This window comes from Colossoma macropomum, unplaced genomic scaffold (assembly GCF_904425465.1).
Source record: "Colossoma macropomum unplaced genomic scaffold, Colossoma_macropomum, whole genome shotgun sequence".
NCBI classification, from domain to species: Eukaryota; Metazoa; Chordata; class Actinopteri; order Characiformes; family Serrasalmidae; genus Colossoma; species Colossoma macropomum.
In genome coordinates this window covers 29,823,560-30,400,275 of record NW_023494802.1, presented here as the reverse complement: position 1 = coordinate 30,400,275, position 576,716 = coordinate 29,823,560, and the positions used below count along the sequence as shown (strand labels likewise).

General features: G+C 39.7%; 6 protein-coding genes and 1 non-coding gene across 16 annotated transcripts in view; 2 read left to right on the top strand and 5 right to left on the bottom strand.

Annotated features, from left to right (window-relative positions):
• epm2a (EPM2A glucan phosphatase, laforin) overlaps positions 1 to 6,690 on the top strand; it is a 32,531-nt gene extending 25,841 nt beyond the window's left edge. For all 3 annotated transcript variants that reach the window (XM_036592475.1, XM_036592473.1, XM_036592474.1), the window contains exon 5: positions 5,607 to 6,690. In XM_036592475.1, the coding sequence (XP_036448368.1) occupies positions 5,607 to 5,890 (284 nt within the window). In that variant the 3' untranslated portion in view covers positions 5,891 to 6,690. The remainder of the gene's footprint in view (positions 1 to 5,606) is intronic.
• A 148,345-nt stretch (positions 6,691 to 155,035) lies between these two features.
• On the bottom strand, positions 155,036 to 457,021 carry LOC118821931 (utrophin-like). Of its 7 annotated transcripts, XM_036590622.1 has the most exons (77): positions 456,532 to 457,021; positions 451,132 to 451,282; positions 422,278 to 422,339; positions 417,937 to 418,029; positions 416,088 to 416,165; positions 411,838 to 411,930; positions 410,537 to 410,709; positions 408,767 to 408,882; positions 406,463 to 406,620; positions 397,419 to 397,643; positions 394,082 to 394,263; positions 393,780 to 393,930; positions 390,538 to 390,657; positions 388,514 to 388,615; positions 387,364 to 387,471; positions 386,585 to 386,764; positions 384,904 to 385,082; positions 384,108 to 384,213; positions 383,741 to 383,828; positions 382,779 to 383,026; positions 381,454 to 381,634; positions 378,437 to 378,564; positions 376,321 to 376,461; positions 374,972 to 375,085; positions 373,849 to 374,004; positions 373,365 to 373,535; positions 371,762 to 371,941; positions 371,300 to 371,434; positions 370,396 to 370,545; positions 369,512 to 369,673; positions 367,995 to 368,126; positions 365,969 to 366,142; positions 365,638 to 365,793; positions 364,102 to 364,272; positions 363,596 to 363,775; positions 363,168 to 363,296; positions 362,805 to 362,975; positions 361,833 to 362,003; positions 361,381 to 361,506; positions 360,515 to 360,745; positions 359,571 to 359,743; positions 357,943 to 358,093; positions 356,423 to 356,598; positions 355,784 to 355,919; positions 355,012 to 355,161; positions 353,545 to 353,709; positions 352,110 to 352,211; positions 351,102 to 351,231; positions 350,167 to 350,345; positions 349,678 to 349,795; positions 348,831 to 349,036; positions 347,344 to 347,498; positions 345,633 to 345,822; positions 276,526 to 276,698; positions 273,430 to 273,586; positions 258,012 to 258,141; positions 248,823 to 249,091; positions 246,018 to 246,164; positions 243,899 to 243,977; positions 236,679 to 236,739; positions 221,949 to 222,010; positions 218,994 to 219,068; positions 216,143 to 216,344; positions 215,694 to 215,779; positions 210,368 to 210,525; positions 203,960 to 204,126; positions 200,755 to 200,866; positions 194,982 to 195,118; positions 182,111 to 182,149; positions 181,751 to 181,816; positions 180,049 to 180,114; positions 170,130 to 170,351; positions 166,517 to 166,730; positions 164,224 to 164,305; positions 162,379 to 162,465; positions 159,883 to 159,908; positions 155,036 to 156,654 (listed from the first exon to the last, which is right to left on the bottom strand). In XM_036590622.1, the coding sequence occupies exons 2-77, from the start codon at positions 451,211 to 451,213 to the stop codon at positions 156,646 to 156,648; spliced, it is 10,560 nt and encodes a 3,519-aa protein (XP_036446515.1). In that variant the 5' UTR covers positions 451,214 to 451,282; positions 456,532 to 457,021; the 3' UTR covers positions 155,036 to 156,645. The 7 variants fall into 7 exon arrangements, with proteins under 7 accessions (XP_036446515.1, XP_036446516.1, XP_036446514.1 ...); XM_036590623.1 differs by lacking the exons at positions 451,132 to 451,282; positions 456,532 to 457,021 and adding an exon at positions 436,302 to 436,535 and having other exon boundaries at positions 382,779 to 383,023; XM_036590621.1 differs by lacking the exons at positions 451,132 to 451,282; positions 456,532 to 457,021 and adding an exon at positions 436,302 to 436,534.
• Positions 457,022 to 460,362: 3,341 nt separating this feature from the next.
• On the bottom strand, positions 460,363 to 460,445 carry trnal-uaa. Its single transcript has one exon. It is a non-coding gene; the product is annotated as a tRNA-Leu (tRNA).
• Positions 460,446 to 468,378: 7,933 nt separating this feature from the next.
• psmb11b (proteasome 20S subunit beta 11b) lies at positions 468,379 to 470,462 on the bottom strand. The gene has a single exon (XM_036590620.1). The coding sequence runs from the start codon at positions 469,685 to 469,687 to the stop codon at positions 468,470 to 468,472; it is 1,218 nt and encodes a 405-aa protein (XP_036446513.1). The 5' UTR covers positions 469,688 to 470,462; the 3' UTR covers positions 468,379 to 468,469.
• Positions 470,463 to 470,593: 131 nt separating this feature from the next.
• Positions 470,594 to 495,616, top strand: LOC118821929 (protein sel-1 homolog 3). Of its 2 annotated transcripts, XM_036590617.1 has the most exons (24): positions 470,594 to 470,704; positions 472,180 to 472,324; positions 473,345 to 473,906; positions 474,996 to 475,122; positions 476,178 to 476,299; positions 477,622 to 477,737; positions 478,297 to 478,361; positions 479,517 to 479,640; positions 480,749 to 480,881; positions 481,029 to 481,169; positions 481,777 to 481,997; positions 482,625 to 482,804; positions 484,640 to 484,762; positions 485,441 to 485,581; positions 485,710 to 485,772; positions 486,014 to 486,190; positions 487,960 to 488,087; positions 488,779 to 488,862; positions 489,104 to 489,185; positions 489,990 to 490,065; positions 490,158 to 490,252; positions 491,457 to 491,584; positions 491,803 to 491,984; positions 493,364 to 495,616. In XM_036590617.1, exons 2-24 carry the CDS (start codon positions 472,259 to 472,261, stop codon positions 493,630 to 493,632), a joined length of 3,405 nt encoding a protein of 1,134 aa, XP_036446510.1. In that variant the 5' UTR covers positions 470,594 to 470,704; positions 472,180 to 472,258; the 3' UTR covers positions 493,633 to 495,616. The 2 variants fall into 2 exon arrangements, with proteins under 2 accessions (XP_036446510.1, XP_036446509.1); XM_036590616.1 differs by lacking the exon at positions 470,594 to 470,704 and having other exon boundaries at positions 471,497 to 472,324.
• Positions 495,617 to 506,444: 10,828 nt separating this feature from the next.
• Positions 506,445 to 518,202, bottom strand: slc34a2b (solute carrier family 34 member 2b). The gene is given in 14 exon segments (XM_036591291.1): positions 506,445 to 507,127; positions 507,129 to 507,191; positions 508,179 to 508,303; positions 508,586 to 508,702; positions 509,656 to 509,823; positions 511,406 to 511,526; positions 512,232 to 512,327; positions 513,592 to 513,787; positions 513,963 to 514,074; positions 514,527 to 514,670; positions 515,103 to 515,231; positions 515,318 to 515,464; positions 516,098 to 516,155; positions 518,107 to 518,202. Coding segments are annotated over 13 exon segments (1,962 nt in total). The 5' UTR covers positions 516,153 to 516,155; positions 518,107 to 518,202; the 3' UTR covers positions 506,445 to 506,638.
• A 33,333-nt stretch (positions 518,203 to 551,535) lies between these two features.
• On the bottom strand, positions 551,536 to 559,343 carry LOC118822365 (chymotrypsin-like elastase family member 3B). The gene is made up of 8 exons (XM_036591379.1): positions 559,173 to 559,343; positions 558,868 to 558,956; positions 557,962 to 558,059; positions 556,821 to 556,949; positions 555,613 to 555,749; positions 554,609 to 554,751; positions 552,565 to 552,717; positions 551,536 to 551,647 (listed from the first exon to the last, which is right to left on the bottom strand). The coding sequence occupies exons 1-8, from the start codon at positions 559,213 to 559,215 to the stop codon at positions 551,630 to 551,632; spliced, it is 810 nt and encodes a 269-aa protein (XP_036447272.1). The 5' UTR covers positions 559,216 to 559,343; the 3' UTR covers positions 551,536 to 551,629.
• Between the last annotated feature and the right edge of the window lie 17,373 nt (positions 559,344 to 576,716).

The window sequence follows — 576,716 nt, the reverse complement described above, 5'->3', positions numbered from 1 at the left end:
AATCCGCTTTTCCTCCTGGGACGCCAGAGGTGTTGGAGCTTATCATAGCAGTCATTGGGCGGAAGGCAGGAAACATCCTGGACAGGTCACCAGTCCATCACAGGGCAGACTCCTCTAGGAATTGGCGACCTGTCCAGGGCCTAATTAGCCTGGCTGCATGTCCCCTAAATTTGGACTATGGGAGGAAACCCACGCAGACACGGAGAGAACATTAAAAGTCCACCCAGGCCTACTGGTCTGTTACGTTAGCTACCTTAGCCTCGTATCTCCAGTGTTAGACTAAGAAAACTAACTTTAGTACACTAAACGTCTTGGTTAACTGTCTACTGGCTGATTTGGGCTGATTTTTTTTTGCCAAACTATCACTTTCAACCTCCAGCCTTAATTTGTATTTTGTCAGCAGCGTAGTGCAAAGAACCAGTTGATCGTAAATGAGAAAAGAAAATAGGAAAAACATTAATAATTATAATAATAATAAGATTAATAATACAGGGGAATATAACACATTACATTTCCTCTATGATCAAGAACTCTCTATAACGTCTGCAGCTTATTTTCCTCCAGTTAGCTGAGGCTTTCAGAAGGAACAGTGCTATTTATGGGATTTATTCCACTCTGTGATAGAGGATTTATCTGATACACAGTTAACCAAAATACATTTCCCTGCAGCCGATAAAGAACCTCAGATCAGTTTGGCTGAATCAGATAAGACTTTATCGGTAGATGAACCAAGGACCACAACAAGAAGGTCCCACGGAATTAATATATCAATGAGAGTGTTTTATGTCAGCAGAGATCTTTTTCCAAAATAATTTTATTAGACACACAGTGCTATGCAAAAGTCAGAGACCACCCTTCATTTATTTTGTTCCCAGTCATAACAGCCATCAAGTACAAGCTATTTATTTACAACCTCAGGACATGTCCAGCAGAAAGTGAAACAGAAGTCCCAACAACTATTAATATTGTATAGAGTATGGAGTATTTAGTGTGTCCACTCTTTGTCTTTATTTCAGCTTCCACTCTTTTCAGGAGACTTGCTTTATTTTTCCACACCTCCAAAGTTCAGTCTTAGAAGTTGGTTGCATTTTCTGCTTCTCACAATCCAAGAAATCCCAGTGACAGTTTCAGACCCATAAGGTTGAGCTATGTGGAAGGATGGAAAGAAACACCTGTGGATTTTTTTCAGATCTGAAGCAACAGTGGAGCTCAGTTTTCTCCTCTCTCTCATAGATGAAGTGCTGTTTATCCTTTTAACTGTTGCCCCATTCGCATGCCCAAAGTAAAAGGAGCACTGTTCCCACATACTTTGGGCTACAGTCATGATCTTGGTCTCATTTGAAAGGTAACACTCCCAGGTTTTCAGAATAATCAGAATAATTGTATGCATTACTGAAACAGAGTAACAGAGACTAGAATGGAGGAGTGTATTTTTACCTGACTCATAGATCTCTAGATTGATCTCTGACTCTTGCCATGTTATCAGGACCACATGTTTTGGGTTATGATGTCTCTGTAGATAGCAGCGAGGCTTTGAAGGTAAGAATCCACAGATTTGCTTGCGTTTGCTTATTCAGTGCTTATGTTGCAAATGAGACGATCATTACTGCTGTGAATAACGGATCATGAAATGTTTTCAGCGAAACAAATCCTGAGATTTCAAGCTTTCTAACAATGTATTGCATCACTGTATTGCTGTACGATTTGATGCATAAAAATGATGTTTAAAAAATCATAAGTGATCGCTTTGACAGAAGTGTGCCGGTACAGCGATCTAGAAAAAGTTATTTGATGGAGGCAGTTTTGGTGTCTACCCAGGTCTTTCAGGTGGTTGTTAGGAGTCCCATTTTCTCAGTATCTTTTAATAACATTTTTCAAGGATTGGAAACCCCTGTTTTTCACTCATTTTCAATTCTTCTTCCTATGCAAGTGGATTATGTTATTATCTCTCCTCAGAAACATCTCCTGAAAAGGAATAACTTAATGGCTGTTTTGACCAGAAATTAAATACATGAAGGGTGGTCTCTGACTTAGACTTTTTAACTTTATAATCTGTGATCTATGTGTATTGAAAATGTCTGTTGTCCTGTACATTATGTGTAAATTTCATGATGAATGGACCAAAAAAGTGGCACAAAATGACTTGGAAAAAAGTCTGGTTCCATTGACTTACATTAAAAGTCAGGCATGTTTTTTCCTTCTCCTGTAAAGTTATCATTTTGGAGATACAAGGTTTTGTTCCGACAACAGCGATATGTTTATATATGTAAATGTACAAATTTTTGCTGTTGGAACTAAACACCTCTTAAGAAGAAGGAAAAATGTTCTTGACCGTTTATGTAAGTTAATATAACAAGATTTAATTCCCAGTTTCTTTTGGTCTACTCTTCATGAAATGTACACACAATGTAAAGGGCAGCTGGTGTTTTCAAATAATGGAAAAAAAGATCCAATTGGGCTGCATGATGTGGACAAAATCTGTCAAAATGTATTGTGATTATATTGCAACTATTTTAATGAACTAATGTGACATGATTTTAAATTGGTCTGCTTTATTTTGACCAAAATAACTGAATTTTATTGGCTTGCATGCGTACCATGATTCATCAAGGCATCCGCTGGTACTCATCTGAAACTGTGATTGAAGCACACAGTAAAAAAGGCATTGCGATTGGTTAGAAAGTTCATTTGCAGACTGCAGCCTTTTGTGATATCAGTATTGCAGAAGCTGATATCAACAAATGATACATCATGCAGTCGTGGCTTGCACTATGTAGGTGGAGCTGAATTGCTTTGAGCTGAAATACTGAGGCATGGCCTGCTACCGATTTCAAACTCGTCCCACGTGTGTTGACCCCAGTCTGACCCCGCTGCTGTCGGTGGCTGAGGATGGCACTGTTTACACTCTGGAACTGATAACTGAATGTTAGGGACAGCTGGAAACACAGTGTGATAGTTTTTACTTCAGAGACAGCATGAGAGAGAAAGATAAGCCCGAATACGCTTAGAGATAAACACGTCTCTTACTCCACTAATGCAGGATAATCGCTTCGCATAGTTCGATTATTTTCCTGGCCCATGCACAGGAAATGCATTAGATGCAGCTCTTACTTTGTGTCTCTCTGTTCTGCTTCGCTGTGGTCACAATTATGATCCTTCATCCACAGAGACGGAAAATTGGCTGGCCGTATTAGTTATAGTCTCTGCTGCAGCATTTCCTTTTATTTCTCGTATGGTCAGTGGTTGCTACATGCATCATGTAAATTAGAAAACAATGAACAGCGGGAGAGCTCAGAACACAGCATATATCCTCCATCTACTAATGAAAGAACCTCCAATGGAGGATCTCCATGTAGAGTGTTTTACATACACTGCTGTGCGGATCACATCATATCAGTGATTGCTGAGATTGTACTCATATGTATAATATATTGTTATATTAATATATATATGTATAATATATGTGTTCACATTCACATGTTATAAAGTCAGTGGGGAACCCTTGGGTCTTAGTATGCTTTATGAAGGCCTAATGGATTCTGTGAATAGAAAAATACATCCTGTAACAATTTTGGTTTATTTTTCTTTAATATAATCATCATGATTGTTTAAACCCTTGCAAGTACTGTAGTAGCCCTACTAAAAACATGAATTCTGAGATGGTCTAAGCTGGTTTATGTAGGTCTGGTGTTGGTTTACCAGCATCCAAAACACAATGTATCTTCACTGTCAGAATAAAACATTTTTACATAATTTGAAAATACCAGCTGCCCTTTACATTGTGTGAAAATGTCATGGTGAACTGACCAACAGAAATGCTCCAAAATTCCTTTGAATAACATCTTTACATTGACTTCTATTAAAAGTTACAATTATTTTTCCTTCTCCTGCAAAGTTACCATTTTGAAGATACAAGATATCCACTGTTGACAATATACTGGATTTGCTGGTGACCGTGCCTTTTTTTCTAGCAAGGAGTACTCTAATTTCACTGTTAAAACAAAAGGGTTACATTCTTGAAGCACTCAATGGAAAACTGACCAATCAATGTTCTTGTCTCTATAGTATCTAATTAGACACAGCCAAGCGAGCTCTTCCATTGGTTAGGAGCTGAACTGAAGGCCTAACATGTCAGATTAACCATTAATGTTAACCAATCACCCAATCGGCTTCTGATTTCCAAAGTGGGTTCAATGTTGTGAGACAAATCATCATTCTAGGTCTTCTGGAAGTCCTAGACACATCACTGACTGCGAGTATGAGTGGTAGCCTGACCAATAGTTTCAGTCCGAAATTAAACAGTAAAGATTTTAGCTCTTTACTGCAGGTAAAACTGCTACTGCTAGAAGGTCAAATATATGTCTTTTTACATGCTTCAAATGACTGCTTTAATTAAGAACAGCCAAAACTGTTCATGTGCACCAGTGTTAGCATAGCGCTAACATATTTGGCATTATTGTAGAGGTGTATTTTTCTCGTTTTTGACCGAGGTTTGACATTTATATCATACAATTGAGATCACCACTTTTGAAATATAATGAATTCTGGATATTAATTGTATTAATTAACTTTATTCTCAGTGTTGAGCAGCTTTCTCAGTTGTAGAATGTTCTACAGCCTCTGCATCATTCTGGACACATCTAACATTTCTTCATTTTCTACAGATTCCTAAAAATCACACTTCAAAACTTTCTAATTATGTGCTATATGTAATATTTTCTTTATTAATTTATACACAATGTCTCATTTAATTTAGAACATATATAGAAAATATAACAAACTGTTCCCCAAAAGGTGATTTTTCAAAGTTTTATTTAATATTGCAAGAAAAGTGTGAATACAATGGTAAAAATAATACTGTAATTATCTGTGTATCAGGCTCCAGTCCTCGCGGGCCAAAACACTGCAGACTTCAGCACACTGACTCATTAAACACATCTGACTCAGCTCATCAGCTAATTAACAAGGCCTTCATGAACTGAATTCAGAGCGTTAGCTGAAGGTAAACACAAATCTCCACAGCCCGAAAGGTCCCCAGTTTGACATGCCTGGTTTAAAGTAATGTTTTGTCAAGTTATCTGCCTTGAGATTTGATTCTTGAGACTAATTCTGCATATTCATTTCATTCTCACTGCTGTAAAGCTTTCTCTGTCATTTTAGACTTTTCTACAGCTCAGTTCATCATTCTAACCTTCCTTTTTTATTTACAGCTTCCTCGTTCATTATCAGAAACCTGTGAAATTACACAGGAATAGCATATTAAAATTGAACTGCATTTATTTTTAATTATTGAGAGCAGTGATTCCAAACACTTATGTATTTAATACCTATTTAAAAGTTATATAGTAGCAGAACAGAATAGAATAATTTTTTTTACATGAATTCCTGTATGAAAATGAAATGTTTTTATTTGTTGTCAACATTTCAACATTTCCAGAACATAAATGAAATATGTTGTAATATGATCAGTGCATTTCTTAAGCCAATACATAAATGAAATTTGTTGTAATATATACATTATATCCCCTTTTCGTTTGCCTGCAAAAGTAGAACATTCTAGTTACATTAACATCCTTATGATTTGTGGTTTACGTTACGCCCTGCAGGTCGTGTGCGGATGCTGCCTCAGGCTGTGTTCCTGCTATACGGCCTGTTAGAGAACGGTCACACGGTGTATGTGCACTGTAACGCCGGTGTTGGGCGCTCCACAGCCGCCGTGTGTGGTCTGCTGATGTACGTGCTGGGCTGGAGCCTCAGGAAGGTGCAGTACTACCTCACAGCCAGGAGGGCGGCGGTGTACATAGATGAGGAGGCTTTGGTACGGGCGCAGGAGGACTTCCTGTTAAAGTTTGGACGCTTACGCTCCTCAGTGTGTGATGCTCAGATATAAATACAGCAGCCTCTGGAGGACTGGAGCACTAATACAAGAGTGGACACAACAAGTCAGCATTGATGCTAAACATGATCTATTATCTATTAAAAATGGCATGAAGAATTGGTCCAGCAACAGCTGTAGAGTAGACTAAAGTTTTCACCCTGTACCTCGACAGTGTGGCATTTCTACACACAAAATAAAGCAATTCTTGATCCATGATCAGCTCCTCCTACCTATTTGATAGGGACTACTGCTGCATTTGAGTGGGAGGTTGAATATACCAGATGGCTAAGTAGTAAACACGACTACACTCTGTTCAGGTGCTTGTTCATAGATACGCCCACCACAAGGAAAAAGAAAGCATGGAGGTCCAGAGAATACAATCCAGCCTTTTCCTTTGTTGTTTTAAAAAAGCACATAGATCTAAAAGAAGCGATTATATTTTTTGAAGTCACTAGAAGTTTTTCACTCTTATTAAAGATGAAAAGTTGTGTATCGTCTAGAATCCTGAGTTTACCAGGTGTGTAAATACAACTTTGTTGGCGGTTCAAGGGCAATTTACAATTTACATGTTAACATATTGGAAAAAAATAAAATATAAAATCTGCCACTTTCGCTATCTGCTAACGTAGGTACGGCACCGTAAGTGAATAGCTGCGACATTATTGATATATTGTAATTGTTTTAGCCCTAATTCTAAACTTTTCAATGGTGTTTCTAAATGTACTTTAGTTTATAAGCATATTAGTTAATTGCAGAAACTAGTAGCCAAAGTTAATCGCAATTGACTTAGATTACTTCTCCAAAAGCTACAAAGACGGTTCTTCAAGGGTTCTTTAGTAAAAACAATGGATCTATATAGAGCCATGCTTAAATGGTTCTTTGCATGGTGAAATGGTTCTTCAGATTGATGGAGAATGTGTTGTATATGGTTGTATATAGAACCATCGTTACAAACTTGACATCCTAACAATAGCAGAGCCCGTTTTGGTGCTATATAGAACATATAGAACACATTCTCCTTCAATCTGAAGAACAACTTCACCATGCAAAGAACCGTTTAAGCATGCAAATGGTTCTTTGAGTGTTCCTGGTCCTATATAGAACCATTGTTTTTACTAAAGAACCCTTAAAGAACCATCTTTTTTAAGAGTGTAGCTAGCTAACAAACTTTATCCAGACCCCCTTTAGCAGGGACCACCAGTCTTACTCACAAAGGGCCAGTATTTCATACTTCTGTTAAGAATTACAAAGCAATCACACCAGCATTAGCCACATAATGTTTTTATTATGTACAGTTAATACTGGTGTTGTATTGATCGTAGCTCAGTTTTAGATCCCCTGAACTCCTCAGTCTGTAGATGGTCATTAAGAGGAGGCAGCTCTGCAGAAGGCCAGTCAGGTGGGATGATTTGTGCCAGGTCAAACCTGAAAAATGGACTGATTGATCCTTGAGTTCATATAAATCTGAGTTTAATGACAATAACATTACTAAGCACAGAGAGGATGACAAAGAAGCTGAAGGATACTGAGCTAAAGAAGCAGGTCTGATAAAGGTCAGTGATCAAGAAGAAAGCAAGTGAGTGGTAAGGTTTCAGTTACATTTACAGCATTTGGCAGGCGCTCTTATCCAGAGCAACTTACAATTTGATCATTTTACACAGGTAGGCGAAGGTAGTGTTAGGAGTCTTGCCCAAGGACTCTCATTGGTATAGTGTAGGGTGCTTACCCAGGCAGGGATTGAACCCCAGGCAGTGTAGAAGGCAGAGGTGTTACCCACTACACTACACCAACCACTCCAGTTAAAAAACAATACTGAATTTTTAGATGTTATTCCTTTAATATATCCTTATTTGTGAGACGAAATAAAAAAAAATGAGAAAATGTTATTTTTGTCCTGTGAAATGTCACTTAAACCATTAAACATGTACGCACAGCTACAAAACAAAATCACACTCTGAACAATCTGGTTGCACAAACTGAGACTGTACCAATCTACACTGTTAGAAATAAAGACACTGTGCAGGTACATTTTTCATTCATCAAGGTATAAACAATGTAAATGTTCCCTCAAAGGTACAACAATGGTTTTAGGGTCCAGTTGTGAACCTTAAATAAGTTTTTCCAGGTGAAAAATACATATTTGTACCTTTCATAACTGAATGTTTTAAAACAGAACAATAAAATAAAAGCCTGGAGGCGAGACGGGGTGTGTGGAGTCAATACAACCTAGAAAATATAATTTCAATGGATTATGGTACAATTATGTTCTCTGACTAAAGGTACTGAGATGTACCCTTGAGGGTCCCACCCCAGTGACAAGAGACAGTTTACTACCTTTATTTCCGAGAGTGTGTAATCTGTTTGTTTGAAGAACACATTTAGAAGCTGCAGCTTATCTAAGAGAGAGGAGATAGCATTGACTTTAATACCTTTGTTTGATCTGTGAACTGTGTAAGTGGTGTTTAAGCCGTAAAAGATCTGTGCTTAATACACTATGAGGAGTGCCAGCTTGACCAAACACCCATTTTTTTCATCAATTTTCAATGACACTTTATTTTAAGTAGTCCTTTGAAATAAACACTCAGCAGACTCTCAGTAACATTTCAACAACATACCAAAGACGTAGCGGCAGTGAAACATTTGAATACATTCAGTAGATTATGAAGAGACTACTGAAGATGTTTCAGATGTTTTTTACTTTATTTGGTGCCCAAATTCATTTCTATAGATGTTTAACCTGAGAGGTCACTGAACATGTAACAGGTTTAATACAGACATACATCTCAACATCCTCAACAAGATGTTATAGACACACTGCTGACATCATTCTGTCAGTGGAGATTAACTCTATTAGGTTTGGATTAGGTTAGGATTAGGATTAGGGCCAGGGTGAGGGTTAGGATTAGGTTTTGGGTTGAGGTTAAGGTTAAGATTAGGGTTAGAATTAGGTTTTAGGTTGGGAAAGGTCAGGTTTTGTGTAATGGAAGTAAAATATTAAGTCTACTTCATGCAACATATCAACCATCTATTTACTTAATGTAAGTAATGTATCAACAGTACATCTTTAAGATATTTACTTCACTGTATTCAGATGCTTCTTCACTGATGTGTTGTTGATGCATTACTGATAATCTGTTAAGAGTTTACTAATCATCTACAAAGGACCACTCCAAATAAAGTTACCCAATTTTCTACCTATTGCTACTCTAAAAGTCTGACATTTTGGAGCCATTAAAAACATCCACTTGCGGGGAGCATGGCCCAAGACCCCTTTAGCCCCCTTTCCAAAAACCTCGAGTGACACTCCTATTAGTAAACATGAATGTCCAAACCGTCTGCTCTGCCTTCCAGTTTTAGAATGGGGGCAGCCAGGTGAGACCCAGAGATTTAATTGAGGTGGCAGAAGAATAAGAGAATGCTAAGAACTGCTAAGAGAATAAAAATAAATAAATAAAATAGTTACTGTATTAAAATGTCATTAAACGTGAAGCTGTTTTTCCATCATTTCCACATAAATAAAATATTAAATCAGTGCAACAACTGCCAAAAGTAAACTGAAAGACAAAACTGTGTTGATGTAACATATTTTACTCATTTATTAGGAAATAAATGAGTAAAATATGTTTTCACCACACAACATTAAGAAAAACATTTAATATAGACGGGTCATAGAAGTGATTCATTTAGATTGCATTCATTACAGAATATATGTGAGTCTAATGTTTGGAGAGCCAGCCAGACAGCACTGTATAAGCTAACCTACAACACATGCATGCATATGACTAAAAAAGTAATTAGTCAGCATGATTAACAATTATAGCTGACATCTTACCACTGAGTATCCTACTACATAATGTGGCTGACTGATGATAGCTCACTGTCTCACTTTCCATAACTGGGGTGGTCAGAAGGGCGGCCATGCTTCTTTGCAGGATGGCACTGGCCACCCCGGTCACCCCTTGGCTACGCCTCTGCCTCCATCACGCTAGAGTTGTAGCTTAAGGCTTTGATTTGATGTCCCTACTGGCATTCAAATCCAAATCCCAGATCAGCACCCTTTGAAAAGTTTGATAAATTCAGACATTCAGTTGAAAAAAACCAAAGTAAATTATGCCACCTATTGCTGCCTGAATAAAAATACATAATAGTTAAGGCCTGAAAAACAGACTGAAAAAGCAATAGTGTGTGCCGTTTATATCTGTCCCTCATCTCCTGTTCATGTATTACTCAGCTCTCACATTTATTACTCCATCATTTTTCTTGGAAAGGCCCTCACCCACTTGCACTTTCGCCTTTATTATTGTTCCTTCATTCTTCCCGACAGGACGTCCATTTTCTAAAGGCACCTTGAAGCTGTCGCCGGCTCGACTGCTAATGTGGCAGTTATCGTTATGCCGTCCACCACTTTCTAGATTTAATATCCCCTTAACTCATTTGTGAATATTCAACGTGGCAGCTATATTTAGCTCATTTATGTCCCCTCCGCCTCAGCGCAGCCTGCTCTCAGAGAGCCGCAGCTAAGCACTAGCTATGAAAACACCTTGACCTTCGAGTAAATGGTTGGAAACTCAGTGCTGAAATGCTTCAAGAAATCGTGTAGTCGAGGAAAGAAAACGTGGGGGGTATATCATGTTAGCGAGTAAGAAGGAGCTCAAAACTGGTGAGCTGGATACAAAGTGAGGGGATAAGAACCCAAATTGGTCAGTTTTATTGGCCAGATAAGACCTTGGTTACAATACATTGAGTAAGTAATAATGTTAGAGTAACACATATGGTAACACACGTCTTCTCCTGTGCTAAGTAACTTTGCCTCGATGCAGTTTTACACACTCCTAGTATTCTGTCCTGCAGCTTTATGAGGAACCACCTGAGATGTTTCTCCAACTTGACTGAAGAACATACAAATATGCAGAGCACTACTGCCCAACTACTTGTTGGGGGACATTTCAGAAATATAAATTTTTACATTTTTGTTTTTGGGAATAAATGAACACATCTACACTGTAAAGAATTTCCATTGGCTCCACCGGAATGGAAATTAGTTTTTCAGTTTTTTTTTTATTTTATTTTAAAGAGCTCGCCAGGCTGCATTAATGTCTGTAATATGGCTAATTAGTACACTACAGCTTACATAGCTGAGGACGAGTGTGCTCTGCTTGAATAATCTGGTCCTTGTCTCATCCTCTCTTTGTGCTGCGAGTGGCCACTTGCATGACATAGGTGCAGGGGTGCTGTAAAGAGGTGGACAATTGGGACGATTCCAAGGGCCCTGAAAAGACAGAGGCCCATTTGACTTTTAGGCTTCCTGAAAGTTTGTAATCAAACTGCTTCATTTATTAATCATACTTAAAGACTAATTTTACATAACCACTTCATTACAAGTAAAGAACAAGAGTTTCTTTTCTAATTCAAAGATAGATGGTGCCTAAAAAATGCAAATCAGGTTTCAAAAAAAGGCAGCAAAAACCTTTTCCAGTTTTTCCAAGGTAAGGCTGGGTTATGAAGATATACTGGAGCTGTTCAGAAAAAGGAAGCTTATGCAACAGTAGCTGCAGTTGTCAAACGGAAATGAGATGACAGAGCTGTCTGAAACAAAACCCCATCGTCTACTGCAAATTCACAGTGTTTTTGAGTTTTTCCCTCATAAATCAATAGAGCAACACACTTTGTTTTTGTGTTACAATGTCATGTCCTCTTGACAACTGAAATGTAAAAGTGTAACTTGAAAGCAAAGGTGCAGTAGACTTCTGTGATCCAGTCTGAGTAAAGCACAAATTAAAACCGATGTCCAAAATTTCTCAACTGAATATCATGATCTATGGCTGGATGAAGGAGTGTGTTTGTGGAGATGAGAGTGTCCTATATTAGTTGAGAACAGTTCATTATAGAGTTTTGCTTTGACAGCAAGTGTTTTGAGAAGCAGATTGTATCTACACTCATCATCCATTTTATCAGCTACAATTACAGACTGTAGTCCATCTGCTTCTCTGTATCCTTTGTTAGCCCCCTTAGTCCTTTTCTTTAGTGGTAAGGACACCCACAGGACCACCACAGAGCAGGTATTATTTGGGTGGTGGATCATTCCTAGCACTGCAGTGATTCTGACGTGGTGGTGGCATGTTAGTGTGTGTTGCAGCAATATGAGTGGATCGGCACAGACACAGCTACACGTAAAGGGAAAGGCTGAAATCCACAACTGAAAATGTGTGACCTTCGATATCAGACAGTAGGGCATTAAAAACCAGAAGGCTTCTGCGATGGATATCACTACATGGATTCAGGAATAATTTGACAAACTATTATCAATGAACGCAGTATGTCACTGCATCCACAAATGCAAGTGAAGACTGTGCTATGCACAATGGAAGCCGTATGTCAACAAGAAACACCGCTGATTTCTCTGGGCTTGAGCTCATCTGAACTGAAGAAATGTGTGCCGTGGTCTGACAAGTCCACTTTCCAGGTTGTTTATGGAAATAACTGACATTGTGTTCTCTAGGCCAAAGAAGAAAAGGACTGTCCAGATTGTTACCAGCATAAAATTCATAAGTCAGCATGGTCTGTCATGGTATGGGGGGTATTAGTTGTTAACTTGCACATCTGTGAAAGCACCATTAACACTATACACATTTTGGGGTAACATGCTGCCTTCTACATGATGTCTTTTCTGACTTTCATGCTTTTTTCAACATGACAACACCAAACCACAGTATGCACATTGCACAGGTGCTAGACCGGCTGGCCTGCAGTTCAGAACTGTCTCTTAAATAAAAACGTGTATTATTAAGCTCAGAATATGACAATGAAGGCCCTGTATGGTTGCACAGCTGAAGACTTTCATGGGAAAAAAAATCTGCTTTCAAGACTGGATCAATTTGTGTCTTCAGTCCCCAAACAATTATTAAGTGCTGTTAAAAGGAAAGGTGATGTAACACGGTGTTCAACATGCTCCTGTCTCAAGATTTTCAGAATGTGTTGCTGGCATCAAATTTGAAATGAGTGTATATTCACAAAAATCAATTATGTTCATAAGGTAAAACACCAGATATTATATTATTATTACAGGTCAAACAGAATTTACTAATCACTGCTTTCTGTTTTTGTTTGCATTTCTCATACCGTCCCAACTTTTTTTGGAATTATGGTTGTACAAACAGACTGCTACTGTGTTTCTTTCTGCCCTCAGCTGCCACTAAATCACTTCAAACTAAATCACTTATTGGTGCTGCTTAACTTGGTTGTCTCTCCTCTTTTACTTAGAGTGAAATACGTCTGCTTCTTTTTATCCCGCCTCCTGTCCTCCTATCAGGAGCGTGCTGTGAAGAACTCCTCCTCTGCAGTAAACATAAACAACATTTAAAATCCAGAAAGGAGAAGCCGCTTCTTTTGTGAGTGTGTAAACACTCGCCGTCCTTTTTCCCTTCTCCCTCTCCGTGTTTCAGCCAACAAAGCGCTAAGCCATCATTTCCCTCTCTCTGTCCGTCCTCACTAGCCGGATTGGACTGTTTTTAAAGGCCTGATTCATTTCAACTCTGTTTACTTTTTGTCCTGCTGCCATTTTTATCCCGCTTCCTTTGTTGCTTCGAGCCGAGCACGTCTTTATTTTCTTTATCTGGAGCGGCTGAGGCTGTACGACTGTAAAGCAACGCTGTACTTTTCTTAAAGGCAAAGTTTCCTGCCAAGGCTCAGGGTTCATTTCTCGGCGCTGTTCTTCAAAGGCCTCTCTGCTCAATGGGATAGAAAAGGAAAGCTCTTAACTGCATGAGGCCTTGTGGAGTAGATTGTGGGTGGATGTGGAGAGAGAGAGAGAGAGAGAGAGAGAGAGAGAGAGAGAGAGAGAGAGAAGTGCGCTGAATAAGAAAGAGACGTTATTTGGAATAAGTGACCTGTCACAGGTGTTGATGCCTGAAACAGCTCAGAGAATGAGCTTTTCGTGTGTGTGTGTGTGTGTGTGTGTGTGTGTGTGTGTGTGATAGACAGGGAAAAATAAGCTCTTTGTTGCATTTCTTTGAGAAAAAAGGAAGTTATTGAGAGGTCATGAACAGAAAATGAACTGCAGAGTCATTTAAAATGCTAGACAGTTTGGAGGAGCAGCCTCTGTTCACCTTTGATTATCTCTGTTTTGCCCCTCCCCTACTGGTTTTATACAATTTCAGGACATTAAGTCAAACATACAGTATATTCCATATGCATTACATGTACAGTATGTAAAGACCTAGACCTATAGATATTTATAATACACATACATAGATACATTTTCAAAGCCGCTTATCGTTCTGCGTCATGGGGGATGCTGGAACTTATTCCAGCGGTCATTGTGTGGAAGGCAGGAAACACCCTGGACAGGTCACCAGTCCATCACAGACACACACGTTCACACCTAGGGGCAATTTTGCATCTCCAGTTGACAGCATGTCTTTAGACTGTGGTAATAAACCCACACAGACCATGCAAACTCCACACAGAGAGGACCCTGGTCACCCAGCCAGGGAACTGAACACAGGCCTTTTTTGCGATGGGGCGACAGCGCGACCCACTGTGTCACTGTGCCGCCCTTGTAGTTTTGACGTACAAAACGTTTTAGGCATCTTAAAAAATTAGGACCGTTTATTTATCTTGTTTTTTCCAGAGTGTCCGAATGTTTTTGTCCTGAAAATGTATGAAAACAAACACACACACTCACGGACACACACACACACACACAAAATAGCACCTGACAGCTTCTTCTGACTAGTGAAAGTGACTAGTGGAAAGCGTGGCTGTGGATTGATGGCAGTATTTCTTTTTAGTGCTCTATTTTGGAGAAATCTCCTATATCATGCACTCCGGGGTTATGGTCAGTTTAGCCATTTAAGTGACAGGACGTCAATTCTAATCCACAAATCTGCCTTTTCTTCTCATCTTCCCTTCTGTCTTTGCCCTCTCTCTGCACTCTGTCAACAAGTCTGGTCAGTCTGTGGTCATTGAGGAATTACACCCACCAATTTCAACCATAAAACAAAGCTGGGGACAACATACATCTCTCTCTCTCTTTTCTCTCTCTTTCCTTATCTGGGAACAGCTTTAAGAATATAATGTACTTGAATGCAGCCACTAAATTTTAAGGCCCTTATTCTAAATGTTTTATTGTGTTCTTATAAAAAACAGTCATAGTTAAAAACAGTCTCTTACAATTAAAAAGGCTGTATTTGTCACTGTATGCAGTGCAGTAACAACACTCTTTATCACTTCAACATAAGTGTGGGTGCTGTAGGCTGAATGGGTGGTCATCTGTAAATGTGTTCATGGTTGTGACATCACAGCCATTATGAAATAAAAATGTGTTTTTGGACTGTATGGACTGGGGAGTGAACGGTATTTCTAACCTTAACCATGTTCACAAGCTACATCAAACTCTTGTATATATATATATATATATATATATATATATATATATATATATATATATATATGTATGTACCACTATTACATAATCTGAGACAGTAAGTTTCTCTACAATGAACCATTTTACATCAGACCACTCTGAATGACTTTGTTTAAACCTCAACCATGCAATTAAACAGAAATTTAGAAAAATTGCTGGTATTCTCTTTTAAATGAGCCCCTTTGATACTTCCTGCTGAGATCCTCTCTATCACTCTCCACTCCTCTCCTCTCTCTCACTGAAAAGTCATTTTTAACACTTATTTCCCTCTCCCTGTGCAAGTGCATTATGTTATATCTAATCTGCCCAAAAATACCTCATAAAAATGAAGAACTATTACTTAATGGCCCTTTTAAATAGAAATTAAGTAAATGAAGGGTTTCTGACATTTGCACACTACTAGAGTACAGTATCCCAGATAGCAAGCATATATTAGTCTGCTGGCTTGATAAGCTCAGCGCTCTGCTGACTGTATGTCACTGCTGGTCCACCCTTGGACCACCTAGATTACTGTCTTGAAAAAAAAGTTCTAACCAGTTTTTAATTTCCCCCAAACAGATTTTAAATGCAAAGACAAATAGATTAAATGCAAAAAAATTCCTATGCCTAATATAAAATGATTTGGTTGAAAATGCTGTTGCCGACACTGTGCTAGACTGGTTACAGCTGCATAACTGGCTTTATTTATGATGTTGCTAGTAAAATGATTTACTAAACTTACTAAACAAAGGATAATGAAAGAAAGAAATGAAGAGAAAATGAGTAAACTGGACTGTGAGTGGAGAACGTGCGCTGAATAGTGGTAGTTCGTCTAATACTTTGCTGACCCGCCAGTGGGCCGCCAGGAAAACGCTGAGCAAGAAACCAGTGGGCTAACAGTGGCCCGCTGTCCTCCTGCTATCTGGGATCCTGTAGTCAACTATGATATGGGAAGATTCTTTTAGGAAACCTGTAGAAATTCCTATAGTAACTGAAAAATGAGTGTCATTACTGAGTGAATATAAATGCCTTAGTTTCTGTGGTTCAGTTGGCATAATTAGCTAGCTAGCTAGCATAGCTATCCAACCATGTTAACTTAAGGCTAGGTTGCTTTTTTATCAAACAGCAAAAACTGTGCTTTGACGAGTGACCAGACGTGCCCAGTCATCATCCGATTTGATCACAAATCTCAATCACTCTTTTATTGGACCACTAGTTACACATTTTTACCAGTGACTTATGGGTAGCTATGATATACCAAGTAAATAAGCTACATTATCATTCATTGGTAATTCTAATATGAGGAGCCCATTAATTTCTTTGCACTGAAGCCCATAAGAATCTAGCTATGCCACTCTGTGCATATGTAAAGCAATAACTGTCATAGAGATGAGCCAATGCAGTCATCATTAAGCGCTGATTACTGTGCTGTGTAAAACTGAGTTAAATCGGAGCAGAGCCGAGCGCTACGGGCGAATGTCCCGCACCCACAATGGAGAGTCAATTTAACATTACATTAAGCCTGTAATTCTCCCTGTATGGCCTCAATATCATCTTGTAAAACATGACCCATTTCAAATATGATTATTCACACAGTGAGTTGAGGATTAGCCGTAAAAAGAAAGAAAAAAGCGAGAGAGGAAAGTGAGAGAGAGAGCTGTGTGATCTCAGGCTCTGTTTTATGGTTAATACTGGCAGATGTAATCCCTCAATGACCACAGACTTACTGGATTTAAAGGCCAGTTACAGTAATATGAGTTATTAATACTGATTTATTAAAGCAAAGCCATGTCACTATGGCCTGTGTGAGCCAACCTGCCAGAGACGAGGCAACGCAGACATAGTTTGGCTGAATTTTCCTGTGTTTTTGTCCCTCTCCAGTCTGATAGTTGCTATTTTGGGCCGCTCGTTCTGCTTCATTCGTTCTGTTGTGGTGAAATTTCCCATAAATCTCGGACGGGGTCTATTAGCCCACGGGCCGCTGAGCAGAACGGCCATTCGTCAGGAAGACAAAGTGCTGCTCTACTTGGGCTATTGCATCAGGCTGTCAAATCTCTCTCTTTCTCTCAAACACTCGCACACACATACACATTACCGCTGTACAATATCAAACTGAGATGATCTCTCTATTTTGCGCTTTTGCTTATTCCTCTGGTCATTCTCGCGCTCCCTCTCTCTCCTGAGTCTTTCTCACTCTTATTGATGCATCAAATTTTTGAAGCCCAGTGGGCCTTATGGGCTGCAGTCCAGGCCCTGTGAGCAGATTGCTAATGCAATAATAGCAAAATCTACTGGAAAATGGGAGTCATTAGAGATATTACTGTTTCTTTTCTGATACCACTGTTGAAACCCTGAATATCAGCCAATACAAAAGTATCGTCTGATATTTTTCCTTAAAAACCACTGTGCTTTAATGAGCTATTTTCATGTTTAAAACACTTTTCACAGTAGCCATAGAATGCTATTTCCACCTGTTGCACATATTTTGATGGAAATGCGTGTGATACAATAACAGAAGGATTCTCATCTCCAGGTGAGTAAGCATGTATATATAACGCATTTATAAAACAGTTGTTTGATATGAATAAATCTGAAGTCATGTCCAATTTATCTCATGACGGCTGTCTTTGTGAAGAGGCGTGAACTGTTTTCGCAGCAGGAGGCCCCTCGTTGCTCACTAGCAGCTCAACATTTCTCACACAGACACAACGTTTTCCTATGCAGACAGTCAACGGTGTCCTGATAACAGAGTTACAGGGAAAAAATATTGGATTTCTTAATCAGATTTCTAAGAAATCAGATTATGATTGGATTTTTAAGTGCGTGTAAACACACTCACTGTTGAAATACAGTATATGTATGGTTTATTTACATGCATTTGGCCTTTTTTGCCAAAAATGGGTATTGGCCATTAAATTTTACATACTTTGACAGTAAAAATACTTTTTTTTTTACAGTGTAATGTAAATGCCTTTTAACAGCCTAAAGAACATAAACTAAATAACTTAGCAAAGCAATTGATATCACTGAGTGTGTTTACATGCACTTAATAATCCAATAACGGCAGAAAATCAGATTTCGTCAGAAATCTGTTCAAAGCATTTACATGGCAGTAATCAGATTTCTGCTTTGCAACCAGACAATAAACTCACAGAAAAAGATGTGATGTAAACATATGTAAAACTCATTGTCATGCCGCAGCTTTTTTTCTTCAAACATCAAGTCACATTACCTGAAAATACGAACGTCTTGCGGGTGTTATGTTAAACACTGCTTGCTTATTTCCGGTATCATGGTCATGCGCAGACTGAGAAAAATGAAAGAAATCAGAGTAAGGGTTTGCCCTGTGAAATCCCAATCATTAAGCTAAAATCCAGTTCCCTTTATGAGATTTCTTAGTCAGATTTCTAGTCCTTACTCCAGTCTGAGAAATCGGAGTGTGCTGTTTACATGACCATTTAAACAATCAGATAACTGCAGAAATCTGATGAATCTGATTATTAAGTGCATGTAAACGTAACAATGGTGTAAATCACATATGTGCCGCTAACAATCTCAGCATCCTCAACCTGAAATGCCTCCCTGCTCTCTGGCTTATCTGCATGCCGAAACACTGGCCATCTCTCCATTTGTGAATGAGTGCTAAATCACACTGCGTCCTCAGTCTGAACCCTGAGTGCTTGCAGGATTGCACTGTTTCCACCACTGTTGTCGTTCTTTTCTCTTAAACGCACCGCAGAACTGAAAAAGGAATTTCCAAGCCCATCTTCTGCCCTTGGGGACGTTAACGGAGGCAATTTCTCAGTTTGTCTTCCCAAACTATTTCTTATTCTCCAAGCAAAACACGCTCCGTGCAGACGTACACACACCTGCGGCACTGTGCTTCAATTTGCACGCTTCGCTTGAAACGGAATGGAACAAATCTCCCAGAATCTCCTCCGTTTAGCACAAACGAATCTGGGCAACGCAGATCTTGCTGTGTGCAATTATGAGAACTTCACATTCAAATCAAGTTGCCCACAGGCACAACAGAGGCTGTGTCTGAGTGCAGACTACATATGTTTTCAGCAGAGTTGGGCAAATATCCTCTCAGGGTACAATAGTCCGCAAAAACCCACATTAAGCTTCGGAACAGCGTTCGCCGGTCACAGTCAAAACTCCAAATCTACCAGATCTCCCACAGGCAGACGTTTGCAGTCTGTTCAGGAGGATGCTACACTGTATTATCAGCGCTAGCTCTGGGGCTGAATAATCACCACTGTTTTATCTGTTGAATTAAAGCCGTGAAGTGAATGCTGGTGAGTATGAAAACTGGTTCCGAGTTGGCGGAGAGGAAGTGACCTTTTTGTGCCAGAGCCCTGCTGGGCGTAGTGAGTCAGACTGTGGCACTACACACTAAACCGTTAGTCTGAACCCAACGTTTGGTCCTGTGCTAGTTGGTCTCCAGGGATGAGGATGCATGAGGTGAAAACTTTGCATGAGGCCAATTAGGCTACATTCACACAGCAGGTAAAAGTGGCCCAAATCTGATTTTCTCACCAAATCCAATTTTTTTTGTGGATGTTGTTCATTCATCCTTCATGTTGCTTCACGTGTCTCATCCAGATGTATACAACCATAACTGCCAATGAACGGTAGTCGCTCCCTGAGCTTTCAGTTTCATCTCCGCCAGTATCACAGAAGCGGTCATGAAGCTTCACTGACTGACAGCTGGGCTCATCACCCAGAATGTGTTTGAACTCGCTGTAAAAAGGGCACTCCTTTGGTTTGTGTCCTCGGATTCTTTAAACTTTGCTTTCAGTCTTTTAACTGTTTAACTGACATCATAGCCTTGTTCTCCTACAGCTGCGTTTGGTCATTTCTTTCAAAACTCTTTGAACATGGAGGTGTTTTGGATAAGTCTCTTCTAATGGACAGAAACATCAGCCTAAATGTTCATGAGGTCTCAGCAGCGCAAAATTATGATGAATGTCGAGTTGGATTGACATAAAAGTTGCATGAATTCCAATCTGGCTGTTCAGACTGAGTTGCATTGCCGCAGATCGGATACGTATCGGATTTCAGCACCACATATGAAAGCATCTCAAATCGGAATTGAAAATGTCACATTCAGTGTGTTTTTGCTGTTCACACTGACACACAGATAACACATCTGTGAATACAGCTTTATAGGGGCTTTACAGAAAAAACTAGGATTTAATATTATCTGGTGTGTTTTATGTAACATGTACTGTATGTAATATTCTGTAGTGCAGAATTGCTTCCATTCGACTGAATCCACAATTTTATTTGCTTTTTGAATCACTGTCCGTCAGTGTTCCCTAACTACACTGACCAGCATGCATTGCATCTCCTCCATGGTGATAAAGAAACAATGAAAGAAACTAATAAATGATATTTGGCTTTCTAGAATTACATCTGCTTATTTGGCTTCCTTCTGAATTAGCCAGATAATGGGGAAAAAACCTTCAAGAAACAATCTAAAATAAAAGTGCAGTAATTTTAATTTAATTCATTTAATATAATCATTACCTTGTTGTATTTAAAAACGGCAAGCACTGTACTACTACTCTAATTTTTAAGATGTGTTTGAAAAGGGTTCAGTGTATGCCCAACAGAAAATTGTCCAATCAGGACTTGTTTTCTGCCATGGTATGTAAGTAGATACAGCCAAGCTAGTTCTCCCATTGGTTAGGACTTCAGGAGCTGGACAAAAGGCCTCAACATAAAATAATTAGGAATTGATTGTGTATCAACTAATCATGACTAATTTTATGTGAAAAAAACATCACTCAAGCCCTTCCGAAGTTCAAGATACACCACCGACTGTCAATACAAGCTGCAGCCTAACAAGGTTTCAGTCAGATATTAGAAATGAAAAACAGTGGCAGTTTTGTTCCCCAACTTTGTACTGAAAGACTGTAAAACTGCATACAAGATGAAATGTGTTGCTATGTCGGTTAAAAGCTTCAAACAAAACATTACAAATATGCTTTTACAGGCTTCAAATGTTTATGTTTAGAACAGACAAAAAACATTCATTGAACTGATGTAGCTTAGTGCTCACTAGAATCCCATAGGGGCACTAGCAGAGATGAACATTATCATGTTTTGTTCTTCGTTTTTGACTGAATTTTGACATATATGGCCTGAACTGAAGGCCCAGCACTGATAGTCACAGTTCACCACTGCTATCTACAGACAGTCCACATTAGCCTACTTAGCCTAACTGTACCTTTGGGTGATATCAAACAGAAATAAAAAAGTGAGTGTAATGAGCAAAAAGTTTGAAAAGCAGACAGGAACAGGAGAAATGTCTGTTCAGTTGAAGCTGTGAAATGAACTTGGTGTTGTGTGTGAAATCTGGTTCAGAACTGGCAGAGAGGAAGTGGCCTTTTTGTGCCGGACCCCCACTGGGCACATTGAGTCACACCGTGGCTCTGCACGCCAGTTGGCCAGAGCTCAGTGTTCGGTGTGTGTTCTGGTCTCTGAGGATGAGTGTGTGGGGGAGAATGTTTAGCAGATATTCTGCATGAGGCCACTTAATTTGCAAGCTCTCGCGTGTGACAGGATCTCGCAGGACGAGGAGCGGAATGCTTAGCAGCAATTCTCCACAGTGACGGTCACTGTGCTGACCGCTGTGTCGAAGAGCAGCAGGCTGTGATGAGCTCACTGCTAAAACTGAACTGAGGAGATGAAAAGTAAATGAATGAGTGAATGACAGGACATGAATGAATGAAAGAGGGAGGACATGAGAGAGAAAATGAATTAATGACTGAATGAAGGAATGAAGGTGAGTGAATGGATGAGGGAGTGAATGAAATAAATGTGAATGAATAGATGAACAGGAGAATTAATAAATGAGTGAGTGAATGAATAAGTGAGTGGATGAACAAATAAATGAGTCTCAGTGAATGGGTGAGTGAGTAGTGAATGTATGAGGAAGTAAGTAAATGAAAGAATGGATAAGTGGATGAGGGTGTGAATACGTGAGTGAATGGGTGAATGAGTGTACAAATCAATAAATGACCAAATGAGTGAGTAAAGGATCAGTGTGTGAATGAGTGAGTGAGTGAATGGGTGAAGGAATGATTGTAAAGGTGAGTAGTTGTGCAAGTTGAGTGAATGAATAAACAGGTAGTCAAGGGAGTGAATAAATGAAACGAGTGAATGTGTGAGCGAATAGGTAACAAGTGAATGAGTGAGTAAATAGTTAGAGTGAAAGAATAAGTGAATGGGTGAGTGAGAAAGAATAAATGTGTGAAAGGGTGGGCAGGTGAATGTTTGAATGAATAAATGAGTGAACGAATAGATAGCTGGGTGTTAAAGTGAATGAATGAGTGAAAGAGAGTGAATGGGTGGGTGAGTGAGAGAAGGAATAAATGAGGTAGTGTGAGGAAGTGAGTAAGTGAATGAATAAGTGAGCAAGTGAATAGGTGGATGAAATGAATGTGTTGGTGAGTGAGTGAATAAATGAATGAGTTTGTGAATGGGTGAGTGAGTGATTGGGTGAGAGTGGATTAATGACTTAGTAAATGAATGAATGAATGAATGAATGAGTGAATAGTTAACTGAGTAACTGAGGGCGAGAAAAAAATGAATGAGTGAATGAGTGAGTAACTAATGAAGGTGAAAGAATGAGTGAATGGGTGAGTGAGAAAGAATAAATAAATGAATAAGTGTGATGAATAAGGATGAAAGAATAAAGAAATAAAAGAGTGAATGAACTAGTGTATATGTTGGCAAGTGAGTGAACAAATAGTGGAGAGTGAGTCATTGGATGAATGAGTGAATGAACCAGTAAGCAAATGAATGAGTGAGTGAATGAGATAACAGTCTGATTGCTGCTCACATTTACCTCCACTCTGCGCTCTGCAGACTCCACATTAACATTCTGCTTCACATTAAACCTGTATACATTTCCACTGCTGACAGCGTGGAGGAGCAGGGCTGATCACAGATCACAGCTCAGCGATAAAACCAGCTCACTGTAGACAGAGAGAGAAACAAAAAGCCAAAGAGATAAAGACAGAGAGACAAAAAGAGAAAGATAGGAAGAGTGCAGTGAGTTTCTGTTTCATTAGGTATAACTCACTGAGTTGGTATCCATGCACAGTCGAGTAGCAGAGCTTGATGCATGTCTGAGATCAACACTGGACAAGTGCCGGGGGGAGTTAGGCGTAAACAGATGCTGGACTGTGCCGGGCAAGTGAATAAATGCTGTAATAAATGAAAAAAATTGGGAAGCAGCGTATGGCAGGGCCTCCCAGCAATAAACAGAGAAATCCGTCAGCACATTTTCACTGCTTAGATGTATCTGACTCATCAAAATACATTTACATTTCAAATCTAAATCCGCTTTCACAGTTTCACAGCTTGATTTCCACGCTGTAAAATGCTCCTACACAAAGCTAGAGGGCAGGCACACCAAGCAATTGTTGGGACCCCCAGCCTTAGGGGCCAACAAAGTTCAGTCCAAATATAGAAGAATACTGTCCAAGCTCACGCAGGCTTTTTTAGTGGACGAAGTGTCACTGATGTTGACATAGGGTCTCTACCTTTAGCAGCCGGTGAAGATGAACAATTACAGCCCAAGTTCCCAGAGATCTCCTCTCCCTATGGTCGCAGAGTTTCCTCCGTGCTGTAAACACATGTTGGAAAGACTCCTTAATGGAAGCCATCGTGCTAAGCTGGTTAAACATTTCAAACATCTTGCATCCATCAATAGAGTTATGTAATGTTTACAAACTGAAAAGGCTAATTTACACTCTAAATTCTAATTTTCTTCATGCATTGTCATTGGCTAGTTTAATTTTTCTTTTTGCAATCTGATTGGCTAATTCAATTTACTTCCTGCAAACTTTTTCCTCTTTAAATCTGGTTGGCTTGTTGAATTTTCCTTTCTACACTCTAACTGGCTGGTTGAAATTTCTCTCCTGTAATCTGATTGGCTAGCTGAATTTTTTGCTCCTGCAATCTGAATGCCTGGTTAAACTTTCCCTACTGTGATCTGATTGACTTGGCTCTGGTCAAACCAGAAATCTTTCCTACTACAAGCTGATTGTTTTTAGAGACCCCACCAAAATTTTGGAACACCACTACCTATACATCAAATCAAAGTCAGATGTGCCCAAGTACCTTAGTTAGGTTAGTAAGTTTCCCCATTGCCAATTCAAAAGTATTCAAAAGCCAGTGGCACAGCGGTGAGTAGTATTAATCCCATTAAGTGAAAATGAATGCACGGGCCTTTAGCTTGGCGCTAACATAGGCACAACAGAATAAGGCAAAGAACACAGGTAATTTATAAAACAGAGGTTCCTTTATTAAACTCTGCAATCAAATGTGTCTAGTGCATGTCTGTGATTATAGGTTATGCATAATGCATTACGAAGACCTGATTAATTTTCTATGAATCAGGACTCCATAATGCATTATGCATACCTCAGATGATAAGTTCATAAAAAGAGGGTAATGGCCAATTTGGACCATAACAGCTTTAAAAGTACATACACTTGCTAATGTCAACAACATGTGGAGCACTTAGTTTGTCAAGCTGTGGATATTAGAGGGAGACACTATGTGAGAATTCTGAGAAATCTAATCATAGATCACCGAAAGCTTTCTGTTCCAGGATCTTGGTTAAATAACTCTCAGGATTAGAGCAAAATCCTGTTGTGCCAATGCAGCGCTACCAGCGTTATCCACCTGGAGGCAAGTTCTTTGCTGTTGTAATGTAAAGCTGTTTTCTACAATAGACCACTGAAGTCTTGCCCATATTAGAAACTCTAGGCCTAAGCTGGATTTCTCAATGACAGTAATTAATAGGATTCAACCCTCTGGGATCTGAGGGCATTTTCTCGATTTTTGTATAACTTCTTAAATTGGCCTTTAAAGGCACTTGCATATAACACAATACCCACATGTTTCATATCGAAATGCTCCATCATCTTCATCATTTCATTTTAAAACTGCTGCAGCAACTTCAGCAGCTGTAAACTCTTTGCATGCAATTCATGTGTCTCCGTTGTCGACTGATGTGGCCAATTTGGACCATAAAAGCTTTAGTAGCACATACACTTCCTAATGTCAACAACATTTGGAGCACCTAGAAATAAGAATGAAGGGTTTCCGAAATGATGGGTAAGTGATTTCCTGAGTGTTCATTGGTCAGTTTCACACAAAATGTAGACAGACACATAAATCCACCATTTTCACACGATAATTTACGGATGACATATATCTCAACACTTCTTCACAGCCTCATAACTCTGGATATAAGTCATGAACGTTCTCACAATAAGATGGAATGGAAAGGGCGACTCTACAGATTCAGGGAATGTTTAAACCGTATTTCTGTGCCGTATTATAACAAAGATAAAGAAACATACAAAGACACATCAAATTTGACGTTTGGTTGAGTTCATGGACCCCAGAGGGTTAAAAAAAGTAGCTATCATGCTGTGTGTTTAACATAAGGGTTCCAAACTCAATACATTTTATCCTACATACATTTTCCACCGAATATCACTGGATCCTCTAAATTATGAGGTTGTTAAGGATATGAATAAAGACTATGAATTTTGCTACCAGGCTAACACTGCTGCGCAGTGAATTGACATCATAAAACTGATGAAAAACAGCCAAATAAAGCAAGTTGCTGTAGTAGAAATTAGTAGAGTACATAATGAGTGGCTGTTTTTATTATATAATAGTGTTGTTTAATAGTATAATTACTTTAGTTTGTCGTCATTTCAGTGTGCAGGACTGTTAGCTCGCTATTAGCATGGATGTAGCAATTTTCATGTTTCCATTTCTTAAGAGCTTTGTAACTCAGAAGATCCACTGACAGTGGAAAAATGTAGGCAGGGCCAAATGTGTCCCGTTTGGAACCACTTTTTGTAAAAAGAGTGGCAATTTTTGAAAATCCCATTCATTTGTCATAGAGAAGCCCGGCTTGAACCCAGAGTTGCTAATATGGCCATGATGCTAATTACAGAATGATGTAACTTCAGAGGTCTAAACTGCTGTACATACTACAAGTTTACTTGTACAAGTAGTACTACTACAGTTTGCTCAGCAGTGTTACTCATCAGTTCTGACCTTAAGGCCGAAACAAAAAGGGGGCTCCTGGACTTGTGTTTCCAGCTGCTCTCACTATGCCATTTGCTGTTGACCAATGACTCCTCCAGGTCTGATTTAAACACTCTTTTTATTGTCCAGACTCCTGCAGACTTACATGGCCACATGCTGCTACTGTTCAGGCCACGTTTAGCAGCGGATCTTTAACCTTGGAAGACCTGCGGAGAAATCTTCACTCGCACGCCGTTTTGTTGACAGTTTTAAAATGCAGAAAGCGGGGGTTGGAATAGATTGAGAAAAAATAAAAAAATAAGGCGCGCTGTTGATTTGTTTGTTTGTCAACACAGGGCTGGAATTAAACATGACACGTAATCTACCTTCCATTTTAGCCGGCCTCCTCCATCTCCCATTAACACATCCACTCATATTTCACCATGATTCACAGACATCAAGCTCTTTTATCCTCTCTCTCTCTCTCTCGCTCTCTTTCTATCTCTCCCTCGCTTGGCTGCCGACTCAGTGGGAGCGTGAGTAATTATCGTTAAGGCTTAATGAAATAATATTAAAACGCTGAGAGTCAATTTCCCCTTCGTTTGATCGGGTCTGTTGCGACATCCTCACACAAGCTAAGGGAGCGATAAAAGAAAGACTGCTCAAATGACTTTCCTTTTCTGTGCCCTGTTTATGATATGCCCCGGGGGCACACGCTGACGGAGAAACTGCCATCAAATACTGACGGCCCACCGTCCACTAAGTTTGTTTTGCTATATTGTTATTTTATTCTGGATAACAGGGACCCACTTTAAAAGACTGTTCAGCCTTGAGTGGATTATCCCTTTAAGCGTTAAATTAAAATTAAAAACGTTTCATTTAAAGTTTGACCCCATTTATATAAATTTGCAATGATGAGATGTTCCAGGGAGCGCACTAAGCGTCTGAATGGAGTGTTTCTGTCAGACCCTTATTTTGAAATAACATGATTTCAAACACAAACTCAGTTCCAAAAAAGTTGGGACAGAAGGTAGAATGAAAATAAATCCTGAAAACGATGCTTTGCAAATCCTTTTCACCCACTGATGTACATTATGCTTTATGATGCAGCAGGTTTTCAATGGGAGACAGATCTGGACTGCAGGCAGGCCAGTCTAGCACTTGCACCCTTACTGCAAAGCCACATATGTAGAATGTGGCTTCACATTGTTTGGCTAAAACAAGCAGGGACGTCCCTGAAAAAGACGTCATCTGGATGGCAGCATCAGTTGCTCCAAAATGCCTATGTACCCTGCAGTATTTAAGGTGCCTTACACATCTCCCATTACAGACGCTGGCTTTTAAACTTTATGCTGGTAACAATCATGGTAATTTTGTCGTTGGAGAACACAATGTACATTTCCAAAAACAGTTTGAAGGGTGGACTAGTCAGGCCACTGCACATGTTTCCACATTTTGTGTCAGTCCATCAGACGAGCTTTAGCGCAGAGAAGCAGGCAATTCTGGATGTTGATATAAGCTTCTGCTTTGTGTAGAAAAGTCTCAACTTGTGTTGATCTTAAACTGTTGACTGTTTTTTTACAAAATAGTGAGTCTTGTCTCATCCTCACTCACTAGGCCTTTCATAGATGCTCATTTTATAAGTCTCAACTGTTTTGGTGGAAGGTGGAAGTTTCAGAATGTGCGTATATGTACAAAAATAATACAGTTCTAAAGGTAAAACATTAATGATCTTGTTTCTATACCATTTTAATTTAAATAAAGGTCAAAGTAAATTTAAAAATCACTGCTTTCTTTTTTATTTGTATTATAAGTAGTGTCTCCACTTTTTTGGGATTGGATTTGTATTTTCTTATGACCTCCAACAAAAATCACATTAGGCCTTGCATGCTTGCACTCTAGAGGAGGGTTCCCAAACTTTTTAATGTGAGAACCTGCATGTTGAGGTATTGTTTGTCCTGAGACCCACCAAAGTACTTTTTAAAAAGGCCTGGGCAATATCTAAATATAATTGTCACAATATTTTCATGTTATTGAACATTGCCCCATAACCCAGTTGCTATCTTTAGCTTACGTGCATTTCAGCATGATGTGATTTTATGAAATCTTTAATAATCACACTCTAAACAACAATACTACTACTCCCACTAAAATAAATAGTAATTCACATCTTTTGGTCACAAACTCTTTTACTTCTTGTTTAAAAAGTTGTTACTGCATTTGTAAGCTCCTGATGGTGTGGGTTCAATGCTGGAAAACCAGTTGGGAACCCTTCAGAGAATGCCTAATGATTTCTGGGAATAAAAAAATGCATGCCTTTAATCTTAATTTCATTTAAATTTTAATTTATATTTTCATTTAATATACTCATTGGGCTTGGTGTATTCAATTCCTTACATATTAAGGCTTATTATTCAGTAACTACAGGGACTTCAATGCAAACTGGCTGAGCTATTCTTAGGTTATAGTATGTAATAAATCCTTGGGCCTGCTGGGGGCCCTGGTCATTTAAAGACTTAAACTCTACAAGTATCTCAGTAATACGCATATTTCATTTTTTAAGTTTTGGTTGGAGACAAAAAGTCTTGAAACGCTCAGTGAAACCTATTCAAACAGGATTCTTTTCAGCAGCTCTGGTTCCTGAAATAAAAGTCTATAAAACTATGTATGTTTTCTGTTGACATTTTGGAAATTTCTTGTGTAAAGAGTTTTAAGCAGTCAGATGATCCAACCAGCTATGAGATCAACAGTGATATTATAAATGTTTATTTTGAGCACAAAAGATTTTGAAAAATAGACAGAGGTAAAAGTACAAGTAACATTTTTAAGGTAGGAATAAACTAAAAGCTTAAATCTAGTTGATATAGCTAATATTTCATGTGTTAGGATTGTAATACATTTTTAATTAAGATTACTTAAGTTATTTCCAGACCTCTTTTACATGTGTTAAATAACTTATCAAGTAAAAAAAAAGCATATTTCTAAAAACAAGAAAACTATCTGACAATATAGTGGGACAATGTCACATGTTATAAGCTTAAAATCTCAAAATGAGAAATATTAAATATATCAACAAAACTTTCTGGTTTCATGGTTCTTCTTTTACCTTATCTATAAAGAACGATTAAAAGAATGAGTCTTCGTATTGTCCTATGATGATCGTTATTATTTTACTTATTAACATGGACTCATAGACAAATACAATTGCCAAAAAGAAACTAGGGGTGTGTTGAAGCTATGTTGATGTGAGGGGAAAGGGGATATTTATATTTGAGAATACATTCATTATCTGTGTTTAGACTCTATTAGGGATGCCATTGTAGGATAGAATGTAGAAGGTTTTAAAAAAAAACAACCTGTTTATTTCTTTTAATTTCCAAATTTTCTATTATAATTTCTGTTTTAAGATCCCAGTGAAATATTTCTGTCTTTTTTGTGTGAGGTGATTGACATCATGGCAAATCTGGGAAAGAAAACTTGCTTTTTACTCCTTCTACTGTAAAAAAAAGTAGAAGATTTGTTTGCAAAAACCCATCAAAATCCCATACGTCCTGTCCTTTACTCTGCTCCTGACAGAACTGAGAACTTGGCCCTCAAACTCCACTCCACTCCACAACCCCTCCGATCACCCTTCTCCTCATCCCTAAATAAACACATCATATCTGACAGCACAACTGTGGTGCAGTGTGCAGCTATCTGACAGAGACTGCTTCATGATTTTATTTTCCCAATATGGTTCACACTATAATATAATATAATATAATATAATATAATATAAAAGCATGATTATTTTATTTGATAAAAATTAAAGAGAAAAAATTGTCATTGACATCCTGCAAAGCTAGAATGAAAAATATGAAGTGTAAATATAATAAAACACAGCTTAAAAAAACACTGATCAGATCTATCTGAGAACTGTGTGGGCGTGGCTAATGAGCAGCTTGATTGACAGCTCTGTTTACGTCCTGTTTATCTCACTGGACCATGATGTGTCGAGCCATTCAGTAATGCACCTGTATGACATCATAGAACTAATGACCTCACAATGTGATCTCCATGGTGACGGAACATTCTAATTGTAATGAGAGCTGCAGGAGCTGCAGCAGCGTTTTCACACTCAAAGTTCAGCAGTTCTTCATATCAACACGGACGAAAACGCCTCACAGGTGAGTCTCACTGGCATTTTAGTCAGAACTGTATTATTTTTTAAAATGTAAAAACTGGGGAGAGAGCAGCTTCGTGAGGTACAGCGCTTTAACCCTTTACTGCACAGTGCTCACACATGAAACAAACACTTTCTGTTACACAAAATTCACTTTTTTTTTGCTTTGGGAAACTGAGGGCCTTACATGTAAAATTGCTTTTAATAGTTTTCTATTTTTTAATATTTCCATTAGTTATGCCTTTTCAAAACATTTCTTTCATTTAGTATTAGCTCGTGTTACAGGGGGCGCTTTTGTGTTAACATTGAATCCTTCATGGAGTGAAATAATTGCATAATTGTTTTTAGTTAATGTAGGTAAAAAGTAGTGGACGTCCACGTCACTTAAAACGTCTGAGTGACGTTTTAGTGACACAGAGCCAGAGAAAAACAGAAGAAACCTCAGACACATAATTCGGCCTGTTGACAGTGTTCATTATGTAAATTGTATTTTCAGTCAAATATTTCTTTAAGTTTACAGCCAGAGCCTCACTTTTCCAGGCGAGTACAAAGTTACGAGAGAGAGAGAGAGAGAGAAAGAGAGAGAGAGAGAGAAATGGAGGGGCGAGAGAGAGCGACAGAAAGAGGGACGAAGAGCGAGAGAGAGAAAAAGAGAAGGGGAGGCAGAGAGAAAAAGAGGGAGGGATACTGAGAGAGAGAGAGAGAGAGAGAGAGAGAGAGAGAGAGAGAGAGAGAGAGAAAGGGGGGACGAGAGAAAAAGGGAGGAAGAGAGAGAGCGGGAAAGAAAAAGGGTGAGAGAGTTAGAGGGCAAGAGACAGACAGAGTGGGACAGAAATTGAAGAGAGAGAGAGAGAAATTGAGAGAGAGAAGTGAGAGAGTGAGAGAGAGAGAAACTGAGAGAGAAAGAGAGAGGGAGAGAGAAATTAAGAGAGACAGAAATTGAGAGGGAGAGAGAAAGTGAAGGAGTGAGAGAGAGTGTGAGGGAGGGGGAGTGAGTGAGAGACAGAGAGGCCAAAAGAACGAAAGAGAGAGAGAGAGAGAGAGAGACAGAGAGTAAAAGAGAGAGAGAGAGAGACAGAACATCCAAACCAGATCAGACCAGATGTTTTGTATTCCAGCCTTATACGGCCGTATTTAGCTCTAAAGCTCTGGGAGAAGAGATACTCTGTGCAGGTCAACTGTATGAGTTGAGATCTGTGTGACCAGTGCAGTATTTCATATATCAACAGACCTCAATCTATCTAATCTAATAAGCAAGCTAAGCTAGTTTAGCTGCAGCTACTGGCCAAGTGCTGGACGTTAAGAGTATAACATGTTATTCACAAAAATGATGTACATACACAAACTGCAAAAGCACAACCACGAGTCTCAGTTTTCACCACTTGTAGCACTGTTCAAAGGAGGACCGCTATTACTCCCTTACAGATGATGGGGCCAGCTCCAGTCCTGGAGACCCCGTTTCCTGCACATTTTAGGCCAAATTACAGTCTGTAAAAGTTTGAACAGATCCTGGTCATGGAAAATGAACAAAACATTTAATAAGTGACAAATAAGGTAACACATCCTCTACAGAGAACACACTGAATATAGCTCTTTACTGTAAATGTTTGTGCACAATCTTTTTTATTTATTTGCTGAGTTTGATGTACTGGAAATAAAAAATAATACATAAAATATAAAATGTGCTACAGGCCACATTTATATGTTTCCCCCCAATATGTTAAATTCAGCAAATAAACAGTAATAGTGCACTAAAATTAGCAGAAAACTGTATAATTAGTGGGTTCTCTGCAGCAGATGTGTTAACCTATTTTTACTTAGAAAATCAATACAGATAAAATATGAAACAATATATCAATGATAACAAAAATCAATAAAACATCATTTGATCAGGGGCACCCAAACTTTTGCATACAGCTGTATCTTTACTATAAATTGCAATTTTCAAGTATTACTTATGGGTGTTTTGGAGTAGGGACTAAATGAAACTGCGTTCACATTATATTACATAGAATTGTACTTCATATTAAAAATGTAAATATTATATATATATATATATTTCTCATAAGACTGCACAGTAAGATTAGGCCAGTTTAGGTTGAAATCCCTGCATTTGGCTCTGTTAAAGCTTTCCTAGTAGTCAGCTAGAGAGTTAAACATGTTTTGCTGGCTTAAACATTGTATCTGACACTGAACTAGTTCATGTATTCTCCGATAAATTAAGCTTAAGCCGACTCAGCAGTTTCCATCTTTCATGACTGTTTATCAAGCTGGACAATTTAAATGTCTGCAACTTCAAGAAGCACAAAAGTAATGAAATCTGTTACCTTAAATGTGTGACATCAGTCCATGTCTGAAATCAGCCACACTGGAGGCTTGTTTTTTGGCCCAAGTTATCACCCAAACTGAATATCTTTCTTTTGTCCCACTGCAAGGTATATCTTTACTTTCCCACTCATAGTCATGCTTGGTAAACTGATAAAACCATGCTGCAGTTTTCCACACCTTCACCAAACATGAAGCTTTTTTTGAGCTTTAGCCACTGTGTTGTTTCAGTGATTTATAGACTGTAAGTGATTTAAACCTTTAGCAAAGACAACCAAACCATAGCAAGAAAGAAAGTTAGCTATAATTAGCAGAAAGCATGTTTATCTTCACCGAATTAAGCAGACATAGGAGGTAATGCAGTGTTAACCAGCCGTGTTGAAACTCCTGCAGTCTGTATTTACAGCTCCTTTTTCTCTGCACGCTGAACACAGTGTAGTTTTATACACAGTGTCTGCAGGGATCAACGTTGAACATGATGTATTAGTGCAAATTTTCATATACACATATTATTTATTTTTTGGCGTTAACAGATTTTAAAAATAAATACTGTTGTGAAAGTTTGGGCACCCTTCCAGTTGATCGATTGGTATTAATTTTGTCCGATCTCAAAAATTAATGGACTGATCAAGCCTTAAAGGAATGGTGTGGTGAAAAAAATCTAACTTAATAGCAATTTTATTCCTATTTAATGGATCAGCCAAAACATTTTAGCAGTCTGAAGATTACTTCTTCAGTTCTGCAGTGGAGCCACAAAACTCAGTTTCTCAAAAACAACCATGAACTGCTATAAGAAGCAGAAGATTAAGGTTTTGGAATTAGTCATTTTCAGTCACTGCTTTTCATTGGTTGATCTGAATTCTGCCTAATGACACTGCTCACCTTGTTTCTTTATTCATCATTTTCATTTTCATTTTCGAGTCTCGACCAGAGGACAGCGGGTTCCTCTTGTGAGTCTTGGTCCCTCTCAAGGTTTCTCCCTCTTGCTTTTAAGAAGCCTTTTTTCCTAATTTTTGCATTGTCGACCTTGGCTCATGCACTAGGGGCTCCGACATGGATTTCTGTAAAGCTGCTTTGTGACAGTGGCTGTTGTGAAAAGCACTTTTCAAATGAAGTTGAATTTCATTTAATTGGAATAAACTGGAATGTCTCCAAAGTCCCCAAGGAAAGTATGCAGTGCATGAAAGAAAATCTAGGAATGCTTAAGAACCAGGCTTATCACCATACCATACAAAATTTTTGAGGTCAACAAAAGTGGAATGATCTCAAGATAACAATCCAGAAAATTATAGTTGAGGGCCTCTCTGGATTTCCATACCAAATAAACCTATCTTGAGATCATGACTAATTTTTCTTGTGATCTCAAGATAACGACGTTACTTATCTTATGATCTTAAGATAACAATTTTGTTATCTTGAGATCACAAGAAAATCAAGTCAAGATCTCAGGGTAGCAATCCAGAAAATTATAGCAACAGCTCATGGCCTCTCTGGACATCTTTACCAAACAAACCTATCTTGAGATCATGGCTTAATTATCTTGTGATCTTAAGATAACAAAATGAATTTATATTGAGATCTCAGGATAATTAAGTCACAATATCAAGATAACAGTCCAAAAAATTATAGCAACAGCTTATGGTTTCTCTGGACTTCCGACAAAACAAAATTATCTTGAGGTCATGACTTAATTATCTTGTGATCTCAAGATAACAACATTGCTATCTTAAAATATGAACTCTGGGTATAAGGTATCCTAAAACAACACAAGGACAAACTGTAAAATGGCTACAAGAAATGTTTGAATGGTCCGATTTCTACTAAAAAAGGTAAAAGTACATAATAACTGACATGGACATGAAATTTGTAGGATTTAAATTGTGTCCTAGATGTTGAATTCAGCAAATACACAGTATTTGTGTGTTAAACCATGCAGGGACATACTGGGACAGCTGCATTATTGTTAGCTTAGCTGAGTTTAAAATGTTTAGGGCTCAATACCTTTAAACCTGAAAGAGATATGTAGTTTCTCAAATTCGTTGTACTGTGTAGGAATTACACAACACTGTAACTGATGTTTCTTCTTTATTTTGTTCCAAATTTCAGTTAAAGACTTCACATCGCCATAATCTGCAAAAGTTCAGGAACAGGCCTGCCTGCAAGTAGTAATCCCTTGAGGACTGGTGAGACAAAAGAAGTTCATGAGATATCTGCTGTGAAAGTCACAAGATCACAAGATTCACAAGCAAGTGGTCCCTGGCAGATGGCAAAGAGTAAAATACTGAAAAAAACTAAGGGACTAGCCTCCCAGTAAAAGAAAAGTAAAATCTGAGAGAGAAAAAGGCAGGATATGGTAAGCCTCAAGCCGAAAAGGTTCTGGAATAGTTTAGGAACAGGCCTCCCAGCAAAAAGGGCAGAATAATCCCTTGAGGCCTGGTGAGACAAAGGCAGTCTACCCTTTGTTCTCTAGATAGTGGATAATATTTCTGAATCTTACAACATCTGGAAAAGCAACATTCTAGATTGTAGATATTAGTTTGACTGTAACAACATCTGGGAGAAGAACAAGCAGGATACAGGACACATCACGCCATGATGTTCTGGAATAGTTTAGGAACAGGCCTCCCATGAAAAAGGGCAGAATAATCCCTTGAGACCTGGTGAGGCAACAGCAATCTACCCTTTGTTCTCCAGATAGTGGATGATTGCTCTGAATGTTACAACATTTGGAAAAGCAACAAGTAGGATACAGGAGACATCATGCCATCATGTTCTGGAATAGTTTAGGAACAAGCCTCCCAGCAAAAAGGGCAGAATAATCCCTTGAGGCCTGGTGAGACAAAGGCAGAAAAAAACCGGCTGGGCTCAGCCCAAAAAGGCAACGTGGTTGGACCACGTGGGCCCACCACCCACAAGGTCCAGCATGGGGGACTGGTGCAGTGCCGTATAGGCAGTGGGAGATGGCAGGGAGGCCCTTAGAGGCATAGACCCCTGCAGCAGACACTGGCTCTTGGTACGTGGAATGTAACGTCACTGGGGGAAGGAGCCAGAGCATGTGTGGGAGGTGGAGAGGTACCAACTAGATATAGTTGGGCTTTCCTCCATCCACAATGTCGGCTCTGGAACCAAACTCCTTGATAAGGGTTGGTCCCTCTCCTACTTAGGGGTTGCACAGGGTGAGAGGTGCCAGGCGGGTGTGGGGATACTCACGAGTCTGCCGTGCAGTTGGAGTTTGTCCTGGTGGACGAGAGGGTCGCCTCAATGCGAATTAAAATCGCACAGAGGAAAACTCTGACTGTTGTGTGTGCTTATGCACCAAACAACGGGTCAGAGTATTCGGCCTTCTTGGAGCGAGTGGGCAGGGTTCTGGAAAGGGCCCTGCCTACAGACTCCATAGTCTTACTGGGAGACTTCAATGCTCATGTCGGCAATGACTGGGAGACCTGGAGAGGTGTAAATGGGAAGAACGACCTGCACAATCTAAACTCGAATGGTGAATTGTTATTGGACTTCTATGCTAGGCATGGATTGTCCATAACGAACACCAAGTTCAAACACAAGGATGTTCATAAGTGTACATGGTACCAGAGCTCCTTGGGTCAAAGGTCAATGATCGACTTTATTGTCATTTCATCTGACTTAGGACCATATGTTCTGGACACTCGAGTGAAGAAAGGTGTTGAGCTGTTAACCAATCACCATCTGGTGGTGAGTTGGATCAGATGGCAGGGAAGACTGATGGTCAGACCCAGTAGGCCCAAGCAAACAGTGAGGGTGTGCTGGGAATGACTGTCAGAGGCCCCTGTTCAGACTGATTTTAACTCCCACCATGTCCATGGTCGTAGCCCGGAAAAGAATGGCATACCCACTCCAGGTAAGGAGAAAGGACTTGCCCCAGGTGGAGGAGTTTAAGTATATCGGGGTCTTGTTCACGAGTTATGGGAAGAGGGATTGTGAGATCGGCCGCAGGCTGGGACAGGCGGCTATAGTATTATGGTCACTGTACCGAACTGTAGTGGTGAAGAGGGAGCTGAGCCATAAGGCGAAACTCTCTGTTTACTGGTCAGTCTACATCCCGACTCTCACCAATGGTCATGAGCTGTGGGTAATGACCGAAAGAATGAGATCGCGAATACAAGTGGCGGAAATGAGCTTTCTTCGCAGGGTGGTGGGCTACACTCTACTTGATAGGGTGAGGAGCTCCCTATCCGGGAGGACCTCGGAGTAGAGCCGCTACTCCTCCGCATTGAGAGGAGCCAGTTGAGGTGGTTCGGGCATCTGATCCAGATGCCCCCTGGACACCTCCCGGTGGGGGTGTGCCAGGCACGGCCTACTGGGACAAGACCTCTGGGTCGTCCTAGGACCTGCTGGAGGGATTATATCTCCAAGTTGGCCTGGGAGCGGCTTGGGGTCCCCAGGAATGAGCTGGAGGAAGTTGCGGGGGACAGGTCGTCTGGGATTCTCTGCTCTCCCAAATGCTACTGCAACCCAATCTGGATTAAGCAGTCAATGATGATGACGATAATAATCCCTTGAGGACTGGTGAGACAAAGGAAGTCTACCCTTCGTTCTCTGGATAGTGCATAATTTTTTTGAATTTTACAACATCTGGAAAACGAACGATCTAGATTTGGATATTTGTTTGAATGTAACAACATCTGGGAGAGGAACAAGCAGGATACAGGAGACGTCACACCATCGTGTTCTGGAATAGTTTAGGAACAGGCCTCCCAGCAAAAAGGGCAGAATAATCCCTTGAGGCCTGGTGAGACAAAGGCAGTCTACCCTTTGTTCTCTAGATAGTGGATAATTGTTCTGAATCTTTCAACATCTGGAAAAGCAACCATCTGGATTATACATATTAGTTCTGAATGTAACAACATCTGGGAAAGGAACAAGCAGGATACAGGAGATGTCATGCCATGATGTTCTGGAATAGTTTAGGAACAGGCCTCCCATCAAAAAGGGCAGAATAATCCCTTGAGGCCTGGTGAGACAAAGGCAGTCTACCCTTTGTTCTCTAGATAGTGGATAATTGTTCTGAATCTTACAATATTTGGAAAAGCAACAATCTGGATTATACATATTAGTTTGAATTTAAGAACATCTCGGGAGAGGAACAAGCAGGATACAGGAGACATCACGCCGTCATGTTCTGGAATAGTTTAGGAACAGGCCTCCCAGCAAAAAGGGCAGAATAATCCCTTGAGGCCTGGTGAGACAAAGGCAGTCTACCCTTTGTTCTCCAGATGGTGGATAATTGTTCTGAATCTTTCAACATCTGGAAAAGCAACCATCTGGATTGTAGATATTAGTTTGAATGTAACGACATCTGGGAGAAGAACAAGCAGGATACAGGAGACGTCATGCCATCGTTTTCTGGAATAGTTTAGGAACAGACCTCCCAGCAAAAAGGGCAGAATAATCCCTTGAGGCCTGGTGAGACAAAGGCAGAAAAAAACCGGCTGGGCTCAGCCCAAAAAGGCAACGTGGTTGGACCACGTGGGCCCACCACCCACAAGGTCCAGCATGGGGGACTGGTGCAGTGCCGTATAGGCAGTGGGAGATGGCAGGGAGGCCCTTAGAGGCATAGACCCCTGCAGCAGACACTGGCTCTTGGTACGTGGAATGTAACGTCACTGGGGGAAGGAGCCAGAGCATGTGTGGGAGGTGGAGAGGTACCAACTAGATATAGTTGGGCTTTCCTCCATCCACAATGTCGGCTCTGGAACCAAACTCCTTGATAAGGGTTGGTCCCTCTCCTACTTAGGGGTTGCACAGGGTGAGAGGTGCCAGGCGGGTGTGGGGATACTCACGAGTCTGCCGTGCAGTTGGAGTTTGTCCTGGTGGACGAGAGGGTCGCCTCAATGCGAATTAAAATCGCACAGAGGAAAACTCTGACTGTTGTGTGTGCTTATGCACCAAACAACGGGTCAGAGTATTCGGCCTTCTTGGAGCGAGTGGGCAGGGTTCTGGAAAGGGCCCTGCCTACAGACTCCATAGTCTTACTGGGAGACTTCAATGCTCATGTCGGCAATGACTGGGAGAACTGGAGAGGTGTAAATGGGAAGAACGACCTGCACAATCTAAACTCGAATGGTGAATTGTTATTGGACTTCTATGCTAGGCATGGATTGTCCATAACGAACACCAAGTTCAAACACAAGGATGTTCATAAGTGTACATGGTACCAGAGCTCCTTGGGTCAAAGGTCAATGATCGACTTTATTGTCATTTCATCTGACTTAGGACCATATGTTCTGGACACTCGAGTGAAGAAAGGTGTTGAGCTGTTAACCAATCACCATCTGGTGGTGAGTTGGATCAGATGGCAGGGAAGACTGATGGTCAGACCCAGTAGGCCCAAGCAAACAGTGAGGGTGTGCTGGGAATGACTGTCAGAGGCCCCTGTTCAGACTGATTTTAACTCCCACCATGTCCATGGTCGTAGCCCGGAAAAGAATGGCATACCCACTCCAGGTAAGGAGAAAGGACTTGCCCCAGGTGGAGGAGTTTAAGTATATCGGGGTCTTGTTCACGAGTTATGGGAAGAGGGATTGTGAGATTGGCCGCAGGCTGGGACAGGCGGCTATAGTATTATGGTCACTGTACCGAACTGTAGTGGTGAAGAGGGAGCTGAGCCATAAGGCGAAACTCTCTGTTTACTGGTCAGTCTACATCCCGACTCTCACCAATGGTCATGAGCTGTGGGTAATGACCGAAAGAATGAGATCGCGAATACAAGTGGCGGAAATGAGCTTTCTTCGCAGGGTGGTGGGCTACACTCTACTTGATAGGGTGAGGAGCTCCCTATCCGGGAGGACCTCGGAGTAGAGCCGCTACTCCTCCGCATTGAGAGGAGCCAGTTGAGGTGGTTCGGGCATCTGATCCAGATGCCCCCTGGACACCTCCCGGTGGGGGTGTGCCAGGCACGGCCTACTGGGACAAGACCTCTGGGTCGTCCTAGGACCTGCTGGAGGGATTATATCTCCAAGTTGGCCTGGGAGCGGCTTGGGGTCCCCAGGAATGAGCTGGAGGAAGTTGCGGGGGACAGGTCGTCTGGGATTCTCTGCTCTCCCAAATGCTACTGCAACCCAATCTGGATTAAGCAGTTAATGATGATGACGATAATAATCCCTTGAGGACTGGTGAGACAAAGGAAGTCTACCCTTCGTTCTCTGGATAGTGCATAATTTTTTTGAATTTTACAACATCTGGAAAACGAACGATCTAGATTTGGATATTTGTTTGAATGTAACAACATCTGGGAGAGGAACAAGCAGGATACAGGAGACGTCACACCATCGTGTTCTGGAATAGTTTAGGAACAGGCCTCCCAGCAAAAAGGGCAGAATAATCCCTTGAGGCCTGGTGAGACAAAGGCAGTCTACCCTTTGTTCTCTAGATAGTGGATAATTGTTCTGAATCTTCAACATCTGGAAAAGCAACCATCTGGATTATACATATTAGTTCTGAATGTAACAACATCTGGGAAAGGAACAAGCAGGATACAGGAGATGTCATGCCATGATGTTCTGGAATAGTTTAGGAACAGGCCTCCCAGCAAAAAGGGCAGAATAATCCCTTAAGGCCTGGTGAGACAAAGGCAGTCTACCCTTTGTTCTCTAGATAGTGGATAATTGTTCTGAATCTTACAATATCTGGAAAAGCAACAATCTGGATTATACATATTAGTTTGAATTTAAGAACATCTCGGAGAGGAACAAGCAGGATACAGGAGACATCACGCCGTCATGTTCTGGAATAGTTTAGGAACAGGCCTCCCAGCAAAAAGGGCAGAATAATCCCTTGAGGCCTGGTGAGACAAAGGCGCTCTACCCTTTGTTCTCCAGATGGTGGATAATTGTTCTGAATCTTTCAACATCTGGAAAAGCAACCATCTGGATTGTAGATATTAGTTTGAATGTAACGACATCTGGGAGAAGAACAAGCAGGATACAGGAGACGTCATGCCATCGTTTTCTGGAATAGTTTAGGAACAGACCTCCCAGCAAAAAGGGCAGAATAATCCCTTGAGGCCTGGTGAGACAAAGGCAGAAAAAAACCGGCTGGGCTCAGCCCAAAAAGGCAACGTGGTTGGACCACGTGGGCCCACCACCCACAAGGTCCAGCATGGGGGACTGGTGCAGTGCCGTATAGGCAGTGGGAGATGGCAGGGAGGCCCTTAGAGGCATAGACCCCTGCAGCAGACACTGGCTCTTGGTACGTGGAATGTAACGTCACTGGGGGAAGGAGCCAGAGCATGTGTGGGAGGTGGAGAGGTACCAACTAGATATAGTTGGGCTTTCCTCCATCCACAATGTCGGCTCTGGAACCAAACTCCTTGATAAGGGTTGGTCCCTCTCCTACTTAGGGGTTGCACAGGGTGAGAGGTGCCAGGCGGGTGTGGGGATACTCACGAGTCTGCCGTGCAGTTGGAGTTTGTCCTGGTGGACGAGAGGGTCGCCTCAATGCGAATTAAAATCGCACAGAGGAAAACTCTGACTGTTGTGTGTGCTTATGCACCAAACAACGGGTCAGAGTATTCGGCCTTCTTGGAGCGAGTGGGCAGGGTTCTGGAAAGGGCCCTGCCTACAGACTCCATAGTCTTACTGGGAGACTTCAATGCTCATGTCGGCAATGACTGGGAGACCTGGAGAGGTGTAAATGGGAAGAACGACCTGCACAATCTAAACTCGAATGGTGAATTGTTATTGGACTTCTATGCTAGGCATGGATTGTCCATAACGAACACCAAGTTCAAACACAAGGATGTTCATAAGTGTACATGGTACCAGAGCTCCTTGGGTCAAAGGTCAATGATCGACTTTATTGTCATTTCATCTGACTTAGGACCATATGTTCTGGACACTCGAGTGAAGAAAGGTGTTGAGCTGTTAACCAATCACCATCTGGTGGTGAGTTGGATCAGATGGCAGGGAAGACTGATGGTCAGACCCAGTAGGCCCAAGCAAACAGTGAGGGTGTGCTGGGAATGACTGTCAGAGGCCCCTGTTCAGACTGATTTTAACTCCCACCATGTCCATGGTCGTAGCCCGGAAAAGAATGGCATACCCACTCCAGGTAAGGAGAAAGGACTTGCCCCAGGTGGAGGAGTTTAAGTATATCGGGGTCTTGTTCACGAGTTATGGGAAGAGGGATTGTGAGATCGGCCGCAGGCTGGGACAGGCGGCTATAGTATTATGGTCACTGTACCGAACTGTAGTGGTGAAGAGGGAGCTGAGCCATAAGGCGAAACTCTCTGTTTACTGGTCAGTCTACATCCCGACTCTCACCAATGGTCATGAGCTGTGGGTAATGACCGAAAGAATGAGATCGCGAATACAAGTGGCGGAAATGAGCTTTCTTCGCAGGGTGGTGGGCTACACTCTACTTGATAGGGTGAGGAGCTCCCTATCCGGGAGGACCTCGGAGTAGAGCCGCTACTCCTCCGCATTGAGAGGAGCCAGTTGAGGTGGTTCGGGCATCTGATCCAGATGCCCCCTGGACACCTCCCGGTGGGGGTGTGCCAGGCACGGCCTACTGGGACAAGACCTCTGGGTCGTCCTAGGACCTGCTGGAGGGATTATATCTCCAAGTTGGCCTGGGAGCGGCTTGGGGTCCCCAGGAATGAGCTGGAGGAAGTTGCGGGGGACAGGTCGTCTGGGATTCTCTGCTCTCCCAAATGCTACTGCAACCCAATCTGGATTAAGCAGTCAATGATGATGACGATAATAATCCCTTGAGGACTGGTGAGACAAAGGAAGTCTACCCTTCGTTCTCTGGATAGTGCATAATTTTTTTGAATTTTACAACATCTGGAAAACGAACGATCTAGATTTGGATATTTGTTTGAATGTAACAACATCTGGGAGAGGAACAAGCAGGATACAGGAGACGTCACACCATCGTGTTCTGGAATAGTTTAGGAACAGGCCTCCCAGCAAAAAGGGCAGAATAATCCCTTGAGGCCTGGTGAGACAAAGGCAGTCTACCCTTTGTTCTCTAGATAGTGGATAATTGTTCTGAATCTTTCAACATCTGGAAAAGCAACCATCTGGATTATACATATTAGTTCTGAATGTAACAACATCTGGGAAAGGAACAAGCAGGATACAGGAGATGTCATGCCATGATGTTCTGGAATAGTTTAGGAACAGGCCTCCCATCAAAAAGGGCAGAATAATCCCTTGAGGCCTGGTGAGACAAAGGCAGTCTACCCTTTGTTCTCTAGATAGTGGATAATTGTTCTGAATCTTTCAACATCTGGAAAAGCAACCATCTGGATTATACATATTAGTTCTGAATGTAACAACATCTGGGAAAGGAACAAGCAGGATACAGGAGATGTCATGCCATGATGTTCTGGAATAGTTTAGGAACAGGCCTCCCATCAAAAAGGGCAGAATAATCCCTTGAGGCCTGGTGAGACAAAGGCAGTCTACCCTTTGTTCTCTAGATAGTGGATAATTGTTCTGAATCTTACAATATTTGGAAAAGCAACAATCTGGATTATACATATTAGTTTGAATTTAAGAACATCTCGGAGAGGAACAAGCAGGATACAGGAGACATCACGCCGTCATGTTCTGAAATAGTTTAGGAACAGGCCTCCCAGCAAAAAGGGCAGAATAATACCTTGAGGCCTGGTGAGACAAAGGCAGTCTACCCTTTGTTCTCCAGATGGTGGATAATTGTTCTGAATCTTTCAACATCTGGAAAAGCAACCATCTGGATTGTAGATATTAGTTTGAATGTAACGACATCTGGGAGAAGAACAAGCAGGATACAGGAGACGTCATGCCATCGTTTTCTGGAATAGTTTAGGAACAGACCTCCCAGCAAAAAGGGCAGAATAATCCCTTGAGGCCTGGTGAGACAAAGGCAGTCTACCCTTTGTTCTCTAGATAGTGGATAATTGTTCTGAATCTTTCAACATCTGGAAAAGCAACAATCTGGATTATACATATTAGTTTGAATTTAAGAAGATCTGGGAGAGGAAGAAGCAGGATACAGGAGACATCATGCCATCATGTTCTGGAATAGTTTAGGAACAGGCCTCCCATCAAAAAGGGCAGAATAATCCCTTGAGGCCTGGTGAGACAAAGGCAGTCTACCCTTTGTTCTCTAGATAGTGGATAATTGTTCTGAATCTTACAACATCTGGAAAAGCAACAATCTAGATTTGGATATATGTTTGAATGTAACAACATCTGGGAGAGGAACAAGCAGGATACAGGAGACATCATGCCGTCATGTTCTGGAATAGTTTAGGAACAGGCCTCCCAGCAAAAAGGGCAGAATAATCCCTTTAGGCCTGGTGAGACAAAGGCAGTCTACCCTTTGTTCTCCAGATGGTGGATAATTGTTCTGAATCTTTCAACATCTGGAAAAGCAACCATCTGGATTATACATATTAGTTCTGAATGTAACAACATCTGGGAGAGGAACAAGCAGGATACAGGAGATGTCATGCCATGATGTTCTGGAATAGTTTTAGGAACAAGCCTCCCAGCAAAAAGGGCAGAATAATCCCTTGAGGCCTGGTGAGACAAAGGCAGTCTACCCTTTGTTCTTTGGATAGTGGATAATTGTTCTGAATCTTACAACATCTGGAAAAGCAACCATCTGGATTGTAGATATTAGTTTGAATGTAACGACATCTGGGAGAAGAACAAGCAGGATACAGGAGACGTCATGCCGTCATTTTCTGGAATAGTTTAGGAACAGGCCTCCCATCAAAAAGGGCAGAATAATCCCTTGAGGCCTGGTGAGACAAAGGAAGTCTACCCTTTGTTCTCTAGATAGTGGATAATTGTTCTGAATCTTTCAACATCTGGAAAAGCAACCATCTGGATTATACATATTAGTTCTGAATGTAACAACATCTGGGAGAGGAACAAGCAGGATACAGGAGATGTCATGCCATGATGTTCTGGAATATTTTAGGAACAGGCCTCCCAGCAAAAAGGGCAGAATAATCCCTTGAGGCCTGGTGAGACAAAGGCAGTCTACCCTTTGTTCTTTGGATAGTGGATAATTGTTCTGAATCTTACAACATCTGGAAAAGCAACCATCTGGATTGTAGATATTAGTTTGAATGTAACGACATCTGGGAGAAGAACAAGCAGGATACAGGAGACGTCATGCCATCATGTTCTGGAATAGTTTAGGAACAGGCCTCCCAGCAAAAAGGGCAGAATAATCCCTTTAGGCCTGGTGAGACAAAGGCAGTCTACCCTTTGTTCTCTAGATAGTGGATAATTAGTTTAATACTTCCAACATCTGGAAGAGTAATAATTAATCATAAGTTGGCTGATATAATTCTGAAAATTCTAGAAACAGGCCCACATGGCCCACTCCAACAGTAGTCAGTAATTTGTTTAATCTAACTTCTTAATTTTCCTTTAATATTGGTAGTTTTGTGTTATTCTTTTTTCATCCGGTGTCAACCAGAGGAGGATGGGTTCCCCTTTTGAGTCTTGGTTCCTCTCAAGGTTTCTTCCTCTTGCTCTTAGGGAGTTTTTCCTTGCCACTGTCGCCACTGGCTTGCTCACTTGGGGCTTTGACCCGGATTTCAGTAAAGTTAATTGTTGATAATGTTCATTAGAAAAAACACTACACTAATAAATTTGCATTGAATTTACTCTAGACTATGGTGTTTAATTTTAACATTACAACATCTGGGAGAGTAATTATCAAGCAGGAACTGAATGACTTCATGTCAAATTATTCTGGAAAAGCTCAGAAACAAGCCTCCCAACAAATGGGCAGCATAATTCCTTGAAGCCTGGTGAGACAAAGATTGTCGTCCCTTTTTCTCTAGATTGTGGATGTTAGTTTGAATGGTATAACATGTGGGAGAGTATCAATCATGACAGTAATGCAGAAGATAGGGGACTTCCTGTCAACACATGCTAGGATAGCCCAGGAACAGGCCTCACAAAGACAACCTAATCTTTGATTTCTACATAACTGCTACTTGTTTTGAATGCAACATCTGGAACCATAACAAGAATACTGGAGACTTTGCATCATAATATTGTGGAATAGCTCAGAAAGCGGCCTCCCAGCAAAACGGCAGAATAATCCCTAATATGTTGAATTTCGCTGTGACAAAAATTGTTTATCAGTGATGTTTTTCCATTACCTTATAATATTTCAATTAAGTTTTATTATGATATATAAATAAAAAGAAAAAAATAGATATAAAATAAAGGAAATTAAAAGACTACAGCAATCTTCCAATATTAATTATATTTTTTTGTTTTAATAAAAGTAAAAGTAATAATAATAAATAACAGTAAGAATAAAATATCTTTTTCAATATTTTATTCAATTATCACACCAAACATGTCTTGAGCTTTTCTTATTCTTATAAAATATCCAAACAGACAATATTCGACTAAATATTTCAAAAGATGCAGAATCAAGATAAACCTATTGGAATTATTCTTTTTTCCTGTGAAAGTAAATTAGTATTACAGGTTTCAGGCATTTCCAAGATTCCAAGATTCTTTGGTATCTTTATTTAATTATGTTACTGATGTAATGTTTGTTACATCTGAATTCACAAACATGAATCTAATTGTGTGAATATGTGGTTTGTTGTAAGATTCATGTTTGTGAATTCAGACCCTGAACAGCTAAACGTGCTGTATTTTAATGACTCACCCAAACAATGGGCTAGAAGTGGTTATAATGAAAAGTTAATCACTTTACAGAACTGTGCTTTCAGACAGCAGAGCTTTCATTCTGAAAGGCTGCAGTTTTTCATATAATTTACTCCATTGAACACGGCATAAATTAAAATCGACCGCCGAGATGTACATCACAAAGATGAATAAAACAAAAACGAGTATCCTCGACTCTGTCATACAAACTCCCACACGATGAAGAAGTGATCTGGATATGCTAATGTTACCTCGTCTTTCATTCACAGACTTCTTTCTAGCTGGTGTGCGGCTTAAATGCCTATTCATTTGAGTAATTCTGAATTTTCAAGTCACTGAAATCCCATGTACAGTTTACAAAGGGTTGCTCTGCTCAGTCACGTCATTCAGCTGTTCTTAACCAGCCTAGAATGACTAACCCTGCCACAATGGTGGATCACCAATAAGACACTATGTCATGAAATCAGCAGTAACTTTACAAAACTAATCAAATTATGAAGAAAATCCACAGAGAAATGAGAAATATCCAGTATTTTTTGTCAGGGCTGTCAGACCACACTTAATGGATCTGACTAACCAGGGACGTCCGTGAATGGGGGGCCCTCCAAATGCCTTGGAAATGAATAGATTTTAGTTTCTAATTTTATGCTCTGTTATAAAAAGAAAAATAATAAAAGATTATATTTTCCATGATCATCTTTCAATTTATGCTTATCTGCCCGTTGTTGCCATGCCCCACTCACCACAACCCAGGAGGATAAGCAGCTTAGATGATGATGATGTGTGTGTGTGTGTCTGTGTGTGTGTGAGAGAGAGAGAGAGAGAGAGAGAGAGAGAGAGAGAGAATTTCCCTCTAAACACATTGATTGTTGTGAACAGAGGCCAAGTTTAGGCCTAATCCTCACTCAACTACAGCAAGATTGATGATTCAAAGCACATCTCCTTATTATCAGCTGTGTAACCCTTAAATGCACATCAACCAACCTCAAAGAGAAATACTGCAAATCAAATATATTATACTTGTTCCTTTCCTTTATTTTCTTGGGGGTGGTTTGGGCATGGGCACACTACTGTGCCCTGGACCCAAAATGTGGCGCTGTACGCCGCTGAGAATTGCTGCATAGCAACTAGAACTACACCATGGCTGCCAGTTGACATCAAGTGTGACATTTCAAAGCAAAAAAAAAAAATTGAGCACTGGTTTCAGCTCATATACTATGTTTTGCTCGACTCCCGAATAGTAGTGATGGCTGATTTATGAACAAATCATACCAACCAGTGCATACCAACCAACCTCATAAAGAAAAATGTTATATATTTTGCCTTTCCTTTATTTTCTTGGGAGGGAGGAGGGGGGACCTGGACACATTTGGCGCTACACCCCTGTCCTGTGCAGACGATGGCAGGACAGCATAGTGCAAGCAGAAAGAATAACAAAGTTTTCATTCTCTGTTTGGCATGAACAGAGACATGATAGTTCCTGGGGACGCTGGGGATAGTTTATTTTCTTTGTGTTTGATAAGCTATATATACCGATCAGGCATAACATTATGACCATCTCCTTGTTTCTACACTCTTTGTCCATTTTAACAGCTCCACTTACTATATAGGTGCACTTTGTAGTTCTACAGTTACAGACTGTAGTCCATCTGTTTCTCTGTTCAGTTCTCTGTTTCAGTAACACTGATGTGGTGGTGGCATGTTAGTGTGTGTTGCGCTGGTCTGAGTGGATCAGACACAGCAGTGCTGCTGGAGTTTTTAAACACCTCAGTGTCACTGCTGGACTGAAAATAGTCCACCAACCAAAAATATCCAGCCAACAGCGTCCTGTAGGCAGCGTCCTGTGACCACTGATGAAGGACTAGAGATGACCAACACAAACTGTGCAGCAGCAGATGAGCTATCGTCTCTGACTTTACATCTACAAGGTGGACTGACAAGGTAGGAGTGTCTAATAGAGCACACAGTGAGTGGACACAGTGTTTAAAAACTCCAGCAGCACTGCTGTGTCTGATGCACTCAGACCAGCACAACACACACTAACACACCACCACCACGTCAGTGATACTGCAGTGCTGAGAATGATCAACCACCCAAACAATACCTGCTCTGTGAGGGTCCATGGGGGTCCTGACCATTGAAGAACAGGGTAAAAGGGGGCTAACAAAGTATGCAGAAACAGATGGACTCCAGTCTGTAACTGTAGAACTACAAAGTGCACCTATACAGTAAATGGAGCTGATAAAATGGACAATGAGGCAAGGAACAAGGAGAAGCAAGGAGGTGGTCATAATGTTATGCCTCATCGGTAAATATATATATATATATATATCCTGTTGCAATGCTCTCACGACACCCCTGGGAGCACATCGCGACTCCCATAAGAACCCCTGCTTTATACTTTTACAAAGGCCTATTTTACTGGATTACCTGAAAAGACTACTGACTGTTTACAGCTTGTGGCAGTAGAAGTGAAAATATCACATATGTTCCTGCATCATTACAGTCACTTTCCGCTAAAATAGACTTTTTGTTCTATTCGATTTTTCTATTAGTTATATCAGCTATAAATACGTTGGCATCGTCTCATGCAATACAGTGTCTGACAGGCTTTATTCCAATTTGGATCTTAAACTCATCAAAGCCTGCCTTGTTGGAAAGTAAAAGATAAGATAGTAGCAAAAAATAACTTCCTGTGTTTGTGTTGAATAGACGCTACTGAGATCCATTAGACACCTTGAGCTGACAGTTCTAAAACAACAACTCAAAACTTATTCACTTCAGCTCTCAAACAGTTTTATCTTTTTTATCATTGTTCTTTCCTGCTTGTTCCACACTTACTTGTGAAGCACATCTTGTGATGTGCTATACAAATAATAATAAGAAGAATTATAATAATGTTCTCTTGCTCTTACTGACACTACACGACCCTGATCTGACCTCATAGATAAAGTGTGGCCTACATAGTCCCGCAGGACAACGCGAAGGTAAACAGGCAGAGAACAAGGTCAGTGAGGAAAAAAGATGAGAAAAAATGTAAAAAACCCCAAGAGACTGGGGTGAAGACCTCTGGCACGGACAGAACATCCGTGTACCACACGTGTGTGAATAGAAGCGGAGAAGGCCTGGCACACCAGCGTTTTCGGGTTAAAAGCATTGACCTTCCACTCGATTTTCATAAGCTCGGACTCGCCACAGAATGTCATGACGCTTTCTTTTTATGCTCCGCACAAAAGAAAACATCTTGCATAATCGTTTTATAACATCAAAAAGCATGACGCACAATGACACACATGAAGCCGCCGCCTGAGCCAGTGTGACAGAGCGCATTAATGCTGCATTAAAACGCACAAAAGGAGGCCTGAGCTGAAGCTGTCCTTCAGGCTTTCAGGATGGGGAGACTAAAAGCACTCCAGCCTTTCTCCAGTGATGGGGGTTAGAGAGGAGAGCGGTGCTGTGATGATCGCCGCAGGTGAAAGATACACTGTATTCCTACACTGTACAGCCAGGGTCACCAACCCTGGTCTTCATGCACCTTGCTGTGGAGTCTAGTTCCAACTACTCAATACAAGCTTGAGGGGAAACAAGCATTCAGACACACATTGTACATTTTTTGGCACTTTGTAGTTCTACAATTACAGACTGTAGTCCATCTGTTTCTCTGCATACTTTGTTCTTCAATGGTCAGGAACCCCACAGGACCACCACAGAGCAGGTATTATTTGGGTGGTGGGTCCTTCTCAGCACTGCAGTGACACTGACATGGTGGTAGTGTGTTACTGTGTGTTGTGCTGGTCTGAATGGATCAGACACAGCAGAGTTTTTAAACCCCTCAGTGTCACTGCTGGACTGAGTATCGTCCACCAACCAAAAATATCCAGCCAACAGTGTCCTGTGACCACTGATGAAGGACTAGAGGATGACCAATACAAACTGGGCAGCAGCAGATGAGCTACTGTCTCTGAATTTACATCTACAAGGTGGACCAACAAGGAAACAGTGTCTAATAGAGTGGACAGCGAGTGGACGCAGTGTTTAAAAATTCCAAGATACATAATCAGAAGGGGGTTTACTGGTCTTTAAGCCAAAAAACCTCACTCTAGAGACTACTGTGGCACCACTGTAGCAATGCAAGTAAGCATTTCTAACCACTTATTACAGTAATATCAGTATCATATTGGCTGTAATTATATCAATAAATCTGTGTGTCCTTTATATCAGCCAGTATTATCAGCCAACTGATAAATCAGGCCCCACTCTTTGGTTCTTTGCCTGCTTGTGCTAACCTGAGTGCCGCAAAAGCTACTTTTGTACTCAACATAACTACATCCACTTGCTCAAAACATTTGCCACCCAGGGGCCTCATTATTGCCTACATTTAGATTTCCTTTTCAATTTACTTTCCTGAAGAAATAGCATTGTTTAATAGCATGTAAACTCCAAACAGCCATTTCAAGTGTGTTGCTCAGAAGATAAACTTATGAAGCATGTGAGAGATTATTTTCCATGTTGGTAATACAAGCTGCATGTGTTTGCATGCTATTGCAACATGCTCGCTTAATTATTCCTAAGTTAATTTCTAATCAAGAAGAAAACAGCAGAGGAACAGCAGCATAATTTAATCTCTGTAAAGTAAATGTTTGGCTTGTGTAACACTTTGGGGTTTAATTATTGCATGCTGAAAATGGAAGGGAGAAAATGGGGCTTTGTTTGGGAACAATGCTGAAACCGCTTTACGGCGAGCTAATCAGTCTAAAAACAAGAAAACACTGTTTGACTCTTTGCAGCTCAGGCTAATATGTCTTTCTTTGATGGGCGACTGGGTGAGGCTGCACCTGAATCCCTTCCTTTTCGTGTATTTTTAATCAAAGTAAGAGCTTTACTTGAACTCACGGCAGAATTAATCAAAGCGAGACTTCTTAAAGACGTTTGGCTGTATTAGCGGCCTACGCTCAGATCCCGGAGCCACGGCTGCGCTAATGCAGATTTACGAGCAAATAAATCCAAGTCCCCAAACGTAGCATAAGCCTGTATCATCAAAGCGTTATTGCCATTCATATCCCAAACCGATAGGCCTATTTCACTGTGAACCAGGCAACGACACGGCAGAGACAGAAGTGATGGCTTTATCAAAACACATCACTCACTCTCCTCTCCAATTAGCTCCATATTGGATCATTCGTCATTGTTCGGTGGCTAATATGTCGGACAAATTGACCTCCAGACAACTAGGAAGATGAGGAGACACATATACAAAGGCTTTAATAACTATAACTTCTTATTGATAGTCATTTCTAACAGTTACTTTGTCAGCCCTGCTGCAATAAAAATGAGTGAGTACACTGTTATACTAGCTGTCTGATAAACAGCCCAGTGTATTGTTATTGCTGCAGTGCATTGTTATCACAGTGTGAATCAACGTCACTTGTTTTTCTTGCACCTCAGAAAATGAATGTGTCTGTGCGCACCTGTAACCTCTAACAGGCACACAGCAGCTGTAACACTTATTGTACTCTGGCTATGCGAGGCTGATGGTGGCCCTGCTGAGAATAGTCAATATCCCTAGCTGACTAACCAATTGACTCACTGACTGAATCATTTACCGAATCTCTCACTTATTTTCTGATTCACTGACTGATTCAGAGGTGGACCTACTTATTTTCTGCCTAAACTCACTAACTGACTCTCTCATTTTCTGACTGATTCACTGACTGACTAACTCACTTATTTTCTGAATCAGTCAGTCAGTCAGTCAGTCAGTCAACCAGTTAGCAAAAATGATTAGTCAGAGAGTGAGTCAGACAAATTAGTGAGTCAGTCAGTGAGTGAGTGAATCAATGTGTCAGTCAGTCAACCAGTGAATCAGTGAGTCAGTCAATCACTCACTGATTCACTGACCTATTTTCTGACTCACAGTCAGTCGGTATCTCGGTCTGTAGATAAAGGGGCACATTACCCTGTTATGCTAAATCCTAATCAGTTTTGGGTCCATAATTCTACAATGTTTTTATTTAACATATTCCAGAATTTAATAATTAGATAAAAATGTAAGCTAATAAATATTAATATAACACATGATTGCATGTATTTGTGAACCACTGCTTCAAGCTCTGTGGTCCGGCTAAACTAGGCTCCTGTAGATCCATTTTCTACAGTAAGTTAATCTTCTTGTCGTCGTTGGAGGCCGGTCCCTTGTCTTTTCCCTCATGGACATGCGTGGAATTATAATGGCCACTTTTCCTGTGTTTTGTGGGTAATTACTCTGGCTGCAGCATGGGGAGCCGAGGCACGGCGTGAGGAAAATGATTAACACCTCTCCCCTTGCTATATTTTTATCCCCCACTGCTCAAAATAACAACTGGCACATGCAAGGGCTGACAGGATTCTTAACATGGCAATTAAGGGACGGGGAAGTGTTAAATGATTCGCTGAATGAGCCGTCAATCAACCGAGCACCTCAGGGACCCGCTAAGTCTACAGCCATCAGTCTTTCTCTCTCTTTCTCACTAAAGCTAGCAGCTTAAGAACTCTTCCCCACTGAGCCTCCAAAACAAACAGGACTTATGAATTTATGACTGCTGATCTGTTCCCTTAGATTAAATGGATTACTCTGGATCCGTAAGCTTTTAAACTAAATTGGAATTGGATCTGCAGACGCAACACGATACAATCTGTAACACAGAGAGACGTTTTAATTCTCCTTCTGGCACGAATCTGGAGGAACAAGGTTTCCCAGGTGCACCTATGTATCTTCTTTGTACCAAATTAAAGATGTTCAGGAAGCCCCTGGGTGCTCTATGGAAGAGGAACACCTTGCATATTGATCGAACCCTCAGCGAAGGTGAAATCTCTTTTGCTGTAGGTCCTGCTTAGCGTAACAAATCCTATCATGTCTAAACAGCTGAAGTAAACAGCAAATGTATTTGCAGGAACATGAGCTGTTTGGGCATAAATAGTCTAAAATGGCTTAATGGTACTAAAGATTGCTGCTTTACAGAACATTAACTGTCTGTCTACAGTTTGGAGACACTTTGTCTTCTTTTGAAAGTTTCTGAGTAACAAGACCAAGTACCTCAGGCCCGGCATCAGGGGGGTAGTGCCCCACTTACTAATCATCATGCTCCACTAACATGGGTGGATCTAGAGGCAGGGCCACAAGGGCACTGGCCCTAATTACTACTTACAGCACTCACAACACTAACTGGCACTCACTACTTACAGGCACGCCATTGTTTAACATGCAAACTTGGGTGAAATCTGTTGTTTTGAATGACGAAGTTTGCCATCGGAAGCAGATTATAAGGTCAACATATTGCCTCATTCTGAATGACTGCTAAAATGCTATTGGATGTTTGCAAATAACCCCCCTGGGTATGCGGAACCCGATACAGTTCTTATCAGGGATGCTTCGATACCGGCACTGGTATCGGATATCGGGCCGATACTGGCTCATCTAGTCATACTCATATTAAACATATTTTAAAAAAAATATGTTACATATTAAAATCCACCGACACCAACATCTGATAATACCTGATACCACTTGACGCGAACCGAGTGTACACTGCCGTGCTAATGAACAAATGACTTAAGCTGGCAGTGAATGAGGGTCTGCTTGCAGTCAGACACAAAGCTGTTGGTCACTTTAAACATTCTACCTTGGAATATTCCTGACAGTCATACAGTGTGAAAATTTAACCCGTTTTTAAACATAAACACAATCACAGCCACTTCCCCGATATGGCTGGAGACACATAGGCTAACAAAATGGAGGCAAAAAAGTCAACATTTGCCGAACCAAAGTGCATCTATGCCAACTTTACTCTGTTTGACTGAATAGAACGGAAGGTAATGTTAATAAGGTGACTTTTTAAAATTGTCTCTGTAGAGAGACCATATTGTCCTACTGTGTACATCACCTCCTGGTTTTAGTTTCAGTGTATAGTCTGGCACAAGTTAGCTGAGCTGCTGTAGCTCAGTTTCTCAGCGTTTCCACTCGGTACCGCGCAGCATGTTATTTTGAATGAAGCAGCTTGTCTGTAGACAGAGCTGTCTCAACTAACCAAGCAAAAAATGAAAAACTCCACTAAGCTCTTCTAATGCGTTAGCCTCAAATGTGATTCCTGCTGTCACTGTGCTATAGAGACTGCTGTTGCAAGTGACAGATAAGGAGTGGAGATCAAAACTATGAAACATACTTTATTTACAGCAAATTTACAGTGGTGTTATGGTACTGACACTCTAGAGATCCACCCCCGATGCTGCACTGTCATAAGAATCTGCAAATCCAAGCTTTCAAAAAAGTCAGCCAGTGGATATAAGGTCAGGGTTAGTGGTCATTGCTTCCATCCTCGCTCTTCTAACTTCGTTCATAGAACAACTAGGAAATCTGTGATGTCAAGTTCATTTATACTAATTTCTACAAATTCTTTTCATGAAAGCAGCTTTGGAACCTCACACATAGACACATATCATCTCACAAGAACACAAAGCAAGGCCTAAAATAGCGTCTCTCTTTGCCTGTCAGTCTAACCCTAGAAAGAATAAAAAGAAGTCACAAATTATTTGATGCATGCTGGATCTTTTTTTATCCATGCCTCCTATTGTCTTTGCTAATAAGCCAAAAGAAACACTGTTCCTCCACTTCTGTTAGCAGCTTTTCTCTCCTCCCTCCTGTTGTCTCTTTTTGTCTTTTTCTGTCTCTATCCCTCTCCATCCATCTTCCTCTCTCTCCCTCTCTCTCTGTCTCTCTCTCTGCAGCATCTCGCTCTGTCTTGAGTGACTAACGGCTCTTAGCATGAGCGAAGCTTAACAGGCGGCGAGTGTCTCTGTGTAATACAGGAAACGCAACTACTGCCTTCTACCAGAGAGAAGCCAAACGAGTTCCACTGAGGAGAGAGAGAGATAGAGAGACAGAGAGACAGAGAGAGAGAGAGAGAGACATATAGAGGAGGCTAATTTTGGAAATTTTGGAAATTAAACAAGAAAACTGGCAATGCAATTCACACTGTAAAGCATTTAAATATATATAAGTATCTTTAAAGTTTATTATTATTATTGCTGAATAAAGATTCAGTTCTTGGTGAGCTCATCTCACTGAAAGGAGCCGGAATGCCCATCACTAGCTGTGCGTGTGTGCAGCTGCTTTCCCTACATTTCAAACAGTCCTTACACCGTGATCTTTACAGCACACCTACAAACTGTAAATCTCCCCTTGTTTTAACTACTCAAAGCAACCAATTTAAACACTCCATTTGGGAGATTTTTCATGTTCAGCTGCTGCTCGTTTTACTTAGTATACATTTTTATAGCCTGTTTAAATGCCAGCAGGCAAAATCAACACTCTTGGCTTTAATTTGATGGGGCCACGTTGGCTAATAGCACTGACCAGTGCTCTGCATCCCAAGCCCAACCTCACATCCTCATCCTGATTTCACTTCCCAAAGATCCTCAGCCAGAGTTAGCAAGTTAACACATTTTCATTATCATGCAGGCCAATATAGTTAACTGTAAAACTATCACAGATCTAATTCAGTTGTATGGTAGCTTTATTGCACTTACTGACGAATATACTCAAGTTCACAAGAAGTCAGAAACATCTTAATAAAAGAGCACTCATTTGAAGATCTACGCTTCCCAAGTGTTGTTCTTCTACACCGACGCCACAACATCTACCTGTACCGTTTCAGGTTCCTCCCAGCGTTACTGATTGATAGCTCTGTTATGTATGACTCATTCAAGAACATCTGAGAATCATGACCTGAAACCAGATTAGACTCCACAACTTGATTGGCTGTTCATGCAATGACACTTTAGCACGCAGTAAAAAAAAAACTTCTTTACCCCTGAGATTTTCATTCTCTGCCGTGAGACAAACAGCAAAGACAAAAGACAGGAGTCTTACAGTAAAACAGCAGCTTCAAACTAAACTGTGAGACTTGACAGCTATGCAGGTTAGTTATTTAGCATTTTAGTCATTTAGCAGGTTATTTAATGTTTTAGTGATTTAGCAGGTCAGGTTTTTAGCAGGTTATTTAGCATTTTAGTCATTTAGCAGGTCAGGTTTTTAGCAGGTTATTTAGCATTTTAGTCATTTAGCAGGTCAGGTTTTTAGCAGGTTATTTAGCATTTTAGTCATTTAGCAGGTCAGGTTTTTAGTAGGTTATTTAGCATTTTAGTTATCTTACAGGTCAAGTTTTTAGCAGGTTATTTAGCGTTTTAGTTATTTTACAGGTCAAGTTTTTAGCAGGTGACTTAGCATTTTAGTCATTTAGCAGGTCAGGTTTTAGCAGGTTATTTAGCAGGTTAATTAGGCTTCTTGTGATGTGCAGTGAGCCAATAGGCTAATTTTCTCACCACACCTTGAAAATGTAGTAGCGTTCAGGTGGCTACTAGGGTAAAAATCTGTCCTCGCACAGCTGCTCCTATCACCATTCTCATAGCATTTTTATTACAGGAGGAAATATAGAATCCTGTTCTACTGTAAATGTGTTTTGGGGCAACAGGTTTTTCAAGTACAGGGAAACGACAAAATTTATGTTTGTGGAAATCAACTTCACAGTACTGAAGAACAGACAGACATTAGGTTGAAAAATGCAGGAGAATTCCTTTAAGGTGAGATTTAAAGGCTGAAATAGATAAATAGAGAAGGAGAGGAGGTGTGTGTGTCTGTGTGTGAGTAGCTCTCCACTCCTCCTGATGGGTTCATCCTCTCTCTGCTTCAGGTTGTTTAACTGGACCAGCTTTATTTACAGCCAATCTAAAGCTCATTTGTTCCCCCAGTGCTGCAGTGACTCAATATCCTCAGAAAGGAGCGTCATCCATATTCCTTCATTCTGTAGGTTATGTAAATATGTGTCATCTACAAAATATTAATGTTCGCTGAGGGTGTGCTAGCAGAAAGTTTAGAGCGCATTCTACAGCATAATGGAGGTTTCATTGAGCCTTAAAGTGACATTTATTTATGAACCCATTTCAATGTTTCGTATGCCCGTGTGTCTGAGAGCAGCCTGGTGCATGTCGGTGTAAAGTCCAGGTGGATTTTATAGTAAGTACCGTTATGAGCTAAGTTTAGCACCATGATGGACAGATCAGGATCACCAAGCTATAAATTTAATAGAAGTGCCGAGAAGTACAGGGACACCGAAGTCCCCAAGTACTCAAAGTAACCTTCCTACAATTGAATTGCCATTGAATTCCAAGTGGCCTCACAAGTCCAAGAATAAACAATTTTGATTGGTTTGTTTTATCCATTTCTATGGATACCATTGGATACTGTGAGTCTTCAGTTGTCAGTTATATTCATATGATTTCAGGTCAAGATTTTAAGCTTTCAATTTAAACCACATTTGTGTTCGCAAGTGGCCATTAGCAAGTAGCCTCTTTCTGCAGGCCCCCTAGTAGCCATTTCCCCAGCCATCTGGAAATCAACCTGCAATGCCAGTGTGGTTAACTGTGGGAGTCGGGAGAGCTGATGTTTAAACTAACACACAAGAACATTCAAACAAACAATAAATAATGAATCCAAGTGTGTATGTAGTAATTTAAGCATTAAGCCAGTGGCCCTCACCTCAAGTGGTACAGCCCCGTGTTTGCTGATTATAACTCATAGAGTTGACAGAGATTTGTCGAAACTGAGTTAGCATATTATTCTTATTTCCCGTTGTGCCTTAAATGATGTAGCACTTACATTCAGATGCCTGTTCAGATGCTAGCATGTGCTATTTAAGATGGAATGGAAATTCCAAAAGGAAGTTAACACCAGCCTCAAGAGATTAAAAAATAAGTGTGCTGGCTAACACAACAGACAGTTTATTACTGTTTTACTGCAATTTTCATAAATTAATTATGTGAAGATGGACAGCAGCAGCAAGCACTGCTGGTCTGAAAAAGCTAGTAAAGGAGGAGGACATATCCGAGCAGGTGGGCAGTGAGAAACGTTGACAGGACGTTAATTTAAGTTACTTAGCTAACGTTAGCATTGTTTGTAGCATATTGACTGTTATGATTATTATGTCACATTTAAGAAAAACTTTCTTCTGTTATCATTTTATCACTATTTAGCTACTTTATTCATCTCAGTATATAATATATATATATATATATATATATATATATATATATATATATATATATATATACTCAGAAGACACATGTAGGCTCACTGGTCAATTTGGATAGTGAATAAAATGGTTATAATTCATTATAGATCTAATGACCTCTGGTTCCCATCACCACCACTGTGAAGAAATCTGAGCTGGTAAATATCTCCACTACACATCAAACCACTCTGGATGATTTTGTTGACATCTAAATGAGTGAATTATCCAGAAATGTTACAAAAATATGTGGAATTCCCCTTTAAAATGACCATCTTCACTGTGAAGTGTTTCCAGCCAATCAAGTTTTACAAAAATCAAGTTGATTCAAGGTGAATGAAATCAGGCTCCATGCTATGAAGAGCTGACTTGTCTTGTTTGTTTTGGTAGAGGCTGATGGATATAAACATCAGTGCGGCAGGAGTTTCCCTGTGTGCCTTCAGACATACGCTCTCCAGCCCCACTGAGAGTCCAATCCATAAATCACTCGTGACAACGGCTAATTAACGGCGCTCCTGCAGGGAGATGAATCTGTCCATCTGAAAAAGTCCCTCAATAAAACAATCTCTCACCATGATGCCCCAATATGCCCAGCTCAAATGCCATGTTCAAACATTATTCAGACCAGTGACAGGGCAGGAGAGCTACTTCTGGTTTTCTTCCGTTTTTCTATGTGTTGTTCTTTATTTGATTTGCACCTGGACTTGGACTTCAGTCTGACTAGAGTCATGATATTAACCCCATCGATCAAGCATCTGGTGTTAAAATTTGCTGCCAGAGGAGTCATGGATACAATTAGAGGAATCATGAACAAACCACTCAGAAGCCTAAAGACCCCAACACAAGACAGGATATCCTGGAGGAACACTATCTATATGGTCATCAGGAGCGGGACACGACTTGACGGCACGTAATGATAATGATAATTCGATTTCTTGACATCATAAAAGTGGGGAATTCAAAACAAGCCATTTTGTTTTTGCCAGAGTTGCAGATCCTCAGCCTCTGGGCTGTGTTCACCCTCAACAAAACAAAGTAAAACATTGATTTAAATAAAAACGGTGGTGCGTTCAACACTCTGTATCGTGCAGCTAAGAAGGCCACACCTCTGACACCAATCAAACAAGAAAAAACATACATTAACGGAAACATTGCTCAACCTGGAAACCATAGCAAAGCAGTGTACAACGTTTTGAGATCGAACGTGCCCCTGGTGTTAGCTGCAGTGTAGCCTCACAAACCATGCCTCTGCTCGTCAGAGAGTCTAGTGGGTTTCATTGCTCAATGAGGCCTATGGCCACGTCTTTTGACAGGAAACTGCCATCTGTCCAACCCTGCATTCACACTGGCAGCGACTTTTCACCTCTTGTTGCACAAACCACCCATCGCTCATCGTCCATGGGCGTTTCTGAACTCAAACTGATGTTGTTTGCCAAGGTTTCACTGACGCCAAGCACAAATCTCTCTAAAAATAAATATCCTATTTAATCCCTGTGTCTGTGCAGTCAGTATTTGGTCTTTGCAATTACTGTCCATTTGCGACGAAAGCGCCACAGCCATTATTCCATTTCTTGTAGGAACAGTTATCTAGGAACCAAAAAAGGAGCGTACCATTTCACAGTGGTGGAGATAAAGCATGTACTACGCTGCTCAATGCTCATTCGCTATTGATAGTTGCCACATATCTTCGCTCCTTATTTGCATGAAGTTAAACTTCGCTCAACTTTGTCGCGTCGCTGACTCCTCCCACTTTGCATCACCAACGTTCACGCTGCCCCCTGTCACCTGAAATCCCCAGCTTTCATTGAAAACGAATGACCTCTGGCTGCTTCGTCATGTCGCGTCGCATTGCTGCCAGTGTGAATGCAGGGTAATGTAACATGACCTTCCACAGACTGTTCTTTTAGTGTAACATGTGGGGGCATGAGATTTTCAGAAACAGGGCTACAACAAAACAACAGGAAACAACAGGCCCTTTTCACAGTTTGGACTAATGCACTGTTGTGTGTTTGGTAATCTCCAACAATTCTGGACATATATTTGCATTTCTATCCTAGCAAAGATAAAGTGGCACACTTTCCATGGTAAGTTAAGTGATATGAATGCCAGTATTTATAACTGTCTGGAAGGCAATAGCGGAATTTGTTTTACCCAGTGTTTGTGCACTTCTGTTTTCTTGTGAAAAGGGCCTATTTGACATGCAAATAGGCAAACACTTCTGGTGGCACAGAGCTTCTGAAAGCCTCTAAGAAAACTCTTAAAGTGGTTTTTTGAAGACATACTGCCAGAAACTTTCACACTTTTTTCAGTCTAACAACTATAATGAACTCTGAAAGGTTTCCTGTCACCATGGCAGAGTGAGATATTTCTTACAACGGTGTGTTTATCATATGACTGATCAAAGACACTGCACTAAAGTACATTCACATTCACACAAACATGGACATGGGGAGAGCCAATCAGAACAGACAAAATCCACATAGTTGTGACCAGCTTAGCCTATTATAGATATCAGATGCACCACGTACATGTAGGTGGAGTATCTGTGACTGAGACTACCTGCAATGCAGGAGATTCTGAATCACCTGTTTAGTTAAAATGTTGGGAACATTTATTGAATTAGAGGAGCAGTAAGAGGTCACTGAAGTCTGATGTTTATTCTAAAGTCTTTTGCTTCTATGAGTTGTTTGGCTGTTAAGTGAAATGGCAGCAGAAGGTCTTACTTAATAAGAACAGTAAATTGAAAGGCAGAACTATTCATTGTTTGTGTGTAAAAGAGTTAAATAACTCAAAAGTAGTGAGACAGCAGTTCTTTTTTATATCAGTGGATAAATAATCCTGTTTCGGTATTTACTGTGAACACCACCTATCAGATGCACCCCATCCCATTACACAGTGAAATGTGGTCATGTTGGTTTTCCAATACTATCATCATCATCATTATCGTTGTATATGAATACGGCTGGGATTGAGTAGTGCTCACCCTGGAGATAATCTTTATCATAATGGAGAGACATGCTGTGTTTGAAATTGCTTGTGATTTCAAAAACATGCTAAAATGTGGTGTGTGTGCTACTGCGAGTCACTGTGTAAAGCCTGAAATAATCATTTATGAGTTAGAAGCTCAGAAAGAAGGCCTGGCTCGATGTTTAGGTCTTAAATGCAAAAAATGACTTCTTTTTTAATTCTCTTTCAACACACTTGCAAACATCAGATTCATCCACTCGGGGAATGGGTCCAAAGCACAACCCACATTATAAAATATTCTTTCACACTTTGCACGCAATTGCACGTTTCCACCAGAGAGGTCTCCAAATCCCCAAAACTTACACAGTGCAGCTTTAATAATAGACACACTCACTGGCACGTCATTAGAAACCCCTCCATTGTAGCTCTACCTTGCTGTTGCAGTTAGAGACTGTAGTAGAGGTCTGCGCGAGTTTTCTCAGTCCCGCCCCCCACAAGATTTCATCCCACTCCAGCCTGCTACTGCAGAAAATTGGAATCATTTGGCCTGCTGCCACCCATGCAGTTCTGTCAAGGCAAACTGACGGCCACTGTCTGACACAGTCTATTCACAAATACATGTCCTCTGCTGAAATAACACAGCAGTCACGGTCATCAGGCTCACTGTGAAGTACCTTCAACAAATGCCATTTACTTCCAGTAAACACAAAGCAGGAGTTAAACCACAGAGCGGTTATTTTTGGTGTTTTGCTGGACTGCTGTGGCCGTTGGACTGAAGGCTCTGCCGTCTCTGTAAACTACAAGAATGTGTGTGTTGTTCACGTAGTCAGTTGCTTCGCAACTCTTTAGAACACACACATACATTTTCTAAGCCGCTTATCCTTCAGGGTTGCGGGGACTTTTTAGAATGACTTCATTTATTTGAATTGTTTTACTGTTATCATTTGCATTGTTTATATATATGATTTAGTGATTGTTCTGTTTTATTTTGTTTACGGCTCCTATGACTCTGCCTCACCGCTCTTCTGAAAGATCCATTTCATTCCGTAAGATTCAGTCTGTCGACCCCCTTACTCTCAGCCAGTCCATTTCTACTGCGTTTCCTACTGATTTTGCTCCTTCTTCTCCTGACGACTATGCTACTATGCTTAATGCTGCACTATCTGACTCTCTAAATGCACTAGCACCTTGGAAATCTAAAACTGTTAACTCTGTCACCTTCTCTCCCTGGTATACCAATGGGACTCCGCTCCATGAAGCAAAGTGGTCGCTGGTTGGAAAGGCTTTTCAGGAAAACAAAGCTCTCTGTTCATGCGGAGGCTTACAAACACCACCTCTTAGCTTATAGAGATGCCCTGCATTCAGCTAAACCAGCCTATCTCTCTGGTCTCATTAATAATTCAAACACAAACTCCTGTCATCTGTTTTCAACAGTTACCAAATTATTTAAACCCCCTGAAACCAAAGTGGCTGCCTCCCCTGCACTCTGCAACTTATTTTTATATTTCTTTGAATCAAAAATTGCACGAATCAATATCTCTTCCCTTTCCTCTCTGACTGTCCATTCTATAAGCCCCAGCCCCCCCTCCTCTAATCTCTCTACCTTTAACACTGTTGATTCTTCTTCCATTATAAACACCATAACTACTTCTAAAAACTGCAACTTGTTCTCTTGATCCCCAACCTTAACTAAAGCTTGTCTTTCTGCCCTGGTCCCTCATCTCACAATTCTTGTCAATAACTCGCTTCTCTGTGGACGGGTACCCTCTGCTTACAAGATTGCTGCTATCACACCCATAATTAAAAAACCTGGCCTTGATCCACTAGAACTCAGTAATTACCGCCCCATTTCTAACCTCCCTTTCCTGTCCAAAGTATTTGAACGAACTGTGGCTAGCCAACTTCAGTATTACTTATCAGCTAACTGCCTCTTTGAACCATTCCAGTCCGGATTTCGTCCCTCTCATAGCACAGAAACTGCCTTAATAAAGGTCACTAATGACCTCCTGGTGTCTGCTGATATTAGTGCCCTTAGCATCCTTCTACTACTTGACTTGAGTGCAGCCTTTGATACGGTGAGCCACTCAATCCTCCTATCAAGGCTGCATGATCTGGGCATTAGGGGCACTGTCCTGGAGTGGTTTAAGTCATATCTGACTGGCAGAAAACCTCACCCTCAATGGCCATTCTTCTCACATGTCTGTGGTTACTCAGGGGGTCCCTCAAGGCTCAGTCCTTGCACCTCTTTTGTTTATTGTGTACATGCTTTCTCTTGGCCACATAATATGTAGTTTCAAGCTGAACTTTCACTGTTATGCGGATGACACACAGATTTACATTAGCACTCAATCTATTAAAGATCCACCCCTCACCCAGCTTGAAAACTGCATAACAGAAATTAAAACATGGATGAAGCACAACTTTCTCATGTTAAATAGTGATAAAACAGAACTTATTCTTATAGGATGCAAATCAACTCTCTCTAAAACTTCTCCTTTCTCTCTTTCCATTGACAATGTAACTCTGTCCCCTTCCCCTGTGGTACGAAATCTGGGTGTTCTCTTTGACTCAACTCTCTCATTCAGTGCACACATCAACTCTGTAGTTCAAACCTCTTTTTTCCATCTCCGTAACATTGCAAAAATCGATCGTCACTCTCTCAGTCTGCTGCAGAAACCCTTATTCATGCATTCATTTCTAGTGGCCTGGACTATTGTAACTCTCTACTTGCTGGTATTAACTCATTAACTCATTTTAACTCAAAATTCTTCTCCTCACATACAAAGCTCTACATAACCTTGCTCCTTCTTACCTCTCTGATCTACTTATCCCCTACAAACCAACTCGCACTCTCAGGTCTTCCTCTGCTGGTTTACTCACTGTCCCACCTTCCAAACTACATGGGTACGGTGATCGTGCTTTCTCTAGGCTGGCTCCCCGACTCTGGAACTCTCTTCCCTCACATATTCAACAGGCCAGCTCTGTCCCCACCTTTAAAATCTAAACTTAAAACCTATCTCTTTTCTATTGCTTATAACTGTTCTCAATCCTAAACCAGCCCTTTGCCAAGTCCTGCTATGTTTTGCTTGTGATGTTATGACTGTGCTTCATGTTCTCATGTTTGTCTTTACTGTTCTGTATTTCGAAAACCTGTAAGTGTCTTTGAGTTCTTGAAAAGCGCTATATAAGTATAATGTATTATTATTATTATTGTTATTATCATTATTATTATTATTATTATTATTTAAGCTGTTCATTAATTTGCAGCATTTCTCTTCATGAATGCTTTGGCAGGCTTTGGCCTGCTCCTGCCCACAGTTGGCTGGTTTCCCCACCTGTCCCTGTGTGCACCACTGAATTAGTCCCCCACTGCGAGATATTTTGGCAGGTTCCGTGGGTCCAGCAGGAATGCTCAGGAGCTCAGACTCCAGCGAATGTAGGTACAAGGCAGGTGTTTCTAGTAAAGTGGCCAGTGAGTGGATGTACAAGGGGGGGGTGTTTCTAATAAAGTGGCCAGTGAGTGGAAGTACAAGGCAGGTGTTTCCAATAAAGTGGCCAATGTGTTAACATACAAGGAGAAAAACTGGAAAACATTTTCTAGCTTTGTTTTAGAAGAGTGTTGATGTGCTTTGTGTATGTGAGTTTGAGAGGGAATTAAGCCCTACTGCACAAATAATAGATGCAGGTTGTGTAGGTTTGTGTGTTTATTCTGTTCTGTTTTTCTGACTGGTTGCCAATTTCCTAACAGAGAAACCAAATCTCAGTGGGTATTAAAATGATGTCGAAATGCTTTCCCATTTTCTAACAGTCATTTCAGGCCCCATAACAAACAGCATCCCATTTATGTGTTTGCAATGCGAGTACGAATTTGCATTCATGAACACAAATGACTGGCTGCCTTTGTAGCTCTGCTGGCTGTTTCTGGGAGTGAGATGGTTTTGAAAAAAACTGGAATTGAATAGAGATTTAGTTACATTATGTTAGCGCTGTTGGTGGAATGGCTCTTTAAACATTAAAGTCTTTGGTGTGGTTCCCGTATGAATTTTTGACAATTACACAGAATGCAATATCATAATTGTAAACAGAGCAGGAATTGTTTCTCCCTCACTGGATGTGAAATTAATTTCCAGTTTGTTACATGCATAATGAAGATGACTGTTGCATGGTGGCTTGTCTAGAATCTAAAGACCCAGCTCTGTTACAGTAGCCCATTTTAACTGGTGCTCTGGGTGTGGATTAGACTGGAGACAAGCAAAAGTTTGAACACTCCCCATCAAATTACATATTTTGTTTATGTTCTAAGTAACAAATTCTCTACAAGGAACAGACTGAAATGCACACGTGCATAATTCTGTTGGTTTGCAGAGTTTTATATAAAAATAGAACATAAAACATAAAATGTGCCATAACTTTTTGCACAGTTTTATTTTTTCCCCAATATGTTAAGAGAAGTGTGTGATCTGTTCAGATAAGCTCATCATTTTCTCCACAAGAAGGAGAGTGCATGTGGAACATAGACCAATAGAACAGTACAGGCCTTGATGTTTGACCCTTACAGTGAGGGGGTCCCGTGTCTCTCATATGCTGTTGGGGCATTTTGCTGGCATGGTTTGAGCCCCTTAGAGCAGGGGTCTCAAAATCTAACAGGGGCCCAGTTGAAATAAATGTAGAGAAAAACCATTTATTTCACATGTGAATTTTAACATACATATATACTCATTCAAGTGCATCTTAGTCAATGTTTATTAGTATCTCTTGTGTCAACACAAACCACAAGAGCAACTACTACTACCACCACCACCACCCCCACCTCTACTACTACTACTACTAATAATAATAATAATTAATATTTATTATTAATAGTATTGTGATAGCATATGTTCCTGCTGAATGTGAGAAAAGTGAGGGTAAAGCAGTTCAATTTTCTTTATCATTGATTAGTTTGCATTCGTTTCTTAATTCTGTCAAGCTGCATCTACCTGTATACATCGAGAATGAATCCACAAAGGCAGGTTTAACTAACTATCAGGCTGATTTAGAATAATGTCTAAGTTAGTTCCCAGTAGATTAGTCATGCTCGCTCAGTGTGCAGCATTCACGCTGCGGCAGGGTCAGCGGATCCTCTCGCATGTAGTACTCTAGTTTTGTTTTAACCATTGTAATCATCAGTCTAAACTGATGTCTAACAGTCTAAATCTACCAATAAGCTGTATATATTGAGGAATAAAATTATTTACAGGCCAGATTTAATGATAAATGGTGAATATATGACGGGATGTATTAAGCTGTCTTGACGGCCAGATGAGCTAATTATCTGCTAATCTGCTAAATATCATTTGCTGTGTTTACATGCAAAGATTTTCACCGATCCGATTGAATTTATTCTGATTCTAAATTGAGACTAAGGTGTTTATATGCTCACTCTGCTCACAAATCTCATGGAAAATCTCCGTTTACATGCACACTACAAGTAATCAGATCCAAAATTACACACATGCGTAGAGTACCACTCAGTGTAGATGTTACCATGACAACAAGCATCACGTGAGTCCAGTTAGAGTGAGACGAGCAACGATATGTTGCAGTTAGCTTTCAGATACTGTACTTGTGTTTTTAATTACTTTAAAATGAGGTCAGACTCTGGAAAGCGTACTTCACATGCCCTTATTAAAGAAGGCTGAGAGGAAGACGTCGTGTTCTGAGACACATAAGCTGGACGTCCGTCCCACCGCCGTCTTTTAAAGATCAGAGCATAAACTTCGTCTCCTCTGCAGACCAGTTTCTGCTCCGCCATGATGAACGTTAAAAACTTTCACTATGACATGACGCACAAGCGCAGAACAGACTTAAACTTTCCGATTGGGAATGTAATCAGATACAGGCGTTTACATGGTTATTATTCTTCTATTTAACGGATTATTTACAGGATTACCCACCTCATTCAATCGGATAGAAATTGTATCCCAAATGGCCATTAAATGGTCTATCTATTCCGATTGAGGTGTTTACATGGACGTATTCTATTCTGATTGAGCTATTAGTCGGATTATTAAAGGATTATCAGGCTGCATGTAAACATGGCTGGTGTTATAGTTACTTTATACTGTACACTTGTACATTTATGTATTATCAGAACAAAACTGAGGTTTTCTCTATGACTAAATATGACTTTACTCAGCTGCTTGTCGCTCTTCGCTACCAGCAAGGTCTTCTCTCATACTGCCGTCTTTTGTCTTCCTTTCTTTTTCTGTTTCTTACCCATTTCCATTGACATCATCTCTAAACCACTGATGTGTGACAGTCACTCATATCTCTCACACAATCACCGATTCAATCTCTCTCCATCGCTCTCTCTCTCAGCCTCTCGTTCTCTCTGCCAATCTCACATTTGTCCTTGTTGTTCTTGTTCTTTTTCTCTCCTCTCTCGCTCACTGCCTGTTATTCTCAATCCTTCCCCCTTAATCTTTCTTCTTTACCCTGCTCACTCTCTCGTTCTCTTTCATTCTCTCCCCGTCTTTCTGTTTATTTGTACTGTCTCTGTTAATTGCTAAAGCTAATGTGGTTTCCAATACTTTGGCCAAAGGCCACTCACCTTCAGCCACAATTGAGTGGGAAATCTTGAGTGCCATTTTTGCTTTGGTTCATTGGAGAAGCTCCTTGATGCTCTGCAATCCTGACATGCAAGAGCAAAATAAATGAATACATAAACAAAACTTGAAAGCGTCTTGACTCATTGGACATGTCACATCATGTGGGTTTGTGTTCTCTCAACATTTAAACAAGTCTGGTGTCAGGGGATCATTTACTGGGGCAATGCCCCACCATGTCTATCGTCTTGTCCTATTGCAAAAAATGTATTCTATATACAAAGAATGTATGTGCAGTCAGTGAATACATGCTGTAACCAGAAGAAATGAAACATTTCAACCAAATTTGCATGGTTTTAGCCAGTTCTTCAGATATCAGCTTTAATGTAAACAGTTCTTGGCTTTAACATACAGGTCTAGGAAATCCTTTCATTGATATAGGAACTTTACATTGTGTGGAGGTTGTTTAAACTTTATAAAAGTTTTTCACACTCATATTTCATTTAAAAAAATGGTTCCGGAAAAAAAAAACGTCCACTGCATGGAAAGCTTTTTCAGGGAATCTAAAGTGCTTCTTCTATGGCATTTTTTTTAGGAATTTATTGTTTTGTCCGCTAGCAGACCACTTTGAATAGTTTTTTTTCGTCACAAAGACCTTGAAATTTCAGTTGTCAGCAATCCAGTTCAGTCAAACACTTTAGACACCCAGCCTTTATCAGACTTTTGGTTGTATGCCTGGCTTTGCATTGCTGCCATAGTGATATACTGTAGATACACTGGCACAGTTTCAGAGGGGGGCATGGGGGTCATGTTCTCTCCACTTTTTGAAACTATGTCAATTTTGGATAGAAGGAAAGTTGGTGAAAAAAGTACATAGCTTATTTTACTGCTAGCACACTTTTGTGAAGGCCTTTTCTATAAAATCTTACATAGCAATGACATGTTTTGATTGTAATCTAAAAACAAGATGGCAATTAAATGAATATGTGTGCCGTGGACCCAGTAAATTCAGGCTAAAAAAGTCAGTGGTAGTGTGAATCAGAGCTTAGCCAAGCAGCTAGCCTAACAGACTTCACTAGCTTTTATTTACATCATCATTATGTACATTTTCTGTCTACACTAAAAAGCATCTACATATGAAGTGTTAGCTTCTCAGCAAAGGCGCCATCTGAAGTTTTTTTTTGTTACCTCACACAAGAATGTAATATTTTTAATTACTGATATTAATTTTTTAATTACCAATATTAACCAATTAACAATATATGATAGAAAACATTCATATAGGAATAGCATATATTATTCATATATGCTAGCTTCAGGTCCTATAAGCTTTTTATTCATCTTCTTTGCTTCTTCATCATACCTCCTAATGAAGTGAAAAGAAATATAATAGCTTCACTCTTAAAAATTATAATTCTTCAAGGGGTCTTTAGTAAAGAAAATAGTTCTATATAGAACCACAAACAGGGTTCTTTGCATCATGAAAGGGTTGTTCATATTGATGGAAAATGAGCATGAATGTGTTATAGATGGTTCTATATAGAACCTTTCTGAACAGGGTTCACCCAAAAAGCTTCTTCTATTGTTACAAGCTTGACATCATAACAATTTGGGTGACATATGGAACCATTTTCAAAAAAATTCTATATAGAACCACCTATAGCACATTTTCCACCAATCTGAAGAATCCGTTCATGATGCAAAGAACGCTTTTATCATGCAGAGGGTTCTTTGGTTGTTCATGGTTCTATTTAGAACCAGTTCCTTTAGTGAAGAACCCTTGAAGAACCATCTTTTTTTAACTAAATCAATAACTGTATAAATATATATGAATAAATAACTATATAAATATATACATAAATATAACTTAGTTCCTCAGCTTTGTTCCCCATCTGGACATGCTGCCCCCTCTATGGTTTTTGGATGCCCCACTCACGGTTTAGTTCGATCTTAGGTCTGAAGATGAAAACACAAAACACACAACATTGAGCAAAACTTTATTATATAATTGATCTTAGAAATAAGAAATGAGAGACCAAGTCACACTAGAATCCCTGCAGACCTGCAGCTTTTAGATTAAAACACCAAAATACGACTCACTGATCATGTGGCAGACAGCGCATGAACTTAAAGAGTGAATGGAGATTAAGGAACACAAACCTGAGGCAACCAAATAGATTTATAATTGGTTTTTATGATCACTACTGCTGGCCTGTACCATCCATAATAATCACAGTGAAGTCTGCATTTGTTACAATATTCTGTATGGTTTCTTCTATGCTTCCAAAATGTAATTTAGTCTTTTCTATGCATCGTAATTAATAATTTGTGCATCTATTACTTCTTTCTGGGGGGAAACCTATAACCCATTACTTTCCTGGGGACACAGCACCAGGCCAAAAATAAGACCTTCACAAGAAAATTCTGCTCGGAAAACTTTCCAGAAAGCGTTGTGCTTCTCTACTGGATATGATTTCAGTGTGGAGTGTAAGCAAATTGATTCTTCCTCCACACACAGCTCAGATTATCTCAGTAGGCAGCGTGTGTAGGAGTGTGTGAGAAAATCCATATTTATCTTACACAATACACAGATGCTGGGTGTGTGGGAGGTGTGTGTGTCGTGCTGGCCAATATTGCCTCATTTCTCTCTGCGCCGAGATTAGGAGACATTCAAAAATCTGATTAAATTGATCCAAACGGAATAATCAACTTTAATGACATAGCAGGCGTTCCAATCTAGGACTACAATCAAGTGGAGGAGATCAGTGAAGAAGGGGAAATGAGAAAAAAAGGGCACGTTCACATTCCGAAACACTTTTATCGCTCCTGTTCTCATGTTTACCTGTTCAGCGTATTCAGTGAGGAAAGTTTAAAAACTCACTACTGTCTAAACTTTCCAGTGAGGTCAAAGTGAAGAGCTGGTGGTAGTGGACACTCGAGTGAAGGTCAGGACTTCGGTGGGGGGGTCAGACTCTCTATTTCTGTTCTCTATCCCCATCTCTCTTCTTCCCCTCCTTCTCTTTAAGTGGTTACAGTGTTCAAAAACTCTTGTAACACTTCTATATTTGCAGCTTTTAAATGATCATTCCATTTATCGACGATAAAGATTTATTCAAAACCTATATCACCCGTAGGGCGGCACGGTGGCGCAGTGGGTAGCGCTGTCACCTCACAGCAAGAATGGCCTGGGTTCGACTGTGTGGAGTTTGCCTGTTCTCCCCGTGTCTGCGTGGGTTTCCTCCGGGTACTCCGGTTTCCTCCCACAGTCCAAAAAAACATGCAGTCAGGCTGATTGGACATGCTGAATTGCCCCTAGGTGTGAGTGAGTGTGACTGTGTATGTCTGTCTGTCTGTCTGCCCTGCGATGGACTGGCGACCTGTCCAGGGTGTATCCTGCCTTCCGCCCAATGACAGCTGGGATAGGCTCCAGCACCCCACCGCGACCCAGAAGGATAAGCGGTTTAGATGATGTATGTATGTATGTATATCACCCGTGTGAAAAAGTAATTGCCCCCCAAGCCTAATAACTGGTTGTGCCACCCTTATCGGTCACAACTGCAATCAAACGTTTGTGATCACTGGTGATGAGTCTTCTACATGGCAGTGGAGGAATTTTGGCCCACTCTTCTTTGTAGAATTGTTTTATTTCAGCTACATTATAGGATTTTCAAGCATGAACTGCCTGTCTAAGGTCTCACCACAGCATTTCAACGGGATTCAAGTCAGGACTTTGACTCGACCTCTCCAAAACCTTAATTTAGTTTCTTTTGAGCCATTCAGAGATGGACTTGCTTGTGACCTTCGGATCATTGTCCTGCTGCATGATCCAACTGCACTTGAGCTTTAGGTCACAAACTCACGGGCAGACATACTCTTTTAGGGTTTTTCTGATAGAGAGCAGAATTCATGGTTCCATCAATTACGACAAGTCATCCAGTTCCTGCAGAAGCAAAGCAGCCCAGACCAGACCATCACACTACCACCACCATGTTTCACTGTTGGTAGGATGTTCTTATGGTGGAATGCAGTGTTAGCTTTAAACCAGATGTAACGGGACCCATGTCTTCCAAAAAGTTCCACCTTCAACTCATCAGCCCACAGAATATTATCCCAAAAGCACTGGGGGTCATCTAGATGTTTTTATGGAAAATGCGAGACGAGCCTTTGTGCTCTTTTCGTCAGCAGTGGTTTGTGCCTTGCAGCTCTCCCATGGATGCCATTTTTGCCCAGTGTCTTTGTTATTGTGGAATCTTGTACACTGACCTTAACTGAGGCAAGTGAGGCCTGCAGTTCTATAGATGTTTGTCTGGGTTCTTTTGTGACCTCCTGGATGAGTCGTTGGTGAAATTTTGGTAGGCTGGCCACTCGTGTGAATGTTCACCACTGTATATATGTATAAACACCTCAGTGTCACTGCTGGACTGAGAATAGTCCACCAACCAAAAATGTCCAACCAACAGCATCCTGATTATTAGTGATTATAAATGCAAAAACACAAAGTCCATTTGTCTCCAAATTATCGATGTACGTCTTAAATCTTTCTCTTTGCCTTTTTGTTAGCTACTAGCTAGGCAAGACTGTTGCCTGTGTTGCTATGACTGGCTGTCTTCATGCAAATTGTCAGGGTTGAAGTGTGAATTAGCAGTTCTACATTAACTCCAGTGTTTAAGGCCATTTATTGTTAAAACTGTGTTGAACGATCAGCAGAGCTTTATTTTACTGCAAAGGAGGATTATTTTAACCTACAAATCTAATTCTGCTGTGGAGCCACAACAGGGCAGTAAAAGAGCCACAAGTGGCTCCAGAGCCGTATGTTGCTGACCCCTGACCTATGACATGACACAAAGAACATTTTGTGGCAATTTTTTTATTTTTTAAAGAGTGTATGATTCTCCCTCTATCTCTCTTCTTATTAGAATATCTCCCTTTTTCTGTTGAGCTGTGATGTATGAATCTTGCCTTATAACAAAATCCTGACACAATAGCACCTAGCTTAGACATACGATTCTAGGAAAAACCTTTCATTGGTATAGAAATGTGTAGATTGTTCTAACTCTGCACATCTCATTTACAAAATGTTTCTTTATAATCATACACTGAAAGGTTCTTTAGTGATTAAAAAAGTTTAAAAAGCCCTCAGGCAGCTTTATTTTGAAGAGATTTGGAGTAATGAATAGTTATAGCCGAGAAGTTTGGATTGATGAGATTGATATTCATTGCAGTACCTGTGGGTCGACTGCTGAATATAGAGAATAAACACACACACACACACACACACACACACACACACACACACGGGTGAGGTGAAAAGTGGTAATTTCAGTCAAACACCTATGGGAAATGCGTAAGCCAACAGTGTGAGGTAGCACTGATGTGCCCCTGTCAGAATACAAGATAGAGTTATATTACTGAACAAGTACACACACACACACACACACACACACACACACACACACATACACCCACACACACACACACACACTCAAAATATGCACCCCAGAGACGACTAGCTGCAGGGTCTTAATTCAGCTCTCTGAATGGAGACTACCAAGGTCAAAAACTTAGACAAGTCCACAGTTCCTAAAACTTTAGAGCTGCACTATGCAAAATTTTTGGTAAAACCGAAACAAATATAATTACGGAGTAAATGGAGTAAAATATGGTGTATGTGCGCTGCTAATTAAAGTCACAGGCATCGGGTTGGGATTTTTTTCGGACCACGTCATACTTCTTTATGTATTGTATGTCTCACTCACAGAATCAAGTTTCGGTTTTAACAAAAATCTTACATACATTCTTTGAACACTGTTTCAGTCATCAGATTTTATCCGCTTGAAGAAAGGGTCCGAAGCACAATCCATGTTAAAAACGATCTGTTGCATGCAGTTATACATTTCCAAATTCCCAAAACAAGTATATATATATATATATATACAAGTATATATATATATATATATATATATATATTATATATATATATATATATATATATATAAAAAACACTGTTGTCAGAAGAAAACGGTAACTTTACAGGAGAAGGAAAAAATCTACTTTACCCTGAAAATGGGTCGTTTCTCTTGGTCCATTCATCATAAAATTTACACACAATGTGAAGGTCAACAGGCATTTTCAAATTATGTCAAAAACTGAAAAATGAAAAATGGAGATATGAGGTTTGATTGACTGAATTTAGTGGCCACTTTTGCAACATTCTCAATAATCTTTACGGCTTTCTTAGTCATTTTAAAATCATGTACAACTCTGTTCATCATTCTGAATCTAACATTTTAATTAATAACATTTAAATTTTTATTTACAGCTTCCCAATTTCCTACTAATTATTTGAAACGTGTAGTGGCAAAGGACTAACGTATCCGAATCATTTTATACATTCATCTAAAACTAATTCTGCTTTATATAATTTTAACTAGCGATACCAAACTTTTGAACAGTAGTGCAGGTATATATTTAATCTAGTAAAAATAGTATTAGTCATAGACATTGTGCCAGTTTATCATTGTTATGAGCATATTTGATTCAATTCAGTCAATAAAGTTCTACATCATATTAATGTGTGCAGAAGTAAACCAATAGAACCGTAGAAGGATTAGAACCCTCAGGCCTTTCTAGGCCTTCAGTGAAGGGGGAGGGGCCCAGGCACTTTAGTGTGCCTTGGGCCTAAATTTTGGTGCTACAGCCCTGGCCTGAGCTGAGGGACTCAGCTCTAACAGACACAGTTCACCAGAGCTAAAACTGCATTATGTAACCCAACGTCTATAGGAAAGTTAGTGATATTTCCAGGCAGAACTATATGCACTGTCCATATTTTAGTAAGTGGTTGCTTCATATCAACTTTATCACAGACTCCAGCACATTATACTTTCAAATGATAAGCCTTTAAAAGCCGGCATATGTTAGAATCCCAAAGCAAAAGCTGTGTTTGGAGATACCACAGTAAAGCTTAAAGGACTACTTCACTCAGAATTGCTAACATACAGTTGTGAAGGTTTGTTAGTGCTTTGGAATTATCTGGATTTCTGCACGAATGACTCCTAAAATGTGATTTAATTAGTACAGGCGTCTTAACAAACAGCACACACATTAAATATTCGCCTATCTTTACTGAACAATTGGTTTAAAAACAGTCATAGTATTGAAATGATGAAGTATTTGAACCATTATTTAGTCACTAGTGGAACTTAATAACATCAAATATTTTCTGTAATGATCAATGCGTTGATTAGAAGTTATTTAGGCCAATTCCTCTAGACACAGGCTTCTTGAATAGCCTGATTCAGATCGGTTAGCCAGCCTAAATTACAGAATTGCCTCGGTTTCATTTATGGTGCGACTCTGTTGTTTCCTGATACAACTTTGTTGGTCTTCAGTGGAGAATTCATTGGTTCCTGAATGTCTGCGGGCCATTGTGACCCTTAAAGGTGCAATGTGTAAGATTTAGTAGCATCTGGTGGTAAAGTTGCAGATTGCAAAAAACTGAATACCCCTCCCTCACCGCCCTCTTTCCAAGCATGTAGTAGAACCTACAGTGGCCATCATGTTTTTGCATCTTTGATGATGTGGATTCACCCTCCTTTGCTTTTCCTTGTGCTAAATAATAAGTATAAACTTCTCACAACAAAAAATGGTTGACCAGCACCAGCAGCAACCACTGATGCTTCTTCTTTCTGTGTTTTCCAACCAGCGCTATAGTGCCACCAATTTCAAGCTGCCTCTTCAACATAAAAATGCCAAAGACGCTGTCTAGAGCCAGTGTTTGGTTTGTCTGTTCTGGGCTACTGTAGAAACATGGTGGCACAACATGGCGACCCTTGGAAAAGGACCCGCTCCCTGTGTAGATATGAAGGGATCATTCTAAACTAACGAAAACACAATGATTCGTAGTTACAGGTGATTAATAAAAACATGGTTTTATGTACGATATTCCTTTTCTGCTAATAGTTCCCCATAAATCTTACACACTGCACCTTTAAGCATCAAAGAATCCACCACTCCTACCACCATGCTTCACAGCTGGGATGAGGTTTTGCTGGTTTGCTGTGTTTTGTTTCCTCATTCATGTTTTACCAAGAAAATCAACCACTGTCTCATCTGTCCACAATAGCCAACAGTTTCCATTCAGCTACTAAGTTTCATTGAAGTGACCAAATAAAACATTGCCAAAAAAGTAATTAAGGCTGCATTTCCATCAGTTCTGCACAAGAGAATAAAGCTCTCTACTTGAGATCCATAAAAACACTTCTTTCTGAGAAATATGGAGTGAATCTGTAGAGAAATATTTAATGTTGAGCTGTTTTGCTGTTTTGGTTGTATTTCTGACTATATATTTTTTTATTGACTCAAGAAACATCCATTAATTGCATATGCATCTTATATCTGCTTACAGTCTAATATCTTTGTTATATTTTTTTATTGATTAGTAATTTCTTTGTCAGTTAACTGGTGCCTCCTGCAGCACATTTAAGAATTATTTTATTCCATTATCTTTACATTATATATTTGATACATGTTTTTATATTTACATTTTGTCGCATCATTTTTTATTCTTCATAAAGCAAAATAAACCACCTCAAGCAGGCATGCAAACTTTTATGCATATTGTTATTTGACACTTGCTATTTCCATCAAGGCTTTTTGATCTGATCCGTCAAAATTTGCATAATAAAGTGTCAATGGGAGTCTAGCTACAGTTCCAACCGTGCTGTGAAATATCCTGTGGGTCTTTAGAAAATGTATGATTAATGAACACAGATGTTATGATGTTCAAGAGATGCATGCAGATCCTTAGCTGTCTTGGGTTCTTTGTCACTGGTAAAGGGATTCTGCCTTTGTACTGATCTTTGTAAGGCTCTGACTCACAGGAAGAGTAGCAGATTGGCAACAGTGCTAAACTTCTAACATTTGTATTTGTTAACTTGGCCACATTGTGGCCTGATGGAGCCCCACGTCTTTAGAAATCCTTTTGAAACCCTTTCCAATCTTATGAGCCTCAAGAACTTTTCTTCTGAGGTTTGTCTGAAATCTCTTCTGATTGGGTCACATTGCACTTGATCTAAATTCTCTTGTGAAAAGCAGGCGACCCAAACTCTGACCATTTTATATGTCAGTGAAAGTCAAACCTACACTTGGATTAACTGGAATACCTCACTCCAGTCAAGCCAACACTAGAAATTTGCAGTTTGTGTTGCCTTATGAAATACGTGTGACCAATGCTGGGCCAGAAGATTGCAGACAGCAAGCTAGCAAAAATGCCATCCATAAACAAAAAAACACAAAATTGAACATAATTATTACAGATAATTATATGGACCATTCTACTGAATTAGTTCAAACTGCAGTCCCACAGTAAAACAATTTTTTTGATATTTACAAGGATAATGTTATGATCTATTTAAACTCAACACATTAATGGAGATAGTAATTTCTTAGTGATAGTCGTTTCTTACAAAGTGAAGTTGAAAGATTTAGATTCATCATTAGTTTCATTTTTAAATAAAAAACAACTTTTTTAAAAAATGTACAAAGAGGTTTTAGTCTGTGGGCGGAGCCTTGTTTTGGCCCCTTCATGTTAGAGCATGAAGTGAGACTGCATCCCTGTCCCTCATGGCTACATGGTGAGCAGTTAGACCCCATTGTTTTAAAGTAAATGTGTCCCAAACTCTGAAAATCAGTTAGTAATAATCAGAATTGTCTCAAATGAAACACACATTTTCTGCAATTAAGTTCACTTATTTATGTTTTAATGAAAAATATTATGATTTTATGTGTGTACAACGAAAGCTAGCAGTTTTGAGTTATGCTTATTAGCTAAAATTGTCACTACTGAAACTGTCACTGCCAAAACATTTGTTTTGGTTTGTTAGTGACAAAACTGAATACTCATTTACTTATTTGAATTTGTTAAACATATAGGTATAGGTTCACTCAAAACAAACGGATTTTAGTCTAAAGATCAAGTCAGTTAAAAGTCTGAAATGTGTTTTCAACTCAGCAGCAATTTGCAAGAATGATCCGTTTACTCATGAGAGCATAGTTCTTCACACTTAGCAAAAGTGTGTCGATGACTGGCGTGGTTTGCAGCAGAGTCATGATGTGTGCGTAGCAGCACTTAGCCAAGCAGCTAACCTAGCAGTTAGCAACCTGGCTGACTTGTCTACCATAAAAACACAAAAGTAAAGAGTTTTACTATCTTTTGCTATTATTAGCTATGTCTCATTTAATTATCAATGCTGCTAGACTGATGATCTAAATTAGGGGTCAATGCAGCCAAAGTAGCCATAGTAGTACACCAAAGCTGACTTTGATGCAAAGTTTAGCTTATGAATAAATATTTAATAGCAAAAAAAGTTTATAGTTTAAGTTAAAAGTGCAAACAAAATTAGTTTCTTTAAGAAATCTGCAGTGCAGCAACCGCTCTTCAATGTAAATTCCAGATTTCGAATGAAACTAATGCACTGTCACTCACAAAATTTCTCTGACAAAAAGTTAGTGTAACTGGATCTTGTATGCTAGTAGTTATCAGTGGGGGAACGCTAGTAGTTATCAGTGGGGGAACGCTAGTAGTTATCAGTGGGGGAACGCTAGTAGTTATCAGTGGGGGAATACTAGTAGTTATTAGTGGGGGAACGCTAGTAGTTATCAGTGGAGGAATGCTAGTAGTTATCAGTGGAGGAACGCTAGTAGTTATCAGTGGGGGAATACTAGTAGTTATCAGTGGGGGAACGCTAGTAGTTATCAGTGGGGGAATACTAGTAGTTATTAGTGGGGGAACACTAGTAGTTATCAGTGGGGGAATACTAGTAGTTATCAGTGGGGGAACGCTAGTAGTTATCAGTGGGGGAATACTAGTAGTTATTAGTGGGGGAACACTAGTAGTTATCAGTGGGGGAATACTAGTAGTTATTAGTGGGGGAACACTAGTAGTTATCAGTGGGGGAATACTAGTAGTTATCAGTGGGGGAACGCTAGTAGTTATCAGTGGGGGAATACTAGTAGTTATTAGTGGGGGAACGCTAGTAGTTATCAGTGGGGGAACGCTAGTAGTTATCAGTGGGGGAACGCTAGTAGTTATCAGTGGGGGAATACTAGTAGTTATTAGTGGGGGAACGCTAGTAGTTATCAGTGGGGGAATACTAGTAGTTATCAGTGGGGGAACGCTAGTAGTTATGAGTGGGGGAACGCTAGTAGTTATCAGTGGGGGAATACTAGTAGTTATGAGTGGGGGAACGCTAGTAGTTATCAGTGGGGGAATACTAGTAGTTATCAGTGGGGGAACGCTAGTAGTTATCAGTGGGGGAATACTAGTAGTTATGAGTGGGGGAACGCTAGTAGTTATCAGTGGGGGAATACTAGTAGTTATCAGTGGGGGAATACTAGTAGTTATCAGTGGGGGAACGCTAGTAGTTATCAGTGGGGGAATACTAGTAGTTATCAGTGGAGGAACGCTAGTAGTTATCAGTGGGGGAACGCTAGTAGTTATCAGTGGGGGAATACTAGTAGTTATTAGTGGGGGAACACTAGTAGTTATTTGAGGAATGCGAGTAGGGATAAGTTAGCAAGTTAACTTTTTGGGAGAATATTTGAGAGAGTATTGCGTTAATGACTGACAGGTCTATTTTGGGTGGTAAAGTGTGAGGTGTCGCATTGCAGGAGAGTTAATTAGCGCAGTCAGTAAGCCATATTTTCTAGTTTCACTCGCTCGGTCCCTTAAAGCAGCAGCTTAGCTCAAATAGGATTCTCCTTATTAGCCAAAAACACCCTGTAACTCCCCTCGCCTGAGATTTATAATTAAATGTAACTGAGCATTAATTAACTAAAAATGTACAAAGTACATCAAAATAGAATACAGCATATTCATTTCACAGCAAATTACAGGCTGTGCTGGAAAAAAAGCAAATAATTACTGCCTGCTTTCCCAAGGATTAAAAATAAGTGGGACTGAAGCAGGAAGCAGGAAGTCAAGAAAAAAAGTGTGAAGTACATAACTCATGCTCTTTTTCTCTTCCAGCACATGCAGTAATCATTCCCCAGCGAAAGAGTGGGAAAGCTCTCTCCATGTTGTTAGAGGCAAAGGGGCAAAAATCCATTTAAAGGCTTTTTATCTGCTTTGAGTGAGGTCACCTGGGCCGGACGGCCTCGAGCTGTGCAATAGCTTTAGGTGGGCGAGAGAGAGAGACAGTGTGTGTGTGTGTGAGAGAGAGAGAGAGAGAGAGAGATTAATAGCACCTGAATTTCAAAATGGAAAAGTGTTCCACTTAGCTGCTCTTTGCTAAAGCCCCTTAATTACGACCAGCCACTGGCCGCAGGAGAGAAAAAGGGCTTTCCTCAGCAGAAAAAGGGAACAAACGACCCAATGCTGCAACACCCACCACCACCACACCAATTTCAGCCAAGCGCACAGAAACACAACGCTACTACACAGCCCCATCAACACAAGGGGAATTCCACCAATGTTTCAAAATTCTTCAGATGTCACAGTCAGAGTGGTCTGATGTGAAATGGTTTATTGTAGAGAAATTTACCAACTCGGATTTCTTTAAAGTGGGAGTGAGTAGAACCAGGGGTCACAGCGTCCAGACATTTTATTTACTATCCAAAACCAGCAGTGAAACTATACATGTGCTCTGAGTAGCGATATGTATTGCAGATGATAGTAAATAGTGGCAAATCCAAACAAAATTTCTTTGGTACTATTTTGTTTTACAGTGGCCCGTATGTACCTCTTTGCCACAAATGGATTTTTAAAAACACTGTTGTATGCAAAAGTTTGCACACCCTCACTCTAAGGGTGAATAATCCTCACATCCTCTACAGAGAACAAACCTTATTGTGGTATTTTTCTGTGCATTGTTTATTTGCTGTGTTTAACATATTTTAAACATCATTTAAAATGTGCCATAACTTTTCCACAGTTATGGCCAAAGTGCAACCTGGGAATCCTGCATATATTCCATTCTAGACTGGTCCTTTCCTGCTCTGGCTTTTGGTACTATCTAGACCCGCTCATTATCAGCCACACCTGTATGTTTTTTTGTCAGCTCATTAAGAAACTCTTTGGGCTTGACTGGTTGACACAGTTTGGATGCATTGTGTCTGCATGTTACATACAAACCACCTAAATGTGCAGTTTAGGGGCCATGTGTAAAAGGCATCATTAGGCCAGTTTTTGGGAGGCTTTAGCCCCCACTAAATATTATTTAGTCCCCCCCAAATCAATGTACATTGTTAGTTCAAACGATCAACAGTGGCCTTGGATTACTTTGTCTGCCTGTGTTTCAAACCTTTTTAGCAGTGTGAACTACATTCCTCATGAAAAAGCCTTATTAAAGATTACCTGCTTTAGCAGCCTGCTGTCTAAGACTCCAGCACATTACAGGAACGAGGGACAATGAGAGTGGCTACTTACTGGAGTACTTATAAAGCTTCATCTTTTAAAAAATCCACTAGAGCTAATGGCACTGTAACTGAATTAGTATAAAAAACTGAGGAGAAAGATAAAACACTGCCCTCCAATCAAGGCAGAAAAAGCCACTCTGCACTCTTTCTTTCTCCCAAAACAAGGTATCACAGAGCCCCAAGCCTGTCCATCAGAACTTTTCCACAAAAAAAACAAAAAAATAAATGTATAAAACATCCAAAACATCATCTTATGTGGCATGCACAAAGGCACCTCTGCCAAAACTTTCTTAATACACAGTGTATCAAAAGTCCCACTTTGTTGGGAACACAGTACTGATAAAACACGACACAAAAAAACATTTAAAAAAGGTTGATAGCTGTTTTTTTTTCTTCACTTTTTTACCCCTTTGTTTCACCAGCAAATATTTCAAGCACCGGCTGCTGAGACCTGCATTGAATAGATCCGTCTCATGCTCGTCAAAAGAGCGCGGAATGGGGAGACTTCCATTGTGTGGTAAATGTCATCAAAAGCCGCCAATCTGTCACGGTGACTGACAGAGCAATGGAAATTCGCAGAACAGAGGAGAATGGTAAAACAAAGCCTCGCGAAACCATGTCGCTCAAAGGCACGACCCTGAGCGGAGCGCGGTGACTGAGGACATCACAGAGTGGCTTATTCATGAGTTCCGAAAACATGAAAGAAGTTTCAAGGTGACTGACAATGGAGGGGGAGCTATTTTGACAAACTATCCAAAACGGTCAGTGTACTGTACTCGACAATGGGGAGCAAGTGGCAGAGGCTAAGTGTATGAATAAATGAATGGGTTTTGCTATATTTGGACTGTGTCTGAATAAGAGGTTGCCAACACTGCGCTTGTTACCAAGCTGAATATATCGTTAGGGATGCTCTCCAGAAACTGGCACACAGCATCTATTTAAATCCAACTTGGGTCTGCAGAATTTGACAAGTTTAGAATCACGATAAGCAGTGGAGATGCTGTGGTGGGTGGCCAAGTGTTTTTTTTTTTGCGCACAGGTTGCCAACTGATATGAAATGCAGCATATTGGTATGCAGTGCATGCATGGAGTCTTGGGCTTGCTGACAGAAGAAATCACGCATGGCTTGGTGTGAGCAGGCCTCAAAATGCACTTGAAGATTCCCATTGGTGGGTTGGTAAGTGGCAGATGCTAAAGAGCTCATAACAACACACATCAGTAGAGAGGTAACTCCTTGTAATCTCTGATCTGTCTATTGTTTGTGATTAGATTAACTTCCTCTTGCGTAGGCCTACCATGGGGGAATGACTCATAAAGCAATGTAAATAATAGCAGCACTGATCTTCTGAGTGGTGCTCGCTGTCATGTTGTATCCCAGACGTTCTTGTGATTGTGGGGGATTTGCTGATTAGATCTTGTGTAGTTCTCATTAGCGAGGGTCTTCTGAGCCTTCACCTCGTGCATGACCTTCCAATTCCCCCCTCCCCTCTGAATTACTGCCCTGTCTTTCTGCTCGTAGCTCAACTGGAGAGTTGGAAAGTCTTCATCATATCCTGCTGTAAGTGAGAGATTTCACTTATTAAAAAGGTAAGAATAAGAAAAAATATTTCACGGCACTTGTCTTTGGGGACGTGGCTGATTCCCACTTGTTGTTGTACGCCCGCGGTGCAGGCAGACTGGCATCGGCGTCTGGCAAGCGCCGCACTCCATCATTCTTGTTGGAGACAATCGCCGTTTAATGGAGCGGGATTCTGCTTTACGAGCCCATTCTGCTGGAGACAACAACTCAAAAGACAGGTTGCCAGGCATCAGCCTGTAATGATCCCCAGCTTTGGAAAGAAAGTGTTGCATTTGACACAGTTGCAATCACATTCTTAAAAAAGATGGTTCTTCAAGAGTTCTTTAGTAAAGAGAAGGGTTCTATATAGAAGGATAAACACTAAAAGAACCATTTAAGCATGCAAATGGTTCTTTGGGTGTTCATGGTTCTATATAGAACCACTGCCTTTACTTATCTTTTTTAAGAGTGATACCAGTGAATTGTACTCTATACTTATACTTTGTCAGTACATTCTGTTAACCCTGGGTAGTTTGAACCTACCCGTTCTTTATTACTCAATACAGTTAAAACAGCTCTGGATGTTGGTACACTATCTACTCTACTGTAGTAAGAACATTATCTAGAGTAAACCTACCAGTCTTCAGTTTTTCCAGTACAGTTAACGCTATTCTGTATACTCGTATGCTGGCTGGTACATTCTAGCAAGAACACTGGCTAGAGAAAACCCACCAATTTTTTTTTTTATTCAAGACAGTTAAAATTGTTCTTTGTACTGGTACATTCTAATAAAAACACTGGCTGAGTAGATCTACCAGTTTGCTAACACTTAAAGTGTTAAAAACATTCTGTACACTGGTACTTTAGCTAGACTGTTGTAGGAAGAATGCTGGCTAGACCTAGCAGTTCACTAATATTCAAGACAAAACTGTTCTGAATACTGGTGCACTACCTAGTGCATTGAAGTAAGAACACTGGCTAGCGTAAACATACCAGACTGCTAATACTCAAGACAGTTTACTTGTACTTTAGCTAGACCATCTAGTAGGAATTCCTGCTACAGAAACTTAGCAGTTTGCTAAAATTCATGACAGTTAAAACTGTTCTGTATACTGTTATCCTAGATAGACAGTTCTATTAAGAAAGCTAGGATGTGTAAACATACCCGTTTGCTAATACTCACGACAGTTAAAACTGTTCTGTATACTGATACATGAAGCAGTAGGCTACATTCAGGTATGAAAACTGGCTAGTGTAAAGTTTGCTAATACTCAAAACAGTTTAAACTGTTCTGCATACCGAGACGCAAGCTAAACTGTTCTAGTAAGAACGCTGGACAGTTCAAACTGGTCTGTATACTGGTAGCTAGTATATTCTTGTAAGAACACTGGCTAGAGTACACCTACCAGTTTGCTAACACTCATGTGTGTTAAAAACATTCTGTATACTGGTACTTTAGCTAGACCGTTCTAGTAAGAATGCTGGTTAGACTTAACAGTTCACTAATATTCAAGACAATTAAAACTGTTCTGAATTCTGAAGCACTAGCTAGTACATTAAAGTAACAACACTGGCTAGCGTAAACATACCAGACTGCTAATACTCAAGACAGTTCACTTGTCTTTTAGCTAGACCATCTAGTAGCAATTCCAGCTATGGAAACTAGCAGTTTGCTAAAATTCATAACAGTTAAAAACAGTCTGTATACTGATACACTTGCCAAACTTTTCTAGGAAGAAAGCTGGGATATGTAAACCTACCTAGTTAAAACTGTTCTGTATACTGATACATGAGGTAGTAGCCTACATTCAAGTATGAAAACTGGCTCGTTTTAGTAAGAAAGCTGGGCAGTTCAAACTGGTCTGTATACTGGTATGCTAGCTAGTATGTTCTAGTAAGAACCTTGGCTGGTGTAATTAACCTACCAGGATGCTAATGCTCAAGAAAGTTAAAACTAATCTGTACGCTAGCTAGCCCAGTCTACTACACTGGCTATAGTGTAAATCTACCAGTTCGCTAACACTCAAGACAGCCAAAACCATTCTGTATACTGGTAGGCTAACTAGACCATTCTAGTTAGAATGCTAGTTCAAACCTACCAGTTCACTAAGGCTCAAGATAAAACTGTTCTGAGTACTGTACACTGATTAGGCCGTTCTCAAAAGAATACTGGTTACTAAAAAAGGTCCCACTGAACTAGAATTCTTTCACTCAAGGGCTTGCGATGGACATTGCTGGCAAGTTTGGCTATTAGCTACGCCTGAGTAACTAGAGCCAAAAGTGCATTCCAGAGTTCTAGGTTCTAGCTAAGCATCCCACTATGCAAGCATACATAAAAACGGTGATGTGGGATACAGATTGGAAGATGACAGAAGAATCTATCTGTTTTTGTGTTGTGCACTTTAACACACGATTACTGCCACAGCAACATGACTTTAATTTATGCGGCATCTTCTTTGCCATTGATCATCCGAGCCGAGGGGAGCTTATCATTAGACACAAACCATTGGCTTCTGAGCGCATTCTCATTCGCCCACAAAATAAAGCAGCTCCTTTGTGTGTGTTATCAAAAAAGAACAAAATTATCATTTCCCGTTCTTTTTTGGGGGGTAATCAGAATTCATTTTGTGCTTTAGGACAATGAATGACATTTTTCCTGTTGTAAGGCAGTACTCATACACCAGTTCTAAGAAATCCTCTTTCTTTTGTGATAGAAAATACACACTTGTAACATTTGAGGATAAAATTAATCTTATCATCAGCCTGTTAAGTGTTTTGCCGCTGTCCAAAACGTCTTTATTTCTGTCCTTTTTTATTGTTTCTACATAATTTGAACACAGCAGCTGTCCTTTACAGTGTGTGAAAGTTTCTTGGTGAATGTACCAATAAAAATGCTCCAAAATCACTTAGAATAAAATCTCTTTACATTAACTTACATTCAAAGTTAAGGTTTTTTTGATGCCACAAAAACCAACATATTTACATTTATCCACCTATTCAATTTACAGCAGTTTAGCTCCATCCATTCTCACTGAAGTTATAAGGAGTGTTTCAGACTAGAGATTTTTTCTATATGGCATAATACAGGGCAGCCAATCAAGTGTTCCTTATTGCCTAGTTAAACATTATTAAATGGTAAATACATACTTTTTAAACACTACTCGTCATTAACTGGTCCCCTATCATAAAGTTGTGATTGAACAGTTATACTATATTTATGAACATAAATCACAAGCAAAGTGATAATTAGCAAGATAACAATAAACCTCAACATCACTGAATGTGTTTGGGATTAATTGGTTCGTGAGAAGCAGGAAGTGCAACTAACTTCTAAGACTGAACTTTGGAGGTGTGGAAAAATATCCCTGCAGATTTCTTTGAAAAACTGAAAGTAAGTCTCCTGAATGGAAGCTGTAATAAAGGTGAAGAGTGAACACATTAAATACTTAAAATGTGGTTTTATATTTGGTTGTTACGGCTGTGTAATTTTCTGTTAAATATATCGCTACTGTCAAGACAAAACCTTGTATCTAAATTTTTGACATTTTTGGAAACACCAATTTGAAAATACCAACTGCCCTTTACACTGTGTCACAATTTCTAATGAATGGACCAACATAAATGATCCGAAATGACTTGGAACAAATAATTTCTGCATTAACTGCTAATAAAGTTAAGAATGTTTCCTTCTCCCGTAAAATGACCATTTTGGAGATATGAATTTTTTGTCGCTGCTTAAAAAAATCTGTTATACAATTGGAAAAGCTTTACAGAACATTAGTAAGTCCCATTCAACATTATTATAGACAACTTTTAATAGTAATTAAAAAACATTATTGGTGACACTTTATTTTGAGTCGTCCTTTTAGATGAAACAGACACTCAACGGACTCTCATTAACATGTCAAAAACAAATGAGGGTTAGGATTAGGTTTTGGGATGAGGTTAAGGTTAGGGTTAGGAGTAGGGTCAGGGTTAGGGTTAGGTTTTGGTAAGGTTGGGTAGGGTTAGGTTTTTGGTAAGGTTAGGTAAAGTTAGGTTTTGGTAAGGTTTGGTTTTGGTAAGGTTGGGTAAAGTTAGATTTTGGTAAGGTTAGGTACAGTTAGGTTTTGGTAAGGTTCAGTTTTGGTAAGGTTGGGTAAAGTTAGATTTTGGTAAGGTTAGGTAAAGTTAGGTTTTGGTAAGGTTCGGTAAGGTTAGGTTTTGGTAAGGTTGGGTAAAGTTAGATTTTGGTAAGGTTGGGTAAAGTTAGGTTTTGGTAAGGTTGGGTAAAGTTAGATTTTGGTAAGGTTGGGTAAGTTAGGTTTTGGTAAGGTTGGGTAGGGTTAGGTTTTGGTAAGGTTGGGTAAGGTTAGGTTTTGGTAAGGTTGGGTAAGGTTAGGTTTTGGTAAGGTTGGGTAAAGTTAGGTTTTGGTAAGGTTGGGTAAGGTTAGGTTTTTGGTAAGGTTAGGTTTTGGTAAGGTTGGGTGAGGTTAGGTTTTGGTAAGGTTGGGTAAGGTTAGGTTTTGGTAAGGTTGGGTGATGGTTAGGTTTTGCATAATGGAACACCCTTTTTGGTGTTATATAGATCCATATACAACACATTCTCCATCAATCTGTAGAACCACTTCACCATACAAAGAATGATTCAACTGCCATTAAAAGCTAAGAATATTGGTTCCTACTTCTGCAAAGTTGCCATTTTGGAGATACAAGGTTTTCATTGCTGTCCAAAACATCCAAAATGGCAACTTTACAGGAGCAGGCAAAAACATTGTGTATGTTAATGTGAAAAGATTGTATTACAAGCCATTTTGGAGCATTTCTATTGGTCCATTCATCATTCGTTATGTGTTCAAATGATGTAGGAAAAAAAAGTTATTTCTGATAGTTACTTTTTTCCTAATGCTGTAAATGACATGTACTTAATGGTCATTTATTTTATTAGAAATATATGAAGAGTGGTCTCTGACCTTTGGGCAGCACTGTAGTGTATCTGAATCTTTACACTATTACTGAATTATTTTTAGTGTAGTTCTTTAGAGGGTCAGTATGACAGAGAAGATTTATCTCTAAAAGTGTTGGCCAGAAAACACATTCTGAGGGCATATTTGCTCTTTTAGTTCATGTCTCATCACGGAATGCTTTTAAGTGTAAATGTAGCCCTGTGGTGCTACTGCTGAAATAGAATCCACTGTTCATGTTTCTTTTAACGCCAACAATAATGACCCTGGGTTCAGCTCGAATCATCTGAATCTTACTCATGTTTCTATTTACAGCCCACTTGTTGTGATGCACAGACACGTTGGATAACAGCAAAGCTTATGATCCTTGTTAACATCACAGCGATCCAGTGGTGTTTATTGTCTTTGTAATGAAATAAAGCTACGCCTACGTATTTATAGCCCTTTCCTGCTGTTGTAAGAGCTCTCCCACGGGAGTTTTAGATCACTTTCTGTTCAAGCAGTCCGGTTCCCTGTGCGAATAAGCCTCCATGCCCCCTCCTCCGCCCCCAGGCTGGATCCAGCATTCTGAGCGGCCTCTGATTGCCATCTTGGCTCGAGCCTCTCGCAGTTTCATCTGCTGGTGTTATGTGAGAGGCAGCAGTGGTAACTGGGTGAGCAATAGAGCTTTGATTACACGCTGAAAAAAGCCTTGGTGGGGTCAAGACACATGCGGAAAGGCTGCTGTTTGAGACTGGGGCACGCTTGCTATGTCTGAAGGTCCTGGAGAGCCTTTCTGCATCAGAAGGGGATTTTTCCACTGATTGGAAGGGTACTTGGCTTTGATGTACAGTTCTAGGAAAAACCTTTAACTGACCTATCCACGCTGCAAATGTGTTCTTTTGTGGCTGCTGTTGCACAGTTGGAAAAGCTTTACAGAACAATAGTTAAAATCCCATTCAACATTAAAACAAACAAATTGAAATGTAATTAAAAGTAATAAATCACTGTTGTCGGAATAAAACCTCATATCTCCAAAATGGTAACTTTACAGGAAACAGAAAAACCCTACTTTAGTTTTAATGTGGGTCAATGGAACCAGACTTTTTTCCAAGTCATGTTGGGCTGTTTCTTCTGGACCATTCTTCATGAAATTTACACACAATGCAAAGAGCAACAGGTATTTTCAAATTATGTCAAAAACTGAAAAATTACAAAAATGGAGATACAAGGTTTTCTTCCGACAGCAGCGAAAAGTTGGTAACGTCATAAGCAAAAGTCCCCAAATGATGCCCCCGCAAAACTACATTTTGCTGAATTTCTAAGAGAAAATAAGTTAACACATCATTTACAGAGAACAAATCTTTTCTGTACAGATTTGATTTATTTGCCAAGTTTAACATATTGCAAAAAATACAAGATACATGTGCCCAGGCCACATTTTATGTTTTTTTTTCAATCTGTTCAGTTCAGCAAAGAAATAGTAAGTGTGTACTAAAATGTGCAGAAGTGTGTTCTCTTTAGAGGATGTATTCACTTACTCTCACTTACTAAATCAACAAAACGTCATTTGAACCGGGGCGCCCAAACTTTTGCATATGATTGTACACACAAACATGGAAATGATAAGCTGCAAAAAAGAGAAAAAACATAAATAGCTCACACTTACAATGTTGTTACAAAAATCATGGAATCATAGATGTACAAAAATGAATGTTTTACTTCAGTTATATGAGCATGTAAAGAATCAGGAAAATGTGACCAATTTGAGAGACCTGAACATATTTTGGATAAAATGGCATTGAAAATTTTAATAGCGATATCATATAAGGAGGGGTAAATATCTATACCCAGATATTTTAAAGACTTAACAACAGGGACAGCATCAGAGAGACATAAAGAGGCTAGCATCAAATTTAAGAGGGAGAGAGTAAAATTTACTCTGAATAATCATTATTCATGGTAGAGAAGATGCTTCAATATGTCATATATATGTCATACCTATGTCAAAGGATGTCTGAATGTAAGGAATCGAGAGAGCTGGTTTGATAAAAAATCCTCTCCATACAAATAGATGTTATGAGCTTTTTGTCTAATGATGATGGAGGAAATCAATTCTGACTGAAGGACAGCCTAAGCTAGGGGTTTGAGAGAGAGAGTGCAAACAACAAGGGAGAAAGGGGGCAACTTTGACGAGGCCCCCTTCCTAAACAGAAAGGTTGTGAACAAATTTGGCCTGTTATTGGATTAGAATACAGGACTTCAGCATAATACTAAATGATTATTTAAGTATATTAATAAAATTCAAACTGAGACCCATGCATTCTAAGACTAACCACAGAAACCTCCACACCAGAGGCTGCCTTCGCATCCAAAGGTAAGACAGCATAGGGAGGCTGAGTCTGATCAGAGGAGTATGTGATGTGGAAGAGAAAACAGAGGCAGCACTTGACCTAATAAAGCCAGTTTGGTCTTGATGGGTGAGTTTGGTCATGAATACCTTCAACTAGATCTCTTACATTTTAAGTTAAAACACTGAGTGTTTATTAATGTTTTACATTCTATCAAGCCAGACTGTGTTGTTGTAGCTCATCAAAACTAGGCAGATAGGAATGCAACCAGCCTAACATTAGCTTGAGTACATGATAGATAAAAAATAAAATAGACCCTTTATACCTTAAATATGTGAACAATCTTAACTTGGTTGTGTGGTACTATTTCTCCTTATGAAAACTGGGATTTTTGCCATTTTGTATAGCTTGTCCAACCTAGCAAAAGTAGGACGCATTTGTGGTCAGAGCATAATAGGTTTGACATCCCAATTACAAACATGCTTCTTGAAAGAACCACCCATTAAAAGGTTCTTTAGGGAACCAAAATGGGGCTCTTCTTTGACATTGCTCCAAGAAAAACCTTTTGGCACCCTTATTAGAGGTGAAGGACTTTGCTTATAGCTCATTCACATACTCACTCACATTTAGCAGACTGAAGGTTCTCCACAAGAGGGAGCAGTGTGCTTCATAAAAGTAGTGCTATGCATCAATGACACTGTGTGTCCTTGTTTATAACAGTGTATCACTATAATTGTTGCTGCCATCTTAGATAATCTCTTGTTCATATTGTGCCCATCACCCTACAATCATAACAAATTGTCTATTTTTTAATTTCTGGACGGAGTATACAAAAACAACAGACAGCAAATGTCATATAGCAAATTAATGGAAGGAAAAGATGGTTTATGCGTTTCATCTCACTTATTACCGCAGCCTGGACTTCTGCAATATGACCACTTACAAAAGGTAGCAGTTGCTACATTCTATTCAGCTCAGTGCTTCAGATTTAAGCAATGCTAATTGTAATAGCAACCCAGGAAATGAAGGCTTGAAAGCTCTATTTAGGAATGACTGCAACTTACCAGCCCGTTTTCAGTACAGCAAAACCAGGGGCTCTCAAATAACATCAGCCCTTTTAAAATCATCTAAAAATTCATGTTTACCTGGATGGCAGTGGTGCAGGTTTGGCCTGATTGAGCTTTAACAAAGCCAAGGATTTTGCTGTGAATTTGCCGTGAGCACATTGACCAATTACATTTGTCCCCAAAGAGTGATCCATGAGCGCTCTGCTCAATTACAAGCATCAGCCAGCCAAATATACAATCAACCTGTCAAAATTGTAGAGCCCTGTCTTCATCCTGGACAGAGTTACTCCGTGTTCTGTCACACCACAATTGGTTTCACAGTACAGATACGATTGCTAAACAAAGTCTTCCATGAAAATCTTGTTTCGTAATTGAACCCTTGTTCCATCCAGCTCTTTCAGAATCTACAGGTGCTCTTCTAGTATCCAACACGCACACAGTTTCCTCAGCAGTGTCATTTAGCCATTCTTCCTGAGTAATCATGGCCACAAGACCACTTTATAAAAATTACAGAGCAATGTGTTCTATTGTACAATACCAGGTGTGTCTGAATTTACAACAAAGAGATGTTAGACGTGGTCACACCAGAGATGTTCACAAGCGAGTCCGAGACAAGTGAGTCGCGAGTCAATTAAGCATGAGTGTGAGTCAAGTTGTGAGTCTGTTAAGCATGAGTTCGAGTTGAGAGTCAGTTAAGCGCGAGTCAGAGTCAAGTCTCAAATTGAATCAAAGTCCAAGTCTTGAGTCTCTGTGGTGCAAGTCCGAGTCCAGTCTTGTGTCTCTTTGTTCTCAAATTCATTCTCTCTTTCCCTTCTCTCTCTCTCACACTCTCATGATGGGATAGGGGATCCTGTTTGTCAGGTCTGAACTACAGTTGAGCAGTTTAATAATGCTGGTGTGCAGTGCAGTGCAGTACATTCTGTCTGTGTCTCTCTCTCTCTTTCTCTCTCTCTCTCTCTCTCTCTCTCTCTCTCTCTCTCTCTCTCTCTCTCTCTCTCTCTCTAAAGCTATAAAATACTTGCCAACAAAGTAGAGAGTTGAATTTTCTGTTACCACCTATTTCCTAGAGCACACTTTTTAATGCCATTTCTCTTTCACTCCTCTCTCTCTCTCTCTCTCTCTCTCTCTCTCTCTGTACCTTGTAAATATTTGTGATGTGTTTATTGTCTCTCTCTCTCTCTCTCTCTCTCTCTCTCTCTCTCTCTCTCAGTGTCTGAGCAGCTCTGAAAGGGCTTCGGACACCTAAACACCAAAAGAGAGCACTGAATGAACACTCCACAGCAGAGCTGTATCAGTGAATCTGAGAATAGATAGAAAGAGGGAAATGAAAGACAATGACACAGAAAGAAAGAAAGAAAGAAAGAAAGAAAGAAAGAAAGAAAGAAAGAAAGAAAGAAAGAAAGAAAATAAGAAAAACAGCTAGAAAGAAAAACAGCAAGACAAAAGAAATAGAAATAAAAAGGAAAAAAGAAGGAAAAATTAAAGCAGGAAAAATAAAAGAAAGGTAGAAAGATAAAGGAGGAATACAAATGAAAGAAAGAAAGAAAACAAAGAAAAAAGAAAGAATGAAAGAAAAAAACATAAAGAAAGAAAGAAGGAAAGAAAGAAAAACAAAGAAAGAAAAGAAGAAAAGGAAAAATAAACAAAGGAAAGCAAAAGAAAGAAAGAAAGAAGAGTCAAAGAATAGAAGGAAGAAAAGAAGAAGGAATTAAAGAAAAAAAATACTAATGAAAGAAAAGAGGCATGGAAGAAAGACAGAACTAAATTAAGAGAAAGGAAGTGAAGAGTCACTGTGCTTTAGTACAATACAGTTCACTTTTGATGCAAATAAAGGTGCCAACAAAGGTTCTTTAGAGCGATGTTACGGAAGAGCTACCTTTGGTTTGAAAGAACCTTCAAGGTTCTACAGCAGTGAAAGGTGTTTCCTAGAACCGTACAGCCAAGCCAAGGAGCCTTTGTTTCATTGTGTGGGGAGATTCACACATCATAGCTAACTAATGCCCTTTAGAGAGAGAGAGAGAGAGAGAGAGAATGAATCTGACCCCCACACTGAAGTCCTGACCTTCACCCGTGCGTCCTCTCCCACCACCTCCACTCTGACCTCTTGGGGAAGTTTAGATGTTGGTGGGAGTTTAACCTCCTCACTCCTCACTGAATATGTAAGCGAGACTCCGTTTATGCTCCAGTGGAGAACGACGTGCGGTTCTTAGTGGAGCTGCTGCAGCTCTCTGACTGCATAATTTATATGGGCTCTATCACGGGAACAGCAAACAAAACAACCTGAGAAACCACTAATCCTCCCTCTGAGGCAGAGGAAATATCAAATTCTCCCTTCTGTAAATATCACAGGCTACCGCAACTTATGTTTAAAACATAAGAACAAGACCACTCTATAAGAACAAGACCACTAGAAGGACTAAGCAGATCCCTCCTGCTCCATTGTCAAGGGTCTGCAGAAGAATACAAGTGTTTTATTCATCAAAGTAAACATGCTTCTTCATCATCACCACTGCAGGTAATGCACAGTGAGAGTGATGGATGCTACACCGGTTTCTTAAAGGGGGAAATAAGATGTAAACAAGGAGGTTTGGTGTGAAATGCTCCATTCTAGAGAACCTGAGATCAGAGTTGTTCACAGTGGTGCTGATGGGAACCAGACGTCTGAAAAGTTGAATGAGTCTAAAAGCTCATGCTGCCTGATGTCTGAGACACTGATTTGTGATAGGTTTAAGATAAGATTTTGGGCTAAAATGTATTTTTTAATTCATTTATGGTGGAGAGGTACGGGCAGGGTTGTTGTGAGGCAAAATGGTCCCCAGAGAAATATATTTTTTTCAGATTTATCACTATTTTACCATCATCAACATTACATATTAAAACCTAGAAGGCATGTAGGTTCACTGGTGGTTTTGGATGGTAAATAATATGACTACATTTCACGACTCGGTGTCTATCCTCACCACTGTAAAGGAAATTGGTTTAAAACTGAATTAAGCAGATGGTTTGGAAAATATCAATGTAATCATACCTTTAAATGAACTTAACACATCAGAAAATCATATCTGTGATGATTATGCATGTACTTGGCTTACAGTGGTCAAGGCAGAAGAGGTGTATTTTTAATTCAGTAGAAGTTTGCTCTGTTTGTTAGGTGACCTTTACAGGGAGTAAACTAAATTAAGTTCATTGCAGACTGATTGTTTTATAATCATTAATTGTCCTATAAGTCCCTGTCCGGTAGAGATTGGGTCTGTTGATGTACAGTTTGTGTTGTCCGTCCTCTGTCCCTTCATCTGTGATCAGTTTCTGACCACAGAGCCACTCTTGCCCGGTTATTTTTGGGTGGTGGTCCACTCTCAACATAACAGTAACACTGATCTGTCTAAAAACTCCAGCAACACTCGCTCTGCATTGCTGAGAATGATTCTCTACCAAATAATATCTGGATAACAGCGGTGCCGTGGCCAAAACTGACCAGTGGCACAGAGGGGGCTGATAAGTTATACAGCCACAGATAGACTACAGCCTGTAATTGTACACCTATATAGTGTCACAGTCAAGTCATAGTTTATTTATATAGTGCTTTTTACAACAGGTGTTGTCACAAAGCAGCTTTACAGAAAAAAACGTTTTTTCCAATTGGAGGAACTGTCAGCAGGCCGTTCATATGACTGAATTAATTCACTAAGTTACTGTGGGGCCAGGCAATTTAATGATTTATACGTTAGGAGAAGGATTTTATACTCTACACGAAATTTAACAGGCAGCCAGTGTAATGATGACAGGACTGGGGATATATGGTCAAATTTTTTGGTCCTTGTAATGACTCTAGCAGCTGCATTCTGGGCCAGTTGGAGCTTATTTAGTAAAGTGTTTGAGCATCCAGCTAAGATGGTGTTACAGTAGTCCTAGTGAACCTATACGTTTCCAGTTATGAGTAGAAGTACAAGAGAGATGTTTCTAATAAAGTGGCCAGTGAGTAAAAGCACAAGGTGGGTGTTTCTAATAAAGTGGGCCAGTGAGTAGAAGCACAAGGTAGGTGTTTCTAATAAAGTGGCCAGTGAGTGGAAGTACAAAGTGGGTGTTTCTGATAAAGTGGCCAATGAATAAAAGTACAAGAGGGGAGGGGTTATAAAACACTGGCCAGTGAGTGGAAAGTACAAAGCTGGAGTTTCTAATTAAGTGGGCAGTGGGTGGAAGCACAAGGAGGGGTGGTTCTAATAGTGAAGTGGCCACTGAGTGTCGTTGGTCTGAATAGGGCAGGAACGTTTTGAAGTGGTCATGAGAAACAGAAATTAGAAGTTTAAGGTGGTTTATATCCTTCACTCTTCTGAGTTGTGTTTGTGAATATTCCTCTGGGTGTGTGTGTGTGTGAGTGTGTGCGTTTGTGTGTGTGTGTGTGTGTGTGTGTGTGTGTGTGTGAGTGTGAGACTGGAAGCATCTGCTGCATTAGCCCTTCTGTCTCTGCCTCTCTTATCTAATTCAGACAGGCTAATGGTCCTGAGCCCCTCACATATTACATACAATGATTTCATTACTTCACCGCACAGAGAGAGAGAGAGAGAGAGAGAGAGAGAGAGAGAGAGAGAGAGAGAGAGGGGAAAGATAACAAGAGGAAGAGGAAAGAGTTACAGAGAGAGAGAAGAGGAGAGAAAAGAAAAGAGAGGAGGAGGAAAGCGAGAGAAAAGGTGAGTCAGAGACAGATATGCGGTTAAAGAAGGGCAAGATAAAGAGAGGAAGAAGAAAGAGAGACAGAAAGACAGACAGTGAGCAAAAAAGAGAGTGTGACAGAAAGAGAGAGGCAGGGAGAGAAAGAAAAGACAGAGAGGAAGAGAGATACAAAGAGAGAGAAAAAAATAGAGGAGAAGGAAGAGAGAGAAAAGAGAGTATGTAAAAGAGTGAAAAAGAGGGACAGAGCGAGAGAAAAAGAAAGAAGAGAGAGGGGAGGGAGAGAAGGGAAAGATAAAGAGAGGAAACAGAAAGGGAGAGAGACAGACAGTGAGCAACAAAGAGTGAGAGAAAGAGTAGGAAGAGAGAAAAGAATGTGAGAGAAAAAGAGGGACAGGGAGCGAGAGAAAAAAGAAAGAGAAGAGAGAGAAAGAAAGAGCAAGGAGAAGGGAGATAAAGAAAAGAGTGTGAGAGAGAGAAAAGGAGAAACAGAGAGCGAAAGAAACAAGAAAGAAAACAAACAGTAATACAGAAAGAAAGAAAGAAAGGGAGGGAGGGAGAGAGAGAGAGAGAGAGAGAGAAATGAGCAGCACAGTTGCCTGCAGGCTGCTGGCTGTGGTGTTCTTGTCTGGATCGAAGCGTTAGTGGTTTGATATTTACATGGCTGGCCTGCTTCTGCCTGCTAATGTGACCGAGAGCCGGCGGCAGCTCTAACAGGAACCTCACGGGGGAGCAAGGTGGCAGAGGGGGGGCAGCAGGGGGCAGCAGGGGAGGCAGCAGTGGGGCAGCAGGGTGGCATTTAAGGACAGGCTGGTTAAACATGGCGTAGAGCCCAGAAAGGGCTCATGTCTGTCCTCTTCTGGACATTATCACATTATCCGTGTGCCTGAGGCTGCACCGCTCCAAACAACACATTAGCCCATCAGCATTCTGCTGCTCCACTGCCCTGCACTGATCAGCACCATAATCGCTCCATCAACACAATCACAGGAGGAGCGTAGAGTTTTCTGAGCCTTTTAACCCCTTAAACTACAGATTTATCATTCAGTTATTAATGTTAAGACTCATTATTCGATAGCTACTATGAATTATTCAGTATCTGCTATGACGTTTATGTGTAAGTTATGTAGTTGTGAAAGTGAGGAACTGACACTTTGCCTCCACTGAACGGAGCTTGTAAACAAACACAACAAACAAAGCCACCTCAGCACGGCAGAAGGAGGAGCAGACAGAAAACTTTTGCTCCCACAAAAAAAGTGAAAGTTCACCTCTCAGCCAGCTTGGAGAAGGAAAAGTAGCTCAGCCTTGCGAATGTCTGTTACAGGCTTTGTTTGTCACAAATCGGTGATTTAGTATTGAACCCAATTTGGGTGAAAAAACCCACCACTGTTAGCTTGGTGCTAAAACATTATGGAAAATGTCATATACACGCTAGCAGAAATGAGCTTTATCATTGTGGGTGATTTTGTTCTAAGACTACTAATATGGTAAAAGGTTTTTACATTAAGCACTGTTATATATTCACATGTGTGGCATGTTTATGATGATTATATGATAAGGCATAGGATATGTCATTTTTTATGGTGGTACGTTACTGGTGTTCACGTTCTTGGTAAAGGTCAGTGCTCGGTGTCAGAGATCTCATGTCCAGTCCTAACTAAAAGTAGTCCAATATGATAATGATACACAGTATCCAAAAATATGTGGATGTTTTTTAATTTTTATTTTTAATGACTAATTTATAGTAAATATTGCATAGGTATACTGCTGTTTTAAAAAATGACATTCAAAACAGCTTCATAACATCTTTTTTACATTTTTGTTGAATATAATATTGTGATAATATTGTAACTCATGACAAAACTAGGAAATTATCATTATTTTTTTCTAAAAAACATTAAAAATGTAAAATTGTAGAGATTTTTTGTGAAATAAGATCGTCTAAATACAAAAATGACTTCTCATGAGCTTCCAGAGGACATAAAATGAGACAGCAAAACTGCTTTAAGAATCTATAATATAGCACTAATGTGATAACAGTATTTACCACCTCTTTCTACAAGAAAACTAAATAAAAAACAGAACATCGCTGCTGTCGGAACAAAACCTTTTCAATTTTTGGCATTATTTGAAAATGCCTACTGCCCTTTACATTGTTTGTAAATTTCATGATGAATGACCAAAAGAAATGGCCCAAAGTGACTTAGAAAAACGTCTGGTTCCATAGACTTACATTAAAAGTAAAGTATGTCTTTTCCTTGTCCTGTAAAGTTAAAAGTTTGGAGATACGAAGTTTTGTTCCGACAACAGCGATATATGTAATCTTATAAGTTGCCTGGGACTATTTTACAACTCAGGTGGAGGAACACAGTAAGCCTTGATGCAGCGTTTGACACAAAGAGTCGACTCAGTCACAAGAATCACTAGAACACGAGAATTAGCTATCAAGCTAGTAGGTAAATAATGGCTTAATGCTAATAATTCAAATTGAAAACTGCTAAGAACAAAATAAGAAACAAGCTGACATAACAAGCAGCAGGTGTTGGGGATAATGAGGGGGCGGAACCAGAATGTTCCAAGGAGATCAAGGAAGGGAATCCTGTGATTTTCAGCTTAGCATCATAAGGTCTTTCTGATCTGTTTTGTCCTAATTTGGGGGGGAAAAAAAGACAAAAATCAAAACGACAACAAAAAAATGACCTCTTCAATGTGAATCAGCTCAAAGAACAGACTCGTTTGTTAACAACACCTCTCCACAACACAGGTAACTAAAGTAAAAAGCAAGCTATCAAGCTAATAGGTAAATAATGGCTTAATGCTAAAAGGTTGAGGTGAATATGTTACCATGCTCTTTCACAATTCAATTTTATAATTAACTTGAACAGAATTGTATTTTGTTTGTTCACAGTTTACAAGAACATATTCAACCCAAAGCTGGAAGCACTTCTTGTGCCATATGTGACTTTAAGAACACAAATTTTGGAGGAGAAAAAATACCAAAACTAGTTTAAACAACTAGAAATTTATAAAAATTGTTCTGTAAAGATTAGCATCATCACATTGCCCCTAGCTCACAAAACCTAATTTGTCTAATAGCTAGCAAAAAATGGTGGCCTTAGTAAATTATTTGAGTAAACGCAATAAATCAGTTTTTATTCTGTACAGTATTATTTTCATGTTTATATTTTCATGTTCATCCAGCACTGAACTCACACTTCCACCCCGCATTTGAACAGGTTAATCTGTACCCACTCTCAAGACTCAGTGCCTGTCCAATTACAGTTAGCAAAGTGGGGTTGTAACATTTAAAGAGTGGACTTCAATTCAACTCCTAAATTATTACCAATATACAGTTGGTTGTAATGTTTACAGTTTTTATGTATATTCTTGTTTTTATATGTGTGAGTTCATACAGTAACTGGCCTAAAACAATACTGGCCTACCAGGAACCCAATTTACTCTCCTGATTAACCACTCCAGCATTTCAAGTACTGTATTCTTTACTTTACAAGTTGCAGCTTCACAGTGAATCCTTCAGTAAATATTGTAGCTTAAAGCCTACCTGTAATGAAGGAGCCAGTTTCCTCCCTTTCAGTGGTGCACACAAAACCTACCACACAAAATAGCTAATAGCCCCCTTGTGGAGAGCTGTAGGTATAGTCATGTGATGTAATTTAGTCATTAAAATATAAACAAGATAATTCAGTGTTAAATTCACTGCTGTAGAGAAACCAAGTCAGAATTGTTAACAGTGGTGGTGAGAGGAACCAGACATGTGAAGAGTTTAATGTCTTTAAAAGCTCCCTCACAGAAAGTTATTACCCCAAAATAGTTAGAAACACAGTGATTAGTGCCTAAAACATTGTTTTACCATCAAATAAGCAAAAAACATATTTAAAATCATCATGCTATGATTAAAGTGTGTTTACATGGACTTAATAATCTGATAACTGCAGAAAATCATATTTTGTCAGTAATTCGTTCAATGCATTTACATGCACTATGGTAATCAGACGGAAAAAAATCAGTGGAAAACTCCAGGTCTACATGAGTCAGACAGTAATTGGATTTCTGCTTTGCAACTAGCCATAAACTCACAGAAGAAGACGTGATGTAGATGTAACGTAAAACTCGAAATGTCATGCTGCACGTTTTTTTAAAAACATTGAGTCACTTTAACCGTCAAGTGCTATTTCTGGTATAGTCTGTTTTTGCACATCTGCAGACTGAGAAAAATGAAAGAAATCAGAGTAAGAGTATACATGCAAAGAGAAACCCCATTACCGAGCTCAAATTCAGCTCTCTTTACTGAATTTCTTGTTAGGATTTCTAGGCCTTAATCCAATCTAAGAGAATTGGACTGTGTTGTTTATGTGATCACTTGAATATTCAGATAACTGTCAAAATCAGATTACGATTGCATTAGGTAGTGCATGGAAACGCACCCATTAACTCATTATTCACATCTCAACTATTAAATTATGCAATAGTTTTCCATTAATATATATATATCACTGGGTTTTTTCCTTCTCCTGTGAAGTTACTATTTTGGAGATATATATATTCATTCTACAAGTTGGCCTACAGAGTAATAACGTCTATGTACAAATTCATAATTTTTATGTTTGAAGCATAATGTCTGAATGAAATTGGATTATGTGTACTGCAGTTTGACAGCAGTAGTATTGTAAAAGTCTAAACCAAGGCCTAATCCCAATTCACCCCTTGCCCCTACCACTTAGCCTTACCCCTCCGTTTTGTGCGTTCACATCTAAAGGTAGGGTGTCCCTATTCTTATTGAGATAGAGGGGTAGGGCGAAGTGTTAGGACTCCATGGCCCTCCAAACAGAGGTTTTTCAGAGTCACACTCCAAACAGTGTTATGAGAATTCAACACACAAATTAATAAAGTAAACACTTAATCTGTGTGTCACAAACAGGTTCCTCAAAAGCTGTTAGAATCCAAAGTTGCTAACATTATACACTCTAGCTGGCATATTCTGTATCAAGGCTAACTACAACAAAACTTGTTTGCAGTCTGTCCCACATACCACAAACCAATCCACCAGCTTTCCTAGGCATTGAAGACGTCTTTGTGTTCTGATATTTCTCTGATTTGCTAAAGACAACCATATAAGGATGCCTAGTGGCGTATTGGAAAGTGTCTGGCAAAACTCATGACGACTGTTTACATCGACAACTAGCCATCGACGACTACTGATGACATGTCGACTTCTTGAAGGGCTGTCCCATTTTGTAGGTGAAGATTTCAACTGCTAACTGTTCCAAGAGGCAAGGTGACATTCAAAAACAAGGGGTAAAAATAAAAAATGGGACTGGGCCCAACTATAATGCTTAAGAAACAATGGAATAGCAAGAAAACATCTAAGTAAGCTTTTAAATGATGACCATAAATGATCCATGGCAGAGTGATTTCAGCTCTGCTCTGAATTCATGACATTGTTCTCAGGCTGCACGATTTTTCTTCCAAATTATCCATTACAGGTTGTATAATGTGAAAAGTGTTGTTCAGCAATCTGTTTGCATTTCTGGAACTCATTTGCAGGCAAAGCTAATGTTTCCAAAGTTTTCTGTCTTTTGATGACAGGCAGCATATTATAACCCATCAGGGGGAAATGTCAGTGGCCTAGTAAACAAAGGCAGCGGCCGTGGCAACAGCGGTCATAACTCAAGACTGACGAGGCGTACAGGTGATTTATACTTTTTCGCCGTGCGCCCTTGCCCGCTCTGCTCCTTTACGAGACTTTGTTGGGACGAAACAACGTGCTAACATTGGAAACATACTCCTCTCCTGCCTGAAAAGCGGGATTGGGTAATTCCACTGAGGCAGCAGAGCGAGCACATGAAGCGCAATCAGCCAGAAAGCTGCTAGGCCGCAGCTTTATAAACCCATCCGTTTACTCCGTCCAGCAAATCTGTGTCTCCTAAAGCGTCCCGTGGAGATGGAGGAGACTGCAGGCCGTAGGTGCAAATCGGAGGAATTTCGCTCCAATGTGGCAAAATGCAGCAGGCCAGCAAATTACCCCACCTGTTTCAGATTCGTGTCTGAGCTACTATAGCATTCTGAGAGAGCTAACTAACGTAGCACACATTTACAGAATAAAGACAACTCATACAAACAGACTTCTCTGAACTGAAGTTGTGTTAGTTAGCAACACAAACTTGAGATTGTTTGTAAACGGTTGATTTACCCCTTAAACTACACACTTAAAAAAGATGGTTCTTCACAGGTTCTTTAGCAAAGGCAACGGTTCTGTTCAGACCCATGAACATTCAACCATTTACATGCTTAAAGTGTTCTTTGCATGGAGAAGATGTTCTTCAGGATGATAGAAAATGTGTTATGAACTCTTAAAAAGATGTTTCTTCAAGGATTCTTCAGTTAAGACAATGGTTCTATATAGAACCATGTACACTCAGAACCATTCTTGCAAGTGTTCTGCTATTGTTATGATGTCAAGCTTGTAACAATAGTAGAGCCCTTTTTGGCGCTATATAGAACCATTTTCAAAAAGGTTCTATATAGAATCATATACAACACATTCTCTATCAGTCTGAACAACCACAATTTAAGCATGCAAATGGTTCTTTGAGTGTTCATAGTTTGATATAGAACAGTTGTTTACTAAAGGACCCTTGAAGAAATATCTTTTTCAAGAGTGTATATGGTTCTATATAGAACCTTTTTGAAAATGGTTTTTGTATATCACCAAAAAGGGTTCTATTATTGTTAAAATGTCCAGCTTGTAACAATAGCAGAACCCTTTTAGGAGCTATATAGAGCCATTTTTAAAAAGGTTCTATATAAACCATCTACAACATTTTCTCCTTCAGTCTGAAGAGCCATTCCACCATGCAAAGAAGCATTTAAGCATGTAAAAGGTCCTTTTCATGTTCATAGTTCTATATAAAGCAATTGGCTTTACTAAAGAATACTTGAAGAACCTTCTTTTTCGAGAGTATATATCATTCTATATAGAACCTTTTTGAAAATTATTCTGTATAGCACCAAAACAGGCTCTGTTATTGTTGTCTTTGTAACAACAGCAGACCCTTTTTGATGTTATTTATAACCATTTTCAAAAAAAGGTCTGTATAGAACCATATACAACACATTCTCCATCATTTTGAAGAACCATCTCACCATGCAAAGAACCATTTAAGGTATGTTACTTAATGGCTGATTCTTAATGTATTGTTTTACAATATTTTTGCAATAGGGTTTTGGCCTAAACCATATTTTCTAAAATGCATGCACCAAGCAAATTACACTACATGGACAAAAGTAATGGGACACCTACACATCACACCTACAGGAGCTTTTATGATGTCCCATTCTAAATCCATAGGCATTAATATGGAGTTGGTCGCCCTTTTGCAGCTATAACAGCTTCCACTCTTCTGGGAAGCTTTCTACAAGATTTTGAATGCGTCTGAGGGAATTTTCGCCCATTCATCCAGTAGAGCATTTGTGAGGTCAGACACTGATGTTGGACGAGAGGACCTGGCTCGCAGTCTTTGTTTTAGTTCATCCCAAAGGTGTTTGATGGGGTTGAGGTCAGGGCTCTGTGAGGGCCAGTCAAGTTCTTCCACACCAAGCTCACCCAGCCAGGCCTTTATGGACCTTGCTTTGTGCACTGGGGCTCAGTGATGCTGGAACAGAAAAGGGTCTTTTCCAAACTGTTCCCACAAAGTTGGAAGCATAGAATTGTCCAAAATATCTTGGTTTGCTGAAGCATTAAGATTTCCCCTCACTGGAACTGAGGGGCTGACGCCAACCCCTGAAAAACAACCCCATAGTTGGCACAATGCTCCACTGCTCCAGTGAGTCCAGTGGCAGTGTGTTTTATACCACTCCCCCTGACACTTTGATCTTAGGCTTGTGTGTAGTAGCTCAGCCATGGAAACTCATTTCATGAAGCTCCTGGTACACAGTTCTTTTGCTGATGTTGCTTCCACAGGCAATTTGGAACTCGTTAGTGAGTGAAGCTGTTGTTGGTCCTAAAAAGTAAAAGTATCTCCCAAATAATAACTTTCTAGGAGAATGCAAGTTGGTGTAATTAGATTTTATTTCAAGTAATTTTGGACTACTTCTATTAGTCCAGTCATTATTAAATGATCACACGATGCACAGTTCAAATGAACACAGCAACCATTAGATGATGGGTTTTTTTGGACAGCGACAATATAAAAACTTAGAAGATGTGGGCAGGTTCACTGGTCATTTTCGATAGTAAATAAATATACATTTTTGCTATATTTGCATTGTAGACATCATGACCCCTGGTTCCTGTCACCACCACTGTAAAGAAATCTGAGTTGATGGGCTTCTCTACAATGAACCACTTCACATCCAACTACTCTAAATGACTTTATTTACACGCAACGGCTGATTTATGAAGACATTCTGAATAATCTGTGGAAAAATGGTCTAATGCTTGATAGTATTGGCAGTCCACCAGATTTAATCTCAATCTGTAATTTTTAGATAACCTCTGGCAGGCTCCTCACATTAGTCATTAGTTTTCATTGATTGGCCTGAGTGCTTCTGTATAATGCGTGGGCTCTCTAAATTACTTTCATAATTCATAATTCTCATCACTCTCATTGTTATTCTATTTTTGCTGTCCAGTGTCAACAAGAGGAGAGTGGGTTCTCGTTTGGTAACTCTCAGTGGTTCTTCCTCATGTTCTTAGAGAGTTTCTCCTTTAAGTCTTGGTTCCTCTCAGTGGTTCTTCCTCATGCTCTTAGGACATTTCTCCTTTTGAGTCTTGGTTCCTCTCAGTGGTTCTTCCTCATGTTCTTAGAGAGTTTCTCCTTTAAGTCTTGGTTCCTCTCAGTGGTTCTTCCTCATGCTCTTAGGACATTTCTCCTTTTGAGTCTTGGTTCCTCTCAGCGGTTCTTCCTCATGTTCTTAGAGAGTTTCTCCTTTTGAGTCTTGGTTCCTCTCAGTGGTTCTTCCTCATGTTCTTAGAGAGTTTCTCCTTTAAGTCTTGGTTCCTCTCAGTGGTTCTTCCTCATGCTCTTAGGACATTTCTCCTTTTGAGTCTTGGTTCCTCTCAGTGGTTCTTCCTCATGCTCTTAGGACATTTCTCCTTTTGAGTCTTGGTTCCTCTCAGTGGTTCTTCCTCATGCTCTTAGGACATTTCTCCTTTTGAGTCTTGGTTCCTCTCAGTGGTTCTTCTTCATGCTTCTAGAGATTTTCCCCTTTTGAGCTTTGGTTCTTCTCAGTAGTTCTTTCTCATGTTCTTAGACAGGTTCTCCTTTTGAGTCTTGGTTCCTCTCAGTGGTTCTTCCTCTAGTTTTTGGGGAGTTTTTCTTGCCACTGTTGCCCTTGTCTTGCTCAGAAGGGGCCTGAACCTAGATTTCTGAAAAGCTGCTTTTTCAGAGTGTCCATTGTAAAAAGCTCTGCATAAATGAATATGAATTGAATTGAATTGGATCCTGAAGGTGAACAGCTGAATAATAATCACGCAGTTTAAAAGGTTTGCAGTTCGTGGACCATCATTACTTTCTGCACAACTTTAGATTCACTCTTTACGAAAGTTGGCAAAAGATGACAAAAGTACTCTGCATACCTAAAAACAGCAGTAGCAGCCATGGTTTGAACTGAGGTCTAGCCAGATTCCCTAGAGGGTGTGCCTAGGATTTGCCATAAGCGTAGTACATATAACCCAACACAAACAACAGGCATAGAAAACAGGGTACATTTATGAAATATTTGTAGCTCATGTTGCTGAGAGATCTAGCTAATAAGCCTGTTAACCAAAAAGTCTAGCTAGTTAGCTACCTTAATGTTCTACAAACAGTACATTTTATCTTTGTTATGAGGGATCCCTTTGATCTTACCCTCCTCGCTCCCTCTCACTTCATATTCTGGCAGCAGTCAGTGTGAAACTTGAATTTTCAGCTATGATTGAAATGGATATCTATTTGCATTTTAGAGAAATATAACAAGGCAATTTTTTTCTTAATGTCTGAATCATAAAATGTAATTCAAGAGTGATTTTAATGCACTTGTAATTTGTAGTGAACCCTAGAGATCACAGCCAGATCATTCCTAATAATTTCTACTCCATAATTGTTTGTCAGACACTAGAGGGCGTTCTCGAGCAAGTTAAAAATGAATAGGTTCCTATGAAGCTTTTGTGCAAAATTGTCATATTAGTAAATGCTTTAGCACTTTAATATGGAAAAGTGAATTCATTTTCTCAACATAGAACAGCCTAAGATATTTCAACACTACTGTCGTCATATTTCTGACTGGTTATGGGACTTTCTAACAGTGTCTTATGTATATTCATGACACCAGTGAATGCAAACTGTTTTACTCACCAACCAATAAGCACTCAGTAGCAGTGATGCTACTATCATACAGTCCCAAACCTGCTTGCTGTAGAAAATGGAGCTGTACTGGTACCGGCACTGGTAAGTTTTCTTTGTTGTTTTATAATGTAGCAGATTCTTCTCCTTCTCCAAATTAAAGAAAGTTCCTGCATTAATGGCTAAAAATGTTTAATTTTTAGTTTTTAGCCATTTAGCTCCATTCACTCTCATTTATTGAGGATATGCTCGCAGGTACCCTCTAGCATTTTGAAGTAATGATGTAATAGGAGAAATAGGAAGCGGCCAGGTTCCCCTTAAAATCGCTGTCACTACACACTTAAAATTGAATTCAGAACCATTAGCCAACTTTGCTTGCACACAGAGGAATTAGACCTCCGCATTTAACCCATCCGTGCAGTGAAACACCCACATAGGGGGCAGTGAGCACACTTGCCCGGGGTGGTGGGCAGCCCTATCCACGGCGCCTGGGAGCAGTTGGGGGTTGGGTGCCTTGCTCAAGGGCACTTCAGTCACATACTGTCAGCCAAGGGGATCGAACTGGTGACCTTCCGGTCACAAGGCTGGTTCCCTAGCCTCCAGCCCACGACTGCCCCCCAAGGTGGTTCTTTAGTTATTTAGTAAAGTGAATGGTTCTTTTTATAACCATGACTTTCATGCAAAATCATTTCATGTTTGCATTTAAGATTGATGAAGAATGTGTTGTAAATGGTTCCATAAGGGTTCTGCTATAGTTACAATGTCAAGCTTGTAACAGTACAAGAACGATTTTTGGTGTCATACAGAACCATTTTTAAGGTTCTATATAGAACCATATACAACACAGTGTCCATCAATCTGAAGAACGATTTCACTATGCAAAGAGCCACTAAAGCGTGAAATGGTTCTACGTAGAACTCAAGGTTCTAAATACAACTATTGCCTTTACTAAAGAAGCCTTTAAGAAATATCCTTTTTTTTAAATGTGCACATCTTTTGAATGTATACCTAAATACAGCACCACATAAGTGGTGGATGCTGAGCCACTGAAAATGAAAGCAGCTCTGTACAGTTAAAAACCCAGACCCAAACACATTTACTGCCTGCTGCTCATCATACCACAAAAACACTGACTTGTTACTGTAGGTTACTGCAGGCATGGACAGAGAACTGAATATGTAGCCCAGTCAAGTTTTGTGCTTTTTTCCCTCAGTCTCTCCTGCACTTTTTAAAAGTGTCTTAGACCATAACTAAAGCTCTATTGGAGCAGGATTAGTTCAGGTCCAGTAATGTAATCTGTGCGTGATCTAACTGGCCGATTCATACGGGATGAAAAATCTGTGTAATTTTCCCAAATTACCCCAAATAGCCTGGAGCGAAACATCATTGCACCGATGTTTACCAGAATTATGCAACAGGGGCCACACTTCCAAACAATGACAACACATTGTGTGGGTAAATGTCATATAGATTAGCATTAGGCTAGTGAAATGGGTTCATTGAACTCAGCAAACGCTGCTCAACGAGATAGAAAATGCACTGCCTTGCAAGAGGTGCTTTCTTGTAATTTGGCCATCACCAAAAGTGTTGTGGTCTCAGTAGTCTGGTCAGAAGCCAGGGTAAGGGTCAATTCGAGCTCCATTTTAGCTGTTAAAGGGAGGCACTGTTTTCTACGAAGCTGAAATCAGCTTCTTATTTGCCAGCTTCCTGTTTGAATTTGGTGGAATGGGAAAACTGAGGCACCAGAATGTAACTGCAGCATCATTTAAGGTGGAATGGGAAAATGTGCACAAGAATAGGTAACCAACTTCAGGTTCGTAGAAAGCTGAGGTCGAAGTAGAAAGCTGAATTTTCTCATTCCACCTTAAATGGTGCAGCAGTTACATTCTGGCACCTCAGTAACTGCTGCATCATTTAAGGTGGAACGGAAAAAGTGAGGTGTCAGAATGAAACTGCTGCACCATTTAAAGTGGAACAGGAAAATTGAGGGGCCAGAATGAAACTGCTGCACCATTTAAGGTGGAACGGGAAAATTGAGGGGCCAGAATGAAACTGCTGCACCCATTTAAGGTGGAACGGGAAAATTGAGGTGCCAGAATGTAACTGCTGCACCGTTTAAGGTGTAATGGGAAGATTGAGGCATCAGAATGTAACATTTAAACAATTAAACATTTAAGATGGTACAGGAAAACTCAAACAAGAAGCTGGCCAGTAGGAAGCCAACTTCAGTTTTGTCCATTTTCTCTTACCTGGTTTTAGATTACTGAGATGTCGATTCAAGCAGAACTGCTATTACTGAGGAGCTCTTAGCTTAGTGAATTATACGAGATAATTCATTCTGGAATTTTTACTCAGCAGATTTGTAAAACTACAGAAATGGCAGATCCGTACTGGATCAAAAACACAGATCCCATCAGTAATCACTCAAATTACAGCACATCCTCAGCCTCAGCCTTTCTCAAGCAACCTGTTTTGGACAGTTTTATTTGACCGGTGAATACTGACGCAGGCTGAGGAAGTGAGAAAATCTGAAGTCTTACTTCTTTATTTTCCTGAGTTTTTACTGTGGTTTGGTAAAGTAATTAGTTTCTCCCTATACAGTGTGATATTAATGAGAGAGCAGGGATCCATTTCAGTCACAGTCTTCCATTACCTGTTAGACATATTAGTCTCAAAGGACCAGCGCATCAATTTTGTCTAGTCACACAGAGCTCAGAAAAAAACACTGATTACCCCCCAGCACAGTCACACTTTCTCTCTCTCACACACACACACACACACACACACACAAACGTCAGCCCTCAGAGGATTTCCCCCCCACTGCAGGGTGTTCAGTGGACAACTGATATAAACAGAGAGAGAGACAGCATCCATTAATACCAGTCTGATCATTTAATAAAATTATGGAATCTGTCATATATGAGAGAAAGAGAGAGAGAGAGAGAGAGAGAGAGAGAGAGAGAGAGAGAGAGAGAGAGAGAAAGCGATAGAGAGAGAGATAGAGAGAGAGAGAGAGAGAGAGAGAGAGAGAGAGAGAGAGGAGATAGAAAGACAGAAAAAAGAGAGAGAAAGAAGAAAAAAGGAGAGAGACAAGAAAGAAAAAAGGATAGAGGAGAAAATAAGAGTACAGAGAGAGGAGAAAGAAAGAAATGCAGAAAAAGGAAAAGAAAGAGAGAGAGGAGTGAACGAAAGGGAGAAAGAATGATAGATGAAAGAAAAGGAAGAAAGACAGAAAGAAGCAGAGAGAGAGAGAGAGAGAGAGAGACATACAGAGAAAGGTGGGTACACTGCAAAAAACAAAGTGTAAAGTGTAAGCAGAAATCTCTCATATCTAAACCTGATTTCTCTGATAAGGTCACTCATCTTATATAAGATTATTAGGTTTATTTTGATGGTTAATTGGAGTGTGAAGTGTAACAGTGTGAGTCTCAGATTGCTAGAAATTTAGCAGCAGACTAATATTAAAACAGTTACTGTGACACCCATATCCTGTTTAATAATATATATATATATATATATATATATATATATATATATATGTGTGTGTGTGTGTGTGTGTGTGTGTGTGTGTGTGTGTAAGAAACAGGTATTGCTCATTTTTCAGCATCAGGAAAAAAGCAGAACTTTTTTTTTAACAGAACATTACAAAAGAACCTCAATATTTCAGTATTTACTGTGTCCACTCTTTACCTTTGTTACAGTATTACAGCTTCCATTCTTTTCAGAAGACTCACTTTCAGTTTTCAAAGAAATCTGCAGGGATATTTTTCCAGAAGTTGGTTGAATTTTTTGGTTCTCAGCATCCAAATAATCCCAACACATTCAGTGATATTGAGGTCTGGACTCCATTGTTCTGAGAACACCAGCAGCTTGATTTTCTCCTCTCTTTCAAAGATGAAAGCTTTAAGTGCTGTTTATCTGACAGTTTTGATGTCTACCAGGTCTTGCAGGTGGTTGATAGAAGTCACATTTTCTCTGTAGCTTTTAATCATTTTTGAACTCCAGGTTTCCTCACTTCTTTTTCTCTGACTTTCTCCTTCCTTATGCACATGGATTATATCTAATCTCCTCAGAAATATCTCCTGAAAAATAAATCATTTGTGGTATTTTAATGAGAAATTCAATAAATGAAGGCTGGTCTCTGACTTCTGCACAGTATAGTAAATCTGATTGTGACTGGCTTTGTTTGCAGTGTTATTATGGTTACCGTGTTTTGTTTGCTGTTTATTGATTGTTTGTATGTGTATGAGAGATATATACACAGAGAAATACAAAGAGACTGACTTTTAAAAGTCCGTTTATCAATTATGAAGGAAAAGGTCATTTCATAAAGACTGAAATGGTCAAAGCGGCTCCCGCCAACAAGAACACTAAACAACAGAGCACCTGTTCCATTAATGGATACAAGACTTTCAATCAGACCCCATTTATTTATTCAAACACAGACGTCTGAGAGGTGTGTCCTGTCAGTGCCAAGGCTTTCAAAGGGCAAACCGTGCTTGTTCAATCAAGTCTGAAGTGCATCATTCCAGCTGGATCTGAGAATTTATACAAGAAAATATCAATAAGCATCCGTCTAACTTTCTGAGTCTGAGTTTAAAATGAGGAGCTGCTTAGAAACAGTCAGAAAAACCACGAAACTAAAAAAGCCCTGTAACTTTAGAGACTTGTGTGGCTTATCAGTTTTCACTGGAATCTAAAAGTCACTGTTCTTCGCTCTATCACTGTCAAGTAACTTGATTTTATTGATGTATCTCAAACCAACAACTCGCTTTCTATAAAAATGTCAGCAAATATCTCAGAGTAACTTCAGCCAAGCTGCTTTAGAGCTGAGCAGAGCTGAACACAACCACAGACCCTCCATTCATTCAGTGTCCAGCCAGAATGAACTTTGATAATTGAAGCTGTTGATTTTCAGTAGATGTTTCTGAGAAGAGAAGAGAAAAGAGGAGAAAAGAAAAAAGAAGAGAAGACAAGAGAATTTAAAGGAAGATGAGAATGAAAATAAAGAGAAGAATAAAAAAGAAGAGAGAAGAGAAGAAGAGAATGAAAAAGAAGAGAAGAGAAGAGAACGATGAAAGATAAGAAAACAAGCTCTAAGGAAAGAAAGAAAGAAAGAAAGACTAGAGGGAACAAGAAAATAAGTAAAGAAAAAGCACAAAAGAACAAAGAAAAAAGAAAGAGAACTTTGAAAAAAGGAAGGGAACTATAGAAAAAAGAAGGAAGATACAGAAAGCAGTAAAGAAATAAATCATGAAATAAAAGAAAAACAGAAAGAAAGAAAGACTAGAGGAAGGAGAAGGGACAAAAAAAAAGTAACTGAAGAAAGAAGGAAGAAAACAAAAGAAAGAGAGAAAATACATAATTAAAGAAAGAAAAATGGAAGAAACAATGAACAAACAAGAAAAAGTAAAACTCTCTTTAAATTTTACAGTAACTACCACTGTACCACTGCACCTGTACATAATGAGAGAGGGAGGGAGAGAGAGAGAGAGTGGTTACTGGAGCGTGTAAAACAAGATGATGCCTCCACAGAGCAACATCACAGAGAAGCAGAGGAAAGGAAGGGAGTGAAATGAATGCTCATTATCGCAGGACAAGCGAGAGAGATGGAGAGAGAGAGAGAGAGAGAGAGAGAGGGATACATTGGGAGATGTACTGTGTGGAATCGTTCTGCAACAGTAAAATTACACTGTAATGGTTGAAGCAGAAGCGTCTCCACACTCAGAGCCCCAAACCACAGCTCCCATCTCCCGTTCTCACTGTGCTGATGGGTAATGATAGAGCAGTCAGGACAAAACACCAACAGCAGAACACATTACATTACATACTCATCACTGTTGCAACACCTGTTTTATATGTTATTTTATTTACGCACTGCTGACGTCTGTGTGGTCCTGTGTAGCAAAAACCTTGGACTGAATTTGTATGTGATCATTTTCCACCCTTTCTTTATCCCTTAGAAATAAACAGGCTGTTTATGTTAGTGTGGCTTTAAAACAGAGGTATGTAAATGAGCTCTGTTCTGAATGGCTGTGCTGAGCCTCATTAATAAAGCAGTCCATGCTGAAACACTCCTTATAACTTCAGTGTGAAAGAGGCGGGGCTAAACTGCTGTAGGCTGAATAGGAGGATATATGTAAATGTGTTGGGGTTTTTGCAACATCACAAAAACAATTCATTTGTCACGCCTCCCTCCGGCCCGGCTGAGACTACAGCCAACATGGCCACCTCAGACTACAGTTCCCAGAACTCCCAGCTCCGTCTTGTGACTCAGGACCCTAACCAATCCACCTATCATCGCTCAGCTTCTGCAGACCACTGAGCATTCACACCTGTTCCTCGTTTCACCTGTTTGTTAGTTTAGTATATAAGCCCAGGCTTTGGGTTAGGTTTCTTGCGAAGTGTCATCACACTATGTGCATACTGAGTGTTTCTCCCAAGTTTCTGACTGGTTTCCCGTGTATGACCTGTTTTCTGTTTATGACTTTGATTCTCTCTGTACTCTTTACTTCTGTGTTGGTTTTCTGGTTTTCAACTTTCTGCTTTAGTTTATCGACTGTGATTTTGGACAACCCCTTTGGCATTAAAGATCTTAACCCAAGCCTATGCTGCGAGCATCTGGTTCTGTCTGGCACCGCTACAGAATTTGAAACAGGCCGTTTCTGCAGATTTATTTACAAATCAGAAGTGAACATACTAAACTACCAAACTCTTTTATATAAAAAGGGACAAAATTCTGTTTTTCATTCTATATTCATTCCATATACACTATATGGACAAAAGTATTGGGACACACCTCCTAATTACTGAATTCAGGTGTTTCAGCCATACTCATTGCTAACAGGTGGATAAAATTAAGCACATAACCTTGCAGTCTTGATAGACAAACACTGGTAGTAGAATGAGTCGTGCTGAAGAGCTCAGTGACTTTAAACGGCACTGTCATAGGATGCCACCTCTGCCGCAAGTCAGTTTGTGAAGTTTCTGTCCTGCTAGATCTGCCCCAGACAACTGTAAGTGCTATTATTGTGAAATGTAAGCATCTAAGAGCAACAACAGCTTAGCCACAAAGCACAAAGCGGTAGACCACGTAAACTCACAGAGTGGGGCTGTCGAGTGCTGAAGCGCACAGTGCCTATCCTCTGTTGAATCACTCACTAATAAGTTCCAAATTGCCTCTGGAAGCAACATCAGCAAAAGAACTGCGAAACCACTGGACTCTGGAGCAGTGGAAACGCATTCTGTGGAGTGACGAATCACGCTTCTTCATCTGGCAGTCTGATGGATGAGTCTGGTTTTGGGGAGCACCAGGAGAACGTTACCTGCCTGACTGCATTGTGCCAACTGTAAAGTTTGGTGGAAGAGCATTAATGCTATGGCGTTGTTTTTCAGGGGTTGGCCTAGAACCCTTAGTTCCAACGAAGGGAAATCTTAATGCTTCAGCAGACCAAAACATTCTGGACAATTGTACGCTTTGGGGAAGAACCTTTTCTGTTCCAGCATCACTGAGCCTCAGTGCACAAAGCAAGGTCTATAAAGGCCTGGCTGGGTGAGTTTGGTGTGGAAGACCTTGACTGGCCCACAGAGCCCTGACCTCAACCCTGTCAAACACCTTTGGGATGAACTAGAACAGAGATTGCGAGCCAGACCCTCTCGTCCAACATCAGTGTCTGACCTCACAGATGCTCTTCTGGATGAATGGGCACAAATTCCCACAGACGCACTCAAAATCTTGTAAAAAGATTTACTGAAGAAAAATAAATAAAATAAATAAAATGTGGCTTGTGCAAAAGTAATGGCACTATTTTTTAAAAGTGTCATTCAACTATGCATTTTAATGTATATTGTTTATATAATAAGTAGTAAACTTTTCTTGTAACACCAGCAAAATGCAAAACAGGCCCAGTGAAGCACAGCACAGAGAACGAGTAGGAGGAAAAGCAGTGACTCAGTTTTGATGCTGTTTTTTTCTCCTTCTTGGATCAGACACTAATTACAAGTGTTACATGTTCGGTTCTCAGAGCTCATGGAGAAAACGGAGCCATCGCAGCACACCTGCAAAGTTCTGATCATTAAAATCGGCCGATTGCACTCGAGCTACTCCATTTCTTCTGTCATACTCACTGAAACGACAGCAATTACAGAGAGAGAGAGCCAGAGCGAGAGAAAGAAGGAAAGAGAGAGAGATAAAGCACCACAGACAGTAATATATTCATTGTTTTCCACATGAAAGGTTCGCCATCAGTAGTAAATGAACAATAGGAGACAACCTGAATTGCCAAAAGCTGAGAAATAACGTCTGAGTTCAGCAGGATGCTTTCAGAAAGTCACTGCTGCTGCTGTCTTCTCCAGCTGGCCTTGCATAACACTCTGCTCTTCCGTCCACACGCATTCCTGGGACTTCATTTCGGAGGCCTTTCTGTGTTCTTGACTGCTCAGTGTCTGGAATGTGCTATTTGTGCTCGTAGCTGCAGCAGCTCAGTCAAAAAGATTAGAAATGTAACCTCTGATTTCTTTGGACAACAAAGGCCTTTTTCCTGGCAAAGATCCCTGAATGGACGCTAACTGGATTTGAGGATCGATTGGACTGAAAATAGCCCTCATGATCAGACGTTTGCAGCCTTTTCTCAGTTTCTGTAGGTTACAGTTTTTGTTCTGAGCTGCTTTTTGAGAGTTCATCCTTTAAAATTAAGTAAGATTTGTTCAGCTACATTTAACCTTTCATTTACAGCCTTCATCAGTTCACACAGCCAGGCAGGGGGAGACGTCCCTCACACTGCTGTAGGAGTAGACCATGCTTTATTCTGAAGATCAGTCATCAGCTTCTCTGAGGAAATAATGCCATAAGTGGCATAAGTGGAGTAAATGGCTTTATCAGTTTGGCTTGATGAGGTTAAACTGGAGAAAATCAATGGATTTCTAACTAGTACAACATGGTTATGATTTCCAAAATGCATACAAATACTGTAATTATTTAGACACGTCCATCCATCCATCCATCATCTAAACCGCTTATCCTTCTGGGTCGCGGTGGGGTGCTGGAGCCTATCCCAGCTGTCATTGGGCGGAAGGCAGGATACACCCTGGACAGGTCGCCAGTCCATCGCAGGGCAGACAGACAGACATACACATTCACACACACACTCACACCTAGGGGCAATTTTAGCATGTCCAATTGGCCTGACTGCATGTCTTTGGACTGTGGGAGGAAACCGGAGTACCCGGAGGAAACCCACGCAGACACGGGGAGAACATGCAAACTCCACACAGAAATGACCCTGGTCACCCAGCCGGGAATCGAACCCAGGCCATTCTTGCTGTGAGGCGACAGCGCTACCAACTGTGCCACCGTGCCGCCCTATTTAGACACGTAGGAGGCTTAAACTAATTTTAAACAGTAATTCTGACTCATAATGCTAAGATTCGCAGAAACCTTTTTTCATATTATGGATTAATTAAAAAACACAAAACAAAATGGTTTGAAATGTTTTGTGTTTGTCGTGAGATAAATTGTTAAAGACAGAGTTTATTTGGAGTTTATTCAGAGTTAATTTAATGTAATCAAAGTTTTCTTAGAGTTTATTCAGAGTTGATTCAGTTGTTTCAGAGTTAGAGTTGATTCAGAGTTTATTTAGAGTTGATTCAGAGTTGATTCAGAATTCATTCAGAGTTAATTCAGAGTCCATTCAGAATTGATTCAGAATTCATTTAGTGTTTATTCAGAGTTGATTCAGAGTTTACTCAGAGTTTATTCAGAGTTAGTTCAGAGTTTAATTCTAATGATTTTCATTTATAATCTCTAATCAAACAAACTGCTCAGTAAAAATCTTTAATCGTGATGTCAGATGTGTAGATAGCTGTAACACAGACATACATATAAACACACCACCCACCTACCCAGTCACCCACAGCGTCCTCCAAAATAAACCCACCTACACATACACACTTTTCACTTGTAAATTTGACAGCATTTGTATTTGGACAGTTTAATAAAAGCAGATACATTTTATATACACAGTACTGTGGGAAGGTCAGAGACCACATTCATTTATTTAATATCCACTCAAAACGGCCATACATTATTCATTTTTGAGCTTCAAGAACAAAAGCCACATACTTAACAGCACATCTTCAACAGACCATTACACAGAAGTCTGGACTACTATTGTGTCCAGATTTTACCCTTTATGTTTTTCATAGAAATATGCAGTGATATTTTTCCACACCTCCAAAGTTCAGTCGATGTTGGTTGTACTTCCTGCTTCTCACCATCCAAGTAATCTCAAACACATTCAGTGTTGTGGAGGTCTGGACTCTGGGGTGGTCAGTCCATTATTCTGAGAACACCAGCAGCATCTTTGTTTGATTTCTTTTTTGTTGTTTGTTTCCTTTTCTCAGTAATGTCTTCTTAACAGCTACACATCCTTTCAGACTCATAGCACTGAGTTGTCTTCTCTCAGTGGAAGGATGGACAGAAACACCTGTGGATGTTTTCAGATCTGAAGCAGCTTGATTTTCTCCTCTCTGAAAGGTTTAAGTGCTGTTTATCTGAGGGTGGCAGTTTTGGTGTCTACCAGGTCTTGCAGTTGGTTGTTAGGAGTCCCATTTTCTCTGTAGCATTTAAACATTTTTGAACTCCACACACTCAAACACACACAAACACCAATTTAACAGAAGTTACATGACAAGCAGGGCTTGACTCTGCTTTTGATAAACAGCCTCTAATGCAGGACGGTCAACAACATTTCCCCATGATGACATGTTTGTGTTTGAAATGTGAGCATTTGTTTGGCCTTGTGTCTGTAATTATGGCTCAGTGCAGATAAACGTGTGTTGGGGGGTTGCTGGGAGGCAGGATTATTGTTTAGAACAGGATGTTCATGCACTTGTATTTAAATTGTGAAAACATTAAAAGCATTAGACAAACACATGGAGCTCACATGGGCTCTCGACAGCTTACCTGACTAACACTGACATTACAACACTATTAATGATAATAACACTTCAATTACACTGCTATTACAATCTGATTCCTCACATTACTAATTCAGAACTGATTTTTGCCTCAATGTCTGCACATCCATCCAACCAGAGCTGTTTAATTCCATTCAGACTCAGTTTCACACACTGGTTTCTAAACAGAGAGACAGAGAGAGAGAGAAAGAGAGAGAGACTAAAGAATTTAAGAAAAAATATAAAAGGAAGAAAGGAAAAATATAAGAAGAAGAAAACAGGGAAAAATAGAGAGAATGAATGACAAGACAGAAATAAGTAATGAAAGCAGAAAGAATAAAGCAGATGAACAAATGAAATAAAAGAAATAGAAAAGAAAGAAAGGATGGATAGGACAACTGAAAAAAGAGATACAGAGAGAAAGATAAAAGATAAAATCAGAGATAGAGAGAGAAAAAGAGAGAGAAGAGAACCAGTGTAAGAAGAAATGAACAACAGAAGCACTGAACTAATGAAAAAATTAAAAGAGAGAAGAAGCAGAACAAAGAACAAGAGAGAGAGAAAGAGAGATAGAGATAGAGGGAGGGAGAGAGGGAGAGTTAGAAAGGATGAGAGAAATTAAAGAAATAGGGTAAAGAAAAAGAGAGAAATTAAGAAAGAAGGAGGAAGAAGGAGAAAAAGAAGAAGAAGAAGAAGAAGAAGAAGAAGAAGAAGAAGAAGAATTACTCATTAAATAAAAGGAAGAAAAAATCAAAGAAGAAAGAAAGAAAAAATGATAAACCTAAAAAATCAAAAGAAAATAATAAAAGAATAAATGAAAGAAAGGAGACAAATTAAACAAAGACACAAAAAGAAAGAATGAAAAGAAAGAAAGAAAGAAAGAAAGAAAGAAGAACATTAAAAGGAGGAAATGAACTAACAAAAAAATGAAAACAAAGAACTATTGCAAGAACAAAAACATAAGAAAGAAACAACCAAACAAAAAATGCAACAAATATGGGAGAGGTAGAGTGAAGGAGTGAGAGAAACAAAGGAGAGAGGGAGAGGAAGAGAGAAAGAATGAGAAATTAAAGAGAGTAAAGAGAACAATAGAGACAGGAGGAGCAAAAAAAGAGAAAAAAGTATAGCAAGAGTAAAAAATGAAAATGCAAAGAGAGACAGAGAGAAGAGACAAAGACAGAGAACAAGAGAGGAGAAAGAGAGATAGAAATAGAGAAGAAAGAGAAAATCTGACCCCCACACTAAAGTCCTGACCTTCACCCGAGCGTTGATGCCCACAGTCCCGTCACTCTGATCTTTTGAGAGAAGTTATTGAGTTTTAAACTTTCCTCTGAGTTTAAAGAACAGAGATCAGATTCCACACCTTCTCTCACACAGACCAGCCTCATTAACTCCACTCCTCAAATGACCCTCATACTTTAATCCAAACCATCATTAAACCTTCATTACCAGTTAACAACACTTAATTAGGGGGAATGGTCGGTTGTGTAACTTAGGAGATTCTCTGAAATGATGGTAGCGCTATCAACAAGAAAACCTGCAAAGGTTCTGTAACCATGTTAATCTTTACCCCCCAAAATGGCCAGGGCCCACCAACTGCTTCACAAAGTTTCATTACACACTTCTGCAACCTACGAATAGCTCAACCAGTTTGTACTGAATTGAATATTATCAAATATATTATTGAACAATAAGCCTTAATATGTAAAAGCCTGGGATTTTAAGGGGTTAACTAGGTAACTTTAGGAATACTCCAGCAACCTAATCAACCTAATCTCTGTCTGTTGCATCTGTAACAAACGGTCAGTTACTATGGATAATCATTTTGGAAACACCACCGAGTTCTTTGGGCACAAGCTCATCTCAGATGGTCCAAAAGACAGTGGAAATGTGTGCTGTGGTCAGACAAAAGGGACCATCTAGACTTTTATGAGAGAAAGGTGCAAAACCCAGCATCTGTGAGGGTTGCATCTGTACCCATGGCGTTTGTGTGAAGGTAACACTGACACGGAGGCATATGGTTATTTCAGCAAGACAAAGCAAGGCCTAATTCTGCACGTGCTACAATAGCATGGCTTCATATATATATATAGAGTGTGCGTGCTCGGATGGCCTGCCTGCAGTCCAGACCTGTGTCCTACTGAAAATATATGGTGCATCATGAAAAAGAGAATCAGATGTCGACAACCACGGGCTGGTATCTCATATCAAGCAAGAATGGGCAAAAATTCCACTTGCAAAATGTCAACAATTAGTATCCTCAGTTCCCAAATGATTGAAAAGCATAATTAAATGGAAAGGTGATGTAACACTGTTCCAGCTTTTTTTTGAGTATGTTGCATGTTCAGATTCTTGTTTTTATTGCATTTTACAAAATATCCCAATTTTTTCTGAAATGTATCTTGAAGGTGAGAGGAACTACAAGCACTTTGGGGTTGACATTTGAGAGTGGGCTGTGCAAAATGTTTTTTCTGTTCCAGAAGCTGGCTGATGCAGAAGGACACCAAAATATCACTTCTGTACTTATTATCCTCAGTGGATTCTCTTGCAGTCAGGATTTCTTTATTGGCACACAGCAAATTACCAATAGTTTTAAAAGTATTAAGTACTTACATAATGCATGCTGAGTATTGTAGTAACAGAATATTGATGGACAAAAACACAAAAATGACAATATCATTAATTCTGTCAAAGCGATAACCTGATGAATGCAAATGCCATGCTACAGAATCTTACATAACTCAATAAATACCATATTTATGTTAGATGTTAAGCTGGATTTACACAGTAAAACTTTCACGCAACTAGTTGCATGCTGTGAGTTGCCTGCGACATAATTTCTGTGCAACTTGACAGTTACATGAGGCAATTTAAAAGCAATCAAGGTTGCATTAAACACAGCTACACCACTACTTAGCCACGTTTTTGATACACTATATTGCTCTTGCTGTAAAGTCATCCGTGAGTTGCCATTGCTGTCCTTTTTTCTGCATCTATATGTCTGTGTTTTCGCTACTTATCTTCAGTTCTGTACTATATATTAGAATTTTAAATCTGTTGTGTGGATGTAAAGCCTTTGAAAATTAATGTTTAGATAGAGATAATGGTGATAAACTATTTGATGTCTCACTGATTCTGTCCTTAAAGCACAACAAGCAATCAAGGAGCACATCTCAGTCTCCTTTACTGCAATAACCTTTGTCCTCATCATCATCATCTTTAACCGCTTAGTCCAGATAGGGTCATGGTAGCAGTTGGGAGAACTGCAACTTCCTCCAGCTCATTCCGGGGGACCCCAAGCCACTCCCAGGCCAACTCGGAGATATAATCCCTTCCAATGGGTCCTAGGATGACCCTGGGCCTCGTCCTAGTAGGCCGTGCCTGGTAAACCTCCACCAGCAGGTGGCCAGGGGGCATCCTGATCAGATGCCCAAACCAACTCAACTGGCTCTTCTCAGTGTGGAGGAGTAGCGGCTCTACTTTAAGCTCCTCCCGAATGACCAAGCTCCTCACCCTCTCAAGTAGAGTGTAGCTCACTGCCCTGCGAAGAAAGCTAATTTCCGCCGCTTGTATCTGTGATCTCATTCTTATGGTCATTACCCAAAGCTCATGACCATACGTGAGGGTGAGGATGTAGACTGACCGGTAAACAGAGACCTTTGTCTTATGGCTCAGCTCCCTCTTCATCACTACAGTACACCGGTACAGTGACTGCATGAAAGTAGATCTCCAGGTGCAAAGCTGGTGACCACTGCTTTACATTATGCAACTCAAATGCAATTCAGCTTCATGTAGGTTGCAGTCAACTAAGGTTTCATCAGATTTGCATTGTGTAAAGCCAGTTTAAAGCCTGAATGCCCCTGACTCTTTGGAAGGCCAGATTCTCTTCATGTGACGGAAACTTTCCTCCAGAACAACAGCCTTCAATCAGACATACAGAAAATAGTGCTTCCACAGTCTGGAGAGCCAGCAGGCCGCATCCCTGCTCTTCTTACACTAACTGGAGTTTTCAAAGGACATTATAAACTATTGGAAAAAATAAAAAATCTGCCTCCAGTCTGAGTGGATTTATGACTTTGCCAGATAAGTGCAACATGAGATTATCTGTGGAAATGTCACAGCAGTTTAATAAAGGAAGCTGCTACTGCTCGCCTCATCACCTTGCTGTGTGTGGGCGTATGTTATTTGTCATTATGAGCATTAACCTTCTTCACAATGCTCAAGATCAGCTCACCCCAAATACCTGCTTCATTAGTCCTCATACACATATAATACTTGCAATCTTCATTAAATGGAAAAATACAGACCTTTTGCGAGAAAACGTGGTGAGTTTTTCATACAGGTAAAGGAGAATACCACCCATTTTACAACAGGTCTGCATAACTCAGTCATTAAGATGTAAACAAAGTCATTCAGAGTGGTTTGATGTGAAATCGTTCACTGTAGAGGAACTGACACTGGTGGTGATAGGAGCCAGGGGTCTGAAACACAAATATAGCCATTTTATGTGATCTATCCAAATCACCAGTGAACGTACATGTGTCTTTTGATTTGTAAAACAGTTTTCTCTTGGAACTATATTGCCTTACAAACCCTTACTTTTACCTCTGTATCATGCATGGATTTTGAAATATGCATAAAACTATGTCTGAGGAATCAGGCAGCGTTTTTGTAACTATTTCATGTCAAATATTTTTAAGGAAGCTTTCAGAGGCACTGAACTTTTCTGGATATTATTACACTCAAATAACCGATATGTTGGATTTACTTAAGAACATTAAGTGGTTCCACACAACCACTTATGTTAAGTAGCTTCTAAGACACTCAGCTGAGCAATATGTGCTTGAGAAATTCAAGTAAATCACATTAATGCGATTTGAATACATTTGAATGAGGTTCACTGATAATTATTATGAATTACCCTTAAATTAAATGTTAGATTTGCTTCTAAATGTTATGTCAAGTAGTTCCAAGCAACTGTGTTATGCAGTTTTTAGCATGATCGAGAAATGTGTCACGTTAATTCCATGTTAATGTGTTATAGTGTGTAATAGAAGGGCAGTCGAAGCTGGAAGCAAGGCGTGAGCTGAGTGTAGAGCTAGCTGTTAGCCAAAAGTCTTGTAGCTATTTAACACCTTAACAGGCCAAGGGCTCACCAGCAAGTGCAAAGTTTTATTACACACTGCTATAACTTAAGAATAGCTCAGGCAGTTTGCATTAAAGTCCCTGTAGTTACTCAGTAATAAGCCTTAGTATGTAATAATACTGAGATTTTAAGGGGTTAATAAAGCACAATGACTTGTGCATAAGCATTGTCCTCTGTAATAGAAGTGAATGCTACAATGTTAATAAAACATTATTATTATTATTATTATTATTATTATTATTATTACTAAGTCAATTCAAGTAAATCTCCGTACAAAAAGAATAGCCAACAAGAATATGGCTAGGCAGTTAAATAGCTGTATTCTAGGCTTTTGGCTAACAGCTAGCTCTACACTCAGCTCACGTCTGAACTCTCTCGTTCCAGCTTCGACTGCCCTTCTGCTTTCTGAACAATGTGTAAACACAACTTACAGAAGTTATAGAAGTGTGTAATTAAACTTCGGGCCTACTGGTGGACCCCGGCCATTTAGGGGGGTTAACTGTGGAGTATAAGAAAGATGCACACACAGTGGAAAGCAGGTTCCGCACAACTGCGTTAAGCAGCTTCTAAGAGGAAAGACAACACAAAGAGGGCAAGGAAAACAAGTAAAACAATATGCAAACAGGATGAGGATGTCAGGAGCCAATGGGAAAGATGTTTTTCAACAAGATTACATTGTCCATAGAAACACTCATTAAGTAAATCTGACCACTAAATTAAAGTCAATTTCATTTTTTAAGTAATCCACCATTGTGCACAATCCTGACTAGAACAGAGCATTTCACATCACCACTCTGAATGACTTATTTCACATTCACAGTTTCAGTACCACGGACAGCGCACATATTCACTTCTTCTCAGGACCCTGGTCAGCAATAGAGGATGGCACCATGCAAAAAAGACAGAGGTCAGGGCTGAGTCTTGGTCATTAGATTTCGCATTCAGTCATAGTTCTAACTAGTGATAGTGAAAGCAAGTGTAATTCACCATGAATTATTTCTCAAGCTTAACTCATTAAAACAAGTGGAGGAAATCTGTTGAAAGGGCAGCATTTAATACTTTATTTTATTAAGACTTTCAAATCAAATGTAAAGATGTGAGAAAGTGCAGACTTAAATGCTGACCTTTCAATACTGAATGTAAACTGAAAGTAAGGTGGAATAACTATGTAATTAACTGTGTCTTCATATCAATACACTAATAATACACTGATAATAAATGCATTTTAAAAGAAAAGTTATCACTGTATCATTACGATATATATATGTGCTTTTGCTGTGTTGCACCATCTTTGCCAGCCTTCCTTCAGTCTGTTATTAGTTACTATACCAATTATACATTAGCTTTCAGACAGATATCCAGCAGCAGCACTTTAGCTCCTTAATTAGCCCGGAAATGTAGCGGAGATTATGCAGAGCGCATGAACTCCATGAGCTCAGTCTCTAACTTTGACAATTTAGCTTAGCAGTCATGCGGGACAGCTTAAAGTTAGACGGAGAGGAGTGAAGTTATAGACAGATCACTGACCTGAGACCTGCAGTTTCTCCTACTTTTATGACTAACGAATATGAGACGCGGCTCAGATTGGCAGCAGAGTTATTCGGCTTGGCGATGTACGTCTAAAAAGATAATCTTCTGAAAAAAACGCAGCGCCCCTGACTGAAGTTGGGTGTAATGTAATGAGTTTCTCAGCGTACCGCCCACAGCTCCGTGTTAAATAAAAGCGCTGCAGTCAGCCCAGCCAACGCCGCATCAACTTCAATTCACCCTGCCATGTTTCTACTGTACTTCAGCATCCACCGCAGTTTATTCCTACTTTCTCTCCCTCAGAAATGACTGTGCCGCTTAAATAAATCATCACTTTTCCTCGGTCACGCGCTCTCTTGTACTTGCTTATATTGTTTCAGCCGCATCGTGATCCAGCAGGCCTGAACTTCTCTAACTTTTCTCTGTTACTTTTGCATTAACCTCAAACTGAGCTGCAGAACATTCAACCACACTCTACAGAGAGAGAGTGAGGGGGGGGGGAGTGGAAAAGAAAGAGAGAGACGGAAAGAGAATAGAAGAGAGGGAGAGACAGAGAAGAAGAGAGAAAGAGAGATGGTAAGAGAGAAAGGATAGGAGAGAGTGAGAGAGATGGAATGTGAGAAAGAAGAGGAGAATGAGAGAGAGAGAGAAAGTGAGAAAGAGAGATGTAATGAAAAAGAGAATATGAGAAAGAAAGAGAAATAAAGAAGAGAAAGAGAGATGAAAAGAAAGAGACAGAGAAATGAAAAGAGAGATGGAAAGAGAGAGAGAGAGAATAGGACAAAGAGACACAGAAAGAAGAGAGCTGGAGAAAGAGAGGTGGAAAGAGAATAGAAGAGAGAAAGAGAGGGAGTGAGAAAGAAAGATGGAATGTGAGAAAGAATAGGAGAATGAGAGCAAAAGAGAGACATGTAATGAAAGAGAGAATAGTAGAGAAAGAAAGAAGAGAAAGAGAAATGAGAGATGAAAAGAGAAAGATGGAAAGAGAGAAAGACAGGCGAGAGAAAGAAAAAGAAAGGAGATGCAATGAAAAAGAGAATATGAGAAAGAGAGAGAAACAAAGAAGAGAAAAAGAAAGATGAAAAGGGAGAGAGAAAGAAAGAGAGGGAAATAAAAAGAGAGATGGAAACGAAGAGAAATAAAAAGAGAGACTGAAAGAGGAAGAGAAAGAAAGAGAGAGAACATTAGAGAATAGAATAAAAAAAGAAAGGGAGAGAAATAAAGAGAATAAAAATAAAGTAAGAAACAGAGATAAAGAGAGTGTGACAGAGAGAGAGAGAGAGAGAGAGAGAGAGGAGAGAGAGAGAGTGAGAGAGAGACAGTGAGAGAGAGAGAGAGAGAGAGAGAGAGAGAGCTCTAAGTCTCCTAAGCAGATGGCATGTTTTTAATAGTCAGTCCCAAAGGCTGAAGCCAAAATATCCAATGCAGCACTAACACACATCCATAAACACACCCTCCCAAACACCCCACCCACCCACACGGTGCAGACGGCCATATCATGCTGCTCATGCTGCTTCCATTAAGGCATTACAGTGTTAAGACACACCAAGGAGACATTGTTCAGTTTCACTCTAAGCAACTTTGAATAGCCTTCATTAGTGAACACTCTTCATCACTTCATCTGTCCATAAATACAAGTTAACACTGCACTAAACCAAGTAGAAGCCATTTGTCAACAACATACAGAAACACTGCCGACTCTGGGCTCAAGCTCATCTGAAATGGACAGACACAGTGGAAACATAACATGTATTGTGGTCTGGTGAGTCCACCTTTCAGACAGTTAATGGAAATAATGGACACTGTGATCTACAAGCCACATAAGGAAAGGACCATCCAGATTGTTACCAGTGTAAAGTTAAAAATCACAGTGCTGAACATGCTCAATTTTCAATTTTTTTGGAACATATTACAGGCATCCAATTTGGAATGAGCATGTATTTACAAAAAACAAACAAAAAAAAACAAATAAAGTTCATGATGTAACATATCAAATATTGTGATTTTGTGCTGTTTTCATTTTCATGCAATCTAAACAGAATTTACTTATCATTGCTTTTAGTTTTTATAGACCCAGAAATCTAATATGGGACTTGACGCACCACTTCAGAAGTCTTTGTTATGATGGCTTTGAACGTGGCCCAACCAAACAGAGTTTAGAGCTAAAACTATTTGTTTTGTAATGTAAATTTTCTCATATGTGCTTTCAGGAAAGCCCACGGGAGCAGGACTTAAAAGCAGCAATCTCAGAATACGCAGGTTTTAGACATGCCCAAAAAGCCTGAAGATGTGAAGATTTGGAATAAGATTTCACAGTCAGATCAGACAACAAAACAGCTTTTAGACCCCAATTCAAAGCTCAGTGTGGGATACAAGCCCACCGCCACCTACGGCCCACGCAGCCGCGTGTTCAGTGCAGTGTGACGCCTCTCCTCAGCATTATCTATTCAGGATTAAAGACAGAAAGCAGAGTGAGAACTGCAGGCTGACACAGCTGGAAAGCATCACTCAGGCTGATCTAACAGCACAGCCTGGGCCGAGCGTTCATCTTTCAGCAGCGCAGCGTGTTCAACCACAGGGCAAACACTTCAGCACACATTTAAAAGGTAATTTCAGCGAGCGGCCTGGTCATTATCCTGACCAGAAGCTGTTGTTCCACCTGAGATCCTGAATAAGGGTAAAAATCTGTGCTGAGCCGTGCAGCGTGCAAAAGTGGCCGACAATTATCCAGAAAACGCCAAAGCTGTCAGTATTTCAAACAGCCATTTAACCCCTTAAAATCTTAAAAAAGCTTGTTATTGAGTAACTACAGGAACTACAGTGCAAACTGGCTGAGCTATTCTTAGGTTATAGAGGTGTAATAAAACTTTTGGCCTGCCAGTGGGTCCTGGCCATGTAAGGGGCTAAGTGATATCTGCATCTAATTCACACATTTTCTGCCCTAAACCAAAATGCAGCTGACCAGCTGAGACGTGCTTTGTTTTGTCTGAAGTTTGCTTCTTTAGTTTTGCACTGGAGGCTAATGTAGCTAACAAGTAACGTATAAAAGTACATCACAGAGCAAAAAAGAGTAGTAGCAGCCATAAGCCTGAATTTTGTCCTTGAAGAGTAGAAGGAGGTGATCTTATGCTACACTGTAAAATAGAACAAATGCACTTAAAACTTTATTTATTCTGGCAGATTAACTGAACCAGATTGCTACAGCGCCACCCTGAGGCACTGCTGCATTTATAGTTAGGCATCTCTAGTTAAGAATACTAAAGACAGAAGCTCACAGAATGTGGGTGAAGCAGATAAACGACATTTCTATGAATTTGTCTAGTTTACTATAACGGTCAGCATAATGTCATAGTAAGTTCACTTTCAGGGACCCTCAAGAATTGAATTAGGGTCCCCTAAGGCCGCCTGTCCTTCACACCTTGACTATAAACACAGCTCTTATTTGGTGCTTCTATGCTGCTAAGAACCCATTCTGAATGGACCAGGCCCACCGTGCTATTCTACACTTGCAAATATTGTGCTTTTGTAATGTTAATTTGAGTTTATCCAGTTATTTTCAGATTGTTTTACTCTTTATTGCTCAAAAATACAAAATTACCGCCATCAAAACAAATAAACAAGCAAACAAACAAGCTCAGCAAAATTTGACCCAGCACTTTCTCCTTTCTCCTGAGCGAACTCTGCTGTGTGTGGGAAGACAGTGAGACTTGCAGGAGATTAATTGGATTAAATCAGAGAGGAGGAGTGATACGTTAAAGTAAAATAACCTCCTCTGAGAGATTATTTATGAGTATGTATGAAAATCACATCTGCTCTGATCACGATTCAAATTAAACTCTGGCTTATTTTCATTACGCGAGGAACGCACTGATTAAACAGTGGCACACACTTGAGCGTGTTTGCTGAGAGACGCAGAGAAACACACATAAGCCTCGCAAATGAACTCAAAACTGGATTTAATCAAGTGCCATATTTAAATGAATGACTCACATCTGTGTTCCACTTTAATTTTAGTGTTAATTGGCCCAAAATGAGGAAAACCAAACTTTGCTCTTTTTTCAAATAATAGTTCGCTGCAGTATGTAAACATTAAAGTTTCAAAGTGTGCCATTCACTCCCCAGTCTATACAGCCCGTACACTGAGAGTAAGCAGCAGAAACAGACTGTTCTGAATTCAGTGATTTTGTGATTGCACATGCATGGATGAGCCACCTCATTAAGTTCACCTCCTTGTTTCTACACTCACTGTCCATTTTATCAACTCCACTTACTATATAGGTGCACTTTGTAGTTCTACAATTACAGACTGTAGTCCATCTGTTTCTCTGTGTACTTTGCTAGCCCCCTTTTACCCTGTTCTTCAGGGGTCAGGACCCCCACAGGACCACCAAAGAGCAGGTATTATTTGGGTGGTGGATCATTGTCAGCACTGCAGTGACATTGGTGGTGGTGTGTTAGTGTGTTAGTGTGGGTTGGGCTGGTCCGAGTGGATCAGACACAGCACCACCTCAGTATCACTGCTGGACTGACAATCGTCCACCAACCAAAAATATCTGGCCAACAGCAAGTAAGATGTAGGATTTCTTAACTAGAAAGTGATTTTGCTGCCACCTTTACAAACAAGGCAGTGTTTTATTTGAGCATTTTTACCAGAAGACTATACTTGCATAAAAACTTTCTTCATCAGCTTCTTTTCATTTCAGACCAACTTCTCTTCAATCCATCTCACTGTCTTTTACCTTCACCTTATGCTGCGTGTCTCCTCTGTTATAAAGTAGTGGGGTGCGGTTCTCTCTTCTTTTTATTTAGTGGAGTGTGTGTTTGGGAGTGTGTTGCTGCTGAAAGTGTAGCAGTTATGAGTGTGTGTGTGTGTGTGTGTGTGTGTGTGTGTGTGTGGTGTGTACTCCCTTGAGGTTTCGCTATTTCAGAAAACACCAACAAACAGGAACACACAGTACTGCCAGCACAGTCAGCTGGATCACACCCACTCAACATAGTATTCTTTATACACAGAGAACACACAAATGCAAACAATGGTCTGAAACTAAAGCCAGACATCAACCGATGCCCACCACTTTGGGACCAAACCCAATCCAGCCGCACTGGTACTGCTAAATTTGCTAAAATCTTGGGTCTCACTTTATCTGGATAGTCCACTATAGTCCCACTATAGATCATCTACAGATGTTCAAATTGTTAACAAACTATCTGTTGATTCTTAACAGTGGTGGGGTTCGGGTTAGGATTTGGACCAGGGTTAGGGCTAGAACCAGTGTGAGGGCTGAGTTTAGGTTTTGGGTTGAGGTTAATGTTAGGGTTAGGATTAGAGCTGCTTTAGTGTTAATGGTCAATTTAGTAGATATTTAGTTGATTGTAACTTGAAAGCAAATGAAGCATCTACAAAGCACCTAAAGTGGACTATACAAATCAAGTGTTACCGAACCCGACTTGAACCCACTCATACACACTCAGACAGATTGATCATCTCAGACATGGGTCACAGTGCTTTACTTTGTTACTCAGCTCTTGAGTTGAGCGACAAAACATGCCATTCTGGGATGAACTGCTATTTTTCTTTTGATTAACTGTTATCCCCACTGCTTGGAAGTTCCTCTGTCCACTGCAGCAATGCTCAACATACTTCGGGTGAGCTTAACAAACAAGGAGGAAGATCTGCCGTGACCTTTCACCAAACCAGCACAGGCCTCCCTAGATTTCACTCAGGGGCACGTTCACCCAGTCCTTAAACTTTGGAGCTATTCTCAACACAGCAGAAGCAAAAGAGAGAGAGAGAGAGAGAGAGAAATGGAAGACAAATTTGTGAGAATGTGTGAGAGAGCATATAAAAAAATCACAAACCCGAGCCTGACCTGAGCCCAGTATTGCATGTGAAAAATCGTCCTGAACCATTAGTCAGGCAGTAGACCTCTATCACAGACCCAGAGTGTGATCCAGGGTCCTCCCTGTCTTTCTGTAGAGCAGGCATGTCAAACTGGGGACATTGGCCTTGCTAATTAGCTGACGAGCTGAATCAGGTGTGTTTAATGAGGTAGCGTGCTGACTGGAGCCTGACACATATGCTGTACAGTAAGAGGTAAACAAGAAATGAGACAATTATGCTGGTTTATTTCATATATCATACCACCAACTCACTTCATTACTGCTCAAATAAACAAGTCTACTCCATGCCAAGATGACTAACAGCTCTCCATGAGCATTATGACAAAACATATGGATTATAGCTGAACTATCTGCTTTCTCTTCTTTGTCCGTGTGGAACATCACATTAGTGTAAACATACACTCCCACTTGTAAATGAGCAATTAAAAATTACATAGACAACATCTGAGCATAGCTATAAACTGTTTGAATGAGGGCACACAGGCTAACTTGCTCCGGTTAATACTAGCCTAGCAACTGGCTAATAAAAAAATTACGGTTGAAAAAAATTACATTTTCACAGTTTTTTATACGGAATTGTGGAAATAAATGTAGCATTTTCAGAAAATGACAAGGAGACAAACAGGACAGCAGCAGGTTAAGCGAACTTGAGCAGCTCCATCTTCGGTTCCAGACAGCATTCCAGGCACTTTCTTCTCCATATGCACGACAGCAGGCTGACGAATCACAACAGGATTTTATTCGTTTAAAATGTAAATGCTCTTTGAGTCAAATTTCTTACTGTGTGTGTTGGGATTTGAGGAGTTTTTACTGGTCAAATACCGCTATTTATCAGCTAACAGAAACCCCTGACCACTAGCTTTTGCGTATTATTAGCCACATTAGCGTTCTGGTGGAATACTTAAACCAGCATACCAGCATCCAAAACACCTGTGCTGGTTTTGCTGCTGACCAGCCATGCTGGTCTATGCTGGTTTTACTAGCAAGGTAGATCAGTAAGTCTTAATAGCAACATGAAAATACATACTGGAAGGCAAAACTCTTAGTCATGTTAGCATTCGAAAAATCTGATCCATGCCAAAATGGATCAGAATGGGCTTGAAGGAACAGGATGATCTACGCTAATGCTACGATGGTCCTCCTTTAGCATTGTTGGAATACATACTGGTAGCTATAGCTGCTTGTTATTAGCCATGTTAGCATCCTGATGAAACTGCTAAAAGTTACAGCCTAAGATGGCTGGTAGTTCTCCATTGACTTTATAAGAATGCATCGTGATAACTGATAGCTTTTGCTGCTCATTAGCCACGTTAACATTCTGGAGGAAGTGCTGAGGCCTTGCTGGTAGAAGACGGCCTCTCAGCATGTGCTTGTCACTCGTTGTCTCACACATTTTCCCTCAGAACAGCAGTTCCTGCTGCTTTCAGGCGTCTTCTCTACTCCCTGCTCCTGCATCTGACGGGTTTATTTTTGCACTGCTGAGTTGGCCTTATTAGCACTAGGAATGTCAGGAGTAATTTGTCTCCTAAGGTGTTTCCTCACTACACAAAAGATGCTGTCTCTCTCTTACACACACGCTATCTCTTTCAGCCTCTTTTACACACTCTGACGACGGAACACTCCACAGATGATCTGCCAGTCACGTCTGCCCCTGTGGGCATGAGCACTGTGAAGGTGCTGAACACAGCGCGGCCTTTCAGCTCTATAATGATCACCAGCCGCTCTCATGCTGGAAAAAGATCTCTGCCCTGATTCTCCATACGCTTCTCAGCTCTTCTACGTTTGCCCCATTTGACTGCTACTCCAGACCTTCGCTACTGTTCAACAGTTTGGTATCACTTAATATTGATAACTGTTGTTATTTTGTATAACTGTAAAATCTTAGGTTATACAGTGTAGAATTACATACCGTTAATAAGATATCAAATGGCATTTTTAAATGTTTTATTTGAATTTTTAATTTGAATGTTTTTTTTGAGAAATTATTATATCATTAATTTTTTATAGTAATGTTTTAAAGGGTGCATATCATGGAAAACTTAACTGTCCTCACATTTTTAAAATAAAGTCTCTGATTTGGTGTGAAAACAAATTATTATTAAAGTTGCAACCCATACTGGTCACTCCCTAGTCCATATATGGAAGTTTTTAATTTATCGTTGTGATGTCATTAAAAACGACTCATTTACATATATTCAAGCTATGGCAGTTTAGCCCAACCCGTGAACACTGAAGTTATAAAGAGTGTTTCAGCTCAGACTGCTTTTTAATTGAGGCACAGTACTGGGTGGCCAATCAGTACCAGAGGTTATTTACATATTTCAGTCTTAAAGGCACAGTAACAAAAAGTTCTAATTCTAAGAGATAAAAAGAAGTTGGAAAATGGTTGTGCAAAAATTAATTATAGCTGTTTCTGGTACATAAAACACAAATATTATAAGTGGATTTCAAATATTATAAAGGGACTAAAATGCAAGCAAAATGTGGGATATGGACTCTTTAATTCAACTTATGTGCCTCGAGATCTCAATCACCACTTTTAAAATACGAGGCATCCTAGATTATAATTATACACAACTTAATTCTTAGTGATATCCCTGCAAAAAGACTATTAGAGGCGTTAAGATTGCTTTTTAATGGGAATTGACTTCATTCTTATAATCAGACCATTAGTTTCCTGTAGCACACATTTAGATTGCATTAGGAAATCATCAAATGCATTTGGAATCAGTCTGTTAAACCGTCAGGACTGGGTTGCACCAGGTTTGCGTAAGTTTATACTTAAATTTGTAGTATAAAGTCTTTACTCTGTCCTTAGTTACACTAGTTAGTTTCAAACTTTTACTCAACCTTTTACAAAATTTGGTTGCAGCACAAATCCGTAAGTCGTGTCTTAACTAGTAACAACTAACTAATGCCTACATTGCTTTAACACGATGATAACATGTTCAGGACCAATCAGTAAACCTGCTGCCATGGAAACACAGCAGCAGCTGCTCTGACTTTTTCAGTAGAAAAAAATATTCAGCATAGAAGAGAGCGATGTGTACAGGTTACGCTGAATAAACCTAATTATCTACAGTCACTGTCTGCTTATTCTTTAAAATTCTCTAAGACAACCAAATACACAGCTTTTTAAATGATGGTTTCAGGCTGACCAACAGCTGCTGAGTCTCAATTACTGGAGCTGTAAGTAAAATCATAGCATATAGCGTTTAGAGTTTTTAGCTTGGTTAACGAAAAAAATGTCATGTTTTTGGTCTTTTTTGTGCTTTCTACATGGCTTCAGATGGTTACCACAAAACCTACACCTGCTCAGGAGTCCCTATAGTTACTGAACAATAAGCCTTAGTATATAACAAGCCTGGGATTGTAAGGGGTTAAACAGGTTCAATGTTAGGTTCAAAGGTAGAACGTTCTTTTAGTCATCTTCTCGTATTCCCAAACCAACGTCAGCTGCAAATTTTTTGTTTTCCATTTACTGAGTTGTAAGTCACATAATTCACACTTATATTCTTTCAATCAGCCTCTTGTAGACTCATATAGCACCATTTTGAAGCAAATAACTCACAGTGAGAGCCGACCAGAGATGCATGTGCAAGTTGAGTCTCAATAGAGAGTTTGAGTTTAGTCTTGTTATTAGCTGAAGGTACCGCACTGTACAAAAACAGGACCTGTCAAGTTAAACATAGCTTCAAATAAGAGAGGCTTTCATTAGAGAAATCCCTGCGGAAGGACAGAACTGACGCACTACACGAGTAAATGCAGTGTTTAAAGGAAAGAGGAAAAACAGCTTGAAATGGTTGTTTACCCTGCCATAAAAACCAGCGTATGTTGCATTTTGGATGCTGGTATGCTCGTCAGCAACGTGACCGTGCTGGGTGACACTAGACCAAAATAAACCAGCTTGGACCAGCATGGAATTTGTGCTGTTTTTTCAGCAGGGTAGCCAGTAATTTATGCAGCATCTACGCTAGCTAGTGCGATTGATAATCCAGCTGTAGTTTTAATGAGATTTTTTAAGGTATGTGATCTGTAGGTCACCAAAACTTCAGCTAGTTTAGCTGCCAACTTCAGCTACAACAGCTTCTAGTTAGCATACTTGCTATCCAAACTACATGTTAGCCAATAGTTTCAAGTTGTTTTGTCTCTTTCCCTTAGACACTGCACTGTCTGTGTGTAGTACTTCATTTAGTCCATCGAACTAAATGCTTCTCTATAGCGAAAGGCTCATTATGTAAAGCTGTGACGACACTTCAAATTGTTGGAGAATGCTCTTTTTAGCATTTAGCTAATAAATAACATGGGTTGTGCCCTATTCTCTCTATCTTTATCAGTCATTATAGAACCACCTACAGCTCTGTTGTATTGGAAACAGTGATGCCAAACTTCTGAATGCTAATGAATTATGGTCAAGTTTAATTAGAGATTCCTGCATAAAGAAACACTACAAGCTGGTGAAAAGTTTCAGCTGCAGTCTAAGTTAGTCTCACCTTGCCAGTTAGAAAGATTGAACGCTGTTCATAAGCAAGCTTTTATTTAGCCTAGAAGATAGCAGCCATAATATTCTGAGGGTCTATAAAGCTTTAAGATTGGGATGATTAGGAGTGTGTGTGGTGTGTGCGTGTGTGCGTGTGTGTGTGTGTGTGACAGAGCGTTCAGCGTATGCCGAGATACGACTCACTCTGCCCAGATGATGAATGCGGAGATGATTTCGAGTCATTAACCAGCTCTAACTCACACTGCAGAGAGGAAAAAAGTGAGAACGCAGCAGAAAGATCCCATTGCATTGTGATGGAGGGATGAATTGTGCAGGAGAAAGAAGAAAAAGGAGATTGAGAAAAGGGGAGAAGAAAAGGGAGGGAAAAGAAAAGATCTGTCTGAGGAATTTGCTCTGAAGCGGTCTTGCTTGCTGGATGGTATTTCTAACGTGCAAAGTCATAATGTCTTAAAAGTGCTTTGTATACAGAAACATGAGTGAGCAGTAATTAGATTAGTAATAAGATTAACCGTCTGGGGAACACTTCTTACAAGTTTTAGGTGCTGGATTGTGGGTATGCCCACTTTGAAACATGAACCCCAATATCCTCTAGTCTGTGCTCTTCTAATGTCTGGAGTACAATCAAGAAGACAAGCGAAAAAGCTAGTCAACGCTATTAGATACTTGAGCTGTTCAAGAGCTGTAGTCTTTCAGGACGTAAGACTTATTTTTACCACATGTTTTCTGAATACATGACACACTCTACATGCTTGTTTGGAGGGTTTTTTTAGTGGGGGGGGGGGCAACCATGCTAACACATTACATTTATGTGCTAACAACACCTAACAACACCTAAGAATGGCTTCTTGTCCATTGACCATTACTATCAGCTTCCCACATTTAGCTGTCTATGTGTTCTATATATGATCTAGATTGTCGGGGATTGTGATTAGGGGACCATTGTGAACATGGCATACACTGTTATGAATAAATGTTCTGTGTAGGTACATTTTTCGTTCTTCAAGGTACAAACAATGTAAAAGTTATACCCTCTAAGGTATAACAGTAGTTTTAAGGTCCAGTTGTGCACCTTCAATAATTTTTCCCAGGTGAAAAGTACATATTTGTATCTTTTCATAACCCAATGTTTTAAAACAGAACAATAAAATAAAAAGCCTGGAGACGAGACGGGGTGTGGAGTCAATACAACATAGAAAATATCATTTCAATGGATTATGGTACAATTATGTTCCCTGACTAAAGGGACTGAGATGTACCCTGTAGGTACCACCCCAGTGACAGTGTTGTACCATCTGAGAATGTAGGGCAGAAATCTAGCTAGACTGACTATTTTTGAATCTTCATTACATTTCCCTCCATTGTTATAATGTATCCTATGCCAGCAACCAGTGGTAGGTAGAAAATGGAATATACTATGATACTAATGTGCTATTACTACTATAATGATATTTGACACTATTGAACTTTGATACTATTTGAACTCACAGATGTTTTAAATGTACTAATATTAGTGTTGAAAGAATGTAAGCTCCCATATGGAAAAAAAATTATATATAATTATATAAATAAAAATATATTTATCAAATAAATTTTTGCAATGTATGAAAATGCCAAAATGTATTTGTTATTATATTTTTTTGTGTGTGGTTATCTGTAAGGTTACAGATAGAACTAAATGTTACTGACTTCTGTACTTTTGTAACTGTGGTACGTATAAGGAAATACAGCATTCACACAAAATGTATTCAAATAAACAGGATTTCAATCCACTGAACTGCATTTTTACAGTGTATCAATACCGTCAGCACTACTTTTTGCCATGTTAAAGATTAATTTGCTATTATTTAAAATGAAGATAGTGGAATACAAATTCATGTCAAAAGGTATTCCAAACAGAAAAGTGCATTATGAAAGTGTTTTGGTTATTTTCTTATATTTTCAAATGCATTTAATAAATACATTTACATACATTTCTTTTTGTATAGTACATTTCTAGGTGGAATATTTCCCCTCATACATTTTAAAATAAATGTATTTTAAAATATCAATTGGCAATACATTCTGAAATACATTTTAGTGTTTGGAAGCCAAAATGGCTTGCAATGTATTTGATATGCATTTTAAATGTACAAGAATGTATGTTCATATGCCTTTTACATATGGGTTTCCCAAGTGTTAATTCAGCCAAAATCAATGAAGTCAAATTTAAACAGAATGAATTGTGTCTCATGGGATTTCCACCTGGTGTCCCACCTGGAACCCAAATATTGTACTTAAACTAGGATATCACATTACTCAACTATTTTGAGTTAAGGGAACTTTTTGGATTATTTCATGTGTTCACAAATGGGATCTTTGTGTTTCACTATAGCGCTGTTTAATCTGTTGCCATTAGCAGCTGGAGAGATTGGCACAGGAGACAAGATTTTATTGGCTCTTGGCTCCATCTATTTGCCTAGTGGGTGTGTCTTTCCACTCGTTTTACTTACCTCTGTGTTGTCTTTCCACCTAGCCTGTCTTCCCAGAATGTCTGTTTATATTCTATATTTTGTTTAACCGTCTAGCCTTGTTATTGTTGGATGTATGAGTCTAAACTGGCCTGGGCACTACAGTGACCACTTCTAAACCAGCTCTAGTATGATAATTTGGACCAACACAACCACTCCAATTATGTTGAGCTGTGACGCAGCAGTTTGAAAAGATGCTGTGACTCTTCATGTGTCTTGGAGGAAGCACATGCTCGTCTTCACCCTCCCAGCCGGGTAGCGACAGAAAACAGAGAAACAAGAGTTTCTGACTTGTTACTACTTTTTCATCATAGCAAAGCAAAGGATGGTTTCTGGGACCTTTCAGTTGGATTATGTACATTTTTACAACCATGTTTCTGACTCCAAACATTCAAATGCCAAGACTTCATAATTACATCTTCACAACTGGGAAATAGGACCATCCAATATGTAAAGGCAGCATGTAAAGTCAGAAACTCGGGTATCAATATTGTTTCTGAGGTTTTTGCATTCTGATTCTGACTTCTGACATTAAGCCTGCGTAAGCTTAGCCCAAATTCCCAGCTTAGTCACCATCTGGAATATAAGACCTGGCCGAGGCACCGATGAGACACTGGAGTGTGGGCGCTAATGAAGCACTTTCAGCAGGCGGGATAAAACCGGCGTCCTTCAACCTCTCCCCCTCTCTGCCCACAAAACCGCTGAGTCATGCCAAAACAAATACTAAAGTCCGGGCAGAATGAGCTGAAAGCCAGCCCAGGAGCTCCATAAAGACAACACATTAGCGCAGATACACCTTAAAGGAAGAAAGCCAGTGACTATTAAAGAGAACAGAGAGTACATTGCCAAATTTTTAAGTTTTAGGCATATTTCATAATCAAGAGCAGATTGGACAGGTGCATCATTATCACACGGCTTCTGAGCGTTATGAGAATAGCATTCCTAATGAGCAATAAAACCCACACAGAAGTGTAGAACAATGGAAAAGCAGAACTAACTTCTCTAACCTTTTTATGTCACTGGGTTGAGGCATAAGACCATGCAGAGCTTCAATATAATCACATGCGTTATTGTATATTGGAGTTTGAGTAAATAAATGTAGCAAGTTCTGCTAAAAAAAAAAATAAAATAGAAAAGCCAATCACAGTGCATCTCTCTCATCATTACAGATTCTGAGAGTAAAGCATGGTTTGTGTGTGTGTTTTTATGTGCACTATGAGAGCACCGTGGAATCAAATTTTAGGTAAAATAGCCATAAAGTTCTGCTCCACTCCCGGCTCTCCAGAGTTATAATGAGATAGTATTGAGTCCTCAAAGCAAGAGCAGTTTATGGATAATCAATGAGCTTTCAAATGGAAGAAAAATGCTTTTGGAATGAATACAGAGGTGCTCCAAGTACTGACAACTCCAACCAACAGACTAATCTATACATGCGCCTACTACAGCTACCAGAATGAAACAAAGCACAATGTTGCACTATTACTATGTAATACATGTGTAATAAATTGTAACAAATGCTTACATATCATCATGATAGGCTTCTAAAAGTAGTCACTGATGTTAATGGATGTTACTCTCATTTTCACAAGCTCTTAACAATAGTCAGTGGTTTTCACTGGTAATCGTGACCGATTTCCATAGATTTCTCATTGTCACTCTGACAGTGGACCAGGGCAGATCTAGCAGGACAGAAATGTCAATGGTGGCATCGTATGACAGTTACTTAACTCTTCAGCATGACCCAGTCTACTGTCAACGTGTCTATGGAGACTTCAAGGATATATGCTTGATTCAATACACCTGTTAGCAATGGGTGTGGCTGAAACCCTTGAATTAAATAGTTAGGAGGGGTGTCCACATACTTTTGACCATATAGTGTATATTAATGTTAATATGTTAATGTTATCACCATCTGCAAAGCGCACGCATGTGCACTCGGGAAATAACTACATATATTTTCAGGTTTAATGTGATTTTCAACTCGGGGTCAAGATTGAATTCTATTTTTGGCATTTTGTATGCTAAAAATGATTGGACAGAGCTGTAATCGTATACTACATAGATTAATGGCTCAGATAAGTTGTTGTCAAACAGAACTTTTTAATGTCTTTTCAATGTCTGCCACATCACCCTCTAACAAAATAAAGTCTTTATAAGTGACTTCAGCAAAAAGCCCTGTCGTTTGAGTGTTGGTGCATGCAAAATATAAGCCCCACCCACTTTACTCTGATAGGATGCATGCAGATGTCTAGGTTCAATCACTGACAGTGGTTTCCATGGAAGATGAGACTGTCGGACTGGACAGAAGGGTGTATTAGTGATGCAGGTTTAAATTTCAACACATTGTTTCGACCAAATTGTTTGAATCCAAACAATTGTTTGAGTCCAAATCAATTCTAATTTATAATATAGAACAATTATTATCACCCACTTCTTCAGACTGATACTGTCCAATACAGTCATTTGCAAAAGTTTGGGCACCCCTGGTAAAACTTTGTTTTGTTGATTTTCTAGAATGAGTTAAAAGTTCGCATATCCTCCACAAACAAATGTGTACATGTTAATGCACAGTTACTGTTTATTTTATGACTTTTTCACATTGGGAAGGAAAAAAATCTATAAAATGTGGCCTGTACAAATGTTATGACACATTTTGTATGATTTTCTTTTGTTCCGATATGTTAAACTCTAAAAATGTTTGTTCTCTATTTTCACTTAGAAAATCAACACAACATGCACAATGTACTGGGGGTGTTCAACTGTGTACATACAGCCTACACACACACAGTACCATACAACAAATATGCAACCGTAATTTTCAGTTTGTGGTGGAAATGGAAATAACGGCTGATAAAACAACCGAGCATTAAGTGAGAAATAAAACTACCAGAGCCGTACGGTCACACAGCCGAGAAGCTCTTTCTTACACCTCTCGCAGTTGTGAAGGACAGAAATCAGTCGTAAATCAGGTTGCTTTCTCTGTGGTAAAATGATAGAGTGACCCTCAGAGACACTGCAGCTCTCTCTCTCTCTCTCTCTCTCTCTCTCTGCTCTTTTATCTCTCCTGCTTACAGTAAGTAGTCTTTATCTGTCTTTCATCTCCAGTATCTCAGCCTATTAGAGGCTGGGTGAGTATCCTGTGAGTGTGTGTGTGTGTGTGTGTGTGAGCTGAAGTCTTGCCTCCAGCAGTCTGACTCACCTCCACGCTCTCTCCTCTTCAACAGCAAAGCCCACAGGCACTTTTCCACCAGTCTAACCCTGTTCCACTCCCCATTGCTGATAGTACCACCTTAAGTAAGAGTACTGATACTGTATAGCACTTCAATATCATATTAAGTTTAGTCTTTTGGTCACATGGGTTCACAAAAACTGCATTCCCTCATGGTCGATCCTGGAGATCAACCACCCTGCAGCGTTTAGCTCCAACCCTAATCTCCACACCTGGTCCAGATAATGAAGGTCTTCAGGGACATTTGAACATTACAGCCAGGTGTGTTGGATCTGAACTCTCCAGGGTGGTAGATCTCCCGGGCCAGGATCGGGCAGCCCTGCTCTACGGTCTCTCATGTTGAAGTCAGAGAAATTTACCTCGAGAAAGCTAAGGATGAACAAAAGCTAACCTAGCATGCATAACTGAGACAGCAAGAACGTCCATTTGTCAGTTTTGTTTGGTCAATCGGCCACTAGCGTTCCCTGGGACATGAACCTGGATAATATAGTGTTATCATTCATTTATCACTCATTTCTTGTGCTATGTTTAGTTCAGCTGCATTGGTGTAGCATTGGTGCTGGGAGTGTTGGACTGAAGGCTGTCAATCATGTGTGCTCATCAGAATATTAGGCCACGCCCACACTGTTCAAAGAAAGGTCTGATAACTGATTTTAAGCTGTGTTTTATTCTATTTCTATCATGTTTTCTCATTAAAACTTTGCCAGGTGTTTAATATAGCACTCAAATTTAGTCTCATACAGCCAACTGTGTTCGCTGGAAGTGTAATGACCCTTCTGATTGTAAATTAAATAAATGAAAGGGTGGTCTCTAACTGTTGCACAATACTTCAAGTTAATATAATGTAAGTTTTTACTCCAACAAATGTTGGCCCTTTTTTATCTAAATGGTCACACATTGTAAGAGGAAGCTGGCAGTTTTCAAACGGAAAACTGGGATGAAAACCCTACAAAGTTTCCTTATGATGACACTGACTCCCTGCATTTCAATCACTGACCCTCCCCCAAGCTCCCCTGCAGCTAAGCAAGGTTCTTCTTTCCTCCTGCCATCCTTCACCGCCTTCCTGCCTAACATCAAAGAAGAAAGGAGTGAGGGTTTGGAGAGAGAATCAGACTGCCCACCGTGCCCAGTGCCCACTCACGTCCCTGTCCAGCTCTCAGAGAAGCCCCTGCAGCTCCAATTCAATCCCACTCACATTCATCCTGCCACCTCTCACCATGGCACGCTCACAAAGCACTTAGAGACAGAGAGCAGCGCCAAAGCTGCCATGAAACCGAAACAGCATGAGGGTCAATAGACTGAGTAGAGAGGCCCCAACAATATGCAGGACAATATGGAGGCCGTTCTTTCCATCTGGAGTGCGAGGGCTGTAAACTGAAAATGATCATGCAGGACTTTGAACTAATTACTAGTGTTATTGTGTACTGAATTTGGCTTTTTAAGTCTAGCTACGTACATGTGGCCATTTTTGTGCCTCCACCTTGGTTGCAGAATCAAACAGGAATTTTTAATTGAATAATTATGTGAATATTTATTTTAACGACATATGTTGAAAGTTTATTAAGGTCTTGTTTGTTCTTGTTAAGCTCAACTTAGACATTTCCAAATGGTTTATTCACATTGCCTTGAGCTTTATTTATTATGACCTGCGTTGGTAAATAACTAGAGGTCTGTTGTGTAAAAATTGTTGTAAGTAATTGTACTACTTCTTGTTATGCACAATAAACACTTTGTTAAAATCTTGATCATTGTTAGTGGGTCGTATACCAGTTCTGGTTCCACCTTAAAAAGTGCAGCAGTTACATTCAGGTCCATGTACAGGTGCCAAAATGTAAATGCTGCTCCATTTAAGGTGGAATGGAAATTTTGAAGAAAAAGCTGCTGAATAAGAAGCCGACTTCAGCCTTGCAAAAATTCAGACATAAAATATTTCTCATAGTCTTTGCTGGACCCATGGGATTTGTATTGGAAAGCAACATTGATGTAGGCTGTTCTGTTTTTTATTAATATTATTACTATTTTTCACAACAAAAATATTTCATGTTTACTTTGGTTCTTAATGTTTCTTATTAAAAAGTGAAAAGATGTCCCAGAATAATAAGCCGCTGTTGACCAACAAAATTACGCTTATTTAAGCATCTAAAATGGTTTTATTTAAAAACAAAACAATTATATATTTATGGTGACAGTCAGATATTACTATTTGTTGTGCAAATTACTGAGCATAAATTATTACCTAAACTCACACTGCATTTGATTCCTATAGGTTCTATAGGTGATTTTTGGAGTTTATCACTTTTAATAGGATTTTGATGTCACTAACACTTCAAGATCAGTTTCATATTCTGAAGAGTAGTTTTAATCATCAGTTAATAGAGGCTGAACTGACCTAATATAATAGGTCCCAATATTTATTTCTAACAATAAAATGTTAACAATTATTAAATTCAGTTAACATTTTATATTAAAACAAATAATAGAACTTGTGGTGGGCATTACGGCATAAATGTGATGTACTCTCTAAACTTTCAGAAGTCTTCATGATATGATGTATATTTTTACAGACATTTAGTAAGTTGGAACAGACAAAGTAGAGCCACATTAACAAAAACTATGAATACAAATCATTGTGTACATATACACACATATTGTGACATTGTGTATCGTGAAAAAGTATAGAGATTACATGTTACATTACATTCATATCGTCTGCCTCAGGTTCTGTAATTTTACACACTGTGCTGCTGTAAATCCAATTAAGCAGGACTATTTATGCTCTCTTTGTAATTAAACATGCAGTTGGAAAGTGTTTTAAGTAAGAAAGTTGTCAACTTTAAAGCTTTAGGATCAACAGAAGAATGCCAAATGTCCGTTTTCACTTAAGCTAACATAACTAGCCTAATTACATGATAACTCCATGATAACTCAATGACATTGTAAGTTTTATTCTATTACATCTACACAAGCACAGTGTAAAATGGCTTGAGCTTCTTGTTTATCACCGTCTTTCTGTAATGCTTCCTGTGAACTACAGCTGAGCTCTGTACCTTCTGCTACCTGGCACTGAGCTTGTCCTTCAGTGTGCGGTTGCCTTTAGCCGGCTGCAGTAGTCTTTCTTTGCTTCCTTCTTTAGACTAAGCAGATGATGAACTCTGACCAAAACGTAAGACGCAGGCTCTTCACTGCCCTCTGCTGGAGAATAGACCGCAGACATCTCATGGTTCTTCTGGTTTGCATGTAACATTAAAGATGTGCTAATTTGCATATCCAAAGATTCCCATTCCGACTAAATAAAAGCAACATGTCATTAGATCAGCCATTATACAGAAACTTTTTTCTGTTAGTAGATATAAATCATCAACAATGTTCAACAATACTGTTTGAAAACCCCCGGCAAATTGTGGCAGATGAACATTCAAAATGTAATGTTTCCGAATCATAAAAAAGCCATTGGCTTGCAAGGCGAGGACAAGGCCAAGCCTGCAGGAAAAACACACTGTGAGCCACTGCTGCTGAGGAAGTAAACAGTGCTGTTGCTGTTGAACCAACTGATTTTAACACATCCCTCCAGCTTCAGTGCAAAGCTTAAATTACACTTCAGAAGAAAATTACTGCAGCATTTACAGCTTGCCGACAGGTCAAGCTGCTTGTTTACGTCTTGGTGGAGATGGCGTGTAATGGAAGGGTTGTCTTGCTTGTTGAGATAGTGAATTAAAAAAAATAAATAAATAAAAGCGTGAAGTCCTCTCAGCCTCTTCAGACAGTCTTCCATTTCAAATGAACAGCAGCTGAAAAACAAAAAGGTTCAACCTCACCTCTTTCACAGCTGGCAGAATTTAGCTGACTGACACCTGTGGGACCTTTCAAAAAGTGTCAAAATGACACCACATCTGTCGAATTTGCATCCATTTTACTGGAAAACACCAGATGTTATGTTTTCCCCCAAAACACCACAAGCCTGCAAGGCAGCAGTGTTTCCACACTCCACACAACAGACTTTACCAAGGCTTCCAATGATGGTCAACTTCATTTACAGGAAAATTTCCAGTTAATTTATATTTTAAGTGCTCATCTTAATTCAACAAACAAAAGTGTAAAAATGTTTAACACTTAGTTTTCCCATCCACCTCACTTTAAGGCCACTGCACACCAGTGAAACACTTGTATTCTGCTGGCAGTTGTTTTAAACGGGCAAATAAAATGAACAAGCATGAAGGGAGGGGGGCATTCCCTAACAGTGTGAATGGGTGAGAACCTTCTAGAATGGTGGAGAACATCCCAGAACAGCTTGAATCGGAGACAATATTCTAGAATGTTGGAAAAAATTCAGAATAGTGGGAAAGGAGAGAGAAGATTCCAAAACAGTGGAAAACATTCCATGTTAGTAGAAAGGGGAGAGAAGATTCTAGAATGATGGAAAAAATTCCAGATTAGTAAAAAGAAGAGAGAAGATTCTAGAGTGGTGGAAAAGAAATCCAGATTAGTGGGAAAGTTAGCGAAGATTCTAGAACAGTGGAAAACATTCCAGTTCAGTAGAAAGGAGAGAGAAGATTTTAGAACAATGGAACACATTCCAGATTAGTAGAACGGGGAGAGAGGATTCTAGAATAGTGGAAAAAATCCAGATAAGTGGGAAGAGAAGATTCTAAAACAGTGAAAACCTTCAGATTAGTGGGAAGAGAAGATTCTAGAATGTTAGAAAACATTCCAGATTAGTACTCTGTACAGTTGTGGTGAGCAGAAAAGCATCTGAGAATGAACAACACATTGAACATTGAGGTGGATGGGCTACAACAGCACTTCTATCAGCCAGGAACAGAAAGCTGAGGCTGCAGTGGGCACAAGCTCACTGAAACTTGGCAGATGAAGACTGGAAAAAACTTTAGTAGTTTGGTCTGATGAATCTCAATTTTGGCTGAGCCACAGCATTTGGTGCCAACAGCCTGAACAACAGTCCAGGCTGGTGGAGGTGGCGTAATGGTGTGGGGAATGTTTTCTCGGCACAATTTGGGACAGTTGATACCAATTAATCATCGCTTGAATGCCACAGCCTATTTCACTATCGTTGCTGACCATGTGCATTTCTTCATTGCCATCTTCTAAAGGCTACTTTCAGCACAATAACGCACCAAGTCACACAGCAGAATTCATCAAACTGATTTTATAAGCATGAAAATGATTTCAGTGTTTTTCATTGGCCTTCCCAGTCACCAGATCTGAATCCAATAGAAGAGCTTTGGGATGTGGCAGAACAGGAAATTCGCTGCATAAAAGTGTATCTGAAAAATCTGGGGATTGCATGATGCAATCATGTCAACATGGACCAGAATGTTTCCAGCATCTTGTAGAATCCATGCCATGAAGAATTGAGCAGAGAGTAGAAGAAGAAACTGAGCGGTGTTCCTAATAAGGTGCTCATAAGTGTATATTGTGTGTCTAAAAAAGAAAGATTGTTTTCTTTCTTTGAAAGAAAACACGGATTTAGGTTCCCTGAGGTTTTAAATGTCAACAAGTCTAAACCTGTTAACCTCAAGAACATTTACCACCTGCCCTTGTACTGATGATGTCTTTATACTGAATCCTCCCCATGACTCTTCAGTCTGAGCTCTGTTGAGGCTCCATTTGTTTTTCAAACTTTCTACATCTATCTTTACTGCCAAGCGCAGTACATGCCTAGCAAGAAGCACCATTTGGCTCCGTCAAACCCTTAAGAGCTGTATCCGCTATCTAAAGCTTAATCTCCCTTGATGCTACAAATGTCTCTCTCCCGCTCTCGCACATTATGCACATCTGATCTTCTCGGCCTGCTTTATTCCTGCCTGGGGCTCTTTCTTCATCGCTGATTTATCTCCATGTACGAGGTTGTGGTTTGGACACGCAGAGGGGGGTGTTAGGACTAATTGTGCGCCTCGTGAGGATAAAGCGCCTGGTGCGCGTGTGTGATCATATTAACCCAGGCCCTCTGGAACTCTGGAAAAGGAAGAGGAAGAGTAGGAGGAGAAGAAGCAGAGGCAGAAGGAAGGCTGTGTTTAAAATAAGCCCAGTGTATGCATTATTGAAGAGCTTAGAGAGAGAGGAGCTACTGCAGTACACGGGCATGCTGCCAAAGTGTGTCCAGCAGGCCACGATTTAGTAGCAGTGCTGAAATGAATCAGTCTCCACAGAGAGCGGTCCACCAGTGCAGCAATACCAGCCGAAAGGATGGTTCATAAACCTCCCCTCCAAACCGAGAGCTGTTTACCTCTAAGAGATGCACAGCCCTAAAAACCACCGGTGAGTTAATCACTTAATGGTCTATTGAAATTGCTAATTAGGTCTCAGATTTATGCTACATATTCCGGCCCGACCCTCATGGGCTTGAATCCACAGGTGGGTATCTGTATAATCATTTGAGGAGTCTTGAAAATCGGGATCTAGGGCCTTCAATACTTTTTTAAACACACTCCCACCAACTCTGAAGTATATAACACCTACAGTACTGCTCAAAAGTCAGAGACCTCCCTTCATTTATGTAGTTTCCAGTCAAAATCTGCCATTAACTCCAAATTATGAATTTTTCAGGGGATATTACTGAGGGGATTAGATATAGGATAATCCACTTGTGCAAGGAAGATAAGATAATCCGCTTGAGAAGTCAAAGGAAAAAAACAAAAAAAACCAAAAAAAAACCAGGAGTTTCCAAAACTGCAATTCAAACTTAAACTTACACTGAGAGAAGACAACTCAGCACTATGAGTCTGAAGGGATGTGTAGCTGTAAAGAAGCCATTACGGAGAAAAGAAAATAGACAAAAAAAAAGAACGTTTGCCGATCAAACAAAGAAGCTGCAGGTGTTCTCAGAACAATGGACTGTCCATCAAGGAGTCCAGACTTCAATATCACTGAATGTGTTTGGGATTACTGACATTGTGAGAAGCAGAAAATGCAACCAAATTTTAAGGCCCAATCCCATTTCTTATTTTTGCCTCTACTCCTGTTTTGAGTGTGATCTTGCCTCTTGGAACGGAGTTGCAAGGGGTAGTGGTTAAAATCTTCCCCTATGAAATGGGACAACTTTCAAATAAAGAAGAACATTATTTCATTTACAGGCTCCTAGTGGTGCTCTGTAGGTGACTCTGCCAGTCTGCAGTGACAGCAGAGGAGGGTAAAGTTTAGTAACCTCACTGCTGGACTTACATACATTTAGCTTGTTTTGAAGAAATGGACCATAATACACTGAAACGACATGAAACTAAGACAACACAATGGTTACTATATTTCTTTAACAGAGAAAAGACACATATTTGTGGGTTTCTTTGGTTGCTTGCGAAGAATCTTGGTGTTTTTTTTTCTCATAACACTCCATTTGGAGTGTGACTCTGAAATACCTCCGTTTGGCCATGTAGCCCGAACACTTCACCCCACCCCTCTATCTCAACCACAATAGGGACGCCCTACCCCCACACGTGAACGCGCAAAACGGAGGCGGTAAGTGGTAGGGGCAAGGGATGAAATGAGATTGGGCCTAAGACTGAACTTTGAACTTAATCCCTGCAAATTACCTGAAAAGAATGGAAGCTGTAATAAAAGCAAAAAGTGGATACAGTAAATACTCAAAAATGTATTTTAAATGTATAAAATGTATTATATTTAGTTGTGTGTGTGTGGGGGGGGTTAGTTCTATGGTATGGTATTATCTGTTTTATAACTATGTATTTAAAATACCCTAAACTGATATTAATAAAGTGTGCTGTAGCTCTGCACCAGCGGGCTGGTGGATATGACTAAGATGAATGTGTTTTACACTCCCACCAGCTGCTAATGAGACCACCCACCACTAAGTATTTAAGGAGACGCGCTACCAGGTGGGAGAAACAGTCTTCTGCTGCCACCTCCTCTTTCACTTCTGGCCAGGTGCATTTCTCCTGAGATTCACTACAGTACAGAGGACATTATTTATGTGTGGGCAACGCTGTAACTGAAAGCTGGTTACCCTGCAGGGAAAATGATTCTCTCAGCCGCGCTGATAAACAGCTCTTTATTCCAAAGACTCACAGATCACATGACTGACTGGTCGTCCTCTTTCTTTAGCAGGGTGAACAGGTGAATGGCCTTCAGGGACACACAGTGGGACAGAGCTTACAATGAATGTAAAATAAGCTTATAATGACAGGGGAGTTGTTTGTGTGCACTCAGTTCCATGTAGTTGAGTGATTTTGATGGATTTTTTACTCTCTTGAATATTTTCAAATAATAAAAATCAAATGAAATTTAAGCACATTTAAATTCAATTTTAAGGCCTTTGTACAAAAAGGTCAGTTTTTTGTATTTATTCAGTACTTAAATAACCTTTTTAACCTCAAGTATTACTTAGTACTTTTTTACTTTAAGTGGTACTTACTCAGTACCAAAGTGGCTTTTTTAAGTAGTACTTTTGCAGTGCTTATATTTTTTTACTGTAGGTACAGGCTTTTTTATCTTAAGCAAGTACCTCGTTTGTACTGCTTTCTTTAACTTTAGGTATTACTTACTCAGTACTTCAGTGGCCTTTTTACCTTAAGTAGTGCTTACTTAGTATTTTTGCTTTTTTCTTTAAGTAGTACATACTCAGTACCTGTGGCTTTTTCTTTTTTACCAGTTGTACTTATATAGTGCTTATATTATATCTTTAAGTAGGTTTTCTTTACATTAAGTACTTGTGTTTTTTTAACTTTAGGTAGTACTTACTCAACATCTAAGTGGCTTTTTAAAGTAGTACTTACTTATTACGTATTTTTTTATTTTTTTTACTTTAAGTAATACTTATGTGGTTTGTTTTACCCATAAGTAGTACTTGGTTACTGTGTTTTTTTTTACTTTAGGTAGTACTTACTCAGTACTTAAGTGGTCTTTTTTACCCTAATTAGTATTTACTCAGCAGTTAAGTATTTTTTAACCTTAAGTAATACTTATTCTTAATAATTAAGTACCATAAAGCTGTTTCTGACTCCTGGTGACCATATGGATAGTGATTCTCCAGAACATCCTGTCTTCTGTTTGGGTCTTCAGGCTTCTGAATGGCTGGTTCATGACTCCTTCGATTCCATCCATCTTGTAGCTGGTCATCCTCTTCCTCTTTTACCTTTGACTCTGCTAAGCATATTGGTCTTTTCCACTGAATTGGTTCTTCTCAGAATGTGTCCAAAATGGGAGCTTCAGTTTGGTTATCAGGGCTTCCATTCCACGATTTACAAGTCTTCTTTTGTAAGTCTTCCAGATTTTGTGCAGAGCGTTGTATCATGCACATATCGAAGGTTACTGAAGTTTCTTCCACCAATCCTGAATCCTTGATCATTTTCCTCCAGTCCAGCTTGTCTCATTAGATGTTCTGCTATAGGTTGAAGAGGTATGGTTATAGTGGTCAGCCTTGTCTAACTCCTTTTCCAATGTGGAACCAGTTTGTTTGTCCATATTCTGTCCTGGTCGTGGCTTGTTGACGTGTAGAGATTCCTCCTTAGAAAGACATCCTCAATATTTTAACCAAATCTTCTTCTGTATCTTTAAATATTTCCACTGCAATGTTATCAATTCCAGTGGTTTTCTTCTTTGGCCCATCAGACATCATCCTCTAGCAATAAAGGTTCTTCTATGTAGCCAACATCAACCACGTGTCTTGGCAACTGACATCTCTTTTGTAGATGTCGTCTGGGTATTTCTTTCATCTTTTTTTATTCTTGTTTCATCAGTTATGATTTGTCTATGGTCATCTCTCAGAGTACCGACTTGTGGCTGAAATTTATTTTTGATCTTCCATATCTAATGAAAAACAATCCCTTTTCAATGTTTGTTCCCCTTTTCAATATCCACACATAGGTTGTTGCAGTATTGGTCCTTGTCCTTCCTGGCAGCTCTCTGGAGTTCACGGTTTAGTTTACTTAAAAGATCTTTGTCCTTCTTCATTTTGGCTTCTCTTCTGTTTCGCAATCTCCACTGTATCATCACTCATCCACTTTGATTTCTTTCTTCTTTTCAAACTTCCCAGATTTTTCTCTGATTCTCTTTGATGACCTCTTTAAGTTCCATCCATAGCTCCTCTGGTTCTCGGTCAATTATGTCCAGCATTTGAAATCGATTCCTGATGTTTTCTTTGAAGACAGGTGGTACGTTCTGCAGGTCATATTTTTGAAGTCTGACTGTTTCTTCTCGACTTCAACTGGAGCTTGCACATTAGAAGTTCACGATCTGCTCCACGATCAGCCCCAGGTCATCTCTTTGCAATCAAATGGAGATCTTCCATCCTCTTGGTGCAAAGAATGTAGTCTATGTGGTTTGGGTGAAATCACCAGGTGTACAGACGTCATTTTAGTTGCTCGAAGAATGTATTAGTAATGAAAAAGTCATTCTGCTCGCAAAAGTTGATTAGTCGTTCTCCTGTTTCATTCCTGTTTCCATGGCCATGCTGTCCACCAGTATTTCCTTCCCTTGTGTTTCCGACCTTGGCATTCCAGGCTCCAGCATCACCAGCAGTACATCTTGTTTACAGGTCTTGTTAATTTTAGCCTGAGTTTCACTATAAAACTTTCTGAATTCTTCATCACTTGCATCCGTTGTTGGGACACAAACCTGGATGATGGCAGTGTTGACTGGTTGTGCATGAAATCGGACTGAGATCAGTCGATCATTCCCAGTATTTTATCCATACCAGTCTGGTTGATGATGAAAGCCAGTTCCCCTGACTGAAAGTCTCATAATCCAGTCCATTTTAGCTCAGTGATCCTGAGGATGTTGATGTGTAGGCAATCCACTTCCAACTTGCCATGATTCATACTTCGTACAATCGAAGATCCGACTGTGATTGTGTCTTTGCAGCTTTGAATTCTCTTCTCTTGTTCGCCAACTTCAGCAGCTAGACATCCCAAAGGCTTTGATCCAGCCACATCATACGCATAAGCCGTATTTGGAGAAATCCCCAGCTCTTCCTCAGTAACAACTTGAGTGCCTTCCAACCTGAGGGTCCCGTCTTCTGGCACCATCTCATTGATCATTCTGTTGGGTCTGTCCATGTGGTTTTCATGGTAAAGTACAGAAGGGTTTTATCATTGTCTTTTTTTCCTTAAGTAGTACTTACTCAGTACTTTAAAAAACTTTGTCTTAAGTAATTACTCAGTGCTTAAGTAGCTTTATCTTTAGTACTTACTCTACACTTAAGTAGCTTTTTTACCTTAAATAGTACTTACTCAATACTTAAGTATTTTTTCCTTAAGTACCTTTTTACCTTAAATAGTACTTACTCAATACTTAAGTATTTTTACCTTTAGTACTTGCTCAATACTTAAGTATTTTTTTCCTTAAATAGCACTTACTCAATACTTAATTTTTTTCTCAAGTTGTACTTTTTCTGTACTTAAGTAGCTTTATTACTTTAAGTACTATTTACTCAATACTTAAGTTTTTTTTATCTTTAGTAGTACTTACTCAGTACTTAAGCTTTTTTTTTTACTTTAAGTAGTAAGTACTTTTTAGACCTTAAGTAGTACTTACTCTGGACTTCAGTTTTTGAGCTACTATTGTACTTATACTTAAGTAATTTTAGGAAAGGTACTTTTAAATTTGTTATTATTTCACCTAAGTAACACTATTTTTTCCTGAGTATGGGTTAAGTTACTGCTAATAATGCAAATGAATGTTTTCAGACATTTTCACCAAACCACACAAACAAAAGGCCGGATACTAACACACACATAATACTAATAAACAAGAGTTAGGTGTTCTGTGCCTGTTCCCTTTGAAACTTTACAATGGGACAAAGAAGTTTTCAGACCCCTCATAACCACATTCTGACAGATTCTGCCTCCTGAACTACTTCAGGGTATGACCTACTAGCCAATCATAGCACAGGAGAGGAACTATGGCTGCTGGTCTCCTGCCAGATGCTAATGGATGCTTGACTTTTCTGCCATGCTGGTTGAGGCCAACCGGGGGGACTTTAAGTGCTGTTTACATCTGTTTACACATTGCAGATAGTCCACTGATCCAAAACATCAGGTTGAAATTAATATGATAATGATTCTGTTAATTGGAGCTGGTTTAATGTGTTGCATTTACACAATGTGAATACTAATAAGTTGAACATAATTGCTTTTGACATGATTACACAGTCTGTTTTTTTCCTCACAGTTTCTCCTTTCTTTTTTGTGAAGGGAGAGCTTTTAAAGCAAGATACGGTGCAAAAATGACTTCAGAGTGGAGCACAGAACAGCAGACTGCTTTTAGAAAATACACAAATGCAGCGACACAAGGTCCACCAACAGCTAGAATACTAGCAATCAAGATAAATAAAGGTAAATAAAAACAGGTAAAAAAAGATTTTATTTAAGAATTTTAGGTGAACATGTTGAAATACTTCTTAATTTGCATTCTAAGCCAAGGACATGTGCTTCTTGAAGTGGGGTGAGTAGGACCCAAACTAACATGTTCTGTTTTTTGCTAAAACATTTTAAAAGTCTTTGAGCAAGACTAATCATACATACATACATACATCATCTAAACTGCTTATCCTTCTGGGTCGCGGTGAGGTGCTGGAGCCTATCCCAGCCGTCACTGGGCGGAAGGCAGGACACACCCTGGACAGGTCGCCAGTCCATCGCAGGGCAGACAGACAGACAGACACATTCACACACTCACTCACAACTAGGGGCAATTTAGTATGTCCAATCAGCCTGACTGCATGTTTTTGGACTGTGGGAGGAAACCGGAGTACCCGGAGGAAACCCACGCAGAGACGGGGAGAACATGCAAACTCCACACAGAAATGACCCCGGTCGCCTGGCCGGGAATCGAACCCAGGAAGACTAATCATGTTTATAAATAAGCAACTTACACAGCTCTGCTACAAAGGAAACATAAACTTTGTTATGAGCTCACAATATTTACAAAAAATTCAACCAAAAGAGGCATGAGTGGAAATGTTACTTCTCATGGATTAAAATTTACTTCAGCATCTGCCAAGTGACTTATATCATAAGCATATTTGAAATGAGAAAGGGCTTGACAAAGCTGTTGCTATGGTATCCCGGGTGGTTGCTAATGTGTGAAAGGATGTGTAACTGTCAAGAAGCCCTCGCTGAGGAAAAAAAATGAAGAACATTCGTCCATGAGTAGCAGAAAATACAAGCAGCTTTTAAGACTGAACTTTGGAGGTGTGAAAAAACATCCCTGCAGAAGCTGTAAGAAAGGCAAAAAGGGGAAAAATGTTGTTGAGGCTTCTACTATGTAATTTCCTGTTAAATATGTTTACAGAAAAATGAATAAACTGTACTTAATGTCAGCTTTGACTGAAAATGGAATAAATAAAGTTTTGCTCAGTACTGTATGTGTGGACTGTTCCTATAAGCACTGACAGGCTGAAAAATGCTATTAAACTCTCAGTGCTTCTCTTTAAAGATCCATACACGTACAGCGATTTTCTGATCAGTACAAATTGTGTTCACTGTAGCTCATCAGATAAATTACTCTGGGGGCGAACGTACAAGCCAGCAGAAACAAAGAGAGGCACACACCAAATGCTCGTTATAAAAATTTTATTTTGAATAAAACATGGAACCATATTACATGTAGTGTGGTCAGTCTACACTATCTACCTCTGGTAAGAACAACACAGCTCAGAGGACGTGAAACATCACAAAATCAGCATCGGGGCCTGTATGTACTAAACACTGCCCTAAGATCAGCTCCTCCTGCTATATCACCACCACTGTGAGGATATGCGAGGCTAAGTCTGATCGCAGCTCAGCTGCAGGAGACTGGTCTGATAACATACAACCTCAGGTCTAGGACAACATATCTGAGCGGTTTATAGTAGTGTTAAAAACGCTTCACTGGAGATAGCATAGCACAAAAACACCACATAGAAAAGTGAGCGACTGGACAGGCTGACCGATGGAAAAGTAAAGGGTATGGGATAGTTGTCAGGGCAGACCCATCAAACCACAACTGCACTTTTTCCGGCGTATGGAGCGACTCGTTTTGGTGCTGAATTTTTTGGATTTTCGACGCTTGAAGGTTTCTCTCAATCTCACCATCCCTGATTGGGCTTAAAGAAATACTTCAGTGTTTTTCAACCTAATGTCCATCTGCTGTGTCTGTAGTGCGTGTGTGATTACCACAAATAATAATTTCAACACATTTACTCATGTTTAATAAAATAACAGAAAACCGATTGATTCCAAACTCTCTTATAATAAAAGTCAATGGTCACTTACTTCAGCATTATATGCTTCTATTGTAAGCATAACTGAAACTGGAAGTGGCTTGACAAAGCCATTGCTATGCTATTCTGGATGGTTGCTAAGGTGATGTTAGGCCGTTGCCAAGGTATCCCAGGTAGTAGCTAAGGTTTTGGTAGGTTCCTGCTATGTTATCCCAGGTGGTTGCTAAGTTAGGCAGCTGCTATGGTATCCCAGGCAGTTGTGTGTTGTGAGGTCACTGCTACAATATCTTACACTTTTCAAAAAGATGGGGCTCTTCAGGAAAAACAATGGTTCTATACAGAACCGTGAACACTCAAAGAACCATCTGCATGCTTAAAGCGTTATTTCCATCATGAAACGGTTCTTCAGATTGATAGAGGATGTGTTTTACATAAAACCTTTTTGAAAAGAGTTCTATATAGCATCAAAAAGGGTTCTTCTATTGTTACAAGCTTGACATCGTGACAATAGCAGAACCCTTTTTGGTGCTATCCATACAACACATTCTTCATCAATCTGAAGAACCATTTCACAATGCAAACAACACTTTAAGCATGCAAAGGGTTCTTTGAGTGATCGTGGCTCTATATAGAACCACTATCTTTACTGAAGAACCCTTGAAGAACCATCTTTTTTTAAGAGTGTAGGTTGCTAAGGTATTGCCAGGTCACTGCTATGGCATCTCGGGTGGTACCTAAGGTGTTGCTAAGCAGTTGCTGTGGTACCTCGGGTGGTACCTAAGGTGTTGCCGGGCCATTGCTATGGTATCCCAGCTGGTTGCCTAAGTGTTGCAAGTCCATTGCTATGGTATCCTGGGTGGTTGCTAAGGTGTTGCTAAGCCACTGCTATGGTCTCCCAGGCGGTTGCTAAGGTGTTGCTAGGCCATTGCTATGGTCTCCCAGGTGGTTGCTAAGGGGTAGCTAGGCCATTGCTATGCCATCCCAGACGACCGCCAAGGCGTTGCTAGGCCGCTTTGTCAAGCCAACTTAATGAACAGGGTTTCTTCTCTTTCAAAGGAAAACGTGTTGGGATTATCATCTGTACTACAGACGCAGACAGAGATTAGGTTATTCCTGTCGGTGGCCTCGAGAAAGATGTGAAGATTCTGACAGACATTCCATTGTGGCTTAGCTTTTATTATGCGACTGTGATATGATTGAAAAAACAACAACAGTACAGATTGCGGCAAATGAGTGCTGTTGAGTCTGAGGTAGCAAGGCAATCATGGCTTTCTTCTGATTTTTTTCGTTTTAAAACACGGATTTATAAAACTATTCTATTCAAAGTTAAATCATCTTAGGGCCCATTAATCTTAATTTAGACCTCTCTCTGCTTTAATGTCTCTATTTTAATATCTTACAGGTAATTTCCCATCATGTTATCTCCTCTTTCTGGAATGGATGCTGTATAGGCACACAGGGCTGTTTTGATGCTTTACAACGTCTCAGCATTCTCGACACAGGTACAGTAGATCTACGAGGTGTAACGGACTCTAGAACACCAGCACGGCTTCTAATGCGGAAATGCGTGCAGCGTGAACTGCACCGCAACTTTGAATACTTTACCAGGCTGTTTACGGCAAACGGACGCTGTAAACACGGACGCGAAACGGACCGGAGGAGCGCATTCTGGGAGCAACATGCACTTATCATCACGAGGCAATTCATCAAGGGTGGGGCAGTCAAAACACTATTCGCCTGCATACCCACTTAAGTGTAGAGATTTAAGCATTAACGAATCCACTGTATGGAGTTTTCTGGAGCAGTTAACCAGCACAGGGCAAGATAATAAGGGGTTAATAATCTGAGAAATGTAACAGGGTTGGTTCCTGGAGAGCGCACAAAAATAGAAGCTTAACAGGTTATACAGTACAAAGCCCCAGTTACCCTAAATTATATCTGCATATTCATACAAATCACTGGTGAACCCAACCTCAGGTACAATCTACAAGTTCATCAAATTTACAGTTGCATAGTACAGACAGATGGAGTAATAGAAGTAGTAGAAGGGAATTGTGTGGTGCTGCTCTTTGGGCGGAGGGCTAACCATCTCTATCCGAGGAACACTGGAATCTCCGTGTCTGAAACTGGAGGTTTCACCACACAGCCATGATGGAGAATGTTCCTTGTCGTCTCAGAAGCTTCCCTCTTCGTCAAGGGCATCCTCCAAGAGATCGTCAACAGCCCTCACATTACCTGAAGGAATAAACAGACACAAATACACATAAATATGACTGTCCAACGCATGCTGTTATCCATTTTAAAGCTCCCATATCATGGGAAAACAAATTTTCTTTGTTTTGTTTTGGTTTATTTAAAGGCTACATATATAGGGACTTTATAACACATGTATAAGCACTTAATAACATTTATAAAGCATTACTTAAATATTTATAAATAGCTGATGCCAGTTTTATGAAGTAAATGACACTGTAATGGCATATGGGGCCTTAAACTACAGTGATGGACATTTCTTCTGTTTATAACACTGTTATGAAGCATGATTCTGAAGAAATGGAACTTATGAAAGATTAAGAGAATTATCAATCTATGTCTTATAAAAGATTTTGATGCTCTAATTTTTCCCATTTTTATCTTGTCATATTTTCCAGTACGTATCAATATACATATGCCTACTTTACTGTTAAAATTTTTTTAGTAAATTTTAAAATTTACTCTGTCGATATTTCTACTTTTATCACTTTAGTTTGACATATTGTCAATATTTTAACTTCATAAAACATAACATCTTCCAATCAACGGAGAAAGCTGTTTATAAATATTTAATGCATTACTTTACAAAATGTTTTTCAGTACTTACGCATGTGCTATAAATCGCTACAAAGTCAAGCATTACCATTTCTTTGAAGTAAAAGAGCTTGATGTACTTGATGCCATTTCAAAACGTAGCCTTCACTCCCATAAATGGAAACTGATCAACCCATTTTTTAATGTACCATAGTTGTGATGTCACAACCACAAACACATTCATATATTAACTTTCATTCATGTTGAAGTAATAAGGTGTGTTGGCTGGTGTATTTTTGACTTGAAGGGAAGGGAAGGGGTCAGCCAATCAGAACTGGCATCATTTACATTTGAAAGTCATTTACATATATCAGTCTTAAAGGCACAGTAACAAAAACAGCATGTTTTTAATTCTAAGAGATTAAGAAAGGCCATGTAAAAATGAATTATGCTATTTTTGGTATTTAAAATTACACAAACATACAAAGGAAAAAAGGGGAGAAAAGTGTAAAACACGTCCTGTTTAAATTGCAATTCCACCATTTTTTCTAAATATTTGCATAATTAAATCATTACAGTGTAAACAAAATCATCCAGAGTGATTTGAAGTGAGATGCTCCATTCTAGAGAAACTTTCAGTCAGAACTGTTCACGGTGGTGGTGACAGGAACCAGATGTCTGAAGAGTTCAATGCCTTTAAAGTCCAGCTCACAGACTGTTATTACATGAAATGGTTATGAATATGTTGCTCAGAAGACATGTAGGTTCACTGGTGGTTTTGGATAGTAAATAAATTACTATATTTGTGTCATTAGGCTTCTCTACAATGAACCCTTTCAATCAAACCACTTTGAACAACTTCACATCTTTTATTTTTTTAAAGATAAAAGATTTGCATTTACTATATTCTTGGTTTAACAAACATTAAGACCCTTATAAAGAAGCCAGCACTTTCACAAAAGCAGTAAAACAAAGAGCTCTTATGCTTTTGTGGAGCTAAATTATTTAAAAAAACCTCCTTAATTCGCCATTTCAAACGACAGGTCAATAGAGTTAATGAGGCCATTCCACCATTCCTCATCTTCCTCATCAAGACCGAAAACTAAGATGCTCTTAAAATGCAATCAAGCAAACGAGCCAAAAGGTGATAAAAAAGCCGAACGCTTCCCTGGCTCTTCACAAGCTCATTTACATGGGGATTAGAAGCAGGTGGGCTCAAAGGCTTATGGGAAAAGGCGATTTAACTGGTGCCATTTGGCTTCATTTTCCTCTTTGAACTACGGCGCGCTGAAAGGGACATTTTTCTCGCTCTGTTCACCGTCCTCCAGTTTTAAAACCCTTAAGGAACGACGCTGAATGGAGAGAAGATAAGAGAGAAGGGGAATGAATAAAAGAGGAAAAGGCACCGAGGCCCATTTCCCTCGCAGTCGTACACTTATCTCACATTAAAGGCTGTTTTAGGAGAACATAAATACCACACTGGACGGAGTTTAATTAAATATCCACTCAGCGGTGAGAAACTGCAGGCTTTGGGTACTCCAGCATTACACAATTATTAACAGCAGGAGAGAGAGAGAAACCTGAGGCTCCGTCACAATTACTACATAAAAAGAGAGCAGATAGGCAAACCTAAGACAGACGTCAGCGTTTTAAAAGGCTTTAAAGAAGAAGAGCCTTAATGGCATTATTATACACATTAGTGATGGAGGAACAAAAGCGAAAGAAAGAAGAGGAATGGTGTGTACGTGTGTAAAGAGTGATACAAAGTTAAAAAGAAGGGGAGTTTTACAGCTGGCAGGGAACACTGGGGTTTCTCTTGGCCTCCTGCTGGGCCTCACGGCAAGAAAGTAGAATGATTCGACGCTCCAAGCGCACACGCCCAGGCCACGAGCCCACGCTGGGAGGATATGTAACAGGCTAATGCAGGAGGTGGGAGTGCTTACAGATGCAGAGTGAAGCAGGAAAAGCGCACAGCCTGTGAAATGGCCAACTAATTGATACCTAGCACAGTGGAAAAGCCTCTAGCTCTTCTTGCCTGATAGGGCAGCACATTTAAAGCAGGATCCATTTTACATCCATCTAGTCTACAGTCATGGGTAAAAGCTTGTATTACCGAACACTTACAGTGAGCTGCGGAGTGTTCAGGCTGGTCTGACTGCAGTGCTACTAGAGTCAGTGTTCAATAAAACTCAATAATTAAAATATTTTAAAATGTGATGTCATTCAAATAACTAATACTTTTACTACTTTTATGAAAATACACAGTCCTGTGTGCTGGCTTTTATAGATATATACAGTCGTATGCAATCATTTGGGCGTCAGTGGTCAAATTCCATGTTTTGTTGACACTTTCTCAATTACAGTACAATTACTGTTTATTTACTGAATTTAACATATTGGGAAAAAATTTGGCCTGTGAAATTCTTTTTTTTCTTTTGTTAAACTTAGTAAATTAACAGAAATTTTGCACTAAAATTAGCCTAAAATACAATATTTAAGTTTGTTCTCTGTAGAGGATGTTTAACATATTTTAACTTAGAATATCAATATGTAATTTGACCAGGGGAGTTCAAACTGTCGCATGCAACTGTATATCCTCTAATATAGCTGGAGGGTTTTTGGGGGATGCAGATCTTTTCACATGATGCTAGTGTAGTGACTTTAGTCAGGACTTACTTGTGGTCTTGAGGACAGGCTTGATGCTTTAGAGAGAGAGAGAGAGAGAGAGAGACAGAGAAAGGGCATTACGTTATTATATAAGCCTTTCCAATTGTGACATTTATGAGCTGACATTATTGTGATGCAGCTAAGGACACAACCAAACTTTTCATTTGGACAGAAAGTCCACCTAGAGGCTCATGGGAAACAGAGTCCTTCAGATAAAGGGGCACTAATGAACTCTAGAGGGAGACAAGTGCAGTCAGCCTGACTGATTTTACGTTCAGCGGTGCTCACACTCTCCTAAACTCACTGAAATTGGTCCCTTCCTCTCAGCGCTCACCTTCAATCAAAAACTTCACGTAAACCGCCAACATTAGCAGAGAACTATGCTGCTACAGTCAACTTAACTAAAGGAACATGTGGTGTCGGTCACTGATTTCAATGAGAACAAACCGCTGATGCACACCAACGCATGGCAATGTGTGAAAATGATGCTTCGTTATTAAATGAGAGTTTAACTTCTGACAGAATGCACTAGTCAGCCAACAGGAGATAGTGAGGGGCGGGGCTTTAGTCAAGTCAATGCTGACCATGAGGAAGAAATGAATCACTGCTGTACAATCTGGCTCTAAAAGATCTATAACAGCTAATGGTGAGACTGGTCTTAAGAAGAAAAACAGCAGTTTTCACACATGAGCATTCATGTTTGAATGAGTTTCCCAACTCAAAACAGATCTCCGCCCACAAACACGGCTACAACAAACCAGCAATGTAAATGCGATACCAAAATGTCTTTGTAAAAATTTGCTAAAGCCATAATGTGAGCTTTGACCTGTCCTAGGTCAGTCCTGGTTATATGTGGTCAGTGGTGTTCTGTGACCATGTATACATTCAAAGTGTTTAACCTCAAATCAGAACTACTGTGAAACAGTCTGTGACTGTATTCAAACTGTAGGTTATAAAGGTTAAACAGTATATATTTACAGGCTAATGTAATGTAAACAGTGGTTGAATGTAAGAGGGCCCACTACTGTATATGAAACTACTGTCTCTAATATCATTTTTAAGTAGTTACTGATAACATCAGCTGATATATTTTTATGTACAAATACAATTCCTGACATTATGGTGAGATTACTGTCAAATATGATGGTCAGCTCTCAACCAGCAAATACAAAACTCAAATAACCAGGAAAAAGTCTGAAATAACACATACTGTAGCTACACATAATTCTTAGTGGTTTCATAGTTCTCTTTTAGTTTCATGTTAAAACATTTTATCTTAATGCTATAATATTAGACTGCATGTTAACCATGACAATGTTTTGTGTTCAATTCTGTTTGTAAACTCTATTTGAATCATTCAGATCATTAGGAAGTACACTGTAAACAATGATTCAGTGTTTTAACTTATAAAAGTAAGTAACCTGGTTGTCTTAAAGGTTTTGAGCTCATTAAACTTCAAGTAATACGTTAACAAAACATAAAACACATTATTGTTTTGTAAACTTACTATTAGAAGTTCATTATAAGTTCAACTGAACTCAAAATTTGAAGGTAACCACTTTTTAAGTTAAAACACTGAATCATCCTTACAGTGCAGTGATTTTTCTCACACTAGATGTGTTTGATGATACATTTTTTCCATGTAGTATGGAAATATTTAGCATTCTTGAGAGGACAGTTTAATACATTTCTCTCAACTGTGAAAGATGACATTTCTGAAACTACCTCATACAAAAGCTTACTGCACTCAAGCTCGATCCAGCACAGCATCCCTGAAACAATTCTAAAGTTCAGTCATCTACAACATCTGTCCTCAGGGTATCAGAAACAAACTGGATTACCTTAAAAAGTATTCAGTTTTAGAGGAGACAAAAAGTCTCAGCAGTGCTGGTGCCATGTCATATTCATCACTGCGCCCATATCAGTCGCTGGCAATGCTGAGTCATTTTCTAAGCCCAAAAAGAAGAAACAAACAGCTGCTTCTCTGAGGAATCTACTCTCTCACGAAACACACATTATTAATTAATGCTAGAAAACTTGGCTTTTAAGCGGAAACTGAATCTCTAAAGAGAGTAACAGCAGTTATTTAAGTGTAAAAGAACACTGCTTTATGAAGCACTGCTCTTTTCTGTTAGGTTCGGTTTTGATGTGTTAAAACACAGTGAATGAGCAGACGCAGGCGCTCAAATTAGAATGGATTTTTAACTAAATCTCCTGATGGACTTTCAACCCTGATTACTCACCTTAATTTAGACTATTCAGTTCTAATTTGATACTCAAACGATCGTTTTGTCGGTCAGGAAAAATGCTCTTTTGCTGCTACTAGCTAGAAGGAAACCAAACGCACCTTTGAAAATAAGGACGTTAGTGGTAAAATGTTAAGAAATGCAGATGGTATGAAGTATTTTTAGACCAGCAGGGACAGAGCAAGAGCGAGAAAGTGCAAGAGAGTGAGTGAGTGGGAAAGAAGGAAGAGAAAGAGAGAGAGAGGGGCATTAGACTTACGAGCACATGCAGGAAAGCTGTTATTAATCTGCTCCATAAGGTCAGTCATATCAGAGCTGGGGTTAATAGACTGATCCAGTAACTCATCTGAGAAAACAACCACACAAACAGATGTTACCAACAACATCTGTCCTCAGGGTATCAGAAACAAACTGAATTACCTTAAAAACAACCCAGCTGCACCCACACAGCCCTCAGTATGAGGCAGAAATAAGAGAAAGCCAGTCAGATGAGCCGGTGTTTGTTTTTGGTTTTATACAAAGCAGAGAAGAGTAGGACTAACCTACAGAACAAAATAATGCTGTAGAGTGTAAAAGCTCCATATTTCATTTTTGAAACGATTTCTTTTTGTTACTGAGGTGAAGGTTAGGGTTAGCTTTAGAGCCAAGGCCAGTTTATTCAGCTGTCAACAGATCGATTTGGACACACATATAATTGATGATATCATGCACATCAAATGTGATTTTTCAGACAGCAAAATAATGTGATTTTATTCACCCTGTTAGATTTTGATGCAAGTATCTATATGTAATAAGTTAGTTTTTTTGTGTTTTTTTCTTTTTTTTCATAAAAAAGGAGCTCACTCCACCAATCACTGTTGTCTGGCGATGACAGATCAGCTGTGTCCCTGCACCTAGATGAGCCTGTCTTCTGCTTTATCATGTGCAGTGGTAGCACCTCACAGACATCCAAACTATATGCAATATGTAAAAGCACTCAAAGCAGTGAAACTCTATTCTATTGCTTTTCCAAAGTAGGAAGCTGCCCACCCAGCGTCACTATTTAGGCTACTCATTTTGTAATGAGTACAAGATATCTTAGTTACTTTTAGATATTTTTCCTGTTTTTTTCCTGTGGAGCAAATATAACAATATTTCCCAAAAAATCACATTACCTCTTTTGATGCAAAAACAAACAAACAAAAAAAAAACATTCAAATATTTCACTTTTACCTGTCATATGTTCAAACTGCATTTGGTGTGTAATGGCCTTAAGACTTATCACTGTCACAACAAAACCTCACATCTCTAAAACGGTAACATTAGAGGAGAAGGATAAAGATCATCCTTAATTTTGAATGTAAATTTCATGGAACAATATTTCTCAAGCAATTGTGGACAATTTCTTTTGGTCCACTCATCGTACAATTTTAACATAGTGTCAAGGACATACAGTGTTTCCAAATTCTGTTAAAAAAGGATGAGAAAAATGGAAATGTTCTGACAGCAACAATACAATATGGGGCATTTTACTGTTATTACTGTTACATATAGATACATGTGGGACATATCATATGTACATATTTACATATGATACATAAGGGTCAGGTTATTCATATTTTTATTATTATTCATACTGTCATTCATATTATTATCATCATACATAGATACTCACATTTATTTTTGTCAGAACAAAGCCTAGTATCTAATTTTTTAAAAAATATACTCTATTTTAGTATTTTGTGTCAAAACGTCATGAGGAATCAACCAAAAGTATATTTATATAGGACTGTGTCCTATATAATTATTACATATTGCTGCTGTCAGAACAAAACCTTGTATCTCCATTTTTTTTGCCAGTTTTTGACATAATTTGAAAGTACCCGTGGTCCTATATATTATATATTGTAAAGTTCATGATGAATGGACCAACAAAAATGACCCAAAATTACTTGGAAAAAAATCTGGTTCTACTGACTTACATTAAAAGTAAAGTAGATTTTTTTCTTCTTCTGTAAAGTTGTAATTTTGGAGATACGAGGTTTTGATCCGACAACAGTGATATATATACATACATATGTATGACACCACATCTTGTACAAAAACAAGTGTGTGTGTGTTTTACCTGTGTGTTCTGGATGGCCTCCGGGTTCCTGGTTTAGAGAACCAGAGGAGGAAACACCATTAACTCTGGAATCCAGTTCAGGCTGGAGAGGGAGAGAGGAAAGAGAGAGAGAGACAAACAGAGAGAGAGAGAGAGAGAGTGTTACTAAATCATGGAAACACTGTGCTCTTTATTATTGATGCTGACACACTTTACAATTCCAAAAAACTTCAGCTAATAAACAGAATCCACAAAAAGCATCAATAAAACAACAAGTGACAGGAGCTGCTGAGGGATGTGTTAAAAACAGACACAAAAAATGCTCAGACAACACACGAAACGCTAGAAGTCCAATCTGAGTTGGTTTCTTCTTGAGCAGACGAGTTTGGAATTTGGATATTTGGCCATAAAAAGAGAAAAATACATGTTTATTTGGAGACGGCCTTGTCAAGCTGTGTGTCGATCCGGCAGTAAATCAGATTTTGCCACGAAGGACTGAGATGAGGAGGTTATGATCATCCCCCTCAACCTTCAGCAGCACAGGGTAAAGCTGTGTGGGGCTTTGGGGCAGAATTTAATTAACGGTCATGGGCCGCTGTGGCAGGAGGACATTTGTGTTTTTATATGCTGGTTTATTAATCTCTGTAAGAAAATCACAAACATGCATGGACAAAAACACAAACTATACAATGGCTAGGCCTTTAAATTTGCAGTGTGCAGACCTGTTGCTTAAGGTTTTTGGTACTTTGATTAGCTTAAAGAAAGTCAATAAAAACACAGTAATGTTCTACTTATTATTACGGAGTAGTGCTCTTTAAAAAGGAGAAGTTGTCTACTGAAAGTGCAATTTTAATCCATACCACATTTGTGTGTACAGCCTTATTGACAGCAAGAAATTACAAAAATTGGACAAAAAATATGATTACACAACTACATTTGTATAGTATAAAAACACAAAAGTAAAAACTGGACATCAAAGGGTTAAAAGCATTTTTCACAGAAAACAGTCTGGACAAATACAGGCTAAATCCTTACTCACACATGAATACCAGTGCAGGAAGGATGTGGTGGGATTACGGAGGGATTTTGTCATTTTGTAATGATCACACACACAAATATACACACAAACACAGGTAGCGTCTGATTAGGCTCAGGTAAACAGACAGCGTGTGCCTTTTCAGTGCGTTTTGTTGGCAGAGCAACAGCACAACACAAATCATCCAGATGATCCGAAAAGACCACAAATCCCACAATGCATCAGCATTAGCAGATTTAGTGAGCAGAATACCTGAGCAGATGCAGTTATGTACAGTAACAGGAAGAGTACACTGAATAAACCATGGATTTATCTCCAGTGTGGCAGTGATCGTATCTCTGTGTTTGTGTGGTAGAGAGAAGATTATGAGAAGTTACAATGGAGGAATTAGCAGTGTAAAACCCTGACCATAATGTATGAGAGAGAATGAGGGCAGGACAGTGAAGAGAGGGAAATTAGGGTCAGAGTCAACAGGAATATAAAAGAGAACCACCATATGACCATTACACAAGTTAAAGTAAATAGGTTTCATTGCAAGTGATTTTAGAAAATTTCTATTGGTCCATTCATCAAGAAATTTTCACACAACTTAAAGGACAGCTGGTGTGTTAAAATGACTTAGAAAAAAAATAGATAAAAATGAGATACATGATTTTCTTTGGACAGCGGCACTATATATATACACACACACAGATGTTACAAATTCTTTACAAAAAGCACTGTTATATACAGAGAAATTTCTGAGGAAATCAGATGACATAACAATCAGTGAAAGAAAAATAAGGGAAACACCACACGTTTCCAAAACTGGACTTTGAAAAGAGCTCAAGTGTTCAACGTGTGTGCGATTAATCAGGAGGATGAAGTGCAACCAACTTCCAGTACTGAACTTAGGAGGTGTAGGTGCAGATTTCTTTGAAAATCTAAAAGCAGGTCTCCAGAAAAGAATGGAAGCTGTAATAAAAGACACACTAAATACTGGAAAAAAGATACTATATGTAGTTGTTGAAGCTTCTGTGTAAATTCAGGTTCAATTTCTGTCTTTTTTCCTGATGCTGACTGAACTGCTGAACAAACAAAATGAATAAATTACACTAACACTAATATGAGAGAGAGAGAGACAGAGAAAGAAAGAGAGAGAGAGACTTTAGAGAGAGAAGGTTAGGGAGAGACAGAGAAAGAGAGAGAGAGACTTTAGAGAGAGAAGGTTAGGGAGAGATCAGGAGAAAGTTAAGAGGGTTCGGTCTTTGAGGACCTGAACCAAGGTGTGCATATTACCTGGTGCAATAGCTGTCTGAGTCTGTACAGCTGTGACTCCAGCTGTTTGTTATGGTCCTCCAGGATCTGCATCCGAGCCTCCAGTCGTCCTTTGTGCTGCCGCAGGAGTTTCGCTTCAGCCAGCAGGTCGGCCTCTTCCGGCCCCGCACACAACCCCTCCACGCTGCGCTGCCTGTGCTGCTCCCGCAGAGCCTCATACTCCCTCTGCAGAGAACTACACGCACACAGAGCAGTCAGGAGGTTACTGAGGGGAAGCTCTCTCACAGCTTGTGTTTGTGTGAGAGAGTGTGCAGGTAATCGTAATTAGACTTTCTTCAGTGCAGAGGAGAACAGCCTTCAAATTAACACCATTTTCCCCTTACCCCTAATACAGTCGCATCCCTTTTCCCTTTGTGTTCACACTCCACAGAAATATCTGCTGAAAAATAAATTAATGCACCACTGGTGACATTATATATTCTATTTACTTAACCTACTGGCAAAAAAGTAAAAATAAAATGTGCCATAATTTGATGTTCTATTCATCAACCTAACTCTAAAACAAAGTTGGGATGGTAGGTAAAATAATAAAACAGAATAAAATCAGATAAATAAAAACAGAAAACAGTGATCTACAGTGGTCTACTTGGACCTGTATTTGAATATAAACAGTACAATGATGAGACATTTAATGTTTAATCTCATTAACTTCATTGTTTTGTTTGTGAATATATGTTCATTCTGATATTAATGCCTCCAAAACAACAGAGAGAAAATGCATATAAGTGGTCTAAATTCATGTAGTCGCATTTTGTCAGGCCCCGTTGGGCTCTGGCCAGGTAGCAGACCTCTAGTTTGTATGCAGTGAGGGTATTTTGAGCCAGCCTTATTGTTTCATGTCACTATATGCCCATTGTTCAGTGGGAGAGAGTTATAGCTGCTGAAAGCTTTTGTATTGTTTTATGACTGACTCCTAGGAGTTTGAGTATGCGAACCCGCCGGGACGTGTGCCATAACCCGCCAACAACACAGCAGTCAGCTACACAGAGCCAGCCTGCAGCTACACAATCCACAGCGTCTGATCTCTCCCTGCACTACAGCAGCCCCGGCACAGCGACGGAAATGAGGGGGGGGGTGAAGAAGCAGAATGAAACGCACTGTGAGAGCAACAAATCAGCAGTGTCACCACTGTCATGTACGTGCCTCACGCATACACAGTGTCAGACATGCAGTAGATGTGATATTTGAATTTCCACGCCGCTGCTAACAGCGTCACACCCCAACGTCAGCTGGAATTGTTGTGCTGACGGCACACTCATGAGGAAACATTTGCTAGAGAGGACTTATTTACACCTACCATCACGAGGAGCAACTCACTTTGTTCAGCTTTTAGCTAATTAAAAAGCTTTGAACCCAAACAACACGGCAGATGCTGCAGAAAATGCATTAGTGTTTCTAGCGGATGCAAAAACAATAGAAACAGTACGTCATCATTTTATGCTAAAACCGAATGCTTTTTGGGACAAAGTGATACCAAATGAAACAGTATTTACCACAGAATGCTTTTAAGTATTATGGAAGCGGCTTTTTAGCGACAGAGATGGGTCGCCCCTATGTTCCCACAAGACCTTTACTTTCTCACTGTCTAGGAAACAATCCTCATTGTTGACATTTTATAGGAAACCCCTATGGCCCCGTATTTCAGCCCCAAGTTGCCTCAATCATGTTTCCTCAAGTTCTTCAAGAACTTGCCGAGTTATCACTGTGATTGCAACATTCATTGCATCTATGACTTAATATTTAAAAACTGATGATTTGCCACTTTCAAGCTGGGCTTAATGAAGTAAACTACGTCTTTTATACATTCCTGCTGATATAAGTTTAATTACTCTGCTAACTCGCTAGCTTGCTAGCGAAAAGGATGGGCAGTGAACCACGCTTAAACCAGACAAAGCAATTATTTAAAAAGTACGTTATCCACACTGTAACATCTAAAAAAAGATATGCGTTACAAAGTTTGTTTAACTACCTAATTAGCTGGCTGGTCAAGCCAAAATGTGGTCCTTACCCTGATCAGCACAGATCAGCAAGCATTTCATGCTGGTCTAAGCTGGTCTATGTTGGTCTAGTGCTGGTCTGGTTCTGGTTTAGCATGGTCAAACTGGTTGACCAGCATATTAGTATCAAGGCACAACATATGCTAGTTTTGGTGGTGATCAGCATATCAGCTTCCATTGCTGCTGACCACCAAACCAGCAACCAAAACACAACATATCCTGGTTTTGCTGGTGACCAGCCATGTTGGTCTATGATGGTTTTTCCTAGCAGGGCACTGTCCCCTGTATTACTCTTGGTGATCCCAAGACCCTAACCATGACCTTAGTGACCCTTACATCAGTTTCCTTAATGTATCATATAGAGGTATGAGGTATTGTACAATGAGCTGAGGGAACATAGATGCTGCAAACAGGTACACTCCCACAGAGACACTACAGGATCTGTAGTCAGGGCCACACATGGATAAAGGTCAAAATTTGCCTCAGTAAAGCTTTGTAAGTTACAGAGGGAATAGTACTAAGCCTTAGCTCATGTCTAGTTGCAGCCCTACAGATCTAGCCCCAGGTTGGGCAAAGCCTCAGCTTGGGCAGAAGAAGCCCCAGTTTGGGAGAAAGTTAGCAAACTAGCAAGTAATCTACTTAAGCTGGTAAGTAGATAGGTAGCTCACATTAACAGTAGGAAACTGTCAGTGCAAAGATGGTATTTACATAATTACATAAATAAAAAACAAAAATAAAAATCACTCTTTTGTTGTGTGTTTGCTACTAGATAACTGTGTGGAAGTGCAGCTAATCTTATCTCTAACCATAACTCTTATTTTAAAAGAATTATTGGCTAACGTCTCAGTTTTACCTAAAGCTAATGTGAGCTATCTCACTGATACATTAGTTAGATAGCTAGTTGGCTAACATTTACCCAGGCTGGGGCTTCTTCTGTTCAAGCTCAGGATCTGCCAAAGCTGGGTCCTGGTCTCCAGTCTTGAAGCTGGACACTACAGCCCAGTTCTGCCTAATAATGGAAAACTGGCTAAGGACCTAACGTCCGTGTCAGGAAAAAAAAAAGAGGGCCAAAGGACAAAAATGATGAACATAGGGGTGTTTTTGACATCAGGTCTTTAGCCAATAAATGTTTCAAACCAATTTTAATAAACGTGTCAATGTAATAAATCGTCACTATCACACTAATTAAACAGCTGGCACTCTGCACTTCACTTTACCTGACGATTCTGACCTGATTGTGTTAATATGTCTGTATGGGTCGGTAGATAAAATAGACCCTCATGCCAAAAAAGAAGCCGCTGTGAAAAACGTCTTAATCTAAAAGCATTTACCATAAATAATTCTGTATTTTCCCATTAAACAGAAAGAATCTATAAATTTGTAAAATGTTCTGCTGCTGTCAGTAATCTGATTAAGTGAAAATCTACCTCACTTTTTGCAAAGTTCCGTTTGTGCATCAAAAGCCCTGCATCAAAACTGCCCATTTAAAAAGGATGATTAATTGATACTAAGTTGACCTGTGTTATGAAGGCTGCTACTGGCCACAGTGTAGTGGGCGGTGTTTGTGTTTTGCTTACCGCTGTTCCTCCTCCAGCCGAGCGATCACTCTCTCCAGCTCTCCTCTCTCCTCTCTCTCCACGGCCTGCAGGATCTGGGCGGGGCTCTGCAGGAGCTGCCCCGGGCTAGGCAGGTTTACAACAGGGGAGCGGGGCAGGTGGGCGGGGCTTTGGGGCTGACTGTACGCTCCCTCATTTCCCAGAGTCTGACAATACTGCAAAATCAGAGCATGCTCCTCGTCCCTACAGAGAGAGAGAGAGAGAGAGAGAGAGAGAGAGAGAGAGAGAGAGAGAGAGAGAGAGAGAGATTAATTATGACTGAGTAAAGCTGTAACCGTTTTTTCTATTTGACAATGTGCATTTTTAAATATGCATGCGTATCTTCACAACAAGGCAGGCAAAGATTTGCCACCATCAGCCTTCTTTACAGCTGTTTCCACGGTTTCTCCTGTCATCATTTCCTTGATAAAAGGACTTTGGTAACATTAGTCAAAAGCCAGGACTGCTAATTCTATGCCTGCGTATCAAATAGTGAATGTGACTGTCTGACTGTCTCTGACTGTAAACGCATGGCTCTGGGATTAAATCCCATCTGAGCGTGTGCACTGCAGGCTGGATCAGACCACATCACGTCCCTGATCCATCAGTAATCATCCAGATTACCTGAGCTTTACACATCAAACAGCTCAGCAATCAGCCTCTCCAATACAACACAAACCTCACACTGAAACACTACAGGCAGGCTGAGTCAGGCTGCATATGAAGAGGAGCATAAGAAGGAAAAGAGATAGAGAGAAAGAGGCTGAAAGGGTATATGAGAGAGAGAGAGAGAGAGAGAGAGAGGAGAGAAATACAGAGAATATGAAAGATATGAGTGAGAGAAAAAAGAGAAAGAGAGAAAAGAATGAGACATACATAGAGAGAGAGTGAGATATGAGAGAGAAAAGAGAGACAAAGAGAAAGAGAAATAGAGGGCGTGAACAAACTGTAAGGCGGCTTAACAAAGCAGGTGCTATGGAATCTCAGGTAGTTGCTAAGGTGTTGCTAGGCCATGGCTGTGAAATTTCAGATAGTTGCTAAGGTGTTGCTAGGCCATGGCTGTGAAATCTCAGGTAGTTGCTAAGGTGTTACTAGGCTACTGCTATGAAGTCTCAGTAGTTTAGTGGTTAAAGCTTGAAAACTGTGACCTGAGAAAATGATTTACAAAAAAGCATAGAATAATAAAACAAACAGGTTTGTCAAGCCAACTTAATGCGAGTGAGCGAGTGAGAGAGAGAGAGAGAGACAGAGAATACACCAAGATAAGAGAGAAGACAACGAACAAGAGATGGGAGACAGAGAGAGAATAAGAGAGGAGAGGATGAGAGAGAGACAGAGAGAATAAGAGAGGAGAGGATGAGAGAGAGAGAGAGAGAGAGACAGAGAGAATAAGAGACGAGTCCAGCTGTATAGTGTATTTCTTAGCGCAGTAGCAGTCAGGTGTCTGTGTCTCTGCTGTCAGCTTCAATCTAAAACGCCATCACCGACTCAACTCCCCCGACTCTACCTGTCTGCTTCTCTCTTCCTCTCACTCTCTCCTCTCCTGCTTTTTCTCTTTTTTTCTCCTGCCTCCATTTTTATCTGTCTCTGATTTCCCAGACACAACAGCATTTAGCCTCTGGAAAGTGGAAAATCTGTGAAATGTGAAACTTTCTCTAGAACAGCGCCTCACAGAATGTTCCACTTTCCTCTTTCCATGCTGCGGTTTCAAAAACACACAAAATACCTTTGTGTAGCAGCTCTATCTGAGCACAGAGCACTATCTGCAAATACGTGCAGGAGTGCTGTGTGATATCGTACACACCAGTGTAACGGTACTGCTATCACACAAGGTAAATAAATCCATTTGATTATGTGATACTGTGGTGTCTTGATGCAAAACATTTTTTAATACAGCTAAAATAAGAAGTGGCAAAAAATGTGCCTTAGTATGTTAATGTTTCCCTACAGTGCAATCAAATCAAGCTATGTCAGGTTTGTAAGAGACACTTTTAGCATAGAAGAGCAGCACTCAGGACGTGTAGGTTCAATAGCTTTGTTAATGCAAATATGAACACCACCTGGTAGTGTGACCCTGTGATATTTATTAGGAAAATAAATATGTGATCAGGGCTGCTCTCACGCTTTCACACCACGCTCCACATTCCTCATGCATTTTTACAAAAAAACTGCTTAGTTTACACTGATTAAACAATCTAGACCAGCAACGGTGGTTTAACTGAAAACAAGACAAAGTGATCCGACCCCAGTGTTGCCAACTACTTTCAATGGAAGCAGCAAAGTCTACTCAAAAAAGTTGCTAAAGGTGGCTACTGTCATACTGTCATACTGTCAGGTTTGTATTCAGCCTAGTGTCAGATGATGCCCTATGCATTTGGTTGCTTGTCTCCTACTCTCCGCTCACATATACTGTATTTTAACAGCTGAATTCCCAGTAAAGCTGTTTTCATTTACATAATTTTCTCTTTGTGCTGTCATACAAAGCAACGCGTATGAAACAGTGACTGAAACGTGGCCCATCAAGATGACATGTTAACCAGCAGTCACTTCCAAGCTGCTCTGCTAAAATTCTGATTTTGCAACCGTGGCATCTGACAACATTACATCATTTAAAGAAAACAGCTGTGCTGTGATTTTGGCTACATTTACGTGAAAAATGATCACTCAGAGAGGAAGTTAGAGGCAAGAGAATATCCTTCTTATTTTTCTCTCACACAGCCTCCGTCTGGGTAACAACCCACAAGAAGGATGTCTCATTTTATTGGTCAAAACACTGGCAACACTGTGAGCTGTGAGCTTATAGAGGCATTTAACGCTTCGGATGTCTGGTTCCTTTCATCAAAACCACTGTGAACAAATCTAACTAGACAAGCTCCTCTAGAATGGAGCATTTTACCTCAAACGGCTCTGAATGACCGTTTACATCGCAGTAAATTAATTATGCAGCTATTTTGAAAATTTGGTGGAATTCTCCTTTGATCCAAATTTCCCTTACGTGGACAATTCCCTTACCTGTTCTCATAATTAAACATCTTAAACAGTGTACATTTGACCTTGTGACAGGATCGGCCATCTGGCCTTAGTAAGTGTTTGCGGATTGTTAGCCTTAGCATGCTGGTCTGAGGTGCTAATCAGCGCTGCGTCTGAGGGGAAGTGGCTCCAGAGACGCTCGCTACTGCGCTAATTAGCCTTGGCTGAGTGGTGAAGGTCACAAGGCAGCACACACACCCTACACGGAGCAGAGCAGCGGCTGATTTCTGAAACACACTCATGCGAAATCACACAGCCACGCTAACCGCTAACACGCTGTCAGGTTCAGAGCTAGCGAGAGCTCTTAAAACCGCCTGACCTGGACGTCTAGAACAGCACTTGACCTTTAGCTAACAAGCTGCCGAACCGCTCCTGCTCTTCATCCTCCTCCTCCTCCTCTTCTGCCTCACTCTTTCTCACATTCACTCATTCCTGCTTTTGCACTCTTATATTATTCTTCATAGTCTGTTGCAGATTCAGAAGGTTTTACTTGAAATTTTCAATTACAATTAACCATTAATTAGCTGTTGAAACACAAGGAATGCTTAATGCTAATAGTGGTAGGAAAACAATAATAAAAAAAAATAAATAAAGACATGATACTGTTTGGTTTGGACATCATTCTTTTCTGTAAGGATATAACAGTGAATGTATTTTACTGATAATTTAAAGGGCCCATATCATAGAAAATCATTTTTCTGCTTTATTAAAACAAAATAGTATGTGAACATTGTTTCAAAACATATTATCAACTCCGCAGTCCATATAGTCCTTTCATGGAAACTCAGCTGCAAAAACTAAATTGAAATCAGTGACTTCGTGATGTCACAAAAACCAACATATTTACATTTATCCGCCTCGCCAGCCTACAGCAGTTCAGCCCCACATTCCTGCTGAAGCTGTAATGAATGTTTTCACCCAGACTGCTTTCAGACACAATACAAAGCAGCCAATCAGAACAGAGATTATTTGCATATGTTAGTCTAAAAGGCACAGAAACAAAATTATTTCTTTAATTCTACTGTTTAATTTAATTCAAAGGCATCAGAAAACAGCCATGGACAAAATTAATGATTACTATTTGCTACACAAAACCATGTAAGTGGACCTCAGGGGGAAAAGTAAAATACGAGAAAAAAAGCAGGATATGGCCTTTTTGTCCCTCTCTCTGATCCTCTTCTGCAGATTCATACCTACACTCATCTCTCTTTCTCTGTGATGTGCTGAGTGATCAATGAAGACTCTCTGGGCTGCTCAAGCTGGACGTCACAGTGGAGGAGATCAGCTGCACAGCCTAAAGATTTGCTCCTAAACCTTCTGCCACTACAAAGCCATGTCCTCTAACTATTATCTATTACAGCCCTGACTCTAATCTCTCTCTCTCTCTCTCTCTCTCTCACTATCAAGATGAAATGCAGCAAACAAATGAGAGATGGAGAGAGAGAGATAGATAGAATGAGACTGAAAGATAGAGAGAAACTGAGAGAATGATAGAGAAAAAAGAAAGATGGAGAGAATGTGAGCAAGATAAAGAGAAAGAGAGAAAGAAAGAAAAACAGAATGAGAGAGGGGAAAAAAAAGAGAAAGTGTGAGGGAAAAACCTAAAGAGAGATGGAATGTGAGCGATTGAGAGAAAGAAACAAAGAAAGAAAAGAGTGACGAAAGGAGAGGAGCATGCTGATGAATAACAGAAGATGGGTGTCTCGCTGTCTTTCTCTCTGCCTTGCAGTCTGTCTCTCTGTCTTTCTCTCTGTCCCACAGTCTGTCTCTCTCTGTCCCTTTCCCACTGTCTTTCTCTCTTTGTCTCGCAGTCTCTGTCCCGCTGTTTTTCTCTCTCCGTCCTGCAGTCTCTCTCTGTCCTGCTGTCTCTCTTTGTCCCTCTCAGTCTCTATCTCACAGCCTCCGTTCCATTGTCTCTCTGTCTTGCAGTCTCTGTCCCACTGTCTCTCTCTCTCTCTTCCCTCCCTCTTTCGCTCAGTCTCTATCCTGTTTTCTCTCTCTGTTTCACTCTCTCACTGTCTCTCTCTTTCTCTTCAGCACTACTTTGAGGGTTCAGAATGTCCTCACTCTTAATGAACACTGTTCCTACTCCCAACTATAAACACACAACTGGTTTATTGTTAAAGCAGTTTTATGGAACACAGCTCAATATTTTGAAGAACAAGATTTTTTTTCCTTTATTGATTACTAATCACCCATATAATACATTTTAGTCTCTTTTTATATATCTACTACACCTTTGATCAATTGGTTTTTATTATTAATTGCTTTGAACTGAGAGGGAGAGAGAGAGTGTGCGTGTAGGTGAGCGGGAGAGTAAGAGAGAGAGCTGCAATAATAATCTGATTTGTGTGTGTTATTGCTAAGATCAGCTTAAGATTTATACGAGTTGAAGACGTTGGCCATATGTGTGCACCCTACTTGGCTCAGCTTGGGTGAGTTACTAAAAGCCTCTCTCTCTCATTCACACACGCACGCACAGACACTCACTTTCACGGTTTGTCTCAATGTGTCTCGTATCGGGCTTAAAGTATCTAATAATTCAATAACACATTTTTTTGGAGCTGCTCTTGTCAGTTTTACAACACAAGAACAAAAACCTCATTTAACCTCATTTTGAGAAACTGTAGCATGTAACTTTGTAAAATAATCACTGCTGTGTCTGATCCACTCTTACCAGCACAACACACACTAACACGGCACCACCACTGTAGTGCTGAGAATGATCCACCACCCAAATCATACCTGCTCTGTGGTGGTCCTGTTGGGGTTCTTTGCACGCTGAAACCTCTATGTAACTTCAGCTGCTTGAAACCGACATGAAACTAAATTTCACGTGAGTTGCATAATGTAAAGTTTTGGGCAACTCATTTGAAACTCAGCAGCAACAGTTGCAAGTGTCATGAAAAGTTTCATGAAACAGCCAATCAAAATGGCAGTAATGCATCACGTGATCACACCAGACACTACACTTTCAAACCACAGATTTCATCAGATTGGTTACTGGGTGACTGAAAAGAGGAGTAACTGAATGTGTTGCATGTGACTTCATTTTGGTAATACTTTGTGACACTCAAGTTGCATGATACTTATGTTGCAGGCAACTCACAACATGCAACTAAGTTGCATGAAAGTTTCACAGGGTAAAGCCAGTCAGCCATGCTGCAGTAGCTAACAGTGCACGCTACAACATTAACATACAACGTTATCTAGCTAGCAGCATTAAAACAACTAAAGCCAGTGAGCTTTCTGCTGAGCCTGTTAGATCTTTTTAAAAAACAATCAATCCTTTCATGTATAAAATAATCACGTGAAAACAATACATATTATATGACATATTATATAAGAACAACACACTTAAAAAACACTTATTTTGACAAAAAATTTGGCTCCATGAAATCATTGTAAATGACTGTAAACTGGAATGTAAAGCTTGCCTAAACTAGTAGCGACAGCTGTTGAAGCTAAGAATACATTTGTGGGCGAAGCACAGGTAGATCCAGTGCTGGTGACTAGAGCTACACCACAGGCCTACGTCTACCTCCACTTCACCTGCTAATACTACAGATTTATTCACATACACACCAAAAACAGAAATGTTCTCTAAATCTTAGTTGTTGGCTTTTACAGATTCTCCACTCAGCCTCCTGTGACCTGGTGATTTGCCACAGCACCGCTCCCGTATACGTGATAGGGCTTCAAGACAGACTCAGCTACCTGAACCAGGCACTGTGTGTCTACACACATCTTTTCTGTGGCTCACATACACACTTTTGAGGGCCGAGGTGAGCCCCTTAGGGGAAGACACACTTCCGTGTACAAATCGATAAGTGGAGGGGGGTCAACACTTCAGCCAGTACTGCTGCTAAACTGCACCAGTACACACCTACTGCCTTCATTAAGAGTGTGTGTGTGTGTACTCTCTTACTCAGGGCTGTGATAGAGGAGATAAGATTCTAATAAAGGTCCCGATGGTAAATATCCTACAGGGCACAGGAGGACTGCACTAAAGCAGTACATCTTTTAAAGGGCCCATATCAAGGAAAGATGAATTTCCTTGCTTTTAAATAAAACAGTTTGATGCAGTTTGTAAACACGGCTAAACTTTCAAAATGGACTGTTCACTTCTCAGTACATATGGTCCATTTCTGGAAACCAAACTGCAAAAACGGCACATTCTGACTTCATGTATTTGTGATGACATTAAAATGAACTCATTTACATATATCCACTTACACTTATTCAGTCTACAACAGTCTACAACAGTTTACCTCTGTCCATTCACACTACAGCTTTAAGAAGCATTTCAGCCAGGACTGCTTTTAGAATGAGACACAATACAGGGCAGCCAATCATAACAGAGCTTATTTACATATATCAGTCTTAAAGGCACTGTAACTAAAACAGCCTGTATAAATCTAAGGGATAAAAAGATGGAGGAAACTGCAGAATTAATACTATGTCCAATACAGATGGCAGCAGGTACCAGCTTACCAATGCAGAAATGAAACTGGTCAACCATGATTTTCCTGAACTGTAACCTTTCCCAAGGCCAGATTTTGGTTTCTGGTTATAGTGTTACATTCTGAACGAAAATGGTTAAAAATATTACGTGGTTGCTTAGCAACGACATTTTAAAAAGCTGTGGTGACCACGTTTTGACAGTGCCCCATATCTCTACACTTCCAGAGTGTGTAGATAAAATGAACTGTGGGCTGAAGTCAGCTATACTGTTATATATGCTATACTATTTGAACTGGTTCTTCATATCGCTGATGTTGGAATAAAATCTCGTATCTCCATTTTTGTCTTTTTTCAGTTTTTGACATAATGTGAAAATACCTATTGCCTTTTACATTGTGTGTAAATTTCATGATGAATGGACCAAAAGAAATGGCCCAAAATTACTTGGGAAAAAGTCTGGTTCCATTAACTTACATTAAAAGTAAAGTAGGTTTTTTTCCTTTTCTTGTAAAGTTACCATTTTGGAGATTTTCTTCTGACAACAGCGATATATTATGTGAACTATTTCTCCTTTTCTCCTGAGACGCAGACAGTGGAGAGCTACAGAACTATAAAAGCATGGAGGCATACAATTACATGTAAAGCAACAAAATAGGAAAGGTTTTGTATAGCAAACTCTTTGAGTTGGTAGAGCCAAGGTGAACATCAGGTGACTAATGCTAGGGGAATGTTTAGTGTTCGAGCTCGTGGGTTGCTTGTGCACTGCAGGGTTAAAAAGTCCTGGAATGGAACGCAGAGGGCACGGACAGTGTTTATGGATTTTGCACATTCCAAGAACAATTTAATTTTTTGTTCCTGCGGTACCCGACAGCGGCACACGTCAAGCCAGAGCTCATGTTTATATGCAGTCCGTACCAGAGACAACTTCATTTTTCTCACTACAAATAACGGAAAGAGAAAACTGGACAGTGAACATTGTTAAGGGTCATGGCATCCCTCGGTAGGTTTTCAGGAAAATAGTGGATGGAAAGATTCTTCAGATATATAAAAGTGGTTCTTCTAAAGCACTACTCCAAAGAACTCTTTGTGACACCTTAAATGGCAGGAACGCAATGGTTACTGGATTTAATTATACACTGTGTGTTACTGGCAATTTGTTGGTTTGTAGATTTTACATGTGTTTAAATGAGAGACAAGAAGTTCAATGAAACATCTATCAATATAATACATATGGTGACATTTTCATTAGAGCTTCATCAGAGCTTTATTTTCAGGGCATCAGTGTTTGAACTGTGATGGCACTGATATCATGACAGGATATTTTCATCCTGTCCAAACTAATCTAACCAGCTCTTGCTATATTCCTCTATTCCTCCATTTGTCTCATTCTCTGTTCTTTTCAGCCCTTCACTATTTCTCTTCTGAAAGGAATGAAGCCTGAAAGAGGAAAAAGGAGCACCGGATGAGCCAATAACTCACCTCAGACTGCAAGGGGAAATACAGGAAATACTATTCACCAGACCTAGACTCTTCATTTCATGGTCAACAGCACAAAAAGTCATCTTACATTTGGTCTTGCTTTTGTCTGGGTACAGTCCAAACTCCACAGTGCTTCTAGTGCTTCTAGGGAGCGACAAGTCCAGCACTAGTGCCAGTCTGGACTTTGAGGGTAAGGGTGAGTAACTTGGCAACAATATAACAATACAAATCATGATATATATATGTATGTAAAGATCATATAGATGAAAATACTGTTATATACCACTGAAAAGTCTGGAGGCACTATTCATATTAAAAATGTGTTATTTTGTGTACAATAACTTTGATAATGTGAAGTTTCAGGTGTTTCATTCAGTATTTCAAACTACTTTGAGAAAAACAAGAAGCTATTAAACGATAAATAATATATGCAATTATCTATGTACTGTATTTTTGGTAATAACCTGCCACAAGATTTGATCAGTACTTACGAGGCAAAGTTCAAATACAATGATCAATACAATATGAGGCAATCTGGTTATTCGTTTTATACTCCAACTGTTTTCTGAGGCTGACATCCAATCAGCTACTTTGCAGTTTATGCAGTTACTGTATGTTGGTTGCTGTTGTAATTGGGCTTTATCCGCATTATATACGCATTAATCTTTAATTACATATATATATATTAATAATCAATGCAGGTTTTCATTTTAGGAAGTACAGATAAAAGCCATAATATATACTGACAAAAAAGCTTGAGATGTCATTTATCACAATATTGTCATATGGCCCACGCCTGCTTGTGGGCCATGTGTGTGTTATAAAGAGACAAGGCACACCCCTCGTTATGAGATACAGATTTTTTTTTGCCTCAGCAAATGCAGGAGAAAGATGCACTATGAGTAATGTGTCTTTTTTTTGTACTTACATGCTACCGGTAGCTGAGCTACTGTCTGTAGGCAGAGATCCATTAGAACGCTCCATCTGAGCCAACCTGAGAGAGTGAGAGAGAGAGAGAGAAAGAGAGAGAGAGAGAGAAAAGGCAAGTGAGAGATGTCACAGTTGGCAATAATGCAATAATGAAGCTGTATAAGTCGAGAAAGTTTGAATAATTTGTGCATTTTCCAGAAACACACAGTGAAACGTCAGTATAAATGACTTATCGCTTTATTTATGTGGATGCATACATAATGAAAGAGCATCGGTGTGGATGCATGAATAATGACAGAATGAAAACAGCCACTCAGATAAATAAACAAACAAACAAATAAATAAAAACAAAGTACACGTATCCTGCTGTGCCTGGCAGGGTGCGACATGGCCACTTTGTGTTCAATATCAAATGACTCCATATTAACATGACCCCATTTAGTAGAGTACTTGTGCATTGTGAAAGGCAATAATCTTTATTCCCACCACACACCCCCACCCCGGAATATTTCCCAGCCTCAGTGGATTACCGCCTCACCCAGCCAAAGAGCACACATAATGGGATTGCAGCTTCAGAAGCAGTGTACATTTACAGCCAATAATAACTCGGACTGTGAGTGTATATGAAACGCTGACGCTGCTGATGAGCCCACTGCTGATAAAAGAACCCACTTTCAATACATCTGCTTATTCGTAGAAGGCCTTCAGTGATGTTGCATGCATTTGCTGGTTATTGCATTGTATAAATAATAAATGGCTCTGAATGGAGGACCTATTATACATATTTTAGCCCCAAATTGTTCTTTGTTATTTTATGAACTGTGAATTTTGCAAGGCCACTATGCAATTTGCTATTATTGCTTCAAATGAACATATATTTTGTTAGCGCCTGGTGTATATGTGTTAGCCTTCTAACACTGATCCTGGACCAGTTCTGTGGTCAACCTTGTTAGATTTAGTAGATCAAGATACTGTTAAACACCACTGGAAAGTTTGGAGGCACTTTTCATATTAAAAGTTGTTATTTTGTGTACAATAACTTTGGTAATGTAGATTTGATCAGTACTTTGGAAATACGAGGCAATCTGGTTATTCATTTTATACTCCAACAGTTTTCTCAGTCATTTTAGAATCATCTACAATTCTGCGCACTAAAATTTCTCATTTAACTGCAGTTTCCTACAGAATGTTTGAATTTGTAGAGTACTACAATGATTTTCAAATCAACTGTGATATATTAAAGGACAGACTTAAACACGATCGGTTTAGATCTCACTTGGCAGCTGCGTCTAATTTGTTAGAGTAAATGTAAAAGCAACAAGAGAGCAACATGGTGTCCCACAAGGGTCTGTTTCAGGGCCCTTAATGTTCTTACTTTCACGGCCCCTAGAATACATTTCAAACCTAAGTTGATTTTTAATTTTAATTTTTTTTAATGTAGGATAGCTCATGCTTGGTGTACTGGGGCACACCCCCCTTCCAGTGTTTGTAATATGCTGTTATTTCATTCAGACCATGGTATTTTATTCTTTCCAAAGGTTTACTTAGATTCCTGATTAATGCACTTTGAGATTTTGTAATTAAAATGAAAATTACCATATAAACGTAAAATGTATATTATTATCTGTTTGCATTATCAAAAACAGCCAACATGTTTAATGAAAACACTGACAGAGCGCAAGAGTGGGTGCAATGGCTACCTGCTGGCGTACTGCTCTATCCGTGAGTGTGTGTCATCATGGGGAAGCTGAGGGGAGTGGACCAGCCTGTAAAATAAAGAAACAAACATACATAAATAAACAAGCACTTCACATAAACCACTCCAATAAAAATGAAAAAGTCGACCGGTGATCTACTGGACTGGCTGTGAGTGCTATCAGGGTGGGTGGACAGAACATGGAAGGTTAAGAGGAGGAGAGAGAAAGAGGGGGAGTGGACGTGCGGGTGGTTCTGTCGCTGAAAACATGCGTCGGTGCAGGCAGCATGCTCTACGGATGACGAGGTGGAGGTGCTGAGGATGATGAACAAGCGGACGATGCAGTAGTCATGCTTATACTCACTCATACTGCTCCGGACACATGCTGATCAGAGTGACCGGGCTGTGGAAAAAAAAACACAAGTGGGGGAGGACGAGAGGAGAGAGGGAGGGATAGAATCTTTAGGGTCAAAGGTCACACAACGTAAGGTCACATCCACACATGAGGAACAGGAGGTGTGGAGGAGGATCACAGATCACATGACTACACGCTGTAGAGTGTGAACTGTGCAGCTTTACAGCAGTCAGAGCACACAGGGCATGTTAAAGTGATGGTTCATCAAAAAGATACTCAAATTAACACTTTCCATTGCAGCAAAAGGGTAGTGGATCAGCCAAGACGTTTTTGGTGTCTGCTTGCTTCTTTACTTTTGCACTGGAGCTAATGTTGTTAATAAGTTATAGAAGCGTATTATCCCTGTGATCACACATTTGTTTTTATTACATTTATTTATTTACTCATTCATTTATGTAATTTTTTCCCTCCAGTGTAGCCCTATTAGAGACAGTTTAGGAGCCTGGACACTTCCCATTTGTCTTGTTACATCAAAAACATGAAGGTAAAATGCTAGAGGGAGCCCTCCATGGGGTGTATGGGACTAAACGGCTTAAAAACAAAAACAAAAACAAAAAAAAAACGTTTCTAACCATTTGTGCAGGTAGCAAAAAGTATTTCATTAAAAAAAAAAAATCAAAGAAATTTACGGTATCTTTACTTTAATTATGTACTGTGTTGCTATTTTATCTCCATTTCTTGTTTCAGCTTTTATATATTTTCTTTATTATTTTTCCTTTGTTTATTTAGTTTGTTAGTTCTCATTTGTCTTATTTCTATTACACTTGACTGAATTATGCTTTTGAGCTGTGGACACACTGGACTGTTGCCTTGCTAATTTCTGTTAAGGGGGTGGAGGAAAATTCAGGCAGTACTAATGAGATGTGGTTTTGAAGGGAACATATAGCTTTGTTTTGCTTTTTTATCTGCTTTTTTTTGCAACTGTGAGTCACAAGTGACATCATTTTGACTGAGGAACGTTTCTCTGTTTAGTCTTTTTCAGAAAGAAGACGCCGCAACTCACCCTCTTGTTTTCTATTTGTTGACGCTTCTAAAGTTTGCAAGTTCAAGTAGTTAAAGTTCACCTAGATGAGCTACAGGATGAAAATTTATTTTTCACGCTCTCGCGTCCTTTCCCATGTCAGAGAGCTGGCTTTTTGACCAGGAAGATTTTACTCACATTCGGTCTGACCACAGCTTATAGCAGCAGATGGTGCACATATTTAACTGCTTTCAATGGAGCAGCTACCGGCAGCGGTGATGGCAGTGTACTGGACTGGTCAGCGGAACATTCGGTTGAGATCAACCCTGGCGGTGGAATAAACCAGAGGATTAATTTTTTTTTTTTTTTACTCTGACACTGTTGTCTAAAAATGAACAAAAGTATGTTGTATTGCTAAACTGTGGCAGCAGCAGCATGATGCTAACAGCTGGGCTGTAAGCTTCCATTATCTGTTACAGTAGTTTTGTAGCTCAAGTGCAAAGAAGTAAACTTCAGACATCAAATAAGTCTTAGCTGATCTAGCAACTGAATCTATACTCCAGGTAACTCCAAGCAATCCTTTTTCTTAAGGGCGGTCTTTGCACCAAACGTAGGCAGCTGTCTAGGGCCCCTATGAGCCAAGGGCCCCAATGAGAATATAGATTTGATATACTATGTGTATTGAGGTAAACCAACCCTGTCTAAAATATATATGTACACGTTATAAAAAACTGTCATTTGCGATTGTAGCAATTATTTTCAGGAGCACCTGCAGACGCATCCCCACCCCCCCTTTTTATATACTGGACTTTATGTTGTTGTGTCATCTCACAACTCATTACTACTTTATGTTACTGTGTACCAAATTATACCACTATATGGCACCTAATTTTGCTTTGCTTTGCATATTTCCTAAAAGTACTGGCCAATTTTTGTGCATTAATGTCCCCCAATACAATAATTTACATAAAAAAAATTGAAATTAGTTAAATAACCTAATAATATTTTTACAACATTCTTAATATGACACAAATTAGATATACCCACTAGATTTTAGATGATTTCACATGCCAAGATGTCATTTTTCACAAGAAAAAGTTGTGTTATTTGGGACCCCACAGCCTCAACTAATTTTAAACATGCAGCCACAGGGCCCCATTCCTCTCTTTTGCCTACAGCCCCATAATCACTAAATCCACCCTGCTTAGACATAGTTTTAGCTCTGTATGGGCAACTGCATGTCCACTGATATAAAACACACCGCTCTCGTTCTCCTTTCCCATCCCTCGTGGATTGATGGAGCACTTCGAAAGCTGTATCTCTTTTACAAACACAGAAAGTAATATCCATGAATTAGCATTTCAGAGGGATAATCACATTACCTCCATTCCCTTTCTCTCCAGGGACTGTCATTGTGATATTATCTATAATCAGCGCTGGGTAAAAATGAAGCTTCTGAACACCTGAGTCAATAAAGCGCTGAAGCACCCACGTGCATACGGAGAACACAGAGCCGTGGGTGGAGCGTGGAACGTTACAAAGTGGATGAAAGTGAGTAAACGCCATGGTGCTTCTGCCGTATACCAGGCTCAGGAGGATCGCAGCCTAAATCCCATCTGCACGCCCTCATTCACCAGCATTTCACCCTACAATCACACACAGTCAAACGGCTCGAGGACAGAACGACCTCGTCCGGCTGGGGCTGTGATCGAGCGCAGAACGCTAACGAAGGAGTCTAAATTTAGAGCTGATGAAAGGAGTTATCTTGTTATTTCTGAAAGGGCTGATATCAGAGACTGGAAGATAATTGCTGGATAAGACCTCCAAGGTTAACCGCCAGTTTCTCTCCGTTTCTTCAAAATGTTTTGATGTTTTCTGTGCACAAAAACATGAGTGTGGAGGCGGACAGTAAGCCGGATTCGTTTCACAGCGGGATGGCCAAGTTCATGTTCCCTCCTTCAGAGAGGAGGCCAGATTTAGCAGATGATTCACAGAGAGAGAGAGAGAGAGAGAGAGAGAGAGAGAGAGAGAGAGAGAGAGAGAGAGAGAGAGAGAGAAAACAGTGAGAAAGAGTGAGAAAGAAAGGGGGAACCAAGAGGGAGAGACAGAAATAAAAGAGAGAAGAGAGAAAGCGTGCAAGAGCAAGACAGATGGAGATTAAGTAAGGAAAAACGAGAGCAAGAAAATGTATTGATTTACTTTATTTCTATTATTATTGTTTTTTCACTATGATTATCATTATTAATATTAATTCTATAATTTCTATTAGTTCTACAAAGGTTTTTCAGCTCTTAAGTTTATATAACTGACAAACATTGTATTTAAGACTACTTTACAAAGCTACTTTGATTTGAACTGAAAAAGAGAGAGGGAGAGAGAGAGAGAAAAGAAGAGAGCGAGAAAAAAAGAAAGAAAAACAGAGGCGGAGACAGAGAGACGGAAAAGAGAGCAAGAGAAAAAACAAGAAAGAAAAACAGAGGCAGAGACAAAGAAAGACAGAAAAGAGCGAGAGAAAGAACAAGAAAAATGGAGGCAGAGTGAGAGAGAGACAGAAAAGAGAGCGAGAGAAAGAACAAGAAAAATGGAGGCAGAGTGAGAGAGAGACAGAAAAGAGTGAGAGAAAGAACAATAAGGAGAAAAACAGAGGCAGAGAGAGATAGACGGAAAAGAGAGACAAAAAAACAGAACAGGAAAGAGAAAAAGGGAGGCAGAGAGAAAGAGAGAGAAGGACAAGAGAGCGAGAGAGAACAAGAAAGAAAAGCAGAGGCAGAGTTGAGAGAGAGACAGAAAAGAGAGTGAGACAAAGAACAAGAAAAAAAACAGAGGTGTTTTCTAGTTTTACAGTTACAGAGTGCAGTTCAGCTGTAATCTTTCAAAACCGACCACCCCCGCCCCCCCCAAGCCCCCACCCCACGAGTGCAGCGAAGGCAATCTCAGCGCGGTCTGGCTCGCCCTCTCTCCCTACAGAAGAGCGCAGAACAGGAAGCTGCACGTGTGTGTGTGTGTGTGTGTGTGTGTGTATGTGGTTGTATTGAGGTCTGCTGTAATGACTCCTGACAGCCTAATGAATCCTGACAGTGTCAACAACCCCGAGCGGCGGAATAAAAACTTGGTCAATATCCCGTGGCACTCCGCCGGTCTGAAAAATGCAAACACGGCACGCTTTCATTTGGCTCTTGGAAAGAAGAATGAATAGATTCAGAGCCGCTGCGTGACACCAGCGCGGGCGAGCCAGATTTCCCTTATGCAATAATATAATACAGCACACATCTCATTTGAAGGCGTGAAGCGGTTTACTGCTCTGAAAAAGCGTGTGATTTAAAGTCGGCTTGCGAGGAAAAGTTGGAGCAAAGATTAGAATCTACGTTGTGGGAGATTACGAGAAGTGTTTAAAAACCTTAAAGGTCTGGAGTTATTACTGTCACAGTACTTGCTTAAAATTTTATTTTTTTATTTTTTTACTACTTTACACATAATAATAGTGAAGACACTGAAACTGTGAGAAAACTATCCAGTGACCAAATCGTACTAACCTTTAGAGGAGTTATTACTGTCATGCTGCAATACCATTTTAATGTAATTGCATAATCATACAGTGAGTTTTACAAATTACCCTTGATTTACATTCTCTTTTGACAAGTTCCCATTCTCTTCCTGTTTATTTCTTTGTGCAAAACGTGCACAGAACGATAACTTTTCATCAAATTCAAATCATAGTAAAATATCTTCTACTCTACTTACAAACACAACAGTCATTTCCATTAGAAGTTATGCACACTTTCCACATAACTTCACTGCTTGTTTTAATAAGAGAGGAGTAATTAATATCACATTACCCCACGCTTTTCTCATCGCTGGTGATAACTGTGTATCTAAGGATGGACTGATTCCACACAGCGGCACAGCAGAAGGCGAGAGAGAGAGAAACTGTAAAAGGTGCGTATGAGCACGAGATGTGAGGCTATTTTAAAATAACTGCTGAAAGAGCGACGAGCGGAGATGCAGCAGTGAATCAGCAGAGAGATATTTTAACATCAATGAGGGACGGGGGTGTAATCTCTGAGAGTGATGAATCTGCGCCAGGATATTTTAACTGCAGCGCTGAAACCATGATGGGGGCACAGGAGGGTACTTTATACCTCTATATGAGATCTGCGCAACAGCAATTTAACATCATACTGAACCAGAGAAAAGTTTAGACACACCTGAAACATCTTGGAGACACTGATCTAAAGGCATATGCCTAAATTATTGAAAAATGATTCTTAAATATGACAATGTAGGTAACTACTGACTAAAGTCAGAGTCAGTGTGAATCTACAGTGTGTGGTTTTTACAGTAGTTTTACAGTAATAATAGTGGAGTGATTTTAATACAGTGTGAATCTGCAGTGTGTGGTTTTTACAGTCTGACAGTAATAATTGTGAAGTGATTTTAATACAGTATGAATCTGCAGTGTGTGTATTTTATAGTCTGACAGTAATAATTGTGAAGTGATTTTAATACAGTATGAATCTGCAGTGTGTGGTTTTTACAGTAGTTTTACAGTAATAATTGTGAAGTGATTTTAATACAGTATGAATCTGCAGTGTGTGTAGTTTTTACAGTCTGATAATAATTGTGTAGAGATTTTAATGCAGCATGAATCTGTAATCTGTTCACAATAACTGCGTAGAGATTAGCGTCCATTACGAACCTGTAGTGTGTAGTTTTTACAGTCCGACAGTAATAATTGTGTAGAGACTTTAATCCAGTATGCATCTGCAGTGTTTAGGTTTTGAAGTCTGACAGTAATAACTGTTAGGCGAATTGTCTTCTGTAATTGGCTGAACCTGGAGCTCCCTCAGTAATAGCGGCCCTGTTCCAATCCACCTCACGCTAACGGAATATATAAACCTGCTAACAAACACAGCCATGCACTGTGCATTTACTGCTACTGAGTATGGCACCTGTTGCATTATGCTTACATGAATATATAAGCTATTACCTTTCAATCTGGCATATCTGAGGGAATTTGGGGAAATTATGCAGACACTTTATCCAGTACAGTCAGTGAGTCAAATCCTGTACAGATTACATTTTACAACTTCTAATTCATTTTCAATTTTTTTTAAACAAGTCTTTTTCAGCAGTCAACAAGTTTCCATGTTGCTCCTCATGAAGCTGCTTACAAGAACGCCAAGGAACCACCAAGAAAAAGCAGGGATATTTAGAAGACAAAGCAGGGGTACTCTGGGAATGTTTACCACTACACAATTCCATATGTGCTATTTCATAGTTGTCAGATCTTTACCATTAGTCTAAATGGAAAACAGCAAAAATACACTTCAAAAACCCTTTCTATGAGTAGGCGTGTCCACAATTCGAGACGCATTTTCTGAGAGAGGTGTGAAATGCTCCTAGGATGCAGAAGGACAGGTTTCACTCATGCTGATGATCAGAGACATGGGCTCCAGCTGCCAAGCTGAGAGGAAGGACGTTTCAATTTGGACAGCTTGATCAAATCACGGGGAGCAGACACAGCACCCAGCACGTTTAATACAAGCTCCTGTCTTCAAAGGGAGGAGAGTGGGGTGGAGAGAACACAAAACCTCAAACAGAAAAGTCAATGTCAATTCAGCCTCTTGTCGCAGCAGGGGCGTCTCGAAAAGCCTCATCTCCGAGGACCAAAAGATTCGGTGCATCTGCTGGGAATGTCCCGCTGGAGTCTAAACATCCGCTCGGGAACAGGAACACTTTTACCTGCCGGCTGCCACGGCAACGGAAGCAGCGACACGCTGTTAGTCCAGCCATATGCTCAGCAGGAACTCATTAGCCTATTGCCATGGAGAAAAAAAAATCGAGTACCATTCTCATCTCTCTGATAGATTATTTGGCTCCTTTCAAGTGCATCTTGAAGGAGGTCAAATAAACTGTCAGATGAATGAGAACTGCACTTGCTATGCTTTTTTTTTTAAAATAAAGAAATCTAAGAAAAGATTTATGGCCTCGATGAGAGATATTTTCAGCCATTTTCCCCTTTGTTGTATTTTGCTTTTATAAGCTAGAGGCTGACAGAAGAAAGGAATGGTCCAAGACGACCTTGTACATTCTAGTGCAGAACAATAGATGGCTGTATTTGTCTTCTGCTTATGAACATGTCCATGTGAAATAAACAGAACTTCTAATTAATGTCTCTAACATCGAATTTCCAGCTTCTCCCCATTAACTCAAATGTAGTCAGTGTAGTCAAGACGTGTGGTGTCTTAACTTAGTTTCCTTAGTTTTGCAACTGATATCCTACACTGTTAGAAAAAGGTTCTGTGCAGGTACATTTATCGGTCATCAAGGTACAAGCAATGTAAATGTACCTCAAAGTAGGGCTGGGCGATGAAACGATAACGATAATTATCGCGATATAACTTTTCCTTGATAGAGCGATACAACATGTTCGATAAATGTTCGATATAATACACCATTCTCCACTCCCACTTTCTAGCGAAAGCCTTGGTGGCGTTTTCTACTGCAGGGAAAGCGACACTACTCTGCTGTCGCCAGGAGAGGGCGCACTTCCGAGTTTTTCTACATGATTAGAGAGGGAGGGGGCCACGAGTAAGATGAGTCTTTAGCAATGGCTGAAACATGCAGTTATATATTCCCTGTTTGAGCGGAGCGACAGGCGATCTGTTCTCCTGTGACCGAGTGTGAGTGACGAGGTCAGTGGTGTAACTATACTGTCCTACAGCGAACTCACCTCTTTCCGTACATCCTAACCAGCTTTAGCAGCGTTAAATCACGTCTGCTCCACACAACTACAGCACTGTTACAGTGCTCAGTCATATTTTAGTATTAGTGCATTCCAGAGCAACGAAAGTGAAAGAAAGAAGTGGGTTAATGTGAGTTACAGCCCTGATTTAATTAAGAATTAAGAATTGATGACACTGTAGATCAAACAAGACACAAAAACACCGCTTTCAGTTTAAACGTGCCTAAAAGAAGTACTCTGTTTGTCTGGTGTTGATATACTGTGGTTCACCCCTTAAACTACTACGATAGTATAGAGAAATCCAGTCGCCGCTAGCTGGTGTTTGAATACTGTGATGTCGGGTAGCAGAGCGCTTGTCACCAGCTAAAAATAATCTGTTTTCTTTCTTAAATTATGACTATTACAAAAAATTTTCCAGCTGGTAAAAACAGCTCAGCAGATACTTTCTCCCACTCTCCCATGACAGATCTGTGAAATGTTCCACTGTTTGGTGAGTGTTTGTCGTGTTCTGACCATAAAGGATAGTTTAAAACAGCAATTAACCACCCAGGAGCAAAAATCAGCCTTCAACCTTGAAAGAAATAATGATTTGACATTTATCACGGTATGTATCGAAATCAAATGATATGAAATTTGTTTATCGTGATAACATTTTTGGCCATATCGCCCAGCTCTACCTCAAAGGTATAACAGTGGTTTTAAGATCCAGTTGTGTACCTTAAATAAGTTTTTCCAGTTGAAAAGTATATATTTGTAACTTTTTATAACGGAATGTTTTAAAACAGAACAATAAAATAAAAAGCCTGGAGACGAGACGGGGTGTATGGAGTCAACACAACTTAGAAAATATAATTTCAGGGGATTATGGTTCAGTTATGTTCCCTGACTAAAGGTACTGAGATGTACTCTTGAGGGTACCACCCCAGTGATAGGAGAGGCACCACCCCAGTGACAGTTTCATACCATAATTTCTGAGAGTCTACACAAAACACGTCTTGGCTGATGAATTGTATTCGGAGAAAGGGTGACATTACATTTTGGCCAAGCCATGGCTTTAAGATTTCAATGCAGACACGTTTAAGTATGTATTCATGAGTCGAGGAACATCTGAAAGTGTATGAGGAAGATGAATTCTGTCTTTCTCATGGTGAGGCATATTGATTTGTGCGAAGCTGCGATAGGATTTGCATCAACAAAAATCCATATCAGAAAGGTCAGGTACTTCCTGCTGCAGCTCTGACAAGCAAGTGACACTTTTCAGATCATTTTCACCTGAGACAAAAGTCCTCCACTTCCCCCTTCCAACACTCTCTCATTTGTCAATGTAAAACGAACAGAACGGTTGTATTTGTGGCAGTGCGACGCTGACATTTCTCTCTGGAGGAGGACCGAGGCCAGACACAGTGCCAGATGCTGCATTCTTGGTTTTAAAAGCAGGTTTTGAGGTTTTGTTTGAAATGTGGTAGAAGGGCGTGTAGATCTTACACAATCACCTTCTGTCAAAAGACTGATCTTTGGAACTGAGCATCTCATATTTCATTACTGAGATATAAAATAAACAAAATAAATCTATAAAATAGAGCTGAAAAAAAGCAAAAATCTGAAGAGGGTGATTCAAGTTCAACTAAACTAATGTTAGAACTAATTATGATTGACTATCATAATATTCAGTAAGTAAGATATGTAACGTTTGAGGTATTAACAGGGAGTTTGTCCCTCCTTTACTGCAGTAACAGCCTCTACTCTTCTGGGAAGACTTTTATACTAGATGCAGGAACATTGCTGTGAGGGTCTGATTGTATTCAGCCATTAGTGAGATCAGCTACTGATGCTGGATGACACAAATGCCAATCCAACTCATCCTAAATGTACTGGATGGAGCTCCATCGCTCCAGAGAACACAGTTTCAGTGCTCCTCAGCCCAAGGCTGGAGGGCATTACACCCCTCTTGGCATTGAGCATGGTGATCACAGGCTCATGTATGGCTGTTCCAGAGTGCCCCAATCTATTGTTAACGCTTTATTATGTAGATTAGACAGGCCTTGTGGGCGCAACTGAGCCTCGGAAGGAGCGTCCACAAACTTTTGGACAGACTTGTTGTGGAATGGAATCAAATTGAATCGTGGTGAAATTTGACATTTTGTGACTCACTGAATTATTTCCAAAAGAATCATAATTGAATCGAATCATTTTGAGGTCAGAGATTTACACCCCTAGTATGCAAGGCTGAAGAAAAGAAAACAAAGAAATTTAAAGCAGACTCCGTGAGCGAGATAATAAACAGGGAGAGGGAGCGGAAGAGCAGGAGAGAGAGAGAGAGAGAACATGACAGAATGCCATAACTCATAAACTCAGAGGAGCTCTTCTCCTCCTCTATGGAACTGACTAATCAGGCACATCTTAACCACCATTACAGTGACTTACACTCCGCTCTGACAGCACATATAAATCCTAGAGAAACACACACATACAAGCTATATAAAGCTGTGAAGACGCATCACCCAGGTTGTCCTGTGGGCTAAACTGGAAAAAAGTAAAGGCTGCTCAGCTTCAGCTAGATTCATACAACACAGCATGCTGGCTGAAATTTCAAAGTCAATGGTCATTAATAAACATATTAATTGGCTGAATTCAAATCTCAGGGCTCAGTGTCCCAAGGTCATCTTAACCTGTAGAGACACTGTTTAGTGTAACTCTCGCTCTACCATTTAAGAATCATCCATGCGCTAAGATGCTTTCAGGAAACCCAGTCCATTTATTAGATCACGCGAAATAAATGCTCATATATATTCAAATGAACAGACTGAATTAATCATCAATCAACGCTGATTCACACAGCATTTATATATATATACTGTTTTTTTTATGTTTGTATGAGGCCCTGTGGGACCAACAACATTTGAGGTTTAACTCTGGATCATCAGGGAAAGGCCTAACTCTGGTCCTAGAGGTCCTCAGTCCAGCACAGTTTAGTCATGTTCCTGTTCAAACACAACTGATTCAACTCAGCTGTGAATCGCTTAAATGGTCGGGAGGTGCTGGCAGGTCAAGGCTTCCACTCCTTTACCTCACCAGCTCAGTCGCTTTGTACTGCTGAATAAAAAGCCTTTAGATGCAATATGCCACAGTTACCAGATTTAGTATGCATGAGAGCAGAAATCATCAGACTGTGCTGGACTTCAACCATACAGGGCCAGAACTGCTGACCCCTGTGGTAGAACACTGTGGACAGTGGAGATTTTGACTGGGACAGACCGATATATTGTTTGGCCAAAAAAATCGGCCAATATTACATTTCCACAGATTCACTGTCCTCAGAGGAAACTCGATCTGTCTCTTTGTATGTTATGTAGAAAAACTAGATTCAGGACTGTTATGCTACTGTGAATAACAATCAAAAATTACTGTTAAATGCTAAGGAGTGCAAACAGCTCGCAACTTTAGAAATAAGAGTCTTGCTTTAAACCTGCACTGTTTAAGACCAGGGGCCATATTACAGACACTTAAGTCTGAAATCTTATCTCTTCTGCTTAGTTACCATGACAACTTTAGTTAGGACTGAATTTAGGACAGAAGCCCCTATAGAACAACGGTTCATACGTTCATAATCTTATCCATTAACTCCAGATAGGAAAACAGTATTACATTTTACATTTCAGTATTATTTCGCGAAACATCTTAGCTAGACAGAATTTCCTCAATTCTGTCCTGACTTTAAGATAAACCCCAGATCTGTCTCAACTTCTGTTTTAACTGTCTGTTTCTACTGTTTTGTGCAGTGCCAGGCAGCATAGTTCACCTTAAGAGAATATCATTACATTTATCTACAGTAAAAATGGTGCTTTGACTGTGTTTTTTTTACATTGTTTTAAAACCTTAGACACTGCAGACATGATCTCCACCCTGCCCTCTTATTACCTTTGTGTGTTAATGTTAATGAAAATATTACAGTGATGGTGGTGAATAATGAGGAGACTGAATTTGTCTGTTTATTAGGAGGAATAACATTAGCACAGTCTGCTGAAGTGTTTGGGAAACTGAAACTGGAGAGCAGCAATGCTGTGATAAACAACACGAAGCGCTGTCACAACATTATCAACCAAGTTGATCGCGCTTCAGTTTGACTTTTTAAATCAGTAACGGTCGCTAATGTTAGCTGTCTGGCTAACTAGCTTGATTAGTTTGATTACGTGTTTGCGTTTCAGCTGTGCGCGTATGGTTGGTTGCTAGGTAACAGACATGACAGTTGATTGCTGTAACATTAGATTCCTAAATGAAGATAAGATTTGCTTCTGTAATATGAATTTGTGAAAAATCATATCTTGACCTGTCAGATCGTAAGTTTCCGTAATGCGGCCCCTGGACTGTTTCTGAACTTTTGCAAGCACTAAGAGCCATCTGACTTTGGGCACCAATCACAGTCTTTTCTTTGGACGCAAGAATATAAAAAGAACTGCGATCAGGAAAAATGATCAAAGCTCTATGCTCACTGTGCTATTTCTAGAAAGGATCTTAAATAAATTTGACATAATTTCTGGGTACATTTTTTGGAGGGGGGTGTTACTTTCGCCTTTAATTAAACACTGATTTATTTGTCTTATATATTTCTATTATTTATATTCTCCTGTATTTTACCTTATACTGATTTATTTTGGCCTTTTTAAATATTTCATGGTTTTAATTACTTTATGTTCATATTGATATATTATGCTTTAAATTATTCTGATATGTGCTGCTGTTTTAATTTTTATTGTCTTGTTCAGCACTTTCAGCTGCTCTTGAGTATGACAGGTGCTATCTAATAGTTTATTAATATATAATAATATTATTACAACTAGAAACAGCCCTGTTAAAGACAGAGCTCTTTGGGCTATTTTAAATCTGAGGCCTGACCGTTGTATTTGACCACCGACAATCATATCCGTCAGCAAAGTACAATTTAACTAAATCAATGGGGTTGTTTCATTTTTGTGATGTAAAATAACATCGGCTGATATTATCAGTTATCAGAATGTTTAGCAGTATCAGTGACAAACTTTCATATCGGTCAAGTCTGGTTTTGACCGCAGTAATGTTAGTGGAGTGCTTGAGGTGTGAATGAAGTGAACACTTACGTCTCCATGTTGTCTCCCTCCAGGACGGTCTGGACGGGCAGGTAGCCCAGCCGCGGGTGCTTCGCAAAGTACTTCTTTGAGCGGAACTTGTTCTTCAGCACTTTGGTGAAGTCGCGCATGTCTTCACCCGAGGTGGTCTGCGTCAGAGAGAACACACACACAAACGCGGGTCAAAGGAAGCACGCAGGAGCAGCTGGTCACTTTGGCTCTTAATGAGTGTGCTGTAATGTGTGTGTGTTGATTCATTACTGCTTCACACACATTAAAATGAACTAGTGCGCTCTCTCCTGTCCCAGCAGTGGCTCTGCTAGCATATGGTCTACAGCTAAAAGACTGCAACTGAAGCTTGGCCTGAAGTTTCCACTGAAATATTTTTAGGAGGAAGCAAAATGAGGCACAGACCAGGGAATTAGTTATACACACACACACACCACTCGCATATGTGCCAGATTGCAGCAAATGAACTGAGTTTAATGGGAGAGTGTAACGCTTACTGAGAAATCAGGCAAATCACAGAAAGAAGAAATAACTTAATTCCCAACTCTCGCACAATCTGCTGCTGCATTATCTTGGCCATAAGGGTTCATCTCTTAGGCAACTACTACGGAGCTCACTGGCTCACATACCTTCTCCCCATCTCCCCTCAATAATACAGCAGGTACTAGAAAGTATGGCTACATTTAATGACTTTTTCAATAGCTGAATTATCTATCAGTTAAGGGCGCAGAGCTCGAAATGTCTGAACCCGATGGGACCAACTGCTCATGTCAGATTTGGCTGTCATTTCTCAAATATTTGTGGGTTTGAAAATGACTCTTTAAACAACCAGCCACTGAGAGGTTCTGTAGGGAGCCAAAAGTGGTTCTTTGAAAGTTCTCCAAAAAACTGAACTCGGCTCTTATACCAGGCAGAGCTAAACGCCTTGCTGTTAAGGGCAAAAAGCATCTCCTTATTGTGGAGACACAGCAGCAACCAGAGCAACCTGAAAATTCCCTTTTTCGTGTTATTTGAGATAAAGAACTCAAACAGTTTATGTTAGTTTTGTCAGATATTACCAATAACTTCAAATAGGTTTGTGCCACGTTAGCTTGGCTATCAGTTTCGGGTTTATAGGTCTCTCGCTATTCAGCTAACTGCTCGGGGGCATTGCCAATACAGCCGTTGAGTAGACCCAAACCTAAAGGCCTCAAACAAAACATGCTCACATTACCTATTTACGCAAAGGGAGGGGTGAGCGAACCGCTGTACAGCCTCCGAACTCATAAAAAAACACTATCGCTAAAATGAAAAAGCAATATTGCTGAAATGAAAAAGCAATATCGCAACAGCAGCCGTGTGGAGCTCTCATTCGCTCTCCTATCGATCTCTGAGTGCAAAGCCCAACATCCAGTCCATCTGCAGAAATTTCAACTAAATGTGCTTTGTCTATGACTGTCATAACATAAATATATGAAAGCGGAGGGCCTAAATAAAATGACGGGCATATTTTCTCTGTCTGAGAGGCTGCACTGGACTGCACTGAACTGTGGCAAGGAATCCACTACGACTAATATAGCATGTGAAGATGCTCTGTATACAGTACCCAGCATGCATTAGGTGCTGTTGATATGCTCTTCATGCTCATGCAATCTTGTCTGACATTAAAGGGGAATCACTCAGCCTCATCGGTTTGACAGAAATCACGATTTTGTATTCTTTAAGGGGTTTTGGTACATCAGTGTTCTCTCACTACAATACCCAGCATGCAACACAAACATGTCACACAACCAGTGGGAATCCCTCCATGGTTATAATCCACTGATGTAGAGGCTAATAAATACAGATGTGGATTAGCTGGATAGCTAAAAAATGAACAGCCCACATGTTTAAAGTGCTTGTAGTTTTTCAAAAGTCATCCCACCTTCAAAATACATCATCAGAAGGGGAGTTTCTCATCTTTAAACTAGAAAATCTCTCTCTCCAGATGATTGATGTGTGACAGAAGGGGGTGAGTAGGCATATAACAAATGTAGCAACGGTTACAGTTTTATTGCAACCAGAGTGCTCCTTTAATAAGCAAGTAAATTAAATTAATACAAAAATGTACAATTTTTAAATAAGAAAAAAAAAATGACTGAACACAAAACAATCAGATTTTCCCTGACAAATTCATAAGTCCCTTTACATACAGTGTCCCTGAGAGCCTCAAGAGCATTAGATGAACAGGAGCTAAAATTAGCAACGCAGGCTCATAAAAAGGCTTTGTTCAGTGACGGAAACACCTGGCTTATTCAAAAAGTGTGAAAGTGAGATCACAGGCAGTTAAAGACAATATTAACTAATGCCTATTCACGCAGACCAAAATATCACACAGACCAGTGCTTGAAGACGTTGGTGCTGAATTCGAGGAACTTCAAGCATTTAGGAATAAAAACGAATGTTGAAAAAGGTGCCCCAAGACTTCTTCCTAACTCCAGCACATGTACATATGCTGTCTAGGCAGTGGATCAGTAGTAATATATCTCCATTTCAAACGCTCTGCACACCTCGGCAGGGCCTTAACTACTTTTAAACTCACCGGTGTGTCCTGAGCAGCAGCCGCTAAGGCAGAGGAGCCGAAGCAAAATGCAACAATTACTGTTCCACGCAGTCAATATACATTACCCTGGCAGCCCTGGGAAATCGACATTACATAACAGTGCAGCGCTAACAATGAAATGAACATGGCTCAATTTCCCGCTGCCCACAGGAACATCTCCGTATCCCTCTTTGCCTTATAATCACGGCAGAATGAAGAGAGGGAGCCTGACGAGGCAAAAGGGAGACCTTAAAGTTTAGCTGATAGATGCTGATGGAGAATACTGTCTCTGTTATAACAAAACTTTATTACGTCGAAAAGGTAACTTTGTATGAGAATAAAAAAAAAAGTTCTTAACAAAATTTTAGAGTTTTAAATGACACAGTTGTAAAACAGTTTTCACAATGTATCTCTCACTCTCCAGTCCATACAGACCATATGTGGAAACTAAGCTGCATAAACAGATTGTTTTCAATTCACTGTTTCTGTGATGCCACCAAAACCACCACATTTACATATATTCGCCTATTCAGTCTGTAGCAGTTTAGCTCCACCAACTCATGCTGAGGTTATAAGCAGTGTTTCAGCCTGGACTGCTTTGAATGAGGCACAATACAGAACAGCCAAACAGAATAGAGCTACATGTATCAGTCACAAAAACAGCCTGTTTAAAGGACAAACAGAGGTTAGAAAATGGCCATACGCAATAAACGAGAACTGTTTCTGGTATAAAAATCCACACAAATGTTGTAAGAGAACGTCAGGGGAAAAGATAAATGAGAAGTAAAATGTAGGATATGGCCATTTAAAAAACCTGAAAGCAAAACTGACCTTTTTAAATATAACTCTGTGGTTATTTTAAGCACATTCATCACACCATACCATTTTAAAGAAAGGTACTATTTTCCTGTAATCTTGATCGAAGTGTAATGTCTGTCTGTCTGTACAATATCTTCTCATTTTTGACTGTCACCATGCACCAGTAGTAATATTAACCAATAATATCATATTTCGCCTCCTATTATCAAAAGAGTAGTTCAGCTATCTCAGAGACCCTCCCTGATTAGGAAGGAAAATGTGCTATGATTTCAAATTTGCGCTGGATATTAAAGTAAAATGAGGTTTTACTCTAAGCAGCACCATCATGTCTGTTGGTACAGTGGACATGAAGTGTTAAGAAAGGGTGGCTGGCTTTTTCAAAATGAAAAAAGGCCTTATGCCTGATTTGGTAAGCCTCAGAACTGAAGTGCAGCCAATTGGAGTGTGTGGTGTAACACAGAAAGCTATGATTTAGGACAAAGAGGCTGGAACAGGCCATTTGGTGGACACTGACAAAACAGGACATTGCAGATGACTTTTCAGCAAAGTGCAAACTTCAGTTTCAGGTTCATTTATACTCCTGTACGCCAGTGGTGCTGGCAGAAATACATTTTTGAATAGGCTTGTGAAAAGTGGGTAGGCAAATTTGGTAGATACAATTTCCAAATGTGCTACTGTCCCACATGTCATTACATCAGCCTATTCCTGTCCTTCAGTCATCAACCTACCTAATCCTACCCTCCCCCCAACTACAGTGACAAAAAACAAGGGCAAACAGAGTACTGGGTATAAAACGACATACTCTACAGGATGGAATCTCACTTTTTTAGGCCCTCAGTTGCATCTTTTAACCACAACAAGAGCTTCAAATTCAAACACTGGCATGCTGATAATGAACTGGATGCCTGAGGTAAAGGCGGACAGCAACTAAGTAATGATTGGAAGGCTGAGAAAGGAAAGTGGAGCTTGGCGGAGAGTGTAAAGATTTGACCGGCCATAACACAATGACAACACTCACAGAAAACAAATAAAATTTCAATATTTTTAACAATTTGGCTTAATAAATATTGTTTCACCATTCGATTGGACAGTTATGTGATTAAATCTGAGCAGGCTCATGCCCACCCAGGTGTACCTGTGGCTATGCCCCACTGTATGCAGGTATTTAAGGCTAAATTTCCCATTCCATAGTCCAGCAGTACTGATGCCTGAAGCACGAGAATGCAACTACTGTTCCATTTAAGGAAAACGGGAAAATTTGAACAAGAAGCTGGTGAATAGCTGACTTCAGCTTCATACTGCCAAAGAATAAGTGGCGAGTGATAAATAATTTTCCCACCCACCTCTTTGAAAGCATATGATTCCTTAAATGTAACTAAAGCCCAGCAGTGAGGTTGCTGAACTTTACCCTCCTCTGCCAAACACTGCAGACTGGCAGGGCCGCCTACAGAGCAGCGCTAGTAGCCTGTCAAGGAAATAATGTTCTTCTTTATTTGAGAGTTCCCCATTTCATAGTGGATGATTTCAACCACTACCCCTTGTAACTCAGTTCCAAGGGTCAAGGGGAAGGGGTAAAAATAAGAAATGGGATTGGGCCTAGGCGTTATCTAGTGGAGCATGAGCTCATGTGGTGTGGAGCTGCTTTTACAGACAGCTCAGGTAAACTGAAAACAGGACATATATCGATTAAGCCTAGTTTCAGAGCTGCTTTCAAACTTTCATCAATGTTGCTTCCCCATGCAATTTCATGAAAATCCCATACCAATCAAATGAAAAGAACATGTAATAGCTGTAAAGAGTGCTGGTTACATATCAGACTGCGCTTTCCAAATTTCATACTCACTCTTAAAAACAAACCTTCCTAAAGGGTTCTAAGCTTTGATGCACAGTTCTAGAGAAAGGTCTCAGTTAGTATAGAACTTCTACAATTACGCTCACATTTCTTTAAACTTTAAAAATGTTCTTTAAACTCATCTCATTTCCAAAAATGGTTCTTTCAAGAACGGTTCTTTAGAGAAACAAAAGTAGTTCTTCTATGGCATCACAACAAAGAACCCATCTTGTACCTTCATTGTAAAGACTGTGGGTTATGACTATGCTACATAAAATGTGTTGATGTGACTCTCAGCACTGACAAGTGCAGCCAATGGAATGTAAGGGCTGATGGAGAAAACTCCACTACAGAAATCTTGTTCAGAGCAAATTAGTTCAGACTAAAATGGTGAATGTGATATCAACTTCTCCACTGCTGATCGTGAGGAACAGAGTTACACACACTGCAAATGACTGCAAAGGCAGGCTGGGGCTTTTGGCAGTTACAAGAGAAAGCAAAATGTGTTGAGGTCACTGGACCAGGCAGGCTGTACAGTACACGTGTGTTTGTTTTGTGAGACTCACCGGGGTGCAGTACTCCACCATGGGGTAGTTGAGCTTGTGACCTTTTGCCGTCCGACCGGAGAAAAAACAACTCTGGCACACGTCATAGTTAAAGTGCTTCAGACTACGATACCTGCAGAGAGAGAGAGAGAGAGAGAGAGAGAGAGAGAGAGATTATTGTACTCTACAGTGAGAGTGACAGCGCTATTACACGTTCTCTCTCTCACTCTTACTGAGCTAATGAGTTAGGAGCTGCGAGTGCGCCTGACTGACAGCACACAGAAGCAAAAAAAAATCAAATTTTTCAATGTAAAAAAACGGCAAAAAAAAAAAAAAACACACAAAGGCGACAAAAAAGGACACAAGGATGTTCCGCCAGTGCTGATGTGGTGGATCATTCTCCGCATACCGATGTGGTGGTGGTGTGCTAGTGTGTGTTGTGCTGATCTGAGTGGATCAGACACAGCAGTACTGCTGGAGTTTTTAAACACCTCAGTGTCACTGCTGGACTGAGAATCATCCACCAACCAAAAATATCCAGCCAACAGCGTCCTGTGACCACTGATGAAGGACTAGAGGATGACCAACAGATGAGCTATTGTCTCTGACTTTACATCTACAACGTGGACCAACAAGGTAGGAAAGTCTAACAGAGTGGACAGTGAGTGGACACAGTGTTTAAAAACTCCAGTAGCACTGCTGTGTCTGATCCACTCAGACCAGCACAACACACACTAACACACCACCACCATGTCAGTGTCAATGCAGTGCTGAGAATGACCCACCACCCAAATAATACCTGCTCTATGGGGGTCCTGTGGGGGTCCTGATCATTGAAGAACAGGGTAAGAAAGTATGCAGAGAAACAGATGGACTACAGTTTGTAACTGTACTGCAAAGTGCACCTACATGGTAAGTGGAGCTGATAAAATGGACAATAAGTGTATAAACAAAGATGGCTGACCGGTGTATTTACAATATACATTTTATGCATTATTTTTTCAAATAAAGCTCTCTGTTCTTATTTTAATCTCAGTCTCAAACCAGTGCACCATCCTCTCACACTCTCTTTCACTTTCTCTCTCTCTCTCTGTGCTATCCGTCACTGTCAGCTCAGAGTGGACGTCTGTCAACTGCCACCTGAACCCGTTCCACAGCTCCACCTCACACCACGCATGACAGAGCGGTCAGCTTCAGTTTAGTCTACATGCCAACAGGAGACACTGTGGGATGGATGGTTGTGGTTGAGGGGTTGAAGAGGTTTGTGAGTGAATGAGAAAGACTGAGGCATCTTCTCAATACTAGATATACTGTTTGCAGTTTTTAATCAGTCTGAACGCCGATCTACCATCAGTTTCTGCCCCTCACTTCTGACTAATCCTCTTTCACAGACACAGCTGTAGAGCTGATACTGCCACTGCTGCTCTCAGCTCATAGATACGAGGGCTATTCAGCTAAGCACTAAGGATGGGTGTTGATCTCTGAACTGATCTTAGTATCTGTTTACTTAGTCAGGCTTTTGAATAATGCATTAGTAGCTTGGGAAACAAATGAAACAAGTACTTGTAAAAATCTTCTAATTTCAACAAAAGAATATAAGTGGCCCAACATGGATTTTTTTTATTAAAAAAACAACACATTTGCAGATTCTGACAGCTGAAGGTGAGCTTGTAGTGTGTTAAATCTCATACACCTAAAACACAAAACAAACTACTAAACCAGCCAACCGCGCGCGGCTCGCCTCTTATTTTAGCTGCACAGAGCAAAGGAACGATAAAGCTTCTGGGATGTTGCTTTAATTCACAGTATAAAAAATATTGTAATATATTATAATTTTGTTTGCTTAAAATGTGCATTTAAATAGCAAGACTGGTTGAAATGGCCTTATGTACTGATGACAGTAACACATTCTTTCCTGAGAAATAAACTGGATAATCATTTGCTTTTAAACACATTTTTCAGACTCAACAAGTAATGCTTTCAAAAGAGCAGCGTTCAGGACAAAAATGTGAAAAGTGCAATTTTTTCCACCATAAAAAGTCACAGTGAATGTATATTTGCTTGAATGGCTGTGACTATTCGGTAGTTTAACAACCGTGTGTTAAAACATCCTTTAAAGCAGGAGCTCTCAGGAGCCCTGCTGACACTGAATACAATCACAGAGCTCCACCCACTCCCAGCATTCTCGCTCACTCATCCTGTCTCTAATGTCTCTCTCTCTCTGGTCTTTAGTGCTGTGGATCAGATACTGACATTTAGATGAATACTGAGTCTCAGTGGAGATCATTCAGCTCAGAGAGAGAGAGAGAGAGAGAGAGAGAGAGAGAGAGAGAGACAGAGAGAGAGAGAGAGAGAGGGAGAGACAGAGAGTGAGGAAGAGAGAATGGAGGGACAAACAGAAAGGGGCAGAGAGAAAATGAAAGAGAGAGACAGAAAGGGTGAGATAGAGAGAAAGAGAAAGAATGGCGAGAGAGAGAGGGAGAGAGACAGACAGGACAGGAGGGAATGATGAGAGTAAATGAGAGAGAAAGCAAGAGAGAGAAAATGGGGTGACAGAAAATGGGGAGAAACAGAGAAAGAGGGAAGGAGAGAGAACGGAAAAAGAGACAAAAGAGATAAGGAGAGAGAATGAAAGGGAAAGAGGTAGAGAGTCAGAGAGAGTCAGAGAGAGAACGGAGAGAGAGGGAGAGAGGGAAGATGGAGAGAGGGAGGGAGAGAGAGAAAGAAAGAAGGTGAGAGAATGGTGAGAGGGAGGGAGAGAGACAGGGACAGAGAGAGGGAGAGAGAACGAGAGAGTCAGAAAGAGAAAGAATGGAGAGAGAGGAAGGGAGAGGGAAAATGGAGAGGGAGGAAGAGAGATAAAGAAAGAAGGTGAGAGAATAGAGAGAGGGATGGAGAGAGACAGGGACAGAGAGAGAGAGAGAGAGAGAGAGAGAGAGGAGAGAGAGGGAGAGAGAGAAAAAATGGAGAGAGGGAGGGAGAGAGGGAGAAAATGGAAAGGGAGAGAGAGAAAATAGAGAGAGAATGGAGGGAAAGGGAGGGAGACAGAGAAAATGGAGGGAGAGCGAAAAAGAGAAAGAAAGAGAAAGAATGGGGAGAGGGAGGGAGGGAGAGAGAGAGAGAGAGAGAGAGAGAGAGAGAGACAGAGAGCGTGTGAGAGTGAGACAGAGTGAGTGAGAGATAGAAAGAGAGAGAAAATCGTATGTATTGTATTGAGTTTATGTACCTGAAGCCTACAATAGGACACTCTTTACAGATGTTGCACTTGGCCTGGTGCTTTGCCGTCTCTGCGGCCGCCACTCTGTGCAGGACAGGAAGCCACACCATGGACTGCGGCTCCAGCCTCATCCAGTCAATGAACTGTCTCGGCTCCAGCTCCACCTTATTGGTCACCTGAGGGGAGAGGGGAGGAGCCACCGATCAGGGAGCGAGTTCAGAGAAAGTGACAGCCTGAAGTTTACAACAGCGGCCAGCTAAGCAGCAGGAGATGATCAGTTTTCCCTTCAGGTCACCACACATGCAGCTGCTGAGATCATGACGCAGTTCCTTTGAGCCAACCATCTTTTCTACTGTTTATGTCAGTCGTTTAGCCTGGCCAGGAACTGACCTATCCAGGCTTCACAAATATGTCCGTCAGTAGGAACTGTTGAATTCCAATGAATTCCAATAAAGCTGGAAAGAAATGTCGTAATCTTTGCGTAGTGGTGTTATATAATGTTTCCAGATTAAAATGCAATGCTTTTGTGCTGAAATACACTGATGTAGCTAATCAAAACTGGGCACATGGAAACGACACTGATGACTGTCTCCATTAGCTTGCCTACAAAGCAATCTATCCTAACCATCTAAGCTTTCGCACACATACAAAAAATGTATTATTTGAAACAAATAACTTTAAACACAGTTTTTCTGAAAAATACCTTAAGTTTCTCAATAGGTTTAATAAAGCAATCAGCCACTTGAGGCTGTACATGACTGTGATTTTATCATGGGGAAGGGTGTTCTTAGGCACGACATGAAGCAAAGTGTCTAAAACTCCCTTCGCTGTGATAAAATCGCAGTAATGTAAATGTAGTTGTTTTAGCATACGGTATCATTGTCAAGCAACCATGGACGCTGAATTAGAAAAACGTTTGGTCACACATTGCTGTATATTGTGGTCATTTCATTCATTTTTAATCTTTTTGTTGTATAACAATGAACACATGATAACACAGGACTGTTTAATGCAAACACTCTCACTTTTTGGTCACCAAATTACCACAGAGTCTTATTTAGAACCAATCCAGTGGCTCCCCTCTTCTCACACTGGGGCTGAATTTCAAATGGCTCCCTACTCCCTACATAGTGCACTACGTAGGAATTTAAATACTGAGTCCTGCAGCCCAATGGTGCAAAATACAGCTAAGAAATAGTGATTTGGGACTCAGACACATCCATACTTAATAAATGATGCATTATTTGGCTGTTGAGGCTAAAATTTCTAAACTTTCATAGCTAGCACACTATTTAGGGAGTATGGAGCTGTTTGGGATTCAGCCTGGGTTTGACGCTTCTTCTGACTGAAACACGAACATTTGAAGCAGGTAAGACATTCAAGTGACATTTTTAGACTTTTATGCTGTCGTTTTACAGTTAATCATACCGTAACTACTTTAATTCAAACCTGTGATATTAATGATAGAGTTGTTTGGGCTGTTGGCTAACACTTAGCCTGTTAGCTAGCTGACCAGCCTAGTTCTAGTTAAGAACATAAGTTGCCAGCCCTTCAGTTTAAACCAAAAAAGTCTTCAAACTTCATCAATATACTCAGTGGTCTGTGTTTTTTAGCAGATTTAAACCTTCTGTCCACAGTGTCAGTTTCCACAGTCTTCTTCATATATTTATAGGTTAAGTTTGAACAAAAACAATTAAGTCACATTAACACTGACACGTACGCCATCAAAATCTGGCCCACAGTCAGTGCTCTGGGTTTGTTGACTGCGTCTGCTTTATACAGTGACATTTATAGAGATGTAAACACATTATGCGGTTAATATTTTATATGCCTCCTGAACGCTCTGGCTGCTCTATGAGCTCTGATGGATTCAGAGACTTATTTTGCAGATATCAACATAAACGGCCATAATAAAGAGGTCAGTGTCATTCAGAGAGGCTCTCTGAGTAATGGAGCTAATATGAGAAGCAGAACATCCACATCAAAACAGTGAGCATACAGAACCGTAAACAACAGACAGAACATCAGCGCTGAAGGTACATCAGCAACTTGAGCCTTGTTGGCATGGAAACTCCATCTGTAACCGATAGCAACAATCGCTAGGAGGTGAGGTCATTGTTTAGTGTAACAGGAGGCGGCTAAATGTCAGTTGGCATTGAGGGTCCGACCGGGGGGGATATAGCACACACACACACACACACACACACCATTCTCTCAATCTGTCTATCTCTCACTCCGTCTCTAACTCTAGCTCTTTCTCACTCTACTTTCTTTCTCGCTTACTCTCTTTCTCCACCTCTCTTTCACTCACCTTATTGATCTCTCTCTTTCCTCTCACTGTGACTTTCTCTGTCTCTCTCTCTATCTCTCTCACTCTCTCTCTCTTCCATTCTTCCCTGCTCTCTCTGCTTCTCATTCTCTCTGCTTTTCTCTACTATGTCTGTTACTCTTCCTGCTTCTCTCTGTGGCGGTGGCTCTGAGTTGTGTGTGTGGGCTCTTGGCTGTTTCTTGCTGACCCTCAGCTGTGGTCTCTTGCTCAGTCTAAGGTCAGCAGGATAAAATGTCAACCAGCCTGCGGTCACTCAGCTGAGGAGAGAAAGACACGATGGAGAGAGAAGGAGGATGGAAGGAGAAGGAAGGATACACAGTAGTGTGCAAAAGTCAGAGACTCTGCATTTATTTAATTTAAGCAAAAACATAAATTAAGTACAAGTTATTCATTTTTAAGGAGATATTTCCGAAGAGATCAGATATAAGACAATCCATTTACATACGGAATGAGAATGTGAAGGGAAAATAAGTAAAAAAAAAAGGGAATTACCAAAACTGGAATTCCTAACACTTCCTAATATGTTGGCCTTCTAGTTTATTTTCATAAAGGTGGAGGTGGGCATTACTGTTCTGCTTTGTGATTGGTCACATCTCTCACTTTTAGGGTTTACTGTAATTTTTTTTAGACTGGGAGCCCTTAAAAAAGAAAAGAATGGCAAGCATCAGTTCCTGCACTGATAGATGCTGGCAGACTAAGTTCCACCACAGTTCTCTGAGTTACTCAGTACTTAAGTAGCTTTTCACCTGCTACCTCTGCATTTCTACTCTAGCTGCTCCTGAAAGGCACTTTTTCTGTTATCTAAGCTCAACACATTCCAGCTGAACTCAGATTGTCCACACTGCTCACTCTGAGTAAGACATGGTTCACCGTCCGCTGTCCAAGCAGCCGTAGTCCGGCGACTCGCCACAGAGCCGACCGCACTAATCTCAGAAAGATCACAAACACATCTCTCCTTCTCTTCTTCAGGGGGAGAGAGAGAGAGGGAGACAGAGAGAGAGAGAGAGAGAGAGAGAGAGAGAGAGAGAGAGAGAGAGAGAGAGAGAGAGAGAAAGAGAGAAAGAGAGAAAGAGAGAGAGATGAGCCAGAGGCAGCTCAGTTTACATCTCCCTTTGATCCAGGTACTGAGGTGCCTCGTGTTTTAAGGCAGGTTATTGCAACAGGAAGATGACTTGATATCTTTGTGCTCAGCTAGCTGAGAGCCATGATAGGTCCACAGAGGAAAGCAAGGTTTTGTTTTAGTGTTTTTTAACACTGAAAAAAACGCTGCAACATTATATTTATTTTTATAAAAGAAAAAAGACAATACCAATTTTCATTAAATTTTTTTTTAGTTTATTTTCAAACTCATTTTGAACTTAATTTTTTACTTAATTTTATTGTCCTTTTTAAATGGTTTAAAAGGTATTTTTTTATATTTTAGCTGCATTATTTTTTCCTGTAAACTCGTTTTAAGTGTTTAAAAAGTGTTTTATACACATATTCCTCTTTATAATATTAGTAGGATTATTATTTTTATTATTACTATTATTATTCTTATTACTATTATTATTCCCTCACACAACAGCACAAGACATTATGTGATGGTGTTGAGGGAAGCAGAGGAGAAAGGTGCGTTTCCCTGCAATAAGAGGGTGTGATTAGTGTGTTTTTATGGACTGTCCAGTTACAGCCGCCAGAGAGGACACGGACGATCCATCACAGGATATTTTGGGATTTTCTCTCTCTCTCTTTCACCTCTCTCTCTCTCTCTCTCTCTCTCTCTCTGTGTGTGTGTGGATGAAACGTTGCAGTTGGATTTATGGCTGATGAGGAATGACTGCAGGCTGTGAGTGAGTGAACCTGCCGGATTGGAGCTTTATTACAGTGGAAGACTGAGGGGTGAATTAAGGACAGACACAGAGACAGACAACAGGCTTCACACATTACCCACTGCAGAATACACAGCAGTCACTCACTCACCACCCACACTCATCAGAGCCTCAAACTGACATCCAAACACACACAGTAGTTTATTCAGCGGGTTTTAGTTTATGCTGTGAGTTATGAACAGGGTTCGAATTGAGAGGGGCCGGAGAGGGGGTCCCGGACCTCCCAAAAGAGTAAAGTGACCCCCCTAAGAGAGATAAAACTGAGCTTAGGGGGGTCCAGTGTTATTTCCCTGAATAAGATATGCATTTCGGGACAAACTGAAGCCCTCAAAGTGATCAGCTTCTTTCTCTGTTTTTTTTTTTAATCATGTTCAACAACTTGAGCGCATCTCAAACTGCTGAGAAACTTTAGATGTTTTTAGACTTTAAGTCAGCAGCAGCCATAAAAACAGAGAAAATAAATGCTGTAAGCAGACATGCTGAATGGCAAAAAAATATGTTTTTGTTTACAAAATGTTTGCATTTCAGGGAAATTGAGAACATACTATGAGTAGTGTTTACATGCATCATGATTTTGCACAACAATCAACATATGGCTAGAATTTCACCCATTTGTCCAGCAAGCTGAATCATAATCTGGTTTTACTTCACATGGGACTCACCAAACCTGCCTGCTGACGACTAAATCAAATACTTTACTACCTAAATAACAGATTTTAAATAATTAGCTGAGAAAAGGTAGACTATTAAATCTACTTGCTGTGTCTTCTAAATAATCATTAATATATCGAAACAGATATGAAGTTAAATGACTCCTGTCTAGTAATACTTGTGACAAAACTAGAGGATTAAACCTCACAAAAACGTTGTACAAACATAATCTATACATATTATACATAAATATACAACATTGAGGTCACCTCTTAGTCAGACTTTCCACCAGTGGACCCTGCAAGACCTCTGCCACAATTCAAACCCTGGTTATTGTGAACTTTAAGCACTCACGGCTGCAGGGACGACTATAGCAAGGAGCAATAAACACATTTACACTGTAGAAATTAAAGTCACTGATAAACAAGGATATTTGGCAGTGTTTGCTCACCAGGATGACGTCTTCAGAAAAATGGAAATTAACTTTATTCGCCAATAACTTTGCTAAGAACTGACTGAGGGAATAGCGCTGTTTTCTAGTGCAAAATCCTTATTCAACATGCAATAAAACGTTGCTTTAACCCTATGTTTTAGTCACCAGTTCAAACTTGTTTTTACCGTAGGAGAACAACACGCTACAGCAGCACGGAGCCGAATTCATGCATAAAATAAAAGTTTACGAGTTTTGAAAGTTTGGAACACCTTTACTTCTTTTATAATCTGAATTTTCAAACAAAATTAGAAAAATTACCGTAAAAGAAACAATTATCTACCATTTCTTTGCGCTTATCTGACGGACAGATGATGCTGAATGCTGATTCTTTGTATAAAGAGCAGGTTTTACATAACTAATGATCTGACAGGTTTGTTCCAAAGTGTTGTTAAAAGCACACATTAAGCTCTTCTGCTCCAAAGGTGGTCTAAACACCTGAAAGCTTTGAGTGCTGATAACACAACAAGGGGATAAATAGCACGGGCTCTGGGACTAACCCCAAGGTAGAGCTTTTGTGCAGTTGCTTCTTCAGTTTTACTGCAGTTTTGGAAAAGAAAAATGGCACAGTCAAAACAGCTGTTTAATACGATAATTAAAACATACTGAAAAGCCATACGTTCTGCTGAGCACTGTACGCCTGTACAGTAGCATGCAAAAGTTTGAACACTCCCAGTCAAAAACATTCTGCTGACACCTCCATTACAGCAAACAAACTTAAATATGCCATTTTTCTGCTAATTTTAGTGCACAACTTCTATTTATTTGCTGAATTCATATCTTAAAAAAAACAAAATACAAAATGTGCTATAAATGTTGCACAGGTCACATTTTATGTTTACAGTATGTTAAATCGAGCAAATAAAGTGACTGTGCATTAAAATGCGCAGAAGTGTGTTCTATTCAGAGGATGTGTTCACTTATTTTCACTTATAATTTGACCAGGGGCACCTAAACTTTTGCATATGGCTGCCTGTGCATGTGTTTTTCTATGTTATATGCACTTGGAAGATGATGCAGGGTGCATATTGCTGTGTGTGTGTGTGTGTGTGTGTGTGTGTGTGTGTGTTACATACATGCTGGAAGCAGCTCCTGACGCTGGGTTCAATGTTGCTGCCACCGAAGGCCGCCACTTCTCCGAGTTGCCGTGGAATCTGGATGGCATCATGCAGTAACAGCCCCAACTGCCTCTGATCACATGTTTCCCCCGCAGAGGCAACCTGGTTAAACAAACCTGCACACAAACACATCTCAGTTACTCCCCATGAAAACAAAACCCCTCCTGTCAGTGGCTAAAGAGGATTTGCCATGGTGTCAAATGGTCTTGATCAATTTTTCAGGCCTCTAAATAAATGTTTGAAACAAAATTGATGACACTTTGCAGTACAGAACTGTTTAAGTTCAGAGCCTTTAAACCTTTATTCATTTATTCCACAGTCATGCAGACTGTTTCAGTCAATGGGGCTGTGGCTGTATCGCTACTGCACGGATACTGCATTATAACTTCGTTTTCCGTGGAATTAATAAACATTTTTACTCCAAATCAGTCAGCATGCCAACATGTGCAAGAAGATAAACCAGACTTTTTCTCAAGTATCAGTCTGAATGACTGCGAAAGAGGTTACCATTAAAAAATTGCTGCAACAAAACACATCATTTCTCCAGAGAAGAATTTGTGTGTTTTCCAAACACTTCAAACCAGATGATTACAAGAAGGATTTAAGGTTTGGGCTTTCAAACCAGCATCAAATCCAGACTAGAACTAAGTATTCCTTTGGACACTCGGCAGAAACAGAAAACCCGAGCTGAGCTAGGCTGTCGATATCAGCGGAGCTAACACTGCTTTAGCTGCTAGAAAGTAGGCTTGCTTGACAACTCTAATTTTTTTTGTTTCAGCTCTGTGAAGCTGTAATATAGTGGGGTAAATTTGTTTTGTATTTATAAGCTGCCTTCACAGATTTAATGCATACTTTTCTCTCGCACTGCATCTGCCAACATCTGTCGTCTATTGCTTCCAATGTGAACTTCGGCTAACATTTGTATGGTATTATGGTCATTTTAGAAATAAATCTGAAAATATGAACACATCACTAGACTGATAGAGTGAGAGTTGGTAAGGAGTGTATAGACTGTGCATGTCATGTCACTGAGGTGAGAATTAAGGGCTGAATCCTCTCTCTGTTGTGACCGGTCCCCCTTAAAGCAACAGTTTTCCAAAAATCAAATTTACACAAATTACCCCAAATGTATTCAATTAATGAAGACATGTCTGGTGTCTGAAGCTTTTCTTAGGCTTTGCACTGGAGAGCTATGAGGCTAAAGTAGGAAATAAATAATTGACGCTTATACATTTCCAACTCGTACTGCGTGAGCTGCATACCTAAATACCTTTACCTCAAACTGTTTTGAGCTGTTAAGTAACTTCAAATAGCGCAAAACATGTCTTGGCTGATTTAGGGTAAGGGGAGGGGAGAACTGCGTAAATCTGTTGCTTAACTACTGCTCTGGTTTGTAAGTGTACTATACACTATAAATACACCCCTATGCCCTGGAATCAAGAACTCTCACCTTTCTCCTCTTATCCCCTTATCCCCCAACCCCCCACAAGGGCCATTTAAGGAGTGTGAAAAAAACAGAATTACAGCAACATCTGTCACTGAAACACCGAGAGCCGAAACATTAACGCTCACATACTCAGCATAAACAAGCACAGAACAATTAAAGACTCATTTACGGGTCTTACAGAGGTTAATGTTTAAACTGTAAGAATACAGCACGTCAGCACTGTAGAGAACACACACACACACACACACAGACACAAGCATGTGGGATTTTAAGCCACAGGCAAAGTTTAGATCAATAATGAAAACAACCAGGAAACTTTCACATCATGTTTATCATTCAGACACCAGATCAGATCCCTGTGTGTGAGAGAGTGTGTGGTGTGAGAGAGAGGGTGGTATTGTGCCCTGGGCCTCAATGTGAGGGTGGTCTGGGTGCACGCTGTGACACTTTCAAATTCACTCCAGTCTGAGTCTCAAATACACACCAGGACGATCAGAGCTCATTTAAATTTTAGCCTCATAAATTTGTTTACAGTTTCTGATAAGCAAAAAAATAGACTGAAATGGATAGAATATGCAGGGGGGGGGAGCAGAGAGAGAGAAAAAGAGAGAAGGGGGGGAGGTGAGAGATGGTAGAGAAAGATGGAGAGAGAGAAGGAGAGAGAGGGGGAGAAAGAAAAGAGTGGAGAGAGATGAGGGGGAGGAGAGGAGAGGGGAAGAGAGAGAGAGAGAAAGAGAGGCAGAGAGAGGGAGAGAGATGGAGTGAGAGGGTAGAGAGAGATGGAGTGAGAGAGATAAAGAGAGAGCGAGGAAGAAATGGGGGAGATATAGAGATAGGAGAGAGAGGGAGAGAGAGGGGAGAGGAGAGAAAGAGAGGAGAGAGGGAGAGGAGAGAGAGCGGGGGAGAGAAAGAAAGAGAGGGGGAGAAAGGGGGGAGGGGGAAAGAGGGGAGAAATGGGGGGAGGAAGAGAGAGGAGAAAAAGGGGAAGAGAGGAAGGAGAGAGTGAAAGGAGATAGAGAGGGAGAGAGAGGGAGGAGAGAGAGAAACAGAAGAGAACAATAAGAAAAAAGTGAGAAAAAAAAGGAGAGAGGGAGAGAGAAAAGAAAGAGAAAAAACAACGACAGATAGAGAAAGGGCAAAAAAGACAGACAGTGAAAAGATAAAGGAGTAGAGCATGAGAGAAAAAGAGAAGAAAGAGAAGAGAAAGAAAATAGAATGAAAAAAGAGCAAGAAAGAAAGAGAGTGAAAAAGAAAGGAGAGAATAAGAAAAAGGAGAGAGAAAAGAGACAGAATAAAAAGAAGAGACACAGAAAGCACAAGAAACAGACATAGTGAGAAGAGGCAAGAATAGGATGAGAAAAAGAGAGAGAAAGAAAAGAGAGAAGAGAAAGAATGGACAAAAAAGGAGACAGGAGCAAGAGAGACAGCGAGAAGAGAAAGGAGAGAGAGAGAGAGAGAAAAGGGGGCAGAAAGAGAGGAGCGAGGGAGAGAGAAAAGAGAGATGGAGAGAGAGACAGGGAAGAGAGAGGAGAGAGAGGGAGGAGAACAAAAAGAAAAAAGAATGAGAAAAAGAAAGAAAGAAGACAGAGACAGAGAGAGAGAGAAAGAGGAAGAGAGAAAAAGAGACAGACAAGAAGAAATATAGGAGAAAGATAAAAAAGAGACAGTAAAAAGATAAAGAAAGGAGAGAGTAAAGAGTGAGGGAAAAGAGAGAAAGAAAGAAGAAAAAAGGATGAGAAAGAGTGAAAGAGAAAGAAAGGAGAGAATAGAATAGAAAGTGAGAAAAAGAAGAGAGAGAGAAAAGGGACAGAGAATGAAAAGAAGAGAGTGAGAAAGCGCAAGAAACAGAGAGACAGTGAGAAGAGAAAACCAAGAGTAAAGAAAAAGAGAGAAGACAAAGAATAGAGGAAGAGGACAAAAGAAAAAAGGACACAGTGAGAAAGAGTAAGAGAGACAGTGAGAAGAGAAAGGAAGGAGAGAGAGACTGAGAAGAGAAAGGAAGGAGAGAGAGAGAGACAGTGAGAAGAGAAAGGAGGAGAGAGAGAGAGACAGTGAGAAGAGAAAGGAAGGAGAGAGAGACTGAGAAGAGAAAGGAAGGAGAGAGAGAGAGACAGTGAGAAGAGAAAGGAAGGAGAGAGAGAGACAGTGAGAAGAGAAAGGAGGAGAGAGAGAGAGACAATGAGAAGAGAAAGGAAGGAGAGAGAGAGAGACAGTGAGAAGAGAAAGGAAGGAGAGAGAGAGAGACAGTGAGAAGAGAAAGGAAGGAGAGAGAGAGACAGTGAGAAGAGAAAGGAGGAGAGAGAGACAGTGAGAAGAGAAAGAAGGAGAGAGAGAGATAGAAAGAGAGAGGGCTGATTTACATGTAAAAGGCGGAGGAGGTGAATCAGTGCACACTGAAGAGCATTTAAAGCTGTACTGTGCTGTGACTGAATAAACCCTGAGATCACTCTGCGGAACCGTCGTCCACTCAGCACCATCACCACCGCAAACAGGACGTCATGGGCTTTAATCAGAAACACGCTGCGCCGCCATTTGTAGTTTACGTGCTCTCAGCTCATTTGCATACTCAGCGCATGAGACCAGAGGCTGAGGGATTCAGGAGTGAGGAGGTATATGAGGGATTTGTGGTCTGATTGGGTTTATGATGATTCACTACTCACACAGCATAGCAAACAGTCATCACTGGAGGAAATGGGTGGGGGGTGAAGGAGGAGGATTTGTGTTTTTTTTTAACATTAATCAGCAAAATATCACTCTGAAAGAGGGTGAGATGTAAAAGGGATTTGTAATTCTAACTGCTACACTTACCGCTCATCCTAAAACCTCCCAAAAATTCACCCCTTCCCCTGTCAGCACAATGAAAAAATGAAGCCTTTAGTGTCCATGTAGATCACTGTCAGCACCGCAAACGCTGCGTAGGACGACTCTTACCTACATTATGTCTAGTCTGAAGTGCACTGACATTTTCCCCTTTTTACATGTAATCTGTCAGTGAATGACCTCGTCTGCCACCTGTATTGTCCTATCGCTGCCGTCGGAATAAAACCTTGCATCTCCAAAATGATAACTTTACAGGAGAAGGAAAAAACCTACCTTACTTTTAATGTAAGTCAATGGAACTAGACTTTCTTCCAAGTAATTCTGGGCCGTTTCTTTTGGTCCACTCACCATGAAATTTACACACAACGTAAAGGGCAACAGACATTTTCAAATTATGCCAAAAACTGAAAAACAGCAAAAATGGAGATACCTACAGCAGTGATATATAAGAGAGAGAATGTGCACTGGGTTCTGTAATATGTGCAGTAATTGTTTTCTCTTGCACTAAAACAAGTCTAAAAGAAAACTGTATTTCATCCCTTTATATATTCTGTATGAGGTTGAAATGACACTAATGTAGAGCTGTTGAAGGGCTTAGTGATCATAGCAACGCTTTATCACAATATAGTTCATATATCATACTATATCAATAATTGTCTATAAACATTCTGCACATTTCATAAGGTGCAATTTTAAGTAGTATTTTAAACAAATAGCTTATTCTGGTTGTTTTTCCCCACATTGTTCCAAATTCCTTCATCCAAATTCACAGCTTTTTTACTCTACACTGAAAACAGCTTGCAAGCTATCCTTTCTAACTGCACTGCTGGTTTGTGCTGTTGTAAGTGAATGGCTAGACTTCTCCATCTCTGTACAGTGAGTAAAAGGTCTGGTCAACTAAAGCAGCAGTTCAAATTTCAAGCCTCTCAATATTGAAAAACTGCCCAATTTCACTGATCATCATCGTTATTTTATCACCCAGGCCTACGCTGACGCACAGACAGAGCAATTACTTACATTTGTACTTTTCCTCCAGATGTCCTTTACACAGCGAGAGGAGCCCAATCTTCAAGGACAGCACACGGATCTTCCCACTGCGACCCCTGCACAATCAACACAAACCACAGAAAAGAGGTTTTGTAACATCATTATTAGACTCATTATTCAGAAACTGCTCTAAGGCTAACATGTACTATTATCATTACTAATATGTAATATTACATAGTTATGATCTGCAAATTTATTTTACTGAAAACAGTGATCCCAAACTTTTGAACTGTGAGGCTAAATTTGAATGCTGTTGTACATTATGTATTTCTGAGAGTGAGGAACCGAAATGTGGACCTTCTACACACCCTCAGGTGTTTAATGCAGTTACTGGGTTACATGTAGAGCGTCTGAGGTGAAGGTAAAGACAACTGACTACTATTTTCTGTAATGTTTGCATGTTTGTGTTTTTGTCTTACGTGTCGTAGACGTTGAGGAGCCAGTTGAGACACATGTCCACACACAGGGGAACGTTCACCAGGTCTTTATGCTCCTGCTCCAGGTCATCATACACAGAGGTCAGACAGTTAATGACCTCAGGGACTGAGAGTGAACCGGAGTTATTATTCAGCTTATGTTGCTGAAACATCGCCTGAGCTACATTCAGATCCAACAGGTCCACTGAAAGAGAGAGAGAGAGAGAGAGAGATTATTGCATATATTTTTATGTTATTAACTGATAATGAACACTTTCTCTTTGTAATTGTTGCATTTTCTTATTAATCTTGGTTTTGTATTTTGTTTTTTTGTTTTTGTTTAACATATAGATAATATCTGTAGTGCTTCGACAATACAAATGTAAATATGTCAATAAATTGCTTTGACAATGTAAATTAAAATTAAACTGAACAAGAGAGGAGAGACAAGAAAGAGACAGAAAGAGAGAGAGAAAACAGACCAAGCAAAAAGAAGAGAGTAAAAGAGAGAGAGAGAGAGAGAGAGAGAGTAAAATAAAAGGAGGAGAAAAGCAAAAAGGGAGAGTGAAAGGGAAAACAGGGAGAGAAAGAAAAAGAGGGGGACTGAGTGAGTAAAGAAGAAGGGAGAAAGAGAGAAGCTAATAGTTATATTAATAATAAGGAGGATCTTGGGGGGAAAGAGAGAGAGAGAGAGAGAGAGATAGATCGAGAGAGAGAAAGATAGATCGAGAGAGAGAGAGAGAGAGAGAGAGAGAGAGAGAGAGAGAGAGCGAGAGAGAGGAGTGAATGTACTGTGTCAGTTCTCGTTGTGTTAAAGATGTTCTGGTTTCACTGTATCTAAACACAAACATGGCAATAAAGACCACTGAAACAGCCAGAGATGAAAAAAAGAAAACAGTGAGAGGAAAAACAAAGAGAAAGAGAGAGAGAAATAAGCCTGCGTGAGTGAGTGTGTGAATAGGGTGTGATGAAGTGAGAGCAGGCAGATGGAGAGAGGAAAAGATAACCCCAGCCTGCGTTTCCTGTTTACTCGTTTAATTAGACTGATTAACTATTCTCAAACGAGCAGACATGCAAATGAGAGGGGAAGAATGAGAGACAGGCGAAAAATAAATAATAAAAAAGAAGAAAGGGGGATGGAGAAAGACGAACGCCGTGAGCGGACAATGACGCATCCAAGACTTCTCTTCCATTTCACACTCACATGTGCACGGAGAGAGAGAGAGAGTGAGAGAGAGAGAGAGAGAATGATTGTTTTTGTGATGGTAATTGGGCCTCTCAGAGTTAATTGGGCTGACAGTGGAAGGAAAAGCGGTGATGCAGCTCTAATCAAACACTTCAACCCATAGACACACAACAAAAACCTGTATACGAACAGATTCAGTACACAGACACACACAAAAAAAGACAAATATATAAAGCACAAAAATACAGAAAGACAAAGATACGTTTCGTCATGAAAATGTTACTGATACTGATTTTAAGGAAATAAAAATTCCCATAACCAATAATACAGGACAATATAACTTAATATGACCTAATAATTAAACAGACATCAAGTTTTGGTTAAACAGTGACTCTCTAAAGTGAACAGATAAAGTAAACAGCGTCTGTCTGTTACAATGTGTGCATTTACATGCCCGCAATTATCCGATCATAATCTTCCTATAATCTGTTAATCTGATTATTCAAATGGCCACGAAACAGCACACTCTGATCTCTTAGATCTTAGATAGGCCTAGAATTCTGATTAAGAAATCTGATCAAGAGAGCTGGATTTTAGCTCAGTAATCAGATTTCCCAGTGCATGTAAACTCTTACTCTGATTTCTTTCGGATTTCTCAGTCTCCGTATGTGTGAAAACAGAAGGTGGTACTGGAAATAAGTGAACAGCGTTGCCGCGAAATGCAGCAAAACACATTTGGATTTACATGTTCTTCATCTTCTAGATGATGTATGTTCATATTTTCAGCTAAAGCCGCAGCATGAAGTTTGAGTTAACGTTATTGTTTATGTCGCATCTTCTTCTGTGAGTTTATTGGCTCGTTGCAAAGCAGAAATCTGATTACTGTCTGACTCCTGTAGACTCGGAGTTTCCCATTATCTGATTATGCAAGTGCATGTGAACGCGTTGATTGGATCACTGACAAAATCTGATTTTCTGCAGTTACTGGATTATTAAGTGCATGTAAACGCACTCACTGTAAAATAAACAGCTAAACATGTAAACTAGGCCTGTTGCAATTACTACCAAATCACCTGATCACAACTATTTGAGCTGACTGCAGTTATTTTCTACAGGTGCTGGCTCTTACAATCAGACCTTTACATTGCAACGAACAATGTCTTCTAGAGGGCAGCAGTGAGTAATGTTTGTTTATTTGACATTTGCTAATAACACCTTTAGAGGGTGGCGGAGAGTAAGGTTTGTTTGTTTGATCGTTAATAACACCTTTGGAGGGCAGAAGGGGCAGTATTTGTTTATTTGATGTATAACACTTCTAGAGGGCCACAGGGAGCAAAGTTTATTTGACATTTGTTATCATCCAGTTAATGAGATAAGCCTGTAAATTAATTTACATTAATTACATAACCCTGCTTTACATGAACTGTAGTGTCTCTCTGTTGCTGTATTGATGTATTTGTCTTTTAGCATGTGTGTATCTGTCTTGATATAGACTGAAGTATGTATGTGTGGGCAAAGCTGAATATATATAACTGCTGATCATTGTTATTATCATAGACGTCAATAAATCTGCAGGACCTCAATATTGTTAAACAGTCAGTCCCTAAAACACATGAGGGTCCATTTACCAATTCAAAGACAGACAGACAGACAGACAGACAGACTTACAGCAGAGTGCCTTCTGGAGACGGCGGATCTTCATGGCTGTTCTGTATGCAGAGAAGCGCACGTGGTTCAGGTCAGCTGGAGAGACACACAGGGAGAGCCAGTCAGTCAGGTGTGTAAGCACTTCTCTTATCTTTTAATGCATACACAATCACACACTCTCTCTCCCTCCCTTTCTCTCTCTCTCTCTCTCTCTCTCTCTCTCTCACACACACACACACACACCTGGGCAGAAATACATGCAGTGTGTTTTATAGCAGTGGTTCCCAAAGTCAGTCCTGTGGACCCCATGCTCTGCCCACTCCTGACCCAGCACACCAGAAGCTTGTTAATTAGTTAATGAGCTAAATAAGGTGTGTTACATAAAAACCCTAGTGTGGAGACCCCAGGACTGGGATTGGCAACCCCTGTTTATTAGAGATCATAAGCCAGGGGTCACCAGTCTTCTTCTGAAAGGGCCTGAAAGGATAAAACTGGTGACCCATGCCTTAAGGCACATGTGTCAGGCTCCAGTCCTCACGGGCCAAAACACTGCAGACCTTAGAACGCTGCCTCATTAAACACACCTGATTCAGCTCATCAGCTAATTAGCACGGCCTTCGTGACCTGAGTTCAGAGTGGCAGCTGAGGGTAAACGCTAATCTCTGCAGCACTTTGGCCCAGAAGGTCCCCAGTGTGACATGCCTGCCTTAAGGCTACGTTTAAACTGAAAATCTAATATACAAAATTACCTCAAAAATTTAGTCAGTCAGCCGAGGCATGTTTGGTGTCTGCTTCTTTAGTTCTGTACTGAAAGATAATGTAGCTAACAAGTAATGGAACTATGCTTGAACACATTTTGTCTATTTTTATAGATATCATTTGCTACATTTCCATCGACTTTCTGCACAAACTGCACAAACCAATAAAATGAAAATGTTATCAATTTTTGCTGCCCAGTAGCTTGTTTCCTCCAAACTGATTTTAAGTGATAAAAATGCTTTAATGAAGTTGTTTCGCACAAAACATACTGTTGTGTTTGATCTTTCATGCATGTTGCAACTTGTGTAGCCTTCTCTGATTTTCTCACAATCTACCAATGAAGACTTTTTTTTTATTATTATTATTATTGGTGATTTTTCTATCCGAACTGTTGCGAATGTATGTTTGTGCAACATTTCAGATAAAGCTGAATAGAAAAATCATTTTGCTGATGTTCATAAAATATTACAGGCACCACAGCCTTTCCACAGCCTACATCGACATCCTTTCTGATGCATTCAAACTTTTTTTTTGGAAAAAATCTTTTGGATGGAAACTTAACTAGTATACATTCACACTACTACATAAGCAAGTCTGTTTTTGATTACGGTATGCAGTTTACACAGAACTAATGAGCACACTGTCAAACTACATCATTTGTCAGCCGCATTAGCCTCGTAGCTTCAGTGCAAAACTAAATAAACAAACTTCAGACACCAAACCTATCTTGGCTGATCACCTACATTTAGAGGGCAGGTTTGGATAAACACAATTTGTGGCCAAAACTTCATTTCAGCAACGAAAGAGTGTGTGTTGTATGAGTGCAGGCTGCCCTCAGCTGAGAGTGTGTGTCCACAGATAAAAGTGGAAGCTTCAGGACAGAGGTTGGCACAGCCTTCATTAGCATTTCTGCTACAGGTCACTGCTCCTCAAACAGCATTTGTGTGTATGAATGTAAGACAGGAGTCAGAGAAGGAATGCGATGGTTACTGGTTTGAATAATTTACAATGGAATAAAACTCAATGATAATCATACCTCCTCAAATTAATAATTCCAATAAGCACATATGATTATTACCTTTTAAAAAGTCAAAGCAGATGTAAATACAGACATGACTGTATTTACATCTGCCTTGGAATAAGTGAAACTTGAAAGAAGTGAAAAAGAGAATAAGTCCCATGTGGGGTCCAGCAGGATTGATCTAATACGAAAAGTTCAGGGATTTTAAGATGAAAATGCTGATGCAGTCTGAAACTACAATACAGGGTAATTACTGTGGAATTATTTAGTTAACTGTGCTCAACAACTATGTAAATACAGGTAATATTCAAAAATATTGTTTTGACTTCTGATCTATATGGTATACAAACTTTGGCAGACATGCTCTTTTGAGACCCCATGTTGATCATAAATAGGCCATTCTAAAAACGTTTGCCCATCTTTTGTGTTCTACTAGTTCCATAACGAGTAGGTGCTTGGACCCCGATTATTGCCACTTGCCATGTAATTTATAGACGGTCAGAATAGAAGCCCATTGTCTTGGCTGCTAACAATGCTAATTATGCAAAAAATATGTATATTATGTATGCATAATTATGCATGTACATACAAAAATGTATATACATTATGAAACAAAAGACTATGTTCAGCAAAATTAAACATTAAAAGAGCGAAAATGGTATAAAAATCAGGGTTTATTGGCACCTATTGAGAAGTTTGGGTAAAGTTAGGATCTGTTTTGGTTCTAGGTATCAGTAGATACTTACAGATTTAGAAATTTTGAAACACTGGTAAGATTCCCCTTTGGACATATTCAGTTCATTTTAACAAGACTGTGATAAAACTGAAAACTGTGATAATAACAGTCGGGAATACCATCCATCCCTAAGTGAGTACATGTGTGTACGCGTCTGTGTTTTCTCTTTTCTCTTGTGCTTTATAACACTAGACAGCAGCTGTCAGAGACAGAAAGAGAGAGATGAAAGAGTGAGGCTGGACTACAGGGACACGCACCTCCACTCACAGCTCTCACTGAGAGGGAGATCCGTGTCCGTGTGCTGTGCAGGTGTTTGTGGTCAGACGCAGCCTCTGTGTGGTAAATGGCTGTCAGCTGTGCTCTCAGGGGACTGAGATGTTTATGTAGCGCAGGCAGAAAGTGAGAGGCAGCGTTAGGATCAGTGTGAGCTGCGGTGGTGTGTAAATAGTGTTAAACTCACAGAGGGATTGGTACAGCTCCGTCATTTTGGGATGATCCCAGCATGTCGTCTGAGTCTGGTGGCTGAAGAGAGAAAAAGATTAAAATGAGTACATCCGAGGACATCAAACTCCTCCCTGCTAAGATTCACGTCAAACTGTTTACCTGTATTCTTTCACTCAATAAACTGGACTGAACTTGGAATATAAGTTTTATTACTTGTTTTAACCATTTTTCATGCTTGTTTGTAAAATTTGTCGTCTGATGTGACATCATTTGTAATAATAACATTGATTTAGAACTTGCTGAGTCAGAATTGTTCACAGTGGTGGTGAATGGAACCAGATGTCTGAAGACTTTAATGCTTCTAAAAGCCTCATAGAAAGTTATTACATGAAATTCGCTGCCTGATGTCCGAGACATTGTTTACAATAGTTGTGAGATAAACGTTTGACCTAAAACATATTTTATATAGTATAGAAGTAGTACACAAAATGCTTTTTTAGATTTATACTTATTTTACCATAATCAGCATTACATACAAAAACATATAAAATACATGTAGGCTCACTGCTGCTTTTAGACAGCAAATAAAACAGCTATATTTATGTTTACATCTCAACCAGTAAATTATGCAGAAATTTTGAAGAATCGATAGATTCTTCTTCTCTACTCTAGACTATTCTTCTCTTGTTAAAAGATACTTAATTGTAGACATTTTAATGCACAGTTACTGTTTGTTTGCTGAACCTAATACATTGAGGGAAAAAAAAACACAAATGGGCCCTGTGAAGAAAAAAGTAGGACTGTTTTGAATGAATGTTTTTTTCCCTAATATGTTAAATTCATCAAAAAAATTCAGCACTTTAAAATAAGCATTAAAATGTGTATAAGCTCGCTCTCTGTAGAGGATGTGTTACTTTTTTCACCTAGAAAATCAACAAAACATGACATTTGACCAAAGGTGTTAAAACATCGCACATGACTGTAGACAGAGACTTTTCAGAAATGTTCAGGTAATATTTGAAAACAAAAATCAAAAATCATGTTTTTTACTTTCTATTACTTTAATTAGTTTTAAAATGAAGCATTTTCACATATAGCATATTTAACAGAAAAACGCATATATACACACACACACACATATATATATATATATATATATATATACAAATTCTCAACCCACTGTTTGAAAGCCACTGTTCCACACCAGAGACTCCTCAAAACTTTGTTTTGATGTGTTTAGTGATGTTTGAGTTTTAGTTTTGATCTTTGAGAGACTTTAAACAGATATGCCTCTGCTCTGAGTCGTGACTGATCTCTGGTCTCAGAGCAGCCTGTGTTGTGTGTTTAGTGTGAGCTCAGTCTGAGAGGGGTTAACACCGCTGGAGCTGAGACACCGAACTCCGACAGGTGCAGCGATTCAGCTCATCACCCACAGGAACAAAAATATCAAACAAAGTGCATTCTGCTCAAGTTTCTTTGTTTATTCCGGTGCTGTGCCCCCACAGACAGGGGTCTCAGATACACACACCTGCTGCAGCACAGAAACAGAGAGACTGACAGAGAGAGTGAGGGAGAGAACTAATGTCAGTGAGACAAATCAAACTGTAATGACGCCCTGAGCGTGCCTGATACGCAGAGAGAGACGCAGAGATAAGCACGCTCTTCTCTCCAACAGCCAGAGATCACTCACTGATATCAACTCAGACTGACAGAAAGATACACTTCAGCTACCAGACAGACAGACTTATGATTTCAGAGAGAGGGAGAGGGAGAGAGAGAGAGAGAGAGAGAGAGAGAGAGAGAGAGAGAGAGAGAGAGAGATAGAGGTCGGAAAAAACAGTCCTGCTCTCTATGATTTCAGAGAGAGGGAGAGAGAGAGGAGAGAGAGAGAGAGAGAAAGAGAGAGAGGGGGAGAGAGAAAGAGAGAGAGACACCCACAAATGAAACGTTCTGTCCCGCCCCGCCTACAACTGAAACATTTGGTCCCGCTCCCTCCCACAACCGAAACGTTCTGTCCCGCTTCCTCCTACATCCAAAATGTTTTGTGCCACTCCCACCCACGCAGTTCCCCAAAAACGAGCTGACATCTAATATCTGACGCAGTCTATTCACAAATACATGACCCTCTGCTGAAATAACATGGCAGTCATGGTCATCAGGCTCACTGTGAAGTACCTTCAACAGATGCCATTTATTCCCAATAAACACAAAGCAGGAATTAAACCACAGAGCGTTATTTGTGGTGTTTTGCAGGGCAGCTGTGGCCATCGGACTGAAGGCTCTGTAAGCTAAGAGAATCTGCGTGTTGTTCGTGTAGTCAGCAGCTCTGCAACTCTTTATAACGACTTCATTCATTTTAACTGTTTTACTGTTATCATTTACATTGTTTATATATATGATTTATTAATTCGCTGGATTTCTCTTTATGTGTACTTCTATATTGTGGTAGGTCCTGAGGGAATGCAGACCTCTAAGAGACAGAGAGACAGAGAGACAGAGAGAGAGAGAGAGAGAGAGAGAGAGAGGGGAGAGAGAGAGGGAGAGAGAGAGAGCGGGAGAGAGCGGGAGGGGGGGGGAGAGAGAGAGAGGAGAGAGAGAGAGAGAGAGAAGAGAAAGAGAAAGAGAGAGAGAGAGAGAGAGAGAGAGAGAGAGAGAGAGTGGCAGGGAGAGAGAGAGAGAGAGTGCAGAGAGAGAGAGAGAGGGAGAGAGAGAGAGAGAGAGAGAGAGAGGAGAGGGAGGGAGAGAGAGAGCGGGAGAGAGAGAGAGCGGGAGAGAGCGGGAGGGGGGGGAGAGAGAGAGAGCGGGAGAGAGAGAGAGAGAGAGAGAGAGAGAGAAAGAGAAAGAGAGAGAGGGAGAGATGGCAGGGAGAGAGAGAGAGCGAGCGGGAGAGAGAGAGAGAGAGAGAGAGAGAGAAGAGAGAGAGAGAGCAGGAGAGAGAGAGGAGAGAGAGAGAGAGAGAGTGGCAGGGAGAGAGAGAGAGGGGAGAGAGTGGCAGGGAGAGAGAGAGAGATGACAGTTCTCCTGATGTTCTCCGAGGAGAAAGAGAACAGAAGTCGTCAGCAGGTGTTCATCATTATTCATCATTTCCTCAAAATGTCTGACAGCCCCATTCTGGAGGGGTCCTCTTTCTCTGCAGTCGCCTGAGACGCTGCCCGACTCAATCAGCCTCAAGATCACAGCTGACACAAACAGCCAAGTGCTCAAGCGCCTCTCGCCCAATCACACGCGAGTGGACACACACACTTCTGCAGGAACTTCTCAGGCCACAACTGGCTTTACGTGACGAAACATTCACAGCAAACAGCTGTTCTGTTGATGTTCGTTAGCTAGCTGATTGAGCTAAAAGTTACTATGAAACCAGCAAGGTTATTCATTAAGCTTGAAGCTGGGATGGTAACTTTACTGGCTAGCTAGTTAAAATACTTGGCTACGTGCAAATAACCAAGGTTATTCAATAGAAATCACAAAACTGTGATGTAACAATATCTGTCAAGTTAGCTAGCGCTAGCTGGTTACAAACAAATGAGCACAAATATTCATTAAGCTTCAGAAAGCTGTTCAATTTAGCTGCCTGGCTAGTTGAGCCTTGTTTTTACCTGCATATAAACTATAAGCAAGACTGTCTGTTAAGCTTCAAGAAGCTCCCAGGTTAGCTGGCTAGCTAGCTAAGCTAACCAGCTAGCAGTAAATAAGAAAGGTTATAAGCTTCACACAACTGTGATGTTAACTTTATTTGACTAGTTAGCTAACTAACTGATAATAAGCAAGTAAGCAAGGTTGTTTGTTAAACTTTGCAAAGCTAAGGTGTTAACCACCTGGCAAGTTAGCAAGCTAACTAAGTTAACTGGTTACCAGCAAATAAGCAAGGTTATCCATTAAGCTTCACAAGGCTGTGATGGTGACATTATATTTCGAGTTAGTTAGCTAACTAGTTACCAAGTAAGGCTATTAGTTAAGCTTTGGACGCAGTGAAGTTAACATGTGGCTAGTTAAGCCTGCTAGTCATACCATCTGGTTATCAGCAAATTAGCTAAATTTATTTATTAAGCTTTGCAAAGCTGTCATGTTCAGGTTAGCTAACTAGTTAGCTAAACTAATGGTTACCAGCAAATAAGCAACATTCTTTGTTCAGCTTCAAAGCTCACGTTTGTTGTCAAAATGAAAAACGATCGATCTTCCATAAACCCTGCATTCCCTTCTGGAGGAACCAAAAGAGTTTTATTTTCAGTTTTATTTTCGTCCATAACCTTTCGTTTAAATTTATCACTTTAAATGATGTTTGACATCATCACATGGTGTGTTTTCATGCATTTTGATTGGCTGATTTCAAAGTTTCACTATGTAAAAACCCAGCTGAAGACTGGAATGGAAAAGCACAGACGCCGAAGGTCAGCTCCTGGTGGCCCCGTTTCAGCCGGACCTTGGTCTTCGGCCATGGGCACTGAGCGTTTCTGGGCTCATTAAAGACAGCTTGCTGCTTCCTGTTTGATAATCTGTGGCTGCTGTGATAGCAAGCTGGGAGATTGGAAATGATGCCCTGTAGACGGTGGTGTGCTGGAGTGCCATGGCCAGTTCCAGTCTCTGATCTGTGCTGTAATTACACTCGTTAGTGCAATTAGCACAAACAAAGCACCTCCTCTGGCATTTCCTGTTTAGTTGGCTGATCCCTTCAGACTGCAGATACACATCACAACGTACGGAAAAAAAACCTTCCACAGAAACATCGCAAAATTGCGGCTACAGTATAAGAAGAGCAAAGGCGGATGAATGAAGAACAGATGGGCGTGGTTATCTGAGTATATATGTCTGAAATCATCTTAGTAATCATTTACTTACCCTATTTGAATGAATTATGAGCAGTTATGGACAAAAACAATGTGTTTTGAAATTTTTAAATACGTTTTTGTTTTATAGTTATACAGTGTGTGTGGTGTACAACCATAGAGAATGTCAGGACAAAAACAGGTGATACTGTGTCTCGTGCTAAACCACCTCTAAGCGGAGCTACACAGAGAAATATTTCAAATAAAAACATAAATATACTGTATAAAGGTAAATTATTACTCTGATAGTTAGTTAAATCACCAAAATTGCCAAAAATATGAAGAAAAATCATTTAGATATGCATCATCTTTCATGCTCGCTGCACTCAAATCAAATGTTAAAGCTTCTGTGTTTTCATTTTTTTCAGAACAAAAACAAGCTTTTCTTGCAGGGATACTGGAACACTATTCAAATGTGAATATGGGGCTCAAGCAGTGCAACTGTATAGCATCTTGTCCTGATAGCAAGTGACGTGAGTGAGCGACAACAACAAATCCAAAAAGCTCCCATTATAATAAATGAAGTTATCTACACCAGCTGCGAGTGGAAGAGTGCGATGCTGTGCGATGCGCCATTTTTTGATTGACACCCCATTTCTATTTTTGACGCATCATATCGCTCTGCAATTCCGTCTGCAGAATGGGTGAGGAGAAACTGATCCATGAAGAGGAGAAAAGGAGTGATCTCTATGACTTTCAAATGCTTACTTAAGGCCTGTATGGACAGAACGAGTTTTACATTAGGAGGTGGGGTTATGTCATTTTTACCTGCGTCCTGCCTGAATGAGCCCCGTCAGTCATTTACACGGACTGCGTGCTCCCGCATCAGTAAAGATTCTAATGCCTTTTACCTTCTATAAACAAGCAATATAAATAAATCTCAGGTTATCTTCAATCGACAGGTTGATGAAAACACTATCATATCCTGTGGAAAGGAGTTTGTGAAGTATGAAGCGTTTATTTGTGTTCTCTGTGACTAAAATCAGGCCGATATGTAACGTTACGACCCTATCTCACATGTACAACTCAGACCATGTAAACACTACAGAAAAAGAAAAAGAATAGAAAGTTTGATTTTAACCAAACTTTATATTAAATGCTATGCACTGACTTAGGACAGCAAGGTAAATGGTTACGGTAAACAGAATAATGGTTACATTAAATGTTTTAACATGGTTTTTACTCTTGTCTGGTGTGTAAATCGAGTAGCCACTCACAGTAACCTGTGCGAATCGGTCATAAACACTACAGATGCAATGTGTTAAACTAGCATTACTCCACCTTCCCTTTAAACTAATCCTGTCTAATAGGGCTTTAAAAAGAAAAACATTACCACCGATGATTTGTAGGGACAGGCGATACCACAAATTTTCTTTTCAATCCGATACCAAGCAAATATCCCAAAAATAATAATGATAATTCTTTGTGATTATTACAGTGAAAAGCAGTAAAATGTAGACATTAAAAATGATACTTATTTAATACTTATAAAAATGATGTTATTGCGTTAGTCCGTTTAAGAAAATAACTCCAAATGATCTGCCATTATAAAGTATTCACTCCGTCTCATGTGGCCATCTGTGCGAGTGAGTGTGATGAGCAGAGAGAGAGAGTGAAAGAAAAGTATTTCCTAATGATACAGATGTATATTAAGTTTAATGCTTAAAGAAAACACCTAGAATCAATACTGTGAGGATCAATTCTCGAAAAGAAACATCAGGATCAGAAGCATGTTGATCCATCCATCTTTAATTATCAGTATCTGCCAATAATACCGGCCAACTGATATATCGGTCGGGCCCATATCCCTACTATGAAGCAATCAGCCTTTATACAGAGCTCATTACACAGGTACAGGTAACAGGATCAAAGCTGAGCTGGAACGAGGCAGAGATGGACAGAAGTTCTTCTTTTTACACACACCAACACACACACACACTCCTCGCCTAATGAATGATCACCCTCTCTGTCTTCCTGTAGGCTGACTCACTCTCTCTCTCTTTTTCTCTGCTTTCATTTACTCCTCTCAGATGAATTTATCTCTGAGCAGAAGTTTACAGAGATAAGAGCCCTCCATCTCAGCTGCTGGGGAAAGTCTGGAAGAAAAAAAAACTTCTTTCCCACAGACTCTCCAAAAACTCCATCATCCTCTTCTGTTCAAAGAGACTTCAGCCTCTTCATTTTCTATATTAAATTTCTCTAATTCAAAGAGTTCTATGATGCAAGCTCAACTATATGCATGCTAAAAATAAGGTTATGACGTTGTTGTCATGATAAATGTTACAATATGATAAGTACTTCAAGTTTTTGAACCCTGAACCCCTGAATGTACCAAAGACCAGAGCTGCGAAATTGACCACCCCTCTCTCATTAGTTTTGATACATACTGAGGTGAATTATTTAGTTTATGAAATAGCAGTAAAAAGTCACAAATCATTAAATGAATATGGTCACTTTCTCATCAACCTGTGTCAGTTTTCACCAGTCACGTAAACAATCTAATATTAGCTACTTGCGAGGTTGAAATTCTTATTCTTCTTATTCTAACAACGATAAACAGTTACCAGTCAGTGTTTTACTGTAGATTGAGCAAAAGGCAATAAATGTGTTTGGGTCTTTGTTTTTCACTGAACAGAGCCATTGTTTTGTTGCTTTTTTGAGACAGTCGTTTTCAGTGCCTCACTGGCCACCGCATGTTCCTCTGACCATTGCTTAATAAGAGATGCACAATGTACACTGGCATACATTCAGCTGATGCAGTGATCTACGGTGCTCACCTGAAAGTACAAGTGCTTTTTGGAAACCGCAGTGCATTAAAAATCACTCTGCAATTTCATTTTATGATTTGGATACTAAGAGAAAAAATGTCTGACATACATAATATCCATAGCCTATGACTTTGACCACGGGTGCCAAAACTTTCTGTCTTGGGTGGCAATGTTTGTGGCAGTCAAAGAACCAAAAGAACAAAACGATAATGTTAGAATGTGAGTTTTTTATAATATATTTTTTTAAACAATATTACACTACATTGTTACTAAAATATCTAAATACAATATTAATAGGACAACAAGAATTTAATAAATTATACATAGCATAAAAATAAGTTTATTCTCTCACACTTTGGGCATCCCTGGGTAACACTTTATTTGGAAAGTCCACTTTAGATGCTTTGTAGATACTTAAATTACTTTGATTTTACATTCAACTAAATATCTACTAAATTGACCATAATTTTCTTTAACACCAAAGCAGCTCTAATCCTAACCCTAACCTCAACCTCAACCCAAAACCTAGACCCAACCCTCACCCTGGTCCAAATCCTAACCCTAACCCCACCATTGTTTAGGATCAACTGAGTTTCAACAGATAGTCTGTTAACAATTTGATCATGTGTAGCTAATCTATAGGGGATTGCAGTGGACTATCCAAATAAAGTGAGACCCCTCCCTGATTTAGACGAATTCTAGAAAGCCTATAAACAACTAGTGTATAGTCGCTGTATAAACTGCATAGTAACATAATATTAGTTAGTATCTTTTATATATAGCTACTTTTCCTCTAATCACTTTCTTGCTGTTCTTTCTTAAACAGTTTATTTTCGGATGTGTTTAATAAAAGAAAATACTTTTGTAAAAGTCAAAACTTGTTTGAAACCTCAAAACTCAATATTGGGACAAATATTGTGTACAGTGAAAAAAAAAATCAAAAGTATTACCAAGTAAAATTTTTACCATAAGGTCCAGTCGGTCAGTATGTTCTGTCTGTGTGTGTGTTTATTGACACCACAGTCAATATTTTAAGCTGTCTGTGTGTGTGTCAGCGCCTGAGTCTCGTAAAATACCATCAGGTCAAAGTGGACTCGTACTGCAATCGCATGCTAGCATCCGAGCTGTTCTGGAACATTGCCCCTCTGATCTGAACCCTTGCTCTGGCAGCCAGCAGACAAATTAAGCTGTCACTCAAGAGCTTCTTGCCATCAGCTTCCTGCTGAGTGTCTGATATTAACCTCTGACTTCACTCAGGTCATGATCGCGTTCGGCCTGGGGCGCGGAGAGGCCAGTGAGTTTTAATTAGGAATGGAGGCTTAGCACCATCCCCGAACACAAAGGAGCAGGAGGGAGTCACGAGAGACGCTGGTGAGGGCTGAGGAAGGAAAGGCCAACGCTGTCAGTTTGAAGACCAAAAACAGTAAAATAGAAAGTGCTTTCAGCAGGAAGACGCTGCTGTAATGATGAATGTTCTGCTGCTAGAGCATCACAGATGCTGTGGAAATGCAGATAGGTATAAAGTCTGCTTTGGAATCCACAAGCTAACGTTGAGATCATTTTATCTCTCTGAATTCATACGGGCTCTAATAGACTGGCCTGAAGGGAGGTATACCCTAAAATTTTCAACAGTAACCATGTAGTAGACAAAACCTGCATATCATGAAAGACTTCTATGGTTTAGAAATAAAGCCTGATAACAAGTCTACTATGTTTGGCACTGTCACAAACCCTACATTGGTTGTGACTTACTAAATAAGCACAGTGGCCCTTTACTGCCCATAAGAAACACTCGCTGCTCTTTTACACTTTTGGCATGCATTTATAGTTCTTCTCTCAAAGCCCAAAATACTGGGAGGAGAGCACTATAATGGACCATCTTCTCCAATTTACCAGGCTACACCTCACACTGACGAAAGATTATGTGTGCTTTTTATGTGTGCTTACTTTTGGTGCTAACACGGCTGCCATTGTTGCTTAGAGATGCCCATCCAAGACAACAAGACTTTCTCGAAAAAGGAATGTCACCGAGTTGAAATACTGAGTCAAAGTCTTGAGAAAGCAAGCCATTAAGATGAACAGTCATTATTTACACATACAAAATAAAGAAATTGAGAAAATAAGTAATTAGTCAACATTATTCAACATATTATGTCAAAATCTGAAGAAAATAAGTCATCATTTCAACATACTAATTCAAAATCACAAAATAATAGGTAATTATTTCTATATACTAAACAAATCTCAAATTCTGGAGATTATAAGTCTTTAATTTGAGGTGAAAAGCCCGAGATGACAATTCCTGCGTTCACAGGGCTGCAAATGTGACTGACTGACATGATGAACATTCAGGAGCATCACACATCTGGACTGGCCTGCAAAATCCTCAGATCTGAATCCTTTAGAAAATCTGTGGGACTACCTGGAACGATGAGTAAGACACCAAGGAAGGCATCCACGAAATCTGGCCGAACTGCGTAATTCTTTGATGCAAGAGTGGCTGAACATTGATGTCGCCTACATCCAGAAGCTTGTCCAGTCCATGCCAAATCGAATTGCAGCTGTTACTTGTGCTCATGGACGTATTACACACTATTAGATACATATATATATATATATATATATATATATACACACACACACACACACATAATGTGGTCACTTTCTTGTATTATAAGCCTTTATTGTATCTTTATTGTATAATGTGACATGCAGCATGTGATCACTGTAAAAGACCACTGTTATCACACAGGGCTGCACCACCGTCAGTAACTCAGTCCATTATCGATTCATGCACATCTGTCATTTAAACCCAGGTCCCGATGCTATTTCATCAGGTGTTATCAAATAAAACGGTGAAGCAATTGCACTAATATGCTGAAATCTATATGCTGAAGTGCATGCATACGGTGCATGTAAATGCATGAGCATATGGCCAATGTCAGCCTGGTCTACAGAGAGAGCAGGAGAGAGAGAGAGCGAGAGAGGAGTTCATTTGGCAGCAATGCAAGTGATCAGTCACACATATATACACACAGCTGGTGTTGACTTCTTGAGCTGTAAGCCTTTTTGCCGCTCACTTTCATCTACTCTCCCTTCAAGTGCCAAGCTACTGGGCAAAAAACCCCACACAGCACAGGTGTTCAAAAGGACACACCACTCCCCCCACTCCCCCTCTACCCATCTGCCCACCTACTTCCTCCCCTCTTTCTCTTTGTACTGTTCTTTTACCTCCTGGTCACTCAGTGATCGTTACCTGAAGCTGTGAACTCTAGTTGAAGCATAAAATATATCCGCTAGACCAGGGGTCGGCAACATGTGGCTCCGGAGTCACATGCAGCTCTTTTACTGCCCTGTTGCGGCTCCACAGCAGAATTAGATTTGTAGGTATGGGCTTTGCAGAAAAATTGTGTTTTAACACAGTTTTAACAATAAATGCAATTTAAACACTGGAGTTAATGTAGCCTTTATCTGCTAATTCACCCTTTAACCCTGAAGGTTGGTGCGCAGATTGCTGATCACCACAGCAATGCAGACAACAATCTTGCCCAGCTAGTAGCTAACAAAACGGCAAAGAGAAAGAATTAGGATGAACATCGAAAATTTAAGAGACAAATGGACACACTTCTTTGCATTTATAAGCACACTAGGTGGTTTCCTGATACGTTTAATCTGCAACGAGAAACTGTCAAACACTAAAAAGTCCCAAAGCTGAAGTCAACTTCTCGTTTGAACTCTCCCTTTCCACCTTAAATGGTGCAGCGGTTACATACTGGTGCATCAGGCACCATTTATAGTGGAACGGGAAAATTCAAGCAAGAAGCTGACGAATGAGAAGCTGACTTCTGACTCGTAAAAAATAAAATGTTGTGAAACATTTTACAAAAACTATGCTACTGTCTTACTTAAAAGTTTCCTGCCTGAGATGTGAGAAAAGCAGCTATAGCTGAGCTCAAGCTTAAAGCAGAGCAAAGTAAGTGTACATTTTTGTTTATATTTTGTGGCCTATACTAGTAAATAGCTAGTACTAAGACATATTTGCAGCCAAGATGGTAAAATGGACATAAAATTAACATTTGGGTTGTCGACCCCTGACCTGCACGCAAGCGAAAGTGTGAACACACCAGATGAGGTAGGAAATATGGTAAGAATATATTATTATATTTGGCATTTGACTGACTCGCTACTTGACTCGACACCACAAAGACTCGACTCTGAGTCACACCCTGAAGACGTCGGACTCGACTTGGACTCACATCACAGTGACCAGAGACTTGACTTTGACTCAAACCACAGAGACTCTGGACTCAACTCGGACCCGCATCACAGAGAGTCCAGATTTGACTCGCACAACAGAGACTCCAGACTTGACCTGAACTCACACAACAGAGACTCGAGACTCAACTCGGACTTGCACAACAGAAGCTCGAGACTGGACTTCCAGACACTCGACTAGGACTAGCACTCCAGAGAATTAAGATTGACTCGGATTTGTGTCCCCGACACTCAAGGCTTGACTCAGATATGCGCCCCTAGAGACTCGACTAGGACCAGCACTCCAGAGAATTGAGATTGACTCAGACTTGTGTCCCCGAAACTAAAGGCTTGACTCAGATATGCGCCCCTAGAGACTTCAGACTCAACTTGAACTCGCACCATCAAGACTGAAATCTCAACTCAGATTTGTACCCCAGAGACTTGAGACTCGACTTGGACTGGCACACCAGAGATTGAAGACTCTGACTAACTCGCTACTTGACTCGACACAAACTCACGCTCCAAAGACTTCAGACTTGACTCAGACTCACATCACAGAGACTCCAGACACGGGCCCACATCACAGAGACTCAACACTTGACCTGAACTCGCATCACAGCAACTCTAGACTTGACTCGGACTTGCACCACAGTGACTTCCGACTCGCCTTGAACTCATAGAGACTTAGGTCTAAATCTCTTTTTAATAAAACACATAGTTGGGCAGTGTTCTTTAAATACTGACAATGTTCACAACATGCTCAGAAAAGCTTATCATGATGTAATATATTGTGATATTTTATTGTTAAAATGCCCACCACCACTGAAAGTAGCGCTAAAGCAAGCACCAAGGCCTGAAGTCCACCTACAATCAATATCGTTCTACAAAATCAAATAAATGTTTATTTAAATCCCAAAAAAGCTTGTTACAGTACCCATTACTTCATCAATCATTCCACTGCACAGTCTAGGCATTTCACACACAACTCTGAGACTGACAATAGACTTCGTGTTTTGGTCAGTGGTTCACAGTAGAGTAGATTCAGAGCTGTTCAGGTGGGTGTTTTGGTTACTTGCTCTCAGTGCAGGGAAACACTTGTTGGGCTTCTAAAACTATGTTCCACAAATTTAATTGTCACTTGGGCGCTGCAACGACATGTTTATCATGCAAACTTACATTGTTATAACATTAAAAATGACTTATCTTGCAGATAAGTCTTGGTCGCTAGCAGAAAAGCAAACAAACACTGTTTGGACCAGAAAAGCGAACTTCTTTTAAGCTTCCACACTTCAAACCACCACAAAGGCAAGCAGGCTACACTTCTTAACTGCATGTTCAGGATGCGTCTCTGATTCTCCAGGTCAAAGGCTCTCTCAGCACAGGCTGAACTCAAAACTTCAGTAACCTCTCAGCATTCTGGGTAAAAGCCAGCTGGAAGATTCTATTCCTGTTTATAAACTCAGTTAGCAGCAGGTGCTGCAGAATCATGCTGAGATCTTACACTGCCATGAAGCAGCATACAGCTGGTGTAGAGGTGCAGCAGAGGGTTGAGTCAGAGTGTGTGTGTGTATGTGTACATTCAGAGGACCAAAGTGTCCTAATTTTTGTAGCAAAGCCAGAGAGAAACAAAGTCAACCTACAGAAACAACAAAACGACTCCTGACTTTGTGAAGTGTTTTTTAAAGTTCCATTTTCCATCATGTTAAGATGTAAAACCATGTCTTTTTGTTACTGAGGTTAAATGTAGAGCCAGACTTACAAAGTGTTTAACATACAGGCACTTATATATGTATAACACCAAAGTTATTATTACTTTGATATGTCGCTGCTTTTGGAAAAAAAATCTCATATCTCCAAAATGATAAGAAGGAAAAAGCATACTTTACTTTTAATGTAAATCAATGGCTGTTTCGTGTGGTCTGTACATCATGAAGTTTACACACAACGTAAAGGGCAACAGGAATTTTTCAAATTATTCAAAAAGTGAGAAAGGACAAAAATGGAGATGTTTTGTTCCAACAGCAGTGAAATAATACACATGGGACATACAGTACAGAGTCAGAGACCACCCTTTATTTATATGATTTCCAATCAAAATGGTCATAGAGTACAGGGTACTCATTTTTCAGCAGAAAATGTATTATTAACATAAAATAACACAGAAGCCTCAACAACATAATATTATAAGAATTTAGTTCTTTTCCCTTACTTTCTTTTCAGAAGACTTGCTTTCAGTTTCAAAAGAAATCCAAAGCTCAGTCTCAGAAGTTGGTTGCATTTTCTGATTCAAGTAATCCCAAACACATTCAACGAGCTGCTTTGTTTAATTTAGAATTTTTTCTGTCTATTTTCTTTTCTCAGTAAGGGTTTTTTGACAGCTACACACCTTTCAGACTCATAACATTGGGCTGTCTTCTCACAGTGAAAGAATGGACAGACTTTCCACACACATGTGGATTTTGTCAGATCTGAAGCAAGAGCGGTGCCTGATTTTCTCCTCTTCCAAGTACAAAAGCTGTTGATCTGAAGAGGACAGTTTTGGTGGTCTACCAGGTCTTCCACTTGGTTGTCAGGAGTCCCATTTCCTTAGTATCTTAATCATTTCTTTAACTCCAGTTTTGCAAACTCCTGCTTTTTCCCCCCAATTATTTTCCTTTGACTTTCTCCTTCTTTGTGCAAGTGGATAAACTAAGAAATAACTCTTGAAAAACATCTCATACTTAATGGCTGTTATGACTGGAAACCATGTTAACGATTAGTGATCTCTGATGTTAACACAGTACTGTATGTATGACCAAATCCTCTCAAACTGTATAAGATTAAACTTGCGTGTGTGTGTCCTGATATAGTGCTTTGTGTTGAATTTCTTGGGTCTGTGTTTGTCTCAGCAGTACTTACTTGATATAGTAGGGCACTTTATTCGGGGATACTGCTCTCTGCCAGGGCAACTGGACGGAAGCTGTGGAAAGACGCACATAATCATGATAAATAACTTGCAAGTTGGTGATGATTGATTCAACTTGAAAAACTGCTCCATTAGCACAGAGCTAATCTTGGGCTTTTAGTCTATGCATTACCACTTTTTATTAACTTTATTCCAATAATGTTACACAAGCAGGACTATTTGGACTTCGCTGGTATTAGCTTTTAATTCACTGTGCATTAGTCAGAGCTGGCCTGGTTTATATGGTTGACACTGATAGCAGCAGCACTTCTGAGAATCAAGGACTCTGCGGCTTAAAATTAGCCTCTTTAGAAGTCTATATATCCACCCACTACTAGCCGCTTTACTGTACAGATACTGCCACTCACCTGCTGACTGATTGTGTGGGCTGTGTTAGAAAAAACACTGACATTACTTAACTTGACGCAGTTTGACGCAAGAGTTTGATGATTTAGGCAAGCAGTTTACACAGTGCTTATTGGTGGGGTGTGAGCTTCCACTACGTAGCTACATCAGCCTCATAGCTCCAGTGCAAAAGCAAATATGTCTTGGATATATGGATATGTTTCGACAAGAGAAAAGGATGTGCTTGTTTTCAAGTGTCTGTTTCGATATCTCACTATGGGTACACTTCAGTACACAGCCCTTAGAAGCTTCTCACAGTTGACCAGCTCATACTGATTGATAGATTGAGATGTATGTGTTAGGGAGCCCTGTTTAATAGCAGATTAATCATCTTAGTCACTCTAAAGCCTTAGATTCAGTTTCAGGCTTGACCAGCCCATCTCTAGAAAGGAAATAATGCCGCTTCCAGCCTGAGCCAGAGGCTTCTCAGCTGAAAGGCAACAGCTCTGGTTCAGACGCATTTTTATGAGGAGGTTTTGATGACAGGTGGCTTCTGTTAGGCTTAGCCAACTGCATCACAGCAATCACTCAGTATGCACTGGCATTAGAAACAGCCAGGCTTTTATTAAGCAGGTGGCTCCAGTGGGCTGCGTCCTGACTACGAAAACAGTCATACATGGGACTTTCTGTCCTGTCCACAATTTGAGCCCCCTACATGAAGAGGACCTCAAAAATGTTGACACTCACGACATGAGAGTCCTTGAATGAACTGTGTTAGATTTGGGTTGGAGGTGAAACATGAAGGAACAGAGATCTTCAGAGCATTGCATCAGCCCAAACCCAGTGTTTAATCTCAAGGTCAATGGCATTTGCATCTCTTCCTCTAGAACTAAATGGCAATTTTTCCAAAAAAGTCTGAAATTGATTTGCTGAGATGTAAATGAAGTCATTCAGAGTGATTTAATGTGATGTGCAATGTATAGATATTTAATAACTGTAGTGGTGGGTGACAGGAAAGCAGTCCACATCTTCAACACAAATATAGTATAATACATATGTTATTTACTATACAAAACCACCAGTGAACCTTATATATCGTCACTATCCGAAGAAAAACAACTACCTCCAAAACGGTAATTTTACAGGAGAGGGAAAAAATGTTCCTCATTTTCAACATAAGTTAATGTAAAGAGATTTTATTTGAAACAAGTTTGGAGCATTTCTATTGGTCCAACCATAAAAATAAAAAATAAAAAAGGTGGGAGTGCATGGGGGCAGTGATGATACGTAACGCTAATAGTGTTTCCTAAATAAAAGTTTCCTTTGAGTGCTGTTTTGCCTTAAAATGCTCTGCATGTATCTCTTTGCCATGAATGTATAATAAAAACCCATTTTAGCCCAAAAGCTTTCAGTAAAACTATTCTAAAACAGTGTCTTATCTGGAAACATAAATGATCATAAATGTCAGGCAACATACTCACAGCAATTTGATTTCAAAGATTTTTGTGATGTAGCTTGAGACATTAAACTCTTCAGTTATCTGGTTCTTATCACCACTACTGCCTCTGTTTCTCTGGAGTGCCACATTTCACATCAAACCACTTTGAATGACTTTGTTTTAAGATCTTAGCGATTTAATCATGCAGGAACTTTGAAAAACTCCCACAGTTTTCCTCTCTGGGGTGGAAATGGCTGCGTATGCTGTGTCTTTTTTTGTGCACTGCAGGCTTCCAATGAACAGAAAACTGATCAGCTGTTCATATTTTGGGCAAAGCCTCACTCTGGTAAGTATTCCTGGGAACTGTTTCTTGAGCTAAAGCTTTTAGTCTTCAGCGAGCTTGTGTGTGAATTCTACCAGGGGAACATCCAGACGGGGTGAGTGCTCTTAGAGTGAGTGTGGCCTCTCCTCACATTTCTGTAAAGTGTTACAAAACTGAAAGTGCACTGAGCTGTGCTGAGTGTAGGCTTGTCTCAGGAGGAGGGTTCACTGGCCAGAAACCAATTCACTCGTGATCCAATAAATGGACAACTCATGTTGTGTGGTGGTCAGTCTTTGAGATGTCTGGCAAGTCAGTATATCCCATTGTGCCCTGGACCAGAAGTTTGTGCTCAGGAGTATTTTGATGGCCATGAAATACGCTAATCATGCTGGCAGAACCTGGTTCAAAATAATAATGTTTGTAAATGCCCTTTTTTTTGGAAAAATAACAAATATTCAGTAATTGTTATAGTTATTGAACTATGAATCCCAAAACTTTCGTTGAGAGCTGAGGCATTAGCTGAAGAACCAGCACTAAGGTAGCCTATTTAGATACTGTAGCCTTACTGATAGTGAATATCGCTAAATAAAAGCAACATGCCACAATGAAGTTTTATTTTTTGCACCGTAACCTTATTTTTGCAGTATCTTTCTCAAATAAAAATGGTAAGCAATGCAGTCTCATAAAAAACATGTTCCACAATGAGAAAATACTTGTCAAATACTTGCACAGACCACTACAAACATTCAAAACACAAGCTAAATCAAGCTGACAGATTTTAGGCTTCTATTGCAGAGTCAGAATTAAGGCAACCAATGGCTGCGGGAGTCTTTCTATGCTATCTTCTTTGGATTTAACAAAAAAAAACGCAGGCTCTACACTGCCCTCTGTTGGAGTTCAGACATCTCAAGGTTCGTCAATATGAGGAGGTATAACCAATAAGTTAGACAGAAACTTGAAGGTTTTTAATGCCGGGTAGCAGAAAGTACAAAGCGTAGATGTAGCACATAGGAAGCATTGCAAAAAAGCACCGATATAAAAGAAGCTGAAGTTCAATTTACACTCTATTATATAAAACACTCTACTGTATAAAATGTCATGCTATAAACTTTCTGCTTTTGCACTAAAAAGCAAGAGCTGAAATGAGATGTGACTATGCTAGTAATGTTAACTGAGTGGATTAGTATTTGTCTTATTATCATAGTGCCTTTAAACTTTACTGCCTTTCTCTGTATAAATTTCAAGCCACGTGTGACCTACTATAAATTTGAGGTCGGGGTTTAGATGATGACTGGAGTCACTGTCCTATTATCTCTTGTGTTGTGCAGTGTGCAGTAGCCTGTAGCCTTATGAGTATAATATATTTATTACACTTTTTTTTGGAACAATAAGTCTTCTGCCATCAACCAAGGCCAAGGCTGAGGTTAAGGCTGTGCCTGATGTAATCTACCATAATGATATACCAGAAAAAATGCACAAAAAGTAACCCTGGTTCACAAGCCCGGAGGAGCTGTGAGAGACTATGAGAGTGTTGATTATTCAATATGAAGCAGGCCTCGGCCCTCTCTGATGCATCTGGCTGGTGTATTGAAACAAAGACTTCCGAAGACTGTGCAGAGAGGCGTATTCCCGCTCAGAGATTCAGGCTTATGTTTGTGACCTGAAGGTTTTTCCGTATATTCCGGGGCCTCTGAGATCAGATGAATGTGGCAGAGCTTCAAAGGTAATATAAACACTAAAGCTGATGAGTGTGAGTGACGTTGGGTTAACCAGCACCTGCTGAGAGTGATTACACAGCACTATCAAAGCCGCGAGCAGCATGGAGCTCAGGGCTCCTCAGTGTCTCGCTTAATGAAAAGGAATAGCAAAGTGTGTGTTCAGCTTCTCGATTCCCATGTGTTTCAATATAAAAGCGTGAGTGTGTGTGTGTACACCCTGATTGGTGAGTGAGAAAGTGAAGGGGAAGTGGAGAGGATGGAATAATTAACCTGTAGTTATTCATTACCAAAGCCTCTCTAAGTGAGTGTGTGTGTGGGGAAGGACTCTTCTTAAGCATCTCTGAATATGCGAATATATCAAGAGAGAGAGAGAGAGAGAGGGTGCTGTTTTAGAACTTGATAGTAGGGCTTGACCAACATTTCAATTCTGTGGCCAATACTGATTTTAACCCTTACAGCTCCTGTGCATATTTTGCTTATTTAACCTCACACTGAATCCATTTCTTACTGAACTATGTTAGTGTTGCATGTCTACTGTATCTGCAGAATGGAAACTTTATATAGGGAAGTTTACACATCTCTGGGATGCAAGACAAAAGACTGTAATGCTGCAAATGCACACGAAAAAAAAAAAATAATTTAAATAAACTACTAATGACCAAAAGTAAGCGGACACCTGACCATCATACCTATATGAGCTTGTTGGACATCCCATTCCAAAACAATGGGCATTGCTCTTTACAGCTATAACAGCCTCCACTCGTCTAGGAAGACTTTCCACAAAATTTTAGAGTGCGTCTGTGGGAATTTGTGCCCATTCAGGCTCATAAGCGAAGCTTCCATTCATCCCAAAGGTGTTCAGTGGGGTTGAGGTCAGGGCACTGTGCAGGCCACTGGAGTTCCTCCACACCAAACTCAACAAACCATGGAGCTCACTTTGTGCACAGGGGCTAATGCTGGAGTAAGAGCCTTCTACGTATAGTTGCCAGAAATGTTTTAGCGTATAATTATCTGAAACGTCTGCGCATGCCATAGCGTAAACATTACCCTTCACTGGGACTAAGGGGCCGAGCCCAAAAGCTGAAAAACAGCCCAGACCATTATCCCTCCTCCGCCAAACTTTACTGCTGGCACTTTGCCTTCCAGTAGGTAGCGTTCTCCTGGCATGTGCCAAACCTAGATTCGTCCAACAGACCGCCAGAAAGTAAAGCGCGAATCATCACTCCACAGAATATGTTTCCACTGCTCCAGACTCCAGTGGCGGTGTGCTTTACGCCACTCCAGCTGACTCTTGGCATAGTGCATAGTGATCTTAGGCATGTGTGCAGCTGCTCGCCATGGAAACTCATTTCATAAAGCTCCTGACGTACAGTTGTACAGCACAGTACAGAACTCTGTACTGAAGTTCTGCAAGAGAGGATAGGAGAGTGCAAAATTCCATGCACTTCAGCACTTGGACGGCCCACTCTGTGAGTCTGCATGGTTTACTGCTTCGTGGCTGAGCTGTTGTTGCTCCTAGGCTCTTCCACTTTGCAATAAGAACACTTCCATCTGGACTCCAATTAGGAGGGGTGTCCACATACATTTGGCCAAGTAGAGCATTCCTTTAAATATGAACGCATGAAAGAGTGAAGTCTCTTAAAGTACAACTTGTAGAAGTGTCAATTTGTAGAAGGGTTTTATGAAGCTCTGGAAAAGAACTGGAGCTTACATATGCTTTTCCAGGTAACAATGTAAATGTGCATTGGCATGGTCTTCATAGGCGCTGTAATAAGGGAATATAGTGGACACTAGAAGCTTTGTTCTTCCCTGTATTGGAAGATTAGGTTATTTAAAAAGAGGATACACTGCTTTGTCATTCCCATTGGCTACTGGAACCAAAGCGATGAGACTGACAAAGTGAAATGCAAGATTTTAATGAACTTGTGCAAGTAAAAGCTGAACAAACTGAAAAGCAATAAAAAATATATGTGATTTTAATGAGCCTATGTAGCCTAGTTTTGCTTAGACCACTGAGTTAACCACTAGCTGTAGAGGAATCATTCAGCTCTGGCCTTTTTCTGCTGAAATCTCCAGGATCTAATCCCTTTCCATAGATCTCTTAAAGACAAGCAAACTTTTGGCAATCATTTTAACAAAATGTGCACAGCAGGGTCGCCGGCATCCCAGTGGGATTCTGTGGGTTAAGGAGCTAAAAATTCTGATAAGTGATAGTGTCAATATTTTAAATCTCTCTTCATAAAAAAAGCTTTTTGTGTGTTATGTTATTCACATGCTGAGGGTTGGATGTGCACTTTCATCGTTCTGTTATTTTAACAATGTTCAGTGTTTTCAGTTGCCAGTATTGCTTTCATACAGTTAAATAAACTCACACTGGGTTCTGGTGGCACCGTTATACGGTCATCTGAGGTTTCACCCTCTCGTTAAGTGATTCTGAGAATCTTTGCCACTATGGTGTGGCGCTGGCTTCCTGAGTGATCTGATTGTAAGAGAGTAGAGGCTGAAGGACTGATATTTCATTGGCCACTTATCAGAAACCTCAGTGCAATAAAGCTCGCAATAAAAAAACGATGCCTATAATACGAGCACAGCTGTAAATACAATTCACCTTGTATTTACAATGATGTTACGACAGAGAGAAACCTCACAGGAAGCAAGTGTGTGGCTCAGTTGAACAAGGACAATCGCATCTACAAGCATATTGTGCAGCGAGTGCAGTTGATAAAACCAAAGTACTCCAGGAAATGAATGAAATCAATCCTCTATTCATTTACAGCAACTAAGCAATGCATCTGCGTAACAGGGCACAACCTCAACCTCAGGCAAAAGGTTTTTTTTTAAACTATCGATTGGTACTGTTTATAACAGCCTATAATCTATTAGTTTTATTAACATGTTTTAAATGTCTGTAGCGGTCTGCTGAGTATCACTAAGATATTTTTAGGCATAATATTGAATACAGCATTTCTATGAGCCGGCATTGCTAATGTTTATAAGCCTATGTTTGTTAACAGTTGCTGCTGGTAAGTGTGTGGCTTGTATAAGATTTTGTGCTCTGCTACGAGCAAGATGCTGCTCTGCCGCCATCATGATGGGCATTTGTCGATATGAAAGATGGCATTAATGTCAATAAAAATTGATATGCATTTTTTTCATCCATGAAATCTGACTGAGTATGAATTGGCCTTAAGCTCTCACTGTGGATCCCAGTTTTGGGAATGTTATCATCTATACTTACTTAAGTTTTTTGGTAAACAATTAAATATTTAAAAACAGCCAGTTTTCACAAGCATGAAGAGCATCATGAACATGAAAACAAATATAGATCAGTGTGTGTGTGTTATAACATACTGGAGAGGAAGTGTTGTGAAGAGGGTCCAAAATCTCTGTGTGCTTCCTGTAGGTGTTTCAGTCTCTCCTCTATCGCAGCCTAGAGAGAGAGAGAGACAGAATATATATATGAAAGAGAGGCCAAGAAAATGTATGAGAAAGAGAGGGAGAGAGAGAGGGAGAGAATGCGAGACAGAGACAAAGACAGAATCAGAGAGAGAGAGAATATGAAAGAGAGAGACAGAGAAAGAATGAGAGAGAAAATGTGAGAGAGAATATTTGTGAGACAGACAGAATGAGAGAGAGAGATTTTGCAAAATGTATCACTGTTTTGTTCACATTCTTTTGACTTATCTTTCTCTCTCTCACACACACACACACCACTCTCTCTTCTCTCCCTACAGTGTGTGATTATACTATTGAAATGTAAAGTAGAGTCCTGTGAGACTCAGATACTGACTCCAGACACACTTCACAACAAACACTGACATCACACATACACACAGACACACACACACACACACACACACACACACATACACACACATACACACACGCACAATCAGTATTTTGACCTGTCCACTACAGGCTCATCAGATCTACCTAAAAAATTACTTCATGTGGTAACAAGCAATTGAACTAATTTTATTCAACTTAAAATACTACACTGATTAAAAGAATCGTTCATTCAAAGCATTTATTTAGGTTGAATAAAACTAGTTAATTTACTCGTAAAGTATTTTTTAGGAAGATCTGATGAGCCACTTTTTACAGTGTACATTAGCCTTCCCTGATGTCAGATATTTGCAATTATTCCCATACATTTTAAAACTAATTAAACCAAAATGGTTTTTGTGTCGTTAGTTATAGTCACTAATGACAAAACAAAAGAACTGTACAAAAGAATATATTTACTGATCTACGACCATTTGTTGAGTTACAACACAGTTATTACCAGTTCCTTATTATTTCTGCATTGTAATACAAAATAACATTGAATTTCTGTACTAATTAGGAAATGCAATAAAAATCAAGCTGGTGCTAATTTCAATATCAGAACACCAAACTGTCAAATTCTACACCATAACGGTTCTGACCTCTACCAACATCACTAAATCATTCTCTCTCTCTCTCTCTCTCTCTCTCTCTCTCTCAGTTCTATTTCACAGAGCTGACGATGAGCCAGACTCTGCCCTTCAGACGTTCACACAGGTGATGATGAAGGACAAGAGGAAAAATGAAGGGAGAGGGAGAGAGAGGGAGAGAAAGAGAGAGGGGGAGAGAGGGAGCGTACGTGATTAATGGCAAATGAAAGTGATGTATGAACGAAGGACTGAATGAAGGACACGTAAGTGATGACAAAACAAGAAACAAAGAAAAAAAAATAACAAGGGAGAAGGAAGTCACTAAGAACTCAAAAGGGGAGGACTGGGTGGATAAAAAGGGGCGGAGAAAAGAAGAAAGGAGCAGAGCAGAGAAGAAAAGAAAAGGGTAGAGAGGAAAGGAGCAGAGTAGAGAAGAAAGGAGAAGAGAGAAGAAAAAAGATGAGAAGAGAAGAAAGGAGCATAGCAGAGGAAATAAGGAGAAGAGTAGAGAAGAAAGGAGAAGAGTAGAGAAGAAAGGAGAAGGGAAGAGGAGAAAGGAGAAGAAAGGAGAAGAGTAGAGAAGAAAGGAGAAGAGAAGAGAAGAAAAGAGAAGAGTAGAGAAGAAAGGAGAAGAGAAGAAAGGAGAAAAGTAGAGAACAAAGGAGAAGAGAGGACTGTGTGTATTACGTCTGATTCACTTGTGCTACCTGTGCGTGGCGTGAGCGCTACAGCTCAGACACGCTGGCCTTTCATACATACGGCGTTCGTTATACAGCGAGACAGTTATACAGACATTAGTTTTTCCAGATGGATAAATAGTCATTTCAGTCACTGGCTTAATTCAGTGTACTTTGCTGTGTGACGCGTGTGGCACGCGGTATATTCACTAAATACCGCGCTGCTGAAGAGCGCCGTCTGGGAAGCTCTGCTGCTACACAGGTGCAGCCTGTGTGAAAGCGCTGACCTGTTAACATTAGCGCTGAAATGAAAATCAAGCCGTTCTGCGTTGCTCTTTCCATGCAGAGGTAGTATGTGTGAATCAGGCCTGAGCGTACCTGCAGTAAGTTCCAGCGTGTGTTCAGATTGTCCAGCTGCCTGCTGGTTGTGGAGGACAGCTGAACGTCCAGGGGAGCCAGTTCGCTTGCCAACGAGTTCACCACCGTAATCTCCTGCTTTAGAGGAGCTACCTCTTCCCGGAACGCCTACACACACACACACACAAGCACAGAATCACATCTTACAAGCCAGTTTTCATAATAAAAGCCTGTTTCAATTTGATATGATCTATTTCTCACTCAGCGCTCACTGAAAGAAGTGGAGAAATTCAATGGAAAGGGCAGATTCTTAACTGTCAATATCATACTTGTGTTTGTAAGCAGAAAAAAGTCAAATAAGAAGCCCAGCCCCTCCCTCCCTGATGTACACGTCTCAGTCAGCAGGCACTGGCACTGGTACTGAAAAGGAAACTTCTGAGGACTATGCAGAGAATTAATTCTGTAATTACATTTAAATAGGGTAACTACATAATTTATTACTACACTTAAATGGTGCAGCATTAGCATTGTCTTATAAAATCACATTATAGAGACTAAAGGGTCCATTATCATGAAAAACAAAGTCGCTTTCTGCAAAGAAAAGAGTTTGATGTAGTATGTAAACACTGTTAAAGTTTCAAAATGTGCTGTTCACTCTCCAGTCCAAGTTGGGAAACCAAGCTGAATTCAGTTCTTTGTTTTCACTGAAATCAATGCAATTCTACATATCCACAACTTAGCCCAGCCTATTCACGCTGAAGGAGTGTTTCAGCCTGGGCTGCTTTTGAAATGAGGCATAATACAAAGCGGCCAATCAGAACAGAGATCATTAACATATATCAGTCTGAAAGTAACAAAAACAGCCTGTTTAATTCTAAGGGATAAAGAGGGGTAGGAAAGTTGTCAGGCAGAAATGAGCTTTGACTGTAGGTACATAAACCAACACAAAGGTGATGAGCAGACCTCAGGGAAAAAAGTAAAATCTAATAAAAACATAGGATATGGCCCTTAAATAACTCCAGCTAGTGCAATGGCAGTGATACCTCTAGACATCTAAGGGATATAGAGGTAAGAGATCAGACTGTAGAATGCTGAAATCTGTGCATGTGTTTGACTAGATTGGCCTTACAAACCACTTCAGGTATTGTTGTTTACAAAACAGTGCATTACTTCCAACAAAGGCTGTGCTAAACCTTCCTAAAGATGTATTAAGCAGGTTTTATTCGGACACTGGAGTGTCAAACTCTAACTGATCAGCCATACGTCATCAGTTACTCTTAATTGGCTGACCTTTGACCTGAGGTGGGCTGGAGCCTCTCCATGGCAGATCCAGAAAGCATAGCTCTCTCCACGGTTATTAGAATTAACAAGTCCTTGCCGTGAAGGAGCAGGTCAAGTTTTGTTTGAAAACCAAATTGATTTAGTTCATATTGTCTAACAGTGGAGACTCAAGACTGTAGTCAGTATTGAACAATTCATTGCAAACATGCAGCCATAAACAAAACTTAATTATGCTCAGTTTTATCTCAAAACTGCTAAACCTGGCTGCTCCTACATACGACACTACGTTTATTTACTGTTTTATTTACCATATTATACCTATATGATGTTTAATTCATTGCACTGTAACGTGTTTTTGTCGTTATTTAAATTTTTTTTGCTTGCATTTTTAATATATGTGTCTGATGAAAACGCACTAGTGAGCTTTTCATGGCAGAGTGCTACACAAACCAAACTGAACTGACCTTAAGGGTTGACCAATGCTGCAAGATGTCTATCTCCTGAGCAATTTCCCACAAAATATTAGCTCTCACCACAAGATAGCATCAGCCTCTGATACTTTCCAACTGGATTATGTCCCAGAAGAAGGAGAGAAATCTCAAAATAGCTGACAGTAGATACAACGTGCAGCTGACAGAGAGATTAATCCTTTACTTAATACAAGCTACTTCAGTACTTGGGTGCAAATATTCGACTGATGAAATCACTATTTGGGTATTCACAATTCTGTGAAACACTGTTATGGTGTAAAGTTGGCTAACTCTGTGCATATTTAAAAGCATGTTTAGTATATTATACTTAAAACAAAATGCCAGTGCCGTAACATGAGTGCGCTGCCAAGGATACGTTATTAAGAACGTGAATGGGAATATATAAATGCAGCTGCAACTACACTGTAACTGTGACTAGGCTAAATACTAGTGTTAGCTAGAACCCAAAACAATGAAAACCGTTTTCAATGAGTCATCACCATCTAATACCACACCGGTTAACTCTAGTGTTAGCACTACCTCATTAGCTCATCGGAAGGGGCAGCCTGGGTTATTCAAGTGCAGTGTCTAAAAGATTTCCCGTGGCTATTTTCAGTGATAGCACGTTTTCAAACGTACACCACTGAGTTGCTACATTTGTTATATGTTAATAATTAAAAAAAAAAGTGTTTTATCTTCCTTGTGGTTAAACAAACACTGAATCTTACGAACATTGAATATCAAAATTCATCAGAATGCACAAATTGTTTTATCCTACCAAAGGTCGGTTCTTTTCCTGTGTGGCACAACCCTCTAACCACTTTCATATGTGGCTATAGATCAGATACATATCCAGTGTTAGCAGTGGCTAAATAGACAACAAAACGTGCATATGCTGGTCCTTTCAGGGAAGAGTTGTGTCCAAACTAATAGAGGACACGGGTCACTTACGAATGAGACCTGCCAAGGCAGGAAGATCACACCTGAGCAAAAGAGCAATATAGTTTGTGAAGTGAATCTGGCCTTAAGTGTGTCTGGTACACAGTACAGTCTGAAATCGTTAATGATGACTCACAGTGGTTTTGTCGATGTGGTCCTGTAGTGAGTCTATGAGGAGGTCTCCTACAGGCTGCCACTGGGCTTTGATCTCCTCAGGGTGGGTCAGATGAAGGTCCAGCTGGTCCATTGCGCTCTGCAGGTCTTGCAGTTTCTCCAGAGATCGCTCAACCTGTTCGTACCATCCGCCCACGTGCCCCAGCAGTCTCTCCCAGCGCTCCCGAACCTCGGCCGCCTGCTTACGGATCGCCCTCGCCACTCGTTGGGCCTTCTCCTCCGGAGACAGCTCTGAGAGAACCGGAAAGAGAGAAATGGTTTAAGATGGAAACAGAAGTGTTCCTTGAATTCTTGGTACAAGCATTGATACTGCTACAGAAAGTGCATATCTACTGCTATGAGAGGGGAGTATGATAAATACACAAGATGACGCCTGAACATATTTTCGCACTAACCAATATAAATTACGATATTCAGTATTTCTGAGTTTTGCAAACACACTTAGAATGGTCAAAATGCACCAGCTAAACAGAAGGGGCACATTTTTAAAAGGCTATGAAAGTCTATTTTTTGGTGATCTGTGGATCTGAATCTATTTACTCTGAAAGACACAAACACCGTCAAACACCGTCTGTTGTCTGTGGTTCGGGTCATAAGCACTATTGGAGCTGGATCAGTTTTACAAGCGTAAGTCCTATAATGTAATTTATTGAGATTTCACTGGCTGATGGGTTCGGGATAAAGTATCTGTATAATGTTTTCAAACACCCACAGATAGGCCGGATTAAAAAAGCCCAGATGTAAACATGAGTGTAACACCACAGGCCACACTCAACAATAACACGGCAAAGGCGGGTCCGTTACCAAGTTATTCCCTTGTTATTTCATTTTTGTGAGGCAGATCAGAACAAGATTACTGTTACTGAGGGACCTCCACGTTCAGTTAACTACAGAAGACTATTTACTTTACAATTATTACTAACAAACTGTAAAATCTACACACATTACAGATTCATACTGGATTAAAACCACTCACAATTATTACTGTCAGACTATAAAAACCACACACACTAAATTCATACTGGATTAAAATCACAGTTATTACTGTCAGACTGTAAAAACTACACACACTGTAAATTCCAACTGGATTAAAATCACTTCACCATTATTACTGTTAGACTGTAAAAACACACACAATAAACTCATACTGGTTTAAAACTGCTGATGTCCTCAGTAATGACTTAAATTACAGTCGTTCCCAAGGTAAAACTAACTGAGCTCTAATTGGACTATAAAATTCATACTGGAACTGATACTACAAGCATTGTAGAAGGGCAAAATCTATAACACTCAAGCAGGGAAACATCATTTTACAGCTATTAATCATCTCAAATTTAGAAGACACTGATAATTAGCCAACTCAAATACTATTAAACTTTCATTCCAACACATTCATCAGTCTCCTCATCACTATTCAAAGATAATCTGAACTCTGATTTCACTTTGATTGCAGAGTTAACATTCAGTCATGCAGCTGGCTACATTTACTTGCCTTGCAATTCGGCTTCTATAGCTTTTATTTACATGACTGTAAACTGCACAATTATGTAAGACATTTCAAACTGCTGAGCACACAGCTCACACTACTGTTTACCCTTTTTTCTGGATAATAAATAAATATACAGTAATTAATTTATTTTTCTTAAGATTCATCACATTTTTTTCCAGTCGCTCTGAATGAGAGTGGCTGGAAAATCACATCAGATCAAAAAGAAACAAAACAGTGTGATTAGGAGACCGCTCTAACTGATTCCTCATTCAGACAATGATTTAATGTCAGAAACTATAACCCCATTTGTAGAGATGTGAGGAATAAACATAAACAAACATGAGTCCTGGCAAATTTTGCCCTCCAGGATGGTAAAAATGTAATTTACAGAAAGCTAACCAGACAGTAAACATTACAGCTCATAGAGCTAAAATCTGTCCACAATGAAGAAAGCAAATCGCACTCGAAGCACATCAAGCAGCAGAACAGCCCATCAGTCGAGCACTTCAGGGTCAGGGTCACTGGGACAATTTGATGGCTGTAGTTGCCCAGACTAAATTGCAGTTGATAGCTACTGCCATTGCAGCCCTGAGCAAAGCACTTAACCCCACCTGCTCCACATGCAGCGTCCCTGGAGATGGTAACTATTGGTCATTTTGGCCAAATGCACTGGTTACATGACTTCCAACCTCCTTTCACCTCTCAACAAAAGCAGCTCTATTAAAAGGACACTTAACTACATGCTGTTGGTGTGGAACTTTCAAACCTGGGCTAACTTTCAAAATAACACAAAGTCTGAAATCCAAGCTAGTCGCCAGCCTTAAGCTAGCATTATGCTACATGATGTTAGAAGATCAAGTTGGGTCGAACCAGGTCAACCAAATTAAATAAAATTGGGACCATGACGGGAAGAAAATTAGTTCTCCAACTGATATTTGTCCAGATTTCTATTTGGCCAAATTGCTGTCTGCTGAGGTTAAGCTAAAAAGCCAAAATACAGCTGCTACTGATGAACACCTGTGAAAAAAGTAACCAATGACCAACAGATGAGCTACTTTCTCTGACTTTACATCTACAAGGTGGACTGACAAAGTAGGAGTGTCTAATAGAGTGGACAGTGAGTGGACACAGTGTTTAAAAACTCCAGCAATCTAAAATAACACTTAAGTACAGTAACAAAGCACAATTACTCAAGAATTTTCCATCCCAGTTGATAAATGATAGCAACCAGCAATTAGCATCAATGCTAATTGCTGTCTTGTCATTTTTAGATCTTGCTAGCAACGTTACATTTCGTACCATGTCACTTATGTCAGTTTAGTGTTTTCCTGTTTTTGCTCCTTTTGTGTCTTCTAGAACAAAAGTCACACCTCAGTTTTCTGTGCCAACCTGGCTTTGCCCTAAAACTTGCCTGCAGACAAAACATCAACCCACTGTGTGATACAATGCACTGGAAGCTTAGTGGTGACGTCTCACACATATATGAATACGTACGTAGTCCTACGCGGCTGCGGTGTGATAGGTGTGTTCAGCCAGACTGAAGAAGCTGATTACAGAGAGGTTAGAAAGCTTTGATTAGAGGGAGGAGAAAAGAAAGCGTCCTCAGATCATTAGCTATGTCTGAGTGGGATCAGACAGGACCGCAGAGCGCACCGCTCGCCTGGTAACTCAGACAGTTGGGCGGAGACACGGGAGATGAAAGAAATGATTGGAAGGCCCGAAGGGATGCCTTCCTACTGAACTTCTGTGGCACTGGTGAGATTATTGCATTTGATCGTTGTTATGTGAACCTCAGCTGACCTGGCTTGATTTAACTAAAGTGGATTGATTTAAATTGAATTAAACTGAATGGAACTGATTTGCACTGTGTGAGAACAGACTGAGCAGAACAATTCATATATGCACTGAGCTGCCAGTGTATTAGGTCACTGTAACCGGCACTGATTGGCCATTTTATTAGAGACACCCATCATATAGGTGAACTCTGCAGGTTTACAGTCATTGACTGTAGCTAATCTGCTGCTATGCCCTGTCCACAAACGCATTCTTTCACAGCAACTGTTGCAAAGTTCAGAGAGCTTTCCAGGCCAAAAACCCACCTGATGAATTTAAAAGGGACTTCAAATTTGCTAAATAACACTGAGTGTCCAGTTTAACCCTTGTGTGGTGTTGATGTTTTTTGTTACTCAGTGGTCTGGTGGACCCACCACTTCATTGTTTTTTTTTAATCAATACAGCCATAACAATTTATGTAAACATACCAGATGTTTAAAATAACACAAGTGGCCAGCGTAGGTTCTCCTTTAGCAGCTGTAGCCAATCAGCAGCCTGTCCATGTTGTCCACCCTCACACACAAACACACATATACAAACACATACAAACAGACACACACACACACTAACAGCAGGCCATGTAGGAGGAGAACAGAGTGAAGGGCACAGCACCTCCGCACTTTTACTCCCCACGGGTGAGTAAATGTGTGAGGGGTGAACAGTGTGAAGTCACTGAAAATGTTATTTTAAATATTGTTCACACAAAGTGAGCACAGACCAAGAAATCTGAGGTTGAAATAATAATAAATCGCATCATTTATTCTTTTGGTAAACATTGGCAATGGGTCCCACAGACCTGAACATCACACAAAGGTTAAAATGCAGGACTATGCTCTTAGTCAGATTGAAAACAACAATGAATTCTATTAATCCTATCAGATATTATTTTGAATGTTCAAATATTGTGACGTTAACTTTCCATGGTGACATGTAGAAAAACGTGCCAAAATGCTTGACACCCTTAAAATAATATATGAAATATGAAAAATAAGCCATGAGGATTTACATTTTATAGACAAAATACTGAATGTGTGTCAGAATTGAATACAAACCACCTTGAAATGTAATGAAGGCATATAAAGACTATACTGCTTTCTACCATGCAGTACTTCACATTTGGATCTTCTGCTTTTCATTTTGGCACGTTTTCCACGTTACTGCAAATCTGTTTAAAGTAGTGCACCGTGGAAAGCAATGCAGTCGTGCCTTCACTACATTTCAAGGCAGATTTTATTCAAATCGGACAACAAATCTGACATTTCATTTTATAAATGTAAATCCTCACATATTGTTTTTGCAGTAAAAAGATCAAGCGACATGAAAACAACGCAACAGAGCTTTTGTTGTTCATTCTGGCATGTATTCCGCGTGTCTCTATGGGAAAGTAATGTTGTGTACACTGCATTTCAATTTTTCCACTGTAGTGATCGCTTTCCAACTTGGCACAAATTCCTTTACCTCTAACAGCCTCCCCTGCTAGAAAAACCAGCACAGACAAGCATAACTGATCACCAGCAAAACCAACATGCATTGTGATTTGGATGACTATGGTGGGTAACCAGCTAAACCAGCACCAGACCAGCAAAAACCAACTTAGACCAGCGTAGAATTGTTATCAAAAGCATCCTCATTACCTACTGCACATAAACCATACAGTACCAATTAGCCTGCAGTACATTCGGAGCACAAAAGCTCTGACCTCGTCAAGCGACTGAGTAAACCTGTCTTACTGTTCTTCATTATCTACAGCTGCTTTTTTCTGGCCTGTGCAGATGCAGCTTAGCCCCATGCTCAGTGTTTTCCAAAGCCAGCACAGTTTATTAGCCCACTGCAGCTCCAAAACTGCTTTCCTCCTCATTTAAAAGGCAAAACACACCACACTGAATACTTGCATGTTATTCAGGCAGTGAAGATGACCAAGCAGTTTGAAAAGTCTTATTTGTATAATAATATCATGGACGAGGTTGTCACTATTACTCCATTAAAAACAGAAAAAGAGAATCTGATGGACACACTCATTTATAGTAATTTATGACCACATGGTGTTTATTTCTTGTTTTTAATGGTCTTTTTAAAAGGTATCCTTGTTTATTTTTCTTAATAAGATGCCTTAATCCTTTTTCCACGTCCAAGTATTTTGAGGTCTTTGAAAGGCTGAGCATGGCTTTCAATTGTTCAGCTACCTTTAAGAAACTGATAAGTGGTATTAATATAACTGATAGTGAAAGCTGGGGATGCACAATGATATCAGGTTCATATCAGTATTGGGAGATAATTGCTTAAAGAAATTATCACCATCGGACAGAAGATCAGATGTGATTTGACGCAATATTTCAAACCAAAATTTTATATTTATGTGATATATTGGACCCTTGAAAAAGTCAGAAAATCTTCATTTATTTGGCTTCCAGTCAAAACAGCCATTACATACAAGTTATTCATTTTTCAGGAGATATTTCTGAGGAGATTACACAAGCAAGGGCAGCGTCAAGGGAAAATAAGTGGAAAAAACAGGAGTTTCCAGAACAAAAGATTAAAAGCTACAGAGAAAATGGGGCTTCTATCAACCAACTGCAAAACCTGGTAGACACCAAAACTGCCCTCATCAGATAAACAGCACTTAAAGCTTTCATCTTTGAGAGAGAGGAGAAAATCAAGCTGCTTCAGATCTGAAAACATCCACAGGTGTTTCTGTCCATCCTTCCACTGTGAGGAGACAACTCAGCGCTATGAGTCTGAAAGGATGTGTAGCTGTCAAGAAGCCCTTACTGAGAAAAGGAAACAAGCAGCTGAAGCTGCCGGTATTCAAAACACCCCATAGTCCAGAACTCAACACCACTCGATGTGTTCAGGATTTCTTGGAGTGTGAGAAGCAGAAAACGCAACTAACTTCTAAGACTGAACATTGGAGGTGTGGAAAAACATCCCTGCAGATTTGAGAAACTGAAACAGAGTCTCCTAAAAAAATGGAAGCTATAGTAAAGGGACAGAGTGGACACACTGAATATTGAAACAATGATATTATATTTAGTTGTTGATGTTTTTGTTAAATATTTGTCTGCTGAAAAATGAATAACTTGTACTTAATGATAGTTTTGACTGGAAATTTCACAGTACTGTATCTACATGTTCAGGTGATGCTGGGTCACTGTGCCAAAACGTCTGCATTTTATTTACTGCATTTGTAAGCCTAAAGAAATAAGTAAATGCTATTTTTCTCTCTAATACCAATCTAGGCAGATTAAGGCCCAATCCCATTTCTTATTTTTAGCCCTACTCCATGGTTTTGAGTGTCATCTTGCCCCTTGGAACTGAGTTACAAAGGGCTGAAATCTTTCCACTATGAAATGGGACAACTCTCAAATAAAAAAGAGCATTACTTCATTAACAGCTACTAGCGCTGCTCTGTAGGCGGCCCTGCCAGTCTGCAGTGATAGCAGAGGAGGGTAAAGTTCAGCAACCTCACTACTGGGATTTAGTTATATTTGGGGAATCATATGCCTTCAAAAGGGGGGATACGACAATTATCTATTATCACCCACCCCTGATTCTTTGGTGATATGAAGCTGAAGTCAGATATTCACCAGCTTCTTGCTCAAATTTTCCCGTTCCACCTTAAATGGAGCAGCAGTTCTGACGCCTGAGGTGCCAGAAAAAGACCTGGCTGCACCATTTAAGGTGGAATGGGAAATTTGGCTAGCTAGCTAGCTACTGAGACATCAGCAAACTACTAGCTATTTTTAATGCTTGTTATGAAAAAAGGTCCTTAATACATTGAAACAAAATGAAACTAAGACAATACAATGGTTACTGTAATTCTTTAACAGAGACAATTCTCACATTTTTGAGTTTCTTTGGTCGCTTGCGCTGCCATCTTGCTGGTTTTTTTCTTTTTTTCCTCATAACACTCTGTTTTGAGTGTGACTCTGAAAAACCTCCGTTTGGAGGGCCACGTAGCCCTAACACTTCACCTTACCCCTCTATCGCAACAAAAACTGGGACACCCTACCCCCTAGGGGTGAAATGGAATTGGGCCTATGTCTCAATTTATGTATCTGCAGTAGCAAGTATGTACATGAGAAATATCAGCTATCGGCATCGAGCCACAATTCCTATATCCCTAGTAACAGCATATCATGAACACACTTAGGAAATCGAGCGCTAACTTTGAAGTCACACCATTCACTGATATGCTTCATTATTAGCTACAGGCAAATACCATGGCCTTATTTGTAAGCCAAAAATCTTTTCATATCGACGTGAGGGATCAGTGAGGTTTGTTCTCTCTCTGTTTCACACACGCACTCGCCATGTTATCCGACATCTGATCTGTGACTAAAGTTAGCTTTGCTAACATGTCCCTGAGAGTGTGTCCAGAGCTTTGTACAGATTACACGGTGGGCTCGGCAAGCAAAAGACAGCGAGGATCCCAGACCCATCACAGGCTCAACTAAAGTTACATCAAACGCTCTGCCCACAGGAGCTGTCACTGGCAAAGTGTGTGTGTGTGTATATAACGTTGTGATGTGTGTGTCCCCTCAGAGAGGCAGATCAAAGGGCGAAAAACCGGCACACACCTACCAGGGCCGCTCAGGCCCAGCTCAATTATTTATGTCCGAAATCTTGCAACTGAATTCACTTCGCATGCCAGACGCTTGCTTTTTTTAGACTTCTCAAACAGTTTGTCACATTCTAGCCAGCCAGTCCTCGCTGAAATGGCATCGCTAATAAAGATCGACACATAAATCTGAGGCTTATGCTGAAGTGAATATGCCTCCCCGACTTCCGAAAAAGAGCCGGCTATCAAGGTCAATAAGCTTCTGCTGCTGCGCTGAAGTCACCCAGAGTGGCCTCACTCACTTTATGTACAAGGAGTTTTTTCATTTGCTCATTTTTTTTTATTTGCTCTGAACTGCATGTACCAGAAAACCAGTGCACAAAAAGCCCCCACAGAGCTCTGCAGATTTTAAAGGAAATAATGAGTGGAACTGGAGAAAGGAATAAATTACACAATTTTCTCCTTAACCCAAAATAGCTGATTAGCTAAGACGTATGGTCTCCAAACAGACATGTTTATGAGGTTTCCAACTCTGTATGACATGCTGTTATCTAGGCCTGGGCAATATTTAAACATAATTATATTTCCTGAAAAAAATCTCCATTATTGATTATATTGCTCCTCAAGCTACCAGCAAGCCCACACAGTCCGCTGATCCTTGAACACTCGTTCTATGCTATCTTCAGCTTAAATGCATTTGAGAACAAAAATCTTTAATGAAAATCACAGAAATAAATCATTGAGTAACTCAACACTTTTTCATGATGAACTTTTTCACCTCTCATTTTTAAAGTTGTGACAGCAAGCATGCATTTGTGAGCTCCTGCTGGTGTGGGTTCATGACTGTTTCTTTTCTTTAAATTATGCACACAAAAGGGACCCTTGTGCCCCTTGTGGTGAAACTTCATACTGTTCATTGTGTGAGTAAGTGAGTTCTAAATCCACATCTATGTGCTTTACATTTGCAGACATGGCCTGGAATTTGGCTAAAGATGCCTGTAGGAACCCGTTAAGTATTACATTTTCATTTTTTTTTTTAACAACTCATCCAAACCATCAGGATACTTAAGCTAAGTGGAAAGCACTTAGAATTGCTCTACTGCAGTCTAACAGCTTATCAACGCCCTCTAAATATTCCACTGCAATAAAACATTACATGTATGTACTATTTCAGACAGCAAACATGCCTTGACTGACCATAGCAAACTGAGTATATTTGATTTAAAACTGTTCAGAACGAAACAGGCAGAAGCAGAGTGGTGAACTCTTACCTGTCTTTGGCTGCAGGTTCTTGCGTGGTTCCTCAGGACCTTCGATTGGCTGATCAGCCAGAAACATGCGCGCCTGGTCCAGTGTGCTGACCACTACATGCTCCCTCTCCTTCAGCTCCGCCCTCAGGGCCTGCAAACACATATAAGATTAGTTAATAGATGGTACAAGTGGTGTGATGATTGGTTGAAACCCCAGAGATGTGAATGTAAAAGGTCACTGTGACTTTTGGTCGATCGTCACTGTAGAAATCATCAGTAGTTGAAAGCGTTCGTGTTGGAAAAGTGAGCAAGCATGACATTACGAGGGAAAAATGACCATGTACATGACGTGTGACATGAATCTAAGTGAGTATTTCATAGCCTCGGGAATAGAGGAAGTACAGGAAGAAAGAAAAGGAACAGAGAGAGAAAACAAGCACGTTCAAGGTGATGTGTACTAACATAAAAATATACAGTACTGACTCGGTCAGAGAGACAGCGAGAACAGAGAAAGAAGGGGGAGAATGAGAAGGAATAGAGAGAAAGATAAAAAAAGAAGATGAAAATACGTAGAGCAACAAGAGAGATGGAAAGAGAGGGAGAGACAGAAAGAGAGAAAAAGGAAAGAAGTAAAGAGACAAGATAATGAGAAAGAGATAAATATCTATAGAGAGAAGAGAGAGTGAGAGAGAAGGATAGAGAGAAAGAGAGAGAGGGAAAAAGAAAAAAAGAAGCAATTGTCCAGGCGATCTAAAGGGTCAAGCGGCGCATTTTCAAAAGGGTCAGAGAGAAATTAGATGGAAGGAATACAGACTTAAAAAAGACACGTTCAGATTCTAGTGACTCATATACAACACACTCAGGCCTCAAGGCAACATGGAACTGCATCACACACAAAACACACACACACACACACGCACACACACACACACACACACACACACAAAATGAAGAAAGTGGGCATAAAATCTCCCAGAATACCCTCTAATAATAGAGCAGGTAAAAGGCTGTAGAAAGAGGAAAAGAGTGAGGTCAGAGTGACCTTAAAGGAAAGTGGGCTTTACTGTAGAGAAAGTGATGAGCCCACACTCAGGCTCTAATTGCCTGTGTAGCAAAGGTACCAGCTGGGTATCATAGTTGATTAGATCTTGAAAGGAGAGGGGGCCGGTGAGATTAGACTGCTAAAAGGTGTAACACTGTAAATGAACTCTGGCATTAATAAGCACACTCATATACTGTAACTGCTTTTCAGAGTGAGAAGGGCAACAGAGAGTGTTGAGGACAGTGTGTCAAACTGGTATAAGAATGAATGTGTACCAGGGCGTAGCACAGGTGGGCTTGGGTCTACCTGGCCTACCCACTCAAATGGGAAAACGCGCCAGGTATAGTCCAATCGACCAGTCCTTAGCTCTGTCTTCTTTTCTCAGCCCTCCTATTTCTGCTTAGCCATTTCACTACAAATGCTAAAATGTGCTGCGTCAAAATGTCAAAGAAAATGTCTATTTCAACGCATGGAGTCATCACAGGTAAGACATAAATGGACCATAAGTTCAGCTTCTTTATTTTGTTGTGCTTTTTTGTGTATATTTTAGCCGATTTTGACTCTTATGTTGTCTTCATTGGGCAACTTTATAGCGAAGGGTGCTGCAGTGTTGGTTGTGTTCAAGTGAGCAGAGCATTCTGGTTGCTTTTGTTTTGTAACACCATGGGGTGAAAAGTTGGAATAGGTAGAGTGATGACTGCACCGCTGTCAGCAATAGGCTATAGTCTAAAGTTTAAACAAAAGGGGACATTTGGAATCTTTTCTCTACCAGATTGGCCCACCAAAAATGTATTTCTGCCTATGCCACTGATCCAAACACTGCTCATCCAAAGTTTGCTTATCATTTCTGAATTAGGTAAGCAATAGTTTTGTCTCCGTAAATGGCAAGTTGCTAATACTTTGTTTTATTACAATTATTTATTTTATTTTGCAACACTCACACAATTGTTTTATGCTCATTAAAATATCTTGCTTAGCATAAAGAATAAGGAAATCTTATGCAAGTATACAAATCTAGGTGTTTCGAGCTACGCGAATGAAATTTTATGCTTTATAGCATTCTAGAATGTGTAATAATGCGATTAACAGACAAACACAAGAGTAAGCTGCAAGGTGCACCAAAACAAGCATTAACACCTGCATACTTTAGCCACTGTTTAGTCCTTTCTTTGCCGCCTACACAATAAGCAAAGCAGTATGAACTCCTCAAATATGATTCTGTGATGGATATCATTATATGGTTTCAGGAATACTTTGACAAAACGCTGTCAATAAACACAGTTCATCACTGCATCCACAAATGCAAGTTAACACTGTACTATGCGTAGCGGAAGACATACGTACACAGCGTCCAGAAACACTGCCGACTTCTCTGGGCTTGAGCTCATCTAAAATAGACTGATGCACAGTGGGAAGGTTTCAAGTCCACCCTTCAGACTGTTTAATCCTTTAAAATCCCAGCCTTATTACAAACAAAGGCTTAATATTCAGTAATTACCAGGACTTCAATGCAAACTATTGGAGCAATTCTTAGATTCTAGAAGTTTGTAATAAAACTTTGGGCCCGCCAGTGGACCCATGGCTTATTAAGATAATAATAGACGTTGTGGTCTCCAGGCCAAAGAAGACCATTAGACTGTTACCAGAGTAAATTTCAAAAGCCAGTATTAGTCATGCTATGGGAATTATTAGCAGTTATTATTACCAGTAACACTGAACACATTTTGGAGCAACATACGCTGCCTTCTAGACAATGTCTTTTTCAGGGACGCCAATCCTTAATTCAACATGACAACAGCAAAAAACACTGCACGCTACAACAGCATGACTGCATAATCAAAGAGTGCAAGTGCTAGACTGGCCTGCCTGCAGTCCAGACCTGTCTTTTACTAAAAACATATGCAAAATACAACAATGAAGGACCTTAACTGCACAGACAAACACTTGTATAACCGAAAACTGATAAATCCATCTTTCAAAACTGGATCAGTCTATGTCTTCAGTCCTCAAATGATTTTTAAGTGCTGTTAAAAGTAGAGGTGATGTAGCACAGTGGTGAACATGCTCCTGTCCAAAAATTTTTGGAACGTGTTGCAGGCATCAAATTTCAGAATGAGTGTATATTTTCCAAATAAACAAAGGTAAAGCATAAAATCTTGTGTTTGTGAACTGTTTTCACTTTAAGGTCATTTTAGGTCAAACAGATTTATTAGCATTTTGCATACTGTCCCAACTTTTTTAGAACTGGGTTTGTATTTTATTCCCAAACTTGAGCTGACTGTAATTTTTACTCCATACTACACTGAGCCTCAGAGACGCTGAGGGTCTGAAGTGATTTCAGCTGGAGATAAGGTCCCCAGGAGCCACTCTTAAAAATTGTTTACTTCCTCAGAGGCAGCTAACCACAGTCTTTTAGCCCTACTATTCCACTCCCTGTACTTACAATGGCCCATTTCAAAAAACAAACCATAGCGCACACTTGCTTTTCTCTCTCGCTCTCTTCCTGAGTGGAGAAACACTACGCGCCACTTACTTGACTGCGAGGGTAGGTCACACAAAAGCAAAAACACAGAGATTCCAGAACAAAATAGAAAAACAGCGCTAAAAAACACTCTGCGCTACAGCCGCTGTCGACAAAAGAACGTCATAATTTGTCCTTGTAGAAGACTCGCTGGAAAAATGTCAAGGCTTATACTTGCAGAACTACTACGTTCCTTCTCTTCCTTTTATAACTCATGAAGAAAGAAAAACTTTAGAAAAAAGGAGAAAACCAACACATCTCTTACAGCTGAACTCAGGTAACGCAGAAGGAGCTGAGCCTGTGGAACAGAGGCTGGATGAAAGTGGAGAAACTGCACATAACATTGTTTGGAAGTTGTTATCTCTACATTGCCTTCAGTTATACTGTTTCACAAGAAAGCCGCGGTGTAATTTTCTCCCCAAATCTGCAGACATTTCCGTTCATTGCTGTGTAATCATTTTGATCAACTTCTGATGCTGATGATAAGCAGCACAGGATAACCTTTAGAGAACGCCTGAACTTCCTGGCTTAAAGGAACATTCCAGAATGTTGCATCTTAACCTCTATCTGCTGCATCTGTACTGTACTGTACTGTCAGCTAGCACAAACAAAAACTTCCCCCTATGCTCAGAAAAGTAGAAAACTTCTTGACTCAAAATTCAATTATAACACAAGCCAATGGGCAGCTGCTGGTTTTCATGAACAAATGTTTAAAATGTGCCAATATATGACAAATTTGAAAATACAACTATTAAACAACAACAATTCAGGATTACGTTTTAGAATGGGACAAATATAAGAGAATGCTTTTCCAAAGCTGTGCTTATTAAGTTTTATCCAACTTTCTGACACAAGCAGTTTCTAGTAACTTCTCTTTTTTGGCATAAACAGTAAACAGGCAGGAGCCTGTGAAAACAGCCAAAGAGCAGAAGATCTGAAGAACAAAGATTGAGAAAGAAGTTCTTAGATCAGGCAAGGATGTTTCAACGGTAGAGAGACACCCAAGAGCCGCCGAGGCTGAAGTTGGCTTCCTATTTGCCAGCTTCTTGTTTGAATTTTCCTATTCCACCTTAAATAGCAGAGCAGTTACATTCTGAGAAGTGAAGGGTACTTTAACAGTGTTTACTTACTACAACAAACTCTTATATTTTACATTCAGTTGTCCCAGATACAGACCCTTTAAGGAACACTGCTTTAAGGAGTGTATAAGTAGATGAAAAATGTGTTTGAGCTCATACTCCAGTAAAAAGGTCTGAAGTGTGTGCTAAAGTGAGGGTTCCGGACCTGCTGAAGGCATCAGTCAGACGAGAGAAAGGAACACAGCTCTCAGCGCTGAAAAGGTCAGTTGATGGAGTGACAGAAATAGAAGAGGTGGAGGGATGGCGAGATGGAGTCGCAGCAAGAATGGAGGTTATTTTCACCTCTGAAATGACAGAGCGAGGACAAGCGTGCCCAGTCTGAGCTTTATGAGAAGCCAAATGCTCTCTTCAAACCTTACACTGCCCTGAGAGGATTAATATAGGACCAAAAAAGCTGCTACTGTCGTTTTACTGAGAGAGAGAGAGACAGAGAGAGAGGGAGAAGGAGAGAGAGAGAGGCCGAGAGTGAGACAGAGAGACCGGAAATGAGAACAGGAAAGAGAAAGAGAGAGTGCAAGCGAAAGAGAGAGAGAGGGAGAGAGAAAAAGAGAGACATGGTTGGAGGAAATGAGAAACAAAGAGAGAGAGAGATAATAGGAGAGAATGAGAGAGGTGGGCAGGGGGTATTTATAAAGAAAGCTGCTTTTCATAGACCTGAGGTCAAACCTGATGTGAGGCTGGAGTCTGAGAAAGATTTCACAGAGCTTCACACGAGTCACTATTAGCTACTGTACTAATCAAATGAGCTCACAATTAGCCTACAAGCTGCATGCACCACAGGACCAGCAGACACGGCTAAGGAGGCTGAAGCAAACACTTTGTACTGAAACACCACAGTGTGCTAAACTGGTCTGGACCACTGTTTACATGAATATTTCATTTGAGTAAATGGGTCTTGTCTTTTCCGGGTCTCATAAGATTAATTCAGTGTGTACGGTGTGTTAGTCACCTTACAGTAGAGCTGGACAAAACACTAGTACTCTGACTTCACTGCTACAAATGCTATACTGCAATACAACCCACAAAACGCAGCATTTAAAAACACCGGCGAACTGGTAACATGGTTACATATAGGCCTGTTATTATGAACAAAATAATTCACTTCTGCTGGAACACCTACAGAAACTCATCCGGAACGGTGATTGGTCAGGATGCTCACAGACACTGTGATTGGTCAGGATGCTCACAGACACTGATTGGTCAGGATGCTCACAGACACTGTCTGTAAACATCCTAACCAATCACAATCATGGTGGCTGTGAGCATCCTGACCAATCACAGTGTCTGTGAGCATCTTGACCAATCGGTGTCTGTGAGCGTCCTAAACAATCAGTGTCTGTGAGCATCCTAACCAATCACAGTGTCTGTGAGCATCCTAACCAATCACAGTGTCTGTGAGCATCCAACCAGACACTGTGATTGGTCAGGATGTTCACAGCAAATGCAGAACTGCCATAACAGTGTTTAGCACACCATTATGTGTAGCAGCCCTACACACTTAAACAAGACGGTTCTTCAAGGTTTCTTTAGTAAAGGCAATGGTTCTGTATAACAATCACAGTGTCTGTGAGCGTCCTAACCAATCACAGTGTCTGTGAGCATCCTAACCATTCACAGTGTCTGTGAGCATTCTAATCAATCACAGTGTCTGTGAGCATCCTGACCAATCACAGTGTCTGTGAGCATCCTGACCAATCACAGTGTCTGTGAGCATCCAACCAGACACTGTGATTGGTCAGAATGTTCACAGCAAATGCAAAACTGCCATAAAGATTTACAACCATATATGGTACAGCCCTACACACTTGTGTTGCTATATAGAACCATGTGTTGAACATGGTTCTATATAGCACCCAAAAGGGTTCTTCTATTGTTACAAGCTTGACATTGTAACAACAGAAGAACCCTTTGGTGCTATACAGATGAATTTTCAAAAAGGTTCTATATAGAACAATCTACTGCACATTCTGCATCAATCGATGAAGAACCATTTCATGATGCAAACAACCCTTTATTCATGTAAAGGGTTGTTTGAGTGTTCATGGTTCTATATAGAATTATTTTCTTTACTAAAGAACCCTTGAAGAATCTTCATTTTTAAGTGTGTAGTCTGGGAAGCTGCTTACATGAATATTTTATTTCAGTAAATGGGTCTCGTCTTCGCCAAGCCTCCAGACAAACTCTGAGTGCTCAGATGGTTAGTAGCCCTACAGTGCTGGTCCAGGGCCAGGCACTTCTTCCTCATTGCCTCCTCTTCCTCATCTATTGCAATGTATGGATTCCCCCAAGACTGGAGCCTGAAGAGAAAGCTTTTAGCGAGCACTCCAAACCTCAGCTTTAACAACACGCCGCTGTGAAAAACCCATTTAACTGTCCCAAGCTGTAACACTAGACTCACATCTAGTCAGATTTGTCTAAAAATCAATGTCTGGGTACCAAATCAGCCTCCTCTCTATACGAGCATGTTAATTAAAACTAATTAAGAAGGAAGGAATGCTACATAAAGCAGCATCACAGATACATTAAAACTTATGACCTCTCCTTTAACAGATATGCTAAGGCTGCCCACTGCTTCGCTGACTCTTTATTGACCACACAATGAAGAGTTTGAATAAAGGACGTATTCAAAGTCCTGGAAAGATAAACGACTATTCATAGAGAGCCAAACTGGGGTCATTTTTTCTTGGCCATAGATAAGGGTTGGTGCTGAGTCGAGCCTAATCTGTCTCATATTTTACACTCTGTTCTGCAGCATCCAGCAGCAAATAGTTCAAATCAATCAGCGAGACAGTGCCATTACACTAGCCTTAGCCTTAGGCGAGCGCTGCCGGCTAGCGCTAACAAATTCAGCCTGGGTTACAGGGCTAACGAGATCAGGGGTCAAATATGTCCAACTCCTCAAGGGAAGCATGCTGATCTACACCACCAAAAGTTTGGTGACACTTTATAAATGTCTGTAATACTTTTATTGGCCATCTTGGCAATTTTCTATGCACGACCAGCCAATGTGCACTGATATGCCAGATTCTTTGTATTAACTGAGTAAGTATGTAGTATTGTGTAATTATTTTGGGTAAAAAGTACCAGGTAGTTTTATGAGACATAAATATTGTACACAAACAACGTACAAAGAGTCTATTGCCTAGAAACAACACTGAATCTGTGTTTCTTATTACAGTGTTAATGGGTCTTTACCATTTACTCCAGAAAAGTATAATTTCATGCCACGTAACCGGAGGTGCTTCCGATTTATTTCCTGCTCAAACGTGACATTCCCATTGTAACTTAGTGTGAGTATAGCTGTACTTACTGCATTCTAACTCCAAACATGTTGGAGATATTTCACTGTGTCTTTTATCAGCTTAACAGATAGAACTTTAGTTGTTTCATCTTTCTTTAATTTTAAGTGCAAACTGTCTTGAAACTTATCACGATACCCAAAATAAGGATCTAGTACTTTGGTGTCTGTATCTCAGTTACCTAGTTAATACCTAGAGCTATAAAACAAAGTGTTAAACATCATCCCTGCTCTTGAAATTCTTTCTGCAGAGTTAAGTTGTGCTAATGTACCTGACCCAGCTAATAGGGTGGTCCCAGACTAAGGGTCATCATGGTCAACCAAAAGGCCTAATTTTCAACTAAAGGCAAAATCTGATCACAACTGATGCATGTAATCAATACGTTTAGTACAATAAAACATTGGTTAAACATATGTGGAAAATCCTCGCTACATGGTCCAAATATATAAGCATGTTTTGTTTTTCCAAAAATTACATTCTATGTGTTGAAATATCTATTTGAAGTATAGTTAACTTGTAAAAATAAACAAACAAATAAAGATGTAAATAAATCCAATCAGTCAATTTCAGAAGGAACCACTAAGGCTGGGCATTGAAATTCAACACTTTTACAGTATTGACTGAATTACTTTAATAACACAAAATGCCGAAACATTCTGTGCCACTTAACATCACATTTGAATAACTAAGCAGCTGATTTTATAAGCATGTTTTTCTCTTATTTTACTTTTTAGACTAATGCAATATTTGTTGTATTTAAAAGAAGGTACTAAATATGACAACGAAAAGAAAGGCGGCGATTAAAACATCATTTGTTCCTTTCACTCCCCTGCACTAGTCAGCGCAGACGTGTTCAAACAGTTTGAGCCGCATCAGATCAACAGTTGGATAAGAGTCAGCCAGGTGAAGCTATTTCACGGTTTCTGTGAGGGACATTAGACAAGAGATTTAATACCACTGTTAATGCAGAGCATCAGGAAAGCGCACATCTGCAGTAGAGGTTTGATTCCACTCCATATGCAGAATACAGCACAGCAACAGAGGCAGGAAAGAAAGTCCCTGCAGGAACATCAGTGTCATCTGTAGCCACAGTTTTACAAATGATGACAAAAATTCAATAAGAGTCAAAAGTGCAAACTATAACTAAAAACAATACAATTCACTGCCTTGAATGACCAACTATTCTACGTTGTTGAGGACGTTTTCATGGCACATACTGTACATACTATAGTATGTTTATTTTATATAAAATACTTTTATTTATTGTCAGTTCGGTTTGGTCTTATTGAAAGCAGATTTAAAGTAGATTTTTATCAATATAAGAAGCAGAAGTTGTTTTTTTATTAACTTGCAGTTTTAATGTTTAGTAAGTTTACTTAAAAGCATAAAAAAAAAACTTCTGTTTGTTTTCTGTCCAGGTGTACCTTGAATTTCAGTTTCGGTTAGGACTCTCATTTTGGGGGATCACTAATAATCATTATGAAAATTGCCAATTCAAAGTACACTGAATATTTTTTTTTCTTCTAGTAATCATGAAAGCCCTGGATATGGTACGGGTATGTTTTTTAACAAAGGCACCCTTTAATCCAGCGCCTCCAAAGTCCAGTCCAGTTCAAAGTTTGCTGTTTGTTAAACAACTTGACTCATCTCATCAGCTAATTACCAAATCTTTCATGAACTGAACTAAGTGGGTCAAAGAAGGGTAAATAAATAAATAAATAAATAAATAAATAAATAAATAAATAAGGGCAGGGGTCTCACAGGACCGGTACTAGAGAAGCATTAGTCAGACCATTAACAGATCTTTTGCATAAACAAGATGAGATGTGAGATGCAAGCATAGCGTCAAGAATAGCTAAACAGTACAAAACTTGTCTTGCAACGTAAAAATGTTGTTAGAAACAAACTTACACTGACATCATACTGTGACTATATTAAGCCTGTTAGCTGAACTGCAGCGTCATCGAGAGCAAACATCTTTCAGGATTCGGAGACAAAACGGAGGATGCAATTACCATTCCTCCTGTCTGTTGTGTAAATTGATTACAACTGCGAACTGCACACTCAGACACCCACAAACAGCACTAATTAAATAACAGCTGATTGATGAGCTTAATTACGGCGGGACGAACGGAAACATTTTATTGGATAATTGAATGCGTGAATAATAAAACTGATTATAGGGAAATAAGGGGCGGATACGTACACACAATCAATAAGGTGGAGAGGGTCTATTTCAGACAGCCGCTGGAGAATACACAAACTCAGCTACTCGACTGCTAATGCAGCAGTTACGCCACTTACAGCCAATCAGGAGAACAAACAACACTAATCCTGTCTACACTAATTCTAATAGGATTGAGTACATGATATTCATATAGCGCCAAAGTTGAACATACTTTAAAAAATCCAAGCTGTGCACTTCAGATCAGATGTTTTCGATTAATGCAACGCTATGCAGAAAAAAACGTCAGCTAGCTAAAGTGTCAGCACGCTAGCTATTCACATCGAACTGGAACATATAGTTGTATGCAAAAGTTTGAATGCCACCAGTCCAATTACGTCTTGTTGATTTTCTAGGTGATATGTATATATAGCTGTTTTTGGAACAAAACCTCGTGTTTCCAAAATGATAACTTTATAGGAGAAGGAAAAAACCTACTTTACTTTTAATGTATGTCAATGGAACCAGACTTTTTTCCCCCCCAAGTCATTCTGGGCCGTTTCTTCTGGTCCACTCTTGATGAAATTTACACACAATGTAAAGAGCAACAGGCATTACTGAAATCACTGATCATGTTAAAACTGGACAGATGTGAAGAGCAGAGATATCTGATTATTACTTGTCATCGCCAGCAGTCAGTATATTAACATCCTGAATCATCTTCCAACTGGGACTTTTTCATTTTGGATTAAATGGATTGTGATCAGCTCAGATAACTGCAATCAGGTGATTACATTATAACTATGAAAGGCCTAATATGAGTTGCTCCCTCTAACCATTTCTCTGCTTTGTCTTTATCTTTATTTCATGTAGTGAAAGCAAATTGACCTTTCCGAAACACTCTCTCTCTCTCTCTCTCTCTCTCTCTTCCCAGACAGACACTCACTCTGCTACTTTGTACACGTTTATTATACTCTCCCCTAGATTTTATCCATATTCCCAGCTCTCCCTCTCTCGCCCCATTCAGCACGCAGGGCTAATCGAGCGTGACACGTTCAAAAAAGCCAAAACTCTGCAGCCCCCCTTTACCCAAAATACGAGAGAGAGAGAGAGGAGACTCATGCGATTCTTTGCTCTTTCAACTCCACAGGGTCATTATTCAATCTGTCTGCGAGAAAGAGCGAGAGAAACAGAAAGAGAGCGAGAAAAAGACAGAGAGATAGAAACAAAGAAGAAAGAGAGCAAGTGAGAGAGAGAGAGAGAATAAGAGCAGAAAACAGAAAAAAGAGCAAGGAGGGGGGGGAGAGAGAGAGAGAGAGAGAGAAAGAGCAAATAAGGGAGCAAGAATGAGAAAGAGAGAAACGAAAAAGAAAAGAGGGAAAGAGCAAGAAAATAAAGCAAAGAAAGTAATGGAGGGCAACTAAGTGAGCAAGAGAGCGAGCGAGAGTGTGACAGAGAGATAGAGAAAGAGAGTGAGCAAGACAGAGTGAGCGAGGGGCGGGGGTGCCAAAGAGAAAGGGAAAGAGAAAGTGTGAGCAAGATAGACTGTGACAGACAGAGGGAAGAGTGAGAGAGAGAGAGAGAAAGAGAGAGCCCTCTAAATTCTCCTTTGCACCAGCACACTATCACAGACTCATTACAGACTCAAAGACCCCCACCTTCCCATGATTCCCTGGGGCCAGAGCCCGTGTGTGTTCTTTGAAAGATAAGAGATTCAAATTCAGCTCCTCCTGTTCTGTTTCTAAACCTCACTCTCACTCCACTCCACACACACAGCATCGCACATGGTCCGGTCCAACGTGATGATCAGGTGATCCAGTCTAGCAAGATGATCGGGTGATCAGGACTACTGTGATGGTTAGGTGATCAGGTCCAATGTGGCGGTCAGGTGATCAGATTTAACGTGACGGTCAGGTGATCCAGTCAAATGTGACTGTCAGGTGATCTAGTCTAACGTGATTGTCAGGTGTCTAATGTGATGACCAGGTGTTCAGATCCAACATGATGATCAGGTCTAATGTGATGATTAGGTGATCAGGTCAAACATGATGATCAGGTGATCAGCTCTAACATTATGATCAGGTCAACAATGATGATCAGGTGATCCAGTCTAACGTGATGATCAGGTGACCCAGTCTAACGTGATGGTCAGGTGATCAGATCTCACATGATGGTCAGGTCTAATGTGATGATCAGGCGTTCAGATCTAACATGATGATCAGGTGATCAGATCTAACACTATGATCAGGTCTAACTTGATGATCAGGTGATCGGGTCTAATGTGATGATCATGTGATCAGATCTAACATGGTGATCAGGTGATCAGATCTAACACAATGATCAGGTAAGCTGGTCTAATGAGATAATCAGGTAATCTGATCTAGCGTGATGGTCAGGTGATCAGGTCTAACATGATCAGGTGATGTGATCTAACATGATGATCAGGCGATTCGATCTAATGTGGTGATCAGGCGATCCAGTCTAACGTAATGATCAGGTCTAATGTGATGATCAGTTGATCAGGTCTAATGTGGTAATTGGGAGATCAGATCCAACATGATCAGGCGATGTAATGTATAATAAAATTGTTGCGCATCATTAAAATACACTATAATGAAAGAGTGAATGGAGATACAGTTAAAGGCAGACATAATTAACCTCCTTGATCTCAGTGGAGGATTATTAGAACATCATTTCAGATGAAGCTCATTTCACTATCACACACTGATTGGCTGCTTCTGAACCAGCGTCCTCTCATCAGCAACAGATGACCCTCATCAGTACAGAGGAAACAAGGCTTGTCTAAAATTGCTCAGTTCTCCTCTAAACTATGGCTACACAATATATCACTATATTACAATCTTTTATATTGAAATTGCAATTTGAAGAAGTACAATTTCTTTATCACAAGAGATGCAATTCTGTATTACATGAAGAACCTTGTCTTACCAAGTTTTCCAATTAGAAGCAACCAGACGCCCACATGAAGTGTACTCAATTACTCAGAACCATTAGCCAACTGTGTTTGCACACAGAGGAATTAAAAGAATTAACCCATCCGTGCAGTGAAACACCCACATACATGCACACTAGTGAACACACACGCTAGGGGGCAGTGCGCACACTTGCCCAGAGCGGTGGGCAGCCCTATCCATGCTGCCTGGGGAGAAGTTGGGGGTTAGGTGCCTTGCTCAAAGGCACTTCAGTAATGTACTGTCGGCTGAGGGCGATCGAACCAGTGCCTGACGGCTGAGGGCGATCAAACCGGCGCCCTTCCGGTCACAAGGCTGGTTCCCTAACCTCCAGCCCACGACTGCCCCACATGACAACCCAACTACAAGTGCCAGTCCAGCACACTGCGTCCAGTGTTCAAGCCTCAAGCTAGAAAATATGAATCTGCTGGTCTTCTTGGCTAAATTAACAGACGTGGATCTTATTTAATAGAAAATGATCGCACTTTAAAATCACAATACTGGTCTGACAAATCACAATTAGATATTTTCTCCAAATCGTTCAGCCCTAAGTTATATTGTAATATTGACCTTTGCTATACTGATATTCTTGACCAATGGCATCCTGACCTATCACAGTTCCAGATCAGCATTTCTGCTGATGTTTTGATGAATCAGAGTATTCAGGTAATCCAAAAGTACATTATTTTTGTAAAAAAATCATGCAGGCCAATCTTTAAACAAGTCAGAGTTATTCACTGATGCATTTTAACATATTGCAGGACAAATATCACAATTTCAGTGAGTTGTTATAGTAGTATTTTGCAGCTCTACTCTGAACTATTCAATAGTATAGTATAGTGGCCAAAACTGAAAAATTAATGAAGTGGAAGATGAAAAAAACTAAAATCTAAAGTACGCAAACATTAAACACCATTCAGCCCCATAATTCCAGCAGTACAGAGGAGCATGGTGGTTAGACAACTTTCAGAAGATTCTTAATAATCAACAGATCACTGTCATTCTTCATTCAGGCCTGGCGTCAGGGGTCATCTAGTGGGGAAATGTCCCACCAACTAATCATCATGCCCCACTAAAACTACTATCTTCTACACGCTTCTATAGCGGCAGTCAGCAAGTGAAAGTGCACTGCTGTGCTGTGCGTGCCGGGTGTTAAGGGCCTCATTGATTAATAGAGGAGAGTTTATGCATCATGTTGTATCAGCTGTAATTTAAGGATGTGCCGTATATTGTAGGAAGGTAAATCAACAGACAAATTTCCTAGATCTACGGCCGAATGGCAGCATTTGGTTAGAAAAACACGCCAACGGAGCCGCTTACCTGAACGGCTGGGGTGCTTCTTTCAGTAATCACTCGTCTGCCGCTATGTGGTCACTTACAGTCTGAGTTAATGGTACTGAGAGAGCAGTAGGGTCTCACGGCCCGTCGCTTCAACCAAGCCAGAAAAAACACTGCAAGTCGCTAATACTGACTGAGTGAACGACGGTGACATTTACTGCACTGATGCTCAGAGATCAGCACGAGAGAACACGACACACATGAGACAAATGACTTGAGGAATTTGGATGTGAAACAAAATTCAGCTCCGTTTTTGAGCCAGAGAAGCTGCGGTGTGCTGATTATATAAAGGCAAATACTAAATAGATACAGTAAATAAACAAAACTAAATTTTCTTAAGCATGTATTAAAATAATCCAAGTAAATACCATCTAGCCAAGCTGAGTGTGTTTTATTTGTGATGGAGAACACAGATTTTACCAAAATAAAATATTTTAAAACTGTAACTGTATAAATATCAGGACTTATATGTGAGTTAGGTTAGGTAGAACTAGTATCGGCCGATACAAAAAAAAAAATCAGGTATCTGTATCGTATGGGAAGGGAAAAAGTGGTATCGGCGCATTTCTACTACATACTGTTTACAACTTATCAAAACTTCACTGCTGAATCAGTTATGTGATAAGGTAAAGACTGTGATATGGTAAAAAAACGTTATAAAAATTTTCATTCTCCTTTCGGATGTGAATCAAGCCAATGCAACGACACATAACACAGCATGATGTTTAATCGTTTTTCCACACCTTCCACTCCAGTAAACTGCTACACATTATCTGCAGAAACAACACTCCGTATCACTTCATTGTGAATGTGTGGAACTACAATGCCGTAGGCCGAATAAACGGTGTTAGGAAAATATGCTCATGGCTGTGACATCACATCCATGATGGATTCAAAGTGGCTTGTTTTATTGCTTGTTTTCCGAATATGAACAGCACATTTGTGTGTGTGGATGTGTACTGACCGAGCAGTGGTTGTGTTGCTGCAGTAACGTGGGCACGTCTCCTCCTATAGGCATCTGTTTGGTGAGCTCATCGTCCTTCAGGCAGATCCACCTCCACAACTCCTCTAGAACAGATAACAGCCTGCTCCAGCGCTCCGCACTGGCCTCCAGATGAGCCCTACACACACACACAGAAACATGTTTTTAAACAGTGTCAGGACACGGGGTCACATATGGGTCATATATGAACAAAGTGTAGATATATATGTGTGTGTGTGTATGTGATTGGGTGTGCGTTGTGTGAGCGAATGTGTGTGTTTATGTCAGTGTGTGTATTTATATTCGATAGTGTATGTGTGTACTTGTTGTGTGAGTGTGTGTATATTTGTGTTGATGTTAATGGAGCTGAACAACAGTCCGGTGTCAGCAGCTCAGTAATTATACATGTCCACTAATTAATCCCTAACGGGAGTTAAATAATAAAACAGCCTGGTCCACTATTCACACACACACACACACACAGACACACACACAGACACACAGACACACACACACACACACACACACACACAGACACACAGACACACACACACACAGACACACACACACCTTAATCCATCTGATTCCCTTCCTCTTCTTATGTCTCATTTCCTCCTCCTCTTTTCTTCTTCCATCTCTCTTTTAGCCGCCCCTTTTTCTCTTTGCTTCTCTGTCCATCCACTGCTCCCTTTCTTTCTCAGTGCCTCAAACCCTCAGTCGCTCAAATCCTCTCCTCTTCATCTTTCCCTTGCTTGTTATACTCACTCGACCCTCTCTCTTCTCTCGCTCGTCTGTCCTCCATCTATACTTTCCTATCTCCTCTTATTAAAGGCCTGTCTCTCTCTGTGTCTCTCGCTTCATCTCTCTCTCTCTCTCTCTGTCTCTTCTTATCTATCTTTTTGTCTCTCTAGTAGAAAATAATATTTTTCCTGGTGAAGTCAAGCAAGTATAGTTGATCTTCTGCATCAGGCCAAAATGAGAATGAAAACTAGCCGACAGCAAGACTGGAGCACGCACCGAACACAAACAACCACACTCCACAAAGAACTACATTTTGATATCGTCGCTGTCTAAAGAAAAACATATCTCCATTTTTGTCCATTTTTATTTATCTACATCGTCTGTCCTTTATATTGCGTGGAAAACCCATAATGAATTGACCAACAGAAATACTCCAAAATAGCTTGGAATAAAACCTCTTTACATTAACTCACATTAAAAGTAAGCATCTAAAACAATTTTGACCTCTCCTGTAAGGTTACAATTTGAGATATTTGTTTTCTTTGGACAGTGACGATACGTAGTACACATATACTTGTACATTTAATACATATACACATACAGCATGTGAGCCTTGCATTTGTATCAGTGCCACAAACACTACTACGCCAAGACCACTGTACATGAGAACGGTCCATCGCCCAGTTCATATCCAGTCAGTGGTGGGTCTATGGTGATCTCATCTCACTGATGGACGGGGTAGAAGGGGGCTGATAAACTGTGCAGAAACAGATGAGCTACCGTCAATAATTATATGTGGGGATGTTCTCATGTTCCGATTCAGGCATGTCTTTGCTATAGCGAGCAAATTAAAAACTATTAAAAAACAAAATCTCACCTATTCATAATTACTCTACCCATCTTTGCTGAGTAGCTGGTTGAACCAACTCTTACAGCTATTACAGCCAACCAACTTTGGATAAGTGTTTATTAACTTTGCACAGCGTGACGGAGCAAGCTCTGCCCCTTCCTCTGAGCAAAACTGCTAGACAGCAGCTTCGAGGTCTTGCCACAGATGTTCGATGGTGTTATGGTGAAGGCTCTGACTGGGCCACTCAAGGACATCAATTTTCTTCATTTTAAGGCACTTCAATGCTGCCCTGGCAGTGAGCTTTGAGTCATTGTCCAGCTGAACGACGACCTTCCTCCCCAGTTTGAGCTTTCTGGCGGAATAGAGGAGGCTTTTATCCAGGATTTCTCTGTAACGTACACTATTCACCTTCCCATCAATCCTTACCAGAGTACCAAAGGATCTCTGTACCATGATGCTACCACCATCTGACTTTACAGAGTGGATGATGTTAGCTGGATGATTTAAAGTACTAGATTTATGCCACACATACTGCTTAGTACTCAAGCCAAAACGTTCCACTGAAGTCTCATCAAACCACAAGACTTTCCGCCACATTTTTGGAGTGTCTAAGTGTCCGCTGCAAATTCTTCACAAGCATGAGTGTCAGTAAGTGCTTCTTTCTTGTCACTCTTTCATAAAGGCACTTTGTTGAGCTGTGAACATCAACTTTAATTGCAGACGCTGCCTTCTGCAACTCAGTCAGAGTAATAGCTGTTATCACAGCATCAACTCTACTGTGTGTCCCTCTTGTTTCGTGACTGTTTATGGGGGTGGTCTTTATGGTGGACTGAACTGAGCTCAAAGTACATTCAGATCCTTTGAGATGGTCTTGGATTCTTCCTACAGCTTTAATCGGGCCTGAAATATTGATCCAAACTCAAATATAGCACGAGAACTTTCTGAACCAAGCCTGACCCGACACCATGTTTTGGGCCCGAACTCAATCTGGGCCTGTCCAAACCTGACTTGTCAAGTTTTGAGCCTGAAACTGACCCAACACATAATTGTATAACACAATTCTGTCCTAAACTGAACCAAACTGAACCATCATGACCTGAACTGCAGAACAAAACCTGACACGATAGCGCTGATTACAGTGTAGTGATAATAATAGCCATCAGTAGAGCTGATGGGAGCAGCCAGGTTCCGCTGGGTTCGGACAAACTCTTCAAGCTCTGACCCCTCCCCAGATTTGCACTTCTCCACAGTCAGATCCCTGACTTGTGAATGCCCAGTGAGAAATTTTCATAATTCAAAAGAAGGCAAGACGTCTGTTTGCATGCTCTGATTCATGGTCATAGGCTGGTTGATTTGACCCCCTGATGATGTACAATGACTGTATGCTGGCTGATGTTTCCAGTCTTGCTGTTCACATTATTGTTTTGCCGACCAAATTCTAGATAATTTGACGTGAGTGTTCTGCATGTGTTGACGGGGCTGCTGACCTTATGTTGGCCGATTTGACCTTGAGCTCGTTCCAGCGCTGGTTCATGTCGTCCAATCTCTGCTGAAGGAAGACGGCCTCCTCTGAACTGCCCAGAGCCTTCACCATCCTCACTTTATTCCCCTCCACACTCTTAAACACATCATTATGGGCATCAATCTCCGCCTGGATATCCTACAAACACAGGCAGAAAGAGGGAGCGGTCAGATTAAATCAGACACTCCAGCTGAAAGACATGGAGAAAGTATCATATTGAATTCTGCTGTAAAAAAATGCAAGTGTGAAATTCTCTGCAAATGTATTAGTGAACCATTGCTAGTGGTTAAAGACTCGTCTGCATTATTTCCACCAAATGTTATTTCCATGTGTTAAATCATGTGAACGCTTTCGCTCATCAAAGCGCAATGGAAACGCTGATGTGCAGCAAACAATTTTGTTGTTTGTATCCAAATCATAATAATTAAATGACACATCGCACAGTTTCACTAAACATAAGAAAAAAGAATCCGTGAAGAAATCAATTTAAAAAGGAACTGTAATCACATTCTAACATTCAAAATCCATTAGTCTACAAACATGCTGATAAGAGATGTGCTGGCTGATGCTCCAGACTGTGGCCGAACAACAGGCTTAATTACAAACTTTGCTGCTTGATCAAAATGAAACAGCCAACAGCAAACAAATCCAGAGAGAGAGACGACTGGATGCTGTCTGGCCGATAAAACTGTCTCTACCTCACACCTGCGTGCAGAAGCAAAAGTGTAGACACCTGAGAAAAGCAGAATTAAAGATGTTCATCCGGTCAATAAGTGTTTACTTGCTAAAATATCATTGCCAAGAAAGACATTAATGCACAAAGTAGTGATTTTATGTATTCCACCTTATGGATATCATCAGAAACCTGGCTTGGCTAATCAACACTTCATTAGGTTAAACAAAGAGTGCTGCTGATAGGCGTCCACGCACTGACTTTCAGAGAAATTTCAGAGAGATATTTTTCCATTTTCAGAGAATGTATGGAGGTGTGTATGCATGTATGGATGGATGGATATATAGATAGACAGACAGACAGATATCTATACATCTATATATCACTGCCCCAATCTCAATCTGACAATAGCGCACATTCTATTACCACAGACACAATACAGTATTTTGAATTTTGTATTTTGAAAAGAACCGAATTCTTATTGACTCAAATAGCACTTATCTCAGAGGTCAGTGTGCAGGTGCTGAAGCAGCTTCCCTTCGTCTTCTGTTATAAATGCATTTTAAATTGACAGGTTTTCTGTTCATCTGTAAATACAGAGAATTTGCTCAACCTTATTCTCTGTGATAATCAACCAGACGCTACAGACGCAGCAGACAGAGACCAGACTGAAAACTCTGGCGTGTTTCTTTAAGGCTGTGGACAGGCTTAAATGCCATCTCCTAAAGAAAAGTACAGATGGTCAGTGGCCCTCAGCCGCAGAGAGCCTCAGAGATCTAAATTGATTCTACCAGCTAAAGTCAATAGCAGTGAACGGACAGTCACGTCAACACACTGCAGTCAATCAGACTGATTTCACACCTCCACAACAGAGAAGCAGGAACAGAACACTGAGTGGAGGCAGGAAAAAGAGACAGTAACTGACTGGAGGTGTAAAGAGAGAGAGAGAGTGTGAGAGAGAGAGAGAGAGAGAGAGAGAGACAAAGAGATAAGACGAAAGATAGATAAAGAAAAAGAGAAACAGAGGCACAAAGAAAGGGAGCGTGAGAGAGAGAAAGACATTAGAGAAGGAGAAGAGAGAACATGAAAGCAAGAAAGAGGAGACAGCAGCACAATACGAAAAGAGAGAGAAAAAAATATGAAAGGGGAGAGACAGACAGAATGAGAGGAAGAATGTGTGAGAGAGAGAATATGAAAGAGGGGAGAGAGAATATGAAATGGGAAGAGAGAGAAAGAGAGAATATGAGAGGAGGGAGGAGAGGGAGAATAGGAGAGAACTTGAGTGAGAGAGAGAGAATACGAAAGAGGGAAGAGATACAAAATGAGATATAGAATATGTGACAGAGAGAGATAGAGAATACAAAATAGAGGGAGAGAGAGAACAAAAGAGACAGAGAGAGATTATAAGAGAGAGAGAGAGAGAGAGAGAGAGAGAGAGAGAGAGAGAGAATAGAGATAGTTGGGTCTTTTCCAGCTCATTCACAAAGTGCTCTTTTCCATCACATGTTCACTCTCTCCTTCAGACACACACACACACACACACACACACACACACACACACACTACATTAAACTGTGTCTAATAGACATAGAGCTGTGATAAACTGAGTAAGGGGTCTCACATTTCACTCCATGTTTTATTTATTAGTCCAATTTGCTGAAAACTAGCTGACTCCTCTCACCACCCCCCACCCCCCCACCCACAAAATGACAGACTCGTGTGCAGGTACGTACACAAACACATCAACGTGCTTCATCCCATGAGAAATCAGGGACAAACAAAAAGAGCTCAGTTCAATCCCTCAAAATCCAGAAGCCAACAGACACGGCTGGAAAACAACAGCAGACTCACTCTGTAACTGTTACTCAGTTTACCTTCGGCTCTGCTCTTCTAGGACGCCTGAATTTCATACACACTTTTGTCATACAGTGTCAGAAACCACATTAAAAATCAATTAGAGATGACTTACAGGGAAGCTTCACTGAGCTTTCAAAATTTTCAGCATAATTAAAGCATTAAGATGTAAAGATGTTATGAAATGCTCCGGTAGTAGGAACCAGACATCTGAAGAGCTGAATGCCTCTAAAAGCTCCTTTAAAGCAGAATGTTTTTACACTAAATCATTATGAATACACTGCCTGACGCCAGAGACACCGTTTTATAATAGCTTTTGGCCTAAAATTGGCCTAAAATGTTCATGATGGAGAGATACAGGCAGGGCATTGTATCAGTATTTTACCATTAACATCGCTGCATGTAAAAACTCAGACAACACATACAGGTTCACTTGTCATTTCGGACAGTAAATGGCTATTTCTGCCTAGTAAACTTCAGGACCCCTGGTTCCTATCATTAACACGTAAGTAAAAAGTTTCTCTACAATGAACCATTTCACATCAAACCACTCTGAATGATGTGCATACATCCCAATCACTGAATTATGCAGATTTTTTTTTAAATTGGTGGAATTCCCCTTTGACTACTCCACTCTTTTTTTTGAGGAAAGGATGCATAATGCTAAATAATGCTCATAAGCTTTCATCACGTGTTAGCTGCACTAGCCTTAGCTCTAGCACAGGAGTTACAGGAGTTATATCTAACACAGTTTTAACAACAAATGGTATTAAATGCTGGAGTTAAAGTAGCCTATAAATGCTTATTCACCCTTTGCTATGGTGACTGCTGGTCACCATAGCAACGCAAACAATCTCACCTATCCAGTAGCTAACGAAAGGAGAAAAATTTAAGACAAACATCGATAATTTGGAGACAAATGGACTTTGCATTTCTGCATTTATAAGCACCACAGCTGGTTTCCTGATACGTTTAATCTGCAATGTCAAACTGTCGAACACTTAAAAAGTTCTAAATTTAAGAATCTAAAAGCAGCTTCTCGTTCGAATTTTCCCATTCCATCTTAAATGGTGCCTGAGGGCCCAGAGTGTAACTGCTGCGCCATTTAAGGTGGAACAGGAAAATTCGCCTCGTAGAAAATCAAACATTGAGAGACATTTTACAAGAAACTATTCTACTTTTGTGGAAAAGTTTCCTGCTGGAGATTTTCTGCTGCGTTTTCTTTTATATTACAATTGTTTAGCCTACACTAGAACATCAGCACATACTGAGACATAATTAGAGCCAAGAGGGTAAAATGGACATAAAATGTGGCTCTCAAGGTGGTTAGATTTTTGTTTAAAGGACAAAATGGCTCTTCTTAACATTTGGGTTACCGACCCCTGTTCTAAAAGTAAAAGAGGCAAACTTCAGACACCACGCATGCCTCGACTGATTGACTACAGTTGGGGTAAAGGGAGAAAACTGTGTACATCTGATTTGTTGCTGAACTAGTCCTTTAACTGCATACAGTGGGCCTTTAAAAGGTCTCTCTGTGTGTAGAGGTTGGCTGGTCAGAGTGCTGGAGGCAGTAATGGAATCTGTCCCAATGAGAGCGGCTAATCAATGAGAGGAGATTGCCTGGGTTGGACCACACATACAGAGGCTGAGCATGGGCTCATCAGGTGTAGAGACTGCAGGCACCAGAGTAAGCCCCCTCTTCCTGTGCGCTCGTACTAAACAGACTGCATTATAAGGCTGGGTTTGCTGGGTTGACTGGCTGTGTGTGCTCTCACAGCTCTACAGGGAAACACACAGGAAACTCAGCTTCTGCTGTTATTTGTCAAAAGCTCATAAAGAAAGATTTTACTGTGACCACTTCAACATGAAACGACTCAACACACGACTCAAGAAAAAAACAGCACTCTTCACACACAGCAGCGCAACACACACACACACACACACACACACACACACACACACAAACGAACCAGACGCTATCACACATAAGCTCCAGGCTGCCTGACCTATTAAATTAGGCAATAAAAGCGTTTGACTTTAATAAGTTAAATAATTGCTTCTGGCACATAACAAGTCCCCTGTGATACCATTCATCTTTCATTTCAACTAGACTAACCTAAAAAAGCAGCCATATTCATGCAAAGAAAGATGGAAAGAAAGAACGAAAAGAGAGAAAGATGAACAGACACATACAGACACTGAAGATGCCATTTCAACATGACCTTTCGCTGTTTGTTTACTGAAGACCTCCAATCGACTCTCAAACACAGAGAGACTTAGACGAACATACAACACACTCAGACATCTCCAGTCTGGACAAAGACAGCAGGAGAAACAGAAACAGGTAAGAATGAGAAAGAATTTGAAAGAATTTGATTTGATTCTGATTCTTCAGGAAATCATTTAATTAGAGTTCATTAGGAAAGGAGTCGATTCAGACTCTAATTATTCAAGTACGCTTCATTATAAAACAAATTCATTGTGATTCTTCAGGAAATGATTCAACTACAATTCATTAGAAACTATCTGATTCAGATTTTGTCTAATTCATGATTTTATTCCAATTCTTTTGGGAAAGGATTTACGTTCTGTTTCTTCAGGAAATGATTCATTTACAATTCCTTAGGAAATTATTTGATTTCATTACATTTTTTAGGAAATAATTAAATTAAAATGAGTTCTTTGGTAAATGATTCAATTAGATTCTGATTCTTTAGAAATTCATTCAGTTCCAGTTCATTGGAGATGCATTAGAGATTCTTTAGGAAACAATTTGTGTACAATCCATTAGAAAATGATTAGATCGTGATTTGATTACAAGTTTTAAAACAATTCAATTGTGATTCCTTTGTACAGACGTGCAAAAGTTTAGGCGCATCTAGTCAAATTATACATTATGCTGATTTTCTACGTGAAAATACGTGAAAAAATCCTCTACGGAAAACACACTTCCTTTGATCTCTTGCAAACGTTATGGAACTTTCAATACTTTATTATTATTATTATTATCCAATAAAAAGTAAATAGAAATTGTGCACTAAAATGAGCAGAAATGACATTTGTTCCTGTAGAGATTGTGTTAACTTATTTTCACTTAGAAAATCCACAAAACATGTAATTTGCATTTTGCATACATTATTCAGTTATAATTAGAAAACAATTATTCACTAGATAATTAATCAACACATTATAAAGTCTCTAATTTCACCATGATTCAATTCAGTTATTAAGGTATGAATCAGAATCTTTTCAAATAACACAATATGACTCGAACACTATTTACACTAATGATATCTAGTTTATTTACTAGTGGAATTCAAATTCTCTTTATGGTACAAAGAGCCTGAGAATTTTATTTTGGCTTAAAAAGAGCACAACCTTTTTATTCCTCTCTTCTGTGTGTGTGTGTGTGTGTGTGTGTGTGTGTGTGTGTGTGTGTGTGTGTGCCAATTTCTCTCAGGACAGGAGAGCCAAAGCGAAGCCAAAGTACCTCCTCAAATCTCTTTAGCAGCTCATGAAGACTGAAGTTCAGGCCGATCATCATGTCTCTCTTATCTCTATATAAAAGTGAAGGATGAGGAAGAAAGAGAGAGAAGGATGGAGGTGGTCTCCAAGACCCCCCTAAGAGTTCCTACAGAGAGGCACTATCCCGCTTTTTTGTGGAAAAACACAGTTCCGGCCTGTTTTTACCCGTATGCGTGCTGTAGTACAGCTGAGCTGCAGCAGTAGCACCATGCTCCAGTGTTTAACGGACAGTGCTGTAAGATCCTGTGGCCTTTAGGCTCTGGAGGTAGAATGGACAGTTCACATCTTTACTCCAAATATCAGGCTTTCCCTCAGTCTGCCTGAAAAGTTCAAGCTGCCCTATTCGTGCCTGGTTTGCTCAGTTTTGAATTATACCCACATGTGCTCGCTCGCTCTCTCTCTCTCGCTCACTCACACACACACACACATACACAGAAAGTGGCCTGTTCCTGGCCTGGTCTCCTGTGACCCTGCAGCAGGCAGTTTGTGCTCAATTACCCCAGTGAAAGGCTCTCTGTGTGGGGCAGGCAGAAGGACAGGGCTGGGGGCGGACCTGAGCTTCACTCAATCACACTATACACACACTACACACACAGGGTAAAGGTGCGAGAGCAGGAGACGCGCGGAGATCAGCTCCATGACAGCTGTCGGTGAGAAGGAAGTGATCCAAAGTCTATGTTAGAGGTGAGAGCGAGCCACGGCAGATTCCGGCAGTGCACATCTCTGAGCTCACAATGATTCGACAGTGATTCTGGTTCTTTAGTCAATGATTCGATTCAATTAGACTTGAATTCTTTAGGAAATTATTCAACTTGATTGGATTCTTTGGTTAACTACTCGATTTGATGATGATTCTTCAGAAAACTACTGAACTTGATTAGAGTTCTTCACAAACTTAATCAATTTGGTAGGATTGGTTAGAAAAAATATTTCATTTGATTACAGTTCAAGAAATTAGTCACTATATTCTTATTCAATATTCTTCACAAAACTATTTAAGTAATTCCATTTCTTCAAGAAATGATTTAATTCAATTATGATTCTTCAGAAAACTATTTTACCCGATTATGATTCGTTAGGGAACAATTCAATTCCATTAAACTTAGTAAAATATTTCATTTGATTACAGTTTAAAAAATCGATCACTTCAGTTATGATTCTTTAGGAAACTATTCAATTCAATCACAATTCTTCATGAAATGATTCAATCTGATAAAGATTCTTTAGAAAACTATTTCATTCAATACATGTCTTCAAGTAATGATTCATTTCAGTTGTGATTCTTTAGGAAACTATTCAATTCCATTTCAATTCTTCATGAAATGATTCAATCTGAGATCCTTTAGAAAACTATATTTCATTTATTACATTTCTTCAAGAAATGATTCTATTCAGTTATGATTCTTTAGGAAACTATTCATTTTAATTACAAATCTTTAGGAAACAATTAGACTCAATTGTGATTCTTTCAGAAATCGTTTGATTACAGTTCTTTAGGAAACAGATTAGACTGGATGAAATGTCATCATTTTACCATGATTTGATCTGATTTCATTATTTTGGCATGACACCAAATTTAAACACCAAAATAGACATAGGTGAATCTTCGACCTTTGGATCCATGCATCACCGCGTATTTTTACACGCCTAGTAGCTTAAATTCCTAGTAGCTTAAATCCACAAGAGTGCAGACTGAACTCCAGTGCTGTCCAGTCCCAGGACCATCCCTTTATCCAGCGGCTCAAGGTTCTAGCTGATTTCATCAGAGTGTGTCCATTCTTTCATTCAGCTCAGACATCCAAAATAAGAGGCAGAGACTGAGAGTGCAGTAGCTTGAGGAAGCGTCTGTCCTCTGTAGACCATCTACAGCCGAACTCCTGAAACGGGACGCTTTCCGCTTCCACAAAGAGGTCCCGCCGCTCCTTCGTCTTTAATTCTTTCAGAAGAAAGTTTGGCTTCTTTCGGTTTTAAACTTGCCATACTCTCTCCTCCTCTGAAATCCCTCGCTCCTTCTTTCTCCTTCTCCCTCCTTCCCCTCCGGCCACTAGATCTCATCTAAAGCCCCCCTCTCGTTCTACCAGCTGTTTATTGTTTTAATCAGTGTTCTCCTCTTCCCCTCCTCTGTCACTCCACTCCTCCTCTTCCCTCGCTCCTGCCCCGCGTCCCGCTCCCCTCTCCAAACTAACCACACACACCCACTTCCTGAAGGGCCACCACACACACAGGAGAGAGAGGAGTACAGGATAAAATGAGAGTTTTATGAGCTCTCTCAATGCCTCTCACTGTTCTGCTCAGTTACTGCGCTTTTATGAAGAGACAGATACTGTAGATAGGACAGTTTCTCACTCTCTCTATTCTTCTCTCCAGAAGCTCCAGATAACAAACACCAATGTGATTTTAAATCGTATATCACAGATGACACAAGCATTAAAGAGCTGACATTTACAGTGCTGTCACTGATAAAAGACACTTCTACTCACACTGTGGAAGTTAAACCGGTTTGCACAGATGTTTCCCAACCTCAAGCTTTCAATTAATAACCATGAGATTTCAGATCTGTTCGAAAAAGGGTCAATAATCTCTGACCTCCAACGATTCGATTAAATTACTATTGTTCAGGAAACAATTAAATCTGATTAGATTCAGAACAATTCAATCGGATTACAACAAACAATCTATGTTACTGTGATTCTTAAGGCAAAGATTCAACTCAATTACAGTTCTTTAGGGAGCGTTTCAAATCTTAAGATTCTTTAGTTACAATATTTAGATACAATTTTATTACAATTCTTTAGGAAAATGATTATGAATTACAGTTCTTTATAAAACAATTCAAATAAATGATTCTTTAGTAAACAATTTGATTCCATTGTGATTCAATTAGCAGGTGATTCTTTAAGAAATGATTCACGATTCTTTGAGAAACAATTTGATTTGATTACAATTCTTCAGGAAACAAATTAGAAAGAGATTCTTCAGTAAACGATTCAACATAATTACGACTCTTTAGGAAACAATTTGATTTGATTGTGATTCTCTAAGATACAATTCAACTGATTCAACTTAATTACGATTATTTGGTAAAAAATGTGACTAAATTGTGATTCTCTATGAAACAATGCGATTCCATTAGACGACTACGATTATATTGAGTGCTGTGTAGAACTGCCACTCTCTTTTCATCACACCTGCTACTGGAACCCTTTCACTCACTCTTTTATCCTACTGCTACCTCCCCAACTGTTTAAACGTAAAGTTCAGTCAGAACAAGCTAACGTTACTAACAATGAAAGAAACTAAACTGCTCCCAATTGAGCTTTAGCACAAATTACATCATCCAAACTGGGGCCTACTGGCGCCTGGTTACAATTAGCCATCTTAGTGTGTTTGGTTAAACTATGCTTCGAATTTTCAACACTAATTTTCATCTTTTCTCACTTTGACTCGTTCTTTCTCCTCTTCTAGACCTCTGCAGCTCTGAACCTGCAGGGACCTGAACGCTGCTCATGGCCAGATGTGCATGAGGCCAGTTAAACAAACAGCTCTGAGGCCCTGTCTGCTTGTGTGTTAGTTATGCTTCCTTTGAAATGCCTGGCGCAGGTATGGGCTCATTCTTCGGTTGTCCATACACATAACGTCAGCATGGCAGAAGCCATGTGGCCTTCTCCTCAGAGGAGACAAGCTTGAGCTGAGTGTTTGGGGGGTGGGGAGTGCAGCGGTAGATAGTTGCCAGGAAAGAAAATACAGCTCATAAAACACTGAATATTCATGAGGGAAGTCTTTGAAGTGCCTTTACCTCATTAAAATATTTACATATTCAATTTCCACTGTAGCATTTGTATTGCAGGCATGGATGCTTGCAACATTTGTGTATGCGCATATAACCCCTCATGGTTTGGCCAAATTTAGCAACATTACATGAGCAAAACATGGGATTTGTGTTCACAGTACTGTTTAACAGTGGGCCTAATTAGGATCACAGGAAATAATCTTTCATTTTCAGGACAGCAGAACACACAGAAACACTAGGTATGAAGGTATACACTCTATATTCTATTGTGGATGCAATGTAATTAAAACATTTAGAAAAAAAAGGGTAACATTAGCAACCAGGTGTGCACATAAATGTTTATGGCCCATTCAGATTTCTTTACAGCTAGTCAGATGTTTTTCGGTCGATTTTTATTAGCTTTTTGTTTTTATCCAAAGCTTTTTATCCATTTCCAGTATTATTAGTCAAACTTGCAATAGAAACATTAATAACTCTTTAATGGACCAAACTAGCAGTTTTAAATCAGTTACTAATTTAAATAAAATGAATGACTTAAGTGCTACATTGAAAGTAAGAGGAAACTGGGCTATTTACCACAATACGTCCTGCAGAATCATGCGATGACATTTTGGTACATATTTTACAGCAGCATTCAAATACAATATAATTAACATTGTGTGATAAATCTGTAACAACGATCTGCTACCCCCACCATTCCTCATCCTTTTACCCCCAATTTCACCCTCTTCCCCCAGAAATTATGAATTGTTTTTTTATGGGGCAGCAGGACAGCAGTCAAAAAACTGTTTGGCTTTTATTATTGACAGATCTAATAAAATATTGCTGCTTTAACCTGCATTGAAAAACCTGCTGTAAAATTATTTTTGAGATGCTCGCTCTGTTTTGGACAGCAACAACATGATTTTTCTGTAAGTATTACTGTTTGCTCGTTGTGTTGTAATGTTGATCTATACAGCACTAGATATTATGAGACTACAGAGCCAGAGAGACAGATGATGAAGGGCTCAGGAATGAGTGAGCAGAGAGAGACAGAAAGAGGAAATATAAACGGATAAAGCTGAGCAGAGAGAATAAAGAGAACAGGCAGATTAAAGAGGATGGATGGACAGATGGATTGAGTGAAGATAAAGGAATGTTGAGGCCTCCGTTTAGAGAGAGAGAGAGAGAGAGAGAGAGAGAGAGAGAGACCCGAAGAAAGCCTAAGTGAAACCATTCTGCTTTTATATTTAGTACCGCACTCCTCTACTGGAGCGGTTTGACAAAACCACTGGAACTGATAACATCAGCACAGTTATGAATATTTACATACAGACTGCGAGCATGCAGCTCTGTGCACGTTCTCTCTCTCTCTCTCTTTAAGCTGTGCTCCAGCTTTGATCTTAAGGCCCTCAAGTCCAGCAGGTTTTTTTCTCCCCACTTTTCCCCCCAAAGGAAAACAGCAGGAACCATCAAAGTCTTCATACCTACATCACTGATAACATCAGTATGTGTGAGCGCAGAGAATTCTGGGAAATGCTGAATGTGATCTAAACATCACTATTTGCAACTGTTTGTGAGCATGTGTGTGTGTGAGAGAGAGAGAGATAGAAAGAAAAAAAGGACAGATAAAAGAGAGATAGAGAACGAGAGACAGATTGGGAAAGAGCAAAGAAAGGAGAAAAAGAATAAAGAAAGAAAGAAAAAGAAAGATTGTGTGTGTGTGTGTGTGTGTGTGTGTGTGTGTGTGTGTGTGTGTGTGCGCGCGCGACTGCCATAAGGTTAGAAAGCATGTGATTAAACACTCCAACCAGACCGCATTCATCTGCTTCTGTCTGATATGATCTCTCAGTCTCTTTCTCTCTCTCTCACACACACACACACACACACACGCACACACACGCACACACACACACACACACACACTCTACAGGTCTGCATGGGTATGAAATTTAAGTCTAAACTCGACTCCTACCATTGCAAATCTGAAACCCAAACCTGCTTCCACCAACTAACAGAAGGACTGTTGGATGGTTTTATAGTGCTGTGTTTAAGTCAAACGATAAATCATGCCATTCTGAGATAAACTGGTATTTTACACAACTGTAATACATCAACAGTACTTTTATCAGCAGCCAAACTGTGCTAAAGTTCCTCCTGCTACTGCTGCTACTGCAGAAATGCCTGATACACTTAAGCCCTACTGGAGCTGGATTAGTTTTACCTGAGGAGGCACTCGAGTGAATTACCCCCTATAATTCAATGAACTCAGAGCTCCCTTGGCAACAGTCGTCCTGCGTGAATCAACGTCACAGTAATGTAATAACAAAACCAAGAAATAGAAAACGACACCTCCATTTTTTACATTATTTTTTCTATTTTTGCGACCTGAAGACAAGGCCAACAGCAAAACTTGAGTCTGATTTCCTCAACGACAATTCCCTCTCATACACCATGATCATTCAGTATCATCTGGAATTGAACAGGCGTCACTCCAAACTGAAATGATATGCAAAGTCTCCACCCTCTTTCAGGGTTGTGTTTTTTTTTGCGCCATATTTGCCATTTAGCTAGACAAACTTTGTTATTGTTGACATTACTGGACCTCCTCTGGTAAAACTAATCCAGCTCCAAAAGGGCTTTAGGGTGAATCTAAACAAGGTGAAAGATCTTCTGTGACCTTCCTCCCACAAAAACATCCCTCTTCCCATCCATGATTTCATGCAGAGGTACGTTCAACCAGTCCTCAAACTCAGAAACGCGAGAGAATCTATCACATAATATCACTCAACAAACGAGACCCGCACCCAATGTCTTACGTGAAAAATCGTCCTAAACTCAGCCTGAATCTCCATATTTTGTCAGACCTGGTCAGGTTCGGGTGGGGTAGCAAAGCTCTAACAAGGAGCTGCTTAGCATCAGGAGCAGCAGGTGTTTCATGTGCTCGTGCGGCTGGTGTACAGATTTCCCCTCTTGAGCTCCTCACTTGCGTTGGGTTGTAGTGATCAGATTCACCGTGAGCTGTGGGATCGATCCTGACGTTCCAGTAAAGCTGTACCCTCCATTTCTACCAATCGGATATTGAACAGCTTTCACTACGAAAATCCTCACCGCGCACTCTTCCAGCAGCTGCATCAATATACTCGCCACAAGGGTCCAGAGGCCGGGGTCCTTCAGCACACTGACTAGAGGACGGTGGATGATTTCATACATCACAGACACCCTCTTCGGGGAAACAGATGCTGAGCTGGGCTCAATAGCGTCAGCAACGCATTCACTATTGCTGGAGACCAGCGGTCAAGGTCAGAAGTGAAGCCAACAGCAAAACCTGCTACTGTATTTTCTAAGTGCTCTTTTAGCAGGAATAAATGCAAGCAAATGAAAGAATGAAGCTGAAAGAATGAAGAGATTAGTGAATGAACAAATCATATAAGAAATATGCACATGTTATTCTTCCCTCTGTGCGTAGGTGCTTAGTGAAATGGACATTTTCATCACAGCCACATACAGTTGCATTCAACAGTTTGAACACCCCTGGTCAATTTACATCAGCATGGGAAAATAAGAGAATACAAGTTAACACATCATCTACAGATAACGTACTTCAACATGTTCTTTTTCAGCACATTTTAGTGCACGATTTCTATTCATTTGCTGAGTTTAACGCATAGAAAAAAAAAGTTGCCTACACTTTTGCACAAGCCACATTAGGACTGAACGATTTGGAGTAAATATCTAATTGCGATTTTCTAACCAGTATTGTGATTGAGATTTAAATTCAGATTATTTTCAATAAAATGAAATCCGAAATTGCTTAGCTAAGAAAAGTAGCACATCCTATTTTTCCGTTTCTCATGTATATATATATATATATATATATATATATATATATATATATATATATATATACACAAAAAGCATTTTAGAGGATTAAGTAAACCAATTTGGCAGGTTAACAGTGGCATTTTATTCTGGGATGTCCCTTCAGTTTTACATGGCAGCTTTTTGTTCAAGTCTTCTGTTCCACCTTAAATGGATCAGCAGTTCCATGTTGGGCTCTGTACAGGAACCTGAATTCCAAAAAATGTTATTTGTCTCATACGTGGGTTTCGTACACTTGTGCCACTGACCATCAAACGCTGTTAAAATTAGGAAAGTTTTGGTTCAAGTCAGGTGACTTCTTAGGCGGTACAAGGGGAAGAACAGTAATCACACTGGTGTACATGTTAAGCTAAGGCTAACCCCAAGAGACTGGCTATTCCTGTCCGCTGCCTTGAAAACAAATTGGGTTACTTCAGATGCAGCCAAGTAGACAGCAGGAGGTGACTGAGGGTCTGCTGTGTTTTCATTTCATTTGAAACATGAGTGAAACATCCCTGACACAGCTATTCAGCTAAATAAGCAAACTTTAACGTGGTTTGCAATATTTGTTTACCACGTTATCTGTGCTTATTCATGGCATACCAGTATAACTGTTATGACAAAACTCATACCTGAGGCAGAATTTCAACCAATATACCGCCGTCTACTGCACTATTATGATAAATTAGATGCCTTTACACTTCTCTGAGCATATTGAAGAAATTCTCAGTACTTAAAGAACTAAATAATTGCATGTTTCACTACAAAGACAGCATAATTAGTACAGGGCACTATGTGAAACTTAAATGAAAATCACTGGACTCAAAGCAGTTTGTTAAATGTGCCACTACAAGTACATATTTCTTTGTTCCAACTTAAACCTCAGATGCATACTGTGTACTGTAAATGTCTTTGATTTATTTTTGCCATATTACTACACCTGTACTACAAACATTACAGATAAAACTAACTGGTTAGAGTTTATTAAATCTGATATAAATCTATTTGCCCACTAGTCGATGATGAGCTTGTGCCTGCGGTAAAAACATCATGCAGGTCTTTGCCGAAGCTGTGCAGAGTAAACGTTGATCTTCACATGAAATTCTTCACTGTAAGCCAAGTAAGTAAGACAGGCATCTGGCCTTGAAGCTTTTATTAAAAGTGCTAGATGCACACATGCACTCTTACTTTGGATGAACCAATGCACTCTGTTCTGCCTCTAAAAGCACATCTGAGCCCTCTCCAGCTCCCTCGCTCTCTCACTCCACCTGCTTTCTGCACCTTTCACTCTCTTTTTCACCTTCAGCTTTTCTTTACTGCCTACATGTCTGAGCTTGTAGCAGGTCAGTGACCTCTGAACCCCACCAGCACAAAGCACACTCCAGTCTGCGCCACTGACATCACCTCGTGGGCTGATCTAATAGTGAAGAAGGAGTGTGGGAGAGTAGGAACGCTGCGTTTACATGTTGCCGTTAAAGAAAATGTAGTTCCGTGCCTAATAGTGGAATGCGAAGGTAACACGAAGCCATGCGAACGTTTCTATGGTGACCGCATCATTAGCAGTACATATTGTGTATTTAAGTTGGAAAGAGTCAGAAGGATGCTCTGTGCTGCATTGTACTCCAGCAGTGATGCACATGTGAAGCGCAAAATATGCTTTGTGCTTGTTTTTGCTGCATGTTATGCACTGCATGCTAGCAGGTTCTACTTAGAAAACGGTACAAAATTGCATATTCTTGCTTTATTGTCTAATCTGGGGTCATAATCAAAACAGCAGCCAACTATATTTTCAGTAGTGCCAGCACTGCACTAGCACAAACCTCAAGAAGGTTCTAGAGTCTGATGCTCTGAGGATGGATGAGGGATATAACTCAAGAATCAAAACCCCTTTTCAAACGATTATGAGCTAATAATTTTGCTCAAATGTCATCTATATAAAATATACTCATTCTGTAAACAGAATAAAAAAATCTGAAGGTTGTATTAACTTATTAACGTATCCATTACTGTAAAAAAACAAAATTGTTCACAGGAAATACTCTTTGCCTAAAGCTGCACTGTGTAAAATTTGGGGATTTGGAGACCTCTCTGGTGGAAATGTGTAATTGCATGCAGCATGTGGGGTTGTGCTTCGGATCCCTTTCCCTGAGTGGAGGAATCTGATGACTGTGAATGCTTTGAAAGAGTATTCAAAGAGAATAAACTTCATTCAAAAGATTCAAAGAGAATAAAACAAGTCAAAACTTGATGGACGTATTTTTGATTTTACATTAGAGATGTCAACGTCGAGCTGGACCTTTTTTTGGCCTGTACGTGTGATGTTAACACAAAGACGTATGACATGGGCCGAAAAACTCCCACATAATTCGACTCAACGTCTAATCAGATAGGTCTAACTGTTAGGATAGATGATAACTGAGCTAATGTAACCATAGTGGCAAATTCTCTGTCACGGTTATTGTTGTTTTTTAAGCTGGCTATATCAGATTAGCTAGCACAACATGCTGCAGCTCACTAGCATTTAACACTGTAGCATTTTCAACCAGAATCTACATTACACTGCAACTCCAAACAAATATAATTTAATATTTCCTAAATTGTTTTAACAAAAATGCGCATGGGTTGAGAGCAACATAAAAGTCAAAAACTCACAGAAGTAGCTATGAAAGAACAAATATGAGGACGTATAATTAGTATAAATAACTATACTGAATTAATCTTAACTGAACCTCAACCCCACAGAGCAGCATGGATGCTACAGCGCTCTCTTTCTCTCTCTCTCTATAATGTCCGGACAGTAATCATCCCTCCACCATGATGCTGCATTCCACACTAATGCCGGGCTCCACCCTCAGCTACCTCCAGCGAGGTCACTTCCTGTGTGCGTTTTCTGGCACCGGAGCGTGACTTCCTGTGGCACCGACATCACCCTGAGGGGGCTTCTAATACTGGGCTGTGTGTGTGTGTGTGTACATGCAAATGTGCTTATCTGTGTAGTTCAGACAATTCTGGGTCCCTTTTGATGTCTCGGTGCACAAGGGAGACAAACAGAGAGGAGACAGATACAGAGAGAGAGAGAGAGAGAGAGAGAGAGAGAGAGAGAGAGAGAGAGAGAAAGAAATCGAATGAAAAAGTGAGTTAAAAGGCAAAAAGAGAAAGAGAAAGGACAGAAAGAGAGACTGAGCAAGCTAGAAAGAGAGAGATAGAGAGAGAGAGAGAGATAGAAGAGAGAGAGAGAGAGAGAGAGAGAGAGAGAGAGAGAGAGAGAGAGAGAGAGAGTGAGAGAGGGAGTGAGAGAGAGAGAGAGAGAGAGATTGGGAGAGAGAGAGAGAGAGAGAGAGAGAAATCCAAAAGAGACAGAAAAAAGGAGAAAGCAGACATGCAGGATTCACCTCCTGGCGTTGGCATCAAACTAGCATCAAACAGACTTAGTGGAGGCAGTGATATGATAAGCTGGGACACACTGATCTCTCACACACTCCCATGCTGGTGTTTCAAAGGTCACCTGACTAAAACCATCAGCGCACTGAGACACAGAGAGAGAGAGAGAGAGAGAGAGAGAGAGAGAGAGAGGAAAACAAGCCTGCATTCCAACCACAACATCATCCAGATCAGACAACACTCGCCGCTACAGTTAATGATCATTTCTGCAAGCAATTAATTTACTGACAAGTCGGCTCACTGACAAATGAAGCTACAGTGAAACAGAAGAAGCCGTATGACCCTCTGCAGTCTGTCAGAATGGCTGTGTCTACAGTAGGAGTCCAATAAGGCAAGACTCCTGCCATCACACTCACCTGCCACTGTAAACTGCTCTGCATAAAAGCATTAGTTGATATCAATGCTGTCAGAACAAAACCTTGTAGCACAAACACAGGGTTCTGTTCTGACAGCAGTGATATGTAAAGATTATTTATCTGCTTCACAAAACATCTGCCAAATATGTAAATGTAAGGACAGCGTTTTTAAAATGATTTGTCTACTTTAAAAGATTAAAGTGAGATGAAAAAGGCATGAAGGTTTTCAGTAGTGGGAATTAATTGCGGCCAAAAGTAATATACAGTAATGTATCACAGTGTAAGAGCAAAATACATAAAATATCACAGATCTTAAGATCACAACAGAATCACATTGTGGCTCAAGTATTCCCACTTTCAGTGTAATCATCAGCTGCAATTCCAATGTGGATGTCAATAGAATAATAATAATAATAGCAATAATAATAATAATAACAACAACAACAACAACATTGTCCCATTTATCAGTGAATAACATATCAGCTAAAGTGCAGCTCTATGTAAGCTTGACAGAGCTCTCTTATCTTCCATTTTAAAAAACACAACTATGCAGGTTGTAGAAGACAGCAGGAGAGTAAGTGAGAAAGGACAAGCAGAGATTAAAGTGTGCGTGTGTGTCTGTGTGTGTCTGTGTGTGTATGTGTGTGTGTGTGTGTGTGAGAGAGATATTCCAACTCACTCCAGGGTGGTTATTAGATTGGTCAGAGGGAAATAAATGACCATTTGAAGGCACTGCAGGACAAGACACGACATGCCAACTGCCTGCAGATGACCACCAACTGCACACACTTCACAACCACACACACTCCACCAAATATATACACACACACACACACACTGATGAAGACACACACCTGCCTGTAGGTTAGTCAGCATGTTAAACAGTGTGTAGGGATTTCATCAGTAAACAGTAACAGAATGCCACAGCTTTGAGTCAACTCAACCACAGGCAATACATCAGCTCCCACACACACACACACACACACACACACACACACACACACACAGTACAAGAGACTAGACACCACCCTTCATTTATTTAATTTACAGTCAAAATGGATATTAAGCCTCAACAACTCAACATAAGATCAAATTTTCTGTGTTTATTGTGTCCACTCTTTACCTTCATCACAGCTTCCATTCTTTTCAGGAGACTTGCTTTCAGTTTCTCAAACAAATCTGCAAAGATGTTTTTCTTAACAGCTACACATCCTTTCAGACCTATAGCACTGGGCTGTCTTCTCAAGCTGCGGTACTGCAGTGCACAACTGTGCCAGGTTACGAGGACCACAAAGCTGCAGGGTGTCCTATTTCTTGTTTTGGCAATCAAAATGCCCTCTATGCGCCCTTACTGTGGCCTTCACATTGATACAGACTCAGCAGAAACCTCTTACACAAAATTCCTTGAGATACAAGTGAGAACCAATCAGATCAGTTTTGTTGCCAGAGGAAAATATTCAGATGTGAGTAAAAATGCATGTTTATTTTTTAAACTTGTCATTAAGCTGCATTATGCTTGTAATCTGAAGTGAGCCACTTTAGATAAGCAAACTGAATCGCTGACCCAAGTGAAACCTAAACATTGAGTGCAGCACAGGCAGCACCTGCACTAAATGCATGTGTTTGCAAGCAAGCTTGAGCACTCCTGCCCTATATGTCTACACGTTGTTGACCAAAGTGTGGACTCTCAGTGAAAGGATGGACAGAAACACCTGGGGATGTTTTCAGCTCTGAAGCAGCTTGATTTTCTCCTCTCTCTCAAAGACGAAAGCTTTAAGCACTGTTTATCTGATGGGGACAGTTTTGGTGTCTACCAGGTCTTTGAGGTGGTTGTTAGGAGTCCCTTTTCACTTAGTCTCTTCAGAAATATCTCGAACAATGAATAACGTGCACTTAAAGGGGAATTCCACTAAAGTTTCTGCATAATTCAGTGGTTGAGATGTAAACAAAGTCATTCAGAGTGGTTTGATGTGGCTGTAGAAAAACCGACACTTTTCTTTACAGTGGTGGTGATAGGAACCAGAGGTCATGATCTCTACACAAATATAGCCATTTTATTTACAATCCAAAACCACCAGTGAACCTACACATGTCTATTTAGTTTTTATATATAACGCAGATGATGGTAAAATCTGAAAAAAAAAACAGGTTTTATTTGGGGACTACTTCGCCTCACAGAGCTTTGCACGTACTCCTCCACCATGAATGGATTTAAAAATAAATGTTTTCATCCAAAACTGCTGCAAAACTATTGTAAAACAATGTCTGAGGCATCAGGCAGCATATTCATAACCATTTCAAGTAACAACCTGCTGTGATGCAGCTTTTAGAGGCATTAAACTCCCCAGACGTCTGGTTCCTATCACCACCACTGTGAACAGTTCTGACTCTGTAAGCATCTCCAGAATGGAGACATTTCACACCAAACCACTCCGAATGACCTTGTTCACAACTTAAGGACTCAACTGTGCAGGAAAGCTGAAAATCTTTTGAATTCTCCTTTTACTGATATTTTTACTGGAAATGAAATAAACGAAAGGTGGACTCATACAAATGCATGTAAACTCAGACAAACACTCCACTTCTCTAGCTAGAGGCCTAAACCAGGCTTGTTATCTCACACACTCACACACGCGCGCAGTGCGGAATGTTAAAGAGCTGCGTGTGCAGTTTTAAAATGCATCAGATAGCCCAACATCAATGGTTTCTTCCCTTTTTTCCCCTCGTCAGCTCCTGTGAAATAGGATTAAACATTGTGGGGCAAAAACAAAAATCAAACTGTTTGAAGGCAGTCAGAACACTGAGACACACAGCTGCCACAGCAGGCGAGAGTGTGTGCTGAGGAGTGAGTGCTGAGGAGAGATGACAGTATTGATCTCTCAGTGAAGCTCTCCGCTGTTCCTTACGCAACACCTCAACCTTCAGACAGCACCAACGGCTGGAGGAAGAGCGCCCACGTCACCCGGGACATATGCCACAGAAAGAGACCCAGACTGACACGGTACGGTCTCAGGCAGAGGAGAGGGTCCGGAAGGATAAGTCACAATCACGCACCACGCAAATACAGTGTGCTAAAAGAAGTACACTAGAGCAGAAGAAAACCAGTGAAGGTCTCCTATTCTGAAGACAGACATGAGTAACACTTTGTTTTTATTCTATGTGGAGAACATTTGTGTTTTTGCTAATTTTTTAATATTTGCGCAAGATGAATAATATTTTCATACAAGCAACCTGCACATCCCTGCTGCAAATGATAAGGTTAACGTCTCAACCACTGTCAACTGAAAGTGGTGTTACTGCAAACTTACCCCTTAAGCTGAGTTCAATAGTAATAGACTGTGGGGCTTGTTGTAACACAGTTATAAATATAAAAATAGGGTAAATTGATGCATAACACATTGATTTAAGACAAATCTGTTGTGGACCAAGACAGCCTTTCACACCTAGTTAAATAAAATAAATATAATTCAGGAGTCTGTATCAAACACAGCAAAATTCATAAAAGACAACTGCACAATTATACAGAAAAAAAACAATTAAAACTAATCTCATTTACATACACACACACGCACACACACACACACACACACACACACTTCATGATGAATGGGCCAAAATAAACAGCCAAAATAAACGGTCCAAAATTACTTGGAAAAAAGCCTGGTTCCATTGACTAACATTAAAAGCAGTTTTTTTTCTTCCTGTAAACGTATCATTTTGGAGATATATATATATATATATATATATATATATACATACACACACACACACACACACACACACACATATATTTATATAATATATAATTTAACGGTTTTTATGCACAGATTGATCAGAGGTATATATATATATATAAAAAGCTGTGCTACACTTTACCACGCATTATGCTGTGCCCTGTGCTCCTCTGTATTAGGCTACCCACAACCTCTTCTTTGTTTGTTTACTGTTGTGGCTATGTCTAATAAATGTGTTTCACAAAGCAGAATTTCAAAAAAAAGTTGGAAAATTTAAACTTTAAGCACCTGTATGTGGGTCAGAAATAAATGAAACATCAGGTTTATAATAGTTAATGAACAGTTTATAGTAGTCACTGAATAACACTGGATGAAAACTAATAAGGCTGTCCAACAACAATATCCAACAGGATCTCTGAACTCTTTTCCGCATGGACAGGCTTGACGTTTGGCTTGAATGGCGTACAGTACTGAGAAACAACGCTTTGAGAAATACAGTACTAAAGCAGTACACTAGACCTGAGTATATGAGGCCATCAAACAGAAGCAAAATTGCCTCTGCTAACACAAATCCACTCAGATCCATCCAAACATTCCCCCGCTCTCACACCCAGTCCGGCTGATGTGGGAACACCCAGGAAAATAAACACATGGAAAATCTAAAGTTGGGATCTCTATTTTCCACACGCTCACCAATGTGACGTGATGTGAAGCGACAGCAGAACCTGTATAAATACAGTATAATAACCCACACAAAAGCCTCTTCCACTGAAACTGAGCACGAGTTTACTGAACCTGATTCTGTGAAAGTAACAGTCCACGGTAAAGCCCTTGTGGATCGATTGAGCGGCACACTTTCAGAGGAACGCTGCACCTGTGAGTATCCACACATGCTCACGAACACAAACTATGGGTGTAAAAACCCATCAGTGCATCATAATGTATCAAACTCAAAGTGACAACTGCATCAACTCAGAATAAAGCATGCAGCTCTGCGTATTGTTTCTACTGTCTACTGTTTCTGTTTCCACAGTAGGAGATACAGTGCTGTCTTGTTTCTATTGTATTAACTGCGGCATTGTTTCTGTCATCTATTTTAATTCCACTTAGCGCTGGGTGACATTCAGATACTCACAAATTTCAGTATCATGAGATTTTCCAAATATATCACAGTATCATGATAAGAGATGATTTAAATTTGCATTCATAAAGTTAAACAATGCTTTTTTGAATACAAAATAATCTTCAAACTCAACACAGCTTCATGTTCTTTTCTGTTCCTATTAAAATTACACAAAAGGGAATCACACTGTCATAACATTAACCAGACAAAATAACACATTTCCACAAAGCACTTCAAACTGTAACTTTAACACAATCTGTAGCACCCAGCAAAAAAAAAAAAACACACATCACAGTTAACTGTTCAGTCCTGGACAGTGGCAATACCTCTGGGGCCCAATGGTGACGGGAGGCCTGCAGTAACTGACCCAATCTCATTTCACCCCCTTTCAATGTATTATGGTCTAATATTGCTAGCACGGCTAGTAGTCTGCTGATGTCTCAGTTGCTAGCTAGCTAAATTTCCCATTCCACCTTAAATGGTGCAGCCAGTTACATTCTGTTACATTTTACCCTCCTCTGCTGTCACTGTGGACAAGCAGGGTCACCTACATAGCACCGCTAGTAGCCTGTTAATGAAGTAATGTTCTTTTTTATTTGAGGGTCCCATTTTGTAGGGGAAGATTTCAACTTGTACCCCTTGTAACTCAGTTCCAAAAGGCAAGGTGACACTCGAAAACAAGGGGTAGGGGTAAAAATAAGAAATGGGATTGGACCTTTATATTAGATGCGAGTGGGAGGAATAACTTAACATGGACTTCTTTGAGATATAATAATAGAGGGTAAACAAGCAAATTACATCACCATTATTTACAAACAAAGCTTTTGAACTTGGTGGGGGGCAATCAAACAAACATATTACTAAAAATATTGCTAAAAATGAAAAGCAGCATCACACTGTCAACACCATGATATACCACGACAGACGATAAATCAGCCAGCCTTAGTTCCGATATTTAGAGCACTGAATCCTACAAGACTAATCCAATTCAATAACGGTAATGTTTGTAATGTTCAGACTCAAAGAATGTGTTATAACTCAAGGGGTCGCAGCGAGATCAGAGATTTACACCCCTAACCTGAACACACGCGCATTAACAGAATCTCTGGCAACCTTTTACACCCCAGTTTCCTTGGTTTTAGATATCAGGGAATCTGTCTCATGTTCGGACCTTCCTTCAGAGATCAGGTTTATTTTGCTGTTGGTTTCCTGGTGTAATTTTCTGATGTATCTTTTATTAAAGGCCGTCATTCTGCTGCTGGTCTGCTGCTCTTTATCTGTCGGTGCTTCTTCTTTTCCTGTCACACTGAGAGAATCTAAAGTGCCCTGCCACAGATGCAGGAGCAACATCCACCCTTTATCTTACCAACAGCCTGTAGATCCACACTGACCCGCCCCGGAGCCAGACAGAGAGAGAGTGTGTGTGTTGTGTGGGTGCAAATGAGGCAGAGCGGAGTGACAGACAATTTTAGCATGTAAAAGGCTGATACTGGGAGGTGGAATTGCATCAGAAGTCGCAGGCATCCCGGGAATCAGTTAAGCACCCAGGAAATGAGAGAGAGAGAGAGAGAGAGAGAGAGAGAGAGAGAGAGAGAGAGAGAGAGAGAGAGAGAAAGAAAGTGGAGGTGGGGAGGGATTTTGTCAGCCTGACTGAAGCAGCAGAGCTTTCCAATGGGGAAGCACAAGCCATATCCAATTCATGATATTCAGCTCATTACTGCGGTGAAATTTAATGTGTGCAAGCGTGTGTGTGTGTGTGTGTGTGCGCTTGTAAGAGCACTACCCCTGAGATTACTGAGCACACAGGATGGATTTTTCCCTTCAGCCACACAGACAGACAGACAGACTGCCCTGAATACATATTGTACATTAGAAAACTTGGAAACAGAAATATGTACCACGTAAACATGCGAGTCAGAGGTGTGAAATGCATTAATGCATGATCTTACACAGATCTCAAGGCAGGGATTTGATTTGCGATTCGATGGTGGAATTTGACATTTTACAGGAATCCTAGTTTAGTCATTTAGTAAAGAATCATAATCGAATTGCTTCCTAAAGAAGAACATTTGAATTGTTTCTTAAAGAATCATCATTAAATTGAATCACTTCCTAAACAATCAGTCAAATCAATTTCCTAAAGAATCATAATGAAATTGAATAATTTCTTAAAGAATCATAACCATATTGTTTCTTAAAGAATCAATCAAATTGAATAATTTCCTGAAGAATCATAAACTAATCATTTCTTAAAGAATCACATTCAAACTGTTTCTTAACGATTCAAAATCAAATCGTTCCCTACAGAATCATAATTGAATTGTTTCTCAAAGAATAAAATTTTAATCACCTCCAAAAGAATCAAAATTAACTAATTTCCTAAAGAATCTTAATCAAATTGCTTCCTAAAGAACCTTAATCAAACTGTTTCTTAATGAATCATGATTAAATGTATTCATTCCTTAAAGAACTGCACTCAGTTTCTTAAAGAATCATAAATTAATAACTTCTTAGAGAATCATAATCAAACGGAAAAATCATATTTGATTCTTAACAAATCATAACTGAGATATTTTCTAAAAGAATCCTAATCGAATCATTTCTTAAAGAATCATAAAGTTTTATAATTCCCTGAAGAATCATCTTAATCGCTTCTTAAAGAACTATTGGCTACATTTGAAATCTCTCCCTATCAGAGAAACAGCGCTATAATGTGTCAGCAATGCTGTAGTGTTTTCTGAATACTCAACCCTAAATCTTTTGGCCATTCCATGGTTATTCTCCAGCCAGCTCATTATACAGTAAACACTGCGCAGTGAATACTGAGTGAGTTCATGTGTATGTGATTCTGAACACAGCAGCTATCAAACAATAATTTCCTTAAGGCTCACAACCAAACAGAATCATTTGCTAAAGAATCGTAATGGAATAGCTGTGAGGTCAGATTTACTCCATTAGTACGAGTGCTGATGACGTCTTATGTGAAAAGTCCTCACTCTTCTCCTTCAAACTCTTGCTATATGCTCTCTGTCTGATGCTCCACTGCAGTAAGGTTAGAGAGAGGGAGAGAAATGGAGGGATTAAGAGCAGTTGGAAGAGAACATATGAAAGAGAAATCTTAATTAAGCTAATTAGGTGGAGAAGCTGAACATTGAGGCCAAGAGCTTTTTAATGAGCGTGACTGAAGACGCAACCCAAAAGCACCTAACGAACAAACAACAGCTGCTCGCATCTGAGCCACTGTGCGCGTGAGGTGAACGAGAGACAGGAACGACAGAGTGAGTCAGCAAGACATTACAGCTGCGCGATACATCGTTTGTTAATTGCTATCACGATACTGGCTTTTGCAATGCTGATGTTGTAGAAGATTCCAATATGCAAATCAGTCTCTAACCAATCACACTGTTTCTTGTTTTGTACCGTGTACTGTGAGCATCCTGACCAATCACAGCTCCAGATGAATTTGTGTGGGTGTTTTGATGGGTCACGTATTCATATTATTAAACTAAAGTAATTCATTTTAGCCAAAATATTACAGGCCAGTCATGTCACATTATTAACTGACCGGTACATTTTCTGCTTTTATTACTTTTAAAAGGAGGCTATTTAAATGCACCAGGGTCGTTTTATGTTGGTTGAAAAAAATTAGTGCATATCACATACTAGCACATGGCAGTTACATCCAGTAACATCCTATTGACCATTGTTTATCAAAGTTGGGTACAATCAAATCTGTCTTGACAGACGCAATAGTTAAACAACCTGAAAAAATGCTTCATTTGTGGTTAACTAACCAAAACTATCATCAATATCATATAAAATACCAATAATAAGAATAACAGTAATGGTTTGTGCACTTGGCAATCCCAGTACAAAAGTGATTGTACTTATTTTCCATGCACATTCACATAAACAAATGCTGCAACTATTCCCTGTTCCGTTTAAAGACAAGTTACACTTTGTTTTTGTTTTATTCTACGGACTCCACCCACAAAATAAACAATACAAAACACAGCTAGTATACATTATGATAATACAGAGTTTAAATATGTTATTTTAGGAAAATAATCACATTAAACTTTCTTTATTTCACATTTTACTCTTTCCAGTGGTCATAATTTTAACACTATAAAGTGAGGTCAGTAGAGGGAGCGGTGGACTCACTGCATGACCTTAAATAAGCATAGCCGCTGGCTCATGTTGAACGCTGCCAATAATTGGCTCCCTACCAAAACATCTGCATAGATTAGGGTGTGCATCATGCACATGACATGTCAATGAGGTACTGGCAGGCAGGCACTTGATTTCACGCACTGAAGCTGATTGATTGCTTCCAAATCTCCACATCATTTGAAAGTTTCACGAATCAGATGCGGAGTAGTTCGTATGTCACTAAAGGCAGTCAAATCTGCACTCTTTTTAGGCAATTCTGATGAATAAAGGCCCACGTCTGTATCTCATCCAAGCCGAGTGGCACATGAGTCTATTTAATGATAGGGGAAACGCTGTGTTCATGGACCACTGGTCTCATGGACCTCTGTGGGCCTGTAACACCTTCAGTCCAGCGTGCCAGATTAAAAACTGTTTAAGCTAGTGAAAGTACAGAGGAAGAATAAAGTAGGAAGGAAACTAAAGCAGAGGTAAATTTTGGCCAAAATATTTCAAAAAGAGAAACCTGAGGATGAAATGTGAACCTGGCCCAAGCCTGATAAATATTTGATATCAATACATCAATGCAACCAATGCATTTTCAATATACCAAAGTTATAGCATCATTTGCAGCAATACTACTATTCTGTCCATATCATTCAGTCCTACAAGAGCCTTAAAGTCATAAAGAGAAAGAATGAGCTAATAAGAGCAAAAGAGAAGAGTGAGTAAGTGATGCAGTTCTAGGCTTTTACTTTTCCGCTTTCATTACTTGAAGCAAAAGGCGGCTCTTTAAATGCACCATGTGTCAAGAGCTGTTCCTTAACCGGCAAAGCGAAGCGGATTTGTGGAAGAAAAACTGTCCCGTACTTCATTGCTCCCTGAAACGTTTTAAATTCACACACTCAGGTTTGGCGAAATTCAGCAAAAAGGGGGTTGAAAGAGATGTCAGACAAGAATAGATATAGCCTATCATGTCTTACCTCACAGCTCTGATATAACGCCAAGTCCACATCTAACTGTTCTTTCTGCTCGAGCAAATACAGTAAAGATCCAGTCGAGATAGTTCTATCATCTTTTCATCACTCTCACAGCAAAATACTGCATTTAGCCGTACTTCTGCCTTTTATTCAGCTTGTTTCGTTTGTAATGCAATCTCAATGCTGTTATCACTTTTAAAAAAAAATGTAAAGAACGTAAAGCCAAAAAAATCATAGATTGAGCAAGAAAACAAATAAAAATGTACTTCATCATCAGAATAATTCATATTACACTAAATGTTTTATAGTTCACACTGAGCCAAGAATAATTTGCTTATATTTCAATAGAAATGTGTAAGAACAGAATATTTCATTTTCTATTTCTTTAAGGACGAAGATATTGTGATTAAAGCCCTGATTAGGTCAGAAGACTACAGCTAGATGCTGCTCCTCTAGCACAATCCAGCTCGCCTCTTCCACACTGCTATATCACACTGCTATAATGACTGGACCAACAGAGAACTTGGGATCTGAATTTAATCCATTTTTAGTGCAAGTGTAAGACCAGGTAATGTGTGAGTCAACTCAGTGGAAGGGGAAACTGAGTTGTCAATAAACCTTGGTTGACCTGGAACAACGAGTATCTCCAGCGTGCCAAATGGTACATTGTAATGGTTAACTGACTCAGATTTGTTTACAGTGGTGCTGATAGGAACCAGGAGGTCATAAAGTCTACAAAAATAACCATTTTATTTACTATCCAAAATGACAAGTGAACCTACACGTCATCTGAGCTTCATTTGTAATGTTGTTGATGGTAAAATAGTGGTAAATCTGAAAAAAAAAATTTTTTTTGGGTGGGACTATTTTGCCTCACAATGTCCTGCATTTACCTTCTTTAAATATACATCTTAAAAACATGTTTGAGGCCAAAACCTTATCTTAAAACTAATGCAAAACAACATCTCAGACATCCTGCAACACATTCACAACCATTTTGTATAACAGTGCTCTGTGAGGGAGCTTTTAAAGGCATGAAACTCTTTAGACGCCACCATTGCGAACAACTCTAAAGTACAGAGCAGTTCACACCAAACCACCACAAATGACTTTGTATACATCTTAATGATTTAATCATGCACAACTTCTGAAAAGATGGTGAAATTCCCCACACTGGGAAAGAAGAATAAAGCAGGAAGAAAAACTAGAGGTCAAAATACATTAAAGCAGCTTATAGGAGAAACCTAAATGCGGAATGTGAATTTGACCCAAGCCCAAGAAACAGTTAATAAATAGTATCTTAACCCGACTGAACCTGACCTGTATCTATCACACATGAGACATCTGGTAAGAGAGGGTTAATAGACTGAATGCAGCGGCTGCTGGGAGATGAAAAGTTCATTTCATATCACTCAGACTTCAGTAGCGATGTTTCTATACTGCAAACGAAAAAGGGTCATAAACCAATAAAGAGCAAGTCAAATGCTTCACTCAGACATGATTATTTCCCGGAGACCTCAATCCTGCTTCCGTTTCTGTGCGATCCGCGCTGATATGAATTGATATTAGCCTCGAATATACACTGTACCACAGTTTACGTCTGCTATTCCCTGAGCAGAAGCTTCAAAGGCAGACAACATCTGAGTTTAGAGGAGAGAGAGAAAAAGGGGGATGAGGAAATGGCGCGTTTCTGCAAGAAAACAACTTTTTCTGCTAAAGCATCCCAGCAGGTTCCCAGGAAACGGTCGTCACGACACTTACGGGAGATCCCAGAGCGAACGAGCCAATCAGATCACACCATCTGAAGATGAGATGGAACACAAAGTGTATGTTGTCGGATAGAGGAGAATAATCTCCTCATTTTGTGCCTTTATCTCTCTCGTATTGTTCCCAAAAGCTGTGAGGAACATTACAACCTCCAATGGGGAAGATAAACAGTGCAGTTGCTTTACATCAACTACACCACTGCTCAGAAGTTTAGAATTACAGTTTAAAACTTCATTTTCAATAATATATAACCTATTTCACTGCACATAAATATTTAAAACGAGTCAAATATGCGAGTCCCATTTTCCATGTGTCCAGAATAAAGAACAGAGAAGATTAATGACTGAGAAAGTAGAAGAATGGGAATGAAACTATGATAAAATTAATATCCAGAATGCCTCGCATTTCAAAAACAGTGATGTAAATAGATAATAAAACATGAAAAATTGCCTTTTGGCCATGTCTCTAAAAAACATTATATTTCTATACTTATTTCTAAGTAAATGACAAGTGATTCCAAACTTTTAAACCAAAATAAAATGGGCACAAAATGACCGCTGACTTGGACACTCAGCATGCCTCATATTTCAGCCTCTTCCTTCTGGAGGATGATACACACAAAGCACACCAAAACAAGCAAATTCAGCAAATTCCCCACCTCAGCTATCAGACAGCTAAACTCGTCAGCAAACTAAAGGCCTCGGTACACTTTCCAAACTGAACAGTCTGGACAGGTTTGTGAGTGATGAGCTTAGCATTTTCTTGCTGCTTTAAAGCACTGTCCCACTTTACCTGAAAGAAAGTTCAAGCGAGAAACAGTGCCTAACTGTGTTCCAGGTCCTGTGACAAGATCTTCATATCCAGACCTTAAATCTGGGTTCTGGGTAATGACTGGTAGGTTTAACACCAGGTGTTACATCAACAGTTCAGTTAACTACCTGAATAACAAAACGCAAGACCAGAAACTAGAGAGGACTTGAAGACTTCTAGACTTCTGTCTCTATAATGTCCAAAAAAAAATATATATATAATGCAATTTCATTTTCAATACAATTTTAACACATTTACATTAAGGAGACATTTGACATCTCAAACACATGAGTATGTAGCTCGAAGTATGAAGTTGGTGAGGAGATCAAATCAGAACAAAAATCAAAACAAAAAGTTGACTAAGCCTGTCACAACTGGTACTTATTACAATTACAGTTTTTTGAACTGATCACAATTATTTTGCACAGTCGGTTGAGGAAAAAACATGTAAAAGACACATTATGGGTCTTACCAAAACAACAAACATTCCAGCTTCTGACTGGTGCTATAACACCTTTAGAGTGCAGCAGTGAGCACTGTTTGTTTATCTGAGATAGAGCTAAATCTGTCATCAGTCAGGAGCTACTAAGTATCGACAGCTAGGAAGAAAAAATAACAAGAAAATAAGAAAATCTGGCCACCTCAGGCATATAATATCATTAATGCAATTAAAAATGCTAATTTGCTAATTGCAATTGATTTGTTTTTATGGAAATTATTCATCAGCTAAAATTTCAGATCCTGACAGGCCCACTGTTAAGTTTTTCAAAAGTTTCTTGAAATGATACAAAATATTTCATGAAACACATACAGAAGAATTACATGAAGAGAACTGCCAAAAAGCAACAGCGAGCAACAGTGCGGATTACAAAAATGAACAGAGAGGTTTTTCATGTGCCTTATCAATATGTATCTAACTGTATTCTGAATATATAATATCCCTTATATATTGTAACAGAGTGAATTACTGAATACACCTGGGGCAGAGTACTCAGTATACAGCCATGACTACTTCTTCAAAGTACTCAACCCAACTCTGTCTACTGTTAGTTTCACTTTCAATATTTCAGTGCCCTATTATAGTGTTTGCACACATTGTGCTGCACTGCACTGTATCTGTGATCCTCAACTCTGTACTATTTTACGTTCATTATTACATTACATTACACTTCTACATCTCTTATGGCATTAATTATCATTCATGTGGTGTTTTTCATGTCTTCCTGTTGTGCACCTATTGTGTACTGAAACCAAACCCTGTCAACATTACGCAGCAATAATGAATACTGAGTTTTGAAGATAAATGCCACACCCTCCTCTCTCTCTATCTCCCTTTCTAAGCTTTAATAATTCTCATGTATCTGTCCATGCACTTCTCTCTTCCTCTCCCTCCCTCTTTCTCTCTCTCCTGCTCCATTAGTGAAAGCAAATGGAGTAGAGGCACTCAGTGCTGAGCAGGTTTTACTTCTGAATGGGTTCTACATAAATCTCTCCCTCACACACACACACACACACACACACACACACACACACACACACACACACACAGTACTGATCAGCGTGTGTCTTTGCTCTGCCGTATAATGTTCTTTACATTTTGAGTCTCTCCTAACTGCAATAACTATGTGGCTTTAGGAAACGCTTGGGATGTCCCCAGATAAGGATTTCCTTAGTAGACAAAAAGGCTTAAACATCAATCACTAATGCTAAATGATCAGTAATCTAGGTATTAATACAGGCCTTGGTGAAGCATGGCTGGCTACAATTCTTTACGACAGCCCTTCATACAACTACAGTTGAGTTCACATTTGGAGTTGTGCAGTACTAAGTCAAATGCTGTTTGCACAGGTTACATTCCATCTTTAAAATGTTCAAATCAAAGTTTTTCTGTGCTGCACACACTTTTCTCAGTTCCCAGTTCATTACGTGACTGAATATGCACACAACAGTATTTGGTAAACTAAAGGATGTCTAAACATGCAGAGACTCACATACTGTCTTAAAAAAATAAGGTGCCAAAAAAAGGATTGTATGCGCAAAGCCTTAGAAGAAAAAAATTCAGTTCCCTACAGAACCTTTCAATGGAGTTTTTTTTTAAGAGAATTATTTTTGTAAATATGAAATCGTTGCTGTTGGAACAAAACCTCATATCTTTAAAATGGCAACTTAACAGTACAAGGAAAAAAAAAAAACATTAACTTGTAATGCAATTTAACCCTTAAGACAAAACGGTAACTTCTAGCCTTCATAACTTCAGAAGTGACGTCAGCATCAGTGAGTAGTTTAGCTCGGGAAATCACCTAAAATCCTGATATTATTGCTCTGCTTTTTGGCCTTCATAGTTTAAAACAGCGACATGATTCATTCAATTGTAACTGACCCAAAATAGCAATAAAAATCCCCAAAATTCTAGGGTTCTGTGGGTTAATGGAAAAATGTGTTTTGAAAGCATTTTTGGACCTTTTCTATTAGTCTGTTTAACATTAAACTTTAAGACAATGTATAGCTCAATGTATGGGGCTCAAATTGGGCTACAAACATTTGAATTGTATGTGGAAGCACTCAGAGTTTCAGCTTCTGAATGAAGTGATGAAAGTAAAGTGCCTAATGTGGCAGTTTGACCATACTGTAAGGACTGAAGGAGATATTTTTGCATTCAAATTTCTTTTGTGCTTCGGCACATGTGGAGCTGTTTATCCAATATCAGCTCAAACTCATTCAGGATCTAAAACCCTTTTAGCTCCTGAACGAGGTGGAGAAACTCCCCGTTCTCTTTTCTTTTTCCAGAGTGGAAAGCATCCCGCACAATGTCTGTCTGCCCTTTTGGCCAGAAGCAAAGGAGATATTTTTGACAGCCATTGGAACTTTCTGACATCTCATTTGCTCTTGAACACGTTCTGCCTGCTTGCTTTGTGCTTCATCACATGTGGAGTGAAGCTGCATCTCCAAAAGCAGCTCAAACTCACCTGAGATCTCAGCTGTGAGTGGAAGCACTTGATGTTTTAGCCCCCGAATGAGCCAGTGACCCTCTGCTGTCCTTTCAAATGATATCTTTTTGACAAACATTCAGCTTCTTTGGTTTTTTTTATGGTGCGAACAACACAAAATTCCAAAAACGGGGCCGGTGTGTATAGTTTTAAAGTGGAAAAAATGATCGGAATTTTCAACATTTTGGTGTCATTCATTAACATTATTCATTCATTCAGTTCTAATTGCCTTTAGTTGACTTAGAACACTACAAACTGGCTAATCAACTTTAGACATACACACAGCTAACTCCTAGCTGAGAACTGAAACTGGACTCGTGTCCATGACCCAGAGAGAGAGAGAGATCTTTGCACTGAGCTGCAATATTCAGCCTTTATCCCATTCTAATGATGACAGAACTCTCTCTTAGATGCTGCAATGACAGACCAGGAAAGCATATATTATGCTGCAATAGATAGCAGTGCAGTCATATTTAGCTAAATATCACACAGCATTACTGAACAGCTTCACTGTAGCAATAACAGCTCACTCAGACACACCTAAATCATTTTTAGTAGCAGGTGAGGTCAGACCTACACACGGCTGCTCATTTCTATGGTCTGCTCCTCTCTCTGTGTCACACACACACACAGAGAGACAGACACAGAGACAGAGAGAGACAGAGACTGATGGATCAAACATAGATCCTAAATGATGTAACATGACAATGTGAACTGGTTTAGTGACGCGTGAGGAACATTCTGTTCACAGTCAAATCACACATCAGTCTAAATCTTAATCACTCAGTCCCTTATGTTCTAATCCCTCACTGCACCCTTCTCCCTACAGACAAGTGTGCACTACAGCAGAGTGCACCCTACTCCCTACAGACAAGTGTGCGCTACAGCAGATCACATCATACTCCCTACAGACAAGTGTGCACTACAGCAGAGTGCACCCTACTCCCTACAGACAAGTGTGCACTACAGCAGATCACATCATACTCCCTACAGACAAGTGTGCACTACAGCAGAGTGCACCCTACTCCCTACAGACAAGTGTGCACTACAGCAGATCACATCATACTCCCTACAGACAAGTGTGCACTACAGCAGAGTGCACCCTACTCCCTACAGACAAGTGTGCACTACAGCAGATCACATCATACTCCCTACAGACAAGTGTGCACTACAGCAGATCACATCATACTCCCTACAGACAAGTGTGCACTACAGCAGAGCACAACATACTACTTAGACAAGTGTACACTACACAGAGCGCACCCTACTCCCTACAGACAAGTGTGCACTACAGCAAAGAGAGAGAGAGAGAGAGAGAGAGAGAGACAGAGAGAGAGAGAGAGAGATTAAGCTGTTGAAGAGCTCGTGCAGGTATCATTCTACTGCCGTGAGCCATTAAACCGATTTGCTGTAATTGTTGCTTGTAAAGGCCACAGTCTGAGGCCAAGAGCGCTAAGGTAAATATCCCCCACACAAATGCAGCAATATAAATTTAACACCATTTAATGACTCATACAGACACAGAGCGTCTTAAATGTCACAGCCAGAATTAACAGAGCTTTAATTAACGTGTGTAACAATCAAGAGATTGGCTGTGTAATAAATGAGTCGCAAAGACAAATATAACCTATAAGAGCAATTCCAAATGCTTTAGTATTAGAGTTACACCGACCCACAGCGCCCCCTCAGGCCGAGTTTATAACCGACTGCAAAAGTGAGGCTCTAAAAGCCATCTGGACTGAATTTTCAAAACATTCAGCTTCACAAAACCTAACAAATACAGCTGCTGTTAAATCGTTTTATGACAGCAGTTACCAGCTTCTTCTGTTAATCAAGGTTTAATGAAGCTATGATTACAAACATTACAAAGAAAACCCAAACCAAGACTGGAGGGGTATAATATTTATAAACGACTGACTTTATACCATAATAAATACATTTCTATAATTTGCGAAGAATCACTCATTCGTGAATATAATGGTTAATAGGTAGGTGGGTGGTTTGTTGGTTAGGTATATGGTTGGTTAGGTAGGTGGATGGATGGATGGATGGATGGATAGACAGATAGATGGATAGATGGATGGGTGGATAGACGGATAGATGTTCTGGGCAAAAAGTCCAGCATATTCACTTTCTCTAGCTTGAGGCTTGACTGCTAAATGTGGTGTGCCAGACTGCCAGTTTTGGTTGTGATGTCATCGCACGAGTGTTTGCTTGCTTCTGATTGGTCGAACACATCTACAGGTAGTTCACAAGCTCTCTGTTATTTAGCTATTAAGTTCCCCACTTAAAACGTAGGACAACAGTGTTGATAATATAGGCTGTGATTAAAATTGCTGCTCTTGCTATTTGATACTTGCACTTGATTTTGATATAAAAACGATTAATCTTTCAGCCCTAAGACAGGCCCTGTTAGAATCCATCTGTGCTGCATGCTGGATCCACTGTAGCTAAGCTAATTAGTGGAATGCTGGGCTGTCTGTAAGCACAGGCTCTTCAGTAGGTGACCATCTCCACTAATTCAGCGCTCTTCACATTAAGTGAGTTAATGTGATGTTGGTTGTTAAAGCTGTTGAAGAGGATTGTGTGGGATTTCTGCTGTAAGGAGGGATGAGGAGAGGGGATTGACGGAAGTGGATGGACTGTCTGCGGTTAAACTGGCAGATTTGGTGCCGGAGTGTGTAAGGAGATTGAGCGCTCATGAGTTGGGGCAGAAAAAGTAGAAACAGAGGAGAAACGCTGGCTGAGGGTTCAGACAGAGAGACAGAGAGAAGCGAGAAGAGATGCAAAATGCATATTAGGGCTGTAACTAATGATTACTTCTATAATCCATTAATCTATCAGCTATTACTCTGTTTATGTACTGACTAATGAAACTATTATCTCCTGTTTCCTCTCACTTTGCTCCATCATTTAAAGCTCCAGCTAAATGACTTTCACCACACAATGTGTTAAAACAGATAACACAGGAAGCTGTTAGAACATGGCAGAAGCAAGGCATTCTCTAACATTTTCCATTCTTTTGTATGCAAACATTTCAATGCAAATCATTTCTAAGTGAAAATGAATTAACAGATCCCCTACAGAGAACACACTTCTGCACATTTTAACATGATGGAGGGAAAACAGAACATAACGTGGCACATAGATTTGATGTTTATTTTTTGCTACAATCTTAAACTCAGCAAATAAACAGAAACTTGAAAATGATCAGAAAATGCCATATTTAAGTTCTAAGTAGAGGATATGTAGCCTATTTTTACTTTTTTTACTATTTTTATTTAAAAAAAAATAAATAAAAAAAATATATCAACAAAATGTAATTTGATCAGGTGTGTTCAAACTTCTAAACATGACTGTACAAACATTCTTGGAAGTCTTTAAGATCAGATCGGAGCAACTGATTCATTTTGCTTAAATGTATTATTATTGTATTGTATTATATTGTATTATTGTAGTAATGCACTGAGATGGACCATGGAATGCAGTACCGTAACATGAAGCTACGCATAAGCGTGTATATGAAGAAAACATTCTAAAACGGCCGTAAACATACCCTAAAAGGTCTGATAACTATATGTTCAAGATTATATGACAAAAACAGCTGCTAAAATGCCTGGAATATATCATAACGAGCTGCTGAAAAGCTTAGCTTTGGCTCATTGTGCCTCCGGAGCTCTTAAAAGCCATCGTTATCCACCTCGTCCTTCTCTATAATTTCCTAACACCGCCAAGTGCATTGTTGAAACTCCACTATTTTTACCCGCACGCTTTATTTTTTACTGGCAGTGTTCAACTATCCACCTATCCTCCCCATGCATTCAACTCAAAAACGTCCCTCAAGCTGAATGATGACTCCACATATTCAAATAGGAAATGCTGTTTACCAAAAATGTCATAAAATGATACTTTATTTTAACCAGTAGCGTTGGTCGAACAATTTTTACGTTGGTTAATGGTCAGTCAGTTCATCAAATACATCCCTAGTTCAAATTATTTGTGCAACAAGATTTCTTCATTTATAGTGTAGTGAGATTAACAGATATGATCATATCGCTGTTGGAATGAATGTGTGGGTCATACACATATTATAGAGCCTTAATTTTTAGGTCAACAGCTTTTTCATATTTGCATAATCAACGTCAGCAAAGACTAATCGCTGCAGCTCTAGTGTGCATGTGATTACCAGAATGTACTACAGCACTGCCTGGATGAGAATCAAACACGGTGGTTTCTGCAGTATACGGTGTTCAGCGTGTGGTTTAGAACCATGTCATGACAGTTATTATCTGTGATAAAAAGCACTCATTGTGAGTGTGTATCAGTGTGTGAAATCACATAACCAGGTGCAAATGCTTGCAAGAGAGAGCGCCACTGTACGCTAATTTAAAGATAACAGTGAAAATCCTGTTCTTCTGTGTGTGTGTGAGACAGCTGTCTGTTACAAAAAACAAACCTGAATAGATGTGTAATAGATAAACGCTTGCAGTAAATGAACAAAATCACTTTAGCAAGATGTTTCAGGCTCTGTCTGAACATCCTGAGGTTGAATTAACCGTCTCTGATCGTTTATGCTGTAATGCATTATTTAGTCAGTTTTTACAGACTTTGCAGTTCAAAGGTGTTTGAAAATAAGACAATATCGTATCATCAAGCACTGAATTTCAGGGCTGTTTTATCATAGCTTTTTCAGAACTGTCCCAGAACCATCACGAAAAATATTTCGAGTGAAAACCGACCAAAATAATCCAAAATATTAAACTGCCTTGTTTACCTTGCACTTTTCTCTTCCATTTTACAGATTCCAAAAATAATGACAAATGTCAGACAGCAATACAAAGAATACCTGCTTAACACACATGCACATGAATAGACACATGAAGCATACAAACATATCTGTTTTCCATAAATACATTAATGTGTATGCAGTATATATGAGAGTATGTGCATGAAAAGTTCTGAAATCAAATATGTATTGTTTAACATCACTTCTTGTAATGAACTGCATTCTTGAAATGCAAAACAAATATCTGTAAATTCAGACTGTGTTCAGGTGTTCTTGTGGTAATTTTTAAAATTACGATATATTAATGAAGAAACACTGCTGCTCTTCAGAACCAGCATGCATTGTAATGGGCATCAGAGCTATTATTATTATTATTATTATTAAGTGCCATCAAGCTGTTTCCGAGAATTTGTCCAAAACAAGAGCTTCAGTTTGGTTATCTGGGCTTCGAGTGGGAGGTGAGGCTTGATTTAGTCAAGGATCAAACCACATTCTGCAAACTATATAAAACCAAATCCTCTGAAAAAGGGAAACTTCTCCTCCTGCAGTGTCCACAAATCATGAGAGACTGCTGCGAGGGCATCAATTATTACCTACTTACAAGTCCATGTTGGTTTGACCTGATTTGATCAAAGGGATTTTAATAAGTTCTTTACGGATGTGAGGAGATGAGTGGTGAGAAGACGTGCAGTGACCGCTTGGAGAGCCGCTAGCCTAATTAGCCTTATTAGTCTCAATGCTGGGACCTAAGTGTGTTACCCTAATGAGCGAGGCTCGGACATCTCGTACCATCACGACTTCTCCAAACTCCTCTGACGTGACCCATTTGGTAAAACATTGGACGGATATGAGATGTCAACAGGCTCTGATGGTTGGAACAATCCACCATGAATTCATTACAGAAAGCGACAGGCCCTTTCCAATCACGGCGGCTGAAAAAGACATCTCTGGAAATGGCACAACGTTTCGTAACCCTACTGACCCGAGCAAATCCGCTCTTACATATAGGACAGGATGGAGCCTTGTCGACAAAACAAAAATGACAATAACTGCAACCAAATCCTGCACATCTGAGATCATTTTGATAATATTGCGTTTTGTTCTTTAATCCGGCATCAGCAGCCAACAATTACTACACTAAGTGGCAATTTGCACCTTACTCACTTCACAAGGAGCAAGAAGTCATCGAGATGAAATTACAAAGAGTCATTTTGAGCAAAATGTCTCAGAATTTGCAGAGTTTCTTGCAAACATTTATTGTCAAAATAAAATTTTCCTTGGCAACTGACTCCTTAGACAGCTGACTGTTAAGATGTCTACAAAGTTGCTGCGTGTTGAATGTAAAGGCCCAGCAAGAGTCCTCAAAATATAGATTATCTATTTTTTAGTACGTATACTTATGTTCTTGATAATTCTTGATCTCTAAATTGAACATTATGTTGCTTTTTTACCTCACATTTGAGCAAGGTATTTATATAATGATACTGAAATATATAGAAAACTACATTGTGTAAGAATTTTGGTCCAATTGCAAATAAGAGGATTACACCGTCGACCAGTCTTCAAACGTCTCGTCACAGTTCAGGCTGTGCTGACCTCCCTCTACCTATCAAAGTAATTAAAGAATAACCTTTCACCCTCATACACTTCATTTTCTCTTTCTGCTTCAGTGAACAGGAAAGGCTCTGGGAGATGGTAAAACTGGTCAAAATGTTTTTTGTCTCCATTGTGAGCGCTCATATACGCCTCATCTTAAGGGGCAGCGTAAACGGACAAGCGCACTTTGAGCTCAGACATAAACCAAATGCGCTTTCATGGTTTTCAGAGATGGTCTTGGCTATGAAGCAGGAAAAAAGCTTTTAGTGGCCATTTGTCAAATGAAAAGCACCTTGCACTTTATGATCTTTTTGTCCACTTCTGCCAAGTGTATGAATAAAGAATATCAGTTTTAGTCCAGTGCTTGGGCCTTGGCCCGAAAGGTAATCCTCAGTGTCTGTTCACTGTTCAGTACCTATATCTCTCTGGAGACTAGTTAGTAGCAGGAAAGCATAGACTATGACTAACACATTCTTTCAGCAGAGAACCTCCAGAAGGCTGGAATTAGTCTTAGAAAGGAACTGAACACAGGAAGCTATGGTTTTTTCCATTTACAGAGGTCAGTAGTTTCCCAACAGTGGTCCTGGTGTATCATTGTGTCTCACATTTTAGTGCCTTCCTGCTCTAAAACTTTCATCTCTGGAAGGGCTTATTCATTAGCTGATTAGTTGGATCAGGCATGTTAGGAAATAAAAAACGACCAAAATATGCAAAACAGGGTACTCCAGGGTTTTGAACCAGGCTACTTCAAATCAGTGAAAAAAGCTTTACGGCATTGCCATGTTGTTTGGCAATCATAGCCTACTGTTAAAGAACTCGCCTACTGTTATTGGTGTGACCATAGACAGCTGTAGATCTGTGGTCATCAATTCTCCACCTTTCCTACAGGTGTTTAGTTCCAACCTGAATCTAACACGCTTTTACCAAACACGAATGCATATCACTGCTGTCGGAACAAAACCTTGTATCTCCATTTTTGTCGTTTTTCAGTTTCTGAGATCGTTTGAAAATGCCAGTAGCCCTTTATGATGTATGTAAATTTCATGATTGGACCAAAAGAAAAGGCCCAAAATTATTTGGAAAAAAGGTCTGGTTCCATTGGCTTACATTAAGGAGAAGACAGTTTTTCCTTCTCTTGTAAAGTTACCATTTGAGATATGAGGTTTTGTTCAGCAGTGATGTGATCCAGCCAGTCAATGACTTCTGAAGAATCAGCAACTTCAACACCAAATACAGGATGTGGTAAATAAGACATTTTTACTGCACCGTATTTTGTTCAGTTCATTGTCAGATCTCGTCAGCACCCCAACTTTAACGGATATCAATCAGCATTGTCTTGATGCACAGCATCACAGATTCTCACAGATCTTTGCAGAAACTGAAATCAGCCAACAACTCCGACTGACCCTAACTGTGATGATCTTCCCAATAATTAGCAGACAAAATAAAATCCCACCGTTATTATGGCATAAACGCTGACGTGTTTAGAAGTGCCTGATAAATTGGACAAGCAAACGTACGTCTTCCCTGCTCACACAACCGAAATCTCTGCCGTCACGTGGCCCACAGCCTAATGTGCCAGTTTGACTCAGTGAAGATAACAGTGCTAAATCCAGCTTCTCCTGTGCTCAGTGCAAGTTCTGTCATATGTCTGTGGAAGGTTTAGGGATTAGGACGATCCATCTATCCGGCCTGAGCCGCTTAACCGCTGCATTTTGGAGAAAGTGAGAAATCCTTACTTTGTCACGCTCACAAATGAAGATTTCTTCTGACCATTACATTGGCAGCAAACAAAAGCATGTTATAAACACATGATTCTGGTTCTAAAATCTGATTGGCTGAGTTACATTCCAAGCTGTAGAATACTACATTTTATACATCAGTTGAATTCTGTATTGTTGTTACGTCTGTCCTGTCTCTTTGTTCTATTTGATGAAGTCCACAATGGAAATCAGCTTTAGGGCTGTATTGTGCTTTAATCCTCGGATGACTTTAATGTGTGTAATTGCTGCTGTGCAGCGGTATATGGAGTCCCGCGTAATAAGATCATCTGGGGACAAGCATGAGACAATTTGGGATGAATGTGAGTGGGAAGGTAGACTTAATTAGGATGGGAACAAACTGAGTGTGAAATTTCTAAGCCAATCCAAAGCCTCAAGAAAGCGGAGCTGAAAGTAGGTGATGGTGCGCTCGTCAACACCTCCCGACGGGTAACAAGTCTGTTGTCAGCACATGGATATAGCGTGAGTTATTATAGCTGAAAGGCCCCCCAAAAAACTCCAATTAAGCATGTAGATGTGTTGCGTGTGCGGAGAACACATTACATGCTGTAAAAATAAACAATAACTCCTGTGAGGGAAAACAGTTCCGTTAGCTGATAGTTGCGCTAGCTAGCGTGTTTTCTTTGTGTTATCGATTGTACTCCAGACGTTAAGAGGAACGTAGAGGAATTTTGGGTTGTGTTTTTCACAGCAACACGATCCTCCATTGAGTCACTCCCATTCAATAGCTTGGCCTCTATCCACTAACGCACCTCTTCAAACTCACAACAGAAAAGGCAGTCTTCCCAACCAGAAACACAGGACTAGCCACAGCAGTAGTTAGAGTGTAATATTCCAGAGTCTAGCCAGGTGTTTACACTTTCAGAGTTAATTCCAAAGCGACTAGAAAACCATAGTATTTTTTTTTTTTTACCCAATTTTTTCCCCAATTTAATCGTCTCCAATTCCACCCGCTAGTTAGGACTCTGCCAATCACACCATACCTTCAATGATAGCATCACATTGAGTTATAGGGGCAGAAGGGGGGGCCATCCTACCCACCCAGAGAGAGCGAGGCCAAATGTGCTCTCTTAGACACCCGGCTACGGATGGCTGTAGCATCACCAGGGATCAAACTCGCGATCTCCTAATGATAGGGTCAACGCTTAGACAGTTGCGCCACTTGGGAGCCCAGAAAACCATAATAATTTGAAACAAAGTTCACATAAGCGACAGAAGCCAGACGACAGCAGCTGCAGTACTCGCGCAAGCGAATCTATGAAGGAATTATATATAAAAAAAAACATTACCTTAGTATATTACACGTAACTTTCCTGAGCTGAGACAAACTTTTGTAATGTCATCAAGTCAGCCCTCTTTCGAGCAGCTAAAACAGTGTTGACTCTTGTGTTGACATTTGTTAATTCCACAGAAATTGTAGATCTTTACAAAGCTGCAGAACTAAATAATCTGCAGTAGATGAGGGGGCGTGGTCATGCTGGGCACACCAGCACCAGCTGTAGGAGTCCAAATGAACTGTTTTTGAATAATATCTTTTGAAATATTCCACAAAAGTTCATGATTTTTGTTATGAATGTTTATTCAATTATGGAAAATTGACCAAGGCTATTTGTCAGTGTGAGTGGTCCCCTTTACAGAAATATACTTCTGATATATGATCACACCAGGCCGAGCGTGACTATATGTATTTCAATCAATAAACTAATCTTGCAAAAGAGTTTTGTTGCTTGGCAACAATAGTCTATTGTCACCAACTTAGCTAAGTGGAATAATTCTTAGATAGTTTTTTTTATATTGTACTGCACTGCGCAACACCACCCCTAAACTGTGGGTCTCCGTGACACAGGCTTTTGTGACTTTGTTCTTTATTACAGAGTGGAATCATTTATGTCCAATGTAAAGAAAAAAAAGCTAAACACTGTGTCCATCTCTCTCTCCACTGTGTCTGTGTGGGTCGCTCTCTCATTATCTGTGGTGTGGAGTGACAGTGGCCAGAGGGAGTGAAAGCGCCGCGTCTCTTTCTGCTTCACGGCCTGTCTGCATGTGGATGTTCCTGTTGCACACAGGAGCTGATGGAGGTGCTGTTGGGACTCAGCCAAAGCAGGCTTGACAGCCAGTATGAGTGTGCGCTGGGGAAAGTATTTGTCACGAATGCATGAGAGTTTTGTATACTTGTGTTTGTGGCTGTTTGTGTGTGTGTGTGTTTGTGTGTGTTCTCGAACAAAAATGTTCAGGTCTTCCACAGCTAAAATAGAGTAAAAATCCAGGACAAAAACAGGACTAACTTACTGGAACAGGGGTCAGCAACCCAAATATTAAGAAGAGCCATTCTGTCTTTTCAACAAAAATCAGTCCACCTTGGAAGCCACATTTTATGTCCATTTTATTGAAGTAACATTTTACCATCATGGCTGCTTCAGTATGTGCTAATGCTCTAGTATAGGCTAAAAAATATAAACAAAAATGCAGACTTACTAACTCAGATATAGCCACTTTTCTCGCATCTCCGGCAACTTTTCCGCAAAAGTAGAACAGTTTCTTGTAAAACGTCACTCAACATTCGACTTTTCACAAGGCTGAAGCATTTAAGGTGGAACAGAAAAATATAAGCTTAAACTTCAGCTTTGTGACTTTTTAGTGCTTGACAGTTTCTTGTTGCAGATTAAACGTATCAGAAAACCATCTGAATTGCTTATAAATGTAAATAAGTCTTTCCATTAGTCTCTAAAACATCAACACTCATTTTAAATCTTTAAATCTTTCTTTTCTTTGCTACTGACGAGACTGCTGTCCAGCTGTCTATGTGCCAGTCTTCAGGGTCAAAGGTTGGCAACTTAGCAGTTACACATTAATTGTGGCGTTTACAACCATTTATAGTTAAAACTGAGCAAGAACCGTATGAATGCTCAGCAAAGTTTGCTGCCGCGGAGCCACGAGAGAGCAGGAAAAGAGCCGCATGTTGCCGACCGCTGTACTGGACCAACAAAATAATCTGATTTTGAAGTGACCTTGTAAAGTGTTTTTGTATTTTTATTGAAAATATTTTTAAAAGTCATCAAAATCTTGTTACTTCATTTTGTCTTTTTATTTCTTATTTTTTGCAAGATTTAAAACTAGCAGCTGCACTTTAATTCTTTATGAATGAAATGGTCCAAAATTTATGTGGTATAAATTATTGTTAAATGTCCAGCAAAAGCTACAAATGCACTTTCCTTCTCTTGTAAAGTTACCATGTTGGACATATAGTTGTATGTTTGGGCACCTCGGTTAAATTACATGTTTTCTTGATTTTCTAAGTGAAACTAAGTTAACACATCCTCTACAGAGAACACTTCTAATTAGAAACTTTAAATAATAATTAGAAAGTTTTAATAATTAAGATTATTCACTGCAGAGGATATGTTAAAATATGACGTATTACATGATTTATTTTCATTATTTAAAATCAACAACACATAATTTGACGACGGATCTTCAAACTTTTTCATACCTTTGCACACATGGCATTCAGACACGGCATAAAAACAAACATTTGTGTGTGCTCCTTTTCCTACCCTGCGGAGAGCCCAGAGAAAGTTATGATACAGCAACTTTCATAAAGTATTGCAAACTATTAAAGCAGTAAAACTGCAGATAAACAAACCTGAGATGTTCGTTCAGTAACAGCCACTGCAAACATATTCCTGTCAACGCTTCGCATTAAAGAAACAACTGTTTGTTATGATGCAGCAACTTTCTTAAAGCAACAAAACAGCAGATAAACAAACTCAGAGATATATGTTGGTCCAGTAACAGCCACTGCATACATACTTCTGTCAATACTACCTATTAAACTACAGCTGGCTGCATCCTTAGCCCACTGGCTAACAGCACTCTACAAGACTGCTGTAATTCACTCTCTCAAAAGCTCTGCAGAGGAGAAGAGAAACAGGCCAGGATAAAGTTCTCAAAAAGATTCATTCTTCTCCTCACATTCGGCATTTATTAAGCTGAAGAGCAACAACAACGTTTCGGCTTAGCGTCTCCGCCAGCGGCCGCTTTCCCTTCTCCTCCTCCCGCATCCTGAATAGCTCCGGCTGACAGGCGCGACGGCACCTGACAAACTCCGCACCGCGCACCACGGCTGACGGCCCAATTAGCCAACCACACGAGCAGCCTCGCTGGGCAGGGTGCTAGCGAAGCGTCACACCAAATTTATGCATCATAGGTTCTTTCAGTGCCAGTGTGCTCCAAATGGCATAAATGAAGCCTGTGCAGGGCACTTCAAAGGAAAACGGTCTTGCAAAGTGACACTTTATTAATTTAGTATAATTTGGAACATTAGCTGCACCTACAGAATCAGTCAGGTGTAACTGAAACTTGCGCTGGGTTATATAAGGTTACGTTCATGCTAAGTGAGATACTAGTGGCAACAGAGCATCTATACATATTAGCAAAAGTGGTGACAGTAAAATGTACTAAAGCCAATATTTTACGGTAAAAAAAACTTGGATCTTTAAAATTTGGATCTTCAAACCCTGCTACAAAAGCCAGCATAGCATGGTCACCATCAAAACTAGCATATGTTTTGGTTTGGATGCAGGTATGCTGGTCAGTAGATGTGGAAGCCGTTACGCTGATCACCACCAAAACCAGCACATCACTGCTGTCGGAACAAAACCTGACAATTTTACAGAAGAAGGAAAAAAAACATAATTTAATTTTAATGTAATCAAGACTTTCTCCAAGTTTTTGGGCCGTTTCTTTTGGTCCATTCACCATAAAATTTACACACAATGTAAAGGGAAACAGGCATTTTCAATTTGTGTCAAAAACTGAAAAACGACAAAACATGGCAGCAAACATTTCAGTCAAAAGACTTTCATCAGAGCTACAGGTGGCTAAAAATGAAAAAAATAAAAACTTTAAAACTGAATTGAATCAACTGAAATATCTGGACTCTAGATTCAGTATGTTTAACTGAATAACTGAAATAGGTTGGGAAATGGGGCTGAAGGTCATCCAAGCAGAGAGGAGAATGTGTATATATTGTATATGGTTCTATATAGCACCAAAAAAAGGTTCTTCTACTATGACAAGCTTCACATTGTAACAAGTGCTATACTGAACGCTTTTGAGAAATGTTCTTTTTAGAACCATATACAGCACAGTTCCCATCAACCTGAAGAACCATTTCACCATGCAAAGAACACTTTAAGCATGCAAACGGTTCTTTGAGTGTTCAAGATAGAACCAATGTCTTTACTAAAGAACCCTTGAAGAACTATGTTTTAACAGTTCAGTCATATAACATTGACGCTGAGATCAAAATATATCTACACTCAGAAAGACTGTTCTTTAAGGGGGCTTCTGTAAAGGAAATGGTTCTTGAAAGAACCAAGAACACTCAAAAAAACCTTTGCGTGATTAAAGGGTTCTTTGCATCATGAAAGAGTTCTTCAAATTGATGGAGAAAGTGCTGTACATGGTTCTATACAGAACCTTTTTGGAAAAAAAAAGGTTCTTCTATTGTCACAAGCTTGACATCATAACAAGAGAAGAACCCTTTTGGGTGCTATATAGAACCCTTTTCACAAAAATTCCATATAGAACAACCCACAGCACACTCGGAAGAACCCTTTCATGAAGCAAAGAAGCCTTTAATCATGAAAAGGGGTCTTTGAGTGTCCATGGTTCTATATAGAACCATTTTCTTTACTAAAGAACCCTTAAAGAACCATCTTTTAAGAGTGTAGGCATGACATTGTGTTTATAGCCTACTGAGCACTTAACAATGAACATCTCATTCAGAAATGCCACCTATGAAGCTCAGCTCGGTGAGGGTGTTCAGGAAGGCTGATGTTCCGTCTCCAGGAAAAAATAGTGGTAACACTTTACTTGAACCCTGCTGTGTTACACTGACGCAGCCATGCCAAAAATGCGTCAAGGCAGATGTCAAACGCTGTCAGCAGAAATATGAGTGTTGTGTTACCGCTGGCACATCATTTTCACAGATTCTTTTATATCATCGCCACCCTCAACAAAACTACCAACCTCAAAAACAGCAACTTTATAGCAAAAGTGTTAAATTAACTTCTACATTTTATTCCAATGTTCACCCAGTGAGAGGGACAGCTGCCATTTTCAAGTAGAGCAAAATATATAAACTGGGGGGAAAAATCGATTCGGAAGGTTCTGAAATGACAGTGACGATATACTTGTTGTCGTTGGCCTGAAGTGTTCAGTTCTGCTACCTTAAAAGCCCCTTCTGGGACGTGTGTGGCAGAAACGAATTCTCAGGAAAAGCGTAGGATTTTCAGCTCATCACAAACTCCTCGGAGTCAGCCTCCGCCGTCCGACAAGTTTCTAAACAAGCCAGAAAAAAAAAAAGTTCAACTATTCTGAGAGAGAGCAAGAAAGAGAACGAGAGAAAGAGAGCGAGCAAACGAGGGATCGAGAGAAAATAGGAGAGACTTTGCGAAGCGGCTCTCGAGGGCACAGCCGTGTCTCCCTGACTAATGCGTGTTAGAAAAAGGAGAGGAATTGCAGAGAAGGAGTGACGAGAGAGGAGCAAAAACGAGTGTGGCAGCCAGAGAGCCTGTCAGAGAGAGAGATTCAGTCACTCCTCAAAGCCCAGAACTTCCCAAATGGGGTCCGCACAGAGAGAGAGAGAGAGTAGGAAAGAGAAGAGTGAGGGAGATAGAGGAAGAGTCGTGTAGAGAACATAATATAAGCTGAAAACCCGAATGGATGGTCGCGTCCTTACAGAAAGTGTTGCACGCTGCTGTGTTCTCTGTAATAGTGGGCCTGTGAGAGACAGTGTGTCAGTTCATTAGCCTGCTAGCTTTTCATTATGCTCTGCCTCTACCTGCCGTTTTCCACCCTAAAGCAGAAACATCTCTCAACAGCAGTCTCTAAAGACTGTCAAAGCACATCATTACAACACTGTCAAACAGGCTCAGCTCACACGCTCACTTTCAGACTTACAGAGATTAATATCAGATTCCTATTAAGAAAACAAATGTATAAAAACAATATGTCCAAAAGTTTGTAGACACCTGTTCATCCAGCATTTCTTCTGAAATCAAGGGTTTTAATAAGGAGTTTGTTCCCCTGTGCTACAGTAACAGCCACTGCTCTTCTGGAATGGCTTTACACTAGATGTTGCAACATCGCTGTGAGGATCTGACTGCATTCAGCTATTTGTGAGATCAGGTACTGATGTTGGATGATCAGTTCTGAATCACATACACAGCCCTTCATGTGCCCTAGTATCTAAACCTGGATTAATCACAGCCTGAGTATCTAAACCTGGATTAATCACAGTCTGAGTATCTAAACCTAGATTAATCATAGCCTGAGCATCTAAACCTGGATTAATCACAGCCTGAGCATCTAAACCTGGATTAATCACAGCCTGGGTATCTAAACCTGGATTGATCACAGCCTGGGTAACTAAACCTGGATTAATCACAGCCTGGGTATCTAAACCTGGATTAATCACAGCCTAGGTAACTAAACCTGGATTGATCACAGCCTGAGTATCTAAACCTGGATTAATCACAATCTGAGTATCTAAACCTGGATTAATCACAGCCTGAATATCTACACCTAAATAAACAGACAAAGCCGTTGTAAAACAGGTTAACTGCATCTGTTAGGTTTTGTGAAGCTGAAAGTCAGAAAGATCCACAGATCCACTGCTTCTTGTTGTCTACAAGGCAGAATAAATGAAATGAGTTTAACACCACAAAAAAAAAACTTCATTGTTAGGCTTTTTCTCTTGATCTTCTCTTTTCCTTTTCCACTTTTCGGCTCTAGATGCATACGTACTTTTTTGAGACATGATAAACCAATTGCTTTTTTCCCCTCATTTAAATATCTTAGATAACATAATGGTACAGTAATAACCCAGAAGTTGTTAGGGGGCCCCCTAAGCAGCTGCTTACATCGCTTATTAGGTAGAGCACGGATCATAAACACCACTCCATCTCATCCTAACTGTATTGGATGGAGCGTCTTCACTGCAGGGAACACAGATATACTGCTTCACAGTCCAGTGCTGGGGGCTTTATATTCATGAAATAGTTCCACATGGCTGATGTTTTGCTACTACTCAAACTGTGTGAAATGAAATGAGCAAAGGAAATGAACAGTGTTTTAAATTACTGTTTTCATTACCATTAAAGTTACTCCTAAAGTCCTTGATTTTAACACATTGTTTAAGGCCAATTTAATCACTGTTTTTCTCTTTCAGTCAATATTTTCAATCTTTTTTTCTCTTTTGGCTGAAAACTGAAAGTTCTATTTTTTTTTTACCATTTTCGTATGTATGATACAAATATTCTATGCATATATAACGCATATTTATTGCATTGAAGAAAAATTTACTGTTACATAATCAATATATAATTATACCGACAAGCCCTACCAGAACGCTGCTGCAGAAACAAGGTAAAACACTGCGGTGTGTCTATGTGTGGGAAGTAAAGCTCCCTCGTCCCTGTCGGTACCATGGTCTAGTGGCCAACAAGCTTACCGGGTCCAGTCAAATTGCCGGAATAATGAACACCAGGTAGGCTGTTTTGAGGCTATTTTTACATCCTCAGCGCAGACTTGGCAAGCTCTGGGATCCGGCTGAGTGTGTGTCACTTTGTCATCCACAGAGGAGGCAAGGTGAAGCCGGCTGTGCCAGAGTCTGCTGAGGTCGCTGGGCGGAGTCATTTGACAACAGTCGATCGTGCTGTCAATCACTCAATTTCCGTGGTGACCTTTCTGTGAAGCACGTTCTGTAAATGCTTTAAAAATAGAACTAAAGTGTGTGTGGTGAGTGAGAAACTGAGTGTGTGTGTGTAAAGGACAAAGCTATTAGCTGTGTAATTAATAGCCCTTTTCTCCCAGTACACAGTATAAATCTGACAGACTCCACAGAGACTGACTGACACACACACCCGCATACACATATATCTCTAAGTGTAATACACGGATCTCCTTCATTCAACCCCTTAAACTGCATGTTTCTCATTCAGTTATTAACCTAAACACTCATCATTCAGTAACTACTGATAAATGATTCCATGACTACTACAAATGATCTGGTAACCACCTGAAATGATTCCATGACTACTACAAATGATTTGGTGACCACTTGAAATGATTCAGTAACTACTATAAATGAATCCATGACTACTACAAATCATCTGGTAACCACCTGAAATGATTCAGTAACTACTATAAATGAATCCATGACTACTACAAATGATTTGGTAACCACTTGAAATGATTCAGTGATTACTACAAATGATTCCATGACTACTACAAATGATATGGTAACCTATACAAATAATTCAGTAACTACTACAAATGATTCAGTAACTACTACAACTAAATTTGGTAAACACCATGAATCACTAAGCAACTATTATAAACGATTCAATAACTATTATAAATGATTCAGTAAATACTACGAATTACTCAGTAACCGCTACAAATAATTTAATAACTACAACAAACGATTCCATAAGTACTACAGCGTATTCAGTAACTGCTTCAAATTATTCAGTAACTACTACAAACTACTTAATAACTACTATAAATTATCCAGGGACAACTATAAGTTATTCAGTTACTTCTATACTACTCAATAATTGCTACGAATATCAGTAATCATATGAATTAGTCAGTGTTGATTATGAATTACTCAGTAACTACTACAAAGTATTTAGTGACTATTACAAAATCACTGAGTAACTACTATAAATTGTTTGGTAACCACTACAAATTATTCAGTAATTACTATAAATAATTCCATAACTATTATACATTTTTCAGTAACTAGTATGAATTATTCAGTAACTGCTAACTACTGTGGGACAAAAGTTATGCTGTCATGAAAGTGAAGAATTAAAGACCCTTGGAGGAGATAAAAGTATAGTTCAATCTAACAATGCTAACGTTACTAACAGTGAATTAAACAGCCACCAGTTAGCACCATCATTATATCATGCAAATGGTGCCTACCTGCCTCTATACACTATTAGCCATGTTAGCATGTTTGATCAAGCTACTGCTTTAAGGAGTAGATAACAGATTCAGTATCTTACAGCTGTGTGCACTGCTGTATATACAGATGTGTACATACAGACTAGAGCAAATTTGGCACACAAACTAAAGGATGATGAAGTCCACACACACACACACACACACACACACACACACACACACACACACACACACACACGCATTTGCTGTCACTAATCCCACCCTCCATCTCCCACTGTGTGGTATAGGCCTGCAGTGACATGTCAAAATCTCGCTAGGATTAGATTTTCATCCCCACTGCGCAAATAACACCAAAAGGAACAGACACACACACAAACGAATACATGCGACTGCGCATGTGCATTCACCGACACGCACGCACACACGCTAAGGTAACTGCTTTTTAATTAACACTAGGCTTCTAATATCACTGATTTATGAAGTTTTGCAGGAGTGTGTTTCCCATTAATGCTATGCTGCTAATCCTTAGAACAAGAGTCATAAATTAAGAGTACTGTCAGCATCAGCACCACCGTCCTCAGCATCATCACTACTAATATCAGAACACTATCACTGTCATTGTCAATCATCTTCATTACCATCGTCACCACAGTCACCAGGGTCATCAGAGCACACACCACCATCATCGTCTTGCTCATTATCATCACAATCACCTTCTTTACCATCACCATCATCATCTTCACCATCAGCATAATCAGAACACTATTATCATCACTGTCATAATCATCATCAGAAGCATCATTACAGTCATCACCACCACTAGCATCACCTCCATCATAGTCATCAAATAAACATTATCACCACCACCATCAGCACCATCACCATAATAATCTTTACTTCCAACATCTGCAAAATCATCATCACCATAATAACCATCACCACCTTCAGCATCATCTCCACCACTATAATAATCGCTACCACCACGGCATCATCGCTACCTTTGACATCACCATAGTAATGATTACCACTACCATCTGCAAGATCATCAACATCGTCATCACCATAATAATGATTACCACCACCATCTGCATCATCACTACCTTTGACATCACCGTAACAGTCAACAATGTGCAAGATCATCAACAATGTAATCACCAAAATAATCATTGCAACCACCATCTACATCATCACCATTATCATTATCACCATAATCACCATTACTATCACAGTTGGCATCGGTATCATCATCACTTAAATCATCATAATTACCAGCACTATCTTCGTCATCATCATAAGCATATCAGAATCATCATATTCATCATCATCATCATCACAACCATCATCACCACCACTGTCACTAACAATCATCATTACCACCAACATCTGCAACATCATACAGTCACCACCACCATCACCATCATACTGAGCGTACTGATGCAGGAAGGTGGAAATGAGTGTACTGTGAGGATTTTCTTATTGAAAGTTGTTCAGTGTCTGATTGGTTGAAATGGAGGACACAGCATCAGCATTTATAATGATATAAATCCCCCCCCAACACACACACACACACACACACACATACACACACATACACACATACACACACATACACACACATACACACACACAGTCAGATACAGTGAGCTCTTGGCTGCAGAGGACAAACTGATCACTGTTTAAAAAGGATGAATGTGACAGTCAGTAAACCCTGCCTGACCTAATCTAGCTACTACAAAACAGTGATGTAGTGCTCAGTGCATAGACAGGCAAATTAAAAAAGTGTACAGTGAGACCATAACAGCCGACTGAAGACCCACAACCCGCATCTCCCCTCACACGCTCTCAGTCAGGCAGAAAACGAGAGTCTGTGCTTTAGTGAAGGTAAAGGCTGCTTCCCTCTGGACGGCTTTCCCTTCTTCCCTCATTTCCTCCCTGTTCTGTTCCGTCCTGCACACATTCATCATTCAGCACTGACCCCCAAACACTGTTAGTCACTCAGACCCATGAGGACCAGCGGCTCGGGCGTGTGGCCTAATTTATTTTTAATCGGCCTCTGACATAACCAAAGCTTTGTTTCTTATTTTTAGAACTCTGAGGCTGCTTAGAAGAGCTGGAGAGAAAAACAGAGCAGAGCAGTCCCCAGGCTGAGAGAGAGAGAGAGAGAGAGAGAGAGAGGATTCAAAGAAACAGAGGAAAAAAAAGAGAGACAAAAGCATCCAAAGAAAAAAGAGGGTGAGAGAGTTAAACAATCAAAGAAAAAAGAGAAAGAGAGAGAACCATACAAAGACGCGAGATGTGAGAGAAACAGAGAAAAAAGAAACATCTAAAAAGGAGAGAAAGAGAGAGAGAGAGAGAGAGAGAGAGAGAGAGAGAGAGAGAAAGTGAGGAAAAGCATGAATGCAGAGAGAAGAGAAAAGTGAGACAGAGAGGGAGACAGATAGACGGAGATGGAGAAAGGGACACAGAGAGAGGGAGAGAGAGAGAAAGAGAGAGAGATTGGGTCAGTTTAGTGAGTGTACGTGCACCACAGCCACCGTCGGAGGGAGAGAGAGAGAGGTGTGTGTGTGTGTGTGTGTGTGTGTGTGTGTGGGCCAGTTACAGGAGATGAAAGATGTTCTGTTCAGATGGACGGAGGCCACAGTGATGAAATGGACAAGTGTGATGATGAAACGTTTTCATCCATCCATGTCATCTATTGTTCCTTCACGTGTGTGTGAGTTTGTGTGTGTGAGTTTGTGAGAGAGAGAGAGAGGTAGAGAGAGGGCAGAAGGACAGATAGATCACTGGATGGTGTGTGTGTGTCCAGTTCACTCTGTATGTTAACAGTGAATCAGTGTTGATAAAATGGTCTTTCATCGTTTTTTGACCCCTCTGGGCTGCACACGTCTCACACTATCAGTAACCAACTAAAGCCTATCAGAACATCTCTCTATGTGTGCGTGTTGTGTGTGCACGTGTGTGTGTGTGTGTGTATGTGTGTGCGTGTGTGTATGTGTGTGTGTGCGTGTGTGTGTGTAACAAGATTTGATTTATATTTGGTTCATTCATGATGATGTTCAAACAGTGGGCAGTTGGTGTCTTTAAGTAGAGAAAAAAAGGGACAAAGAAATCTCTCCCACATTGTGTCCCCTCTCTCTCTCTCTCTGTACTGATATCCTTTCTCTTTCTCTCTCTCTCTCTGTACTGATATCCTTTCTCTTTCTCTCTCTGTACTGATATCCTTTCTCTTTCTCTCTCTCTCTCTGTACTGTTATCCTCTCTCTCTGAGTACTGAGATCCTCTCTCTCTGTACTGATATCCTGTCTTTCTCTCTCCATCTCTGTACTGATATCCTTTCTCTCTCTCTCTGTACTGATATCCTCTCTTTCTCTGTGTACTGAGATCCTCTCTTCATCTCTCTCTCTGTGTACTGACATTGTCTCTCTCTCTCTCTCTCTGTGTACTGAGATCCTCTCTCTCCCTCTCTGTACGGATCAGAAAGAGAGAGGATATCAGTACACAAAGAGAGAGAAACAGACACAGAAAGAGAGAGAGCAAGAGACAGACAGAGAAACAGAGAGAGAGAAAGACATACAGAGAGACAAAGAGAGATAAAGAGGCAGAAAGAGAGAAACAGAAAAAGAGAGAGGGGAAAAAGGAAACCAGTACAGAGACAGCAGAGAGAGAAAGATAGAAAGACAGAGAGAGAATGATTCACACAGGGTGTGTGTGCATACGTGCATGATTCAGAGAGACTACAGTCACACACACACACACACACACACACACACACACACACACACAGCACTAACAGCCATAAAAGCATTATTAGTCAGAGAAAGCGCAAGAACTCATCCTGCAGATAGAACAGAGAACAAAACACTACTACAGCACCATCAGTAATACTACAGCATTATCACCAGTGCACCAGACATAGAGAGAGAGAGAGAGAGAGAGAGAGAGAGAGAGAGGAGAGAGAGAGAGAGAGAGAGAGAGAGAGAGAGAGAGAGAGAGAGAGACAGAGAGAGTTTTGAGTTTAAAAGCCTGTTAAAATTGTAAGCCCTTAAAAAAATAAGAAAAAAAGAATAAAGTGAGAGAGCAGAAAAGAAGAAATGAAAGAAAGAAAGAAAAAGAAAGAAAAAGAAAATGAAAAAAACAAAGAGACAGGGAAAGAGAGTCAGAAAAAAAGAATGAAAAAGAGAGGGAGAGAGAAAAAAAATTACAGGGGACTGATGCATGTCCCTCCACCTGGGGCCGCACACTGAGACAGAATGCTAATGTACCATTAGCATAAGCCCTCTAGAGCAGCACGACAGCCAGGCCACATCCGCTCTTACAGAACCCAGAGTGAAGTCACCCTGCCAAGGGTGCAGCGGCCTGCGATTCAGGGGGATGGCGGCCTGGGGCTCAGGAGACGACGGCCTGCGGCTCGGAGGGACGGTGGCCTGAGGCTCGGGGGAACAGCAACCTGGGGCCCAGGGGAACAGCCTGGGGGTAAGCAGCTATGAGCTCAAAAGTGGATCTCTCCATACAAAGTACCTGACAATGATACACATACACGCACCAGCCTGTCCTCAACAGGTGGCTTTTGACACCACTGGCTCTAGAGACTCAGAGAAACCCACCTGCACACCAACACAGGCACGCACGGCCTCTTACAACACAGCAGAGTCACGCATAATTATGAGCTCGCATGCAGGGGAAAAATCAGACCGGCCAAATGAGTGCGCTCACACAGTATTTAATGAGCTGGAGGATTTGAGGCTGACCGTCTTGAGACTCTGATGCCCATCATCAACTTTAACAACACAGATTTCACACTAACAGAGATTTGTGTATGTGGATGAACACGCACACAGACATACTCTCAAATAGCAGCGATACAGAAGAAGAAAATTAAATGTTAACATTAATGTACTTTACTGTAAGAAGATTTCATTCAAAGCAGTTTTGTTTTGGATCATTCCTATTGATGCATTCATCATGAAATATTCCACCAATGTAAAGTGCAGATGGTGCTGTCAGATATATAGTATACATATATTACAGTGCTTTTAAGATTGATAAATGTAAATTAGCTATGTGCTGATTGGCTGCTCTGTATTGTGCCTCAATCGAAAGGCAACGAACAGCTGAAGTGCCTCCTTCAAGATGAATGGGCGGAGCCAACTTGCTGTAGGCTGAACATGTGGAAATGTTTTGGTTTTTGTGACATCACAAAAACACTTCTTTCAAAATGAGCACATTTTTTCTCTAAATAAGCCTTTAACTCGAGGCTCATAAGACACCACCATCATAAAATAAAGCTCCAAATAGTTAAAATACTGAATACAGTGGGATCCAACCCCAGCTGTGCCACATGCCAAATGACACCCTAATTCATCAGCCGTCTCATGTAACTTATGAGAGATGAGCTGGCCCAGGGGAGCTCCAACGAGCGCGGAATGACTGATCCCTCCAAGGGGAGACTAATGGAGCGCGGAATGACGGATGCCACCCCTACGGGTGCGGAGCCAGCAGGTCTGCTCAGGATGCTTAAACGATCGCCGAGTCCGCCCAGCATGCTCCAGGGCTGCCTAATCAAGTGAAGAGTAACTGATGTTCCACAAGGGGAGGGTAATCCCAAACAGAATGCCCAAATCCACCCCAGGGAGGTTAAACGATTTCAGACTGAGTGGGTTTAATGCTGTCGATTAAGGCGCGATTTCACTGCAGGCATGATTAAGCGAGCGCCGAGCACGCCGGTGCTCACAGGGACTGTTAAGCGAGCGCGGAGCGGAAGATGCCGTGAGCTATAACAGAAGTTAATGTGAGTGAGCGTGTCCTGTAAGAATACATCCACCCACGCCTTCATTCTCTCACTCTGTCCATCCCTCTCTTCCTCTGACACTGAATTCCACCCATTTTCTCTCCTCTTTTTTAATCTACGTCCATTTTTCCTGCTTCTATCACTCTCTGTGTTAAGAAACCTGTTGAAAATGACTGCTTGCATTAAAGACAGAACACTTGAAGGCTCACAGGCTGATACGAATCATTTGTGGTCGATATGGATTTTAAGAAGCTAAAAAACATTTTTATTAATTTTTATTTCAAACATTTTTAACTTTAGACTCTGGTCACTTCACTTAAACTGTGCTTTACTCACAAATATGTCTGTTTTCAAATGTCACACTTCTTAAACTCAAATAAACAGCAGAAATTCTCAGTCTTAAAGGGCCTGTATGTTTTTCTTGTATATTATTTCTCCAGAGATCCACTTTTAACCTTTGTGTTGTTTCATGTACCAAAAACAGTCGTCATTCATTTATCCCTTAGAATCAAACAGGCTGATACTGTCCCTTTAAGATTAATATATGAGTGTAAATGACTTCACATCAGATTGGCTGCCCTGTATTGGGGCTGATTCAAAAAGCAATTCAAGATAAATAACTCCTTTTAACTTCAGCATGAACAGGCAGGGCTAAACTACTGTAAGCTGAATCAGCATATATATGTAAATGCATTGATTTGAGACATCATAACAACACTGCATTCATAACAGACTGTTTTTTTTCTGCAGCTTAGCTTCCATATATGAATGTTATGGACTGGGGAGTTTCACAAAACAGAACAACATATATATATATGTTTTGTGACTGAATCTCACAGCTGACCTTCAGGAGGCTGTCACTATTTTTGCTAACATACAAAAACTCACACTCACTCACTGATCCAGCACTGCTGCGATAAAACGTATGAATACAGGCAGACGTGCTAAAAGCTCTCTCAGAGCTTCATGACCAAAACCCACATAAAAAAACACACTCTTCACAGGCACTGTCTGTATGTGTGACAGAGAGAGAGAGAACAGGAGAGAGAGAGACAGCAAGGGAGATATAGACAGAAAGACAGACGCAGAGAGAGAGAAAGAGAGAGATAAACAGAGACAGAAAGAGCGAGAGACAGACAAACAGAGACAAAGGCAGAGAGAGAGATAGAGAGAGAAAAAGACAGACAGACAGAGAGAAACAAAGAGAGAGAATGAGAGACATGAGAGAGAGAGAGAGAGAGAGAAAGGAAAAAAAGACAAGAGAGAAAGGAAAAAAAAAAAAGAGTGACAGAGATAAGAAGAGGCAGAAGAGAAGAGAGAGAGAGAGAGAGAGAGAGAGAGAGAGAGAGAGAGAGAGAGAGTGTATGTGTTTGTCTGTGTTAATCTGCTGAGGTTTTAACCCAGAAGCTGGAGGTCAGAACAGCTGTTCTACTCATCTCTCCGTGGTCATTATAGAACAGAGAACACAGCATTCAGTAAACAGCACACACACACACACACACACACACACACACACACACACACACACACACAGGGGGTTTATGAACGTAGCCCGTGTGGGTGATGCTTTCTTTCCAAAACAGCTCACTTGTTCAGAAATGGACATAATCTTTGTGTTCTTCACAAGACTGCTGAAACACAGCAATGATATATATATATATACACATATATACACACACACACACACACACACACACATAAAGATGTAATGGAACATGGCCAGCATTTAAAATGCAGACTAAATTAGCTGTGACAATGAGAGCCAGTGTTGCAGGTTAGGCTCCATGAGACGTGTTGTTGTTTCTACAGTAAGACTAGAACATTTTTAACCATGAGCCCAGCGTGCTACAAACAAGCTAACATGCTTTAACACCGACAGCACCTTTCTCTGCGCATTACTTTAAACAATAATCCACAATAACGACCACAGGCACCAAAACAGCCACAGACCAAACGACAACAACAACACAAGAAAACAAATAAACAAACACAATCCAGTCCATCGGAACAGCGACAATTGAGTGAAACCGCTGGTGTAAAAGAACAACACAGTTTACTCAGAAGAACGACCAAACATTTTTAAAGCCTGTGTTTTATGTCTGTATATGATTAGATATTATGCAAATTAGGAGATCATCTGAACTTGAAACTGCAGAAAACTAAGCAAGTTAGATCATAAAAAAATAAGTGCAGAAACTACATTATGAAAATTAGGAGTCTAAGAAATGTACACCAAGCCACCTTATGAACATTATACGAGAAAAAAGAGAACAATTTACTTACGATAATAAAAATATCAGAAAAATATCTGAAAAATTAAGTCCATATCAGACATTTTACACTTTAAAATGAGCAAATCTGAAGACATTTTCTTCATTTCTTCAAAAATTTCACGGTGAAGAAAAGTATGAAAACTACATAACCTGAAAAAAAAAAAAACTTCTGGACACGAATGGGTTAATGTTAAGTTTCATGATCTAAACTGGCCTATTATAGAGTTCAGAGGGAAACTACTAAACAAACTTAAAAGCAAAGTGGTCAGCATCTGAACATCAGTGCGTTCAGTAGTCTCAGTGATCAGAATAGGAAAGTGGACCGAAGCAGCACTAAAGCAGATGTACAACACAAACAGATTGAAAAGTATGAACTCGTGAGCATCACAACATGAACAATAAACACGCTGAACTCAGAGTGACCCTACAGACGGAGCAAAGTCTGACCGGACGAAGGCGAGAAGAAAGCAGATGTGTTTCTAAGCGAGTGAGTGTGTGTGTGTGTGACTGACCTTGCAGAGTTTCTGGTAGCGTGGTGAGGAGATGGCCATTCTCTGGAGCCGGTGTAAGAACAGCACCACTTTCTGCAGAGACGTCCTCACCACGGCCATCATCTTAGCGCGGCCAGCACACGACTGCCAGCCGCGCAGAATACGCATCCTAACCTACACACATACACACACACGCACACACACACGCGCACTCACACACACTCATATCCCCCACCGGCCGCAGCCGCACGAGCCGAGCCGTGACGAGCTCCGACGAGCATGTCCCACACACACGCGCACACACACACACAGTCTTAATCCAACCCTCGTCACACACACACGCGCACACACACACACGCTCCTTAAAAACCGTCCAGCAGCAGAACGGAGATGTCAGTGTTGTCCTCTCCTCTCCAGCGGAGAACGAACGGCTCGCGACGAGAGAACGAACTGAGCAAGAGTATGAAGAGGAGGGGAAACGAAGAGAGAGTGAGAGAGTGAGAGAGAAGAGAAAGTGAGTGCGAGAGAGAAAGAGAGAGAGAGGGAGAGAGAGAGAGAGAGAGAGAGAGAGAGAGAGACAGAAAGAAAAAAAAATACCACTTTCTCCGTCCTGCTCTCGCCGCTGATGTCCTCACAGCCGCTTCAAACTAACCGGCATGGAACTGTGGAGCGATTGAGAGTGGATGGAGTGAAGGAAGAAAAAAAAGGAAAAAAAGGGGAAAAAAAAGGCTGCTCTGAGAAGAAGGAGATAACGGATAAAAGAGGGCACAGAGAGAGAGAGAGAGAGAGAGAGAGAGGGAGAGAGGGAGAGAGAGAGAGAGAGAGAGAGAGAGAGAGAGAGAGATATGGGGTATGTGGCATCACCGCTCACTCGCACGCCACAAAACAAGGGATGACATCTCACCCGCCGAGACTGAGTAGGAACGAGAGACAGAGAGAGAGAGAGAGAGAGACACTAGACACTAATACTGCTCAAGAATTTTTTAGCATGGGTAAATCTGTGTGATTGGAGAGAGTGAAACAGACAGGGAGGGAGACAGGGAGGGGGGTAGTGAGGGAGAGAAAGGGGGGAGAGAGAGACAGAGAGAGAGACAGAGAGAGAGAGAATGTATGCGTTATCGCGCTTGTGTTGTTCACTCTAATGAACTGACACACTTACTGAAAGCGGAGCGAGCAACCTCTCGAGAAAAAAAAACGAGAAAAATAGAATGAAGGAGAGAGAGAGAGAGGGGAATTAAAAAGAAGAGTGGAAGAGAGAGATAATGGGTAATGAATTAAAGAGCATCCTCACTCTTCACAACACACACACTTCTCTTCCAGACACATATGAAAATGTTCTCCTGCCTATTTTCTCTTTCATTGATCCATCTTTCTGCCTCTGTTTCATCCCTCCATCATACAGCCTATATAATCCTATAAATACATAAAGCCACGTGACAGCGCAGTCTCAGATTTCCAGGAAAAACAATGAGAGAGGGGGGAGGGAAGAGTAAATGATGAGAGAGAGAGAGAGAGAGAGAGAGAGAGAGAGAGAGAGAGAGAGAGAGAAGAAGTTTGAACACTCCTGGTCAAATTCCATGTTTTGTGGATTTTCTAATGAAAATAAGTGAACAGACCCTCTGCAGACACACTTAAAGATCATATTTGTCTGCAAACATCAGTGCTAATTTATATTTTTTGAGCTCAATTTTAAAGGTGACCCAGAATGGAAAACTGTATTTGCATTGGCACAGATGAATAAGGAGAGTTCAATACATACAACTGTCATACTGTGAACCTCAAACATGGTCCTGCATCGTAAAAGAGGGCAGTAAAACGGGCCAATTCCAAAATCCTGAACTGTTACATAACAGTCTTCACTCATTAATATTTACACCCACATCCCAGCCCAGCAGGAAACAACGGCAACGGAGCAACAGCAACGAAAATGGCAGACTGTTTGCAGAACTCGTACCGTTCCAGGCTGTGTAGAAGATGTCGGCACTTTTAATACTCATCCCTAGGAGCCCAACTGGCTGATGCTCATCCTTAAATGACGCCGAAGTTTCCCTCCTATTCACCAACTTCTCAATAGAATGTGCTGTTCCACTTTAAATGCTACAGCTTGTACAGGTGCCAGAATATACAGTGCCAGAATGTAACTGTGGCACCATTTAAGGTGGAATGGAAAATTCAACTTCATGATAACTTTAATTCAAAGTTGTTACTTTACTCTGCACATTTCACTCCAAACAGTTTCTGGAACCTTGGACCATATCAAGCAGCTTCGCTTAGCGTTTCACACTGCAGAGACTGAAGAGAGGCGCAGCTTCCAACTTTATTAACATCACAACCCACTAAACCTCAACAGCAACCTGTAAGCAGCAGCCACGCTGTGTGATTTTACCCACTTTTTAAAGGTTGAAGGCAGCTGATCTTAAACTGAAAGTTTCATAGCAAACTAACAACTTTAATTTACTTTATGCTGTGGTCCAGATCGAAAGCAAGTAGCTAGTATAGGTAACGTTAGCGACTAGCAAGCATCAAGTAACTAGCATAGCTAACTAAATAGTCTGATGACTTAACTTATTTACAGAGAGGTTCATATATTTCGACATGGTGCTTCTGTGTGAACCATCATGGCGCCTCGCTGTAAAATAGAGCTCAACAAATTATTCATAAGCCCCCCCCAAAAAGGGAAACAGCTTGCTTCATTCTAGGGCCAAACCGTAGGGCTGTAGATGGGCGTGTAAAGCCACATCTGGGCATTTTTCACCCCCGACCAAAGCTGCATAGCTTCTATGTAGACATCAGAGAACAAATACTGAATAAATGCATTCTATGGACCCTTAATATTGCAGAAAAATAAATTAAAACATAAAATGTGCGATAGCATTTGCATTCCAGAGTGTTAAGATGTGCAAATAACAGTACTGGTACATTAAAATGAAGAGAAGTGTGTCCCCTGTGGAGGATGTGTTAACTTGTTTTCACTTAGAAAACCAACAAAATGTCATTTGACGAGAGGCGCCCAAACTTTTGCATATGACTGTGTAACAGGTATTGATGATGCCGTGTGCTGATTTGATCTGGGGAGTTGTTTGAAATGTGCTCTTGTCATTACTGCATGCTAATGTAGGTTATTTCAGATGCTAATGTAGGTTAATACACCATGCCTCTTAGCTACGCTCTCTCCTCTCTCTCTCTCTCTCTCTCTCTTCCTCACCCTCTATCACTCCTCTAATGCATTTGTGTCCTTTCTCTGTGCTCAAAGAGCACAATGAGGGTGAAAAAGTGTTTGAGTAATCTGTTGATTAAGGAAAATATTGAACAACATTCTTCTAATTATGTTTTCAAGGTCTCTCTCCGCCTGCACGTCTATGTGTGCGTGTGTCATTACCCTCCCCTGGCTCTGTGATATAAGGACGCTAGCATGTTAGCGACTCTACTCTGCAGTGACAATGATTAATGGGGAAACTATTGTAGCATCATGCTAACACCTCTGTGCTCCAGTGGACACACCATGAAAAAAATACACAAACTGGTTGCCGTTGCTGTGGAAACCACAAAGACATCATAACTCCCTCCCCCTCAATATTTTACCAATTGTCCAGACAAACGGCACAACGGTCTAAAACGACCAGCTGACCGCTAGATGACGTAAATAAGACTGATGATGCATTAGAGAGCCCATATCATGGAAACCAAATTTTTCCCCCTTTTATTTGCTAAATAAGAGTTTATATTATGTAAACATGGTTAAACTTTCAAAACCTCAGGTTCAGTCCATGCAGTCCATTTATGGAAACTAAGCTTCGAAAACAGCCGATTTGAATCCAAGTTTTTTTTTTTGTAATGTTAAAACAAAGTATTCAGCCTACAGCAGTTTAGCCACGGCCATTCATGCTGAAGTTATAAGGAGTGTTTCAGCCTGCAATGCTTTATAAATGAGGCGCCATACAGGGCAGCCAATCAGAACAGGGCAGAAACATAGCAGTCTTAAAGGCACAGCAATAAAAACAGCCTGTTTAACTCTAAAGGACAAAGATAGGTCAGAAAATGTTGTGGAAAAATGACCTATGACTGTTCTTTACACATACGAACTTCATAAGTGGCCTCCAGCTCAACACAATCATACATTTGTGTTTTAGGAAGCAGTATTGTATGTGTTTAGACATTAACATAAACCAAACGTTTATACAAAAAAGACATACACACACATTAAATATAACTGCGAACTGTATTTGCACACAGACACAAAAAGACCATACTTTATAAAGACTGAAACAGCAGCGTTGCAACAAAGGCTTTTGCTATTGCACCTATTAATCAAACTCTGTGAAAGACACTGATAAAATTAATTAAAGACATTAACATAACTAGCGTATTGGTCTGCAGTTGTACCAGTGATATTTTACATTTTCACACACTCTTGTACATTTTGCAAGTTTACAGATATAATCGTTAATTAAAAGCCCAAAAGCCCCCCCTGCAGTAGCTCTAGTTTTGGTGAGAGAGACCACACTGTGATGTACGAAAGAGGGAGAGCTGCAGATGTCAGAGGAGAGGAAGGAGAAAGCAGAAAGAACAAAAGAAGAGAAAAGAAAGGCCATGAACACAAGCCCAATCAAGTGCACGCCTGGTGCAATTTCACCTCCAACACGAGGACGCGTTCAGCGGGACAAAGCCGAAGGTTTCATCATGGACGCTGCATTCATGTGCAGAACAAAAAGGTCTTGACTAAAATCAATATCCTCTCTGAGTCACTGAAGCAGAGTGGGGAAGGGGGCGGGGGGGTAATCCCTGACCAGTCAGGGTCTATATGCATACCACTCATACGCACACTGCGGGAACTGAGGGAATGGGACTACAGAGGGCTGGAGCTGCGAGCCTTCAGTGCTTCCCTAGTCCAACAAACCTGACTTAACTCACTGGCTAACCATCACACCTATCATTAGAGCAGAGAAACACTAGGCCTGGGTAATAAACAACAACCTAACTATAACGGTAATTACTGTCAACGTGTGTTTTAGGTATACCAGATGTCTACCTAGTAAGGGGTGTATTGAGTCAGGCAATTCATAATTGGGTTAAATACGATGCGGCGGTGTCTTGACTCAATATTTTTCCCCCCCGATACAGCAAAAATTAGGCAGTGCCTCAAAACGTCCCTCCGAAAAAAAGTCATCCACCATTCAGCAGCACAGAAAGCTGTGCTTATAGTGTCCTTACCTAACACACTGGCCCCAAGCTAACATGTTAGCCCTGAGCTAACGCACCAGCCATGAACTAACATGCCAGCTATGAGACAATACATTATAACACATTACGATGCAATACAATACAATATGTTTATAGCAGCACCCCTACTAGCTACACAGTGAACTACATAGACAAATAGATGGATACCTGAGTCCAACAGCAGAAGCAATACATATAGCCAATATATGGATATCTATATGTACGTATAATAAATCGACACACATTTAAAATACACATAATGCAAATATATCACCGCAAAACAAAGACAAAGTGCAAGAGGCAACAAGAATTAATCCTTTAATTCATCATGAAAGGCAGTTTAAAAGACTATCAGCAAAGGCTTGAACTTTGAACAACTGCTGTTTCAGTGCACCAGTGGCGATGTGCGCCTTATGTCCTAAACAGAGAACCAGAAGTCGACTCACTTACAAGAGCACAAAAAGTTTTATTGTTGCACTCATGGAGAGCAAGAAAATGTGTGAGTTTGAGGAAAATATCTGAGAACAAGGCCCTGATCATTAACCAAGGAGCTGAATCAGTGGGAGTAGGTAAATCACACATCTGTGCATGGCAGGTGAACTCCAGAGCAAAATCAACGCCCTGGAAAAATGCTATAATGAGTGACAGTGAAGTGGAGAATAAAGTGAACAGATCAGATCAGTAGTTACATTAGCAAGAGCTTGCAAACCATTTGAGGGCCTGGGAACCCCGGCCTCGAACAGCCTCTGGTCAAACAACTCAGACAAAACGTCTAACGCTGTGAGCGTTTGTTTAACAGCTTCTTCCAGCCGTTTTCCCCTGCAGCTCTTATTCTTTCAAAGCTAGGAGAGTGAACAGTATATATACACTAGATCACAATCTTACATGCTTAAAATGGCCACATCTGTCTTCGTTTTTCAATGAAATAGTTTGAAATACTATTTAAATACAGGTAAAGTTTCAAAAACATACCATTCACACTCTATGTGGTCAGCATATGGAAATGAACTGCAAAAACAGACCATTTTGAATTTATTGTCATGTATAAATGCATTATAACCATTTTTGGTACATAAAACCAACAGATGTTATAAGCGTATCTCAGAGAAAAATAAAATACAAGAATAAAGTAGGATACGGTCCCTTTAAAGGAACACTCCAATCTTTAAGCTCTCTCTCTCTTAATATTAACTTACATTAAAAGCTTTTAATGTTTTTTGCTCTCTCCTGTAAAGCCACTATTTTGGAGATGCATGTTTTTCTTTGAACAGCGATGATACGCCCAGTTTTACTTATGTCTGCGAACAACCAGAAGGGGGAGCTCCTCAATAAAACAGCAAACACTCTGCTTGAATTTTACATAATTTATTATGACTATATTTCAGAAAAAGCACCCCACACTACGGGCCTACTAAGGGCCTAGATATTCAGTGAATAAACATTAGCTTGCCAGAAGAGCCACACGCTGCTCCTATGGCACAAACCAGTTTGCCTCTACCATACCAATATATTACTGTTCCTCTTTCCTTCTAATAAAACATTTAAATTTAGTTAGTAAGCTTTGAATTAAGTTAGTAAGCTCCTTGGTACAAGTTTAAAATATGTACATGAAGTTTTGTACTGCATACAGTTTACAGCATCACACTCACATACGCTCAAATAGGATCTCTTGGTATACTAATAATCTAAATAATCTAAATGCCTTTTCATATTGGTTCATTATGTTGGTGTTGGTTTCCTCATTCAGTATTCAAAAGCTTCTTCTTTCGTTAACCCCACCAGAATTTTAAAATGAAAGATTCCTGACAATTTCTATGTAGATGCTTATATCACTATTTTAAATGAATTACTTGATGATAAAAGCAGATAAAATGGCAATTACTTCACAACTTCACAACTATCAAAATCATGTCATACAAGTCACATCACTTAAAGACTGAACACGGCCAAACTTTCCACTACAATTTCATAATGTCACCTCTTCGCTTTGAAAGACTGAAGCAAGCGAAGTTAGTGAAAGATATTAAAATGACAAATGATGTGTAAACAAAAAGAAAAGGCTAAACACACAATTTGGTTGGCTGTACTTTTGACTACTGAATGACATTTAGGTGAATGTCAAGCTGAACACGCCCTCAGTCACTTGTTTAGCTGCCACAGAGCTGAGAGACGAAGGTAAACAAAGATAAGCTAGATAATCAGTTTAGCTTGATTGCTTAGCTGATAAATTATGAAACCTATATAAATCTAGTACAAAAAATGGCGAACACGTCCTCAAACCTGAACAAGATCTGTGCTTGCCTAGCAAAGTTACTTGACTCCTGACAGATCTGAATTTGGACCAAAGCATTACCAAAAGGAAAATGCACTTGGCTCCACTCAATAAAGCAGCTAAACTGACTATGAAAACAAAACACTATACAAAGGTTTAAGTCTTGACCTTACTTCTGTATCAGTGCTGCTACCAGAGTAAGCAAAAATCCAGTCTGTCTCCATATCTGGCATTAATTATAAATGTATGTATATCTGTTTTTAAGGTGGTGAGAGCAAGTATTGAGCACTTATTCGGAAACACTAACAGGTATACAAATCCTGTAAAATGTTGTTCGGGCCTAAAATTCTCCTGTTGACCGACTCACATGGCACTGCTTTGCACTTTAAGCATGTACATACTAAACTTTGGTTGAAGAGTGTACAAATGAAGGTCGACAGGGTGATAATAGGATGGAGAGTGCACTGGTGCATGCGCACACGCAGCACACACACACACACACACACACACACACACACCTTATAACACACACTCAAGTATGCAGAAGGCAGCATCCTGTTGGGCTAACACACTTCAGCCTCATATAGACCTGCATTAAAGTCTAAGTATAGCCACATCATATCATATCACATCAGAAGACAGCAGCACTGAAGAAGGAAGATACAGACACGGCCGTTTCAGACGGAGTACAGAGCCAACCGACATAAATCATGGATAAGAAGTGTGTTCACAGTAAAAACGTCTTTTGACCGCATTAATGTCACATCTCAGAGTGTCAAAACTGACACATCAAAAACACATTAACAACCACACACAAGCAAAGAGAAGACAAACAGAGAGAGGGAGAGAGAGAGAGAGACAGAGAGAGAGAGAGAGAGAGAGAGAGAGAGAGAGAGAGAGAGAGAGAGAGAGAGAGAGAGAGAGAGAGAGAGAACTGAAACACACCTAAATTCTTTGCTGTCCAGGCTGGAGATATTCAGGTATAAGTAAAAAAATAAATAAATAAATAAATAAAAACCTCTCTTTATTAATTTATCTTGTCATTGAGATGCGTTATGTTGTTATGCTTGTAATCTATACAGCGGCACTGTAGACAAGCAAATTAGCTCCTAACACAAGTATAATAGCTTTCAGAAAAGCGAGTATGAGCTAGAATTTCATTCATAATACATACAGTACTGTGCAAAAGTCAAAGTCATCCCTTATTTAGTTACTGTCCAGTCAAAATGTCCATTAACTACAAGTTATTGATTTTTGAGGAGACCTTTATTTCTAAGGAGGTTTGATAGAAGATAATTCACTTGCATAAGGAAGGAGAAAGTCAAAGGAAAAGATTAAAAGAAAAATGATTAAAAGATACTGAGGAAAAGGGACTTCTAACAACAAAGCAAGACCCTGAAGGCCACCAAAACTGTCCCCGTCAGATAAACAGCACTTAAAGCTTTCATCTTTGAGAGAGAGGAGAAAATCAAGCTGCTTCAGATCTGAAAACATCCACAGGTGTTTCTGTCCATCCTTCCACTGTGAGAAGATAATTTAACGCTATGAGTCTGAAAGGATGTGTAGCTGTCTGCTTAGAAAACGAAATGGACAAAGAAAGAAGCAAATCTGCAAAGAAGCTGCTGCAGTTCTCAGTCAATGGACTGGCAATTTTCGATTTGCCTGGAAATGACATGAATGAAAAGTGGTCTCTGACTTCTGCACTCTGTACACAAACTGTACGTCTCACGAGTCTGTCCCAAACGTTTTTAAACCTAGCGCTGTTGAGGACTCTTGCTAAGGGTGCCTGCTTTGCGACAGGCCCAGAGAGAGAGAGATTGAGAGGGGAAAAAGAAAGAGGGGGAACAGCTCTTACCTGTAGTTGACCCTTGAGCTCCCTGATGTGGGCAGAGTCCTGAGAAAGCTCCTCCCTCTGGGAGGCATCAGCTAGAACGTTGACTGTAGTCTCCGCCTCCTGCAGCCACTTGAGGAAAGCCTCCAGCTCCCTGAGAGATGCCTGCAGACTCTTCAGCTCCGAGTCCAGCACTGCTTGGCGATCCGACGCTCTGAGAATGACATAACAGTTAACAGCGCATCAGCAGGGTGGTCTCTAGGTGTGCTGACCACCTGTCCGTCCTTTCAACCATTTAACACACCCACCTTTTCACAGAAAAGGTAGACAGAACTGCTATTAGGGCCGTCAGTTATTCAGTTAAATTCAAATGAAAAAGTCTTTGATTAAATTGGAGCTTCTAAATGAATTGACAGTGATTATTTTGAAACTCTGATAACCTTCAAAATAATCTGTAAATTACTGTATTACTAATATAAATGATAGTGAGCAGGGCTGGGCAATATGACAACATATCATTATTATGATACATTATGTCACAATACAGTACAGTGTGCTTTTCTGAACATATCATGCAAAACGTCAGTACTTGTAAAACACTGACAAACTGCACATCTCATTGTAAAGAGAGCAAAATGAGTCCCGTTTAACTGGATTTAGTGCAACATAATATGCCACATATTGAACAAAAATCACTGTATTCAGTTTTCAATATTTTTCAAAGTGTACTGTGCTGTGTACTTTTTCTTGTCCTCTTCCAGCTGATCAGATGCCTGATAAAATAAATATTGTGACATTGCCTATCCAAAATTTCTTGAAGCATTACAATATTATATTTTGCCGTATCGCCCACCTTTAATACTGAGTGTATTAAAGTGGAATTCTACTGATTTGTCAAAATTTCTGCATAATTAATTCATTAAGATGTAAACAAAATCATTCACAGTGGTTGTGAAATGCTTCGTTAGAGTCGATTACTGAGTTAGAACTGTTCACAGTGGCGGACAGTGGACGTCTGAAGACATTAATTCCTCTACAGGCTACCTCACAGACAGCTATTATATGACATGGTTATGAATTGGCTCCCTGATGCCTAAGACATTGTTTTCTGTAAGTTCAGTTTGTGGCTTAATTGCTTAATGGTGGACAAAATGGCTAAATTTGCATCGTAGAGATTACGACACCTGGTTCCTATCGCCACCACTGTAAGGAAATTGTAGAGAAAGTTACCAAAGAGTGGCTGAGTTTCTCTACAATGAACCATTTTACATCAAACCAGTCTGAAAGGGTTTGTTTACATCTCAACCATTGGATTTACAGACACAAATCAGTGGAATTACATACTAAAATCGCAAGAAATCCTGCATGTTTGATGGTGCTGTTGAGGGCAATTAGTCTACAATCAGTCCAGATGTAATCATAAGCTACCCATGCATGTCTGTATGCGCAGAATCGCACCCATATGTTCCATTTTGATTATGGTGGACAGTAGGTCAGTGTAGATCTACGAGAATGTGTGAACATCTGTTGTATTCTTGCAAGCCGGATATCTTGTCTGAGTGCTGCTGTGCGAACGTATGGCAGCATATGTATGTACCTTCTGAAACACTGGTGCGCTCTCCCACATAGCACTGGTACTTTCTATGCTCTGTGGGAGTGTGCATGTTCGAAACTGTGTGTGTTGCTGCTGTTGACCAATTCTGTGTGTCCCCTATTGTTCTGGGGGTGCGTGTACCTGTTGTTGATGGAGTTCCAGGCTGTGATGTGTTTGCCCATCACTTCTTTGACCCTGCGGGTGTCGTCAGCAGAATAGTCCTCCAGGAGCTGATTGCAAAGCTCACTGAAGGTTGCCACGGTTACCTGCTCTCTGCTCAAGTCTTGTAGGAAGGCCTTGAGAAACAAGTACAAAAATACAGTGAACAAAAAAGTGAACTTGACACTTCAGATGACAAGAGATCTACAAACAGAGGAACAGCTAAAACATATGAGAAGATGAGAAAACTAGCATGAATTCAAAGCTGAAGCCCACCGGTGCTATCAAAACAATCATATTTGTGGAAAAAAATATGATCTGTGAAGGTATGGCAAATTATTTTAATCTACTGTCTCTAAAATCAAAATGCATCCTATAGAGTGACAACGCAGGAGCACATCATCCAAGGAGCACCTTTAAAGCAATACTCTACCGCCACCTGCAGGTCAACCTGGGTAGTGTAAGACAGCCATTTAACTGTTGGAATTTAAAGTACACTCTGCATGCAACGACCCTTCAGGACCACTCACAGGTCTGAGGGAAAACTTATTAGCTAAAGATTACACTGTAAGCTAAAATCAAGTTTTGACAAGCTTTATATAAAACACCATTTGCTGAAATAATCACAACACATTGCATGAATGAGGTCCAATCCGGGAGTAAAACAGACCAAGTTTAATGCTATTCTTTGTTTACAGACTTAGGGAAATATCACATGAAACAGGCCTTAAGAAACAGTCCAAATGCAGGCCTAATCATTCAGGTACACAAGAGTGTGTTGTGTTAATATATATATATATATATATACACACACACACACACACACACACATACGTGCATGTACATAATTTTGAAAACACCCAAGACCTGCATATGAAACCTCCTCTATCACAACAGCCAGTAAGATCAGACGTTCTCCAGAGTTTATTCATTTATATTCCTCTCTGCTTGTATATAATCATGTTGTAACATCTGCATCACTTAACGTCCAACTGGACCAGCTAACAATCAAAAGTGATCAGAGTTCGTTTAGTCTAACAAGCCAGAGTTTTGGGCTACAGTGTGGTAGGTTTCATCGCTCGATGTGGCCAAGATCCGCCTACTTTGAAAGTAAGAGGCCAGCTGACTGACATGCAAACCGATCATTCACAGACCATTGTTTTTGCATGACATGTAGAGGCAGGTGATTGCCAAAACAGTACTATGACAAAAACAAAGCAGAATATAATGGCTCAATGGCTCCAAACAAAACCTTGACTGAATGCTGTAAACTTCATAAACATGTTTCAATCCAGTGACTATCTTGAGCCAAAAGATTAACTGCTGCATGGCAGTGCCAACAAAAAGTATATCAGAGTGAAACCAACCAAACTCCGATGGATGATTGGAAATACAGTAAATACAAACACGATAAAAATCAGATGATCTTTTTAACTGTGAGCGGCTGAGATTTCAACCTTCTCTCTCACCTTATTGTCGCCGATCTGTTTGGTGAGAGGGTCACGGCTCATCTGCAGCAGGTTACGTAAACGTGCCTCGTTCTGGTCAATCAGAGCATTCACCTGTCCCCTCTGGTCCTCCCATTGGTCACTGTGGGTGATCATGCGGTCCAGCTGTAGAAGCCGCTCTTCCACGCCGTGCTGCGTGTTGTCCCATTGGCTTCGGACCTTCTCCACTGGACACAAAGCAAGAGAAGAACGATCATAGTGTTGTAAACCTTTTTCTGTGCTAACGAAGAGAACCAGAATGTAAAACACAACAAAAAAGTCCTCAACAAGCGAGCGTGCAACATTGTACCAATACTGTGCATCAATTCTGTCTGCAAAATCCACATTTACACAAGAGAGCCAGCTGTCGCACAAATTATGCGAACCGTCTCTGAAGAGTTCATTGTTTTCACTCAGACAAAGCCTGGAGCAGCACTTCAAAGCAATCTGCACAAAGCTTTCTAACAGCGTGAAAAAAGAGCAAAAAGAACTCTAACTTTTCTTCTACTACTTTTTTTTTTAAATAAAGAAGTGAAATAAAAGAAAATAGTTTTCTTATACAGAATAAAATGATACAATACATGTCTTATGTATATACAAATATATAAATTACAAAATCAAAGCAATAAAGTGAAAAAGTAAGAGGAAAAACAACAAGCATACAGAGGTCATCATTTAAATAGGGGAAAAGTTCCATTTTAGAACATGCAGAAGAAGAAGAAACAGACAAAGAAGTAGAAGAAGAAGACACAGAAGCAGGAGAAGCAGAAGAAAAGATACGGATGGTGATGAAGTAAAAGAAGATGAAGAAGCAGAAGAATCCTCTTACGTTTCTCAGTGATGGAGGTGCGCACATCCAGGTCGGAGGTTTTGTTCTTGATGTTCTGCGCTAGAGTGAAGATGTCCTCCAGCTGAGGATGCCTCTGCTCCAGATCACCTTTAGTTACCTACACACACACACACACACACACACACACACACACACACGTTCAGATACCTGTACAAACAGTTGCTTTCTCACAAGCTTATGTAATTTGCTGGTAGACAGTCATTCTAGTACACTGTCACTGTTGAAATCAAACCTCTCATCTCAGAAAAGTAACTCTTAACTTTGAATGTAAATTCATGTAACATAATTTTATTCTTTTGTGCCATTTCTGTCGGTCCATTCACGATGAAATGTCTTCAGTGTATGAAATATCTACAGTGTAGTTGACAGCTGGTGTTTTCAAATGGTGTAAAAAAAAATCTGAAATGAAAATATTGTGTGGATTCAATGAGACACAGACGAAACGTGTAGACAAACACGAACACACACCTCCAGGCGGCTGATGGTGGTGCGTATCTCATCAGTGTCGCCCACAGTGACGATGCTGGATTTGAGCATCTGCTGAATAAGCTGCAGCCAGTCGGCCAGCTCTGTGGCTCGGTCACTCAAGCTGTCTGCACTGAGGGGGGCTTCTACCAAAAGAGCTGACCGCTGGACCTCAGACAACACTGACACGGATAGAAAGACATTGTAAATATTACATTAATTTAACCATTAAAGTCAAAATTACATTCAAAAACATTCAGTAATATCAATGGTAGTATGCATCTCTTTTATTGAAGCTAACAGAGCCACTGAAAGAGGAATTCCACCAGTTTTCCAAACCTTTCAGCATAACTAAATCATTAAAATGTAAACAAAGTCATTCAGAGTGTTCTGATGTGAAATGCTTCGCTCTAGAGAAATTTGTTCACAGTGGTGGTGATAAGAACCAGACAATATGAAGCGTTTAATGCTGCTAACAGCTACCTCACAAAAAGTACCCATGATGATTTTGAATGTGATGCCTGATGTCTGAGAAATTATTTATGATAGTTAACATATTAATAATTTCAAACCTTGGTGAAGAAGTACATGCATGGAGTTGTAAGACAAAATAGTCCTGAAAGAAACCTTTTTCAGATTTATCACTATTTCACCATCATCAAAACTACATATGAAAACTCAGAAGACACATGTAGGTTCACTGGTGGTTTTGGATAGTAAATAAAATGGCTGTGTTTGTGTTGTAGACATCGCAACCCCTGGTTCCCATCAGCACCACTGTAAAGAAATTCAAGCTGGGCCATTTCTCTTGACTTTGTTTACATCTCAACCACAGAATTCAACAGAATGTTTGAAAAATCCATGGAGCTCCCCTTTAAATCTGAACCTGAGTAAGCGAGAGTGTGTGTCTATTCGCGTTTCGGTTCTCCACATCTAACCTGGTGATCCAGTAGCTGCGAGTTGCTGCTGTTTGACTTGGTGTGTCCATGGTGACAGAGGCCCTTGCGTCATTTCTTTCAGCCTGACATCCAGAGTCTTCCAGTCTGCTGCCAGGCGTTCTATTTTACTCTACACATCACACACACACAGATCAATTTACTAAAAGCACCAACACACAAATAAAGGTAGTGACAGCAGTTCGAAGAGATGCACAATCAGAATCGACAGATGTTTGCTCCAAATACAATATCAGCAATTGGCCAATTATTTTTGTATAACATTAATAACATGAGTCAGGTAAGTGCACTCATGCTGTATTTGAATGCTGCTCCTACATGTGCACAAAAATGTTGTAGCATAATTATACATGACTCAATGTGGGAAAACAGCAAGCTGCCTCTTACTTTCTAACTTTTTATGTAGCGCCTTCAGTTCATGTTATTGATTTTTCATTAAAAATTTAAATGCAAGGCCTGGGAAAAAAGCAAAGTATGTCATCTATACTGCACTTTTGGCTAATAAAAAGCACTAGAAATGTGCTATCGTGTCCTTTTAGACCACACAGTGAGAGCTCCAGGTTAAAACATAAAAACGGCGGATAAAAATGAGCCAGTTTGGCTGTAAAGAAATCCAAATCGGCCGTAAAATTCACGACCCGTGCATTCCAAGTAGTTAGCCTTGAGTTTGGTGTCTATTTAACTGTGTCTGTTCAAGCAAGAGCTGTGTGATAAGGACACAAAACGTCCTTGTGATGAATTAAAATAATATTACGATTAAGACAAAAAACCATTTGAGACTATTCACACAGTCACACACTAAGCTATGGTTGCTTTGCTAAAATCAATACATTTCACTCCATAACGTTTCATCAAATTTCATCAAACCTAACCTTTAACCCAGCACTTTGTTTATGTCATTAATGGGAAGAATTCCATCTCACAGTGTAAGCAATATGGTATGCTAGCCTTAGGCAACACAAGTCTAGAGGCCTGCTGTCTGACTCCAACCTTTTCCTGAGGCAGAAGCAGCTGTCTCCTTTGAAGCTCAATGGAATGAGCGAGGAGCTCCTCCAGCTCTCTCTTCCGCTCCCGCATAGACGTCTCCAGAGCCTGCACACAGAATCAAACACTTTTCTTCACCCATACGTAACCCCTCAAACCACAAGCGACCGCAAATAGGCCCACATTCTACATACTGCTTGTTTACATACTGGTTTCATAGCAGTTACCAAATAATTCCAGATCTTTTCTAAAACGCTTATTTCTGGGTTCAAGAACTGCACTGAAAACCATCAGTCAAACTCTACAGTAGCCGAAAGGAGTTTTATACTTAAACACACATTGCAATAACATTATCAGCCAAAGCAGATTAAATTCAGAGTAATTTTAGTTCATTTTTCCACCACTTCAGCATTTTTAGGTGAAGGAATGCCATAGAAAGCTTTTAGGATAAGTAGTTTGGGATGCAGACTTATCTTGTTCTGGCCAAGCAATCTTTACCTAACCATGGAGATGTTCACAAGTCACTTTACGCAAGTCCGAGTCAAGTCTCAAGACCAGCTGTGAATCCTGTAGTTCGGTTCACTATTTCTAGGGAATGTGGTGCAACCTGATTAGCAAAACGCTGCCATCGGAACAAAACCCTGTATCTCCGAAATGGTAACTTTACAGGAGAAGGAAAAATATACTTCACTTTTAATGTAAGTCAATAAAACCAGACTTTTTCCCCCAAGTAAATTTGGTCCATTTCTTTTGGTCCGTTCATCATGAAATTAACATACAATGTAAGGCGCAGCAAACGTTTTCAAATTATGCCAAAAACTGAAAAACGACAAAAATGGAGATAAAAGACTTTGTTCTGACAGCAGTGATAAACTACAGGCTAATCAGGTCTAGTGTTTGAGATGACTTATCAAGTCAAGTCACTTATTTATGAAGCACGTACAAGACAACAAGTTCTGGTCAAAGTGCCACACAAAAAAATAAACTAAAATGAAAACATATGAATCTAACAAAGCAAAAGAAAAAAAAAGAAAAGAAAAGAAAAAAATACCACCAGTGACTCAGCAAATTCAAGATTGTTTGTGTTAAATGCAGCATTTATTGCACACAGTATGTCCAAAAGGTTTTAAGACTATTAGCTGAACCTGACACAGCTGTGAACTGCGAGAGAACAAAACAATAAATCAAATAAATTACCACACTTGATTCCTGTAAAACTGACAGACAGTTATGCACATGCAAGGTCAGAAAGCAATGGTTTTATAAATGTTCTGTGTTGAAGGCTGGCCATCATTTTAAAGCTGACTGTTTTTATTCAGCTGTTTTCCTCCAACAGCCTGAAATTTCCCGTCTTTAATCTAGAGTCCGAGTCAAGTCGTGAGTCAAAACAGTGGCTACTGCATGTACTCACGGTGTGCAAATGACTGACTCAGCAGCTCACCTGGATTTCGGCGGCCGAGAGAGGAGCATTGGCTCCTCGTCCACTCAGACTCTGATGGGTGAGATAAAACCAATCACCCAGACGGGCCATTCTCTCCTGGAACTGACTGTCAGACTGCAGCCTAGACTCCACCTCACCGACCTTGTCCAACAACTCACGAGTCACCTGAACAAGAGTGAAAGGAGAGAAGCGAAAAGAGAAAGTTGGAGAAAGATATTAATTACACAAACATAATTATGGGCAAAATCTTAAAGTAAGGAATTGGCCAAAACGCATATTTAAACAATATTCATTTTAACCTAAACGTAGCTGATCAGCCAAAACATGTTTGGTGTCTGAAGTTCACTTCTTTTATTTGCACTGGAGCTAAACAGTGTTTACAGTCAGTGTATAAGAAACTGTTATTTATAACAAATGGTCAAAAATATGGACAATATTCATCACACTTCTGTCTATGTTGAGAGGTAACTGTATGTCATACAGGGTCAGAAAGCACTTAGGCTACGTTTACACAGCAGGTAAAAGTGGCCCAAATCCGATTTTTTTGTTTGGCTGTTCACATTATCTTTTAAATGTGACCTGTATGCGACATCACTCTGAACAGATCAGCTCCTAAACCGACCCGCATGCGCAAAAGAACAGTGCTTCACGTGGCGGCCCGTCCAGAGGTAAACAGTCATGACGGCCAGCGAACGCCAGTCGCTCCCGCAGCTTTCAGTTTCGTCTTCGCCAGCATCACAGGATCCAGTGGTTGACAGCTGGACTCATCACCCACAATGTGCTGAGTTCGCCGTAAAAGGGCGCGGCCGCTTCTTTGGTTCGTGTCCTCAGATTCTTTAAACTGTTCTCTGATGCTGCAGCCTGGGTCTCAGCAGCACGAAATTATGACGAATGTCGAGTTGTACTGACGTAAAAGTCGCATGAATTCCGATCTGGCTGTTCAGACTGAGTCGCATTGCCGCAGAACGGATATGTATCGGATTTCAGTACCACATATGAAAGCGTCTCAAATCGGAATTGAAAATGTCTGAATAAGAAAATGTATGAATGAAAAAAGAAAATGTCTTCTGAAATCACTTTAAGATCACTTTAAGAATGAGCTAATTTATAGTCCACATTACCAGCTCCTACTAGTCAATACAGACAATCTCATTCTGAGTCAGACAGCATATTGACTAACTAACGCAATTCTCTCCATTCCTCTGTTCTTCCCTCTCTCCACATTCAAACTCCACACTGGCTAGTGTGTGAGTCAGTCACCAGAAAGCCTTCAATGCTGAATGCCACCAAAATGTCAATGGATTTTGCCCAGTCTTTCAAAATCAAATCATACAGAGGACCTTTGCGCACGGTAAACATTTCAACAACTAAATGTAATCTGAACTGCTCAGGTCACAGCCAAAAGTCTGCCTCTGAAAAGCCACAGAAAGGGCTTTTTAAACATGAGCAAACGTGAATAAATCTGACCTTGCTCCACTTGATGTTGATCTGGCGGAGTTTGGAGGCATGTGCGTCTCTCTCGTGAGCGCTCAGGTTGGAGTTACCTAGAATCTGAGCTCCATTCCTGTTCAGCCACGTCAAACTCTCATTCTGCAAATCCATCTCCTCCGCCAGGGCCTGAGAGAGAGAGAGAGAGAGAGAGAGAGAGAAAGAGAAAGAGAGAGAGAGAGAGAGAGAGAGAGAGAGAGAGAGAAGAGAAAGAGAGAGAGAGAGAGAGAGAGAGAGAGAGAGAGAGAGAGAGAGAGAGAGTAGGTGAGTGAGTGAGAGAGAGAGCGAGAGAGAGAGAGAGAGAGAGAGAGAGAGAGAGAGAGAGAGAGAGAGAGAGAGAGAGAGAGAGAGAGAAGTGTACTGAGCACCTACTACTCAGAAAAGTCAAAGTCAAAACTTGACATTATCCCAGCAGGGGGAAATCTGAGTGCAGCCAGGAACATAAGACAGTAAAGACATAAAAGAAATAAAAGGAATAACAGATCGTGTACCAGACAAGACAGCCAAGACTGCAGATATTAATACCAGAACAGAATGTGAGTGAAGTGTTTTAGTGCTGGGTTATGTGTACAAATTCAGCATTCTAATGGCTGTGCAAAATCTCCATGTCTTCATGGCAGGAACTTCCTCTGAACAGGATGACCAGAGCAGTCATAATGGCCTGAGCCTTCCTCAGAACCTGCTTGCTACACAGGTTAGAAAGCTGCAACTGTAAAGCCTCTGGTGTAATCTGAATATAGTTTTATCTCACCTTCAGCTCTTGGAGGTTCTTGTCAGTGGCGGACACAGGCAGAGTGGCCACAGCACCCTCGGTTTGCTCAATCCAGTGAGCCAAATCAGCACTGCGCTGCACCACTTCTAATACAGCAGGATCACCAGCCATTAGCCTAAACACATACACATGAAAACTGAAACTGAATTTCAAACTTTCTTTCTAAGCATACTGGTCACTAAGCAATAACTGTTTTACCAGGGGATGTTCTGTAATGTATTCCGTGAGATTTGATTGGCTGACATTGTCCATTTTTAGATATGTAACATTATGTCAAAGTGTCTGTGTAATTCCCTCAAATTCCCACAGATAGCCTGGATAGCAACAATAACAACATGGCACACACAAAGTACGTCAAAGAAACAGAAAACACAATAACGTTGTATCTTACAGATAGAACTGCACACACTGCAGATTCATACAGGATTAAATTCATTTCACAATTATTACTGTCAGACTGTAAAAACAACACACACTGCAGATTCATACTGGATTAAAATCACTCCACAATTATTACTGTCAGACTGTAAAAACTACACACTGCAGATTCATACTGGATTAAAATCAAACATCTTGTCAGTAATGACTCAGGTCTCTATAGCGCGCTGCCATGGTTACCTGCGGCGGCGGTCAGCGAGCTGAGTTTGTATGATCCTCCAGCGCTGCGATAGGCTGTCCAGTTTGTTCTGGAGCAGCGGCCCGTCTGGGGAAGAGAGCTGTCCGATGATGTGCTCTCCTGAACGGACAAGCATGGCCAAGACAGACTGGTGATTAGCGAGGCCTTCCTCCAGCTCCTGCAAAAACACACACACACACATAAACACACACACACACACACACACACACACACACACACACACACACACACACACACACATACACACACACACACATACACACACACATACACACACACACACACACACACACATACACACACACACACACACACACACATACACACAAAAACAAACATACACAAAGATTCGATCATGATTTTTTTAGGACACAATTCAATGCATTCCGATTCAGAATTCGCTGAGAACAAAAACAAACAAAACAAAACACAACAGACAAATATGACTGAAAAACTATTAGCACAGTAAAAGACAATACAAACAATACATCAAGTTTTTTTTCTTTGTTTTTTGTTTTATGGTTTCAAATAACACGAGATCGATTAAGCCTTGTGATGTAAACAGAGCTTAAATGTGTTGAATAAAACAAAGTCATGCCAACATCCAGCCTGCTTGTATTTCTCCCACTGGCTATCACAGGAAAATGAGCTTCCCCTCCCGTTTTGTCGAAGCTCACAGAGCTCTGGGTTCTTAGAGTGGAATCAGCTCAAAGGGTCTACTACAGCACACCCATCAAAAGCCAATTAAACACCCTCACACACTCAAACATGAAGTGAATTGGGCTTATTAACTGCACTGAGCACTGCTTTTTTGCCAGAGAGCTCATTATTGGGGGACGAGAAGTTCACTTTATCTCTTCAAAACCCTCGTTTCCCTCAGATCAAACAAACCGAATGAAGCGATTTAACAAATATCTTTGCAGATGTGGTGCTCAGATGTTCGAAATAAACAGCAGCTTTTTATGCGTTTGTCATTAATTCTGCCTTTTCTGGTTTGTTCTTGTGTTGTTGTTTGCAGCTAATTAAACAAACAACATTAGCATGTGAGGAACAAACGACGATTTGCATATTTTGCAGTGGTGTTCTCTTGAACTCTGTGTTCAACAAAAAGCTGTTTCTGTTGCTGCCTTTTAAACAGGGGCTGCTTTAGCCCTGCTGACAGCACCCCATTTATTTATTTTTACAAATACTAACCACACAATTGTTTAAATGCTTATTAGATTTCAAAAATATGGTCAAAATAAAACAGTGACGTGTCAAATTTTATTACATGCCTAGAGTAATCATTAGTGCTTCAGGACTTACAGGCAACTGCTGTGGCCATTCTCTTACGATGGTTTGTTCATTCTGCCCTTTGTAAGCAGCAAATTTGATGTAAATGGACCTTCCTGAGTTTTAGTTGAATACCCGCTGTACAATAATGACCTAATGAACCTGAAGATTGCAGTGGAACATCCCCGTTGTAATCCATTCAACCTTTGTTCTTGACCCATTTACTGACCTCTTGCTGAGCACGGACCCGTTCCAGGTCCAGTTCTCCATCAGGACCGGTTCCGTCGGCTAGAACCTGCTCCGTCTCGGTCAGCCACTGAGACAGGTCATTCATGTCACAGTGAAACTGCCTCCACTCTTCAACAGCACGGTCAAAAGACCTATAGACACATATAAACACAGATTCAGTCACATTCATTTGACTATTTAACACTAATTATTATGGCTATTTCATACTAAAAGCTTTTTGAAGACACACTGTTGTTTATAATCCTGCGTTTTTGTTGAAATTTTGGTTTAGTTGTAGATGAACAGCTTCAAATGCGAGTATTCAGTGCCTGTATTTCCAACAGAGCTGAAACACTTCTTAGAACTTCATTATGAATGGGCGGGGCTAAACTGCTGTAGGCTGAGCAAGTAAATAGATGTAAATGAGTTGGTTCTTAGTAACCACTGAATTCAAAACAGCTTAGCAGCTTAGACTGTATGGACTGTATGGACTGGAGAGTGAATGGTACATGTTGAAACTTTGAGAAATACGTATTACTTAAAATTCCTTTATTTCAAAAAAGGGAAGGAAATTTGGCTTTCCATGAAATGGGCCCTTAAAAAAAATCAGTAAAAAAATAAAAAAAAATCAATAACAAACAAACAAATTACCTTCACCATACTACTCATATTATTTGGACCTTAGGAATGCAAATAAGTCCAATAACTCCAAAGAATGAACCGGTATCTGGGGCAGTGGAATAGGCTTGCATCCAAAGACACAAGCAGGCACCAGCTGACTGAAGCTGATTACTCGTAAAGCTTTTAATATCTACACCATTCAGTTCACTTCTCTATTATGTGTGATATTCACTGCCCTTGTTTCAGATCAAGGTTACTTGGTTTACCCATTCTTTGATTTTAGACATCAGAAGAAAAAGGCACCACGAATGTTCAAGCCTGAATATTTAACAAGCCCTTGAGCGAAGGTTTTGCAGAAAGCGAAAGTTAAAGTAATATGACTCTTAAAAGAGTTTTTCATCTCAGGCTGTTTTCACCTTGCAAGATCAATGCAATCTTTGAAAAAAGACTCATTCACTCACCAGCTGAACTGGTAAGCTATTGTTCCTCTGCAGTAAGCTGTGCCTGTATGTAGTATGTGTAAAGTGCTGATCCTTTTCTTCTAAAGTGACTCACCGTCACTCTTTTGTGCTAGTTGAACATGTAATTAATGTGTAAAGTGCTGACTTATTTCATGTTGATTGTACATGTAGATAATGTTTACGGTGCCGACTCACTCTTTGTGCTGGTTGTACATGTAGTTAATGTTTACAGTGCTGACTCACTCTTTGTGCTGGTTGTACATGTAGTTAATGTTTACAGTGCTGACTCACTCTTTGTGCTGGTTGTACATGTAGTTAATGTTTACAGTGCTGACTCACTCTTTGTGCTGGTTGTACATGTAGATAATGTTTACAGTGCTGACTCACTCTTTGTGCTGGTTGTACATGTAGTTAATGTTTACAGTGCTGACTCACTCTTTGTGCTGGTTGTACATGTAGTTAATGTTTACACTGCTGACTCACCCTTTTTGCAGCTGTACATGTAGTTAATGTTTACAGTGCTTTAATGAATAAATTGCTGGCTTACCCTTTGCGCTGGTTGTACATGCGGTTGACTCTGTCCCACTCAGCGTTGAGCTGAGTCAGTGCATCACCTATCTGCACCACTTCCTGTCTGGAGGCCTCCTGGATCACATCAGGCTGCCGTTCGTTTAACAGGGTCACCTGCTCTCCCAGACGCTCCAAACTCTCCTTTATATTCTAGAGAGAGAGAGAGAGAGAGAGAGAGAGAGAGAGAGAGAGAGAGAGAGAGAGAGAAACAGGGAGAAAGAGAAAAAAAGCTCCATAAGCAGAGATACAGGCTCTGATTGATCAGTATGATCCTTTGAGACAAGCTATTATTTATGATTCCTTCATCATTCATCATGTCAAAAATCAGAGAACCACAGAAAACAGCATTATCAAGACGGTAAATGTGGCCATCAACACTGTCTTTCTTTCTTTGTCCATCCATCCATCAATTCAGTTCCGCTAGTTCAATGGTTAATTTAACTCAATCAACTTCTAACAACTTTCCTAATTATTCACTGAACCACTTGTTCATACATTTATTTATTCTCTCTCACTCTAAGGGACAACGTAAGACCCTTTTCACTCTGCCTGAGGAATGAAGATGTAATTGGTTATTGTGAAGTGCTTAATTTTGTTATGAAATGCAGTAAGCGTCCTCTAAACCGTCATGGAAAAACTGTGTCTCCTTAACGGCTGTTTACAGTCAGGGAGGATGTAAACAACCATTAGAGGTGACATGGTCTTTTCTGTGGTGAAATGCTAATCAACAGAGAATCACCGGACTCACATTCACATGCTGAAACTTTTAATTTACAGGTCAGTGCAGTGGTTGCTATCGTCTTAATACAAATCCTGTTATTTAAGCATAATTAAACGTAGACGCTGGCACCTACTACACGAGGGAGGCTCGTGTGAAACACGAAGACCCCTCATGTATTCAGACGAAGTCCTCTCACGTACCTTCAGTGTGTCCTCCTGGCTGGAGAAGTCTTCGAACAGGCCGCTGCTGAGCTCAGAGGAGTTGAGGAGCAGCTCGTTGTCGGCCATAGCCAGCAGAACCTTGTTGATGTCCAGCAGGTATGCAGACGGAGAGAGCGAGGCATTCCTGTCTTCTTGAGGGAGCGAGGAAACGAGAGAAACGGAGTCAACTGTGACCTCTACAACCCGACGAGTCCTGATGATGTGTATCTCCTACAGAGGGAGAGAGGGAAGAAAGAGAGAGAGAATGAGCTGCAGCTAGCCTTGTTAAACGAATTAGCACACACTATGGTTAATTTTCATGTGTTGGATTCAAAGCCAACAAAACAAAGGTCACTATCAGAGGTAGGCAATACAATAACATTGGTTATCATGATACATTACGTCACAACACGCTTTTGTAAGCATATCATAGTACTTAAAGGTGTAGTGTGTACGATTTAGTGGCATCTAGTGGTGAGGTATTCAGTTGGTTGCAAGCTATAACCCCTCCCTTACCCCTCCCTTTCTAAGCGTGTAGTAGAACCTATGGCGGCCAACATGCTTTCACTTCTTTGATGATGAGGATTCACCCTCTCTTGCTTTTTCTCGTGCAAAATAGTAAGTATGATCTTCCATTTGTGATCTCAAACTTCTCACAACACAAAATGGTTAGCCAGCACCAGCAGCAACCACTGATTCTTTTTATGTCTTACAATTACAATTATTCATAGTTACAGGTGATTATGCACTAATGATAACCTGGTTTTGTATACCATACTCCATTTATGCTAATAGATCCCCCTACACCTCACACACTGCACCTTTAAAGCTACACTATGTGTGTGAGTGAGAGAGTTAGTGTGTACCCTGTAGCGGGTCTGTAATAGCTGCAGTCTCCTGCGTATCTCCTCTCTGTTCTCCTCAGGAAGAGACAGCAGCACCACTTCTCCTCTCCTCAACACCTCCTCAACACAAGCCTTCTCCTCATCCAGCTGAAATCACACATACAAATATATTACACTGTCATAGTCAAAGTCAAAGTCCTTCATTGTCATGTACACAAAAGGCAAAGCAATTCTTACAAAATACAATGAGTAATAGCTACTAAACTGAATTAAACAGCACATTCTAGCAGGACACTAACAATAGAAATTACAGCTGTATTTAAAGTGCACATTTAAAATGCAGTTTAAAATTGCAGATGTTAGTCATGGTGAACAACGTGGTGAGGTGGGTGAAGCTTTGTTGCACTTATTTCAAAAGAACATACTTTGATTGCACATTTTAAAGATGCGCGAACCATACAATGTGTGTGTACCTTGTCATCATCAGGTGCGTGGGTGTGGTCCTGCTGCTCCAGTGTGCTCAGCACTGCCTCCAACTCTGTCTCGAAGTCCTGCAGCTCAGAAGAGGAGAGAGGAGCTGATGTCTCCTTCAGCACCTCCTGCCGCTGCACCTCCACATTACCAGGCTCCAGACCCACTGACCGCTGCACAGTCCAAAAATCACTAATCACTGACCCATTCACACAGAGAAAACTGCCTTATCCATGTCTTAGGCAAGTAGTTAACATGCCTACGATTTTATTGTTATTATTGTTATTATTATTATTATTATGCTTTTTAATAACAAGTAATGGAAATATTAAAAGGTAATGAAAAAGAATCACTGATAAATAGTTATTTGCAAAATGCTAATCCAGGAATCCACCCCCCCCACGGAAGGGCATAGTTGTGTAAATGTGGTACACATGCAACTCATTTAAAGGGTTTTTTTTGTTTTTTCAGATATTGTTTTTAGTTATAGTTTTAGATTTTAGTTATAGAATTATAAAATATTACTGAAGATTTGTTGCAACCATAAGCTTACACGAGACTAACTGGTGGGGCATAAGATTTCCATTACTTGTTAGCTACCTTAGCCTTGTAGCCGCAAACGTCAGACACAAAACGTCTTGGCTACATTTAGGGTGAGGAGAAAAACTGTCACAATGTGAGTTTTTGCCAAACTGTGGATGCCAAATATCAGTTCTTGCCTGGCTCGAATACTCAGACCGTCCTGTATTTCTGGAAATGACTGTGATTTACATTTTGATTGTAAACCAACCCTGCAGGGCGGTAGATCTCTCGAGGAGCAAAGTTAGCCATCTATGCTTTAAAAGGCTCCTCTCTGAAGAGTTCTGTGTCAAAAAGATCCGAGGCCTGGTGCCAATACAAGACCAAACAGACAAAACTTCACTGCTGCACTGTTTGCAGCTGCAGCCCCCTGTGACACTGTGTGTGTCCATTACCTGGGCGGTTTTGATGTGTTGCGCCACCTTGTGGAAGTTGCGGTTGAGGTCAGCTAGCTTAGGCTCCACCAGCTCTCTGCACGCAGGTCCCCTGCTGGTCATCAGAATAACTGCCTGATCACGAGCACCATCCACCCTCGCACTCATCGCCTCCAATTCAGTCAGCACAGCCTAGAGAGAGAGAGAGAGAGACAGAGAGACAGAGAGAGACAAAGAGAGACAAAGAGAGAGAGAGAGAGAGAGACAGAGAGAGACAAACACAGACAGAGAGAGACAGAGAGAGAGGGAGAGACCACATTTTAACCACAACTGACGACACAAACACAACAGACAGATGGACAAAATACAGTGTTTGTGTCTAACCTTCACCACTGTCTCTCTCTCAGCTGCAGGCAGTTTCTCAGTCTCGTCTAGACGAATCTCAGTCTGGTAGACCCATGTGCTGATGTGAGCCAGATTCTCATCAAACATCTCAATCTCGCTCTGATGATTCTGCAATACACAACAAACACAATTTTATATTACTACACTTACAAGATCTTTAGCACTATCTGAGCTGTACACTCAGCTCAGGTTCGGTGATGTAACTTAGTGGAGATGTGACTGACGGTAGATTCATCCTGGATTAAAATCACTCCACCATTATTACTCGCACACTATAAAACTACACACACTGCAGATTCATCCTGGATTACAATCACAGGTTAAACAAACCCAGCTCCAATACGGCTTGATGACCTCAGGAAACATTTTCATATGCACTTCTCAAGCAGAGCAACCCAAGTACACACCAGCACGGCGCTAAGCCAGTCCTCCGTGAGGGTGCGCACTCGTTCCCATCCCTCGTTCAGGACGAACAGCTGATCCTCCAGCTGAGCTTCACTGCCCTCCACCAGAGCCTGCAGGGCAGCACTGTTCTCCATCACTTTAGACAGATCCGCCTTTTTACAGTCACTCTCCTTCAGCAGACCCTACAGAACAGACACAGTAATGAATGCAGAATCACACAGAGAATCACACTCTGTTCATGCTCATCACAGAACAGGGAATATTATACGAAATCACATGCACAGGCTCACTAGGACTGCAACTAGTGATTATGTCTACCGCTGATCAAACTATGGACTGTTATTTAATGACTAATTAAACTATTATAGCAGAGCAATCTCTTCTTTTACAGTGCATCAAAACAACAGAAGTCATATCACCCCTAAACTTCCTGTAGTGTATTACAACCTATCAGAACGAGAGTTTTGACAGGTTGTAATTACTGCAGCCCTAATTGGCGCTCACTCACATTGACCCAGGCGATCTCTCCATCTATATCAGCAGGCATGTCCCCTGTGTTGATCTTCTGCTCTAGCTGTGCATGTGTGGAGGTCATCCAGTCCTGCAGGGCGACGCTGTCCTTCTGCAGTTTCTGAGACAGAGCCAGAGCCTTCTCCAGCTCCTGTTTCCCCTCTGTCACCTAAACACACAGACAGCACAAAGCTTTACTACTGGCTGACTAGTATTCAGTGCTGAAACATGTCTGAAGTTAATGATACGGCTTTTAGCTGTGCTGGTTTGTGAAGTGTTGTGGGAGGTAAGAGTGTCTGCCGAATGTCATATAATGTAAATGCAAAATTTAGCTACAGTTTCACAAATGATACCTGGAAAAAAATATCAAACTCAAAAGCGTATATGTCTTAAAATGCTTAAAGCAAAAAGTTCTGTAAAGATTCTAATATATAATATATTCTCTATATATTTAAATAATATATATATATATATACACACATATATATACATATATACATACACACACACACACATATACATACATTTATTTTTTACTTCGCACATTGTCAAATGTAAATATAATTCATTATTTAATATTCAATGTATATAAAACATTATTAACCAAGGTGCAAGTATAAAATTATCTTAAGTAATTAAGTAATAATAATGTAAATCAAATATCTAGCAAATAACAATAACACCAGTGTTAAACTGAATTTCAACAGAAGATCTAAAACAGTGTATTTAAGTTCTTGCAAGCTGGTGATGCTTTCAGCATTCTTAGACTGTTTTCATATCAAGTTTGTTTGCTAAAGTACACAGTGGGTTTTGGGACACTGTATCTTTTTTCGTTTGGCTTGATTGGTTTGACAACAGCTAAAGCCCAGAAAATTACTAGTGTGGGTGCTCCTTTATTGGTCAGAAATTCTGCAGGGATACAAGTGCTTTAACATCTGCCACCATGAAAACAGAAATTTAGAAAAACAGAGAGGCTTCACGTCTATGAGTGAAAACAGTAAATATCAATAATAATAAACTTTACTTGATATGTGTGTCATTAGGACTGGTTTGCCAATTACAATTAAACCTAAAATACATTCAGCAATCTCTCCATGTTCCACATTAAACCGCATATTTGCGTTGCTATTTCATTGCTTATCTGCCTTTATTGGCAGCAACCGGTGCTGCAGGAACAACAGGAGCATATGTCAATAGTCAAACCTTAAAACAAGCAGATTAAGAGGGAAGTACAGCACTGACGTGTTGCTGGAAGAAGAGGAAGGCATGATCTTATGTTAAACCCCTTTGTTTGGTGCAGATCATTGTTAAAAAAATGTGTTCCCACCAGCAGCAAACTGAACGAGGTTAATTTGGAAGTGGACAGACACCCGAAACTTTCTGAGGATTACAGTTCAGTTCTCCACAGAGGACGAATACAGTGTTCACACCTGTCTAAATGAACTGAACTAAAGAAAACATTCCCAAACTAAACCAGGTTGGTGTGAAAGTGTCCTCAGTCTTGTATGCGTGTGTTTGTATGTGTGTGGTGTACCTGTGCTCCCAGGTCATTGTAAAGCAGTTTCAGGGCAGTGAGCTGTTCGTCCATGCTTTTGGGATTCTCTGTCTGCTGTTTCTGTACGATCTGTCTGCCTGTTTTAATCACCGTTTCCACCTCCAGCTTCACTTCACTCAGCATCTTATACAGCTTCTGCATGTGCAAAACACAGAGAGAAAAATGCAATGTCAGTAAAAAAAATAATAATTAGTCAAATTACAATTTGTACTGTATAAAAGCTAAGTGAAAAATGTGATTGCTCTGTGTGAAAGAACCCCGCAAGATGTGTCTGGATCTCTTCTGGGAGTGTGCATGTGTGTGTCCTGACCATGCAGCCAGCGAGGTGTGTCTGGATCTCCTCAGGCTGTGTGTCGGTGAGGTCCAGCACGTGCAGCTCGGCCCGGGCGTTCTCCAGAACTCTCTTACAGTCCAGCATTCGCTGCTCAAAGTTGGCTGGCTTCTGGAACAGCTGGAACTTTGTGTTGATCTCCCTCAGTTTCCTCTGCACAGAGAAGAGAAGTCATCATCATCATCATCATCATCGCAAAACTAAAGAAGCAAACCTCAGAAACCAAACATGTCTTGTAGCTGATCGACTACACAGGACAGAAGCTGTGTAAATTTGATTTATGGCTGAACAGTCACTTTGACTACAATAGGAACATCACTAGCTCTCTGTGAATGATAACAGGATAATTCATACAATCCTCATTTCTGAAATGGTTGTAAGATACTTGTGAGCTCTCCAGTTTTACTACACCTGTTGTACCTCACATTCTACTGGGGCTGCGGATTCTGTCTTACGGAGGATGCCTGCTACCCTAAAAAGGGCAGGAAACACAGCTGGCCACTTGTGTTGAATTAGCACAGATGAACAACTGCCTGCAGCCCTCAACAGTTTATAGCTCACACCACACTGACCAGCAATGCTAATAACTGCAGACTAATTGTGGTTGATGTTAGGGGGTGCATGTAATTGGCCCAATGGGGGGGACGGCAACGCAAATTTGAACAGTGGAAGATAATACAGCGACGCCGCAGAGGACCAGAGCATGCGTTATAACTCTACTGTAGTGAAGGAAAAAGAGAACTAACATCAGCAGAAATATATGTCAACACACTATGGGCAACATGAAGAGGGCCAAGCTTCCCTAAAATCATCACAGTACAAACAAAATCACTGTTAATGCAGTAATACAAACACAAAAATGTGAAGTATTTGGAAATTATTCTTTTCCCACACCAACACAAGTCTGCAAACCGTACGAAGAAAACCAACGTAACTGACAAAATATCTTCTTACAGTGACCAAAAAGTCAAAAAGGACAACACAACCGATTCGTCATCTTGGCTGTCAACACCAGAGACAACAATGATTGGCTGAGTGAGCTAATGCTGCTTGCAGCTTGCAGAAATAAAAGAGGGAGAATAAAATAATGCCACATTTTACAATCTGAAAAGCGACATTTGATAGGCTAGATATTATCAGTTATAAAGTACTGTGTGGAAGTGAGACACCACCCTTCACTTATTTAACTTTCAGTCAAAAGAGTCATTAAGTACAAGTTATTCTCAGTGTTAGAATAAAGGCAGGAAACATATATTTAACAGAAAATTACACAGAATCTTCAATAACTAAATACAATATTTTTTCAGTATCTAGTGTGGCCACTCTTTGCCTTTTACATAGTTTCCATTCTTTTCAGGAGAATGAAAATGTGCAGGGATATTTTGCCACACTTCCAAAGTTCAGTATTAGAAGTTGCTAAGTAATCCCAAGTACAGTTACTCATAAGCCCATAAAACTTTACTGCACATCTTAGATGTCCAGTTTCAGTGTCCTAGTGTAAACTTTCTTCTTCTTTGTCTATTTCTTTTTCTCAGTAAAGGCTCCTTGACAGCTACACATCCTTTTGAACCCATAGCATTGAGCTGTTTTCTCACAGTGGAAGGATCTCTCTCAAAGATGAGGGCTTTAAGTATTGTTTATCTGACAGTTTACCAGGTCTCCTGTGGTTGTTAGGGGTACCATTATTCTATGTTTTAATCATGTTTTGAACTTTTTTTTAATCACACAGCTGTAACTCATTGGTTTTAAAAATAGGAGGTAAAAAGTGGACTAACTAAATACTGACAGATGTGATATTATATTTAGTTATTGAGGCTTTTGTGAATTTTTCTGTTAAATATGTTTTTTTGCTTTTTTCTGGCACTGAAAAATAACTTTTTCACACTTCTATGATCAACAACATCTTAAAGCTGTCATGCTTCTGAGACAGCAGCCTCAGTCTGGTTTAGGATTATTCACACTGGCTGCAGCTCTGTTCTTTTAGTGGGGCAATGCAGTGTCTGACCTGCTGTTGGTCCAGCATGGTGCCACCACGTGCTGCTTTGCCTTCAGAAGCGGCCGCAGGAACATTTCCTACGTTTCTCTTGCGCAGGTCCTCCAGAGAGGCCTCGTGGGCTGCGATCTCAGTCTGGATTTCCTACAGGACAGAGGGCAAAGGTCAGTGATCAGTCTGAAATAAGGATTTAAGCAGAGATGATGTGGATACATGGTTAAAGCCAACGTGAACTAAAAAAAACTGACTTTTACCTTGTTAGTTCATGTCCCTGGATATAATAAGCATAATTCATCATGCATCAATTAAAAGACAGGATTCTGGTTTTGCTGTAGTAATCCATCATAATGTAGTGACTTCTACATTACTGTGCTCCATGGAGAAAAGTAACCAATATTATCATATTTCATCCCCTCTCCCACCACCTCCACCTACCCTCGAGAGAAACCCTCAGCTACCTCAGAGACCCTCCTTGAGACAGTGTTTCAGTTTAGTTTACAGTACAGAATGAAAATGCATTATGATTCATGTTGACTTTATGTTGAATTTAAGTAAATAAGTTTGATTTAAAAAGCACACATAAAATCAAACGGGGTGGCCCAAAGTGCTGCACAAGAACTATAGATAAACTAAGTACACTCTACTGATTATTCAAATTTCTGTATAATTTGTTTGTCAAGACGTAAAATTATTCAGAGTAGTTTGACGTAAAAGGCTCCATTGCAGAGAAACTTAAGAAGTCAGGATTGTTTACAGTGGTGGTAACAGGGACCAAGAATGGTGAGGTTTACAACACTAATATAGGCATTTTATTTACTATCCAAAACCCTTAGTAAACGTTTAAGTGTCTTCTGAGGTTTTATATGTTGATGGTGGTAAAATGGTGACAAAAAAAGTTCTCTTTGGTGACTATTTTGTCCTGCGACACCCTCCTTGTATCTCCACCATGAATGAATTTAAAAATATATGGTGTAGGACAAGCTAAAAACTATCAAACTAGTTCTCCAGAATGAAGCATTACATCAAACCAACCTGTAACATTTTGAATATATCCTAACGATTTAAATACGTATAGACATTTTGAAAATGCAGTGGAATAAATAAATGTTCCTATGTGGTACGGAAAAAAAAACACCTTTATAGGTTCTTCAAACTTTAAAAATATTCTTCATTCACACATCTCATTTACAAAAATGCTTCTTTTTTCTCACCCACTGAACGCTACTTTACTGAACCAAAGCTGGCTCTGTAATGGCACATCTCTAAAGAATCCTTTTCATCACCTTTATTTTAAAGAGTGTATATCTAAACTAAACTATGCATTAGATAATAAAATAATAAAGACACATAAAACTAATTGAGCCAAAATGATTAAGGCTTTTACTGCTATTGCGGTTTTGTTAAAATGAAGACACCATATTTATCTGCACTTCCTGGTCAACAGCATAGCCATGAGATATCTAAGGAAGGTCCTCCTGAGGACTGTGTGCACGCTGTGTGCGTGAATCTGTGTTTGTATATGTGTGTACCTGAGCCTCTTGTGGTAGCTGAAAGGCATCGATGCGGTCAGTCAGGTAGGAGGTCAGTGTTTGGTCCAGCTGAGCGAGAGATTCCTGCAGGGTTTGTAAGGCCGCCTCGTTCTCCCTCAGAGTGCTCAGCTGCTGCTCCAGAGCCATCTGACGCACCACCGCCTACACACACACACCAACCCCTTATCAGTATGAGAAGAACTACACATAGAAGCAACAGACGTTCATACTTCACCAATTAGCACTGTGTAAACAGCGTACCTGCATCGTCACACACTTCGTCGAAACTGTTTTGAGCTGTTAAGTCATCTCGAATAGACTTGCTTATGTGGTTTCTGACACTGTATGTTAACCTGAATCTATTCAAATGGACAAAAGCGCCTCAACCTAGCTAGAAAAGGTAACACTTTACAAAATACTACACAATTTTGACATAACTACGTCATTAACATGTTATGACAGCTGTCATATGCGGTCAGTAATATAACAGCATCGGGTATTACCAGTATTACTGGTAATTGTAATTGCAGGTGCCATAATGTCATGACAGCTTATGTCACATGCTAGTTTTCGCCACAGGGTATCACAGATAGCCGTCATGTTGTATAACATTATACACCTGGCATAGCAGTGATGTACCATGCACTATTATATTACTGGACAATCAGCCGTGACGACTCTTTCGAGCATTTGACATCTGCCATCACATGTTTAGGACATGATTATGTCAATGCTAAGCAGCAAAGCTCAAGTAGAGTGTCACCCTAAAAACAATTAAGCTTGAATTTCGGCCATGCTTTTGTTTTGGTTAATCAACTACACTTGGGTACACTTCATTCTTCACAACATTTAGATAGGTCTTGGTGCCGAGACCATGCGCACACCTGTTGGCTGAGCTCATCATAGCGAGAGTTGAAGTTCTCCAGTTTCTCGCTGATGAGTTCGTCCAGAATCCCACCATCAATCAGAGTCTGACCCAGCTCTCTGATCTGAGTCCGGTTATCACCAGGGTGGCGCAGAACTGACTCCAAGGACTAGGAGGAACAAACAGCACAACTTTAACTATATTGTGCCATTAAAAGACTTGTTTGCAAGGGGTTGTCATGCTACATGATAGCCAGCTTTAGAGTTTCCCTCTTTAACACTAAGCACAGTATTAAAGTCTAGCAAGGTTACTGATGATGTATATGTTCACATAGTGCATTTGTTAATTAAGAGACGTAAAAGTGCAGTGAATATATTTTCAATTAGCATATATAGTGAAATTAATGCTTCCATTTAAAGTTGACCTGAATTCAGAACGGACGTTTTTTTATCTTGTTAGTTCAAGTCCCAGGTCCTAATAAGCAAAACTGATTTCATTTCAAAAACAAAATTCCGTAATCCGACTTTTCTCTGCCTCTTAAATGTCTTCTGATTTTCATCATATCACTGTGTACCAGCGGGTGGAGAGAAATAATATTAACCTATAATATCATGTTTCATCTCTCCTTCCAACCACCCCCACTGAAAATGCTCAGGTGGCTTAGAGACCCTCCATCATACAGCGTTTTACTCAGAAATACTCAGAAACAAACCATAATGCATAAACCATTTTGCATTCACGCTGGCTTTCATGTGTACACTAATTTTAGGTTCCAAAGTCTGTTTTCCAATCATGCTTCTCATTTATTTGAATGAAAATTGGGCCTTGTCACTGACCAAGATAATTCTTCACAGGGAATAAGCCTGGAAAGAACCCTAAGTAGAGTGGGTTCAAAACAGTAATTGAGAGTGAGGGTGATATACCTCCAGTGCCTGGTTGACAGCCTCTGTGTTCTCCGGCAGGTTCTCTGTGGCCTGCAGGCTCTCCTCCAGACTGTTCAACCAGCCAGACTCCACCTCCAGATACTGCAGCAGCTCAATCCAACACGACCACACCTCCTACAACACATCTCTGCTGTTACACTGCAAAACTACAGCACACCCTGAAAAGTAGCTTCGATCACTGTCAGAGCACAAAACTACAGTTCATTCTAAACTTCCATTAAACAACAAAATTACAGTATGATCACACTTCCTGCAACAAGGGCAAACCACAATTTAAGTAGGAATGTGAACACAATATAAACAAAATCATATCATTTATAGCAACAAAATATAATTCACACACCCCATATCTTAGTGTTAAAACAAGATAAACAAATGATGTGATGTCATAGACATGAACAGTATTTTGTGTGTGTGTGTGTGTGTGTGTGTGTGTAGTACCTCCAGTGTGTGGCACTTGCTCTTGAAGCGATCACACAGTTTGTGGTAGTTTTTCAGCACTCCTGTTAGCTCGCTGCTCAGATCCTGGCCACTGGGGGGCGCTTTGCTCATCAATACGTTAATACTGTCCTTCAAAATCTTCACTCGCACCTCCTTCTGTAACACGTCCTCTTTAGCCCTCTGAAACACACACAGGCAGAGTAATGATTCTGCACACTGACACACACATTCACTTTCAGTGGTCACCAACCCTCAAGGAGAACTACTTTAACGCACAGTCAGTATATATCAGCTGAAGTCCTTCTTAAGACATCGGTTTTGTCATAACCTTCACACTGTATGCCAGAACTAAGTGCTGATAAAACAATGCACAAAATACAAAATCGTGTTTAGCTGAATGGCTGAGTCAGGCATGTTTAGGTAATCCCTCATCCCACTCTGAGCAGAAGGAGATCCAGTTTGTTGTTGAGAAAGCAAACATTAGAGAGATATGTATTCAAGGAATGGCCAGGGTCTTCTGGTTAGCCTTTAGCTTAGCATGGACACCAGATAGCTGCACTGCCTGCCTCAGTCAGCTCCATCAGATGACAATGCGGTCTCGAGGCCTGGTCACATTCGCTACTGAAAGCGTAAATGACTTGTAATATTCTCCAAACTCCAGCAGTGTCTGACGAATGAAGATGTAAGCGTGAGTGTTTGGGACGCATGTATTAAACAAATGACTAGAGAAGTTAAAACGTAAAAAAAAATTTACTGCAGTTTTTGTCAGACTCTGAGAAATCACTGCCTCCGACATGTACACGCCATAGACTTATCTGTATATTGTTCAGTTCTGTTTTTGCTAATCTGCATAATGAAAATATTTGAAATTCACTTCAGTTGTTAAATATGGTTTATTAAAAGTGAAGGTGCATCCAGAATAACAAGACATTGTTAACTAAAACAGGTTTTCTTTAAGTTTCTTTTTCCTTGGACATCTAAAATGTTTTTACAGATCGATAGATCGATAGATAGATAAATAAAGACAGAGGAAAATAGGACCAGGGTTAGTGACCACAGCTCTATACACACTAAATTCAACCTATGCACATGTACATATACTGTATATATCTCTGCAGTTTGAATGCAGTTGTCTAAAATATTAAATATTTTGTACAAAACTAAGTAGTGGTAAATTTTATACAAGTATTATGCATTTTTTTTAGAATCTATATCAATACTTTATAACCTGATTGCCACTTTAACAATGCATTTAATTTGCTACAGATTATAGATTTCTTTTTTTGTATTTTGATGCAGTTTACATACCTACACTTATATACTTATGACACTTATAATCTGACAACAACTCTGTGCAATGTACTGTTATACTTTAGTCACCTAACTGTGACCATAGTATACTTTATAACAAATGTATAAACACTTTAGTACTTGCTAATCCAACTTCTGCAATCAACTGCTATACTTTATAGTATTCATATTATCTAAACCATTCCATATCATACTTTATAACTTTCTGCATTTAAAAGTTATCAAATATATATATGTAGCTTATGTATGTATAACTTTATAAACACATTTTATTGGCTATTTGTTTTTGTACCTTCATCTCCTGCAGAGCCTCCTCCAGCTCCTCCGGACTTTTATACTCAAAGTCTCTCATGAGAAACTCCTCGTCCACCTGCGTCATCCACTCTCGCATCTCTGCCAGGTCCTTCCTCAGGTTCAGCGCTCTCTCCTGACTTTCACTCACTCGCTCCTGCTGCTGCAGCAACTGCAGAGTACACACGCGTGGTTACACTTTTTTGGCTTAGAGCACTGATGAGCCAGTTATGAGGAAAGTCATGTGATTTAGCATTTGAGTGTAGCTTTTCTTTGCAAGTAGAAATGCAGAGATCCATTAACATCCTCTTTCAGCTTCCTCCACACTATATCTCCTTCAACTATCATTAACATGCCAGCAAATACAGTCTGACTGCATGGCCACAGTGTCCACTCTCAGAAGATCCAGTGAAGCACAGGAGTGCATCAGTGATTGACAGATGGAAAGAAATTAAAACACTGCCACACAGTCTTTTCTTCCTCACCTGTTTGCTGAGCATCTCCCAACGTTTCTGCTTCTCCTCTAGGTCCTGCTGCCCCCAGCTGGCCAGGCCTGGTATTGCACTCTGCTGTACCGCTGCCACGTTCTCTCCCATTTGTTTCAGCGACGATTCCACTGCCTCCATCTCTCCCACATACTCCTACAAGCATGGAGAGACGAAAAATACCATATACACACATCAGGACTGCTGTTGTTTAACAAGGCATGTAAAGTCAAATCTAATAATAATAATAATAATAATAATCATCATTTTGGTTAAAAAACACTAAAAAGGGTGCAAAAAGGACAATATAAGTTAGAAACAATGTTGTCTAAATGAGTAAAAACAGTATAACTACAGACTATAAGCACAAAAAATTAGCCACAATGCATAAGCTAAACAAATGTGTTTATCTGGGTTTCAAAACACCAAATATTCTCTGAAATGCTACTGCATAAGAAAATGATCTTCCACCAGCTGAGCTGTAGAGTAAGCCTTCCTTGAAGAGGTCTGGATGGGCTTTAACGCTTCAACAGATCAGTATGATCTGCCGGAGCTTGGTCATTAAGAGCTTTAAATGTCAAACTGAGCTTGTAATGTAAAATGTCCATTATTTCAGAAGCCTTGTTAATGTAACCTTAGTTAAGGTTTACAGACACTCAGAAACCCCAACAATAAGCATTGGAGGACTGCTAATGTAGCAAGTAATTATACATCATTGTATATCATGTATATCATTTTCCCTGTAATATCGGCCAATTCTAATAATACTGTGGGTTGCTAATATCAGCCTATATTATCAGCCGAGCAACATATCAGTCGAACCCTAATGAACAGCTGATTGTTACTGTCGTTTTTTTGGCCGCATCATTGCTGGGATTTGAACTTACCATTGCAAAGGTGATGGAACAAAACCATTTCATATACAAACAGAATGTCAGACACTGCTAAAAAACATTTTTAAGCCTTCACTGCTTGTTAGCTACACTGGCCTCTGAGCTCCAGTGGAAAACTGCAAGGGCAACTTGTCTTTCTACTAATAACCTGTTCTGATACTTAAAAAGATATCAAAGCTTAGTTATTTGTTTGCAATAAAGTTTACTGGGTGAATGATTTGATCTCCAACCTTGCACTGGTTTAGCTCCTCCTGTAGTTTGTCTCCATGGCTGAGGGATCCCGAGTCTCTGGACAGCAATTCCTCCACAGCGTCCAGCCATCGGGACACCTCCTCACCCTGAACCTGCACACAGTGAGAAAGTATTACTGCAGTAACAAACTGAGAAGCAGTTAAACTTCAGAAAAGTGTCATCAAGGAGGTTAACTCTTGGAAGATGCAGTGTCAGCAATAAAAAGCAAGGTGTAATTTGATATAGATTTGTTTCTCACTCGTGGATCATTAAAACAAGTGGAGGAATTCTGTGGAAAGCGTTGATTTGAAACTTTCAATCCATACCGTATTTGTTCTAACCATAAGAAGTATAAGAGGAGCTATTTTATTATGGTTTGAATTTGATTAAATGTTATTTGTACAGTTTTGTACAGTGTTTGTTTTTGCCATACGTAAACACCAAACTAATTTTTAAAAGGTGGGATGCATCAATTCCGATACTGGTATCGGGTCTAGAGGACACTGTGTCGGAAACAAAGCCACTGTAGCGTTGACCGAGTGTGAGAATATAAATCGAAGTCTTCATCTGTGCACAATGTTCTATTCAAATGTACAGTGAGAGACACTAAATAAGATTTCTAAAATCGCACAGTGTATGCATGGCTTTAGAAGACATTCAACTACAGCTTAACCAGCCAAACAGAAGACTCCAAAAAGATGTAAAACTCAAAATGTGAGCTCTTCAAATTAGCCTCAGATGTAAATCCTGCTGTCACTGGGCTATAGAGACTGCTGATGAAAGAGACAGATGAGGATCAAAACTATGAAATATATTTTACTTACAGCTGTACAGAAGCGCTTTTCTGACATGGAACAAAACCCGCTGTTCTCCACTCTTTCCAAGTGAACTAATGTAACATCGCTAGCTGATGCACAACATTTAAAATCAGACAAAATTTGAACAACTTAACTGTTAAGGTATATTGCACTGATTTACAGTAATAACTACTTAATTCTAAGTATTTCAATACGTATCTGAATGGTATCGGCAAGAACCTAAAACATATACTCGGTCTGAAAAAATGGCACTTTATGGTATTGAGAAAAGAAAAAAAGAAAAAAAGAAAATTTTTTTTACAGAATGTAAAGAGAACATAAATGGAATGTAAATATAATTACTTAAATGTAATGTAAATTACATTTAAATGAACCTAAATCATGTAATTACATTTCAAATATATAGTAAAATGACAATAACAGCTTTACACCTCTAAGAGTTTGAGATTAGTTCATTTTTATTCATATACCAAAAGCAGCAAAAACAAAAAATCCAGCCATATCAGCGAAGGCATAAGACTAAGCCTTACTTGAGTATCCTTCAGGCTACCCAGAACGCACTGCAGCATGCCGAGCTTGTCTGCGGCTGTGACTGAGAGCTGAGTCCAGCGCTGGAGTTCAGCTGGGTCTGATACAGGCTGCTGCTGCTTCTCTATCTCTGCACAAAGAGCCTACAGGACACAGGAGTAAAAGACTACATTACCCATGAGCATCCCCCAAAGTATGTGATATACTGCTGCTCCAAAAACACAAACATAAAAACTGCAGTATAATATCCAAACCAGTAGATGGCAACACAATCACTTCAAATTCACACATGGACCGTTCTACCAAATTAGTTCAAACTGCGATTCGATTTAAAAATAATTAAGGATTCAGACCTATATATTTACAAGGGCTATGAAAGGGCTATTTAAACCGAAAAGCATTAACAGAGACAATAATAAGCTAAATATACATAAATCATCTTTTATAGGGCACTTTCTAATGGGAGGGCTGTCCCAAACCCTAACCCCTACATTTACACTTGTGAAAATAATACTTACAAATTTCTGTATTATTTTAATTTTTTTTCTTTTAAAGTGAAGCTGAAAGATGTACATTTATTTTGAGTTTAATTTTTTTAAATGAATATATATAAATAATGGAAATTATGTTGCTGGCTTTACACTGCGAACTTTTAGTGCAACTCAACATCTATTTGCATCAGAGTTTCACCACATAAAGCTGGCTGAGCCTTAGAACAATTCTAATGTGAGAACGTTTTTGCTGTTAGAATCTTTGAAGAGTTCTAGAAATTGAAATCCTGGTCAGTCGGTGTTCTACAGGTCCCGCTGTGTGCGCTGGGTCAGGGCAGAAGGACAGCAGAACTACACACCAAAAAATGAAAAAAGAGGTATTTGGAGCTGAAAACATCTGGTCTGTGGGCAGGGCAGTGTGCTGAGAGCGTGCCACGTCAAAACTGGTGCTGCTGAGAGACCCACACATACGGTGCAACTAACATCACTATCAACAAAGCAGGGCTGAACTTAAACCATATGTCTGCAGCTTGACCCACTATACAGAGTGCACTGGAGCAGTTTATTCACATGTCCTCAACACTGTGACCTGCAACAACAATCTTGATCAAAGTAAGGACAACTGATAGCACTGTGTGGCCTTACATGCTGGAGAAAGTAAGCTAGGCTGTACAGACTTCCTCTCTCTCTTTACTTCCTCTTTCTTTTATTGTCTTTCCTTACTACTTCCTTCCTTCTTCTCTCAGTGGTTCCTATCCTGAGACAATAAAGTTCTTCAGAGGTGTAACACGGCACCTAAAGCAATACTCCAGTGTTCAGCAATTGAACACCGAAGACATTCATTTTGATGAGTTTGTGTACTTCAATGAATACAAAACACAAATAATTCAAACACGCTTACAGTCACATGCAAAGGTTTTAACAACCCCAGCCAAATTACATTTTGTTGATTATCAACGGGAAAATATGTTAAAACATCCTCTACAGAGAGTAAATTTAAATGTGTCATTTTCTGCACATTTTAGTGCACAATTTCTGTTTATTTGCTGAGTTTAACACATTTAAGAAAACATAAAATATAAAAAGTGACATAACTTTTGCACAGTCCATATTTTATCTTCTATTTTCTTCCAATATGTTAAATTCAGCAAATCAACAGCAATCGTGCATTAAAATGTGAAGAAATGTGTAATTTGACCAGGGGCGCCCAACTTTTGCATATGACTGTGTAATAGAAGTTAATAAGCAGTTGCTTCAACAACTTAGACGGTGAATTCCTTTAAAGGGCCCATATCATGGAAAAACTACTTTTGGGAGTTTCAAAATGTACAGTTCACTGCCCAGTCTATTCGGTTCACATATAAACACATGTAAGGAAGTCTATTTTGAATTCACTGTTTGTGTGATGTCACAAAAACCAATACATACACACATATTCACCTATTTAGCCTATAGCAGTTTAGCCCCACCCATTCACACTGAATTTAGTGTGAGTGTTTCAGCCCTGATTGCTTTTTAAATTAGGAATAATACATTTCAGCCTGTTTAATTCTAATGAATAAAAGAGAGGTTCAGAACAAAATGGTCATGAGCCCTTGAATACACCCCAAATGACAGCCGTACAGACCTGAGCTTTGTCCACGGCCGCCTCAGTGGAGGGTGTGCCAGTGATATTGGCTGTAAGAGCTGAGAGTCTGGCCTCCAGCTTCGCCATAACATCACTCCGCTGCTCATCCTCCTGCAGCCTACTCACAGCTGAGAGACAGAAAGAAAGAAACAGGACTTAAAAATATAATGACCACTTTTGGACAGAAGAGGGCAAAAACGTCACGAGCTCTGCTTCCATTCAACTCGTTTTATGCAAAGAAAGTGTCTCCCCAAAAAGAATTTAAAGCAAAAACAAATATCGAATTAAAATGTCCCTCAAACAATAAATTCTCTTCACAAGCACAAATCTTTTTGTTTAAAAAAAAAAAATGTAATAAATGATCATGAACAGCCTTGTCACGATCATATAACATGAGCCCACCGCAATTATTTTTTTTTAGAAGTGTCAGCTTTCTCAAATCATGCATTTACGTCATAATAAAGAATATGAATTGGGTCGATTTTCCTTGGTTGGACTGAGGCAGATTCATGTAAACAAAAGCACAATTACTGAGGGTCTTACAAAAACTACAAAAGCGCAGCCTGTTCCATGTTGCTGTGACAACTTAATCTGTTACATTCAGCTTAACTCAATATTTGAATGAAAACATGGTAACTACAGGTCAGCAAGCACAAATGCATTTGTTCTCTTTCTTGTGTCTTTTTGTGTGTCTATGGGAGGCCTTAATCATTCGTCAGCCAGGTCAAAAAGAAATATTACAATGTTTTCAGAGCTCTCCCTTTTGTGAAGGCTTTTTTTTCGGCAAAATCTGTACTATTAAAGAAAAATCAAGATGCAAAAATGACCCAGTATGTGCTTCCATAGGATACAGAACAATTACAAGAGAAAAACAAGTGTAAAATGACTGATGGCTTTGAGTTTGTGGACTTAAAGAGTCAAAAACACTTTGCTGAAAGCCCTACTTCTAACATTTCTGAAATTCTCCCAGGGTTTATCTGCATAAGTAAGAGTCTAAAAGGATTCCCAGGGGCACCTCTGAATTTATGTTGACATCACAGCCATAAATAGGCTCTTTTCTCCTCCTCTAACTCCGTCCCTCGCTTTTATCTCTCACACTCGCTCCAAACGACACCCCATTCATTCCTTTCTGCCTCCCCAACATCAACGGCTTTACTAATGATTTACCTGCTGCATCATTCAACAGGGTTTACGACAGAATGAAAGAAAACAGAGAGACAGAGAGAGGAACAGATAGAGGTTAAATGAAAGAAGAGATAGAGAGGAGAAATACAAGAGAAGAGAAGAGAAGAGAAGAGAAGAGAAGAAAAAAAGAAAGAAAGACAGAAAGAAAGAATGCCAGAAAGAAGGAAAGAAAGAAAGAAAGGAAGGAATGAAAGAGAGGAAGAAAGAAGGACAGAAGGAAGAAGGAAAGGAAGAAAGTAAAGAAGAAAGGAAGGAAAGGATGAAAGAAAAGAAAGAAAGAATGCCAGAAAGAAGGAAAGAAAGAAAGGAAGGAATGAAAGAGAGGAAGAAAGAAGGACAGAAGGAAGAAGGAAAGGAAGAAAGTAAAGAAGAAAGGAAGGAAAGGATGAAAGAAAAGAAAGAAGGAAAAAAGGAAAGAAAAGAAAGAAATAAAGCCAGAAAGCCAGAAAGAAGGAAAGAAAGAAGGAAGGAAGGAAGGGAGGAAGGGAGGAAGGAAGGAAGGAAAGCAAGAAATAATATCAGAAGAAAGAAAGAAAGAAAGAAAGAATGAAAAGAAGGAAAGGAAAGGAAAGGAAAGGAAAGGAAGCAAGAAAGAAAAGAGAAAGAACGAAAGAAAGAGCCCTTCCTGAAAGAAAGTTGTTTTGCTTGGAACTCGTCCAGTAGTTGAGACTGTAAAAATCTCTAGGTGATCATCTTCCCTTCTCTACTACATATTAAATGAAGTAGAAGTGAAAGCACAGTGTGGCCCACAGACAGATCAGATAAAACAGTCCTGTAGTGTCTCCAAACACCACTACACTGCGCTCTGCACTGCAGCTGAGAGAAAAGCTGTAATTCAATGACTGTAAATCAGTCAGCAGATCAGATGCGTGAGCTTTAGTCACTTCCAACTCATTCCTGAGGTTCACTGAGGGCACAGCACTACTGAAATGTTCTGAGAAAGCAGGGATGTTCTGATTTTCTGGGCCATTACTGATAACTGATAATCTCACTGGTACCAATAATCCAGCATTTTAACAACTTTTTTGCATTTCAAAACAGTTCCACTCTATAAAATACATGCTGCTGTCATTAAAAACTCATATCTAAAACAGTGATTTGTTAAAAAAAAACGAAAAAACTTCAATGCACAGTTTTAAACTGTGATTCTATGGTCTTCTGATAAAATCATGAAAACCTTCCACACTGTTAACATTTTCACACTGCACCACCAGACTGAGACTGCATGCGTCATTATAGTCTGTATTTCCAATACTGGACCAATAAATTAATAATAATTAAAGGGCCCATATCACAGAAAACTGAACTTCCCTCACATTTTTGAAATAAAGACGTTTGAAGTAATATGTTCACACGGTTAACGTTTCAAACCATACCATTCACTCCCTAGTTTATATATGAGAACTAAAGTCCAAAAAAACAAAAGCAGCCTGTTTTGAACTCTTTTTGTGATGTCACAAGATCTCATTTACATGCATCTACCTATCCAGCCTACAGCAGTTTAAGCTTTGTCCTTTCATATTGAAGCTTCAGGGAGTGTTTCAGCTCTGAGTGCTTTTTGTATGAAGCACCATACAGAGCAGCCAATCAGAACAGAGCTTATTTAATATTCATGTATTTAAGTCTTAAAGGTACAGTAACAAATGCAGCCTGTTTAATTCTAGAGATAAAGAGAGGTTGAAAAATGAACATATAAAATGAATTATGACTATTTTTGGCACAGAAAATTGCACAAATAATGTAATTGGATCTCAAGAGAAAAAATAAAAATATATTTAGACCCTTTAAAGTTCACATTTATCCAACGCTGACATTGTGCACCCCTAGTTTACCTGCACTGATCTCCTGCTCCCTCGTCTTTAGTTGCTGAATGTCCTGGTTATAACGGGATTCAAGGGTAGCTGTGCTGGTTTTGACAGTGGCGGGGGTCCTGGGCTCCAAAGCCAGAGACTCTGCCTGGGCAGAGAGGTCCTGAAGACGAGGACTCAGAGCCAGCAGCCCTGCCAACTGGACCTGGCACAAGGACATGAACAGAAGCACACACAAACCACCGAATGAGCAATTAACATTGTTCTGTAATCACAATCCTGAAAGACAGACACCTGATCGCTCGTTGCTCCATAATAACCCGAACGAAAGAGTTTCTCATATCAGACAATTGCTGAGGTTTTAACAGGGCAGACTGGCCCTGGACCAGCACTTACAGATAAGTACAGTCCTATGCAAATATTTTAAACCCCTGGTCAAATTACACGGTTTGTTGATTTTTTGACAAACCCAATTCCAAAAGAGCTGGGACAGTATGTGAAACGCTATAAAAACAGAAAGTAGTGATTATTACATTCTGTTTGACGTATATTATTCACAATAAATTATATTTAACGTTCTACCTCATCAACTTTTGCTTTTTGTAAATATGCACTCATTCAAAATTTGATGCCTGCAACACATTCCCAAAAAAGCCATGACAGAACCACATTTAACACCGTGTTACATCACCTTTCCTTTAAGAAAAGCTAATCATCATTTGGGGTTTAAAGACACAAACTGATCCAGTTTTGAAAGTGTTGTTTTTTTGCCTTCAGCTATACAACTTTACAGGGTCTTTGCTGTCATATTTTTAGCTTAATAATGCAACACACATACTCTCCGGGAGGCATTTCTGGATTGTAGGCAGATCAGTATAGCACCCACTCTCTGACTACATGATCTTGCTGTTGAAACACTGCTGCGTGGCTGCTGTTGTCACACTGATGTAAGCAAGGACACGCCTGAAAAAGACAGCGTCTAGAAGGCAGCACATGCTGCTCCAAAATGTGTTGAGCATTAAATGGTGCTTTCACAGATGAACAGGTTACCCAATGTCCCCCTATGCCATGATAGACCCTGGCTTCAAAATGTTCTGTGTGCGTAAAAAGCGATTTCTTCCTTTTAGGGAACAATGAACCAACAGAAACCATACACATTCCATATACTTCCTGTGGTGTACCGCAACCTGCTGCAAGACTGCATGTGTAGTATGAACATTATAGAGCACTTTAGAGGGCAAAATCACAATATAACATTTTTTATAATGTTGTAACAAAAGGTTAAAAAAAAAGTACAAATTACTTAAAGGACTGCAACCCAACTGTTGCTTCTGACCCGTTCCACTGACCTGGCAGTCGTCTCTGAGCGTGTGCAGAGCTGGCCGGTCCGCTTTGGCACAGAGCCCGGCTGTGCGACTCAGCCAGGCCTCCGCATCCACCAGAGCCTGATCCAGAACCTGCAGCTCTACGGAGAACGCAGCCACTCGCTCTAAAACCGCAGCACGCTCCTGCAGGTCCTTCAGCAGCTTCTGACTGCTCTCCCACTCAGACGCCACAGAACTCACAGCAGAATGAGTCTGAGCTGAAGACAGGCCTTCTACAGGGAGAGAGACAGGCAGGCAGGCAAGCAGGAAGGATGAAAAGAAGGAAAGAATAAAGGAAAGAATAAGGAAAGAAAGAAGGATGGAAAGAAGGAAAAGAGAAAAAGGAAGAATTAAGAAGGAAAGAATGAAGGAAAGAAGTAAGGATGGAAAGACGGAAAGTAGGAAAAAAGACAGGAAGGAATTAAGGAAAGAATGAAGGAAGAAATAGAGGAAGAAAGGAAAGAAAATATAAAATAAGGAATGAATGAAGGCCAGTACGGAAGGAAAGAAGAAATAAAGAAAGTAAAGAAGGCGGGAAGAAATAAAAGGAAGGAAGTAATAAAGGAAAGAAGCAAGGTAGGAAAGAAAATATAAAGGAAGGAACGAAAGGAGGGAAGGAAGAAGCAAAGAAATAAAAGAAGTAAGGAAGGGAGGAAGGAAGGAAAAAATAAAAATAGGAAGGAAGGAAGGAAAAATAAAGGAAGGAAGGAAGAGAGGAAGCAAGGAAGGAGGGAAGGTATAAAGTTAGGAAGGAGGAAAGGAAGGAATAAAAGGTAGAAAGGAAGGAAATGAAAGAAGAAAGAAAAAAAGAAAAAAAATGTAACCACTTCTAAATCACTTCTCCTATCACTTCTCCAATTTTACAGAGAGGACAAATTAAGAAATGTTCAGTAATTGCAAGTAATGTCCATTTATGCTGGATAAGGAAGTGACCCTCAGTACTTCACCTTTATCTAACTGTTCTGCCAACTTTTCTCCTCTTTCAATCACTTCTTTCACTCGTTGTTCTTTCTCTCTGAGTTTCCCCTCCAGGTCCTGGAAAGATCAGACAAAAGACACGTTGTAGAGCCCTGAGCCAACAGCTTTTCTCCAGCCTCTTCTCTTTCATAAACAACGGTTACACACATTTCAAACAAATCACACATGACAGAAAAGAACTGTACAAAAACGTTCTACAGATTTAGGGAAATGAATGTTGAGCCTTTTTAATTGGGTCACTGGTGATACATTAATGAGGGTAAAATCACAGAGAGAGGTCGGGCACTAACAGCTTAATGGGAATTGTAGTTTTCATTTAGTTATTTATTTTTATACCTGTACTTTTTGCTTTAGGTCAGGAGGCTCTCCAGAGGTCAGTGCTTGTGCTGAATTCTTCCATGTAGCCAACCAGGTCAGAAGCTCAGGAACATCAACGTCCCCGCTATTCAATACACACAGAGCAATTAAACCATTAAGTCATTTAATCTGTAAAAGTTGTGGTCATCATTAGCGATGACACAAGCATGCTGTGAGCTCCTACATTAAAATACATTTTAAATTAGCAGCTAACTTCTGAAGAAAGTACAACATTTACATGAAAGTATAAAACTCCTCATAGCAGGTTCACCACTAAACTCTCTTTATACGCTTTTCTCACTCATAAAAGAGCCGAGAAACTGAAAAGGCAGATTCTAAGATCAGACAAAAGACACGTTGTAGAGCCCTGAGCCAACAGCTTTTCTCCAGCCTCTTCTCTTTCATAAACAACGGTTACACACATTTCAAACAAATCACACATGACAGAAAATAACTGTAAACCATTAAGTCATTTTAATTTGTATCACATTTGTGCATGTGTGTAAGAAAGAGGATATATTTTATCATGAATTAATATGTCGTGAATATAATCTTTGCAAAACATTTTTTACATTTTTTGCTCTCATCATTGCTTGATGTCAAAATAAAACATTAGGTGCAGACTCAAAACTGCCAATACAGGGTGGAAAGTAAAAGTAAACGTAATTCATGTCACTACATAATTAATAATGTAGTACTACAGCACACCGAAAGTAATAACTCCTGACTCAAGTCTTAACAGCCTATCTGTGAGTGTGGCCGCGTGCGCCCTTACAGTTTCCTCAGTTCCGTGTCTGTGTCGAGGTGTCGTCTCTTTGGCGGGGCTGGCGGTGGAAGCTCTTGGTCACTGCTAGTCACCGTGTGCTCAAACCGCTCCACCACCGTGCTGACGGTCTCCATGACGACCCACTCCTGCACCTGAGGCATCCCGGCAACAGTCACCGCCAGAGTAACCTTGGTGACGAGACAGATTGATACGTCTCTTTTAAAAGACAGACTCAAGAAAGACAAGCAGCACAGAGAAATCAGAACCTACCAACCAACAACATGAGAGCAGTGAGCAGTGAGAGAGACTGTGAGAGAGAGAGAGAGAGAGAGAGAGAGAGAGAGAGAGAGAGAGAGAGAGAGAGAAACAAATGTGTGCCAAGGAGAAGGGGTTGGAGGGGGCTGACTGAAAACCCCAGGGAGAGACCGTTTCCATGGCGATTCCCCTAAATTTGGGGCTATGACAGAATGCACAGGTGTGTACACAGAGCTCAGGTGTGCTCATGTGCTCCAGTGTGCGTGTGTGTGTGTGTGTGTGTGAGCGTGTGTGTGTACATATGAGAAAGTCATCTAGTCCTGAAACGCAAACACTGTGAGAACCATGCAGTTGGAGGTCACTGTTATTTGCTCTAAATTCAGTCTTTGATTAAACGTAAGGGTGTAAATACCAGACCTCACTTCAGGACAGAATAAAATACATCATGATATCTCAAACTTTGCCAAAATGCTGTTTGATTTGATTCTAACCATTTTAAAAAATACACAGAAAACAAATGAATGGAGAAACTGTTCACACAGCAGTGAAAATACAGACAACGAACAACAGGCCAAGCTTTTTGGACTTTGTTATACTTTATATAACATTATTATAATCAATCATAATTAATTTTTACATTCAAAATTGATGCAGTTGAATCATCACCTTTAGATCAATGCCCTGCGATAAATCATGCATTTTTAACCCCTAATGTAACTCATACTTCTGAAAGGTAGTGTTTATACAGTCTGTGAGGGCAGCCTGCACATATAGTCCCTCAACATGGGCCCATATTCTACATTTTTTCATATTTTATTTTTTTCTTGAAGTTCCCTTGTAACATCATTGTGGTTTATGGCCAAAAAGGGCCACAATTAATTTTTATATGCCCATTTTCTAACCACTTTAAATCCCTTAGAATTAAACAATCTTTCTGTTACTATGGAGAAGAACTTTTAAGAACTATGTTCTAAATGGCTGCTCTGTATTATGCCTCATTCAAAAAGCACTCACAGCTGAAAAAACTCCCCAGAACTTCAGTGTGAGTGGGTGGAGCTAAACTGCTGTGGGCATCACAGAAACAGTGAATTCAAATGGCACTCTTTTTGCAACTTAGTTTCCACATATGGACTGCATGGACTGGGGAGTGAATGGTATGTTTAGAAACTTGGTGGGATGGGAAATTTGGTTTGAATACCCCTTTAAAGTCATTGTGGATTGGAGATCAAAATGTACTATACACAAACTAACAAGGTAGAAAAGGCTGCCTTTAACACAAAGCCACCCAAGAGAACAACCACCACCACAGAGACAACATTAGCAGCATCTCTTCAAGAACATCACCAGGAGATGCAAACACAGCATGCCCTCCATCATGTCCCCCACTCATAAAAGTGCACAAACCAATAAACATTCAGTGTGTGTGTATGTTTACCTGGTTGGAGCAGTCCTCCAGTCTCTGGACCAGGTTGTCCCAGCGCTGGGTCAGCTCCTCTGTGTCGGCCTCGATGTGCTGGGCAGCTTCGGGATTCTTCAGCAGCAGGATCACGTCATGACCTGCATCAGACAGAGCGCCCAGCACCCGCCGCTTCTGAGCCATGTCCTCCTTCAGGCTCTGCCAGGGGTCGGGGGTCAAAATCATCAAACTCAGCACGGGTCAATTCAATCACTGAACTAACTTCAACCAGGTCAAATTTAAACCCTTCAAGGCCTCACAGAGCTGAAGCTAGAAGTACAGTGTTGAAGGTGTGTGGACCTTAATTAAAAAACAACAGCTCTGAGTTGCTGCGTGTCGTTCAGCGTGCGGTCATGTTAGTCTTCAGTTCTGCTGATTGTTAACTATGTGACTACTTACTTGTATGCTTATTAAATCAGTCAAGAGGGAACTCTGTGGCCGTTGCCATGCTGCATTATACTGATATTATGGATTTAAACTAGACCCAGGAGCCACAAGCAAGTTAAAGTGCCTCTGCATGTTAAACATGTCTTGCCTCTTATCTACTTTTAGGCTAAAGGAGAAAATTGTGTGCATTTAATTTTTGCTTTAAGTGCAGGAAATCACTATCTAATAGACCCTTCTGAGGAAATCTCAAACTGAAACTCAGTGTCCAGTTCAGATGATCTAATCTGATGCATTAATTAGAAAGAATTAATCCGCTCTTGTGTAATGCCTCCAAAAGAAGTAATCCTGAAAGTGTGGGTTAGGCTACTCACCGCTAGTCTGCGAACATTAGTGTTTATTTCACTGGGGTCTTTGAAATCGCTGGTCTGCACCTCACTTAGGGCCTTCTCTCTCTCTGCAAGCCATGTTCTGAACAAGTTCTGAAAACAGCAAAAACACATAAACCACACAATGTAACAAACCAGCAAAATAAACAGAGGCCAAGTGGTGACCACAGGGGTGGGCAATTTGAGGATATGGTACTGTTATTGTTATGAAGTGTCGTAATGCACTTTGTGTATATTATGGGTATTTTCAGTACTTCTAGAATACAATACAGCTGCAACTATCATAAAGTGGAATTCCATAGATTTTTCTGATTTTCAGCATGATTAAACGGTTAAGGTGCCATGAAAATCATTCAGATTTGTCTGACGTGGAATGCTCCATGAATGGTCAGGACCCCACAGGACCACCACAGAGCAGGTATTATTCGGGTGGTGGATCATTCTCAACGCTGCAGTGACACTGACGCAGTGGTGGTGTGTTGCATGTTGTGCTGGTGCGAGTGGATCAGACACAGCAGTGCTGCTGGAGTTTTTAAAAACTGTGTCCACTCACTGTCCACTAGACACTCCTACCTTGTTGGTCCACCTTTTAGATGTAAAGTCGAGAAAGTAGCTCATCTGTTGCTGGACAGTTTAACAGTTTGGTTGGTGGACGAATCTCAGATCAACAGTGACACTGAGGTGTTTAAAAACTCCAGCAGCACTGCTGTGTCTGATCCACTCAGACCAGCACAACACACCACCACCACATCAGTCTCACTACAGTGCTGAGAATGATCCACCACCCAAATGATACCTGCTCTGTGGTGGTCCTGCGGGGGTCCTGACCATTGAAGTACAGGGTGAAAGGGGGATAAAGTATGCAGAGAAACAGATGGACTACAGTCTGTAATTGTAGAACTACAAAGTGCTCCTGTATGGTAAGTAGAGCTGATAAATTGGACAAAGCATGTAGAAACAAGGAGGTGACCTTGATAGAATAAAGTGGCTGGTCAGTGTATAATAACAGAAAAGGCATATAATAACAAAACAAAAATATTGCGAAACTCTGAAAATTTCTACAAGTTTTGTGATGTATTTTTGCCGCATCGTCTACTCGTCGTTACTATCTACTAGAGCAGCCAAAGTTACTGACCTGGTCATCCAGGAGCTGCTGCCACACCAGTAGGATCTCCTCTAGCTTATTCCAGCGCTCCTCAGTCCAGCGACACACTGCAGCCCAGCGCTCTCCCAGAGACTGCAGGAGAGAAGAGAGAGAGAGATATATCAAGAGGCTTCTCACTTAGAGATTCACAGGCATGTTTCAGTCTCTAAATGCTGTACAAAGTGCTTCAGACCAGCCACAACTGCTCTGCTCACACCTCACAGACTACCAAGTGAGCCTCCAGCCTCGATATACTCTCTTTCTCGAGCTGCCCTTTACATCTCAGACTCTGCCGTGCGATCATTTTTCAAGAACGATTCTGGCTAGGGCTAAAAAAGCACATCCTCAGATCCAGATAAGCGAGCTCTGCTTCCCTGTCAAACGTTAATGCCATAATCCAGCCTGAGCTGCAGCAGAACAGCGCAGGCATTAAGGTACAAAGAGTACCACGTTTCATTAAAGACCAGAGAGTAAGTGACAGAGCACAAGCATATCTTTTAAATTACTCTCACCATCTCTGTCTCTCTCAGGGCCTATCAACACGTTTTCACCTGTCCTCTCAATCTCCCTATACTATTTCACAAGTACATTCATATAGAAAAAAAAATCGTGTCCATTGCATACTTCGTCCATTGCAAGTGTCAAAGTGATGATGCGTTGTTAAGCTGTGATGATGCTGTCTGCAGCTTGTTCCCATCAATTTAACTTACAGCGAAAGAACAAAATGCTCTATCATGATGACATTTTCCAGAACAAAAAGCTCTTGCTTTATTGAACAAAATTGTGCTTTATCGGTTTGACATTTCCATCAGCACCTTCACGAATACTGCAGACCGCTTACACATTTTCAGCACCGTTCTGAACTTTTCTTTCTATTTTGTTAATATTTTGTATGCAAGAATTTATTATTATAAAAGAATCAAATTTTCTTCAATTATAATAATTTTAATACGTTTTATGTAAAAGGTTAATGAATAATGAGGCAAACGCAATAAAACAAAAAAAGAACTATATGTAGGGGAGGTCAATGCCTCATTTATCGAAGGTGCTTTGATTGTAAAGTGAGCGCACACAAATTTCAAAAGCAGTTTTGTTATTCATAACATTTGGCAGGGGTACAATCAAACTCACGTCTGGCAGGGGTGCGAGTAAATTTGAGCGTAATAGTTTAACAACTTGAAAATGAAATGCTTAATTTGTGGTTAACAAACCGAAACTATTCTGAGTATCATATATAACACCAATAATAAGAATAATACTAATAATTTGTGCACATGACAATCCAGTAGAAAAGTTGACTTATTTTACATGCACATTGGTATAAAGAAACGCTGCAGCAATTCCGTGTTTCATTTAAAGACGTATTACTCTGTGCTTTTGTTTCATTCTACAGGCTCTGCTCACAAAATAAACAATATAAACCACGACTAGTTCAGAAGCTTCTCATAGACTGAAATAATACAGCACTTAAATCTGCTATGTTAGGAAAATAATCTCACAAAAAAAAAAAAAAGATGTTTTGTTTATTTTACATTTTATTCTTTCTAGTGGTTAATTTCAACAATATAAAGTGTGGTCACTAGGGACAGCTGTGCTTGACCTCAAACTCAGCCATTGGCTCACGAGCTGCTGAATGCTGTAGTTTTATTGGCTCCCTACTGAAACATCTGGACGAATTAGGGCATGCTTGATGCAGATGATATTTAAATGAGCACTAAAGCTGATTCATCAACTGCGGTCAAATCTTGGTCGTTCCCATATCGTACAATAGTTTCATGGAAATAAAATGACAATGCAAAGAGAATGGAATTAAAAGTTCTTCAAAGCCTCTACGAACTCAAAGGATCACTCTCTAATCAACAGATCCGTCAAATTCAATCTCTTGGCAAACATAAGCCAGGTAAAAAATAAAACAAAAGGATGTAGAAAGCTGGCTGCTTGGTGAGCTGGAATCTGACATATCTAGCCTGGCTGGAGCGTCTCTGAAGAGATTAACTTTAAGCGCAGTATCATACCTGCAGTTGGTCCTCCAGTGCAGCAGTGGCGCTCTCTCCACTGTTCTCATCCACCACCACTACCATATGAGTCAGAGAATTCACCTTCACCTGCTCTGCCTCCAGGTCATTCTGCAGACCCTAAACACAAACACAAGAGAGTAATAACAGGTTAACCAAGACGGGAAAGTCAAAGGTTACATTAGAGTTCAGTGACATTCGCAATAAAACTGAATGTTTTAGGGTTGGAAGTTAATTCACTGTGGTGTACAGGTCCAGAAGGCAATTCAAGTAACTAAGGCTAAGAAAGATTAGACTGGAGAATTCTCAGTAACGGTGTAAAGTTAGAGTACGTTAACAGTGGTTCTCCATTCCATCCTGGACCTCGAGTATCACTGCACTGCACATTTTACAGTTTTCCCAGTTGACAATACAGCATAACAGTGTCAATTTCAAACTTACGAATTCTCAATAACTGTGTAAATTAGAGATAATTAACAGTGTAAACTTCAGACTACAGAATTTTCAATAAAAGCAAAAACAGAGATAAATAGTAAACATTCGCAGTGTAAATTTCAGAACGAGAAATCTCAATAACAAAGTTAATTAACAGTCTAAATTTCAGTTTAGAGAATTCTTAACAGAGTAACAGAGCAAAATGTAACCGTGTACATTCTTAATAAAAGAGTACAGCACAAATATAGGCTAAAGATTCTCAATAACAGCGTAAATCAGTGAAAATTAACAGCATAAATTTCAAAGTAGAAAAATTGTGAATATTGACAGTGTAAATTTCAGACTGTAAAGTTCAATAACAGAATAAATTGGTGTAAAATAAGTGTAAATTTCAGGTTAGAGAATTCTTAACAGTGTAAATTAACAGTGCAAATTTTACACTAAAGAACTCTCAATAACAGTGTAAATTAGTGAAAATTAACAGCATAAATTCAGAGTAGAGAATTCTCAATGACAGCACAAAATAGTAAAAATCAACAGAATTTCTAACCAGAGAATTCTCAATAGAAGAGAAAATTGTGAATACTGACAGTGTAAAGTTCAGAATAAGAGAATAAATTAGAGTAAATTAACAGTGTAAATTAGAGAAATCAGAGATTAGAATTAGAGAATTCTTAACAACACTGTAAACTGGCAAAATGTAACTGTACACCACACTAGAGAATTCCTAATAACAGTGTAAATTAAAAGTGTACATTTCAGGCTAGAGAATTCTCAATAAAAGTGTAAAGTAAGAGTAAATTTCAGACTAGACAATTTTCCATAATGGAGTGAATGAGCTCAAAAGCAGACTTGATCTATGTCTGAGGTTCACAGTGAACCTCTGACTCACTAACTCATTAATCGCTAGTCACCACTGTGATTTTCCACATGACTAAAAGCTGAAGAGGAACCTGCTGAGAGAGGTAATCATGAGAAATGAGGCGTTCAGAGAGAGTTAATGTCTTTCTATTTGAGCAGCAACTGCCTCTTTAAAGCCGTATCAGTTCTCTGAGGACGGTTTAAATGTTGACCAGATTCTTTACGGTCTCTGTGTTCGTGTTCATTCTTCTTGTTGAACTCATTGAGATCTCTGGTGATCATTCATTCATTATCTTTCTCTCCTCTCCTCTTTAAACTCCCTCTCTCTTTATGTCTCCCATTAATGGAAATCTGTGAAAGCTTTTTCATGTACTTGATCACTGAAGAGGAGGAACAAACTATAACATTAACACAAATACAAGCATGAGCACAGGGCAGGCACACTCGCACACTCTCTCTGCAGAAGCGTGAGAAACTGATCACTCATTAACTAGAGTGGAATGGAAAAGATTTAAATGTAGAACTCATGTAGACGCCACAGGATAATTAAAAAATAATTAAATTAAGCCACAGGATAATTTTAAAAAGTCTCATTTTATGTAATTTCTCACGTTACATGTGGGGAAATATGTTCACATATGCAGAAAATCCATAAGAGCATGCATGAAAAAAAGTGTTATTACATGTGATAAAGTGTTTGATAACGCTGAAAACGTGAACATGTGAGGAAAAAAGTGTAATCACATGTGGGAAATGTGTTATCACATGGAAAAATGTGTAATAACATGCAGAGAAATGTGATATCCCATCCCTCTGACCATGTGCCTTTCCAGGGCATGGCATCACATTTGATCAAATATAACTGAGACGATGTTACATGCGTTTACTTGTGATCACTTTATAATATTTTTTTTTTCACAAATGAAAAAAATCAAATGGGGGGGGGAGTATCATCCCGTGGGAAAAACAAGCTATCACTGCGGGAAAATATGAAAACACATGAGGAAAAAAACATCACGTGGAAAAAACGTTATGTGGAAAAATGTGATCACGTGAAAATGTGATACCTTGTGATATAAAACTTCTGATCACATGCCTTTTTCAGGCTTTGGCATCAAATGTGATCAAATATTACTGAGATGATGTTTCACCTGTTTACTTGAGATTATGTGGCTTTTAGCCGCTTCACATTATATTTTTCACACATTTGTAAAAAAATCATTATCACGTGGAAAAACATGCCATCACATGTGGAGAGGCACACAATTATATAACGCAGGACACTTTTATAGGACATCAGAACGACAGGACTCAATCACAGCACTCAAGACGATCGTCAACCAGTAGACCAATAATGGACTATGGCTCCTCTTACTACAGCAGACTAACTGTGCTGCTCAAGCTGCTGCAGCCTCCATCAATGTTCACCATACAGCCAGAACACGAACCAAGAAAGAACTAGAGAGATGGTTCCAGCGATATTCCACTAGCGGGGTGAGTCAACAGACGCTAACGTTAGCACAGCTCAACAAGCTAAGCTAAGGCTAGAAAATTCATCTGACTTCCCGGATTGACTGAGCTCAGTCAAAACCAGTGAACAGAACAGAGCCACAGGAGAGAATAAGCTGGTGACACAAGCTTGGAGCAAAACCAAAGGGATGAAAGCAACAGGTTGCTGTGTTAGCGTCCATGTCCAAAATAGCAACTTCACAGAAGAAAGCAAAGATATTCTTTCTGTGTAAAGTCAGGCAATGAAAAGAAGTTTTATTTCAAGTGATTTTGGAGCACTGCTATTGGTCCATTCATCATGAAATTTTCACACACACAAAACAGTGGCTGGGTTCAAATGATGTACGACAAAAAAGAAGATTCATGTTTATTTTTGGACAGCCGTGATACGCTGGCGTTAGGCCATTATGTCAGGCCACATTAGAATGTTCTCTTACTTTGTGCTGCTCTACTTGGGCCAGATATCCCTCCATGTCACCCGCCATCGGCTCGCTCTCCATTTTACGGATCCGCCCTTCTGTCTGCAGCAGCCAATCAGAGAGCTGCTGGAGCTGCTGCTGCTGAAGGTCCATGAGAACTTCGTGAAGTCTAAACAAGCAAAAGAGACACTGTATTTATATGTATATCTGACTTGAGTGAAACCTGGTCCTCTTTGTATGTTTCTATGCATCTGCTTGCATGTATGTTGCTTTAAAGCTCATGCTGGTAAGTCAGGGTCTTCCCCCGTGTGTATACGTACCTGGCCTGGCGGTCCATGCTGGCCACTCGGAGGGTCTCCCAGCGAGAGTTGAGGAGGGTCATCTGAACTCGGATCTCCTCCTCTTCGTCCTCACTCAGGTTGCCCTGGGCGATCAGCTGGTTTCCTGCCTGCAGCACGTTACCCACACTGCTCTGGTGGGCCGTCAGCTCCATCATGAACGCCTGTGGTGGGAAGGAGAAAAAGAGAGGTATGAGAACACACACCAGATACCATGACAACCCTTAACAACATGAAACACTGCACTTTCCTCTCTGTCATACAATATTTAGCCTCAACATGTGAGCTGTTGAAGTATCTCACAGGGTGGGCTGGAGGTCATTAAGTCCACAGCAAGGTGGATTTAAAGGGCCCATACCAGTGAAAACTGAATTTTCTTCACTTTTTTTTTTAAATAAAAAGTTTGATGTAGTATGTTAACACTGCTAAAGCTTAAAATGTATCACTAAATCCTCTGTCTATATTTGAAAAACCAAGCTAAACTAAATCTTCTTTAAAATTCACTGTTTCTTTGAAGTCACGAAAACCAACAACACCCTTTTTTGGTCTGCAACAGATCAGCTCTACCCATTCATAACGAAGTTATGAGGGAGTATTTCAAACCAAACTGTTTTTTGAATGAGGCAAAATACAAGGCAGCTAATCAAAACAGAGCTCATTTACATATATCAGTCTTAAAGGCACAGTAACAAAATCAGCCTGTTTACTTAAGGCTGAAACACTATCACTCTTTATAGTGTAAATGGGGTGGAGCTAAACTGCTGTAGGCTGAAAAAGGGCAAATACGTCATTTAGTTTTTTGTGAAATCACAAAAACAACGAATATAAAACAAGCTTTTGGCAGCTTGGTTGCCATATATGGACTGTATGGACTGATGGGCATTACATGTTAAAACTAACAACGTTTACAAGCCACATCAAACTGTTACATTACAAAAGTGAGAAAAATTCAGTTTACCACGATATGGGCCCTTTAATCTGAGAATTTAACAACACTAGAGAAGATTATGGCCTTATCTGATATTTACCAGTATTTAAGAGGCTTCAAAAGCACTCCCCTTTTATTGACCATAAACTGCTGCAGTGCGTAAACAGCTCTGAACTGAACATGACCTACATATATGCAGCTTGTTTCACCTGAGCTAAACTAACCAGCATCTTTGAGTGTTTATATTTGGTTAAGTGTTCAGATTCAGTGACTGCAGGTGCTCACTGGATCACTTCACCCTCAAACAGCCAGAGGAGACAGAGAACAACATCAGTACAGCCATGACAACCTCAGCAAACAATAACACGCCAAAGACAGATCACTCTGAGCCAGAGAATGTGATAAAAAAGAAAGAAAAAGAATAGTGAACAAAGGAGACATAAAACAGAGCAGCCAATCACAACAAAGCCATTTACATATATCAGTCTTAAAGGCACAGTAATAATAAAAGCAGCCTGTTTAATTGTCAGGGAAAAATAGAGGTTGGAATGGCAGGAAACTCAAACTTGGGAATGTCACGGGTGCATTTAAACCAGACTACAAATGGACTCCTCTGTTATCCCTTCAGTTCGGTCCAGTTTCTTAGACCAACTAAAAGCTCAGTTGCTGTAAACATGTAAACACAGCGTCTTATGTTCAGAGGGAAACCTCGGAGCTGTTGCCGTAGAGAGCAGCAGGTTAGGGCTTCTAGAAAAGCCCATTCTTTGGGGGATTAGCACAGCGCTGTTTGTTTGACCTGCTTTTGTACCAGCCTGAATAGCTCACATTTGTGTCCACCTTACAGACAGGAATGTAAACCTCAACACCTACTCCTGCTAAAATCCCACCCCCAGACATTTCCCTCCCTCTCTCTCTCTCGCTCGCTCCATCACTCAGTCAGTGATGCTGCTCCGCTCTGTGGAATTCTTCACATTCCATACATGTCCAGAACATGTTTTCCAAGCAGAGGGACGGAGAGAGGGAGGGAGGCTCCAAATTCCTTGCGGAGGGACAGGAGGTGTGTACAGACTAAACTGTGACAGGGTGACCTCTACTCATCCTCAGGTCTGATGGAAGTCAAACTCCTCGAGCTCTTCCATTCAGACACATGGTCCTGGTCTTATGTTGAGTGCATGCTGAAGTGCTGTTTCAGCCATAAGCTCTAATGTAACAGGGAATTAGGGCTGCATGATATTTATTGAAAGGTACTGTAATTACAGTCATATGCAAACACAACACCCCTGGTCAATTATTTAATTAGATGCTTTGTTGACCTTTTAAGTGAAAATAACACGTTCTCCACAGAGAAATAACCGAAATACAAGATTTTTCTGCTAATTTCAGTGCAGGATTTCTATTTATTGCCGACTTTAACACATTGGAAAAAAAGAAACACAAAATATAAAATGTGCCATAATGTTTGCACGGGTCATATTTTACTAAATTCAGCATAGATACAGTAATTGTACACTAAAACGTGCAGAGATGTGTTCTCTGTACTTATTTTCAACAAAACATGCAATTTTACCAGGGTGCTCAAACTTTTGCATATGGCTGTATATAGCTACATATCACAATACGCCTTCCAACATTCAATGAAACACAAAGAAATGAAAATACATTAGTAAATTCTTGATATGACATGATTTAAGACCGTCCTGCATTAATTTTGACCCAAATGGTTTATGTTCATTTGATCATGTAAATGCTTTGATTCAACACAAAACCACAGAAACTGGACACATCTGGAGCCTCTGAGCTCTGATGTTCAGAGCATGCAATATAACAAGCAGTGATTTGCTACAGGTAAATTTTCTGTGATATTAGAATTGCAAAGGCAAATGTAGCAATAACAATTAAACCATACACTGTGAAGTCCTACATGTAATAGAAGCTAGCAGGGCATCTGAAAGTCAGTCAAGGCACTCAGTTTTAGCCATGTAAACATATAAGATATGGAGTCCTGTAATGTGAGATGGTCAGCGACCTGACCAAAGAAGTGATTCAGACAAAAGTCAATGAGACAGCTAGCAGAGGACACATATACATGGAGGATCTGCCAGTCGAACACTAACTAATGCGATATGAGAGTGTCTGTGGAACTTTAATGCCTAGAACTTCAAGGCACTCACTTCCCAGTTTGACATCAGCTGGCAGTTTGTAGTAAAGTTCTTCTCTACTCTTTTAAAATGAATAAAAGGTAGTATACAGAGTTAACATACTGAGACAATTCTTCCGTAATAAACACTACATCATTCCTTTTTTCCTCTGCAACATTACCTGTTTCAAAGCACGTATTCCTTTAATATACGTATGTGGAGCGTATAACTATAATGTGTGTGCCCTCCGTACCTCATGTGTGTGGAACTGATCCTTAACCTCCTCCACGTCATCAGACACCTCGTCCTGCATGTGGAGCGCGTCCTCAGCAGACAGCAGCCAGGTCAGCACCTCCTCGAGAGTGACCTGATACGAGTCTAGATCCATCTCTTCTCCTCCCTCCATCTCCACCTCCGTCACCGTGCTGGGGGTCTCTGCCCGCGGGCTGCCCGCCTCCTCTGCCTCACCAGCCAATCCCTGCAGGGAAAGAGAAAAAAGTTACAGGCAACAGCAGGAGATGAAGCCTGTGTGGGGGGAAAAGTAAAATACAGCACTTTCTGAATGTGGATTGTGTTTTCCAACAGATTTGGCTGTTGACTGTTAAAATCCATTTTTAGGTTCCAAAGATGAATCTGTTTTTGGCAAAAAGTACTTCAGCAATGGCCACAATACTGCTTTGAAGTTACTTGTTGCGCATTATAATGAACACACATCTCCAACACAAGGAAAGTCATTAATTAATTTGGAGGAATTTTAATGGTCTAATTAAGAGTGGGCAATATGACTATGTTTTATCGTATTGATATGATAAATTACGTGACAAGTTTTTCTGAGCACTACATGGATACTGACAGTAATCAAAGAACACTGACCAGCTGCACGTTTCATTACAAGAGAGCATATTTAGGTCAGTTTAACTGGTTTTCCTGTAGCACAATATGCAAATCTTTGAACAAAACTCACTGCACATCTCAAAAATCATCAGGACAGGGTATGAATACCTGGACTTTGATATCAAATCTTAAATGATACTTGATAGCTCCTTTTAAATCACTAATTGAAAGCGGGTGTGGCTTAATCCAGAAATGAGAATGAGTCAGTGGAAGTGGGTACCTCAATAGGCTACAAAGTAATCAAGACATCCTGATGTTAATTATATGCGTGTGGAAAGTGATTTAGATAGCCAGACTGACTGCTTAGGTACTGAAATTTGTTACTGAGTAACATGAAATATTTCCGTACTTGGTAGTATTAAGGTAATTCAGTTGGTACCAAGTTTTGAATTTCAGGAGTCCTGCTCATAACGTTTGGCAGTAATATGGCACTTTTTAGGCTTTTCTGTTCCAACTCATCAAACCACAGAAAAAAATACATATTGTGATACATATTGTGAACTGTGAAAGTGAAAATGTCTTCAAATAGTGTGATACTATAATATTCTAATGGTCTAATGTTCTTAAACCACTCTCTACAAAGACTGTTATGTTGGCAGTCAAAAGCTGCTCGCTTTATTAGGCCCCCACGGGATGTCAGCTGATATCACTTACAGTTAGAACTTACAGCTGACTGGGGCAGATCTAGCACGGCAGGAATTTCACTAACGTGTTCCTAGTAAAGGTAGCAACCTATTACAGTGCAATGAGTTCAGTACGACGCATCCTACTGCTAAGGTTTGTCTATGGAGATTGCATAGCTATGTGCTTGATATATAAAGCAGTAGAAACATCTGAACTCAATTAGAGGGGTGTTCATCTATTTTGGCCATATAATGTATGAACAAGTACCTGAACATTAACTTGAACTCAACAATTACTTGAATGGGGACTGGATGATTGGCTCATGAACTGCAACCGGAAATGCTGATCTGATTTAAGCGCTTTCCTTTCTCAAAGTTAAACAGTATCACAGGAAATAAATTACGCCTAAAGCAGCGCTAATAGTAAATAAGTGGGCGTAGAGAAAAAGGCAGACAGAAAAGCATATCAGGAAATACTTGAGGTTTAGGGGGTCAGAGCTGTGAGCCAATGAAAACAGTAATCAAAGAACTAAAGAGTTGACTCCCAGACATTCAATACACAGCATCTTTGTTATCAGCCAATCACGGCTTTGCCAAGATTTCTCAGTCAAATCAGTCAACTACAGGTAAAACTGCATAGCAGATACCACATCCATGTAAAAACATCCGCATTCACCTGCAGTCAGGAGGATAATACGCCCATAATCCTCCTGGCATTTTCAAACAGGACATTTAAATATCAGTAAACACCCAGTCCAGAAAATGTCAAGGGAAAGCTGAAACATTAGCAGGAGCGTGTATGTGGGCGCATAACTGTAACAAGAGCAGGTTTTTCTTCATGGCATGAATAGCATTGAGTTTAATGATCATTGAAATGTGCTCTGTGGAGGAAAACACACCCCTGCTCTGCCCTTCTAAATGACCAAGAATACAGCGCCGCACCCAGTCATTCTGGGAAAAGAGTTAATGGCAGTTAAGAGATCAGACAGGCTGTCCAGCACAGAGACCAGTGAGACAGGAGAGAGGAAGGCCTTTAACAGAGCTCAGACTAGCTAACTACAACTCCACCAGTGATCCAGATGTGCATGATGCCACTGTTTCTTTTCTGACATTGATACTGCTCACTGTTTTTTCCTTTAAGGACTCTAAAATCATCTTTAATTAAAAGAACTTGAATCTCAAGTCTCAATTTTAGACACAACTTTTTTATACTTAATCATCTAATAGTATCTAATAGAGTCTAAAATAAAAAATACACTCTACAATACATACAGTACACACTACAGTGGTTACTCTCATCAGAAATCTTTGGTATTGTTGACATTTTTCATGCATGAACGTATATAAAAAAAAAAAGATTATAAATCTTTCAAGAGAGATTCACAATGCATTTAAGATTTGATTATTTACGATATCCCATCCAGCATTTTCAGTTGGTGCTGGCTCAATACAGATACTGGGTATTGGATCAGTACCATCTCTATAAGGGGCAAAGTAAAACTCAATGCATTCCTTATGAGCTGAGGCTTCTAAATCATGTTTACACGGTAACAGACTGAATGTGAAATGGGTGCGTTTTCATCCATTGGGAATAAAAGAAAGCAGAATATCTATTTAGTGAGACACATCGTGGATCTCACAGAACAAGGTTCTAACTTCTGACTTGATGCCATAGCTGTATGCAAAAATGTGGGCACCCTCTGTCAATTTCCATGTTTTGATGATGTTCTAAGTGAAAACAATCGAACACGTGCTCTACACAGAACACACTTCTGCACATTTTATGCAACATATACTGCTTACTTGCTGAATTTAACATATTGAGGAAAAAATAAAATGCCTGAGCAAAAGTTATGATGTTTTATTTTTTGTCCAATATGTCCGAAATATTAAAATACAAGTTGTGAACCAATATGTGCAGGAAAAAGTCATATTTAAGTGTGTTCTTTGTAACTTACTTTCACTTAGAAAATAGACAAAACATGTCATTTGACCAGGGGTGCACAAACTTTCAAACACCTTCAGGGAGCAGTGGTGAGTAACGTTTGTTTATTTCACTTCAAGTTGCGTCTTGTCAGTTGGCAGCTACTAAGCATCAATAGTGTGAAAGCAAGACGGCTAATTAGCCAAATTATCCACTTCAGGCTTGTAATGTAATAGTTGCAAACAATGAATAAACAAGGTATTAAACTGTTAATCTCAGTTATATATATATGTGTGTCAATTAATCATCAGCTAAAATTTCATGACCTAGCTCAGCCAATGTGTACACAGCTGGCAGTGAGTAGAACCTTAAAGGTAAACTAACCACAGATACACAGACCTCAGCACTTTCAATGACCAACATTTCTCTTTCTAAAGGTGAATGACACTCAGGTTACTCCACAGACGTGACATCTTTATGAACACAGTCTTGTGACTGACACTGACATGTGCGCATGCACGCACCCCTCACAGGTATATGTATATGAGGCTGCGCTGACAGACAGGACAGGCCTGTTACAGAGGAAAACCTTCCACACAACAATGGGAGGAAGCACTGACCTGACTGAAAAAAAGAGAGCACAAAGAAATGCAAATCACCGCCCTGATTCAGATTCTCATATAAAGCTTTGTTGTTTTGCATAGAATTACCCCGAATGCCCTCGTCAGGGAGAAAAGGTCATCAACTCGAAATATTCACTGGCATTTTCGAGCAGAAACCCACACGGCCGAAACAGCTTTGTTCATTCAGTCCAGTGACAGAAAGAAAGCGTCTGTACACGAGAGAGCGAGTGAGCGAGAGACAGAAGAGAGAGAGACTGTGCTTACTCATGTGATGTGCGTGCGTTTGTCGTCATAGATTTTTAGGGAAAATGAATGTCCACAGAAAAAACAGCGCTGACCTACAGGACCAACAAAGTGCTCCTGAATTTGTAAAGAGCTTTTAACAAAAGCTTTTTAAAACTGAGACAGTAAAAATCACTTTTTGGTTACTGAGGTTACAAACTGAGAACTGATAAAAGCAACTTTGTTTCAGATAAAATGTGTGAAATGATAATATTATGATGCTACTTTTCTACAACTTCAACAAGAAGCTGTTTAGAAGAAAAATGAGAAAATAAAAATATCCAAAATGCTTTGTATTTGAAACATAGCTACACAATTTCAGGCAGATAAAGCCAAGTCTACAGTGGAATTTTAGAAATATTGTTCTTTTGTGACAACTCACACTGTACGTGTGAATTCCTCATAGTTTAAGGCCAAAGCCCACATTTTATCTTCTCACACTTTTACGAAATATTCAACTGACATATTGCAACATGGGTGCTCACACTGCACATGAAACGCTGCCCCTACAAACAGCTCTGTCTATGGACAACAACGGTCAAAGCTGTTTCATTAAAAACACCACGCTGTGCACCTGAGTACCAAACAACAAAGCTGAGAAATCGTGGTACAGACATATTGCTAACTTGTGTCACAATGTGCCCTGAAACTAAAACCAGACAGTGATGTAGATGAGTAGGACAGTACAGTCTCTATACAGCCTGTTTTACAAAGTCAGTCAAACAGAGCAAAATGGGCATAATTACGGACTTGCCTCTGTGTTCAGGCGCAGTGGTTGTGATACTTTCCACTGGGAAAAGCTTATTTAAGGTGCACAACTGGACCTTAAAACCACTGTTGTACCTTTGAGGGCACATTTACATTGTTTGTACCTTGATGAATGAAAAATGTACCTGCATCATACCTCAATATACAAAAAGTGATTCCAAATTTTTGAACGCAAGGGTACTTTTTACTTTAGGATGAAGGATGGATACGTTAAACAGCTGTGCATTTTGCCACAGAATGAGTCAAAGCTGGAAAGTGGATGCAAATATTCCTGATTGTAATGGACAACAGCAGAGCTAATTTTATTTGAAATCGTATTTGAAACAGTTTGCACGTGTCTACAAATGCATACACGCCAGAATACTGGAGTAAAAAAAAAATATTTTTTTAAATAAATAAAATTTTATAATTTTTCTAATGACTAGAATAATTTTTTAAACAAATATAAAGGGGATATACAACAGCTCCAAACAGCATTTGGACATTTGTTCCACACTTAAAAAAATGTTAGTTGTGTTAGGCAACAAAATGTCAAATCAAGTGGTATTTATTTTAAATAGGACTTTTCAAGACTGTCATCTCTTCCTTCATGGCTAGTGGGTTTCAAATCATTACTTCTTTGCATACTTCTGCATGTTTGCATCTAAAATGCCGTTGAAACCTTCTGAGTTCATGATTCTGTCAGTGAACACAAGCTCACCAAAACCACTTTGACACTTCCACTCGCTTAACAGTTCTCTTAGCGCTATCTGGTTCAAACAAAGCATCTACCATTAGTTTGATGTTGTGCTTAAAATCCTTTTCTTTGAAACAATGTTGTTAAACATTTTATAAAGGAACCTAAACAACTTCATTAAAGTTTGCCAGAAGTTGAAGTGTCCAAATACAATAACTGTATGAATGTCCTGACATCGCATGAAAACAAACGTGAACGTGCATATAAAAAAACCTGTGTTAAACTGAGCAAACGAGTGAGGCCGGTGTTGCCAGGCAGGCTCGCAGGGTTAAAATAGCTGGGGCTTGGCAACACACATGCTCCTAAATCACAAACATATGGCAGATGATGACTCTCTCATAGCCAACTCCCTGCTTATTCCCAGTGATTCCAAATATACCATGTATGGAACTTGCACATGAGTTCTAGTGGCTAAACACAGCAAAGCACCATATTGTTCCAATAATAGCCTTTGAACAAAACAGAAAGCAGGCCATTAATGGCGTCTTTAAAACATATGCTTGACATTTATTAGTTACAGACTGTACTAAGTGAGCTCATAAACTAAGCAGAGGAAATGATAATGTCCCCTGCAAACCCCCCCTATGTTCTTAGAGCTGGGATGACAGCAGATTTTACAGAACTTTCTCCAGTTGTCCCCATTCTGCTGCAATGAACTACTCAAACTACCAAAGAAAACAAAACAACACCCATGCTGGGTAAACCTGACATGACATGAAGAGGCAGGTGTACCTACAAGCTACAGCACACCTGTTAGGCTACTCACCTGATCAAAGCTAACAATTATAGGCCAGTGTGACTGAAAAAGCACTCATATATACATATCTTTAGCCATAGTTTGGACAAATATGAAATTCACACATATTCCCTTTTCTACAAAATCTAGGCGGTTAGTCGAGTTTGGTGTTCAAAGCTTTCTTTAGTTTGCTCTGAAGCTACGAGGCTAATGTACCTAACAAGTAACATTAGCTCAGCATCTTATTAGCATTGCACAATCTGCAAGCCTAAAACATCACATACTTTCCACATAACGAAGGTTTTTTAAAAAAAAAGAGTTCTTAAAGTTTTAAAATGCTGTTCTACAGCCCACGTATGGAAACTAAGCTGCACGAGCAGCCCAACTGAAGTCACTGTGTTTGCTGATGCCAAAAACATAAGTTGTTCAGGTGATGATAATATATATTATGCCTATTCAGCCTACAGCAGTTTAGCTTCTCCCATTCACGCTAAAGTTATAAAGAGTGTTTCAGCCTGGACAGCTTTTTGAATTAAGCACAACACAGGGCAGCCAATCAGACGGCACATACCAGGCTTAAAGGCACAGCGTGTTTAATTGTAAGAGATAAACAGTGGTGGACAACAATCATGTAAAAATGAACTACTATGTTTTTGGTACGTAAAACCACCTAAACTTTGCATGTGGACGTCATGAGAAAACATACAAGAAAAATATAGGATATGGGTCCTTTAAAGACTTGCCTGTGTGTTTTCTGACACTGTATGATATTGTGTTATCTAACAATGGATGAAAGCACGTTGCATATCTAGGAAAAAGTCGTATCGGTCACCTTGAATCCTGAATTTTGCCCAAACCTGTCTTGGCTAATCATTTGGGGTCACCAAACTATTGCTTTAAGTACACTTGCAGAGACCCACCACTAAAATGTGTGTGTTCATTTGCTCATGTGTAAAAGTTAAAAACAGACTCAAACCAAAGGGCTTTCAGGCAAACAAAATACAGTTCTTTAGCAGCAGCATGCATGCGCACTGTACAGTAGCGGGACAACAAGGGTGCACTGAGTGAAAGTTATGACTCACTCTTACCACTGGAAAAAGAGCGAGCACATGAGAGAAATCTGGAGTTTGGAATGATTTTAGAGCAGTATAACACACAGCACATTTTCCAAAAAACAGCCCCACCAGGATCTCTCACTCACCACTGTAATGGCCTCCTCCTGCCAAACTGTAGCCGATGAACTGCGAATTCCTACAGAGGCTCAACAGATCGACACACTGTATTTCACATTTTGTCTAATTCTGTCATCTTACTGCTGTTTTGTCCAGTTCCATTCAATAATTTTTACTGTCATTCACTGCTTTGCAAACAATCTTGTCAAGGGAAGGATGGTATGACACAACAGCACAAGCATGCTAATGTAAGCTTTGTCACTACCAACACTGCTAATGTTCAGAGGGATCCCGGAATTTGAAATGGATGTTTTTCAACTTTGTAAGTTCATGTTACTCATCATATTAGAAATAACTCATCATATCACTAAAAAGACAACATTCCTGTTCTCCCATGAGCATTGTTTAAAGTTTAATGTTTAAAGTTTAAAGTTTAAGCATTATTTAAAGTTTTAAGTGTCTTCCTCTGAAACGTCTTCTGAGCTTCAATTACATCACGCTGACTTTGACTGAATGTTTCAATGAGAAACACTAATGTTGCTAAATATGAATGAATGTGAAGAGTCAACAATTAGAGTCACGCTCACCGGAGGTTACCAGCTTCCATCATTATTAGTCACGTCCGGGTTTTTGGTTGATCTAACTCTTAACTGCTTTGCTTAAGCGCACAACAACAGCAGCGCCTATTGGACAACTTGAGCAAAACCATGTTTCCTGACCACTGAGGTACACCTGCCCACAGTCTATAGACTAAAAGACTATCATTCTTTTAATATATAAACGGTACCACAGGTGAATTCCTCTTTTAAAGTGAAACCAAACAACCGAAGCCATATCTACTTCTACATTTCCTGTAACGCAAGCTTTCCAACCTTTTGCAACTCACGGCTCACACAACTGATCACAAAAGCTTCCGCAGCCCACGAGGAGATTTAACCACCCTGATTGTTTAAAATGCAACAAATATAACACAATAATTGATGTATTGGCTTACACTTGACTGTGCGCTCATGCAACAAAATAAACGGCAAAAAAATATGAAAAATTTGTTGGTAGCCATTTATCCAGACGGCAAAATATGATCAAAAACACAAATGTTTTACATTAACTTGCACTGAAAATATACACACGCGTCTGTCATGCAGACCAATCCATGAGCTCCAGCTAAAGATTATGCTTTATTTGGTTAAATATTTACAAACTGCAATAAAATTCTCCAATTAAAAGACAACTTGACTGCCTACGGCCCCCTAGCAGTACCACCACGACCCACAGGTTGAAAACCAATGCGATAGTGTGTGACAGTCTGTTAGAATAACTGTGTGTATCATAAAAACATTATATAGTGCTTTTTTAAAAGCAAACAACACAGCAACTATAACAATGCATGCTGATATTCTTTCCTATCACCACCATCATCAACTTTATTGGTTAGAAGGCACGTCAATGAAACTGATCTAAGCAGTGAAGCAGGACGTGGTCAGATCAGCGTCTGCAGGTTGTTCCAGTGGTCTGCAGCAGTTAAAGGGATTTGTTCACCTGTGAGCTTAGAGGCTGGCCTTCATCCACTTTATACTTCCGGGGCAGCGTCTCCACCTCTCTGATGTCATCCATGGTGACGTCATTGGGCAGAACAGCGAACAGAGACGTCACGTACATGATGATGGACTTTTTGTCGGGCAGCTGTACAGCCACGTCTAGAGAGAGCACAAAGCAAGAGAGAGAAAGAGAAGAAGAGGAATGAGGTGGTGATGACTGACCGTTACAGATCAGTTAGGACAATTTTTAAGGACCCTATATCTGACAATTTTCTTTTATTTTAGTTGCTCCCATATTTTAAATTCAACTGAACATAACGCTGTTGTCGGAATGAAACCTTGTATCTCCAAAATGGTAACTTTACAGGAGGAGGAAAACACCTTTACTTTTATTGTAAGTCAATGGAACCAGACTTTTTCCCCCTAAGTAATTTTGACCATTTCTTTTGGTCTATTTATCATGAAATTTACACACAATGTAAAGGACAACAAGTGTTTTTATATACAATGTAAAGGACAACAAGTGAAAAATGACCACTGGGCTTAAAGCCCCTTATAACTTCATTGAGAATGGGTGGGACTAAACTGCTGTTGACTGATTGCTGTAGACTGTATGTGTTGTTTTTTGTGACATCACAAAAACGATGCCTGTTTTTTGTGGAGTTTATTTGCCATATATGGACTGTATGTACCGTGCATTTTTGTTTTTAAATTCATACAATTTACACTGTACAAATTTGTCTTTATTTAAAATATATTCCAAAACATGTTGCTTAATGTTAGACAAAATGAGCTACTGGTATTCTCTGTGGTTCTATATCATGCACTCAGTAAAAAACGTCATTAAAAGTTGCAAGACAGTACTAAATGCCTTATTTAAATGCATGACTGAATGAATATGTGCTTAAACATACACATATATAGAATGAAAGAGCTTGACCCTTTTCACAGCAGCCATAAAATGCAATTTCGGCCTGTTTTGGAGGTCCCTGAGTTTTTGCACTACGCACTTTTTTCAGTAATGTTAACAAAATGTGTGTTGTTGAAAATGTTTATGATTTAGAAAACCAGACGTCAACTGGCTTTCTCAGCAAGCAAGCCAACAGTTTACAGGTTTTAAGTGTTTAAACGCTAGCTTTTATTGTGGCAGTTGTACACGACTCTGATAATAAGAAATCTGCAGTCATGCTGTCTGTTTTATCTTGGCACAACTGTCTTTATGAAGAGGTGTGAACTGCTGTCACAGCAAGAGGTTCTAACCCCCCCTTTAGCCCTCATTGCTCACTAGCAGCTCAACACAGTCACAACATTTCACACAGAGAGCCAACAGTGTCCTAGTACATCAGACAGAGATACAGGGAAATATTTTATTTGATTAGATTAATTAAATATATTCAGGTTTGCCATTAAGTGGCCTGCAGAAAAAGGTAAACACTGACTGGGATCAAACTTGGTTACACACCCATGCTAACTGCCATCTTGAGGTTAAAAGGACAGCCATTCTAAACTCTTCACTTACATAAACAGCCTCTGGTCTGGTGTGGTGTGTGTTTGTGTGTGTGTGTGTGTGTCTGTGTGTGTGTATCTGTGTGTCTGTGTGTGTGTGTGTGTGTGTGTGTGTCTGTGTGTGTATCTGTGTGTCTGTGTGTGTATCTGTGTGTCTGTGTGTGTGTGTGTCTGTGTGTCTGTGTGTGTGTGTGTCTGTGTGTTTGTGTGTGTGTGTGTCTGTGTGTGTGTGTCTGTGTGTCTGTGTGTGTGTGTCTGTGTGTGTGTGTCTGTGTCTGTGTGTGTGTGTGTCTGTGTGTGTGTCTGTGTGTGTGCAGCAGGTCTGTGAGGGCCCTCTGATTGGTCATGCACTGTGTGTGCTTGTATGCAAGAAAATCCATGTAATCCAATCAGTTCAGTTCATTAGACAAGGTAAGTGGAGCTGCCTTCAGAGTGCAGAGCGCAGACTTTTAGGAAAGTTTTCGACATTGAAACACTGATTCATAGCTGAAGCCAGGTTTCGGTTTCTGGTTAGAGTGTTGACGTTCAAAGCGAGTAAAACAGTGAACACACGTTGCTGTTTTTTGGGTTTGTTTTGTTTTTTTAAATCGAAAATGGCCAAAAATACTAAGTGGCTGCTTAGATATTTCATATTTGCTATATGTCCTATTTTTGCAAGCAAACATTATTACTCTTTAGAGGATATTTCCATTTTAAAGCTGAAAGCAATGAAATGAAACTTAAAGCATGTTCTTGGAAAATTAGTATTTGTATACAAACAAATAGGTGTAAATAAGGCTAAAACTGGCTGCGGTCTTACCCTCAGGGTCCAGCAACTTCTCAATGTTGAGCTCGTTTTTAGCCAAGGTGAAGGCATGGTCCAGTCTCTCCACTGGAGAGAGAGCCAATATTTGCTCCCAACTGAACGCATGAGGCCTGAAGAGGAGATAAGAGGAGAGAAAACAAAGGAAAAGATTTCTAAACCTGAAAAGTTGTGTAGAACACCTACAGCACTGCAGACTCTATAACAAGCAGCCTGCAGGTCACAGACTCTCCCTGTGTCTGTGAGTTTGAGCTGTCTCCACTGGTTGATCGATGTGAGCCATGATGGTCCCAAACACACCATGCAGCTTATGAACACATGCTGTTGACCTTTGACCCCATTAATAAGCTGAGTGCCCTTTCCCAGGAGAACAGAGTGCCAACAGTGCAAACATACGGAACTGGAGCACATAACAGAAAAAAAGACTGATGTCTGAGAGAGCGACAGGAAGTGTGCGTGTATGCATGTGTTTCATCCAGTGACGCACTGAAATGAAAATTCTTGAAACTGAAATCAATTTCAGGACACGCTCAGCCAAAAACTGAAACCAAGTTCTTTTATATAGTCTGCTGGTCAATTTATTCTTATGAATTAATGAAAATTAATTAAAAGGAAAGTGAACTGACAGAGCTAATAATAATAATAATAATAATAATAATAATAATAATAATTTTACCATGAAATTACACTTATACAGTGCCTCTCACATACCCAAGGTCGCTTTAAAATAAAAAAAAAAACAAAAACAAAACAAAAAACAAAACGGTGAATTATAAGGAATGAAAGTATTCTGAGAAAAGATCTGAAGCTTTCAAGATGGAAAGAGAGGTAGAAGAACAAATGGATGAAGGTAAGGAAGGTGGGAGCAGCAACACTAAAAGACCTGCCACCCATAGTGCAAAGCCTGAATCTAGGAACAAGCTAGAAGACCAGAATCAGAGGACCTTAGATTGGGGCATTAGGATGTAACAAAGCAGAGAGATCAGTAGGTGCAACAGCATGCGAGCCTTTAAAGGTTAACAGCGGGATTTTGTAGCGTCCGCTTTCTGAAACTGGTAGCAAGCCTAACTGATGAGGGATGGGGATAATATGGGCAGGTTTCTTAGTGGATACTGCATAATTTTAGATGTACTAAAGAGAGTAAAGAGTTTTAGAATGTAAACCATAGAATAGAGAATCGCAATAGCCTAGCCTAGACGTAACGAAAGCACGCGCCAGGATTTCAGGATCTTTAGAGGTGAGCATAGGGCGAAGCCTAGCAATACTGCAAAGTCGGAAAAATTAACGTAGTTAAAGATTTAATATGTGTAACAAAGGTGAGATATGGGTCAAACAGGACACCAAGGTTTCACACAATAGAGGATAGGCTGACTGAAGTATCAACAACAACAAGAATGCAATCTAAACAGGCAGAGACTGACTTGGTACCAACAATCAAAAACACCTTTTTTTAATGTTTAACTTGAGAACGTTAAGCTTGCTAAATAATACTAAATATTAAGAATATTAAATATTAAATCAGTTAATGCTGAAAAGTACGTAAGCTCAAGACTGTACAGAAAGCAGCCGAGGTCTGTGTGTTTTACTGTTTATCTGATGCTGCTTAAACTGTTTGAATGCATTCAAACAGTTTGGAGGGAACCACCAGTGTTTTTAATCACGATTTCTCATTTTCATTACCATTCAAATCATTTGTTAAGTATCAGATCTTGATACTTCATTTGCGGTCAACATTTGTGGTCGTTTTCCTCTTTCGAAATTATTTACCTGAAGCGGTGCAGTATGGCGTTGAAGGCGAGTCCATCTGCCCAGCTGGTGGTGAAGTTGAGCACGTTGACGTTGTCATGGTTACGGGTGCAGTGTCTGACCCAGCTCAGGAGCGTTTTCTCACTGTTGGTCTGCTGCAGACTGGACATTACATCCTTCATGATGTCTTTAACCTGCACAGACAGTCACATAAAATCACACACAGCTTCCAGATCATCTGTGAAAGACACACTAAAAAATCTAAAAGAATCCTTGTTTTGACTCATCACCGTCAGAAACACACACATAACGCTATATTTGTGAGGACTTCATCGACTTCTTTACCACTGTAGCCAAGAAACGCTACACCCACACCTACATCTAACATAAATCCTAACCTTAACCTCAATGACAAAGTTGCTTTTGTGGTGAAAACAGCATGTTTTCTTGTTTGGACCTCATTTATACAAAATTGTCATATTGTCCTAAAATCATGGTGTATTGAAAACTTCACATCAAGTTGGATGTGCTGTTAGCACTAAACCAACACTATAAACGTGAGAGAACTCGAGTCACCAAGCAGATACAGCCACAAAGTTATCATTTTTAGCCAGCGCTAAAAAATGCAGAGGAAAAAAATGAGTATAAACTCATTTTGGTCAAAAATCTCAACGCTAACAGCTCAAAAGTCCTACGAGAAAGAGAGCAGTGTGAAAGAGAGCATTATGTTAATGTCTATGTTTTCATCCATTTCATCCAAGTTAACATCCATTTATTATATTCAATTATATATTTCTGTGTCAACATTAAGACTGTATGAAGAAACTTTATGGGTTTGCGCTCCCTCTGGCATAAATGGAAACTGTCATAGATACACTAAATATGTGACTACAATGCACCCAGTCTCGATGTTGGTCAAAGAGCTGAACACAAAGGAGAAGAATGCCAACGAGCGCAGTTCATGTGTCTACATACAAACTGTTCAAAAGTCTGAAGTCACTGCTTTCAATAATATAAACATAATTTGTCGCAGATACATAAAATGTATGAATCAGTGGTTTTCAACCACAGCTGGCCACACTTGCTCCAGCTAATCAATCTCTTCCCAAGTCCCTGATTGGCTGGATCAGATGTATTAGAGTTAAGTCAGGGGTGAGGCAGCTTATTGGATACAGGTTGGAGCTAAACTCTGCCAGAAGTAGCTCTCCAGAACCAGGTTTGGAGACCACTGCATTATAGAATTCTAAACTGAATAAAATAACAGCAAATGTGATTCTGACAACTCATTCCAAACACTTGAACACATCTGTGTGTGTCCTCACCTGCCAGTGTAGGATGATACTCCAAATAAGTCCAAGTGTCAGTTTATGATTCCCATCAACGATGTCTGTCCCTCCGATATTCACCAGCTCCACCTACACACAGAGAAAGAGAAAGAAATAAACGAGAGTGCATCACCAATATTTATCAACACACGCATCACAGACACAGTAACACAACAATCCCCAATCTGTTCAGAATTAAGGTCAGATCCAAGGTTTTTCAACTATTCTGGTGACCGGAAAGAAACAAGATGAATCAACCAATCAGCGTAATCTACGGCGCCCAGCTGGTGACATCCCGTATAAATAAAAATAACGCGTGGGAACAAGATCCTAATGCGTGGCCACGACTTAGTAAGGTGTGGAAACGAGATAATTAAGTTGGGTCCACGACTTAGTAGGGTGTGGGATCAAGATCATGCCTTAATAAAGCTGTGATCAAGGCTTAATCATCTCTTTCCCATGCCTTACTTGTGTGGCCACTCATTATGATCTCGTCCCTTCGCCTCACTAAGTTGTTGCCATGATTTAATTATCTCGTTCCCATGCCTTACTAAGTCATGGCCACAAGTTATTTTTTATTTATACAGGATGTCATCAGAGGGGCTTTGTAGTAATGTGAAAATTTTGAAATTGTGGCATGACTGACAGCAGAGAGCGTGGTCAGACACATTAGAAAAGGAGGTGGAGACAGTTCAGTGGTTATGAATAGGGTAGCTCATAATGCTTAACACGGCAGCTGTAAAGGGAAGGTCCAACCCTTGGACAATGAGAGCCAATCACCTTGTATGTAAAAGAGACAAAGCTATACAATTTTTTCATTAGTTGAATTCAAGACCACAAATTATTAATGCCACTTTTGTCAGATTGCGTTGTCTAACAGGACATTACTGCCTACCAATACAGCAACCAGATCAACAAACTGACAGGACTTTGGTGTGGTTTGGTGTGGACACCACTCTGAAGAGGAAGAACTAGCACCACACTAAGGCCACCTGATGATCACGGACACATAGCTACTAGGCAAAAGTGGACAACTCTCTATAGCAGGAGTGGGAGGTAGTCTGTGAAACTGTCAAATTCTAATATGCAAAATAAAGAATACATTGTTTGAATGTCTTACAAATGGGTCTAAGCCTTTTTCAAAGGGGCCATAACGGACTATATCAAAATATCTTACTCCCTGCCATTGTTTCTCAAAATATCATTCAGAAAAGACACAAAATGTGAAAAATATAAAAAGTACTGTACTGCAATGTCCATTCTTTGATTGATGACGTGTTTTGATATTAAATTTCTTACAGTCTCTACACATGACACACATTATTTATAGCTCTCGATGAAAACGTGTTCTGATTTCCATACGCCTTGAAATAGCTGGTTCTTAAGAGGATGTAAGCAAATTGTACTATTATATCTTATATCCATCACTATTATATCTTCATCACTATAATGTTGATCTTGCGTATGAAACCTAAACATGGAGCCAGCCCTTCTTTTTTTAGAAGCAAGGTGAGGTTAATATGCAAAGATGTACGACATGGTCTGAAAAAATCCTAAAAAAATCTGATGCCTTTGCCTTCTAAATATTTTTTTTATTTTTTAAAAAAAAAAATAAAAAAAATACAAATGTCTTAATGCAGTTAAACTGTGTACATACAGACTGTTTCCCTACGTTACAATACAGTAAATGTGCGTAACGTACATTTAGTGCTTGCGCTTTTTTTTTTTGTTTCCTCTTACTTGATCACATACAGTGCGAATTAGCTAGCTAAATTATAAGTAAACCCTCCAAGCTTGCAGCTGGAAACACTAAGCAGTCCTGATCTACTGTCTTTATTTCAGCTGATGTGTTTGCATTGTGAAAGGAAAGAAGGCCAGGTGTGTTTGTGTGGTCTGGGCCTTCAGACTGGAACTGCACGGCTTTCAGCAGGAGGAGGGTCACCCAGAGGTAAAGGACCAGAGCACGGTTACATAAACCACTTACAGTTATTATTTCCTGAAGATGATCCACAGAAGTTTAAGATAAGCATCTTTTCCTTAGGTAAACGTTTATCTCATCTATGCTATTTAATATGAACTTCCACTATTGTTATGGAGACAGCTTCCTTTTTTATTTCTGAGTGTGGAGGTCGTTGTCGTTTCGTCCTCTGGAAAGCTGTTTAGGCAGCCGATTTAAAGGGTTTACTAAGTTGATACACTTAAGTTATATGTCAAGCTTGAGGAAGTTTTTCAAGAAAACACTTAAAGTGCAACGTACTTAACTTTAAGTGCCCCCTTAAGGGCAATGTTTGCTTAAGCTGCTTTATGCTACTAGGGATAGGACCAAAATAGTAATATCCTTAGGTGTATTTATACTGAATGATCTGTAGGCATTTTAATGCACATTATGTATAAAAACATGTATAAACGGTAAAAAAAAGACAGCCAATGCTCACTATAATGCTGCAGAGTGGTGTGCCTCTGTCACTAACACACTCGGCCACGTGGGGTGTGATTATATGTAAACACTGCGGTGTGCTCGCTCAGTCAGGCTCTCTCTCGTCCTCTCCTTGCATTTGTTCCACGCTTCATAGTAACTGCTGTGTTTTTTCTTGCTTTCACTGCTGCTCCTTGGGCCTAATTTAAGGCCTAACTGGGCCTAAGCTAAGGATCAGGTGGTGAGGTGTAATCTCAAGTTAAATCTAAACATCGCTGCACTGCAAGGGTTAGTTATAATGTTAGTAAACTAATCCAACCTCCAGCGTAAATAAAGGGCTGGTGTGTGTTTTAGTTTGAAAGCTTTCAAAACAGGTGCTACGTGTCGTCACACACTTACGCACCACACAAGCTGGATTTGTTTTACTAGGCAATGTCATTTGCTCAAATAATAAGTCACTAGAGACTGGATTGGAATCTGAATTTAGCCCAGGACTTTGGCTAGACAAGCCCACCATAACCACAGCGAGCCCCCCACCTCCAACAAGATTTCCAAAAGCCGCAGGCATCAACCGTGATTTCAAACTTGAATGATCAAACTTTTGTTTTTATCTTTTTAAAGCTGTAAATTTAAGTCAAGGTCAAAAACTGAAGTGCTGAAATGTAAATGTCTAAAAGCAGTTCTCTTAATGTAAAGGGAAACTTAAGCAAGTGGCTACAGGCCACAAAGTATTGTGAAATGTGTGTGTTTATGTATCCATGCTAATGTGTGTTACTTGAAGCAAACAAGGCCTCAGAGTACACTAAGTGTGAATGTTTAACCAAAAACAAACGGGTTGACACTGACGGAGACTGTGTGTGTTACGATGTGATACGGTTATGAAAAAGATGGAAGGAAGGAAGTGAGCACCAGAAGGCAGAGACCTTGCCCCCCACAGCGCAAAACTACTGTCCCTCAAAACACATCCGAACACACACACACACACACACACACACACACACACACACACACACACTAATTAGGCTGTCCTTGCTGCGTTCACCACAGGCACTGTCTGAGTAATATTTACACTGGACACAGAATGGCAACAAAATTCAGATACAGCAGAACCAGCCTGCAGCTAACCACACCAAGGACACTCAGAAAGAGAGAGAGAGAGAGAGAGAGAGAGAGAGAGAGAGAGAGAGAGAGAGAGAGAGAGAGAGAGAGAGAGAGAGAGAGCAAAAGAAAGAAAAAATGAAAGAAAGAACAGGAAGACAGTGAGAAAAAAAAAGACACACTGAGTGAGAGAGAACCAAAGAGGACCTTAGAGAAAAAAGTGACAAAGAAAGAAAGAAAGTAAAAAAAAAGAAAAAGAAAGAAACAAAGAAGAGAGAAAAGGAAGAAAACAAAAAGAAAGAAAGCAAGAAAAAAAAACAGACAGAAGAGAAAAGGAAAAAAGAGCGAAAGAAAGAAAAAGAAAGAAAGAAAGAAAGAAAGAAAGACAAAGAAAGAAGAGAGAAAATAGAAAAGAAAGAGAAACAAAGAAAAAGAAAAAGCAAGAGAGAAATAAAAACAGACAGAAGAGAAAAGGAAAAAAGAGAGCGAAAGAAAGAAAGAAAGAAAGAAAAATAAATGGGGGAAGAGAAAACAGAGAGAAAGAAAAAGAGAAAGAAAAAAATAAGATTAGAGAGACAAGAAAGAAAAAGAAAGAAAGAAAGAAAAAATGATAGGAAAACAAATGCGAGAAAGAGTGGAGTGCTGTGGAAAAGACAGCAGAATGAACGAGAGAGAGAGAGAGAGAGAGAGAGAGAGAGAGAGAGAGAGAGAGAGAGCGGGGTTGAGTATTTACGTTGTTCTGATGCAGCACTTGGAGAACTCTGTTGACGTTGTTGAGGGCGTGGACTCTGGTGGAGCCGCGCTCTTTGGTCTGAACACACAGAGAGAGAAATCTTTTATTATTACAACAGACTCACACGACTGGTGAACAACTGGACAGACAGCAGGTATCTCTCTCACACACACACACACACACACACACACACACACACACACAGAGTAATGCTATAATAAGCAGGGCAGCATCTCAACAACAATCCTCTCACACCCTCCGTCACCTCACACCTGTCAATCACACTCGAGACTCTGCATGCATAACCCTGTACAGTAGCTTTTTTCATCATTGTTACTCTGATATGTGGGTCCAGCACCAGACTAATTGTGCAGCATAATAGCATTTGCATATGTGCGTGTGTGTGTGTAACAGAGACTACCAGTGTCCCCAGCTGAGTGGGAGAGGTATGAGGGTCTGGCTTGGTGCCAAATGAAAATGCTTTTAGGCATTCCATTCCAAAGACAGCGGGTCATTATCACTCACTCAGCCCTTTAAAATCTCAACAACTGGAGCTCGCTGTCTGAGGGCCAACAGGTGCCCCACACACAAACACACACACACACACACACACAAAATACATAGCCATACATACCCATACATGCCTCAATGTACAAAAATATACACACAGAAAGAAGTGCCCGTAGCAGGCACAGGCATGCATGCATGGTAGCAGTGGGAAAATTCATCTGAAGGAGGTGATTCATTTGCAATGATTTTAGAATGCATTTCAGTTAAAGTTAATGCATCAACACAATTTATTAACACTGTTAATGCATTGTGAACCATCTGCAGTAGTGCAGGCTGAGGCCCAGCTGCAGTGCACTGTATGCTGGTATAATAGAATCCGCAACTCTCTTTCCAATATAGCTTTCAAAGCGATACCTTCAACACCTTGGGCAGACTATGCTGGACAGGGTTTGTGAGAAACCTATGGATATGGACAAAGCAAAGTGGAGCTCCAGTTCCCCTCGAGAGGCTCTACTTTAATAAGAACCCACGAGCTGTACGAACGAGAGCGAGAGGGTACAATTGTTGACCACTGACTGTACAGTACTGAGTAAATGTGAGAGACCACTCCTCACTTATTAAATTTCTAGGCAAAATGGCCATTAAGTACGTTAGTAATCAATTTTTTTGTGATTTATCAGTATCAGTATTTAGTATGTCCACTCCTCACCAGTTTTTCTAAGAAATCTGAAGAGATATTTTTCCACATTTTTAGTCTTAGAAGTTGGTTGGTTTTTGTGCTTCTCACAACCCAAGTAATCCCAAACACATTCAGTGATGTTGAGGTCTGGACTGTGGGGTGGTCAGTCTTTTGAGAACAGCAGCTTTTTGTTTGATTTGCAAACTGTCTTCCTTTTCAGTGTATTTCCTTTACTCAGTCACAGCTTATTGACAGCTACACAACCTTTCAGATCCACAAATTTCCTGAAAACATTTATATTCCTTCCTATGTGTAAACCTCCTTTAGGGTCAAATCTACGCAAATAAGACGAAATGTGAATAATCACGATGAAAGTATTTTAATAGTTTATCAGCCCCAATAAAACAAAATGTTTGTTTTTTCGTAATCATGTATATTCCACTATTAGCTAGTTCAGTAATTTGTGTACACAGTGTATTTTGAATTAATACTGAATTACTCCAAAATGTTGTGGCGAAATTTGAGATTTCATGGTGCATTTAATTCTTTCAAAAAACTGTAGTCAAAATTAATCAAACCACTGTAAGGTCAGAGATTTACATCCCTAATGCATATACATTCACAGGGTCACAGCACCGACAGGCACTGACACACACGCACCAGGGTGGTTCCTGTGAGACCCTCCAGCAGATCCAGAAGCTTCCTTCCATCTTTAAGGTCACAGAACATGTCCTTAATGGCTGCTTTCCCCGTCTGCAACACACAACATTAAAAAAAAAGCTTTAACACCAGGAACACAACCTCAAACACATAAAAACACATGAAAACACAAAAATGTAGCACATAAGTTCCTGTTTGTCCCTATTACTATTCCCGACTTTAGATGAGGGGACTATGTAGACCTCTATTACAGTGAACAGCAATGGTCTCTAATCACTGTTCACTACATTAGAGCACTATACAGAACACTATTATAGCGAACAGAAACAGTCCCTAACCACTATCAGAGTATTTCAGACAACACACTTTTTTATTTCTAAGTATGTCACCTGTAGTGCGCATCTGTCTAAATGAGCATGTACGTGGGGGTGCGATACCCATGCCAAGTTCCATATGATCGCTCTGACCTGCCTGTCTCGTCTTCATGCTAACCAGACACCCACGTGTGTTCATTAACACACAGAAGGTTAATTAAAGCGTGACGGGAGTCTCTTCAGCCTTAACTAAGCTTCTCCAGGGGCCTCAGACTGGCATTACGAAAACATGAGTGTGTAACACTAACAGTGTGCTCAGCCTGCTCTGTAGGAAAGGCAATCGCAGCCTTCACGCATATCAGAAAACACACTTTCTTTTCCTTTCTTTTGGCCTCCCTGGACCGGTCATGGTGCTACAGCAGAATCCGAAAAACTGCTTGAAGACATTTCTTAATGCACACCCTCTACACTGCTCTACACTGCTCTACACTGCTCTACACTGCTCTACACTGGAGCTACAAGGCTAACATAGCTAAAAACAACTACTATTGTGCAAACTGCACGCCCTAATCACCACACACTTCCTTCCTGCATCAAGTTGTTAAGGGATGACTTAAGTATGACCTTAAAAATTAGGGCTGATCTGAACAGCATTGTACAGCTTTCAAATACTTGCTGGTATTTCTGAACAAGCACTCAAATACTTGTTCTTAAAATCGCCCTTGAAATAATAATAATTTCAGTTTCATAATTAATAATAACTTTAAGCATGTCTGTTACTGCAGTTCAAAATATATCCAGTCAGTTCTTATGAGTCCCATATCAAGTGTGTAGAAAATTGTTTTATTTGTCATCATCACGGTTTTACATTAATTTCTTTGTTTTAAATATTATTAGTTATTATTCATTTTATCCAGTTGTTTTATTTGGCTAGTTTACCATTTTTCTCAACATTAAAAAGCAGCATTAAAGGCAAAACACAGGACAGGTTGAGTTCAGTCATGTGGTTCTCAGTCCACAGCCTAAAGAGTCGCTGACTGGAGTGGTTAAAGTTAAACTGACCCCATGCACCAGACTCCTTTGCTTTATAGTGCCCACAATGTCAGCAGTGCTGGAGTTCCCCAGCACTCACCACACCACAACAAACATGTTTGAGGCTCTGATTTAGCAACAGCCTCACCAGAGCCTAGTAATACATGGATCAATACCACTAGACATACATATGTGAGATGATTCATCACACTTGTTGCGCTTCCATGCTAAAATGCTTACACTAAAACCAATTAACCCTCTACTGCATGCATTATGAGAGCAATTAAAAAAAAATCAATTCACTTTTCTTGCATAAAATGGTCCTTGATTTATTTTTTTCAGACCCTATTATTAAATTCAAAACATTTAAAAAATAACAATGTGTGCAGGGGTCCTTTTGGAGTATGTTGCCTTGAGGCAACCTTGTGCGACAATGGGAAGAAATGATATAGAGCCATATTCCCTGAAGTGGTGAGACCTGGCTTGTAACTGGCTAAATCCATTCCACTGTCCACAGTGTTGCTTCTAGGCAACAAACATATTACTGCAAAATCTCATGACAAAAAAAATTTAAACTCAATGTTAAAAAAGAGGTTTAAAGAGATAGTATGACCAACCACATGCTTTTTATTGACGTACTCAAACTCTAATCCTTTATTGTTAACCCTATCGTTGTCTTTAAATATGTATAATGTTATTGTAAAGTGGGGGAAATGTGTTTGTTGCCCTGAGGCAACGTCGTGCAATAGAGGGTTAAACCGGACTGATTACGCTCTGTGTGATTTTTAAGTACTGATGACCGTTAACGATATGCTCAGAAAAGTATATTGTTATATTGTGAAATATTGTGATGTAATTTATCACCACAATGATAAATACGGTCATATTGCACAGCTCTATTGCACATTCTACATGGAACATTTCCCATCCGAAAATATGAGATAGAAGTTTAAACAACAACACAATACGATTTGGTAGCTAAGCACTTTCATTACTTGTTAGCTACATTAGCCTCATAGCTCAAGCGCAAAACTAAAAAACGTTTAATACCGAACGTGTCTTAGCTGACTGACCACTTATGAAGTAAAGGGGGAATTTGTGTCATTTCATCCTTCAACAAACTGTCACTTTAAAAAAAAAGCCTGTAATAAAACCCCTATGCTGCCCACATCTGGGTTAACTACTAAATGCACACCCAGAGCAACAAACATCATCTAAAATTCAGCTGGCTCTCCAAAGGTTTGAGCATGTCTTACAAAATTAGAAAGAAAAGTGCACCACAGGGCAGATGAGACATATTTGGCTGCTGGTGACAAGCACTCTTGTCCTTCTATAAATACGCTTGACATACATCAACAGAAGAACACAAGGAGAGGGGGGAAAAGAAAGAGGGAGACAGAAACATAGAAACATAGAAACAGAGAGGGGTGGGGAGAGAACTTTCACATGAGAAACCATGAGAAAAGGGGTCACTAGTCGTCAAGGGACTTCCTTCTTTTTCTGGAGGGTTTAATGTCGGTCATCCAAACAGCCTCGTGTGGTAAATAAGACTGCAAATGAGTGACCCGACGGATTCTTATGATTGAAACAGCTCAAACCAACAGAACATGACGTGAATATTTTAGGTAAATGATGAGAGCTGTTTATCTAACGGTGGGCAATGTGCCAACGATCACTGCTATTGTGATAAATGAATTGCATTCTTAGACTTCCTTCACATAAATCTCCATTACTCTAGGAAGTAGAGGTGAGAAATCTGTCAATGTTTTATCATATTGTGATAAATGACATCACAATATTGTGGATGCAGTCAGTACATCAACAACATGAAACAACTGTTCAGCTGTAACTTTAATACTACTAACTCGACTTTGCCTGTGCTGCAGTGTGTCTCACGCTTAGCCTGCTAACAAAGCTTCTGTTAGCTTAGCCAAAACGCTACAGCCTCAAACACCATAGAACATGTCTGATTTCAGGCTTCAATCTAAAACCAGTCGCTCAAGTTTGTCTCAGATATCGTCTAAATGGGTGATATTTTAGCATCAGTTAGCTGGAACAAAGCCTGTGCTGTGGTGTGTGGCGCATTTGTCCAGCTAACTAAGATAACTTCAGCTTAGCCAAAACGCTACAGCCTCAAACGCCTTGGAAAAGGCTCAGTTTCGGCTTTGTCACTCCAACACCAGTCACTCAAATTTTGCTCTCTCAGACATTAGTTTTTATTATTTACACTTGGTTTAGTAGAGCACTAGTTAGTCAGAATCAATCCTGTGTTGCACTGTTTGGGTCTGTAGCTGCTCAGTGAGCTAACGATAAACTGGCCAATAAGGCTACAGAACTAAACTTCAGAAAACAGCTTTAATTTCACTTTTCTGTCCCTTCATCGCCATTTGCTCGACTTTACTCCCTCAGATTTGAATCATTATCACCTAAACTTGAGTTGAAACTATTCGTATATGAAGGCTATCCGGCCGGAACCTCTTTTAAGCCTGCCAACCTCGACCCAACAGCTCTGACTCCTGCATGAACATTTCAGGCTTTAGTGTGATGCCACGTTGAAGCCACTTTTTAGCGTAGTTTTCCTTCTACTGACTCAGTAAATGTGACTTCTTTCATGTTTAACTAAATAATGTTACATAATTCAATTTTACAGAAACAAAGGGACTCTATTGCAGAAAGCACCCTCATCCACAGTTGTACTGTAAACGGCAGTGGAGAGGGAAAACACTCAGGAGCCGGCCGCTGAGGAAGAATGTAACGTCTCTGGGAGCTGGCTAAAGCTGAACAGTCAGAAATACCACACAATCTTTCCACCACATCGGAGGAGGGCGAGTTTAGCTCTGTGTAACTCTGAATCTACACTGGGTTCTGGAACAGAATCTTTCATCTGGGTTCCGGAGCGCTGCCAGAAGAGGAAGCCATGAGGAATAAAACGGGCTGAAGAGCGGTTTTAAGAGTTCGGGCTCCGCTGAGCTGGCAATGTTTGCTGTTTGGTTACCTTGGAGAACTGTGCGTTGATCCACTTTGTGAAGGTCTTTTTCTGTACCGCATCATGTTCATCTGAGAGAGAGAGACAGAAAGAGAGAGAGACAGAGAGAGAGAGAGAGAGAAAGAGAAAGAGAAAGAGAGAGAGAGAGAGAGAGAGAGAGAGAGAGAGAGAGAGAGAGAGAGAGAGAAAGAGAGTGAGTTGGTTTTTGAGTCATAAAGCACTGCACTTGATAGCCTGAGTCAGTTCAGCCAAAGCCTCCAACTGTGAAAACCACTTTATGCTGCAGTTTCTAAAGAAAACTCAACAAAAACAAAACAAACTATCAACATACAGTAAAAATCTCCTTAAATGTACCATTAGATTTGCTCTGACGTACAGGCTGGGTTTCCAAAGAAGCCCTGCATGCATGCGTGACTTTGAAAGCTACTCATACACTAATGCTCACATTTATCAGTTCAGCCTTCTGCTGTAACAAACATGAACTACTGATGACCTTAATGTAATTTGTTGTAGAACCTTTAATATCAGCTAAACAACATTTCAGTCATTACAGTTCACAGGCTGTTTATCAGACGCTTGAGAGTGAAGATCTGGGCTTGTTTTTGACCTCCTCATGAGTGCAGTTGTAAGGTCAGAGGGGCGCCGATTCCTGGACTAATTCTCTTTCTCTGTGATGCTTCGACAAAATAAACAGGTCACTCGCTCGCAGTGCTGACACTGAGTACACCAACACTGACAGAGTCAAAGGTTAAAATGACCAGACTTTGGGGTCATCTGCTCTGTTGTGTGAGTGTGTTCATGCAGAGTAGTTGAGGAGCATAAACACTGGAATGTGCCTGAGGGAAGAGGCGGAGCACCGAGAACAGGGAAATGACCACCACACAAACATATATTCTTGCACATGGGCTGCACAATATATTGTTTACTGATAGGTATCACCATATCTTCGCAAGGTTACAATATGCAATATACAATATGAGTCCTCTAACCCATCAGAATGCTTTTATACTGTGTGCTGTGGGCATCCTGACCAATCACAGCTCCAGATGAGAGATTCAGCGGGCATTTTGATGAATCAGGGTGTTCATATAAACCAACAAAAGTCAATTAATTTGGTCAAAAACAATGAAGAGGAAGTTCTTTTTTTTTAAATAAAGTAATTCATTACAAATTACTAATTACTTCTCTCAAACCTAAGCTGTGCAGTGAGCTGTACAATAAAATAGTGTAAAATAAAGATTTATGTTTATGTTCGCTGCTGCTGTCAGAGGAAAACCGTGCATCTCCATTTTTGATGTTTTTCAGTTTTTGACATAATTCGAAAATGCCTGTTGTCCTTTACATTGTGTGTAAATTTCATGACAAACACACCAAAACAAACGGCCCAAAATTACTTGGAAAATATTCTGGTTCCCCTGACTTCCATTAAAAGTAAAATAGTTTTTTCCTTTTCCTGTAAAGTTGTCGTTTTGGAGAAACAAGGTTTTCTTCCAACAACAGCGACAAGTAATACTGTTCCCTAAGAGACATACCGCATTACCCACAACACTGATCAAAATACTGCAGGCTAATCTTTAACCATGTCACATTAGGTCATCAATATGGCTTTAATATATTGCAAGGTAGAAAAATATGCAGCAACAGCAACAGCAACAACAGCAACAACAACAGCAACAACAACAGCAACAACAACAACAATTAGTAATTATACAATTTTTTTTCCTAATAATGTGATTAGCATTCAAATTGCAATTAATTTCTATAAATCAAAATCTAACCTCTTAAAAATCATAGTTCTTCAAGAGTTCTTTAGTAAAAAAAATGGTTCTATATAGAACCATGAACACTCAAAGAACCCTCTGCATGATTAAAGGGTTCTCTCCATCGTTAAATGGTTCTTCAGATTGACGGAGAATGTGCTGTAGAAGTTTCCACATAGAACCTTTTTGAAAAGAGTTCTATACAGCGCCAAAAAAGATTCCTCTATGGTTACAATGTCAAGCCTGTAACAATAGAAGAACGCTTTTTAGTGCTATATAGAACCCGTTTCAAAAAGGAACCATTTTTTGGTGCTATACAGAACCATTTTCTTTACTAAAGAACCCTTGAAGAACCATCTTTAAGTGCATAGGCCTAAGATTCTACCCAAAAAGATGATAACATCACTTATTCTGGCTTGAGGCTTGAGGCTTGCACGCTCAATGTACCATGCCAGATTGCACGCAACTGCGGTAGTATTGCATATAACACAGTGTCTTGCTGCTTGCGACAGGTCTAACTCATCTATAGGTGAGAAAGAAAGGTACTAAACTGTCACTGATGGGGTTCCCCTTTAGTCAGGGAACATAACTGTACCATAATCCATTGCAGTTAGACTTTCTAAGTTGTATTAACTCCACACACCCCGTCTTGACTCCTGGCTTATTTTGTTGTCCTTTTTTTAAAACATTAGGTTATGAAAAGGTACAATTATGTACTTTTCCCCCTGAGAAAAACTTATTTAAGGTTCACAGTTGAACCTTAAAGCCACTGTTGTACCTTTGAGGGAACATTTACATTGATTGTACCTTGATGAAGAGAAAATTTACCTGCATAGTACTTTTTTTCTGACAGTAGTTATCCATTTATCCACGTTATCAGGTTAAAGTTTCCTGCTTAAAACTTCACAAGGACGTTGATAAATGTTACCTATAATTAAACCTATAGCTCTTTCAGGACTTGTTGAAATTGTCATTTCAATCTAAAAAAATAGAGTCTTCTAGGTCTAGATGAAGATCAATAAAGAATATAACACTGTCAGACACACAGGAACACACCAAGCAACACACTCTATGTGTGACGACACATTTCCTCCTTGACATATGCATACATGCCTGCAAACACGTGCTGTGCTTTTATCTTGAGCCCCGAAATTCCTGGGACATTATGAGTGAATGGAGAGCATTGTGTTCAGAATGAGAGAGAGAGGGAGAGAGAGCGAGAGAGAGAGAGAGATGTTTGTCAGTCATGCTATACTGTCTTCTCTGGCTGAACGACTATGGGCTTGTACGTGTTGTACAAAGAGCACAACTGAGTTCAGTAAACGTATGGGCAGACGCACTGAGCAAGTGATGATTCCACTGATTTTTCAAAGTTATAATTGATTATAATAATATTCAACAAATGTATGCCTCCTTTTATTGGCCAATACGAAGCATTCAGGCGATGTTCAAACCCAGAAAGATTGGTATTAGGCCTGTGGCAATTATTCCATCAGCGCCGAACCACAATTATTAGAGCTGATCACAATTCCTTTCCACAGCTGTTAGCTTCCACAATCATATGTTTACGCTGCAACAAAAAGCGTGAACCAAGTGTTTTTTTATCAGTCAGATAAACGAATACATGTGCATGAAAGAATAAATGTAAACAAAAGAAAGCAAGAAACGGGTGTTTTGTCACACCACTGGTGTTACAAAAGGCAACAAAAGTGTTGACTTCTTACTGGTGCTTGAGCACCTTTAGACGGCAGCAATGAGTCATGTTTATTTATTTAAGCTTGAGCTGTGTCTGTCGTCGGTTGGGAGTCACAGAGCATCAACAGCTAGGAATCCGCCTATCAGCCAAACTGACCATATTTGTCGTGCCACCCACCAAAAGACGATGAAACTGTTACCTGCAATTATGGAGTTAATGGGGTTATGAAAATACGCATACGACACCCGTGTAAAATCTGAATCTCCAGGCTAGCTACTTTCCTCGCAGAGCACTGCAGCGCTCACAGCGTGGCTTCCCTCCGTCTACCAGGCCCACTAGCCTCTCTTAGCGGTGGGCTAGGGAGTAACAGCCCAGTACATGCACGGATTAAACAGCTCCTTACCCAGGTGGTCTAACTCGAGGTACGAAGGGGATACATCGCGGACCTAGCAGGGGTCCCGTAAAGCAGAGCACTGTTTGCAGCTGCCCTGGGAATACATGCTGTCTAGAGTGATACCGTTAAGGGTACGTCTGCATTAGCATGACGTTCCACATTTTAAAGGACTAACACTGAAGCGCACTGAACACCGGTGGAGTGGTGGGTTTAGGAGTAAGGCAGAGGCTGTGTTGGTGCTGCTTTCAGCAAATTAAAAATAAAACTGGAATGTTATGGAATGTAAACTAAGTTTCTCCTCAGAACCCCGAACGTTACAGTATTTGACAGCTCTCCTTTACAGATACCCTACATTTAGGAAAAAAATAAAACAAACAAATATTCCAATCCCAAAATTAAAAAACAAATACCTACCTAACAAGCAAATATCTGAATAGTCGAATATTCGGGTCTAGGCCTATTATTTACATTAAAAAACTACAACATAAATCAGCTTCAAAACAGGGCACTGGCCGACTGCTGACTGAGTGCACAGTCACTCATAATCGCTTTGAGCAAAATTCTACCAATTCCAATTTGGCCAGTTCCAATCATACATCCCCAGTGTTCAGCGTATTTCCAAAAGTTTTACCCCAAGAATCTAATTTAATTATGGTGAAATTTTATGAAGCACTGAATAACTTTCTACAGAGTGGAAATCAGACTATAAAGTCAGAGGTTTACATCCTTATTATCTGGTTGTGTGTGTGTGTGTGCGCGCGCGCGCGTGTGTGTGTGTGTGTGTGTGTGCGTGTGTTAGATGGCATGCCATGATGACTTGCAGAGTGTAAAGAGTGTGCTTGATCTTAATGGCAAGGCTAAGTACAGATATAAGATATTTTGACTAGTGACTCTGCGGAACACAGCTCCCAGAATTCAGTGCGGGTTCCTCCTCTGCTGCTCTGGATTCTTGCCTGAGCTTGTCTGTGTTGTAATGACAGAAAAGAGAAGAACAGCATCCAGATTCCTAATCAGGATTAAACTAAGGCTATCGCAATTACTTGATTAAACTTGATTAAAACATATTAAAATGCATCTTCTTAGTAAATCAACAAGAGGATATTTTAAACTCATATTGAACATTTTAAACTCAGACTCATCTCTCTTACAGTAAGAAACTGGACTCATTTATAAGTATTTATTTTATATTTTTTCCAATAAAGTACTCTGGAATCTTTGAAACACTATACACGGTTTGACACTGTTCAGTTAAGGCCGTTTATATTGTTTTGCCATTGTTAAAATCAAATGTGAACAGATGGGTGTCGAACAACCAAGACATGTTTGGCATCCAAATTCTGTTTCTCTATTTAAGCACTGGAGCTACAAGGCTTGTATAGCTAACAAACACTAGATGTCATAGTCACCAATACATCCACAAAACTTCTCATAGCCTCATCATCATCTCAAACGACATCATGGGTATTAGTGCACAGTATGACTTGGTGTGAACTACAAAAATTAACACAGCTTCACTGTGTAGCTGAACTCTGCGGGCAGCTATTTTAGACATTGCTCCACAGGAACCAACCCCCCTTCGAGTGTATGCACATCCTGCAGGCACATGGACGCTAGATTACATTAAAGACTTCTGTGCTATTTCTATCTACAAACACATCTTCACTAAAAAATAGATTAAGGATAAAAGTTATTTATGAAATGAAACAGAAATTACGAGCACCATCTATTGTATCCATATGACTGTGTGGGCGTGCCCTTGAAAAGGAAGCAAACTTCAGCAAAACACCACTGAAATCTAAGAAGACTGTGCCCCAGTGTTCAGCTACACAGTGAGTTTTGTTTATTTTTGTGAATTCGAAGATTTACCTCTAAACACTTTATACATATTAGAAAATAATTGCTAAAAACGTGAACTATGTAGTACTGAATTATAGAGTTAGACTAACAGTTAATCTTTTTTGTGTTCAGGATTTTTTGGGCAGGCCTGAAATCGTGGCTTGGTGGTACACTGGAGCCATACTTACCATGACCTCCCCCCAACACTAAAACCTTCCAAAAATAACAGAGCATTAGCGTCGGTGGTTCTCCCGGCCTAACTTTACTTGGCTAGATTATGCTGGTCAGTAATATATGTTGCTAATTTGCATAAATGGCAAAAAAGTACTAGCCTGTTACAGGCTGAGACAAACAGAGCCGATTCTTCGGTAAGTCAGTGACCTCTGAACCACCAGAGCCAGAATCCGGTTCGGAGCCAAACATTTATGGCTGTACAGTCCAATAAAGCTACTAGACGGAGTAAATTCCGAGTTTGTGTCAGCTGACGCTGCGCTAGTGGCTTCATTCCAATCCAAGAAAGCCTTTGCTGCCCAGTTTAGCGAGCTAACAGATTTGCTAACGTTGGTACAAAGCTGAAGTCGGCTTCCTGCCCACCAGCTTCTTGTTCGAAATTTCAAAGGGTGTGGCAGTTACATTCTGGCGAATACGAAGCTGAAGAGAGGGTGTACCTTTCTCGAGAGTGGGCACGGTTTCAGCGCCTTCAGTGGACACGCCCCTAGCATTTTACAGCAGAAAAAACTGCCTATTTTTTCACGATTTTGAAACTTTTTTTTTTTATTTTTCATTATTTTTTTAGATTGAAAATTTGTATACTTGCTCATTTTTTTTATCATTCGAATTTGGCTGGGTGGTTAATAACACATTTCACTGTGACGTGACAAACTCAAAACACATTTATTACTGCTTTACACAGACTTTAAACACGCCTTGGCTGATCGACTACAGCTGGGTTAATCTTTAAAACAATCAGAGGATTACTCGATCACTAATACATTCGACAGTGACAGCCCCACACTGAAGCATATTAAGAAAAACACACTGGTGTCTCCAGTAAAGAGCAGAGCAATCAAAATCTGCACAGGCTGACACCTAAACTAAACACACTCGGCGGTTAATAATTGACACTTTTTCAGAGAAGCAGATACTCTCACTCTCACACAGCCTCGTTCCGAGACGAGCAGAATCCACACCATAAATGGATCCCTGCTTAATGTTTCACAGTGGAGAAAATGCCACCACTCGCAAAAACAAGACACGACAAAGGGCAGCCGATTCAAGCAGAAAGAGCGCTTGTGCTATAGTGCAAATCACTACTACAACAGGGTAGAGGTTTCCACGGACAAGAAAGAATTAGAAGCCAGCCCAAACCTGATTGGTACCCTCAGCCTTGAAGTCTGAACCGATCAAGCCAGAATGGTACCGCTAAATTTGAGACCTGAGTTTAAACTGAACCCGCTCCGATGCATGGGGCCAAGGCTGGCTTCTAATTCTGAGTGGAAATTTTCATTCCACCTTAAACGGCGAAGCAGTTACATTCTGGTGGTGCCACTTCAGGTGGAACGGAACATTCTAACACAGAGCTCACGTCAGCTTCGAGGCACTAACAGAGATGGACTGTCACAGATGTGGTTTTACAGTGCGTTGCTTTGTTAATAAGAACTTAAGTGGATAAACCAGTCTCTTACACAACTGTAATACATTAACAGTGTTTACTGTCAGTAAATTTTATGGGACTATCAGTTGTACCTGGCAAAATCATATACTGTTAAAAAGTTCTACTGCAAAAAATAAATAAATTAAAAAAAAAAAACACACACGCTCATTAGAAAACAGACCAGAGTTAAAAAGTCCCAAACCCAGCCTGAATCCCGATACTTTACCAGGCCTTATTGGCCTCAAAGTACACCTCTACAGATGCCCATAACAATCCAAACGAACATATAGCCTCTATTCACTTTACCTACTTGTGCTCGCTCCACAAAAGAAACCCATGAACTTCTGTTTTATGCACTGGCAGTTAACAGGCTTTCATTGGATTTTATGTGTTTTGACATCGACTAATGGAATTTGTTTGGTTTTTCTGCACTAAAAAACAGCTGCCATCATTCTGCCAACCTCTCTTTATTCCTTGAAGATTAACGTGCCTTTGAGACTAATATATGTAAATGACCTCTGTTCTGATTGGCTGTACTATGGTGTACCTTAAAAAGCAGTCTGGGCTGAAACACTCCTTATAACTTCAGCCTGAACGTGTGGAAACTGCTACAGGTAGATCAATGTAAATGTGTTAGTTTTCTTTTGACATCACTCGGACTGTGAACTCAAAATGGGATGTTTTTTTAGCTTAGCTTTTTAGCTTTCTATACATGGACTGTACAGACCAGGAAGTGAGTGGTTCATAAAAATTTGCCACAATGTTAACAATAATACCCTAGAAATGTTTCTTTAAGGGTTGTTTAGTAAAGGCACTGGTTATACATGAAACCATGAGCGTGCATTTGAATGCATAAATGGTTCCTTATGACGTAAAATCATTTGTATATGTTCAATAACCTTAAAAAATGGTTCTACATAGCACCAAAAAAGGTTCCACTATTATTACAAGTCAAGTAAAATTTTCTGTTACTATATGAAACCCTTTTACTAAGAGTGTACTACATCACACTTTCAAACTAAGTAAGGAAAATTTAGTTTTTTAAAACATGAACTGTTCAAGAAAAAAATCGCTTTGCATTGTTTTCTGAGTATTTCTTGAAAAATAAGCCTGAAGATTTAATATGCCTGGGAATTGCTGAGAAAACCAAATGCTGACCTCTAGTTTCTCACCTAGGATAAGTCACTACAGGACATCAATGAAAATCTTCAGGGAGCTGGCTATGGGAATCTGAGGAATGGCTTAATTTTCCTCCAAAAAACCTGAAAGGTCAATATGAGTCTACTCTCCATACTCCTTATAACTGCTGATAATGCACTGTGTAATAACACACAGCTAAAAGCTTTTGCAGCTGTTCACTGATTGGTCAAACTGATGTAGCGCCAAAGTCTGTTACCCTTTCCATGCAGAAGTGGGGTCATGTTGACCCGGCACTCTCTCTACCAAACAAAGTCAGTTCTGTAAAGCTGACTTCACAACCTCACACAATCCCTTAAATCAAAAACAAAAAAATCCAAAGTAATAAAGAACTCCGTGAAGAATTTCACTGCCAAATTTTCTACGGCTCAATTCAATCAATTTAAACTGATGCATCGCAAAATCCTGCCAATAAACAGTTTCCTGTGTTTAATGTTTCTCCAAGGCCAGTTCTACATAGAACACCATGCTTCAATCATTTCAATTCCAGCCAAAATGGTCATCAAGTACAAGTATTTCAGCAGAAAACATGTTTAACAGAAAATTACACACACGCCTCAACAACTAAATATAATACAAATGTTTTATATTCCACTCTTTCCATTTATTACAGCTTCCCTTCTTTTAAGGAGACTTTTCAGTATTTCTAAGAAATCTGAAGGGATATTTTCCACACCTCCAAAGTTCAGTCTTGCTAGTTGGAACTTTATTTTATTTGCAAACTTTCTTTTTTTGTGTGTCTATTTTTTCTCAGTAAGGGCTTCTCAACAGCTACACATCCTTTCAGACTCATGGCGCTGAGGTGTCTTCTCACAGCGGAAGGATGAACAGAGATACCTGTAGATATTTTTCAGATCTGAATCACAGTGGAACTTGACTTTCTCCTCTCTCTCAAAGATGAAAGCTTTAAGTGCTGTTTATCTGATGGGGACAGTGCTGGTGTCTACCAGGTCTTCCAGGTGGTTGTTAGGAATTCTGCTTCCTCTTTTAACTTCAGTTTTGAGAACTTCATTTATTTTCTTTTGACTTTTCCCTTCCTTATGTAAGCGTTTTATCTTATACCCTCAAAAATATCTCCTGAAAATTAATAACTTGTGCCTGCTTGCTGTTTTGACAGGAAAATTGAATAAATAAAGTAGTTCTTGGCTCATGCACAGTACTGTATATAGTACATTTCATCCACAAAAGTATCCCAATGCACTTTATATATGCAAAGACAAGAACAAACAACATACATGAAGACAAATGAAAAAAAATCATCAGAATTTCTATCACACACAGTTTAACGACACCTTGCCCTAAGGGCAGCTTTTTTTCAACACATATATCTAATCGCCACCCTCACCCCGCCACCACCTTCCCCCACAACACCACACACGCATGCAGCCCTACCTCTGAGAGTAAGTTTAAATTCTGCCATGACGCTCACAACAGAGCAGCAAAAGGGGAAGCAGGAACATTAAAAGAAAAGTAAAAGTGCTCATTCGCTCCTCGTCTTCTGCTCTGTCGTTTCTTCAGCAGAGGAGTGACAGAAGAATGCGAGGACTGAGGGAAGAAAAGGAGAAAGAAGAGGGAGGGAGCAGACGGAGATGGGCCGAGGATTGTAGGATACGTTGTGCTCCACTGACAGAGCACACATCGCTCTGTGCAGCAGCATACCCAGCATGCACAGGGCCAATGCATGACCGGCCCCACAGGTCGCCCTTATGACTGTATGACAGGTCTCCGTGGCGACCAAGCGCCGATAAGATGGAGTGATGATCCTGAACTATTTCACCAAAAAAAGTCTGTGCACTTCAGATTCATGCAGATTTATTTTGTTCGGTATTGAACATTTCTGCAGTTGCATTTTTGGTCTTTACAGATGACGGCTGTAGTAGATCACACAGCTAAGATAAGGCTCGTCTTTCAGGTTGAGTCATTACAGATTCGTCAGGTACTTCACATCAGACTGGCTCACACTGTTTTGTACATGCTGTACACTGTTCTGTATTGGGACAGTCACAACTACACAAATAAACCTAATAATTTGAATCACCTCTACATACTTAATAATGTTTTTTCAAGGGTTCTTCAGTAGTGAAAATGGTTCTATCTAGAACCATAAACACCTAAAGAACCCTATGCATGATTAAAGGGTTTTTTGCATGGTGAAATGGTTGATTGAACCTTTTGAAAATGGTTCTTTATAGCACCAAAGAGGCTGCTTCTATTATTACAAGCTTGACATCGTAACAATAAAAGAAGCTTTTTGGGTGCTATATAGAACTCTTTTCGAAAAAGGTTCTGTATAGAACCATTTACAACACATTCACCAATCCATGATGCAAATAACCCTTTAATCATGCAATTCAAATGTTCATGGTTGTATATACACAATATAAACCATTTTCTTTACTACAGAACAAAAATTGTCATTTCATTTAAAACAAAATGAAAAAATATATTTTAAATAATAAATCATTTGATTTTATGTATTAATGTTATGCCCAAGAAGCTACTTAAAATGGCACAAGACTGTCCCTAAATCTGAACACTTACTAAGAATCCAAAGAACTATGAACATTCACAATTATGCCAAGTGTAAACGCCCCCTTCCTGCCCTGTTTCTATATACCCCCTGACTCCATCACCGTACACCATCTGTGTGTTTGAACAGATGAGGCAGAGCATAAACAAAACATAGGCCCCCACTGTAACTTTACTAATATGAAAGATTCTGTCTTTTGGTCACTACAGCACAGTCACACAATTCCACTCACTCAGATTTGAGTCGTTATCCTCTAAACTTGCCACAGGGAGGCTGGAATGAGTCTGTGTGGCTGTGCATAAAGCTGACTTCTCAAAGACCTAATGCTAACTTCTAACGCTGACGTCTAGCGGCACAGTTGTTAGACCACACCGGTCAACCCCACTGGCAGTGCCGTGGGATGCGAGGGCTGAGGGAACAGGTGGGAAAGAAACAAGTTCTCTCCCCCTCTTGGCTGACGCTGGTTTTCATCAGCAGCACAGGCTCATGCTGCTTCTAATGGCTCTCATCAGCGCTTGGGTGTCGGGTGCAGGCCTCACGCCACAACCTTGTGGTTCTTGCTGTTGCCTGGCACATCCTCTCATTAGCATATTTAGTACATTGGACCATGATATAATCAAGGTCATTCGTGATGTCAAAGCTGCTACGTAGCGCCCCACAAAACCGCTTTTTTCGGATGTACTGAGAAAGTTTGTGTTTTCAATGGAAAAATGTAAACACATTATTAAGCTCTAGGGTCTAGTTTCTTTTCTCCGTAAGGGCTTCTGAACTTCTCAAAGATGAAAGCTTTACTGTTTATCTGATTGCGGCAGTTTTGTGGTTGGTACGAAGGTTTTGTTCTGACTGTTTTTAATAAAGACTTTTAAAAGGCTTTATTTCCCCATCCAGCAACATACACTCTTAAAAGGTGCCACAAAAGTTTGAGCGATGCAAAGGAAGAACTGGTTTTGCATCCTTAAAGAACATGCTTAAAAAAAATAAACTGAGTGTGAAGAACCTTTTAAAAGGTCACATAATGGAAAGGTTTCTGTATCAGTTTAAGTGTTCTTCCTATGACTTTTACTTCATGTATAAGTTCTTTAAAAACATTAAAAAGGTTCTCACACATCACATTTACAAAAAGCGTTTCTCTAAAGAACCATCAACTGAGGTTCTTTAAGAAACCACAAGGGGTTCTTCTATGGCGTTACATAGAGAACCCTGTTTGGCTTCTTAATTTTTACATTTTTGGAGTCTCTGAAAGCCTCTGCATGGTTTCGTATTGCGTAGTTAAGTCAATTTTTACAGTTTGGTCTTTGCTAAAACTCAGATAACTTGATTAACCGTCAAATCAGTAGATTAAAAAAATATAAGGAAGAGCAAAAAGCCCCAATCCAAATACGAGCACTTGCTCAATGCTAAGCTACTTCCATACCAACAATTCTAACTTTAAGCAAATGATTTCATACACAGATGCCTAAAAGGGAGGAATACGTCATAAAGGGTGTTTGGAGATGAACACCCTTCCCAACGAAAACATACAGATAACAGAAACACACCAAGAGTCACCCACATCTAATACACACATAAGCCAGCACAAGTCGACAAACACCGACAAAATAACAGAAACAGAACAAACTATATACAGTAGGGATGCACAATGATACTGCAGTCATATCAGTAGTGGCAGATAATTGCTTTAAAACAAATGATTGGCATCAGACAGATTTTCAGATTTAAAATAAAAACAACTTTGATTAGATTTATTGTACTCTAGAACAACAAAATGTTTAAGCTGCTGCGCTAAAATGTCTACATTTTATCCATTTTGCTTCAGATGCAAAGTTATTGTAATGTTATATAAGAAATGAATCTTATATTTCTTTGGAATGCTAATCCAAGTAGCTGTCACGCCAAGTGAGACATTTTGCAAATGTTTTTGTATTGGCATCACAGAGGTGAGCAATACGATGATTTGTTATTATTGTGATACGCTAGGTCACCTTTCTGATCACATAGCAGGCATCACCAACACCTCAAGACAATGACCAACTACATGTTTTATTACAACTGAATGTTTATTATATAACTAAGCCTGGCTAAGTGGATGTAGAGCGGCACAGTATGTAAAACATAAAAGCTACACTGTGTAAAATTTGGGGATCTGGAGACCCCTGTGGTGGAAATGTGTAATTGCACTCAGTATGTGGAAGAACATTTTGTAACGTAGGTTTTGTGCTTCGGACCCCTTCCCCAAGCGGATGAATGTGAAATGCAAGTGCACTGAAAGAGTTTTCAAAGAGAACTCAAATCTCAAGGATGTGTTTTCCGAGGACGTGAGTGAATTATCTACTACTGTCATTATTTCTTCATCAGTATAATGTTAATTTTGCATTTAAGATCTAAACATCGAGCTGGACCTTTTTTCTGAGCCTTTGCGTATGACAATAATACTTTTAAAAAAAAAAAACCTCAATATCGTGACGCACATCATGCACTGTGAAAAGGTCTCATGTGCTGCAATACAATTTCACACACCGAAAGATATCAGCCCACAACTCTCAGATCAAGGCACCCCTAATATAAAGGCATATCCTGCTCTTATCTGAACAGATTTTAAACTCTTCAAATAACTACTGACACAGATTACATATCTTTTCAGGTTCTGCATAGTTTGCACACTTTCTCTTGAATATCTGTAAGCAGACTTGTGTACATTCTGGTCTGTTCAGTCACAGCACTCTAGACAAAGTTCACATACGTGCAACATACTTGGCAAAATCAAACTAATACTGGTTCATAGGAACTACAGCCTTATTCACAAAAACACCTACAGAATCGCAGGAAGAAATGCCACGACCGAATACCCACTGCAGAAAAGGAGAACGACAGGATGAAAAAAGCAAACAACAAAGGAATAAGAGAAGTGAAAAGCTGAGACTGTGTGCGAGAGCGGCTCCAGGAAGTGGAACAATGGAGGGACTTACCTAACGGAGGAAAAGAAAACTTCTTCCTGCGTTTCTTAAAAATGCCACGCTTTCTCCACTGCAGCCACTTACTCACGTTCATCATCAGGCCCGATTCATGAAGGAGGGAGAGGAAAAGCGAGGGATGGACGAGCGACGGGTGGGAAACAACAGACAGGAAGAAAAGTGATGTTGGAGGAAACTGATGCAGGCTGACGGCAAAGCATGCTGGGAGTAAACATCACCGCAAAGAGGTGAGTGAGCGAGAGAGAGAGAGAGAGACAGAGCGAGCGAGCGAGTGGGCGAGTGGGCGAGTGGTAACGTCAGTCAAGAGTGGTTTTCAAGAAAGAGGTACGGGTGGACCAGAAAAACAAAAGAGTCACATCCTCATACTTAGGAACATTTTCACAATGCATGATATGTATGACCATGTTTACTTTTCTGAGGTTTGCGAACAAGCTGGATTGAAGAAAACAAACAAGTAAACAGTTTAAAAAAGGCTGGGTATAAACAACTATATTTAGAATAATAAATCACTTTCTAATTCAACATTAGCAAAAAAGAAATGAAGGAAAAACGCAAACGACTGTTAAAAGGAAATTAATAAAATAAGACTAGGAGGAAAAAGTTTGTGAACAAACACTACACTGGCTATCGTATCCCAGGTGGTTGCAAAGTTGTAGGCTAGGTAATTGCTATGGTATCCCAGGTGGTTGCCAAGGTGTAGCTAGGCCGTTGCTATCGTATCCCAGGTGGTTGCTAATGTGTAGCTAGGCCGTTGCTATGGTATCCCAGGTGGTTGCAAAGGTGTAGTTAGGCCATTGCTATGGTATCCCAGGTGGTTGCTAAGGTGTAGCCAGGCCATTGCTATGGTATCCCAGGGGGGTGCTAAGGTGTAGCTAGGTCACTGCTATGGTGCAAATATTAAAGGGCACATATCCAACATTAGGCAATGACCTAGACCATTGCTATGGCATCCCAGGTGGTGGCTAATATGAGTATATGTGTGTGCTGGTATGTATGTTGAGTGTATGTAATGTCTGTGAGGGTCAGTGTGATATATGTTCTTTGTGACATCATTTCTGACAGTTAGATTTGACCTCTCAATGTCCTACTATTCATTTCCAATGGAAAAAAAAAAATCGCTGTAAACTTTAGACTGGTGCTACAAACGTCAGTGGTGAGTTTTGCAGATTTACTTGAGCTCAAGCTGTTTCTGTCTTCAGTTACTAAGTACCGACAGCTAGGAAGATTGACAGTTGATGAACCAATTTTGGAACTCAGTCCTTGAACTTTCTCACTTTTTCCATTTTTTTTTAAATAAGAGTCTGATTTAGTATGTAAAAACTGTTTACGTTTCAAGACATAACGTTCACTCTCCAGTCCATACATTAAAACTAAACTGCAAAGACAGCCAGTTTTGTATTCAGTGTTTTTGTGACGTCCCAAAAAAGAACTCATTTACTTACACGCACCTATTCAGCCTACAGCACTTTAGCCCTGTCCATTCATGCTGAAGTTACAAGCAGTGTTTAAGCTTTTATAGTACTTGGCATCCAATTAGGACATACATTTACATCAGTTTAACAGGCACAGTAACAAAACAGCCTGGGTAATTCTACGGGATAAAGAGGTTGGAAATCGTCATAGGAAAAGAAAAATATTATTAAAAAAATAACAATAAAATAAAACAAAATGTTGGATATATTCCCTTTAATATTTGCACACAACAACCAAAAAAGACAATTAAATTAAATTAGTTGCAGTTATTTATATGAAAATAAGTCATCGGCAAAAATTTCATGATCTTACTTTTACATAATAATAATAATAATAATAATAATAATAATAAACACTAACACTGCTCACCCCTACAGACAACCTAGTGTGCCAAGCAAATTTGCAAACAGCTGACTGACACACACTCACACACCCCAGATGATTATTCAGCAATGCTGACAAAAGTAACCGAGAGTGCGCCCTCGCTCACACACACAGCGTGATGACCACACAAACACCCTGGAGAATCACCACTAGATCTGCTTCCTCTTTTTTACTGATCTTTTACGCGCTGCTAAAAATAAATCTCCCCGACATGCGTAACTGCACTCGCTTTTCTTTCTCTCCGTCTTTCTTTCTCAGACACACTAATAAAGCTACACACACTCCTGAAGCTTGTGTTTGGCCGCTCAGAGCAACTGAGCAAACATACAGTGTGTGTGAATGAGGAGGAAGCGACAACTGGTGGAAAGTTGTTTGTCTTTCGTTTTCACCTTCAGTCTGAGACAATGAGAGAGCGCGCTCTTCTCAGGGGGGCTCACACACTCTCTCTGACTCAGCTGCAGCAGGGTGGGCAAGTGTGTGTGGGCTGTTACTGGTTTGGTTGATGGAACTTATGAGAGTACAAACTGTAGAGACTTCCGTCCCTCCGCCACCCCTCCCTCACCCCCGCTCTACCCCTCTATCTAACCAATGCACTGACCGACTACTCTGTATTTATATTTAACCTCTTACATCTTAAAGCCTCACGTTTGCACTAATGCTTCCTGTGCGACTGATCTCGAGTGGAAGTAGGTGAGCTGATATTTTTTGTTTGTTTGTTTTTTTTTGGGGTCAAACGAGGCTGTTAACTGATGCTGAAATGTGTCAACTATCATTCAAACTAACATTAGTCAGCTATAATCGTTTGTACATGCATGCGTTAATGATCTAGCAAGGTAATAAGATCACCGCTACATTTACTGCTTATAACACTGTGGAATTGTCCAAATGAGATATTATTTCAACATAATCTGTCAAAATCTCAAGATAATAAGTCATCATTTCGACGTAATCCAACAAAATCTTGAAAAAATAAAACATTATTTTAAAAAAATCTCAAGTAAGTAAGACATTATTTCGACATTACCAACAAAATGTTGAGAAAACAACATTATGTCAACATAATCAGTTAAAATCTCAAGAAAATAAGCCATTATTTTAATATTGCTCCACTGCTCAGTCCTACGCTTTAGTTCCTCACTCTCATAACTGGGAATTTCTGTAACCATTACGAACAGTGGCAACCACGCTAACATTATCCCATCCAGCTGAATGGCTAAGTCAGGGATGTTTCAGTCATGTTTCAAATAAAACTGAAAACGCAGCAGACTATCAGTCACCTCCCACTCTCTTGTCTGTTTCATCTGAAGTGGTCGACTTTATTTTCAAAACAGTGGACAAAAAGGAACAGCAGCTCTTTTTGGGTTAGCCTTAGCGTGGACCAGAGGAACTGCTGTGCTACTGAAAATGAACAGGCCTATTGGCACTTTAGAAAATATAGACAGGCAATCAGTCTGGCCTTACCTTCCAAAAGCACTGCACAGAGAGCCTAAGAACTGTACAAAGGGTTAAATAAGGACTTTAGTGTTGACTGATACAGGGTCACTATGTTTAGAGCAGTGTGGTCATAAGCTTACCCTTTAATTTACTGAATTTAACCTCATTCACACACACACACACACACACACACACAAAACACATACACACACACACACACACACACACACACACACACACACACAGTTACTATACAGCTGCTCAAAGCTCCCTTTAATTAACACACACACATGATTACAGTGACAGTTGTATTATGGTTTGAAGACAGCGCTGATGTCATGCGTTGGAGATTTAGCCCTTCACTCACTAACTAACTGCAGGGCTTTGAGCATCAATCCTACTTATTACTCATCTCATTAAATCTCCATATCAAAAATGCATGTTCACAAACAAGGAACAAGGAAGTATGTATTACTGGGTTTTCACTGGGTAAACATACGGGACATGCTACAGATACTAATTGGAACGGAACATGACTCTAAGAAAAGCCCATGAGAAGCTGGCTCTGTGATATCTGGAGGCTTTTTTTGCTTCTCTTTGCTGGGACTGGGCCAGTTTTGAGTGCTGCTAAAATAGAGGCTTTCCAAAATCAACAGGACCTTCACTAAAATGGACAGCATACACGTTTATCACGCTCTGCTCTCTATTAATAAAGTCAGTGGAGTCATGGAGCAGCTGCAGCACCGTTTCAGCAACTCCTGATAAGGAATCTGAAGCTGGACTGACGCTTTTGTGGCCTAATTTTGCTATTATCTAATTCCGCAGAGGAGTGCATGTGTGTGTTTAAGTTATAAACAGTTTAGAACACATGTTTCCTGCTGTTTTCATTCCCGTTGAGTAAGCAAGTTACTAAGACAGGTGAAACAAACAGGTGCAACTGACTACACTGGGTGAATGTGCTGTGCGTGTGTTTGTGTTGCTAATCGTTTTACCACACGTCCTCACAATAACAGGACGACATGGTAATTTTGCTGGTCCTCACTTAAGCATGTGCTGTTTTCACTACAAAAGAGCAGAAAGACTGCCTTTTGGATGCTGAGGCTAAGGTTAGGCTTAGGTGTAGTGTAGTATTACTTGGCTGCAGTAACTAAAAACATGGATATCAATAGAAAAATAGAAATCAATGGAAGTTCTCATGAGTCACGAAAGACAAACATGTGTAGGCGTATGTGTGTGGTGAGGCTGTGAGTGAGCACAAGAGACCCAGGCAGCAACAAACTCTATGAAAATGTTTGTGTATGACTGAGCCAGCTATTTAAACAAGGGTGTACATCACAATGATTTGCATATTATGATTCTTCAGGAAACAATTAAGTGCATCGTAAATTCTCAGTCAGATTAATAATTCTTACATGAATTATTCTTTAAAAATGCTTCACACACACAACATGAAATTTCACAGGCCTAGAATTTCATATTTGCCAAAAACTGTGAGTGCATACTTTATTGAATATTAGAGATGCACTGATATAGGAATTTTGGGACGCTGCTATCTGGTATTTCTCATATCATCAAATATCAGTTTAAAACATCGCTGAAGTCCTTCTGATACCTACATTTCTTTTTTTAAGCAATCTGTCGACACCGACATGACTCTGAGTATTATTCCCATTGATTACTGTGTATTCTAACATACAGAAATCAATGCAGTTGATTCTCCACCTTCAAACTGATTCATTTTGAAATCACTAACCCACACACTCCACTAAGAGTATGTGCACACATTTACATCCATGTAAGCCAGGAGTGCACGACTGGAATCTGTCAATTTTTGCTGCAAACAAGCAGCTGTAATTGGACAATTGATCATTTTGAATTTGACTGGTCTGCGCTGCAGATTTACGAGGTAAATTACACGAGCCAGGTGAGTGAACTTGTGTTGTATTTGAACGCTGCTGCCACACCTGCACTAAAATGTTGTAAGTATACATGACTTAGAACCGAAAGATTAATTGTTTTTGTATTGAAGACAATTGAAAACAGTTATAAACGAATTATAGCCAAGATAAGTCAACAGTGTTGTCTTAAGTGGGGAACATTACCCTAATATGAGAGCCTGGACCAAATCAGAAGCAACCGAAAAACCGTATGCTATGACATCATAATCACAACTAACAACTAACTAAGTCTAGCATGGAGTTCAGTGTTCAAGTCTTAAGCCAGGAAAAAAAAAACGTTTTGGTCTTCTTGGGCAAAATAAAAGGCCTGGATTTCAATTTAGAGAAAATAACTGCAATTTCGACTGCAGATGCAATATCGATCAGGAACAAAAGAATCACAATTAGATATTTTTCCCCCAAATCGTTCATCCCTGGCATCACTCGTTGCATGCTAGATAGCCACTCCTACTTTAGATGTGGCACTTTATTTGATACGTGTTTTTTTAATAGACAAGTGACTCATTAAAGAGCTAATAGTGTGATTCATAACATAAAACTGGCTAATATAAACTAATGGAAATGAGTTGGTGAACTTCACATATTTACTCTTTCCCCACACTGCGAGCTTTGTGTATCCATCAAAAAAAAATTTTAAAATAAATAAATTGGCTGTAAAGACACTGGAACTGAATCAGTCATTAAAATTCATAATTTCTGCATCTCTAATACACACATATACAGAAATCAAACAAACAAAAAAAATCACAAAATAACATCAGTACTTTTACTCATGATGGCTCTTGGATCCACTCAATGATCAATCACATCTGTTTATGAGGTGTTTTACTGCTAAAGCTCACTTTTCATGTACTCTCTTCAAAACTGCTGCAAATCGACGGCATTAATCATTTTGTCGTAACCGATCAGCCTTTTTACTGCAGGCACACATGCACACGTTCCATAATGTCCTATGAGGATGCAGACTTTCCCCTTTCTCGCTGCAGCCAGCCACACCACCACACCACCACACCCTCCTCAGATATTTACAGCACGTCCTCCGTCACACTCATAGTTCCCATCTCTCCCTTTCACACACACCCTTCATTACAGCAGTGGTGTACAATGAGGGAGTCATGCTTTTCCGTTGTTTCTTCCTTTTTTACCATACGACTGTGCCAATAATCACACATCACGTGTATTTAGATTCTCTCTAAACACCACCACCACAAAAACACACACACAGGGAATTTCTTTTGTCCTGTTATTGTGTGTTTTTGTTCATCCTTTCTTTCTTTTCTCCCTGGAGCTGAGTTACAGCTCTTTGAAGATGGCAGAAATAAAAATAATACCAATTAAAATCTGTAAAATCATTAAAGCCCTAATAGCCCACTAGACTGCACCATATATTAGTTGTTAACGATTATCATTCTGGCCTTTGCAATACTGATAAAGCAGAAGACTTCAATATGCAAATTACTCTCTAACAAAATCAGTGTTTCGTTTACAGTGTGCTGTGAGCATCCACTCCATTAACAACACAAGAAAGTCCATCAACAAGAGAAACAAATCATTATTATTAGCACCACTGTGAACAATTCTGACTCAGTAAGTTTCTCCACAATGCACCACTTCACATCAAACCCTCTAATACAAATAAAAATGGCAGTTCTAGAGGGAAATTAATCTGCAGGAAGGTAATAATAAGTAAACTCTCACGGCCTACACTCATTCACAGTAGCGCTGAGCTGTTGCTCTTTTCTCCAGATCCAGACTAAGAGTCCTTAAGTCACTCTGCAGTCAACAGCAGTCAAAACCGCTCACTGCTCTCCAATCCACACATTCCACACTCCCACAGTCAACAGCAGGGGAAGAAACACACACAGCCCTCCATATTTTAGGATTTCATCTTATAACAAAGCCAATGATACAGCATTAGAGAGCTTACATCAATATAACAAATTTAATGAACTCTTTCACTTCAAGTGCTGTAATAAACTAAAAATGGAAACATATGAATGTACGGCACATTTTGAGTCACTCATTTTTACTGTATTGAAACAGGTTAAACCATAAATACCAGTGAATCATGCCAAATTTGAGTTTTGTGAATCTTTACACCCCCTAAAAACAGCTGAAAATCAAGCTCCACTCTTGTTTCAGATCTGAAAACTCCACGTGTTTCTGTCCATCTTTCCACTGTGAGAAGGCTATGAGTCTGAAAGAAGAGTGAGAAGAACCTCACTGAGAAAAGCAAACAGACAAAAGAGAAGTTGCTGCTGTCCTTAGAACAATGTAGTCCAGACCTCAACATCATTGAATGTGTTTGAGATTACTTGGATTGTGAGAAGCAGAAAATGCAACCAACTTCTAAGACTGAACTTTGTATGTGTGGAAAAATGCCCCTGCAGATTTTGTTGAAAAACTAAAAGCAAGTCTCATTAAAGAACTGAAGCTGTCATAAAGGCAAAGAGTGGACACGCTAGACTAGACTAAACACTGAAGACGTTGTTAGGTTTCTGTGTAACTTTGTGTAGTTTTCTGCTTTATTTTTTACTAAGCTTACACTTACAGGCTATTTTGACTGGAAACAAAATAATAAACGAAATAAACAAAAGTGCGGTCTATGACTTTTGCACAGTGCTACAGGTGTGTATGGGTGTTTGTGTGCATGTGCTCCAGCAGTACGAGTTCTAACTCTTCCAAGTGGGAAAACTGAACCTACCCATTGCATTTTTACACACACAAACAAGAAGGTCACATACACACACACACACGTGTACAAGCACATGCGCACACAATAATCACATTGTTTATGGAGAAGATAAATACCATACAGTCTCTGAACAGTGTCATCTAAACCCTTACACAGCACCGAAAACACAGGTTGCATGACACACACACACACACACACACAATAACACATACACTTATATGCACCCAAACACACACAGAGACACAAAAATGCATACACGCACACACACAAACATGCATGCATACACAGACACGTGTGTGAACACACACAAACATGCACACACAAAAAACACACAAGCACAAACACAAAGATGCATGCACAAACACACACACAGGCACACACACACACATGACTGCACATACATGCATACACACAGGCCTGCATGCACGCATGCACACACACAAAAGCACAGACATACACAGTGTAGACCTCATTTCGCTTGCACAAAAAGGGGCAAAACAGCAGTGTGTGTGTGTGTGTGTGTGCGCGCGCGTAACTCGATCACTCTGAATGTAACTCTTTATGAGCTCAGCGTCTCCATTGTTCAAGGTTTCATATAACACACACGCAGGGTCTTCATTTCCGAAGAACAATGAGAGGAGGCTCAGCTCAGCTCAGCTCAGGTCATGCAGTCACACTGCGTTAACAACACGGCCACAAAAAAGAACAGCCTCAGGGTCAGTGACTTCTGCCCTTTACCCAGAATGCTCAGCATGTGGTCAAACAGGTAGAGCAGGGGTCAAAGGTAAAGAGTATTGATCCAATTCCAATGGAGAGCAACATCGGGGACGGCACGATACCACTATGTCTCTTCCGATACTGAAGTCTTTAAGTATTGGCCGACACTGATATCAATCTAATTTTTTTAAATGATCAATGATTAACTGAAACACTTGAACACTCAGGATCCCAAGCTGAAAGCAACAAGTAAACGTAGCCCACGTTTATACAAAGTCAGAGCATTTGTATTCAGTTGAACTGCTTCACAAAAATATCACTTATAGTACAATCATGCGTACACTGAGGCTATTTGAGCTAGAGATGGCACGATACCACTTTTTATTTTCCAATACCGATATTGAAACCTTGAGTATCAGCTGAAATCAATACTGATATGATATTCCTTTTTTTCCATTCAATCACTTCACTAAAGATAAGCTATACACAGTATTTCACAATATGAACATGTGCTATTTCAGGACAGATTTGTTACAGAATTTCGTTCATATAGATTTTTTTCCCCCACAGTATCCGATCCAGTATTTTCTGCTGATACAGACTTGATACAGAAACCAAGTACCGGCTGGGTGCCATCATTAACTCAGTCTTACTCTAACTAACTCTCTAATAAACAAATTCTACTCAATACGTAGCTAGCTACTCTTTGTTCTTATATTAACGTTATTCTACATGTGGCTACTGTTATCATGCAACATACTGTTATGTTGCACTACAAGCAATTCTGTGACATTTCAGGTTTGATTTCTTAGAGAATCAAATCAGATTTTTTATTTGGTTTTATTTTCATCAGATTCAGCATTTTCTGCTGGTACCAGGCCGATACTGGTATCGATCGGTTGCATCCCTCTCTGTTCATCAATGAGACTCGTGTTAAAACTCTATGGACTCCGTAGTTGCACTGAAGGCAGGTCCCAGGTCAGCCTTTCAGTTCAGCTACTCTAAGGCACAAAGCCAGGCCGAAGCTGGTACACTTTTACAATGGCCCACAGCTCTGCTTATATAACACTTGGCCAGAGATCTAGGAGCCGTCTGTCCTCCTGTGCGTGAGTGTGTGTGTGTGTGTGTGTGTGTGTGTGGTGTGTGTGTGTGTGTGTGTGTGTGTGTGGACCTGCATGGAGCCTGGGTTTGGCCTGGTTTATTTTCCACTGTGCCCTGGCAATGCAGCTGGTTTGCTCAACAGTCAAATTAGCACTGACAAATTAGAGCAGCCAGACCAACCAGCACGCAGACATTACCCAGCATCCTCGGCACATTCTACTATAACGCCAACAAATTAAGAGATAATGAGGAGGAGAAGGGCATGGACTATATTCCCCTGAAGTCCGTAATTCTCGATTTTTCACCGCACACAGTTACTCAAATTTTTTGGTAATGGATTTCGTGTGGCGCAACCAATGTGAGAACAGCTGGCGACGCTGATTTTACGAAAGATAAAAACTCAGACAACAGATATTAACGGCCACTATAAGTTTATATGGTCAAGTTGAACAGTCTCTAATAGTTTTAGTTTACTTAAGTGCTTCTGATGATGCGTCTTGAAGGTGAGAGAAACTTCTGAAACTGTTTTGAAGTGAACTTTTGGGGGGTGTACAGGAAATGCTGGAGGGCTGTACACAGGGCTGTACACACTTGTGCTGCCTTTTGTGTCTTCTTCTGGACAGGCCTGTCCGTTATACTCTCTACCAGAGAGCAGATCTCATGTACTGAAGTTTCTTTGTTTCATTTTCATGTAGCCCAGCACTCGTTTCTAGACAAATCTAGGTCATAATCTTTATAAGTGGACTTTTAGTTGGCGATGCTCTGTTTGCGTAGCCTATAATTAAAAGTCTGGACATAGACTGGAATGATGGTACACAGGGATCGGTTATATAAAGGTGAACAAAACAACAATGAACAAAAGATCAATGACTTGTATAAAATTGGCAAATTATCACAATATTTGATAATATCAAGTATCAATACAAGGCTAGATCCTACCCCCAAAAATTCCCCCAAAGCAGTTTTCAAATGGTCTTCTCACCTTCAAGATGTGTCATCAGAAGGGGGTTCACAGTTCAAAATTGTGCAATTGTAAAATTTGTCCATAAACTCACACTCTTAAAATATCACTGTTGTTGGAACAAAACCTCGTATCTCCAAAATGGTAACTTTACAGGAGAAGGAAAAAACCTAGATTACTTTTAATGTAAGCCAATGGAAACAGATTTTTTTCAAAGACATTTTGGGTCATTTCCATTGGTCCATTCATTATGAAGTTCACACACAATGTAAAAGTCAACAGGCATTTTCAACATATGACAAAAACTGAGAAACGACAAAAATGGATACGAGCTTTTGTTCTGACAGCAGCGACATATTTATATTATGTTGTTAATAGCGTCACATTCCTGAATACCCTTTTCTTATATAACATTTATATAGGCGTTATCGGCTCTCGATCGGATCTTTGTCAACGGAACCTTAAAATCGGCCGATTTTATCAGCCAAACAACGTATCGGTCGAGTCCTACTGTGTGAGGGAACATTAATTAAGTACACCGGTTATAAACAGCACCTCATTAAAAGAGGACCAGAAGCTCGTTTCCTGAAGGCGTTCACAGCTTGATTGTTGCTGATTAAAACAAAACTAAAGGCTCTTGTTTTGATTTGATTACTTTTTTCTTGTACACAATTAAAGGAAGGATGAGAGGAAGTAGATTTATTACTCTTCCTGTACTTCTGATTGCTTAGATTTTATAATGAAGAGAGAGAGAGTGGTGAAAAAAGAGAGAGTGTGTGAATACAAGAGTGTGGAGGTGGGGGGGGGGTCTGGTGTGAAAGAGTTAAGAGTGAAAGAGTGACGTCCTCAAAGAACATCAGAGAACAGATAAACACTCACACACCTCATCCCATCCCACCCCAGCTGAGAAAATATCCCCACTCACACTATGTCTCTCTCTCTCTCTCTCTCTCTCTCTCACTTCATGTTTTCCCATAGCTTATGCTACTGTGCTCACTTTAACTGGCTGCTGGGATGTTTTCCCTTCGGTCATTAATACCTAAAGAGCACTTTCACCAAGGCTACGCTGCTAATACTCAATAACATTCAATAAATTTGATCAGTAAAATATAAAAAAAGCTTGAAATCCATTCAACACATTTACCACTTTATTGCAAAAAAACGAAGCCAAATACTAGAAGGTCACCAGTAGGAAGCTGTTGCCAGCTCTGCACACCAGACTCACTAGAGATTTGAGATCTGCCACAGCTTGCGAGACTCGATTTGAAGCAACAGTATCAGAAGTATGATAATATGTGTTCAAACGGTTTTGGTCATAAACAAAAGAGACAGCCTGCGAAAAAGAAAAGGACAGTTCTTTCATCAAAGAAAGGACGTTACTTTGCGTTACTGGAACAACATGAACAACACAATGATCAATGTGTTATACAGAAGTATGAGAAGTATTAATTACTTAGTGTATCACTGTATAAATCCTGACATCTATACAACTCCACTTTTTAAACATTATATTTAAGTAAAAACAGTTCTGTGCCGCAAATAAAACTTACTAAACCTCCATGCATGACATTTACTGTTTGGGTAACTTTTGAGTAATTTCAGAGCTACGAAAATCCTCTCTGCTTCTTGGCAGGGATCATCTTTACCTGCATTTGTTAAATTTGTACTGTAATCCCTGCTGTCTGTTCCTGGCCTCAAAATACCATCATTACAGATTTTGCAATAAGCATTTTTATTAATTTCACCCCACAACACTGATGTGGTACTCGCTTCAGTTAATCTGCTGCCGCTGCTAGCGGGCGTGCACATCACAAACCGCTTTATGGTCCTGGCATTCTTTATTGCCCATACTGATACAGTATGGATGCAACACTACCAAAAACACAACATGCCCATACAGCTGACAGTTTTGGGCTGATTCTGGCTTTCCTATTTGAGTGTTGGTTGACTACCAGGTAGATGTTAGGTATGTGGGCCAGATCCTGGACAGCTTCATACCGTTTTGCCTTTGTGGGACAATTCTGGTGTGAAGGTTGTGAACCAACCGTGTAGTTGGGCCAGACTGAGCCATATCCTTTAGTTCTACACACTTTACAGTGTGTGGGCCAGATTTGGGCCGAAGACCCAGCTGTATATGGGGCCAGAACAAACCAAGCATGTGGCCCACAAGTGGGCCAGACAAATTTTGCTGACTGGGTGGCACCTTTTCACATACTGTGACACAAACAGGAAACATAACGCACAAAACTGATTTCGGGGTAAATAAATACACAAATAAATGGACTGAATGAATGTCTCCCAAGTCAAGAGATCCCTTTAAGCTGGTGGATAAATTGAGTGCCCGGTCTGTGAATCTGAATCGTCACACAGACACAAGCGTGGCTCCAACCCAAGAAAACTTTACTTTTGACCGTTGCTAGGCAACTGGAATTCTAGCAAAAATAAAGGCATTGTGGTGGAGAAAAAGCGTTGTAAATCCAGATCCGCAGAGGAATTCCAGCTTGAGGAACGCTGTGGCATTCCCAACAGGCAGGGAGGGAGAGAGAGAGAGAGAGAGAGAGAGAGAGAGAGAGAGACAGAGACAGAGAGAGAGAGAGAGAGAGAGAGAGAGAGAGACAGAGAGAGAGAGAGAGAGAGAGAGAGAGAGAGAGAGAGAGAGAGAGAGAGAGGAGGGAGAATTAAAGCACCCTAGTAGGGGCCCCAGCCTAAACGCACTGCTACAAATAGCACTGTGCAGAAAATTTCAAATTTGTTGGATTCGGGCTTTGGTTTCCAGTTTTATGGATACACCCGCGTATCAAGCCCAATGGTCCAATAATTTCCACATCCGTGTATGACTATTGTCTTTTTAAGAAGTCACAGCGAAAGTAAATACCTGAAAAGCACATGCGAGGACAGCTGTTTACATAGTTGATTACACAGTTGCTAGTGATGACATCATATTTATTTAAATAGCAGTTGATTTTCAGTGTTGCATAGTATGGGGCCCGACTGATACAATGACCAACACTGACAGTTACCAGAGCCTTTTAAAATTGGTATGGCGTTTTCATATTGATCAGACTGTAATGAAGAAATACAAGGTTCAATAAAAAGCTATAATTTCAAAATAACAATAATAATAAAAGAATAAATGAACTTGACCATGCTATCATCTCCCTAGTTCGCTCCTTCAGTTTCCTTACTCGTGTGCTGGTTTTGTGTTCTGTGCTTTTTCTCTTTCTCTGCTTGTCATGATCTCCCTCGAACCTCATCCATTCACTCAGACACTCTTTCCCCCTCAGTCCTTCCTATTCAGTATCCACATAGTTACCTATGAGCACATCCTGCACACAGAACAGAATGTACACACATACACTCGACTACTCACAGCTCAAATAAAGCTCGGTATCCACCTTAACCAAGCTAAATATCACCCACAAATATTTTCGGCTGGGGTTTTATAGAAGAAAAAACAAAAAAAAACCCCAACACTGCTCTCAGACCAGCGGTGAGAAGCAGCTTTCATCAAAACTCTGCATCTCCCCCCTAAGGCCAGAACCAGGACACATTGATTCTTAATAACTTTTGCCAGATCTGACACAGTCTAAAAATCAAAGCATACCCTTTGCATCTGATTTAGAGCACTTGTCTGTTTTGTGTTAAAAGAACAGTTTAGGAAGACCCAAATGTGGTGTCTGAAGTTTGCTTCTTTAGTTTTGCATTGGAACCATAAGGCTAATGTAGCTAACAAGTAATTTAAGCTTATAGCCACCAATTAACACGGTACAAACTGCATGTCTAAGGCATCAAACCACACTTGGATATTAAGTAATCTCAAACAGACTTGCTTATTTGGTTTCTGACACTGTATGTCACACTGTTATGTATAAAAAGGGACAAAAGTACATCACAGAGCGAAAAATGGTAGAAACCAACATTTTGATCATATTTTTTTTCATGTTTTGCCCAAAAGAAGCAAACGTCTTGCATTTGGATTAAGCAGGAAAACTGTGTAAATCCAATTTTTCAAAGAACTATTGCTTTATTAAAAGCGATGACTGGGAGGTGATCTGAAACAAGGAAAGGCCCACATTTTAAGAACCCCACACATGCACTCACCGGATCGCCACTTGATGATGTCACTAAACTCGTTGTTAGCTCCACCCTCAGCTGTATCCACAGGTGAACCCAAGGTGGCCATCTTCAGAAGCAGCAAACGTAGTGCTCCCTTTCCAGAACAAACAAGTCTTCACAGAACTGCCGCTGGAATCTGGAAATCACACATCACATGAACTGAAGGGTTTTCCCAGTCAAAGCCATAAAAACCAGCTTTCATCAGCCACATCGCCAAGGCTTACAGCACAACAAGCTGCGATAGAACAGTGAGGGTCAGTTTCCCGGACATGGATTAAGCCTAGTGTTGGACTGCTTTTTGCTTTCAGTGGAGAATCTTCACACTGAATGCTGTGCAGTCTAGGACCGCACCTAATCTCCGTCCAGGAAACTGATCATGAGTGATCAAAAGTAAACATAAACTTGAGAAGTACAAATAAGTCATACATCAAAATATAGAATTCAAAAACAATTCATGGACAAGGCTAACGCTACTTTTACAACTTATACACCAACCGGCCACTTCATTCAATACACCTGTCAGTGTTGCTGGAGTTTTTAAACACTGTGTCCACTCACTGTCCACTCTATTAGACAATCCTACCTTGTCAGTCCACCTTGTAGATGTAAAGTCAGAGACGACAGCTCATCTGCTGCTGCACAGTTTGTTGTCTGTGTTGGTCATCCTCTAGTCCTTCATCAGTGGTCACAGAACGTTGCCCACAGGATGTTGTTGGCTGGATATTTTTGGTTGGTGGACTATTCTCAGTCCAGCAGTGACACTGAGGTGTTTAAAAACTTCAGCAGCACTGCTGCGTCTGATCCACTCAGACCAGCGCAACACACAGTAACACACCACCACCACATCAGTGTTACTGCAGTGCTGAGAATGACCCACCACCTAAATAGTACCTGCTCTGTGAGGGTCCATGGGGGTCCTGACCACTGAAGAACAGGGCAAAAGAGGCTAACAATGTACGCAGGGAAACAGATGGACTACAGTCTGTAATTGCAGAACTACTAGTGCTCCTACACGGTAAGTGCAGCTAATAAAACGGACAAAGAGTGTAGATATGAGGGGCTGAACTTAATGAAGTGGCCAGTCACTGTGCATTCTATAGGCTAATCAACAGGTGTGTGTCTGCACTTCTGTCTTTCTTGTTCTTGTTTTTCATGTCAAGAATTGACACAAATGTGTCAAAAATGTGAAGGAGATTTTTTTTTTCTCCACAAAACAAGACTGAATGTACAGCAAACACTTTTCAATAAACCATGAGTGAAAAACAATATCAAATTACACAGCTGTTATCACAGGCAATAACTGGGACGTCTAAGAGTCGAAATAACATCCATCGTTCCTCCTTCTGTAGTTTTTCTATGGACCAATTCCATGTGGTATAGTTGCCAAGAAACCTGATGTTTTATTACTACTCTGATCTCTGAAGATCTAAACACAGTGTGAGGCGATCATTTAACACCCTGGCCTTTATCGCGCTGATTAGAGTGTGTTCAGGCATGGGTTAACCCACTGTCAGCTATCTGCCCTGAGGGTCTTGTTGTTCGCTTCAGCTGAAGTGCAACCTACAGCTCAAGCATCAGCAGGCAGATAATGCTAATGAGAGCCAGCATGTTTGGACTGGAGAAGTGGTTGGTGGGCTAGAGTCGAGAAATTCCCCAGAACTATTCATGGGGAGCAGAGTTTGTGTGAATTTCCAAGTGAGTAAATAAGGTCTAATGTACGGGATTGTGTACATGATTAATGATATGCATAACTTGAAGATGTTACAGGAGTGTCGAGGTTATGGTCAGGGTCAGGATTTGGAAGCTTGATATAAGGTAAGTGTGGGGATTAAGGGTTAAATGGTTAGGATTAGGAGTGAGGTTTGGTCTTAGGATAAGGACATCCACCTTAAAGTCCCACTCATTTCTAGACAGTTCTAATACGGAGAGAGTTTCTTTCAATCTGCAAAGAACTCCACCAGCACATAAACCTACCGCTGCAGCGTCTAGAAGATTTTCACGGCTAATGGTTTCCAGGAACCTTTCACTTTTAACAGTACTGCAGTATCTGCAAATAAAGATAACATCATCTTCTGAAAATAAATCTCTCTCATATACTTTTGTTACTCATTTTAAAGACTAATTTAAAAGACTTGAAGACTCGACTTTTGCTCACTGATTTAGAACTTATTTGACTCTTGCAGCTGAGACTCAGGATTTGCTTAAACTGGCGGGTTGGTGACACCTCTGTGCAAAAGACAGGAGTATGCAAATGAGTCTTGCAACCAATCTCAAGATTTTTTACTGTGTGCTGTGAGACCAACCACAGTTCCAGATGAATCAAGGCGTTCGTGTAATCTAACAAAATGACTTCAGTCTGAATAATGCAGGCCAATCTTTAACATCACTTTATTAATACACTAAAGTGTTTTTAATGGTAAAGCAGTGAAGTCCACCAATTTTCAGTATAATTTGGTCATCGAGATGTGAAAGTCATTTAGAGCGGTTTGGTGTGAAACGGTAAATTCAGAGAAACACAAATTTCTTTACAGTGGTGGTGATAGGAACCAGGCGTCGCAGTGTCTAAAATGTAAAAATACACTCTCCACAAAAAGGGTTCTATATAGTACCAAAAAAGGGTTCTCTGGCTTGTAACAATAGCAGAACCCCTTTTAGTGCTATATAGAACCCTATTCCAAAAGATTCTATATAGAACTATCTACAGCACATTCTCCGTCAGTCTGAAGAACGCTTTCATGACGCAAAGAACCCTATAATCACGCAAAGGGCATTTTGAGTGTTCATGGTTCTACATGGAACCATTTTGTTTACTGAAGAACCTTTGAAGAAGCATCTTCTTTTAAGACTGTATGTTAATATAGCCAGTCTTTCTAGTTTTTATATTTTGTTATGTTGATAATAGTAATACTAATGTTGACGGTGGCAAATCTGAAAAAAATGTTTTCTTTGGGTTCTATACTGCCTTATAACCATGAATTTTAGGCCAAAACTTTTCCCAAAGCTTCAGGCCACGTATTCAAAACAACTTTAAGTAATAACTTTTTGTGAGGGAGCTTTTAGAGCCATTAAACGCTTCGTACATCTAGTTCCCATCACCACTGTGAAAAATTCTGACTCACGTTTCTCCAGCATGGCGCATTTAACAACAAAACACTCTGAATGGCCTTAATTACAACTTAACAATGAAATTAAGCTGAATTTTTTAAAAGTCAGAGAAACTCCCCTTTCGCATTTTTCGATATGTTTTTTTGGTTCATATAGTACCGCCCTAGTAACTTCTGTACTGATAGTTTCAGGTCAGCCCCGTCCTTACCCACAGTCTGCCGTGGGGATGACGAGCAAAAACACCAAAGCAGACACACAATCTAGATGTCATCACTGTGGAACATGCTGTCACATGCATAACAGACCCACAACGTAAAAACTGAGGTCAGCTGGCATCAAAATATGCATGAAAGAATGAAACTGTGACATGAAATATCAAAGCCAAAAACTGGCCTGGCCAAAGCCATTAGACGTCTGCTAAAGAAAACAGGCTATTTCTGAACAAACATGCACCCCCTCAAAAAATAATCCGGCTGTTGTGTCAGACCTCCATTCTTCTTCTGACCCTGCACTGAGCGGTCCACTCCTTTAAAAGGTGATGTTTGGGTCCAGACCTGTAATCGCTGTTGTCAAACTGATCCTACATCGCCAGCCAGCCAGCGGCGCAGGGCCCTGGTGAGGTCATTGAAAAACAATCAAAAACCACTGATAAACAATCAAGAGTGCACCAGTTCTGGCTCAGGAGAGCCGCTCTAGATAATGAGGTATGCAGACCCGAAAGGCTTTTATGAGTCAAACCGTGAACCAAATGGCATTCAGCTTTTAAAGTCTGACGCAAACCTCTAACTTTAGACTTCTGCAATGAAAACTCAGCACGACCCACTATTTCAGCTATTTCAGTTCCCTCCACTCAGCAAGGGCTGAGCTGTTCACATTCCTTCTGAAAGCACAACAGTAGTGCATCTGTAGGTGTGACTAGTTTGGTTTTTGGGAAGAAACTTTTGCTATGAAGCAACCAGTGACAGCAAAATGGGCCAAAAGAAACAACACACCACTGAACAGTCCACAGACTTCACAAATGATGGCAGAAGCATGGTTTGCCCTGTAGTAGGAACATGTTCACATTCCTTCTGAAAGCACCACAGCAGTGCAGCTGTGGGTTTGACAAGTTTGGTATGTTTTTTGAGAAGACATTTCAGCTATGAAGCAACCAGTGACAGTGAAATGGCACAAAGGCAACAGTGAACCACGGAACAATCCATAGAGACTTTCCAAATGATGGCAGAATTCATTGGTTTGTCTTGTAGTAGCAACTATTTCACTCCACTGTCCAAGGATGGTACTGAGCCCCTAAAGTGCCACCGTGGAAAAAAATGTAATGGCTTTGCATTCCCTCGCAATAATTTAGCTTTTACTTGCAAAAGTTTTGCATTACCTTGTAAATGTTTTGCGTTCTCTTGAAAAATCCACCGCATTTGCAAAGCAGTACAAAATAATTGCAAGGGAACGCAAAATCAGTGCGAGGGAACGTAAAATCGTGAGGGAATAAAATTATTGGGAGCAAAAGAAAAATCATTGCGAGGAAACGCAAAATTGTGGCAAGGGAACACAAAAACATTGCGAGAGAACGCAACAGTCATTGTATTGCGAGGGAACATAAAATCGTTGTGAGGGAACAAAATTATTGGAAGCAAAAATAAAATCGTTGTAAGGAAACGCAAAATTATTGGGAGTGAATGAAGAATCGCTGCGAGGGAACACAAAATCATTGCGAAGGAACATAAAATTATTGCAAGGGAAATCAAACATATTGCGAAGGAATGCAAAAATCACTGCGAGGGAATGCAAAATTATTGGGAGTGATCGCAAAATCGTTGCGAGGGAACGCAAAATTGTTGCGAGGGAACACAATGTCATCTTTTTCTGGAATGACGTTGCTTCTGCAGAATGAAAACTTTTTTGATTTACAAGATGAAGATAAAATGTTGCTTCCATGAAGGTCAGGCAGGTTTCCCAGGTTTCCCCTCAGCACTCACCTGTGTCAGCTGCAGCAGCAGGAGGAGGAGGAGGAGGGGGGGAGTGGGTGGATGAAGAACCCAAGTCAATAGAGCTTAATGGAAAACGCCAATATGTAACGTAATGACTAGGAAGAAAGCCTGGGAGAAACCTTCTCTCTAGAGCCTCCATTTCCAGCCATTCATTTCCTAGTTCCCTCAGCCTAACGTCCATTATTGACTGAACCAACACGTTTATCCAGGATATCTGACTTAAGGAGAGCAGTTTTCTCAAACAAATGAGACAAATGAGCAGAAGACCAAACCCAAACACATTCATTCTTACCTTCGCTGCTACTCCCAAGTCGAGTCTCCCTCCCAAACGCCTCAGCGAGTCATCTGAGCACACGACCATGTACAGTTTGAGCTCATGCAGGCATGTTTAAGTTTGTTTTGGTGCGCTTGAGGCCATTTCAGAGACCCGGGATTCACTAACTTCACTAAACGCCCCTCACAGCCCGTCTGTCCTCCACTTCGGCATTCAGGGCTCTTTCAGAGAGTTGGGAGGAGGAGGAGGAGGAGAAGGAGGAGGACATGAAAGCTGCTCCAAAAACTGAAGTAACTTCTGCCTGAAGTGTCTTTTTATATCCCAAACAGCGCGCGCTGCAGTGCTCCACGTCCGTACAGTAATCCAGTCGAGTTAGTTAGAGGCGCGAGGAGTCGCTTCCCCGCAAACTACTCCCAATCCCAACGCGTCTGAGTCGTGTAGCGAACTTTGTTCCCAGTGTAAGCCCCCTCCTTCTCTCTCCCTCTCTCTCCCTCTGTCTCTCTCTCTCTCGCGCTCTCTCTCCCTGCGCCACCTACTGAAACCACAGAGAAAAAAAAAAAAAGAACTGGAAATATGGCGCGCGCCTCGTCACGTGACCGCGCACGCCGCGGTTCCAACGTCTCTGTTGCGCGCTCCGGTCACTCATTCATAAGACGCAGCGCCAAGCAGACGTGCTTATGATTATTATTTATTATTCTTCGCCCATTTTATCAGCTCCACCTACCAAATACGGGCACTTTGTAGTTCTACAGTTACAGACTGTAGTCCATCTGTTTCTCTGCATACTTTGTTAGCCCCCTTTTACCCTGTTCTTCAGTGGTCAGGACCCCACAGGACCACCACAGAACAGGTGCTATTTGGGTGGTGGGTCATTCTCAGCACTGCAGTAACACTGATGTGGTGGTGGTGTGTTAGTGTGTGTTGTGCTGGTCTGAGTGGATCAGACACAGCAGTACTGCTGGAGTTTTTGAACACTGTCCACTCAATTAGGACACTGCACAGGACACTGTTGGCTGGATATTTTTGGTTGGTGGACTATTCTCAGTCCATCAGCGACACTGAGGTGTTTAAAAACTCCAGCAGCACTGCTGTGTCTGATCCACTGTATACTGCACTTATTACACCCTGTATACTTCTGTTGTACACCTTACACTCTGTGTACTTGTTACACTGTATCCTGTACTAATTACACTCTTTACACTTCTCTTGTACACTTTACACTCTGTATGTAAATAACCTGTATATTTAATGCACATATATATGTATATTTGTACATTTGCATCTATATATCTAAAATGTAGTAATTAGAGCAATACTATAAGAATATGCCCTGTTCATTGACTAGTTCATATACATATATAATATTACATATATATATATATATATATATATATATGTGTGTGTGTGTGTGTGTGTGTGTGTGTGTACACATATAGAGGCTACCATCTGAATGGATATATGAAATATTAGCTGCCTTATAATATTAGTCTTATATTTGTTTCACATGTGCTTATAAAATTGAACCCTCGCTTCTTCTTTCTATGGGTTATTTTTTCATAATTACTTGTGCTTAGAAGATTTTTTCATTAACCCCTTAAACGGCCAGGGCCCACCGACTGGCCCAATGTTTTATTACACACTTCTATAACATAGGAATAGCTCAGCCAGTTTGCATGGAAGTCCCTGTAGTTACTGAGTAATAAGCCTTAGTATGTAATAAGCCTGGGATTTTAGGTTTAAATAGTATTACATAAAAGCTTACTAGAAAGCAGCCCTATAAAATGTCATGAAGCACTCAATGCTCCACCTGTGATAAAAGAAGGAAAACATTTCTAGTAATTCTGTAACACTTTTTAATATGAAAAAGTCAACATCAGTACAGCATTGTAATATTAGTCTAGACACATATTGTCAATAAAAGTGTAAAAAGTAGACCAGCATGCTGTAAATGTAATGGCACTGCAACCCAGTGGCCTACAGATTGAGAATGACATGTATGACAAGTAACAAAGTACAATGATAGTTTTTAGAACATTGCATGCATAGCGATGTATATGGTCTGCATACCCCTTGGTCATGCAACGTGCAGCCACCTGGTGATTACAGAGGAGGCCATGGAGCCCTAGTGTTCCTGAGGCACTACTGAATTACAGAGTATACAAAATAACAGAAACACAGCATGGAATACTCAAACTCATTGGCCATTTTATCAGAAACACCTATCATATAGGTCCACTACATACGTTTACAACTACAGGCTGTAACTCATATGTTACTATACAATATTTCCCCATTCAATCAATGCAAAGGGAGCACCATAGGACCACCTTTGTGAGTGACTCATTCTCAGCTCAGCAGAGAAAATGGCAATCCAACATGCCACAACCATTTCGGTATCACTGAGAATAGCCCGCTGCTCAAATAATATCTGGTCAGCGGTGGTCCTATGGTGGTCCTTTTCCACTGAGGCACAGCTAGAGGAGGCCTGATAACCTGTGTAGCAACAGATGAGCTGCAGGTCGTGACTGTGAACCTAATAATGCACCTATCTGGTCAGCGCTTCTGATAAAATGGTGAGTGAGTATGACTATATCATGCAGTGCTTCCATTATTTTGTACACTCCTGTGGTTTAGTACTGTGTATGGAGCATTATCAACTTAGAAGATGTGAAAGTCATGAGGGACTCGTTTTTGCACCAAATCAGTCGCCTCAGGTTGCTCTGAAAATCCACAGTTCTACATATCTCTCTGGAACAGGGAACAAATTATGATTGGTTAGAATACATCTTCTTCATTCAAACTCGCCTTCATACAAAACTCCTGAAAACCTATAAAAACAAAAGGATGAACGTTATTATTACACATGTTGCATATGAATGTTATCATAACACAAAGTACTGTCACATAAATGTGAATCTCAAAAGAAAATCTGACCTAATAAAAAAAAAAAAAAATCTAACTTAAGTTGTGGCCACACAACTATACTGGGGCCACAATTTACTATATTGAGGCCACAAATTACCATACTGAGGCCACGCATTACTATATTGAGGCCACAAGTTACTATATTAAGGCCACAAATTACTATACTGAGGCCACAAAATACTATACTGAGGCCACAATTTACTACATTTAGGCCACAAATTACTATACTGGGGCAACTATTTACTATTTTGAGGCCAAGAGGTATGAGAAACTTAACTCGTGGCCTCAATATAGTAATCTGTGGCATTGATGTAGTAATTTGTGGTCACATCCTATTAAAAAATAATCACCATGTCACGTCAGGTGAGAGTGAGCTGAGAGTGAGATTTGTGAAATCGTTTGTGATCTGGCAAAGCCTCACAATAAGAGAGTATTGTATCTAATATGCCAGTATAACACTGTGCGACACTAAACAAGGCTGTCGTGTCTGAGATCGTACTGTAAAAGCACAGCCCAGGTGTTTGGCAGTTCACTGTAAACCTGAAATGTAACACCCATAAACGACCAGCAGGAGGCAGTGTTTGAACAGCAAATTAACACATAAAACTAAACTATCTAGCTAAAGCATCTTCAGGAATGCGCGGGTTTACTTTTAACGTCCGTTTGTATTTCCTTATTTTACGTCTAGCATTCAACATGTAAGATACACGTGATGACGCTGGATGTTTGTTTGTGTGTTTGGGGTTATACTGAAGGTGTGTCCAGTGATGAGGAATCAGCAGGTCGTCTGCAGCGTTACTGCTCACTGCTGACTGTGAAACACCTTCCCGAAAATCACGTAAGTTTCTCTCCGCGTTTCTCTTATTTGTTTCTTTTCTTGCTACCCTTAAACCACTGAAATGCAGGAGAAAAGGAAAATAACTCTACCAGGAGTGGGGTTCGAACCCACGCGGACATATGTCCATTGGATCTTAAGTCCAACGCCTTAACCACTCGGCCATCCTGGTAAACGTGCGTTACGTCTCTGTGTCAACGGACTTTATACAAAATCAATGTTCCTCTCGCAGTTCTTTATGATGCCTTCACGCCTTGAGGAAGGACGTTTCGGTAAAAGCAAACTAGGATCCACTGGCACTGAGTACAGCAGTGGATTTCACGAAACTGAAGTCAGCTTCTCATTCGCTGGCTTCTTGCTCGAATTGTCCCGTTCCACCTTAAATTGTGAAGCGTTTAACGTAGCATTCCTGAGGCGCCCCAATGTAACTGCCGCACCACTTAAGGTGGAACGGGAAAATTGGACCTAGAAGCTGGCGATCAGGAAGGCAAAGGCTCTCCATACAAAATACTGACAACCTACAAAATAACCAAAGTGATTATTTCCCAGTAATGACATCCCTCCTACAAAAACGGATAAACACGAACTAAGTTAGGTTAGCTTGGTAGCTAAATCAGTCGTAGCTAACTGTTAGCTTAGCTAGCTACATCGTCTTAGAACGCTTGCTAGCACAACACAAACACTGGAGTAGCTGACCTAGCCAGCGAGCATAGAAGTCACATCACATAACAAAAGCGGTCAAGGTTAAGTTAGTCAGTATATTTTGTATCGATGGCACAAAAGCCACGCTAACATGAACAATGAAAAATAGAGCAGGTTAATTAAACCTAGCAAAGTTTAGTGACACGTGGGTCATATTCACAATACACATACGTTTTCAGGTATTAATTAATCCCCGCTCGAAAACAATTTAAAATGAATAAAGTTTGGCTGTATATTACATATTTAGCCAATCCATGTAATATAATTTACTCCGTGCGGTTTTTAAAACCGCTATTCCTTCTACGTAATTTTTCCCACCCGTATTCCGACAAGTCCCACCTCCCTAGGCCGCGATTGGCTATTCATTCATACTGACAAGCAGTTGACCAATAGGTATTCGACAATCTACGCCAGAGAATGAATTAACAGCCAATCATGTCGCAGGAGGGGCGGGTCTTAAGGAAAACAAGTGGAAATGAAGAAGAACGACTCCTCTATCTGTGTTATTTTGGTTAGCGATAGTTTCGTTTACAGAAGAAGCGAAAGTTTGTTAGTGATCTTGTAAATAGACGGTTTTAGCAGTTAATTCGTCTCTTTGCAGTTTCCAAAACGTGTAATGCGTAGTGTTCTACAGGTGAAGAGACACAAAATAGGATAAAACGTAATATTAACTTAAAAATAACCGAGCTAGCTCAGCGTTTAACACTACAAACAAAGCTAGCAAAGCTTTTCTCTGTCAAAATTAGCATCATCAGGTTGTCCAGTTCACAAATAATTCTGGTTAAATTTAACTTTAATAACAACTGTTTTTTCTACACACTTCAGCCTTATTTATTTGTTTGAAGGTCTACGTTATAAGGGGTTACATTTTATCACAGTGCTAGATAGTAATTTTAATAGAACAGACCAAGAACATGTCAAGCTTGTACCAATAGCAGAGCCCTTTTTGGTGCCAAGTAGAACCGTTTTCTTATATAGATCTTCTATAGAACACATACAATACATTCTCCATCAATCTGAAGAATCATTCCACCAAGTAAAGAACCATTTAAGCGTGCAAATAGTTCTATATAGAACTCATGGTTCTCAATAGAACCATTGTCCCTTACTAAAGAACCCTTGAAGGACCATCCTTTTAGGATTGTAGTTAGTATACTTATTATGCAACTATCTAAACAGAGTTTGCTCACGAACACTCTGAAACCAATAGTAAACCAACAGTACCCAGGCTAAAAACAGGTAAAAGACAGTTCTTCCAAATCAGGTACAGTAATAACCTGCGCTTAGGAGAACACATCTTACCTTGAGCATCCTCTCCGCTAGACTGCTGACAGTAACCTACACCTTCAGTGCTTAGTCAGAAGGGAATCCTCCAGAACCCTCTAGAAGTTTGCAGAACCCTCCTGCTGTTCTCTGACGATGAAAGTTGGCAGTGCTCACGTAGTGTGACTGTGATCTGATAGCGTGCCAAAACAAAAACCTGTTTTCTGGCACGCAGAAGCTGTAAATAAACCTTTACTTTGGTGCATCATTCGAGACCTTTTGGATCTGATTAAAGAGCCGTTTAAATGACCGATGTTTAAATGAGAATTTCACCCGTTGGTCAGAGCTTCTGCCTGATTCAGTCGGTCAGATGTAAAGACTTACTCAGATCTTAACAGTTTATTTATGCAGAAAGTTTTCAAAACTATCTTATAATCTTATAATCCATTTTAGAATCCCAGCAGTTTTTTTAAATGTAATAAAACCTTATTAAACTGATAACGTGTAAAGTGGTTTGGTGTGAAATGCTCTGTTCTAGACTGTCAGAATTGCTCGCGGTGGTGCTGATAGGAACCAGACGTCTGAAGAGTTGAATGTCTCTAAAAGCTCCCTCACAGAAAGACATTACATGACATAGTTATGAATACATTGCCTGATGTCTAAGATATTGTTTTACGATAGTTTTGAGATAAGATTTTGGCCTAAAATGTGTTTTTTATCCATTTGTGATGAAGAGGTACATTGTAAGGCACAATAGCACTCATAGAAAACCTTGTTTTCAGATTTGTTACTATTTTACCAGTATTAACATTGTATAAAAACACAAGGCTCACTGGTCATTTGCCTACATCTGCCTTCTACACTGTAGACTGGGGTTCAATCCCCCACCTGGGCAAGCACCCTGCACTATACCAATAAGAGTCCTTGGGCAAGACTCCTACACTACCTTCGCCTACCTGTGTAAAATGATTAAATTGTTAGTGGCTCTGGATAAGAGCGTCTGCCATGAATGTAAATGTACTTCTAAAATGTAAATGGTCATTTTAGATACTAAGAAAAATGGCTATATTTATGTTGTAGACGTTGTGACCTCTGGTTCTTATCACCACCACTGTAAAGAAATCAGATACTTACGGCTTATTTACCGAATTACTTAAAAACTTTAACAGATCAGTGGAATTCCCCTTTAAGCACATTGAAGAGAGGAGAAAAGATAAGAAAGAGACTGCATCACAATGAAGTTGTAACAAGGATAGTGTGGCAGAAATAGAGGTACAGATGAAGATCACGCTCCTCTCTCTAGGATTAGGTTATTAGGGTATTAAATCAATCAATATGTGTTTTAGCGTTATGCTTTAGATCCTTTCCTCCCTCTACCTAAAGAAGCACAGCTGTACAGAACGCATGTCTTGATCATTTTGTGTTAGTCTTAAAGCAGAATTCAACCAATTTATCCAAATTTCTGCATAACTTTTACATTAAAATGTAAACAAAGTAATTCAGAGTGGTTTGGTGTGAAGCGGTTTATTGTAGAGAACCTTACAGACTCAGATTTCCCTACAGTGGTGGTGATAGGATTGATATCTTCAATACAAACAGCCATTTTGTTTACCAAAACCACCAGTGAACCGACATCCTCTTTTGTGTCCTCTGAGTTTTTATTAGTAATGTTGATGGTGAAATAGTGGTAAATCTAATAATATATGTTTTCTTTGGAGATTATTTTGCCTCACAACGCCCTGTATGTACCATTCCACTATGAATGTATTAAAACCATGTTTTAAAGCGATGTCTCAGTCACTAGCTAGTGCAGGGTCAGCAACATGCGGCTGATTTACTGCCCTGTTGCGGCTAACGGCTAACGAAATGGCAAAGAGAAAGATTTAAGATGAACATTGATAATTTGGAGACAAATGGACTTTTTTGCATTATAAGCACTCTACAATGAGAAACTGTCAAAAACTAAAAATTTGTGAAGCTGAAGTCAGTTTTTTTTGTTCGCCAGCTTCTTGTGCGATATGTTCCGTTCCACCTTAAATGAGAGACATTTTACAAGAAACTATTCCATTTTTGCGGAAAAGTTTCCTGCCAGAGATGCGAGAAAAGCAGCTATAGCTGAACTAAAGCTTAAAGCAGAGCATAGTAAGTCTGTGTTTTTGTTTAAAATATATTTTTATCCTACAATAGTACATCAGCACATACTGAGACATATTTACAGCCAAGATGGTAAATGGACATAAAATGCTGCAGCTCCCAAGGTGGTTTGATTTTTGTTGAAAAGACAAAATGGCTCTACTTAACATTTGGGTTGCCGACCCCTGAGCTAGCGTGTTCATAAACATTTCGTGCAGTAACAGACGTCTGGTTCCCATCACCACCACTGTGAACAATTCTGACTCTGTAGGTTTTTCTAGAACAGAGCAGTTCAAAGCAAACCACTGTGAATGACTTTGTTTACATGTTACATCTTCATTATGTACAATGAAAAAACAGTGGGATTCCCCTTTAAATCCACTCATGCGGATGTCAAACATGAAACATATGAGAAAGTGGTAAAGATATATAGCTGGCAGTCTTTCTCTCACTGTGTTTTGTGCATTGTGAAACAGCACAATGTAGCAATAACTCACAAAGAACACAGACACAATACTAAAGGGGTGTAGATTGTCTCCTGTAATCATAGATGAGTCTTTTAATGTGGGATATTTTGCTTAAGAATATATTTCTTACACCTAGAAATAACAGTACTTTGGCTTTTGTGTCTCTGTGAGGTTTCTTGTTATGTTCCCTGAGAAGGACACTGTGTTGTGAGATAAGGACTTGTTTATGCCCGTCTCCAGTCTGTCCTACCAGACATGGCGGCCGTCTATGTTACAGCACTTGTATTGATATACATCATTGTATAACTGGGTGAAATGTGACCACTCAGGAACCTTCAAGGCCTCTGGCCTGACTGAATCTCTCCAGTGACACTGAGTTCAGTTTTGTTTCTGAACCAATCCAAGCTCGCATTATATTAGTTTTGATCTGTAACAATGAATCAGCAATTGTTTATTTACTTTGTGTATTTTACATATAATTTGCATAAAGCTAGAACTGCTTTGATGAAGTCTCTGTTAAATGAGGAAGATGCATGCAGGTGTTCTCCTGCTGATTCCTTTCTTTAAGTTAAGCGGTGTAATATCCGCCCTCGACACCAGAGGTCAGCCTCACCCTAGCTTTAACCTGTTTCCCAGTAAAGCTTTGATTTAATTCACCTGCAGCTCATCTACCTCCCTTCATAAGGGCCCACACCACAATATGCTCTCTGTGAAGTGTTGCCATTTCACCTGCTTACTGAGCCCTGTACCTCTATGTTTCCTGGACTTTTGGTTCACTCAACATTTTACATTTGGACTGTTTTGGTATGTTTGCTGGGTTTTGTAAGCTATCTTGGATTTTTGAATATGTATGGACTGTTTCTGAGTCTAATTCTGGTTTTGTGATTTTTGATACTGTGTTTTATGAGTAAACGGGAAAATGGATTCAAACACGTCTGGAGATCCTTAATTACATAAGCCTCATTAGTGTGTTTGTGTGAACATGTTGACCAGTTGAGGTTATTTTTCTCTATCATCTAATCTTTATATGATGCTTCCTTTTTCATGTTCCTGTAATCCTGAAGATATTTTTCTGATAAAATTTTTTAATCTATTTCACTTTTACAAGTCAGTGTTTGGTCTTCTCTTTGGGGTGTATGAGTTTTTAAATACATTTCTGCATTCTTATTTCATGGTGTGGTAATGAGTACTGTTGGGTAATTTATGTTTCCAATCCCTTTGACTGTTTTGTCTCTCTTGAATTTGTCTTATGTGTCTCTACATTCAGGACCAGAGGTGCAGTAAGAAAAGCACATTTAGTAGCTAAATAAAAACCAAACATGAAATTCTGCTACTATGGAACAACCAGTGGTCATTAATGAGCAATAGCTCTATATTGTAAAAGATTAAGTTGTAATAGTGCTTTTATGCGAGTGTTTATCTTGTGCTTCAGTAATGAAGTATGTGACTTTTCTTCCAGTTCATGTTCTGCTCTTTTCTGACAGTCCATTTTACTTTTTATTTTAATCAGCGCCTCTTTTAGTAAATCTGCTCCTAGATGTCCAAACGTTTGTAGATGTAGCATAGGAGGCAATGAGGCTGGATGTGGTGTGAGTTGCTTTTATTTAAATCAGATTTAAGTCCAAAAACTGAGTAGCAGAGGAAAACAGAACTAAACTAGAAGTAAAACCTAACAAGACCAGTAAAACAGGCAACAGTGACAGGGATAACATAGACAATGCAAGACACAGGGGTATAAATACACTGAGGGGAAACAAGAAACACCTGGGACTAATAAGAGGGCAGGGCTACAGACAACATGTGGGTGGCACAGATGACAAGGGAGGAGACAGACCAAAACAACAACAAAGGCACATGGCAGATGTAAACAAAAACACACATCACACTGGGAAACAAGAAAACCAAGATGAAAACAGGAAAAACAAAGACAGAACAAGATTGGATCAGCAGGTGTCTACTGTGACATCCCGTGTTTCCTTCTGAAATCAGGGTATTAATAAGGAGTTTGTTCCCCCTTTTGCTGCAGTGACAGCCTCTACTCTTCTGGCAAGGTTTAACACTAGATGATGAAACATTGCTGTGAGGATTAGATTGCTTTCAGGCATAAGTGCATTAGTGAGGTCAGGTACTAATTTTGGATGATTAGTTCTGGATCATTCCAACTAATCCCAAACGCTGCTGGGGGGCTTTATACCCCTCCAGCTGATGCTTTGCATTGGGCAGGCTGGCCTAGTGCAGCTGCTCCAGAGTGTCCCATTCTATTTACAGTGCTTTTCTATGGAGAGTATGCAAGCTGTATGGGCACAATTGAGTACCCATGTCAGCAACGAGTGCACCTTAAAGTTACTGAATTTAAAAGGGGTGTCTGGGTACTTCTGGAAATATGGTGCTCAACAACATAACTTCACTGCTATGGACTAGAACCATTATGTAAAAAGACTTTGCCGCATCTATTGAAAACCACATGAAGTACATTAATTCTTGTCATCTAGTCCATATATAAGCAACAATGACTAATAAAGAGTTTGTAATTATGAAGCAAACTAATTTTTAGGGGTCTGCAAATCACAAAACTGATCTGAAGCAGTGAGGGTGGAAAAGCAGGATGGTTTGGACTATTTTCATGCTTCCAAGATAATGTAATATTAGAACGTGCCAGAACTGAACTTAACACAGTTTGAGGACAGCAAAGGAACCAAACCGAATATTTTATTCAGTTTGTAGTAAAAAAAAATTCTCGAACATTCAATAGTGCAAGTTGATAAAGGCCTCAGGTAGCTCACAAGAAAAACTCAGCTAAAAATCTTGATTTGTGTATAACTAAGTTTTCTTTGTATTTTGGCATCAGATCTGTTGCAAATGAGTTATTAAATGTCATTTCTCTAATGAACAATAAATGTTATATTTATATCCTAACGCTTTAAATGGGAGTTAAGCCACAATCCTAAAACTTAATAACTTTTTATTCTAATTTGCATTGTTTTCATGTAGCTACTGAATAATAAGTCATAGCAGGTAATAAGCCTGGGATTATACAGGGTTAAAGGGCCCATAGGATCCCTTTTTCTTCCTATTCTGAAATAGTGTTTGACGTAGCATTCAAACATTGCTGAATCTTCAAAATGTTCCGTTCATTGTTTTTGTACTGTCACACAAAGCAATGCATTTACGTGCATCCACCTTTTCAGCCCAAAGCATTTTAGCCCACATCAAAGTTATAAGGAATGTTACAGACTGCTTTTTAATTGAGTTACAATAAAGAGCAGCCAATCAGAAAAGAGGAAACCGGGGCTGATGGGTAAATGGTACATTCCAGGAAGCTACGCTGTCTGGCAAATAAGCAGTCTGTTGTGGCATCACTGTTTTTGTGATGTCACAAAAGCTGATGCATTTACAAACAGTATATCTGCCTATTCTGCCTACAGTAGTTTAGCCCCTCCCACTCACACCGAGCTATAAGGAGTGTTACAGACTGCTTTTTAAATGAGGAACAATACAGAGCAGCCAATCAGAACCGAGATCATATATATATATATGTATACATATGTATATATGATAAACCAAACCAAAATTGTAAGTGGAAAAGAAAAAGATAAATAAGTACAAGTACGATACAAGCCATTTAAACTCTTTAAACTCTCTGCTTCTTGTTCTCCATTTCCCTCCTCCTCTCTTCCACTCTCTTCCTCTCCCTCTCCTTCTCTCTGTAATATTCCTCCTTTAGATCCTCCCTCTTTCTGCGCCTCCAGCCTTTAGCAGTGACATGGTAAAGGTCCACGTTGTTGCCTGAGTAAGCGTCTCTGTGTGTGGCCCTGTACACGGCTTCCCTGGCTACAGAGACAGCTTCGTCCACGCTTATCCCCCAGTGAATCCTCCCGTCCAGTATGGAGTAAGCATAAGGAGAACCGGAGCCCACCGAGAAGAGCTCCCCCTGCAGGCGGAGGCCGTCGCTGCACACGTAAAAAAGCCTGGGACCGGCCTGTTTGGTAGTTATTAATGTGGAGCTTGTTTTGTTGCTTGCTGTTGGTTGAGTTTTAGCATCAGGCTCTGCTCCTGCTTGAAAGCTTGTTTGACTGACTGCCTCTGTTTTTTTCCCATCGGTCCCTTTAGATTGAGGGCCAGCATCCATTGATCTTTCATCTCCACCTAGAAACTCATCCCCATCCCATCCACACAAGGTAGCAGCCACGCACAGCTCTGTGCCCTTGAATGGGTGCAGCATGTGGGACAGCAGCTTGGCAGCGCCCCCTGTTGACAGCCTCCGGTGGTTCCGCAGCTGATAGAGCCGTAACTCCCGCGCCAGGATGCGCTTCCAGAGGGCGCAGTCGGCCGAGGTGCCCGAGGTGGTGCTTACCAGATGGGAGTGGATAGGTAGGATCTTCTGGGACGCCGGGCAGGACACTAGCCCTGCACAGCTGGAGCGGGAGTCCGCTGCGGCTATGACCCCACCCTGGAAGGCAAAGCCCAGGGTGGTGGTACCGTGACCCAGGGGGAACGGGAGAGGAACGGAGGGAGAGATGGAGAGAGGGATGGCAGATTGGACGGAGATGGAAGGTAAAGAGTGGTGGAGGTGGTCATCGGCTTTGGGATTTGTCCAGTCTGAGTTGAAGCTTGGCCGGATTTGACCAAACTCAATTGGGCTCTCCGTCAGATATTCCTGCACTGGTACATAAAATTCCAAAGGACTGGAACAGCTGCCCCTCAGAAGCCACCTAGAAACAGAATCCGCTCCAGATCCCCTTCCAAGCAAGCAAGTGGTGTCTTCCCAAGACATGGGTGACAAAAGTGGAGCATTCCAGTGAGGATAAAGGGGAGTGTTGAGGAAACCACACACATCTTGTAAAGCCATAACTTACTGCACAGAGATGATGATATCAATATTAAAAAAACTAGAGAAAAATCTTTGTTTATAGAAGAAATAAAGAAGCAAATAAAATGTGAAATACGGTATCAGTTCAGTTAGCAAATGTGGTTAGCATTCCTACACGACTTGTGTTTCTCAGGCCTTTTATAAATTTCTAGTTGGATTTGTTATCAGGCCCCTCCCCCCCACATGTCATGCTTTAGCGCAGCGATGCGGTTCAGATACGCATGAACATAAACAGCATGCTTTCTCAGTGAAGCCAGGTGAAGGACGCTATTTAAAGCTGAGGCAGGGGATTTCCCTCTGAAAGTGCATACTTTTACACTAAATAGAGCCAACACAGTACTGCAGAAAGCGTCTGAAACCATAGTATTCATCAAATGGTATATAAAACTATCCAGATGCCATACTACATCTGGTCAAGTGTGCAAACAGTGGACATTACTGTACACCAGAGGTCCAAACATTCGGCCTGTGGGCCTACAGTGGCCCAATTAGAGTCCTTATCTGGCCCGACAGATTAATTTAGAATACGTTTTCCAAATTAAAACCAGTGTGACCATTTCCAAAATAAAGACCGACACAATACTCAACCAATCACTGTTTAGCAACCGTCTCTAGCAGCTCATTGGCTGTTCACGCTCACTAACGTCATCAACGTACATGAGGCGCCGTTTTAAGTCCTATTTCAAGAGTTCAAAAGCTCTTAAAACTATAACAGCAGTGTTAAAATGTTTTATGCTGTTCTGTGTTCAGGAAATAAATGTATTCTTTTATATTAAAAATGTTTAAACATTTCTAAACTATGATTTGCTCAAATTCTCCATCTTAACCCATTTATTTTGGACTCACTCAGGAGCGCCCTCTAGCGTGTGAAAAACCCAGAAGACATTACAGAGTGGTAGATCTCCTCTCTACAAGTTCTCTGTCAGCGCTCAGTAGCCGTAATGCTAGCATCCTGCTACAAAAACCTGTTTACTGTAGAAAAAAGGAAACATATGGGTAAGTTTTATTTGCTTTTTTGGTAAAATGCATCCCTCTATTTTCTAAAATTAAAGGAAAGTTCTGGGCAAGTGATTAGAAATAATTTTAACGTTTAGTTTTTAGCCGTTTATCTCCATTCACTGAGGACTTGCTCACGAGCGCCCTCTGGTGTTTTGTAGGTGTGTTTTTGATATAATGGGAGAAATAGGAAGAGGCCAGGCTCCTCATAAATCTACTGAGGGCTGAGAGAGTGAGACATGAGCTGAGTAGTGAACGAGCTGTTCGTAAAGAGTAAACTGCTCATGTAAGGCGTAGCTGTGGCCAACAGCGAAGCTGTGTCTCTTTTGATAGCACTGAAGGCTACAATACTGTCATATCGCCCAGCCCTATCAGCACACTTTTTGAATTTTGAATACTGAAGAGTGCGCAAAATCCTCAAATGCCTAGGCGTGATCACTCCCTCACCGACAACGTCATTTTTTTAATGTAAACTAATGCACTGTAACAGGAAGCAAAAAAAGGGGGAAAAAACACTGATGCTTCTTCAGTAATGCCATTCCTAAAGGCCTCTGCACATTTCCTTACATTACTGTTACACTCGGTGAACATGAAATATAGTTTACATTTTAAGTTAATATGATTTTTGTTTTAAAGTTGAGCAGATTTGCCTTTTTACAGAGATTTCAGGCATTCATGTTCTCTCTCTCTCTCTCTCTCTCTCTCTCTCTCTGAGCCTAGACCTAAAACTTACTATAGTATAACTATATAATATTCAACACGGTTGATTTTGTTGTAGCGTCAACACTAGAAAAAGACAGATTTAAGACAGCCATCCTGACCACCTCACATTTGTGTAACCCGGCATAGAGTGCATTTTCTGTCAGACGTGAAGCTCGTGCGAATTTAAATTAAGTTTCTGAATTTGTGGGCAGAATTAGATCCCAAAAGAAGCCACTATTGTAAGATTTGAGTTTTGGCCTGACTAAATACTCCAACAGTTTCTATGTTAATGTTTAAAGGTTGAATTCTAGCAGTAAAAAAATCAAAAATGTTCATTATACCTTCCATCATTTTACTGTTATACCCTCTACTATTTTCCTGATGTGGAATCGATCCGCAGTGTTACTCAGATAGCACAGTAGTCCGCCTGATTGTTAGCTGTCTTTCAGTGATTTCAGCATATTAATCTAATCATTTCTACAGGTTGTGTATTTTCTGCCTATTATTTTGTGATATTCAGTCGAAGTCAGGATTTAATCTCGTCCCTCGGGGGAGGAAGTCCACAGTGCTCCGAAAATATCACTGTTTTGAGCTCTGGGAGTTAGCGTCCTCAGAGACAGGCTGTGGTCCTGACGGTCGGGCCTGCAGGTGCCTCTGTCGGCCCCACCTGCCTCCCTCACACGGAAGAGCAGCCGCAGCTCAGCGGTGACAACATTCCTGAACACGACAGAGCGCTCAGCACGTCCTGACTGCTAATGCTCACTTTATTTCAGAGAAAATGTCGTTTTGGGTCTTGAATTCACCTCAGCTGCTGTCTGGACTGTGGTGTGATGTGCTGTGAAACGCGACGACATGACGGTGTGGGGGAGTTTGAGCTTCGTCCGCGGAGTAACGCTGTGCGCCGCGGTGCTTTCTGTGGTGAGCTATCATATCAACATTAGCGCCTGGCTTCATTCAGCCTGCTTCAGTTTCAGCAGTTTAAGCAAGTTTTTCTTTCATTACCGGCAGATAAATGCTTATAAATCATTTCAGGGCCAAAGTGATGAGGCTACTACTGACTTTTTTTACTCTTTCTCTTTCTTGTCTGAAGACACGAAGTACATTTTTTTAGTTTTCTTTCGGCACTCGGACACATTTTCAGTGCCTAATGTTACTCCATAACAGCCAGTCGTTATTGTCTTTGTTAACTGAGAAAAAAAATCCTCAGATATACTTTTATGGCTCCTTCACACGTTCAGGATGTTTGTATTAGTGCAGGAAGTAAGAGAACCTTTGGTTAGCTCTCAAAAGGGAAGTAGTTTACCAGTCTTTGCACAGATGTGCACCCATGAGCATTAATATTAAGTCCACCTCCTTGTTTCTACGCTTATTGCCCATTTTATCAGCTCCACTTACTATATAGGTGCACTGTGTAGTTCTACAGTTACAGACTGTAGTCCATCTGTTTCTCTGCATACTTTGTTAGCCCCCTTTCACCCTGTTAGGTCCACAGGACCACCACAGAGCAGGTACTATTTGGACGGTGGATCATTCTCAACACTGCAGTAACACTGGTGGTGGTGTGTTACTGTGTGTTGTGCTGGTACAAGTGGACCAGACACAGCAGTGCTGCTGGAGTTATTAAACACTCACTGTCCACTCTAGTAGACACACCTACCTTGTCAGTCCACCTCAGAAACAGTAGCTCATCTGCTACAGTTTGTGTTGGTCGTCCTCTAGTCCTTCAGTGGTCACAGGATGCTATTGGCTGGATATTTTTGGTCAAAACTCCAGCAGCACTGCTGACAAAATCGTTAAAAAAGCACAATTGGCTATTTTTTTATTCTGCAAAACAAGACTAGCTTCTCTACAAGGAACCAGCGAGTTTGTTTCCATGTAAACAAGTGAGTGTATTTAGATTTTTACTCTAACCGCTCTCTGTTGTGTCTTTTGCTTAAGATTCGCTGTGATGTCTCCAAACACACCACTGACTCACCGTCACCTGCTTTGGACAGGAGTCAGCATGGGGATTTAGTGCAGTTTGGTTCGGCGCCTGATACAGCTGCAGCGGAATCCAGTGTGCAGGTGAAGTACAAATGTACCAAAGCCTGTAGAGTAGGGGTTGAGGTTGTGCTGTCCACTACAAGAACCATTGGATTTGTGAGCTTCAGGAGAACATGGACCCATGTCCGGAAGGTTGGAGAGACAAGGACAAAAACGATTCAGCTTGCATTTCCTCCAGCTTTGGTATACAAAAGAGACTTTTTCATTAGGCGGCCCATGGATGCCCACAATGTGATGGTCAGGGCCTGGCTGGTCCGTCTGGATGAAGAAGGAGGGGGTAGCAGTAATATTGGAATTGGTCAATATCATCAATCAATAGTCAGAACGTTTAAGTTCCTGCAGGTGGTGCCACTTTCTGAGCGTCCCACCCAACCATGGACCAGATCAGTGGCATGGGGGGCGGAGCTAATGTGGAATGTGACCAAAGACAGAATAGAACAATGCTCTCCAGAGTCAGGTGAGTTTCAGATGAAGAAGTTACACTTGCTGTGGATCGTATGGTGCAATGTATGTCAGGAAAATGGCAAAGCAACTCATTAAAGCTCATTTGAACATGACAAGCATTGGGCTGGTAGCTTAATCAAACACTAGCTTCTAAATACTTTAATGAAAACTGTTACAATAACTGCTTAGACTACAATGCAACTTCGCTATGCTTAAGTTGTAGAAGTGTAGGTAACGCTTTACTGTAGGTCAACGTTCTTAAGGCTACACAACACCTACATGCCAACTGCCTGTCATGACAACTGACGTAAACCTATAAAAGCGTTATAACAGTCAGTTATAACAGTCATAACACTTTCTAGGGTGGAATTTCCTAAAGCAGCCTTTATGATGACTGATTCTTGTTGGAATAAGCCTTTCTAAATGTTAATGTAGGTTTAGGTCAGATGTCATAAAAGGCTTATGTAGTTGTTAAGTAGCCTCACAAATGCAGCCCTTCAGTAAAATGTTACCAAAGTGTATAATAAAAGTTTGGATGTGCCAAACTGTGAAAACTGTGAGTTACAAGAATATGAAAACCAGTCAGTGTTACTGACAAGTTACAGTGTTACTGTAACAGTCACTGTTACTGTTACTAACTACTGCTAGAGTCTTATCAGAGTAACAATTGAGAATATGAAAACAAGTCACTGTTACTGACTAGTAACAGTGTTACAGTGTTACTGTTACAGTCACTGACTACTGTAAGAGTCTTAGTAGAGTAACAATTGAAAATATGAAAACAGCGTTACTGTTACAGTCACTGTTACTGATGTAAATGTGTTGCTACTTCAGTGAAATAATGAACAAAGTATAAGTAAAAGGACCTTTCCAAAGAAACAACTTGAGTAGAAGTATGAAGAAGAGCAGCAGATCATGCGGCCTCTCAGCATAGGAAGTGAAGTTCGTTAGCCGCTGTTCCTCTCTTCTTGGCCATAGATTAACCTCATAGATTAAGGACTGAATGCAGCACCAATGTTGACTCACTGTTGGTTTTTGTCCAGACTCAGGTTTAGTCTGGCCTCTATTTGATGCTTTTGTTAATCTGACGTTGCTGTTTCAGATGTTGTGGATCTGCTGGTGTTCCCCTTTGCAAGCACTGGAGAGAAATATGGAGTCATCCGTACGTTTTCCACCTTCATCAACAGAGAGCTGGAGACTGCACGCTTCCGCGCTAAAGAACAGCCCAGGTCAGAGAATCAACACTGCTCAGTATAAATAAACTGAATTTTATAATATGATGAAAAACTGTGCCCTTTTAACCCATGCAAAATTCTTCACATTACTTTTCAGATCTAACAGCTTGTTCTGTTGTCAGAACAAGATGTCAGCCTCTGAAGAAGTCAGAATAACTATGAAATTTGAAATATATAGTAAGGGTGAAAAACACTCCCTAAAGCAGAATTCCCCAAATTTTTTATTTTTCAAAATTTCTGCATAATTCGCTTATTGAGATGTAAGTCATTCCAGGTGTTTTGAAAGTTTTTAGATGCAAATCAACTCATGGGCCTAACTTTTCAGGTCTGCTTACTGAAAATACCCGGCCGACAGTGTTCCTGTGGTTGACACTGATTGCTAATGAAGGACTGGATGGCAGAACTCATAACAAAGGCAAACACACTGAAATCGATAAAGAGCTTATATCCGTGTTTGGTTGATAAACACAGAGCATATATCCGTGTTTATCAACCAATAGTTTTGAATAAAATAAATACTTGCCATATTTGAGACTGTGTGTTGATAAGCAGTGGAAACCGTCTTCTTTTTATTACACTCAGGTCTTAAAAAGGTATTAATAAGCATTAAATTTGATTCGAAAACTTGTGCAGGAACCCAGTGTAATGTTAATAATGGTAAAATAGCGGTAAATAAAAAAGAATCCTTGTCTTTGTATGCTGTTTTGCCTTACAGCACCCTGCGTGTACCTCTCCGCCATAAATGTTTTGTCAAAAAATACATATTCAGCCAAAATCTGATTGCTAAACTGTTGTGAATCAATGTTTCAGGCTTCAGGCACCATATTCGCATCATTTTGTGTGATAACTTTCTGTGAGGCATTAAATGTGCCAGATGTCTGGTTCGTATCGTTACTGGGAACAATTCTGGCTCTGTAGGTTTTTTCTAGAACAGAGCATTTCACATCAAACCACCCTGAATGACTTTAAAATTCTAAGTAAAAAAAAGTGTAATTAATGTGCCGTGTCAAAGGGAGAGTGTGTTTACGTTGTTAAATATACACCTGCAGAGTGGCCCTGTCGGTGTGGTTGTACCTGCTGGACTGGTGCAGCCAAAAGTTCTGTGCAATCCTCAGACACGTCAACGAGCACAGGAAGTATGGCACGCCTCTCGTAATGCTGACAGACTCTGGTGAGTGCACACTGATATCACAAAAACATATTAGCATTGCCAAAACTGCCGTTTTTAATAGTTTCTGTTTCACAGTTTTTGCTCTCTTTCTTAAGAAAGTGATTAACAGTCCCTAAAAAGCATAAAGGCATGTGTTCAGTAAAAACAAACTCTGCCCTTCTTCTTTGTTCTCCTTTGTTGCATATGAAGAGCATGGAATGTCTCTGTGCTACTGAGAAAACATCTAAAACACATATTGTATTTTTATTATATATTATATTGTATTTGATATACATTCCCTTTCAAAAGTTAGGAATTACTGTTTTCAGTGACACAAAACTATTTTTGTTGCATATACATGGGTGCATTATTCAAATGCACCAACAATGTAGACCTTTAAAAACTGGAAAGAAGTCAATATATGAGATATAACTGAGAAAGCTGTATATCATTTAACTTTAATGAATTGATTAAAATTTAATTAATTTCTTTTGAATTCCTGTTTTCCTTTGAATGCTTTGTATTTCAAAAGCCATGATTATATCTTATCTGATAACTTGACAAGAAATTACTGTAAAAGTTTAATTACATATTTTTATATTAGTTGCCATTTGGGGTCGTAACAGATAAACCACACTGAGACCACTTTGGAAGGGGGTTCAGGTGGGTGCACTTTTGGGACCATTTTTGTGATCATATTTCTGCCATATTGTACACCTCTGAGTAAGTTTAAAACTGAACAATCCAAATGTGAAAACAACCTTAAACAATCCTGAAATCTTGGGGTACTCCAGCCCCCTTGGCACCCCTACTTCCCACGTCCCTGCATCAGTCTAGACGTCTACGTTTGCCTGATTTTTTTTTCAGTCCCGCTCCCTCAAGATTTCATTCCACACCCCTTCAGAAAATCTGCACCCTTTGTCTCAATCCCACCCACAACAATAACCTTTTGTCCTGCTCCCGCCCACAGTCTTGTATAGCTGGTTTCCATCTGCGTTAGTCACGTACGTTAGCACTTTCCACCTGACTGTCTGTTTCTGTATGCAGTTCACTTGTTCACAGGATTGGTTGCTTCACAACTCTTTGGAAAGAATTTATTACTTCTTATTAATATGCTGCAAGATATTATTTATATTTCTATGTGTCGTCCCGCTCCCAACAACACTGGGCTGGTTAATGGCTCTCTGTCCCCGCATGCTGTGCTGCAAAATACGCAGGACCTCCACCATAGTCCATTTTCTTTATCTGCCCCAACCCTGAAAGCCCTGTATACTAAACTCAAAGGGACTGTATGCGCTGTAGATGTAGTGAACGCTGTCTGACTTTGTGTTTGTTCTGTGAAGGTGAGGTGGTGGTGCAGATGCGTTTGGTCTCCAGAGACGAAAAAGCATTTACAGCTCACACACCTCTGCCTCTGCGGACCTGGATCCGACTGGACCTCTTTATCAACGACTCAAAGGTAGATTAGTGACGTTATAGAATTCATGTTTATTGCGGTGTTTGGGCGTGTGAGATTATTCCTTTAACCCTGTAAAGTTACAGTCACATGTAAAAAGTTTAAAACAACATTTTCAAATTAGATATTTTGTTGATTTTCTAAATGAACAAAAAACATGTCCACAAGAAACATATATAAATATAGGTGTCATATGAAGTGTCTTATGCATAGCTCATGAAACAAGCAGAAAATTTCTCTTACCAAGTGTGAATTCTAAAGTTTTAGTCGAATGTAAATGTAATCATTACTTTTTCTGTATTTGTGGAATTATATTAAATAAAGAATAACTATGTAATGTAAATCAAATATATAGATAAATGCAAACAATGTCTGCACTACACCAAAAATTAAACTGAGCAGATCTGCTTTGAATGCTGTTTATTTCGACCAGCTGCATAAATATAATGATATTTTTACACGCAGCACACAGTGTAAGACTCTGGACACAGCAGTGACTGTATATTGTACTAAAGATTGTATTTCTAATTGTACTGAGCTGTGCTGCTTTTTTCCTCTGCAGGCAAAACTCAGAATTACACATGAAAAGCCTACAGGAGACGTGGCGGAGGCACAACACACATATGAGTAAGAGCATTTTTAATAGTTTATATGTATTAATATGGTCTGGATGCTGTCATACTGTGTTGTGTCCTTTTATACTTAATAATAAAATGTCTGCTACCATGATCTGGCAATTCATACATTCTGACTTTTCAGTTATTTGTAATTTCAGCACTGATTACATGCATTACTGGTGTCCTTCACATGCAGATTTCATGTTTGGAGTTACAGTTTATGTTTGTATGCCAATTCTCCTGTTTTTGTTAGTGTGCATTTAAAACTGATGTATGTAGATGACCTTCGTTGTGATTGGCTGCCCGTTATTGTGCCTCATTCAAAAGGCAGCCTGTGCTGAAACACTCCTCATAACTGAAACTTGAATGGGTGGTAAACTGCTCTATGCTGAATAGGTGTGTACAGTTGCGTGCGAAAGTTTGAGTACCCCTAGTGAAATTCCATGTTTTGTTGATTTTTTAAAGTGAAAATATGTTACACACACAGTAAGAACACGCTTCTGCACAGTTTAATACACATTTACTGTTTATCTGCTGAATCAAACATATTGGAAAATAAATTGAAGCATAAATTTTATATTGAATATTTTATTATGCACTAAAATTGGTAGAAAGTGCCATATGCATGTGTGTTTTCTGTGGAGGATGAACAAAACGTCAAACAGGGCCGTTCAAACCTTTGCGTAAAACTGTTCATGTAAAAGTGTTGTTTTTTGTGATGTCTGCAAAACCAGTGAATTATGGATGAATGAATGACTCAGAGACTTTAACAATGTTTTTAAAACTGACTTTTTGATAATGTGGCCTCTTTAGACATTAAAAGCAGGTTCAAAGACAAGAAAGTGCCAAATTCTTTTTTTGTTTTTTCCTTTACAGTGTTTATATGAAATGCTTAGTGCAAGAGACTAAAATGTCATACTGATGTTTAAGGCCATTCATAGGGATTAGTAATTGAGAAAACTACCAGTTTTTGATGAGTAATGGAGTTAATTGAGAGAATGTTTTTTTGTTGGAAAAAGCCAAACAAAAAAAGAACTAAAACACTCCATTCATAACCATTCAAAGATTATAAATACTGTACCGAAAAAAAGATGAACTAGGATGACACTAAGCATTACACTGAACTCAGACTCCATGTGCTAAGCTCCTCTGTGTTACGTTCCAGGTTTCAGAATGCTGTTCTGCATAATGACACTTCAGGATACTTTGTGATTGGTGGTGACATCTACATGCCAGGCATACTTGGATATTTTGGACCAATCAAATATCATCGTTTAGGTGCTGAACAGGTGAGAATGCATGTCTGTGTACTTTCATGTGTGATACAGCCTAGTTCATAGTTTGTTTGTACCATAGATTGTGTACATATTGTATACAGTCTATGGTTCTTACAGTCGCTTGCAAGAGTTTTGATGGTCAAATTGCATGTTTTGTTGATTTCTTTTTTCAAGTGAAAACAAATGAATACATCCTCTAAAAAGACCAAACGTCTGCACATTTTAATGGACAGTTACTGTTTATTTCCTGAATTTCATATAATGGGGGAAAACATAAAATGTAGCCTGTGCAAAAGTTCTGCCACGTATTTTTTCCAACATGTTAAACTCAGCAAAAATATAAAAAGTGCCCTAAAATTTGCAGAAAAAAAGCTTTTTTTAATTATGGATTTTCACTTATTTAATTGAAGGTGCTGATTCAACTGCATTAATTATGAAATGTTAGAATTAATTATAATCCAGTGTAACAATAGAAGTATTTGTTAAGTGGCTTTATTGTCCATTTCACTACTGAGGGAACCCACTGTTACGTTTCAATGTTGAGTGTATTTTAAAAATGAATTCAGAATCAAATAAAAATAATCAGATCAAATCATGATGAAGTCTGAGATTCAGTAATTTCCTGAAGAACCACAATCAGATTGAGTTAGATTTACACTGCTGTTAATTTGCATACACTTCATGTAGTAAACTGTAAAATCTTTATTTCTGGTTAGAGAGAGACACAGAGAGAGAGAGATGTGTGGATAAATAACACATTAAACGTAACCGGTCGAAAGTTATGGCATGTTTTATGTTTTAATATGTTAAACTCAGAGAAGATGAATAGAAACTGTGCACTGAAAATGCTAAAAAATGAGATATTAAAGTTTGTGTTACTTTATTTTCACTTACAAAATCAACAAATGATCTAATTTGACTGAAGCTTTTCAAACTTTTGCACACAACTGTATGGATGCAAAAAAAAAAAAAGATTGATAGATCAGCAATTCTCCAAGCTTTAATGTCCACACAAACACTTGTAATGTTTAAATGCATTTCTTTGTACTTGATTCAAACAAGTGGCTTCACTTTTGTTTGTATGAGTGTATTTTTATGCACTGTGTCATTTTCGTTTGAGGTGGTAAATCCTCTGTCTCCAGTGAGGACCCTGAAGCTGCTGGATGAAGCCCACACGAAATGTGAGGAGATGAGATGGGTCACTTCAGGCTTTCTATATGCTCTAGCAGATGGCCGAGTCAGACACAACAATGGTGAACCTCTCTGCTGCTTGTTTCCCTGCTTGTAGCTTAGTGTAAAAAAAGCCAGTCCAGCTCTGAATTACAGAGTCGTGCCTGTTGAATAGATTGAAAAGTTTCGTTGGTTGTGTTGACTACAGTGTTTGTGCCCTGATCTTTCAGATGTGTGTGAGTCGTATTATGAGGGGCTAAGGAGGACGTTTGCTCCGCCGAGGTGCATACAGACGTGGTCCTGGGATCAGCAGGTCAAATACAGCGCTGTACTGAAGATTCTCAGAATGCAGGAAAAAGAACTGAACTTGGGTATCAGCACCTTTAAAGCTTTCATACAGCACACATACTGAATACAACTGACAAGACTGTAATTCCTCTTGTTACCTTCCCCTGATTAACTGTGTACTTTTATTATCTTTACTTTTTAAAGAAAATTAGAAATATACTGTCATATAAACAGACCCAGTGTGATTTCTAATTTAAAAGGTTTTTAGGTACAGTAGGTTTTTGAGTACAATAGGTGTAATTAACATTATTTTCTTTACTGTACACCCTGTCAATAGTCTTTGCCCACACCAAAGGTCAAAGGCATCGACATTTTTTCTGCCCTGATTTTTATTTTCACATCCATAAACAACCACAAAAAGAGTACAGCCTGGACGGCTCTGCTCTCTATCTTGTAGATGCATATCATTACATATTCAAACTCCTTCATCCTCGTTCTGTCGAGTGCCAGTCTGTGTCGTATTTCCTGACTGCTGGATCCTCTGTTGTTGTTAATTGATCCATGCAAAATATCTTCACCATCAATGATAAAGTTAGCAGTCTTTCCTGTTCGCCTGGTCATAACAGAATGATTGTGTTGCATTAATTCTTTACATTTCATGCATTCACCTGTGTTCACTCCTTCCTGCAGACCCGTGGAGCAGCAGAAGAATTTTGCTCTTGAGTCAGCAGCTCTTCCAGGACGTGGTCATGGGGTTAGGTGAAATAGGAGGTGATGGTGTTGGGCCGGAGGTTGTGTCTTCTCTTTTGGAGCTGCTGCAGGTGTGCTCCTGCTGGGGTCATCACCAGGCCTCCCTCATGCTCGCCACTTTACACCTAGCTGGCCTCGGGCTGCCAGTGGACCAGGAGAAGGTAGGGGCCAGTGGAATGTTTTGTGTTTTTGATGTATATTGGGTGCCCAGTGTGCTCTGGATCTAAATCAGTGCTCTGCGTAATATTTCTGAAGCAGGTATAAATTCGGACTTGTCTTTGCCTGGTCAGCAGGGTGCTGTTTTATCATGAACTGATACGGGCTCTATTAGCCTGTAATCTATTTGTTTATCTGACATTACATTTTCAGTACAGCACATAGTATCTGGTGTTCACCACATAGTATCGGGTGCTCACTTGATAGTATTGGGTGCTCACCTGATAGTATCTGGTGTGCACCAGATTTTTACCTAAAAAAAAAAAAATGTCACCACATCCCTTCGGGGGCTCCATAGCAGGCTTTATGGATTACCAGCCCACCAATCTAGCTAATCTTTCCGTAGCGTTTTCTAGAGACCGCATCTAAAGCGTCTACATATTTTTTTATCTGTGTGAGTAAATCTCTGCGGCAGCATCCAAGTATTTCTTACACCTTTGGCTAGTGGTGTAATTTCAGAGTAGAAACTCTTTACCGGTTTAATGGATCTGTTTGTTAGGGGCGATTGTGCAGCAGCATTGAAAGTCATGTTAGTCTTTGAGCTTTTTGACCTTTCATGTCCACGTTCACAGGGTCATGTGTACAGCCTGATGGGAGGTTTAGGAGACGAGCGTCTGTCTCTGCTTCATCTGGGCTATAAGCACATGCAGGGTCTGGACGGCTTTCCTAAGGACCAGGACGTTGCGTATGGTTACTACGCCAACGTGGGCCGACAGACCAGCATCGATCGAGATAAAGTCCAGGACTCTGAGGTGAGCCGCCCACGTCTACTGACCCTACATATCACCAAACACCAACAGGCCCAAATGTTCTGCATAAGCAACACTTTTGATCGTTCAAAGACACTGACAAGTGTACGACTGTATGTGGTATTAGTTGTAAGGGCAATAGTTGGGTTACTGGAGAATCGAATCAAAGATCTAGACCCTCCAGGAATGTGGGATCTTGCGATCACAAGCATTCACTCAAAGCCTCACAGTACCTGTCAGAGCTCGCAAGTTTGTCCAATTACTCAATTATTTCTGAATTTAACATGCAAATCTGTGAAGCGCTTTCAAATTTAAGCATGCAGCTCAAACGCTGCTTGCCTGGAAGCCTCAGACGCTCCAACTATGTGTGGGCATCTGAACTAAGCTGGCCACATCTTGATCTTGTCAGTTCTGTATTGATTGCCCATCTGCACGTCTGTGTGAACGCTCTGCAGTGTCTTTTGCAAGCAGTTGCCTGCTCTTTGTGCTGTAACTGAGCCTTTTGTAGCAATACAGATGCTGGACGCAAAGCACATTAGCTGCTGGATTCACATTAGGTCAGAGTTGCAGTGATAGTGGATGCTCTAAGTACTTTATTTGAACACATTTTCTTCAGATTTCTTGAATATTTCTCAGGTTCTTTAGAGAACATGTTCAGTTGGCAGAGTGTACATGTGGATGATCTGTTAGTACTGTGTTGTTTTAGCCAATCAAAACAGCAGTTGTCTGAAGAGAAAACCCAGGACTGATTCCGAGCTTGTTTTACGTTCTTTATCTGTATTTGCATGAATAAACTCTTTCTGGCCTGGGTTTAGATTAGTTTAGCTAGTTTATATTTGAATGTTCGTTTGCATACACTCTTTATCTGCGAAACATGCAGTGAAGCCTGGAAAGATTCCAAAGTACTGAGCTGGAAAAAGTGAGAAGCTAAGGTTTCTGAGTGATCCAGATTGATTGAGTAATCATGACAGCCCCACTTATTTTCCAAAAATCATAAAAATAAATGAATAGGACTCAATAAATTTGGCTCAGTTTTAATCTGGTAGCCACATTAAATCTGGTGGACCAGATCATTAATATCATTTTCTCTAAAGTGTCTTTATTCTGGTTAAGGGGTATTTCATATAGAATATCAGCAGTAAGAGAAAACACAAAATGAAAAAAACATTAAATACATTCATTTTTTTTATTTGTGAAGAAAATAGAAAGAGTGAAAAGTATGTTAATTAACCCCCTGTTTGTTAATACAACACAATAAGTGTTAATTAAACACTGTAAGTGTTAATCTCTTACATTTTAAGATGTTAGGATGATTTATTGTTCAGTTATTGAAAACTTTATTTAATAACCACTATTAAGCATTGAGTAACTACAATTTATTACTCCATAACTACTGTGAATTATTCTGGAACTTTATTCATTATCTACCACTAATTATTCTATGACAATAATGAAATATTCAGTAGCTACTGTAATTTTCTCAACATCTACCATCAATTACTCTATGTCTGCTATAAAGTACTCACAATGTACTATAAATTACTCATCTACATAAATTACTCAGTATATACTGGAAAACTAATGTGCAAGTTCTGTACTACTATTAATTATTCAATTAAGAGTGAAATTATTGAATACCTACAAATATTCATTAACTACTTTGAATAATTCAGTAACGCCTATTAATTATTCAGCAACTACTATGAAACTGTGTAAGTTCTGTAGTTGTGAGAGTGAGGAACGGAAGTATGGACCACGTACAGAGTTTAAGGGGTTTAAGTATAATGCAGTCTAATCACTGTCCAAGTGATTTATTAACCCTTTATGATGCTTCATAGCAATCCATTACTGAACATGTGCGTGTGACAAATGTGGAGGAGCTGCAGATGCAGACGGGGGAGGAGGGGGATATTGTGCAGTTCATTAGACTGCAGGCTGAGAGGGGACACATCGAGTCTCAGGTACTGCATCATCACACACACACGCTAACTGATCTGTGTTCACTGCTAGTGACTTTTGCAGTGGAGTAATTATTCATTCATTAAGAGTTGCTGTCATTCATACATTCCTTTATATATTATACTGTACTAAAGTTTAGAATCTACATGTTCAAGCCAATTTTTCTATTTGTTGAGAGTGAGAGTGAGAGATAATTGCTTTTGTTACTGTCAGTAGGGGTGGGCAATATGATGATATTTTATTGTTATCATGATAAATTATGTCACAGTGGACTTTTCTTATGACGTAGTGGATATCATCAGGACTTTAAGAACACTGGAATTACAAAGTGAGCATCATTAGGCCTGTTTAACTGAATTTAGTGCAGTGTAGTTTGTGAAACACTGAATAAAAATCATTATACTTGTAGACTTACTGTTATAGTATTCTTATATGTGGTGCTACAGGTTCTATTGTGTTTGGTCCAACTTATTCAGTTTAAGAAAACATCACGATGCATATTGTGTATCATAAAAAGGTATCATGATACATTATTTTTGCCATATCTCTCACCCCTAACTGTCAGCGATAATTATGGCTTTTATGGTTCAAAGTGGTTTTTAAGTGCATTTCTTCTTCAGTTTGGTTCAGTGTGCCTATGTATAAGGTTTCAGCGAAGCTGTTGTGTGTTCATGTGGTAGAAAACACTGGCGCGGATGTTGTTCTGGGGCAGTAATGGTGTGACGAAGAACATCAGTGAAGCAGTGAAGTGGTATGCTAGGAGTGCCCTGCAGATGACTGATGCTACAGCCATGTACGACTATGGTATCCTCCTGCTGAAGGTCAGCCTGCTTCTCAAATCTGCTAACTTTAACACTGAGGACCAATGTAGGTGTGAATAGTAGTGAAAGGAGGTCTGGACTGTGTGGTGATCATGTCAATTATTAGATAACATTTATATATTTATCAGGGAACTGCAGTGAAGAAGAACCGAACACTGGGATTAAAGTTCTTGCAGAAGGCAGCTCACATGGTGAGTGTGATATATATGTACGTATACATATGTGTGTGTAGATATATATGAGTATATATTACAAGTTGAAGTTTAACAACACAATATATGTAATAAGAATACTTAAATCTCAGCCTCAAATCCAAATCTTGTCCATCTTCCTACTTTTTCTTTACATTTTTGGTGTTGAACAAGCTAAGAGGAGTGATTTGAGTACATATGTGTGTCTGTGAGGGTAATAACTGTAGTATGTGTTTGTCAGGGAGCCGTGACTGCTCTGAATGGTCTGGGTTGGTACTACAGCACTATAGGGAAAGATGACAGAAAAGCAGTGTACTACTTTGAGATGGCAGCTCAAAATGGCAGCAAGGATGGGGTGTTCAACCTGGGCGTTTATCACCTGAATGGGGCCAATCCAGACACACCTGGGAAGAATGAGGTATGCAGCAGCTGCAGACAGATATTACAGTACAGACATTTCAATAATGAAATACATGGTAGATTTAAATATATGAAGAAACTTCTGCTTATTCAGATTTCAGCTGATGCTTTTTAAATGTTGCTATTTCTTCAGAATAAAATAACGATTATTTACAGCTTTACTATTCACAGACTACAGCCTATGTTTCCCATATTACCTAACACACTGTTTCATTTTACCTCAACCCAGCCTACATAAAATAAGGCTAAAGAGAAGGACAAAAGAGAACTGTTAAAACTTATTACATGCTTACATTTAAGATATAATCATTTTAAACTGTTTTTTAGCTGTTGTACACTGTAAAGTCTTCCTCATAGGTTCTGCTTTATGTAAATGGTATATGGAAAATGGTATATAGAAAACTGGCTATGTTAAAAATGAGTAATTGAAAACGTTCTGTAGAAAAAAAAGGGCTATGGAGAGACAGTCTATGGTAAACTGGCTATGTTAAACATCAGTAATGGAGAAATAATCTGTAGAAAAAGGGCTACGGAGACAAGGTCTATGGAAAAAAACGGTCTATAGAAAACTGGCTATGTGAAATTTGTAATGGAAGAATGGTCTCTAGAATAAGGGATATGGAGACACGGTCTATGGAAATGGTCTATGGAAAAAACTATAAAAAAACAGATCTATAAAAAGTTGACTGGAAAACTTCTATAAAAAATAGAGTATGAAAAATAGTCTGTGGGAAATGGCATGTAAAAATGGTCTATAGGAAATATCTGCCTCTTTGAGTTGTTTTAATTTAATTTGTGACTTGTACTAATAAGTGCAGTGTATACAGATAAATTAGAGCAGGCATTCTCAACCTTTTTCATCCCAAGGCCCACCTGTTCATAACCATAAAGCATAGCAGCCAACAGAAAAACTAAAATCAGCTTTTTAAAAACAGCTTTCTTTTTTTTCCTAATTGCTCACGCTGAAAATCTGTAAATTAGGGTCTGAAAAAGATCGGATTGTCCATTTCACTTCAATCACAGAAACCAAAATTTGCAGTTATGTTAAAGACATGTTTAAACATGTTTGCAAAGAGGTCAAAAAAGGGGAAAAAGAAACAAAGGTAGATGTAGGTGTGGACTGTGATTTGGAGCTGCGGTCTCTGAAAATGCTCTCTTGTCTTTCCAACAGGAGTCACTGTTTGGTCTGGAGTCTCTTTAGTTTTGAGGGTTTTAGCGCCTCATTTGAAACAAACCTCGCTCCACTCACGATTTTGGATCAGCGTCGCTACAATCAACAATAATAATAAACCTTACTTGATATCAGGTTTATCAAGTTGAGTTTAACTACTCAGGTCGCTGATGCTCGGCCAGAAACCAAACACAAATCTTTGCTCTTATTTTATGGCTTGTCTGTCGTTTTTATCAGCTGCAGCTTGAGCTGCAGGAGCAATATGAGAGCAATAAGTCGGTAAAACTGGCAGATTATGCTGACAGTAAAGCGCTGACGTGCTGCTAGAAGAAGAGGAGAGCCAGCTTTATTGATGAATTCCTTCGTTTGATCATAAAAATGCGTCCCACCAGCAGTGAACCGAACAGGGTTCGGTTGGAAGCAGACCGAGACCTGCGGGTTTCAGCTGTTTGACGTTACTTTTGTGTTGCTTTTTGTTGTATAAATAGTGATTCTGCATACCTCACAGTGAAAATGAATACTCATGCAGCCTCTATATCTACATGCTCATCTGCCTCTATCTTAGACAACATAGTTCTGCATTCTATGTGTTTCAGACAGCAGCATTTCAGTGTTTCCTGAAGGCTGGTCAACTGGGGCATGTGGAGGGGGCAGTGGAGGCGGCATCGTCTCTCTCCAGAGGAATGCTGGCAGGAGTTCGCAGAGACCCTGAGAGAGCTGTGATGTATGTTCTTCAGTGCTTCATAGAGTGATAAGGAATGCTTGAAAGCTAGTGTTTGGACAGTGATTTAGACCACTATATGAAATGCCTTAGGGCTGGCAATTGGAGGTTTGACTCTAGAACATCCTGGAAGTAATTGACCAATCAAAATGCAAAATAAAACCACATTCTTAAAGCACATGTCAGCTGTCGCAAAAATCTAATGTGATTTGGTTAGAATTTTGTTTACATGTGTCGTGCAAAATCATCACAGTTAAATTGAAAATCAAGTCTAATTCTCTAACAGATAAAGAGTGTTCGGAGTGTTTTAGCGTGGAGGCCTCATTACACTTCGTCCTCTGTCCTGACGTCTGACAGGACTTTGCCCTTGTTTATGTTTATGGCTGGCCCAGATTATGCCTGACCGGTATGAGAATTTTGTGACCAATACAATACTGACCTTAAAAAATCTGATAAATGATACTCAGTCAGTATATTTAATGTGATCAAAAATAAGCACTCTCCAATATGTTGAAAGGCATGAAATCAATAAATTCATATTGACTGAGCATATATAAAACAAGTCATTTGATAACAGTGTTTATCAGCGGAATTTTTACTGGTTTTATCAGCCAGGCAGTGTATCAGTTGGGCCTTAGATTGGGTAAGTCCAGGTATGAGTTTTGTCATGGACTTTCATTGGTTATTTCCACAGTCTGCTGAAGGAGGTCACTGAAAAAAATGGCCACTTGGGCTTCACAGTCCGAGAAGCTCTGAAAGCTTATCAGCGAGGATCATGGTGAGAGACACTTTCATCCATCCAGCCAGTCACCCCTGTTCATTCTTCTCTCTTATCCTCCTGTGTTTTTTCTGTTTCTTACCAGAAGATATATTTGTTTCAATGCTGTGTACAGTGTTTCTGCTTTTACTTATGATTTTGCAACTTTTCAAACAAGTCAGAGTGACAGAGCATTTTTTTTCACTCACTTAAAACACTATATGTAAACTGTGTGTCCGTTTTGTGTGTTGTTTTGTGTAAGGGATGAGGCTCTGCTCAAATACGCCATGCTGGCAGAGACTGGTCTCGTTGTGGCGCAGAACAATGCTGCCCACCTCTGTGAGGTAATCCTGTTCTCCACTGAAGCACCTTTCACAGCCCCGCCTATGAACGTTTACTCACGGGGCTTATGATGTCATAAGCTTCCATTATTTCCCACCTACATTTGCCTCATAGCTCCAGAGCAAAATCAATGAAGCAAACCTCAGACCCCAAACATGTCTTGGTGGATTTTTGCCTGTTGTCTCTTTAAGGAGTGAGGCATGAATTTGAACCATAGGCCTATTGTTATTTGGCTTTTTTACCACAATTACATTTGGAAAATCCCAATGTCATAATAATATCTGGAGGATGTATGGTGGCATATCGGTGGAGATGTATGATTTAAAAACCTGTATTTGAAAAATGATTCTAAGACCTGAATGTGGTGTATGGTAAAGACATCCATGAAGACATATTCAGTCAATGATTTTTACTTATTTAGTTTTGCACTGAAGCTATGAAGCTATGTGTAATGGAAGCGTATGATTTGTTAACATCGTGCAAACTCAAATAGGCTTGCTAATGTGACACTTTCTGAACTGTATGACAGGTTATCCGTAAAAATGGACAAAAGTCTGGTGCTTGTTTGGTCCCGTTTTACTGATACAGCATGCCATGCATTGTCAGAAATAATATATCTGAGTAAGTGATTATTTGCCAAGCAAACACACCAAACATGGCTTGGCTGATCAACATTTGTGGAAAGGGGAAAATTAAAAATGTAAATTTAATACTTTTGCTCAACTCGCAGTTTAACTTGCGTGCTAGCAGATGTGTTGTAACATCAGTCAGCTCAACCTATACAAAATATTCCCTTTTCACGACAGGTGCTGAAGCACGGTTCTACCTGCCAGTGGAGGTATCATAACTACTCCACCCATAACTACGCTTCTCATGAATCTGGTAGGTTGTAGGGCCTACTGAATGTGCTGGTCCTTCACTTACTGCTTAGCAAAAAAGGAAAGTAACAGAAACCTCCCCCATCTCTCTCCCAGGTCTCTTGAAGATGGGAGATCACTACAGTGCTGTAGGTGACATGGTCAAGGCTATAGCCCTGTACAGCAGAGCAGCGCTACAGGGCAGTCCTCAGGTAACACACATTCGCCTCTGTAGTACTGTGCAAAAGCAGACATTCTTTGTTTGTTTAACTTCCAGTCAAATACAAATATGAATTTTTCTGGAGATCTTTCCAAGAAGATTTTCTGAACTTCCATTGGAGTTCAGAAAATGATTAAAAGCTACAGAAAAAATGAGACTCTAACAACCCTAAAAGACGTGGTAGACACCAAAACTGTCACCATCTGATAAACAGTACTTCAAGCTTTCGTCTTTGAGAGAGAGGAGAAAATTAAGCTCCACTCTTGCTTCAGATCTAAAAAATTGGTGTTTCTGTTCATCCTTCCACTGTGAGAAGTGAGAACTATGAGATTGAAAGGATGCGTAGCTGTCAAGAGGCCCTTACTGAGAAAAGAAAATAGACAAAAAAGGACATTTGCACTAGAACATTAGAGATCTAGTAAGGTTTTATAGTTGGATTGAACCTAAATTTGTAACTGGCATTACTTGATTAATGAGAAGCAAAAAATGCAACCGACTTGTAAGACTGAACTTTGGAGATGTGGAAAAATATTCCTGCAGATTTCTTTAAAAAACTGAAAGTGAGTCTCCTGAAAAGAATGTAAGCTGTAATAAAGGCAAGGTGTGGACACACTAAATACTGAATTATTTTATATTACATTATGTAGACTTCATAATTTTCCATTAAATATTGTTTCTCCCTTTTTAAAAAAATATATCAAAAAGTCATTCATTTGTATTTAATGGCCATTTTGACTGGAGATTAAATAAATGAACTGGACTTTTGCACAGTACTGTATATACTTTGTACTTGATCTAGCTGTCAAATATATACACTATACTCATTTCCTAAGCACGGCTTGGTTAAAATTTTACTCTATCAAAGGCACAATGCATGCAGTTGTTTCCTCTTTTTTATTAGAATTAAGTGTAAGTACAAAGCCTACACATTACACATAGAAACAGAGTGGTTTTAGAAATAATATCTGGAGTCTACTTCATCTACTTTAACAGAAAATAAAATATTTTTTTTTTCAATTGAAGCTCTTATTACTGTACACTACCAGAGGCTGTTTATAATTATTATTACTATAATTTATCCTGTTCAAAGACATGAAGAGCACATTCACTTCTACTAAACTGCACATTTAGGAACTAAGGAGAGCTACACTAAAGACGTTGATACTGAATGCTTATGCCGTGTTTCATAAATACAGGGAATGTATAATCTGGCAGTTTTGACTGAAGAAGGATACAGTGTCCCCTGGAATATTCTGAAGCAGATGCAGATTCCCGCTGAGGCTCAGCTGGACAAGAGCACTGTGGTGGAGAGTCTCTTACTAAGGTGTGGCCTTTGGATACTTTTGATATAAATGTGGAGATGCTAGGGGTGTGAAACAGCATGTAAAATGAAGGCAGTGATTCATCTGCATCAATTATGTAATGTTATTGATTGAATTGATTATAATCAGTTATAGTAATACTCATTAAACCTTGCACTTTTTTTAGAGGAAATCCATTTCTCAGACCATTTCTCACAGTGCTTTCTGCTGTGCTCTGCAGATGCAGGGAGTTTGAGAGAGAAAAGGATGACATGAGTCCATGCGCTCTGGCTCTGTTTGGGGTGCAGGTGAGAAAAGCATGGCGGGATTTCACTCACAGCACCACGCAGCTGACCCTGGCCTGGGGGACCCTCGCAGTTCTCCTCCTGTTTGTGCTGGGCATTGTGATACAAAGTGCTCTCTGTAAGCATTTCTACTTTACCATGCATTTTATATCATCACCATCCAAAAAAAGTAAAAACATGTATTTCCATTTATATTTTTCAAATGTGCTTGTGTCTGTGTCGAAATATTACAGTACGTATTGTCTGTTTTGAAATTGGATTGAAGTATCGTGATACTATCTTTTGCCATTTTACCCACCACTAGGTTAAGAACATTTAGCCTTTTCTTGTAAAGTTACTATGTTGGAGATGCATGTTTTTTTAGACAGTGACAGATGACAGTTTAGTAATAACATAAGCTACATTAGATGCAATTAGATGCATGAATCCATTCAACTTTATGCTGTGACCATATCTTAGTATAGAAAACATTCAGTGCTAGAATGCATCATTGAATTTATGAATTATAAATGTGTTCATGCCACTGTAGCACTCTGATCTCATAGGGAGGTTGTGTTGGCAAATGAGCTTAAAGAGATATTTTAGCAAAAAATCAAATGTACACAAGTTTAATACCCTAAATGTAGTTGATCAAAGACAAGTTTGGTGTCTGATGTTTACTTCTTTAGTTTCATAAAGAGGCTACAACAATAATGCAGCTAAGAAGTAATGGAAGCTAATTAGCTTTGGTGGAAAACTGCATTGAGTTGTTAAGTAAACTCAAACAGACTTGCTTATGTAGTTGCTGTTTTCGCTCATAGTAAGCTTTTTGTCCACTTTTTTTTTAGAAAAACTGTAAAAAAAACAACATAAACAAGGTGTTTACGTAATGTTTAAGTGTTTAACTCAAAGGGGCATTCCTGCCTAGGATTCTGTAGCACAGCAATATATTCCTCAGACACATCGGCTGGACAGAGTTCTTGATTTATCTCGTTTTTAAAGTTTTCGTTCATCAGGGTTCTGTTGCTGTAATACCCAAATACATCATACAGTCATTGGGAATCTCTGTGGTGTCAAACAATCCTGACTTCTAGCCTAGCCACTGAACTATTGGCTATTAAATACAACCAAGCTAGCATCCATTTTCTCCACTGAAAAGATGAATTTAACACGGTTGCCATAGTTAAGCTAACCCATCAGAAGGGTGGGTTTTCGTATTGTATTAGAAAATCTAATACAATGTAATGTCTTAATGTACCTTATAGCTTCAGTGCAAAAGTAAAGAAGCAAACTTTGGACACCCACTGCATCGAATACACCACAGACGATTGAACATTGAGATATTAGGCGTTGCTTTAACAGTAGTTAGCATCGCTACTACGATTTTCAACTGAAAAACGTACTTTATTAACAGCTAGTCATGGTCTGTTCCTGAACCTGGAAAAGAACGAAAGGTTAGTAGTCTGTTCAGTTCATTAATTTATTAATAGATTCTTGATTCGTTGTTTTTTTCTCCAGCCTACTACTCTGCAGTTCACATGGGCAGACTTGAGAGGCAGAGGGAATCAGATGCTATCAATCAAGTGAATTGGGAAAGAGTCCTGGATGCACCTGCCCATCAAAGAGGACTTCAAGTTCCCTCAGTTCTCACACATTTGGAACAGAATGGCCGACCCAGTATGATCCAGAACAGCCGACCACTGCGGGAAGCAGCTGACCTGGTGATTACAGTGACTGGAGTGTGCGTGTGCGCCCTCTGTACGATGTTTATCTCTCATCTGTTTTGAATGAAGGGGACACACAATGGTGTGAAACTACAGAAGAAAACAGCTTTATACAGTGAAACTTGAAGGTCAGAGTCCTCTCAATGTGAGGAGATACAGCTAGAAGTGCTCACCAGCATAGGCAGAGTTTGGGTTCTGTGCTGTGGGGGCATTGAATGTTTATCTTTTATGCACAGATACTATTAAAAAAATTAGGTGCAGAAAGAGTTCTTTGTTGCGACGCCATAGAAGAACCACTTTTGGTTCCCAAAAAAACGCTCTGGATAAATTTTCACATTTTTAGAATCTTTAAAGGATTATTTTTGTAAATGGGAACGTATAAGTGTGAGGAACCTTTTTTAAGTTTAACGAGACTTCACAAAATGTAAAGGTTTTATACTAAAACTAAAGTTTTTTCCTAGAACTGTACATCCAAGCCAAGAACTACTAAGGAACCTGTATATTCTTAACACCAAGACTGATGACATTGCCTTTACAGACATTTTGCACTGTGCTTTTATCAGAATTTTACACCAGATTGTTATTATTTTGTATTTCTTCCCAATATATTTATGGCCAAACCCCACCCACTAGTTAGTTCTCCCCTCCTTCAAACAGTGCTTCTAAGCTGGGAGGGTGAAGACTAGCACAAGCTTCCTCCAAGACATGTGAAGCACTTCTGCATCTTTTCAAACTGCCACTCAACACGCTTGGAGGAGAACGCTAACTGCAAATTCTGTTACATCAGTTAACAGACGCCCACGTTTGCTCACATCACTCTGAGTGACGGGGGAGAGAAAGAAGGCGAGGCCATGCTACCTCCAGTTCTCTTAGACTCTCGGCAACAGATGACTGTGGCATCACTGGAGATCAGACTCGCAGTCTTTCCACATTGGCTACCAGTGCTTAGATGGTTACACCAAAAGACACCAATTTATTTTGCCAAGCTATATTGACAAGTCTGTGTACTGGAACAATTAGTTTAGATTTATGTCTAGATTTACATAGACTTCTCAGTATAGCTTTACAGAATTATCTAGATTACAGAATTATGCCATTCTTTTATATAAAAAGTATGCATTTTATTATTTTCATGTTTTATTATTTTCATTTGTGTTGATTGTAACATAATATTGCACTTCCAGCTCTGGCCAGTAAGGGGTACAGTTTTTCTGCCTATACTCAGTCGCCTAGTGTTCATCAAATCCACTCGTGGGAAGAGACAACAGTTCACAGTTTAGTGCTTTTCCTGCTCTCCCACACCTGAGATACCATCACAGCTGATTAACAAACCTTTCCTAAATTCAGTCAGTTGTGTTGGAGCAAGTAAACACTGAACTGTGCTGTGCTGAGGACCTACAGATGTTAGTTTGAGTATTACAGCATTAGGCCCTGACTTCAAAATGCACATTTAAGTCAACCTAAAAGGAGTAAAAATCAAATTGACACAGTTATCATGACCCCAATAGTGGAACAGCCAAGACATGTTTGGAGTCCAAATTTTGCTCCCTTAAGTTTAGAACAGGAGCTACAAGGCTTACATTGCTAACAAACAGCAGGGTCTGTAATCACACTACTACAGGAGTAAGAGTGCAGATCTGTCAATGTTTGTGAAAATGACCATTATACATATAGAGATGTGAGTCCTAATTCATCCCAGCCTGTGGTTTGAGTGGGTCGTTGTTGAGTTTTGATGTATTTTTATGAGAACATTTCCATCTGTTTGGGTGACTATTGAGTTCTAGTGTTTGTTAGCATTGTTAGCCTTGCAGCTCCAGTTCTAAACTAAAGTACAAGATTTGCACACTAAACATACACCAAACCTACATCTGCGGTAAGTGGAAAATTGTTTACATCTTTTTTATTTTTGCTGCACTGTTTCTTCAAGTGAATGTTGTACTGTTCAATTATACGGGATTCAGCTGTTGAAGATCAAGACAGGATTTGTCCACTGATTCTATAAATGATCTTTTAGAAGCAGAAATAAAACATGTGGATGTACACTTTAGAACTTTTTTCTATGTCTCCTTTATACTCACGTAGTTTCTCTTTTTTGTTTTCTTTTTCCAGGTCAAGGCCTAGTGCCTGAGACCATGTGAATGTCACGCGTATGGTCCCACTGATCAAGCTTATAGATAATAGGTAACAGGTACAGGAAGGTACTTATGGTCAGGGAAGTCCTTATCTGGACGAGAACATCTTCATTTTGCAACAGGCGGAGGTGGTCAGGCAGTGCCAAGGTTAAAGCTGTCATTTATGATATGATGATCTACATAAATTAGGTCACCCTTTTTTTATTATTATTATCACCCTTTTTATTATTGTTGATGGTAACATCATGTCCAGATCATTAAGTCATTAAAGTGGAATTCCACAATGTTTTTTAAGCAGTCATGCTGAGTGGTTTGGTGTTAAATGCTTCATTCTAAAGACAGTAGTGATAGGAACCAGACTTCTGAAGAGTTTAATGCCTCTAAAAGGTCCCTCACATGAAATGGTTCCAGATGCTCTGCTGGATGCACGAAACATTGATTTACAATAACTTGAGATAAAGTTTTGGCTTAAAGTATGTGTATTTTAAATCCATTCATGGTGGAAAGGTACTTATGGGGTTTTGTGAGGCAAAAACGTCTCCAAAGAACACTTTTATATAGTAAATAAAATGGCTATATTTGTGTTGTAGACATCATGACCCCTTGTTCCCATTGCCTCCTTTGTAAAGAAATCAAAGTCAGTATTTCTCTACAATGAACCATTTCACATCAAACCACTCTGAATGACTGTATGTCTCAGAGCTTGAAGTATGCAGAGATTTTAGAACATTGGTGGCATTCCCCTTTTTGTCATGTCCAACTCATAACTGCAGTCACTATAAAAACAAACATCTAATCTGTACAACAGAGAATAGAATACAGTTAATAGCAAAATGTTATGTTAAAGCTTTAGTGGGAAATCTTAATAGCTTTGAGATTTAAGGGATGTGTATGGCCTTTTTCACCAAAAGAGGGCGCCAAAACTCTGGTTATTTTTTCCTGTGTGCAGTGACCAGCAAACCACCAGGGGGCGCATCAAGAGCACTTAATCAGGGGTGCTCAATTCTGTTCCTGAAGATCTACCACCCTGGAGAGTTCGGATCCAACACACCTGGCTCTAATATTCAGATGCCCCTGAAGGCCTTGATTACCTGGATAAGGTGTGCTAGATTAGTGTTGGAGCTAAACTCTGCAGGGTGGTAGATCTTCAGGACCATAATTGGGCACCCCTGCGCTTAGGCTTGGTTCAGGCTTGGTTCTGGAGATCTGCCACCCTGCAGGGTTTATCTTCAGTTCTAATCTAACACACCTGGTCCAGGTAATCAAGGCCTTCAGAAACATCTGAATGTTAGAGCCATGTGTTGGATTTGAGCTCTCCAGGGTGGATCAGGATTGAACACCCATGTGTTAAAGCAACGGTCAGAGTTAACCTGTAGCTAACATGTTGACCCCCAAACCCCCCCCCCGGCATCCCTGTCCTCAGTTTAACATTAATACATCTAATCTATCCATTAATTGAAACTACTTAGCGTAGCCCACTACTGCTACCTCCACATTTATAATCATGGTGTGATGATATATGTATTATGCACTTTGACCAAAATTTATTCATTTACATACAGTCTTGTGCAAATTTTTGGCACCCCTGGTCAAATTACATTTTTGATTTACATGTTTTACATTGATTTACATAAATTACAGTTTTGTCGATTTTGTTCAAAAACGTGGACTGCACAAAAGTTATGGAACATTTAATATTTTTCTAATTTCCAATTTTATTTTTTTCCAGATATGTTGTCGTAAAATCTATCTATCTGTCCGTCCGTCCGTCCATCCGTTGGTGAAAGCTGACTCTCTCTTTTCTATCTCCAGGAATTGTATAACTCTATAACCAGAATAAAATCAATATGCACCCATAATGTTTATTGGCCCAGAGTAATGCAGCTGCAATTTGGCCCAGAACATTTGTCCCAAAGTGTCATTATGTAGTAGAGTCAGCTATCGTAATGGTCACTGTGACACCACGAAAGAGTTTAAAGCCTTAAAAATATATCGCTTTACTGCTCGTCCGATGTATTAGATTAGATGTGCAGAGCGAGACAGTGATTTGAGCGAACATGGCTTTGGTCAACATGTCTCTGATTACAATTCACTTCAATTCAATCATATGAGGTGTTATAGATTTTAAATCTTTGTACTTGTGTATGTTATATTACATATAAATAGCTGTTACATACATAACACGTCACAGTGTTTTCTGCATACTCGTCTGACTGTGTCGTGTTGTCAGGAGTCGTATGTAGCAGCTACGCGGCGGTGTTGATGTGACATCATGGCGCTGTTCGTGTTTAGAATGCTACATTTACTGTAATAAAGTTCAGACTTGGGTTGCCCTCAGCCCCGTCCAAACACTGGAACCTAATAATAAGGCCTTGTGTTTTTGTTGTTGTTTTGTCCTCATACAGACGTTATTGTGCTCTATCTGTGCTGACTCGATTCGTGGAAATTCATGGAAGGGAATACATCAGCCTTCATGGCCTGGTCTCTGACGTCACTTTATTCAGAAGCTGTGGTTGTTTGAGTCTTTCACACACAGAGAGAGAGAATACCACCAGGCCTTTACAACACGGTCTTCCTCCCCAGAGTCCTGGCCGTAACCATATCTGTATGAACGTGTGTAATTTACCTTTGAGGTGACATAGAAAAACACGTATAAGTACTATTTTTGTACATAAGGGGTTCATCCAAGGACAATAACAGTCATTTAGGTCTTAACTTTGCACAACAAGAAAACTTTTGCTTCGTGCCGTCCGGCCTACATGGGGAATGCGCTGCTGTCTTTAGAACGCGGCCTGATTCGCTGCACTTTTTTTTAATTATTTTGGCCCGATGATTCACTCAAAGTGTACAAAATTCAAAATAGGCAGCCAAAAACACAGCGTCACTGAGGGAGGCTCATGCTTGAGTAGTTTTGAGGGTTTTTATGCTGAATTCGCAGAAGGCAAGTGCTAATGTCATAGCCTGATTTGCCAGTCATCTGAAAACAAACTTGTTATGTGAAGAGAAGCATTCACACAAGACAGTCCGCCATAAACTCTGCACATCCTACACACGGCCTTTGTGGATTTTTGTAGTTCCAGTTGTGGTAATTTCTATTTTGAGGATGTAATAATCAATAAATGCACTTTTACCTTCCAACACAGCAGTTCTCAAACTTTGTGGGTTCCCTTTTGTGGTTGGTGAGTGCCTTTACGACCTCCGCTTACATCGCCTTGTTCCCCCATCCCATGGTCATGACTTTCACTTGAAGGGGAATTCCACCATTTTTTAAAATTTTCCACATAATTCAGTGGTTGCGATGTAAATAAAGTCGTTCAGAGTGGTTTGATGTGAAATGGTTCATTGTAGGGAAACTTACCGACTCAGATTTCTTTACAGTGGTGGTGATAGGAACCAGAGGTCACGATGTCTACAACACCAATATAGCCTTTTTATGTAAAATCCAAAACCACTGCATGTACCCCTCCACCATTAATGGCTTTTAACAAATACATTTTAACAAAAACTTTGTCTCAAAACTATAATAAAACAATGTTTCAGGCGTCTGGCAGTGTATTAATGTAATAACTTGTTATGAGGTGGATATTAGAGGAATTAAACTCTTCAGATGTCTGGATCACCACCACTCTTCCTCTAGAGCAGAGCATTTCACATCAAACCACTCTGAAAGACTTCGTTTACATATTAACCATTGAATTATGCAGAATAAAATAGGTGGAATTCCCCTTTTATGGAGTGACAGCCGTGTCTTCCTGGAACTTAATTCATTTTGCTTGCCTGCTCTGCAGCTATAGCTAATCTGCACGTTCATCCCTGTTCCATGAGGTAACCCGGGAGGTGACTGTCAAGTGTTACTGTAATGTACTCCATTTTAATTTTGTTTAATAAAAGCAGATTTAATATGCTTTTGGGTTTTTTTGTGGGCCCCCTTGGCACTCCCCTTTAGCCCCCCAGGGGTCCACAGCCCCAGTCTGAAAACTGCTGTTCTAATACATGCCCTGTTATTTAAATTTGTTTTTGGTTTTTGTTTTTATTTATTTTTAAAATATACATTTATTTATTCACTTTTGTTATTGAGGTATCCAAAGAAAACATGAAGGTGCCTCCAGTATCATTTCACTTTTCAAAGGTTCATGATTAAATTGTGGCAGTTTATCACACACAAATAAAAGCATTACATCAACATGATTTCAGTGTTTAACTTGCTTTGTCAAAATGTATGTTGATGTAACACGTTCTATTCATTTGCAACCACTTGTCATGTTTTAATCAGGGAAATTCAAAGTGCCATTTTTTCAATGTTTCAATGGTTCCTCAAAGAACCTCAGCAAAAAAAAAAAAAAAGGTTCCTGGAGGCACTTTTTAAGGGTTCTTCTGGTACAGTAATCTGAATAAGCTCTAAATGATCTATGAACCTTTTGGAGAGCAATTAAAAGTATTTAGTACTGAGCAAATCTGAACCCTCAAATTTGAAAAAATGATCATATCATGAACTTAAAAAACCTAAAAAAAATCTAACTTAAAATCCGTGTGTATGGATTTGTGTGTATGGATCCAAATGCAGTGTAGAGTCACATCAAAATAAAGTAAAACAACAGCTCAGAGGAACAAAAGCACTGTTCCTCATTCCAGACCTCACAAAAACAGGCTAAATGTGTTTGAAGGGTAGTAAATACATAAGACACAGGAGATAGAAGATTCCCACAAATAACAGTGTCCCAAGTGTTGAAATGATGAGGCACTTTTCTACAGGCACGGAAAACAACTTTTACTTTTAAGACCAGAAGACAGTAATGACGGAAACACATATGGCAGCATTTGAACCCAGTGCTCCATGTCTGGTGTTTATAAGAAGAAAGCTGTCTTTGGTGCTGTAATAGGTGAGTTATTAAAAGTGTGATTACTCATATCTGAGATAGTGTTCTGACGTATCTCACACTGTCCCAGCCAGGACGGCCATACCTTTAAAAACAAAAGTCAAAGTCTTCAGGACCATCATAATGCTGCAGCTAATCTGGGCACATTTCCAGTTGAAGAGCTGGAATTCAATGTAAATTTACAATATTATTCATTTGCTTGCTGTTGCTTTGCCACAACCAGGTTTGTGCTCTAATGAAGACTAATGGGTTGAAATGTATTAAGTGTAATGTTATCATGGCTACCAATGAGTCGAGTGTGTAAAACAAGTAAGTGGTGATATCTAGCACAGTGCTTCACTTCTTTAATTTCCAGTCAAAATGGCCATTTAGTATTATTTGGTTGCTTTTTCTGCTTCTCATGATCCATGTAGTCCAAAAACACAGTCACTGATGTGTCTGGACTCTGGGGTGACCATTCCATTGCTCTGAGAACACCAGCAGCACCAAAAAGGGTTCTTCTGTTGTTACAGGCTTGACATTGTAACAATAGCAGAACCCTTTTTGGTGCTATATAGAACCCTTTTCAAAAAGTAAAAGGTTTATTGAGTGTTTATGGTTCTATTAAGAACCATTGTCTTTACTAAAGAACCCTTGAAGAGCTATCCTTTTTAAGTGTGTAGTGTTGAGTTGTTGGATGGACAGACTGGATTTTGTCATATCTGAAGCAATAGTGGAGCTTGAGCACTCTTTATCTGGTGGTGACCATTTTGGTCAGTTTTGATTGGACATTAAATAAATAAAGGGTTCTCTCTGACTTTGGGACAGTACTGCAAATGGTTCAGTAAAGATGTTGGGGGCAAGGTCGTAATGGGGCTCATGGCACAGAGTGCTCCTAGTCATTCCAGCACCGGTCACTATTATAATATAGTATACAGTAACTACTCTCTTAAAAAAGATGGTTCATCATGAGTTCTTTAGTAAAGACAATGGTTCTATTTAGAACCATGAACACTCAAAGAAACATTTGCATGCCTAAACAGTCCTCTGCATGGTGAAATGGTTCTTCAGATTGATGTATGCATATGGCTCTTGTATTGTTACAAGCTTGACATGGTAACAATAGAAGAACGCTTTTTGGTGTTATATAAAACCATACACAACACACCGTCTATCAATCTGAAGAACCATTTCACCATGCAAAGAACCCTGTAAGCATGCAAGTGGTTTTTGAGTGTTTATGGTTCTATACAGAACCACTGGGCCTCATTGTTCAACTGTTTCAACTTAAAATCCACTTACGCAGTTTTCATGACGATTCTGACATTCAGCAAAGTTTTCTTATTTGGGATTTGTTTGTAAGTAAGAACAGAATCTACACACTCAACAGCACAAAGGTGTGAACAGTTCTGTGCTTTAAGAACACGTCACGAATCTGATGTAGACTTTTCCTTAGGACCTTTCTCAAGAAAAAAGTAAGAAAAAACTATTTCTTTTAAAGTGTACTGTGTGTTTCTATATTCGTATTTCTTACAGTGATGAAAAGAGTAGAGTAGATGCAGCATTTCTAACAGAAATGTGCTGTTTTATTCACACAGCTGCCCAGAAATAACCTAGAGGGTAACATGGGTCATGACCCGTGCAACAGTACGTGTGAAGGTAAACTATTATTCATTAATGATACGCTGCAATAGAGTGGAGGGGAACTGTGAACTTAGCTTTAAGGCTGGAAAATATCTGTATTTATGCAATGATAGGCAGAGTGCCAGTATGTTTAGATGTGCATCTCTCTCTCTCTCTCTCTCTCTACACCGAAACAGAAGCTTGGAGTTTATGACCCTAAATCGTTTGATGGCTAATAAAAATGAACTTGACTATGATGGCAATTCTGATAATAGCCATAAGAGGTTTACTGTAACAGTTACAGACTCAGCAGAAAGAAGACCTTGTTGTGAGTATAAAGACGAATCAAATGAAGTGGCAAAGCTGCGATTAAACCTGACCTCCGGCACGGTTTGTAATTTTCCATATCAGTTGATTCATGCAAATCCCTGCACACCTGATTCAATTCAGTAGCTAATAATCAAGCCCTTTGTAAGCTGAGTCAGCGGGTTAGAACAGGAGAAAGTCTACAGAGGTGCTGTACTGTGGGTGCCATGCAGTCACTGAGCTAAAATGATCTACATTTAGATTACATCATTATAGCATTCTTATATTATAGTTCATTAATACGTAGTAAACAAAGTAACTGTCAACTAGACAATCCAGTGGTTTCTAAACCAGCTGTTCAAAATCCCATGTAGAAAGGCTTAAGCTGACTTTGTGTAGAAGAAAAACTATAATTTCTTCTATTTTAACTGATTTAATTATGATATAATAGTGATTTTTAAGTCACCTGACTAATTGCGGTAGTTTATAAGGCTGCACAATGGTAAATAGTAAATGTCTATAATTTTTGGCTCAATTTTCTTTAACATAATCATCGTGCTTACTGTATTCAAACAATTCATTTTTAACACTCTTTTTTCATTATTTCTTCATTTAGTTTTAGTTAGAAACAAAAGGGTTAAATTCTTAAAACAGAAAATGACCCAATCAGGATTGGTATCTAGGTAAATATAGCCAAGTGAGCTCTTCCATTGGTTAGTACTTTAGGAACGTAACTGAAGGCCTCTTATGTCAGATTAACCACCAAGAAATTAGGAGGCAATCATGTTTTTATTTCCAATGAGTGGGACCAATTCTGTTTGAAAAAACTCACTCTAGGCCTTCTGGAAGTCCTAGATACATCAAGAACTGTGAGTGCAAGTGGTGGCCAGACTGATGTTTCAGTCAGATGTTAGAAATGGAAAACAGTAGCAGCTCCATGCCAAACACTTCACTGAGTAACTGTAAAACTGCTGCAAGGTAAAATATATGTTAATATATCTGTCACAAGTTTCAAATAAAACATGTCATTTCTTTTCCAAGCTTCAAATGGCTGTGTTTAATCTAGAACAGCCAGAAATGTTCATGGTAATCACTGCTAGCTTAGTGCTAACATACTACTTAAATCTTACAGGGGCGCTAGCACAAATTAGCATTACTGTGTTCCACAGTTTGCCACTGCCAGTAGTCAGTGGTAGATCTACTCTCAGGTCCTTTTGTTAGCTATGCTACAATGAACTCAGGTACCTTAATTTCACATTAGACAGACTTTAATTTAACCTTCCTGCTGTTAGCAAGACTCTTAATAAGCAGTTCCTCAGTAAATAACAGTACGTAAGCGCATTTACAGAATCTGCCAGTCTTAAAAACTTTCCCTTGTGTCTTTCATCAGAACAAAGTTCTCCTCTGGAACAAAAAACACTCAGGTCATCAGATATCCACTGATAGGCCCTCATAAAGCCGGCAAACGTCAAAGAGGAATGTACTAAGCCAGTACCGTGCTTCAATTAGTTCTTGATAAGATGTTACACTATTAGTAGGATGAGTAAGATAACCTTCATATATCAATCATGTTGAGAAATGTACAGAAAAGCAGGCGTAGACAACTGACAGGAAAGGCTAATGAAGGCCACAGACTTGGCTTAAAACCTTATTTATCCAAATACCACAGCTATGATAATGCTAATTTCTGCTAGCACCTCCATGGAGTTTGCTGTGTTTGCGCTAAGCTAACGACTTGCTGTAGTCTTGTTTGTTCTGAAACGGGCTTCTTGGTTCAAGAGCAGAATTTGAATGTGAGTTGTGTTTTGTTCTGGGAAAATCTTGTAGTGTGGGGGGTTTGATGACAACTAAGAACAAAAAATCTTCCAAATCTGTCATTATGAATTGGGACTGTCACATTTTTCAACACTGGTTGTAGTGTTGGCTAATCCTAAGAAGCCTTACTGTCATATACTCTGGCAGCGGGCTGAGCTTTATGACTGTATCTACGTTGAGTCATGTGACAGACACTTGCAAACGTATGAATTGTGGAAGTTTAGTTTTGGGAGTGGCTTGCTATGACCAGCCCCTCCCAAAGCCTGTTCCATGTAATACAATCCATTACAAAGATTCCCCCACCCTGTTTCTCGCAAATGATGTATCAACAGCATTGCTGTCTTACACTAGAATGGTTCTTCCTGCAATTTAATTCATAAAAAAGCCCAGCTTATACTGTCATGTACACTAAATCCACCACGGATGAGATATAGAATTGCCAGTTTTGGGGCTTAATCTTTAGATTTAGGAATGTGCTTATGATTTAGATTGTGTGGTGTTATTGTATTTTGTATTTTTAATGTGTGTTTTACTTATTCTGTATTACTCATGTTTACCTGGCCAGGGACTGCAGAGATTAGCTAGTTAGCCAAGTCTGGCACAAAGCACCTTTTCTTATGAGATTATGGCACATGTATGGTCCCTGATAACATAAACACAATAAACCGAAAAAAAAACCTAATGTGTACTGTTCTAAATTTCTACTGACCAGCCACTTCATTAAGTGCACCAGTTGTCCTCTCATTGTCCATTTTATTAGCTCCATTTACATGAAGGTGCACTTCTACAGTTACAGACTGTAGTCCATATGTTTCTCTGCATACTTTGTTAGCCCACTTTTACCCTGTTCTTCAATAGTTAGGTCCACAGGACCACCACAGAGCAGGTACTATTTGGATGGTGGATCATTCTCAACACTGCAGTAACACTGACTGAGTGAGGTGGTGGTGTGTTAGTGTGTGTTGTGCTGGTCTGAGTGGATCAGACAAGCAGTGCTGCTGGAGTTTTTAAACGCCTCAGCGTCACTGTTGAGAATAGTCCGCCCACCAAAAATATCCAGCCAACAGTGTCCTGTGACCACTGATGAAGGACTAGAGGATGACCAGCACAAACTGTGCAGCAGCAGATGAGCTATCATCTCTGACTTTACCTCTACAAGGTGGACTGACAAGATAGGAGTGTCTAATAGAGTGGGCAGTGAGTGGACACAGTGTTTGTTGTAGATCTACAAAGCGCACCTATATGTTAAGTGAAGCTGAAAAAATGGACAATGAGTGTAGAAACAAGAAACTGAACTTAATGAAGTGGCCATGTTGAGACTAGTGTGTAGTTGAACTCCCATCCACACCCACCCACACCCGCACATTGTAACCCATACAGAACCACACCACGAACATCAACTTGTTTTAAATATTTATTTACAGTCTTTACTTTACAGTTCTGACTGCTGTAAAATCTTTATATACAGTACATTACAGGCAGTCTACAGTGATCCTTGTCCAGAGGTCACAAGTCTTTGGAAACACGTTTCATAAAAATAATGCAAATACGTTGCGATACAAGTTGCATACTGCTTAAAAATCTGTGCATTTAAGAGTTAGCAAATTTCATTCTTTACAAATATTCAAAAAATAAAATTCTTTAAATAGTTTTAAACAAAATATTTTCAGTGTTATATTTAAGAAAAAATAATGAAGGCGGTCTCCATTTTTATTTTTCATTGTACATCACTGAGATAGACACTATCTAACATGGAGACACAATATCAAAAAACACTGTTGTTAAGAAGGCTAGAATAGCATGATCAGTTTGGCGTAAATAACAGTTTTGCAAGTTCTTTTTGTAACTGTATAATAACCCTCTGAAATAAAGCTTAGAAATAGAACCAGAGCGTTCTCCGAATAGACAGAACCCTTGAAAGTAATAGACCCAGGATATATATTGCCAGAGCTCTTGAAGAGCCTAATAATTGGTGAATAAGTTGAAACTGGGGTGTTACAGCAGACAAAGAACAAAAGTGTGATGAGTATGATGAGCATAAAGTCCAAGTGAAGCTACATGCAACCCTTTTTCAATGGGATCTTAAATTGCTACAGATGGATTTTGTTTACAGCATATTCTCTAGATCAAAAAGTCCCTTTTGGGTCACCATAGGTTCCCTTATTAGGCCCGGAGGAACCGTCTGGCAACCACAGCATAATACCATAGATGTTGAAGACGAAAGCAGCTCAGACAGATTAGCCAGCTTCCTTCAAGCCCCATTCAGCATGACATTAAATTATACTACATAATGAGCTTTATATATATTTATGTATAAGCTATACACTATATTACATGCTACAAATGTGTTCCAGATACTGTCTGAACTTGGATCTTCTCATCTTCCACACAAAGCGCAGGGTTGTCGTACATCTCCAGCCCCTTCTTCGTCTCCATCCCGTCCTCTTTCTCGCCGTCCGCCTCTCCCTTCTTACAGCATTTGCAGCAGCAGCAGCAGTGCGCCCCGCAGAAGCCCAGGACCTTGGTGACCACGCGGTCCCATGGCTTGAGCGAGTGGAGAGGCTTGGGCAGGAATTCCCAGCTGCGGAGAGGAGGAAAAAGGAAGCGCGAGCAGCGGGACTGCATGATGTTGACCACCACCACGAAGACCACCACAGTCAACACCGGCACCCCAACCCCCACCAGAACCTGCCAGCCGGCGATGGACAGCCCCAGCACCAACAGGGGCAGGAGGAAGAAGCACAGGATCAGGTAGACTATGGCAAACCAGCGGTACTTGGCCGTGCGGTCACCTAGCGCTTTGGCCAGCCGGATGGGCACGCGGGTGATAGGGGACAGGGTACCACAGGATAATGCCAAAGATGTTGAAGAAGAAGTGACACAGCGAGATCTGAAAGGAGATGACACACATTAGCGGGTTGTCAATACTGATGAAGATTGCAAATATAGTATATCCTGCCAGAGCTCAGTTGAGCTGTCCAGACTGTGCCCAGACAAATGTGTTCTTTCTGTTGTGAGGCTGGACAATCTGGAAGAAATCCCATTCAGCTTAATGAAAAAGGTAGTAGCTTTTGTCAAAATTACTGAAGTTTCGATTGTCCAATTTCTTTACAGACAAATTCGACAATGGACAATTTTTGGCAGGTTTTATTCTTTTTTTTTAACTTTATTGCACATTTTCAGTACTTAATATCAGCCAAAGTTGCAACATAAATAACATTATGTGCATTGAATGGCATAAAAAAATCACCTCACCTACTTACATAACATGACTCAAATAAAGTGCTACATTGAAACTAGCTATTTAGCTCAATGGCTCATGTATAATTATGCTACATTTAGGTATTGGTGCAGCTACAGCATTCAGATACAGTGCGAGTGCACGTAGACATTATTTACCTCATAAAACTTTGCTAGTCGTTTAGCTGAGATTTTTATGGAACATGGAACTGATTCATAGGCCCAGCAGAAAGTTCATTGGCTTTAGCTATGATAACGTTAGCCTGCACCATCTATGTAGAATTATAATTTAAACAGTGCTGCTTTCTGTCGTAGGAAAAGATTACATGACAAAAAACAACACCTGTTCTATCCGAACTGACCTATTCTCACCTTACAAAAACAATAAAACAAATTAATAAAGCACTTTAAAGTTAGGCAAAGTTAAGTTTCTCATTAAGTTGAATTAGATTTCTGTCAACATTCAGTAAAACTTGTCCAAACATGCAACAGGAGCTTCAGAAGGCATCCCTTTAATAAAGTAGGACTAATAAAGGAGAAATGCACTGTGCTGTGTACACTATTGTTTTAAAAGCACTACTTCTATAAGGAAGAATGCGAGTCACTTTAATTAATGTAATAAGATCAGGGTACCAACCTGCAGTGAGTTGGCCAGTTTTTCTCCAGGGCTGGCCATAGCAGCAAGAATAGCAGTCGTTGTTGTCCCAATGTTGGAGCCAAGTGTAAGAGGATAGGCTCGCTCAATGCTAATAACACCAATACCTGGACAGAGGGTAATGAGAAGGATGAGATTTTGAAAAGTCACACATATTATAAGACACTGACATTTGAAGCTGAAATAGACATGATGACCCTAGTTATACAGTTATTTATATGGTTATATGCAAAAGGTTTGGTGCCCCTGATGAAATTATGTTTGACCATATATGACCTAACCGTCTGTACAGTAGTGTATAAAGACGTGACAGTCTTTTCCTGTCTGTCTTACTTCGCAGTACAGTCATGATGTGTGGCTCTGAATAAAGAGTCTTAGCTCATACTAACCAACAAGTGGCGTAATGGCGGAGGTGAAGACGGAGCTGCTTTGCACGATGAAGGTCATTCCCGCTCCCACCAAGATAGCGAGGTAACCCGTGACCCAGCAGAATGGAAAGGGGAAATCTGCAAAGAGGAATCAAGAGGTGTTACTCGGCGAAAACAACATAACCATAGAGCTCAAATATGACGCAATGCTACACTTCCCAAAAACGCTATGGCGTCATGATCAATAGGATGTGGTACATGCATGAAGTTCAGATGGAGGTGTCTATGGTGGGCAACATAATATCAAGATAGTTTGCGTTTTCTGAGGTTTAATAAGTTACAACAGACAAAATGAAACATTAAACAGATTCACCACTTCAGTGGTCAAAACTCATTACACACTTCAGCAATATCTCAGTCAGTTTGCGTTTGTAGTCAGTGTTATTGATAATTATGTTTTAGGATCTTATAAGCATGTTCAGTACCAACAATAGCCACAATATGCTCAGAAAAGCCTATTATGACATAATTTATCATGATATCTATACCACATCATCATATCGCCCACCCCTAGAGGCAGCACCAATGTATAGTGTACCTAGGCTCTCTTTGTCACCTGAGGGATGCACACATATGAGTGATGTGCTCAGACACAGAGAGAGCAACAGGCTAAAAGTTTTTGTACCTGTTTAGCTCATCAGACAGCAGGACGGGGGAACCTGCACTGACTATCATATTACAGGACTTGCAAGTTCTCGAATAGCGATAGTGGAAATAATGATGGTAGGCCTGAAATTACACCACTTCAATCATTTCTTTGAAGCCAGCCATTGCTAATGATAGCCCTAAGTTCAAAAACACAATGTGCCCTGACAAAGAAGAGCAAGAGGGATCATCAGAATGACTGTTTACTGAATGAATGCGGTAGCCGAACAGATTCCACTACGCGGCTTAACATTAAATGTCCATGGATTACGGCATTTGTTTACTTTCCTAGAAGACGAATCGATTCCGGTTACTCATTTTATACTTGAGGGCACCTTGATGGTGACTTTTCATTTCCTACAGTGTAGCGGCAGGTGTTGGCTCACCTGTGTTGAGCACCTTCTTGATGACCACAGCCACCTGGCCCTTGAGCATGGAGTTGAGCAGCTTGACGATGAGAATGAGGCAGGTACACAGCACCAGCAGCGACAGAGCCAGCAGAATCAGCCCAACTGCCAGGTCTGGAAGGTTCGCATTCACAAACAGATGCTTACCTGGAATGAGAGCAAGAGAGAAAAGAGGGATAAACATCAATTAAATGTTAAAGCAATGTAAAGGAAGCAAATATGGCCACTTGGATTGGTCAGCTAATGCTAGTCAGCCTGGGTGCACAATGAAGTCATCAAATGTTCATTTAGAGGTTAACTGTTGTTGTAGAGGTTAACTGTTGTGTGAGTATTGGCCCACATACAGTTCCAAATAAATCTTTCTTTCTTTGGATATATGGTTCTAGGGAAAACATTTAATTGATAAAGAACCTTCACATTATGTGGAGGTTCTTTAACCCCTTAAAACATGAGGCTTTTTACATCCTAAGATGTACTGTTCAGCAACTACATAGACCATAATGCAATCTGCTTATTCCTACATTATAGAAACTAGAGTACCACTTTAGAATACCCTTATAAAAGGTTACTGAATGTATATTAATTAGGTCAGAAATACCTGAAAATCCTTATTAAACCGTAACGACACATAGATTACTTAACCTCTTAATCCTCAGTTCTTGCTGCTTACTTGTATTCCTTTGTCTTTTCTATCAGTCAGCATCAAACCTGTCAGCTTCATCAGATACTCACATTCATTGGTTATAACAGGTTACTTTTGCCCTTTTTATTAATGTGTTATGCCTGTTTATTAATGAGGTTTAAGGTGTTATGAGCTTTAATAACCATTAAGAGGCTCATTTTAAACCATTCCCAAACCCTTCATAAGAGTAATCTTATTCTAAAGTGGGTCATGAAAGTTTGCTGACCATTTAAAGTGTTTTAAATGGTTCTTCACACTCACTCATCTCATTTAAATCCATTGAAAGGTTCTTTAGGGAACTGAAAATGGTTCTTCTATGGTATCACTCCAAACCCTTTTTGGCACATTTATTTCTGAGAGTTTATACATGGGATATAAATTGTACTTTCTTCAGAATTTAGGTGCTGGTTGAAACCTTTTACTACAGTTTTACTACAACATGCCATGCTCGCTGAGGAACGTTAGTGGGAAAGCAGGCACAGGCAGATAAGTGGCGCACAAGCAAGTGCTTCGGTTTACTTCTCACGGTGTTCAGTACAGGAAGCCGTGAGCGCTGAATTCTGATAAACAGTGAATAATAATCTTCCCTGGCTAAAAGGCCAAAGGATGCATTTAAGCCCTTCTACGACCACTGAGCCATAACCAGGCTGAAATTTCACCATCAAACCCGAGCGCAGGCGAGTTGACCTGCGCCTTCGTTTTGATCAGCCAAATGCGACCTTGGACCGCGAGCCTTCCTGCTCGATTGGCTACTACTCTTTGTTTGGTTTTGATGGCCCCAGGTAGACCCTCCCAGAGAGAAGAATAGGTCCATTGAGCAGTTAGAGTGGAGGGGGTGGGGGTGGGGTTACGTTTGCTGAATCATACAGCAATGAAAGAAAGCCATTGTCCTCGCAGCCGAGTGGCTGGTGGTTGGAGTTGTGGTCTGAGGGTTTGGGTCTGTGGAGATGGAGAGGATCTGCTCTTTGTGAAGCTGTAATAACAGACCGCACCTCAGCTGATCTAGCCGTGTCGCAAAAAAACCTGCATCAAATACGAGTTACTCACATTTTGCTATGTTGATGGTTTCTGTTACGTTTGCCTGCGTCCATGTCTCGTTGCCCTCCACCCAGCAGGGGGCACCAATGGTGCAGTTAGCTTCCCCAGGCACTGTGATGTTCATGAGACTCTGAAACATCAAAGGAGGAAAGTTAGTACCACGTGCTTACTATGCTTAGAGCCAAGATCAAAAATATTTGTCGAGTGCAAACACATTGTGAACTCACATACACAATATATGGCCTATTCACTGTGTATAGTAAATTTATAGTATTTACAATACATGTCCAAAAGTATTCAGACACCCTTTCTAATTAATGAAATCAGGTATTTTGAGGTGCACCCACTTCTGACACCATTGTGGTATAATAACCATAGAAAAGCATTGCCAACAGAATAGAACTCTCTGAAGCAGCCACACATGAAGGTCATCATGCCCAATGCCAAGCATAGGGATATGGAAGAATGTCGTTCTGTCCCTTTAGTACAGTTCTAGAATCTATGCCCAGCTGTTCTGGTGGCTCGTGGTGGTCCAGCACCTTACTAAGACACTTCAGGTCAGTTTTTCCTTCAATTTTTCACCCATCTGTATATCTTTATCCATATCTCATGGCTAGAAACACAATCCAAAGCAGTTCTTTCACACTTTCAGTATTGACTGAGTGTTGTTACATATTAACACGGGAAAATGTAGAGTAAGATATTGCAACCATTAGGTAGAATACCTATCTTGGATATCTTTCACTGTGATTGTAAATATTTTCCCAGAATTTGAGGAAATGAGGAAGCAGCGGAAGGTTTATACAGCAGGTTTGCTGAGATTCTCATTCCTTACCGTAATCTTCTCCTTTTTGCACCATGTTTTAATCAGGCTCTTGTTCCGAGCACTGGGGTCACCGACAGCGATGTCGCTGATTACAGAGCTGTCCAGCTGTGAGGAAGGAGAACAGAGGAATGTGATGAGATGAGACAAAAATTCCAACACAAAATTATTATTTAAACTCAAACTGCGTAGTGTTCAATCTAGGAGCGGGAGCGGAATCACATATAGTGTGAGGTCAGTTACTAATTCAGTATGCTCATGACTTGCTGTCCGTGTGGACAGTCAACTGTTGAAAAAACAACACTTCAGAGCTCGCGAGCAGTTTCAGTGAGTCAAGGACAGCAGCATATACTCAAAAACAGAACAGTTTTGAAAGTGTGTCAAACTTTCTCGAACAGGGATCACATTCCAAACAGTCCATTCTAATGAGTCACTGCATGTGGTTCAGGGCCAGAGAGCTACTGAGGTTTTGCTGCCATGAGAAAACTTTGTATCGCCAAACCGGCAGCTTCATAGAAATGAACTTTCTTATAAGAACAGTTTGGTGGAAAATCTAATTTACACAATTTTCCACTTACAGCAGATGTAGTTGATCAGTCAAGACATGTTTAGTGCCCACATTTTTCATCTTAAATTTCATGCTGGAGCTGGACACTAGACACCAATAGTCACCCAAATCTTTTCTGTGAAAAACATCCCTGAAACTTCTCTCAACTTCCTTCAAATCAAACAGATCTTCATGAACATTGCACAGATGTGGTTTAGGCCACAGTGTGACTTACTGTGAACTATTAAAATGACACCAGGTGTTTAGGCACAAGTGTTTGTTAGCAGTGTTAGCATGGCAGCTCAAGTTTTAAAGCAAAGAAGAAAAATTTGGACAGTCTCGGTAACTTAAAAAAGTCATTCTGGACTGTTTATTTGGTCTATTCACAAAGAAATGTTCACATACTGTAACTAGAAGCTGAGTAGTATATAGTATTAGTATACAATATATATAGCTGAATAGTATATATATTATATACATATTAGTATACAATCAAATAACAACCAAACCAGCTTTTTATCAAACCTAAAGCTAGTAGTTGTATAGTAGCGTATAGGCCTATGTGTTCTATTGTGAGTGCCCGTTAGCTTGCTTATTTAGCTAATGCAAGCTAGTGTTAATGCCAGGCTCATCTTGTCAATAAAACCCCTTCAGAAACCATGTTTTTTGTAAGGCGTATATTAACTTGCATAGTAGTACCTGAGTAGTACTCTTACTTCAGTAGGAATATTCTTTCTAGTTGTACCACTCACTGGCCTGAAAGGGAAATCAGTATAGAAGACTAACGCTTGTATGTGGAGCTGTTTGGTGGGTTTGGGCCCTCACCTCAATGATGTTCTTGGTGAGTGGTTGAGTGATGACTTTGAGCAGGTCTGGGGCATCCTGGCCCGTTTGGATGTGGAAGGAGTCGATGACGAGTTTGGTGAGCTTGAACAAGACACCCGTGGCCACCTCCAGAGGAAGCAGCACCAACACGGACAGCCAGTTAAAAAAGTCATGCACAGTGGCTCCAGCAAAGGCCCTGGAAGACAGAGGCACAATAATGGGTTAGTGATAATAATATGAGAAGGTACTGAAAAAGCTGATAATGTTATGGAATTTACCAGATGTATGTGCCTTAAGATGTATGTAGAGTAGAGAAGTCCATCCAAGGGAATCATTGATCAGCCAGATATCACAAAACTGTTTTGGCTTACCTGCGGAACTCATTGCGGTCTCCGGCCTGCATGACGGCCACAATGGTGTTGGTGACGGAGGTGCCGATGTTGGCGCCCATGATGATTGGCACTGCCGACTGCACCTCCAGCACTGCAGAGCACAACCAGCACTCAATTAGTTCAGACTTAGGCTTAGTCGCTCTATATGTAGGTGAGTACCTTATATGGGACAAGAAGTCTATATATATATATATATATATATATAAATTTGTATGTATACTTGTGAGAAAGAAAATGTATAAAATGACTCGAGTCTTGAGGCAGATTTAACCAAACATTATTATTAATAGGTAATTACAGCATTATTAATCTGTAATTGTAGTACACTATTCATCATTTAATAACTTATTCACAATAAAAACTTTTAATATTGAACAGAACACCTACAATACTTTTTTCAGCCTTTAGTTTATAATATTGAAATCTATTGTGTATGTATAATTATAACTTAATAAGTTATTACTGTGTATAAAATAAAACAATTAAACGATTCCCATCTTTTGAACAGTTGTGTATATATTCATTACATCCAGGTGCACTTACATCCAGAAGACACCATGCTGACCACGATTGATGAAGAAGTGCTGGAACTCTGAACCAGCACAGTGACCAGCACTCCAATGACTAGCCCTGCCACGGGGTTAGACAGCACCACATTGTCCTGAAAGATATCTCCAGCTGCCTTCCCTGTGAAAAACAATACACATTCAGTGAACATCACATCACCTGTGCCAGGAATATCTCTCTTTATGTTCAAACAAGGTAAAGATAAGGACGCTCCAACGAGTCTACACATTAACTACAGGCCTTGGGAAAAGTGGGGCACCATCATAAATAGCATCGTTTACAGCAAGTTGTGTGTTATCGTTGGAAAAATGTGGTTTTATTGTTTCAACCTTTGCATTGTCTGTGCTAATAACTCCTCATTAGCAGGGCCACACGTCAATTCTTCGCTCTCATAACCACATAACTTACTTTGGTAGATGCTATGGGTAGTATTTACTGTTAATAATAAGCCTGAGGTTTGAAGGATGAACCCTTATAAGTCCAAAGTTATCAGTGTCAAATTGATCATAATTCATTTTTGCACTTGTAGCTCACAGTCGTTACTGAACGTACCCCCCACCAGCTGAAAGGCAGAGCTCAGGATGTCCAGGGAGCAGACGAACATGTACAGGAACCCCAGCAGGAGGATGCACTTGGCCACCGAGGTGAACACTCGAAGAATTTTGCCCTTCGTGTCCAGTTCTGCATGGACACAAACAAGACATTGAGCATTCTGAGCGCACTCAGTTCACTTATTCCCAACAGAATATGTCCTGAACTCAACTCACCTGACCATTTCAGCCCTGTGTCCTGCAGCTCTGGAAGCTGCCATGGATCAATAGCGTTGTCCGGCTCTGTGTCAACTAGGGCCACAGTGGAGTACGCAGGCAACACGATCGCGTCATTAGACAGAGTGTCTTTAGTGTCTTTACCATCTGTAAAACAGCCACGAGAGAACCAACAACATGAGCTGTGAATGTGTAGGAGAAAAGAACAGAAAAAAATAAAGAAAAGAGGATAGAGAGAAAGATGGAAGAGAAGAAGAAGAAAAGAAAATAAGTGGGAAGAAAAGAATGAAGTGATGGAAATGATAGAGAAAGGCAAGAAAGGAAGGAAAGAAAGGAGGAACAAGGTAAAAAATAAAGAAAATGAATTAAAAGCCAGGAAAAGAAAAGAGGGAAGAAAAGAAAGAAAGGAAAAAAGGGAAAATAAGGAAGGAAAGAAGGAAAGAGGAAAGAAAAGGAAATAAGAGGGAAGAAAAGAAGGACAGAGGGGAAAAAAGAAGGAAACAAAGCAGCAAACATGACGGAAATGACAGAGAAAGACCAGAAAAGAGGGAAGGAAGAGAGAAGAAATAAAGGTAAAGGAAAAAGAAATGGGGAAAAAAGAAGGGAAAGAAAGAAAGATGGAGGAAAAGAAGACAAAAGAGAGAAAGCAAGGAGAAAATGGGAAAGAAGGAAAGAAAGAAGGAAGGAAGGAAGGAAGAAAATCATGAATAAAGGAAAGATAAGCAGGAAAGAGGGAAGAAAAGAAAGAAAAAAGGAAGAAAAAGAGAGAGAAGGACCCACCGAGGTCTGGAGGAGAAACTGCAGGGTCACTGCCAAGCTCTGGCCGCGGAGCCATCGTCTGAAACAGAGGGGAAAAACAGCAGAAGGTGAGAAAACGAGAAATATTTGTCAGCTTTTCACAGGAGCTCGTGTTCTAATCCTGATCTGAAGTAACACTGTAATGAAGACATTCATAAAAAAAGGAGTGAGAATGTCTATAAGGCTTTTCAGCTGTGTGTTTGTATGGTAAGTGAAGGTAATGTAGGCCTTGTCTTTTTTATCCGACTGTCTGATTGCAGCATGAGCTCCCCAGCAGGCTGATGTAGAAACAGTATATTAAACTACACACTTTTAACCTCAATTCTTTCTCTAATAAGAGTTTTCTTGAGTAAAATCCAGTGCAGGTTCACCTTTCTGCTGGCCATTGTGAACTTCCTCCCTCTGCTTTCAGATCCATTCTGGAGCTAATGGCTTATATTGAACCAATAACTGAACTATTTCCTGAGCAGAGCTCATCTATTTCTGCACTCCAACACACTCCACCTACTGATCAGTCAGCAGAGGATGAATGATGTTCCTGAAACTGACCTCATAAAGCCTTATCACCATGATGATTCCTCCACATGTGATGGATTGATTTGCTCCCTGTCAGACTCTCATGATAATGTCATCAGCGCTAGAGAGGACATCATAAGAACCGCACAAACCTTCTGCATTCGTGCATTGCTTATCAACCCTCATCACACCACCCTGTACCAATAAGTGTCCTTGGGCAAGACTCCTAACTGTACACTCGCCTGCCTCTGTAACATTTGGCAGAAGCTCTTATCTGGAGCGGTGTACGGTTTTAAAGCTCAGATCAGGGTTTTTAAACTGTACACCGCTCTGCTAAACGCCATAAACGAAAGCTCGGTGCCAGACGCCATAAAGGACATCTCATCCTTTGAGAACAAAAGATGAGATTAAGAAACATAAAAAATAATAAAAAAGGGGAAATACAGGAGGTATTTTTTATACTTACGATATATTTCAAATATGTATTTATATAAATATATAAAAAAATATAAGATATATTTAATTATAAAATGTATCCCAAACACTAAAGTACATGAAGAGAAAAAAGTCCACTCTTAAACTTTTTGTATTTATGGAGTACTGGGCAAACGTTTCAGGCACCAAAGCAAATAATATAAAACCTTTTATCTGGATAGTATGTATTGTTGCCATAAAAAACCCTTTATAATATTAGAATAAACACAAACAAATATTTATGCAATAAAATATAAGAAGAAAATATATATAAATACACAAAAACTTAAGTAAAAAACTGAGATGTTGTGAGCTGCTTAGAAGAACACAGGAAACCTGGTACTGAAAAATAAGGTTGTATGCAAAAGTTTTAACCCCCCTGGTCAGATTACACATTTTGTTGATTTTCTAAGAGTAAATAAGTTGACATCTCCTTTACAGGGAAGCTAAATATGGCACTTTTTAGTGCACAGTTTTTGTTTATTTGCTGAGTTTAAAACAATAAAATATTAAAGATAAAATGTGCCATAACTTTTGCACAGGCCACATTCTATGTTTTATTTTTCCCAGCGTGTTAAATTCAGCAAATAAACAGTGAGTGTGCATTAAAATGCAAAATAAGTGTGTTCTCTCTAAACGTCTGTGCAAACTCAGAAAACAAATAAAAACATGTACCCAGGGGTGCACACACTTCTGCACACGACTGGAACTTCAAATAATACTGGGCAAACAATTATTCTAATATTCGTCTTGTAGTGCTCAGTTACATTGCTTTTTAAATATAATCTTCTCAGGGGACTAAGACTATTGCACAATACTATATGTACACAAACAACTAAACATGCACACTAGAACAAGAAAGGATGCAAAAAAGGATGCAAAATCCTAAAATGATGTTCATGTATATATATATATACACACACACACACACACACACACACATATATATATATATATATATATATATATATATATATATATATATATATAAACCCACTAACCTGTCTTTGTTTGCAGAAGCTTGAAGTTGAGCAGCTTAACCCAAAGAGTCCACCTGAGCTGAAGAGCCACCTGAGGAGCTGCTTTTATACACCTTCACCTTACACGCGCGCGCGCGCACACGTCACTGCTCAAAGGTGATGGCCCACGAGCGCTAATCAGTGGCGATGCGCGTGGGCTGAATGTAGGCCAGTTATCTCAGAAGCCTTTGGACATCATTCACATTTAATGACGAGCTGATGGCCGCGCGGATGCGCTTATGATAAACACGCATTTATATGATGAAGCTTTGGACGGTTTTAATGGAAGACAGTGTTTTTATTTTTGCACGTTTATTTATTTTCCCACACCTTTCGTCAGCCGCTGTGTCAGCGCGCCTCCTGCTGGAAGGAAGGGAGAACTGCAGGAAAAATGCGAGGAGGGCAGCTCTGAGCCCCTCATTGAGGTACTGCTGGCTGCTGAGCCCTGATGAAGGAGCACAGCTGTAAAGATTTGTGTGGTACTGGTTCGTTTTCTCTTCATGCGCAGTGACTGAGACAGAGACGGAATCGGAGATCTCAGAGTAGAACATCCAGAGAGCTTATCTAGAATCTTATACAGCCTGTCATATCTCTGTTACATAACCAACATCCTCTGCTCTGGCCTTCATTTGTGACACTCTGTATTTTCTATACGATATAAAACGCAAACTCTGTATATCTACAGTTTGTGCGAAAGTTTAGGCACCCCGGTCTAATGATATGTTTCTGTTGGTTCTCTAAGTGAGCGGACACACAAAGTGGACGCACGCATCTTAATGCACAAGTACCATTTACTTGCTAAATTGAACATATTGGGGGAAAAAAACTGTTTCATGCATTTTTTGTTTTTCCCTGTATTTTAAACTAAGCAAGTAAATAGAAAACGTGCATTAAAATGAACATTTGCTCCATCTAGAAGATCTTATTTTCACTTTGAAAATGAACATAACACCCCCGTGCCAAAAAAAACAACAAAAAAACTGGCCAAGCCCAAAATGGTAAAACATTAAACTTTTAATGGCGTCAACAACAAACCATTAAACAAGTAGATAAAATAATGGGATAGCTTCTCCCTTTGATTTCAAGAGTCAGTGTTGTTCAGTATTGTTGGCTTGAAACAACTGAAAAACATTTCCGGGCTAGTTTGGGTTTAATGTGAGAACAAATATTCTCTACAGGGTTTAATTCTGGACTCTGACCAGCCCAAAACCAGCAGTAAAACTGTTAGTATTTTAGGCTTGAAGTTTGTACATAAATCTATATATTGGCATTTTTTACATTTTATGACTAAACTGAGTTCAAAGCAGAGAAACTGGGCTATTGACACTAACAGTGTAATGCACTGTTCTGCTCAGAAACGTGCAGTGTTACCCCAAAATATGAAGCCATTCAGTTATCACGGCTAATGTCTAACACCAGCAAACTGTGAGACCCAGTGGATCACGTGTAGGACTTCATGCAAGGCTGGCTTGTGCCAAATTCTCGTTATACAGACACTTTGGCCAAAACAGCACAGAACTGTCCACAACCCACAAAATGATAGAAGATGAGATGATAAAACAATTAAGCCTACTGGTCTGATAGTGGCTTGTCTTATCAGGGTGTAGATACGTCAAGGCCGAGAAGAGCGCCAGAGTGTCTAAACACAAAACTGCAACGTGAGTTTTCTTACGTCTAGTGGAAATAAAATACATATCCCAGAGACAAAATGACAATAAAGAAAAAAGAACTAATAAATAAGTAATAAAGATGAAAAGTTTACCACTAATTTAAAATTGTGTTTAGATCATTTTTATATTACATTCATTGTTTGCTTTTAGCAAAAATGGTTTTATAGAGACACAAAAAATAAAAAAAAACATTTGGCTTGTAACAATAGCAGAACCCTTTTTGGTGCCATGTAGAAGCATTTTTAAATAAGTGTTTTTTTTGTTGTTGTTTGTTTTTCAAAGAAGAATGATTCCCATTACAGAGAAGAACCATTTAACCCAACAAAGAAGCATTTATGCATTTAAATAGTTGTTTGAGTGTTCACAGTTCATGGTTCAATATAGAACCAATGCCATTACTAAAGAACTCTTGAAGAACCTTTTTAAGGGTTTTTAAGAACATATTATACAAATCTTTGCAGGTATTTTAAGTTATAGAATGTAGTTTCTGACTTAGATTGAAACTTTATGTAAAAATATGAGCCTATAACATCAAAAAGGTTCTTCAAAGGTTCTTTAGTAAAGGTTATGGTTAAATGTTATATCTAAAAGACCCAGGTGAATGCATAAATGGTTCTTTGAATGGTTAATTGGTTCTTTTGAGTGAGGTATAATATATATTCTATTTAATAATAATAAGTATATATATATATATATATATATATATATATATATATATATATATATATATATGTATATATATATATATTAGATATATTAGAATGTTATATAATAATGTTATTATTTTATTATTATTATTATACAAAACAGCCATATAATATGTCATTGTTGTTAAAATATATAAGCATAAAGCACAAATCTAATCTGTAACTCTTAAATTAAATGGTATGAATTTTCATGTTGCATTGCCCAAATCCCACCCCCCTTTAAAGTCTCTCCCACAAATATATTCTTCTGGCTGCGTGATGTGAAACTTTGCCCTGGTTGATCATAAAATTAAGCTTTAGCAGTGAACTTAGCTAAGATGTAAACAAAGTCATGTGAAATGTTCCGTTCTAGAGAAGCTTACAGAGTCAGAACTGTTCACAGTGGTGGTGATAGGAACCAGACATCCACATTTAAAAGCTCCCTCACAGAAACTTAGTACATGAAATGGTTATAGTTTTTTTTACAGAATATGTTGCCTGAGACATTATATATCTATATATTTGCAGTAAGATTTAAACCATAAAACTGGTTGTTTTGCATAAATAAAATGGTTGTATTTGTGTTGAAAACACTCTTTAAAAAGATGGTTCTTCAAGGGTTTTCAGTAAAGAAAATGGTTCTATTTAGACCATGAGCACTCAAAGAATCCTTTGCAAGATAAACAGGTTCTTTGCATCATGAAAGGGTTCTTCACATTGATGGAGAATGTGTTCTATATACAAGCTTTATAAAAAAGAGTTTTATGTAGCACCAAAAAAGGGTTCTTCTATTGTTACAGGCTTGACATTGCAACAATAGAAGAACCTTTTTCGGTGCTATATAAAACCCTTTTCAAAAAGGTTCTATTTAGAACCATTTACAGCACATTTACATAGACTCCTGGTTCTTATCATCACCACTATAAATAAGTCTGAGTTTGTATGCTTTTCTACAGTGAACCATTTCAAATCAAACCACTTGGAATGATTCTGTTTACATCTCAATGATTTAATTTTGTAGAAATAAAAAAAAAAATTCTCCTTTAAACCTTTCATCTTTTACAGCACGGCAAGAGCAAAGATCTCCAGAATCAGCCGTAAAATGCTGCTCAGGTGTGAGAAGCTTAGATTGATGATGCTATTTATAATAATAGAGCTATAGCTGCATAAAGTAAGGTTAATAAATACATACTTAAAAAGAGTGTTCTTCAAAGGTTCTTTAGTGAAAGCAGTGGTTCTATTTAAGGCAGTGAGTTATATATATATATATATATATATATATATATATATATATATATATATATATATATATATATCATGCTTAAATGGTTCTTTAAATGATGAAATGGTTCTTCAGATTGATGGAGAATGGAGAACAAATTCTGTTGTTACAAGCCTGACATCATAACATCCCTTTTGGTCCCACATAGAACCATTTTCAAGAAGGGTCTATATAGGACCAAATACAACACATTCAAAATCAATCTGAAGAACCATTTCTCCATGCAAAGAACCATTTAAGCTTAAAATGGTTCTATGTAGAACTCATGGTATTAAATATTGCTTTTATTAAAGAACGCTTCAATTTTTTTTTTCTTTTTTAAGAGTGTAGCTAATGGAATATGTGAATTAGCTCACTGCAGCCCTCTGCACTTTCACAGTTTGTCTTGTATTAGCTGCAGTTCAAGGTTAGGTCCAGATAAAGTATCATAAATGAGCCTCAGATGTTTCCTATTCTGCCTTGTCGTCGAGAAGAATTAAAAAAATTGAAGACTTTGTTAAATTTTAGCTGAATAATGTGTTATTGTACCATCCTGTAACGAACTGTACTTAAACAGAAACAAAGAATATAATACTCACTCGCTGAATCACCCCTTATTAACCTCCACTGTTCCATGTTAATAACACTTTTAGTTTAATTACACTCACAATTTTACAATCACGATCGTTACTATTCTTACTTATGTACTGTTCTGTACAATAACTACATCAGAACTGCATGTGTGTGTATGGACCAAGAAAGACTTTGTTGTGTATTCGGTTCATTGTAGCAGATGTGCTGTTACCCTTCTTTATTTTTAGGCCTCAATTTGTTACTTAAAGTATCAAGGTTATGTTTCTGTGCCGCCCCTGAGAAAAACATCTTTGTTCATAGTGGAAATTTCCAGTGTTTTAGCAGTGTCAACCTTGGATGCCCTAGCCCAGAGTTAGTCAGTGCAGGTTCAGTCATTTGGATCTGTGCACCATAGCCATTTTATTTAACCACACAAAACCACCAATGAACCTGCAAGTGTCGTCTGAATGTTGAGGATGGTGAAATACTTGTAAATAAGTTTTCTTTGAGGACTATTTTGCCTCACAGCACCCTGTATGCACCCTTCCACCGTGAATGGATTAATAAAATATATGTTGTGGGCCAAAACTTTCTCAAAACCGCTGTAAAATAATGCCTTAGACATCAATTCATAACCTTTTTGGTGTAATAATTTTCAGTGAGTGAGCTTTTAGGGACATCAAATTCTTTTGACATCCCCAAGTGGAAATCTGATTTATGGTAATATAAGGACTTCAAATATATGACATATATTAGCATTTATGACTTATATCCCACTTAGAATGTGTGATATATGGACATGTATGTGACATATATGCCAAGTTATTTGAAATTGGCCATTTTCAAATATGGAATATATATTTCAGCCATATATCAACATTTACAAACATATATGTTTACGTATGTATACTTAAAAATATATGATAGAAAACATTATTCATACATGGATGGAATATATTACTCATATATGCTAACTTTATGTTAATGTTTTGTATTTTATTTTGATTTTTGGGGTTGAAAGTTTCAGTTTTATTCTTGGTTACAGGTGTGAATGGTGAATGGTGGGAAAGTAAAGTAAAAAATTGTACCAGTCAACCAATTACACAGAATATAAAATAAAAAATTATACAGTGAAGCATGCAAGACACTGAGGCAGCATATTGATGTAATGATGAAAATGATGCATAGTATAGATTAATAGTCTTTATTGACAGTTCATGGTGCGGTCCCTGAACAATTCTGTTGGTTTAAACCCCCCCACCTCTACCTGAAGACATGGGGTCAAAATCTAGGCACCCTCATGACTTATTTATACATATATATGTATATATATATATATACATATATATGTATATAAATATATTTATTTATATATATATAAATGTATATAAATATATTTATATAAATGTATATATATATATATATATATGTAGAGAGAGAGAGAGAGAGAGAGAGAGAAAGAGAGAGAGGGAGGGTATATATTGACACTGTTGGAACAAAGCCTTATAGCTCTAATCAGTAACTTTACAGGAGAAGGAAGGAGAAGAAAAACATTCTTAACTTGCACTGGAAGTTAATGTAAAGATATTTTTCTAAATAATTTTAGACCATTTCTGATGGTTTGTCTATTATGAAATATTTAACACAATACTGAGGGTAACTGGAGTTCTTAAATAACACACACACACACACACACACACACAAAACAAATGGATACACAAGGTTTTGTGTAACAGTGATGGTATATAACGAATTTCATTCCAAAATGTTTTATTTGTATTTGTCAAAAAAATGTATTTGTAAAAAATTACAGAGTTATTAAAAAGAGAGTAATGTGTAATGGAAAACATTTTTATTTCTCTTATAAAGGTGGTATTAATAAATTCCTTATATGTGTAACACCCACTCCTAACAACTTATCATGGGAAAAACAATCGTAAGTGTGGTTTATAATATATTATTCATATATTCCACTGTGGTGCTTTCTTAACCCAGTGCACAGCCTCTTGGGCCCCCCCTAGTGGCAGGCTTTCCCCTCATGGCTAGCCCTCATGTTCATACTGTGAGCTTTTTTTCAGGTAAATTTAATAAACAAACAAACATTTATAGAATTTTGAAAAATGTAAAACAGAGAAAAGTTATACAAAGTCAAATGAAGAGGAAATACTGACAATTCTGCACTATTTCTAGGTCTCTACTGAAATATAAGCACAGTTGTGACATTAAGCATGTTGAGCTCTTTGTATAAAAGGCCAGATTTATTTTCAGTCTTATTCCTTCAAATGAGGCTCATGTTTAGACGACTGTCAGGTGGATCTGATCTGCTCATCAGAGGTTTTTGCACAAACCTGTGGAGTCTGTGCTGCCATGAAAACAAAAGAAGGACTTAACAAATACTCTACAATTTCAAACATTCTACTTTTCATTCAAACTGTTATGCTGATAATAGAATTTGTAATTGAAATCTTTCTATTAAATATGAAAGGAATTCAAAATAGTAGCATTTTAACAAGTGGTCTTTTGGCCCCCCCTATATGTGAGCATGATACATATGTGTACCACTTACAACACCCGCACCAAACTTTCCATATGAAATCAAGACAATCTACATTCTAAAAAAGATGGTTCTTCAAGGGTTCTTTAGTAAAAAGTTTCTACATAGAACCATGAACATTTAAAGAACCTGTGGCATGAATAAATGGTTCTTTGCATTGTGAAATGCTTCTTCTTGGAAGAATGTGTTGCATATGGTTCTATACAGACCTTTTCAAAAAGAGTTCTAAGTAGCACCAAAAATGTTTCCCCTATTGTTACAAACCAAAGAACCCTTTTTTGGTACTATATGGAACTCTTTTTGCTAAGAGTGTATAACAATGTATGCACACTTAAAGAATGGTTCCTCAAGGGTTCTTTAGTAAAGGGAATGGTCCTATTTAGAACAATGAGTTCTTTATAGAACCATTTCATGCTTAAATGGTGCTTCAAACTGTTTTGAAAATGGTTCTCTTTAGTACCAAAAAGGGTTCTTCTATTATTACAAGCTTGACATTCTTACAATATAAGAACTCGTTTTGGTGCTATACAGAACCCTTTTCAAAAAGGTTCTATATAGAACCATATTCTCCATCAATCTGAAAAAGCATTTCACCATGCAAAGAGCTATCTAAGCATTAAATGGTTCCATATAAAAAGCATAGTTCTAAGTAGAAGACTGTAGTTTAATGTTCAGTAGAAAGCAATTACTCTCTCTTTAAGAGCTTTACGTACTCAAACTAAATATCAGCCACAGCTGTGAGCAGAGCAATTAACTGAGTTAATGTACCATTAAGAGCTGTTGTTTAATGTCCCTGTTGCACCAGGAAAGAGGGGAAGAGTGGGCAAACAAATGAGGGAGAGAGAGAGAGAGAGAGAGAGAGAGAGAGAAAGAAAAAGAGAAAGAGAGAGAGACAGAGAGAGAGACATGGGACAGGACACAAGTAGAGACAGGAAGAAAATAAAGAAGAGAGTGACACATTTTACAGAAGCACATCAAAGAATATATAGACATTTTATATCAGAATATATCAAAAATATTTCCATTGTGTTGTGGCTCACTTCTGTTGTGTTGTGGCTCACTTCTGTTGTGTTGTGGCTCACTTCCATTGTGTTGTGGCTCACTTCCGTTGTGTTTTAGTTTTTTCTTTTTCTTTTGGGTTGGATTTGGGAAAAGTGTTACATATCGCAAAGGTTACAATTGATATAAAGTTTAGTTTGATGTAAGATAAATATATTAAGCAATCTTAAGGCCTTAGCTAGTATGTAAGGCTAACCTCAGGAAGTCATGGTGTATAGGATGGTGCCTGTAAACCACTAAAGAATGGGACACATGGTACAGGTGCCAGAATGTAACTGCTACATCATTTAAGCTGGAACAGAAAATTTAAGTAAGAATCCACCAAATAGGAAGCCAACTTCTGTCTTGAGTAAACTGTGGTGGTGTGTTTGTGACTAACATAAATAGAAATCTGGCCAATCAGGGCTAACCACAGCTATTTTATAAAATTACAGCCAAACTGACCCTGGCCTCCAGGGTCAGTTTTACATCTCATACAGCTTTTGTACTAACAATTTAGAGCTCTTCAGAAAGGGTACTATTCATTTTGAGACAAAAGGGGCAGGGGGTCGACATGCATTCACATGCAAGGATTTATGCAAAGAGTACACTGATGATATTATTCAACAAAAAGTGCTGCGAAATTACTTTGGATGATAAGTATTAAAACAGTCTTTTATTAATTTGAAGGACACATAAAAATAGCTCTTAATTATTAGGAGTTACAATGCAGTAAGTACAACTACACTCACAAGTTACAATGTAATTTCATGTGTTTGAGCAGGAAAGTAAATCCGAAATGCCTCCAATTACAGGGTAAGTTACGTGGCGTGAAACGACCAAAGTACAAGGATGCTTTTCTGGAGTAAACGGTAAAGACCCAGTAAAAACCGTAGTAAGAAACATTGCGTTTGTTTACAGCCTAGATTCAGTGTTGTTTCTAGGTCATAAATGAGTATATACTATGTAAGACTCTTTGTACTTTGTTTGTGTATAATATTTTAATGTACTGTAACTATCTTGTAACTTTTAGCCAAAATAATTTCACAATGTTGTGGAGTTTCCACCTCATACTTACTTGGTCAATACACAGAACCTGTTGGCCATTTCATTGTAATTTAGTTAGACTGTCTTGGAACTTACCATCATGTTACCCCAAAGAATTATCTAGTACTTTGATGTTTGCCTGATGAAGGGATATAGATTACTACACCATTCACTAATATAGCAGCACACATTGTTATGTTGCTCTTTGCTAGCTGGTGCATCCATTTCATCAGCTCTACTTACCATATAGGAGCACTTTGTAGTTCTACAACTACAGACTGTAGTTCATCTGTTTCTCTGCATACTTTGCCAGCCTCCATTCACCCTGTTCTTCTATGGTCAGGACCCCCACAGGACCACCACAGAGCAGGTATTATTTGGGTGGTGGATCATTCTCAGCACACTGACATGGTAGTGGTGTGTTAGTGTGTGTTGTGCTGGTGTGAGTGGATCAGACGCAGCAGTGCTGCTGGAGTTTTTAAACACCTTAGCGTCACTGCTGGACTGAGAATCGTCCACCAACCAAATGCGAAAAAAAATGAGAAAAATATCCCGGCAGACTTGAGAAATGACTACAACAGAATAAAATATTGTTACATTAGCAGTGGGTAGCGCTGTTGCCTCACAGCAAGAATGGCCAGGGTACGATTCCCTGGCTGGACGACCAGGGTCCCGACATGCACTTAAGTGAATTGCAGATGCTAAATTGTCCCAAGTTGTGTGTGTGTGAACGTATATGTCTATCTGTCTGCCCTGCAATGGACTGGCGACCTAACCAGGGTGTTTTCTGCCTTCCGCCCAATGAGCGCTGGGACAGGCTGGGATGGGATACCACAGAAGGATAAGTGGCTTAGAAAATGTGTGTGTTTGAACACATTTAAAAGGAAAATTCCACTGATTTTTCAAAGTGTCTGCAGAACTCAAAAGCTGAGCAAAGTCACAGTTTGGTGTGAGATGAATCACTGTAGAGAAACTTACTGTCTCTGATTTCTTTACAGTGGTGCTGATGGGAACCAGAGGTCACAATGTCTACAACACAAATACAGCCATTTATTTACTATCCAACACCACCAGTGAACCTAAACATGTCTTCTGAGTTTTATATGTAATGTTGATCATGATACAATAGTGGTAAATCTGAAAAAATAAATTTTCTTTGGGGACTAAATGTTCCTCTCCACTATGAATGGATTTACAAAAACAGTGTTTGAGGCCAAAATCTTACTTCAAAACTATAAAATAATGTCTTGGGCACCAGGCAGTGTTTTCATTACCATTTCATGTAATAAAGTGCGGGAGCTTTTAGAGGCATTAAACTCTTCAGATGTCTGGTTCCTATCACCACCACTGTGAAAAATTCTGACTCTGTAAGTTCCTCTAGAATGGATCATTTCACACCAAACCACTTTGAATCACCTTTGACATCTTTATTATCTTTATTTAAGATTTCACCATCTTAATACTGTGTGGAATTATCCTTGGAAGATACCTTTTTGGAGATAAGAGGTTACATAGTTAAATTAAAGGCTAGATTGTGAACTATGATACAGTGAATGCATCTGTAACAACATGCATAGAACAAAATACACACTTCTTTCACTTTTCAGACACCAAATAAAGATCAAAAATGAAACATATCTTCATGAGAGCTGTCTGAAACTATTCACTACCTCTAACTAAAGCCCTGACTATCACATAATGGCTATCAGCTCTCTGATAATAAGTCTAATAATAGTGTTCGATACTACAAATACTTTGGAATTTGGACTGATAGCAGCTTTATTATATGGGGGTATTGATCTGATACCGGTCTGATCTTGATATTTCTTCTGATGATAACAGAAAACAAAACATCCAGATAACTGACCTTTGCATTTCAAACTCCACAATTTGAGCTGTATTTTAACACTGGAATGTCTATAAGGGTGTGTCCCCATCCAGCACCAGTTACAATTAAACAATCACTTTTCTATCCGGACATCTAGCTTTAGGTGGGCCTCACCATCTATTGTTCATGTAAACACGTTTGAATTAAATGTATTGTTCAATGTTTTTCTGGCAATGAGGTTTTAGCTGCTGTCTTATTTCAAGATAAATAAATATCTTCATGATACGCTTTTAGAAGGAAAATAGTTCTTTAAAGAGGCATTTGTGTAAATGAGATGTAAGTGTGAAGAACCTTCCACGTAATGTAGAAGTTCTGGACATCACTGCACTATGCAGACGTCAGAACATCCTTTATTTGATTTCCAGTAAAGATTGGCAAAGCTGGTGTTCTCAGAACAACGGACAGGTCACGGAGAATGTGAGAAGCAGAAAACACAACCAACTTCCAAGACTGAACTTTAGAGCTGTGGAAAATATCCCTGCATAGAAACTAAAAGCAAGTCACCTGAAAACAATGAAAGGTGTAGTAATGAAAGCAAACTCAATCACTAAATAATGAAAATGAGATATTAAATTGTACAGTTGCATTTTCTGTTTTTTCCACATACTGAAAAATGAATAACTTGTAATTAATGGCTGATATGACTGGAAATTAAATACATGAAGAGTGGTCTCTTTTTGCATTCCACACTCTTAAAAAAGGTGGTTCTTCAAGGGTTCTTTAGTAAAGAAAATGGTTCTATATATAACCATGAACACCGAAAAAAACCTTCGCCTGATTAAAGGGTTCTTTGCATCTTGAAATGGTTCTTCAGATGGATGGAGAATCTGTTGTATATGGTTCTATACAGAACTTTTTTGAAAAGTGTTCTCTTTAGCACTCAAAAGCGTTCTGCTATCGTAACAATGTCAAGCGTGTAACAATAGAAGAACCATTTTTGGTGCTATATCCCTTTTCAAAAAGGTTCTATACAGAACTGTGACCACTAAAAGAACCCTTTTGCAGGGATTCTTTGCATCATGAAATGGTTCTTCAGATTGATGGAGAATCTGTTGTATATGGTTCTATATAGAACCTTTTGAAAAGGGTTCTTTATAGCACCCTGTTATTGTAACAATGTCAAGCTTATAGAAAAACCCTTTTTGCTACTATAAAGAGCCCTTTTCATAAAGGTTCTATATGGAAACCATGAACACTCAAAGAACCCTTTGCATGATTAAAGGGTTTGTTGCATTGTGAAATGTTCTTCAGATTGATGGAGGATCAATGTTGTAAATGGTTCTATATAGAACCTTTTTGAAAAGGGTTCTCTATAGCACTAAAAGAGTATTGCTATTGTAACATAGTCAAGCTTGTAACAAAAGAAGAACCCTTTTTGGTGGCATTTAGAACCCTTTTCAAAATGGTTTTATATAGTAACATGAACACTCAAAGAACCATTTGCATGATTAAAGGGTTCTTTGCATGGTGAAATGGTTCATCAGACTTACGGAGAATCTGGTGTATATGGTTCTTAAAGAACCTTTTTGAAAAGCGTTCTGCATAGCACCCAAAAGTGTTCTGCTATTGTAACAATGTAAAGCTTATAGAAGAACCCTTTTTGGTGCTTTACAGAACCCTTTTCAAAAAGGTCCTATATAGAACCATCTATAAAGAACTGATGGAGTTCTTCAGACTCCTTCAGTCTGAAGAACCATTTCATGAGGCAAATAACCCTTCAATCACACAAAGGGATCTTTGAGTGTTCATGATTCTATATAGAACCATTTTCTTTATTAAGAACCCTTGAAGAACCAACTTTTTTAAGAGTGTACTATGTGTCTAAGCAATGAACCATTGAGGACCTGTCCCTTGTGAAATTGAGTAGTAAGTCTCATAGATGTCCTTAAAGGGACGGTCCCGCTGGACAAGGACAACCCCCTTCTGATGACGTCTCACTACACGAGGTGGGAGGACGTTTTGAAAAACTACAACTGCTTTGGGGTGGATTTGTGGGGGTGTACAAGAAGTACTGGAGGGCTACATGCACGGGCACAAACTCACAAACTAACATAGTCTGAATTAACAAGCCTTGCGGCTCGCTGTTCACGACGCGTGACTCCTGGGTCTGTGCCAAAAAAGATGAATCAAACTTCCTTTGCTTGATTTTGCCTCATCTGTAATTCATGGACTCAGATCCGCACAGCTACAGATCAGGTGAAATCAAGGAAGCCAGATAGGAAGGAAGTTTCATTCAGCTAGTTGGTCCACATGTTTACCTGTTTGTCCACAAACGTTTTCCCCACTCTTTCTCCTCTTCTTATCAATAGGAAAGCTGCAAAGTTTAATAGTAGCTTCTAATAGAAGCTTCTTTAGTGACCTTTGCCTGAAAATCACACCCAAACGCTGGCACTATGTTTCATTTTTTACCTATTTTGAACCTCATCCGCTGGACAAAACAACTGAGTTTACCTCCAGTGCAACAATTTGACCCCACCCAATATGCATTTCTTGTCTAATATAATGGCAACAATACTTTTCTAGTAAACAAAATATTTTGTGTAATTTTTACAGTTCTGGATATTTACCCCACATTGAGTTCTACTAGTGTTACTAGCAAGAGTTTCTTTTAAGCACAATATTCAAATGAAAATAATTGGCATTGAAACATTGAGTAAAGTGCTCCTCACTTCTGATCTCTTTCATACAGAATTTAAACAGCAATATAATTTGCTATTTGACAAAGGATAATTATTATCTTCGTTTGGCCCAGAGATGTATTGAGTAAGTAGTTGTTTGTATTTGTAGTAGTTGTATGGAGGAGTTTGGGCACCCTTGGTTTTGTTGATTTTCTAAGTGAAAAAAACGTCCTCTACAGAGGACACACTTCCACACAGTTCAGTACCAATTTACTGTTTATTTGGTGAATTTAAAATATTGGAATTCCAGTTTGTTAAGCTAAATCAATGTGTTCATTGTGTAAATTGTTGCATGCAAAAAAAACCCAAAAAAAACCCCAAAACAATCAATGGTCATAAACTGTCAAATATACATATCATACACAACCTGCAGTGACCTGGTATTGCTTGTGAATCACTACCACTTACAATTTAATGTTCACATTTTGGTGCAACCAGTCATACATGCTGTGAAATTTAGCTTTAGGAAATATATGTAACAAAGGTGATTGTAATACTTTTGGGAGACTTGTGTATTGTCACTGTCCGAAGAAAAAAAGTCCAAAAATGTCCAAAATGGAAACTTTACTGGAGAGGGGATAAAAAAAAATACTATACTTTAAAAGAATGGTATAAAAAGACTTTATTTGAAGCAATTTTTAAAATACGCAAAAAAAAGAAAAAAGAAAAGACAAAAATGACAAAAATATGAGGTTATATACATACACACACACACATACACACACACACATACACACACACACATATATGTGTGTGTATGTGTGAGTCAGGTTTATGTCACATTGTGGGGACAATCCCTGTTCATACTGTGCAAAACCTGTTCATACACCTTTCTTCCTTGTGTGAATCATTAAATTTAAAGGTGAGATTAAGGTTAAGGTTGGGGTGAGGGTTAGGGTTGGGCTAGTAATAGTTTTGTTTAAGGTTCAGGTAAGTCTCCAGGAAATGTATGGAAGTCTACACATTTAAAAAAGATGGATCTTCAAGGGTTCTTTAGTAAAGAAAATGGTTCTATATAGCACCAAAAAGGGGTTTTATTGTAAAAATAGAAGGACCCTTTTTGGTTAATATGAAGGATTATTTCATGATGCAAAGAGCCCTTTCCATTCTTTAGCAGAGCTAAGTAACACTCAAAACTTTGAGTGCTCGTGGTTCTATATAGAACCATTTTGATTTACCAAAATTGTCTTGTGGCCCCTCGATTCTCAGAACCAAGATTTTGTCTGTGTTTCCTCTAATAATTGTGTAGTTACACATTAACAATATATGCAACCACAATATTACTACTGGTGATGTTTTCACTGTTACAGATGGATTACAGTTGTACAGCTAAATACAGATAATTACACAGGTGTATACTGACAGTTGTAACTGCAAATAGACATTATGCAAAAAGCCCTATTTTATATAATGACACATGTGAAATAGGGTGAAGTGTTGTTTTATCAGCAACACCTTTCTAACTCCAATAGGTGTGTTACTTGATGGATAGCATAAGTTTACATATCTTTGAAAGTAATTTTTATATACTTTTTAAATTATATGTGTTGAATTTTACTCCCCCGAAAGGAACGTCTGGATTCCCAATCTGCAATTCCACAGTGCAAAACAGCAGGAACTGTCCACTCATTTACTGTGGAATATTTGTGCTACAACATCATCACCTGATCAAATCACATGGATTAAACCTGTAATTTCACAATGCTTACATAAAGATAAATGTGCTGTTGCTGCATAGACATCTTCACATCACAGAATGGTTTAAAGCCAGAACTTTGGTTACCACGTGACAACACAAGCATACTACTGCAGCACCTCCTCTTAAAATCAGAAGAGTCTTGTTGAAAAAACAGCAGTTCATCTTATTACACATGTAGTTACATAAGAGAAAATGTGCTGTTATTACTATCAAGATATACTATGTAATTACATGAGTAAATCCTGAAGTTGATATGCATGTGCATTTACATAAGCTGTACTACTGTATCCCTCTGTAACACTGAATACATTATTATGATCTGGTTTTTGCATGTGTTGTTAATGCGTAATTACACTATTATTACAGACACTTGAAATAAAAGTTGGACAAGATTTACTATAACTCTGTTAGAAGGTGTAAGTGGTGGACCTCCTTCTTTTTTATTCCAAAACAAGACTGCAGATCTAAGAAAAAACTTGTTTATAAGTTCTGATTGTGTTGCTTTTTTATCATTGTCAAATCTACAAAATGTAGAAGAATAGAATAAAACTTCTATGACCACATCCATGTCAGTGTCCACCAAACTAAATTAGCAGCAAAGAACTTCAATATCAACTTACTGTCAGTTAGAAATAAATTAAAACGGCTCCATATCTCTTTGCATTTTACAGCTGAAATTAAGCCATTACGTTTGGTTGCTGATTAACAGGCTGTCGATAAGGAAGCCTCTTTTGATGAGTGATGTTTTATGCAAACCTTTTCCATAGACATGATGGAGCTTTTCATATGATGACCACTTAAGTGCGTGTGACCTTTGCATTGTGCTCTTTGGAAGCTGCGTGATGTTAGCTCTCACGCATTTAAAGCCACCACATTACATCATTCTATGACACTAATAATGGCATTAATATGAACCAGCTTGTAAGACTTGCCTTCTCCATAAGTCTGCTGATGTGGTAATACTTGATTCTTGGCTCCTACATCAGAAAACGTGATGGGCTGCTCTGAGGAGGAGCTAAGTGTTTACTTTTAGCTCCACCCCTCATAGAATTGCATTGAAGAGCGCTTGGTGGTTAGTGACTCACCAATGAATACGAACTGAAAGTTCTGTAATTCATCGCTGCATTGAGGTGGTCTAAGGAGGCGAGTCATGTCCATAACTGTCTTGGCTTTTAATGCTGACGTACTGGAAATAATAATAGTAACACTTTAAAATAACATGTACATCTTTATAGTAATGAACTGAATGATTGAATGATTAGTGCCTGATATTTCAGTCATTGGCCGTATTAGTAATTATACTAGCAATTATATTAGACATTTGTTTTCAGAGTGAAAAATACTTTGTTACTATTCTTAAGTATCATTTTGGAAGATCTGTACATTACTCAAGTCTAATTAAAGCTTGATATTTGTACCTTTTCTCAGTTTCGTACTTCACTCCTTACTTTTTCCCTTTTTCATTTAGAACTTCTTTATTTTATTTTTTGTTTTTAATGTTTTCTTTAAGATATTTGATCTAGCTAAGTCTGTTTACTTTATAATTTACTTTATATTTTTGGTTCCATACTTCCAGTTAACAGAGTAAGATTTAGACACAGTACTCATACTTTCACTCCACCAATTTCACCAATATTTCAGAATTTCCACAAAATTCAATTTTTGAGATGTAAACAAAATCATTCATATTGATATGATGTGAAATGGTTCATTGTAGGGAAAAGTACCGACTCTGTAAAGAATTGTAGCTGTCCCAAAATTTAGATTGGTCATTGTTAGAGGCAGAAGTTTCAGCGTCATGGCCCCCAAACTTTGGAACACATTGCTGCAATCTTTCTGTGACGGTCCCTCACTTTCCTCCTTTAAAGCTCAGCTCAAAACCTACCTCTTTTCTCAGCACTTTCACTTTTCTCCTCACTGATGATTTTTCCCCCTACCTCTGTAAAGCGAGCTTGGGTTTAAGAAAGGTGCTATATAAGTTGAACAAGTTATAATAAGTTTATATATTGTTATTATCATTATTATTATTATTATTATTATTATTATTATTTTTATTACAACTCAAATATAGGCATTTCATTTACTATATAAAATGAGCATTGAAACTGCATGTGTCTTCTGAGTTTTTATATGAAATGTTGACGATGGTTGGTCAAAAATGCTCAAAAATATTTTCTTTCTAATTTGCCTTAGAACATCCTGCATGTACCTCTCTGCCACGGATTTAAATGCTGAATGGATTTAAAGAAAAACTACATTTTGTTCCAAAGTCTTCTCAAAACTACAGTAAAACAAGGTCTGCAGCCAATTCATAACCATTCCAAGCAATAGCTTTTAAAGGCATTAAGTTCAGACGTCTGGTTCCTATCACCACCACTGTGAACAAGTATGACTTCTAGCTGTAGTTTCTCCATAATGAAGCATTTCACATCAAACCATTCTGAATGACTATGTTTACATCTTAACAAGCTTTAAGTGTCTGTATTTTCTCCACCCCTGTTTGTTTTGTACTATAGCATATTTCCATTCCATGTAAAACATACAGTGGGGTCTATTGAAAGATTTAAAACAACAAAAAAAAAGAGTTAAGAAAAGTAAAATGAAGAGAAAATATTGATGATTCTGCACTTTTTCTGGGTCACTACTCAAATTAACTGACCATGTTGATGCCTTTTGCAAAAAGGTCTGATTGTTTTTTAGTCTTTAATCCTCCTAGTGAAGCTTGTGTTCAGAGGTGGATTTGATGTGCTCTTCAGAAGCTTTTACACAAACTTGTGGAGTTCGTGCCAGATTGAATGCACACTGTCATTAAAGCAGGGACATAACAAATACTAAAAATGTCTAAAATTCAGGTTCAAATTTCAAAGATTCTACTTTTCCTTCTTTTCTATACTGTTAGAATTTGTATTAAAAATCTTTCAATTGAACTAGAAAAGAATCCAAAATTGAGACTAGTGGTCTCAGACTTCTGGACCCCACTGTATATGATTTGAACATTTATTTTATATCAGTTGTGAATGTACTGAACATCTGATCCTACGCAGTATTCCAAACAGTCGAATCAGAAGTAGAATGATAAACACAAGAACTTTTTCCAAAGATGACCACAGCAGTGTTCCAAGTATGAATCTTCTGAGGTTACCAAATTACTAGAAACTGATCTTGCAAACGTTAATCCAACTCATCCCAAAGGTGGCTTGGCATCAGGCATGGTAAATATATACACTTAAAAAATGTTCTTCAAGAGCTCTTTAGTAAAGGAAATTGTTCTATTTAGGGCAATGAGTTCTATATAGAACCATTTCATGCTTAAATGCTCTTTGCGTGGTGAAATGGTTCTTCAGATTGATGGAGAATGTGTTGTATAGGGTTCTGTATTGCACCTTTTTGACAATGGTAACACAAAAAAGGGTTCTGCTATTGTTACGATGTCAAGCTTGTAACAGTAGCAGAACTCTTTTTGGTGCTATATAGAACCATATAGTCGTGATTGTAGTCTTGTTAAAATGCACATTTGTTCTTCTTTCTTGGAGATTAAGTCCTCCACTAATATGTCCCAGGACATTTCTCTACTTATGTTTCCCTCAATGACATGTGGGGCAGGGCTGTTTGCAGAGAAGCAGCCATATAATGATGCCCCTACCTTCAAACTTCTTGGCATCAAACACGCAAACCTTCCCCTCTCTTCCGTGAGGAAGCTCCTTCACCTTTAACCTGATTGCTAACAGTTGCGTAAAAAGTCTTGCAAATCAATGGAAAAGCCTTTTATAATGACACCAAATACAATTTGCGCGAGAACATTGTTATTTCAATTTTTTGCAGCACTGACAGGTAGAACTTGATCATTTTTCATTTTTCAACATTTAAGCATCTCTTGCATTGTCACCAGGGATTTTGTATCAGAAAAACTGATTTTAGTAAGTGTTAAAGCCAGTTGACAATTATTATCAGCCCAAATTCACCCATAGTTATAGCATGGAATATTATTACTGCTACTACAACTACTATGGTTGGTTGTTGCTTTGGATTCTGTGGTGGTTGTAATTATTTTACTCTCTGGTAACACAGGTAGCTGCTAGGGTGATGTTAGGTGTTTGATATGGTATTGTAGGTAGTTACGAGTTACTACTTAGTGTTTTTAGGTGGTTGCTGTGATATCCCATATCAGCCATATGGGATATCATAGCAACCACCTAAAATCGACCACCTAGCTAGGGTATTGCTAGGTGGTTGAGATGATATTCCAGGTGGTTGCTAGGATGTTGCCATACATCAAAAAGCAAGCACACCATTCCTGATCAAACCAAACATTTTGCTGCTATCTTGAAAACTGCAGGACAAGTTTGCAGACAAAAATCTGGAATAAGAAGAACAAGAAGAAGAAAAAGAAGAAGAAGAAGATATTGTCAGATAACAATGCACAATTATTGATAATAATTTGCATGAGAGAATGAATATTAAGTATGCCAACCAATTTTATTATTGAACAGTATTCCTACTAATCTTCTCGGTGCAGAGCAGTGAGATCACTCGCCAAAGTTTTCCAGGTTGGTGACCTTGAAATTTCTGCATTAGTACAACTTGGCATGAGCTGAATCAGCCAACACCCACAGATCTTTATCTCTGCATTTCTATCAGCTGTGCTTTGTTCCTTAGGAATTGTGACAGAGTTACACAACAAGTTTACAGTAGGACAAAATATTAAACACATTTATCTAAGTAAAGATCATAGACATAGAAATATACCATATTAGATAATACATCATTTCTTTTTTACTGATATCAGTAATTTAAGACCAGAGTCTTTATGTAAAGCACTGGAAAGTTACTCAGCACTGAATGACATTAAGTTACCTCCACATAACCATAAAACCATATCTACATCTTTTTTTAGAGTTGTTTCCACACAGATGCAGGTTGCTGGCATATGCTCCATATTTCCATAGAGAGTCTTTGATGTGGCACTAGATTGCACCAAATTGTGCCAAATACTGTGGCAAACAAAATCATCAATGTGTTTTTAAGCATGTGTCCAATCTCTGCCAACTTCAATTTAACCTGCCCTCAGTCATCTAAACTACAGTTCAACTTCAGTCATATTCTGTTAGTTCATTCATTGCACAGTTTAGTGCAGGTAATATGTTCAACATTTCAATTGACACATGCTGAATAGAGCAGTAGAACATCAAACACAAACTTATCTTGAGTTTTTTATTCCATGTATACAGTTTTAAATAAAAAAAAACTTGGATATTATTTCTAGCAAATCAAAATATTTTATGGTGTTAACAATATTTGCATTTTAGAAGAATATGCTTCAAAAATCAATCAAGCTACACATGTAGAGCAAATCCAGTATTCTATGGTGTCGTCTTTGTGAGAAGATCTTTTATGTTTTAGGAGAATGTTCCTCAGATATCAACCAAAATACATCTGGACACCTGATTAAATATACACACAAACATCAGTTCCAAATTTGGGACAGTTTTTGAAAAGTTAATACAGGGATTAGGAAATTATATTTGACCGGTATTAAACTGAAAACAGTACAAAAGTACAATATTTGATGTTTTACCTCACGGAATACATATTTTTTGTAAATACAAGTTAATTCCACATTTTGCAGTATTTTTGGTTTGGACAACATGATGTCATTTATTTCCATAAACAATCTGAAAGGTTAACTCATCAGACATGTTTCCACTGTGCATCAGTCCATTTCAGATTGCACATTCATTTGTAAATACGTTAACCATTTTGATAAGACAGTTGACAATTATTATCAGTCAAAATTCCCCATATTTACAGCACAAAAATTATTATTTATTTGAAAATTATTTTAGATGTATTATCAGAGAACTGATAGCCATAATGTGATCGTCAGGGCTTTAGTTAAATACAGTGATCAACAAAACCAAAAGACAACCTTGGTTGTGTGTGAGAGTTTAGACAACAATCAGCAAGATATAATCTGTATCTGTACCTTTATTGGGCATCTCAGATATTGATTTTTTTTTTTTTGGTTTTCACACAGATGCAGGTTGCTGGCATATGCTCCATATTTCCATAGAGAGTCTTTGATGTGGCACTAGATTGTGCCAAATTGTGCCAAATACTGTGGCAAACAAAATCATCTATGTGTCTTTAAGCACGTGTCCAATCACAATGCTGTCATCTCTGCCAACTTCTATTCAACCTGCCCTCAGTCATCAAGACTATAGTGCAGTAGTGGCACTTCAGTCATAATCTGTTCATTCATTGCACAGTTTAGTGCAGAGAATTTAAAGTTAAAATATTCAACATCTCAATTGATACTTACTAAATAGAGCAGTAGAACATCAGTCTTTCTGCTGATTTTTTTAGGCCTAATTGCGCATTAATAAATATTAAAAACTCGAATAATTTTATAGCAGATTAAAAAAATTGTATAGTGCTAACAATATTTACATTTTTAAAAATTGTAAAACCGATCTTTTATTTTTAGAAACATAAAATATTAATCAAAATACATCTGGAAACCTGATTAAATATACATACAAACATCAATTCTAAATTTGAGTTTTTGATATGTTAATAAAGTGATTAAAATAAAGTGTATTAAACTGAAAACAGTACAAATGGCAAACATTTTATATTTATTTTCGTTAATTTCAAATTTAAAACTTGTAACAAATTCCAAAAACATTATCTGTCAGCATTAATAGCGTAAGTTACACAATAATTTACTCAAAAACAATGACAGATGCTGGCTTTTTAACTTTATGCTGGCAGCAATCTAGATTGACCTTTTCTACTTTGGTCCAGACAACATGAAGTCCATTATTTCCATAAACATTCTGAAAGGTTTACTCATCAGACCACAGTACATTTCCACTGTGAATCAGTCCATTTCAGTTGAGCTTGAGCCCAAAGAAGTCGGCAGCATTTCTGGATGCTTCAGCTGTGCATCCATCTTAACTGTGGTGATATGCACTATAGAAGCATGCTGGTTTTAATACAGAGCTTGCTCATTGAGGAATGCTGTTCTTAAACTGTTGGATTATCCACTGACACATTTTTTGGCAAAGTGGGGAAACTTGACCCATCCTTGATCAAAAAGGACTAAGCCTTTCTGGATGCTCCTTTTTATAGCATGATTGCATTGGCTGTTTAATTTTTTTTGCACATTTCACAATCAGTTTCAGAATGAGAGTATATTTTTCAAAACAATGAAATAAAGTAGCTAAAAAATTAAATATCTTGTTGTTATACTATTTTCTTTTAAGTGCAGTTCAAAGTGGATTTACAAATCACTACTTTGTTTTTATTTGCATTTAACCCACTCACCTACCTTTTTTGGAACTGACGTTTGTAGATTACTGCAACATCAGGTTACTGTAAGCTAGAAATAAATGAAAACTACTCCATATCGCGTTGCATTTTTACAGCTGAAATGAAGCCATTATGTTTGGTTGTTGATTAACTGCAGATAAGCATACCTTGTTTGTTGCTTGATGTTTTATGCCAACCTTTTTTTCATGAATGCGATGGAATTCTTTATGCGATGAACAGCTGGAGTTATGGAGACACCTTTGACCATTGGAGGCAGGTTGAGTCGTGTTGGTCTATATTTGCACTCTGTGTAAGCAGCCTATAGAATAAAGCTGAGAATATTATGTGCAAAATTTAGCTAGAAATTAAAATGTATATTCATTTGCATTTATCTGCTTTGTATTGACAGTTATGACTGAATTACACTGTATTGAAATGAGAGACTATTATCGCTTCAATTGCTTTTCAATTGTTATCATCAAGATAACTAAAAGCTCTTATCAAAAGTAAATATCTTTTGCATTCTGATGTAATGAGTGATTTTCTAAATATTTGTGAATGTTGAAAGCCAACTGTGGGCTATTTAAACTCACAGCGTCATAAATGTATAAATGCAAACACTGTTTGTGCATGATTACAGCGCTGCAGTGAATTATTGACAGAGCGTTTATTAAAGTAGTCAGGGTCATTCAGTTCATGATCTCTGGTTTTATGATGGTCATTCGTGGTGGATTAAACTACAATACTAAACTGTAATTCCCTGTGGAGCGGAGTCATAACCCTTCTCTAAACAAGTTCACTCTAGATTGCTGTGAAGGCAGAATGTCATGATTCCAGATACCATCAACCAAAGAATTTTCAGAGAATTAAACTTAATTATATTCCGCTGAGTGTTTTTAGGTTGCACACTAGCTCATTTTCCTGGTTTCCTTTTTCTAAAACCCTACTGGAGGTGAATTAGTTTCACATAGGGAGATACTCAAGCTTGGATTAACAAGCTCAGAGGTCCACAGGTCAACACCCATCCACCGCCCCCACCACACCCCCGCCTGCCCCCGTAAAAAGATACCTATGCTTTTGGTTGGCCTATGGGATGAAGCTATTTGTACAACAGCAACAGTCTACACTTTCATGGTTTCATTTTTCATTCGTCTGAAATAACTATATCAATACACATTCTGTTGTATGCACAAGTTTGAGCGCCCCGGTCAAATCACACCTTTTATTGATTTTAAAATAAGTGAAAACATCAGGGAACACACTTCTGCACATTTGAACGCATTATGACAAATTGGATAAAAAAATAAAACATGAAATATGGTCTGTGCAAAAATTATGGCACATTTTTCATATTATTTTTTGTTTTTATTCAGCAAAATGAATAGAAATTACAGAAAAATGCCATATTCACATTTTTTTACTGTAACGTAGTGGTCACTAACCCTAATCCTGGAGATCTACTTTCCTGTAGTGTGCAGTTTGAACCACAATCAGCCACACCTGCTCTACATAATGAACTTCTCCAGAACTCCTCGATTGGCTGGATCAGATGCATTAGTGTCAGATTAGCGAGGAGGCAGCATATTAGATGCAGGTTGGAGCTAAGGTCTGCAGGACAGTAGGTCTCCAGGAGGGTGGTTGGTGACCCCTGCTATAAAGGATGTGTTAACCAATTTTCACTTTGAAAATAATCAAAACATGTCTGATTTGATCCGTCACATACAACTGTAGGCCCTACCCTTCTGGACAAAATGATGGTTTGCACCTGTTTATTAGTAGCATTTTTTAGCACAACTTTATCATTTTGCGACCACATTTTGAAACTAGTGCGACTGGGTGGAAACTCGTGTAGCCTGGCAGCGCTGCTTGTGTGATCATAGTGCCCTCTGGTGGAGAATCTTCAGCCTGCTGAAGTGAGTGAGTGAGTGAGTGAGTGAGTGAGTAAGCTACAAGACAGATTCATGATGTGCTTTGTGTCTGAAAATATGAGTTTGGAGGCCTTTTGAATGCAAAAAAGCTGTGAACAAAGTCATTTTACAATTTTAAGTTGAGCCGACTTTCTTTTGTTTACAGTGTATAGACGGCTCACTTTCTGAATGTGAGTACTGAGTGCGAAATATGTCAACTGAATTAAAATGCACCATAGCATCATGAACAGAATCCAACTATTTACAACTTACATTGCCACCAAGGATTTTGCATGGGAATTTCTTTTATAAAGATTCGAACCATTTGATGAGATACTAGCATGTGTTAAAGACAGCTGACAATTATTATTAGTCCAAATTCCCCTGCATTTATAGCATGGAACATTATTATTAGGTGTATTATCAGAGAACTGATAGCCATAATGTGATCGTCAGGGCTTTAGTTAGATACAGTGATCAACAAAATGTGTGTGTGTGTGAGTTTAGCCAACACCCAGCAAGATATAATCTCTATCTGTACCTTTATTGGCCATCTCAGATATTGATTTATTTAAACAGAACAATAATTCATTAGAACAGAAGAACAATGAAGACCTGAATACTAAACAGATATGTCTAACACTAGTACTACTGTGTTTTGTTGTTGCTATGGTTTCTGTGGTGGTTATAATGCTATCTCTGGTGGTTTGCTAGAGTGTTGCTAGGTGGTTGCAATGATATCCCAGGTAGTTGCTTGGGGGTTGCTAGGTAGTTGCTGGTATTCTAGGTAGTTGTTAGAGTGTATGTAGGTGGTTGCCATGGCATCCCAGGTGGTTGCTAGGATGTTGCTACATGGTTGATATGGCATTTCAGGTGGTTTATAAAGTGTTTATATGCCAAAAAGCTTTATACAAGCACAGCATTCCTGATTAAACCAAACATTCCTGAGTTGCAATGATGCCAATATCTTGAAAACTGCAGGACAAATTTGCCGACAAAAATCTGGAATAAGAAAGAAAAAAAGAAGAAGAAGGAAAGAAGAAAATATTGCCAGATAACGATGCACAATCATTAATAATAATTTGCATGAGAGAATGAATGTTTGAATATGTCAACAAATTTTATCATTGAACTCATTATTGGTTTTAAAGTGCTGACAGTAAATTTACTTCATATTTTCCTAATCTTCTCGGTGCAGAATCATCAGATGACTCACCAAAGTTTTCCAGGTTGGTGACCTTAAAATTTCTGCATTAGTACAACTTGGCATGAGCTGAATCAGCCAACACCCACAGATCTTTATCTCTGCATTTCTATCAGCTGTGCTTTGTTCCTTAGGAATTGTGACAGAGTTACACAACAAGTTTACAGTAGGACAAAATATTAAAGACATTTTTCTAAAATAAGTAAAGATCATAGACATAGAAATATACCATATTAGATAATACATCATTTCTTTTTTACTGATATCAGTAATTTAAGACCAGAGTTCTTATGTACAGCACTGGAAAGTTACTCAGCACTGAATGACATTAAGTTACCTCCACATAACCATAAAACCATAACTACATCTTTTTGTTGTTAGAGTTGTTTCCACACAGATGCAGGTTGCTGGCATACGCTCCATATTTCCATAGAGAGTCTTTGATGTGGCACTAGATTGTGCCAAATTGTGCCAAATACTGTAGCAAACAAAACCATCTATGTGTCTTTAAGCACGTGTCCAATCACAATGCTGTCATCTCTGCCAACTTCAATTCAACCTTCCCTCAGTCATCAAGACTATAGTGCAGCAGTAGCACCTCAGTCATAATCTGTTCATTCATTTTAGCGCAGAGAATTTGAGTGTAAAATGTTCAGTGTTCAACATTTCAGTTGATAATTGCTGAATAGAGCAGTAGAACATTAAATACAAACTTTTCTTGATCTTTTAACAATATTTATGTTTTAGAAAAATATGCATCAGAAATCAACCATGAATTGTAGAGCAAAACAAATATTATACTAAATGTCTTCATTGTGATGTTTTAGAAAAATATGTTTTAGATATCAATCATAATAAATCTGGACACCTGATTAAATATACACACAAGCATTAATTCCAAATTTGTGACAGTTTCTGCCATGTTAATAAAGTTATTAGTAAATTATATTTGACCTGTATTAAACAGAGAACAGTATAAATTACACAATATTTGATTTCACCTTACAAAATATATATTTTTTCTATTAATTTCAAATTCAAAACTTGCAAAATGTTCCAAAAACATTATCTGTCAGCGTTAATAGTGCCTTCACAGATGTGTAAGTTACCCGTTAATTCATTCCTATACCATAACAGACGCTGGCTTTTAAACTTTACGCTGGTGACAATCTGAATTGACATTTTCTTTTTGGTCTTGACAACATGACGTCCGTTATTTCCATAAACAATCTGAAAGGCTGACTCACCAGACCAGCATGTTGCCAATGTTCATTAGTCCACTTCAGATGAGCTCAAGCCCAGAGAAGTCGGCGGCGTTTCTGGAAGCTTCTGCTGTGCATAGCACTGTCTTAACTTGAATTTGTTGATGCATCAATTAACTGATTCCCTTAATCTTTTGATGAAATTATGCACTGTTGAGGGTGAAATACATTAAAATCTTTGCCATCACTTGTTGAGGAATGCTTTTCCTAAACCGTTGGATTATCCACTGACACATTTTTGGCAAACTGGCAAGCCTCGACCCATCCTTGATCATAAAGGGCTAGGCCTTTCCTGGACCTCCTTTTTATAGCATGATTGCATCGGCTGTTTAAAATGTTTTTTGAACATTTTACAATGATGCTAGTTTTAAATTGCCTCTGTCACAACTTTTTTGGAATGTTTTCCGGGCATCAGTTTGAAAATGAGAGTATTTTATTTTTTTTCAGAAAACAATGAACTAGATAAAACATTAAATAACTCATCTTTGTACTATTTTCATTTAAGCACAGGTCAAAGTGGATTTACACTTTACAACTTTGTTTTTATTTGCATTTCAGCCCATGTCCCAACTTTTTTGGAATTGACGTTTGTAGATTACTGCAATATCAGGTTACTGTAAGCTAGAAATAAATGAAAACTACTCTATATTGCATTGCATTTTTACAGCTGAATTGAAGCCATTATGTTTGGTTGTGGATTAACTGTAGGTAAGGCTGCCTTGTTTGTATGCTTGTTGTTTTATGCCAACTTTTTTCATGAATGCGATGGAATTCTTTATGCGATGAACAGCTGGAGTTATGGAGACACCTTTGACCATTGGAACCAGGTTGCATTGTGTTGGTCCATATTTGCACTCTGTGTAAGCAGCCCATAGAATAAAGCTGAGAATATTATGTGCAAAATTGAAATTTAGCTAGAAGCTGAAACGTGTATTAATTTGCATTTATCTATTTTCTATTGACACTTATGACTGAATTACACTGTATTAAAATGAGACAATTTATTACGTTATCGCTTCAATTGTTTTCAATTGTTATTGTTTGTACAATATGACCAAAATAACTAAACAATTTTATCAATAGTAAATACATTAGTGTATATTGCATTCTGACATAATGAGTGATTTTCTAAATATTTGTGAATGTTGAAAGCCAACTGTGGGCTATTTAAACTCACAGTGTCATAAAGGTATAAGTGCAAACACTGTTTGTGCATGATTACAGCGCTGCAGTGAATTATTGACAGAGCGTTTATTAAAGTAGTCAGGGTCATTCAGTTCATGATCTCTGGTTTTATGATGATCATTCACCTAAAGAATTTAAGTTTTTAAGAGAAATAAACTTAATTTTATTCAGTTGGCAGTGTTTTTAGGTAGTATACTTGCTTGTTTTCCTGTTTTCCTTCCTCTATTACCCTATTGGAGCTGAATTACTTTTACTCAAGCTTGGATTAACACACTCAGATGTCCACATGGCAACACCCATCCCCTGCCCCCACCCCCGCACACACCCTTAAAAAGATAGCTACGCTTACCAATGATTCGTTTGGTTGGCCTACGGGTTAAAGCTATTTGTACAACAGCACCAGTCTACACTGGTGTCTACATGGTTTCATTTTTCATTCCTCTCAGATAATTATGCCAATACCCATATTGCTGTATGCAAAAGTTTGAGCACCCCTGGTCAAATGACACCTTTGGTTGATTTGAAAAATAAGTGAAATTACAATTACAAATTGAATAAGAAAAAAAACTTCTAAAATATTTATATTTTATATAATAGATATTTTATACAATATCATGTTCAGGACCTTTCAATCTGTGGACATCATCAGCAATTTACAGAATTCTAAATCACTTATGAAAACAATAACAGGAAAAATACAGTCGGATTCAAAAGTTTGGGCACTCTGGTCAAATTATGTTTTGTTGAAATGACAATAAGTTTAAATAAGTGCCTCTACAGAGCACGTTAATGCGAATTTTAATGTGCAATTACTTTAGTTTAACATTTTGAGAAAATGTGCCAACATAAAAAGACCTGTACAGAAGTTATGGCACCTTATATATTTTATGCTTAATTTTTGTCAAGCAAAAAAAAGAAACTATGCAGCAAAATTTGGAGAAAAATACTAAGTTTGTTCCCTGTAGAGGACGTGGTAACTTATTTTCACTCAATAATCAACAAAACATAGTTTGACCAGGGGTATACAAACTTGTCCATTCATGAAAATTATATCTTTATAAGCGTATTCAACCAGTGTATATGATCCAGGGGCATAGCTTCTGTGGAGGTTCCAATAATTCAGAAGAAATACTTTGATTAAAGCATTAAAAAGTTTTTTAAAAAGTGTTTAAAAATTGATTAAAGCTTTTTCCATTCAATATTACCTTCACTCAGCACACTATTCATCAGAAGCACAATAACACAGCAGACCTAATTTTTCAAAGTTGTCTCTTAGCACATTAGATCACAGACTGAGTGAATGACTATATTTAGCAAATTTCAGTGTGTATCTTTATATTGCCTGGCCTTTTTCTTCTGAAACCATGCTGATTCTTGTATCTCTTATAGGCAAAGCCTGAGAACATCTATGTCTGCTGTCTCATACCTTATGATTATTTTATGTCAATGTTTGAAGTAATCTGTGACCCAGGTACTTGTCATTTAGCCCTCTAACCACTAGAGGGAGCTCCAAGATCTAATATAAGACTTCCATTCTGCAGTCATCACCGCAAAGAAATGGTATACTGGCAAGTGAAGTCATTTTAAATCCCGTCTAAATGTTTGAAATTTCCCATTTAGAGATTACTGTGAGAATATTATACTAGCAGACAATGTAGCTTGTTTCAAGCAAAATTATCCATAAGACACTTTCAACAGATACAACAATCTCATAATGAGAAATACTAGATTTTGACTAGATATCTGGTTCTCAGTTCTGGTCCTGGAGTATCACTGCATGTTTTAGTGTTCTTCCTGCTCTACCACATGTAGGTGACCTCATGAAGAGCTTAATAATGAGCTCATTACTTGCATCAGGTGTTTGTAAGAAGGAGAAACTCTACCATGTGCAATGCAGAGATCCTCCAGGACCAGGACTCAGAAACACTGGACTAGATTTAAGACGCTTCCACTAACCAATATATCATTTCTGCAGTCTACACTCTTACAAAAGACGGTGCGTCAAGGGTTCTTTAGTAAAGAAAATCATTCTATATAGAACCATGAACACTCATAGAACCTTTTGCATGATTAACAGGTTCTTTGCATCATGATAGGTTTCTTCAAATTGATGGAGAATGTGCTGCAGATGATTCTATATGGAACCTTTTTGAAAAGAGTTCCATATAGCACCAAAAATGGTTCTACTATTGGCACAATGTCAGGCTTGTTAACATTGGAAGAAGAACCCTTTTTGGTGCTATATTGAGTCATTTTCAAAATGGTTCTATGTAGAACCATCTACAGCACATTCTCCATCTGTCTGAATAACCCTTTCATCATGCAAAGAACCCTTTAATTTGAAGCAAAGGGTTCTATGAGTGTTCACAGTTCTAGAACCATTTTCTTTACTAGAGAACCTTTAAAGCACCATCTTTTTTAACAGTGTAGCTGAGATTTTATGAAGAAGAGATTAGAAAGGAGATGAGCACACTTAAAAAAGGATGTGGTTTGTGAAGGGTTCTTCAGAAAAAGTAATGGTTCTACATAGAACAACGAGTTCTATGTAGAACCAGTTCAAGCTTAAATGGTTCTACGCATGGTGAAATGGTTCTTCAGAATTGATGGAGAATGTGTTATATATGATTCTATACAGAACCTTTTTGGAAATGGTTCTAAATAGCACCAAAAATGGTTCTTCTGTTATTACAAGCTTGACATTGTTTTGGAGCCATATAGAACCATTATCAATTTCCAAAAAGGCTCTATATAGAACCATATGCAACACATTCTCCATCAATCTGAAGAACTTTTTCACTGTACATAGAACCTTTTAAGCATGAAATAGTTCTATATAGAACTCATGGTTCTAAATAGACTAAAGAACCATTAAAGAAGCATCATTTTTAAGTGTGTACTAGCAGATTTAGTTTGATGCTATGCAGTAAAACATTTTTTAAAAATTCCACAAGTAAGCTTCATGATTTAGTAATGCTAACATGTTGCTATTTCCCTGTTTTTGGCCATTTTGAAGTCAGGAGTTTGAGTCCTCAAGCACAGGAGAAACATGCCAAAGTCCTTGTCAGTGTTAGCATGTAGCTAACAACTCTGAGTTTTGTGGTGTGGCGATTAACGTAATCCACCTATTCCCACAGTTAGCTAAACTGATGTAGCTAACGTTTCTACCCAGTAAAGCTAAGTCGGCCCAACCAATGGACTAACATACATACATGAAGACAGCAGCAGTAGCAGCTGTTCTGAAGCCTGGATTGACCATGTTTATGGACAGTAGTGTCAGAAACCACATACACAAGTCTATTTGAGATTACTTAACATCTAAACCCAGTTTGAGGTGAGTGTGTGATGATTTAGGCCTGCAGTTTGCACTATGCTAACAGTTGGATGCTAAGTTCTGTTAGTTATTAGCTACATTAGCTTTCTAGCTTCGGTGGAAAACTAAAGAATCAAACTTCCGACACCAAACGTGTCAAACTACTGGTTTAATCTTGTTTTTTAACACAAACACAACCAATATTACTACAGTTAACCAACACTGGTCTGTGATCTATCCTTCTTGGAAGCTGGGAAAGCTGAATGGTGTGTTGGGCAGTTTTGGACTCTACAAGCCACCCACACACACAGAGGTCGTCTGTTGGCTGATTTGACTGATGTTTCTGGAGCAGCACTGCTTCCACAAACACAGTAGCCTATACCTCACTGACCCGCCAAGACTCAGCCAGGGCGGAAAACTCTTCTGACAGTAATCGCTTCACGCACACAAGCAATTATCTTTCTCTGCTGCACACACATACACATCACCCTCCCATGTCATCTCAAGGCAATGTAAAAAGTAAATAAATGGAAAAAGAGAAGGGAATGGTGGGAAATCTATATTTTTCCATGTCAGGCCTTCGTTTTGATCGAACCACGATGGAGACCAAGTGGTAGCAATTTCAAGTCAAGGTTACCCATCAACACTAATTTATCTGCCTTCTGGTCCACCCCAACTCTCTCTCTCTCTCTCTCTCTCTCTCTCTCTCTCTCTCTGCCCACACACTAACACACTCCCACCCTACAGAGCTACTGGCTCTGACTCTGTCGACCTTGTCCATGATTGATCTGGGATGCCTCTGCTTCCGAAACCCCTTTCACACCCGTTTATCTTTGAGGAATTGGGGAGGCCAAGGGAATAAGGACGTTGAAGATGCACACAAATGCAGGATCGAACTAAAGCTCTACTGCCTTACTTCCTCTCCACTTTATAAATGCTGATTGATTAAAGAATGGATCAGTGAAAAATCAATGTTAATATAATTTTCCGCTTACCCCAGATGTGGTCGATCAGCCAAGACATGTTTGTTGTCCAAATTTTGCATCTTTAGTATTAAACTGGAGCTATAAGGCTAATGTTGCTAACGCTGAAAGTCAACAGCTCCCAAATGGCCGTACCCAAAATAGCCATTTTAGACACAGGTGTCGCGCCAAACTTGGACTTGCATTAGTGTACTTGGACATTACACAGGGGATGTATTTACAGAAAAGATTTGGGTGACTATTGACTTCTATTGCTTGTTAGCAATGTTAGCCCATCAAGGCTTCAGTGCTAAAGTGAAAAAGCAAACTTTGGACACCAAACATGCCTCAGCTGATCAACTACATCTGGAAAATTGTAAAAAATGAATATGATTTTTGGCCAAACAGTTCCTTTAAGGTGTAGAAGAGCTAAAAGTGAATCAATAAACCTCTAACTGAACAAAACAAAAGCTACGGTTTGTTAAAAACACTTTACACTATTTAATCCCCTTTGCCGCAAAGGGAGTTGATCAACCAAGACATGTTTTCTTGTCCAAAGTTTGTTTTAGTTCTTTACTGGAGCTATGAAGCTAACATAGCTAACAAGTAACAGAAGCTTATACCCCACCAATTAGCAGCATACAAACTGTGGGCCTAAAAAATCCCACATTTTCCTCAGACTGTGTCAAGTTGTTAAGTAAAGTAAAATAACCTTGCCTTGTGGTTTCTACCACTGTATGACATACTGTTATCTATAAAAATGGACAAAATATACTGCATAGCTAAAAGCTGTAGTAAATATGACCATATTGTTTGTCAATTTGCCCAAACTTATAATGATCTAATTTATTCTACCATAAGTTTAATATGACTTGTTAATATAAGGATAGATGCTTCCATTATGTGCTAAATACATTAGTTTCTTAGCGGCACTGCAAAACTAAAGAAGCCAACATGTCTTGATTTTGTGTCAAACTATTCCTGTAAAAGTAGACGCTCTAAACCCACTTGGCCTCAGAGATTTGCTTTAAGCAGGAGATCAGGAGAATTGAGTAAGACAGAGGCTCAACAAGTCTAAGAAGTGCACCAGTCTACACACAGACATGATCTCTGTGGTTACTTAAAAGTTAACATATGAAATGCCCACATGCTTCCAAATGAAGACAGACAGAGTAATGCAGCTCTCAGTAATGGGTTTATTAAAGGGTTATTGCACGTACTGAATGAGGTCCACATTATCGCTGCTCTTGCATTTCTCCTCAGAAGATTCTCAGTACTTTAGCATGACCTGAAATAAGAGATAATCTTTTATACAACACTTTCATTTTACTTTTAGCAGTAAGTGTGTATTTGTAAAGTATATTTTTCTATGTGGAAACGACGCACACATTTGATTCAGTAAATTCAGTGCACCACTTTCTCAGTGTAGTTACTGACTTACAATGTATTTTCCTTCAGTACTGTGATGATGTGAAGGAGAAACATAAAATCACTGGCTCATTTTATTTTTTTCCCTGCCCACTGGTGCATGGTGATGTAATCAAAAGACATGAGACATTTTAGAGGAGGACACATAACATTATTTTGGTTGAAGTTTAGGGGAAAACAATATTTTGTGTCTTTATAAATTATTTGATATGTTATAATGAATTGTGGGAAAGGAAAATTCCACCAATTTTTTCTACTTAAATTATTCATTAAGATGGAAGCAAAGTGATTCAGAGTGGTTTAACATAAAATGGCTCATTGTAAAGAAGCTTATTGTCTCATTTCTTTACAGTGAAATTTTATTTTAAAATTATCATGAAACAATGTCTCAGACATCAGGCAGCGTATTCATAACCATTTCGCACAATAACGTTCAGTTACGTAGCTTTTAGAGGCATCAAATGTTTGAGATGTCTGGTTCCTATCACCACCACTGTTAACAATTCTGACTCAATTCTGTCAGTTTCTCCAGAACGAAGCATTTCACACCAAACCACTCTGAATGACTCTGTTTACATACTTGCAGATAATAACACTTGAAGGAGATTTGGAATAGACTGAAGAGGTTGAAAATAGGTGGAACTGAATAAATACACATAGACTGAACATTACTGATCTACAATTATTACTATATGACACACACATATGCAGATTCAGCAGTAACTCGGGGGGTTCTTCATGATGTCTAAAGCTTGTGTTTTAGGTGTTTTTGCTTACCTCATCCAGCCAGTCGTTGAAGGCGGAGGTGCGAGTGAACACTGTGGGTTTTTTCAGCTCGTTACAGAGGCGGGTCGACACAAAGCTGGTGACGCCCTGAACGTACCACCTCCCATCACTGCCCTTACAGTTCAGAGGACCACCAGAGTCTCCCTGCAGAGAGAGAGAGAGAGAGGGAGAGAGAGAGAGAGAGAGAATGAGTGAATAATACGCACCATACCCCGACCCCACTGACCCGTTACCAAACCTCTCACCAAATATAAGTTAAATATATATTGTCTATTATCATTTGTATTATTTAATACATGTCATCTTATTTTATTTATTTACTTTATGTTTTAATTTCTTTTTATTATTATTGTTATTTCACTATCATCATCATTATTACTATCATTAGTTCTATAATTGCTATTAGTTCTACAAAGTATGTTCAACTTTGAAGTCTATGTGCTTTGGCTATGTTGAACTTAAGACAGTCAGGAAGCTACTTTGAATTAGAGATAGAGAGAGAGAGAGAGAGAGAGAGAGAGAGATAAAGACAGAGAAAGTGAGCGAGAGAGAAAAACAGAAAGAGAAAGAGAGAGAGACTAAAGTGAATGTCAATGAAGAATGTTGCATTTGTTGAACTAAACTGTACTTTACGCCTTTTTTATCAAACAATTTGCACCATTAAACAATATGAAATCAATCTATCAGTCTATTCAATAAACCTATACAGTATATAAACTAGACACCAGACAGTATTAGACTAGATTGGAACACTAAGGAGTTGATATGACGATAAATGATTATTTATACTATAATCAACTATTTATAGTACTTATGACCTTCATTTTGCTCTGCACAGATTCCTCTTGCATTTTTAGAATCATCTACAGTTCATCATTCCCAGGATATCTGAATTTTTTTAATTGATATCTTTTTACAAATCAATTAAAAATTGAAATAGTATATCATAATATGAGTATATTTTGATTCATTTATCTACAATAAAATTTTCATAGTTTTGAGATGTTCTTTCCAATGTAGTCATGGCCAATTCTGCCTGCAAAGCAGAACTCCTAACGCAGCTGACAGGGTAAGGGCTAGCACTTGCTTCCTTCAAGTCACAGGAAACCAGCCACAACCTGCTAGTAACAACACTGCTGGACAGCTCAACACACTTGGAGGAAAATGCTAACAACCCATTCTGTTATGTCAGATAAGAGACGTCCGAGTTGGCTAGCATTGTGCTGAGTGACGGTGGGTGGGTGAGGGAGGGTCAGGCAAGGCCAATCATGCTCTCTTGGACGCCCAGACATATTTCATTGTGGCATCACCAAGGATCAAGCTCATGATCTCTTGATGATAGGGCCAACAACTGGACAGTAATGCCACTTGGAAACCTGTGAAGTTCTAAACTATAAAAACATTCCTCATACTCACATATTGCACATTTCTTCAAAGAAGTATCCATTGAAAGGTTCCTAATCTCAGTCTTGGCGACACCAAACTGGCCGTGGCTACTTATGAATGGTAGTGTTCAAGACTTAAATAAAGCCAAGTAGTCTCTCTGCAAGCCCCCTAGTGGCCATTCCACCAACAGAGTGGAAATCGATTAGGATGTTTTCAATGAGTATAATGAAATACAATATTTAAATATTAAAATATGCCATTGTTAAATTAACTAGGACACTGTTGGCTCTCTGGGTGTGAAATTGTGACTCTGTGTTGAGCTGCTAGTGAGCAACGAGGAGTGAAAGAGAGAGCAGAGGAGAACCTCCTGCTGTGAAAACAACTCACACCTCTTCACAAAGACGGCCGTGTTGAGATAAAACAAACAGCAACTGCAGCTTCTAATATTCCACATTATAAACATTACTGAAGAAAGAAATACTGCATAGTTCAATTCAGGGACCTTCAAAAGGTGGAAATTGCATTTGGCTGCTGTGAAAAAGGGCTAAACTGCTTATTACCACATAAAGAACATTTCTAGACTGAACTGACAAAATATTTGGTGCAGATTTGAGTTACTGTGCTTAGAGAGTGTGTTTTGTGGACTCACAGCACAGCCGGAGCGAGTGTCTCCTCCAGCACACACCATGGTGGTCTTCACATACATGCCCCACCAGTCACTCTGGCTGCACACACTGTACTCCACCACCGGCAACAAGGCCTGCTGGAGCTTATCAGGAATAGGGCCATGAGCTGTGGGGGACACATACACGCAAACGTGCTGTCAAACAGAACATGAAAGCATGTACAGTTATACGTTACAGGCACACAAAAGCATGTAGGTAGACCTGAATACATGCAAACACACTTTTAAAGAACCTCACACAGTCATGCAAAAAACAGTTACATAGTGCAGACACACATCAGGACTGTGCGCTCACACATATATTAAGGCACACAGCAGACAAAGCCCCCCATGGTCTGACCTCTAGGAGCATGCAATCATACTACTGATGTACTGTATTTACTGGCATCTGTTTTAAATCAGTGATGTAAGTGTCTTTTACATTTTGTAAATTTCTTGTTTCTAAGCTCATTGTCCATTTTATCAGGTCCACTTATCATATAGGTGCACTTTGTAGTTCTACAATTACAGACTGTAGTCCATCTGTTTCCCTGTATACTTTGTTGGCCCCCTTTTATCCTGTTCTTCAGTGGTCAGGACCCCTACAGGACCACCACAGAGCAGGTACTATTTGGGTGGTGGATCATTCTCAGCACTGCAGTAACACTGATGTGGTGGTGGCGTGTTAGTGTGTGTTGCGCTGGTCTGAGTGGATCAGACCCAGCAGTGCTGCTGGAGTTTTTAAACACTTCAGTGTCACTGCTGGACTGAGAATAGTCCAACAACTAAAAATATCCAGCCAACAGCGTCCTGTGGGCAGCGTCCTGTGACCACTGATGAAGGACCAGAGGACGGCCAACACAAACTGTGCATCAGCAGATGAGCTACTGTCTCTGACTTTACATCTGCAAGGTGGACCAACAAGGTTGGAGTGTCTAATAGATCCATCCATCCATCTGTCCCATAAAGTAGTGTGTGTGGAGTCTCACTGTCGAGGTCGCCCCAGCCGGAGATGTAGCAGGGTGTGTCATGGGGCAGGATTTCTCCAGCAGGAGGAACACACGCTTCCTGAACACTCTCATTCAGCACAGGAGCTTTATCCAGCTTCAGCAGAGCAATGTCATTACTGCACAAATACATATACAGATAGGAGACAATTTGTTGCAGGGTTCTGGTAAATACTAGGAAGTACAAATGGAAGTGTAGATGTTATTATTGCACTGTAGACACCAAATTAATTCAATGAACTCAAATGGTGGACCCCTAAACTGTTGGCTTATTATTTGTGGCCGTATACAGACCCTTAGAGTTTAAAGTTAAAGACAGGCAGGGCAAGTTTATTTATATACCAGCTTTCATAGACTGCTGTCATTCAAAGTGCTTTACATATAATAAAATACAGAGTCAATTTAAAAAAGCAGGGAAAAGACAACAGAAATTAAAAACATGATCAAGACAATAGATTCGAAAGAGAAAGTCATTACATTAAAAATCAGATTAGAAGTGCGGTAGAGCTAACAGCATTTGAAAGTGCGCTGAAACCTCAAATAGGAACGTTTAGGGCTAAATTGTAAGGTGTCTAGTGTTCAGGGCCCTTCTAATGCTGTCTGTCAATCCATTTAAGAGCAGCATAGTAGCTAAAAACTGCTTCTCCATGTTCCTTTACCTTCAGCAGGACTAACTCAGTAAAGTGCAGAAAAAAGTGCTGACAGAAGCTGAATCTGTGTGAAAGGCACAGTTGAACAGATACGTTTTCAGTCTATTTTTAAAAGTGCTTATACAGTCTAAGCAGATCTCACAGCTTCAGGAAGTTTATTCCAACTGACGGCAGCGTAATGGCTGAATGCTGCCTCATCGCGTTTGGTTCTGGTTCTAGGCACTGTCAGGTGGCCAGACTCCACTGATCTGAGGTTTCCTTTAGACCTATATTTTACCAGCGTATCAGTGATGTAAGTAGGACCTTAAGCAAAAATGGTGTCTTGACCCGTTTAGAACTCCTATCCTTTGCAGATTTCTATACATTTTTTTAGCTTTCCTTTATTTTGTGTACACATTTTGTGACGACTGTTACTGTTACTGAGATTTTCTTAGAGGTTTTCATTTAGCAGCAATAATGAGTCATTTTAGCTGAAATTAATAAGGTTTATTTGATGCTCACAACAGAGTAAACTGAGGAAAGTGTAAGATGATCACTCACCCACAGCCCACACAGTCAATGTTCCATTTGGGATGGACCACGATGCGGAGGATGTCTCTGATCTGCTCCGTACCCTCCTGCACACTCAGGTCATGCTCCCCCAGAACGACACGATAAATGTCACCTGGGCTACAAACATACACACACACACACACACACACACACACACACACACACACACACACACACACACACGTCATAATGATATACAATGCAAACTGAACACGTGCTCCTTCTATACTGACCCAATCATGTGGTTAAAAAGCAGTACTACTGACAGGTTTAATGCTGACTGATGAGGAAGACAAAGTAAGATGAGTAACGAGCAAAATCTATTTAACTGCATGAATTAGTGTGGTTTTACCTTTAGGTCACAGGTCACTGTTGCCCTTTTTATTTATGTGTTGTAACTGTTTATGAATGATTTTTAAGGTATTAATGAAACAATTAATAAGCATTGATGAACTAATTTATAAACCATTCATAAACCCTTTATAAGGGAGGTCTTATTTTAAAGTGGTGCCAAAAAAGGTATTTTGAAGTAGTTTTAGTAACAAAATATATAGCATAATATGCTAAAAATAACATTTAAAAATTATTTTGGATTTATTTGCATACTGTTTTGACTTCTTGCCCCCCCTAGACAAAAATTTGGGGCATCTTTGATTTGCACAGTTACATAATTCTATAACTATATAAGGAATTCTGGTTACGTTCTTGCATTCTGTATTGACATGTTGCATTTATTTTAGTGTAAATAAGGAAGGAGGAAGGAAATTTCTTCTTTTCGCAAAACATGGCAGCACACACAACAATGACTTTTTATCCAATTCTAATCGTAGTAAAATATCTCCTCCTTCATTTACAAACACAAATGTGGTACAGACTGAGCGTTTAGAATCTAAGTAATGAGTGAGAATCAATTAACCCCTCAAATTCCCAGGATTATTACGTACTAAGGCTTATTATTCAGTAACTACAGGGACTTCAATGCAAACTGGCTGGGCTACTCTTTAAACTTTAAGCCCTGGCCTTTTAAGAAGTTAAACAACTAAAAGAAAGGTCAATCAGTTTTAGCAGTGTCACATCGCATTATTAGAAAACCAGTGTGGGCTTCAGTAATGCTCAATGTCTCACTCACAAGATGCAGTGTCCAGCGGTCAGGACCCAGCGTGGGGCGATCAGAGTACCTCCACAGGTGTGGTACCAGCGAGAGCCGTGTTTGTACTGCAGTGAGATCTGTAGATACACAGGTACACATACAGAGATGCATGACGAAGATGAAGAAAATACCTTGTAAAATATACAAATACATAAAAGCCTTTATTACATTGAAATGACTGGCTGAGCCAAAATCAAACCTACAGATTATTACCCTCACCCCAAAACTCTGTCAACTACGATCGGTGGTGTCCAAAGTTCTTTAGTTTTGTACTGGAGCTATGAGGCTAATGTAGCTAGTAAGTAATGGGAGTTAATAGTATACCAATAAGCATTGTACAAGCTCCATGCACATGTGTGTCAAGGTGTTAGGTAATCTCAAATACACTCACTAATGTGATTTCTGATACTGTATGTCATACAGTCATCTATTTAAATTGACATTTTTTTACATAGCTAAGAATAGCAGCCATCTGAAGCCTACTTTTCTCCACAAACTGCAGAAGCAACCTTCAGACACCAATATGTCTAGCTCGATTGACAACTTTTGAGGTAAAGAGAAACCATGTACGCTCTAAAATGTGAAAAAGGGCAGAAGCTGATTTGTTTTTGGGGTTAAACTACTGCTTTTATTCATCTAAACTAAAATTTTGCCTTGCAATGTTTCATTTAAAGGATGCATTAGAGTTGTTAAACCAATGGCATTGCTTGTTACCTTATTAAAACTTTTTTTAGGTAGAACTGATGATTTTCAGCACGCATAAACAATTTCAATCACTTTATGCATAGTTGCCCTTTTGGGGTGAAAAGAAAGCTACAGAAGCTGTCAAGCTCAGTGATTAGCACGGTGATTGTGCTGGTTATGATGATAATGGTGATGAAGTACCTGCCAGGGCCAGCTGTGGGGCTTTGCCTCCTCTCCATTCACCACTCTGTTGGTGGCGGGCTCCACTTGAGGAGAGCCACATCCATGTGCTAGAGGACAAACATTCAATCAAACACAGTATAATACACTGAGCAGCAAGTTTTTTAGGTACATTACACAGGTATTAGGTACACCCTACTTGCCCTACTCACCCTTTCCCTCATAACCTTTCAGTTAAAGACCTTATCACACTCTCTATTACCAAACATTGTCTAAAATAGCTTGTATGTTATACTGGAACTGATTACTACTGGTACTGTACTCACCGTAAGCCACCAAGAGCAGCAAACAAGTCAGTCTGGTAAGCATGATGTGGGTGTGTGTGTGTGTGTGTGTGTGTATGTATGTGTATGGACTTCTGGCAAGCAGTTCTTATATCTCCCACTGACCTACCGATATTAACCCTGTCTTGCCTAACCTGTCATCAGTAATACACTCAGAGAATTTGTCTTTGTCTCTCTTAACTCATTTAAATCTACCACCAGATTAGTAGTGATGCCTGCATGCCAAAGTTGGTCACAGTGAAATGGATCAGTATGTGGAAATGTAGCTTTCTGTGTGCTACTTTGTTTTCTATCACTGTATAAAAGAAGTTGCATGCCGCCTTTGTTGTTGGATGCACCGCGAGTTGGAATTCACTGTAAGTGTAAGTGTGGACTGTAAGTGTGTGAAGTATATTCCTATTTATATGTTTCAAAGTTTAAAAAAAAGTACATAAACATCTACACATTTCCTGCTCTACTTATTAACCTAAATGCAACAACAGCATTGAGAAACTGTGTTTTTAAAGGAGAAGAGAATAAATAGAGAAGTGTAGAAATAGCAGCTTTTTTGTCTTGGCATTAAAGGGTTAAAGTCAGGTAGAGCAGAACCTCAGCAATTACTTATCTTCTCCTGTCCAGCCTGGTCCCTGATATGAGCTGGGAAGAATATCTAGGAACACATATGCTCATATCTATGGGACACAGCAATCTGCAGAGGTAACATAATGTGCCAAAGAGGTAGAAAGAAGGGACAGACACTACATCAAATGTTTGGAGACACCTAGGTTACACCTAAAACTATGCAATATTCACTCTTACAGTTGCACAATGCATTACAGAATTATGGTACAAACAATGTACCCTAATGGACACAGCATACAGGCACAATATGATTAACATCAAGTCATGAGCAAAACCATGTAACGCTGGAGTATGAGATGATTCCATTTACCAGTGACTGATTTTTTAATATAGGGAATTTAAAATTTTTCAAATTGTTTTAATACAAATGAGCTGAATGTAACCAAAATATTAGGAAATAGCTGTTTCAGTGTTAATATGCTGTGTTGTCTTAATCAATTGAAAAGTAACAAGTAGATAGTTATTTTGGGTAACATGATGGTGAGTTACAAGATGCTTTAACTAAAAACACTTAATTGCCTAATAAGTATATTAACAGTGTAAGTTCTGTGTAATTATTTGGGGTAAAATGACAGTAAGTCTTCAGACAGTCTAACTAAATTATACTATATATATTATATAGAAAGCTTAAGGCCTCAAAAAAATGGTAAGGCCACAGTAAAACCCTCCACATAATCGCTAGCCTGCCCACAAATGTCCCCCCATGCAAACACACATACACATATATACACACACACACACACACACACACACACACAGACCCACACACACATCGAAAGATGGCGATGTAAATAGTTCTTCTATAAATTTTGTATTTTGTATACAAGATTTTGTATGAATGTTAAATGTTGAATATGTATACACACCTTTTTTTAATCAATTTTTGTTGTTGTCGTTGTTGTTGCTGTTATTGTCTCTTGGATACAAAACACAGTGAATTTGCATCTAAACCTGCCATTTGCAACTACCATTAATGGTGCCTTTACAGATGTGCAAGTTCTCTATTTCATTCGCATTAACACACCCACATACCATGACAGATGCTGGCTTTTGAACTTTACGTTGGTAACAATCGGGATGACCTTTTCCTCTGTGGCTCGCAGAACACAACATCCATTATTTTCAAAAACAATATGACTGATCAGATCACAACATGCATTCCCATTTTGCATCAGTCCATCTCAGACAAGCTTTAGCCCAGAGAAGTCAGCGGCATTTCTGGATGTTGCTGATAAATGGCTTCTGTGTTGTGTAGAAAACTTGCATTTGCAGATGCAGTGATGAACTGTGTTTACTGACAGGAGTTCAGTGTATTCCCTAGCCCATGTGGTTATAGTCATCACAGAATCATATTGGTTTTTAGTACAGGGCCATCTGAGGCGATCGGAGGTCACAGGCATTTAGTAATGGTTTTTAGCTTTGCCAGATTCTCTGTTACTTTTAATAATGTTGTGGCCTCAAGTTCGATCCCTGGTGATACTACGGCCATCCATAGCTGGGAGTCCAAGAGAGCACAATTGGCCTCGCTCTCTGGGTGGGTAGGATGGCCCCCCTTCTCCCTCATCACTGCGATAGTCAGCGTAGGTGTCTGTTAGCTGACGTAACAGATCTGGTGGTTGGCGCTCCGAGCGCGTTTGGCTGTCCAATGACATTGCGTGAGCGGCAGTTTGAAAAGATGCGGTGGCTGGTTTCACAGATCTCGGAGGAAGCCTGTGTTAGCCTTCACCCTCTTAGCGTTGGTAGTATTGTGTGATTGGGGGAGTCCTAACCAGCGGGTGGAATTGGAGATGACTAAATTGGGGAAAAAATTGGGTAAAAAAAAAAATAAAAATGTTGTGGACTGTAAATGATGAAAACCCTGCACTCCTTGCAATCATGTGTTGAGAAATGTTGCTCTTAAACTTTGGACTATTTGCTTATGCAGTTTTTTACAAAATGACAACATTGCCACTTTTTCTAAATGTGTTGCAGGTATAAAATTTGGAATTAGTGTATGTTTACAAAACTCAATAAAGATACACAGTTGTATCTTTCAGCTCACTTACTTTTGGCAATACCTGTGTAGATGTAATGTAAATTTTATTCATGTGGAACTGATGCACACATTTAAATCAAGTAAATTTAATGCATTACCTCTTTCAGTGCAGGCACAACCACATAATTGCACTTTCTGGCTTTCACTCAAGAGCAACAGTGCTATAACAACTATTTCCTCTGTTAATAAATAACGCGCCACGCCATAGCACACTCCAGCCCATGCTGAATCTACAGCACATTCTTTACGCCTTTCTGTCCCTCCATCTCTCTCTCTCCTCTGTTTCTTTCTGTCTCTCACCCCTCTGTCTTCCCTGACAGTCTCCTTCTCTCAGAGGGAGAATTACGGTCCACCCAAAACAAGAGCACTCTCATAAATCCCCCGCTTAAAGAGGCACGGCGAATCGATGTTTGGCTGAACAGCTAAACGGCTCTGTTTGTTTTTGTGCCGTGTTAGGCCAATTCTCCACGCCAGATATTTGGCCGGACTGATTTACGCACCAGACATGTGTGCTGTGTTTGCATAAGCAGCCCAGGACATGGGGGCATGGTGGGCTGCGAGAGCCAATCTGCTCTGGGACAGACTGTCCCCGTTCTCTTGCGTTAAAAAAAAGCAGTTACTGTAAGTAATATCTCCCCAGGTGGACGTGAAGCATACTCTGCAAGGACACCCGTCCCCAACTGATTACCTCACATATGGGAGCATGGCGGAATGTGTGAAAATGGGTGTGTTTTTTATGTGAAAATCTGTTTTTGTTTTTTCTGTTAGTGGAAATATAGTGTGTCAAATTGACACAGTTTTCCCATTAATCCAAAATATAATCAGTCAGCCAAGACACATTTGGTGCCTGAGGTTTGTTTCTTTTGTTTTGTACTGGAACTACAAGGCTAGTGGAAGCTTATGAGAAATTGATTAGCATTAAATGCTTAAAATAGTATAAAATAGCTTAGTAATCTCAAAGAGACTTTCGTGCTTTTGTAGTTTCTAATACTGTATGACATACTGTCTATAAAATAGGATAAAGGATGGACACAATTCAGAGTCTATTTGAGATTTTTTAAACTCAGTTTGAGGCAAGTTTGCACAAAGCTAATTGGTTAGGCTCTATTACTTAGCTACAGCCCTGTAGCTCAAGGGCAAAACAAAAGCACCAACCGTCAGCCACCAAACATGTACCGGCTGATTGACTTCATTTGGGGTAAGATGAAAATTGTAAATTTGATTTGTTGACAAAACATTGCCTTAAGCCACCATCACTCAAGGTATTTGCAGTTTGTGGCGGTTTGCAAAATGAGAATGACCAAAGATAGTTTAGAAGATTGTCTAGGAAAAAACTACTATACTCTGCTAGAAAAACCACCAAAACCAGCATATCATCGCTGCCTAAAGAAAACAAGTAACTCCAAAATAGTACAATATTACAGGAGAGGGCAAAAACTTTCTAAACTTTGGATGTAAGTTAATGAAAAAAGGTTTTATGAAATGTCATGAAATGTTCACATCATGTAAATGACAGCTGTTGTGTTCAAATGATTAAGAAAAATCAACAAAAATGGAGATACTTGTTTTCTTTGGACAGCGATGATGTGTTTTGTATGTTGCTATGCTGATCAACAGCAGTGGAAGCTAATATGCTGATCACTGTCAAAACCAGCATATTGTCTGTCCAAAGAAAAACATGGATCTCCAAAATAGTAACTTTAAAGGACAGGCAAAAACTTTCTTTAATGTTAATGTAAGTAAATGTAAACCAGCACCAGACCAGCATCATATTCATCCTAGTGTAAGCTGTGTTTTGCGGCAGGGCTAATAGCAAGCTAGCTAACTTGCTACTTTTAAACAGTAACACCCAAAGAGAATATAAACAGTATGATTACTTACAAATGAACAGTGCTTACCTCTGATCTGCAGCAAAAACTGCAGATAACCTGTGAGGTTGGTGACAATGGTGAGTTAGCCAACAGTTAAGCTGGTTAACTCACCTACCCTAAACATTAAAAACACTTAAATGAACATATTTATATCAGACTGTATCATACACTCACCACAGTAAGAGCTGCACACTGATCTGTAGCAAACAGTGATACTGATGTGGTTGATGGCTGTGGGATGTTAGCCAGGGAGCTAACACTGCAGTTAGCAAGCTGGCTAACTTGACACAAACAGTAAAACCACAAAAGTATAGATAATAATATACTGACTCAGTGAATATCATGCTGTCTCACTTTCATGTGTTTATTTACAGTCAGTGGGGAAGAAATGTTGAAAGATTTGTGCTTATACACTGCTCAAATGAGTGTTTCCTCCATTTTTGAGGTTTAGTGCTATAGAGGGCCGCCCCTCCAGAGGTCAACATACCCAAAGCAGTAGTGCTGTTCATCGATGAAGATGCGAAAGTTCACCAAAGCTGAACTTAGCACAAAATATCAATGCAAAACGGCTCATCATGGCAAATTTCATTGAAGCTAGTTTTCTCTCGCAAAAAGCTGCTGGCAAATGCAGGTGCGACTGGGCCTTTAATGTTGTAAGGCATGTTAATCTTCATCTAAACCCTCGAAGTACTGAAACAAATCACTGAGAGTTGAACACCTCAGTGACCTCCAGACAATTTCCATTTGCATCGTAGTGACCTCTGGCGACACATCCTAAATCAGCCGTTCCCTAGCCGCAGTGTCCGCAGTAGCCGCTCCGCCAGAGCATCCAGTCGCACTCACAGACAGAGATAAATCACCAGCAGCTCAGCATGCTCTCCAAGTGGGTCTGCTAAGGTTCTCAGATATGGCAGGAATCCTCGGAGCGGAAACCATAAGAATCAGGGCGAACAGGCTCTGTGACGGGAGGGTTTAATGGATAAATCACGTTTAGCCTGAGCTGCGAGGCCAGTGGAGGCAAAGCTCCCACTCCCTGTGCCTGAAGCTTTGACTTCCTGCCACTGAGAGTAAACAGAAACTGTCAGCTGTTGATGGCTGAGGTCAAAGAAGCCTGGGGAACTACCATGCATTTCCTTCTATATTTCAGAAAAATAGCAAGCAATGAATTAAGTATAAAACAATGATAATGATGCACCAGGACTGCAGTTGAACTGACCACATATGTTGAACTCGAGCCACCATGGCAGATTCGAACTTTCCACACTGAAACCACAAGTTATTTCACCTGGGTGAATATTTCTGGTAAGTAGCCCAAAGGTCATTATAATAAACTTGTAGAGCATAGGAATAAATAATAAATGTCTGTATGCAATCAATAATTATTTATATTTTATATACTGTAGCTTAGCTATTCCTAAGGGATGCATGGATAATGAAATATGGATGCATATTTTTGTGCTAGGATATTACATTCTAGCCACACATATTCAAACATCCAAATTGTACTGCCAAGGCTTGATTAATAATGGCTTGTAGCCGGTCCAAACCGGGCTTAAATTGGAAAGAAACTCGAGCGCAACTGGCCAGTCAGGAGCCTTTTGGCATTCAATTAGACAAAAAGGTTCTAAAAGGTCTACATTATGGGAAACCAACTTTTCTTTGCTTTTTCAAGTAAAACAGTTCGATGTACTATGCAAACATCCTAACCATACTATGCTCCCTAGTCCATACAGTCCATATATGGAATCATGAATATATTTTAATGACCTGCCATTCAGTCTACAGAGGATTAGTTCATCAAATCAGGGTGAGGTGATAAGAAGTGTTGTTACTGCCCATTTCAGACCTGATCGCTTTTTGAACAAAGTACAATAGTCCAGTCAGAACAGAGAGAATTTACATACTGTTGTATGCAAAAGTTTGGGCACCCCTGGACAAATCACACAGGTGAGACAACACATTATGAGCACCCACAGATGAAGTGAATGATGCTGATTATCTCGTAACAATGGAGCATTTCAAGGCCCAGGATATATTAGATGATACACAAACAATTGGTTCTCATAGTCAACGTTTTGGATGCAGGAGAAATGGGTAGGGGTGAAGACCTGAGTGACAAGGGCCTATTCTGTATGGATTGAAGCATATCTGAACCAGCAATGAATTCCTACTGACAGTGGTCAGACGAGGGTCAAACCATGTACCAGGGAGAGGATGTTGGCCGTTTAATGCTCATTGATGTGCAAAGCAAACATGGGCTGTCCCGTGTGGTCCAAACCAACAGAAGGGCCACCGTGCCGAGTGCCCACACTAACCCCTGTCCACTGTCAAAAGCACCTGCAATGGGCATCACAACTGGACTTGGAGCAATAGAAGAAGCTTGCCTGGACCAATGAGCCCTCTTTCTTTACTTATTTTCTTTGCATGCATACCCAGCCATCCTCATGTGGTACGTGTGCACCTAGGGAAGTGATGGCACCAGGATGCACTGTGGGAAGAAAACAAGCGAGTAGACAGAGTGTGATGCTCTGAGCACTGTTCTGCTGGGAAACCTTGGGGTCAGGCATTCATATGGATATCAATTTGACATGTGCCACCTACCTAAACATTGTTGCAGACCAGGCACACCCCAAGGTATTCCCTGATGTCCTCTTTCAGCAGGATAATGCATCCTGCCACACTGCAGACACCGTTCAGGAATGATTAGAGGAACAGTTTATGGTACTGTCCCAGCCTCCCAATTCCCCAGATCTCAATCCAGTCAAGCAACTGTGGGATGTGCTGAAACAACAAGTTGGATCCATAGCAGCTCCACCTTGCATCTTACAGGACTTAAAGGATCTGCTGTTAATGTCTCGATGCCAAATATTACAAGTGAGTGGTCTTGTTGAGTCCATGCCTTGGTCTTGTTGAGTCCATGCCTCAGCAGGTGGAGGCTGTTTTTTTTCCCCTGTAAAGGATGTATTAACTTCTTACTCTTAGAAAATCAATAAAACATGTAATTTGACCATTTGTAATTTAACAAAAACAGCCTGTTTAATCCTCAAGAATAGAGAGAGGCCAGAAAACGGCCATGAAAAATGAATTCTGACTGTTTTTGTACATAAAACCACACAAACGTTATAAGTGGACTTCAAAGACTTATATGGGACTGTTTTTACAATAGACATGCGCTATAAATGAGCCACACTCAAAGTTTTGATGTTTCTCGAAGTGCATCACAGATGGATTTCATGGTGGCTGAAGCAAAGGACAGCTAATTAAGAACACGTTCCATAATGACTGGATGAACTATGGCTGTGCTTTCTCCTCTTCGCTCTCCCATTCCTCTGATGTATGTACATTTCCCTGCACTCAGTAGCCCTTTTGGAATTATGAATCCAATTACAGTCCGGCAGACGGCTGACGAGCTCTGGCAGCGGAAAAAACGGTGAGAAGCAAGAGAGGCATTTTTGACAGAAGCAGTCAGTGTGCGTATACATCTCATTCTGGTCGAGCGTAAATCACATGCTCTTGTCTCGAGAGCGGACCTGGATCTCTCTCCTGACTCTCAGCCATCCTCTCCACCTCTTCTGGCTAATGAGAGCTAAGAGGAGGGAAAAATCAAGCCTGATCCCCCAGGATTGGCAAGCTGACACTGGGCCAGGCTCCCTTTTCTCTTTAAATGCTATCCACCGGCCTTGCATGGAACATATTACCCCTAATCACAGCCCCAGATGTTGGCTACATCTATTGATACGTGCGGCCGACAGAGCCGAGGAAATGCCTAGACAACAGTGTGCCAGTAACAATATGATTGTGGTGTTTAAAGGTGGTTTATAGGGGGGAACATGAATGTCGGTGAGTGTAAGAGGGCAGACATGCTAAAAAAAGCACATTGTTGATGATGAAAGACAGTTGGTTGCTGAGGATTTACTGCACCTTTATGGTAGCTCTTAGTTTAGCAACAGCAGCTTCTTTCAAGTAATAAAAAAATCCCTAAATAAAAATAACTTTGTGCTGGTCTTAAGGGCTGTCATAGCTTTGACAGCTCCTGATTTCAAGACTTCCGTTTTTCTGGATATCTCCAAGAAAACGTCTTCACTAACTTCAACTTCAACCAGCATGCTTGTCCAGACATACATCTTGACTTCTACCCATATTGCTTTCTCAGTAGACAGTTTTTCTTACTGTAAATGCTGCCAATAAGCCAAGACATATTTGGTAATTGAAGTTCATTTCTCTAGTTTAGAGGTACAAGGCTAATGACTAGCATTGTGCAAACCATAGTCTTAATCATCAAAAACATCTAGCCTTACACTGCTTCAAATTGTTAAACATTCTCAAAAAGTCTTTGTTATGTAGTATCAGATGCTGTTTGACCCACTGTTATCTTTAAAAATAGACAAAAGCTTCCATTAAGCTTCCAGTACTTGATAGCTAGGTCCAGTATGAACCTAAAGAAGCAAACTTTGCATACCAAACATATCTGGAACAATCTAAAGCAAGGAGGAAATCGTGTAGTTCTGATTTTTTTATTTGCTGAACCACCACTTTACAGCCCAAACCAAGTCCACAGACAGTTTCAAGTAATACGCTGTACCAGAGGAGAACTCTCAGGACCAAGGAGAAGGCCTTATGATTTCTGGGACATGAAAAATAATGTCTGTAATTTTTGGTTCATTTTTGTTCAATATAATCATGCTTGTATTTACACTCTGCAAGGATGACAATCCTACTCTTGTTTCAATGAGTGCATTTACATGCACACAATAATCCGATCATAACCAGATTTCTGCAGTTATCTGATTAATCAAATGGTCAAGTAAACAGCACACTCCGGTTTCTTAAATTGGAGTAAGGCCTAGAAATCTGATTAAGATCCGATAAACAGAGCTGGATATTAGCTCAGTAATCAGATTTCTTAATGCATGTAAGTTCTTACTCAGATTTCTTTCATTTTTCTCAGTCTGCGCATGTGGGAAAACAGACTGCGGTACCGGAAATCAGCAAGCAGCGTTGCTGCGAGATGGCAGCAAAACACTTTTGGAGTGATGCTGAAACCAACTACATGCTTGATAAAATGAAGAAGAATATTTTTCATCTTCTAGATGGTGTATGTTCATATTTTCAGGCAAAGTGGGATGACGATTTTGAAAAAAAAATCTGCATAATCTTTTACATTATGTTTACGTCATGTCTTCTTCTGTGAGTTTATTGGCCGATTGCGAAGCAGAAATCAGATTACTGTCTGACTCGTGTAGACCTGAAGTTTCCTATTATCTCATTACTTAAGTGCATGTAAATAATCATTGATTGGATTACTGACAAAATCTGATTTTCTGCAGTTATCTAATTTTTAAGTACATGTAAATGCACTCAATGTTAAATTCTGGAAAGGGTCCTTCAAACTCTGAATGTACCATGGTATCTAGGTAGTTTAAAGCTAAGCGAGCTCTTTGGTTAGGACTTCAAGAGCTGAAAAGGCCTAATGCATTAGAGTAACTAACAGCATAAAGTGACAGAGGAATCAGCCAATCATGTTTTGATTTCCATACCAGGCCAATTTTGTGCAAAAAATGACACTCTAGGTCTTCTGATATGTCAATGACTGAACATGAGTGGCAACCTAATCGGTGGGTTGTTCAAAAAGGAAAACAGTGGCAGCAGCTCTCCACCAGGCCTCTCCACTGAAAGTGTCACTGTGAGACTGCCACAAGGTCAAATATGTTAATATGTCTGTCACAAGCTTCAAGTAAAATATAGAACGACTTTTAGAAGCTTCAAATGCCTGTGTTTAATCTAGATCGGCCATAAATAGTTTGTGAAAATTACCATTAGCTACATTAATGCTTACAAACTACTAGAATCCTGTTGGGATGCTAGCATAAATTAGCATTATCATAAAGGTGAGTTTTGACATTTATGGCACAAATTGGAGGCCTAGCTCTAGCAGTCCAGTTTGCCACTGCATTGTACGATGTAAGATTTCTGGTAGCAAACTTTGAGTTAGCGTTAGGCTAGCAGTGGAGGCTTCAGCTTTTTCCTAATTGGAGTCGAAGTGTAATATCATCTTAATGCTTTGCGGAGAGTACCCGAGCTTAGTGGACACTCAATCACCAGAGCCGGACATGCGATTGAGATGTAACTGTATTCGCACTGCTAACAAAAGCAGGCTAAACAGATTAGCCCGAAGCAGGTCGAAGGTCGTCTCAGACGCACCTGGAGAGCTAAAAGCACCGTCGTAAAACAAATAGCAGCATGATCACTCCATCGAGCTCGGCGATGTTTCCATCCCCGGCAGTAATGGAAGCTGAATGTGTTTTGCTATCATGTGTCCTGCTCTGATTGGAGCCCTGCGGTGAGGTCATTGGCAGTGATCCCTTTGAAAAAAAAAAATGAACGTTGGAGGAAAAGGAGAGCAGGAGAAACAAAAACTCACATGGAGTTGTCTGTCATGGGCCTCCAAATCCAGGAAATGACAAAAAAAAAGAAGAAGAGAAGAAAAGAAAGAGGAATTCATAACATGGCCATCATCTCCTCCAGTGATAATTGGCCGTGCTACATGAAGGAGATTTCAATCCAAATAAACATGCCGCCCCCCGAGCTTTACCGCGGGGAAGTTCACCTCGAGGAATTAACCTCACACAGACACATGACCACATACCGACATACGCTCCACTACTATTACTTTTAAGGCATCACCCCTCACCCTCTTTCACCTATTATATCACGAGGTTTTCATCTTTCACTCTTTGTCTTTCACTCTACATCTGCTCCTGCCTTTCTTTCTGTCTCATTCTTTTTTTTTCCTTGGTCTTTTCCTCAGCTTCTCGCTTTCATTTTCTCATGGCCTGTCTTTGACACCCATTCCCTCTTGCTCTCGGTGCCGGACTAACAGCCCCCCCGCCAGGCCCGGCTTAAAGAAGGAGGTTTTGTGTGGTAATTGGCTCCATTTGGTCACCTTGAAGCTCCTGCGGTGACACTTTCGGCTTAATTCGCCCTCACCCGTCCTCCATAAACCCCTCCTTTTCCCTTTTCTCTCTTTTCAAAGTCACTACACCCCCCTCCCATCCTCCGTCCCGGTCTGCTGATCTCTCCATGTCTTTGCTCTGCTCCACGTGTGGAACCTTAACCAAAACCGCATTGGGCAAATTAAGAACGGTTTAGTCTGCTCCTCTGGCTTGGATCAAGAGACCATAAACATAAAGTGCTTTGGTCATTTAAGAGCAGAGACCCCCCCCACCCCCCAACCACCCCTCCCTGCGATTATCTCTGCTCTTTCAAATCATAAATTAAACTAAAACTTCAGCCCCTCGGGGCCCTCAAAATGTCGGAGGTGTGTCTGCGTAGACAGGAGATTGCAGTAAAAAGATACATGCGGTTTAGTTTCACGTGATGTGGCCGCCTTTTATTTACACAGGCATCAGCCACAGGTCAGTGGTGCTATGTAAGGGCCTCTGGTCAGATGTCCCATAAAGGGAAATGATGGGCTCTCTCTGGGCTCTTGTCTAATAAAAAAGTGGTCATGTTTCTGCTGGCTTCACAGAGACAAATGTTGCAAATTATGGATGCAGGAGTATCATGCAGTGTCTGTGAGTTTTTCTTGAAGTAAATAAATGAACACTGAAGTGTTCCAAAGAAGCAGATGTGAGTCATAGTATTTCTATTTCTGATTGTTTAAGTATAATCATATGTAATATTATGTATATGAAGGAAATATACAATAAAATTGGGCATTTATACATTTTATACTATATTTCACACTATATATCATCGATATCATAAGAAAACCTTGTTTTTATTTGAAAATAACAATTGTCCTTTACATTATGTGGACATTTTATTGTATGGACCAATAAGAATAATCTCATTTCATTAACATGCAGTAAAGCAAAGAACATTTTTTTTCCAATTCCAAAAAAGTTGGGAGAGTATGTGAAATGTAAATGAAAAACAGAACGCATTGATTTGTAAATGCATTTTTTACATAAATGTGAAAACAGTACAAAGAAAAGACATTTACATTTTACGTATCATTTACTATTAAACCTATCAAGACAAGATACATTCTAAAATTTCAAAAACCATCCTAAACAAGTGATGCAGTCATGCCTGGGAATAAAAGTAGCATCCAGGAAACACCTATGAGCAAACTCACCACTTTGCACAAGTACTGCGCCATCGCATAATCCAACAACCGAAGAACAATGTTTGTCAGTTAGCGATTGCAAAGAATTTAGGCATTTCACCCATCATGATGCTTAATATCATCAAAAGATTCAGGGAAAATATCAGTGCATAAAGGGCAAGGCCTCCACAACCTCTCAGACGGCACTACATTAAAAACTGGTATGCTTCTGTTATGGATATCAACACACAGGCTCTGGAATACCTTTCTGAGTGAACGCTATTCTTTGATGCATCCTCAAATGCAAGCTAAGACTACTTTGTACAGCAGAAGCCATGTGCCAAACTAGTCCTGAAACGATTTCTCAGGGCTGAAGCTCAATAGACTGATGCGCAGTGGAAACAGTATGTGTCTGAGTCCACCTTTCAGATTGTTAATGGAAATAATGTAGTTTGTGATCCTGGTATTGGGGTGTATTAGTGTCCACTGAATGTCTCTCTTGCATGTCTGTGAAAGCACCATTAACGCTGAAAGATATATTTTAGAGGGACATATTCTGCCTTCCATACGACGTCTTTTTTACGACAATGTCCATTATTTCAACATGACATCGGCAAGCCACATTCTGTACTTGTTACAACAGCACGGCTTGCTCGCAGTCCAGACCTGTCTCCCACTGAAAAAATGTGGCACAGGGAAGACTTGTAAAACATAAGAACTGCTTTCAAAATTCTATCAGTTGGTGTCTTCAGGTCCCAAACAGGTGGTGAATAGACTCCCATTTCAGCTTTTTTAGAAAGTGTTGCAGGTATTATATTTGGAATGAGCATTATATTTGGAATGTTAATCAGGTAAAAAAAATCAAATACTGTATTTTTGTACTGTTTTTAATTACGCGATGTGCACAAAATAAAATAAAAAAACAGGATAAAAAAGCCTGGGAATACGAGACATATCATAGCCTCACAGAAAAAAACTACTTTTTATGGCAAAACAGCATAACGCAGGTCAAACAGGATTAACTAATCTCTGCTTTCTGTTTTTATTAGTATTTTACATACTGTCCCAACTTTTTTGGAGGATTATACTATATGCTGTACATACTATAAATTCTATATTTTTGGGTGGGAAGCACATGGTCACATTTAATACGTTCTAACCTTTTATTATCCAGAGTTACAACGAATTACATGACTTAATGCGAAGTCTGAAAAATGCTGAACATTTTGGTTCAGTGGGCCACTATGATTGTCTTTAATTTGAGCTGATCTTCTGACATTAACTTCTTCATGGATCTCATGGGCGCCCGGTTAGTGTGAGGCCAAATCGACACAAACAGACCATCATCAAAGGCCTCGGACTTCAAAAGCTCTGCTCAGTAATCATGCTAACTCGCTAATAGCTAATGATCCTCAAATGAGCTGCCAGTTCATGTTACAGAGCAGTGGACTTAACTAAAGCCTACAACAGATTAGACCTGATGACTGAGACACAGCCTGGGAGTTTCATTTGGAGGGTCTTGCTGACCTGCGAGTGGTGGGGGAGTTTAGGAACGTGATAGAAAAAAGTAGAAAATGGTTGGCACCCAAGGCTGTCGACAGGGGGGTCAACCAGGTACTCTGTCTCAGCCCCTGTACCAGGGAGGAAGTTACCACCGAAGATACAGAATGAATCATTTACAGAATCAAATACAGAATCATTTATTCCAGTTTTATTTCCTGTCTTAGTCTTAATTCAATAATGAGATGAAATCAGGAAAATAGGCCTATTACAATTTTGCAGATGGTCAAAATTTGCGTGTGAGTCTACCTTTATTTGGTCTCACTACATTTAAAATATAAATAAATTACCCATGGTCAGGTAAAAAAAGTGTGTAATTTGTTCTTAGATCTCCCCTGACTGTGATTGGACCTAATCACCACACCATTTGTTTTGAGACCTCCCCCTGACTGTGATTGGTCCTAATCACCACGTTGTTTGTTCTGAGACCTCCCCTCGACTGTGATTGGTCCTAATCACCATGTCCTTTGTTTTGAGACCTCTTCCTGTCTGTTATTGGCCCTAATCACGGTCATTTGTTCTGAGACCTCCGCCTTAAAGGTGATCCTAATCAGCATGTTGTTTGTTCTAAGACCTCCTCCTGACTGTCATTGGTCTTCATCACAGCATCATTCGTTCTGAGACCTCCCCCTGCCTGTGATTGGTCCACTGCATGAGGCGGGCGTCAATAGTTGAGACATACAATTAAGACAGTACAACAGCGTGTTCCGCTGTCTCGAACAAGTTCAATTTTGTTTAGTTTGCTCGTTGTTTGCTGTGTACCGCCAACTTTAATCATGGTGTCTCTTGTTTGAAGACTTTCAGACTGCGATTGGTCCATGTCACACCAGGCCTCTAGCATGACACTTTTATAAGAACATCAGCAATTCAAAATGTAGCCTACCACTGCCAAAGCAGTTGACAAAAACTTGCTGTTTTGCTTATTGTATGTCTGTGAGGTTATATGATGTCAATTAAATGCGCAGGAGTGTTAGCTTGCATGTAGCATACATACAGTGTTAGCAGCACTCCTCTTCACAAACTTTTAAACCTGGAGAAAAATGTACTTTTTGCAATTCGGCTTTGGAACTCATCGGTCAGCCACAGAATGTGAGGGTGGCAATCACTCAATTCAACCTTCGCATGAACAAAAACGGCTTGCTTTGATACAGTAGCAACAGACAGCAAGAAATGCCAAGCCCAGCATAACCCCAACATGAGGTTATGGGGGTAACCTGGGAGGACATGACCTCAGAGCAGGGCAGACACTTCCAACACACTGGAACCCACCCTCCTTGGTTAAAATTACTCTAATTAACTACAAACTGAACCACCCAATGATCACAAAAAACAGCCTGTGGTGGACACCATAATGCTAACGGTGAACTACAAAATTACCACACCTTCTCAGTGGTCTATGTGAAAAAAGCACATGACCTTGAATAATAAGCAGAATGCAGATACACCCCTGTTCCTTCTATTTAACATCTGCATGGATAGCAGTCATGACTGGCTTGCTATTGGGAGAAAGACAGCCCTGGTAATGGAGGGGTGGTCAACCCATCCATCATCTACTTAAGGATGAGGTGGTACGGCCTTGGTTGGTACAGTTCTAGTATGACCACAGAAAAGGGAGGTGAGAAAGAGAGAGAGAGCCTGAAACATGATTGATACGATGCTCCCTTCCTGCAGGCTGCCTGCTTTAAATGGCTCGTAAATATGATCCTTTTTTTCCACATAGATTACTGGAGAACGCGCCGGCTGGCGTGACAGCGAGGAACTGTAGGAGGCTACAAAGATGATATACTAGCTCAGCTCAGCAAGGCCACTGGCTCTCGTCCATCTAACCGTTTATCGTACCATCCTTCCATCAATCCGTCTAACCATCTCTTTGTCTATTCATTCATTTCTCAAGCAAAGAGTTCGGCCCTGCATGTCCTGTGGTTTGTCATTGGCTGGAGTTCTTGCGTTGATTTACAACAGGTAGGAAACCAGAAAAGCACATCTCTGTCTTTAAAGAGACAGTTTAAATAGTTCAGAGTGGCTACTGAGCTTTGGACAGGGTGACTGAGAATGTTGCCGAGGTAACCTCAATGGAAAATAGAAATTGTCTGGAGCAGTAAAGTTTTAGAGCAATTAATGCTGGTGCCAAAAAAGTGTCGTAGTACAAAAAAAGTACAAAAGGTGGCAGAATTTGGGTTTCAGTTTAAGTTTTCAAGATGGTCGCTATTACGATTTTTAGCTATGCACATAGGCGGCAACCATGGGGGGTGGTATTGGGGTCATTGGCCCCCCAGAATGAAATAAGAAAGGGCAATAATCCCTAATCCTAGCACAGCGCTCAAGAAAGTCGGAGTGAAACTGCATAGAATAATCTGAAAACAGCTGCTATAGTGAAACTGCTTTTTATAGTTAAAACAGTAGGGATTTTAAACATGCAGGGTCGCTATGGTAACCAGAAAAAATCCGCTGTTTTTTTTCATTTCTGTATTGCACTCGCTGGCTCTTTGCAGGGTTGCCAGATTAGTTTTTTCCACCATAATGGGCTAGTTTGAAAATGCTGTTGTGGGTGGAAATCGTGAAATCGCTGGGTCCCTTTTTTTGAGAGGGGGCTACTTTCTAATGGTGCCATGGTCACTTTGATTGAAGATGGTAGAAAATGAAAACGAACCATCTTATGACTTTATATTAATCCTAGTGTTGAATAGCTGGCAACCTGAGAACACACAGGTATGTACAGGAAGAGAAGCGACTGAAGAGTACGGCATGTTTGGCGGCACATTGCTGAAAGCCAGCTTATGGCAACGTCAATGTAATTACTATACTGTATTACAATAAAAACGAAAGAAATTATTAATAAATTTAATGTATTCACCCTCCAATGTTTAATATATTCCTACTCCCTCCAATGTTTAACCTCATGGCTGTGCAACATAATTTTATATAAACTTTGGACACCAAATTTGGCTGATTGATTACATTTAAGGTAAGATGAATATTGTGTAGCCAAATGACCATTTTAAAGTTTTACTGCTCTCACTGTATCTTTCTCTTGCCATTCTCTGGTAACTGATATTTGCTGAGGCCGCAGTGTATCCAGTATTTTTAGATGGCTGCAAATCACTGAATAAGACCATGTTCTGTCTTTTGTAACTCTAACGCAGGTTGCAGATGTTATTTTGTAATGCTATGAAGCAGGAAATAACTAAGATACAGGCCCAGATGGTGTTTTTTATCCAGCACTGAGTGCTTTACGAGCGTCCTACTTCGGTTTATTAGCCAATCTCGCACCTCACATGTTTATTATGTCCCAAGCCTGCCTGCCTTCAAGGCCAAAAAGCAACGCTAAA

Coding starts and splice junctions, on each gene's coding strand:
- LOC118821931 (XM_036590621.1), bottom strand. CDS start 436,386: ATGATGAACGTGAGTAAGTGGCTGCAGTGGAGAAAGCGTGGCATTTTT. Junction 258,142..273,429: donor AGCAACACAACCACTGCTCG/GTCAGTACACAT, acceptor ATGTGTTTGCAG/GCCCTGAGGGCGGAGCTGAA. Junction 215,780..216,142: donor CTCCTCAACGTCTACGACAC/GTAAGACAAAAA, acceptor TTGATTGTGCAG/GGGTCGCAGTGGGAAGATCC.
- psmb11b (XM_036590620.1), bottom strand. CDS start 469,687: ATGGCTTTACAAGATGTGTGTGGTTTCCTCAACACTCCCCTTTATCCT.
- LOC118821929 (XM_036590617.1), top strand. CDS start 472,259: ATGACGGTGTGGGGGAGTTTGAGCTTCGTCCGCGGAGTAACGCTGTGC. Junction 484,763..485,440: donor GGGGACACATCGAGTCTCAG/GTACTGCATCAT, acceptor TTCATGTGGTAG/AAAACACTGGCGCGGATGTT. Junction 491,585..491,802: donor GTGGAGAGTCTCTTACTAAG/GTGTGGCCTTTG, acceptor TGTGCTCTGCAG/ATGCAGGGAGTTTGAGAGAG.
- LOC118822365 (XM_036591379.1), bottom strand. CDS start 559,215: ATGCTTACCAGACTGACTTGTTTGCTGCTCTTGGTGGCTTACG. Junction 555,750..556,820: donor ATTGACTGTGTGGGCTGTGG/GTGAGTGATCAT, acceptor GTATTTGTGCAG/TAATGACATTGCTCTGCTGA. Junction 552,718..554,608: donor ACACTCGCTCCGGCTGTGCT/GTGAGTCCACAA, acceptor CTCTCTCTGCAG/GGAGACTCTGGTGGTCCTCT.